The sequence below is a fragment of the Elgaria multicarinata genome, chromosome 3 (assembly GCF_023053635.1).
Source record: "Elgaria multicarinata webbii isolate HBS135686 ecotype San Diego chromosome 3, rElgMul1.1.pri, whole genome shotgun sequence".
Taxonomy (NCBI): Eukaryota; Metazoa; Chordata; class Lepidosauria; order Squamata; family Anguidae; genus Elgaria; species Elgaria multicarinata.
Genome location: NC_086173.1, coordinates 93,089,985 through 93,647,601, shown reverse-complemented (window position 1 = coordinate 93,647,601; position 557,617 = coordinate 93,089,985). Strand labels below are relative to the sequence as shown.

Below are 557,617 nucleotides of genomic sequence, written 5' to 3'. Positions count from 1 at the left end.
AGCAAAAGTATATATATGAGCAATAAAATGTGTTTGTGTTTTGTGATGATTTCTTTTTTTATTTCTTAGGCGAAATCACAGCAATTTCGGATTTTTTAAAAAAGGTATTGTGAGACTGACTGGTTGTGAAACTATAACTTCTCTCTAAGTAACATGGGGTTTTTGTTATAGGCTGGTTCCTTCAAAGTTTTCAAATATATACACACAAGGAAAAGCAGGAGACCTGGAGCAGGACAATTAGCCTTGGGGAAAGGTTAAGTATTCCCCATGCCCATCTCGCTCTGAAAAGTTGAAGCTTCAGTAAATATATCTGTTACTGTTTTACTCTGTACAGCACCATGTACATTGATGGTGCTATTTAAATAAATAAATAAATAAATAATATATGCATTCCCTCAACACAGTTGAAGCAAAGGATTTGGGGTGGGGGAGGGGAGGATCAAGCAAAACAATTCACCCCTGTCTTTGTTTTGCCTTCTAAAATGGCCACTTCTGGCGTTGTGTATGTGCAAAAGCAGAAGGCTGATGCATTTTCCAGCTGACCTTTTCCAGCAATGAACAACAAAAGGGCAGCAATTTTTAAAGGTGAAGAAAGGGGTGGGGCGGGGGAGAAGACGTTCTACTACCATCCACAAAATGAGATGAATCGTTTTGCCCAAGTGCACCTAGATTCAGGTGCAACAAGGCCTCACTCAAGGCTTGTCCAAGCCCAGGGGTTAGTATCCCAGTATCGATCTCTCTAGCACTGGGTTATCCTATCAAGGCTAAGGGGGCTCTGACATAGGTGGAAGTTGCAGTGACTTAAATCTCAGATTCAAGGTCCACAGAAATGCTGTGATTCATTGCCCCTCCCCACCTATTCCTTTAGCCAAGAGCAGGGAAACCTGTGGTTCTCCAGATGTTTTTAGACTGCAGTTTCCATCAGCCCCAATCACTGTGGGCATTAGTCAGGGATTGCAGTCCAAAAACCGCCCAGAGAGCTTCAGCTATTGGGTGTTATAAATAGCAATAAATTAATTTAAAAAACAGCTGGAGACCTACAGGTTCTTCATAGAATCATATAATTGTGGAGTTGGAAGGGACCACAAGGATCATGTAGTCCAACCATCTGCAATGTGCAGGAAAACTGATTAAACCACCCATGAGAGGTGGCTGTCCAGCCTCCTTTTAAAAATCTCCAGAGATGGAGAAGCCACAACCTACATAGGTAGACTATTCCACTGAAGTACAGATCTTACCATCAGGAAGTTTCTCCATCTATTTAAAGCATCCCTGCTTTACCTCCACCAACCAGAGCTTCAGGCCTTGGGTCCAGATGTGTCCCTCTGTTGTCAAGACTAATCTGAGTCATAACAGGTTTAAACACTTTTCCTGTTTGTTTCTCCCCCCACTCCCGTCAGTATTATCCAGTGCTGATTCCTTGTGCTATTGTGCTGCCTGTTCTCCTCTTGACACTATTAGGACTGCTAGTGAAATGTAAGTATGGAAGTTACAATTTGTGTTCTGCTTTAAATCATGCTTTTGAACCTTTCCCATAATATCTAGGCCTAGAATGTCAGCAGTTACCTTCCCCTAGTCCAGCAATTAAAGTGACATTTCATAGTCTTCTCTTGGCCCCTTTCTACACCACTGGTTTTTCTTGGGGTTGTCCCGGGGTCGTCCATGTGCATCCAAATGATACACAGTGGATCCTGGAGTCAACTGGGGAAACCCCAGGAAAACAGAAAACAGATATTTCCCAGTTTTTCTGCGGTCCTGAGACTATCCTGGGACTGTGGGAGATGTGTGGCTGCCTGCCCCTGCTTTATCCTACCTCCATGCCCATTGGGGGGGAGCGGGGTCAGTTTTTTTAAAAAAAACACACACACACCTTACATTTGCACTCATTTCCCCTTTTTTAAAAAAATGGCAGGCACAACATCCCTCCTACCTCTTGGGATGTTGCACGCCGTGTGTGAATCCAGGGGTACGATCTCATGAGCAGAATATTGCGAGATCCTCCCCCTCCCTCCTAGAAGGCCAGGAGGTGTAGAAAAAGTCTTGTTCTCTAATTCCCCCTAGCCTTTTTGGTGTTTCTTTTAAAAAAAGATTATTTGGTCTCTCTAGTGCTGGAGGATGAAGGGATTTGTTTATGGAGTAAGGAGGAGGAGCAAGCCTGTAACTTAGGGATGAGTGTGAGCAACAGGTCGATTCTGGATAGTTAGAAACAGAACTCACACTGAGAACTGGTTCATGTTCTGGGTTGAATATGCCTGCTCATAACTCACTGACTATTGCATCCAATGACAACCTATTGTGTGAATCAGCCATCCCAGGATAATCCCACAGACAGAACTCTCATGAAACATAAGGCTTTTGGCAATTTATAGGATTTAGATTTTACTCATTTTGTAGACTTTATGAAGAATAGATACAATTTAACTATTGAGAGTTATCGTTCACTTCATATATCACAATTTGATACCCAGTCTTTTAAGACGTCTGGCTGTTATTTTAATAATGTATTAATTTTTATATGTTTTAACCAGTTTTATGTATTTTACAATGTTTTATATTTTATGTTATGTTCCCCACCTTGCTCCGGAGGGAGAGGTGGGTAATAAATAAATTTATTATATTATTATTATTATTATTATTATTATTATTATTGCTAATTGATGTTTGATTTTCTTTTTGCACTCCCTTTTGTGTAAAACCGTTCAATATCTCTCTTTAATAGCTTTTATAACAAATGTTGTTTTTCATGTTTAATATATTTAGGTTTGTACTAGGTTTGGGGAAATTCAGTTCTTTCCTTCCATTTTTTTTTGTATTTTTTTTTTTTTTTTGGTATTTATCTTATTACGGTACATAAAAATGTATGTCGTATAATCCCCTTTCTTTCCTCTGATATTTTCTGTGTCATCAATATCTTTGATCAGTAGTATTAATATTTATTAATTTTTTTCCTAAATTTTGTTCTATGTATTGGATATCTACATTCTATATTTCTGTATTTTTGTACTTTTTTGTACTATATTTTTGTACTTTTTAAAGAAAAGAGAAGAACTGCCACAACAACCAATGAACATTCACTTTTCACTCAAGATAGTTTATTTATTTATAAATAGGACTTTTAGACCATTCTTCAGTGAAGCCATAAGATCAGTGTACAAGCAAAATAATAAAATATCTATATAAATTTTATTTAAAATTATATGGCCAGATTTACACCAAGCAGGATACGACACTTTGAAAACGGGTTGAAAACTGTATATACAGGGTGTCCTGAGTCCCAGCAGTTGTTACTACTGTTATAAACCATTTTAAACCAGTAGTGTAGACCTGCCTTAGACTGCAATCCTATGGTCACTGGATGGATATCCCAGGACTCATAGGATTGAGAAGAGATTCCTTTCCACCTGCTGATGCCCATATATCCTCTGCTAGGGAGAAAAGAGCCTTCTCAATTTCACTCTTCCATTTTTAATAACAACGAAGAAATCGTCAATGCTCCCTTTTTGGGTGGGTGGGTGGGTGGAATTCATTTGTTTCCTTCGGCTATAGCTCTGGGAGAGCTGCATATTTCACAATGAATGTTTCTGCTCTGCTCTGTTTATATGTGATTTAATATTTTATACTAGCATTTTATTATTTCCAGTGTTTGTCTTTGGGATGGTTTACTGTATAATTTTTTAAGATGTTTAATACATTTCATCATGATGGTCTGTGAAAATCCTGAAGATAAAAACAAAAGTTTGGCAATAAATTTAAAACAGGGAAAAGGTACTATAAAATAAAAATCAAACTATAAGACATGGCATATTAAAACTTGTTCAGGTTGTTTTTTCCTTGGCAACTGTGGGCATGTCTACACCTCCCAGTGATCCAGGAGGGAGGAGGGAGGATCTCACAATATGCTGATCGCAAGGTCCTCCCCCTGTATTCACATGCGGCGCTCATTGTCCAGGGAGGAACAAGGACGTTGCGCCCACCATTTTTTTAAAAAAATATACAGGAGCTGGAGCACACCTGCGCTCTAGTGAAAACGTAAGTTAAAAAAAAACAGCCCCAAACCCACTCCCCACCCCACCCCCAATTGCCCTGGACTCTTCCAGTCCTGGCTCCTTCCCTCAGATGCCCCTCACTACACGCAGGGAAGAAGCCAGGACAGCCGGCCACACCACCCACAGTCCTCAGGATCGTCCCGGGACTGAGGGAAAAAATTAGAAAAAAGGGTATGGCAGTATCCCAGGGAAATGGAGGGATCATCCCTCCCTGCTCCCAGGATCCCCTGTGCGTCATGTGGACACACAGGGGCAATCCCGGGATGATCCCCGGGATATCGCCTGGTGTAGACATGCCCTGTAAGTCCCCACAGAAAGATGTTACTAATGTGCATCTGAACATTTACAGATCCTTATATAATGGGATGGAAATATGTATATCTCCACACAAGATGTGCATTCACCTTTGCATGACCAATATGCACATTTTACACAGAAGCACTGCTTATGTTTCCTCTATTACCACTTTGAATGAGTGAACATTTGAAGCTACTCATAGTCTTCGGGTGCTTCCAGACACAAGGCTCCTTGTGCTACCAAAGGCACTGTGCAGCTATTCTGTCTCTTCTTCCTTAATGGATATTTTTCTGGTAATAAAAAAGACAGAAGAAGCAGTGGGAAAGTTACATCTGGCCATCCCACCCCTCTGTGTCAATAAAATTCCATGAATGGAAACATCCTTTGGTAGATCTGCCAGCTGTCAATACTGATAAGTGTCCAAAGAAAGAAAGAAAGAAAGAAAGAAAGAAAGAAAGAAAGAAAGAAAGATGGATTCAGAAGGGTGGAGCAGCCACTAAGAATGTTTGTGTGTGTGTGTACAATACTGGAAAGGCCAGGTGCACAGGGATGGCACCAGGACATAGAGAAGGTAGCATTTCTGCCTGAATATTGGTTGTGCACTGTCTGCTATGGTATTCCAAATAGTTATACTAGATGTTTTCTACTCCTCAGAGTTGCAGATTGTGGCTTACCCAGTTCTGGTTCTTCTCTAAATTGTATCTTATTGTCCTAAAACTTTTTATTAAAATTAACCCAGCACTGTTTCTTCTCTAGGTAAAAAGATGAAAAAAAATCAGTTGGACAAAATGAAAAGGTTAGAGTTTAATTTGCAATCCAGTTTTTCTTTTTTTCAATGTCCAACTGTTAAAGAGGCTAGTTATAGTTTATATATGCCTATGCTACAGCATTGTTGGTTGTATTTATTCTCATGTTTCTTTTGCACTCATTCCCCATTCATAGTATGGGAAAAGCCTGGTGAACAAGGTAGTTAATGGAAAGGGTAGACCACTAAATTGGGTCAGTTTCTTAGGAAGAAATATTATTTGCTGTTTCTAAAATTACTACATGTTCATTGTTGTTATGTTCCTAAAATAAATATAATATTTGCTTGAAATTCCTGATGTGGTCTGGCTGGGTTCAAGAATAATCATCACTCCACATGTGGCCTTTATCTGCACAGTCAAACATATTTAAGGAAAGTCCTACTGTTCTATAATTCAGTAATTATACTGTTCAGCACAATTCAGCAATAGATTACTTGGATTAGGGATGTGTCCATTCTGTCTATGTTTTGTGTATTGTCAGGCGCCTTTCCTTCCGCTGTCTGTGCTTTGGTGGAGTCAGATCTTATGTACGATCCTTTTGTTCATGTTTGCAAATGCACATTAGCATTAGTGTGCACAAACGTGCATTAACAGTAATGCACCCAAAGGCTTAAGGAAAGGTCCATAAATCTGCATAATGTGTGTGACTCAGAAATAAGCCAGTCCACTGTGGAATCCACAGGTTGGACACATAAAAATCTGAACTATTGTGGATTTCTCCGATGCCCCAAACTTGAATAAGTACTGTATATGGTGAGTCTGGACAAGCTGAGCTATAGTTATTCTAGTTTACCCAGTGACCTCCAGGGCCCAGGGCCTTGTACAGAACCCCAGGTATATCACAGCCTGTTTATACAGTAGACACCAATATTGTGCTGACATAACTGAACTAAATTGGCCCAGCTGAAATCAGCATGTTTTTTTCGAGGAAGCAGATTAAGGAAGGAGCTTGGGTGAGCATCTTCTTCTTAATTCCCTTCAAACTAGTTACACGACCCCACTGTTTAACTTGGATACTATCCGATTTGGTTGTTTTATTATAACTATAGTTAACTTTTAACTTATTGTTAATCCTTTTGTATTCCATTCTGGGAACTTACTGAGAAAAGCTGGACATGAAATGCCTAAGTAAGTAAAATAAAATAACTGAGTTGTGTACTTATTTGCTACAAGCTTTAAAAAGACCTGTGTTTGTCCTTGCAGCTTAAACAAGCAGGAAGAAGCTGAACAAACACCTACTGAAACAGAAGGAGAGAATGGATTTTTTCCTCTATAGCAGCCACATTTTTGCACTGAACTCTAACTAGAAATACAAGATCTGCGAAAGAAAGCATTTCTGTGAAAGGAAGCATTTCTAAGAAACATTCCTTAATATTCTGGAACTGATGGCCGGCTTGCATTGCCTCCACCAATCAACTAATCATTTTAAGGCGGAATCCTATGTACGGTCAGACAAAAAAAATAATAATCCTTCAAGGCCCAGGAATTTTTTCTGCTTAAACATGCATAGGATTGCGTCCTTACTCTATCACCATTCTTTAATTGGGTTCTCTTCTTTCTGCTTCCACCGCTATCTTTAATTGTTCTGGGCAAATAAAGTATAATTATTACATCCTGTACTGAGCACAGTGCTGTTGGCACAAAATCGTAGCTGTGATATTACCTGCAGTTGCAGCAGCATTAACTGTATTAGCAATGACACAAATCAAAACCCAGCGAGACACGCATTTTGGTATATTGATCAAACATTTTCTTCCTCAAATGCCTAGGTCTTTGGCTTAGACCGTGCATATCTGGGTCCAGGTAATAACGTTCAGCAATTAATAAATGCCAGCACATCGCTCTGATGTTCAAAATAATTCAAATCCATCTTAGATGCCTTGTGGAGAGCATATCCCAGAAATACAAACAAGAAATAACACAAGCACCTGGGCATTTCTTCATCTCCACCTTGCTCTTCATACCTCCAATTCCAAATGTTCAATTTGTTTCAATTTGCTCAGGTTTGAATTGTTATAGCTCATGAACAATATTTGCACTTCAAAGATTTTTTTAAAACCCTGCCCTCAGATTGCATCTCTTCACCCACTCCCACTTCTCTTTGATTATTTGGTCTCCATTGCCTTTCTTAGAAAATTACACTGTGATCTGGTCAAATATATTGTAAACTAATCACATTGTATTTCAGTAGGTCCAGTGGTCATTGCGTTTGTTTTATTCAGCCATTTTATTTGATACATATCCATGGAGAATGTTACTTTCAAAGCTAACTGGTAATTCAAGAATTTTGAATTTTCCTAGGGATACTCACTAACTCTCATTTTTAACAGTTCAAGCTTGCTTACTAATAGCTTTCTAGTGACGTGGTATATTGTTGCGGACCATTATTTTGCTTTTTTGTATTGAGCTAGTATTACTATTCCAATACATCTTCTGTAAGATCAACAGCAATGGTAGTAATTAATAAGTTTAATAAAAATAAACATCACACCAAAACATTGTTTTCATACAATAAATGGAAAGTCAAAAAGGAATTTTACAAAATTGTGTCTGTGAATCTTACCTTTATAACCATGAGGATCTCAGCTATTACATAGAGGGTGGGTGTGTCTGTGAATAGCATTTTATTTATTTACATAAAAAGGATTAAAAGTCATCTAGCTTTTTAAATCATCCTATGCTAGCCAGAAGAATTAGGGTGGTTTGCAGTGGAGCACACGTCTTTCCTATTGTTTGCCAGTCTGCCTCCATGCCTTCTGATGTTGCCTCAAAGCTGCCATCCAGGCATTTTGCTGAATCCTGAAGATAGGGAGATAGACATGGTCTAGTTAAAATATGTTTGTAGAGAAGGCGTCTGAAGAACATGTAAGACCTCAAAGTGGAGACAGGGCTATGCACACTGTGCCTGTGTCTAACATCGCTGTGAGTGCTGGGTCCTTCCTTTTCATTCCCCAACTTCCCTTCATTGAGTAAGGAGTTCTGAACAGAGGTCATACTCACGTTCAAATGAATGCAAGCCAACTGCTCCATGTGGTTGGAGACAGTGGAAGCTGGTACTTCTGATTTTCAGTGAGGATGTGAATCCACTCTGGGAGCTTTCTAAAGGAGCTTTCCAAGGTGCTGAACCTATTTTGGGCACTGGACGCAGAACGGGATACCCAGTTCTAGAGTATTTTACTCTCACTCAACTGAATATGCATAGAACCAGGTTCAGAACTTGCCACTCTGTTAGATCAATGTTCTTTTCACCCAAGGACGAGATCCAAACAGCCCTTAAGCACGACTCCACCATTCCAGCGACAGAGGGTTCAAAAGCGCTTTATTGATTAGTAATCAAGGCCTGGTCTCTTCAAAGGGAGCAATCAGACAAAAGACATAGGGAATATGGTACAGTATTAAAGCTTTCAAGGGGCAGGGCCCAGTAGCAGCATTAACCAATCAGAACATAACACTGAGGCATAGCTAATTATGCTAAACAGTCCTGTAAACAATACCTTTGGCCTGACAGTAAGTTACAGAGAGTTAACTTCGACACAGACAGCTGGAGCCAGGACTCTTGTTTATATTAGTAATCAAGGATGCAAGGACGCACACAAGGAGACATTCTCATACAGGGCATTATGACATTTTGCTTGGTGTGCAATGGAGATTTTACAGTTTCCTGTTAAAAATGGAGGTGGTTCTGCTAACAACTCTATGTGGGAATGATTGGCCGGGGCCCGGTGTCCACGGGGATATGGATTAGGCAGCTTATATGGCCTCATTCTAGTCCCCAATTCCTTCAGGTTCTTCAGAATGTCTGAAGAGGGCTAGTGAGACAACTAGAAGTGGAAGAGTGCACTGAAACAAAATGGTTGACCACCTGCAAGAGCAGTACATAGGGCAAAATTACACATTTGCCCAATGAATGGGCAGGACTTGATCCAAACACTCCCAATATGTCTGACATATCCAAAAAGTTATAGTGTGTCATATACATGCATTATTCAAATTAATGGATTTAGTAATGAAGTCAGTTTGTGCCAACCTGCCTTGTGAAGCCCTTGCCCCATAAATGCAAATGTGAGCACAACTCAGACACCTGAGCATTCCTTCTTCCCTGCCTTGTTCTCCATATCCCCACTTCCAATTATTTACTCTGGCTCATGTTTGAATTTACAAAGGAAATCAGAGGACAGGAACCTGCATGGAACACTAATGAATCCTGTTGGGACATATTTGAATGGAAATGCACTGAACTAATTCATGAGGAACTGATACCAGCTGTCAGCACATTTAATGAAAGGTTAAAGAGATCTTTTTGAGAGGCAACCAAGAGAGTACATTCCTCTAAAGAAAACAGGCATAAGAAATGCATCCCTGGATGCAGGAAAACTTGGCAAACATGGCAGCTCCCCTAACAGAGGGACTATGTCAAAAAATGAGGCACTGAGCTGCGTGAGCATTCCACCTCATTTAAAACAAGCCCTTGGTTCTGAGATGTGATGGATGAACGGGCCCCATTGCAGTTCAGAATCTAGCCACCAAGTTACAAATCCAAAGTTATCTTGTGTTACTATCTTTTGAAGCATCTCTGATATTTTTTTTAAAAAAATGAATATTGAGAATATATGTGAATGCATAGTGTGACTTTCCTTTTTATACCCTGTGCATCATCATGTCATGATGTCCTAGTTATGTGTCCTGTGTGTTAATATTTTCTGCATGTGGGTTCTCAATTCCTTGAGTGATAAGAAGTTCCAGCAGCAGAAGCTGCAGGGAATTTGAAGAGAGAGTAGTAGCAAACATTATTGGTCTTGTATCTGTTCATTTAAAATATACATTGAATTGGTTCAGATGTGAAATGTGAAAAGTTTAAGTCCAATTAATTTCAATAGGAAGTAAATCTGGATTCATCCCTATAAGTGTATGTGTGTGGGGTAGTGGTGGTGGCTGGAGGTACGTAAGCACCATGCTAGGCTGGAAAGCAGCTTAGGTTTTCTTAAAAACAACCCACATTCATTTGGAACCCTCCCTAAGTCTATGCATTCCAGTCACCTGCGAACAGACTTCAATCCACTTTATTTACCTCAGTGCAACTTCTGAAGCTATTTTCCTTGATCTCCTAACCAAACATGTGGGATGTCTCTTAGCTTAGGAGCCTCATAATCAGGGATGGACTGCCCCTGCTGCCCCCCAAATTTGGGGAAAATGCTGTTCGTAGTGCTATGGAGCACCAAAAAGCTCAAATTTAGCTAAATAAGCTATTTAGCTAGCACCATTTTTTTTAGGTACTCCATGAAGTGTGGTAGATGGCAGGGGTGGGGTGGGGTGGGTGGGTGGAGGTCTCGAGGCAAAAATTCACCCCAGACCTCCTGGAGTTGCCCACCTCTGCTGTTAATGGTGACTGAAGAATCATCTTGTCCCCATCAACACCCATTGAGTTAGCTGATCACTGACTATTAGCAATCAACCAATCATATATACAAAAGATAGAAATGTTGTTGCTTGATACACAGTACAGTGCCACGGTAGTGCTTTAAAATCCACACAACAAGGACAATTAGATACATGACGTTGTAGTTCTGAAGAAATCACATTTACATTGTCCTGCTAAAGTTCCATGTGGTTAGTCTGATAATATAACCACTTGCTTTTAGGCTGTATCTGCACAACCACAAATTTACATTGGCTTGTCCTGACTGAACAACAGAGCTGCACACATTCTGATTTCGAGGCACAATGTGTTTCGGAAGTCTTTCTGCCACTTGTTGCTGGACTTAAACCGCAGAAGGAGAAGATTAAACACAGTTGTTATATGTGTCCATCCAGCAGCAAAGAACTTAATACTGGATTGAAATGTAAAGACCTAATAAAGTAAAGACCTTCTTGTTGACAGCTGCTCGTCAGACAATTACTCAGCAGTGGAAAAAATGGACAAGTTGAACTTATCTGCATGGTATCAAACCATATGGTCTGTGGAAATATCAGAAAAAATAACTTATGATTTGCTTCAAATTCAAGGAAAATCAGAATCAACATCGTTCGATGCCATATGGGGAAGATTCGTTCAATATGCATCACAACCGGATGTACAACAATGTATGCCTGCTTCAGCTCTGAGTATATGGTCATTGTAACAACAAATGAAGGATTAAAGCATACACCCACGTCCACACACATACCTTTTAATTTCCCTTTCCCCCCTTTTCCTTTTCCTTTCAATTTCAATTAAGCTTTCTTCCCTTAGTAATTATATCAATCAACCTTCCCCCCCCCCCGGCTTTTCTTTGTATATTAATCCAAGGCTGGAGTTAAAATCACAGGAAGAAACATTAACAATCTCAGATATGCAGATGACACCACTTTGATGGCTGAAAGCGAGGCGGAGCTGAGGAGCCTTATGATGAAGGTGAAAGAAGAAAGTGCAAAAGCTGGGTTGCAGTTAAACCTCAAAAAAACCAAGATTATGGCAACCAGCTTGATTGATAACTGGCAAATAGAGGGAGAAAACGTGGAGGCAGTGACAGACTTTGTATTTCTGGGTGCAAAGATTACTGCAGACGCTGACTGCAGACAGGAAATCAGAAGATGTTTACTTCTTGGGAGGAGAGCAATGACAAATCTTGATAAAATAGTTAAGAGCAGAGACACCACACTGACAACAAAGGTCCGCATAGTTAAAGCAATGGTATTCCCCATAGTAACCTATGGCTGCGAGACCTGGACCATAAGGAAAGCTGAACGAAGGAAGATAGATGCTTCTGAACTGTGGTGTTGCAGGAAAATGCTGAGAGTGCCTTGGACTGCAAGAAGATCAAACCAGTCCATACTCCAGGAAATAAAGCCAGACTGCTCACTTGAGGGAATGGTATTAAAGGCAAAACTGAAGTACTTTGGCCACATAATTAGAAGACAGGACACCCTGGAGAAGAGGCTGATGCTAGGGAAAGTGGAAGGCAAAAGGAAGAGGGGCCGACCAAGGGCAAGATGGATGGATGATATTCTGGAGGTGACAGACTTGACCTTGGGGGAGCTAGGGGTGGCGACAGCCAACAGAAAGCTCTGGCGTGGGCTGGTCCATGAAGTCACGAAGAGTCGGAAGCGACTGAACGAATAAACAACAAAATATAATTGTTGGTTTGGTATTAAGTGTTAGGGGATTGTTTGTACTCATTTTCTTTTCTGTAACATTTTAAATAAAATGATAATAATAATAATAATAATAATAATAATAATAATAATAATAATCCAGCAGCATCCCACAATGTCTGTTGGACACTTGCCTCCCCCACCCCAACAGAGAAATTCAAAGTGGAAAAGCAGGCATGCAACCTACACAACCAACAGTGGCGTAACAATTGTCCCTGTTAACTGGGCAAACTAGAGCAGAATTTCCCGAGTGTATTTTCCTGGAAACCATGGGGCAAGGGATGCTCTCCAATGATTAGGCCCAACTAATGGTATGTCAGAGGTGTTGAACCTGTTTCAGCCCAAAGGCTGGGTGTGGGACTGCAGGAAAAAGGGGCGCGGGCAAAATATAAAAAAAATCATCATATTTTAGTTTAAAGCTCTAATTGCCAGTAACTAAGCTTTAGGAGAGGTATTGCAACCTTTTAGAACAGTGGGAAAATGTGCAAAAGCTGGGGAACCACAAAATGACCAGTAGTTGGAGAAATGGGGGTATAGCCAAAGGAAAGGGCCATGGCCATTAGGGAAACTCAGAGGGCTGGATTGGGACCCCAGGTAGGCTTGAGGTTCAATACCTCTGAGGCCTTTGTTTCCAAACTTTATGGCTTCCACGTGACGGTCCAAGACCCAGACTTAATTAGCAGTTGTACTTGCATTGAAATTGTAACATTTGTACCAGTTCCACTTGGAAGTCCAAGTGATGCTTCCTGATGGTCTCATTTTTGTTATCAGCATTTTTCTTTGGACCAGATATTTGTCAGGGTTTCTTCTCCTTCTCTTCTACATATAGGGCCTGTTCAGACAACACACTAAGCCATGGTTAGGCCACTAAGCCTTTTGCAACAATTGGTTAGTGAACGTGTTTAAACCATCGTTATGTAGACACCATGGTTAGGCATGGTTCACATTGACATGCTAACCTGTAATGTTTAGTTCGAAGTGCTTAACCACCATGGGTTAAGAACATAAGAACATAAGAAGTGCCCTGATGCTGGATCAGACCAAGGGTCCATCTAGTCCAGCACTCTGTTCACACAGTGGCCAACCAGCCAGGGAGCAACAAAGCAGGACATGGTGCAACAGCTCTCTCCCACCCATGTTCCCCAGCAACTGGTGCACACAGGCTTACTGCCTCAGATACTAGAGGTAGCACACAACTATCAGGGCTAGAAGCCATTGATAGCCTTCGCCTCCAGGAATTTATCCAACTCCCTTCTAAAGCCATCCAAATTGATGGCTATCAATACATCTTGTGGTAGTGAATTTCAAACTTTAATTATATACTGTGTGAAGAAGTACTTCCTTTTATTTGTCTTGAATCTCTCAACAATCAGCTTCATGGGATGACCCTGGGTTCTAGTATTTTGAGAGAGGGAGAAAAATGTCTCTCTGTCCACATTCTCCATACCATGCATAATTTTGTACACCTCTATCATGTCTCCCCTTAGTCTCATTTTTCCTAAGCTAAACAATCCCAGTTGTTGGAACCTTCCCTCATAGGGGAGATGCTCCAGCCCCTTAATCATTTTAGTTGCCCTTTTCTTCATTTTTTCCAGCTCTATAATATCCTTTTTTAGGTGTGGTGACCAGAACAGTACACAATATTCTAAGTGTGGTCGCACCATAGATTTGTATAAAGGCAGTATGATACTGGCAGTTTTATTCTCAATTAGCATGTCATCTAAACAGGGTCATAGTCAGGATTCCCACTGAAGGTAGTTGAAGATAGGGTTGTTTGAGGATTTTTGCTCTCTAAGACCAGTATGCTCTAAGCCTTTGAGATTTTGTGCATCACATTTATTAGAGAGCGAAATTGGTTTGCCATCCCATTCCATGATGACTTTTGTTATTATTGCACTGGGCTTCTGCAGGAACTGTGTTTATAAGAGGGAGGGGAAATCTATTCAATTTAATGCACCCCTGATAATCCACAGTGCTCAATTTATTGCAATTACTTTGGCACACAGAGCAGCAGCTCCTTGGCCCAAGTGATTTTTAATTTGTTCAGATTCAATGTCAAGACTTAATAGTATTATATCTGGAGAATCCAACGGGACAGCAGCAGCTTTGCTTCATGAAGCAATGCAGTAATTAAGTTGAATCTGAAGGAATTTAGCTTATGTCTATGGAACAATTTTGTATGGACCTATACCTGCTGCTTTGGGGAAATTGTCTACACTAAAATGGCCAATAAATTGGCTCAAAAAGGCCTGGAGAGAGAAGATAATGACCTAACTAGACCGATTACTACAAGGAAGGTGGAAACATGTAATTAAAAATGGAGATGTGAGTATTTCAGAACAAGGACTAAATAATGAGGTAATAGAAAAGAAAACTACAAGAAAGCCAACCATTGGCTGAGATGGGGAGGCAAATCCTTCAAGAAGAGGGAATTAAAAAATTATTTCAAGATTAATAGAAGACCTCTGTGTCTTTCTTAATGGTCCTCATTTTAGCAGAAGCTTCCTACTAGCCCCTTTCCTCCTTGTTTCTTTATTTTTCTAGATCTATTTCCAAGTTGTAAGACTCTTTAAAAAAAGAACTAAAAAATGGTGGACTAAAATGTATTTGGAGGCTTTAGCAAGGTGTGGATTTACTGTTTTTTTCAGTATATACGTAAATAGCAATGCATTTGCTAAAAGCCCTGCTATCAAAGATTAAATGGTGTTTGTTTTTAAGAAAAATGTCAGACGAGAGATACAAAAGGAGTGACAGAAGAAGAAGTATGTAAGATGATTGAATGACGCAAATGGAAACATTCCTTTCAAAGTACCAGGGCTAAAGAAAAGGTAGTTTCACAGCAGCGACAGAAGATGGCATAAAAGAGCTTTGTAAATATAAGAAGTGGCATAAAGGGCCCTTTGTGAAATAAGCAATGTTTTATTTTGCCCTTCTAGAAGGAGAATAGTCACAGTGGCCCATCTTTCTTTCCATTGCTGATTATCTCTGCTAAATATGTGCAATTTCAGCAATGTTACCCCACATCTCCTTTTCTAAGGACTGTCTTTGTACGGCACTCATTTTTTTTCAAGGCCCTGTTCATGGGTCACTCCTCTTCTGGACTTAAATGTGGTAAAAATCCATTGGGAGAGAAAGGAAGGCTTGAAATCTGTCCATGAGATTATGAATTTAGTCCGTGGGCCAAGAGTTGAAAATTGACATATTGGTATTGCAAACTAAATTTCATTATGATTTTTTTGAAAGGTGTATGTCTCTGGATAGTATTTTCATGTGATAGCCTATTCTGACTGGTTGCTTAAGCTTTTTAAGATGTCATCAACAAGCCATCCTTTTCTAACTTCTATTTTAAGACGTAGTGGGTGAATAAAGTGTGAGATTTAAAATTTTAAAACTGTTGGAAAGCTACTGAATAATACTGTGACAAATAGCCAATTGTAATAATGACCTTATCTGTTGCTACTTTTGTGGTACAAGCCATATATCAAGAAAAAAGGTTAATTTCTCCCCTCATTTTTATACAGTTTAAAGCATATGACAAGTTACCTGCTCCAGATATGCACCCAAAGGGTATTAGACAACTGTAGCGCATGCTTTTACCTTCCAACAAGCCATAGCTCTAGAACATTAATTTTGTTATGCCATAGTTAGACACATATGAGTGTTTCCACATTTCATGTAATTTTACCTAATGTACGGTAACTTATGGCTAATAGGTAAGGAAACATCTAGTAATTTTGTGAATTCAGCAGCTGGAGATAACACAATTAATGCCACAATTTGTGATGTGGCTAATATGGCATGGTTTCCAGTCATGGTTGGAAGACATGCCTGCATTGTTGAACAGCATCAGCAACCTCTGCCAAGAAACCATATACATTTCCATTGTAACAGGGGGAGGACCTTCTTGGTAGCTGCAGTTAGGCTTTTCAACTCTCTCCCGAGAGAGAGAGAGAAGGTTGCCTTGAGTTGCCCCCCTCTTTAACGGTCTAATACCGTATTGCACAAACTTTCCTTTCTGGGAAGGCTTTTAGGCCATAAGGTGCTCTGCTTGTAGTTTTTACTCTGCTGTGGAATTTATTAATTTATTTTAAAATGAAGATGTTTAATTCTAATGCTGTGTCTGTCTGGATATTGGTTTATTTGGTGTTCTCTCTGTTGTCATTTGTGTTTCATTTTGCCACTTCCAGGCTTTGAACTTTAGTTGCAACCTTCTAATTTTTTATATTATTTTCTGAATTGATGGCTGCCCTTGGACTTTTTAAAGAAAGGTGGGATACCCTACAGGGCCAGCCCTGCCATGTGACAAATTGAACATCTTGGCTCCATCAATAGATTGGGAGGGCAGCAGGACACCAGCCACCCTGCCCGAATGCTCAATAAAAAATCACTACCGCCAGTCAGCTCAGCTGCTTACTCTCTGCTATTCCTCTTCACTCTCCTGGTCACCATGGCCAATGGCCAGACCCTCCTCCCAAGAGAAAGCTAGGTACCTTCTGGCAGAGAAACAGCTGCTAGGCCTGACAGTTGGATTTCTCTTGGATTGCAGTATACTGTGCTTTAAATCCAAAAGAAAACACAGCTGCTGGCTTGTCTGGGCACTCGGCAGCTGGCAGCTGGCAGCTGGCCAGCATCTGGGGCTAGCCGCTAACCATGGAAGCTCCTGGACTGGCCAGCAGCTAGCCTTAGCATATTTAGCCTACAATGTGGTTCCTTGCAATTTCTTCCTTTGACACCTCCCTTTCTTTTTCCGATGTCAAGATGGGACCTAGGCTGCCTGGTTTGGTTTCAGATTCTGAGTCAAACTCAGAGGCAGAGCTAGGAGAAGCTCAGTCAAGGCAGAAAGTGAGGGAGGAATTTCCCCAAGATTTTCTAGGAGTAAAAGAGGAATCTCCCTGGGAGCTTATTGAACAGGAGGCCCAGGTTCACAGGCGTTTTTCCCTCTCCCCCACTTGGGAACTCTGCCTTTGTCGTAGGGGGAGGAAGCACCAGAATTGACAGATCCCAGCGCCATCATCAGGGTTAAGTGGGCAGAGTTGAGAGAAGGTGGGAGGTGGCTCACCAGACTGGCTGCACATCAGAAGTTGGGTCAAGAGGTATGGCAGGAAACCATCCATTAGTTGATAGGCAACTGCCTTGTTATTTTGGCTAATTAGGCTTAGAGAACAGCTCTGAGCCTTCACTGATGCTATAGGTGTGAAGAGGATTTTTTATTATTATTATTATTATTATTATTATTATTGAATAAAGACTTTGTGGATTGCACAGTGAGTCTCGGTCACCTCACATTTTGGTGGGAGGACTTGGAATACTGAAACCTTCATTGTCTCTGACCATTGCACACGTGTTTGCCCTCTCACTCCTGCCTGTGTAAAGGAACATAAAATGGACTGAACAAACTTCTTTTGAAAGTCTATGCTATACCTGCATTTATATGCAAGAACATTTGTGAGTAAAGCTGTTTTCTTTTCTTCATTAAAGAAGAGAGTGATCTTCTTTTATTCAAAAATAACCTTGTGTGGATGTGGGACTGCTAAACGCTTATTCGTTTTTGCTTTTTGTTTGTTCTCTGCTAATTGCCATTCTAACAGAAAGCATCATTACCAAATAATCCCATCAAATATAATTGTCACAGCCTGTAATTTTTATTTTTACTTTAAATTTCCTTTCTTTCTGACCTCATTTTATACTCCTCCTGAGTCTATATCCATATGTATATATATACCTGACAAGTTGACAATTGAAGATAACACTTTGTGTATTTGATGGACTCTAGTCCACAAAAGCTTGCCCCATGATATTTTTGTTAAACTTCAGGGTGCCACAAGGCTCTTGGTTCTTTTTGTTGTTGTTGTTAACATTGCTGAGTCACTGTCATAAAAACAACTAAGTGGCCCTAATCCTTCTCTTCATTCAGATGTACTCAATGTTCAAACACATTGTCTTTGATCAATAGGACCTGTAACAAAATGTTGCCAAGCAGAGTGCTCCTATTCACAGTTTCTAGAAGCAAGGCAGGCAGGCACCCCCACACACACACACCGCAAGATACGGGAGATTCAGGACAGATAAAAGAAAGCATTTCCTCATGCAGCATATATTTAAACTATTGAATGTAGTGATGGCCACCATCTTGGATGGCTTTATCGGGGGGGGGGGAACTATCAATGGCTACTAGTCCTGATGGCTATATGGAGCCTCCACTATCAGAGGCACCATGCCTCTGCATACCAGTTGTTGGGGAATATGAGCAGCAGGGTGCTACTGCACTCATGTACTGCTTGTGGGCTTCCCATAGGCATCTGGTTGGCCACTGTGGGAACAGAAAGTTGGACTAGATAAATGTTTGCTCTGATTCAACGTAGCTCTTCTTTTAATCTTAAAATACTCCATTCCCACCTGGTCTTCTAACTCTTTCCCCCAGCAGCCAGCATTCTGCGGACATAAGCATAGTCAGTCCTCAGTGGGCTGTTTGGGGCATTTCCCATCCATAGAGTTTTTAAATAAAGCTTAGTTGTACTTCTACAAGGCTTGGGGTTTCCCTAAGCCTGCTAAGTATCTTGTGCATTGGTGGTGCTCTTTTGGCTACCTAAACATTGGCACTCATGCCTGAGCATCAGAAACAGAGGGAACCTTAGTGAATGTGCAGTAGATAAATCTGATGTGAACTGTAGGAACTGACATGAACTTTGGGAAGTCGTAGTGTTCCTGGAATTATGCTGCAGTGAATATATTGTCATGATATCTTGCACACATGGGCCTCGCTGCAACAGCGGCAGTAAAGTAGTTCGTTTCCCTTCCTGTCTCATGCTTAGATATCATCTTCCTCCACTTGAAAGCTACTCCTGAGATAAAACAGGCACTGGTGAGCCTTCTCTCACTAACTCAGACTTTACTAAATATACAACATAAAAGCCACGTGCATATTTAATGCACCACAGAACATGTCAGTGGAGAAATCCGCAGTGCTTAATCCAGGAATGAATCATTTATGGGGAGGGGGCAGTTTGGATTATTCTTTATGCACTGAATTTAGATGTCTCTGCACAAAGTGAACCCTGCCTTTCACGTGATCTGCATCTAAGGCCCCTCTGCAATAAATGTATGTGGCTCAGATGAATTATTGATTGCATTTTTGGATCATTTGGTAATGGTTTAATTTGCAATATCCTCTTATCCTTTCTGACATATATATATATATATATATATATATATATATATATATATACACACACACACACACACACACACACACACACACACACAAGCAAACATTGTGTAGATAAAATGTTTCCCTTTTTCAATCCTTCAAGTTAAATAATTAAGGACATTTTAATTGAACGTCCTCACTTTAGGTTGAAAATAACTTTGTTTTTCCTTTTTCCTTTCTCCTCTTTTGGATTACTGACTTTTCGTATATGACAGTTTGGGGTCTCTACCATGTTTTAGTTCAGAACCAGAGCTGGCTTATGCTGTGTTCGTCATTGAGGTAAACCAGGTTCTACAAGAAGAACACATCTGAAGTGTTCGTTGTGCCACTCTCTGAAAATACTTGGTGATCACCTAATATGGTGAAGTAGCTAAAGTGTTGGACTGGGAGTCGGGAGATCCAGGTCCTAGTCCCTGCTCGGCCATGGAAACCCACTGGGTGACTCTGGGCCAGTCACAGACTCTCAGCTCAACAGGGTTGTTGTTGTGAGGATAAAATGGAGAGGAGGAGGATTATGTATGCCACCTTGGGTTCCTTAAGAGGGAAAAGGGCGGGATATAAATGCAATACTAAAATTAAATAAATAAAAATAATGAAGCTCATTGGTTCAGGGAAAACATGGTATTTTTTTCATGGGGTGCATAATTAATTCAGAATCCATCACCACAAAATGCTTGTATGGAAAATAGATTAGATAGCCCTTAGAAATAATTGCACAATTCAAAGAAGACAGGAATGCCATCTTAGCTACTCATAGCACTTTCACATTGAGAGACAATATAACTCTAAACAACTAGATGCTGGAGACAAAAAACATGAGACAACTATTTTCATCATGCCCTTCTTGAAAATGTCCCAGAGTCATGTGGCTTGCCAGTCTCTGGGGAAAGTTCTGGAATAGACAGGTTCCAATTCAGCAGAGCTGGGTTCGTATGCTCATTTTTCTAATTGCTTCCAACTGAGGGCCTTGCTAGACCTACCTTTGAATCCGGCCTTCAGGCATGGCGAGCCCGTGCTACAATTAGTACGGGCCGTCACGCCAATCCAGACGTCAGACGTGATGGGGAAAGGAAATCATCTTCGCATCCTCCATTTTTTAAAAAAAAGTTAAAGGGGCCATATGCGCAGGAGTGCACCAATGAAAAGGTAGGTCTTTTTTTTTAAAAAAAAAGGGTTCCTCGCTCCCCCTGCCCCTGATTCCCCCACACAATGTCTGATGCCCCCCACGCTTGCCCCCATGCTCCTCCACTTGCTCGCCATCCCTGCTCGCCCCCCCACTCGCCCACTCGCCCGTCCGCTCGCTCGCCCCCCCTGATCGCACATCTGCTCGCTTGCTCGCCCATCCGCTCGCCGCTCCCACTCGCCATGTCTGATGCCCCCTCCACCACCACCCCGGCCACGATCTCCCCACCCTGGCTCTGCTCTTCCCCCCCCCAATCTCTCCTGCCGGGTCCGCTCTTTCCTCCCTGGCCCCCATCACTCCTCCCCCTGCGATTCACTCACCCCCGGCCCGATGGAGCGCTGTGCCCAGTGCGCGGCTTCTCCCAGCTACTCACGAGTAAGCGAGCAGCTGGGAAAAGCCACGGAACCAGCTAGACAAGTGGATCCGGTTATTCCGGGTCAAGAGAGGGTTTAGCCCAGCCTGACCCCGGGATCCCCTGTGTGTCATCTGCACGCACAGCAGGGAGCCCGGGCCTCGCACCGGGCTAAACCCTTGTCTAGGAAGGCCCTGAGTGCAGGCATACAAGGGGCGGTTTCCCACATTCTGTGTCTTTACTAGCATTTTTTTAGCCTGCATATGAAAGTTGTCAGGAAATCACCAAAGACATAAATCTTTGTAACGTTATATTGTATCTATAAGCAAACACAGGTCCTAGGAGTGTTGTAAGATGTGAATCTCACCATCTTCCAGTCTTTGGTCATTTTCTGGCCACTTCCTTCCATGCATTTAAAAAATATGAATCAAACAATACAATATCCTTCAGCATAGGCACCCTTTCCCCATTAATTCAGCACCAAGGCTGTGCTGAAGAAGCATTTTGGAGCATTTATAACTTTTTCCCACAATAGAAACTTTAGAGTTATGAAAACCTCAAGAAAATTGGTTGCGGTTGCACCACACTCTTGCTTCTGCTTTTCAAAACCTCCAACAACAATATTTTGCACTGACAAATGATTTTAGGACCAATCACACATTTTTATTTATTTGCTGATTTATTTATAACAGGATTGGGCAACTTGTGGGCCCTTCAAATGTTTTGACCTACAAAGCCCATCAGTCCCAGCCAGCATAGCTAATGGTGAGGGATACTGTGAGTTGTAGTCCAAAAGATTTGGAGTGCTACAAGTTGCCCAACCCAGATTTCGAAGATTTATATCCCACCTTGCAGCTACAAGAGCCACCAAGGCAGCTTCTGATATAGATTCACCTTGAACATATGTCTTTAGTCCTGAAGTTGTTTATGGCAGGTCCAGATTTTATAAATCTTCTTATTGCCCTTAGTGAACAAGACATATACCCTAGTGTGTCCTTTTCCTAAATTCATCCTCTATACTGTGTTTGCCATAGCAAAACGGCTAGCCTTCCAACTTCATTCTCACCCATCTAACTCCCTCCTTTTTTGATGTTTCTTTTCAACCAATGGGATCCCAGCAAGGAAGGAATGCCAGAGTACATCATCAATCATTCAGTGCCATGAACTTGCACAACTCTCTGTAATGTATCCACTGGGCTGGTCCTCTGTGCTTCTGTTTTGGTCTCTGTGCTCTCTTTTCTGCTTTCGCTTTGTTTTCAAATCTATCCAGAACTCCTCAAGTTTGGCCTAGTATTTTTCATTTCAAGGTCTCACGGTGCTTTCTACAAACACAAATCCAACAGCTTAACAAATCCAGGAAAGCAAAATAAAAAATGCAGAACATTGTACATGATCATTCTACATGCTTTTAAAGCTTTCTCTACTTATTTTAAAAAATCTATTTTGTATTTGTGTTTTTTAACTTGTTGGTTGTTTTATGATGGTTTTAATTTTTGTGAACCGCCCAGAGAGCTTCAGCAATTGGGCGGTATAAAAATGTAATAAATAAATAAATAAATAAATATTTATGATACCGTTTTAAACTTTTAAAACAGTAAGTTACCTTGGGGATGGGGGAGGGGCTTCTTGGGTCGAAAGGCAGTGCATAAGTAATTTTTAAATAAATAAATAAATGCATGAACCTCTCCCTCGCCATTGACAGGCATTAAATATCTGAGGGGGAGCAGCTGAACACGATAACTGAAGGCAGGAAATGAAAAAGAGCATCTCCTCAAATTGAAACTGTGAGAGACAATTAAAGAAAAAACGATGTAATTATTACACAGGCTAAAGTTCAAATATCGCTTGAAATTAAAATGAGAGGAAAACTATACTTCAGAAAGAGCATGTTCTCTCCCCCACCTCAACTACCTTTTGCTGGTATCCCAAGTAGGAGCAGGGAAATGCAGCAAAGACCTTAGCTAGACCTAAGGTTTATCCCGGGATCGTCCCGGGGTCATCCCTGTGCATCTAAATGACACACAGGGGATCCCGGGATCAGGCAGGGATGATCCCGGGCTAAACCTTAGGTCTAGCTAAGGCCATAATGATAAAAAGGGGTATGGATGATGGAGTGACATGTTTTAAAATCTTTCTTCCATGTGTTTGGGTTACAGAAACCTTTAGAGTAGAAATCGCGTATGGTGATTATTGGGAGACCTTACCATATGTATTGCATACTTCCTTCCCCATTCATGGATAAGGAATTGTCACAGGTAAAAATATGCCATGTCAGCTGTGAGGCAGTAGAGGCAATGTGAAAAGCAGGGAGTTCTGTTAATGTTCGTTTGGTTTTATATGATGACTAGAATCCACAGAAACTAGAAGCTTACTGCAGATCAACATATATGACCCATTCTTTACACTATGTCTTTTAGAAGCAGAGAAAATCATAGTATTATGTACTGATATTCTCTCCAAATCCTTAATGATGTTCCTCTCAAATGTTATTCTGTACAGCTGTGGTTCTCAACTTTTAGAACCTATTATACTGTTTGTGTTTAATCTACAGTGGTTACCAGTTTGTTTCTGGGCTCAGCTCAAGGTGATGGTTTTGACTTTTTAAAACTTGGGTACTTTCAGGACCACTTTCTTCCATATATTACATATGCTCCATTCAAGGTACAATGAATAACTACTAGGACAAGGGCCTTTTCTGTGCTGGCTCCCACCTTATTAAATACTCTTTTTGGTGTGATCAGTAAGGCCCTTGAACTTAGACCTTTCCCCCTTGGTTGAAACAGCTGTTCAAAAAAGTGTTTGAACAAATGTTTTCCTGATATTTTATTTTATTATTGTTCCCTTTGTGGTCATTTTATGATATATTGGGCCTTGCTAGACCAGGCCTTAGCGCGCTTTGAGACCCGGTTTCCCTGCTGTGCGTCCAGATGACGCACAGGGGAATCCGAGCCTAGGCCACACTGAGGCCTCCTCCAACGCGCCATAAGCCAATGCGCTTATGGCGTGCTTTTTCCCCAGCTCCAGCCTCAGGCCGGGGCTGAGGGAAGTGTGGAGACTTCCGCAGCTTTTCGCGACTCCTCGCTTACTTGTGAGGAGCCGCGAAAAGCCGCGGACCTGGCACAGCGCTCATAGGAGCGCTGTGCCCATCGGCGGGGGGGGGGGGGGAAGAGAGGGGAGGGCGAAGGATGGGAGGGTGGGTGGCACGGGGGGAGGGTGGGTGCGATCGCGCCGCTCGCCGCCCGAGCATGCAGCCGAGCGGCGCTTGCCCGGGCAATGCCGCCCCATCCCGGGCATTGCCCGGGCAAGCGCCGCTCGGCTGCTTGCTCGGGTAGCGGCGGCGCGATCGTACCCACCCTCCCCCCGTGCCACCCACCCTCCCATCCTTCGCCCCCCCCTTTTTTAAAATAAGTAAAAAAGCCACTTACCTTCCCGGAGTCTTCGGGCCACCCGCGGCCCCTTTAAACAAACAAACAAAAAAATGGCGGACGCCGCAGGGCTTGCGTCCTCCCTGCGGCTCTGCCGTCTGGAAGCATGGGGGAGGTGCGCTAACGTTAGCGCGCCTTGGCCCTGCCTCCCTGCCGGCGTAAGCCGGCAGGTCTAGCAAAGCCCATTGTTTATGATCTGATCATTTTAGTTCTTATATGGTTGTTGTTTATAAGCTGCATTGAATTCAACTGATGCAAAAGCAACAACCAGGGTATAATTCTTTTCAAGAAATAAATAAAACCTATGGTGCAAATCCTATTTACTATGGAATAAGTCTCATTGAATGTATTCCTTAGTAAAAATGCTTAGGATGCACTGTTCATTTTCTGCTCACGTATATTCTGTTCCATATCCATGTTTTGAATTAATTCATGGGAGAAATACATAAATTCTGTGCAAAAGTGTTGCTATACAATCTATACTGTACTATACTATAGAATTTTCTCATATTATGATATCTGCAGTTTCAAAAGTCAATGAAGAAAGAAGGAATATTCCAAGAGAAAATGAAAAACCATTGTGATGTAAGGCATACCCAAAAATCCTCTGTATCTTTCTATCCCTAGCAAAGAGATGTAACTCAAATTTTATAATTTGCATTGATATTCCATGTCTCATATCTCCCCTGAAAGAATCATATTTTGAATTATAATCTGAACCACATTAAAAAGATACTCATTAAATAGAAAACCTTTATAGAAAGCATCCTTGGGCCTTTTTTTTGGCAGCACCCATCAAACAAAAGCTGTTAAGAGCTATTTGTTTTCCTGGCAACCCAACATCAGAATGCATTATAGGACAAACTAATGGGTTTACATGACAGATTTAATGCCTGATCTACCATGTGGAATGCTGCTGACAAGCAAAAGATAACAGAGAAAATGTAACATTATACTTTCAGTTGTCTATTAATTCTTAACTAATAATAACTTACACACAAATCTGCTTGATTGTAAAAGATGCAAGAGCCTCATGAGCAGAGAAGGCAGTTAAGCAGAAGCATTGCAAGGAATACTAAATGCAGACAACTCCAGCAACAATGAAGAGCTGTCTGAGAAGTTCTTCTGCTATGAGTTTCTGTTTTGGATCATTTCCCCAGAAACAATGAGCGGCATCCACCAACTGCTACCAAACATTTGTTGACTTGTGGAACTGTAATCCTCAAAGTTCTCCAGAGCATTGTCCTGCTGATGGAAACAGGGGAAATTAGATACTGGATTTGGGACATTGTTTGAATTGAACCCCAGACTTCATAGGGCAGGTGTAGGCAACCTGATGCCTTCCTGGGTCAGATCTACACCAAGCAGGATATGACACTTTGAAAACATTTTGAAAACTGTATCTGCAGTGTGTCCTAGGCCTCAACAGTTGTCACTACTGTTATAAACTGTTTTAAAGTAGTGGTGTAGATCCTGCCCTGGTGTTTTGGACCACAGCTCCTCATAATGCCTTACCACTGGCCGTGCTGGCTTGGTCTGATGGGGTTTGCAACCTAACATATCTGGAGGATACTAGTTTTCCTACTCCTGTCTTAGGGTATCTTATGAAAATGATTGAGATCTTCCATCTAGAAATAGAGGCCTTTCACGTTACTTAGAGAGATGTTGGTGGTGGTAGTAGGACTTTATTTGTGATGGTAACTGCAAGGTTTCAGGCTCTGCACGTATCCACCCTGATGTGGTATGGCAAAAGAGCTGGGCATAATTGATGCCATAGTTCCCATGATACTAGGATCTTAATGAGATTTGTGGCCTCTAGTCACAAAGCCCTCAATACTGTCCCCTCTTGTAAGTTACTTACAAGAAGAGCAGAAAAGGGCTGGTTCACCACAGACTGTGCATATAGTGTGATATGGAAGCACGCGTCAAGGTTCTGTAGAGCATTCTCTCAATATTTTAACACTTAATTTTAACTTAAATTTAAATCTTACTGTTTTAACTCTGTATTTTAATCTTATATCAATTTTGCTGTGTGGTTTTATCCTGGTTGTGCTTTTTATACTGTATTTTGTAATTGTGCTTTTAACCTGTTGGTTGTTTTATTGTGGTTTTAATTTTAATTATTGTGAACCGCCCAGAGAGCTTCGGCTATTGGGCGGTATAAAAATGTAATAAATAAATAAATAAATAAATATGTTGCATGAACAGGTGCATACATATGTCGGCATACTTACTGAAATGATACACATATTTCTTATTCATTCTATTGCATTTTATTTCACCTTTTATCCATGGAGCTCAAGGTGGCATACATGGTCCGCTCTTATCCATTTTAGCTGCCCTGGGCCATTTTAGGTTGAGAGATACTTGATCCATAGTCACCCAGTGGGTTTCATGGCTCAAAAGGGATTTAAACCCGTCTCTCCAGTGTTAGCTTGACACTGTAACCAATATTCTACATAGGGTCTCCTTTTTGTAGGAGACAGATGGTGTGGATGGGGTTTACTCATGTATGAACGTATCCATACAGGTGGCCATTTTTACAACAAAGTCTACGCCCAGTAGTGGGTGCAGATGTGAGCCTATGTAATAGTTGTGCAGCCCACTGTGTGTACAGCCTACACTTTCCAGGCCTTTGTGAAGCATCTAATTCCATTATCATGGGTACTGGGCCCATCTTGTTTCACCTTCTCCAAAAAGGCTTTATACCTAGCAACGTAGATCGATCCTGCAATTGTAGACTTGGAATTTGCAAAGCAATATCTAGCCACTTTACTAGTTTAGAATCAGAGGAGAGCTATGTCTATCAATCTTTTAAAAGAGCCCAGATCGGTGTGTTTTATTGCAAAGTATGCACTAAGGAGGAATTGGTGTTTTTGAAAACAATGCAGTTATAATGACATACAATCAAAGGGAGGATAATAAACCTGTTAGACCTCTGTATTTACGGAGAGTTTTGGCAGCAAACAGGCATTCAAGCTTGGTTTAACTATAGATGTCTCCTTCATTTCTGTGTTTATGGCTTTCTCGATCACTCTGCTCATCTGTTGTGGGAAGTTTTTATTTGCTGATAAGGGCTGTTAAATAGTTGAAAAGTCAAGATGATAAAGTTACATAAAATGCTGGGAGCTATTTTGCCAGATCAAAGTGGGTCCTGTTAAAGGAGTGGAGGAAGAGAGCAGGAGTGTGGATGAGATCTGATCATCTCGAAAGACTGGCCTAATAAATGTACTACTTCCCCTGTCCCTCCTCTTCATAAAATCACAAGGCTGGGAGAGAAAGGCACACAAAGGGTATTTTGTACAATATGAAGCTATATGACATGCCTTTGGTCCATCTAGCCCTGCATTGTCTTTGATGACTAGCAGGAACTCTCCAAAGCCCCAGAGTCCTGAGAGAGAGAGAGAGAGAGAGAGAGAGAGAGAGAGAGAGAGAGAGAGAGAGAGAGAGTCTACACCAGCCATTTATTATTACAGAAAAATATCAAAGTTGTCCCTACCAGGCCACATGACGCACAGCTGTTCCCGCTCCACCACTCAGTTATTCTGGGATTTCACTGACTGGTTTTGTCATGGTTTCCCCCCTCTTTCACTACAATTGTGCCCCCCTTCGCGAGATTGTTGCTGTTCGCTGTGAGTTCTGGGATCAGCGAACAGCCAATGATCTGTGAGGGGCACATGCATGGGTGTCAGCAGGTTTCATTGCCGAGTGTCTTTTTTTTTTTTTTTGTAAACACAAACATACATCTGTGCAGCATCGCACATTCAATGGATTCCGTATCCCTGCCATGTGTAGCTGTGCATTCGCGTTCGTGTGCATCTCTGAGGAATCATTTAAAAAAACACATACACATAGCCATGTAATCTGCTTATCTCCGCCCACTTCTCCCGATCCACATGCAGAAGCGCCATCACGGGGCACACGTCCTCCCACTACAGCACTCTGGAAAATGCCCCGTGAGCACCGAACCCAGAAGCGGGAAAACTCACAACTACTCCTCCTCCCTTGCAAAAGAGTTGTAGGTGTAGATTAGGCCAGAGAGGTCTTTTCCAGCCTTGCTAAGATTCTTTATCTCATTAGATATGACAGAGGTTGCAAAGTAAAGCCTTATACAACTTGGGACTGCCATTACTGATGGAAGGCCTCTTCCAACCTGGACCTGCCTGGATACTACGATCAACATCTGGGACATTTCTCCTCCTCCTCCTCCTCCTCCTCCTCCGAGGATGCAGTTAACCCTCACCATCTAGAGAGAAGCATTCAGAAGCAGTGAGCAACCCTGAACATCTTGTGTTTTGCTGAAGGGGCCTGTAGGCAAGTAATCCAGATGGCAGGCTGTAGCAGATGAGCCATACCACGCATTCCAATTAACACACACACACACACACACACACACACACACACACACACACACATTTTACAGTTGCAAGTCTTTTTTTTTAAGCTTTCAGTGGATGGTTGACTGAAAATACGATGAACTGGAGAGATGGCATTTCCACACAGAGAGAGGTGACTGTGGTTTGAAGACTGGGGAAATGCCAATTTCCTGCAACAACAGAAATCCTTCTACAATAGCTACACAGGATACCACCCAAAAAAACTTGGTCAAAATATGACCAAGCAGACAGGGACATTTACAAAGGCCTCAGTTTTCACATGATAATTGTTGCCCCCCCCCCACTACGTTTCAGATGCTGTGGTATCATTTCCTCTATCACATTTCTTCATTTATTATTTTTAATTTAAAATTATTGTTAGGTCACTTTTAAGGGCAGAACTCTCTCACACAAGCTGCACCCACCAATGCAGGGGAAAAGTGCACATATGATAAGTCATCACAATAATCACCATAGACAATTGCCTCTCTAATCTAGCCAGATACACTCCCAAATGAGCGGGGTAAAGGTTTTTGCAGCATATGACTCAATCACCCACGTCCTTTGCACTGTTTCCCCCACAATTTATATCATGTGGGCAACTTGTTGTCCTCCAAATGCTGCTGGACTGCATTTCTCATCAGCTCTAGCCAACGTTGCTAATGGTGAGGGATAACGGAAGGTGGAGTCCATCAGTTTCCCCACCTCTTACAGGTATTGATCACCAAGAACAACGTTCTAGATGCAGGCCTATCATTACTATCTTATGTCCCACTTGAGCTTTCTTTCTTTGGTTTGGCTTTGAGTCAATGATCACCATCAGGTTGCTGCATGGTTCACATTTTGAGTGTGAAACTTATTTCTCATTTATTTTGTTGATGTTTGCCCCTCAGTGATACATACTATATCTGAAATCAATTGCTTCGCAGGTATCACACAATTTGTAGGAGACTGGACTAGATTAGGAGGTCGCTGAAGTGATCCCACAGGGCTCCATATTGATTCTCAAACCAAAATCTTCTAAACACCGCTACATGGTGCCTAGAGCTGCTCGCTGGCAAATAGTTCCAGCATTTCAGTTGAAGAGGATGCAGCCAGCTCATGCAGCTACAAAGTAACATCTCTACAATTTCCCTGGACGTGCTTAGGTGGTGTGGGGCTCAGTTCAAACTTTCAGATTTAATTGATGATGGGCATGGGAGACAGGCAGGCACACATTACCAACCCACTGGTGGAAATCTAGTTGCCCAATGTCAGGGCCAGGAACCAAACATTCACTTATATGATTTTGAAAATATGCATCCATTGATGCAACCTAAAATTGCTTTTGCCCAATAATAATAATAATAATAATAATAATAATAATAATAATAATAATAATAATAATTTTATTTCTTACCTGCCTCTCCATTCTGATCAAGGCGGGGAACAGCAGCAAATATAAAATACATAAAACTGCATTAAAACATAATATACATTGTTAAAACATCCTAAAAACATTCTAAAAACTAGGGCTGTGCATGCCCCCCCCAACTGCTTCGTGGCCTGAACCACGGGGCGAGATCCGCTCCATCACTGTCACCTTATGGACAGCGGCGCTGTCGCCGGCGCCAGGTAAGCCAACCTCCCCGCACCCTTATCTGCCTCTGTCACAGTCCATCGTGGGCTTCAATTGAGGCCCTGGCTTCAAGCTGGAAGAGAAGGCCACAGCCTCTTCTGGCTTGAAGCTGGGGCATCAATCGAAGCCCGTGATAAATACAGATAAGCCCCCCTCCCCCTGTCCCCTTACCTGGCTCCATTGCCGTCGCCGCACAGACTGCAGCGCTGCTACCGCCAGGTGAGTCCCCCTCGCCCCCACTTACCTGCGTCCGGAGCTCTGGATCAAGGTGAACTGCTTCCCCTCGATTCGCAGCCCCCCGACCTGATTCGACTCCGCCTTTGTCGGAGGTGAATCAGGCCGCTCTGCTATCACTTCTCTGAACTGAAGCGAAGCGGGGCACAGCCCTACTGAAAACAACCGAAAATTCCACTGAATAGGCCTGTCAGAAGAGATCAGTCTTGTTGCAGAGAATTCAATACTCCCAGGTTGTTAAAGCTTCTCCCCTGCCTGCTCTTAAATGTCAGCCTTTGAGGACTCTTCAATTTCAGATTGCCTCTCACTGTAATTGCTGCCTTGCTGGGTCCAAGACCTCCTTCCACTCCAAGTAAATATGCCCAGGCTGTCTGAGCCATCCCAGTCATTGCTTTCCCATAGTTTTTTCTGGAAGTGTACCCCCCTTCTCCCCTGTGATCCAGTGAACTGCCTCATAAGGACACCACCTCTGTGGCCAGTTCAGCCTGCAATGGGGCCAAGAGAGGTCTTAAACTCCTGCATATATACAGGGCACAACTCACACAGGAAGAGTGGAAAAGGCTGCATCACATCAACTTGGAAATCCTGCAGCAGTTTCTAATGTGACAGGTGGTTAACTCTACCCCTGCTGGAAGTCTGACACCATCCCATGAGTCCTCCTTCCAAGGTCCTGCCCCAGAAGGACGGCTCACCAGATGGGGGGTGTGTGTCATGTGACTCTATGAACTCATCATGCCTCTATGAAGGGTAGACCCCTGATTTACATGTGGGGGACTGGAAGTGACCACATAGAGGTCATTCCCAACCCCATACCCAGAAGTCCTATCCTGGAGGGAGGGATCACCTGATGAAGTCAGTGACCTGTCTACAAACACAGCATGCCACCTCTGCCTATTCAGTCACAATAGCATGAGAAGTTTGTAGAGTTGGTCACATGATCCCTTCAGGCAAATACTCTATCCAGGGCAGGACTTTTGAAGCTGGGACTTCTTAGGATAGGTGGGGAATGATCCAGGGTCTGCTATCTTACAGCTTGGACTGAGAGGATAATGCCATGTCTCATCTTTCATACATGACCTGAGGCGCCTGAACTATCCTCCTTTGTTGAAGGTCAAGTCTCCTGTAGTAACTACTACACTTGTAAAAGCCTCATGCCCCAAACTGCCAAAGCTGTTGGTGAAGGTTTTACACCCAGGTAAGTGGGCATGTGCCTGAGAGAGGGCATTTTCTGAAATGGTCCCACACCTCAAGAATTTGTTGCCATTTGGGGTCCACTAGGCTCCATCATTCTGAGATTTTTGTGGCCAGTTCACACAAATAAGCCCTGTATGCAGTTACTGGTTTTGGCAGTTGCTATTGCCACCTATGTAACTCCCCCTCCCTGCAAGCCCTCCCTGAGCAACAATGCTGCTCCTACCTATCCTGAGTCATGACAGATATGGCCATCATTTTCTTCCCACCATCATGTAGGATATTGCCAAATGTTAGTCCAATGTCCATTGGCAAGAGAATGAATCCTTGGAGTCTGAGGGAAAAATTACACAGAAAGGCATTTAAAAAAAAATGCTGCCACTAATATTGTATTGATTTGGTAGGATCTATTGCATTTGGTAGGATCTATTGCATCTATTGCATTTTCCAATAAGCCTGTTTTGTTTTAACAAGAGAAAAAGAAAATACATAAACGAAGAAATGGTGAGAGCTTGACAGTTTGTGCCAGGAATGAGATAAAAAATCTGGAAAGCTGATTAAAGATTTATACTTCTTAGGGAGCAAATGTGGTGTTTGTGGTGGGGAGTGTGGGGGGGGGCAGCTTGAGTCCAAAAAACATACCACTATCTTCACTGATCCAGATATCATTCTTCCCCGTTACAACCCAGCATCTCTATTTTATACTTTAGTATTGGGGTCATCAGTAAGTTTTTCCTAAGACAATATATTATTCAATTGTCTCCTGCTTCCCTGTGGTATTCTATGGCCATCCATTAACACAGTTGACTTCCTTCTGTTTACTTATTTAACAATATGTTTATTTTTCCTTACATACCAGTCATCCATTAAGCAGTCACATTCTGTCTAAACTCAAAGTAGGCTTTCTTGTGCATTTCTTGTCATCAGTAAATGTCACTGGCAAATGCCATTGTCATCCTCTGAATTCCTATGTGCAGGAAACACTGTCTCTCAGAGAAAACTGTACCCTATACAGTTACTCTGGAACACGGGCTGTTTCTTCTTCTGGTATTAAGGTACAAGGCCTGCGCCAGATTTCAGTAGGCCCTCAGCATAGTGTGCTAAGGTGCTGCCAAATGTGGCCCCCCAATTCACCAGCTGCCACAGAAGCCCCCTGGCCACCCACTGCCAAAGCTGCACTATGTGCGATTAGCAGAACATTTAGTTTGATCTACAGCCAAATATTTGCCTGGTCCTAACAAAGTGAAAGTCAGTGGAGCCCAGTGGATAGAAGGTTTGACTATCACATTTCCTTACTTGTTGACATTTTTTAAGGATACCCAACAGCTAGCTCCCCCACCAACTCTTTTCTCTTTTGGTGAGATAAGGATTGAAATTTAAAATTATTTTCTACTATAACAAATCTTAATATTTAATTAAAGGTTTAATACCAGGGACTATCTTTTCTCAGATCTTTGATGTATGAAGGTTAGTGGAGATTGGGGTGGGGGAATGATGAATGCCATTGCAGGATTAAAATAAATGAGCTTGTAGAAAGAAAAGACTGAACATCACAATGTTAACAAAGGACTTCTGATCACCTCTATCTATATCTATCTATCTATCTATGCACCACAGATACCTCTATGCACCATCTAATTTTAATTAGGAACAAAAAGCCTGCAAGAAAATCTACTGTGGTCTTCAGGAGCAGCATGGATCCTCAAGTTATTTAATTTCCCTCTATTTTCCAGCTCATCAAGTGTACTCTTTGGTTATATTATCCCTAATCAGAATGAAAATGAGGTCACAACATTCTAAAAGTGTTGCTGCCATGAAGAACTTTGCAGTCACTTCTCTTGCTTTTAGTCTCTAACTTTATCAAGACTCCCTCCTGCTGCCTCGATTGCCTTTTTAAATTCTTTTGTAAAGCTCTAAATGCCACAAAATTAAATGATGTACTTCATTTACAACATACTGTAACATTTTCTTCAGTTAAACTACACAAGATCCACAAGTTATTGATGACACCGTCCTTTAATTAGTCATTTGCAATTGTTGTTAATGATATTGTTTATTATATGTTGCAATCAATGTACATGGTAATTTGCAGTATAAAATAAGCAAAAGGACCAGTCCCTGTCCCCGAAAGCGTACCATCTAAATTTCAATAGAGAGAATGAAAAGGCTAAGAGGGAAAATATGTCCACTTGGTTATCAACTAATATTTCCAAATCCACTTCTTCATTTCCCAGATTTGAGTTCCTCCTGATAGAAATTTCCACATATACTAATTTAGATGGAATAATCCTTCATTGAGTAGAACTATACGTTACCAAGTGAATCTAGTCAGAACAAACCTGCAAGGAAGGAGAATGTGCTAGCCCCATGCCCTCTGTTGAGTTGAGATGCTTAAATCCATGGGGGCTCTTCATGCAATCCAAAACAGTGCTTTGCCAGTGTTCTGGATCACCTGGAGAGCCTCCACAGATACAGGAGGTTCTCCTCTTCAGAAAGACACTTTCACTGACCCTGTTCAGAAGACACCTTAAACCATGGCTTTAACCACAGTAGTTTGTGAACCACCCAGAGAGCTTCGGCTCTTGGGCGGCATAAAAATGTAATAATAAATAAATAAATAAAGCCAGAAAGCCAGGCTGTGTTCAGAAGATACCTTAAACCATGGCTTTAACTATGGTGAATAAAGCAAAAAGCCTTATTCGTTGTGGTTAAAGCCATGGTTTAAGGTGTCTTCTGAATGGGCCCTATGTGTTGCTGGCATGCTCTCCCTCATCGCATATTTGTTCTAACTGGATTGAGAACACATGTATAGGACAACGGTGATTCCAATCCTGTGCCCTCCCAGGCAAACGGGGTAAAAGCATCAGGCTACAGTTTACTGGCCCTGGAAATCCGGGTGGAGCCAGGCCAGGCTGCAACTCTACTATCATAAAGCGGCAGGGGGCGGGGGAGTGAGTCTTAACTGCAGTTCATGATTGAGAATAATTATAGAAATGCATTTCGATATATCTGGGTACCTGTTGTCCAGAACTTGCTGGAGCCAATAAGAAGCAGTGGTAGAGCAGAACAAGCAACATTTGGATCAACAAGTTGCTGGTCCATGCTCTTCTCTAGTACAGAAAGAGCATCCTAGGACTTGTAATTTGAGAGACAGAGAGATTTAGCCTTCTCTCTATGACATATTGGCCCTGTTCAGATGTATCTTTGGGAAGGGTGGTTAGGCTAACTATGGTGCATGGTGGTTACACTAACCAAAGGGTTCCCCACTGCTCTGGATCCAATTTGGGGGCAAAGGCTGCAGGGAGGAGTTGAAATCCATTCCACTAGTAGCTTCTGTTCCACAGGCGGAGGGCCACCATTGGATCCAGCTCTAGGTTTCCAATATGTGATGATCTGTGGCATTTTCTGTTGCCATTGAACAATGTAAGATATTGATCAAGCTTCAAATGTGGGGAAGATGGCACGGTATTGGTTTTAACATCCGGAAGATCCATAGTGAATGACTGGTTGACTAGGAAATGTTTGGGCATATAAACATGACTGTGTATAACTCATAGGTCAGAGAGAAACCAATGTTTATATTCTGGCCCATTTTCTGATACCTGAAAGTACGTTTGCTAGTGGGGGGTGGAAAGGGATGGTTGCCATGGAAGGGATCAAGACAGCAATTCATCTTCTCAGGTGGGCTCATCAAGTACATTTCCTCTCTCACTTGTCTTCATGATTCAATTTAACTGGGAACTAATGGAAAAATTAATCAGAAGCTATTTCATCCATCTCATTCACAGAAAGGCAGGTGAGCATTAAACATTAAATTTTACGATGAAATTGAGATGCTGTACAAATACAGTTAATTAAGGTTTTAGAACATCATATTATTTTAATTTATAAAGGGAAGTTCCATTGAATACGTGCTCTAAAGATTATAAGAAAAAAGAACCCTTGAATTCTCCCTCCCACAGCCTAATGGGATTAATTTTATATACACCATCTCAAATGCATGGCACATTAATGAAATGATAAATGAGCTGAGAGATGTGTCTCAAGAGCAAAGACTAAATAAAACATTCTTGAGCTGTGGCACTTGGACATCTGAGGAACAGATAGTGCTGTGAATAATAACCAGGCAGGGCTTTTAAGGAATATTACAGAACAGGGATTTGCAGGGGGCGGAGTGGAGAAGGGCCATCATTCTTATTTCTGTTTCTACCATTGTTGCTTATTATTTCTATTGATTTTTTTGTAGGAGGATCTCTTACATTATTAAGAGCCTAACAAGGCTGAGCCTTGAACAATCCAAACAAAGATGCATTTAATTCAAAGGTGGGGAACCTGTTATCCCATCCTGGTTACCTGAGGCTCACGGGGGAAGCTAATGTCTTCTTATAGGGTTAGATCTGAGCAAGGAGATCCAGTCTATATAGAACAGCCAGAACAAGGTAGGCCAGATTGTGTAAGGTAGATGGAGCCCAATCAAGGTAAGTGCATCAGGCACAGCAAGCTAGGTAAAGGCAGAAACCTCCTTGTGTAAAGGGCAGCTGCAACAGGACCATTGATAGCTCAGAGTGACCTTTGCTTGTTGAAGCTCTCTCCTACTAGAAACATAGGAGGATGTTGTCTAAGCAGCAAGCTAGAGCTGCTTAGGGCAGCCACAATTGTAATATGGTTGGTTCCAGTTGGTGGACCTCAAGGTTCCAGTAAATAATAATAATTTAAAAATCTGCCATCCCCTGAATTAGCATAATGCAGAGGCAGGCAACGTTTTTGGACCTGTGGGCACATTTGGCAATTTGAGACACTGTTCTGCCAGTGTCTCAAATTGTCTGCCAGGGGAATGTGGCTAGTTGCAAAGGACTTAGGTGCACTGCAGAGGAAAGCATCAGACTGGAGCCACCCACCATCTTCATTTCCTAAGAATGTCTCTGAGCTGACATGTGGCCCAGGGACATTAATGGGAAATGGAGATGTCACAAACAGGAGGACCTCAGTTCGCTTTGAAGTGATCCCAGATGCTGGTAAGAAAATCGTTGACTTTGTTTTTAAGAATTAGAAGTGGTGGTGGGTCATCTCAGTGGGCACTAAAATATATATATTTAGGGGCACACTGGTGCCAACGGACATCACATTGCCTACCCCGGACCAAATGAAACTTAATGATAGGTGCCATTAGAATGCATGTGTTTTTATATCTAAATTTATCTGACCTGTTGGTTTATAATGGTCATAGTTTTCCTTCCAAATCAAATTAAGATTAATGATCTATCTAATCCAGTTTTCTGTTTCCAACAGTGGCCAGCCAAATGTCCTTCTACAGGGACCCAGGAGAATTTACCCACCAATGCTTCAAAGGCTTGAGCTTAGAACTGAGTCATCACTGACTCTTGTTAACCACACGGAGTGAAAAGTTTATTGCTGGCACCAAGGATTCACATTTTTCATGTAAGCTGGTATGATTGAAATGTCACCATTGCAAAATCAGTTGCTTCATGGAGCAAATTTCATTTGCTTTAGTTAGTATTTATTTTCAGATGCCAAACCAGTGACATCAATAACCCTTGAATAAGCAACCTCCTTATTAGATTTCAATGGAATAATGGCATCCATACTTTTGCCGGTGTGATCTAGTTTTCTTAATAAGTTCTAAATAATAACAAAAGCGCTGCTTGGGTTTTATACAAGGGAGGTTTCCAAAGATGCTTTGCACTAGAGGTAGTAATTTGCTTTCTTGACACAAAAGTATTGCTTTGACCTTTTGGAAGCTGTGCATGGGATTTACATGCATATATTGTTCTGTTATAAAACTTGTTCACAGTGAATATCAGTTCTGGAATATATATTCCTTGTGGAGGGCTGTGGGGAAAAGGTGACTATTATCTAGATTCCTACAGGGAGAATATGAATCAGACTTTACCAGCTTTCACTGTTCTCCTGAACTCGATAAATAGGAAATGTTGATAAGTGGATGAGGGATGCAGGTGAAAGAAGGATGATCTGAAAGTAACTTTAAAGCAAACATGGCATTTCAATCAGCAGAAATAAACTGTATTTCATTTTACTGGCAATAGCTATATAACCTAGAATTCAGCTTGCTTCAAAATCTTTTAATGTATAATCAGGGGACCCAGAAATTTGGCGTCACTGGGATCGTGCTACAAGTCAGGAGATCTGGTTCTGATCTTGTGTCTTTCCAAGAGTATGTATCTCATTTTTAATACCATACTTCTAGCCCTGATGGTTGTAGAGAAAATACTGTTATAGGTGTGATACGTGAATATTCTGAATAGGGATATCGTTGTGGGTTTCCCTTGAAGCAACACAGTCTGGGGTTTGAACAAAGAAGTGTCATAGGCCAAGATGACTGGTTGATGTCCCTTAATGGCAAACATAAAATGTCTCTTTATGGGAGCTGATTGCTAAAAGATGGTTTTGTTACCACCCTGAAATGTTCTCTATGAAAAAGCTATCAGAAGTTTAAGGAGGATAACATACTGTTCCTGAATTTAGACAAGAGACTGGTGAAGGTCTTGTTTGTGCCTGCAAAAATGAATAGAAGCTAAACCTTAGTTTGAGAATGAGAAATAGACAAAGCGAAACAGAGAAAGCTGAGTTAGAGTGGTGGTGTTGTGGTAAATTTGGAAGTGCAGGCTCTCATTGTGACAGTCCCCATAGCTACACCCCAAGAAGAGTCCCAATGTTCACACAACTGTGTTGATCCATACCAACAAGCCAGTTGTAGCAGTTTTCATTCCCATCAGGAGCAGGTCTCTTGTAAAACTCATGGATCTTAATTGCTCATTCAAGACCAAGGCCTTAGCTCTGACCTAAGGTTTATCCTGGGATCGTCCTGGGGTCATCCCTGTTCATGTAAATGACACACAGGGGATCCTGGGAGCAGGCAGGGATGACCCCAGGACGACCCCAGGATAAACCTTAGGTCTAGCTAAGGCCCAAGTCACCCCAACATACTTTGCATTACAACAGGGAACAATATATTGTTGCTGGGGAAATTCTCTCCCACCCCAGCCCCACATCCCCAACTCAGAGGAAAAAAGGAATTCTGAAGGTTGTGTGGCTGATGACTTCGGTGTCCTTGCTAATAAAGAACTACCAGTATAGCATCCTTGTGTGAGCCCTGGCTCCACTAGACCACTGGCTGAATGATGAAGTGGGGGAGGCATCACTGGGGCTACTGGGCTACCTCTCTGGAGATGTGATGTAGGCCATGTGTTTGCTGTTTGTACGAGTATTATGCTATCTGACGACCTCTCTGCTCAACTTGCACTGCTTAACCCCCCCCCTCAAATATTGCAGAAATACCATAAATATCCTTATGATCACTCCTTCCAAAAGAAATTAAAGTCCTGAAAGCACTGCCCCTGGAATCTTTCACTGTTTGGTGATGTAGGGAGTATGTCCTAATACCAGATCTTAGGGGGCGGGAAAGGTGATCTGTGGAGGGTTATTCCAAATGAAGACCTCCAGTGGAACTCTCTTTCATTTAAACCAGCTCCCTTAATTCAGTTAAGGCCCTAAGCATATGTTTACCATCAGGTCATCTTACACCCTCCCCCCATGCTTCCTTCTTCCCCACTGTTTGAGGCCTATGCAATACAGACAAACAAACAAACAATTTGATATTCTACTCAAAAAGGTTTGCTCTGTAGTCCATTGTATGGAGCTCAGGTAATACAAAATAGGCATGCCAACTTTGTTCTGTTTAATTTGGAAGATGCGGTTTTGTTGTTGTTTGTCTAGACTTCCTAAACATGTTCTAATCTTTGTGGCTGCACTAGGTCAAAGGAGCAGACCATTTGGACTTCTGTTAAGTGTTATTAAAGCCTAGGAAATAATTTGAAAATTACGGTATCATTTGGCCAGTGGGTGCCACTATTTTACTATACTTCAGAATTCTCCAAAGCAAACACGTTAGTTTATAATTGTGCTTATTGTCACTTTCCTGACATATAAGTGAGAACAAGAATAACGGCACATGGGCATACCTATCCTAACATTATGTTTGGTGATAATAATAGTTAAGGAGGGTGGAAAGTAAATGCCTGCTCAGTTTTCTGAATGTCACCTATATCATACTGATTTCTGATCTTCACTTCTCTGTCTTTTGTTTCTTGATAAAAAAGTGCACACACGCAAAAAGATTAGTTAGTAAAGTTACAGATACGGACAGACACAAGGCAAAAATGGGGAAAAAAACCACTAAATCCCAATGGGAACAGGGTCTCAGCACATGACCTTCTTATTTTTATTTCTGCTTTTTACCAACCTCCAGACAATGGTTTCTGGTAAGATGGACCATGATGTGGTCTTACTGAAGTTTATGAGTAGCTCTCTTAATATTTAACACAACAGCTTGACCAAATTCATCAAGATGATTGTTTAATTGGCTCTACAAACTAATATATAAACTAGTATTATTGGACACATTATCTTTTTTGGTAGGCAGGCCTATATTATAAATTGGCCAACCCAGAATTGGTACCATTGGAATAAGAATATTTTGAAAGCTCAGAGTAAATGTCTCCCCAGCACCAATGTTGTCATGTTTAAATTTATACCAACTTTGTTGTAATTAGCTGGCTTTCTGGTTGGTGGTGATAACTATTTAGTTTTCTGTATTTCTTTTAGAATATTTTTTGGATCACCCTTCTGCTTAATGAGCACTCCCAGCAGTGTACAATAAAAACAATACAAAGTCACTTAAAACAATAAGGGCCAATAATTGAGTGCAACCAAATGATGCACAGTTTAAACATTTTTTAATGGTCCTGCAGGTAGGATGGATAAGGGTTGGGGCCATGGCGTACTGGGATCAGGCTAACCGTTTCCCACCGGATTGTTCTGATGAAAATCACCCCCCATCCAGAATGTCATCCACCCACACGTTTGTCCTTCATTACTTCCTCTTTTGAAAGAGGAAGTAAACAACATACACGTGTCCCATTCAGTGGGCCATTTTGATCACGCTACTACTTCTCTTGCACACAGCAGGAGATAGCAGCAACTTCCATCTTTAAAAACAAGTCAGACTTACTGGGGTGTTTTTTGTTTTGTTTTGTCAGGTGAAGAAGGCTAGAAGGGGTGAGAAGTGCTCGGGAGGCAGACAATGTCATCTTGAGAGAGACCTACAAAAATCCATGAGTGCCCAGGAACGAGCATGTAATAAAACACTCGTCTGATGGATCTCTCCAGCTGCTACTAGTCTGAGCAGGAGAACTCCAATTGTTTCCTGGCAATAACATGAGGCCATCTAATTAATTCCTTCCCTGCACATTTCTCCATAGCACAGAGAATGTTAGAGCTTTTAGACCTGTAAGAGAGAGTGGAGACTGGCACTTAGCTATTCTTCAGGATTGGGATGAGAGAAAACACCCAAAATAGGAAATAGCAGATCAGGGTAAGGTGACCTTCCCCCCTCAAAATGTATTTGGAAGGGAAGTAAAGACTCAGCTATCCTTTACTTTAGGGCTATTGGAATAAATAAATGAATAACCAAACAAACAAAATGGCATCCATAGTGTTGTAATGAATAAGAGCGAGCGAAAAAGATTATAATATTTCCTCTTTCCCACCAAAGAAGTTCTCTCAGAGAATTTCCTTTCTCTTTCATAGCAGCAAGAATTTTGGAGGAAATAGAACTCTCAACCCATAGAACAGATAAGGAAGGGGAAATATATTCCATATCGGGCCATACAGAGGTACTGCCTGTTAGTGGACAGCTTTGAACAGCATTGTATTTACTCATATCTGTGCTACCACGCTGAGGAAAAACTATATGTCAAAATTAGGAGGTTCATGGGTGGCTTATGATATGCTGAACTCCTCAAAGTACTGTTCTCTCCCGTGGATACAATGCAATATTTGAACACCTTTTATTTATTCATGTATTTGTTTATTATGGAGGCCACCTATTCTCCTGAATAATATGCAAACACTCTTGGGCCCTGGAACCCTTTTTTAATTAGTTGGGAAAGCAGCCGGCGTTCAATGCTTTAATCAATTGCAAACTGCTGAAGTGTGGAACTCCGAGCCGTGTACCATGAGTCAGGGGTCCAGCATGTGGGATAACATTATTGTTCTTCCTGTAATTTGCACTCAGCAAGAAGTGAACAATGGCTAAAGTAGCAATAGGCTCCCAATAGAGAGCCGTCGATCCCATCCCAATGGGGTTTTATTCTAAATAGCATCAAGATAATTAAACCTGACAGAGGTGAGGGGCATAAATTTGATTTCTGCTGGGATAGTTTAAGTTGGTGTTTCTTATTTGTTTCAAAATAGAATCTCAATGCCAGCCCGGTTACAAGTACTTTGTTGGCTCCTATTGTCAGGCTAACTTCTGGTATCAAAACTTCTCATGGTGGGTTGAAATAGTAGAATTATGATAGAGAAACTTTAAATAACAAATGGGGATGTTGTGGGACATGCCCGTAAAGGCCTAAGGATAATTTAAATAAAATTAAGATTGCATTCCTGGAAGACATCACTTTCTTTATGAAAAGTTATAACAACTTAAGAAGTTTTAAATTAATCAATAGATCAACCTAAAACAAAGTTGCTGTGAACAGTGGAGGCTGGTGGCTCTGAACTTGGTGGGGCTGTGAATCCATACTGGGTTTTATTCAGAACCACCAGAATATTTAGGAATTAGAATTACAAAAAAATTAGAGAATTTAGAGAAGGAGAATCTAAATAGTTTGAAAAAAGAGATTTTAGTAAAAATGGAAAAATATAAAAGATTGAATTTATCGTGGTTTGGAAGAATAGCATTAGTAAAAATGAAGATTTTAGCAAAGATTAATTTTGTTTTTAGGATGCTACCAATAAAAATCTCAGAATTAGAGCTAAAAAGTTGGCAGAATATTATAAATAATTATTGTAATGGGGATAAGAAAGCGAGGATAAATAAGAATAAATGGTATTTAAGCCAAAAAAAGGGAGGATTGGGTCTCCCAAATATTAACTTGTATTATGTAGCCAATAGGTTAAGACATATTGTAGAAGCAATTATAGGAGTAGGAGATTTAGATTGGATGGAAGATAAATTTATAAGTAACATAGAGATGAATTTGGAAAATGTATTTTTTAGGGAAGGAGGTAAAAAATGGGCTGAAAATATAGGTAATCCGCTTTTGAAATTCCATTGGGAAATTTGGAGAAAATATAAAAAGGAGTTGCTTTTTAGCAGCTCCCCTTTATCACCGGTAATAATGTTAAAGAATTTCCCGGAGGATTTAAAGAGTAGATTAAGTAAAGTTTTAATAGAGAAAAATAAAATGAAACTAAGGGATTGGTTAAGAGGGATGAACACAAGAGAGAAGTTGGAAGAAGTTCTAAAAGATAAAAAAATAACTTGGTTAAATTATTGGCAATTAGAACAGTGGACTAAAAGTTGGGTAAGAAAAAATGGAGATTGTAGAGAATTGTCGAAGTTTGAGCAATTAATAGTAAAAAAAGAAAAGAACAAGGGAAAAAGAATAGCGACAAAAGGGTTAATGAGTGAAATATATAAAATATTGTTGGAGAAAGGGATGGTAGATAGTTCAGGAAAAATGGTTTGGGAGACGGATTTGAATGTACAAATAGGACAACAGAGTTGGGAAGGAATATGGAGACAAAGAGCGTTGAGAAATATGTCAGTGAGAATAAAAGAGAATTATTACAAAATCATATGGAGGTGGTACCTAACTCCGGTTAGATTAAATAAGATAAATAACCAGCACTCAGCAAATTGTTGGAGAGGATGTGGGGGGAAAGGAAGGTATTTACATATGTGGTGGGAATGCAAATATGTACAAAAATTGTGGAAGATGGTGTTTCTGGAGATTGAAGAAATTGTAGGAATGAGGATAGAACAAACACCAAGAGTTGCGTTACTGTCACTATTTGAAGATTTAAAATGTAAAAAAGAAACTAAGGAACTGATAACGAATTTGCTGACTGCGGCAAGGTTGATTGTAGCTAGGAACTGGAAAATTCAAGGTGATTATTGTATTGAAGAATGGTATAAAGAAGTATGGGATATAGCTATTAATGATAAACTGATCGCCTTGGTGGATGATCTTCGCCGGGAACTGGACAGGGGGAGTGTGTCCCTGCTGGTTCTGCTGGACCTCTCAGCGGCGTTCGATACCATCGACCATGGTATCCTTCTGGGCCGCCTTGCTGGGATGAGTCTTGGAGGCACTGTTTTACAGTGGCCCCATTCCTTCCTGGATGGATGGACCCAGAAGGTGGTACTGGGGGACTCCTGTTCGACTCCTTGGCCATTGGCCTGTGGAGTCCCTCAGGGCTCTGTTTTGTCTCCCATGCTATTTAACATATACATGAAACCGTTGGGAGAGGTTATCCGGAGTTGTGGGGTGCGGTGCCACCAGTACGCTGATGACACCCAGCTCTACTACTCCTTTCCACCCAATTCCAAGGAAGCAGTTTCTGTGCTAAACCGCTGTTTGTTGGCAGTAATGGATTGGATGAGGGCGAACAAATTGAAGCTTAATCCAGATAAGACAGAGGTGCTCCTGGTCAGTCGAAAGACAGATCAGGGAATAGGGATTCAGCTTGTGTTGGATGGGGTTACACTCCCCCTGAAGACGCAGGTCCGCAGCTTGGGTGTACTTCTGGATTCAGTCCTGAGCCTGGATGCCCAGGTTTCGGCGGTGGCCAGGAGTGCATTTGCACAGTTAAGCTAGTGCGCCAGCTGCGCCCATTCCTAGAGATGTCGGACCTGGCCACGGTGACACATGCCTTAGTTACATCCCGATTGGATTACTGTAACGTGCTCTACGTGGGGCTGCCTTTGAAGAGTGTTCGGAAACTCCAGCTGGTTCAAAGAGCTGCAGCCAGATTGTTGACCGGGGCTGGTTACAGGGAGCATACAACTCCCCTGTTAAAACAGCTCCACTGGCTTCCAGTCTGTTTCCGGGCACAATTCAAAGTGCTGGTTATGACCTATAAAGCTCTATATGGTTCGGGTCCAGGTTATTTGAAAGAACGTATTCTGCCTTATGAGCCTGCCCATGCTTTGAGATCTTCTGGAGAGGCCCTTCTTTCAGTCCAACCTTCTTCACAGGCACGCTTGGTGGGAACATGGGAGAGGGCCTTCTCGGTGGCTGCTCCAGTGCTCTGGAACTCTCTTCCCGGGGAAGCTAGGCTGGCTCCCTCCTTGATGGGCTTTCGGAAGCAGGCTAAAACTTTTTTGTTCAAGCAGGCCTTTGGAGAATAATCCAGCCCTCCATCTATATTAATGTCTTATAATTTTGTTGTGTATTTTTTAATTGTTTATGGTTTTGTTTCCCTCCCCCCCCCATGTATATTTTAAACTTTGTAAGGCCGCCTTGAGGCCCAGCATTGGGCAAAAGGCGGGATACAAATAAATATAATAATAATAATAATAATAATAATAATAATAATAATAGCAAAAACGAATGATTTTGAAGGAATTTGGAAACAGTTCCTAATATTTGTGTTTTCTAAGGGAAGTGGGAAACCACCAGCAGAAGAAACTATGAGATTTTGGAAACAGGAGTAAGATCCCGAGGTGGGGGGGTGCACTTTTATGTTAGGTATGATTATGTTAATTAGTTAAAGTGAAAATATATGATATTAATGTACTCAACATTTATGTAGTAATGTTGTTGTTGTTGTTTTTTAATTGAAATGTTATATGTTTAAGTGTTGGAAAAATAAAAATATTTTTAAAAAAAGAACCACCAGAACCCTAAAGGAGCTAGCCAAGGTGCCAAAACCTAGTCTAAAAATAGGTTTTGCACCTTGGATAGCTCCTTTAGGGTTCTGCCTGGTTCTGCCTGACTAGAATAGATTCAGAGTCCCACCAAAATAGAAGCCACCAGCCTTCAAAAGCTGTGAATACCTGTAAGTTCAGAGTTCCTGCGGGAGAGGTCTCTTCATAATGTTTAACTAAGAAAAAGATGTGCTAGGGAAATAACACCTATTAAATAAATGGGCACCAGCTGTGTCCTTTAAGAGCCAAATCCTCTGTTCAAGCGAATGAGAAAACCTCTACAGATAGAAGTGCTCCATTCACACATTGGAGCTCTTGAACTCAGCAAATTGCTGGATTAGCACAGTACGCTAAGATGTTCAGGTGCAGTTGCATGCATTGAAATTCCCTTGGACTCAATACAAGAGAGTGCATGTGCACAGGGTCGGTGTCAGAGTCCAGTGGGCCATTGACATAGTGCTGCCCCCTGCTGCTGAACCACTGCACTGCTCACTGAAACCCTTCCCAACTGTTCACTCCTGCCAAAGCATCCCTGCCAGCTGCCCAAGCCCTGCCACCACCAAAGCTCCCCCCCCCGCCACTATCATCCCCACCAAAGCCAACTTGCTCTGCCCACCCACTGGCTTCCCCTGCCCACCACTGTCCCCCTGCCTGCCAGCTGCCTGAGCCTCCAACCTAACCACCGCCACATCCCAGCCAGCCAACAGCTCCATTGTTTTGCTTTTTTTATCTGGTGGTGAGGATGATGGGGGAGGGCAGGGAGCAACTCCTTCACCCCACATGACCGGCCTGGTGGCAAAACGTTGTGGGACCCAGCTGGCCAAATCTGCAGCTCCAGATGTGCTATTTCTTGTAATTACCACTTATATTTTGATTCTCAGCAATATTTTGAACCAATCAGACACAGCCTTTTTGGGGAGGGGAGAACCACTGGAGTCAAATGGAGGAATTTCCTCTTGCTGTTAGCAAAGTCAGGATCAGCCCTCTTAATTTTAGTTTTCTCTAGCGGCTATTAAAAGCTATAGATTATTATATTTCTGACAGTTACCTATGTAAGTTTCACCTCATATTAAGCTAGTATTAGATATGATGTTAGACTAGTTTTTAACATACCTCTGTATTACGGAATCTCGGTGGTTGAAATGATGGTACTGAGTAAATTTCTTTGAGTGATGAGTTGGTTTAAGGGCAGCCTGCAGCAGGTTTGCCCTGGTTACAAACTTCAGGAAGATTGGAACTTGGTTCTCAAGATCAGATTAAACAGCAGCACCATGTGATTAATATCATTTCACTTACATAAGCCAAACAACTGAGCATCATTGTGTTTATGGAATCATATTTCCATGTCTTAACCGGCAGAAACAACCTTGGTTCCAGTGGGGCAAAGTATTAAGGCTCAAACTACACGTTAAACAGAGTGATGTGATTTTGCCCTTTTCTTTCCCTGTTGTTGTTGTTGTGGTGTTTTAAACACAAAACATCTCAAGGCAGACTGTGTCTAAATAAAAGAAGAGTGGCTGCAGAGAAACTGCTAACTCCCTTCCATTAATTTTGCAGTCTTCTCCAAACTGCTCTTTTCATGCCCAGGGAGGACAGAGATGAAGTCCCCGTGTCTCCCTCACATCTTAGGAAAAGAGGTTTTTGAGCTGAAAACACAAATAGAGGGAAACTGAAGCAGCGTCTAAGATTCAAGGGGCTTTGGGTTAAACACACACACACACACACACACACACACACACACACACACACACACACACACAGAGTATTAGGTGTAGTTTGACCCTTTGATGCAACCAATTTAGTGAAGGAAATACCAGTTGGTTGGCTAGGTGAGATGCAGCAACCTCATAGGTTATTATCCTTCCTTGCTATGGTGTGGACAAATATATTTTGATCTTTTGTCTTTTATGTCAGGATTCTCTGCTGCCTTTGGCTTGAAACCGTTGCCTCAATGAACACAAGGTATCCATGTGCACACTGTGTGGCCCAGCAAAAAGTCTAAACAGACATTTCCAGCAGCCATTTTTTTTAACCTGAAGGTGGCACCACTGTTCCTTTGAACTAAACCTTGCTTTGCATGAAGCTATGAGTTATTTGACATGGTTCAAAGGGCAGCTGAAAAGCCTGACCAAATGTAACTAAATCAGACGGGCATGAAAAAAGATGGTGAGCAAAATGTGATATGTGAGTGACTTTCTCACCCTGCCCACCCATTCTCAATAATTAGAGCAAATGCATGGCATATAATACATGTGGGGGAGATGTGCGAAGGTGAATTGAAGATGTTCAAAACTTAATTGTAATCTTTACGAAGGAAGAACATCTATTCTTGATTAGTTGTACAAATACATAGTATGTAGTAGGCTTCCCCAACCTAGTGCTGTCTAGAGTTTTGGATTTCAACTCCTTTCTGCCCCAGCCAATGGTCAGGAATGCTGGGAATTGCCACCCAAAACATGTGGAATGTTCCAGGTTGGGAAGTTTGATATAGAGACCCTGTTTAGATGACATGCTAAGCCATGGTTAAGCCACTAAACCTTTTGCAGGAAGTGTTTAGTGAGCATGTTTGTTTAACCATAGTGTAGCCACCATGACTAGGAATGATTCATATGACACACTCAAAATGTTTAACTACCATGGCTTAGCATGTCATCTGAACAGGGTCATAGTATGAAACACACAAGTATGACCTCTGGGCAGAAGGAAGGGGGAAGAGAATCACCTGTGGATATATGTGGATACATGTTTGTATTTTCATGCTCTCGGGGGGAGGGGGAAATGTATGTAGTGGTGGGAAGGGAATCAGTCCCAAGGGTACCTTTATGTAGTCCCACCAGCTGGTGGCATCTAAAGCACTGCTGTATTAGAGGAGGAAGGTTGCAACAGGGCCAGTAGAGATCAGGAGTCTACAAAAGCCTAACAATACAAGACCTACTTTACTTACAGATGTTCATTACTGAGGCCTTGGGAGATTCCTTATACCAAAGCAGACTATTTCATAGAAACATGGAATAGTAGAGTTGGAAGGGGCCTATAAAGCCATTGAGTCCAACCCCCTGCTGAATGCAGGAATCCACCTTAAAGCATACCTGACAGATGGTTGTCCAGCTGCATCTTGAATGCCTCCAGCATAGGAGATCTCATGACCTCCCTAGGTAATTGATTCCATTGCCGTACTGCTCTAACAGTCAGGAAGTTTTTCCTGATGCCCCGCCAGAATCTTGCTTCCTGTAACTTGAGCCCATTATTATTCCATGTCCTGCACTCTGGGATGGAGAAGAGATCCTGGCCCTTCTCCATGTGACAACCTTTCAAGAATTTAAGAGTGTTATCATGTCTCCCCTCAGTCTTCTCTTCTCAAGGCTCAACATGCCCAGTTCTTTCAGTCACTACTCACAGGGCTTTGTTTCCAGACCCCTGACCATCCTCGCCACCTTCCTCTGAACATGCTCCACCTTGTCCGAATCCTTTTTGAAGTGTGATGCCTAGAACTGGATGCTGTACTCAAGTTGAGGCCGAATAAACGGGAACCAATACCTCACGCAATTTGGAAGCTATGCTTCTATTAATGCAGCCAAAAATAGCATTTGCTTTTTTTTGCAGCCACAGCACACTGTTGGCTCTTATTGTCTACTCCAGTCTTTGCCAACTTGGTTCTCTCCATATGTTGTTGAGTCCCATTCCTTTAAGCCCTGGCCAGTGTGGCCAATAATAGGACATAATGGAAGTTGTGGTCTAAAATAGCTGGAGGGCACCAAATTGGTGAGGCTGGTCTGGCAGCACCTCTCCAGGGACTCAGGCTGAGGTCTGCTCCCTGATTTCTCCCTGATTTCTTTGGCGATGCCAGTGCAAAGCATATGCCCTAGAACTTCATTATGGCTTTTCCTCTCGATGGCGGCCATGTCAAGTGATTCCTTGAATGTGTGAATGAATGGACAACCATAGATGCAACACCCTGGCACAATTTTCATATGCCACATCTCGAGACACAAGAATGTATCAAACCTTGTTCACACACACACACACACACACACACACACACACACACACACACACTGTAAAGGAATCAAGAGCTCCACAATGCTTGTGTGAACTATACATTGTAGATCTGAAGATGGAAAACAAAAATGAACAGACTAAAATTTGAAGAAAACTGAAAAAGGGGTGATGTCCAAAGAACTTGTGAAGCTTGCCCACCAAACTTCTACCTTTTAATTTATCAGTTGTACAGGACTCCACAGACAATCTTCAAGTCATCTTTTTAGTTCTCGTTACAGAATATTGCTGAAGTGGATCACTTGACGTCCTTTTGTTTGCCTGCATTATTAACAGAATCAGTTTAGCAGCAGAATACACCAACTTAAACTTCATTCAGATTGGAACTATTCCTGCTGCAAATCATAAATTCGCAGAAGTGGGGGGTTCGCCTTCTCCTTGAGCTACGTTACAGAAACCCTACATTGATTTTATTCAAGCAGGAATGAACACCAGTTAAGCACACATGGGATTGTTTCTATGAAATTTTACAGCATTAAATTATCAAATGTTTGGAGTGTCGTCAAGTGGCAAGTGCTGTTTGCTCAACTGGATGATGATTTTCTCTCCTGTGCCTTCCTGACCTCAATGGAAGTGTTTATCAGTGGTTGCACATTTATAGTAAGTGATTGTCATTATATTGTAACTTTGCCAGTATATTCTCTTATGATTGCATCTCAAGCAGAGGTGTCAGAGAGCTCTAATACACAAAGAGACAACAAAGGTTACGGCAGTCTTTGGGCTAAATATAACACATGGTTGGACATTTAGATTATACTTGATGGTTATTATTGTGAATTTCTTTGTATGCATCTTTTTGATTACCGAGAGAGAAAAATTAATGTTTTTATGTTCTGAAACATGATACTGGAAGGAGTATCTTCTCCTGTACATCGCATATCCAGACTGAGAAATCAACTGTGTGAACTCATAGCTCTAGATGCCACCCCTTCAGAAGTTATATGTATAATAGAGAAGAAGCTCAAAGATTGTTCTGTGATGGCATCCTCTTTATAGAAAGCTCTATCTAGAGAAGTTGGATTGGTCAGTTCTTTTTGTTTTTAACCTTTGTAAACCACCCAGAGAGCTTCGGCTATGGGGCAGTATATAAAAGTAATAAATAAATAAATAAAATATGAAAGCTATTACAACTTTCCCTCTTTCATAAGGCTGCTGCTGCTGTGTTTTGCTACATTGCTCACTGGGGTATATGGGCAGTGATGGCTCCAATTTTGGTGGGGCTGTAAATCCAGTCTAGGTTTTAGTCAGAACCAGCCAGAATGCCAAAGAAGCTATCCTAGGTTCTGAATCTATTTTGGGGATGGGGTTCAGCACCTTGTATAGCTCCTTTAGAGTCCTGGCTGATTTTGACTGAAACCCAGCCCCACCAAAATCAGAGCCACCAGCCTCCACTGTGTGTGGCTATAATGTCTTTGCCATATTGAATGTTATGTGCGTTTTATTGTGCATGAGAGCTGCCATGACTCATGAGAGTCTTTGGCTGAGTGATAAAGTCAAATTTTATAAAAGTACATTAATAAACACAAAACCCTAAGGTCAGTCTTTGATGTCAATCCTTGTTGCACATATTACAGGAAAGGTGAATTTGGAGTGAATAATGGAAGAACAAAAAAATTCTATTGATTTATAAGTTGAACCACAGTGCATTCCTCCAGAAAAGGTACCGGCGGTGCTTTGCAAAAGAAAGCTATACTGTCAACAACATCAAAACGGTGCCTGATGCTTTGATGCAAGGGGTGTGTTTTCTATGTAAGAGGTAGGTGATATTGATGTTCAAATTTCATCTATTTTGAGGGGGAAATGGCTTTATTCCAAAGATTTCTGCTATGTGATATGCTAGCTAGTACAGGAAGTCATAATAAAATGCAACACATTTGTATTTTAGCAATGAGCCAGGTATCTCGTTAACAAAAATTTACTGCCTTATTAATTCTAATCAAAATGCCAATGACAGAAATTGCATTTAAAGTGCTAAAGACACATTTTCCTAGAGATTTTCAAAATATGAGAATTGTAGAAAATATTCTGAACATGTATTGTGAACAGCTGGAATGTGTCTGGAGACCAAGAACATGGGTATTTGCCTAATTATTTTTTAAAAGAGGCCTTTTTTTCCCCAGTAGAGTAACAATTTAAGGAAAGGCACATTTTGAATTGCTAATGCCTTAGCATAGTGACAGCTAGGCAACCAAAGTGGAGGCATTCTGCTTAGTATACAGCACACAGTTGAATTATTAGGAAAAGAAAATAATTCACTTTGCTAAATTAGAAGCATTGCCATAGGCATCATGAATGTTAACAGCCATGTAATCATGCAAAATGTTTGGATTTTATCAATATAAAACACTATGCAGATACAATAAGCATGAAACACCCATAATCCAAGTACAGAACATAGGGGGTGGTTGGTTGGGTGAGATACTTTTTTTTTGGGCTTGAACTTGTTATCTTCGATCACACCATGCTTTTCCCAGCAATTGAAATTGGGGTATGTGTGCTGAATTTTCAAGTGAATCCTGAAACCCTTTGCTCTTGGTGACTGTGAACTTAGGCCATCATCATAAAAAATAAAAAGACAAAATAGAAGTCTTTCACAATCTTGACTGTCTGATTAAATTTAATTTTGGTTTTAATGAAAGACAGTAACATCTACATCCTTGTTGTCTTCTTGTAATTTTCCACAACTCTGTCACTGAACTTCTTGAATGCTGTATATTAATTTTAAGTTGGTATTCGTATAACGGGTGGTTTTGGACCTTTAAGTAACATAATTATTCATATGATCAGACAGAAGTCAGTTCCTTTCAAAGCATAAAATTCAGTGTGGTGATGGGAAAAGGACAATGAGGTGTTGTGTTTGAAAATAGCCAGAGAGAAGTGAAATCTTCTTTGCTCATTCCAGGTAGCACAGCAACAAGGTCAGGTCAAAATGAAAAAGTTTGAACTACAAAATGACAACACTGAACCTAGCAAATTGATCTTGGGGATGGGCAGTTCAGAAAATTCAAGGATGTGTATATTAATAAATTTCCTGCATCACATTAAGTATTCATCTAAGGACACAATCCTATGCACGTTTGGCTCGGAAATTCTGGAAGTTGTAGGAATTCTTTCCTGTCTAGACATGCATAGGATTGCACCCTAAAATGCTAGTGTTTCACTTTGCTTTTGTAACATACTCCAAAACTGTCTTTTCCAACGTGGTCCTTTTAAGATGTTGTGCACTTTGGGTAGGATCCAGTGGTTACCTACCACTGGCAGCAAGTGCTGCCAGTTTCCAGTGCATATGCCACCAGCTCTGGTGGTGGCGGTACACATTCAGTCCCTACCGCCATCGCCAGTGATGTAGCACTTCCAGGGGCAAGCCCCCAAATGACCAGAAGGTACAGCTTATGGTAGGGGCCATGAGTGCACTGCCACCATCCTCCCCATCAATTCCCATCAGCCTAGGCCAGCATGACCAATCATCAGGAATCCTGGGAGTTGTGGTCCAAAACATCTGGAGAGCATCAGAATTGGAGGCAGCTGCTCTAAAAAGAATACTTCTTCTTGTGTGATGGAAATGACCTGCTTGTATGCTGGGGCCTGATTTTGTTCATTGCTGTCATTTAACTGTTTGTCATTTAAGAGCAAGTAGTTTATTATTTCAGGGAATAAGATGCTGGTTAGCTAGGAGGACCTGTGACCAGGACGTATCCAATATGCTGAAAAGCTAAAAACATTTATTCATTGTCAGATTGTGCCCTACTTCTGCATTTTCCCTGGGGGCATCCAATATATATTAGCCGTGGTGGCAGGGCAGGGAACCCTATGCTTTGCCTTTGCCTTTTAAACAAGCTCCCAGGTAATGATCAATTTTTCTCTCTTGAATGTCAATGACGTCTCTCCCTGTTGGAAGGTCTTCTCAGGAAGCCGGAATAGCGATGAAGCACACACAATGTCTTCGTCCAGGCTAAATGGTGATTAACCTTGATCAGTTTCTTAAGCTGACCCCATTTTGTTGCTGTGTCAGTATCCTACAGGATAACAATGGCAGAAGTGGGACAAATAGATGGTAGGATAGAGAAATTTCCAGTATATTGGGGCAAACCTTAAATAAGTGAAAAGCAGACATAAAGTAGCATCTCTCTCTCTCTCTCTCTCACACACACACATCAGTAGGACCACTGCTACAGGTCATTTTTTCCTAATAGTATTATGCCTTTCACAGACATGCAAACTGTGGAAACATAAAGCTTTTCTTATCACTAAATCTCCATGGTGGCAAAGGAAGTATCTGTTGTATTTTTGCCTGTCACAGGCCATTAAAAGAAGCGGCTCCCTTTTCCCCAATGGTACACAGAAACATAATGTGTATCGCTATAGAGAGGGAGGGGCAGCTGGATGTATATGTGGGAGATATTAGGGTTGCACACAGAAATAAAATTGCTTCAGAAACCACTTTAGTTTGGATTCAAAGCAGAGCATCATTTCATTTCATTTTCTGAACATTGTCTTTCCCATTATTGGGGGAATCAACAAATAGCTATAACGTTTTAATTTTATGACAGAATTGGATGATATTTGTATGCATCATAGCACCTTCTGAGGGGATGTAGTCTGGCAAGTTTGGGACAAATAGGTGCAGGGGCATTTGTTCAACGAGACTTTAAAATTGTTTTGTTTAAAAAGCGATGCCCTGCCTTCTCTGTAATTTTGTGGGCAATCCGTGTTAACCTTACATACAAGAGGTGTCTCCAGGGAGGTTCCATGCAAAGTTTCAGAAAAACAGGTGTAGGGGGTTACATTTCCAATAGATACAGAATTGAAAGGAAAACTGTCCAAGGAAAGATAGATGATGGAGTGTCACTACTTCTTATAGAGCAGCCTTTTGAAAAGGTGTATCTGTGTCAACACTGATGTCTCCAACTTTTGGGGTGCCCCTGGGCAAGTCACCCTGAATGCCCCCCCCCGAGTGAGTTTATTGCTTCTCATCCTTGCTACAGCTTGTTTGGGAGGCACAGGGCCAGTGGCATCTAGTGCTCTTTAATCTTACCACCACCATTTTCTGGGCTAGAGTGAAAATTGAAAAAGCAGATTGCAATGGGGAAGAGGAGGAGCAACCCCAGGGCAGTCTAGTCAGTGCGACCATGTTGGGGAATGGGCCCTGTGAGGTGCCCAATCACTCCAACTCTTTACATCAACTTTCAAATTCCCAAGTTACTAGGTATTCCGAAATGGAAGCTGCAGCTCAACCCTTTATCTCTCCTCACGTATGATCAAGTGTGACAGAGTTTCAGTAATGGAAGTTTGACTGTGGCACATTTGTGTGAGTTAATGGGAAATTCTGGCCTAGAGCGGGGGAAACAGAAATAAAATTATAGAAAGCCGTTGGACAGGCGTTCTTAACTGTAATTTTCTTGTCATCATTATAGCATCTGAGACAGGAAAGAGCAGACTAACCATGGAACTTTGCCCGATCAGTAAAAGTCAATGGTTAATAGATGTCAACAAGTCTGAAGGAAACTGTGGTTAGGGAAAATGTTAAAGGTGTTTTCAAACTGGCAATTTTTTACATAGGCTTGGAGGCTAATCTAACACTCCATGAATGGAAGGGCAACTTCCATCCATGAAAAAGAGTCTGATTCAGTGGAAGCTTCCACTGGAGGGAAATGGGGGAGGCTATTTCATGGATCCCCTTGAAAGAGTTTTTCTCAGGCCTTGCAGTTTTACGTAGGCCACAGCTAGACCTAAGGTTTATCCTGGGATCATCCAGGGTTCGCCCCTGCCTGGGCACTGGATCCCTTGTGTGTCACCTAGATGAACAGGATTGACCCCTGGACAATCCAGGGATAAACGTTAGGTCTAGCTATGGCCTTAGTATGTGTAAGGATGGTTATAAGGGCTTGTTAGCATGGAATAGAGAAAGAAGCTTTTGGGGCATAGAAGAGGTTTTAAAGATATAAACAAATAATAGGGTAACACTTTAAGATTAAGGGATCTACAGGGTTGGGGCATGTAGGGAATCAATATATAGAGGTTTTAGATAATTTGGGATATAAGTCCTGATAAGTATAATTTGATATCACTTGCTGTATTAGTCATAATTGTCCTGGACTTGTTCTTATACCTTATAAAGGAACTAGGTGACTGGCCAAGGATTATAGAAAGGTAGAATTGTGGTTTAGAAAATCCCTGTACTTAATACCAGAGACCATGGAATTTTAGCCTTTTAGCTTCCCTGCTTCACCCTGCCTCTCTGCAGGCCCTTGTGCTATGTTCCAAAGCACACACCCAACCTTTAGAATAGATATGGGTGTGTGCAAGGGACTGCAGGGGGGATTGGTGAAAACTGCCATCCAGCCCCTCTTCTGCCATTGGGAGCATTACTTAGGATCCAAGCTATAATCGGTTACTGAAAATTGCATAAATTGGGGGGCATAGTCTGTAGCACACGCTATCACACTTTATTCCTCACTAGGACCTAGGGATGTCCTTCACTTGGAAATCTGTCCTTTTGGGGACTTGACAGACTTCTGCTGCCCACCCGACTTAGCATGTATTTGTGAGACAAGTCATGGGTTTTCCCAGAGTTCCAGCAACTTTTTCTGTGTTTTTTGGGGGGTGGGTGGGGAAGTGTTGGCCATGAATTGCACTAATAGGAATTTGCACCAATTGTGGCTAAAAATATTTTTATACCAGCCAGACAGCTTTGGCTATAGATTAGGGTGACCATATGAAAAGGAGGACACGGCTCTTATATCTGGATAGAAAAGGGAATTTCAGCAGGTGTCATTTGTATGCATGCAGCACCTAGTGAAATTCCCTCTTCATCACAACAGTTGAAGCTGTGCGAGCCCTGCCCTCTTGACCAGATCCAAAAGAGGGCAGGGCTCCTGCAGCTTTAACTGTTGTGATGAAGAGGGAATTTCACCAGGTGCTGCATGCATACAAATGACACCTGCTGAAATTCTCTTTTCAATACAACTGTTAAAGATACAGGAGCCCAGTCCTCCTTTCCATATGGTCATCCTACTATAGGTGGTATAGAAACATATTAAATAAATAAAGCTGTGCAAATGAAAAAAAACACAAACAAATCCGCTAACTGGCCTGACCTGCTGTAGACCAAGTAGGGCCAGTTAGTGGAAAGCAGGTTAAAGTCTGTGCAGCTGAGCCCACAAAAAAACATCAAACTCCACCCCCACCCCACCCCCCAATGGATTCCTTCGACATTTCTGTTAGCTAGGGTGACCATATGAAAAGGAGGACAGGGCTCCTGTATCTTTAACAGTTGTATTGAAAAGGAAATTTCAGCAGGTGTCATTGTATATTTGGGGAACCTGGTGAAATTTCCTCTTCATCACAACAGTTAAAGCTGCAGGTGCCCTGCCCTCTTCTAAATCTGGTCACTCTAGTAAAGCTCCTGCAGCTTTAACTGTTCTGATGAAGAGGGAATTTCACCAGGTTTTCCATATATACAAATAACACCTGCTGAAATTCCCTTTTCAATACAACTGTTAAAGATACAGGAGCCCTGTCCTCCTTTTCATATGGTCACCCTATGTTAGCACACCCTTCAGAGAAACATTGGTCTTTCTCTAGCCGCCCATTTTGCATCCCTGGCCTAGTGGAATCTCTAAATTGGCAAAATCGTTCTGCTGGAGTTTACAATACACTATCTCATTCCAATTAAAGTTAGCTTCATGACAGGAATTGTGTTTCTTGAGTGTAAAAAAACCCTTATGAAAACTGTATCTATGCCCTTGCCTTCCTTCCTTCAGGATCAGATCTTCATTGTATAAACCATAAAGCATGGGGCCCAGAGATTCTTTTTCACAAAAATCAAGTACATGAAGTACTTGATTTGAACCGAGTATCCTAAATAGACACCACTCCAATCTGTAATGCAAATGGCAGGCAGCCAAGTTACAGTGTTCAACATTCTAGGTGCGAGAAAAAGAGAGGGGAAGGTATAAAAGATGAATGCTGAGAACAAGTCTTGGAAATAATCCCTCACAGTGTGTGTCTTTGTATACAGTTAGACTAAATGGAGGACGTCTAATTGGAACACTCTTTCCTAATATAGAATCCTGCATTCTGTTCTCTCACTCACCTTCCTTCGTTTATGTCAATGAATCCTTTCAAATTCACTGAAGACACTCAAATGCTGGTATTGATAATAGCTTTTTTAGAGTCACAACTAAGTAACTGTTGGCCTGAGATGTGACCCTTCCTGGCTAACTGCCACATGCTCGCTGTTTATTTTTTCTAGATGAGGTATTGAAACCAGAAGTGGAGGGCTTGTGGGAATTGTTCTGTTGTCTGAATACAACCTTGGCGACACTGAGAGGACTGCCATGTTACCATTGAGACATCGCCCTCTCTCCAGAGAAGTAGAACAGTCGCAGGAAGATGCTAGAGGTAGTTGCGATGTTTTACTGTTTGGTGCCAATGTTATGATGTAAGTATTTGCAATGTTTTACTGTTTAAGAAGTAAAGTGCTATGTGTAAAGGAAGTCAGGATTCACCTGACAACCCTGCAAGGTAGGCTCCTGGACCAAACGTCCTGAACTCCCAAGTTGCCCACCTCCCTGCCCACAACCGGGATGAACCCGATGTTCACGGGAATAAACCACAGACACACATTTAGGGACCAAAGCAACTTTATTGCAATCACTAGAACTAACACGTACAGCCTTGGTCGTAAAACAGCCCCTTTAAAAATAGGAAGGGGAAGAATAAGGGAAGGGGGAGGAAGAGGGGATGTGGACAAGGAAGAGTGAGGAAAGAAAGTGAGGAAAAGCTCTAATACTTAGCCATTACCCCAGGAAGCATTCATACGACCCCACACCCAGCCGAAATCTGGCTGGCCTTCTCCAGAATACCCCCACACATTAAAACATAAAAAACCTTTCTAACTCCGGGCAACCTCCATGGTTGCCACGGACCTGACCTTCCCACTTGACATATGCACGCACCAACAAGGAAGATGAAGGAGCTTCATCATAAAGCTTTTTATCTCTTTTGGGGACCCCTGGTCCCATGACCTGAGTAAACCCTCCAGTGCCCTTCCCAGGCTATAGCCCACCCCCTCCCATAGGGGCCAAGCCACCTCTTTTTCCCACAGCTGAATCCCGTTAGTTTGTCCAGTGCCCTGATAATCTCCAGGTGCCAGTGGGAGTTGGACTGGCTCGAGGCAGGGATGACCTTGGCTGGCGGCCACCAAAGCCTGGCACAGCCAGTTTGAACAATAGACCATAGATCCTACCTAGGGGCAGATCTTACACCCTCATAGCAACAGCAAGTTAAAGGTACAGATTTGCACTCCTATCCTTCACACTGTGGACATTGGATGGTAAGTGGTTACTGCTGGTGAGAGGGGGAATGAGTGAGTAGAATGTGTGAGGTGAATGCTGATTGGTTGGTGGTGCAAAGATTTGTATTGGCAGTTAGCAGCTAGTGGGAGATGCTAGGGAAGGAAGCAGTTGGGATTTGTGTGTGGAGAGTTAGTAGAGTCTGGGGTTTGTCTGTGTAGGGTCTGGAGCAAGTGTAGGAACAACGTGTTTTATTATTTTGGGGGAAAGAAGGAGAGGGAGGAGAGAGTGTAGTCTAGGGGGTAGAGTAGGCAGGGTTGTATTTGAAACTGTATTAAAACAAGCAAGTATTAAACCTGATCAAACCCTAAGCTTTGGACGCTGCATAACCTTACTTATTGTTTAATAAAAGTTATTCTGTTTTATGAGCTGGAATTAGATTCCTGGAGAACCTAAGGTAGGGTTCAGTGTTAAATGGTGGCAGCGGTGAAGGATAAGGTTGATTAGAGGATGCCAGGCTGGTTGCTGTGGGGCCAAATAGAGTTGGTGAGTCACAGAATCAGTGAGCAGCATTCTGAAGAGGCCCTCCTTGGTTGGGATCCTTTGATTTATAGATAAAATAAAGGCAGGATCAATTGGGTGTGTGTATGTCACAGTAGATATAAAGGGAAAGCAGCAGCAAATAAGCATACGAAGTTTCTCAGCTCATAGTTGTTCTAACCCCCCCCCCCTCCACATGTCACATTTCATTCCTCTAGGAGACATATTCATACCTTCGGTACATTAAGGGTGCAATCCTATGCATGTTTAGACAGGGAAAAGTCCTACAACTCACAATATGCTGTCTTGGGAATGCTGAGAGTTGTAGGATGTATACAGATGTACATAGGATTGCACCCTAGGTTTTTCTATTAGTTAAACAATATAAAATCTCCTATGAAGGAAGAGTCTGTCCTTTGCTGTAGGTTCGGACAGGATTACATTGACCGAAAAATGTTTTGGTCAATGTTTTTAAATCAAAAGCTTGAGAGACAGAAGAATATAAAATTTACTTCATAAATTAAAATATATATATTTACATAATAAGATATGGAACAGGAACAGAGAACATATAAAAACACAATAATGGTAGTTTTAACAAGCAGAAACATTTTGAACGCTTCCTTGAGTTTTCGAAGGAGCTTGCCTCTTTTAAAAAGTCTCTTACCGCATGATCTTTGTGAGCTGTTCCAAAGGAGAAGAACAGAGAGGTCAAAGAAGGACCGAGGGGACAGGAGCAGGCAGAAGTAACATCGGGGCCTGCTCCTGCTGGACTCTTCCCCCCCCCACAGGGCAAACTGCCATCTTGGCCCTGTGGGGAAGAAGAAGGACCGAGGGTACAGGAGCAGGCAGAAGTAGCATCGGGGCCTGCTCCTGCTGGACTCTTCCCCCACCCCCACAGGGCAAACTGCCATCTTGGCCCTGTGGGGAAGAAGAAGGACTGAGGGGACAGGAGCAGGCAGAAGTAACATCGGGGCCTGCTCCTGTTGGACTCTTTCCCCCCCCCACAGGGCAAACTGCCATCTTGGCCCTGTGGGGAAGAAGAAGGACCGAGGGGACAGGAGCAGGCAGAAGTAACATCGGGGCCTGCTCCTGCTGGACTCTTCCCCCCCCCCCCACAGGGCAAACTGCCATCTTGGCCCTGTGGGGAAGAAGAAGGACCGAGGGTACAGGAGCAGGCAGAAGTAGCATCGGGGCCTGCTCCTGCTGGACTCTTCCCCCACCCCCACAGGGCAAACTGCCATCTTGGCCCTGTGGGGAAGAAGAAGGACTGAGGGGACAGGAGCAGGCAGAAGTAACATCGGGGCCTGCTCCTGTTGGACTCTTTCCCCCCCCCCCACAGGGCAAACTGCCATCTTGGCCCTGTGGGGAAGAAGAAGGACCGAGGGTACAGGAGCAGGCAGAAGTAACATCGGGGCCTGCTCCTGCTGGACTCTTCCCCCCCCCACAGGGCAAACTGCCATCTTGGCCCTGTGGGGAAGAAGAAGGACCGAGGGTACAGGAGCAGGCAGAAGTAGCATCGGGGCCTGCTCCTGCTGGACTCTTCCCCCACCCCCACAGGGCAAACTGCCATCTTGGCCCTGTGGGGAAGAAGAAGGACTGAGGGGACAGGAGCAGGCAGAAGTAACATCGGGGCCTGCTCCTGTTGGACTCTTTCCCCCCCCCCCCCCACAGGGCAAACTGCCATCTTGGCCCTGTGGGGAAGAAGAAGGACCGAGGGGACAGGAGCAGGCAGAAGTAACATCGGGGCTTGCTCCTGCTGGACTCTCTCTCACTCTCTCTCTCTCTCTCTCTCTCTCTCTCTCTCTCTCTCTCTCTCTCTTCTTTCTCTCTCCTCCCTCCTTGACTCCTTTTCCTTGTGTGTCATGTCTTTATTAGATTGTAAGCCTGAGGGCAGGGACTGTCTTTTTTGCTAAGTGTAAGCCGCTCCGAGAGCCTTTTTTGGCTGAGGAGCGGGGTATAAGTATGATAAATAAATAAATAAATAAATGTGAAACTGAGAGTCTTAGGTGGCAAAGCCTCCTGAATGTTTTTTTGGATTGACTCATAAATGAGCTTGTATGTGATAGCCAGGAAAGGAAGGAACTAAGGTCAACACTCTTTAATGATGGACTATTAATTGCTACCAAAATTCCAAGTCATGACCTGGGAATAATATGCATACTTCATATATCGACAGCAGGGTCCCCAAACTTTTGGAGCTGGTGGGCACATTTGCAATTTTGACAGAATGCTGTGGGTGCTCTTGCAAAATGGCTGCCGCAGGGTGTCCCAGGCATTCTATCCTCCCAATCTTTGCTGGTTTCAGGCACTCCATTCTCCCAATCTGGATCTGAAACTGAAAGACCCAGAAAAAGTGTAGGTGCATGGAGGATAAGTTGTAAGTATGCACAAATTGCGACATGGCACAACATCATGACTGATCACAGGAGAGAGAGAGAGAGAGAGAGAGAAGGATGTTCAGCACATTGAACAGTAGTGGTGTCTTCATTATGTTAGAAACATAGCCTGACTTGCCCTGATGTATTATTACTTTTGGCTACTTTGCCATGGGACTATCATTTAGGACTCAGTAAACCCTTTATTTTCTAGATTTGGTCTACTTTATTCAGCCACTTCTGCTAACTCTAGGACCTGGGAATCCTGGGTTCAAATCCCCATTCAGCCATGAAGCTCACTGGGTGATTTTAATCTACTTTACAGTCTCTTTGTGAGGATAAAAGGTGTGTGGGGGTGGGTGGGGAGAAGAAATAACCATGTATAGCACTCTGAGGTCCTTGGAATGAGGGTGGTTTATAAATATAAAGTGATACAGGGATTCCCTTTTACCTTCATATTTGTTGTTGAAACATGAGATGAGTTAAAGCTCCATCCGACGAGAGTTTTTCTGCACACTCGTTACTGGGCACTCATGGATTGCTCACATGGCGTCTTTCGCCCCTTCTGTCCTTCATTGTGCCACAACCCCACACCACAAAAAAGTCTGTTTGCTGCTCTCTCCTACTGGACTGAAAGGGCCTATTATTTCCCGTTTTCAGGAAGTGACGTCGGAGCAATGACAGAGAAGCAACGAGGGAGGCACATCGACCTAGATGTGATGGAGCTTTTAGTTACAGCTTTTCCTACCTTTCTTCCTGCCTGGCTGATCCTGCTATCTATCTGCCACTCCAACAGAATTCCAAGTCTGCTGGAGAACATGTAAGGGATAGGGCAGGCAGCAGTTCTAACGGTAGAGTGGAATAAACACACAAAGAGAGAGGCGGGAGGAGGGAAAGTGGAAGTAGGTTAACATACCTCTATCTGATGTATTTTATATAATGCAATACTTTAGTTGGAGATTCTGGAGACTTAGGAAGTGTACCAGTTCTTCAAAGCGTTGTGCCAATGCCAACCTGAGAACTTGTGAATTCTGAAAACAAGACACAGTCTAATTTATACACTTATTAATATTCAGATTTAACACTATTATTTGACTGATCATATGAGCCTTCTCAGGCAGGCGATGATCTTTTTGTTCATTAAATGTGAAGATGTTATTCATATGTCACGAGATGGTGTTTTTTTTCTTTTTTTCTTTTTAAGGGAAGAGATAGAGGACAACGTAATAGAGATGGACAAATACATTTAGGAAAAAACCCTCAAAAGTGGGCACCATGCTGCAGGTTGTCATTAAAAGTTGAAGGCTACAGCTTAAAGACAAAAGAGCAGTAATGTTAAACAGAGCATGTGTTCAATGGATTATGAGCCATTTTAATACCATGCTCTGCAGAATGTCATAGTCACTGCTATACCTGACAACCAAACCAAGGTGTTATGACAGCTCTTCTCAGTTTGAAAGCCTTGATCTTCTAACATTCTTTGACCATTGCTCTATTATTATTCTGTGAGATATAAATTGCCTTTATCTTCAAGTTGCAGTAAGTGAAGAACAGAGGAAACCAAGAGTTCATTTGGAAAGTGCATTTAGAATCACATTTCAAAAAGGGCTGAAGAGTGTATATACAGGGTAGGTATTCATCAGTATCTCTTTTCACTAAGAAAAGATAGCTATGAACATACTTCTCCTTTTTTAAACACACACACAAAGTTAATCATCTTTCCCCTGTCAACATTTATTTTGTATCTTAGTTTTGCCCCTCAATTATATCCTTTGCTTCTCTTGCAGTCTTAGGAATTTTTTAATGATCTACAGCTGTTGTGTGGATAATGAGTTGATATTTCACAGGTGCATGGTAAACGAACTAGCCAGGAGGATGACACCTGAGTGAGCCTTCAGAATGAGCAGGTCCAGGACGCACAGAGGCTGAGTTTGGACAACGCGCTAATCAACGGTTGGTTCCCATTTTTTTCCTATTAGCCCCCCCCCAGTTGATTAGCGTATCGTCTGAACTCAGCCACAGAGACACACACACAATCATTTGTTGCTTCCCTAATACAAGTATAGGAGATTCCACTTATCTTACTTCTGTCAGAGTAGCACCAATCAAGATTAGGGATCAGTTTAATTAAACACAAGAAGGAAGAAGCAGTTTATATGTAGAAAAGTCTATGTTGTGAGTGGTGTGTGTGTGAGACAGAGTGGGTGAGTGTACGAGTGAGTTGTACACTGTATGAGACTGTTGCTGAGTTTGGACAACACACTAATCAATGGGTGGGTGGGTGTTAATAGGGTCAAAATGGAAAACAACCATTGATTAGTGTGTTGTCCAAACTCAGCCTGTGTGTGTGCACACATGTGTGGCCTCCACCACCCCAGGAGACACCTGATGAGGCCTTTGGTGCTGAAAGGGTTGTATACCCCTGATCTATAGGGCAAGAAAATGTAAACTTAGGGAGTCCAATTCAAAGTGCTATTTTTTAATCTTTAAAGCTTTAAATAGTTTGGGACCAAGTTACTTGAAGGTCTGCCTTCAACCACATCAGCCCGCCTGCACTTTAAGATAAAATAAAATAGAGGCCCTTCTCATTTACCCACGCATGAAAGAAGTTAGATGGGTGACTACATGTGAGAGGCTTATTATGCCACGACACAGGCTCTGAACACCAGACCTCACGTCCGCCACCACTTATTATGGGGCGACACAGGCTCTGAACACCAGACCTCATGTCTGCCACCACTTATTATGGGGCAACACAGGCTCTGAACACTAGACCCGGCCGAGGCTACTCCCTGCTCAAGCCAAGCACCACCACTTGATACGCCTGAGGCAAGGGATAAACCCACCTTCCTCCAAACTATGTGGAGAAAGGGGTTTAAAATGGAGAATGGATTTTAATATATATAATAATGTGCTGTGAGTTATATCTGCTTAGGTGAATGATTGTCAGAGTGGGTGCTGAATGTGTAAACTTAAGATGATAAACACCAAACAGACACGTGGGATTTTTGTGGTAGTTTTAAAACAAACAATAAAAATTTATTTTTAAAAGTTCATAAGCTTTGTTTCAAATAACAACATTTAAAAACCTTTTTGAAACCTTCCATACAATCCTGTCATTCTCACATTCGCGCTTTCCTTTTTCTCACACAATTACTGTTTGTATTGCTATTTTATTGTTTGTTTTTATTGCTTTTAACATTTAAACTGCTTTTATGTATTTTATTGTTGTAAGCTGTCTGGTGAAAGCTTCTGCCCTGAAACACGGTCAAGAAATGCTTTAAATAAAAATATTTGTTTCTTTCTCTCTTGCACACACTATTATTTGTAATATGTGATCTGTGCAGCTTCCTGCAAGACCAAGATTGTTTTTCTTAATACCCAAACTGCTGCATTTTGTACTTGGGAAACTCCAGAAATTACATCTACCTTTTACTGTTAATGGCTATATGGAATTATACAGCATGAGAATTTTTGGTCCTTTTCACACTAGACACTTTACTGAAGCATTGCTCTCCTGCAATCAGCTGGAAACATCCTAACCACTGTGGTTCCAACAGCACTGAGCCTGCAAACATATCTACTTTCTTGGAAGTAAGTCCTATTGAACTCAATGTGTCTTCTGAGTATGCATAGGATTGCAGCCTTACTATAGCACTCTGTTTCTCATGAAATAGATGTTATATGTGCCCATCCCCACCCATGTTAAAAGCAAACATGGGTGTTGCATTACTATGCTGGTCAAGGTAATCCCAAGCAAATTCCTTGTTAATTTTTGTTTTATGCGTGCATTTCTACTTGAAAGCAAAAATGAACTATATTTTTTAAAAAAGAAAAAAAGGCAAATGTTGCAAAATATTATTTAGTTGTTGCAAAATAATAGTACAATTTTCCTTGCAGAAGTACAAAATGCCCTGTACAGCACCATGAAAACTTGATGGTGCTATATAAACAAATAAATTAATAATAATAATAATAATAATAATAATAATAATAATAATAGTAATAATAATTTGTGGAACAGGTTGCCACCTTTTTTTTAAAAAAGTTTTTAAGAGCTGTGTTTTTAAGAGCTACCAGAGATGCAGTAATTAAAGAAGTGAATATTGACCAGGTGGGGAACAAAAAGCCACAAGGAAAGCTTCACCTGCTTCATTTCTGTGTGACAGGCTCCTGCTAAATACAGTGGAGCACAGGTGAGTAAGAAGCTGGTAACCTTATTTGTGAGCATTGTCTTTTAGCTTTCCTTTGGGAGGAGGAGGCTCATGCGTAAGGAAGGAAAAGACCCAGTAAAGCAAACTAGAAAGATGAGGAAACAAGTTCTTTGTTGCACTGACAGCACGTGTGGGTCCTGTTCTGAGCAGTTGAGAATAGAGTGAAAGACAGGAATGGGGACAAGTGGTTAAGACTTCTGGGATTCCGCAGCCACCCAGAAGAAGCCAGATGTTGCATCAGCTGGAGGCAGTCACAAGTGCAGGACAAATGGAAGGGTGACTGGAGTGGGTGGGTGGAGTGACTGGAAGCCTTGGATGAATAGGACTACACTGTACCTTTAATTGTTGGGGTGATTGTAGCAGGTGCAGCTTTTCTCATGCCTGGATAAGATGAGGTATTTCCCAACATTCTCATTCTACCCAACTACAATTAAAGGGACAGGAAGCTTCCCTTTGATTGCTATGATATTGGTGTGTACTGGATATGTAGGAGACGCATGGAGCAAAAGCCACATATGGATCCCAGTGCAAATGCACCTGCTAACCTTTCCCTAAGGTGACCTAAATATGTGTGTACCAAATCATTTGAGGACATAATGGGTAAATCCAACTAACGTAAGCCTCTGTAATTTTAATAGGTCTACTCCAAGTAGTTCAGTTAGATTTTACCACTGAATACACACGTGCAAGATCTCTTGCATCCTTCCCCAACCTGATATTCTCTAAATGTGACTGCAACTCCCATCAAACCCAGCTAAATGTATGACACAGTCCTGGTAACTGCTACAGCAGCAAGGGTCTCTCAGCAAGAGCAATCTTAGAGCAGGATTATACACTGAGGATAGCTTGTCATCTTAGGGTGACTATATGGAAAGGAGGACAGAGCTCCTCTACCTTTAATAGTTGTATAGAATTTCAGCAGGTGTCATCTATATGCATGCAGAACCTGGTGAAATTTCCTCTTCATCAGAACAGTTAAAGCTGCAGGAGCCCTGCCTTCTTTGGTATCTGGTCACTCTAGGTAAAGAGGGCAGGGCTCCTGCAGTTTTAACTGCTGTGATGAAGAGGGAATTTCACCAGGTGCTGCATGCATACAAATGACACCTGCAGAATTTCCCCTTTCAATACCACTGTTAAAGATACAGGAGCACCACTGTCCTCCTTTCCATATGGTCACCCTAGCTATCTATCTTCTGCTGCCTTATCATTTTCCTTTACCCTTCTCCTTTTAGTTTATAAACCTTGTTAGGCGTGCTAATAATGAAAGAAGTAGTATTACAAGCAGTTAACTGGCCTGTAGGCCAGGCTGTGAAAAGTCATCTCTTCCAGCACTTAACTGAATAGAGGCATAAAGATTTTGCTGGATTAAGACTCTAATGAGATGTGTGCTAGTATATGTCTAGATATGTTGGAATGGAAACTGAAAACATTATATATAAGCCAGTGATGCTTTAAAGTCTAAAGCTTCAAATGAGCAGAAAAAAAGATCACCCCCTCACACACACACTTTTTAACTGCCTGTGGAATATTTTAACCTTTTATCCCAGTCATTGTTGGGGGAGGGGAACCCTGAAAGTGTCATTAGCAAGGATATAATCATTTTCTGTATGTTATAAACTGGTAATTAATGAAAAGTGGATGCACTACCCAAGAGACCAAACAAGCATATAATTAACTGTTCCTGGGATTTAACAGATGCTTTGCCCATTATGAATAAACTGAGTAGCGAGCTGGAGAGGGGTATGTCTCCACCTCTGTGAGTCGTGCCTGCATTGCTGAAGATCTCTGGATAAAGAAGAAAGTAAATGCGTGCTGTAAGCAGGATCAAACACCTTTTTTTGTCCCTGCAACACAATGGAGCAATCCGACTGTACACCCACTTACAGCAGGTCTGAACTGCTCCCAGCAGCAGCTGCTGCGAGATCAGTGGAGGCTGTTGACTCTGATGTCAGTGGGGCTATGAACACTTTGGATTTTAATGGAATTGTCTTAATGTGGGTTGAGGGTTTTAATGGAATTGTTTTATATGTTATTGTAAAGCGCCTCGATGCCAGAAATGGTGAGGTGGTGCTATTAAAAGTGCTTTAAATAAAATAAATAAATAAATAAATAAATAAATAGCTCCCTTAGAGTTCTGACTGAAAACCAGACCGGGTTCACCGCCCCACTGACATTGGAGCCCCCAGGCTCCACCATTTGAGATTATTAATGGAAATGCCACGGTGACCCCACTGTTGCATTCAGGATGGTGTGGGAGGCAGAGAGAATAAAATGAAGCACTGCACTTTGCCCCCCACTAAATGCCTCTGCAATTTCTCAAAGGAATTTTGTCTACCGAATTCCCGCCCTGCATAGGTTGGTCATAAGCCTCAGGGTCTTTCAATCATCGAAGTGCTCTTGGGTGGCCTTTGGCTACTTACACACTCCTAGCCTAACCTACTTCACAGGGTTGTTGCGAGAATAAAAGAGCAGTGATACACCTATGCAGCTACCCTGGGCTCCCTAGAAGAAGGATGGGATACCAATCTAATAAAAGCAATGAAAGAAATATCTTTACCCATCTTAAGGCAGGCATGTGAGTTGTGTCTTCCAAAATTATCATGGGAATTACCTCTTCAGGGAATTGTTTCAAAACTCTTAGAAATGTTTCTCCTGATTCTTGGTCAACTGCAGGTCTCAGACACACAGCTGACAGGCTGCTGCTGAATCATTTCCAGAATTGTCTCTAAATACCACCAATAAAGCACTTGATGTGACCTCTTTCCGGATTCTCTTGCAAGGAAGCATCCACATTTCAGATGCAACCTCTGCCAACCTCCTTTTTAAAAATACAAATGGCTTAATACCAGCCTTGGGACTCGCAGACTGGGATAAGAGCCATTCCATTTTCCAAAGTGGCTTTAATCCTAGTACAGTGTTTTCAAATATTGCCACGCTGATGGCCCTTATAACCCAAGTGGCCATTTACCCATCACCCCCACTCCCAAAGGGCACAAAAAGAGGGAGCCAAATTGCATAAAATGTGTATGTTTATGTATAGATGCAAATTTAGAAATAATTGCATTTGGTGGTATCCAGTTAAGCTCTTCCACCAGTTGAACAACATTGGTTCCTTTATTTATTTATTTATTTATTTATTTTTGCATTTCTATACTTCCCAATAGCCAAAGCTCTCTGGGCGGTTCACAAAATTATGGGATCCCATCTATTACATACATCACATTCTAGCATGTTGCATTTTGTCCATTAACTTAAATAGGAAAACTGCAACTCATCATAGTAGTGAAGTCTTTGACCAGGTAACTTGTGTGCTTGATCACTCTGGTGTCCAAGTGCTAACTTTTAGTGGGCAACTCCAAGGCCCCTCCCTGCTTTCCTTTCTAATGGATCTTTATATTTAAACTGGACTTTGACTGGGCAGCCCTTCAAATAAAGGACTGTCCTCTGTAATGTGGCACCCTGCAGACAGTGAACCAGTCAGTGACCTAGTTTGCACAATCATGGGTTAAACAACCCCTGGGCTGTTTGGGATAAGCAGGAGAGAGTGGACATACCACTTCCACTTTTACTCAGCAACACATGATCAGCTCCTTCATAGTTTGCTTTGTGTGTCAGCTGAACCCAGACTGTTGGGTTGTCTAGGGGCTAAACAGCCCAGCAGTTTGCCTATGGCTTGTTGCTGGGTTACACACACACACACAGAGAAGTTCTTTGTTGTGTCTTAGCAAATTGCCATTATACACAAACACAGCATCAGACAATAGGAAACAAGTCTTAACAAGGGATGGCCTTCCCTTGAACGATCTTAACAACGGATGAATGTATTTGGTTCGGAGATGATTATACGTTGTTGGGTTAACTGCTGGGTTGCTTAGCCCCTAAACAACCCAGCAGTCTACACCTAGCAGATATAACACTTTGAAAACATTTTGAAAACTGTATGTAGTGTGTCCTGGGCCTAAGCCGTTGTCACAATTGTAATAAACCATTATAAAGCAGTAGTGCACATCCTGTTAGGATGACACACTCAGCAACCTACAGAGGAGCATATCATAGGCTGCTGGGTCAAAGCTGAGGTGGCTGGCATGTGGCAGGCAGTAGGTCTACTCTCTCCTGCTCGTCCCCAACAGCCCATGGGTTATTTAACCCATGGACTGTTGTGTTATGTAAACTGTCCCATAATTTTCTCCTTGTACTACCTTCATATACACCATCAACTTAAACAACCTTTTGTAAACTGCCCATTGAGCTTCGGCTATGAGGCGGAATATAAATGTAATAAATAAATAAACCTTGAGAGATTAGCTCCCTCGTGATTATAGGGAGCTGCATTCCTGGCCCCACCCCAAACACTGGGCATGCTGCTGGACCTGCCTCTGGATGCCTGCAGTGAAGAAGCAACTTCTTATGCATAGGCTTCCACTTGATTGGGGCACCAATGTAATAGGGTCTCCTTATTTAGAAGCCTGTGCACAAGGTACCACTCCCATGTAGGTTGTAAATGACCACGTTAATGCATGGACGTCAAGAAGCTGGGCCAGCAACATGCCCAATCAATCTCCTGTTTTCCTTAATACCTTCTGATTTTCTTCCAAGCTGTGCTTCATTTAGAGGTGCTAGGGATGGGAGCTGCCTACATCCTCTGACGTGGGAGCTATTTCTCCAACTAGTGGCTCCTAGGGGACGTACTAAACCGAAGGACACCGAATGGCCATTGAAGTGCATTGTGTCATTCTGAATGGCCATAGGAAATCATTGAAGGAGTTTAGGGATCATCTACAAATTAAAATATCTAAGGGAGTTAAACATTTAGTTTTCATAGAAAACCACACAGAATCAAAATACAAACCAACAAAGTGGTTTTGGGGAACAATTCCTATGACCCCCAACACAGTGGTTTCTAGGGATCATCTCCAAACATAAAAAGAAAACAGAATACAATAAAGAGAAGGTGACTGCCGTTCCATGCAATGCTTCATAGGCACCAGTTTTAAAAGACCAAAATAAGTGGAGGGGGGTTGCCAAAAACTGTCACAGATTATTTCCATGTTTACAAATCCCCCTCCCCCCGCACCCTCTTCTCACAACTGGCTTACATTTCAAAGTGGTCATAGGAATACATGGGAATGATACCACAAGCCCCTTAAGAATCAGATGAAGCTGAAAATGCTTACGGAGGTTGAAATTAGAAACCCAAGCATCCTAAGACTCTGTGCTTGATACATGTTGCATTGGACTTGCCCCCAACTTGCGCATAGCCATAATACGGGGTGTCATTCAGAATGGCCATAGGAAAGTATTAGGCTGTCACAAGCAGGCACGCAGAAAAGAAGGGGAGCCCCAAAACGCTCATGGAGATTTGAACTAACCCCCCCCCCCAAAAAACCTAAGAGTTTCTACTGGAGACATGCTCCACCGGAAAGACCCCCACATTGCACATGGGCCCATAAGGTTCCATCAGAATGACCATAGGAAAGCATTGGACAGTCACGCAGCCCCAGAAATCAAGGGGAGCCCCAAAATTCTCATAGACATTTGTAATGAGACCCTAAGCATCCTAAGAGTTTTTGCTGCAGACGTGCTCCATTGGAATGGCCCCTAAGCTGCACACGACCACGTGAGGTTTCTTCAGAATGGCCATAGGAAAGCATGGCGCTTTCTGGCAGCCCCAGAAACTCAGGGGGAGCCCTGAAATTCTCATAGATGTTTGTAATGAGACCCTAAGCATCCTAAGAGTTTTTGCTGCAGACATGCTCCATTGGAATGGCCCCTAAGCTGCACACGGCCACGTGAGGTTTCTTCAGAATGGCCATAGGAAAGCATGGCGCTTTCTGGCAGCCCCAGAAACTCAGGGGGAGCCCTGAAATTCTCATAGATGTTTGAAATGAGACCCTAAGCATCCTAAGAGTTTTTGCTGCAGACGTGCTCCATTGGAATGGCCCCTAAGCTGCGCACGGGCACATGAGGTGTCTTCAGAATGGCCATAGGAAAACAATGGGCTTCTCTGGCAGCCCCAGAAAATCAGGGGGAGCCCCGAAATTCTCATAGATGTTTGTAATGAGACCCTAAGCATGCTAAGAGTTTTTGCTGCAGTCGCGCTCCATTGGAATGGCCCCTAAGCTGCGCACGGCCACAAGAGGTTTCTTCGGAATGGCCATAGGAAAACAATGGGCTTCTCTGGCAACCCCAGAAAATCAGGGGGAGCCCCAACATTCTCGTAGAGGCTTGTAATAACACACTAAGCCTGCTAAGAGTTTTTGCTGCAGGTGTGCTCCATTGCAATGGCACCTACACTGTGCACGGGCACATGAGGTTACTTCAGAATGGCCATAGGCTTGTAATAACACACTAAGCCCATTCTTTTCCTATGGCCATTCTGAAGAAACCTCATGTGGCCGTGCGCAGCTTAGGAGCCATTCCAATGGAGCACGTCTGCAGCAAAAATTCTTAGGATGCTTAGGGTCTCTTTACAAACATCTATGATTATTTCGGGGCTCCCCCTGATTTTCTGGGGCTTCCAGATAGCACCATGCTTTCCTATGGCCATTCTGAAGAAACCTCATGTGGCCGTGCGCAGCTTAGGGGCCATTCCAATGGAGCGTGACTGCAGCAAAAACTCTTAGCATCCTTAGTGTATTATTACAAGCCTCTACGTCAATTTTGGGGCTCCCCCTGATTTGGGAGGGCTGCCAGAGAAGCCCATTGTTTTCTTATGGCCATTCTGAGGAAACCTCATGTGGCCGTGCGCAGCGTAGGGGCCATTTCAATGGAGCACACCTGCAGCAAAAACTCTTAGGATGCTCAGGGTCTCATTACAAGCCTCTACGAGAATTTTGGGGCTCCCCCTGATTTGGGAGGGCTGCCAGAGAAGCCCATTGTTTTCCTATGGCCATTCTGAAGAAACCTCTTGTGGCCGTGCGCAGGTTAGGGGCCATTGCAATGGAGCACACCTGCAGCAAAAACTCTTAGGATGCTTAGGGTCTCATTACAAACATCTATGAGAATTTCAGGGCTCCCCTTGATTTTCTGGAGCTTCCAGAGAAGCCCATTGTTTTCCTATGGCCATTCCGAAGAAACCTCATGTGCCCGTGCGCAGCGTAGGTGCCATTGCAATGGAGAGCACCTGCATCAAAAACTCTTAGCAGGCTTAGTGTGTTATTACAAGGCTCTACAAGAATTTTGGGGCTCCCCCTGATTTGGGAGGGCTGCCAGAGAAGCCCATTGTTTTCTTATGGCCATTCTGAGGAAAACTCATGTGCCCGTGCGCAGCTTAGGGGCCATTCCAATGGAGCACGTCTGCAGCAAAAATTCTTAGGATGCTTATGGTCTCAGTACAAACATCTATGAGAATTTCAGGGCTCCCCCTGATTTTCTGGGGCTTCCAGATAGCACCATGCTTTCCTATGGCCATTCTGAAGAAACCCCATGTGGCCGTGCGCAGCTTAGGGGCCATTCCAATGGAGCGTGACTGCAGCAAAAACTCTTAGCATGCTTAGGGTCTCATTACAAACATCTATGAGAATTTCAGGGCTCCCCTTGATTTTCTGGAGCTTCCAGAGAAGACCATTGTTTTCCTATGGCCATTCCGAAGAAACCTCATGTGCCCGTGCGCAGCGTAGGTGCCATTGCAATGGAGAGCACCTGCAGCAAAAACTCTTAGCAGGCTTAGTGTGTTATTACAAGGCTCTACAAGAATTTTGGGGCTCCCCTTGATTTGGGAGGGCTGCCAGAGAAGCCCATTGTTTTCTTATGGCCATTCTGAGGAAAACTCATGTGCCCGTGCGCAGCTTAGGGGCCATTCCAATGGAGCACGTCTGCAGCAAAAATTCTTAGGATGCTTATGGTCTCAGTACAAACATCTATGAGAATTTCAGGGCTCCCCCTGATTTTCTGGGGCTTCCAGATAGCACCATGCTTTCCTATGGCCATTCTGAAGAAACCTCATGTGGCCGTGCGCAGCTTAGGGGCCATTCCAATGGAGCGTGACTCCAGCAAACACTCTTAGCATGCTTAGTGTGTTATTACAAGCCTCTACCTGAATTTTGGGGCTCCCCCTGAGTTTCTGGGGCTGCCAGAGAAGCCCATTGTTTTCTTATGGCCATTCTGAGGAAACCTCATGTGGCCGTGCGCAGCTTAGGGGCCATTCCAATGGAGCACGCGTGCAGCAAAAACTCTTAGGATGCTCAGGTTCTCATTACAAGCCTCTATGAGAATTTCGGCGCTCCCCCTGATTTTCTGGGGCTGCCAGATAGCGCCATGCTTTCCTATGGCCATTCTGAGGAAACCTCATGTGCCCGTGCACAGCTTAGGGGCCATTGCAATGGAGCACACCTGCATTAAAAACTCTTAGGATGCTCAGGGTCTCATTACAAACATCTATGAGAATTTTGGGGCTCCCCCTGATTTTCTGGGGCTTCCAGATAGGCCCATTGTTTCCCTATGGCCATTCTGAAGTAACCTCATGTGCCCGTGCGCAGTGTAGGTGCCATTGCAATGGATCACAACTGCAGCAAAAACTCTTAGCAGGCTTAGTGTGTTATTACAAGCCTCTACGAGAATTTTGGGGCTCCCCCTGATTTGGGAGGGCTGCCAGAGAAGCCCATTGTTTTCTTATGGCCATTCTGAGGAAACCTCATGTGGTCGTGCGCAGCTTAGGGGCCATTTCAATGGAGAACACCTGCAGCAAAAACTCTTAGGATGCTCAGGGTCTCATTACAAGCCTCTACAAGAATTTTGGGGCTCCCCCTGATTTGGGAGGGCTGCCAGAGAAGCCCATTGTTTTCCTATGGCCATTCTGAAGAAACCTCATGTGCCCATGCGCAGCTTAGGGGCCATTCCAATGAAGCACATCTGTAGCAAAAACTCTTAGGATGCTTAGGGTCTCATTACAAACGTCTATGAGAATTTCGGGGATCCCCCTGAATTTCTGGAGCTTCCAGATTGGCCCATTGTTTTCCTATGGCCATTCTTAGGAAAACTCATGTGCCCGTGCGCAGCTTAGGGGCCATTCCAATGGAGCACGCATGCAGCAAAAACTCTTAGGATGCTCAGGGTCTCATTACAAGCCTCTATGAGAATTTTGGGGCTCCCCCTGATTTTCTGGGGCTGCCAGATAGCGCCATGCTTTCCTATGGCCATTCTGAAGAAACCTCATGTGGCCGTGTGCAGCTTAGGGGCCATTCCAATGGAGCACGTCTGCAGCAAAAACTCTTAGGATGCTCAGGGTCTCATTACAAACATCTATGAGAATTTCGGGGCTCCCCCTGATTTTCTGGGGCTTCTAGATAGGCCCATTGTTTTCCTATGGCCATTCCGAAGAAACCTCATTTGCCCGTGCGCAGTGTAGAGGCCATTCCAATGGAGCACTTCTGCAGCAAAAACTCTTAGGATGCTTAGGGTCTCATTAGAAATATCTATGAGAATTTTGGGGCTCCCCCTGATTTTCTGGGGCTTCCAGATAGGCCCATTGTTTTCCTATGGCCATTCTGAAGAAACCTCATGTGGTCGTGCGCAGCTTAGGAGCCATTCCAATGGAGCACGTCTGCAGCAAAAACTCTTAGGATGCTTAGGGTCTCATTAGAAATATCTATGAGAATTTTGGGGCTCCCCCTGATTTTCTGGGGCTTCTAGATAGGCCCATTGTTTTCCTATGGCCATTCCGAAGAAACCTCATGTGCCCGTGCGCAGCTTACAGGCCATTCCAATGGAGCACACCTGCAGCAAAAACTGTTAGGATGCTCAGTTTCTCATTACAAACATCTATGAGAATTTTGGTGCTCCCCCTGATTTTCTGCGGCTTCTAGATAGGCCCATTGTTTTCCTATGGCCATTCTGAAGAAACCTCATGTGCCCGTGTGCAGCTTTGAGGCCATTCCAATGGAGCACACCTGCAGCAAAAACTCTTACGATGCTTAGGGTCTCATTACAAACATCTATGAGAATTTCGGGGCTCCCCCTGATTTTCTGGGGCTGCCAGAAAGTACAAGGCTTTCCTATGGCCATTCTGAAGAAACCTCATGTGGCCGTGTGCAGCTTAGGGGCCATTTCAATGGAGCACACCTGCAGCAAAAACTCTTAGGATGCTCAGGGTCTCATTACAAGCCTCTACGAGAATTTTGGGGTTCCCCCTGATTTGGGAGGGCTGCCAGAGAAGCCCATTGTTTTCCTATGGCCATTCTGAAGAAACCTCATGTGGCCGTGCGCAGGTTAGGGGCCATTCCAATGGAGCACGTCTGCAGCAAAAACTCTTAGGATGCTTAGGGTCTCATTACAAATGTCTATGAGAATTTTGGGGCTCCCCTTGATTTCTGGGGCTGCGTGACTGTCCAATGCTTTCCTATGGTCATTCTGATGGAACCTTATGGGCCCATGTGCAATGTGGGGGTCTTTCCGGTGGAGCATGTCTCCAGTAGAAACTCTTAGGTTTTTGGGGGGGGGGTTAGTTCAAATCTCCATGAGCGTTTTGGGCCTCCCCTTCTTTTCTGCGTGCCTGCTTGTGACAGCCTAATGCTTTCCTATGGCCATTCTGAATGACACCCCGTATTATGGCTATGCGCAAGTTGGGGGCAAGTCCAATGCAACATGTATCAAGCACAGAGTCTTAGGATGCTTGGGTTTCTAATTTCAACCTCCGTAAGCATTTTCAGCTTCATCTGATTCTTAAGGGGCTTGTGGTATCATTCCCATGTATTCCTATGACCACTTTGAAATGTAAGCCAATTGTGAGGAGAGGGTGACGGTGGGGGGGGGGGGGCATTTGTAAACATGGAAATAATCTGTGACAGTTTTTGGCAACCCCCCTCCACTTATTTTGGTATTTTAAAACTGGTGCCTATGAAGCATTGTATGAAACGGCAGTCACCTTCTCTTTATTGTATTCTGTTTTCTTTTTACGTTTGGAGATGATCCCTAGAAACCACTGTGTTGGGGGTCATAGGAATTGTTCCCCAAAACCACTTTGTTGGTTTGTATTTTGATTCTGTGTGGTTTTCTATGAAAACTAAATGTTTAACTCCTTTAGATATTTTAATTTGTAGATGATCCCTAAACTCCTTCAATGATTTCCTATGGCCATTCGGAATGACACAATGCATTTCAATGGCCATTCGGTGTCCTTCGGTTTAGTACGTCCCGTACATAAGGTTTCTTCAGAATGGCCATAGGAAAGCACTGGGCAGTCAGGCAGACCCAGAAAAAAAGGGGGAGCCCCAAAATTCTAATGGAGGTTGGTAATAAGACTGTAAGCATCCTAAGAGTTTTTGCTGGAGGCGTTCTCCATTGGAATTGTCCCCACTTTGTGCATGGCCACATTAGGTTCCACAGCCCAGTGCTTCCTGTGGTCATTCTGAAGGAACCTAATGGGCCATGCGCAAAGTGCGGACCATTCCAATGGTGCACGCCTCCAGCAAAAACTCTTAGGATGCTTAGGGCCTTATTACAAACCTCCACGAGAATTTTGGGGCTCCCCTTTTTTCTGGGGCTGCCTGACAGCCCAATGTTTTCCTATGGCCATTTTGAAATCAGCCTGTTGTAAGGTGTGGGCGCTGTGGCGGGGCATATAGAAACATTTAAATAATGTTTGGCATGTTGTGACAAAATTCCTTTCTCATATTTGGGTGTTTTAGAACTGGTGCTTATAAAGCAGTGTATAAAACTATTACCCTCTTTTTATTGCATTCTGATTTCTTCTTGAATTTGGGGGTGATCCCTAGAATCACAGTGTTGGGGGTCATAGTAGTTGTTCCGTAAAACCACTGTTAGTTTGCATTTTGATTCTGCGTGGTTTTCTATGAAAACGAAATGTTTAACTCCTTTAGGGATTTTGATTTGTAGATGATCCCTAAACACCTCCAATAATTTCCCACGGCCATTCGGAATAAACCAATGCATTTCAACGGCCATTCAGTGTCCTTTGGTTTAGTATGTCCCTCTTTCTAGTTCACACTTGTTACCAGCTTCACAATAATACATATTGTTGTGGCTTTCCAAGAAAATGACAAAGAGACCAGTGAGACACTAGCAACAGCTTTATTTTCGGCAGCAAAACAGAGCACCTATGCGGGCTGAACCCCGAGAGGAAAGGCCCAGAGAATAGCTATGGCAGGCATTTTGTATTGCTGAGTAAACAACCTCAGTGTGTGTGTCTTTTTTCCATGGGAACTAGCTAAAATGCATTATCTAATAAATTTCTATTCCATAGTTCTGGCTTATGTATGTGCAGCAAGAAGTGTTAATCACGGCACAGACTCTTCTTCGTGCTGCAAGTAAGACATTAAGGGTCATGCAGTTTTGTAGTGTGACTTGTGAAATCTCTTGTTTCAGCTTAAATGGCAGAAATGGCATCAATTGTGGCAGTTTCAATTGGCCTCTGCTGTGTCAGAGGTTTACTGGAAGCAAGATCTTCATGAATTCATGGGATCTAGTGTATCCCGTTTCCAAAGGATTATTAATAGCCCTTTTGACCTTATGGTTGTAAATAATGTCTGCTGTTAAACTGGTGTGTGAACTGAGACCAGGCAATAGTTCTATGGCAGGATCTTATATGCCCATGGTCCACATAGCCAATAGAGTCTGTGGACATTTAACACTGGATAGATTAACCATTTCTCACCTTTGGAAAAACATACTGGTAGAGGAATATGCTCTGCACCTTCTGGAATACCATATAACAGAAGAGGGAGATCTCTCTATTATTTGGTTGTAATCCTTACGGCATTTTGCTACATTGGGTTTACTGATTTTACCATTATCTGTCAATGTGTAACTGCTTTTGAAACACGACAGTAAAGGAGGAAGAACAGTGCTACTAATAAAGAGGTCTTTGTATTTGCTAACCATCTCTAGCTTGAAGCCTCCAATTGCAGGAAGTGTCTACCTGAAACTTGAATGAAGTCTAAAAAATTAACATTGTTTTATCTTTAAACCAGCAAGTGCAATCGCATTATGGTCAAAGGAGAGTAGACAAAGAACTCGGAAACCCAAAATCTTGTGCAGCGTTCTATCTCTTAAAGCTTTCCCATAATTAGTGCCAATCAAGGCCAAATCTACACATCGTACTGAAGGCGCTTGTGTGCGCCGTGAAAATGATGGTGTAGACGGCGAAAGAAGAGATGGAGGAAGAGGCGGCTGGGGAACCGGCTGCGTCCTTGCCGCTGCCGCCTCCTGCTGCCGGGGTAAGTGCCACCCAGGTCGGAGAGCTCGGCTTCCGGCGGCGGCAGCGGCAAGGATGCGGCCGGTTCCCCAGCCTCCTCCTCCTCCACCTCTTCCTCCGTCTCTTCTTTTGCCGTCTACACCATCGTTTTGACGGCGCACTGGAGGCGAGCGCCTTCAGTACTACGTGTAGATTCCCTCCAAGTAATCCACAATAACTTTTGCTGTTTGCCTAATCTCCTACGGGTTGTCACTGAGTATGTGTGGCATTCTGATATGGGCCATTGAACTGGCAGCGTAGAGGGGTTTCAGACTGGGATGGATTATATTCCATCCTTTATTTCCTTATTTATTTATTAAGCACTTTTATCCTGCCCTTTAGCCAAAAAGGCTCTCAAGGCAGCTTACAAAAATGTTTCTTAAGAGAGTCCCTGCCCACAGGCTTACAATCTAAAAAACATCCCTGCCCACAGGCTTACAATCTAAAAAACATGACACAAAAGGAAAGGGGGTGGGGAGGGAGGAGGAGAAAGGGGGATGGAAGCAAATTCAGTCACTAGATTCTCAGCTGCAAAGTCTATATATCTCTGTACCAAAGTTTGTTCATTTTCTTTGGTGATGTTTTGTTCAAACTGGTATGCCTTCTACCCTTCTTTTGCCCGAGATAGGCAGGCACACCAATTACAGGTATGCCTTGTTCATGATGGGCTGGCATTTTTAATTATTATTATTATTATTATTATTATTTATTATATTTATATACCACCCCATAGCCAAAGCTCTCTGGGCAGTTTACAAAGATTAAAAAGATTAGATTAAAAAGACTGAACATTAAGAATCGATATACAAATTTTAAAAACAAAAGCATAGGAACAGATAAAGTTTAAAACAATAAAAGCACATATCCAACAGTTTAGTAAGGTTAACTAAGGTTAGTAAGGTTAGTAAGGTTAACTTTAATATGCCGCCCCATAGCCGAAGCTCTCTGGGCGGGTTACAAAGATTAAGACTGAACATTAAAAATCGATATACAAATTTTAAAAACAAAAGCATAAAAACAGCTAACACTTAAAGTAATTAAAGCACACATCCAACAGTTTAATAAGGTTAACTATTTCTGCTACTGCTATACTTAGTTGTACTATTCCCTTCTTTATTTCCCGTAAAGCATAGTTCAAAGAGAACAAGACCGCCGTACTGGAACAGAGCGGCCATCTCAGTCATCGTTGGCTGCCTGGCGAAGTCTGTCTTCATGCAGCTGGCTGGACTTTTGCCAACTCTACCAGTAGGATGAAACCTTTTTGGTTTCTGGAGAGTGGCTGGGCATTATTATGGCCCTTAAATATTTGTAGAGTAAAGTTAGGTGGTCTCCGGGCATGATCCGCTGGGTCTTGGGAGAAGCAGTAGACACCTGCTGTTGGCCGTGTCGAGGAGAAATCGCCTGCGTTGTCCTTGAGAGCACCGCCTTGGTTGCTGTCTACACTTGACTGGCGAAATCTGGGTCAACGGCCCTCTTGCAGGGTGATGTGTGGATCTGGGAAGATCTGGTAGGGACCTTTCCACCTGGACGCCAGGGCACTCTTGTCCACTGAAGAACCGTGATGCCGGTGGTCGTGGCAGGGCTCATCTGGGTGTCTTTAATCTGTGAATGACAACCTAAAACTACCTCATTAATGCACGGCCATAGTCTTAATACTTGATCATCTGTTAGCTGGAGTTCGGTGGCCTGAAATTTAGTAGGGGGTGGGGGGGAGTCATTGGTTTACCCATGAGGGTTCCCATAAGGACTAATCTCTTGTTCGTAAGTGCCAGAGGCCGGCCACACACCCAACTGCTCTGCCCAACTAGAGTAATTACGTTGTTAATCATGGCGTTATCAACTGCATATAGCTCAGACTACACAGAAGGTATGAGCTTGCCCTTTCCTGGAAACATGGTGTGCCCTGATATCCTTGATAATCCCTTTTCTTAATTGCAAAAAAAGGATTTCATCAAATTCCAAGACCCCCAGGTGATCAGGCTGGAAGTTTGGATTTCATGAAGCGGAATCAGGAGAACACACACACCATGCTTTGCAGCAAGGTCACAACATATTTAGGGCATCAAGAAATGCTTCATGTGGTGAGTAAACCTTAATTTACAGAATAGCTTTCTGCTTAAAGAGGAAGCATGTTGGTCTGGATAGTGAGGCGGTTAGTTAAGAAACATGCCTACAACAGTTATAGTTTTTTTAGCAGACATTGTAGCTGTAAGGAAATCTTGAAACGTTAGTGTAGATCAGCTAGCTTTATGAGGTGTCTGCATAAGCTGGCCAGGCTTATTAGGACACTCATTTTCTAGCGACCAATTTCACCACAATAGTGGCAATATTCTAGGGTGATTTTGCTTTTTAATCACACCATGTTCTCATCCATCGCCTCTGCCCTTGAATCTACCATGGATTCTGCATTGTTCTTGTTTTGTGGGCTTCTTAAAAAATGAGATTCTTAATTGCTTGAACTCTAAATGCAATTTAACTCTTCAGAGTCTGAAATTTCTACTCCTACAATTCAATACTAGTGATACATTAAAAAAAATGCAGGTAGCTTAAATATACAACAGCCTAAAAATTCTTTCTTTCTTTGCCAGGAGAAATCTCCCTCCCCTTTCTTTCTCGGTTCTTGTCTCTAGGCTCCACAACACCTTTTGCTAGGTGCCAGATTTAAACTCTTCCTCTTCTTCCTGTCTCTTTGCAAACTAAGCCACAAACCATTCAACTTCTTCCTAGCTATCTTAAAGAGAATCTGAACAATTTAAGTGTTTTCGAATTTGCAGGTTCTGGCCCATAACTTTTGTACATATACACCGTGGGTGTCAACGACAGCTCTGTTCACTTGCTTCCTCAGGTACCTGTTTTACTGACCTGTCTTTTGCACTGGGCCCAGCCATGTTAAACCTCATCTGCCCCTCCAATGGACCAGGCCCACTTTTCTAAGTCTGTTTTGCTGGGTCTCACAGAAGTCTTGGGTTGGGAGTCCAGTGTGAACCAGACCCACGGTGTCACCTGAAACAGAAGGCTAAGCCAATAGGGATTTCAAAAGGTCTCTTACCTTGGGTACGTGCTGGAATGGCAGTCCCCAGAGAGCTTCTGCCTGTGTGCTTCTGACGAGTGCTGTCAAATCCCAGACGAGGCTCCCCAGGTATTGTCGTGGATCTCCAACGCACAGACAAAGAGACCAGTGAGACACTAGCAATAGAATTATTTCCCACAGCAAAAGAGAGTTTGCACAGCGGTGGGCTGAACCCCAATAGGAGAGGGAAGGCCCAGAGTACAGTTACAGCAGCATTTTTATACTGTGAAGTAAACAATCTCAGTGCAAATGTCTCTTTTCTGTGAGAACTATTTAAATACATTCTGAACTCAGCCTTCAATATTAGAAGCCTGTGTTCTGTTAACTCCAAATTACAAGTTTGTGATCATGCCTGTCAGTTCTGAAATCAGCCATCCCCATGAAGAGGCAGGCCAGGCTGCTAAGTCCCTGAACTTCAAGCATGGCCTTCTCCATGAAGGAAGAGCTGGCTCTGCTTCCTAGGGCACCTTCACTGGCCTGAGACATCCCATGAAGGGAACCCTGGCTGTGTGTAACACAGTTCTAAGTCCAGGTCTGGCCCAAGGTATTTTGCTGCCCGAAGCAATCCCCAAATTACTTTAGCAATCCCCAATAAAACATGACTAGGTCATGAAACAATTAGGTCGACCTGAGCCAGGTGAGGGACGTGCAAGCCTGCTTGTGTCCTTTGCCGGGAGAAGGACCTGCAACCCTGTGGACTCCCTTGGACCTCTTATGCTATCCTTCTGGGAAGGCTGTCTTGGGTTGGGATGTGAAGTCGTGTATTGCAACAGTTCCGCTCCTGCCTAGAATGCCCCTTAGAGAAGGTGGTGGCAGGGGATAATGGGTCTGTCCTATGGTGGTCTTGCTACAGGGTGCCTCAGGGCTGTAGTTGACCCCCATGCTTTCCAACATCTACATGAAACTGCCGGGACACGTTAACCAGGGGTGCGGGCTGAGGCATCACCAGTGACACGTAGCTCCACCTCTCCTTCTCAGCTAAACAGAGGTGAGGCAGTTGAAGCTCTGAACCAGCGCATGGGCAGAGGAGTGGGCTGGATGAGGGCCCAATAAACTGAGATTCAATCGAGACAAGACAGAAACACTTTGTGGGTGGCTCATCTATCCGGTTAAGTGTCAGTCACCCTGTTCTGGAAGGGGGTTTCAGACTTCCTAAAGGGCGAGGTCTGCAAGTTGGGGACGATGATGGATCCGTCATCGTCCGCAGAGGCTCAGGCTCCCTCAGTGGTTCAGAGCACCACCTTTTAAAGGGATGTTTTTACTTCTTCTTAGTTATTTTAAATATTATTAGACACTCAGCGATTTTAGTGATTTTCTCTCCTGCTGGTTTTAGTTTAGTATATTTATTTCTGTTGTTTGAATCTTGGCTAGTTTTATTCTGTTTTAATTTCTTATTATTTTAAATGCTTGAAGAACTTTGGGATTGGGTCCAGTAAATAAAAAGAAAAAAATGAACTAAAGTAAAATAAAACACAACTAAAATACAAATGGAAATTAAAAAAATGGTGACCTCAGTTGTTTTGGACTACAATCCCCATCAGCTCCAGCCAGCATCGCCGATATAAGGGGATCATGGGAGTTTTAGGCCAAAACAACTGCAGCTGTTCCTCCCTGGCCTAAGCTAGTGAGAAGCTACTCTGAGCCACGAAGGGAGCCTGTGCCTCTACGGGCAACGATGGATCCATGACCATCCCCAAACTACAGACGTCACTGATTGGGAAGTCTGAAACTCCCCGCCAGAACAGGGTCAATGTCACTAAGCCGGAATGATGAACCACCTGCAAACAGTATTTCTGTGTTGGCTGGATTGAATCTCAGTTTATTGGCCCTCATCCAGTCCATTCTCCTGCCCGTACGCTGGTTCAGGGCTCCAACTGCCCCACCTCTGTTAGCTGAGAAGGAGAGGCGAAGCTAGGTGCCATTCGTGACGCCTCAGCCCGCACCCCTGGTAAACGTCTCCTGGCGGTTTCATGTAGATGCTGAAAAGCTTGAGGGTCAAATAAAGCCCTGAGACACTCCGTAGTAAGACTGCCATAGGACAGATCCATCATCCCCTACCAGCACCTTCAAAATTCTTGGCAGGAGCAGGACCATCACAATAATGACTTCACATCCCAACTCAAGGCAGCCTTCCCAGAAGGATGGCATGAGAGGTCCAAGGGAGTCCACAGGGTTGCAGGTCCTCTGTCCTTCTCCTGGCACAGGTCGACCCAAGAGTGACCCACCCTTCTCTCAAATAGGAATTTCTGAACACCTGGACCCAGCCGTACATCCTCTCTTAGATGAACGCTTCTTGGCTAGGGATGTGCGTTATCAGGAAATCCAGTCCTTTAAGGGCTCATGGGATTTCCAATAGGAATCCTGGACATATGCTAAGAATTTAGGAATTTAGGCACATCCTCAGTAGAGGAATCAAGCGTGATCAAGATCACAAGTGTGCTCACATGTAATTTCACACAAGAATACCACTCTTAGTACTCCCCACAGTCAGCCATGAAATAAAATGTAGTACACAACAACTAAAACCCTCAAAACGCATGAAAGAGGGGCTGGCTCTGCTTCCTAGGGCACCTGGGATATCCCCATAAAGGGGACGCGTACCTGTGTGCAACACAGTCCTAAGTCCAGGTCTGGCCCAAGGTATTTTGCTGCGTGAAGCAATCCCCAAAACTGTGCCACCCCACACAACCCCCCCCCCCGAAGTGACTAGGTAATGCAACAATTACCAGTAATGCAGCAGGAAAACCAACAATGTCTTACCTTCCAAGATGTGATGGGAGCAGGCCTGGTCCTCAAAATCTGCAAGCATGGAAGCTAGGAAGGAATCTTGGTAAGGGGTGTTTAACCCTATCACTGCCAACCGTTCTTCCTCTAAATCACCCTTCCCCAACCTGGTGCCCTCCCATTTCACAGTCAAACACATTAGCATTTGCTTCTAATTAAACACACATAGGATTGTGTGATAACCCCTAAAAAAGGGCACAAACCAACTCTTTGCAGTGAAGCACTTTGGGCAATTCACAACAATTAAAACCACAAAATGCATGAATGCTGGCCATGCCTGCTAGGGCATCTTCACTAACCTGAGACTTCCCCATGAAAGGGACGCTGCCTGTGTGTAACACAGTCCCAATCAGTGGTCCTCGTGAAGAGGAGGCAAAGAAGTCCGCTAAGTTCCAGCACTTAGACCATAATGTTCTCCGTGAAGGAGGGTCCTTGGAAGGGCACCATAGCTAACCTGAGACATCCCATAAAGGGGTTGCAAGCTGTGTGTAACACAGTTCTAAGTCCAGGTCTGGCCCAAGGTGTTTTGCTGCCTGAACCAATACAAAAAATTGCACCACCCCGCACAACCCAATAAAACGTGACTAGGCAATATAACTATTACGAGTAAAGAAGCAACAGAACAATGTCTCTGATAAGTTGAGTTTTTATGATTCTGCTTTCACACATGTAGAAATTATACACTTACCTTGTCAGAAGAGATGGGAGCGGGCCTGGTCCTCAAAGTCTTCAACTGATGGTAATGATCCTGTTTGGACGCGTCATTCCTATGCACAATTACCTTGCAGAAAGCCTGATTGGGAACTGAACACTGTTAAGCTTTATCACAAAGTCAGCACAAACAAACTCTTACAACCAAGCTCTTAGGTCTCTATATCTGAGAACTTCAAGCATAACTTTCTTCAGGATTGCAAGTCAGGATTGCTAACCTGACATATCCCCATGTAGGGGGATGTAGGCTGTAACCCAGTTCTAAAGCCAGGTCTGGCCCAAGGTATTTTGCTGCCTGAAGCAATCCCCAAAACTGTGCCACCCCACACAACCTAATAAAACATGACCTGGAGCGGATCTACACAGAGTCATTGGGGCGCCCTGAAGGTGCTGGCGTGCGCCTCCAGGGCGCCCCGAAACTCCTAGTGTACGTGCTGGAATGGCAGTCCCCAGAGAGCTTCTGCCTGTGTGCTTCTGACGAGTGCTGTCAAATCCCAGACGAGGCTCCCCAGGTATTGTCGTGGATCTCCAACGCACAGACAAAGAGACCAGTGAGACACTAGCAGTAGAATTATTTCCCACAGCAAAAGAGAGTTTGCACAGCGGTGGGCTGAACCCCAATAGGAGAGGGAAGGCCCAGAGTACAGTTACAGCAGCATTTTTATACTGTGAAGTAAACAATCTCAGTGCAAATGTCTCTTTTCTGTGAGAACTATTTAAATACATTCTGAACTCAGCCTTCAATATTAGAAGCCTGTGTTCTGTTAACTCCAAATTATAAGTTTGTGATCATGCCTGTCAGTTCTGAAATCAGCCATCCCCATGAAGAGGCAGGCCAGGCTGCTAAGTCCCTGAACTTCAAGCATGGCCTTCTCCATGAAGGAAGAGCTGGCTCTGCTTCCTAGGGCACCTTCACTGGCCTGAGACATCCCATGAAGGGAACCCTGGCTGTGTGTAACACAGTTCTAAGTCCAGGTCAGGCCCAAGGTATTTTGCTGCCCGAAACAATCCCCAAATTACTTTAGCAATCCCCAATAAAACATGACTAGGTCATGAAACAATTAGGTCGACCTGAGCCAGGTGAGGGACGTGCAAGCCTGCTTGTGTCCTTTGCCGGGAGAAGGACCTGCAACCCTGTGGACTCCCTTGGACCTCTTATGCTATCCTTCTGGGAAGGCTGTCTTGGGTTGGGATGTGAAGTCGTGTATTGCAACAGTTCCGCTCCTGCCTAGAATGCCCCTTAGAGAAGGTGGTGGCAGGGGATAATGGGTCTGTCCTATGGTGGTCTTGCTACAGGGTGCCTCAGGGCTGTAGTTGACCCCCATGCTTTCCAACATCTACATGAAACTGCCGGGACACGTTAACCAGGGGTGCGGGCTGAGGCATCACCAATGACACGTAGCTCCACCTCTCCTTTTCAGCTAAACAGAGGTGAGGCAGTTGAAGCTCTGAACCAGCGCATGGGCAGAGGAGTGGGCTGGATGAGGGCCCAATAAACTGAGATTCAATCGAGACAAGACAGAAACACTGTTTGTGGGTGGCTCATCTATCTGGTTAAGTGTCAGTCACCCTGTTCTGGAAGGGGGTTTCAGACTTCCTAAAGGGCGAGGTCTGCAAGTTGGGGACGATGATGGATCCGTCATCGTCCGCAGAGGCTCAGGCTCCCTCAGTGGTTCAGAGCACCACCTTTTAAAGGGATGTTTTTACTTCTTCTTAGTTATTTTAAATATTATTAGACACTCAGCGATTTTAGTGATTTTCTCTCCTGCTGGTTTTAGTTTAGTATATTTATTTCTGTTGTTTGAATCTTGGCTAGTTTTATTCTGTTTTAATTTCTTATTATTTTAAATGCTTGAAGAACTTTGGGATTGGGTCCAGTAAATAAAAAGAAAAAAATGAACTAAAGTAAAATAAAACACAACTAAAATACAAATGGAAATTAAAAAAATGGTGACCTCAGTTGTTTTGGACTACAATCCCCATCAGCTCCAGCCAGCATCGCCGATATAAGGGGATCATGGGAGTTTTAGGCCAAAACAACTGCAGCTGTTCCTCCCTGGCCTAAGCTAGTGAGAAGCTACTCTGAGCCACGAAGGGAGCCTGTGCCTCTACGGGCAACGATGGATCCATGACCATCCCCAAACTACAGACGTCACTGATTGGGAAGTCTGAAACTCCCCACCAGAACAGGGTCAATGTCACTAAGCCGGAATGATGAACCACCTGCAAACAGTATTTCTGTGTTGGCTGGATTGAATCTCAGTTTATTGGCCCTCATCCAGTCCATTCTCCTGCCCGTACGCTGGTTCAGGGCTCCAACTGCCCCACCTCTGTTAGCTGAGAAGGAGAGGCGAAGCTAGGTGCCATTCGTGACGCCTCAGCCCGCACCCCTGGTAAACGTCTCCTGGCGGTTTCATGTAGATGCTGAAAAGCTTGAGGGTCAAATAAAGCCCTGAGACACTCCGTAGTAAGACTGCCATAGGACAGATCCATCATCCCCTACCAGCACCTTCAAAATTCTTGGCAGGAGCAGGACCATCACAATAATGACTTCACATCCCAACTCAAGGCAGCCTTCCCAGAAGGATGGCATGAGAGGTCCAAGGGAGTCCACAGGGTTGCAGGTCCTCTGTCCTTCTCCTGGCACAGGTCGACCCAAGAGTGACCCACCCTTCTCTCAAACAGGAATTTCTGAACACCTGGACCCAGCCGTACATCCTCTCTTAGATGAACGCTTCTTGGCTAGGGATGTGCGTTATCAGGAAATCCAGTCCTATAAGGGCTCGTGGGATTTCCAATAGGAATCCTGGACATATGCTAAGAATTTAGGAATTTAGGCACATCCTCAGTAGAGGAATCAAGCGTGATCAAGATCACAAGTGTGCTCACATGTAATTTCACACAAGAATACCACTCTTAGTACTCCCCACAGTCAGCCATGAAATAAAATGTAGTACACAACAACTAAAACCCTCAAAACGCATGAAAGAGGGGCTGGCTCTGCTTCCTAGGGCACCTTCACTGACCTGGGATATCCCCATAAAGGGGACGCGTACCTGTGTGCAACACAGTCCTAAGTCCAGGTCTGGCCCAAGGTATTTTGCTGCGTGAAGCAATCCCCAAAACTGTGCCACCCCACACAACCCCCCCCCAAAGTGACTAGGTAATGCAACAATTACCAGTAATGCAGCAGGAAAACCAACAATGTCTTACCTTCCAAGATGTGATGGGAGCAGGCCTGGTCCTCAAAATCTGCAAGCATGGAAGCTAGGAAGGAATCTTGGTAAGGGGTGTTTAACCCTATCACTGCCAACCGTTCTTCCTCTAAATCACCCTTCCCCAACCTGGTGCCCTCCCATTTCACAGTCAAACACATTAGCATTTGCTTCTAATTAAACACACATAGGATTGTGTGATAACCCCTAAAAAAGGGCACAAACCAACTCTTTGCAGTGAAGCACTTTGGGCAATTCACAACAATTAAAACCACAAAATGCATGAATGCTGGCCATGCCTGCTAGGGCATCTTCACTAACCTGAGACTTCCCCATGAAAGGGACGCTGCCTGTGTGTAACACAGTCCCAATCAGTGGTCCTCGTGAAGAGGAGGCAAAGAAGTCCGCTAAGTTCCAGCACTTAGACCATAATGTTCTCCGTGAAGGAGGGTCCTTGGAAGGGCACCATAGCTAACCTGAGACATCCCATAAAGGGGTTGCAAGCTGTGTGTAACACAGTTCTAAGTCCAGGTCTGGCCCAAGGTGTTTTGCTGCCTGAACCAATACAAAAAATTGCACCACCCCGCACAACCCAATAAAACGTGACTAGGCAATATAACTATTACGAGTAAAGAAGCAACAGAACAATGTCTCTGATAAGTTGAGTTTTTATGATTCTGCTTTCACACATGTAGAAATTATACACTTACCTTGTCAGAAGAGATGGGAGCGGGCCTGGTCCTCAAAGTCTTCAACTGATGGTAATGATCCTGTTTGGACGCGTCATTCCTATGCACAATTACCTTGCAGAAAGCCTGATTGGGAACTGAACACTGTTAAGCTTTATCACAAAGTCAGCACAAACAAACTCTTACAACCAAGCTCTTAGGTCTCTATATCTGAGAACTTCAAGCATAACTTTCTTCAGGATTGCAAGTCAGGATTGCTAACCTGACATATCCCCATGTAGGGGGATGTAGGCTGTAACCCAGTTCTAAAGCCAGGTCTGGCCCAAGGTATTTTGCTGCCTGAAGCAATCCCCAAAACTGTGCCACCCCACACAACCTAATAAAACATGACCTGGAGCGGATCTACACAGAGTCATTGGGGCGCCCTGAAGGTGCTGGCGTGTGCCTCCAGGGCGCCCCGAAACTCCTAGTGTAGATACCTGTAGATACCTGTCCAGAAGAGGAGGAGTCGGCAGCGGCGAAAAGTTCCCAGGGCTGCTGTCTGATGCGAGGGTGCCTAGAGCGTCCTTGCCGCCGTTGCTCACCTCCCCGCCGGCCTCCTGCTGCCGGCGAAAGAGCCACCCGGGTTGGAGAGCTCGGCGGAAGAAGCTCTCCAACCCGGGTGGCTCTTTCGCTGGCAGCAGGAGGCCGATGGGGAGGTGAGCGACAGCGGTAAGGATGCTCTAGGCACCCTCGCATCCGACAGCAGCCCTCGGAACTTTTCGCCGCCGCCGCCTCCACCTCTTCAGGACAGGTATCTAAACTAGGAGTTTCGGGGCACCCTGGAGGCGCACGCCAGCGCCTTCAGGGCGCCCCGACGACTGTGTAGATCCCCTCCTGGTAGTGAAACTATTACCAGTAAAGCAGTAAGCGAACTAACAATGTCTCTGAGAAAATATGTACATAGGACTAAGCTGAGTTTTTATCATTCTGCTCTCACACATGTACAAATTATACACTTACCTTGACAGAAGTAATGGGATGTGTCATTCCTATGCATACTTACCTTGCACAAAGCCTGACTGGGAACTGAACACTGTTAGGATTTATCACAAAGTGGGCACAAACTCTTTACTCTTTGGTCTACTGACAACCATTAAAGGTACAAAATGCATTTTGAAATAAAATGCAGATAGCCAAATTTTGGAAGGGCGCAAAAGGTTTAAACTAAGGACGACGGTACAATACAGTATGGGAAATAGCATTTGCCAACTGTTGGAAGGATGCAAAAGGTTTTAAACCTAAGACGATGGTACAATACAGTATGGGAAATAGCATTTGCCAACTGTTGGAAGGATGCAAAAGGGTTTAAACCTAAGACGACGGTACAATACAGTATGGGAAATAGCACTTACAGAGAAACATACTCAACATTTTAGACTATTAAGAAAGCAAAGGAAGGAGACGCTTTTGCAACAGAATGCTGGTGTTTTATTATATACACACAAACAAAATAAAAGTACCAACACAGGTTTCAGATGCTTTTATTAGGTTATGGTTTCTCAGGAGAGAAAAATTAAAGTACATAATAATAAAAAACAGTCTTCCTTTCTATTTGATACCTATCCTCCCATTAATTTATCTTATTTTAAACCTGCCTAATAATTAATGTTAAATTCCTACTGGGTATTTATAGTGTCGGACTCTTTCTTTTAAATATATATAGCAATTTATTACTTATTCCTTGCTTTTAAGATTTCTGTATTATGGTGATATTTAAGTTTTATAATAAAATAATAAAAATCAATACACAACAATGAAAACGTGCAATTAGGAAACTTGGTAAGGTGTATTTAACCCAATCACTGCCAACAGTCCCTCTAAAACACCTTTAACCAAGCTGGCCCCTCACCCACCATTTCACAGTTAAACACATTGTGATTTACTTCTGTCCACTTTGCAATAAACCCTTAAAAAATGACACAAACTAACTCTTACAACAATGCTCTTCGGGCAATTCACAACCATTAAAACCCTCAAAACACATTGCAAAATAAAATGCAATGCACAAGAATTAAAACCATAAAATGTTTTGCAATATAAAATGTAAAAGCGCAGTCCTGGTAAGGGGTGTGTAACCCTATCACAGACAACCACTCAAATTCTAATCCAAACTTCACCAATTTGGAGTCCTCGCATTCCACAGTTAAATGCATTGGGATTTACCTCTGAATAAACACAAATCGGGCCTTGCGATAAACCCTAAAAAAAAATGACACAAACCAACTCTTACAACTAATTTCTTTGGGCAGTTCACAACAATTAAAACCACAAAATACTTTGTAAAATAAAATGCAGATAGCCAAATGCACATAAACACATTTTGGAAGGATGAAAAACATTTCAACATAAGATGATACATTATAGCATGAAAAATGGCACTTTCAGAGAAACTTAATAAACTTTTTAGAGTAAAAGAAAAATGACACTTTTGCAACAGAATGCTTTTATTACATATACACAGGCAAAATAAATGCACACGGACAAAATAAATACACCAACTCAGGTTTCAGATGCCTTTATTAGATTGTTACATTAATATCTCAGGAGAAAAATAAAATAAAATTCATAATGAAAACATTTCTTTTGCTTTAATATCCTCTCATTAATTTATATTTTAAATCTGCCTAATGACTAATGTTAAATGTGTACAGTAAATGCAATACACAACAATTAAAACCTCCATAATCCACAAAGACCATTGCTAACCTGTGATGTCCCCATAAAGGCGACGCTGCCTGTGTGTAACACAGCACTAGTCAGCCAACCCATGAAAAGGAGGCAAACAGTCTACTAATCCTTGCACTTAGCGCATAACGTTCTCCATGGAGGAAGGCCAGCCTTGCTTGCAAGTGACCATTGCTAACCTGTGACGTCCCCATAAAGGGAACGCTACCTGTGTGTAACACAGCACTTAGTCAGCCAACCCATGAAGAAGAGGCAAACATTCTGCTAATCCTTGCACTTAGCGCATAATGTTCTCCATGGAGGAGGGCCAGCCTTGCTTGCAAGCGACCATTGCTAACCTGACACATCCCCATAAAGGGAACGCTACCTGTGTGTAACACAGCACTTAGTCAGCCAACCCATGAAGAGGTGGCAAGTAGACTGCTAAGTCCTTACACTTAGCACATAACGTTCTCCATGGAGGGCCAGCCATGCTTGCAAGCGACCATTGCTAACCTGACACATCCCCATAAAGGGAACGCTACCTGTGTGTAACACAGCACTTAGTCAGCCAACCCATGAAGAGGTGGCAAGTAGACTGCTAAGTCCTTACACTTAGCGCATAACGTTCTCCATGGAGGGCCAGCCATGCTTGCAAGCGACCATTGCTAACCTGACACATCCCCATAAAGGGAACGCTACCTGTGTGTAACACAGCACTTAGTCAGCCAACCCATGAAGAGGTGGCAAGTAGACTGCTAAGTCCTTACACTTAGCGCATAACGTTCTCCATGGAGGGCCAGCCATGCTTGCAAGCGACCATTGCTAACCTGACACATCCCCATAAAGGGGACATTACCTGTGTATAACACAATCCGAAGTCCAGGTCTGGCCCAAGGTATTTTGCTGCCTGAAGCAATCCCAAAAACTGTGCCACCCCACACAACCCAATAAAACATGACTAGATATTTAAACAATTGCTAGTAAAGAAGCAACAGACCTAACAGTGTCTGAGAAAAGATGTACATAGGACTAAGCTAAGCTGAGTTTTTATAATTCTACTCTAATACATGTACAGTCTTGAACTCACCTTGTCAGAAGTCTTCAACTGATGTTAATGATCCTGATGAGATGCGTCATTCCTATGAACACTTACCTTGCAAAAAGCCTGTGGGCACAAACTCTTACAACCAGGCTCTTTGGGAAATTCACAACAATTAACCCCCCATGCATAATTATGTCGAATACATCAACACCTCTGGCCATTAAGCCAAATTATTATTATTATTATTATTATTATTATTATTATTATTTATTTATTTATTTATATAGCACCATCAATGTACATGGTGCTGTACAATTAACACCAGCTGTCTGATTGTATCCTGGTGTCAGGGTGATGGTGTTATCATTTACCTTGTTTACTGATAATGCAGTTGCAGCTTTTTGCAGTTAAATTTATTTTGACCCCACTGTTCACAATTATCCCACTATCTGTATTGTTCTATGTTGTTCCCCTCCTCAATCCAGAGGGAGAGGCGGTTAAGAAATAAAATTATTATTATTATTATTATTATTATTATTATTATTATTATTATTATTATTACTATATGGATTCCTGCACTGAGCAGGGGGTTGGACTTGATGGCCTTATAGGCCCCTTCCAACTCTACTATTCTATGATTCTATGAGCCTGGAATTATTTTTTTGTGAACTTCCCAGAGAGCCCCGGCTATGGGACAGTATAAAAATTTAAGAAATGAAATAAAACACAATAAATTGCAACACACAACAATTAACCCTCCAATTTGAATAGTAAAATCAAACACAATACATAACAATTAAATCCCCAAATTGCATAGTAAAATCAAACATAATACACAATAATTAACCCCTCAAATTGCATAGTAAAATCAAACACAACACACAATTAAACCACCAAAATGCATAAAAACACAACACACAACAATTAAAACCACAAAATATGTAATAAAATGCGCTTTTACATATTATATTGCAAATAGGAAGCAAGGAAGGAATCTTGAGTTTACATTTTATATTGCAATTAGGAACCAATCTTGCGATGTCCAGCCCTGTCTCTGCCAATGACGCCCTTTGAGGAACTCACAACAATCAAAACCACACAACAATTGAACCTCCAAAATGCATGTTCAAATAACACGCAATACACAGTTAAAACCACAAAATCCATAACAAAAAATGCAATGAAAACCACAAAATGCTTTATGAAATAAAATGTGCTTTTACATTTTATATTGTAATTAGGAAGCCAGGAAGGAATCTTGGTAAGGGGAGTTTAACCATATCACTACCAGCCATTGCTCCTCTAAACCACCCTTCCCCAACCTGGTGCCCTCCCATTTCACAGTTAAACACATTGGGATTTGCTTCTAATTAAACACACATAGGATTGTGTGATAAACCCTAAAAAAGGGCACAAACCAACTCTTTGCAGTGAAGCACTTTGGGCAATTCAAAACAATTAAAACCACAAAATGCATGAATGCTGGCCATGCCTGCTAGGGCATCTTCAATTAACCTGAGACATTCCCATGAAGGGAACGCTGCCTGTGTGTAACACAGTCCCAAGTCAGTGGTCCTCGTGAAGAGGTGGCAAAGAAGTCCGCTAAGTTCCAGCACTTAGACCATAATGTTCTCCATGAAGGAGGGTCCTTGGAAGGGCACCATGGCTAACCTGGGACATCCCATACAGGGATGTATCTAACACAGTTCTAAGTCCAGGTCTGGCCCAAGGTGTTTTGCTGCCTGAAACAATCCCAAAAACTGTGCCACCCCACACAACCTAATAAAACATGACTAGGTAATGAAACAATTGCTAGTAAAGAAGTAAGAGTACCCACAATGTCTTACCTTGTCAGACGTGATGGGAGCGGGCCTGGTCCTCGAAGTCTGCAAGCGAGGAAGCAATCCCAACCACACCATCACTGCTCTAAACCACCCTTGCCCTGGTGCCCTTCCATTTCGCAGTTAAACACATTGGGATTTACTTCCAATTAAACACACATAGGATTGTGTGATAAATCCTAAAAATGGCACTATCAATTCAATTCTTTTTATTACAGTCAACAGACCAATAAAACACATGAAAACACATAATAAATATTTAAAATACATGGAATTAAAACAGAGTATGATTGCATGAAGCCTCCTTAAAGTTCTGTACTAGAAGCAAAAGGAAGTCCTGCTCCTCATTCCCTGCAAGGGGAAAGGGCAAAGTTGGCACTAACCAACTCTTACAATTGAGCTCTGTGGGCAATTCACAACAATTCAAACCACAAAATGCATCATTAAATAAAATGAAATACACAACAATTCAAACCACAGAACGTATCATCAAATAAAATACAATATAAAATGTGAAAGCACATTTAGGAAGCAAGGAAGGAATCTTGGTAAGGGGTTTAAGTTTAACCCTATCAGTACCAATCATTCTTCCTCTAAACCACCCTTCCCCAACCTGGTGCCCTCCCATTTCACAGTTGAAGACCCTATTGGCCCTGTTCAGAAGGCTCCTTAAACCACAGTGGTTCAGACTTTTTTGTTAACAAAAAAGCCTGAACCACCGTACTTTAAGGTGCCTCCTGAACAGAGTCATTGGGATTTACTTCTGATTAAACACATGTAGGATTGCGTGATAAACGCTAAAAAAGTTACACAACCCAACAATAATAACCATTCAAAACACAAATTTCATTACAAAATAAAATGCAACCCACAACAATTCCAACCCCAAATGCATCAGAAAATAAAATGCAACCCACAACAATTCCAACCCCAAATGCATCAGAAAATAAAATGCAACCCACAACAATGCAAAACACAAGAAACATTATAAAATGAAATCCCAGGCACTTAGCTTTCTTTGATGCAAGTAGATCAAGCAGACAGACAAGCTGAGAAGAGAAGTGAAAACGTACAATTACACACAAGAACAAATAAAACACTTAAGACTAATGCAAACTAAAACTTACTAATTGCAATATCCAAAGAGACACCTTTAGTTTTCAGATGTCCCTCAAACAGAAGCTGCATTTCAATAGGGCTTGTTGGCTCATTTGCTGTTCAGGACAACCAGGAGGAGAAGGGGAGCAAAGCCACTGGCCAAGTAACTCTCTGACCACCCCGGCCATAACTACAGCAGACTAGCCAAGAGAGCAGAACCCTATTTTATTCCTTTATTATATATTTATACTGCCCAACAGCCAAGGCTCTCTGGGCAGCTCAAATCATAATACACAAAATCAAGAATAACGATTTTAAAATGTCATATAAAACCAATGCAAGTTATAGTCCAGGGAAAGCTTGTCTAAACAGGTACGTCTTCAGGAGGCTTTTGAAGGAAGTTTATTTATTATTTATTTATTTATTTATTACATTTTTATACCGTCTAATAGCCGAAGCTATTTCCGCCTCCCAAACTGCATGAGGGAGGGTTTTTCCAGAGGGTGGGAGCTGCTACAGAGAAGGCCCTGCCGTCGAGGATCTTCATGACAATAGTCTGTTCTTCTTGGAACGAGAAGCAGGGCCTCCCTCTGATGATCGTAAATGTCGCCTGTGTGTTGAGGCTTGCCCCCAAATGACAGCTTGCCCCCGAGTAGCAGGGCTGGTGGTGTTTTTTTTAAATGAGCCTCTTCCAGGTGAGGCTCCGGCCCAATCCCCCCACCACACAGTCCCCAGAGGCAAACCCTTACCAGCCAAGCTGCAGATTGAAGCCGTCCAGGTCAGCAGGCAGGCCAAGCGAGAAGGCACTCTTGCTAGCAGGTAAAACACAGCTGAGGCAGAGGGCTGGGTGTCTCACGCTGCCAGTTGGGCCTTTGTGCTGCTCCCAGGAAGGAAGGACACAGCAGGGCTAGCTCTTTTATGAGCCTCTTCCAGGTGAGGCTCTGGGCCAATCCAGCCACCACAGAGTCCCCAACAGCAAACCCTTAGTGGCCAGCTGCAGGTTGAAACAGTCCCGGTAAGCAGGCAGGCCAAGCAAGAAGGCGCTATGCCATGTGGTGGCTGTGCCCGGCTATGCCCCCTCGTGGTGGCTGTGCCCGGCTATGCCCCCTCGTGATGACTGTGCCCCCTCATGGTGGCTGTGCTCAGCTGTGCCCCTCATGGCGGCTGTACTCGGCTGTCCTCCCTCGTGGCAATGTGGCAGCTGTGCCCCCCCACAAGGCTGCTATGCCCGGCTATGCCCCCACGAGGCGGCTATGCCCCTACGAGGCGGCTATGCCCGGCTATGCCCTTATGAGGCGGCTATGCTCCTACGAGGCGGCTATGCCTGGCTATGCCCCTACAAGGCGGCTATGCCCCCACGAGGCGGCTATGCCCAGCTATGCCCCCACGAGGCGGCTATGCCCCCATGAGGCGGCTATGCCCAGCTATGCCCCTACGAAGTGGCTATACCCAGCTATGCCCCCACGAGGCAGCTATGCCCAGCTATGCCCCCATGAGGTGGCTATGCCCCCACGAGGCGGCTATGCCCGGCTATGCCCCCACGAGGCAGCTCTGGTTTTTTTAAATGAGCCACTTCCAGGTGAGACTCTGGCCCCACATGGCCAGTTGGGCCTTTGTGCTGCTGGCATGGCAGGGCTGGTTCTTCGTTTAAGTCTCTCCCCTGCGCAAACTCTCCACCTAACTGAGGTCCTGAGGGAGACGGAGAGATTATGCGCACGCTGGCTCTGTTGCTGCAGCTGAATGGAGTCTGGCTCGTTGGCATTCACAGCTGGTCCTTCCTTCTCTTGAGTAGACCCCTTCAGTCTCCGCCCATTCGATGCTTTGCAGCACTGAAAGCAGCTATTAAAAAAAGAAGGGGAAAAGAAACTTTAAAAGGACTGGTTCCTTCTCCTCATGAGCAGGCTTTTGCTCCTGAGTAGAAATTTTCAGCCTCGAGCCTTTGTGTAGTCTGTAATGCTACAAAGTGGCATTAATATATAATATAGATAGTGGGGAACTGGTTCTTCCAAAGCTGATTTGGAAGCGCTTTTTAACAGTTTTGACAACTGTTGGGGCCCAGGACACACTGCATATACAGGTTTCAAAACGTTTTCAAAGCGCTTTAAAACGCTTTAAAAGCAATAGTGTAGATCCCCCCTTTCTCACACAAATTAGGTGCTTTTCCTACTGAAGCAATGCCCCAGTCCTTAAACCCCTTTACCTCTGTGTTTGGGAAAGGGGGAGGATTGGGCCCCTTCTGTAGCTGAAAGCTCTAGATTGAGGAAAACCAGGACTTGTGCTCCTTTTCCGTTAACTTCATTATTTTATGACATTTAGATACTTCCCCATAGCCAAAGCTCTCTGGGCGGTTTACAAAAGTTATAAACAATGAACATTAAAAACAAATATACAAAATTTAAAATCACCAAAAGTTTTTTTTTAAAAAAAAACTTTACTCTTGAGTGCGTGATTTTGACTGGGCGATTTGTCTTAAAAGGGGACATGGAAGTTTGGGGGTGTGGTGGTGGGGGGTCCCTGAGAGAGATTAAGGACTGAAAGTGTGGGGTGCAGGAGACAGCAAGAACTCCAGACCTGAGGGGACCCTAATATTTACTTTAGGATTTTCAAGATTGCTTGGTGGCAACTCGGAAGGACTACAAGCAGCAACAGTGATTTTTTAAAATCGCTGATTAAATCACTGATTAAAAATCCATGATTTTTAAAAAAAATCCAAAAAAAATATGGATTTTTTAAATTTAAATTTGATGCTTTTGATATGTTTTTTGAGGAAAAATCTATCTAAAGATAGTTTTCTATTTAAGATACATTATAGTTCAAAGGTTATTCATCATGAAATAAGGATTAGTTTTTAACTACGTAGCATGAGGCATTTTTAATTTTTTGGTAAATGAATTCCATGAATCCATTCACAATGTCATGCTCTTCCAGAGGTTTCTGTAAGATTATTTTTCACCTTCCAATAAAGTACAGCAGAAAAGTGGCCAAATATGAATGATTAACCTATTAAACTGGAGACAGTTTACCTCACAATAATTTCATAATTATCTATCTATGATGTGTTTCTAATAGTATCACCAAATATGATACTATTAGAAACTATTAGATACTATTTTTTTATATAACTGTAAAACTATTCTGAAAAGTTGCTATTCTAAAACTGAAACCTTCATCTGGTTGTAAATATTAAGCTTATACCAGCAAGAATGAGTCTTTGGTAACTCTGAGTTGTGTAAAATTTAGCAAGGAAGAGTGCACCTTTTTTGGGGGGGGGGTCACCTCAAAGTCTTTCTGAGTAGTGATTTAAATCATGATTTAAATCAAATCCACCCTACAAGCCTCTTAATACTTTTTTCCCTTTCTTTTTTTTACCTCAGGCCATATTCCCTAAACCCTCACTCAGGTCCACCTCGCCTTCCTCTGGCTCCCAGCAATTGTGAGACTGAAGCCAGCTGTTATTAATTGCATATTATTATTATTATTATTATTATTATTATTATTATTATTATATTTATTTATATAGCACCATTAATGTACATGGTGCTGTACAGAGTAAAACAATAAAATTCCTTCTGAGGGGATTTTTCTCTCTCTCCTCAGCACTGGGGTTTCTTATTCATGGCAAATGCCTCTTATTTAGGGTGCCCATATGAAAAGGAGGACAGGGCTCCTGCATCTTTAACAGTTGCATAGAAAAGGGAATTTCAGCAGGTGCCCTTTGTATATATGGAGAACCTGGTGAAATTCCCTCTTCATCACCACAGTTAAAGCTGCAGGAGCTATACTAGAGTGACCAGATCTAAAAGTGGTCAGGGCTCCTGCAGCTTTCACTGGTGTGATGAAGAGGAAATGTCACCAGATTCTCCATATATACAAATGACACCTGCTAAAATTTCCTTTGCAATACAACTGTTAAAGATACAGGGGCCCAGTCCTCCTTTTCATATGGTCACCCTACTCTTATTTCAGGGCTTAAGGAACTCTCTTGTTCCAAAGCAGCTCTTTTGCAAGTGAGAAGTAGCGGCTCCCTTTTGAGGCAGCCCAAAAGCCAAGACGTCTCCATCCCCCCTTGGGAGAAAAGCCCAGGGAACAGGGCTGAGAAGAATCAGCGAAGCTGGACCAAGCAATTCAGTCCCTAACAGACCTCTTAAAAATGTATTCTCCAAAGGCAAAAGTGTGTGGTTTTATTTTAAACCTGAGCAGAATATGAATGCTGGATAGCCAGAGTGATCGTTAGTGACACACCTGGTCAGTCTGCACACCTGTATTTTAAGGCAGCCATTAGCATGTAAGGCCATCTTTTGTTAAAAGCAGGTTTCTGGCAACTACAGCAATTATTCCCTTTGGTTAGATGGGATGGAAAGGCTGCCCAGTCTTTCTCCCATATCAAGGAGCATCTTTTCCAGGGCTTAGGACCCATGGCACTGCACTTCTCCATGGCACTGTGTAAGTACCTTCATGTCTGGGAGAGTACAGACTCCCCTTCTTCCCAGAGGCATTTTATTTATTTATTAAAACATTTACATCCCACCCTATATCACAAGGATCTCAGGGCGGCGTACAAATAAAACCATACATATAAAATAGAATAAATATACAATCCTAAAATAAATTAAAACATTAACATGTTAAAACCAATATGAAATTTTAAAATCCAATTAAAAGAAGACAGTGTGCCTTACCCCCCCCCACTCCCCAGGGCAACTGAGACTCTCTTCCCAGAGGAAAGGCTCCTGCTGAAAGCACTAGGCTTCTTGCTTGCCAGGGCAAAGTGCCATTGTTGGGTGTCTCGCCTCTTCTAGTCAGGCCACACACACAGACACACGTTTTCCTTCCTCTTCACTGGCCTGGCTCAGACAACATGCTAAACCATGCTGCTTAATCACAAAATGGTTGATGGAATGCATTGACCTTAATGCATTCCATTAACCATTTTGTGGTTAAGCAGCATGGTTTAGCGTTTTGTCTGAACCAGGCCACTGAGACCAGGCACTGCAACACACACTAGTTGCAGTCTATAGGAAAGGGTTTCAGCAAAGGGAAAGGTGTCTTGCTTTTTGGGGTTCCCTCCCCTCTTCCCCCTACATGGTGTGTGCATGAGTGCATGCTCTAAAAGCTCCATCTCACCAGTTTGTGTTTGTTAACAAAGGACAGTACTTGCCCATAGACAAACCATACTTGCCCATAGGGATCCAATGCAAACCACTTGCCCATAGAAAACAATGGGACAGAATTCTCCATAGAGAAACCATACTTGCCCAAAGGGATCCAATGCAAATTCTGTCCTATGTTTCCTTATGGGAAAGTGCTTTTCAATGGATCCCTATGAGCAAGCATGGCTTCTCCATGCAGAATTCTATCCTAGGTTTCCCTATGGGCAAGTGCTTTTCAATGGATCCCTATGGGCAAGCATGGCTTCTCTATGCAGAATTCTGTCCTAGGTTTCCCTATGGGCAAGCATGGCTTCTCTATGGAGAATTCTGTCCTAGGTTTCCCTATGGGCAAGCATGGCTTCTCTATGGAGAATTCTGTCCTAGGTTTCCCTATGGGCAAGTGCTTTTCAATGGATCCCTATGGGCAAGCATGGCTTCTCTATGCAGAATTCTGTCCTAGGTTTCCCTATGGGCAAGTGCTTTTCAATGGATCCCTATGGGCAAGCATGGCTTCGCTATGCAGAATTCTGTCCTAGGTTTCCCTATGGGCAAGTGCTTTTCAATGGATCCCTATGGGCAAGCATGGCTTCGCTATGCAGAATTCTGTCCTAGGTTTCCCTATGGGCAAGTGCTTTTCAATGGATCCCTATGGGCAAGCATGGCTTCTCTATGCAGAATTCTGTCCTAGGTTTCCCTATGGGCAAGCATGGCTTCTCTATGGAGAATTCTGTCCTAGGTTTCCCTATGGGCAAGTGCTTTTCAATGGATCCCTATGGGCAAGCATGGCTTCTCCATGGAGAATTCTGTCCTAGGTTTCCCTATGGGCAAGTGTGGTTTCCCTATGGGCAAGTATGGTTTCCCTATGGGCAAGTACTGTCCTTTGTTTTAGTACGTCCCTTTGTTAACGAGCTCTTGCTTCCTAATCAACTGCCTTTAGATAGAGAAAGGACTACAAAAGTAGAGCCTCCAACTGCAGGAAGTGTTTACCTGAGATCTGAATTAAGTTTAAACATTAACACTGTTCTGCCTCTAAACCAGCAAGTAATATCGGATTACAGTCACCAGAGAGTAGACAAAGAATTGGAAGCCCAGAATCCTGCGCAAGCTGCCTGTGTGAAGCCAAATATTGGTACCACTGTACTTTTATTTTTAAATGCACCTTTGGCTTCTCAACATCACAGGTGAAACAAATCCAGACCAATCAGTTTGCAGACAGAATGCTCACCCATGCCAACGCCCTAGGAGGCAGTGAGACAGTTATATTTTTGTGCTTTAATAACCTTCCTTTGTTTAGAAAGCCGTGTAGACAGACTCAAGACTAGAAAGGTGTAAATCCTACTGATCTTAGTGGGGCTTACTTCTGAGTAGACATATTTAGGATTGTGCTGCAGCTCTGTTTTTAGGGTGACACAAGATATACACACACACACACCATGTTTACCAAAAGAACAGTTTGCTGGTTACTGCATTATTTTTGCATGAAAAAAATGGGTTTTTAGACACCCTAATATAAGCAGGGGCAGATAGGAATTGTTTTAGGAAGCCCTCTGGAAAAGGTGCTAATGAATCCTTTTTAGCCAGGAAGGACCTAGGGCATTGCAATTTTCTCCTGATCCTGCTGGAGCCCAGATTTTGGGTGTGGGTGTGTGTGAGGAGAGAACACACAGAGGCCTGGTTCAGACAACACGCTAAACCATGCTGCAGCCAGAGACACACAGTAGCTCTCTCTTTAACATTTGATTTTAGCAGTCCTGTGTTGGTAGCAATCTTAATTATAGGGCTGATGGAAGGGACAAGTAATAACACAGGCCAAAGTTCCAGAAGACAAGTTTCAGTAAGCTCTGGCAAATGCAGGAGGGGTCTAGATAACAGGCACAGGGTCAAGACACAGGCAAGCAAGCCAAGATAATGTCCCTGTTCAGAAGACATGTTAAACCATGGCTTTAACCACAGTGCTTAAACCTGTGGTTTAAGGTATCTTCTGAACAGGGCCATAGAGTCAGCCAAAGCAGAAGTAGTCCAACAGAGTTAGGAAGCCCAATACATACACAATCCAATAGCAGGGTCAAGCAGGAGTCCAAGTTGGGTTCAAGATGGGCGAAGAAACCAGGAGAAGTTGGGGAGAGGCTGTTTCCAGCAGCTACCAAATGCTGACTGCTGGGCTTTTCCTAATAAAGGTTGCTGAGCCACACCCAGACTCAGCTGCTGCTGAAATTCCCTCTTCATCCCAACAGTTAAAGCTGCAGGAGATATACTAGAGTAACCAGGTTTAAAAGAGGGCAGGGCTCCTGAAGCTTTAACTGTTGTGATGAAGAAGAAATTTCACCACGTTCTCCATATATACAAATGACACCTGCTAAAATTCTGTCCTATGTTTCCCTATGGGCAAGTGCTTTTCAATGGATCCCTATGGGCAAGCATGGCTTCTCTATGGAGAATTCTGTCCTAGGTTTCCCTATGGGCAAGTGCTTTTCAATGGATCCCTATGGGCAAGCATGGCTTCTCTATGGAGAATTCTGTCCTAGGTTTCCCTATGGGCAAGTGCTTTTCAATGGATCCCTATGGGCAAGCATGGCTTCTCTATGCAGAATTCTGTCCTAGGTTTCCCTATGGGCAAGTGCTTTTCAATGGATCCCTATGGGCAAGCATGGCTTCTCTATGCAGAATTCCGTCCTAGGTTTCCCTATGGGCAAGTGCTTTTCAATGGATCCCTATGGGCAAGCATGGCTTCTCTATGCAGAATTCTGTCCTAGGTTTCCCTATGGGCAAGCATGGCTTCTCTATGGAGAATTCTGTCCTAGGTTTCCCTATGGGCAAGCATGGCTTCTCTATGCAGAATTCTGTCCTAGGTTTCCCTATGGGCAAGCATGGCTTCTCTATGGAGAATTCTGTCCTAGGATTCCCTATGGGCAAGTGCTTTTCAATGGATCCCTATGGGCAAGCATGGCTTCTCTATGCAGAATTCTGTCCTAGGTTTCCCTATGGGCAAGCATGGCTTCTCTATGGAGAATTCTGTCCTAGGTTTCCCTATGGGCAAGCATGGCTTCTCTCTGCAGAATTCTGTCCTAGGTTTCCCTATGGGCAAGTGCTTTTCAATGGATCCCTATGGGCAAGCATGGCTTCTCTATGCAGAATTCTGTCCTAGGTTTCCCTATGGGCAAGCATGGCTTCTCTATGGAGAATTCTGTCCTAGGTTTCCCTATGGGCAAGCATGGCTTCTCTATGCAGAATTCTGTCCTAGGTTTCCCTATGGGCAAGCATGGCTTCTCTATGGAGAATTCTGTCCTAGGATTCCCTATGGGCAAGTGCTTTTCAATGGATCCCTATGGGCAAGCATGGCTTCTCTATGCAGAATTCTGTCCTAGGTTTCCCTATGGGCAAGCATGGCTTCTCTATGGAGAATTCTGTCCTAGGTTTCCCTATGGGCAAGTGCTTTTCAATGGATCCCTATGGGCAAGCATGGCTTCTCTATGCAGAATTCTGTCCTAGGTTTCCCTATGGGCAAGTGCTTTTCAATGGATCCCTATGGGCAAGCATGGCTTCTCTATGGAGAATTCTGTCCTAGGTTTCCCTATGGGCAAGTGCTTTTCAATGGATCCCTATGGGCAAGCATGGCTTCTCTATGCAGAATTCTGTCCTAGGTTTCCCTATGGGCAAGTGCTTTTCAATGGATCCCTATGGGCAAGCATGGCTTCTCTATGGAGAATTCTGTCCTAGGTTTCCCTATGGGCAAGCATGGCTTCTCTATGCAGAATTCTGTCCTAGGTTTCCCTATGGGCAAGTGCTTTTCAATGGATCCCTATGGGCAAGCATGGCTTTTCTATGGAGAATTCTGTCCTAGGATTCCCTATGGGCAAGTGCTTTTCAATGGATCCCTATGGGCAAGCATGGCTTCTCTATGGAGAATTCTGTCCTAGGTTTCCCTATGGGCAAGTGCTTTTCAATGGATCCCTATGGGCAAGCATGGCTTCTCTATGCAGAATTCTGTCCTAGGTTTCCCTATGGGCAAGTGCTTTTCAATGGATCCCTATGGGCAAGCATGGCTTCTCTATGCAGAATTCTGTCCTAGGTTTCCCTATGGGCAAGCATGGCTTCTCTATGCAGAATTCTGTCCTAGGTTTCCCTATGGGCAAGTGCTTTTCAATGGATCCCTATGGGCAAGCATGGCTTTTCTATGGAGAATTCTGTCCTAGGATTCCCTATGGGCAAGCATGGCTTCTCTATGGAGAATTCTGTCCTAGGTTTCCCTATGGGCAATCATGGCTTCTCTATGCAGAATTCTGTCCTAGGATTCCCTATGGGCAAGTGCTTTTCAATGGATCCCTATGGGCAAGCATGGCTTCTCTATGCAGAATTCTGTCCTAGGTTTCCCTATGGGCAAGCATGGCTTCTCTATGGAGAATTCTGTCCTAGGTTTCCCTATGGGCAAGTGCTTTTCAATGGATCCCTATGGGCAAGCATGGCTTCTCTATGCAGAATTCTGTCCTAGGTTTCCCTATGGGCAAGTGCTTTTCAATGGATCCCTATGGGCAAGCATGGCTTCTCTATGCAGAATTCTGTCCTAGGTTTCCCTATGGGCAAGTGCTTTTCAATGGATCCCTATGGGCAAGCATGGCTTCTCTATTCAGAATTCTGTCCTAGGTTTCCCAATGGGCAAGTGCTTTTCAATGGATCCCTATGGGCAAGCATGGCTTCTCTATGCAGAATTCTGTCCTAGGTTTCCCTATGGGCAAGCATGGCTTCTCTATGCAGAATTCTGTCCTAGGTTTCCCTATGGGCAAGTGCTTTTCAATGGATCCCTATGGGCAAGCATGGCTTTTCTATGGAGAATTCTGTCCTAGGTTTCCCTATGGGCAAGTGCTTTTCAATGGATCCCTATGGGCAAGCATGGCTTCTCTATGGAGAATTCTGTCCTAGGTTTCCCTATGGGCAAGTGCTTTTCAATGGATCCCTATGGGCAAGCATGGCTTCTCCATGCAGAATTCTGTCCTAGGTTTCCCTATGGGCAAGCATGGCTTCTCTATGGAGAATTCTGTCCTAGGTTTCCCTATGGGCAAGTGCTTTTCAATGGATCCCTATGGGCAAGCATGGCTTCTCTATGCAGAATTCTGTCCTAGGTTTCCCTATGGACAAGCATGGCTTCTCTATGCAGAATTCTGTCCTAGGTTTCCCTATGGGCAAGTGCTTTTCAATGGATCCCTATGGGCAAGCATGGCTTTTCTATGGAGAATTCTGTCCTAGGTTTCCCTATGGGCAAGTGCTTTTCAATGGATCCCTATGGGCAAGCATGGCTTCTCTATGGAGAATTCTGTCCTAGCTTTCCCTATGGGCAAGTGCTTTTCAATGGATCCCTATGGGCAAGCATGGCTTCTCTATGCAGAATTCTGTCCTAGGTTTCCCTATGGGCAAGTGCTTTTCAATGGATCCCTATGGGCAAGCATGGCTTCTCTATGCAGAATTCTGTCCTAGGTTTCCCTATGGGCGAGCATGGCTTCTCTATGGAGAATTCTGTCCTACGTTTCCCTATGGGCAAGTGCTTTTCAATGGATCCCTATGGGCAAGCATGGCTTCTCCATGGAGAATTCTGTCCTAGGTTTCCCTATGGGCAAGTATGGTTTCCCTATGGGCAAGTACTGTCCTTTGTTTTAGTACGTCCCTTTGTTAACGAGCTCTTGCTTCCTAATCAACTGCCTTTAGATAGGGAAAGGACTACAAAAGTAGAGCCTCCAACTGCATGAAGTGTTTACCTGAGACCTGAATTAAGTTTAAACATTAACACTGTTCTGCCTCTAAACCAGCAAGTAATATCGGATTACAGTCACCAGAGAGTAGACAAAGAATTGGAAGCCCAGAATCCTGCGCAAGCTGCCTGTGTGAAGCCAAATATTGGTACCACTGTACTTTTATTTTTAAATGCACCTTTGGCTTCTCAACATCACAGGTGAAACAAATCCAGACCAATCAGTTTGCAGACAGAATGCTCACCCATGCCAACGCCCTAGGAGTTATATTTTTGTGCTTTAATAACCTTCCTTTGTTTAGAAAGCCGTGTAGACAGACTCAAGACTAGAAAGGTGTAAATCCTACTGATCTTAGTGGGGCTTACTTCTGAGTAGACATATTTAGGATTGTGCTGCAGCTCTGTTTTTAGGGTGACACAAGATATACACACACACACCCCATGTTTACCAAAAGAACAGTTTGCTGGTTACTGCATTATTTTTGCATGAAAAAAATGGGTTTTTAGACACCCTAATATAAGCAGGGGCAGATAGGAATTGTTTTAGGAAGCCCTCTGGAAAAGGTGCTAATGAATCCTTTTTAGCCAGGAAGGACCTAGGGCATTGCAATTTTCTCCTGATCCTGCTGGAGCCCAGATTTTGGGTGTGGGTGTGTGTGAGGAGAGAACACACAGAGGCCTGGTTCAGACAACACGCTAAACCATGCTGCAGCCAGAGACACACAGTAGCTCTCTCTTTAACATTTGATTTTAGTAGTCCTGTGTTGGTAGCAATCTTAATTATAGGGCTGATGGAAGGGACAAGTAATAACACAGGCCAAAGTTCCAGAAGACAAGTTTCAGAAGCTCTGGCAAATGCAGGAGGGGTCTAGATAACAGGCACAGGGTCAAGACACAGGCAAGCAAGCCAAGATAATGTCCCTGTTCAGAAGACATGTTAAACCATGGCTTTAACCACAGTGCTTAAACCTGTGGTTTAAGGTATCTTCTGAACAGGGCCATAGAGTCAGCCAAAGCAGAAGTAGTCCAACAGAGTTAGGCAGCCCAATACATACACAATCCAATAGCAGGGTCAAGCAGGAGTCCAAGTTGGGTTCAAGATGGGCGAAGAAACCAGGAGAAGTTGGGGAGAGGCTGTTTCCAGCAGCTACCAAATGCTGACTGCTGGGCTTTTCCTAATAAAGGTTGCTGAGCCACACCCAGACTCAGCTGCTGCTGAAATTCCCTCTTCATCCCAACAGTTAAAGCTGCAGGAGATATACTAGAGTAACCAGATTTAAAAGAGGGCAGGGCTCCTGCAGCTTTAACTGTTGTGATGAAGAAGAAATTTCACCACGTTCTCCATATATACAAATGACACCTGCTAAAATTTCCTTTTCAATACAACTGTTAAAGATACAGGAGCCCTGTCCTCCGTTTCATATGGTCACCCTACTACTGACTCCACTCCATTCTATTCCTTTAGGTAAGTTCAAAGGCTGTCCTCATAAAAAAAATACTGTGCAGGATTTCATAAAGGGGGGGGCATGTAGTTCTGAGGCTGTAATAATTAGGAAGCTCAGGTGTTTTTATCTACTTAAACAGTAATGGCAGAATTCAACAACTTTTGAAAAAAGTACAACTAAACCAAAATATTTTGTTTAAAAAAAAAAAGCCCTTAAAATGAGAACCCAGTTTCAGAACTGAATAGTCAATGACTTTAAGCAGATAAAAATGTGTGGACATCTTAATCACAATAAAGCTTAGTCCTTATTAATCATAATAAAATAACATATATTGCAGTCCATGCTTTCCTATAGCCATTCTGAAGGAACCTAACATGACCATGCACAATGTGGGGACCATTCCAATGGAGCACGCCTCCAGCAAAAACTCTTAGGATGCTTAGGGTCTCAGTTCAAACCTCCACAACAATTATGGGGCTCCCCCTTTTGAGGGGGGCTGCCTGACAGCCCAGTGCTTTCCTATGGCCGTTCTGATGGAACCTAAGGTGCCTGTGTGCAATGTGGGGGCCATTCCAATGGAGCATGCCTTCAACAGGGGCTCTTATGGTGCTTACAGCCTTATTACCAACCTCCCTGAACTTTTTGGGGGCTCCCCCTCTTTTTTGTGGGGCTGCCTGACAGCCCGATGTTTTCCTATGGCCATTTTGAAACCGGCCTGTTGTAAGGTGTGGGCGTCGGGAGGGGGCTCATATAGAAACATCTAAATAATGTTTGGCATGTTGCGACAAAATTCCTTTCTCATATTTGGGTGTTTGAGAACTGGTGCTTATAAAACAGTGCATAAAACTGTCATTACCCTCTTTTTATTGCATTCTGATTTCTTCTTGAAGTTGGGGATGATCCCTAGAACCACAGTGTTGGGGGGTCGTAGTAGTTGTTCCCTAAAACCGCTCTGTTAGTTTGTATTTTGATTCTGTGTGGTTTTCTATGAAAACTGAATGTTTAACTCCTTTAGGGATTTTGATTTGTAGATGATCCCTAAACTCCTCCAATGATTTCCTATGGCCATTCGGAATAAACCAATGCATTTCAATGGCCATTCGGTGTCCTTCGGTTTAGTATGTCCCGCTCCTTGTTATTTGGGGGTGAGACAGGAGTGATAACCAGGCTTGACATGTATCAAATAGCCAGGGCAGGATCAGCCTAGAGACAGTCCACTAGTCCCCTCCATGTGTAATTCGTGTCAAGCCAGCATGTCATAATTTTCTGGGAAGTGGAGGCTGTACTCCTGGGCTGGCCTGCTGCATCTGAGGTCTCCATGCTAGTGCCTGTGGACACCAATGTGCCCACAGACACCTCCTTTGGTGCTCGCCAAACTCATGGCCCTCTAAATTTTTTAAATTTAAGATTTTTTTTTTTAAAAAAAATAGTAATTACAAAAACAAACCCCAACCTCGGGAGGCTGGCATGCTGCAAAGCAAAGCATGTCCCTCCAGCTCTGCATCACCTTTATTTCCAAGAAATAAAGGCTTTTCCAGGCCTTTCTGCTACTCTGCTGTAAGCCCTGTTTTATTGTTTCCCCGTTGCTTTGCTTTCATTTTGGTGTTTTCTTTTGGTGTTTAAATTCTGTGTTAGCCACTCTATTCGATGGCATCTTCCCAGATTGGGCTGGAAATCTATTTAATAAGCAAATCTCAGTCTAAATGAGTTCAAGTCACAGCAGGAAACTTGTTTTAAGTTTGGGGAAACTTGATTTCCAGAAGAGTGGGATTGGAGATTCATGGGGAATTGCAGATTGGCTCAGCAAATATTCAGAGGTGTGGTAGAAGATTGGTTTCATGTTCCGATAATGGCTCTAATGTGTTTTGAGCTTTACAGCACTTTCTCAAGGGTACAATTTTCCATTTGCAGCTCTTTCCTGGATAGAGAAGTATGATGATAGTTTATAATTTAGTGACCTGCCTTTATTTGAAACAATTACTTAACACTTGTCATAATAAAGATAGAAGCCCTGTGTAAGTATTGGAAGATGAGGGGATTCTTAAAAAGATAGATATGTTGCAACTATTAGAAAGATACCCTTTGTCAAGGGAGCATTCATAGAATCATAGAATAGCAGAGTTGGAAGGGGCCTACAAGGCCATTGAGTCCAACCCCCTGCTCAATGCAGGAATCCACCCTAAGGCATCCTGACAGATGCTTGTCCAGCTGCCTCTTGAAGGCCTCTAATATGGGAGAGCCCACAACCTCCCTAGGTAACTGATTCCATTGTCATACTGCTCTAACAGTCAGGAGGTTTTTCCTGATGTCCAGCTGGAATCTGGCTTCCTTTAACTTGAGCCTATTATTCCATGTCCTGCACTCTGGGAGGATCGAGAAGAGATCCTGGTCCTCCTCTGTGTGACAACCTTTTAAGTATTTGAAGAGGGCTATCATGTCTCCCCTCAATCTTCTCTTCTCCAGGCTAAACATGCCCAGTTCTTTCAGTCTCTCTTCATAGGGCTTTGTTTCCAGACCACTGATCATCCTGGCTGCCTTCCTCTGAACACACTCCAGCTTGTCTGCGTCCTTCTTGAATTGTGGAGCCCAGAACTGAACGCAATACTCTAGATGAGGCCTAACCAGGGCTTAATAGAGAGGAACCAGTACCTCACGTGATTTGGAAACTATACTTCTATTAATGCAGCCCAAAATAGGATTTGCCTTTCTTGCAGCCATATCGCACTGTTGGCTCATAGTCAGCTTGCGATCTACAATTCCAAGATCCTTCTCGTTTGTAGTATTGCTGAGCCAAGTATCCCCCATCTTGTAACTGTGCATTTGGTTTCTATTTCCTAAATGTAGAACTTGGCATTTATCCCTATTAAATTTCATTCTGTTGTTTTCAGCCCAGCAGATCATTTTGAAGTTTGTTTCTGTCTTCCAGGGTATTAGCTATCCCACCCAATTTTGTGTCATCTGCAAATTTGATCAGCGTTCTCTGCACCTCCTCGTCCAAATCATTAATAAAAATGTTGAAGAGCACTGGGCCCATGACTGAGCCCTGTGGTACCCCACTCATTGCCTCTCCCCAGTTTGAAAAGGTTCCATTGATAAGTACTTTGAGTCCGATTCTGTAGCCAACTGTGGATCCACCTGAGTTTATTACACAGTTCATTACACAGAAAGTTTCCCCTCCTGCCTCTGTTTTCTGTCCCAGTTATTAACATTTATTTTTGTTTTATTGATTTCTTTTTTTCTTACTAGTTTCTTGCCTTATGGGCACTGGGATTTTTGTCCACTGTAAATGCTGCTGCTTTTTCCTCAGTCTGATGCCTGCTGGTCCAGTCCTAAATATATTGATTCTCACCTTCTCTAACAAAGTGGCAACTTTTGACATGGTGGCCTTGATATTTCCAAAGCATTAGGTTGGCTATTGGTAGGTATTAGTTGTATGTTGACATGTTGTTTTACTTGTTATGTTTAAATCCTGCTTTGTGGCATACAAAGAGCTCCCAATGAGGCTAAATAGAAATGTGTCATGTTGGAAATATGTAAACGAAGAACCTAACACAGGAGGGGAAAGGGCTGGTTTACACGCATGGAAGGATTATCCACCGCTGAATCTGACTCCATTTAAAATTATTGCACTGGGGGGAAGCTGTGCATGTGTTCATTTCTGGATTGAGAGGTTTAAGTATGATGTTTAGGGTGTGTTTTGTTTTCTCTATTGCATGAAATTCTTAGGAATTTCTTATGTAATTTTATTTTTTCCTTTTTAGAAAAAAATGCAAGTGGGTTGCAGGGACGCTTCATCATGTCTGAGGTAATGAGAAGTTTTTTCCCTATGGTATTTTATCTGTAGGGGCTCATTCACAATTCTGCGATCATTACATTAAAAAAATATGTGTCTAAAGTTAACCCATTTTCTGCCAGTTGAAGTATAATTTGAATTGAACATTGTACTGTCAGTGTTCATGTACATACCTTGCAGCTCAGGCCTATCCATGCTAATTCCAAATAATGTCTGTCTGTGTTCAATGGAGGCTAGGTCCATTTAAGTGTGCTTTGCAGCCATAGGCTAGATCTACACTACTGCCTTATAGCGGTATTGAAGGACTCTGATAACTGTTGGGTCACATTATACATTCCATGGACTGCTTTCATAGTGTTATTTCCTGCTTTTTATTCCACATTATCCAAAATACCACACAAAGGTCATGTGTGGCCTACAAGATATAAATGCACAAGAGGGATATAGCATTACCATGATGGGATCGTAATGATTTGACACAAGGTGTAGATCTGGCCTTAGTCATTAAGCTATAATGTGTCTGTGCTGAAAGGCCTATCTAAGTATCAAAATAAAAAAAGCATATTTCTCTCCATGTAGTATCATTTCTATCCCAACAACCAAATAGAGGAAGCTTGATTCCTATCATCCATTTAACTATAGGTAAACAAACGTCTGCAGTAGGTGTGGTTGAGAAAACTATTTTTAGGGTTTTCCTATCAGATTTCTGTGAGTAGGTCTATTAGAGTAGGTTGCCCAAAGGCAATACCAGGTCAGAGTTTTGGACTTAACAAATGGAAATTCATTGCCTGTGATGTGATTATGTGTTTCAGTGGAGTCTAATGTCAGACGATCTGGATACTGAAACTGAACATACCTTTCATACGTACACCAATACTCCTTCCTGGGAGTATTGTAATTTAAGTTTCTCTGTGTTAAAAGAGTAATAGATGGCCATTTGGGAGAGAAACGGACACAGAACTCTGAATTTTGGCTCTGTAAGCTGATAATATTTTTTTGGGGGGGGGGCTGTCCCTCTCCCCTTGAGGTCGTATGTGGACAGATGTACTGCTGTCTGGAATGTTTTCATGCTGTGCCACCTGTGTAAGCACTGGGTCTGCCCCTGGAACCTCTCATTGCTCGGATAAGTAGGGTGTGATATATTGTAACTGTACCTAGAGAGTATTCATTAATGACTCAAATTGGAAGGAGGTATTGAGTTGGAGTGCCACAGGGCTCTGCCCTAGGCCTTGTGCTTGTCAACATTTTTTTTATGAAGAACTTGAATGAGGCAAAGAGGGGATGCTTAGCAAATTGGCTGAATACATGGAGCTGGTACTGATAGCTAATACCATCAAGAGTCAAAATGTTCATGACAGGCTGGAACCCTAGGCTGCATCCAAGCAGTTGCAATTCAACAGCAACAAAAGTCAAGTCCAGCATTTAGGTTCAAAGGCACAAGTGTGGAATGGGGAACATTTGGCTTGGCTGCAAAACATGCAAAAGGGTTATAGGGGTCTTGGTAAATCACAACCTGAACATGAGCCAGCACTGTGATGTGTGGCTGCTAAAACATCAAATGCAGTCTTAGGCAGAAGCATAGGGTCCAGGGGTCTGTCTTCATGGTGCCAAGTTTGTGCCACTACACTGCCAAACCCCATGGTATCACTGGTATGGAGTGATGGCGAGTAATCTACATGAAGGGAGGCAGTGTGGGCTTTCCAGCAGCCATTAGTCTCACTGGGCCTGCCCCCTGTCCTGGTGAATGGTGACCAATCAGGGGTCTCCATCCATCTGGCCACATCTCCGATGTGACTCTGGAGCGAGGATATATGGCAGATGCACCGTACTCACCTCATCCAGAGAAAAACGTTGGGGTAAGTCCCTGGCTTTTTTCCTCTGCAGGTTCGCAGGGAAGCCCTGGGGTGGGTGCACAGAGCCACCGCGCACCCACCCTGGGGCTTTCCGTGCATTTAGACAGCCACCAGATTATGGGAAGTATTTTATTTATTTATTTAGATTATTTATTAAACACTTCATAAAATATATTTCTCTAGTCATTTACAATTTAAAACATAATTATACATATAAAATTCTAAGGAAAACCATCAACAACAGTAATAGTTTTGCTCTATTCTGATTGCATCTGGGGTATTGTGTCCAGTTCTGAGCATCACATTTTAAGAACATTGACAAACTGGAACATGTCTAGAGGAGCCTAACCAGGTTGGTGAAAGATCTGGAACCCAAGTCCTATGAGGAAGGGATGAAAGTGGTAACTATGGTTAGCTTGGAGAAGAGATTTATTTATTTATTGCATTTATATACCATCCCATAGCTGAAGCTCTATGGGAAATTTACAAAAGTTAAAAATAGTAAACATTAAAACAAATATACAAAATTTAAAAACATAAAAAGCATAAAAACAATAGTATCCTTATAAAAACAGCTATTCTGGGGTCCGTTAAAAGATGAGATGAGAAGATGAATGAGACATATTAACAGTCATCAAATATCTGAAGGGATGCCATGTAGAAGACTTTAGGTGGGATGTTGAAACAAACAAAGACAAATCAAAGCCCCTCAGCATTCCTTGCCCACAAATCCAGATGGGTTTGTTTTGTTTTCAAAAGGGTTTGGGTTTTGTTAGTTATGCACTAAAGACATGGCAGTGATTCTGCTGTCTCCTGTGTATAAAAGATACAGCACTCTCAGATAATAAATCCAAGTCTGAAATCATTCATTATTATTTTCAGACTAAAGGTGGCAGTGACACCTATGACTAGATGGTATCCACTGACATTTCTAAATACATTTATTATTAACAACAATTGTATGTCACTCATAACAGAAAGTTCTCTGAGTGCCTTGTAGCCAATTATTTTGGGAATTGAAGAACCAAGAATGGGATGAACATCCCATAGGATGGCCCTTTTCGGTAGACTCCGGTTTAGAGTTGATCAAATCCCAGGCTGACTGTAGGGACATAGCCAGCTTGTTTGGGATGTTGAGAGAGGCAACTGCAGAACTGGTAGAGCCCCTCCTGACCCCAAGAAAGGAACAGCTGTCATCTCTGTGGTGAGTGCTGTGAGAAGGATGTGCTTCTTGTGACCACTTGGTCTGTCCAACTCATGCAGTTGTGAAATGTAGTGATTGTGCATTGCCTGCTCAGGTAGTACGTGCTATTTTAATTAATTAATTAATTAATTAATTCTTTTATATCCCGCCTTTTTCATGCAAGGCACCCAAGGCGGTGTACATAATCCTCCTCCTCTCCACTTTATCCTCACAACAACAACCCTGTGAGGTGGGTTGGGCTGAGAGTCTGTGACTTGCCCAATGACACCCAGTGGGTTTCCATTGCCGAGTGGAGACTAGAACCTGATCTCCTGACTCCCAGTCTGACACTCTAGCCACTACATCAGACTGTGCTATGGCTGCAAGTTGAAAATGTATTGTTGTCATGAGTAACTCCCAACTCATTGTTGCATCTGTTATAGTTGCAATCTTAATGGGTTTTTTGTTTAAAAACTTGGGTCAGTTAGATCCCACATGCCATTCGTACAACTATATCATTTCACTTGGAATGGGAAAGTATCAAAGGCTTTTTTTAAAAAAAACTTGCAAACGGTATCATGTTTAATAACTTTCACGAGGTATTTTACTTGTATAGTTTTCTCAGGGTACATTTGACCCCAATACCAGATTGGTATGGCCAGTTTTTTGTTTTGTTTTTAAGCAATGGAGGGTTAAGCCGAGGCTGCATGGATGTCTCTCAGGGATGCTGTCGTTGCACATTGAATGGGCAGTTGGGAAGTTCCATGACACAGGTGAGATGGGGTGGGGGGGAGAGAAACTTTTGAAATATGAAAATGAAAGTTTGGGATTTTTCATTAGCTGATTAAAAAATTAAAAAAAGCAGCAGCACCAGTTACCACAACAGTTGAAGCCAAAGGCACCATAATGTGCATATGATAATTTTCAGCTCACTGCCTATAGCCCAAATAGCTGTCCAGTTTGAGCAACGTGCTCTTCAGCTAATTAGTTTTTATGCTGTGGGAAAAATAGCAAAAGCAGCCCTTTAATATGCAATTGGGGGTCACTTTATAAGGCTCTGCAACGTTAACTGCATTTAACAGATCATAAATGCTATTTAATTGCAAATAAATTCACTGTAACTTATGTGGAAGCCTTTAAAAATTCTAAGCCTGACTTTTTCATAGCTATTGAAGCTCCTTTTGGGGGCTGATATCAAAATCCTCTTCCTTCCTCCCCCCCCCCCCCCAGAGGAAATGCTTCCTCCCCTCTCCCAAGTGCCATAGTATCTGGTCTGACTGCCTTTTTCTCATTGGTCATGTTTCTAACTCTGTTGGGAGCAAGATGTTCCCTCCTGACTCTAGCAAAGCTGTTTCTCCGGGGAATGGAAAGCCAGGGAGTGTTGAAAGGCTTTTGCACTAATTTTGAAGGAGATGAAAACAGTGCCAAGCAGAAAGAGGAATACCTGCATGCTAATAGCTGCCTATGCAACCATTTCTGACCTTTCATAGGAGTGCCTTTTTAAAATCTGCCATCTCTGTTGAAAGAGAAATGCTTCTTCATAATTTTCTAGTACAGTGGCTTAAAAAGGCCATAGACTTTTACTGGGTTTTAAGTAATCTGGAATAATTATCAACCTATTTCCATGCAGTTACTAGACTGGTGCCAAATCTACACCAAGCAGGATATAACACTTTGAAAATTGTTTGAAAACTGTATATGGAATGTGTCCTGGGTCCAAACAGTTGTCAAACCTGTTATAAAGCAGTAGTGTAGATCCTGCCTGGTATCCTATTTCCCTTCATAAGCTTGCAATGATAGTTTGGTCAATGCCTATCCCTTTATCGCTATACAACTCTGCCGTGAAAGTATGTTTAGGGCATGTTGGGGGTTGTTTATTGCCTGCTGAAATGGTTTGAGAACCACTGAATTTAGAAGAGGGGGTGGTTTAAGAAGGCTGGAATATACTGAAGTACGGACAGTTGTTGAAGCATTGATTTTATCATGAAGTTGAGGAAGAGGAGGAGACTAGGTTTCAGACACTTTCATGGGATTTGGAGTTGGCCTGGATTATCTCCTGGAAGACCCTTTTGGCCCTGTGGCTCTGTGGTTGTAGCAAGGAGAGAGTTAATTGAAAAAGGTCTGGCCTGGCCAATGTACTGTTAAGCAAAAGTTTGGATGAGTTTCCACTCGCATCTCTCCCACCGCCCCCTGGGAATCCCCTAAGGAATAAGCTAATGCAGAGGTCCAAGATCCCTCCTTCCCAGGGGTAGACCCTCCAGTCCCCCTTTCAACCTGTATTTTATATGGTTAGCTACCCTCAACACCATTTTAGAAGATTTTCTTATTAAATAATAAGAAAATCCACGTATACATTCACTGGATAATAATAATAATAATTTTAATAATAATTTATTAATTTTAATAATAATAATAATAATTTCTTCAGGGAAGATAGACTTTTGGCAAAACTGTGTGTGTGGTTAGGGTCATAGAGGTGGTTACTTTTATCAGAAGTAGCCTTTAATCAATAAGAAGTGGCCACAGATGAAATGAAGTGAATGAATGAAATTAGAACAATGGTTAGATGACATGAAAGTCTGCATTTCTCAGGGAAGAAGTTAATTAATTATAGCTGAAAGTGCTTTGCCATGTCCCATATTTAAATTTGCTCTCTCATGGCTGAGACTGAGAGTAATGTCCCTCACAGGTTCTCTCCTGTCTTAAAATTATTTAACTTTCCCCCACACCCCCAGATACAGGATTTACATGAATCTAACTCTCAAATGTTCTTGTATGCACTAATGAAACTGAGAGAGAGAGAGAGAGAGAGAGAGAGAGAGAGAGAGAGAGAGAGAGAGAGAGAGAGAGAGAGAGAGAGAGAGAGAGAGAATCTCTTGATAGGTGAGAGGAAATCAGAAATCCTTTGACCTGGCAAGTCAGTATGTCTTGCATGTTATTGTCATCTGATGTGATTATTCTCCGACACACCATTGGAATAATAAACAGCACATTTCTAATCTTGTATATCTTATCAATAGGTGAGGAACATAAAGAGTGAATGAGCTAGAATCTCACTAATACTCACCAATCAATCAGTGCCATCTGCTCTGGTGAGTTCATTTGGTTTGTTTATTTTTATGGTTATTTTGGCTATGACTCGAATGTGTGAATCCAGTAGGTTCAGTCTCTGCCTGGTGAGTCACTCTGGCTCACTCTGTTGAAGGCGAACACTCCAGAGTGAGTCCTAATCTGTGAAACAATATTGTGGGATAACTCCCCATTGCACTGAAACTGACTCAAATAACCATGGAATAGGTTATAGTAAAATAGTGCTGTCTGACAACAGCCAATGGAGGCTTTTGTTTTCCTTGTTTCCAGTGACAAAACAAATGTAAAAACCCTCTTGAATTAGTCAGAACCAAGGCATAACAGGCAAACTCAATTTCCACAAATCACAAGCTACCTTACCTCACCTTGCAGTTCTTTAAGCAACTTTTACTCTACCCTGTGCCTGTTTGGTGCATTCTCCTCCTCTTATTGTTTTATTATGATTCTATTAGAATGTAAGCCTATGTGGCAGGGTTTTGCTATTTTATTGTTTTACTCTGTACAACACCATGTACACTGATGGTGCAATAATAATAATAATAATAATAATAATAATAATAATAATGATAATAATAATAATAATGCTACTGGCCATAATAGCTACAAATAGAGCTTTCATGTTCAATATATCCTTGATTACCAGACGTTGGGGTATATTAATGTTTGTCTGTCTCTTGTGAACTTCCCCAAGGTGTCAGGTGGGCAAGATGCCTTGTAAAATTTCTGCTATTTTTATGTTTGAGTTTTATGGAATTCTTTATTCTGCCTTGGAACTCAAAAACTATGAGACTCTTACACCAAGCTAGGCTGGTTTCATATATATATGAATTTCATCTCCTCCTTTATTTCTTCTAAGTTTGGACTAGCTCAACACCAGTACTGTTCTCCAGTTAGAAATATGAGAGCAGAGTGAGAACCAGCTGATGGAGCAGTGGCAAAATCCAAGCTTATTCTGGTGATGAGAACCTTCCACAAGAAGTTTCTGGTAGCTCTGGAAACTTTAAATCATCCTTTTATTTCTGTCTCCTAACAGATCTAAAGGAGACCAGCAGGGTAGATTAGGAACTATTTTCTGCTTTCAAAAACCAAAATGTGTAAGTCACACGCTTAGAAGGTAAATATTTTATTTCTGGCAAATATTTATTTATTATTTATTATATCCTTCCTTTTTTTCTCCAAGGAACCCAAGGCGGCATACATAATCCTCCTCCTCCCCATTTTATCCTCACAACAACAACCTTGTGAGGTAGGTTGGGCTGAGAGTCTGTGGTCCCAAAGTCATCCAGTGGGTTTCCAAGGCCAAGTGGGTACTAGAACCCGGATCTCCCAACTCCCAGTCTAACACTTTAGCCACTACACCACACTGGCTCACCCTCTTGGGATCTTGGCTTCACTCTCTTGGGAGTTTGCTCTTCTATTTTGTGTTTTGCTTTGAACCAAATGAGATATGATGACCATGGAAGAAAGACCTCTTGGTCTAAATCCCTAATCATGCATAGCGTATGTATGGAATGGGGAGTGGCTTAGCCTCTATGTCTGGATTGGCTGTTGTGCTGCAAGCCTCCACGGTACAAGCCACATTCTCATGTTCTGTACCCTGCATAAGTACTGCTGGAATCCCTGTGGCTCTATGCAAAGGACGTAATCAAAATGTGGCTATCAGGAATGGGATCGATGGGAACAATCCAGCTTAATTATCTTGGCATTTAGTGACCTACACAGGCCTTACTTGTCAGGAATTAGAGCAGGAGTGGGTAACCTCTGGCCCAGAGGGCCAAATCCGGCCCTCCAGGGTTCCTAGGAGGCCATGTGTATTTCCCCTGAGCCCATCCCTAGCCCCAACTACTGGTAATTTGGTGGTTTTCTGGGTTTTGTGCTGGTTCCCGGCCCCATTCTAATGCCTTTCCTAAGACTTAGCTACTGGCAGCAAGAGCTTTAAGCAATAAGGCTTAAAGCCATCATGTTTGCCTTCAGCCCTGCCCACCACTGGAATGTGACCCCCTGAGCTCTTGAATTTGACCCTTGGGCTGAAAGAGCCCGCTTCCCTCCCTCCGGGCTTAGAGGACAGTTTCCAGATATCTCCATAGACTTTATCTTTAGCAACTAGGCACCTCAGCATCTCTTCCTCATAGCCGACTGGTTGGCATGGCCCTGCCTATTGCAAGGAATTTTGCGAGTGCACTGAAGAACTGATTCAAATCATAGGCAACGGCCCTCTCTCTCTCTCTCTGAATATGACTACAATTCTCATCATCTCCAGTTATTGCCTGGTCTACTCTGACTGACAGCATCTCTACAGGATTTCAGGTGGCGATCTTTCACTCGACTTGGTGCTTTATCCTTTTACAAGTGAACATGCCAGGGATAGAAGTTGGGGCATTGTGCGTTCAAAGCGTCTGCACTTCTACTGAGCGATTGCCCCTTCCCTTCTTCTTCTTTTTAAAAGATGCTCCCTATAGTGAGGTTTTCAGTTATTATCCATGTTTAGGCAAGATGATCACTCTCCAAACTATGTCTGTGCCAATCCTAGTAGTCTGTGATTGGCACACTGAACTAATGTGCCAGTCACCCACTCTTAGAGTTTAGACACCCGCAAACAGCCAGTGTCTGGAAGCATCTGCAGTTTTCGTCAGCTTTCATGTCTGGTTCAGTCTAACTTCAATGAGCTTTTGCTTTTGGCATCAAATGATACATCTTTCCCCTCAAATGATACATCTTTTCTAAATTAAAAATTTGAGACTTTTCTTGGGGGGGGGGGTGATTTTTCCACCCCCACCCCCACCCTCCTTGTCTAATGAAGAAGAGCATATGGTGGCAACACATCCCAGCCTAACAAGGCAGTTGGCGTTTTCTGACTACACTGATGTGTTTTCTAAATAGATGAAAACAAAGGCCTTGCAAGTTGAAGGGGGTGGGGAGAGTTTCTGTAGGTGTAAGGAAACATGCAACTGCTGACAAAATGTTATCAGCAGCACCAAAGCTTGCAGGTTTTAAAGAATGTTGATATTTCTACAATTCAGCATCATATGGTCTTAGTACTGTAGCACAGTTGACTCTTCTTTTTTTAAGGAGAAAAAAAAAAGAATGGTACATTTTAATGTAGGCAGACCTTCTTAGCTTGCAACCTCAGTTTTTACGCAAGCATTTCAGCTAGTGAGGTGGAATAAAAGCTCCATCACACCAGCATTATAGCCTGCTGTTGCGGTGCATTGCATGCAAAGGACTCAGATGACGTTGACCATGTCCTGCTGTGATTGTGGTTGTTCCCCCCCTCTTAGCGACATTTTTTGGTGTGTGGAAAGTCTGGTTCTTCCAGTAATGCGAAAGCACACCGCTCAAACTTCAATATGTATTTTCATCCATCGTTTTCAATCCGATGTTCTGTGGGAATGTTTTTAAGGGGCGGTATTGCTGATAAAAGTGGGTTCAATGGGTGGTATTGATGACGAAAGAGAGGGGCGTGCCTTTTCTCCAGTGGGTGTTTTTAAATTCCAATTCAAATCCTTTCTTCCTCCTGCTTCCTGGCTGCTGGGTTGAATGAAAGAATGGTCTATGTACTTTCGTTCCTCCACCTTTGCTTTATGACTTGCTTTGGGGGTGGTGGAAGTGAGAGGGGGATGCATTAGTAACATCATAGAGGGGGGAGTGAGTGAGGGTGTTCCTCACCTTCATTCCCTAGGAGGTTGGGAGAGGCTACCTGGCATGCTCTCTGGGCTGGTTTCCCCACCAAGGTGTTAAGCTGGCTTGGGCTGGCTGCATAGCTTCTTCCCCCCTTTCCCTCTCTCCTTTTCAATAAAAGGGGGCCTGCAAGTTGCCCTCAATCCAAGGCTCTGATATGACATGTTGAAAATGGTTTGTAAACTATATATGCAGTGTGTCTTGGGCCCCAACGGTTGTCAATACCGTTATAAATCATTTTAAAGCAGTAGTGTACATCCTGCCTCAGCTTCAAGTGCTGTCTGTCTGCCGGACCACAGTGAGTACTTCTCACACATTACATTTCTCATCAGTGGGTACCATCCTGTATAGAGCTGCTGGATTGGTAACTGCAGTTTATTGTGCTCCCTGAATGTTATTTCCCTGTCAATAGAAGAGAATTTTTAAAAATCCCAAAAAACTGGGGGTGGGGGCAAAGAGGAGAAAAATCCTGCCCCCACTTTCTGCCCTGGCCGGCATGTGCCTACAGGGATTAGGGATTAGGAAATGGTGGTTTCTCAAGCACAGATTCTCTCCCACCCCAGTCCCTTTGGATTGCTCTGCCTCTGGTCCCTTCCACTTACATCATTTTATGTGGATGGTCTTCATTGCCAATGGGTCTATTCTAAATTTGACCAACATTGGACATGACTCTTAGGCTGCAATTCTATAATCACTTACCTGACAGTACGTTCCATTGAACTCAGTGGGATTTACTTCTGAGTAAATATACATAGGATTGCAGTTAACCTTGTTTGATCTAGCAATCCAGCTTGTATCCAGGAATTCCAACACAGATGGAGAGGCAAACAGTTGGGCTTGCTTCTCCTTTAATTTCCACGGAAGGAATCAATCCACATTTTGCTTTACACATACAGTCCACTGGACGAAATAGGAACCCTCAGCATGCAAGATATGTGTGGGCATATCGAAGTGGTAGATCAGGATGAATTTATTTGGAAGGGTTGACTATTTATAACAATTACGATTAACCCTTAAGTATTTAATACTTGTTTAACTTCAGGGCTTGTACTTAAAATGTGGAAAAAAACAAAGCCACACACCCTTTCTTAACAATCATTATTTTATTAATATATTTTACAAGATCGCAATTGAAATAATTTTAAATACAAATCTTTTTATACAGAAAGTGTAATAAAGTTAAAATAGTTCCTTGTGTAATTCATAGCATTATTGCAATGCTTACAAAATTTTGCATAGAGTGTGCAAGGATTGATGTTACTTGATAAAAAAAAGCTTTTATTTTTTTTCTCACACAATCACACACGTACATAAATTAAAAAGTCAAACAAATGCAAACAACTTCATGAAAAAAATGTGGTTTTGAACTTGAACTTTTGTACTGTTTACATGATGAAGGCCTTGGTGTGAGAGAATGTATTTTACTATTATGGATGGAAAACTGTGATAGCATACGGGCTGCGTTTTATGCTATATTCACAGACAGATAGAATTCTGACAGCTTTAAGTTTCATTGCTTATACCAGCAGATAATGTATTCTGCTCTCAGTGCTCTGTATGCACAGCATTTTGGTGGATCAACGTAAATAATTATCTGATGTGTCAAGCACCAGTATCCAGACAAGGCAAGTTATTTAAATAATAGCTATGATCAGGAAAGTGACTCCAATAACACAAACCACAAGCAAACTTAACTGGAAGTAAGTCCTACTGAATACAGTAAGGCTTGTAAGGTTTGAACTGTGAGCCCTATAAAGCAATCTAAACCAGGGACAATGGGTTGGTTTCAGATTTAGTCATGCTTAGAGTAGAGCACTGAAATCAATGGGAAAAAATAATCATGGTTAACCTAAGTCCTATTGATTTCAGTGTGTTTTCTCTAAATGTGACTACATCTATATCCAACCGATTGGATCCAGGCTAATGTTCAAAAAGCTAAATTTAAAGCAGTAGCCATGTGACCAAAGGTAGTAAACCTCTTGAGTTTTCCAGACACTGGGGATATATAACACGGGAAGACCTCTGTGCCTTGCTTCCACGTTTCCCAGAAAGCATGTGGCTGGTTGCCATTGTAAACAGAATGCTAGACTGAATGGACCATTGGTTTGATTCAGCAGGGCACTTTGTCAACCTCTTGTGAATTTCATAGTTCAGGACTGAAGCTAAGAACCGGAGGGCCTTTCCAAATGCTAAAAGCACATTTAACACCCACCAACACACCCTTAAAGCAATTAGTGCATGGGTATCAACACAGAGTTATGAGCTGGGAATTATTATTTTTTTACATTTATTGTTCATTCTAGTCAATATAGCAGGGGTATGAAATTTTTGCCAATGGGCTCTAGGCAGCTCCTCAAGGTCTGTCTGGTGCTTTCCCCACCACCAGCCACAGAAACCCCCCAGAAAAAAGGGGAAAAGCTCTCTAGGAATGGGCTATACGGTTCATGAGTGGAGCATCCTATGAAGCCGTGCCCAAAGGCTCTAGTCTGCTTCCTAGGACACTCTAAGAACAAGTCTTCTATGGCAGGAACCGTAGAACATGTTGCTAGAACATTTCCCCTATTTTCCTGACCCCACCCACCCTCACCCTGAAAACTGTGAGATGTTAGGATCCTCCATCAAGAGAGAGGATTAGGGGAGAGAGAAAGGATGCCTGGGTGGTTTGAGAACTGAGGTTTTATCTGATTTGGGTGAATGCTGTTGTATGTGATAGAGAACTGTATGTTTTATGTGAGTTGTATGTAAATGGGTGTATGTGCATGTATATCTAATCATGCCCAAGTACATGTGTGGCCTCTGCTACTTCAGCAGCCATGCAGTGTAGCCCTTGGTGACAAAAAAGTTGTGTACCACTGAAATATAGGGTTTACAGTCGTGTAAAAGAAAACTATTCTTTGGATAACATATATGACATTGCCTAACAATTGCTACTCCAAACTAGTTAAGCTGAACAGGAGAAACCTCAGTTCCACTGATTTGAGAAATAGCCATGTGGAATTTTATTAAGAATTAAATGGGACTAGGTGAGGTCAGTTTGTAGAAATGGAATTTGATCAATAAAATGGGGAGTACCGAATCTTTTAGATTAATTCCATAAATTTAAGAAAAGAAAAGTTTAGTACCAGTGACGTGAAGAAAGAAAAACAGGCTGCATAATTTACATAATGATGAGAATAAGCCAGTGGGAGTAAATGGTATAGTACTAAACATAGTGGATTGGATCCAGATCTTTGATTCTGCCAATGGAAGGACAATACTTGTGGAATAGGACTTCTGTGCCTCATTCCATAAGAGTTTGCGTGACTCATCAGAGGAGTTCTGGAGGGCACATAAGAGCTGCAGAGGAGATGTGGAATTTCTTTGAGGGCCAGCCAACACATAAAGCAGGGTGAAGCACCCACATCAGGTGGTGGAACTGGAGCAGCAGCAAATTGCACCACTTCGCACCCTGCTCCAGCCAGAGGGCTTGCTACCATCATGCCACTTCCAACGGGTATTCTAGAGAGCCCCACCAGAGCCTCTCCTGCCATTGTGTTACTGCAGCAAGAGAGTGGTTGGCAGAGCTCTCTGGAGCAGTCACCCTTCTGTTTCCTCTTTGAGAGCTCCGTGGCCAGGAGTGGCTCCCAGGTGAGGCTGCTTTTTCTGGCTGTGCAGCTCAACATAGAACCAGTGTGGCAGTGGCTGGGGCGGAGGGAAGGGGCATGAGATGGTGGCGGCAGCATTCTTCTGCTTTAGAAGGGGAGAGAGCTGGCTTTGGGGCTGATTCCACAAGTAGTTTCCTTCCACTGGACCCAAGGATCTGAATCTAACCCCAGAGTTTTAGATGCCACTATGGGATTTAATCTCTCTGCAGTATAGCTAGGTAAAACCAATGGTTCTACTACCCAAATTTCAGAGCTAGGCTTCATCTACACCATGCAGGATATTGCACTATGAAAGCAGTATATAAAAGGCAGGACCCACACAAAGCAGGATATAACAGCATGAAAGCGGTATATGGTATGTGTCAATGGGCCCCAAAAGTTGTCAGTGCACTTCAAAGCAGTAGTGTGGCTCCTGCCTTTTATATACTGCTTTCATAGTGCAATATCCTGCTTGGTGTAGATGAGGCTCTGGTGCTGATGAGAGAGGATTCTATATGAGGTTTAACAAGGCTCTTTGGGTCAGGTGCAACTACAGTCTTTGGCACACTGCAATCTATCCAGCCATGCAGTGTGAGTCCCATCAGCATTCTGATAGCAAAGTCCAAACATCCGATTCACGACATGGCCCTGGCCCTGGGTCTTACTGTGGGGAACACCTGCCATCCTCGCATTGTACATAATGGGCAGCTGCATTACAGTATGCCAATACGTCCCCCCAAACCACAACTAGAACATTGTAGGGAGTGGAATTAAAGGATTCAGTCGAGCCCTGGAAAGAATGTCTTCACGCGCACACACACACACTTGTGGTAGGAACTGGGTCGTGCTGCATATTAGCACTTGCGATACAGCTTTATCTTCTTCCCAGTTCCAGGTTAATGTTCCGTTTACCCCTTTTCATGGGTAGAAAATAGCAGTGAGATGCAAAGCAAATGCAGAGAGCAGCTGATTATAAGAGTTCCTTGGAGCCCAGTTTAAAAGCTGAGCCCTTCGAATGGAATATGCATTGTCTTGTGATCAATAAACTAACCCTACTTTTTACTAGGAAGTATGGTAAATATTCATCCACTAGTTGTTTTGGAAATGACAAACTTTCAAACCTTACTGTTGTGACTTTTCAGACCCCTAAGGTTTAGTCACATGTCAGACACAATTCAATACAGAGTTAAGTGCTTCCTAGCCTATTGATTTCAGTGGACTAAAGCTTGCTGAACTTTGTGTTGGCTTGGGGGCATTCCATTTGAACAAAGAATAGGTCTGGAGATGCCAAATGTGCCTAGGCCTTCTGAACAGTTAAAAGTCACCCTGAACAGTTAAAAGTCACAGGAGCTGCTGTAGTAAATTAAGAAAGGCACCTTGAGCTGGGGCCATCATTTACCTGTCTTTTATCTCAATCTTTGCGAAGGGCCTGGTTATGAAATGCACACACCTAGGACCTGAAACAGATGTGATGAGAGATGTGTGATTTGATCGCCTGACTTTTTTCTTTTACTTTAATGCATCTGTTTTGGAGGGCTCCAACTTTGACTGGAGGATCAGGCTTGAGAGGGGGTTGTATAACCCTTTCCTCACACAATGTTCTTGATCTAAATTGCATCCCAAAGTTGTTAGTCGCCCCCACAAAGCACCACCCCTGCAGAGCAATAGCAGGTTGGAGATGGATTCAGATGGGGAAAATGATGCGGGCACAAAGGGTAAAGCCCCCCCCCCAAAGTTTAATTGTATTAGTAGAAGTGGCAGCAGTAAAGAGCTAGAAGTAAAAAAAAATGTTGGTCAAGATTATCAGAGATCTTCTGTATCACATATGTCTTGATCCTAGCCCATATCTGTACTTTGTTAGCATGCCACGGTTTGGATGGATATAGGAGGGTGCTATTCCATAGGAATATGGAATAGGAGGGTCCTTTCCATTTCTGCTCTCAGGCCTTTGGCCAGTGTAAAAGTAGATCTATACACACACATTCCATAGTAAATAGCATTGCAAAGATTTATGTGACTGCAGCATTTTAAATTTGCTGCTTTCAGCCTCTGCATGATATTACACGGCTACAGTTTAGAGCCAACAGAAGACAGAAAGCATGCGTCCCATAGGGGAGCAGTATTAAACACCCCAGAACTGCTGAATTGTTTATTCATTCAGAAGCCCACATCTTTTTGCCAATCTGAATGCAGAGGGCATTAACACATATTGATGTTTACCTTAATAACTTGCCCCTGCTTGCATTGATACCGATGTTTGCTTGTTGGTTGTAAGATGGCTGCAGAAAACACTGAATGTTGGCTATTAATACTATTTAGGCTGCTTATGGTTATAATCAGGGGCATCATTAATATACCACCAAAGCATCAATTATCTCTTGCATCAATAAGAGCAACGATAATTAGCTAGAGCTGGTAACTGCAAACTCAAAGGAGAATCCAGATAAAAGCTTTCTCTCAAAAAACAATGGAAATGCTAATTCCATTGTTAGCATATAAGAAAACAAAACCTGGAGCTCAACCAGTATATATAGAGAGGGAGAGGGCAATATAATCAAACCGTAGGAATGAGAAGTACAGCAGTGTTTTTACTGTGGACACTTGTAATCCAATCTTGTATGAAAAACAGAATCCCACACCATTATTTGTGAGATGCATTGTCGTTGTTGTTTTTAAATTCAAAACTGCCTGAAGATGTTACAAGGGCTGCTTTGGTACGAGGAAAATCTTGTAAAAAGCCCATTGAAATAACATTGCTTTAGAAAGTGGCAATGCATTTAGGCGGCAGAAGCCTTCAGACTATTTTACCTCTTATCAGTGATTATGGTTTTAGAAAAGGAAAAGAAAATACCACATATGAATATGGAATACGTTTCTGTAACAGCACAAAGATGCACCTGACACATGCTTTGCAGCCAGCTTATTCTTATAAGAGATGTGGAAATAGTTCATCCCAAGGAAACTTTCTGAAGGGCCCCAAAGCATCTTTAAAAAACAAATGCAAAATGTGTGTGTGTGTGTGCACACGCCCATTTTCTAAGGTGGCACATTTTTATTTCAAGTATTTGGTAGTAGGGTGCGATATAAATTTAACATTTTTGTACAAATCTGTCTTTCTGTAACCATAACCTTTGGCAGAAAGACAAAGCAAGAAAAACAAACCACTATAAATTGTTTTTTAGCGGATCCTTTCTTTCAAAACTAAAATTGATCTCAAAACGATCATCAACCCACCCTTCTCAAAGAGAGGTGAAGAGATAACTCAACTCTCCTTTGAATGGGCCACTTGCCGCTATGGCAATTGTATTAGCAAGGGCAGTTTGAAACAAAGAATGACAAGGGACTCTCTGATATGAGAAGATGAAACATTTCCAGCAAATGGCAATGCTGCCGGGCTTTCCTAGCAGAGTACCATCTGTACTGGTCAGATTGATTTCTGAGGAATTTCACATCCCCGTGGTTTTCACAGATTTGCATGGGAAATGTCTGTGTATCTGTGTGCCCTTAATTTGCATATCCATCTTTTCCATTAAAAGAAAAAATAAATGTTGCACAAAAAGCTTCAAGAGATTAAAAAAAACTGTAAGGGTAAATACTTCCCAAATAGAGTAAGGCTGCAATCCTATATCTGCTTACTATGGAACTTACTGTTGAGTAGACATGTTGAGGAAAACAATGAAGCATTAACTAAGTAGTTCAAAGGAAAGCTCAACAAAAATTAAGTTATTTTAAGAGGCCCATTCCCTGTTAAACAGTGAGATAACAGTGATACAGGGCATCTTGCTCAAATAGAATTATTGCCATTTTCTAATTTTGAGTGCTCAAATACAAGGCATTAGAAGTAAATAAAGTACACAAACATACTTGCTGATAATGAAACATGTCAATAGTCTGCTTCCACAATCCATTCAAGTAGAAGGACTTTGATATAAACATACTGAGTTCTATCAAACTCAGTTCACTAACATATAAGCACTTCCACATAATTGGGTTGTGGATCAAGCTGGAAGTGTAATCAGATGAACATAATAATGCAAATGAACAAATATGTTTCATTTTTGCCTAGCAGATATATTTTCACAATGGATGACCCTCATCAGGTTACTCTACAGAGAGTGAGAATAAAAGTAATTAAACATAAGCTTTGTGAGGTCTGTTTCAAAATCAGTGACCGTTAGCAAGATCACCCTTCATATTGCAGAAAAGGCTATTTGGTAGCACTTTTGCCTTTCAAGTATTTATATGGTTAATTTATTTCTCCGCTGTGTCCATACAGAAATTGTGATGTCCATGCATGTACTTTAGCCCTTCTCAAGAAAAGTGAGCATGAGCAAAAGAAAAGCAGCTACATGATCTATAAGGTAGATATGCTTATATGGTTGGTGGACTTAGGGCTAGAATGTAGTAGAATTAACTGCACAATCCTACAGGACTGCTCAGAAGTAATAACAATGACATTTACAGCAGGCCGCACATATAGGACTGAAGTCCAAAGCTATCGCTTAGGGCTGCTTATGTTAGGTTGGCACAAGTCATGCAGGAATCTGAAGTGAACTTTCAATAACGACAGTCTAAGTATCTCTGCCTTAGACAGAAGATAAAAATGGCTTTGGTAGTCTTCTCTCAGTGACATGGAGTTCCACACATATCAAAAAGAAACTGTGCTGACAACGTTGAATTTCTTCTTATACCTCAGAAATGTTTTAACAAGCCCCGTCAGGTCTACATTTCTTTTCTTTCTTTTTTTCTTTCATCTCCTGCCTTTTATACCTCAAACTACTATTTGATAATACTCTTCATTAAGAAGGCGAGTCACAGGGTGTGGGTTTTTTTTGCTACTTATTTTAACACCATGAGTTTTGTGACTGAAATCCCTGTTCAACTGAAGCTAAATAGGGCAAATTAATACAGTGGCTTGACAACTCTCCTCCCGCCTCACCCCCACCCCACCGCTTTTCTGGATGGGAAACATAAGCCCACAGAGGACTTTTTTTTTAACAGACGCAGCATCCATTTCAGTTACAAGCTCAGGCACCCAAGGAGGGCAAGGATTAGCACTGTGACGCTCAAGATTACCAGACTTCATCTTGACTGCTGCAGACATCTCTTGATCATAACATTGGAGTAATTTCAAAGAGTCAATGGAGGCTTATCACGATACGTGCCAAGCAAAGGGAAAAAACCCCAATAACTTAGACCAGGCCAAGTTCTATACATAAAAATACATGAGCTTCTGAGCATCAGGCTCCGGCAGATATAGAGGGTGTCGGTACGAGGTCGCCGTGGCACCTCGAGCCCCCACAATCCCAAACTTGCGCTCCTGCCAGTTGTCTCCATGGCAAGGAGCGAGTGTGGGGTTTGTCTCAGAAAGAGCTGCTGCCCGTGCACTGCTGTGCAACTGCACATCACTACACATGCGCCGCAGGGTGTCCCCCACGTTGTTTTTTTTTTAAAAAAAAAGCCTTTACATGCTTCTCCAGCGTGGGCATCCTTCTGTCCGTGCCAGAAAAGTGCACAGGTCTTCCGGTGGCCATTTGGCTCGCTGGCCTGCCACCTCCTCGTGAGCTGCCATGTCCGTGCCCCACTGAAGCTGGAGCCCACCAGCCTCCACTGGAACGTCATGTACCTCAATCCTGCAGCACCAACAAACGGAATGAGCGAGGAGGAGCCCAGGCGGCGCGTCTAGTCTGCGTGTGCTCGGCAGAAGCAGCGCCTCGCCTGCCCGCTCGGCCTCCTGCTGCTTTAGGAAGAGCGGGGGCAGCAGTAGCGGCAGCTCTCGCCGGCGGCCGGCTTCGGTGCCCGCCTAATGCATTGTTTATTAGCCCATGTGCCCCCCCCGCTTGTAACTCAATCGGGCAGCCTGCAGTAACTTGGCTAATACAACAGTGTGCTGCTGCGTCTCTGCATGGTCATTCCCAGAAAACCCATTGAGTCAGCAACTGCTACTGATGTTGCAATAGAGGTCATTCATGCTAGTACAACATAATTTACTTTAGCAGTAGTATGCTGCCCTATATCTGCAAATGCTCTGCAAAACCCAATAGCCTGCGTATTCTCATTATTAGAATTTGGTCAAATAAAAGATCTGAACTACTTTGGCACAATCCCAAGAAAAGCAGAATAACCTCATTGAAATCAATCAGATTTACAGTGCAATACTTTCCATGTCTCCTCAGAAGTAAAACCCACAGAGTTCAGTGCAAATCAGTGTGCACAGGATTGCAGCTTTAGACAAACTCAGCTTTCATAGAATTGCACTTGGTGTCTTCCTTATTTCCAAGGCCTGTGGCAATAACAATGAGCTCAAAACGGCATAAAAACACATGATGGAAGGCAGCCAGTTAAAACGTCACATTTGCATATTTTTAACCTCACACAACCATTATCCTCACCATATCCTAAGGACTTGTTAAGAATCTTATTTCGGTGTGACCATTTCCTCAGTAGCAACTTTTCATTTGAACAGTTGGCCTAGTAGTTACGTTGAGTGCTGAATCAAACCAAGCCACCAAGTGATGCAATCCATTTCAGTAAAATTTAGATATGCTACTGCTGTACAAGCAACTAATAACAGTAGCTTTCCTCCTTGGTGTAAAACAATTCTGGCATGCTCTGAAAGCCCTACGAGGTGAAGTGGCACAGTAGTCAAAAGCATTTATCTCTATTCATAGCATTTATGCTGGCTTAAGGTGTGCTGAACGTAATATCAATTGTTATTGTGTTTTAGGAAGAAGCAACTTCAATGCAAGAGTGTAAGCTTTTTGAATTCACTGACAATGTTTCCACTGACTTGAGTTGATCAGACCAAGAATCAGGTCATAAGTCCTGATGAAGAAAATCCCTGGGATGTCTACTGCAGGCGTTTAAGCCCATGGCATCTCTTACATTGATTTCAGAGAAAGTAAGTTCAGCACCCACCTTTGCTTTCCCTTGATAACTAGAGATAAAGATAAACTTCCATCTAGGAGATGTTAACGAATCTGAGTGAGGATTGTGTACAACAACTCATGTAGTGAAAATAATCACTAAGCTAAAGAAAAAGAAATTAAACCAAGACTTCTGCTGAGCCCATTAAACCCCATGTTCATTCCATGAAAACTGTGCAGGCTTTTCTTGGAGCAAATGATACAGTTTTTGATGAATAGTTCCCAAGTAACAACGTGCCAATGGTCCTTTTTAAGCAACATTTTGTGTGTGAAATTACTTTTCACAGAAAGTTGTAGGGCATCTTTTAGAATTAGAAAAATCCAATTATTACATCGGAATAACAAACATCTATTACAAATATCACATTTTTAAAGTATTCAAAAAACATATAGGTCTCAGTTTTTTATAGTATTTTTTTAAAAATGCTCACACTGGCACAAATATCTTCCAATTTTTATACAGAAAGATCTTTGTAACTTATCAAAATCTGATATATTGTGTGCAAGCTGATGATACTGGCAACATACTTATGTTCTTTTTTAAAAAACAACAACAACAACTACACACATACAACTGAGGCCTGTATATTTTATGAATGATTTTAACAATTTACATTTCAAGTGGTATTGTATATCCTCAAATTTTAAACATGGTAGATAATATCTGTTGTTAGGTACTATTCCTTCTGTGAAGGCATAGTGAAAAAAGTTGCTTGTGATCTATCTTCCCAATTGTATGGATACAATTTTGTGCCTGTTATAGGTATTCTTTAAATAACATTTCCCATGAAAACATGACTGATTTGATAAAGTGCCTGCAACAGGGGCAACTTCAGCTCTACGTGATACAAGGATCTGTATTATAATTAGATCACAGAGATGGCTTCTTGCCACACCAAACTATTGCTGTTAAGAAATGTTGAGTAAACTACCTACAGAGTAAAATTCTGAAGCCAACGTAAGTTTACACATTATATAAACCCTAATCTGTAGATTTTAGCAGTCTGTATTTTCCATGCTTGCCTGTTGTCACGGAATAAAAAGTTGGAGGAGGACAAAGAAGGGGGAAATGGTTTCTTTCAACAATGTGTAACTTTAAAAGTTTCAAACTTGGCATTTCCTACACATTTTTTTTAAAAAAAAGAGAAAGAGTTCCTGCAAAGGAGAATTTAAATAATTGCTAACAACCACTTTTTCTGGTTTGAATGGTGTCTACTTTTGAAATTGGTGGTAGGCTGCAAAGGTCTCCCATGTTACAAATTAATCTTGGATCAGTAACTAAGCAAGTTCACCATCTAGAGGATGTTTGATGGTTGTTGTGAAGCGGCTTGATAGCATCCTTTCCAACATTCTATCTCCTCTCTAAGCATAATCATCATTGACTGCAATCAATGTTGTTATTAGCTAAATTCCCAACTTTAAAGATCAGGACCAAAATTAACAGAAATATGGAGCTATCAGAAACAAACATTCAACCATTTGAACACACCAATGGCTCAAATAAAGGAACCTCGATCAGTGTCTTTTTTCATTATCGTAACATCAGTGGGGGAAGAAAAGATCAAATAACTCTGTTACCTTGCAATAGGTATGTTTTCTTTGCAGTGTTGAGGTCATTTACCATCTTGGGCATCCTGACAAGTGTTCCTTACCGAAATGGCCCTTACATGTGATCACTGTTCAATATGAAATGAAAAAGGAAGAAAAACACACACACCACAGTACAAAAAACACCTCTGAAGATTTGAAACTGGATGAGCTTAGAAGGGCAATGCTCAGGCTAAACCATGACCGAGACATGAACTTGCTCCAGGAGCTCCACAGTCTTTGTGAATTTCTAGTAAGTGTACTTTACAAGGACCCCAGTCATCTCTCAGGCATTGCAACTACCATTCTTTCCAACCTTTAGTCCGACACTCCAAATAAACTAGTGTTAATAATAAGATAAATATGATGTGCTTCTCCTTGCTGAGTGCATTGACTTAAGGCATAGGCACAAGTCTTCCTCTTTGAACAGAGATGGTGTATAGTCCTGTGTCCCAATACAATTGTCATCCTGGGTGACCCCCTTGGATTTAAGTGTCAGCTCAAAAAATAGAAATGACAGGAGCCATTCAGTTAGCCAGTGCTGTATAAAGTCCTTACAGTGTCACTAAGGCTGAAATCTTAAACATGCCTACTAGAGGAGTAAGCTCCATTGAACTTATTGGGACTTACTTCTGGGTAAACATGGATAAGATTGCACTGTAAATGTAATGTGGAGCTGCTCATTTCACTGTCCACTAAAAGTGCACTTCACTGGTGATTTCAAGCCTTCTTTACCATCAACCTGAAGCATCTAAGTACAATATTTAGAAATGGCTTAATCCAAACTCCATTGAAATCAATAGGAGTGCCTTCCAAACTGACTTCAACAGTCGTTATATAGTTCTTGGTGCTCTCTAGCCCACAAGAAATACAAGAAAATGGCTTGAAGAATTCTGCATCAAGGCTGCTACAAGTGTAATCATCAACCCATTTTGACTTAAAGTTAAAGGTTGGGTTGAGGACTAGGTTCCACGATATTTGTATGTTTTTAACCAATTACACAAATGCACATAGAAGTCATTTATGGAACTGGCTTTATAAACCTTGATCCCTTCTCATGATATATCAGATATCTGATGCTATTACTACTTCCATCTCATAGATGATTCAGCTAGAGAAAAACAACCACAGAATGTCCTGTGGAAAACTGCATTGTAATGCATACTTTTGTAGTGCCACTTTTGTGCACATGCTACAGGGCTCTTTGTTGTTTTTACTACATCATGGCTGTCCCTCTAGAGTTCCTGTCAGGAAGAGCATCTTGGGTTTTGTTTTAAAGGGAAATAATATATTACTTTTGAATGAACGAATTATGTCATAATTGGTGAAAACCATTGAAAGTGTCTGTTTCAAAATAAGCATCTCTGATATTTAAAGCATCCAAAACTTCTGACATTGACTTTCTTCAGCTCTCTTTATAACTTTCTAAGGGAATTTTCTTATTATTATTTTTAAAAAAGTATATGTTCCACCTTTCTCACCCAAATAGGCTTTCAAAGCAGTTATATGTTGACAGCAAAGGGTGAACCAGACACCAATTGGTTGTGAACTTCCCACATTTTTGTATGTTGCCTATCAGTGAACAACAGATTGCCTTTTGCTGACATTACGAGTGTCTCTGTAATATCTGGGGTCAAGTGTACATCCCATCCCATGCTATTTCACAGGTTATGCTGGTTCCCTGGTCATCTATACTGGAGACAGTAATGATCTTGAGAACAACATGTTTGGCATAGTTGAGATGACAGGATAAACATTATCAGTACAAAGTTCTCCCTCGCTGAATCATTTTCTTACTTTTAGAGGGACAATTTTTCCTACTTTTGCTGAAATAGGAGAGCAGTTTCTTTCCCCTGGAGACGCATCTATGAGATGCATTTCACATCCTTTCTAACCTGATAGTGTTGTGCGCTAGGGAGGCAGGAAACTCAGGATGAAAGTCAACAAAGTGAGTGAGAACGGACCATGGTGCTCTTTTTCATGCTAATCTCCACAGGCTTGTCCATCTGGTCCCTGCCTCCCATATATAAAAATTGAAATGGATTTTATAGGTCATCAAAAAGCAGTTCCCAAATGTAATTTTAACCTTCCACTGAAATGACCTAATTTTAGGCTCCTTTACATGTTAATCCATGTGAAGGATTTCCATGTTGGCCCTGCGTGGCTGTGGAGGTTAAGGGTAGAGCCAGGAGGAGGAGGAGCATGCTGTCAGGGGAGGGGCCAGCTGCATGGCACACTTCCCTTTAACTGCAGTGACCCCTCTTCCACAAAGGATGCTTTCATTATGTCACTGGCAATCCCAACTGTCACTGGCAATCTCAGCTGTCAGAATCAGACTCTGGATCATGGACAGCAGTGCATAATATTACTCATGAGACATGTACCTCTAATTAAAAAAAAATACAGTGTGTAATTTCGCCACAAGTGTCCGGGAGCACCCTAAGTAGTAGAAAATTTTATCGTCTGATTTGATGCATTTTCATGACACAATAATAATCAGAGATGCTTGTCTCATTATGCTGTCGTTAACCAGGCCATTTACTCTTCGCCTTGATGATCCAGTAAATAACAAGGGAATATCTCATTCATATATATATATATATATATATATATATATATATATATATACACACACACACACACACACACACACACACACACATACCACAACCATGGTTCTCAAAGGGCATTTGAGGGGAAGGCATTAAACAACTGTACTAACCTTCTGTTTGAATATTTCTGAGGTGGTCTATGAGATGAAGCGCCAATGCAAGCTCACCTCTTCCCAATTTATCCCAGTTGTTGGAACTGATTAGCAATCCTTTATTTCTGAGTAATCCTATTCACTGGAAGGCTGTCGATGTTGTCTGGATACTTTCCTTTCTTTTGATTTTTCTACCTTCAGGCCTGGGTTGAGAAGGATTGCTACAAGCTAAGCTGCCTTTTTGGTGGGGGGGCTTTTATCTTTGGGTTGCTTCACACATGACTTTATACCTACACAGATGTAGATGGATGCAGAAAAAACAAAAGTATGGGAATCTACACACCATCATGTGTGAAGATCGTATCCTTGTCTATTTTAGACAGACACATTGGGAAGAGACAACTGCAGACCTTAGTTCCTGTACCTGTGACAGATTAAACATGGGTGCAAATGTTTTCACATGATCTGGCCTCTTACAACCATGTAGGTAAAATGTCATGTGAGGTGTCCTTGAACTAAAATCTGGAGAGGCTTGAAAGCATTTTCTTGATTTATGGAGGCTAGCTACTACACAGTCTGAATATTCCTGGAAGGATCTGGATCCAATTTGCACATCGTTTACAAATTTTGATGAGGGAGCGATGAATGCTACACAAAGAGGGTCACCCTGGGATTTCTTGTACTGAAACCTCATTTTACACAAAGGATATATATATCTATTTATATCTATATATATCTATATATTTATATATTCACACACGCGCGCGCACACTCACAAAAAAGTCTTTGATAGGCTTTCTGTGTTCTAGTAAAAATAGTTGGCAGCTGCTATCTGGGAGGCCAGAAAAGGCCTTGTGCTGCCAGCTATGCCTGCCGCAAACCGTCTCTCTCAAAGGCAGATGCTTGTGTTTATCTGGCAGGTGGAAGTCGGCTCCGCCAGGGAAAGGAATAACCTCCCGTTGGGACATACACACAGCTCATAGGTTTTTTGCCTGGATCCAGGAGAGGAGTAGGATCCCTGAGGCAATCTAGGTAGTTTGATATTTGCAGCCTCCAACATAATCTGAAGAGGAAGAGAGAAAAGAAATTAGCAAGGAGAAGATGCATTTGTTCATTCTTGGACTGTAAAACCTTCAGTGGAAATTGAAATTCACTCCATAGTAACAAGAGCAGTTGGTGTTTCTGCTTATTTTTACATAGAAAACATCAGCTAGGGCTATGGAATACTTTTGTTTAGCTTGACACTTTTGTAGGACACATAGAACGAGCCTGTTACTACGTACTGGGGCTAACACACAACTCTGGCATTCTCCAATCCATGTGTTGTATATAAATGCACAACACACATGCAGAAGTGGTGTTTCCCTTTCCGTAGTGATTTGCCAATGTGTGAATTGCTGTGCCAAATCTATCCCATCGCGGAAATTGGAAAGGAACGTACAGGGTTTACATTTGCTTTACAGCAGCACATCCTGTATATGTTAGCATTTAAGACACTAGTCCTTTGCAGGAATTCTGTCCTTCTACCTAAGAACTAAAAGTGGGGAGGGGATGTGGGTGTGCCCTGCCCCAGGTCTTTGTTGGCTCAGCCCCTGATCTTCCAATTGTGTTTGCTTCTAAAAGCAGAACCCTCTTTCAAACCTCCCCACCAAATGTGAGTAGGTTGAAAATTGAGATCACGTGCATAGGAGTCTATGTGCACGGCCTTCCCCATCGGAAGTGTGGATGGCGGGGGCACGGCTGGAGGGAGCCAAACACTGTCAGAGGCATCGACAGGGTCTTTGCACTGGAGGCTCTGATGTCAATGGGATGGTGAATCCTCCCCGGGTTTCAGTCAGAACCAGTGAGAACTCTAAAGGAGCTATGCAGAGGGAGAGGCGATCCAGAGGGAGAGGTGGGTAACACACACACACACACACACACACACACACACACACACACACACATATTCCAAGGTGCTCTACACCTTGGATAGCTCCTTTAGAGTTCTCACTGGTTCTGACTGAAACCCCGAGAGTATTCACCCCACTGACATTGGAGCTACCAGACTTATCTGGTCATGTGTGAAGCAGGGATGGATGAATCCTTCAGTTTCTCATCCCCCTCCCCCAATCTTAATTCATTCTGCCTCCTTTCTGCATCAGTTGGCTATTACCGTTAAGTCCGCATGAAAATGTATATGCATTTTTGTGCTCACTTTCTCTAATACGTGAATTGTTGTAGGCAATTTATCCAAATACACTTTTTTTTTCAAGCAACATCCCGCAATACAATCCATTTCTATGCTATTTTCACAAATATGTGTGTGTGTATTTTTGTGTGCACTTTCTCCTAAGATACACATTTTTGTATCTTTTTTTTTGATTGGCAGACTGCATTGCAAACTTCGGAGATTTGCAGATACTGAAGAATAACTGTTTCGGTTCAGGTATTGGTTTGGGAGGTGTGAATTAGATAGTTTCACATTAAAATGAAAACCAAATTTATCTCCCCATCCCTGGTAGGAAGGAGGCTTACCTCTCAGTCTAATCTACTCCGCAGATTGTGCAAATAAGATAGGATGGGGGAGGGAGCCATGCATACTGCTCTGACTTCCCTTGGAATCAAAATAGGGGAAAATATACAATGCTAGTAATAATAGTAGTAGTAATAATAAATACATTACAATTTTCTACTCTTTCTGTATTTTTGTTTGTTTATGAGCATGATTTGATGTGTATGCGCATGATTTGTAAGTTGCTTTGAGGGGCCTTTATGGCGGAGAGGCAAGCTATAAATGTTTGAAATAAATGAGTTAAATTTCCCAGATGCAAAGTATGCAGTGCTAGAAAAAAAGTGCAATATCACTAACATAATCTGCTACAGCTCATCCAGATGACCTAGGCCTTGCTTAGCTTTCAAGTCATGTTATGTACAGAATCAGACTACATCTGGCACCCATCTCCCCCAAGCAAAACTGATATGCTTGGATATTTGGAGGAGGAGTAGAAAGGCCAGAAGGTGAGGGAGACCGGGAGTTGGGAGAGCAAGGCTTAAAAGGAGGCCTAGGGCTTAGCTTGAGCTAGGTTGTTTTTGTGTGTGTGTGTGTGTGTTTCTTTCTTTTTTTTCTTTTTCTTTTTACCAATGTTCCCTTTCAGAGACTATTTTCAGTGTGAGGGCTCAGACAGAGACTCCTTCTTTCACCACTGAGTATTTACAGCTAGCTACCACACAATGGGAATTAGGGGGCATAGTATCCAGGCCAGGAGGGGCAATTTTGATGCACACTTGAACTACAACAATTTTCATTTCACAAATTAAGCATTTCCTAAATGTCATAGATGTAAGAAGAGGTGGAGGGGGGGAGTGCACAAACCAGAAGACAAAGAAAATTAAAGCACCCATAAAAAGAGCAGAGAACAGAGTAAGTAGAGGAATGATGGTATTGAGGGAAAAGAGAAAAGAGTTTCTGAGAGAGAGGAAATCATATGAGCTAGGGACAGAGGAGGTTGCATACTCTGGATCTGAACGGTGGTGGGGGGAAAGAAAGAAGGAAAGAAGGCTGAATTTTACAAAGTCCTCTGCTGGAGGGCACTTGAATGTTTCTTCTGCTTTGTTTGCAAAAAGTATAAATTGTATACAATGAGTTCCATCCTCTCTAAAGAGCTCTAATCTTGTCAAAGAACTTGTCAATTTCATTCTCCACTTGGGCAATTCCAAAGAAAGAACTGCAGGGGTGCCGGTGGGGTGTGTGGAATTGCCAAATTCTTTGAGAAGTATGGAATATGGCTCTGCTGAGCTAAACAAAGTAGCGTGTGGCGAGGATAAAACTGACAAGGATATTTACAAGATGCAAATACGCCTTTGGGGGGCGCTACAGTGAACAGGCAGACATGTAATCGTGCATACTTGTGTAAGATCGCCAATAAAAATATTTTTAAAATATTACAAAACCATTTGCACAAATATCAAGATCCTCCCAAATTGTGAAAATTGCTACCATTAAAAAAACCCTGAATTCCTGAAATTGCTTGACTCATTACAGACAGTGTTGACGCCAGTGGGGTGGAAATAGAATGAAATCTGCAGAGCTGAAACAGAAAAATCTATTGAGTTTTCACCACCCCCAACAGAATTCTCATACATCCCTAAAGGATATTAATGAATAATGCTCTGAGATGTTTAACTCAGGAGCACATTTGTGTTCTCATCTCAGATTCTTAAGCATGCTCTACAGCCCAAAGGTTTTCTCCTGACACGTTCCTTCCCTCCAGTTAGAAAAGTGATGCCTGGCTTTACAGATCAATACAGGTGAGTTAAACTCTCCTCATTGCAAAAATGCATGATATAAGATTTAATTATGGTAGTCAAGTAAATCTCACTTTAAAGAGAATTTAGTGGTACTGCACATTTTTACTGCTGCATAAATCTGTTTCACACAACCAATGCTATTATCCTAGCACTTTAAAACTAATGAATCATCTTGCTGCTTTGTGTGAATGATGTGGAGTTTGCATACAATGGGTCCCATCGTTCCTACAAGACGCTCCAACGTACTGGCTACACCTTTCACAACTTTTGTTATAGCTGCAATGCTGAATGGAATTGCTAGGTGAACATCACCATCCTATTTCCCCCCACCCCTAAATTGTCTAAATATACTAGTTATTGTACAACAATAATTGAAAACCCTAAGGCCTCTGCAGAAGGTCCAGAGCATGGTTTACTTAGCCTTCTACTTACCACTCCATCTTTGGATTCCAGCTTGAGCTCCGTCCTGCATGTGGCTTCCAAGTTGCCAGCCTCAGCATTGATTTCAACTCCCTTGGGAGCCTCCATCACCAAAGAGCGTGTGGGTGATTCAAGTCTGTAATATCAAATGGGGCTCAGGTCACTTACTGGCATTTTGTGTGTGTGTATGAACCTGTGCATAATATAGAGTTATAAATGCATTCCTTGAATTTAATATACCACCCCCTAAGGGCTTGGTGCCAAGCTCACTAAAGTGCATGGAAAGAAAGAATGTCATTCTGACATGGTGGCATTTCACAGCAACACTGGTGATCACACATCCATAATATTCAGTCTTACAGCCCCATTCTTATACAGCAGGCTGGTGCCCCACAGAGGTTTGGACTACAATTCCTGATCATTTGCCATGGTGGCTGGGGCTGATGGGAGTTGAAGTCAAAAACATCTGGAGACACCAGGTTGGGAAGGCTGTTATATAGTGTATGTCTTTCATAGAGGTTCAGCTTACAGCCAGGTTTGGTATTAGACTACATTTCCAAGCTATATATTCATGTTAGTATTTTATAAGAAGGCAGATGAGCAGCGTGATCACCAATTTGCAGTCAGATTAGAGGCCTCCAGCATGTGCTAAGTGCATTTAATTTTTGTGAAAACAACAGAGAGCCTTGCGGTATTTTAAAGACTAACTGATTTATTATGGCATAAGCGTTTGTGGGCTCTAGCTCACTTCATCAGATGCCGTTAATTATTGTGGAGGCACAGCCTGCCTACTTGCCAGTTGATGAATAGGGTTGGCGGTCCAGTTGTGCTTGCTATAGAAGATGTCAGCCCAGGCCAAGAGCCTGAAGAGGTACAAGGGTGGGGCTCTCCAGGATGGATCTAAGCCACAGAAAGATGCATCTCAGTCACACCCCACCCCACTGACTTCTCACATGTACAAAGATACCTGGATCCAGGATCTTTGTTCAATGGACAGAAGGGTCTACTCACAGAAGGTGCTTCTGCTCAATTTGCAGGGATTTCCCCCTTCACCCCCACACCCCAGCCTATCCCATTCAGCAGGGTCCCCTAAAACAGTGTGTAGCATTTGGGGCTGCTATGGGGAGGAGGGACCGGGGAGATTGCTTCAGTCAGCCCAGTTGCACATACCTAAATCTGGATCCAGCATAATACAACAGAATACATTTTTTCAACTTGAAATCATGGTCAGATATCTTGAAACAGGCCTGTTAACCTCCTGCTAATGTCATAGCTTCCTTTCTGTGGGTGTTTTCCTGGCTATTCTGAGAGTCACTGAGAGGCTTGTTTACAACTTGCTATTTTCTTTCTTAAGTAGGAACTGGGCAAGGCAGAATATAGATAGAAGGAAGCTGTCTTGACAAATGACATTGGGGTTTACAATAAAAAATGAAATGGAGTTGCTAGCTTCCCTCCAGAGATGGGGGAGCTATATGAAGTGTGCCAGGAAGTGCAAAGGACGTCTCAAGCTACTGCTCACTTTTCCTTGCAGAAGGGAGGTCTGCCATCTTCTGGCTTACACTCTGCTATCTCTCATTTCCTCTTGCATTATGTCTGGGTACAAAAAGCATACTCTAGGGGGCCTGATGACACATTATGGAATATTTGGGATTTTTTTTATGGGTGATACTTGCACATGATGGGAATGGAACAAAAAAGACTGTCCCTTTGACGGTAGCTCTGGGGCAGCATCAGCTGTGCTACAGGGATAGTTTTCAGACACCCAAAAGGAAGTGTCTGGCTTGAATTAGATAGCGACAAACACAGTGATAGCTTGCTTCCAGATCATTTTGCGTGCCATTAGCGTGCCATGGGAATTGTGCAATTTCCAGAGGCCTTGGACATGCACTTTCCTTTCCTCCCCTACCACGCCTGTCCAGACCTGAAAGGATCTCTTAATGCTTGCCCCAATGGGTGAGGGGGGGGGGGGGAGAGGCATGGGAAAGTGTACTTTCCCACGCCTCCAGAAAGTGTGCAGATTCCAGAGCCCCCCCCCCAAGTGTATTTTCCTATGCCTCTCCCCCTTCCCTCACCCTTTCAGGCCCTGATGGGTGTGGGGTGGGGGAAAGCACACCAGGGCCTAAGAACCCCATCAGCAGGGCAGGGAGGCCATTGGTGGGGTGAGGAAGAATAGTGCAATTTCCCCAATGCTGCAGAAATGGTGCATTTCGCCCAACGCTCAACCAGACAAGCGGCCCCATAAGGGACTATGGGGTGAAAATACATCGGGCGCTCTCTCCGGGGCTCAAGAGGGTTGAGCCCTGGGAATCTGTTGAACTCCCAGGCCCCAGCAGATTTTTGCCCCACCCCTAGTTAGGAATGGTTCACACAACACGCTAAGCCATAATGTTTAGCTTAACCACCGCGGCTTAGCATTTTGTCTGAACAGGGTCATTGTGATCTCAACGCACTCTTCCCTTGTGATCAAACTTACAAGCAGGCTGCTTGACTATCATGGATACTAAAAATTATTCCCGTGATCTACAGATGTGTGGCACATCAACTATCTTACTCAGGATAACCTTCATGCATCTGATGAAATAGACTCCAGTCCAGTCATAATAAATGTGTTAATGTGTCACAAGACTTTTTCTGATGCCTTGGCTGTCTCAATCCATTGTTTACTCACAGACAAAATAAATCATATTAATGTAAGAAAGCATGTGAGCAAAGGAGACCAGGCAGAGTCAGTTTGAAGTAGCACCAGTCAAGAGTGTTCAAAACAGCTGCTGCTGCTGCTCTGCTCTTTGCTAGCTTAGGAAGATGTTAAAGAAACCAAGCCAGGGGTGTAGAAGAGGCAGGCTATGAGATTTGGTCCTGATCCTGCAAAGCCCCAAGTTATTATAGGTAGGGTGACCATATGAAAAGGAGGACAGGGCTCCTGTATCTTTAATAGTTGCATAGAAAAGGGAATTTCAGCAGGTGTCGTTTGTATGTATGCAGCACCTGGTGAAAGTCCTTCTTCATCACAACAGTTATGAAGGTTAGTTATGAAGGTTATGAACAGTTAGGCAGCTTCCTATGTTACTATATAATCGTATTTATATAGTATCCCACCAAATTTTTGGCACAATACATTTTAAACAATGAGGACTTTCAGACAGGGGGAAATCACATTTCCCTGCCATCGCTCTGCTTCCTGCTTCTCTTTCACATTTGAAAGAAGCTGAATTACACAAGAGGGCAGCGACCACATGGCCTGTAATTTAAAATCTCCCAGCCCATATGCTTCAATAGGACACCGCCCTCTAGTGGCCATTTTATAGTGCAACTTCAACTGCACATGGCAGGAAATCTAGACAAATCCCAACATGTTTCAAAAGAATCAGGTTTTCTAAGGTTCCCAGATTAACTGGGAAAAGGAGTGGGAGACGTGCAGGAGGCTCACTGCATCATCAAAATGACCCACGAACATCCCTGAGTGGCCTGTTATGAGCGTACTATAAACTGTTCGTTTAAAGAAGCCCAATGTTTTAAAAAGTGGAAAATATATGGTGAGCCATCCCAGGGACCATAGGAAGGCATGAATCCCCCCCCCCCCATAATCCCTGACCATTGGACATGCTGGCTGGGATTTATGGAAGTTATTTGTCCAAAGGATCTGGAAGACACCAGGTTTGCCTTGCTGACTTACTCTTTCTTGGCTCTTATGAGCATTGCTAAAAAATACTGCTTAACTTTTCCGTATCTTTTTTCAAATCCATCTCTAGGTCATTCCAGGCTTAAATCAAAACAGCCAGTAGCAACTGTGTGCCTCCCACTGAAGTATTTTCACATTGTCACTGAAGCTCAGTAGAAGCGTGCATCAACATAAGAGCAAACTTTATTTTCTCCAGTTTGTTTGCAAACTCCCAGAGTAATTTACTGAAGGTCAGCATATCAGTTTGTTCTGTAGTTTCAGAAGGATTCATTCTCTAGAAGCAGTCATTATTTAGCCAGATTTCTAGTTTTCATTTCCTGCGTCATATACAGCCTCATTAATCACTCCAAAACGAGGACAGCAGCTGAGATCATATTTTCTGTATTACTCCTACCTCCATTGGCAGAGATTGGTGTGCTTCCTTTGCCTTTCTGAGTACAATTGAAATGAATACGTGCAAATATCCAACATTCGTCAAACTTTGAATTCTGCCATTCAGGTTTTTTTTTTATTATTATTATTTTAAAAAATTGGAAGGAGAAATTTTTAATCAAAACAGGAATTCAAATCTTGATTATGGGTTTTTGTTGTTGTTGTTGTTGTTAAGTACCTTAGAATTCTTAGTACAACTTGGTTGTTGTTGTTTTTTATTTTGTAGACTTTTAATATGAAATTATATGTGCTGATTCGCATTGCATGTTATGTAGCTATGAAAACACCATTGTATACCAAATACCATACAATATTAAATACTTTTGCATGATAATAATAAAAGAGTATTATCATTTTATCTTCTTGAGTAACCTGGATTTTTTGAAAGATGAGCAGGGGTTTCTTGATGGGAAAAGCAGTTTCTCATCTGCAAAGTGCAAGGTGATCTTTCTCTGCAATCTGCAAGGATAGGGCACTGCGGAGGTGTGTTCTAGCAAACATCCTCAGTTCACAATCGGCAACAGTAAACTGAACCCTACATACAGAACCACCCAACAGATTATCAGCTCAATGATAGAATGTCATTAGGGAAAGAAAGACAGGGCTCCTGGAGAAATTCCCTCTTCATCACAACAGTTAAAGCTGCAGGAGCCCTGCCCTCTTTCATATCTGGTCGCTCTAGTATTGCTCCTGCAGCTTTAACTGTTGTGATGAAGAGGGAATTTCACCAGGTGCTGCATGCATACAAACGACACAGGCTGAAATTCCCTTTTCAATACAACTCCATGTTTGTTTCCAAGTACAGTTTGAGACACTGCCTTTTAATATTTAAAGCCCTAAACAGCTTGGAATACAGGGCTGCCTTCTTCCATATGAATTTACCTGTGTACCTTAGTTTGATAATTTTTAGATGCCAGGCTCTTTTCATTTCGCGAAGTACTCAATTGATTTTAGAGCTGCTGTTTTATGGTATGTTTTGCGTTATTGACATGATTTTAATTGCTCTACTTTTGTTTTAACGTGTGTGTTGTTGTTTTTAAATCACTTAGTAAATCCAAATGTAAAAATGTGATCACATTAAAAAAAAAAGTACTGAAATATACAGTGAAAGAGACGCCACCAACCTCTCACACAGTATTTACGGTCTTAATAAATGACAATCGATAATGTGTTGGTGTTGATCACATTTTCTATTTCCTGTCCAAATTTGTATCATTTATTTAGCATATGAAACTATTGTGCCTCACTTCACTAGCAGAGAAGGCTCATTTCACTCTAAACTGCTCATCAATGTATGGTGATAAGCCTGCGGGGGTTTATTTACTATCTTGGCAGACCCTCTGTATTGAACCTGCTCCATGCATTGTTGCAACTGTGGGCTCTTATTTCTTATGGGCCTAATTATTTCTTACAGTATTCTTTTCACCCTCTATAACATTTTGTGTTGGGTGCAAAATTAGCCATCATTATCACCCATGTTTCACTTTAATTGGTAAATAACAATGTCAAACACTCCTAGAGCCAAATCAATTTGCTACCAACTAACTACTATCTTAGGCTGGGAATGTGATCTCCATTTTGTTAAAATCAATGGGCTTTGTATTCAGACTGACATGCCTTTGTGATTCTGATATTTATGTGTCATCTTCCAAAGAACCAATTATCCCCATCAGCCTCACAAGAAAAAAATGCAGTAATTTTACCATTGATCAGAAGTTAATTAACCAACATGGCTTTGGTCTGAAGCCATAAGTGCATTTTCATTCTGATATTTGGGCCTCACTGTTTGATTACCAGAGTGAAATAAAATTTCTCTAATAAGAAAGGTATACACATCCTGTCTAGAAGAGAGACTTCATAGCTGAAGTTTCCTTCATTCTGGCACCCAAGGTGTATGTGCAACTACTCCTTGTCACAAGCCATCCCTCCTAATCACAAAGGCAACCATGTAGTGGGATTAGTCCAAGATTTTATTAATTGCATTTATGGTGGCATAAAGACTGCCGAAGACCATCTATGCACATGAAATGGTTCAGAGAGACTCTGCTCCATTCCATGCTTTGGAACACAATAAAATAAAATAAATAGAAGGGGTGGCCATACGCATCGAGGAAGTGTCCAATAATTGCCAAACGTGCCCTCTTTTAGGTAGTACATCTAATTCTGTCTGTAGAATCCACATATTTGTGTGTGCCCATTCATCCTTAAAATCATATGTTCCAAAAAGCCACAGATATGCACGTAAAAAGCACACACAGCCAGTGGCATCCATTTTGATCATTTCAGAGAATGTTTCTAATGCCAATACTGATAAATAAAGCAGTCTTTTAAGAGAGCAGTCCTATGGCTCCTAGACAGCGTAAAAGGGGCCATAGGCTAACGTTGGTGGAGCCTTTGTTGCTACCAAGTGTGGTTTGGTTGGTCTAAAAATCAGGTGTGTAATGTGGTAGATTTAAGGATCCCTAAAAGCTCCCTAAAACTGCCTCTAAATCCTGCAGTCACTGATGTTCATATCAAAACACCAACTGATTAAATTAAACACATACACAGTTTCACAGTAATGGCACTGAATTTTTTCAGGACCATTCGATAAATATATTTAGCATTACAAAAGATGGCGCCCCACCTTTAAAAACTAGGTCTATGGCAGCCTGAGCCTCCTGCACTCATCAAAAATACACTTCAGAGGGTGGGGGAACCTCCGGAACAGCATAGAAGATGGTGCAAGGGGCTGCAGGGTGCGTGGGTGGGGAATCACAGAAAATCACCCCTCCTCTTTTGTTAGAGGAGGGGACCCACTGGATCGAAAGCCTATCTCTCCTCTCTCATCTCACACTATCGCCCCGCTCGTGCTCTCCGCTCCTCTGATGCCATGCTTCTCGCCTGCCCAAGGACCTCCACTTCCCTTACTCGGCTTCGTCCTTTTTCTTCTGCTGCCCCTTACGCCTGGAACGCTCTTCCAGAACACTTGAGAACTACAAACTCAATCACTGCTTTTAAAACTCAGCTAAAAACTTTTCTTTTCCCTATAGCCTTCAAATATTGAGTTTGTTCTGACTCTATACTGTTTAGCTTCACCCTACCCGGTGCCTGTTTACACTTCCCTGTGCCTGTTCGCATTCTCCTTCCCTCTTTATTGTTTACTACAACTTATTAGATTGTAAGCCTACGCGGCAGGGTCCTGCTATTTACTGTGTTATCTGTACAGCACCATGTACATTGATGGTGCTATATAAATAAATAATAATAATAATAACTGTGAGTGGTATGGAACCACTGGATTCCATCCACAGAGCGGTTTGCATCCACAGCTGGAATCCAATCATTACAAGAATATTTGAACTGGTCTGAACCAAGCTGTTTCATCCTTTCCTTTCTTAGTATTTTATTCAATAACATGTGGATGTGGACAAGGTGCTTGGCCAAGTCCGGTCGACCACCTGTGTGCTTGACCCTTGCCCCTCATGGCTCATTACATCAAATAAGGAGGGGATCGCCGGCTGGGTCCAGGAGGTTGTGAATGCCTCCTTGAGAGAGGGAGTGGTGCCGGCCTCTTTAAAAGAGGCGGTAATTAGACCACTCCTGAAGAAGCCTAATCTGGACCCGGAGGATGTTAACAACTATAGGCCGGTGGCTAATATCCCTTTCCTGGGCAAGGTGCTTGAGCGGGTGGTTGCAGGACAACTCCAGGCACTCTTGAATGAAACGGATTATCTAGATCCATTTCAATCGGGCTTCAGGCCTGGTTTTGGAACGGAAACTGCCTTGGTCGCCCTGTGGGATGACCTCTGTCGGGAGAGAGACAGGGGGAGTGCAACCCTGTTGGTTCTCCTGGACCTCTCAGCGGCCTTCGATACCATCGACCATGGTATCCTTCTGGATAGGTTGTCTGAGCTGGGAGTTGGAGGTACTGCGTTGCAGTGGTTCCGCTCCTACTTGGATGGCCGATTCCAGAAGGTGGTGCTGGGGGATTATTGCTCTGTGCCGTGGCACCTAAGCCATGGGGTTCCACAGGGCTCTATCTTATCCCCTATGCTGTTTAACATATACATGAAGCCGCTGGGGGAGGTTATCCGGAGATGTGGACTGAGGTGTCATCAATATGCGGATGATACCCAGCTCTACCTTTCCTTTTCATCAAACCCAGGTGAGGCAGTGGCTGTTCTGAACCAGTGTCTGGGCACGGTAATGGACTGGATGAGGGCTAATAAACTGAGACTCAATCCAGACAAGACGGAGGTACTGTTAGCGGGTGGTTCTTCTGTCCGGCGAGGTGATGTTTGCCCTGTCCTGGACGGGGTTGCACTCCCCCTAAAGGATCGGGTCCGTAGTTTGGGGGTGCTCTTGGATCCAGAACTGTCACTTGAGGCACAGGTGAACTCAGTGGCAAAGAGCACCTTTTATCAGCTCAGGCTGATATACCAGCTGCGCCCTTATCTGGACAGAGATAGCTTAGCTACAGTTATCCATGCTCTGATAACCTCTCGTTTGGATTACTGCAATGCGTTATACGTGGGGCTGCCTTTGAAAACGGTCCGGAAACTTCAACTGGTGCAAAACAGGGCAGCAAGGTTATTAACAGGGACTGGCCGGCGAGATCACATTACGCCAGTCCTTTTACAACTTCACTGGCTGCCAGTCCAGGTCCGGGCCCAATTCAAAGTGCTGGTATTAACATTTAAAGCCCTAAACGGTTTGGGGCCAGGTTATCTGAAGGAACGCCTCCTCCCATATGTACCTACCCGGACCTTAAGATCATCTACAGGGGGCCTTCTCCATGAGCCCCTGCCAAAGGAAGTGAGGCAGGTGGCTACTAGGAGGAGGGCTTTCTCCGCTGTGGCACCCCGGTTGTGGAACGAGCTCCCCAGAGAGGTCCGCTTGGCGCCTACACTGTACTGCTTTCGTCGCCAGCTGAAGACCTTTTTATTCACTCAGTATTTTAACACTTAATTTTAACTTAAATTTAAATTTTACTGTTTTAACTCTGTATTTTAATCCTATATCAACTTTGCTGTATGGTTTTATCCTGGTTGCGCTTTTTATACTGTATTTCGTAATTGTGTTTTAAACTGTTGGGTGTTTTACTGTGGTTTTAATTTTTGTGAACCGCCCAGAGAGCTTCGGCTATTGGGCGGTATAAAAATGTAATAAATAAATAAATAAATAAATAAATAAATAACTGCAGGATAAAGTTGGTAGTGAAGAAAAGTCCTCAACAAGCATTGGGGAGGTCTATGATGTAGGAATGGATAGTGTGGTCCAATGTGAGAGAAGCTCTCGGTAGCTCCTGCTTAGACCCCATGAAACCAAGCACTGAAGCGCAAGTTATTATAAAGAAATAGGGATGGATTCAGATTTACGCTGTATCAGCTGTGCTGGCAGAAGTGGACTTCCTCACCTTCTCCTTCCCACAGAAATTCCTCAAGCCCCCTGAAAATGCTACACAGAAATCCAGGACACCCTGCTGAATGGGGTGAGCTGTAGTGTGTGGGGGAGAGAATTTCCAAAACCAGGCAGCATAACCTTCTGCAAGGGAAGGCAGATTCTGGATCTAACCTACAATCTTTAATTCATGCCTATGCCACGAATTTAGCAAGCTGTTTAGGCCTATCTAGAGCATAGTGAGCTTGGGCCGAGAACATTTGTTACCCTCATAAAAAGGAAGAAATATTAGTCATCAAGGAGAACCTTTCTTAATCACTGCAGCTCATGAGCTGCGTGGCATTGTATAGAAATACAAATTCAGCCTGGCACTTCGTAAACATACCCTCAATACTCTGCCTCACAATAAAATATTTATCAGGATTATTTATTGCATGGCACTGACATCAATCTTGTTTTCAATTATGTTCTAATGAAATGCACCAATTACTGCTTGAACGGTGACATACAATGGTAATCTCATTCAACTGAGATAAATCTTGCTTACACAAGCTTTTCAGCATACTTTCTTCAACAGCATTAATTACGGATGTAAACAAAGATGTATTATTATCTTGGTATTCAGTGATAAATCCTAGGGTTTAGTGTAACATGCTCTTCTGTTTGACAATCTTAATCACCATGCAGTTTCCAACAATGATGCTGAAAATCCATAACAAAACTCAGGATTTAGGTGCAGCTGATTTCTGAGTCTGATTATTACCTCCCTGTGTTTGAAACTATGCGCAACTCTCTTTAAAGTACAGGTAGAAAAAGAACCTTTCAGTGGTGTCTCCTAAACTCTAGCTAATCCCTCCTTGCCCCTCTACCAATTTTAAAAGCCTGCTAATGCTTCAAGGTTTTTGCCCTCTGATATATAATGGAGGAAAATTCCACCATTGACATTTAATGAGAATATTCATATGCCAGGGTGGCTTAATTAAAATAGCAACAGTAAGTCTTAAAGGTGTTCAAACTCTGTATCCATGCAGTAGAATGAGACCAATGAAGCCCCTTGATGCTGAATTAGCACTCACCTGATCAATATTTTAAGCTTTCTTATATACTGCTGGAACAAAGAAAGGAGGTCTTAACAACTGAAAATTTTGGCTCATGTTTACGGTACAGATGGGGTGATGGATGTGGGGCTAGTGAAAGAGCAAGGAGAACCTCACCCCATCAACCCCGGAGGGTCCATATCTTTGCTTTTACTATTGCATTCTTTGGTGTTACTTATGCAATACATTTATTAGGCTAGCCCAAAGTTCAGAAAATAGTGTGCAAGCATTTGAGTTCTCCAAAACTCAAAGCGGGTGAGGTGCTATCTGACACTGAAACCATGGAGTGCTATCTGCAAGTACATGTTTGAATATGCGTTCGTAATTAAGTCTGTCTATCTATCTGTCTATCTATCTATCTATCTATCTATCTATCTATCTATCTATCGTGTGTGTATGTGTGTGTGTAAATACATATTAAACTTTGAAACTCAGATATCACGCTACAGCAACTTGAAAAGCTCTTGTATCATGATAAATTGCCTACACAACTTGATGGTTATTTCTGAAGGAGAATTTAAAGACTTCCTGACCTGGTGATACACCTGTGGCATACTCATTCATGCAGAGTCAATTGGTAATGATTCAACTCAATTAAGCATTCATTAACCATCTTATTTACTAGGGCTTTGACTTGTTGCAGCTCTTTTAATTAACTTCAGTAATGAGACAAGAAACATCTAATATTTAAACTGACCAAACGTTATGCTTGAGACGTATAGATGACATAGCATTCCCGGGTAAAATGAAGGGTGAAAGTGCTATTTACTGAACGTCAGTTTTCACACTTGGCTAAATCTTTTACTGTAGCTGTCAGTGGCAAGTCATTAGGAGTTTTTCTGATCAGAAATGCATACTGCTTTCAATTGTCTGTCATTTTTGAAAGGCCAGAAACGAAGTGAACAATAGATGTTAATGAAAGAGGCAAGGGTTTAAAATGCATACATTTGAAGTGATACATTTTTCAAAGAATGGGCTTTGTATTTACAAATTCCACCTGTTGCTCAAGCTCAAAGGACAGCATGACATTTAGGCTGCAATCTTAAACACACTTCCTAGGTAATGAGCCCAATTGGACTCAGTGGGACTATTTCTGAGTGAAAATGCATAGGACTACACTGTCTACTAACCTAGCTATCTTTCTTTGCAGAAATAAAGTAGTTAGAAATGTAGCAGAAACTGTGACTTTCCTCTCCACAAATAAAGACAGATGATGTCATCAGAAGGAGACAAGCCTATTTGTAAACACCATTACATAATGCACTTAGAAGAGCCAATTTACAGTGTCAGCGGCGACAGAAGCCTGGCACAACCTATACAACAAACACAGATTCTGCAAACTAAAAGAACCCTCAGAAACTCAGAAAATGCCCATGAACACTATGAAAGTGAGTAATGGCTGGCGCCTAATGGGGGAAAAGAACAACTGTGAAGTGATAGAAGTGCAGTGATTAAATGTAATGACATTGCACTGATTAAACAAGTTTCATAGAATTGAAGTATAGAATTGGAGGGGACTTGTAGGTCATCTAGTCCAACCCCTCCAGAATGCAGGACATCAAGAGCCTGTGCTTGAAGACTTCCACAGAGGAAGATCCCCACCACCACACCAGTAACTGGTTTCATTGTTGAACTACCTATACCATTATGAAGTTTCAACCAAAATTTACCCTTGAGTAACTTAAATTAATTAGATCTAGTCCTGCCTTCTAGGGCAGTAAAGAATAAGTTTTCTACATGGTTGCCCTTCAGGTACAATCATGCCTCCTGCTCTGTCAGTTCTCCATTCTCCAAGTTACAGTATCTTCACCCTTTTCTCAGTATTGGGGGACACAACTTTCCTGCGGTCAGACATTACTTATATTTCAAAAGAGATTAATGATTCCATCAGCTTTACAGCAGGGAATGTTAGAACAGAGACACCAAATTCTTAGGGCATCAAACATCAAGTCAGAACTTGCTGAATAATGTGTTGACAAGCTGTAAGTGATAACATAAAGATTTGTGTACCTAGTTGCTAAATCTATGCTTAATCCCTACCAAACCCAATATAGAATCTACCATTCTCATATCACCCATGGCAAATGTTGGTAAATGCTATGTTTTTTAACCTGGAAAGATGATTTGTCTTGTTATTATTAAGTACTGTTCCTGGTATGTAGACAGAACAAAGTTACAGAGCATTATTGCAGAAAGAACGATTATATTGTTGAAGATACCATATATTCGTTCACCATGGCACACTCTTCATTTTGAGAATGGGTCTCAGTTTTCTGGCACGTTGGAACTGACTTCCAGCATGATCCTACTCAAAAATTTGAGTTCAATAAGGCTTACTCTCAGGTAAGTGAGTATCAAATTGCAGCCTTGGACTTATCTGTAGCAATCCACGCTTCCCCATAGTAATGCAGAAGCGGAACAAACAATTCACATATAGGGTAAGAATGTGCTCCAAAATTTTTTTAAAAAAATAATTAAAAAAAATTGAAGGCACATAGTTGTGCTGATACGCCATTCAAACACTATGGAATATCAGTGAAGTCTGACAAAGCAGCTCACGAGGGGAAGGATTTGTACAACATTACCAGCCTCTGCAACTGATCTGCTTCCCAACCTAATCAATATACTATAATATGGTTGGAAAGGGAAACTGATAAAAGATAATCAGAGACACAATTTAAATACCAGAGTACAAGCAGAAACTTTCCAATTTCTCCACAAAAGGAGATTCAAGTTTCAAACATTGGAGTAAAACAGACCAGTAGGTTAGTATGGAAACCCTTCATTCATATATATGAAGAACACCTAAGAGATTCATTAATTGGAATTAAGAGAGCTGTTGCTATATTCTTCCTGTTTTTCCTAGGATTATTGTACCTAAGTGATGCTGTCCACTCCAATAAAACTGCATTCACTCACCACCTGTAATGTGGTCCTGTAATGTAGCTCATCTCTGGCTGTACTCACTTCCTTCTGGTTGCTACATCAGTGAAAATTCCACCCAATTTGTGCCACCGGGGAGGGGGGGGGATATGCCATACCAGTCTTGCAAGTACGAGTCTGAAAATGTATTTATTTTGCAAGATTCTTCACAAAAGAGAAGCATTTCCTGGCAAAGCAATTGCCCTGGTTTATATTTTAAATGTGGGCCACATTGAAATAAAACATAATTTGATATCACAAGACACCTCAAAATGAATTGTTTTAGAGTAGAAGGTGTTGTTGTGCAGTGTTCGCTGATTAATTCCAGCCGTTATTATTTCCACGTATGTCTTTTTTCCCAGGCAAAGCTAGATTTTGTGGGGTTTTTTTATTAAACCATTCAGTAGCGTCTCACTAGGTGGTGAAGTGATGCAATTAGAGCACCTACAGGACAGGGTCACAGTGAGGTGAGATACGATGATGTTGGCAATTCTCAGCAGCTCACACAGTGACTGAACCATTTATCTCAGGGCAGTATTTTTACTGCAGAGGTTTTAATTTACTTCTATTTTAGAACTGGCAAACAAGAAAAGGGAAGCAAGGTTGCGATTTTGGACAGCAGGTTTATATTCTTCTTACTGTCATGTTCCTCTTGTGTATCAAAGCCCTTAAATGCAGCAGTCAAGTTTTAAGCAACTTGTTAACATGACAAAAACAACAAACAGTCTTGTAGCACCTGAAATACTTCATACACATCCACTTTTGTGGCGGAATCTCTGTGGGCCCCACAACCAGCTCCACTTATCTCCCTAAACCTTGGACTGTAGAGCAGAAGGGAAGCACACTCTGGATTTTAACATCAGATGGAACTAAGGACTGTTGGAGATATTTTGTACACAAGAAGAAAACAATCAGAGTTCTCAAGCAGAAGTAAATGCAGGGCTATGATCATCTCAGTCTGGCTTGCCATGGTTTCCTCCCAAGCTATTGAGAAGACCTCTGTAGGCTCCAATAACAGTAACAATCTCCCCCTGATCTGAAAAGCCACCCAAACCCCACAAACACCAAATTAAGTTTGTAATAGTGGTGTCGTTGGGAAATTTTGAAGTCCAGGCACTCATTATGATTGTACCCATAGCTACACCACAAAGGAGTCTCCAAAAATTTAGGGAGTTTTGTTGATCCATATGAACAAACCAATAAGTTTTCATCTCCATGAGGAACAGCTCTCCGTAAAGCAATTGGACCTTAAAATTGCATTGCAACATAGAACATTGTTGGCAAAAATACATTTCCCCCCAGTTACTGTGGGGATTGCAGCTAAGCTCAGGGAATTCTGGGCTGGGAGGTGGCAGATGATGTTAGCATCCTTGCTAATAAAGAAGTGCTGATGCTGCATTCTTGTGAGTCCTGGCTCCACTACACCGTTGACAATAATTCGTATAAACCTGCAAGCCCGGGATATTTAACTAACTCCACGACTTCGTGATCACAAATTTTATCCTAACTCTCGGTTGCCCTTTTGATTTCTAAATGCAAAAGCTTCCACTATCTGTTGGAAGGATGTGATCTCTATGTTATTTCCGCCATGAAAATCCTGTGTCTAATAAAATGCAGATCATAGCAGGGATTAAATGCTTGACTTACCAGTCAGAAATCATTAAAGTAGCCCAATTGTTAATACCACCTTAAGCTGCTGTAATAAACACATGGAACGCATGTGGCCTTGAGGACAATAATCGTTTCACAGAATTCTCATTTAAGAATTACACTGATTCTCACACACAATGCATCGATTTTCTTTAATGTTAAAAAGTTGTAAATTGACCACGATGCATACATTAATTCTGTCAAAACATTTCAATTTGTAAAGCTATATCAGCTGGAAGGTAGGCAAAAACTCAAAATGGCTCTGTGACGAAATGGTAGTGTGTGTGTGTGTGTGTGTGTGTGTGTATTTGAATGTTTGGTTGTGGGCTTGATTTGCTTTAACAAATCTTTTCTATTACATGCAATGGTAAGTAGGAAGAAGGGGCAGTTAGAATGTTGTGCTGTTTGAATGCTGTTGTCTGATTGGCTGTTTCATTTTCAGTTGAAGGTGAGAGTATAACTGTCACTGGGCTTTCTTTGTGAAGTAGATAAGGACTGGCTGTCAGAGGGGTAGGATGAGGTTATCTGGGCTTTAGATTGGGGGTGGAATAAATTTCCCTGGGAGGTGGAGGGAGATATATTTATTTTAACATCATGTAACATAAGTTGTATTAATATATCTTTTCCCTTAAAAATAAAGTTTGAAATTTTGTTTTGTTGTTTTAAAACCACGCCTTGCTCGCCTTATTTGTTGCCAAAAGTTTGTGATATACACTGACACTCTCACACACACAAATTTAAAATCCCCTCTTAAAAGGCAGAGGGTGGTGGCAGTGAAATAGAGGTTGTTGATAGTGTCACAGACGGTGGTGACGCCACAGGCACCTAGACTTGACTTGAAAGAAATTCTCCAAAACCCTTCACCAACATCGCCCGCTCAATAACCAGTATACCTATTTCCCCAATTTGAAAATGTTATGATAGGCTCAGAACAGTGGCAACAAACACTAAATAGGAATTGGGGAATTGTAAGAAACATAACGACTGGGTTCAGACATCACAATGGTCAACGGTTGCTTAAATAGTCAACAGTTGCTTAAATAGTCAGCTGTTGACTGTTGTGTCATCTATCAAGCCTTTTCCACACCATGGTTGGTTATTTCCCCGAAATAAGCAACACAAATAATCAATGGTGCGCAGAGTTGACTATCTGCACAACTGTTGATTATTGTGTTGAGTGTCGGGCTCGGTCGATTATTTCACATCCCTAAAGAGTCGTGAGGCAAGAGTGGCAGAAACCCCTGCCGCTCTTGCCCAGCGGGGCTCTATCCTGTCCTGGGAAGCATGTGGGGAGCCACCGATTGTGCCATCGTTTGGTGGTATAACTTGTTCAAAAAGAATAGAAGAAATAGAACGGGAGGTGGAGTCGGACTATATGTTAAAAATACTTAACCCTGATAGAAATAGAGGAGGATGAGCCTGTCAGCCCCATCAAGAGCATCTGGATTAAAATAAATGCAGCAAGAAATCAAAGGAACATGGTAGTCGGAGTCTACTACCATCCACCCAATCAAGGAGAATAATAATATAATTATTTGTTACCTGCCTTTCCCTCTGGATCGAGGCGGGGGTACAACAAAAATGCAGACACCATAAAATATATATAATTGATTAAAACATTTAAAACAAATACATTATTAAAAGCAGCACATTATTAAAAGGCATCTTAAAATTCAACTGGGTAGGCCTGCCGGAAGAGATCAGTCTTTATGGCTTTCTTAAATTCCAGAAGACTGTTAAGTTGATGAATCTCTCCCAGCAGGCCATTCCACAATCTGAGAGCGGCAGAAGAGAAGGTCCTCTGGGTAATAGTTGTCAGCCTTGTTTTTGTTGACTGGAGTAAATTCTTCTCAGAGGACCTAAGTGTGCGGGGTGGATTGCATGGGAGAAGGCGATCCTGCAGTTAGCCTGGACCCAAATCATGTAGGTGATAACCAACACTTTATACTTCGCCCGGAAACTAATTGGCAGCCAGTGAAGAGATTTTAAAACTGGAGAAGATGAGGATGAAATTTAGAAAAGCAAATTGCCAATGTTCCAAGGAAGTTATACTCTTCAATTGCTAGATTCCAGTCAAGGGAGTCATCTTACAAAGTTTCAGTTATACCTATTAAGTCGTATTTGCATTCATGTATTAAGAGTTCAAGTTCATTCTGTTTGCTTCCCAGAGTCTGGGCATTGAAGGCCATGTGCTTTATAGTCTGGCTTCTTTCCTACATTATTGTGAAAACTATTTTTGGGCGCTATTAGTTCTGTTCTCTCTGTTATGATGCATAAGCTTTCATCCATTGATGTGTCCTAGTTTACGTCTCTCTCCCCTGTAGGATTCAGTTTAAAACCCTCCTGATGAAGTTCTTCATGCTGTGGCCACACATTCTTCCCTGCCCTCGTGAGGTGCAACCCATCACTTGCCAGCAGTCCATCTTTAAAGTAGTCATCTGTGGAGTGGACTATTAACACATGGTTGACTATTGTTTCATCTGAACGCGGCCAGTGTCAGAGTGTGGGCCTTTCTAAGGTGCAGGCCTATCTGAAACTTTCATACTTATGTCTGATTCAGAGCTCAGCAAATGCTTTGATACCTAGTTACATGGAGTTTTTTAGCAAGCCAGCTTCAACATGCATTTAATGGAAAGGGCAGCTCTGTAGGCATATCCCCTTGTGAATTCAAGGCTGACCCCTCCATTGGAATGAATAAGGATCCCCCAGGGGTGTGGTAGCTCCAAGCACACATCAGAGCTCCCTCGCTTCTACAGATTTGCTTTTGTTAGTACCACTTCTCCTGAAAGCAAGTAAAAATATAGGTCAGGAACAAACTAATTAAAAAAAAAAGATGTGTCTAGGTGACTGAGAAAATGTACTGCATAAAACTCACTTTTAAAATGAAGTCCCTTATGAATCTTTAATCAGTTGCCTGTTCTAGACGGAGTCACACTTTCTCCTTGAAGGGTCATGTTCCCGGTTTGAGAATGCTTCTGGACCCAGGCTCAGTCATAGATGGGCAGGTTGCAGCTTTGGCCAGGAGTGCTATTTCAGGAAGGAGCGTGCCAAACACTGTTTCCGAGTATTTGAATCAGACTCTTTTTTAAAAGGAAATGTATCACTGTCACTACCTTTTGTTGGTTTGTGGGCACATTTGGAATTTTGAAACAGTGTGCTGGGCACCACCACAAATTAGCTGCTGGGGAGCTGGCCAATCACAGAAATGTTCCTGCCCCTTCTCTGTGCTTATAAGTGTGTGTGTGTGTGTGTGTGTGTGTATGCACGCACACACACACACACACACACACACACACACACACACGTGCACCCTATCTGCGTGTCCTTTTTCATACTTTCTCTTTTCTCACTCCCTCTTTCTCTCTTACTTTCTCTGGCTTCTTCTCCTTCTCCTTCTCTCTCTCCCTCTCTCTCTCTCCTCTCTTTTCCTGCCCCCTCTCGCTTTGGCTTCTCTGTGTCTCCTGACTAAGCAAGTGGATGGGGCAATTTCTCCATTTATTTGCATCGGGATGGGGAGAAGATACTGCTCTGTTGCCCCAAGGATCCTTGGAGGGGGTGGGCTTCACCCCACCCACCGCAGCCATTTTCAACCCCCCTATTCAAGTGTATGTCATCCACTAGTTCAGGGCATCGTCCTGAAAGGTGGTCTCATTTTCTGAAGCATGAGCAGTTACATAACTACATGTGGGGTGTTGTGGAGCACGTACTTGTGTTTGAAGGCTCAGAATTTTTTAATTCCCCCCCCCCAAATTCCAACAGTAGGTTTTACTTCATACTGAAGATATAAGATGGTTCCCAGTTATCATATTGGAGGACAACTTCTAAGGGGTTTAGTTATCCCCTGAAGAGCAATCTAGATTTTTTTTTTAAAAAAAAATAGTTCCTTATATGTTTGGCGCCGTGGCACAGTGGTCCATGTCCACTCTTGTTAGTTTTGTCAGTAATATAATAATCTATATTATGGGGGCTAATCTGGTTTGTGAGCAGCATCCTTTCCGGGGAAGAGATATTGGACTACGTGATTTCTACCACATCTGGCCTTATGATTGTATGCCTTCGTTCATGCAATAAGGTCAATGGATGCTAAAATGGAACAGGAGGCCAACAGGAAATTTTGTTATATTGCTTTGTAACATTCTCCCAGGTTTTTAAAAAATCCCTTAAAAACCTACTTTTATCTTATCTATTCCTTCTGATTATTTTTTTTAAAAAAAATGCTGTTACTGTTGTTTCTGTTTTTATGTGGTATGTTTTTAACTTTGTATACTTGTTAATTTTATGGAAAACAAGTTATGAAAGTAAATATATTGCTTTCACCAAGAGATGGTAAAATCAGATTAGACCCTGTGTCTGAAATCCTATATTCAGTTACTTGACAATAAGCTCTACTGAACTCAGTGGAACTTAATTCTTAGTAGACTTTATTTATTTATTTGAAATATTTTCATGCCAGTCCTAAGCCAAAAAGTTTCTCAGGGCAGCTTATCCATATAATCAATTAAACAAGGCAGTTCCTGCCCACTGGCTTAAAATCTAAGAAGATAGGACAGGATTCTACTGTAAGTCATGTTTAGTCACTGAGCAAACATGAACAGAAACTCCATCAAACGTTCTGTGAAATTCCAAATCTTGAGATTCAAAGAAAGAGTTTTAAGAGACCCTGATTTTGTCAAAGCACATTTTACTACTCCTAGTACCAGAGTTTCTGAAACTATAACAATACTCATACTGATACTTGAGTGATCAAATAGTTCAGATCAGAATACCAGTCTGTAATGCTCATTTCACTCATTTCAAATTTCACTCATTTTGGACCTGCTCTCCTGTCTTTAAGATGAGTTTTACAAAAATGCACAGCTTTTGTGTTTGAAAAAACAAATTACTAATAGAAGTGACCTCTGGAGAACATTTGTTAATTGTGTGGAATTGAAGAATTGGTCTCAGTACAATTATGAAACATCCAAGTATGAAAACATAATATATTGTTATTGGAGATGGCAGAAGTAATTGTTGTTTGAATCTAGTTGGCTATCTGAAATGTGTATTACACATTAAATATGTATTACACAGGAGAGAAGAAGGTATATTTTTAATGATATAGATTTGCTTATTATTACATTTTGTCCCTTTGTTTGCTTCTGTAGAGGTGGATGGAAAATAAAAAAATGTTCATACTAATTGTGACTTTCCCCAGTGCTACACTGGTGCAAAATTAAGGTTGGTTAAGGGAATAATCCTATGCCTATTTAGACAGAAAAAAAGTCCTATGACTTTTGGAGGCATGCTAGGAGTTGTAGGATTGCATCCTAAGGCACTACAAACTCCCCTCAAAGTATCTGCCTCAGCAACACATTATTTCATCTCCCACCCTTTCACCTAATGCCTTAGACAAAAATAAAAACTGTAGCCGGGATGGACAGTGTTGTTTAGTCTCATGGCAATGCTTTCTGAATGCATTTGCTCCCTCCTTCCATTTTTAAATAAAGGTAAAACTAAAGTGCCCTTTACACTTGCCGTTGTGCGATGAAGAGCCAGGTTGGCAGGCCTCTTCCAAAGCAGGATTATTTGGACAACTGCAATTTATTGAGGATATTTATATCCTGATCATTATCAGCAGAACCAGACGACATCGTTCCAACACCTGCTGGACAGAAGTTTGGCAGCCTATCACACAATCTTGTTAAGATGAAGTTGCTTTGGGGATGACAACCCTGGCAATTAATTCTTCTTCTTCCAGCTAACTATCTGAGCTTCAAAACTAGAACTTTGGATTGGCGTAGCCGTGAAGAGGATCAGACAGGCTGAGGACTAAACTGTTAACTTTTCCCGAAAAGTCTCTTAAGCAAATTTTGCATGGTTTGTTTTGCAATTGTAACTTCTTTTTTGCATAACTTGATCTGCTAGTCCAAGGGTGGGTAACTTGTTCTACATGTTGGACTACAACTCCAATCATTCCTCACCATTGTCTATACTAGGTGAGGTTGCTGGGAGTTGCAGTCAAGGAACATCTGGGGGGCCACAAGCTGCCCTCCCCTGTATGTATTAGTCTGTCAGAGGCGCTACAAGGTATTTGCTTACCAGCAGAAAATAAACATAAAGACTATGTCCTGGCATTATCCTTGCTCTCTGCTGTGGAAATAAATGGCCATAGACCTTGAATTGACCTCAAAAACTCTTATGCATTTGCCTTTGCTTTCATGTTTTTCAAATCATCAATTGACACTAATCAAATCATCATGCATTATTTGTTTTACACAGGTTGAATTTATTGTTTCCTTTTGTTTAGTCAGGTGCAACAGAAAAGTGCAATCACTTGACTGCCAAATTATCTCATTTTTAAAATGGACTAAGATGAGAACTTTAACACATCTGTGTTGTACTACATGTGGTACTACAGGCAATCTGCAGGTAAATGCTATGGAATTGATGTGCAGAGTGGCTTGGTTACTTTGTATATATACATTGCTCTATATATTTTCGCATTTACAGAATTGTGTGTCACACTGGCTGCGATCAGAAGTTCTTCCAAACCACAGTTTGGAGGACCTGGAGTGAGCCCTGTGCTTACACGTTCCTTTTCCCTTTGCCTGTGAGGCTTGATTATTTCCCAGTTTCATCAAACCATAGCTTGTTATTATGTCCAAATGGTGTGATCAAATCAAAGATTTGCCCTCAAACAGGGATCACAAACCAGGATTTTGTCCTGGTTTGTCATCTTGGTCTGCAGACACTGGGCATGTCTACACCTCCAAGCAATCCGGGAGGGAGGGGGAGGATCTCGCGATATGCTGATCACGAGATCCTCCCCCTGCGTTCACACGGGGGAGGAAGGAGGACGTAATGCCCACCATTTTTTTTAAAGACAGGACTTGGAGCGCACCTGGGATCCCCGGGATATCGCCTGGTGTAGACATACCCACAGTATGGTTTGATCAAGCCATAGTTCCTTGCATGTGGACTGAAGGCAAACTGTGGTTTGATAAAATCTGGAAATAATTTATTAAGCCATGCCCAAAAGGGGAAAAGGAAGATGATGGAGAAGGAATGCACAAACACAGAGCTTGTTTCTAATGCAGCCAACATCATGCCTGCCCAAATGTTATCTTTCATGAATCAATGGCCTCCCTTTGGTAGCATTAGAGAAGCTGATGCCTACGGCTGCAATTGTATACACATTTTCCTGGAAGTGAGTCCCATTGAACTCAGCAGGACTTCACACTTGGTAGACATACATAGGACTGTACAGTGAAAAGGAGAATCTTCATCTTTAAGACCATATCTGATTAAACAAATAGGAAAATGTGTACATCAGATAGTTTACATTTCTGGGAACTGCCATTCAAAACAAAAACGTATTGCTCGATAGTATATTTACAAGTTTTAAAATGTAAATATGGACATACAGGTGGTCAGACATTCAAGAATGCCACAGTAGTAGTAAAATGTAGTGACTACTTGTGGGATGCCCTTCCTATGGAAGTTCAACTGGCACCAGCCAGTTATCTTTTAGGTGCCAGGCAAAAACGTTTTTAATCAGCCAGGCATTTATAAGTTGTTAATCATTTTAAACTCTGTGTTTTTATCTGCTGCGGTTATGCTTTTATTGTTGTTTTCTTTTGTTGTTTTTAATTTTGCAAACCATGTAGAGATCTTCATTAGACACACTCATTTAAATAGATAAATATCTGTATTTTGAAGCAAACAGAGTTGCTTATTCCTCCCCCTCAGCCACCCAAAACACACGCACCCACCCCTGATAAATCTCTGCTTGTTTTTAAGCATTACAAATGAGGCTGTATATATAACAAAGTGATAAGTGCAACCAACTGTCTAAAAGCAAGATTCAGTAACCAGTAGATTTAATTAAGAGATGCAGTAATTTAATTAAGAGATCCCTCCTATCATCGCATGCAGTAATTCCTTAAATTCTACCCTGGAGTGAGGCAAAGCCTTGTTTGCAAGTTTGAACAAAATAAAAATGAGGAAAAAAAAGTTTTGCCTCTGTGTAATATAAGATTAGGGACGGGTGAGAAATTTGCTCAATCTAGTTTTCTTTACAGATTTACCCAGTGTACATCTCCCTGAACCAAACACAGAAACAGACAGAAAATCTATACATTTGGGGGCTTCTGATGCATTCCACAAAAGAAAGAAATGCATTCAACAACTGCATACTTTGGAAAAATACGTAAAAAACCCCCCCCACTGCATATATCTCTAAAATCTGCACAAATATGCTTTAATCAAAGGGGGGGGGCATGTGTCCATTGGAAAAAAGCACACAAAAATAAGTATGGATTTTTTTTCCTCATAAAAACAAAATCTGCATGAAAGAAGCACAGAAAAGTCTTGGAGGTGGGCAAAGGAGTTATTCTGCAGAAATATCAAGCAATACAGGAGAAGGCAAAACATGCCAGGGGCCCCAGTCAGACTGTGCTTCAGCTGGAACCCCCTACTGATTCCAAAAGAGCATGTTGCTTTGACGTCTAATTTTCAGCAACTGTAAAAATAAGCTGTGGGCAAAAATGCCTCCAAAGAGTAACAACCCTGGAGTTTTCATGCTACGGGTGTTGATTGGGTTTGTGCCACCTGCACTGACCCTGGTAATCCATTAGGCTATTAGTGCGATCAGCACTTATGTGCTTTGTTGGTGGCCCTTGATTATGAGGCCTTCGAAACTCTCCTTCTGGAAACATCCTTAGAGACTGAAAATTGAGGCTGAGCAAATAAGGGCTTCAGCTGCCTTCTCTTAGAGTGCTGCACAAAAACAGCTCCCCCAGTGTCCTGCCAGAAGAGGAAATTAACCCTAAGTACCTCAAAGCATGGGTACTCACCTCACAGAAGAGGTAATCAACACGTTCTTTGGCTGGGGTTGCCACCATACGCCTCCCAGGCTACTCCTAGCAGTAGTCAGCACTGGGGCTGGCACAGTTCCTCCACACACTGGAGCCATCATATGCCTTGATTCAGTATGCCTGAAACTAGGAAAAACCCATCTGAAACTACGTTTAGGCCCAAGCCTGCAATTCTACCCACTGGATCATAGAAGCTTTTCCCTGGGTTAGCACCATGTTACATATTGCAGAAAAGGCGTGGAAAGGTTTTGATGTCTGCCTCTCAACCATTTGGATTCATTTATTTTTAAAGCAGGCTCCAATCTATATCCTTTAAAGGCTACAATCTAAACCCCACTTACCTGGGAGTACGCCTCATTGAACTTAAGAGGACTTTCTTCTGTGTGGATATGTATAAAACTGTACTCTCCCCCACCTCCCCCAAAACACTGGGGAAAAAATCTCTGAAAAGTTTAGTCTTTCTAAGGTATTTCAAGATGATCACTCAAAATTACATCTAATGATAGTAATACAAAATACTGATACAAAGACAACTATGAAGAAAGGTTTCGAATACTCATGTGCCTTCCTTGTTTTATTGTTAATCTGTCTTCATGTTTTGTTGCCTTCAAATCCTTTGTTTTCAACAAATATCATTTTTGCATGTGGTATATGATATCAAGCAAACAAAGATGAATTATTAGAGAGGGGGTGACTGATGGATAGTCCATGTGCAAGGAGCTGCTCAAAATACTTACCTTTGAAAAATAAAGAACACAAAGAATGGCTACAGTATATTAGTAAATCACTGTCACTGTTCTTAATTTGTGACAGCTATTTACAATCAAGGGAAAAGGAAATCAGCTATAAAAGAATGGCCCTGTGAAGACCTTATAATCGAAATCTCCCAAGTGGCATAAACTCAGGCCTGGCAATAAATTTTTGCTTGTCTTACTTGAACAGTTTTTAAATGGAATTCATTTAAAACTGTCTGGAGATTTAGAACTAAATTTTATAAGGAGGCCTTGTTCAAGATGTACATCATTAATAGCTAAAGTAATTTACATGTACCATGGACAAGTCAAGAAAATTACATTTGGATGCTTCACAGCTGTTTAGAAAAAGATAATAATGGACCATTTCTAGGGATTTAGTGATATTGCAGTTCATCTTTCTTTTATTTTTTAGCTCACAATTTTTTTTAAAAAAAGTCTCCTTGCCAATTGCAAAGGTGTATATAAAAATGGATATCTTCTTACTAGGATCTGGAATGAAACTACTTAGAATTTTGTGGCATCTGGAGTTTAGGTCACTGCCCACCTGGTCTAGATTCAAGCTACAAGGTGGAGATGAAAGGGTTTGCAAGCTACTTCTTTTCCCTGGAGTCATCTGCTCCACATATGGAATGCACATATCACGGGCTGAGGAGACTAGTGAAAGGATGAAACCTGGCTCATGGAATTGATGCCTCTGTGACACAGAAGCCTTTGATCTCGAGGTCACTGCTGGTACAAATCCAAACCAGATGTGTAGTGAGTGACTGAAAATCATTACAGCTGACAGCTGTTGCTGTGACCTGTAGTAGATAAAAAGAGACTTCAGTTCATGGTGAGTATGGTGGGGTTTTTTACTTTTTTAAAAAACTTTTTGTAAGATAATAAAAGTAGATGTGATGCCAAAGCTGACCAACCCATTTTTTTTAAAGCTACAATTATAGTGTGGTGGCTTAAACAGTGGTCTGGTTGCGCGAAACAACAACATAGGGTTGTTGTTGTTTTTTTGTTTTTTGTTTGTTTGTTTTTTGCTTGGGTTGTCATGAATGAGCCAGCATCCTAGTCACTGAGGCTCAAGAGCTTCTTTGATCTCCAGTGGAAATGGCTAAACAACTCAGGGATGCTCTGTCTGTGGGTTGTTTATGGTGACATCTGAACCTAGAACTCTGACTTGTCTCTCCCCTGACAAATCAGAGTTGGAACCCAGGGTTTAACCATGGATTCTAACTCTGGCTTGTGAGGGTAGAGACAAACAAGAATTATGTGTTTTGAAATCCCTGGGTCATTAAAAAAACAGCTGGGTTGTTGTTGTGTATGAACTTGGCTGGTGACTGTGACCCTCCCCTTCAAATCTCAGCCTCAGTACCCTATTTACAACATGGGAATAATAATACTGGCCTATCTTGCAGGATTTTTGAAAAGGTTATTGCAAAGCGCTTTGAACATCCTGGACACTTGTTAATGTTATTGTTCAAACCTTCTCATTAATTCTGAGAGGTCAGGTAGATGTTTCTATAGACATGACTTTAGAAAGATTTTTTTCCTACTAAGCCAGGTGACTAGGTTTTCTTAGCTGTTGATAAAAATACCAAAAGAAGAATATTGCTCTCAATTAATTTTGGGAACATCCTCCAAGTACACAAACGTACATATTCCATAAGACATATTTCTGCTTGATAGCAATGGCCAAATGGTTTGGCCCTGATCCTTTTTACAAGAAGCTTGGTTATTTTATGAGACACTGATTGCAATTTAAATATATTACAAGCTATTCCAAAACCACACTTTTCCATAATACTTTGAGGGTCGTAATACAGAGAATTTCATTTCAAGAACCTTATGAAGCAGCAATAATCTTTTAACCTCTGACACCTTACAAGGAGATATGGCATTTTATCTCTCAAACGGAGCATTTTAATAACCCACCATTAGTATCCATTTATATTTATCACTTTTTCATTAAAGGTAGGACACCAAACCCTTAATAATAATAAAAAAATAACTTGGCATTGTATGTCATTTCACTTCTTCTCTCTTAAAATGCTAATATCTAAAGAGCATAGCAGGACTTACTCTGGTTGATCCTCCACCACAGGCAAATTTCAGCACCACAGGCATAAAATGTTGCCTCTTGCTTTTCGCCCTTATTATATCAAATGTAAGCAGATTTTCATTAAGTTCACTGGAAAGGAACATTACACTTTAGCTGCAGTATCCCTTCATTGGGCTGGCTTTTCTGCAGCGCTGAAACCTGCTGCGAGGCCATTTTCCCCTTCTCTCTTTATGACTTCATTTGATACTGCACCTGGCTAGTTCAGACATTTCTGTTTTGTTTAGTTTACTTTCTTCACTCACCCTCTAGAGACTCGTTTATGAGCTAGTGAAATGTGGCTTCCCACAATTTTCATTAGTAGTAAGAGTCACCTTTTTCTTTTTATTTCTTAGTGAAGCAGAGACTCAGAACAAAGTGTGTGAGGTAAACGCAAGTCGGCAAAAGCTACTGAGTAGAGCACATGGTCTGGATGCAGAAGGTCTCAGTTTTAATCCCCAGCATCTCCAGTTAAGGTTGGAAAAATTCCTGCCTGTAGCTCTGGAGAGCCATTGCTGGCACTCAGTATCAGCAATATTGGGCTAGCTGGACCAATGATCTGACTCAGTATAAGGCAGCTTCCTATGTCTCTACTCTTTTAAGAAGCACACAGGTGGTATATTGGGTTGGACAAATGACCAGCACCCCATCCTTTGAAAAGCCTTTCGGGTCCCTACCTAAATGCAACACATTTTACAATGAAGTCAAATACTTGACTTCACAAACGACAGAAAGAAGCCAAGGGAATGTATTCGGTAAGAGGAATGAGGAAGAATTTTCAGGTGGACAGATTTGCTTCTAATGGGTTATTAAATTGCACCTGCTTGCCTGAAATACACCAAACAAGCCCATCCTTCTAATATTATTACCTCAAGCATATTGGCATGGATTTCTGAATTCCACGGTTGCTCTGTGCCACGAGGAGAAATTTGCCCCTTGACTCAAGCAACAGGTGTACAATTCAGAGCAACTTTCCCACCCAACCTGGGCATTTTGAATTGAAGGGTGGTAGGGTCATCTTTTAAATAGTTAAATAAATGATTTGAACCAAATCCCAGGGTTTATTTCCCCCACCCTACTTGCAAGATAATTGCTTTTGATATGCACAGGACTTCTGCACACATAGCAGGTAGTATCCAGCTGTGCCCCAGTGCTACTGCTAATTATATTGCATTTATTATTATTATTATTATTATTATTATTATTATTATTATTATTATATTACATTTATATACTGCCCCATAGCCTTGTGCTTGTGCAATAGAACTAGTGCTTGCTAGGGCAATGGGAAAAAGTCATGATTTGCCGTTGAAATTTTGGAGTGGCACCAAATCACCTTGGGCAAGCAATGATTTACACTAGTGCAACATCATTAGCACTAATGCTGGGGTACAGTTGGATACTACCCAATCCCTTCTATCACTAAAAGCAGGGCAGCAGAAGGCAATTCCTCTAGGATTATACACAAATACTGCTCCTTTTATCAGTCTCCTACTTACAGTGTGGACTGAATTGTTCCTTTTTGCAAGGGGAACAGCACTAGTTGTACACAGAACAGTGGGGCTGTATAAGCCATTGCATGTCCTTCAGCTCATCTCTGATTCCACACAAATGTAAGTGGAAAGACACATGGCTCAGGTATGCTATGTAAATTATTTGCCTGGCAGTAGTGATTATTTGAGGCATCAGATATGTTCATCTGCCCTGCTAGTCCCCGCTATTTAAAATATCTCTAGGTTTTGCCTATTGCTATACAGCAGAAAACACTCCTACATCTGGTATAAAACACAAGATGGAAAAGTCAAGAAAAAGGAAAAACAAAAACCTGCTGTATACAAACATCAGCTCCACGTGAAGTATTTGGTGCTGGGAGCATGTCTACACCAGCCCTATATCCCGGGATCGTCCTGGGATCGTTCCTTTGCATCCAAATGCCACACAGCGGATCCCAGGAGCAAGCAGGGACGATCCCTCCATTTTCGTGGGATAACTCTTAGGAGTAGAAAGGGCCTGGGTGATTCACTTCAGACTGCAGGAAGGAAACTGAATGCCTTACACATATGTAACTGGGAGCTTCTCAGGGAGAAGTTTTGAGTCTAGCTTTTTCCTCGACATGTTAATTTTGACTGTGGAGTGAACAGGTTACCCACTTCAAGCAATAAATAAGGGTCTGCTTGAGAGATCTCAGCTGGTAAATGATCTGCTTTTGACACAGTATTCTGCAGTTTATGTCCCATGCTATGCTGACCTCAGAGGATCTAGTACCACTTCAGTATGTGTTTTGTTAGGTTTTCTCAGAGCCAGTCAATGGCTTTCTGCATGCTACTTTGGTAATCAAATTTCTGCCTCTGCATTTTCCACTTCACCCTCAAGTCATGTGATGCGGTATGAAATACATTCCTATAATAGTTGCTTGCCTCATTCTGACCAAGGACACATTGTCCTCATGTAGCTGAAATGAAAATGACTGCATTATTTTACTTGCCAAAGAGACCTCTAACGTACATATTTATACATGCATTTCTAACAGCTACTTCGGCTGATGGGAGAAGCAGCTGCTGCCACTTTTGCACTAGAGATGAATAAAGTTCAACTGTTAACTACTGCTTTTAGAGAGCCACCCAAGATGGTTTATCTTGCCTCTTGTATGCATCACAAAACAAGCACTTCTACAAGCTAATAACAGGGAGCTGTTCTTGTGTCCTTAATAAAAGTCCAAACATGACTTTAGCATAAATAAATGTGTGTCCTTTCACTTGTGCTGAAGCTTTTGGGAAATTATATTTCTGGACGCAGCGTTCAGCAAACTCGTATTGGTGGCACACATAGCAGTTCCAATACAAAAATCATCTATAATTTCTGTTGGGATGGTTTGGGCTCAAAGTACCTTTTCCAACGCATTTAAGAAGGCTTGTTAGTGGAGGACTTTTCTTGGGATGGAAATTACTGATTGATCTCATCTCCAGACAGTAGGAAAAGGACAACTACTCTATGAGCAGCTGGGGGAAAGTAACATGGAGTAACATGCAATGATATGCAGTCCTTCCTCTGGCATAGATTCCTGAAGCAAAGTGAAAACTGATTTAGTTAACTACAGACAATAGAGAATGCTAGTGAAAGAATAGGAAAACAAAATGTTGACTATACATCCCTATTTGCTGCATGTGACCTGGGAGTCCAGCCATTTGGAAAATGACTGTCTTTGCTCAGTCTCAACATGTAACTTCCCTGTAGAACACAATCTAGTGTTTTTGAGGTCAAATGAGTCCTGGAAATGGCCAAAACAACACCAGAACAAAGAATGTTGGGTTATCAGAGGTTTGCAGGCATCATCTTTGAAAATGGCCACAGTAGTTTTACTCTCATGCCTGATGTTTGCATTCAAGGCACAAAAAGCAATGTACTATATGTACCTCATCTAGTTTCAACTTTTTGATCACCTTATCAAGTTCATTCCACTCCTTGTTTAGAAAATCCCCAAGAAGAATAAAACATCAAAGATATTATATATGGGTTTGGGCTACAAGTGGCCAGGATCCAATCATTTTTGTCTGTTTCTTCTGCCAAGACTCTTGTTCATGCATTGGTTATTTCTCGGCTGGGCTATTGTAACCTTCTTCTGACTGGCCAACCTTCTCATATCAGTTTGTTGGTTTCAATTCATCACTCTGCTGCTAAGATCATCTTCTTGGCTCATCGCTCTGATCATGTTACTCCACTTCTGAAATCTCTTCATTGGCTTCCAATTCACCTCAGAATCCAATATAAGCTTCTCCTGTTGACTTTCAAAGCTTGTCAGTCTAGCTCCTTCCTATCTTTCTTCTCTCATCTCACATTATTGCCTGCTCGTGCGCTTTACTCATCAAATGCCATGTTTCTTACCCGCCCAAGGATCTGTACTTCTCTTGCTCGGCTTTGTCCATTTTCTATTGCTACCCCTTTATGCCTGGAATTCTCTTCCAGAGCATTCGCAGAACACAAGTTCAATTACTGTTTTTAAAGTTCAATTGAAAACTTTTCTTTTTTCTACAGCTTTTAGAACTTGACTTTGTTCTTACTTTTACATTGTTAGTTTTATTGTCCCCTCGGCCTATTTGGTGCATTCTCTTCCCTCTCATTGTTTTAATATGATTTTATTAGAATGTAAGCCTATGTGGCAAGGTGTGGCTGTTTTATTCTTTTTACTATGTACAACACCATGTACACTGATGGTGCTATATTAATAAATAAATAAATAAATAAAGTGACTACATTTTACAGATATGTTGTCCACTGCTGAGAACAGGCAGTCAAATTTTAATTGATAGCTAGAGGCACAATTCAGTGCACAACAAACAGAACCTCCATCCTGCAAAGGAGCCTCATTTACAGAACGAAAAAGAACCTCAGTTCAGAACTTTCGCTAAGTTATCATCTTTTCTATTTTGTTTGCAAAAACAAAGTAACACCAAAAATGGGGCAATGCTACTCAGTTCAAAGTTTAGGCATTTTGGAAGTGTGTTTTTCTGCTTTACACCATTCAGTCCATCTTTCCTAACAATGTCCCAAGCATTTATGGTTCAAGCCTCAAGGAATTTTCTTTTGCGATTTTGATAAAATAGAATATTCTATATATACACTAAAGTGACAGCTTCACATTTAATGTGCTTCATCCAAGACTACTGGCGAAAAGCACTCATTTCTGACACTGTACATAGAACACCTAAAAGGAATGGTTTTTTCCCCTTCAAAGGGCTGTGCTATATCCTCATGGGCATCAATTTTAAATCTGAGTCACATTTAGAAATCAGCCCTCATTAGCCATTTGCTCTTTGTGCTGTGAGGTAAAAGACTGTGATCCTCTTAAATGCGATGGAATAAGATTGCTTTGACAAAATCATGGGTGGCTCTGATATGGATGCTAAGAAATATAATGCTCTTTTAAAAAGCAACTCAGCCACAATGTCCTTTGGGTTAAACCTGCACAGAATTATACACATGAAGAACAGCTCAGTGGCAGCAGCCTGTCATTAAAAGATAAAATCACCTTAAGCCATTGGGTAGGGTGTGTGTGTGTAGCTACTTCTGTTTGATCTGAGAAGAAAACAGCTATAATTCATGCTATGTATAATTTAACCGAGGCCAAAGGCTTTGCAAACACCAGCACATATTTATAAACTCACAACATAAGTTTACAAAATATTGTATTTTGAACTGTTAAAAAAAATCCCATTATACTTCAATATAATGCCTTTTTCTTCTGGGCTTTCACATTGTTATGAAATAGCTATTGATTTCCAGCTGCAGTCAACAGATGGAATGTCTGGAACAGGGTATTCGTTGTCATAACAGCAGTGGACTAACAGCCAAAGAGCTTAATTTAAATTATATATAGCTACACCTCCCCCTCCCCCAATGATGCAAGCCTATTATTTGAACCCTAGTTCGCAGTGGAACTTAAGTAGACTTATATCATAGTAAATAATATCCGCCTTTTGCCAAAAAGGAGGCCCCTTCAATAAGAAACTAGGGAGTACTTCAAGCACAGTACCTGGGAGCCATGATCGCCAACTCCAATTAAGCTTTATGTAGATGGTTGACTTTTGTCCTAAAAGGAGACAGTCATCGTACTGTCATGATCCCTGAACGTGGATTTCTGATTCATTATGACTTCAAAGCTGGTTTACAGATTTGTCAACAATTCAAAGCTAGTATAAGTGGAAGTGGTTTATGGCCAAGAGAGGAGCAGCTGATTGTTTTTTCAACCTCCATGTGAGTGTGTGAATTTCTGGTCACAGTCTTCTTTGTGGGCTGAGGCACATACAGTCATCAGGAGGCAGGATACCAACTTGGGCATTACTTACCTCTCAAGGTAAGAGGGGCCTGTAATGGGATGCCCTGATGCCATAATTGAACTGGCAGAGCACGAAGCACCTCCTTAGGTGCTAGGAGAGAACTGTCTTGCAAAGTCATTGCAACTGTTTCCCAGAGATTTTTGCAATATTTTGAAATGATTACTGTGTGTAAAATGTGTATGGATGGAGATGATTTTGAGGAGGGTGTGGTTGGAAGCAGGGGATAGGAACCCTGCAGGCATCAACTAGGGATATAGAAGAATATTGTTTGTGTTTGCAAATCATGCGAACATGTCCAGTTTGCAACGCTTAATGCCAATGCGAGCAGGAATGCAATTCTTGAAAACGTTCCATACTGGCATTTGTGTTCGAAAGCGTGCACTTAAAAAAATGCTTACCTGTACACTTTCACATGTGTGCACCCCCCAAATCCACAAGTTTATCCTTTAGCCTATGGAGGGGCGATGCACATTTTGATTGGGAAATATACACATTTTAAAGTGCATTTTTTCCTGATCAAAAATATGCTTTTTGCTTAACCAAAACAAAAAAGATGCTCATGTTCAGGAATGCAAATGAGGCAAACCAAGCTTCAAGGAGGAATTCAGAGAACCTCAACGAGATCAAATTTTATTTATTTATTTATTTATTTATTTATTTATTTATTTATTTATTTATTTATTTTTATATCGCCCAACATCCGAAGCTGTCTGGGCAGTTCATGACACTGAAAGAAAACATGCCAACTGAGCCATTAACAGGAACTTAGGCTGGTTGGGAGGATAGGACTGTCAGGGAGCTGAGGATTTTCGGGGAAGGGACCTCACCTCTTATTGGGTAGTGCTTTCCCTCTTGCACCCCTAGAACATAAGAAGAGCCATTCTGGAACAGACCAAGGGTCCATCTAGTCCATCACTCTGTTCACACAGTGGCCATCCAGCTGTTGACCAGGAATCCACAAGCAGGACACGGGTGCAATGGCAACCACCTGCCCCATGTTCCCCAGCAACCGGTGTACATAGGCTCATTGCTTATTCACCCTAATGATGTAATCTTTATTTATATTTGCGAAGGGTACTAAGCAATTCTGACCCCATCTGGTGGTGGGTAGAAAAGAGAAAGAAGGGATAAAAGCCCAAAGAAAGTGAACTTAGACGTGCCTGTAATTGGAGGCCCAGGGGCAGAGTGTCACCTGGGAACTGCTCTTAGCTCCCCCCCCCCCAATTATAAGCCCCAATTTAAGTTTCAACCAAATGCAGCATGGACATCCAGGCCAGCTCCTTGGAGAAAAAGGGATTGTAAAATCCTTCCCACCACAAGTTTGCTGATTCAATGATGCCTGGAAATTAAAGTAGTTGCCAAGTTTTACTCGAAGACTGTTGTCTACCTCTTTCTGGCTGACTGCAAAGGTACTTCATCCCAAACCTGTATGCAAAACATTTCCCTTCCCTGCTATCTTTAGCCATTGATCAATTAATTAGAAAGGACCTGTCTATGAAATTTTGCACACTGGAATGGATATTTGTTAAGTGTAACAACTTGAAATCAGTGTAGGGAACAATCTTGTCATGATATTCCCTAAAGGGTGCTTTAAACTCAAAGGCCAGTTTTATAACATTCCTATGATTCGAGGGGTGCAATCCTATACCCTCACTGAACGTCATAAGCCTTACTTCTGCATACACATATATAGAATTGCACTATGAATACTATACATTTTACAAAAGAAACACATCTAATAAATGTGTGCCGTAGTCATCCATTTGCAACGGGCAGGAGCCTTTGCAGCTTTGTTATAAGTGCAGTGCTGCTTTATTTCAAACATAAATGTGGTTATGATAACACTAGTGATCGGGAATCTCAGAGTATATTAAAAATGTCACACTGTATTGTGGTACCAGAATTGATTTACAGCACATTACTTCTCTGCTAGCCTCATATGAATGCGTCACTAGAAATGTTTTACTGCAGAAGGGGAAGGAACAATGGCATACAAGTTGCTACTAAAAGAAACAAGGCTGGCTTGCCTGCCCTCCTTTCTGGGCAGATGTCTAGTAATTGGATTCTAAACACAGGAAAGATGGTAACTGCGACGTCACCAGCCCTTTCACTAGGCTCCGTCGCATAAACCTTTCTCAGGCCAAGCACCACCACCTGAAAACCTGAGGGAGGGTTAAATAAAATCTTTCCCCTAGCTATGAGGGAAATAGGTTTAATATAGGATCTCTCAAAATATACTGTGGGAATACTCTCGTGTGGGTGTTTAATAACTGTAAGGCAGGTAAATAATGCCAAGCTGACACATCACATTTGGTAGCTAACAAAATAAAAATAAGTTTATTGTTGTTTAAAAGCTTTAAATCAAAATATAATACTTTCAATCCTGCCTGAGCTAAACTCTCCACAAACCAACCACCTCACTCTCTTCACACCAATGCTAAGTCCCTAGAATCCAAACTCTTCTTACTCTACAACTAAACAACTCTCCTCACATGCACTCAAACTCACATCCCTCATAAACTCCCAACACACTCCTTATGTACTCCTTCCTCCCACCAATTACATCATAAACCACACTCACTTAGTTCTGACACTCCATTCTTACCAGACATACTAATCTAGTCATATACAAGATAATCAATTGTGGGGTAACGCCACAGTAACCAGTCTTTAAAAACAGTGCTGATGAGGAAGCCACAGCTTCTGATCCAGAAGACCCAATGCTCAATTCCAGATGGATGTGAGGATATATGGCTTCTCAGTGGTAAGAGGAATGCATTCTGAACATATTTAGAGACACTCTCTTCTTGATTATTAACATTACATGTTCCAGGGTGAAACCCCTGTAAGCCCTGGCTCATATTCAGGTTTGAAAAGGGATGACCTTTCGTTTGTGTCTTCCTTGAACAGAACAAATACAAATTGAAGAAGAGCAAATAATTCCCACTGATTTAAAGAAGATGTTCCTGGTGGGTTTTACTAATTCCAGCTTGTTGTAATTCCAGGCATTTGCAACTCCAGGTACTCTTGGATGACAATGATTATTTGGATTCATTCCAATCTTGCCTCTGGCCTGGTTATGGTAATGAAACAACTTTGGTCGTCCTGTTGAGTTATGTATCCAGGAAATGGAGGGGGGAGTACTATCCTGCTGCTGCTTCTGGTCTTCTCAGTGGCTTTCAATACCACCATGGTATCTGTCTGGACCAGGTGACTGGTTTAGGATTTGAAGGCATGGTGTTGCAGAGCCTGCAGTCTGTCCTGGAGGGATGGACCCAGAAGGTGGCGTTGTGGGACTATTTTTCTGCCCCATGACAATTGGCCTTTGGGGTACCTCAGGTTCTAACTTGTCTCTCATGATGTTTAGTAGCTACATGTAAGTGTTGGGAGAAATCATTTGAAGATTTGGGATGTCATCAGTATGCAGAAGACATGCAGTTCTACCTCTTTTTTCCATCTATTAATCCCAGGGAAGCTGTGGAAATCCTGAATAGGTCTCTAGAGGCAGTTTTGTTATGGATGAGGGTAAACAAACTGAAACTTAATTCCGATAAGATGAGAGCACGTGGGTGGAGAAATGTGCTGATTTAGATGTTGGTGTGCAACTGGCTCTGCATGGGGTTGTATTCCTGTGAAATACCACACTTGCAGCTTGGGGATTCTCCTTGATCTGGTGCTGTTGATGGAGGAGCAGGTGGTATTGATGGAGGATCAGGTGGCCTGCCATCCAAGAAGACTTAGACAGACAGGGCCTTTTCAGTGGTACGCCACTGACTTTGGAAGTCCTTCCCTAGATAGATATGCACTGCCCCTACATCAATGCAATTTAAATAGGTTTGGAAGACTTATTTATTCCAAACTGCTTTAAATTGATATTTATGTTTGGTATTTAATTGTTTTTTAAAAACTCCTGATATTATTCTTAAGCAAATTATTATTTTTCCATACCCGCTGATACTTTTCTTTGCTGCTGCTATAATATTTTTGAAGGGTTTACTGTATCTTAGCTGATGATTTTATAGTTAGTAATATGTTGTTATAGGTTGTTTTAACATGTTGCGAATCTCTATGAGAGGGGTAATCCTGAAAGGTGACATACAGAAATAAGTAAATAAATAAATTACTTTTATTTAGAATACCCATTAATTGGCAACATTTCAGAAACTATTCTAAAACCCAGAATCTCTACTGAAGAAATAATATTTACTGTGGCCAACTGCAATCATTTAGCATAAAGCAAAAAGAAATAAATATTTCATAAACATATATGCTACAGAACCTGAAGGGCATTTTAAGCCCCTCCCCCAACAAGGCTTCAAATCCGAACTCCAAACATCTCATCAACTCAGAGATTAGTCCATAAGACCAATAGAGCCTGTCAGGGATAGATGTCACAACTTCCTCTTAGTCAGTACACAGTCCGCATACTAGCTTATATGGTGAATAACTAAATAACTTTGCTACTCATTTTCCCAGAGATGTCATTGCAAAAATTCATCTGCAGAATGTCATGAGCACTTGAGGGAAGGATAAGCAATGTAATTAAGTAGTAAGCCTTTTCAGTAGCATAAGTTTGCCACAGAGTATGAAATGGCTATAATTAACATTTTTAAGGCCCTGCATTTATTATCATTTATTTTGTACACAAGGTTCACCAATACAGATGCAATAGTTTAAGAAGTGCCCTGTTCTGTATAATTTTATGTATATGTCTGTAGGGTGTGCGTGCCTGTGTCTGTTGAGTAAAGATGCACAGCTGAGAAAGACTAATGTTAGTGGTGATGCATAAAGATTAAACTGTTGCTCTTCCATATACATCAAGTCATATTTCTTTATGAATTACAACAGTTGATGAAATATGGGACAAATGGAACGGCTTCTATTAAGAAGAAGAAACAAGGATAGCCGCACAAGGTATAAATGAAAACTCTTGGGATAAAAGACAGAGATGACAGGAGTTTAAGCATGACTGTGGAACAAAAGAAACTTCTTCTTCTTAGCATTATAGAACAACAGCTTTTTCTGTTAAAATGAATGCAGAGAGAGCTAGAAGGCATTCTCCCCCCCCCCCCCGCCAACACATTTGTTGCTATCTCTTTATCTAAATAGCATAGAAGAGAAACAGGGTGGTGGGATAAGCAAAAAGCTGCTGCAATTGCGCTGTAGAGATCATTGTAGTGGTACATTAATTTCATGAACAGGAAAAGGAAGCAATTGCTTTCCTGTTTTCGTTCCGTGCTAGGAGGTGGCATGTAATGTTGTGACAAATATTTGGCCCAGAAGTCTTTGCATCTAGCAAGAATCCTGCACCAACCTGCATAATAGGCTACCTTTCAAATATTTATCTGTGATAGAGTTATCAGTCTTCCATATTTTTCTCATGAGCTGCAAAACTCTCCTAAGCTACAATTTTCATAGAAAATGGAATATTATGAAATATCTCAGTATTAGGTTTGAATCAGTTTGATGCTACCAGAGGCATTCTAATAGAAGCATTTGTGCTGGCATGCTGTAACTTCTCACTGACCTCTCTAAGCCTGCTAGGGAAAAGGCAAAGTTTTCCCAGATGAACTCAGGAAAGACCAGCAGATGTTTCAGATAAATAAGTTGGAAGGAAGGATAACTGAATACGGTAATATTGTTCATGTGTTCATCTTATTGTCAGCAGATGTTTCAGGTAAGTGAATTGGGAGGAAGGATAATTGACTGCTATAATATTGTCCATGTATTCAGCTTTTGATCCAAAGGAGTGAAAACAGCATAAAATATTGTGAGCAGTGCACAGGTCCTACAAGAGAGAAACAGATATTTGGGGTGCTTAAGAAACTGCCCTCAGTAATAGTGACAGAAGCTTAAGTAAATATATTACTCCCCAAATCAAAGCTAGGAATTTTGGGAATTATTAAAATAATAATGTATTGTTAGGAGCTGAATTATGCAAGTAACACTAATAAAGAATCCAATAAATATGAGGGGGAAATGCAGAAACTCCAGAACCGAACATCTGTCCCAATGAGAGACCAAAATACATGTTTCAGATTGACTTCTCTGTTCCATTTTGCTCCCAGCTCAGAAATATTATTGGGGAAGATGCTTTAATCTTTGTTAAAAAAAGGAAAAAAGAAAGAAAGGCAATGTTCCTATAACTAAATTTAAAATGCTATTGAAATGGGCTTTGATTGAAACAATGTTGTATTTTGTATTTGTTCAATATTCTTATATCAAATGTGAATCATGCTGAAAATGCTTAAGATTTTAAGGTAAGAAATAAAAAGAGATGCCTGATCTCAGAGTCTATTTAAAACCTCTGGGTTAATAGCAGGATTTTTGTAAACTTACAATTTCCATGGTGACACTTTTCCCCTGGAATATGGCATGAGATATTTTATTTATTTATTTATTTCATTTTTATGCCGCTCAATAACCGAAGCTCTCTGGTTGGGGCACAAAAATTAAAACCATAAGATACAGCGTAAAATATAAAATACAGAAGCTTAAAACCACAATTTAAAACCACAATATAAAAGTACAACCAGAATAAAACCGAGCAGCAATGCAGAGATTAAAAATACAGATTTAAAATAACAGTGTTAAAAGACTAGGATGATAAAATGCTAAAATACTAGGAAAATAAAAAGGTTCACCTGGCACTGGAAAGAGTACAATGTACGTGCCAGGCAAACCTCTCTACGGAGCTCATTCCACAGCAGTAAAGGCCCTCCTCCTGGTAGCCACCTCCCTCCTCCTGGTAGCCACCTCACCTCCTTTGGAGAAGGACTCCTGAAGACGATCTTGGGGTCTGGGCAAGTACATATGGGAGGAGGCAGTCCTTCAGATAACCTGGCCCCAAGCCGATCATGACTTTGAAAGTTAATACCAGCACTTTGATTCGGGCCTGGACAAGGACTGGCAGCCAGTGCAGCTGGAAAAGTACTGGCATAATGTGGACTCATTGGCCAGTCCCATTAACAATCTTGCTGCCCTGTTTTGGACCAGCTGAAGTTTCTGGATCATTTTCAAAGGCAGCCCCATGTATAACTATTTGCAGTAATCCATACAGGAGGTTACTTGCTGAACCATGATCAAATTAAATACAGAAACCCCGTATCATAAAACCCCTAGGTAAGGACAAATCTGTCACAAAAATGTGCACTGCTGTGTGGAAATGTATCCTCAAACACACTATGGCACTGGGGCTTTCGAACATGTTTCTTGTACATGACAGGTAGAAAGGTCTATGCCAGCCTCCCCCAAAGTGGTTGGACTACAACCCCCATCCAGAATGGCCATTGGGTACACTATAGCGGGAGGGCACGATGTTGGAGAAGGCTGGTCTATGTAACCCAGAACCAGAATGAAACTCCCTGAACTGGTGCAGAAGGGTATATTTGCCACTTTAATTTCACAGTGGAATATAATTCTACTTTATGTGTATTACAACAGAATTTTCTATGGTGCATGTACAATATGCTGGTTCTGACAAAATTACTAATCAGGATAGTAACAGCTAATACCATTATTGACCATTTCCAAAGGAAATGAGAAAGGAAAAATAGGGATGTGTGAATCAGCAAAACCCAAGCTTGGCAAGGTTCTCTCCTGTTCTACTTCAACGCTTGTTGCAACTTGTATCCATATACAATTGCAATCTCCCCCCCCCTTTTTTTTTACACAAAACACCGTGTGTAGTTTTGTGAGCATTTTTTAAATATATGCATTTTTCTCCCATTGACTAAATCATGACTGTACACATTTTGTTGTGGTTGCATGAATAGCATTGCAAGCTGAAAAATGTATGGACTTCACACAGCAGATTATATTTGAGTCTGAGTTTAGCTCCAGGAGGTACGAACTGGATAAAATTCTGGTAAAAAATGAACTGAAATGAATTTCTTACCGGAGGTGGGGGTGGTGGAAACATCTTAACATCCAAATAAAAATACAAATTGCATAAGCAGCACTATAAGTAGGAATGTCACAGACGGAGGTCGGAGATGATACACAGCATCTCTAGTAGATGGGATTCTCTTCATTAGACATATGGGACTCCTTTTTAACAGTCCTTTAAGTATCACTGTGGATTTAGTATTGCTCTGAGATCAGATTCCATGTCCATTTCTTCTCCAGTGTCAGTTTTATGGCTGCAGAAGCCTGGGTTTCCCCAACTGCCCATCTTCCTGGAATTATTCACTTAAGCTCTTTTATGATCAGATCACTTTTGCTCCCCTTTGCCTCCACCATAGAACATTTTTCCCCTTTAGAAGCAGGCTGAACTTCAGGTGCATTTACTTTCAAACTCCTTTTTCCTGCACTGTGCCTGCTTTGACTATTTCTACATGCTGTGCTGTGAAAGGAGAGTCCGGTCTTTGTGGGTGGGTGTAAAAATCTATTAACATCAGCATGAAAGAAGCTACTGCCCTGATTTATACTCAGTAGATAAAAGGTGGTGTAAACCCACCTCTTTTGACTTCAGGAGAGGGTTTTGTGTCTTTTTTAAACTAGTTGAGATTCTAGCCCAGGCACATTCAGAATTAAAAGCAGAAGCAAAAGAATCCACACTACTCCCTCCCCCATCATTTATGGGACATTGGCATGAATAATACACAATTCCCTGTTTTCCATGCAATTCCCTGTGGTTAAACACATGGTTTGTGTGCAGATGGTCTCAGTCCCCAGCATCTCCAGGTACATGAAGACAGTACCATGTGTGTACCTGCACATTGGGGTTGGCTCTCAAACACTGAAACACTTTTAAATGAATGAAGATGCATGCTAGCTCTGCCTCCTCATCACCCTGCATATGTTGAGAGTGAACTTCTCCAGCGGGAAACCTTTCCTATCTGTTTAGGGTCCCTGTGTAGGCGCAGAACAGGGTTCTACATTAGCTGAGAAGCCTACACAAATAGAAAAAAGCACCTCACCACATGGAAGGCAATGAGAACAGTGATGGGGTTGTGGCTAAAGTGTCATGTGGATGTCTTCCCACTCACTCACCCTCTGTGCATGCCCTTTTAACTATGGTTGGCAAATTTCAAGCTTGTAGGATCTACATTGTGTTTTACTTGAACTTTGAGGTCCACCAACCAACTCCGAGGTCACAAGAGCAAAACAGTATTGGGGCAGGTGGGGGAGAGGAGAGCATGAATGAAGAAGTAAGGAACAAGGGTACCGCTGAGCACATAACCAGCCTAGAAATTTGTTTTCGGTAACAGAATTGAGCTCACAGTCTAGGCACACAAGATCAACTCCTAGTTGTCCTCACCGCCCCAGCTTTCTTCCATTTCAGAGGGACATTTTTTGTTCTTGCTGTTGTTAAACAATTGTGAGTCAGAAATCACGAGTGATCTATTGTAAATCATCCAGAGATTGATCACTACTTCCCAATCTACCTTGTGCTCACCTTTAAACCACAAAGCTGAAGGCCTAAATAAAGATCATATTGATAAACACATTGTTTTACCTTATGTGAACTTCCCAGAGAGCTTCGGCTATGGGGCGGTATACAAATGCAACAAATAAATAAATAAATAAATAAATTCATAATACTATATGGTATTTGATTTTAAGCCTTTAAGCATTCTAAATATCAGCCAGGAAAAAATCTGATGAAAATTAACATGAAACTCCATAACTAATGTCGAGAGTTATACTGAATGGGTTGGAGACAGTTTTTATTCTGACAGTGGGAGCAGCCCCTGAGCTGAGTTCTGCTCAGAATGCCCCTGATGAAAGGGAGAGGTGATCTTCACTAATTCCCTACCCCTCTGCAGCCCCCATTGCCACCCCCACCATGCATGTACACACACCTTTGCTGAGGGTTTCCCAACCCTCTGGAGCAGATTTTCAGAGAACATAGGAGATTGCAGGGGGAGGGCGCATCAACGAAAAGCCAGTGCGGTGTAGTGGTTAGAGTGTTGGACTGGGAGTCGGGAGTTCCAGGTTCTAGTCCCCACTCTGCCATGAAGCTCATTGGGTGACTTTGGGCCAGTCACAGACTCTCAGCCCAACCTACCTCACAGGGTTGTTGTTGTGAGGATAAAATGGAGAGGAGGGGGATTATGAGCATCACCTTGGGTTCCTTGGAGGAAAAAGCTGGGATATAAATGTAATAAATAAATAATAAATAAAATAATAATGAAGATCACCTTCCCTCTTCTGCTAGGGATATTCCTCTGTTGGATCAGAAGTCTCCCGAGGACAGAAAGAGCCCTTCCATCTGCAGGAGGAATTCTTCCATCCTGAATTCAACCCAATCTTTGAAGTATAATCCATAACACACACACACACCATACTGGCTAGAATTATTTGTGAGCCTGCGTTAATAAAGGATTTCCATTCTCTGACCATTCTTTTTTCTTTCAGAACTATTCGTATTAATTTTTGTCATTATAATCATTATGAATACAATGAACTGTTATTTGTCCACAGATCTTCCTTTTAAAAAAACCACCTTTATAGCACATAATGAAAATAAGTGCTACTTCATTCAGAATTTTGTGAAATGAGCCTTCTTGTCTTAGCTGAACATTGCCTTTAAATTGCTGCCTGGTATAATAAATTTCACTTTGACTATTTAGATATCTTAATGCCCTATATGGCACAGGAAGAGAATACCTTCTTTGCTAAACGCTAAGCGCCATTCACATGTCATTAATTCATGTGCACCATTTTAATTTGAAACATTTCTTTCAGTTTGGGAGCATAGCAGCGTGCTGAGCCAATCAGATGACGCTTTGTGGGGTCAGCCTTCCCCCTCACTGCTCCAGTGCTGACAATGGCGATGTGCCCAAAGGATAGCATCTGATTGGCTCAGCTCACCTCCAGACTGGGAGAAATTCTTCAAAGTAAATGGCACTGCTGGATGTTCCACACTGCTTGCTAGACTGTCACTGCTGGCAGGATTTCTCCTTCCTGGCGTCCTTCGAAGTCCCCCTGGGACCCCAGACCTTTGCCCTGCAGTGCGGTGGTAACAGCACCACTGGGTGATTTTGCTTATTAATTTGATAGATTCTGAGCATAACAATGAGCTAGTCATAAGTAGAGATGTGCAAATTGTGTAAAATACATCCTGTCTGTGTTTTGCGGATTCTCAGGCACTTTTTATTCCACTGTACCTATGGAATCAGATTTTTTTTCAGTTTCCAAATTTACACATGTGCGAAAATTCATAAATTTCCCCTGAAATGAGCAAATTCCCCCCAAATGTGCATTTTCACACTTTAGCCTATGGGGAAAATGCGTATTTTTGGTCATTTTTTTCCTTTTCTTTTCTTTTAGTATTTTTTATAATGAAATTTGCACAAAATTTCCAAAGGTTAGAAAAATGGTCTGCAGGCCCACAGAAACCACCCAACAAGTGGAACGCTGGTCCCCTGTGGAATCCATGGGTCGGATTCATACAAATCCAAACTTATTTGGCTCTACTGGGGGTTTCTTCAACATCCCTAGCCATAACTGAATATTACTTCCCTTTTGTAAGCCAACTGAGTCACTAAGCTATAGTTGCCAAACACAGTTGCCTATCACAATTTTGCAAGCTGTACTACTGTTAGTTATTTGAAGGTACCCAGTACAACATTTTCTTTCCCTGGTACATTTTGTTTCTGTTCTCTTTTGCTAGCTTCATTTGTGTGTGTCTCTCTCCTACTTTCTTGCGCCTACTTGCTATATATTTCTTCGATTGCTTTTCCCTGTTAGGTTGTTTTGCCATGGCTGTCAGTAAGAATTATATCTGAGAAATAGCATAATTGATTCCAGTTGCATTCATTATTTATTTCATAAATCATTCCAATGCAATTTATAAGGGAATAAATTAAAGAATTAAAGAATTTTAGAGGTTAATCTTAACATCTACTGTACTTGCATGCAAGTTCCTAATATATAGCACCAACAGCTAATTATCACAAATAGGATATTACATCAGTGCTGCAGCAAAATTAGGCTGCCATTTCATGCAGATCCACTGGTGTGAACGATTAGGCTGATCAATATGAATGTGGGGCCCTGCTTATATTTTCTATAGTAGATTTGTTAGCATATATCTGTTTACTTTTTGCATTCCACTTTTTAAAAACATGATACACAGTAAATGAACTTCCATCCCTAAGCACTAGGGCCTGCAGAGTTCAAAGGTAGAATTCATTCATTCATTCACTCACAGTGCAATCCTGTGCATGTTTATTCAGAAATAAGTCTCACAGTTTTCAGTGGGATTTACTCTCTTGTACATGTACTTTGGATTATAGGCTCATTAGAACGCAGTGGAAGCTTGTGGCTCTGAATTCAGTGGGTCTGTGAATCCAGTTTGGGTTTCAGGCAGAACCAGTCAGAACTTTAAAGGAGCTGTCCGTGGTGCTGAACCCAACCCTAAAATGGCCCCAGTGGCCTTACTAGGATTCATTATTGCTGTGGCATGAAAATAGGGCATTGGGGGGGGGGGGACGACAACATGGCAGGAATCCAGTGCACAACCGTTTCACTGGAAGGTACATAACATATGAACTGGTTTGCAGACATCTAACATTAGAATACATATATATCGTCAAACCACAGAATCTGTTGACCTGCTGCCTGGTGCTATGCATTGTATTCATGATCTTTCTGTCCTCCCAACAATCAAGAAGGATAGCAAGATAGAGAGCTAATCTACACCTACAGCCCTTTCACAATGGAGGAGGGGTAAATGTGAGGTTTCCCGCTTCAGGGATCATCACTTATGGGGCACATGCGAGGGAGATTTCCTACAAGCTGTTGTGGGAGGACTTGTACTGTGTGACGGTGATTCTGAATGGGTATTGTGAGAAGTGGGCAGGACTGGACAGATGAATATGGGGCATGGATTAATTTATTTTAATAACTCCTCCGTGATGCGCACCAGCGCAGACACACAGAAATGCAGGGGGGAATAGGTACTGTGTCGATGATGCGAACCTAAGCATCAATATGTTTGTGCAAAAAAAGAAGGAAAAAGAAACACTCAGCGATGAAACACGCTGATGCCCATGCACACGCTCCTCACTGTTGATTGGCTGTTTGCTGTGCCAGGAGCTCACACCGAACAGCAACAGCTTCGCGAAGGGGGGTCACACCAGCTGCGGACTGCGGGATTGTAGTGAGAGAGCCAGAAAAGCCGCTACAAATCCAGGCAGCAATATCCTGGGAAAACTGAGTAGTCATCCCAAGATCACTGCGGGAGTATGTGAACGTCAGGTGGCCTGATAGGGATGACTGAGATATTATTCTGGAATAAACGGCTGCTGTAGACATGGCCAGAGTATTCACAGTCCCTTTATCCCTTCCCAATAGTCAAGGAAGATAGTGGGCTGATCAGCATTTTCATCACTACGTTTTTCTGGCAGTAAAAAATTCATAAACCAAGTGAGGGCAATCGCTTTAACAATGGATCATGTCAAACAAACTGAAAGCCAATGAAAGGCATGCTATTCCTCCTTTATACGAAATGACCAACATGACATCCGTGGGTGTGATATCTCAGAGTGGCTTTATTACAAACACTACCCCACCTTGGCACTAACTCTCCTAGCCACCACAAGGCAAAGACATGTAAGGAGAAGGCAAGACGCAAAGATGACAGGCAAGAGGCAATGCCACTCTAGCGAGAACAGTGCAATGTCTGATTTCAGAAAAGGTGATCCCACATTTGTAAAGCAGCCAGTGATCCAAGAGCATTTGTCAAAAACAGGCTGGAAGAAAGTCTGTGGAAGGAGAGTGATAGCTGCGTAATCACCTGGAACTTATCATCCTCGATGACACACAAGACATTGGTGAAGGTAATGGAGACAGAAAAGTAGATGGTAAAAAGAAACCGAAACTGGGAGTGTTGTTGCAACATGGACATTTGGAGGCTCAAACAATTTTGATAAAACATTACAAGTGCCTATGGCACCATACGAGACTGCCATGCAAAGAAGGAATTTGTGTTTGGCTAAATAAGCGCTGTAAGGGTGGAGCCGAGAGGAATGAATTATCTGAGCAAATGAACATGTTGCTAGGAATTTTCAGCGGTTAGTGGAGAAGACAGGAAAGGGCAAGATTTTAAGTAACTCACTCAAACTATATCTATGAGTTCTTACATGAGGCTCAACCGTGCAGAGTGGGCCAACTTCCATCACATGGAGAATTTTTATTCCACAACCAAATATTCTCAGGGAGGCTCGCAGTGTTATGGAACTTCTCTACATGACAGGTGATCCACAAGACAAGTTGCTTTAAGCACTAAGGTCACTGTTCAGCCCAGCTACACAGTGACATGTCTCCTGAATTCAGCGCTCATGCAGCAGCCCAGGAATGCAGCATGCAGCAGCCCAGGAATAAAACTGGCCTCCACTCTTGAAAGCATGGCTCACTACACAAAGTCCTGATAGGATCGTTTTCAATGTACCGTTCAAATGTTGCTACCAACAGCTACCGTTAACATGGTGGAGTAGCCACACACCATCCCATACCTGAAAAGACATGTGATCCAGGGGCTCCATGCTGACCCCCAATCAAACGGAAGATACATGCCTCATAGGGATTTCTCCTGGGCACGGTAATGGACTGGATGAGGGCTAACAAACTGAGACTCAATCCAGACAAGACGGAGGTACTGTTAGTGGGTGGTTAATCTGTCCGGTGAGGTGATGCTTGCCCTGTCCTGGAAGGGGTTGCACTCTCCCTAAAGGATCGGGTCCGGCTATTGGGCGGTATAGAAATGTAATAAATAAATAAATTCTTTTCTCTGAAAAAGGGAAAAGAATTTGCCCAAATGGCTCATATCAACGTCTATGTGGATGGGTGTCTCCCCACTGCTCCACCATGCAATGGCTGGGCTACCAGTCATGTATGAACTAGGGCAGTGACAGCTGTGCACCAATAAATACAGTTACCAGATTGTCATATCTGTACAGAGGATAATTGGACCACTGCATCATTCTTCTGCTTGTCATCACTCTGAGATTGAGTATGGTCTTCCCTGTACTTTTAATTATTACCAGCCAAAAAAGAGATCTCAATTTTCTGTTTAAAAAAACCTCGAGCTTTGGCAATTACAAAAAATGGAAACCTGTCCCGTTTATTCAGGTTCGGAAATGGACTTGAACCACACCTGCCTTGTTGTCAGCCAGTGGCATCTATGCTATGACACAAGAGTGCCTGTCCATTACTTTGCTCAGGGGCTGAAATGCCACCAGTCAGAATGTAGAATTCAAGCAAGGTGCCTTGAAACTAAACATCAGCATTTACCTTAGTTCCTTGAAGGGGTCTGCCCTGACAGTGGGAGTTTCTATGGATTTAGGGAACACTGTGCCTTCTGCTCCTGAAATTACAAAACAGAACACAAGGTGTAGATATTATAAACTGTTCGCAGGGGAATGATGCTCAAATCACATCACACATGGCATAGTTTACAGTTTATCTGTCCCTAATCCAGAACACACATAACATACCCTTACAAATATCCAGAGTAAGGATAGGAAGTCTCCCTGCTTCCCACTCTGCAATTTTATTGTCCCAGTTATTTATGCAAACTGCTAGCACAGAAATGCTAACTCCTGGTATTGCATCCTTTTAAGACAGCAAGGCAGGTTGCAACAACAGAGCAAGGAGTCAGCCACACTGCATCCCTTGTACTAGATCATGGATGGGAAACCTTGTCTGGCCTGAAAAAAATGGAAAACTGCTTCTGGAAAACCTCCCAGGACTGCATGCCAAGACTGGGCATGGCCAGAGCCCAAAGTAGGCATGGTCACCTTACTCATTCATTCACACACACACACACACACACACACACACTGAGCTTTCCCAGTCCTCCTTTCTCAACTGAGCCAGGGGAGTATTTGTCCTCAGCAGCTGATTGGAAATAAGAGTTTTCCCCTTCTCTGCACAGGCTGGATGCAGAATCCACACATACTATTGCCGGCCAGTGTAGGATGACCATATGGAAAGAAGGACAGGGCTCCTGTATCTTTAACAGTTGTATTGAAAGGGGAAATTCAGCAGGTGTCATTTGCATGCATGAAGCACCTGGTGAAATTCCCTCTTCATCACAATAGCTAAAGCTGCAGGAGCCTTGCCCTCTTTATTATCTGGTCAAGAGAGCAGGGCTCCTGCAGCTTTAACTGTTGTGATGAAGAGGGAATTTCACCAGGTGCTGCATGCATGCAAATGACACCTGCTGAATTTCCCCTTTCAATACAGGAGCCCTGTCCTTCTTTTCATATGGTCACCCTGGGCCAGTGGGACAGATGTTCCCTATTCCTGCAATAGATCGTGTGCTCTGTTGTTGCTATGCAGGCCAGAAGATGTTAAATACTGAATATATGATCAGGCCATAAAATATTCAATATGGAAATATTTCTTCCTCGTTTTCTGCAAAGAAGCCAAGAAAATATTTCATAATCATTCTTCCATCTTTACTGGGCAGAAAGAAAACCTAAATTAATTGTCAGTAAATCAACAGCTTTTATCTCTTTTTCTGTTGAAAACATTTCTCCATCTATTGTGAACAAGCTGAGAAGTAAAAGGATGCTTCTTTGTAAAGTACAGGAAGTATTGTTTTCAACGAAGCAACTGATGTTGTGGTGTATTTATATATATCTACAATCAGCCATATTAGGCAGAAGGCAGCTATGATATGATGTGTATTTACACTTACTGTACATTCCACGGCAATAAATTATTATTTTATTATTTGCAAAGGTTTGATTAAAACCCAGGCCTAGCAAGTCATTACTTTTGACACAATGTAATTTACCAGCAATAAATGTTCATAAACAGTTTGAGTGGAAAATCCATAAAGCTATTTCAGCTTTATTTTAGGTTCTATTTAATGCCCCTCAAAAATGATTTCATCAATGCGTATTCCATTAACTGGTTTTCTGCCCAATAACTTAATTCCACACAATCAGTCAAGAATTTATAAAGCATATGACAGGATCTATCTAAAGTGTTTTGAATTACTGCAATGATTCGCTCAATACTATTCTTTTTCTCCCCTTCCTGTACTGGTGAACGTTGGGAAAATAAATGCATCAACAATCCCTCAGGTGCATTCAGTTACTACAGTAACAATAAGAAAAGCTTTTACATTAAAGGGATGTATACTGCACAGATCCTCAGACACATTTGGCTAGAACACAAACTTTAATACTGGTCTACATAAAGGGAATATTTATTTATTTATTACATTTATATCCTGCCTTTTTTCCTCCAAGGAACCCAAGGCAGCGTACATAATCCTCCTTGTCCTCTTCATTATATCCTCACAAAACAACCCTGTGAGGTAGGTTGGGCTGAGAGTCTGTGACTGGCCCAAAGCCACCAAGTGGGTTTCCATGGCTGAGTGGGGACTAGAACCCAGATCTCCCGACTCCCAGTCCAATACTTTAGCCACTACACCACAGAATCACTTGATACCTTCTCTGCTGGCTAATGTCTGAAATACACATGGTGGGGATATCAAAGCCCCTGGGTTCCATCAAGATGCTAAACCATGATAGTTTATTTTCTGGAACAACCCATGGTGGCTTAGCACACTGCCTGTGGAAAGTATTTCCCCTCCCTGGTGGGTTATTTCCCCCAAATAAGCCACCCTGAGAATACATGGTCTGCAGAAAGGATTATTTTACCTATGGTGGGTTAGTGTATTGTCTGTCATGCCAGCGTGGATTATCTGTACAGCACCATGTACACTGATGGTGCTATATAAATAAATAAATAAATAAATAAATAATAATAATAATAATAATAATAATAATAATAGCAATTGTCTATAGCAAGAGTGGCCAAAACCACTGGCACTGCTCTGCTCCTCTCAAGTAATCTCTATTACTGCTGCAAAGGAAGCTGAGATATTTGCCTGGCAGGGCAGGAGGACTACAGGACTGTGTGTGAAATAAACTACTCTGTGCAGCTTGTTTGCCTGATCATTTTGTTTGTATAACCACCTACCCAGTGTAGCTTGCTACCCACCATGGGTTAGCGTGATGCGTGAACCCAGCCATTGACTAGAAAGCAGATCAGTCTCAATATGTCCTTTTCAAAAGTTTTTTAAGGCTTTTTTTTGTTACAGCAAGGTGTCCTTTTCTATTGAACAAGCTCATCTGTTTCATGCAGAGCTTAAACTATATCCTATGTCACACAGCCTAGGATTCACCCATAGTTGCAACCCCAATTAGTTTTAGAAGTCAAAGAAGCAAGAGAATCACCCTGCTGAGGTCCTGCATTATGTCCCTGTGCCTGCTGGGCATGGGATTGCCCCTCTGTTGCTAATGAAGTCACTGCACTGTGTAAAATAAAAGCTCGGTCAAAGCTTTACTTTGAACTACATTGTGATTACAAAACTAAAATGCTTTCATCAACAGCTAGAATTTCTGGGAAATGCATAGCTGTGTATGTACACAATCCTTGGGATTTCCAGAGCTTTCCTCCCAAAACTTTTGTGCTTAGAGCTTTGCCTTTGAAAGTTATAGATGTGCATCTTACCTTGCTCATTGTCTACCTTATGCAGTGGGGAGTTTTCTCCCCCACCATATTTTATGAACTGGCCTCAGTCCCTTGACTCTCTCCCCTATACGTTTACATGTTCCTGTTGTATATCTGAATGACACTCAAGTACCCAAAAAATGCAGTATCGCCTGATGGGCGCCCCATTTCTTTTTGTCTCTCACCTCTATAATGTGTTTGAAAAAATGGATTCCTCTACTGCCCCAACCCTTACTGTGTGCACTCAAGATAAGAAATGGCTTCTTGGACAACAACGCAAAGTAGGTCCTACAGATGGCAGGGGATATGTTTAATAGTTCTGTAATTTCATTAGGGTTGTTAGCTTATGAGCAGGGTTACTTGATTTGCATTGCAATCCTGAGCATGCTTACTCAGAAGTAAGTCCCATTGAGGTCAATGGGGCTTGCTCCCTAATAAATATGCTCAGAAATGCAGCTGGAATTACTTTTAAAAGAGTACCTAAACCTAGGTCATTTCTAAATTAATGAGGAGGAGGCGGCGGCGGCGGCGGCGGCGGCGGCATCTATCTTATTTGTATGTGATCCTTATTGAATGAATGCACATCAGCTAGCCCAGTAGAGGGAAAGTGAGTTTATATGTTCTGGCAACAAGTAACTATAAGACTGTATTAACACCAAATAAGGGTTAACTATGGCCTTAGCTAGACCTACCTGATGGTCCGCGACGGAGGAGGGAAGATCTTGCGTTGCAATTAACGCGAGATCCCGCCTCCATTTACACGTGAGGTGTGACGACCTTAGGAAGAGAGGTGTCGCACCTGCCTTTTTTTTAAAAAAAGAAGACGGAACGCATGAATGCTCGTGAGCTAAAGGTAGGGTTTTTTTTAAAAAAAAATAGCTTAATTCCCCTGCTCCCCCCCCTCCTATCCCTGATGGGCACAGCACTCTTGAGGAGCGCTGCACCACGTGCACGGCTCCCGGCTCTGCGCAAGGAATCGCACAGAGCTGGGTCAAACCACGGCAACAGACTACACGTTCTATGGTCTCGGGATCAGCCTGAGACAGCAGAAAAAGCGGGCCCAAAGGGGAGGGCTCTATCCCAGGGTAAGGGAGGGATGAAAGTGTGTAAACACAGGCATGGCTGGGAGGATGGCAGCCCCTGATTGGTTGCCATCTGCCTGGGCGGGGGGCAGGAGGTGGGCCTGGCTGCTGGAAACCCTGTGCTTTTGCTATGTGGCGGGATTAGCTGCCACCACCCCGATTCAGCAAAAAACAACAACATGCTGTATAGTCAGCCCCTTGGACTACTCTAATAACCCTTGATCATAATCATTTGTTCGAGAGCATGCTCATAATAACCTATTAGGCAGACTAAGCTAGGACAAGTTCACCTAGTGAACTTAATAGTGGATCAAGGATGTGAACCCAGGTTTCTCCACCCAAACTCCAACATGCTAACTACAGTTCTATGACTGTCAACTGATTCAAATACATTGAGTATTATGTTTTACGCTCTTGGCAATCGAAAGAGAGGTGGCTGTAAGAACAAGGGCCAATTGTGATCCTTTGTTCAAGGTTTTGAATCTGAGTCACTGCTCTTCCTAAATCTAAGGAATCACTCAAAATGCATCCGTAAGAGTGATGAGAGTAAAACAATTTGGGGTGAATGCAAAACTACACATAGGGCCTAGAGACATGAAGGAGTATGCACTGTTAAGAGGAAGGAAGCCGACAGGCAGGGGAAGTAGCCAAAGGGCATAGGGTTGCCATGTCTTAACCCTAGGAGCCGAGAGTAGATTTCTTCCAGTTGTCGCCTGTAATGTCAGTGCACATTGTCAACTGGCAACATAAACAGGTGAACCAGACCCAAGAAGCAATGGGCAGTAGCAATGGTGATGGAGAGAACTTCACATATTGATTTGAATTAATTGGCCAATTCTTCACCGGCTTGCATCTAGTTCTATTTATGAATGATAATTCACAGTCAAAGCATGCGCTGGAGATGAATAAATGGAAAATCAGCAAGAATGTCATAATTATTTTTGAGCCCAGTGTAAAATTCAATTGCTATTACTTTTTCCCATCTCATATTCAGCAGTCTTGGATAAGTCTACAATCTCAGACTCCAGTCTACATCTGAAAAATGGGAACTATAGTGATTATTGCACTAAGTCTTGTCCACTGTGGAAAGTGGGTGGATACTTGGGAAACAAGAATTGGGAAAGATGTGTCAACGTGGCAGTACTGTGTTTAGGGTACTGTTTGGAAATGGTGGCTTAACATGTAGTGGAGGGTCAAGATGCCAGAATGCTTTGAACAGCAGGGATGATGATGTCATTTCCACACCCACCTACACCCTCAGAGTCACCTGTTTCCCCTGAGCTTAATGGTAGACCTCACAGTAGCTGGGGTGAGGGGTTGGTGTGGATGGATACACACACTTCATGCTCATAATAACCTTTTAGGCAGACTAAGCTAGGACAAGGTCACCCTGTAAACTTAATAGTGGATCAAGGATGTGAACCCAGGTTTCTCCACCCAAACTCCAACATGCTAACTACTGTTCTATGACTGTCAACTGATTCGAATAAATTGAGTATTATGCTATGTAATGCTGCTCTTTGGTGTGTGTGTGTGTTATTCCTATTGTAAAGGGGCCAGGGGCCTGTTCTCATGGGACTAAAGGATCTTGTGAGATATGAAGGAAGGGAAACGAACATATATGGCTAGAATGGCTATTCCGGAAGCCGAATCGTGTGCAACTGAAGAGCAACACTCATTGACCCTGTTCAGTCTTAGCATGTCATGTGAACCATTCCTAACCATGATTGGCTACCTTTTCATTTTCACAGTATTTTTGCAGTTTACTATCCTAGTCTTTTAACTCTACTATTTTAAATCTGAATTTTAAATCTGAATTTTAAATCTCTGCATTGCTGCTTGGTTTTATTCTGTGGTACTTTTGTATTGCGGTTTTATATTATGCTTTTAAGCTTTCATATTATATTTTATGCTGTACCTTTGGTTTTTACTTTTGTGAACCACTCAGAGAGCTTCGGCTATTGGGCAGTATAGAAATGAAACAAACAAGCAAATAAATAAACACAGTTTAACCATGCTCACTAAGGGTTAGTATCCTAACCATGGCTTAGCGTGTTGTCTGAACAGGGTCTCTGGCTTATAATACCTGTAGCTGAAAAGAGCCCAGCCACTGCAAGACAAAGAGCTTGCTGACTTACCAGCATCCCCCCTGTCTCCAATCTGAGGCTAATGCAACCCTTTCCATCCACAGAGCACCCCAAGACTTGACACCTAGGCTCAGGGTATTCCAGCCACAAAGGTTAAAACTGAAACCCACTATCACATTTGCATACAACCAGAAATGCTTTTGATGAATGCAGAACACCCAGAGCTGGCTTTCTAAAAATAAGGCATATAAGGATGGGGATGTACCACGTCTATTACTGAACCTTATAAAGCTTATATTGAGATGTTGCACACATGAAGGAATAACCCTCAGTCTGCAAAGTGTAACCTGAGAAACAAGCCTGAGCTGCAAGTGTTGAAAATAACCGCAGCATCACACTTCCAGAAACTAACACCCCTCCCTTTTCAAGCGACAGTTGCCAAAAGTAATCTATTTTTTTTAAAGTATTTTAGAAAATGGGGCAACTGTGATGTATTTGTATCCACTCGACTCCTCCCTCTGTTTGAAGCAACCCACAGCAGTGTAATGGCAACACACACACACACACACACACCATCTTTAAAAAACACTAGAGCAGCCACCACAAACCAGCAGTTAATAACCAGCACTTCTGGCAACTTCAGCTTTATTGTCTTTGCAAAAAAAAAAAAAGGGGGGGGGGAGGGCATCCAGAGGTAGTTTAGTTCACTTCATTAAAAATAATAAGGCTTTAGAACTGGTGGACTACAAAAAGAAAGAATGGATACAGAATCCATGATTGTGCTGCCGTGCAGCTTCAATATCGTGTTTCATGGCTTAAAATCCCCCCTGAAAATTGAGAGCAATGGACCTGAGAAGCCTGCTTTGTGTCTCCCCCCCTACACACACACACACAAACAAACCCAGGGAGGGAGGACTCAAAGGCAGCAGGTTGCCTCAAAATATCCTGATCTCAGGTTGTTTAAGAACCAGTTCCCTGCACAGTGTTCCCAACAAAAACAAGATCATTGGAGCGTTCAATCAAGCCTCCCTCTCCCCCCACCCTTGCCCTTTGGCTATATTTGTTGCTGGTACCGGTTCAGCATGAAAAGTTAGTAAGGGGGCTCACAAAACCAGAAATAGTCCATGCAAAAAGTTACTGCGGAGAACATCCTGCTCCCTGAAAGGAGATTATGTTTCGGAAGAGTTTCAAGGAAAGCTCAAGGAATACAGAATAAATCTGACTTGCATTTAGATTTGGAAACTGTACTGTATGTTCCTTTGCTAATCCTTATGACACCAAATCAATGTTAATCTGATGTCACTTGATTCTTCTTTCGCAAATAGGATTAAGGTTAATACAATCTAGACAAATATATCAGACCTGGCCCTTAAATCCTATGTATGTTGCCTTGGTTTTAGTGTTGTTGTTGTTTTTGCTTTTATCATCTCTGCTTTATAACTGAATCCTAATACAAAAGAAATTAGAAAAATCTCATTCATATGTATCTATATCTATGTATGCCTGACTAATAGTTCTTTGACATATTCCAAGCCGATTTTTGAATGCAATGGTTAAGAAGCAATTACTATTCAATATTTAGTCTTCATAGATTGCCTGTACATTTTTTTTTAAAAAAGAGCTTCACTGCCAGAGTCCAAGAAAATGACATTAAATAGCATCAACATTCTCTTAATTTGCATGCTTATTATAGCACCACACTAATAATTTTTACATAGTAAGGAACACAATATTTAAAAGTACCTAAGTCACTGTAAAGTTAGGGAGAAGGGAAAAGTTCAATTAATTACTGTGATAACAGGGAAAGCACATAGTTCATAGCTTAAAAAGCAATAGGTAGATGGTAAATTAACTAGGCTCTTTCTGTGAAAGTAGCAAAGGCAGAACCTGATAAAATTAAGATTCTCACTGTAACATCTAAACCAAATGGATAAGGTAGGAGAGTAAATGCTGATGCAATTATAGGAAGGAACCTCAGTCTCTCTCCAACACACATACTATTTGCAGTGAGTCATAATAAGATTGCTGGGAGGAATCAATTATAGTGTTACTCTGCAGCAGGTGATTTGACACCAGATAGAAAGATGTCTGTATACAAATTTTAATTTTAATTTTATTTATTTTAAATAAAAAGACAAGAATAGTTTTAATTTCATGTATGTGTGATGGCATTTAGCAATGCAACACTTAGTTCAATGCACACATCATGAATGAGGTGGCCTGCTAGTGCACGCTGCCCGACTGCTTCCACTTGCACACAGGAGTGGCTAAACAACCCACTCCCAGGTACGCTCTGTGTCTCCGAACCAAGACCTCTGGCTTATCTCTCTCCCGACAAGCCAGAGAAAGAATCCATGGATTGTTCTCAGGTTGTGATTTGTAAACCAGGTCAATAACAACATTATTACCAAATCTTCATTGTCTATGTGAGAAGTGGGGAGAAAGTAGGTCTTAGATTTTTGGACCAACTCCTGACCACTGGCCTTGCAGGCATTCAAAACATCTGGAGATCTACCTTTGGTATGCATCTGGTCTACATCATGTGCCTGACTAGAGATAAGGGGATAGATCCAGATCCTTGGTTCTGTCAGCTGTAGAAGGACACCTCTTGTGGAACAAGACTTCCTTATCCTTTTTCCTCCTGAAGTTCCCCACACATCCTCCAAATCTACTCCGGAGAGTCTCCTAATGCTCCGGAACAAATTTGGAGGTTGAATGGGAGGCTGTAGGGTGGGGGAGAAAGGACATGGACACCCATTCTGCAAGCAGTGTCCTTCCACCGGCAGCACCAAGGATCTGGATCCATCCCAATGAAAAGTTTGAATGAACTCTTCTTACTAGGTTTAAGAGCGTGAACAAAAAGTAAAGCAGTTATTGTGTTTGGACTGTGCCAGCCTTATTTAGAGAAAACTTGGTGATCTGAAATTGCACTGAAAGGTCTATTAAAAGTTCAGTTATGCTAAAAGGAAAAACTTGCATTAGCAGAGGGCAGCACTGATAAGCTTTAATATTCTGAACGTTCCTTGTTGGATATGCCCATTCAATTACTACTGGGACATTGACTGTCCTTCGTTGGTTGAGGCACATTTGTCAGAAAACTAATAACATTGGAGCAAGTCAGGGCAAGGATCATGGTGTCTCTTACATATTATTAAGCTATGGTGTATGGTTATGATTATGTTTATTAATACAATTTGTTTGTGTTGCAAATCTATATGTGGAAGTGCTTGAGAAGGGGAAAAGAGACAGAGGGAAGAACTCCTTGGTTTTGAAGTTGCTTCTTCAGCCTAATATTTCCAGGCTCTCATGCCTTTGCTGCCCTGGGGTCAAACTTATTCATTAAGCAGCTGTTTACTACAAGGATAATTATTCTGTTGTTACTGAAGGAATAGGTGAGGTCATGGAACCAAAGTCAAAGCAAAGACTTCAGACTGACTGCTCAAACTCCCAAACTCTCACCACCCTCACTAGGTTTGGAAGCATTTTCTAAGGCACATCATATATTTACTTGTAATTCTAAAATGAAATCTTCACAAGAAGTACTATTTTTAACTGAATTACAGTGTAATTCTATATATGTCTACTCATAAGTAAGTCCCGTGGAATTCAATTGAGCTCATTCCCAAGTAAGCAAGTATAGTGTTGCAGTTACTTATTTCTTTATTTACAACATGAAAACAATTAAGGGCAGGAACCAGACTAAGTTAGCCATGCTTTAGTCCCATTGAAGTTACCACTAAATTGTCCTGTTTGTTTCAATAGGACTAAGGCTGTTTCTACACCTGCCTTTTTTCCTAGGATCGTCCCTGTGCATCCAAATGCCACACAGGGGATCCCGGGAGCAGGCAGGGATGATCCCTCCATTTCCCTGGGATAACCCTTAGGTGTAGAAAGGGCCTAAGGCTTCATCTTTGCGAGCACGGGAGGAAAGCGCATTACTGATATTCTCCACAGTATGATGAAATCGGCTCTGCTCCTTCAGTGTTATACGGCTGGGCTGGCGGTCCCTAAAACATGGAAAAATATACTTCCAGGTCGGGGCGAGGTGCAAGTAATAGCTCCCACTCCCTCCCCCCATTATGCCCAATGGTCTGAGAAGAAGCAAAAATCTCAAGTTATCCAGGGCAGGATCTGAAGGGAGAATCTGCGCATTTGTGGAGGGAGCTCTTATCCTTTACTATGCTGTGCTCTCCCTATGATAGCACCCCTATCCCAATTTCGCCCCATTAGAGCAAATGATCAGGGAGGGCGGCATATCTCTATTTTTATAAACTGGAGATGCACAGCTGTGCATCAGCAGAGTAAAGGGTAAAAGCTCCCTCCACAAATGCGCAGTTTCGGATATAAACTGGGATGAATTAACGCAGCATCAGAGGAGTTAATTATACAACCCTGCCCTTTGCCTGGCTTCCAGCAACCAATCAGGCGTTACCATCCACCCCCGGCTCAACAAGGTCACATGGTGGAAGAGTCGTAGTGACCTCCTCTGATGAAAAAAGTTGGGTAAGTTCCCGACTTTTTTTACCACGCAGCTTTGATGAAAAGCCCTGTGGTGGCTGTGATTTGGTGGCTGCGTTGTATAACTGACCCACACCACTGCACAGCCACTACAGAGCTTAGAAGACGTATAGACAGTCCCTAAGACATGACTAACTTCATCTTAGTCCAGCTAAATTAACTTTGCACATATAAATCATTCAAACAAGAAGCACTTCACACTGTTTGTACAATGAAGTTCTATTTTGAGGATTTCTCTGCAAAACATAATTTAAAACCAATAACAACAACGAACAGGCACATGCCCTGCGAATAAATACCAGTGGGATGTATTATATCTCTTCACTGGGGCTCTTTCTGCTCCTCAGTAAAAAGACTTACATTAAAGATGATTTCTGAGTTTGATCCTCACAGTATTTAACCTTAAACAGCTTTATTCTTTGGTTTTCTGTTGATGAAATATTTATTTCACTTATGCATGTTTTAAACATCAGTTGACATGTCCACTGCCAAAGGATGAGGCTCAACTCATCTCACATAAATGTTTTGCTTTCCCTGGAATCTCTTGCAATTCACACACAATGTTTAGGAAATATATTTTACTTTATTGTAACTACACTCCCTGTTCTATCAGAATCAGAGATTTAATACATCTGATTTAAGATTGCAAATTCTGCATCTTCAACTATTCTGGATAGGTAGGCATATAGACAGACACAGATGCAGAATTAGATAGATTATACAGGCTGGCAACAATATGATCAGTAATCTGGAAGTACATAACATCTCCAGGGAGAAAATATATTTCTCTGTTTTTGAAAGTGAGGAATTGCAATTCTACATCTCAAAACCACCATAAATGTCTGAAGATCTAACAGACTAGAACACAAGCTGGAAATCAACTAAAATATGCAGACACAGATAAAGAAACTAACCAGTCCAAGTTCCTAACCATTTGTTACAAGTTCTTTTTTCCTTATTGCACTGGTGGGTGATTGTGTTCAGTTCAAGGATTAGGAAGCAGTGTGAATGAGGAACAAAACTCTTCTGGGAATGTGGGGAGAGAAACAAAAGGGACAGTAATCCTAGGGCATGTCTACACCTGCCAGATATCCTGAGGCTATCTCTAGGTCATCCTTGTGTATCCATATGACGCACAGGGGATCCCAGGAACAACCCAGGACAACCAGGGACTTTCCCCGTGATATATGGGACCATGGATTTCCTGATATTTCTGCGGTCCCAAGACCATCCAGAGGAACGTGGGCGGCTGCCACTTCCGGGATGTCCCTTTTTTCCTACGAGTAGCAGGGCCGGGCATGGAGCTGTGCAGGAATTGTGTGTGTGTGTGTGTGTTAACTTACTTTTTCGGCCACCACACGGGGCTTCTCTTAAAAAAAAAGAGAGAGATTGATATCTTCTGGGACATCAAGCAGCCATACAGATGCTGGGGGAGGATTGCAGAAGCAGGTAAATCCACGATCCTCCCCACTTCACTATACCCTTAGGTGTAGACATGCCCCACGTCACTCTGATACAGGCAAAACAAAGCAGTATTCTGAGAGTAGCCTTAGGCCCTCTTAACCTAACATCACAGAGTTGGAAAGGAACTCAAAGGTTAACTAGACTAACACCAGCCAATGCAGGGAATCCAATACTACAGCATCCCTGATAGGTGGCCATCCAGCCTCTGCGTTTTTAAGATGGGGTGAGCAGAACAGTGCTCATAATGTTGCTGCACCACAAAATTGTCCAAGGAGATTCCCCCACCCCCGCAATCAATTCCCTAATGATCCCCAGCATAGAATCTACTTTTTCACCAGTTCTGCACACGGAACTATATCCACTAACTCCTGGTTGTTGTTGTTACATTTATATCCCACCTTTTTTCCTCTCACAAGAAACCCAAGGCAGCACACATAGACCTCCTCCTCTCCACATTATCTTCACAACACCCCTGTGAGGTAGGTTAGGCTGAGAGTCAGTGACTGGCCCCAAAGCCACCCAGTGAGCTTCATGGCCGAGTGGGCACTAGAATCTGGAACTCTTGAGTCCCAGACCAACACTCTAGCCACTACACCATACTGGCTCTCCAGAAATGTGGATGAGTCCAAGATTTTACATTTGAACATTGACATTCTTGTATATAACGCTCCAGTATTGCCAGGATGCACGTTGTTAGGTACACATGCCCCACTTCTGAGTAGTGAGGTATCAGTGCTCACCCAGGGTTGTTTCCTTTGCAAGCAGATTGAAGGAAGGTTGTGGCATGGTGTAAAATTTGCATTTATTTACAAATATATGAGTTGAGCATAAGATGGGGGCTCTCAGCGTTGGGAACATAAAAGAAGCTGCTTTATATTGAATCAGACCATTGGGCAATCTAGCTCAATATTATCGACACAGACTGGCAGCAAAGGCTCTCCAGGGTTTCAGGCAGAGCTATTTCCTCATCCTACCTGAAGAAGCCGGGGTTGAACCTGGGATCTTCTGCATGTAAAGCAGGTGCTCTACCCCTGAGCCACCATCCAAGCATAGCTGGCTGGGTCACACTTCAGGGTAAGCGTCTATAAGGAGATGAGTCTGAATGTCAGGATTATGGGCGCCTGTTTAAAATCAATTGGTAAAGTGTCCCTGCAGGCGCATGCTCTACTACAAGTGCTCTTGAGGCCAATCTCCAGAGCATGTGACACCTCCAGAAATGCTCCTTCTAATCACAGAGATCAGGGAGGGACATACAGAGTGAGATAGTTCCTAAGAGAACCTGGGGCATGTCTAGATGGGGCAATATCTCGGGGATCCCGGGATCGTCCCTGTGCAACCACGAGACATACAGGGGGGTTCCCGGGAGCAGGGAGGGATGATCCCTCCCTTTCCCCGGGATTTTGCCCTTCCCTTTAATCCCGACTTTTCCCGCAGTTTCGGGAGGTGTGGGCCACCGTCCCGGTTTCATCCCGGCTCCTTGCCAGTAACCGCAAGGAGCCAGGAACTAGGAGCTCCATGCCCATTGGGGGTGGCATGGGGGTGGGGAACAAGAATATCTATATTTAAAAAGAAAATGTACCTTTGCGATGGAGCGCTCCTGCGCTCTTTTTTGCTTAAAAAACACACACAAAATGGCAGGCGTGACGTCCTCTTCCTCCCGGGACGTCGCGCGCTGCGTGTAGACACCCTGGGATGATCCCAGAAGCAGGTAAGTCCGGGATCGTCCCACCTCCCTCCCTCTACACCATATGGTGTAGAAATGCCCCTGGTCCCAAGTTGTTTAGGGCGTTACATATTAACAAAACGTTCTTGAACTTGGCCTGGTAGCTTATTGTGGAGAAAAGTGGGGAAATGCACCATGATACAGATGCAGAAACAGAGACAAGCTCTGGTGCTAATAAAAACAATCTTGTCTTTAATGAATTCTTCTTTAATTAGTTTGACATGTTTTGGATAAAATCCTTCTTCAGTTGCTAAAAACGCAACATAAATACTAATTTGGAGCTTCAGCTATTGGGCAGTATAGAAATGCTATAAATAAATAATCACAGTTTAACCATGCTCATTAACCACTTGCTGCAAAAGGGTTAGTACCCTAACCATGGTTTAGCATGTTGTCTGAACAGGGTTTCTGGCTTATAATACCTATAGCCAAAAAGAGCCCAGCCACAGCAAGACAAAGAGCTTCTTCTTTGGTGCACAGCTGAAGAGGCAAGTTGATGTTTAGTTTAAAAGTAGCCTGTCTCTTTAGCAGTGGGATCTGTGGTGCCAAACAACACCCTATTTGCCATTTGTGCCAAATGTGACACCATTACACATTACAAATGTGTAATGTTCTGATATCTCCTGACTATGCATATCTCTTCTTTTGATTTGGCCATGATCTTCTAAAAGATGTCATGACCTTTGGGAATACGGATTGTGACATGTCAGCTGTAGTTGTCTCAAAAGGCTAAATTAAGCATTTGACCACAGTTTAACTTCTGTAGAAACTCATGCTAATTTAAATTGCTTTACATTTAATTAAAATGCTTTTGTATAGCAATAATAATGTAACTCTGGTAATTAGTATCAAGTAGCATCTAGAGGGCATATTTAAAAACTAATCTGGAGAATAAATAGAGCTAATTAGTAGCTAGAATAATGCTTTATGATTATCCTTTGTTTATAAGTGCTATAATGTTCACATATAATGTTTCATTAAATGAAATTGGTAATTAATGTATATCAAAGCTATTTTTCAATGTTCTTTTATTAACACATCTCTTAGATACAACTTCCCCCCCTAGATGATCTGCATTTATTTAATTTTCAAGGAAATTTAAAAAAAAGGGTAAGCAGAAGACAGTATTATCTACAAAACAATTTATTAACATGTTATGACCATTCAGAAATCTGCGTTGCATTTTAGAAGTAATACACAGTTGCCCATGAATGTTTATGTATGTCATAGGGGCAATCTTTCATCAAGTCAGTAGTATAGCAAAATTCACTCTAAATCTTTGAATTGCTGCTGAGTAACCTCCCCTTAGGGCAGTACTACTCGTTATTAATGTTGCAGGAAACATACATTGGAAATCTTCTGCAGTAAATATGTAAAGTGTGGAGTCAAATATGTAGATAGTATGGTCATGCATCTGTAAAGCCTAGGTCCATCATTTGTATGTTTATTTGTCTTATAAAGCCTAGTGAAACATCCAACCATTTAAACATATGTGTTCCTTCTAGACAGGCACAACTGATTTGTTAATAAATATCATTTATTTCAAAAGTTAAGTGCTTTTGAAATAAATGATACTTAAAGAATGATTAAAATGTATGGGCGTCTTCCCATTAACTTCTATAGGATATGGTTTATACCCTAAATGTTTCTCTCAACCTTCCCCGCTCCTGTCACCACCATGAAAAACATAGCACAGAAGGCAGCTTGAAAAGCAAACTAGGTCTTACTGCCTCCAATTTTTAAAGTTTGAATTTTCAGATCTTCTAATCAGTGTTCTCCCCACCCTTCGCCATGCCTTGCTGTTAGTGCTGGAAAAGTATTTAAGAATTCAAAGCAAGAAAAGCCAGTCTGATTGCTTTAGCCACTTTAAGGCTCCAGTGCTGCTTTGGAGAACAAACTTCCAGATCAAGCTTTGAAGAAGTACAAAGGAAAGGAAGTAATTATCATTAACAAGATTAAAAGCAGACCACGTGTCCAATAACTGCTGCTCTAACCTCTCCAGGAGGACTTTCATGCCAGATTGCAGTCTTATACTCCTCCTGTTATAACAAGGACATGTAAGGCAGTAACGAGAACAAGTCAAGATTGTTTACATCGCAAAGAGACACCAAAGACACCTGGACTTTGCCAGTGCTGAACAAAGTGATTAGTAGATTTCTTTCTTCTTTCCTGGACTAGCTGCACTATGCTCAGGCTAAGACAAGACCAAAGAAATATGGCACAACCCAAGCACCGTCTGCAAGGTCTCCTCCCAAGGCAGAGGAGATATATATAAAGTTATATATAAAGTATAACCTCAGTTCTGATGTCATTGTCTCTTCTCTCCTTTTATGTCTCTGCTTAAGACAGATAAACCTCAAGAGACATTCTAATCCAAATGTAAATAAAAATAGCACTAGAACTGTAGAACTATCTGCTATTCTTTATTTTCCAGAGACTAAAAGGAGGCATAAAATAAAACATATTTTCAAAACATCACTGTCTCCACTAGAGCAATTTCACTACGTAGCAGACAAATACATGTGATCAGCATAGAATGAAAGGAAAGCACCCGCCACTTGTGGGTTGTTGAACAGTTGGACCTGCAAAATATACACTTGTTTTTCTAAGAGAAGCAACTTGAAATATCCAACTTCACCAAAATCTCAGGAAATGTACAAAAATAACCATCCATCCATTTGCAACAAATTCTATGAGTAAAAACCAATTGGCAGATTTTTTTTTTTTGATATTGACTTTATCAGGAGTAGATTAAACCAACATATTTGCACATGATAGATCTGCACAACTTAGCCAGAGATTCTGAAAGTCTCAAAAGAAGATGTGGTCAGGCTGCCCCATAGAGGGTATCTGAAAGTGCATATACCTAGTTTCTGCTACACTCTCATGAAGTTTAGAATCATAGAATCATAGAATAGTAGAGTTGGAAGGGGCCTATAAGGCCATCGAGTCTAACCTTGTGCTGAATGCACCTTAAAGCATTCTTGACAGATGGTTGTCCAGCTAGCACTTGAATGCCTCTAGGGTGGGAGAGCCCACGACCTCCCTAGGTAATTGGTTCCATTGTCGTACTGCTCTAACAGTCAGGAAGTTTTTCCTGATGTCCAGCCGGAATCTGGCTTCCTGTAACTTGAGCCCATTATTCCATGTCTTGCATTCTGGGATGATCAAGAAGAGATTCCAGCCCTCCTCTGTGTGTCAACCTTTCAAGTACTTGAAGAGTTTAGGTGTTTGGCAAGAATTTCTTCACCTTGATGATTGCAGTAAGTGGTACATTGCCCAGGTGAGAATGGGGAAAGAGCATGATTTTGGTGAAGAAACAGCAGCAAGGAAAAGGGTGAAGTAGCCCTGTCCCTGTCCTTCCCAGCTCTGCTCTTCCAAACACTCTCCCAAGGTACTTTTCATTAAAAAAGAAGAAGCAGGAACTGATTATATGGTTATAACATAGTTTAATCTTGACAAACAACTGACACCTACAGACCACAGTGTATCCCATGTGAAGATACAAGTGACTGAGATTTAGGCTGCCCAGAGAATGAGGAGCCGTCACAAAATGTAGGTGATGTAACTTGGCTAACTACCTTAGGATTAAAGTACATGCAATGTATGTAGTGTGCAGATGATCCTAACTTTTTTTGTTGCCTTCTAGTCAGGATGTCAGAGAAATCCAAGATGGATTCAAGTGACTTCTACAAATTTGTGGATTCCGCAGCAGACCGGCATCTTCCGTGTCATGTAGGTTCTGTGGGCCTGAGGGCCATTTTTTTTAACTTTCTGGAATTGTATGCAAATTTAGTCAGAAGAAAATACGGAAGTTACTGGAAAATACACTAATATAAATGTCCTTTAAAAACAAACAAACCCATAATGTTTTATACATCTCTGATCTCTCTTCGGATTCCACTGTGTAGCATTCTTTTTTGTGTGCACTCTGATCATTAATTGTATGCTGAGTTAAGAAAAATACGCAAAATGTTATGTGCCAGCGAAAGTTATGTAAATTGAGGCTGACATTTTTGTATCCTTTTCCAAAGGGAAATAAACGTTCTATCAATGAGAGATGAGGAGATGAAAGACAAGTGACAAACCGCAAAATTCACTCGGAACAGATTGAACAAAATCTGTCTATCTCTGCCTTCAAGAAAGCATGTGAGCCTAATGGAGTTTCTCTCTCTCTCTCTCTTTAGCTTCCTTTTAGCTGCGGTGAATTTAGGAGTGGGGGGGTGAAACAAGACTGGGTGGGAAAATTTAAACATCCCCTACCTGTGTATGCTGGTCCTGATCCAGATTGGGGGCCCGCACGCTTACTTAAAGGTAAAAAAGAAAGCGACGATCAACTGAACGCTATGCATTTAATGTAGCGCATAGTTTAGCCCTTAGAAAACTATCTAGTTATGTGTATTGCTTTTCTTAAAGTCATTTACATATCTTTCTTCTCAAGATAAAAATGGTAATAAAACTCAACATGTATGAATATATCACTAATTTAAAAGCAAGGGAGCAGATTGCAGCTTCAGTTTACAAAGCACTGCAAAATGTTTGTGAGGGAAAGATATTTTAAATGGTTTAAATAAGCTTAGCTGTACCTATCAACCTTGATTAAATAAATGGCATAGGTCTAAACTGATGCTCATTACAAAAGCGCCAGCAAAAACATTGGCAAATGGTCCTGTATCGTTAAAATGCAAGGCCTGAACTCCATTAACGTAGAAAATGCCACGTGTTTAACAGCAGTGGCTCACCTGCCCAGGCCCGGCTTGCAAAACGTATAGAAGCAACAAATGAAGAATCCTTTGACAGTTTTCGCTTTGGAATGAATCCAGTGCTACTGGAGACTTGATGGTGATGGCCACCAGAGATTTCCCAATTCATTCTTACTATCTCATCTTCATGGACTGAATAGTTTCAACATGATTGGGGAGAAAGTTCTCACACTTTTGTTGCAGCTCTGGATTACACCACACTCCTTTCTGCAGATACAGACTAAATCCTTTCCTCTGCTCTTGGAATCTCAGGCACAGACAAACCCAGAGCAGGAAAAAAAGATGTATATTTAAGCAAGGGATGATTTTCCATTTTGACTCTTCTGATAAACAAATGTCTAAGGGGTTTCTTCCAACAGAACTTGTAATGATATGGCAGCCACTGCAGCATGGCAGTTGAGTTACACTGCAAGTCCAGGGTCACATGGGAAGAGCCACTTCTGGAATTGGAGGAACGCTGCTGTAGGAACGACAACACTGTGGAGTCTTCTCATATGACCTCGGATTTGTGATGTTACAGAAATGTGTTGCAATACAAATAGTGATGTTGGTGTATTTTGTTTGGTCCAAACAAAGCAGACTTAAACTGTGTGCCTCTGCTCATTCCTTCCCCCCAATAAGAATGAACAGGAGACCTTATTTTCTTCCTAACTTATTTCTAACAGTGCAGCCAATTGTGTTGCTGATGCAAAGTATGGTTGTCTAGGAATTTGAGCCAGTTCTGCAGGTCACGAGCAAATAAAGCTAAAAATCTCATGATTAAGAAATAACATTTAGGACCTGGGTACTTGGAAGCCTCCAAACCTGTGAGCCTCCAAACTCAGAGGCACCTGTTGTTCTGCATTTAAGCTAGACAAACAATTTTACTCGTCTAGCAGACGCTTCAGCAATGAGGAGGGAAGGAAGCCAGGGTGGCAATAGGATTCCTAATATGGCCAATGCCCCAGTCTCCTCCCCGCCCCCAGGAATGCCCCCTTTCCTGTCTCCATGTTCTGTTTCCGAGTGCAGAGACATAGCTGGCACAGAGAGAACTGCGCTGGCTATGAGGAGTTGGGAGTTGGGAGGGCAGTTCCTTGTCTCTGAAGTCAGAGCCCTTTCTCTGATCCTGAAGGCCATCAAACAAACAGTTCTACGTCCTCCCAGATGCTGTTGGGGGGCGGGGGGGGGATAGGATTGTTCCCTTAACCAATTCTTCCTGAAGTCAACAGGGAGGTTCTCCACAAGTATGATAAAGAAAATGAAACACCTAAAACAATTTCAAAAGAATGTAGATAGAATGAGAGAAGCTATGTCAAAATATTGTTTACCTAAAACTTTCAGTCTCTCTGCTCCAACCACAACTTCATTGTCATCTGCAGAAAACAACAATTTCCCCGACGTGGTTAGAACTTGAAATTTTTGGCTGTATGCTTCCACTGCTTTGGGACCTAAAGAGAAGAAAGAAAATGTAGTGGTCTTTTCAATTGCCATTACGCTGTAAATCATACATCACACACTTTTACCAAATTTGATATATAGAAATGCAGGTGGGGAGTACACTAATAATTTTGCATATATCATACCATTTGACAGTTTAATAACTACATCTTCTCTCTTCTTCAATATTTCTGTTAAAATAGTTAAGAAAATGTCATGTCTATTCTTTGACCAAAATAAATAAATAAATAAATAAATTAGTTTTTATTTACAGCACTCTGTCACAGGCATGTTTGCTAAAGAAAGATTTCTGAAATTCTGGAGTAGAAGCTTCAAATTTTCCTTTATCAGACCAAATTCTGTGGTTGTACAAGTAAGGGGTTCAAAACTATAAGAGTGGATAACACATGCTTCATATGACACTGTGCTAGTTCTTTCTCTATCTGCAGGTTCTTTTTGCAAAAGCAGATCAGTCTCTCTGCTGCTGCTTAAGGGTGGCTTGCCCCTAAGTCTTGTCTGTTTCTCAGTTCCTCTATCTCACCACACTCTGTGCTTCTGTAAATCCAACCCTTGTAACCCCAACCCTTGTAAACTTGAACCCCTTGTTTGTCTTTGCCACTGAGACTGGAAGGTTCTGGGTTGGGTGATGTGGACAAGAGATCTCTCAGATTGTTCGAAACTTTCTTAGAGATGTTGCTGGATGTATTTAGTTGTACAGAATGTGATTAGCACATCACTAAAAATGCTGACCAACAATAAAAAAAAATGTTTAACTTCATCAGAAGCAGGAAACTGGCTAAGGAGGCAGTTGGGTTGTTGGGTGGTAGGGGACTTAAGAGTGTGCTAACGGAGGATAAAGAGATTGCAGAAAAACTGAATGAATACTTTGCATCTGTCTTTACTGAACAGACTTTTTCAGAAAGGGAGTCTGATGAACTGAGGCAAATAGTAGTTACAAGAGATTATGTTCCATGCCTTATTGGCAAATTCAAAATTAACAAATTACTGGGTCCAGATGGTATTCAACAGAGTTCTTAAGAGCACAATTTTATGCCTGTTTAGTCAGAAGTCCTACAACTCTCAGCATTCCCAGCCAGCCATACTAGCTGGGGAATGCTGGGAGTTGTAGGACTTTTTCTGTCTAAAAAAGCCTAGGATTGCACCCTAAAGAACTTATGCGTGAAATTGCTAAGCTTCTAATAAAAATGTGTAACGTCCCTAAGACTGGCCTCCATATTAGGAAATACCTAATGAAATAACCATTTTAATAAAAGCATCTGTGGGTGGGGAGAGAATCTGAGAGCCATATGGAGTCACTGCAGTACAGAAATAATTCATGAACTTCCATGAGAAACCAATGGCCCTATGTAAATGCCCCTTTGGTATAGATGAAAGTATGCAATGGAAGGAATGATACATATAATCACATCATTTTTGAGATGTACCTCCTCAGTTTCCTGCTTTCCCTTTGGGATATTCAGACAGTAGCTTCTCCGCCTCAACGTTTAACATATGTTAGCAACCCTCACAACAACATTTGTGCGGATTTGTAGCTCAGTAGCACAAACAGATGTCTCTTCCATTGCTTGGCAGAAGGAGCATCTTTGAAAACAACCACTTCGAAACATTCCACACAGATCCACATTTCACGGAGATGAGCCATTATTGTAATGATCTCCAATAGCAAACAATATATGCTGGGTCATTTGCAAAGAGCTAAAGAACATAACCTGGGCACAGAGTTCTCACAGCCGAAGGCAAAGGTTAGGGACAGGAAACAATTAAGGCAAGTTCTAAGTGTGATGTCATTAGTAGTGTTTATTGCTCATAGCAGATGTTAGAGGGTTTCAGTCTATTTCTAACCTGTATCATTTCTCAAAGTCAGCAAGAGATGACAACCAAAGGGCCATTCATCACCACCACCACCACCACCCCTTAAGTGAAGCTTTTTTAATTTGCATGCATGTAGTGCTTGCCATGGATGCTGTGCTGTTTGCAGTACAAGTATATAGTAGATGTTGAGTAAAATATCCTCAAGAACATTCTCATCACCCTCTCTGGCATGGCAGTGACTGCTTACATTGAATTCTAGCTACTGGAGCCATATAAGGGTGGTGGCCATATGTAAGCCAATGGCGCGCACACACACACACCCCAATTCTGAATGGTCTTTTTCTCTCTCTTTAAAGTGCTCTCAGTGGCATGCTAAAAATCAATCCTTATTTGTACACTATCAGTTTGCACATGTCTGTCTCTTGGGTTGGGTTCTTTCTGTGGCTGGGCAGCTTTCATTTGCTCAATTTCCTGAGACAGCCCAATAAGAAGAATTGACTGCTGGGGAAAATCTAATCCTTAGCATTTCTCTCTCTTGCCATGTAAAATGGGAAAATGGGGAGATCACAACCCCCTGAGATGTTGGGGAAACTAATTCCTCGAAAATGGTGAGGTGCTCACTGTTTCAAACCATTTGCTTATTAAGGATACTGTTGCATAAAATGACAAAATGCATGTCCATATGTTCAAATGTAATGGAGCTATTTCTATAGAAAGGCATCCCAGGGAAATGCTGCAGTGGTCTTTGGGTGATGCACATCATTTTTGCCCAGGCAGAGGCATGAGCTCTGTCTGGGCAAAGTACAACAGGCAAAGTACAACAGTCAAGCTGGATATCATTGTAGCAATACAGTGATATGCATGGAGCGCACTATATTAACCTTTCCTCCAGCAGCATCCCACTAAGCTCAGTTTACTACTTTTCAGCCTAGGTACGTTTTACTTAAACTGACATTGATTTTTGTGGATCTGCATGAAAGTATCCTAAGCTAAATGTATCTTTATATTGAAAAGAACTCAAAACACATTTTGCTCCAACCTACACTCTGCAAACAAGCTATCTATAGAGTTAAAATGATCACAGTAGTATTTTTCTCTTTGATGCACCACAAAACAACTGAGGCTTTCAGATTTTAAAACACATTTTGATTCTCTGGATTCTCCACTTCCTCCAATTACCATGTACTCCAGTTGCTGTGGGTGAGTTTGCACAATTTTCAGCCACAGTGGTTTAAATAAGGCACCATAGTTTGCAGCAGGTCCCAGGCATTCTGTAGCCTACCACTTGCTCATGAGGGTGGCTTATTGGTGTGATTAACAATTCACCCAGAACCCATGGATTGTGGGTGGCTTGTTAACCATACCAACAACCTAGCCTTGCTGGGTTTGGTTGACATGACAACGTACAAGTGGGTGTTGGGTAACAGAATGGGTACCTGTGGGTGCCTGGCTTGTACCGCAAACCACAGTGGCTTATTTAAACCACCATGGCTGAAAATGATTGTGTGAACAAGGTCAGAGTGTGTGTGTGTGTGTGTGTGTGTGTGTGTGAGAGAGAGAGCGAGAGAGCGAGAGAGAGCGTGCATGCAAGAGAGACGTAGTTATTGATTAATGCATAGGTTCTCAATCTATGCAAGTGGCTAAAATATTTTCATTTATAATTATTTTTGATGCCTGTACAGCTGACACTTACTTGCTTTTATAATAAACCATGCTGAAGACTCTCTGCAACTGAAAAGCTTGCATGCTATTACAGTAAATCCAGCCTTATCTATTTTGCAGCTGCTAAACAATTGTGTTACACCTTTCATTCTTGTGTCAGGATAACTGAGCGGCAAAGTTTTGTAATAATTAAGTCCAAAGGCCTGACAAGCTCCACTATTCCTCTATATACTCAACTCACATTGTCCTTGTGATTGCAAACTGCTGCTGCTAAATTGTATTCTGCACAGAGTCATTTTGTGAGCTCTACGTTGGCTGCCTGTAAATGGTAAAGGATCCACCAGCTCAACAAGCTTCTTTTGAATGTGAGAATCTGGGGATTGAATTCAGGGTTGAATTTATTTCCTCCCCTCAAGGCAATTTTCACACATGCCACAAATAATAATTGCTGGCTGAAACCATTTATTTAATTATTTAGCCTGCTGACTGGAGGCCTGGTGTGATCCAGGCAAGCCAGGCAGTCTCATTTTGCACTGAACAACGTGTTTATGGATTCCCTGTGCAGTGGTGGGGCATTGCTTCTTGTCCTTGCAAGGCAGCCTCCTTTTGTGTAGAGCCTCTTGCTGCCAAAGCCTACGTGTGCTCAAAGGCAACGCGTCTGCTGGGGATTTTCAGAAGCATCCCTTTCCCCTGTCAAACACAAAGTGCAGCATTTCATGAACATAAATGGTACTTATCAGCACAAGGGATATTTTTTAGAGTTTTTGGAAATCTTTAAAAGACTTGAGTGTTTCTGTGCTGTGAATATTAACGGGGAAAATGACAGTCGTCTTGGGTGAATTTCAAGCATCCAAGGATATTCTTGTGCCTGTTACAAATGAAACATCAAAATGATGATTCTCTTCCAGAACTTGTGCTTGTACAAGTGACCTTTTATCTCTGGATTTGCTTTCAAATGAAAATAATTTGCTGCTTCCTTATTAGAAATACACAGTAGTCAGCTGCTTTTTCAGTTCAATTCTAACGTTCTTATCTTTTATTTCTACAGGGCCAAGCTGGGTCATGGCTTGTATTGTACGAGGTAAGTCAGTGATGATTATCCCTGGGGCTAATGAGCTCATAGTACCCCCATCACAGTGCCCTTTTTGTCTTCTTGATCCCTTCCTCAGGCATTTCTTCACCTTACCTGTTACAAGACGCGTAAGAACTTTACTCTTCTCATTGAGAATGTTCACTGTAACATTCCGAGCAGATTGGAAGTACAGAGGGTTGCCCTACAATAAGAGCACAAGAGAAAAAGAATGAGACGGGCGCATCGCTTCTCACGAGAAAATGTGCTGTGCTCTCACACATCCTGCCAGACATGAGTGCCCACATCAAAGTGCCTGTCTGGTCAAATGCTTCTGTGGCTTCTTTGACCACTAAATAAAATACCTACTACATCAGAAATCTTCCTAAAGGTTTATATGACCTTGTATGTTTAATATGACCAAGACCATATATAGAGATAGATAGATAGATATATTTTATTTATTTATTTATTTATTTAAAACATTTGTATCCCACCCTATATCACTAGGATCTCAGGGCAGCGTACAGATAAAAGCATACAGTATAAAACAATAAATATACACAGCTAAAAACATATATGTATATATATATATATATATATAGAGAGAGAGAGAGAGAGAGAGAGAGAGAGAGAGCAAACTGGTCATACTGATTTGCTTCCCAGTGCTGAATTGTTCATTTTTGAAGGCTTGCTCCAGGTCATAGTCAATACAGTGATTTGCCTGACATAGGGTGTAGTAAACTAGTGATCCAGCGAAACGGGTAAAGGGATAAATTGTTGTTGAATGCTTCCATTAGTGTCAATGAGTATTTGATCCAGGCAGGATCTACACTACTGCTTTAAAACGGTTTATAACAGTAGTGACAACTGTTGGAGCCCAGGACACACTCCATATACAGTTTTCAAACCATTTTTAATGTGTCATATTCTGCTTAGTGTAGATCTGACCCCTGTCTCACACTCACTTCAGATTATTTTTGCCTGTACCAGGTGTGAACTTCCAACTCTCATCATGACATAAGAGGTATCAAAATTTCACAGGGTTCTTAAACACTAAAACTAAAATTGTAATTAAAATCACAATATCTCGCACCAATAGTTGTGATGAAATACTTTAACGTAGGGTTCTACTGTGATTAGAAAACAACATCTGTAAATAAACACACTGTTTAATAGGCCTTGCTTACTTGTCGAAAATAGATACAACAGCTGAGCTTTGAACATGCAACGCGACTTCTATTCTGATATCTCATTTTTCAACAATTGTCACATTAACGAACAACTGACTCACCCCGGGAATGCAAATGGGAGAGTTAAACTAACTCATATTGCTCACCCAAAACATTAAACAAATCCTCTCTTCATTGTAGGTTCAACATATGACTCTCACCTTATTTGATGCTGGCGCACATTTACTCTGCTGAAACCAGTTCTTGTTTCAATTGCTGATGTATGACACAATTGCAAAAAAGGGGAAAGGCCTTTTCCAGCAGCACACAAATAACCTTTCTAGAGACCAGACTGATAGGCGCAAATGAACAGGGGTGGGATGGGGCTGCATCTGGTGCCTACTGCTTTTGCACCAGCCATGAATCACCAAACAGATGGGATGTTCACATGGTGATACAAAGCTCCTTTATCATGAACCAAGAATATTAGTCTATAAAGCTCAGTACTGTCTCTTCTGACTGGCAGCAGCTTTTCAGGGTCTTAGACAGAAATCCAGCTCTATTATCTTATATCCTAAGTGGAGACGCCAAGGCATTTACATTGGATTCTTCTGCATTATAAAACATGGGCTCTACCACTGAACTATGGCTCCTCCTGTTCCTTGTTTTCAGGATAAGGACTGACACTGAATCCAGGACCCCTTCAACAGGGAGCTTCCGCTGTTGGGCGGTATAGAAATGCAATAAATAAAATAAATAAATAAACAGGTGATCGGCACTATAATGGACTATCCATTTGATGGGGATACCCTCATATAATGAAGAGGGCTGTGTGAACTGCAATAGGGGAATATACCGGGATCGCAGCCTTTTTGTACTGCTTTTGTTGAAGCGGTGCTTGCTTTCTGAGTGGTTCTTAACATTTTAACCTGAATATGCTCATGCATAAGAATAAACTTTACCATACGGGTGGTATTGTGATTGCAAAGAACACAAGCTAGCCTTTGTTTTTTCAAAACAGCTGAAATAACATTCGGAATCTCATTTATCATTTATTAAATTTATGCATCACTTCCCACTGCAAAAAGCAGTCCCAACTCTTGAAGTGATTTATATAAGAAAGAATACAAAAAAACCCCGATATTCAATGTAACAAAGAAGACAAGGTCAACGTAAACCATGAACAAAATAATAAAATCCAGATATAGATATAATAAAAACATAATCTAAAACCACTACACTACTAAAAACGTTCATCCGCAGTACATGTCAAATACATGCAGCCTAGAATGAACACCACAAAGGCAGCCCACAACAGTCGAGCCATAATTAATGTCTGAATGTCTGGGGAGTACATAAGTCTTTGCCAGGCACCAAAAGGTTGACAGTATTGGTGCCATGCAAATGTACTTGGGAAGAGTATTCCATAAACCTAGGGCTACCTCAGAAAAGGGCCACTCCCTAACTGCCTCCCTGAGCTTTTCTCAGAGGGGACACATAGAGAAGGGCCTATGTAGGTTCTTATGGGGGTGAGATGGTCCTTGACATGGGATCCCAAGCTGTGTAGGCCTTTACAGTTTAAAATTTATTTATTTATTTATTTATTACACTTATATACCGCTCCCATAGCCAGGGCTCTCTGGGCGGTTTACAGAAATTCTAAAATTGAGATAAAAACAAGTAAATAATAATTTGGCTGGGAAACAAATAGGCAATCACTGCAGGTGAGCCATTACTGGATCTGAATGCTCAAGCACCTTGTTCCAGTTAATGGCCTGAGCGGTGAATTCTGCACTACTTAAAGTTTCCATACTATCTTCAAAGGCAGCTCAATGTAGGACGCATTGCAGCAATCAAATCTCAAGGTTACCAGAGCATAAACCACTAACTCCAGGTTATCCCCATCTAGATAGGGTCACAGCTGGACTATACCATCCCTCCAACAACCCCCCAAACTGTGTACCTGAAACATGAGGAGCAGCATGGCCCCATGCAGAGCCAGTAGCACTCCCCCCACCCAGACAGAGGAACCACTACAAAACAGAGTGTCTGCCTTGTCTGGACTGAGCTTCAGTTTATTGGCTCTCACCTAGTCCATTACTGAGACCAGACTGGTTGAGCACATCCATCACTATACCAGCTTGAGATGAAAAGGAGAAGTCGAGTTGTGTGTAGGGATGGACAAATCGGTAAATTTCAGTTTCTTTCTCAATTTCCCAGTCTTAAGTTCAGTTTGTCCTGAACTTTGAGAATTTGGTTTTAAAAGTTTGCATAAAAACTCATAAGCATTTTTCTGTACATTTCTCCTAAGATATGCATTTTTGCCTAATATACACATTTTTGCAAGCTATTTTCTTAATGTAATGCTTTTTTACATTGTTCTTTTCCCTTAATATGCACATTTTTGTAAGCATTTGTTTTGACTGGGAAATACTATTGCATTTTTTTTTAGGATAACTGAGTGGATCAAAAGTGCAAAATTAAGTAAGTCCTAATTAGGTGGTCCAAAGCATTTTACAGTCTGGTGGTTCATATCCAATTTTCTAATTTGACTGTGTCATAATCTTTGAATCAAACATGAAACCAAGAGCTGCAAACAGGGAAGTGGCAAACCATTTCAGACTCTGGGTTTGTTCCCACGTGGCCCATTTAAACAACTTATCAGCCTGGAATTATATCCATCAGTCGAAGCCAGCTGAACTCTCTCCTACACTTTGCCTTTCAATGGGAAATCTAGATGCTATTTATTTCTACAAAAAGAGGATTCTACTATTTTTAGACAGATTTCTGTTTAGAAAGCACACAAACCTATAACCACTACAACCACTTAAGCTTTTTGACCTGTACTGCTTGCCTATGTTTAATCAGATGAGCCTTTCTGGAAAGGTCAGCAGATTTTTAGACTCCAGTATTCCCTGCTGTGCAGGGGGTGGGGGCTAGGCGCTGGTTTTTATTAGTGATCTGCATAAAATGAGACCATGCTCTTTCAAAAATAACGTTAGAGAAGTAAAGAGGCTCTACCCACCCACAGAGGAGCCACAATACATTTTAAAATCACTTAGGCATTTGCTAGACCACAGGTTAGCCCAGGTTGAACCCTGGGCTCGCCCCTGTGCATCCAGATGACACACAGGGGATCCTGCGCTCAGGCAGGGGTCAACCCTCCCTTGCCCCGGGGTAACAGGCTCCAGTTGTAGCCCAGTATTTCCCACGGCCTCGGGCTGAGACCGTGAGCGTGTAGAACGTTCCGCTGCTTTTCCTGGCTACCGCAATTACTCACGAGTAGCCAGGAAAAGCGGTGGGTGGGGTGCAGCACTCCTCAGGAGTGCTGTGCTCATCAGGGCAGGGGGAGACATCGTGGCCAGGGGGGAGAGATCGCAGCCAGGGGGGTGAGAGATCACGGCCAGGAGGGGTGAGAGATTGCGGTCAGGGGGGAGAGATTGGGAGAGGGGGAGAGATCATGGCCAGGGGGGGAGATCAGGACAGGGGGAGAGATCGTGGCCAGGGGGGGAGATCGGGGCCGGGGGGGAGATCGAGGAGGGGGAGAGATCGGGGCCGGGGGGGGAAATCGGGACAGGGGGGGAGATCGGAGCGGGGGGGAGAGGAGACATAATTTTTTTTAAAAAAAAATACTTACCATTGCTGCTTGAGCGTTCCTGCGCAATGGCCCCTTTAAACAAAAAATAATAATAATGGCGGACGCGACGGGACTTTCCTGCAGCCCGTCGCGTCTGACGTCTGGATTGTAGCAACGGCCCATGCTACTTGTACCACGGGCTCGCCCCTCCTCCTGCACGGATTCCCAGGTAGGTCTAGCAAAGGCCTTAATTGCTGCCCCTTTTTCAAACACTTAGTTTGCATGTTCAGACCTTTGCTTCTTGTGGTTTTGGAAGCACTAAATTTGCATGATGGAAGGGTGATCCCTGTATTAGTTTGCAAGGAGAGAATTTTTGAAGCACTTAGACTTCTGCCCACCTAATTTTCCATAACTCATTCTATTAAAAGCTAAAAGAAATGAACAACTAGGATGTATCATTCAGTCAGCGGCGTCACACAATTAGCACCCCGTTAAAGCATACACTTTCATTTTCTGACACTGAGGCCTTTAAAGTCATTTGTAGTGCATTATGTTGAAATAGGGTGACCATATGAAAAGGAGAACAGGGCTCCTATATCTTTAACAGTTGTATTGAAAAGGGAATTTCAGCAGGTGTCATATGTATATATGGAGAATCTGGTGAAATTTCCTCTTCATCACAACAGTGCAGGTGCCCTGCCCTCTTTTAAATCTGGTCACTCTAGTATAGCTCCTGCACCTTTAACTGTGGTGATGTTTGGCATGGAAGACTGCATAAGAAACGACATTAGTTTGAGCATATGTGAGTGGAGTCGCATGGCATCAGGACCACTCCTCTGGATAAGTGAGATTTGAAACAAAAGACAAAGCAATTCCCCTCCCCACCTCTCTCTCTACTCCATGCTGAGAAAATGCAACAGGAATTACTTCTGAGCCGACAGGTTTACCAGGCTATTTTCAGTGCAGAAGCAGAGATTTTAAAAAGAACAGCCATCACAAAGCAATGACCTGACTTTAAGGCTCATTTGGAGAAAAACAAAACATGATCAGCTTTTAAAGTCATTAACCTTATCAGATAAAGCACAGTGCAGTGGAAGTCAATGGGAATTACTTCTGAGTAGACATGTTCATTTCGGGGTGGGGTGGGGAAAGTTCAGCAGAGGGTAAAGCCAACTGGTCTCCTCATGTATACCCTTTAATGACACAACTTTCACTTCCTCCCATCAGGCTGCTCCTCGCAGCCTGTACCGAAGCTAGTATTGCTGGTTGAGGTCACATAGGCCTTAGCTAGACCAGGCTTTATCATGGGGCGAACCCCGGGATCAGGGAGGTATCATCCCTCCCTTGCCCCAGGATAGAGCCTTCCCCTTTGTGCCTGAGACCGTGGAATGTGTGGCCCGTTCCCACGGTTTTACTCGCGCGGAACTGGGAGCTGCGCCCACTGGGGGTAGGGTGAGGGGAGCGGGGAAATGAAATTATTTCTTAAAAAAGCACCTACCTTTAGAGCACGAGCATTTGTGCGCTCCTCTTCCTTTAAAAATAAAAAAATGCCGGGCGCAATGCCTCTCTTCCTGAGGTCGTCGCGCCTCGTTTGTAAACGGAGGAGGGATCTTGCATTAATCACAACACGAGATCTTCCCTCCTCTGTCACAGACTATCAGGTAGGTCTACTGTAGCTAAGGCCATAGACTCCCAAACCACAATGAAGCCAACACAAGAGGAAAATCCATCACAAAATGACTTCGCAAAAATGTGAGTTTTATGGCATGAAAACCTGCGGTTGCTGCAGATAGAGGGGGACATCATGTGCCACAACTGTGTGTGAGGCTCAGCAACACTAGAGTACATCCCCCGTGTAGATGGGGGCTGGGGCCTGTGTTAAGCAGCTGACTGTATGAACCAGTGTCTCTATGTGGAGGATTGAAAATCTGCACAATCATGGTGGCCTTATACCAGCTGCATTCACACAGCAGCCACCATATACCCATACTGCATATAAAAATACTGGTTCGTACAACCAGTGCTCTCATGGATGATCACACAGGGCTTAAGAAGTATTTGAATACGGACTTTGTCTACCACAATCAATTATCCCAGTATGTTTATATCAAATAAAATTCTGATGGGATGCTGATCCCTGTAATATTTGCTGTTGTCTTCTGATTTACTTCACTGGAGCAAAGTTATCGTTCTTTATATTGTTGTTGACACATCATTATCACCTACATAAGACTTCAGAATTTGTTTTTCACACCTTTGCAACATCTGAGTGTTTGCAAACACTCCATGGATTTTCACCAATTCTTCCTCCTACGCACAATCAAATGCATCATCGACAGCTGATGACTACCAGCATTAAAGAATGGTATTTCTTTGCAATAGGGAAGGAGAAAATCATGGTTTTGTTGAAATTCAACTGAAAACTAAGAATGGTGATCTTAGACGAGCTATATTGTGGTTCTGAACACTCACTGACAAAACTGAGGGTAATAACTAATACTATCTTCCCCCAAAGTAGGATCTTTTAAAAATTCTTTTCATTTGTGAAATAACTTCCTGTGGAAATTGTCACGTTCTGGGGTTCATAAATATAAATAACAGGAGTGCGGTCTGGCATAAAACACAACCTTATAATCTGCATAGTGACTCATGTGCAATTTGGTCAGCTGAAGAGGAATTCTGCTACACTGGCAGAACACAAGATACATTGCGACCATGACTGATGTACTCGTGGAACACTTCATAGGCAGAGAAATTCTGCTGGTGAAGATACACTGGCAGAACAGCTAAAATAGGGCAGAGTCAAGGGTAGGATGGAGTGGCTCAGAAGAAGCGCAAGCTTATATTGCATCAGGGTTCCCCAAACATTTTGGGCCAATAAGCACAGTTGGAATTTTTAGTTAGGGTGACCAACTGTCAGGATTTCCCCGGATTTGTCCTTGTTTTTCTTCTTTCCATGGTGTCAGGGGGGATTTTCTATAATTTTCAATAAAGTCCTGGAATGACACACCTTCCCCTTTAAGGCTGCCATTAGCATGCCAGGAAGGAATGACATGCTTTCTTGAGGCACATCATTCCCCCACCCCGAGCTCCAATTGAGGTCTTAAAGGGGAAAGTGGGTCATTCGTGGACATTATAGAAAAGGCCCCAATTGGAGTGGGTGGTGGTGGTGCAGAATGAAATCCTTTCCCCTCCTCCACTCCAATCGGGTTCTTTAAGGTGGAGGGGGAATAACGTACTTTCTGCAGGACTCAGAAAGCTGCTTCCCCCCACACACACTAGGTGTCCTCTTTTTTGGTTTCCCAAATATGGTCACCCTATTTTAGTGTCGTAAGTGTTTGCCATGGGACAGTGGGACAATGGGACAAAATAGCTCCTGCGATGGTTGTGGCCAGTCACAAAACACCCATTTTACAGAGGGCAAACTTTCACCATCTTTGCCTGTAAAAACATCCATTTCACAGAAGGCAAATCATAATTTTCACAGAAGGCAAAATATACATATTTCACAGAAGGCAAAGGTTCTCTCTGTCTGTCAGGGATATCAGCCATTCCACAGACAGCCAACTAGATCACCAGTCACAAACACAAACACACCTTTTTCTCACCCACTATCACCCAGCCCAAAACATATACATACACCCCACCGAACGAACTCTGTTTTCCCCACCCACATGCACCCTACACCCCATCCACCCATTGTACACATACAGCCCTTACTTCTCCTTCCCCACAACCCACCAAAGTAATTGTGCAGCCTTCTCCAACCCCCTGCCTTCGATTCGGTCATTTATGGGCCCAATAGAATTCTGGGGAAAGGAAAGGTAGATGGCAGTTTGCTTAAAGCTGTTGCTTCACATTGCAGCATGCCCAAAATTTGTTGTTTTTAGTCTGGAGGATTAGGGGGCCTCAGTGGGCACCAAAGGAGAGGTTTGCAGGCCGAAGCTGTTTACAGTTCTGTAAGTCAACTAGAACTGTGGTTGTGCCACAAAAGCTGCAAGAACATGTGCCGACCTTGAAATGTTGTTCTGATCTGGATTGTGATACTGGGGGGCTATGGGGGCTTTCATCCATGCCTGCTGTTGAGACCCTAATGTGAGATCCCTCTCCAACATGCAACAGCCGGGAAAGCCATAAAGACTGATCTCTTCCGGCAGGCCTACCCAGGTGAATTTTACATTTGCCTTTTAGTAATGTGCTGCTTATAATAATGTATTAGTTTAAAATGTTTTAATTAGTTATATGATGTTTGCATTTGTGTTGGACCCCGCCTCAATCCAGAGGGAGAGGCAGGTAACTATTATTATTATTATTATTATTATTATTATTATTATTATTATTATTACTTGCATGGATCAGGATCAGGATCACAGGCTCCCCATCTATCTGCCCTGCTGCCAAGCTCCCAATCCAGTCTCCCATACCTGCAAATTATTTTTCAAAAGTCATTCAGTGGATCCTAATTGTGTGAGAACGGTTATGGTGTTGCATCTAGTTTGGCCCTCAATGAAAGTTACAGCACTACTCCACCTCCTTAGGAGTGTGACTCTGACCCAAAGAGGTTCCTTGTGTAACATTAAGTTGGGAAGGAAGCATGATTCAAATCCATTCTCAAGGTATACAACTGACTTGTTTTTCCCTGATAAGTAATGGAAGGTGTTTTGTAAAAGAACTGAAAACATGTTCGCTTTACCCCTTATTCCACCTATTCATTAAGGCCTTCCATTGTGGCTTTATAATAATGCCATGTTCCTAGTCATGTACCTGTATTGGTTGTCCAATATACTCAATTCATTAAAATGTGTGATTTATGCTGAAGGAAATCATATTTGAAAGGTGCAGCAAATCTGTCAATACAATACAGTCTGTTTCTTAACTAATCAGCAAACGACCAAACAGAATGTGAGATTTTTTGCAAGAAAGTATTGACTGTTAGATCACTAGGCTCAATACATAACAAAATGAATCACAGCACCTCTCAATGTCTTCTGCTATCTTACTTTCAAGAAAAAACCAAGTGCTTTATGGTCAAAGATGATGCTGGTGAAAATGCAATGACTGTTTTGATGTAGCTCCATGTCACCTAAACTTGTACTTTTTTCTTCTTTTATGTATTAGATATTTTATACGTATTTCTTTGACTTAATCTAGGGAAGGTGCATATGGAGCAAGAATAAAAGATTGATCTCTTCTGGCAGGCCTACCCAGATGTTTTTTTAACATGTCTAATCGCTATTTTAATATTGTTTCAGTTTTATATGTTTTTAATCAGTTTTATGCCTTTTATGGTGTTTTTGTCTTTAATGTTGTTCCCTGCCTTGATCCAGAGAGAGGTGGATAAGAAATAAATATTCTGTTATATTCTACTCTATTTTACCAAGACACTTTGTATTTCAGAAGGTAATTTGATGATAATACCTTACAGTCAATATTTTGGCAGCTGGGGATTGGGCATAGAGAGGACATTTTGGATCCAATGGATTCCAAAAATCAGAATACCAAGATTTTATCTGCTTTAAAGTTGGCAGAAATAGCTATGTGTCTTCTATTATTCAGAAATAATGAGCAAAAGCACAAATACGTTTTGGGGAGGGTCTGTAGCGGAGTGGTAGGGTGCATGTTCTGCATGTAGAATGGGTGGGCAATTTGTGACACTCCAGATGTTTTGTTTTACAACTCCCATCAGCCCTGGCTGCATAATCAACATTGAGGGCTGAAGATGAGAGTTGTAGGCCAAAACATCTGGACAAGTTGCCTAGCCCCAGGTTCAATCCCCTAAATCTCCAGTTTAAAAGATCTCAGGTAGCAGGGTTGGAAAGAAACCCTGCCTCTGATGACATGGAAAACAGCGGCCAGTACATACTGGGTAGATGGATAAGTGTTCTGATTCAGTATATACAGCACCCATCTTGGAAGATAGGGTTAAATCCAAAGTTGTTCTGGCAGACATTGGTTTGCAAAATGGCATTTCCCTTTGTTCTTCTCACCCATGCAGTCACCTGTGTAATCCCCAAATCTGTTCCAGATGGTCCCACAATCCTCCAGAGGAGATTGGTAAGAGCACGTGGGGGGACTGCAGAGGGATGGGAAAATCCATTCTACCAGCACTTTCCAGTTCTGCTGGGTGATAGCCATCATGGGATCCCATGGGAACCCACTGTGGCTACCTCCTGGTTCCATCAGCCTATAATAAGGTCATTGCCCCTTTCACTGTCATGCTGCCTTTTCACTGTAAATGTAAGAAAAAGACATGGAATTCACAATGTGCCCAAACTGGGAAGCTATCAACAAAAGTAAAACCTAGAAGCAGAAGTAGTTGGCTAGATACTAATGTCACCCACTCCTCTGAGGCAGGGTGAAGTCCAACCCAGGAATGAGGCCATATGACTCCTCATCCAACCCATTTACACAGACACCCTATAGTACAGGATCTATATTAAGACTGCCTGCTTTCTAATACTCCTAACAATGCAGTCTATGTAATCTAGATTAGAATTCACTATAAACGGAGAACAGGACAGACCAACATGTGCCGTGCTAGAGATGCCTATAAGAAAAGGGACACATTTAGTGACAAATCTGCTTTTCAAGACACATCACTGAAGCTGATTATGGCATACTGCATAATACATTTATAATCCTTCCCTGAGCCCAAATATGAAATCGTCAGCAAGGCCCAATTCACCCCATCTAGTATTTCATCTCCACTTGGGGCTCTTTATAATAGTTCAATCCCTTTCCAAGTTATAGAGGAAAATCCTTCTTTCCTAATGGAAATCACACAAATATATTCAGGTCAGATTTAAAATGCATGCAGACATTACTGGGAAGTTATTCCAGATTTTTACTCCTATGGGTTAGAAACTTCAAAACTCTGCTCTACATTGTAACCATAATCAGTTTATACAAACTTTCTATTGAATGTAAAATGTTTGGAAACAGGAATGATCCCGAAGGGAAGGGGGAGCACTTGTTGGATTATGTTGAATTATGTTGGATTATGTTATGGATAAAGTATTATATGTTAACAATTATATATTCAAGTAATCTGTTATGTATTGGAATTCTTTTTTTTATTTTTATTTTATTTTTGTATGGTATGTTATATTGTTATGTTGGTTTGTATTTTATGTAGTAGTTCAATAAAAATAATAATAAAAAAGAAGTAAAATGTCCTTCAGGCAATATAATTTTCTATACACTGTTGTATTAAATCCTCTTATGTTGGCTTCCAGTCCAGGTCCGGGCCCGATTCAAAGTGCGGGTATTAACATTTAAAGCCCTAAACGGCTTGGGGCCAGGTTATCTGAAGGAACGCCTCCTCCCGTATGTACCTGCCTGGACCCTAAGGTCATCCTCAGGGGTCCTTCTCCGTGAGCCCCTGCCAAAGGAAGTGAGGCAGGTGGCTACCAGGAGGAGGGCCTTCTCTGCTGTGGCACCCCGGCTGTGGAATGAGCTCCCTAAGGAGGCTTGCTTGGCACCTACATTATATGCTTTTAGACGCCAGGTGAAGACCTTTTTATTCTCCCAGCATTAACAGTCTATAAATAATTTTTTACTTGGTGTTTTAAATTTGTAATTTTGCATTGCTGCTGTTTTTATCTGGTTGAGCTTTTATATTGTATTTTATATTATGGTTTTATACTGTTGTTTTATACTTCGAATGTTTTTAATTTTTGTGAACCGCCCAGAGAGCTCCGGCTATTGGGCGGTATAAAAATGCAATGCAATGCAATGCAATGCAATCAACCAATCAATATGTGTATTCAGAACATAGTGACTGTCTTAGGCTAAATAGCCCAAAGCCTTTTAGTTTCCTCTCACACAATGACGTGGTTCGCGCAACCCAGTAACCCAAACCTGGCACAATGGCTTAAGCATGGGTTGTATATCACGCACAAGCCACCTTGAGAACCCGTGACTTGTTGTTGGGTTGTTCAGGTGACTTGTTTTCAGAGTGGCTTGCCATGTCATATGACACCAGCCACGATGATTTGTGCATGGCTTATTCGAAAGGGCTACAGAGATGCCTGAGACAAGAGCGGCAAAAAGTCCAACTGTTCCTTTCAGTGCCCTCTGCCCCTCCTCCTCCTCCTCCATCTCTGTGCTTCATTTGACAGTGGCCACTTTTAATCCCCTTCTTGAAAAACTAACAAAAGTTAAATGTTTAAGATGGACTAACTATAAGTGATGGTGGCACAATCCGTTTGAGTTCTGCCAAATTTGGATAAAGTGTGTGTGGGGGGTGGATGAAAGGTGGAGAAGATGTGTGAGGTCAGGGGAACTGAACCCTTACTCTGGCCACACTCACCTCACCCTTGATTTCTCTCTCCTGACCATCCCCACCCCCAGCTTCTTTTCCAGGGTAGGGCTCACTACTGTTCCTAGACCACTACTGGAAGAAAAGCAAGTTGTGTGGGAGGGGGGGGGATAAGTGGAAAAACATTACCAATTTTCCACCTACTTCACTGCTTTAAATCTCCCTTCACATTAAATGGATTTGGAAGCAACTTGTCTTGTAACACATGGGAGTTAGCTTCACGGTCCTCTTTGTCAAGGGTTTAGTACAGTGGTACTAATAGCTGCCTGTCTTAGTTGGAAATGTTTCCTTTTAGTATAACCTAGAATAGTCTTTGCTATCCTTTATTACACTACTAGCTCCTACTTCATTATCAACAAAACACCCACACCTCCGTTTCCGTTGTTCGCAAATGCCAAATGTTCAAAAGCTGGCAAATGTGCTTATTACTAACCTATAAGTGCATGCTCTTATACTATTAGCTGACATTCCACTTCCATTAGTCTATCCATAAGGTCAACCCATTCATCCTGTATACAGTCCTATTTTAGAACCCTATCTAGCTCTCTATGAAGCATCTGAGTGTGTGTGCATGTGAATGTGAAATGTCATTGCCATGAAAGAACTGAACTGCACTTTAAATTTTTGTTTGACTGTTGTAAGATTGAATAAATGATACATTACTTAAAAATGTAGAAAGAACCATTATTTTCAGGGGCATCAGACATTCTTTTAGCAGATAAATACAGATCACTTAGCCCTGCTTCAGACACTGTTTACAGCCTTGTAAACTGATGGAAATCACGTGGATAATTGTATGAATTGGTCTTAGACCAGAGGTCCTCAACATTTTGGATCAGCGAGATTTTTTTGGGGGGGGGGGATTTTAGGAGTGTTCTGGTCACTCCCACAACATGGCTGCCATGTGGGCTTGACCATTCGTCAAATGGCTACTACAACGAGAAAACACTCATTTTCCAGAAGTAGTGAAATTAAATGAAAAGTAACCTGTCAAAGGTGGGGTCTGAACTCCAAAATGCAAAACTGGTCTTTCGAACTGAAATAAAGGTGTTGCTGGACAACAGCCCTTCACTTTGTAGAATGCCAGCATGCTAGATGATGATGATGATGATGATGATTAAAAAACACTTAAATAAAATTAAAATCACAAGGGGCATGGAGCCTAGTAAGCATCAAGAGAAGTGTCCATAGTTTGCCCTTTCAAAGTGTTTCCAAACACTCCAGGCCAAATTGCTAGAAGAATGGTTTTACATATTTCTGTTATTGTCCTGCTTGTTCATCCCTGGCCAATGGCTGGTTGGCCACTGTGTGAACAGAGTGCTGGACTAGATGGACCCTTGGTCTGATCCAGCACGGCACATCTTATGTTCTTATGTTCTAATGTTTAGCATTAGTCTTATGAGCCTAATGCAGCAATAGTAGAATTTTGCCTATAAAATAATACGCTGCCAAAATAGAATGCTGTGGTTTAATCAGTCTTCTTTCTGCAGGAAATGCATTATAGTACTGTTCACTTGAACATTTGTTTTGTTTTGCTTTTCCATCCATCCTCTTCTGTTCTTGACTTTGACCTTCGAAGCAGTCGGACATGATGTTCATGTAACTAAACCTCTTTTCTTTGCAAAACTTATAACCTGACAAATATCAGCTTTCAAAGAAGAATGAACACAATCTGTGAATGGAATGGATAATGAAGGCATATTAAAACAAACACAGTGCTTTCCTCCAGTACATGCCACATTCATTTGTAAAGATGATTGCCTTTAAGAAGGGAACAATGGGTTATAGCACAGAGGTAAAATATTCCCCCGTATTTTTCTTTCAGTAAACAAACCACTTTCAGAAGCAATGAATCAAATAATGCACTAGTGAGCAGTAAGGATTTCATACCACCTCTGATCTACAAACAATATTATCATCTCTAAACCCCATGACCTTTGTCAGTGCGCAATCTGTAATGGGATGCCCTAGCCTGCACGCTGTAACATCATTATTTCCAAATATTCCCAATTTTTAACAACATGCAATTATCTCTTACCCTAGATAACAATCAAATCAGCAGTTTCAGAAGTGTGCCTGACCTCAATTCAGACTTGATTTCAGATCAGCTGGCCCACATCTGCTCAATTCTTTGGAAAAATTGACATTCATCAGTTCCTCAGTGTGAACAGCTGAGTGCTCATGACTGATGAGAAGTTCATGGGCAGGGGGGCAAGAAGCGAATGCAGTGGGGGTATGGATTTTGGTAATAGATACCTGCAAATGTGGCTTGAACGGCAACAAGCAAATATATTTTTTATCACTTTTATACTCAATAGAGTAGACTCTTAATATGCATATTCTCTGTTTCTTCTTTTTCTACAATAATTTTTCCTCCTATTCTTCAACACTTAGTGAGGTACAGCACCCTCCTGCCCATGTTCCCCAGCAACTGCCTGTGATACTGGAAGTACCCATTGACAGTTTTATCTTCCATGAATTTGCCCAATCCCCTTTTAAAGCCATCCAAATTGGTGGCCATCACCACATCTTGTGGTAGTGAATTCCGTAGTTTAACTACCTGCTGCTATTGAAAGTAGGGGCTCTGCTTGTAGCTTTAGGGAAGATAGGAAAGAAGCCAAACCAGACCTTTAATGCAAACTTCTGAATTGCTTCTAAAGACAGACTGCCTCCTTGTCACCGATTGTACCTATGCACTGACATTTCCCTGGTATCATCCACACCTTACCTTGTCACCACTCTCACTTTCTTGAAATGTACTGTGCTGTATACATTAATTTTGATTTTTCCACAAACGGTTTCTTTAAATAGCAATATCCAGCAAAGTGGTGGTATCGTGTAACACCCAGGATCTCTGGACAAGCATCAGAGACAAGAGGGAAAGAATGTGTGCCAAACAAGAATAAGGATGCAGCAAGTCCTTTTCTTCAACAACATGAATCTTAATCCCTGGGTTGCAGGTCCTGTTCTGGACACAGCCTGGGCATTGGGTATAAATGGAACATATAAAGAATGGGAATAGAAAGTCCACAAGTGATCAATCAAACAAACATAGATTAGCTGAAAAAAGCAATTCAGCTAAATCTAGTCAAGAACAAAAACACACAGAGCCAAGTATGTAGGGAAAATCCTCTACAGGCAAAGTGGCTTCTTTCTTAATTGGTTACTAACGTCGTTCTATGAAATGTCCAAATGTTATACAAGACTGAGAAAATAAACGAATTGGACAGCTATAAATAAACAGATACATTCAAATCAAATATAAAAGGATGCTCACAAAAAGAACTTTCTGAATTAATTAGAATGAAAGTTGCAAATAAATTCTCAAAGCAGAAACTAATAATATAATAACAAATAAAAATAAAAAGAAGCAATGAAGTCAGTATTTTTCCTTTAACTAAGTTTGCTAGAGATGCTTATATTCCCTGCATGCTCTTTAATGCATGGCATAGTTTGCTTACTTCAGCCATTTGAGCTTGATTTGCTACCGAGGTTCTCCTATGCTATCATAATCTAGGCTGTTATGAGTGTTTTGGAGTGGGAATCCTATTTCAATACTAGGGATTGCATTGTATTATTACATTCCTAGGTAAAATCTAAAAGTCCCTTCCTGGCTTACAACTCAATAATTCAGAATGCAGAAGACCAGGCAGAAACAAGGACACCTATTTTTCATACAAAATAAACAGACAGACAATACTGGCGATTAAGGCCAAAACTTGGGACTAAGTATTAAAGAAGTTGGCTGTAAACAAGCTGGGTCGTATTTCAGAGAAAACACACATAGGATCATAGTGCACAACAGTTCATAGCTGCTTCAGAGTCATAGGATATATTTCTGGTTGGCTTCTCAAAGTTTTTATTCCAGCACACAGGAAGATGAGATTCTGACCTATTTTTCAACAATGAATAGGCGAATTGTTAAAACTGTGTCTGGATTATATCACTTGCAACTTCAGGTAAAGGCTCATGAAATGGGGTGATTTCCTCAGAAATAAATATTCCTATACAATGAATAAGCCAATTAATCTTCATTGATCTGTTACACACTGTATCTTGTTGTTCAGAGATGTTTCTCCACTGACACCAGGTATGTTTTCTTGTAGTTATATACTTATTCCCTGGGTTATCAACTTGTGAGTGGTTTTGGTTTTAGTTTAACTATTCATTTAGTTCATTGGTGTGATTTTCCCCCCTTGTCTCAACTGTATTTACTGATACGTGTCACTAATAAAAATATTAATACTTAAAAAAAGAAAAAAGAAAAGCCTAGCTTGTCAAAGAGCAGATTGGGCTTAAATTTCCAATCTGAAGTGGTACAGTCCAGACACAGGTTTATGACATCATCTATTGTTTGTGAGAGCAAGATAAAAATAGCATTTATCACATGAAGAACAAATGGGAGGTTTTGGAAAGAAGAATATTCTCCAGAACAACCATAAAACTAAGAAAAAATGGCAAAACATGCCTATCAAGAAGTTGCAGATGTAGTTTTCTTTGGCACTGAAGGGTGCCAAAGTGGTAATTTTTAAGGAAGACAATAATCCTGAGTAATATGCCTGTCATTAGAAATATGTGTACTTGTATGTTAAAATGTGACCCGGGTAAGTTAGGGTTAAGTTAGAGAGCTTCGGCTATTGGGCGGTATAAAAATGTAATAAATAAATAAATAAATAAATAAATAAAATAACAGCATTCTAGAGAGTAAGGCCATAGCTAGATGGGGCAAAATCCCGGGGCGATCCCTGGGATTGTCCCTGTGCATCTACATGACGCACAGGGGATCCTGGGATCAGGGAGGGATGATCCCTCCCTTGCCCTGGAATTTTGCCCTCCCCTTTAGTTCTGGTTTTTCCACGGCGAGCCCAAGACCGTGAAACGTGTGGCCGGGTGCCACGGTTTGTCCAAGCTCCTTGTGAGGAGCCAGGGCCCGGGCATGGGGCGCAGAGCTCCTCAGGAGCATTGCACCCATCGGGGGTGGGGAGCGGGGAAAATAATTTTTTTTTAAAAAAAACACCTACCTTTTGAGCACGAGCATTCATGCACTGCTGGCTCTTTAAAAATTAAAAAATGGTGCGCCTCTCCCTCTGAGGTCATCGTGCACCACGTATAAACAGGGGGATCTCACAATAAAACTATTGCGAGATCTTCACCCCTCCATTGCGCACTAAGGCCTCAGTGAACGGTGAGAGGGTCTTATGTGTGAGGATTCTGAGGATTTAAAAGGGGTGAACTGACAGAAGTCAGGGGTTAGGAACTGCATCTAGTGAGTGGGGTTTGGGGAATTTAGAAGGTAGGTAGGTAGGATAAGAGCAACTATAGTATAATTAATAAAATATATCTTTTCTTGTATTTAATAAAATGTATTTGTTTATTTATAAATACAAAATCCTACATGTTACTTTGTCTTATTACACTACCATATAACAAAAAAAAAAAATTCCTTGTTACTTCTCTTGTATTGGGTGGAGGAAACAAATTAATCTTACTGGGTGTTTCCTTTGACCCAGACTGAAGAAGGGCTGAAACTTTGTGTATCAATGAGGACAACTGACCACCAAAGTGGAGGCAGATGTCCTGAGGGGTTTCTCGGTTTCAGCCAGTGGAAACTGGAGAGGGGCAGGAACATCACACACTTTTTAACATGCTATGAAGACATAATCTCGTGAAAGCTTCCAGGATGAAAACAAAATAAAGAGAGTGGAAGCTGTCAGGATTTACCTACGTCCTGACTTAAGCTAACTGGAAGTGGCAGGCTGTTACCTCCAGAAAAGAATATGAAGAAAATTAGCTATGCAAGTAGGGAAAGGGACTCTGTTGCTAGTTGTGCCGACATGGATCAAAGCAGCTATCCATCTTTAGGTTTTGTGAATAATTTCGATGCCTTATGCATTGTTACAGCTTGTGAATGGACATCATCAGACGAGTGTTTTATCGCATGCTCGCTACTGCCCACTTACGGATGCACGCACGTCCTTTAGACAACGATGTCCACCTCCCACTCCTTCTGCTCATTTTCCTGTCACAAAATAGATCCCTTTTAATCCAATTTATTTTTAAACAAAATGTGCTGCCAAAATATTATGCCAAAAATATTTTTGTTCTGATTCTCATTATTATTATTATTATTATTAGTAGTAGTAGTAGTAGTAGTATCCCGCCTTTTGCCCAATACTGAGCCTCGCAGTAAACAACAACAAGCAGAGTTCTTTTGTGAGTAAACCATCACTTGAGAAATATCTGCACTAATCCTTTCATTTACTAAGCATTAACATAAAGTAAGACTGCTAGTAAAGGGAAAGGTTCCTGGAATGTGTTGAAAATGATCTGATAATATTATCGGACAGATATTATATCAGTCTTCATGCTAAGATAGAGTTTATGTCTACTAATAATCCCTTTTCCTTTTCTTGATTTTTGTCTAGTAATTACAGACATAAATGAACAATTTTAACTGCTGTATTAACAAAACTCAGTTCTATAATTTTCTTTTATAAATACTTCTTTTTCTACAAAAAGGAAAACATTTGTGATGTAGAATGTAAATTGCTGTTCAGAGAGAATCTAGCAAAAAAGGCTAGTCTCTTTAGAATTGGCATTTTTTGCTGTCTGGGTATTTCTACGCTGAATATAGAAAATGCAGTATGATATCACAAATTGCTTAGACTAAAGAGAGAGGCTTCTCTTCCTTCAAGCTGCCTCATCAGCTGCTTTGCAGCTGAGTTCTTCTGAAAATTAAATTACATTATGTTTGTAGGCTTTTTTTAAGGCTACCCTGTTATGTCTGGCTCAACTTCCTTGCCAGATTCTTTACTTAATTGGTTTGTAATTAGTAGAAGACTCCAGATGTCAAGATGAAATTGATAGAAATAGATTTTTCAAAAATTATGCAACTATTTGTGTCAGAGTTCTCGCTCAGTAACAGTAGTGTTGTGAATACATCTTTTTAACCTTTGCAAATTACTTCCAGAACATACATATTATTCATATACAATTTCTTGCACTGTAGTATTACTGCTTATCATGGGCCTTATAGATCTATAAATAGATTCATTTACTGTAGATCAGCCTTTCCTAACCTGGTGCTCTCTAGATGTTTTGGATTACAACTCTCAGCATTCCTGAACATTGGCCATACTGGAAGCCACCAGAATCTGGAAGCCACCAGGATGGGTAAGGCTCTTCTAGACTGTGAGAATACAAGATACTTTTTCTTGATCCCGCTTCAATTCCCAAAGCTATGCTGCAGTAATCGTACTTCCAAAACTCTTCAAACCCCAAGCCAAAACACGTTTATCTGAACACACGTCCACTGGTTTTCATCTAACATACTTCCAAGTGGAACAGTACTGCAGCCTAAAAGGGGGGGGGAATGATTAACTACATAAAATTACATAGTAAATTTGAAACTGTCTCCATAAGAACATAAGAGGAGCCATACTTGATCAGACCAAAGGCCTAGCATTCTTTTCACACAATGGCCCACCAGATGCCTGTGGAAAACCCACAAGTAGGACCTGAATGGGAAAACACCCTCCTACTTGTGTTCCCCAGCAACTAGTATACAGAGGCAAACTGTCCATGATACTCGAGATAATATACAGTCATAATTTCATATCATATCATTTCAGCTCAATGAATGAAATGAAGTCATTAGGAGCCACTGATAAGACCACACCTTGCCCTGGAATGTAGATTCACTTGAGCCTAGCACTACCACCCAAATTTTGAAGTTTATGCCTTGAAGTAAACATTTGAGAAAAAAGTAGAGACTCTCTTTATGTAAAATGCCTGTAGGAATTTTGAGGCATTTATAGGGCTTAGGTAAGATTCAGAAGGTTTCCCCCTGCATTTACAAGACAAAAACAACTTGACTATATTCAAAACGTATAGGAAACTCCATCTATAAGAAGAACAAAAGAAGAGCACTACTGAATGACACTAAAGCTCCCTGCTCCCCAAATGGTAAACCAGATGCTTCCCAATGGTATGCTAAGCAGGGCACGAAGGCAATAGCCCTTGGCTGGGATTGCCCCTAAACAACTGGGATTCATGGAAGCAAGAGGAATTTGCTTCAACATTTCTCACAAGTCTTTCATCTATCTATCTATCTATCTATCTATCTATCTATCTATCTATCTATCTGAAGTCACTGGAGTATAAAACAGGGTTGGAGAACCTGTGGCCCCCCAGATGCTGGAGTCCATCTCCCATAAGCCCCAGCCAGTATGGCCAATTGTCATGGAAGCTGGAGCACAACATCTGGAGGGGCCACAGGTTACCCCCTCCCCCGCTATAAGATGAAGCAGAAAGTGGCTGCTGGTAGCTGCTGAGCTTTTGTTAAATACTCTTTACCTTGCTCTGTTGTGGATCTCCCTGAATCTGTACCTTTCCTGCATCCAAGCTGGTCTATTTATCCTTATCTTGCTTGTTTTCTTTCCCACTTATCTGGATAAGCCACCTATGTTCTGGCTTTTTCCTGAGACTAGAGACTCTGTGAGATAGAATTACACAAACAATTGGACATTTCTTCATATTTGGTAAAATGTATCAGTACTGCTTTGAGTCCATCCAATGATATCCTCCTGGAGGATATCAGGAGTTACAGCCATATAGGATGGTACATCGTATCCTAGGCCATGGCTAGGACACGAGCAAGGCTAGGCATGGGCTTGGCCTGTCTAGTAGCAGGCTGTACTAGCTTATTACCTGTGTTTGATTTGTATACTACCATGAGAGGTCTTGGCATAGATGCAATGTAGACCAGATCCTAACCCTTCACTTGTTAATTGGCAGAAACAAATACTGCAGGAGGGGATCTACACTAGTCAAGTTAGAATGTGTCTTACCGTTTTTAAGTGTGTGATTGGTAGTATTTCGCCACATGAAGTTCAGTTTGTGACGTTTTATTGTTGTCTGTTCTCCGGTTTTTATTTTGAACTTCTCTGAAATAAGTCGTTCTGTTTGTTAAGATGTGGCCGATTTCATCGTATTAAATGGGTTTCCTGTAGTTCTTAATTAGCCAATTGTATTCCTGGGGGCATGTTTATGTAATTTCCGTGCTCAAAGTTGGAGCCGTTTTTTTCTTTCAAGCCTACTTTTTGAAGACATTTTTAGTTTCACTTTTGGGAGGCTAATTGCTGGATTGTTTGCCGGTGGAAGATTCTCAGAGAGAAGAGGAAGTGGGAGGGGAAATTGGCAGATGGGGAAAAAGAACAAACGGGTTTCTTTTCTTAGTGTGGCCAAAAAGAATGCATTCCCACGGAAAGAGAAAAGTAAGTAAACGTTTTAAAAACTGCTACATTTTAAATAGTTCAAAAAGCAAAACGTTCAATGACTGTAAAAACAATGTTTCATATACTAGTGTAGATCCCCTCCAGGTCTTCCTCTTGGCAAAGCTAGTCTAAGAATATATATCACATATGGACTGAGACATATGGTCTAAGGGTACCACTATGGCCTCAGTTGCACTATTGTTCAACCTTTCAATGGTGGACCAAATGACATCATAAACTCCCTTAATCTATGGTCAATCTATCAAACAGGCCAAGAAAGTACATTCACCAGTACAAGCAAAGTAGGCATATACATTTGCCTTTATTTATTTATTACATTTCTATACCGCCCAACAGCTGGAGCTCTCTGGGTGGTTCACAAAAATTAAAAACATTCAAAGTATAAAACAACAGTATAAAACCATAGTACAAAATACAATATTTGCCTTAATAGAAGTCAGTAGGGGGACATGACTAAAGAAGAAAAGAATGAAGTGACCATCCTTCTACTCCTCCCAATAGAATCACATGTCCATTTGTTCATGTGTAACAGACCAGCTGTTGTTTGTTTTTGTTAAGTTACAATTTAATCTTTTCTCACTTGGATGAATGTTCTTATGTGCTTTCCTAGCATGTAGCAAAAGAGGCTGGCTGAGATTTTTGTGTGTCATTCCAATATTGTAAGTAACCATAATACTAGAAAACATCCCCATATGCTCAGAAAGGAGAAATAATTCATGAGTGTCCAAATTAATCTACACCCCATATGTCGATATGTAGGCAATACTTTGGGGCACACCGGCATATGTAGTGTATGCGACAAATGAAATAAAATCAATCAGAAGTCACAGTATGCAAACTAATTATGATATACACCTCATATCTTTCATCTTTAAGAATCCACATTTTGAACAAACAGATGGTGTAGCTGTGGGATCATACCATCTTGAAAAGATGCAGATGCACAGCCTTCATGCAACATGCTGAAATCTGTCAACCTACAATCCTATTTTTCAGAAAAGGGAATCAAGCAAAGAAGTTATCACAAATAAGAATAAATGTACACGTGTCCCATTTTTGAACATCTAGTGTTCAATATCTCTGCAATGGGCTCTACATAGGGCTACCTTTGTGCCTAGTCCAGAAACTTCAATTAGTTCAAAATATGGCAGCCAGGCTGGTCACCAGTACACCTAGGGGGGGACCACATTTAAAATCTAATAATAATAATAATAATAATAATAATAATAATAATAATAATAATAATTTTATTTGTTACCCGCCTCTCCCTCTAACATACATAAAACTAATTCAATCATTAAAACCAGTGCATCATTAAAAGCAGCACACCATTAAAAAAGGCATCTTAAAATTCAGCTTGGTAGGCCTGCCGGAAGAGATCAGTCTTTATGGCTTTCTTAAATTCTGGAAGACTGTTAAGTTGACAAATCTCTCCCGGCAAGCCATTCCACAAACTGGGAGCAGTAGAAGAAAAGGTCATCTGGGTAATAGTTGTCAGACTTCACTGGCAGTCAGTCTTCACTGGCTGCCAATTAGTTTCCGGGAGAAGTATAAAGTGTTGGCTTTAAAGCCCTACATGGTTTGGGTCCAGGCTATCTGTGGGATCGCCTTCTCCCGCGCAATCTGCCCCACACACTCAGGTCCTCTGGGAAGAATTTCCTTCAGTCAGCCAAAATTAGGCTGACAGTTATTACCCAGAGGACCTTCTCTTCTGCTGCTCCCAGACTGTGGAATGGCCTGCCAGAGGAGATTCGTCAACTTAAGAGTCTGTTAGCATTTAAGAAAGCTATAAAGACCACTCCAGCAAAGGATATTGTTACCTTGTCGCGGTGCTGGAGCTTGAGCACCTCAAGGATGCCATGAGCTAAACCGTGAAGGGACACCCAAGACGGGAAGGTCATGGTAGAGAGGTCAGACTAAATACGATCCCTGGGGAGGGTAATGGCAACCCACCCCAGTATTCTTGCCGTGAAAACTAAATGGATCAGTACAACCAGAGAAATGTCGGTATACCATCGGAAGATGGGACTCCCAGGTTGGAAGATGGTCAAAATGCTACTGGGGAGGAACAGAGGATAAGTTCAACTAGCCCCAGATGTGATGATGCAGCTAGCTCAAAGCCGAAAGGACGGCTAGCAGCCGACGGTGCAGGTGGTGAACGACGAATCCGATGTTCTAAAGATCAACATACCATAGGAACCTGGAATGTAAGATCTATGAGCCAGGGCAAATTGGATGTGGTTATTGGTGAGATGTCAAGATTAAATATAGATATATTGGGTGTCAGTGAACTGAAATGGACTGAAATGGGCCACTTCACATGAGATCACCACCAGATTTACTACTGTGGACAAGAGGATCACAGAAGAAATGGAGTAGCCTTCATAATTAATAAGAAAGTGGCTAAAGCAGTGCTTGGATACAATCCAGAAAATGATAGAATGTTCTCAATTCGAATTCAGGGTAAGCCATTTAACATCACAGTGATGCAAATATATGCCCCAACCACAGATGCTGAAGAAGCAGAAGTCGATCAGCTCTATGAGGATCTGCAGCACCTACTGGATAATACACCAAAAAGAAATGTTATTTTCATTACAGGAGACTGGAACGCTAAGGTGGGTAGTCAAATGACATCTGGAATTACAGGTAAGCATGGTCTAGGAGAACAAAATGAAGAGGGACATAGGCTGATAGAATTTTGCCAGGACAACTCACTGTGCATAGCAAACACTCTCTTCCAACAACCTAAAAGACGGCTTTATACATGGACTTCACCAGATGGCCGACACCGAAATCAGATTGACTACATCCTTTGCAGCCAAAGGTGGCGGACATCTATACAGACGGTAAAAACAAGACCTGGAGCTGACTGTAGTTCAGATCACGAACTTCTTATTGCTCAATTTAGAATCAAACTAAAGAGAATAGGGAAGACCCACAGATCAGTTAGATATGAGCTCACTAATATTCCTAATGAATATGCAGTGGAAGTGAAGAATAGATTTAAGGGACTAGATTTAGTAGATAGGGTCCTGGAAGAACTATGGACAGAAGTTCGCAACATTGTTCAAGAGGTGGCAACAAAAAACATCCCAAAGAAAAAGAAAACCAAGAAGGCAAGATGGCTGTCTGCTGAGACACTGGAAGTAGCCCAAGAAAGAAGGAAAGCAAAAGGCAACAGTGATAGGGGGAGATATGCCCAATTAAATGCAAAATTCCAGAGGTTAGCCAGAAGAGATAAGGAATTATTTTTAAACAAGCAATGTGCGGAAGTGGAAGAAGACAATAGAATAGGAAGGACAAGAGACCTCTTCCAGAAAATTAGAAACATCGGAGGTAAATTCCAGGCAAAAATGGGTATGATCAAAAACAAAGATGGCAAGGACCTAACAGAAACAGAAGAGATCAAGAAAAGGTGGCAAGAATATACGGAAGATCTGTATAGGAAGGATAATAATATTGGGGATAGTCCAGATGGTGTGGTCAGTGAGTTAGAGCCAGACATCCTGAAGAGTGAGGTTGAATGGGCCTTAAGAAGCATTGCTAATAACAAGGCAGCAGGAAACGACGGTATCCCAGCTGAACTGTTTAAAATATTGTCAAGGTGATGCATGCCATATGCCAGCAAATTTGGAAAACTCAAGAATGGCCATCAGACTGGAAAAAATCAACTTATATCCCCATACCAAAAAAGGGAAACACTAAAGAATGTTCAAACTATCGGACAGTGGCACTTATTTCACATACCAAGTCATCTTGTCTGCCTCCTGAGGAATCTGTATAACGAACAAGTAGCAACGGTAAGAACAGACCACGGAACAACGGACTGGTTTAAGATTGGGAAAGGAGTTCGGCAGGGTTGTATACTCTCACCTTACCTATTCAACTTGTATGCAGAACACATCATGTGACGTGCTGGGCTTGACGAATCCAAGGCTGGAGTTAAAATTGCAGGAAGAAACATTAACAATCTCAGATATGCAGATGACACCACTTTGATGGCTGAAAGCGAGGAGGAGCTGAGGAGCCTTATGACGAAGGTGAAAGAAGAAAGTGAAAAAGCTGGGTTGCAGTTAAACCTCAAAAAAACCAAGATTATGGCAACCAGCTTGATTGATAACTGGCAAATAGAGGGAGAAAACGTGGAGGCAGTGACAAATTTTGTATTTCTGGGAGCAAAGATTACTGCAGACGCTGACTGCAGACAGGAAATCAGAAGATGTTTACTTCTTGGGAGGAGAGCAATGACAAATCTTGATAAAATAGTTAAGAGCAGAGACACCACACTGACAACAAAGGTCCGCATAGTTAAAGCAACGGTATTCCCCGTAGTAACTTATGGCTGCGAGAGCTGGACCATAAGGAAAGCTGAGCAAAGGAAGATAGATGCTTTTGAACTGTGGTGTTGGAGGAAAATTCTGAGAGTGCCTTGGACTGCAAGAAGATCAAACCAGTCCATACTCCAGGAAATAAAGCCAGACTGCTCACTTGAGGGAATGGTATTAAAGGCAAAACTGAAGTACTTTGGCCACATAATGAGAAGACAGGATACCCTGGAGAAGATGCTGATGATAGGGAAAGTGGAAGGCAAAAGGAAGAGGGGCCGACCAAGGGCAAGATGGATGGATGATATTCTGGAGGTGACAGACTTGACCTTGGGGGAGCTAGGGGTGGCGACAGCCGACAGAAAGCTCTGGCGTGGGCTGGTCCATGAAGTCACAAAGAGTCGGAAGCGACTGAACGAATAAACAACAACAAACATAAAGACCAATCTATTCTGGCAAGCCTATCCAGTGGAATTTTAGGATGTTTTTAGGATGTTTTAATAATGTATACTATGTTTTTAATCAGTTTTATATATTTTATACTTATTGTTGTTCCCCGCCTCGATCCAAATGGAGAGGTGCGTAAGAAATAAATTTATTATTAGTAGTAGTACTATTGTACATAAAAATGTGTAATGGAAGAAAGAAAATATATAGTCGACTTCTATGCATCTTCGGGTTGGGAAAAACCTAAGGTAGAAAAAGCTCGGGATGGGGAGAGTGTTTGAGAGGAACGAACTTGAAACGGAGATTTCTGCCTCTCAAATAAAGTGGATCCAATTTGCCTCTCAAATAAAGTGGATCCAACGTCCCCTACAATTTTTGCCTGATTCTGATTGTGCCTTCCATCCCACCTTGTCCTTGTGGCACACAACAAACTCCACAATCCTTCACTGTAACAACTAACAATATCTGCAGTTGAGGAGATTCCCTGTGGGACCCTGCCAGCTGAACAGAGCGTACATTTCAGTCAGGGGTCATTGGTCTTGCATTAAGGGCAAATGTGAAGGAGGCTGCACATGACAGGAACAAGGTTCAGGCTGATTGAGTGTTCCTTTGGAACACTTCCATCAGATTGATTTACTTTTTGGGTAGCTCGAGCAGGCAAGGAGCATCTCTAGCATCTCGGGAGGCAACTCACAAAAAGAACAGATAAGCTAGCTAGTGCACACCTTGTGCCATATTAGGAAAGTTGCGTCATAGCAGGAGAGGGCATCACCTGTAGAAGCTGCAATACATTTGGGCAAACTAGCGCCGGGCATTTAGGAAAGATGTGGGGTTCTCACTATTTTACAGCAAACATGAAGAATCCTCTAGGTTTTCAGGGTCTCACTAGCTTGCATTTACTTGGAAGTAGGCACCTAGGCAAGGGGAGCTTGCAGGGAACCTGCACATATGATGTTGCTAGAATTCTGCACAGTATATAAAATGGAAAGAATGGTATGCATGATTTGTGAGTGATGAGTGGAAAATGAAAGTGCATGTTCAGCAAGATCCATGGGAACAGGATCTTGGTTTTAGGAAGGAATGATTGTTTTGAAGCCACTTAATATTAAATAGTTATAGGGGGTTCCTTAATTAAAATGGAATTTACTCCCCTACTTGAGCTTTTATTGCTAAACATTTTTTTTCCAAAGCCCTAGAAGAACATGCCTGAAAGGAGAACGTTTAATAAAGGCAAAGGGTGGGAGAGGTATATTAATGCATCTTTTTTTGTTTTACATTTTTATGTCCCCAGAATGCTTAATGGCTGCAGGAGAATGTAGCAAACAGGAGAAAGTTAGCCTATTCTCAAATGTGCCAAGCTTTTTGGGAGAGGGAGAGGAGTGGGGCTAAAAAACCCAGGGAAAGTATGGGTTCATGGAGGCTAAATTAAAAATGAACATAAAATGTAGGTGCCATGTAAACCTGTGATTTCTATGTGTTTTTGTGCATGAGTGAATCGTTAGTGTCTTAACTTTTCTCTAAAATCAAATGTTTTATCATCCCACAGCTTATTCTTCAATAGGAATATTCTCAGAAGGACCGGGAGAAGAAAAAAAAACAAAGATGAAAAGTCTAGCCACGTTGCATTCAAGAGGAAATTATCCCAATTATCTGTCGGTCAAAATAAGTCTTGAAATGCAACAGGGAAGGTTTCATAGCTTCTTCAGAATTATGAAGGAGAGATGCGGCTTTAAGGAATAGGAATTAATCAAATGATCATTTAGTAAATGTGTCCCTATCATCACACTATATATTATTAGTGTGGGTATGGCATGTGTAGATTTATTGGTTAACAAACAATTGAAAGGAAGAGGGCCAGAGTGCGTCTCTCTAGCCTGATTGGCAGGGGAAGGGGGAGCTGTAGAATGCAAGGAAACCACAAACCCTGTTTGCCAAAACCCAAAAGGGGCAGGCCCTCAGACTACCTGCAAATGGCAGCAGAGAGCACCATGCAGAGGGCGGCCACAAGACAAAAGATGACACAAATTTGCATAAAAACACATGATATATGAAAATTTAGAAATAACTACTAAGATTTAACTACAGTATATCTTACCTTTCTTTTCCCCAGTTTGCAAAACTTTCTAAAAAATTGTTTAACACTTGCAAAGTTTTAATTTAGGTTTGAATCCTGCCATAAATCTTTCACTATGCCATTCATCCTCACAGCCCTCAACAACCCTGTACGGTGGATGGATCTTTTCATTTTGCTGATGAGATAAGGAGCCTGAGACACTAACTGGTGCAAACCTATCAAGAATCCATGACTGAGTAGAAATCTGAATCCAGATTTCCTAGGTGGAAGTATGAACTAATAGACTACAGTGTTCTATAGGATAGATCTCTACATTAAATGCATACAATTGCATTTTAAATTGTGTTCTATAAAGATGTAATAAAATTGGCCAAGTAATTCTACCTTATTTGACCTTAACATTTTAAGGGGTGTCAGCATGAAATTTTGTGTAGAATTAATTAAAACTCTCCCTGTTGAGGTTTGAACTTTGACCAAGAAAATAGAGTAACCAGCAAAAGGCTTAAAGAATTCCAATCCAAAGAGAAGTTCAGAATAACCCTGAAGGTTACATTTCTGCTGCCAGGGATGTGGAAATCAGCAAAACCCAAGCTCATTGAGGTTCCCTGGGTTCTGTCTCAAAGCTCGGTCCAACTCGTGTCCGTATCAGACTGCATTTCTAAATTTTTGCATGAAAATCGTGAAGTACTTTGGTGAGTACTTTAGTGTGCATTCATAAGTATGCAATCTTCTTCCACTAACTACAGTATTTTTGCGCACAGTTTTTTTTAAAGTATACTTTTACTGCATATTTTTATGTACACATTTTGGGAATGCATCACACCGCTTGCAAGCTCAGGAATGTATGAGGCTTTAACCACATATTGTATTCGTATTTGAGCTCAGGAGGTGCCAACAAGTAAATTCTGCTCATAAATGCACTGAATTTCTCATACATCCCTAAAACACAGATAAGGCAAGATGATAAACCACAAAAATGCAGATTGTTTCTTCAGTGGCCTTCATGGGAGCTAGCAAACAATTTCAATAACCACCATGATTATGGCAGATAGACCACAGACTTTATTGCACTCCTGTGCTATCACAGCAATGCCTCGAGAGAGCAGATCAAAAACATATCAAGGAGCTGATGAAATGCCATGTTAGATTTATGAAGACCAAGGTCTCCTCAACTTAGAAACTGTAAGGAATGAAAGTCACACTGATTTCAGTTCAGAGTTCAGTTCAGCAACAAATCTATCAAACTGAACTATTATATAAAAAGGCTGGTAATGATAGCACCTTTTCCAGCAGATGAAGGATGGAAATTCTTTTTCAGTCCTTTCAAAATCTGCTTGCTTCTGAACGCATTATTCAGCATTCTCACATGGCTAGGTAAATCCCTGCATGCTAGTTTTTGTCCTCCTTTTCAATCTTTACTCTCAAATATATATTTTATTTAAATCAACTATGGGTTGATTTTGTGTTTCCAAACAACAATGACTGGGTTTACACAACACACTAACCCACACTCAGTGGTTGAGTATGAGTTGTTGTTGAGCCGTGGGTTGTTTGTGGAACCATAGGTTAGCGTGTTGTCTGAACTCAGGACATTTTCTTCAGGGTGGCTTGTTAACCACACTGTGCGGCTTATTTTTCTCAAACAAGCCACTTTGAGAACCCATTGTATGTTGTTGGGTTGTTCAGCATGATTAACAAGCCACCCTGTGTGGTTAACAAGCCACCCTGTGGAAAACGTCCATCCTAGGTTCAGTCAACACACTAACCCACAGTTCAACAACAGCTCACACTCAACCACTGAGTGTGGGTTAACATGTTGTGTGAACAGCCCAACGTGAACTGGTGATCCAGGAAGAACAAAACTTAAGGAAGATGAGAGAGCTTTACAAAAGAATAGCAATGATGGGAGTGTATAAGGATCAGCAGGCTCTCAGGTTAACTTCAAGTGGATGGTCAAGAAGGATTGTACAGGAGCCTAAAACTGCTAGTAGACGACACTGGAGACAATGTAACCAATGTAATGGCTGAGCCTGTTCCAACATTTAACCAAAACCTCCTTTTTATATTTTTGTCTCTTGCACTCAAATGGCCTGTAGTGAAAAAAAGGGAGGTGGAGTTTTTACACTGTGTCCCCCCCCCAATACCTCCTTTATTCCTTGGGAAGGGTTCCATGGCCCATGCAATGCCTCATTCCTAAGATGAACACCCTGCACACAATTACTAGAACTAGCTCTGTGACATCATACTGAGGTGTTGACATTATGGGGCATGGCTAGACGAGAGAGGCTGAGGGGCATGATCTCGTGATTTTATGATCGCGAGATCGTCCCCCTCGTCTACACGGAGTGCGCGATGTCCCAGGAGGAAGAGGACGTCCTGGCCGCCATTTTGTTTTTGTTTTGTAATTGGAGAAGAGTGCAGGAGCGCTCCTGCGCAAAATGTAAGTCTTTTAAACAAACAAACAAAAAAAACCCCACTCCTGCTTACCCCACCCCACCCCACCCCCCATGCCCCGTTCCTGGCTCCTCATGTTTACTCGTGAGGAGCCGTGACAAAACCGTGACTGCAAGCCACATGTTTTGTGGTCTTGGGATCATCCTGAGACCGCAGGAAAAATCAAAATACCGGGGAGAGGCAGGGATCTTCCCTGCCTGCTCCTGGGATGCCCTGTGCATCATCTGAACGCACAGGGACAATCCCGGGATAATCCCCAGGATATCGCCCCATCTAGACATGCCCTTGGAGACTTACATACTGAGGGCTAAATTAGAAGTGAATGGCACCAATGAGGGATTCCCCATTCCCCCAAAGTAAATACCAGCTGTAAATAGTAGGATTTTCCATAGGACCACAGCAGGGCAGGAAAAGGTTAATTTTTTCTCCATGTCTGCTCCAGTTCCCATTAATTATCAGCCCTCTCAACTAATCCAATTTACACAAAAACAGCAACATCCTGAATATTAAGCGCAAAGACAAATTTAACATGTCACATCTCGTTTGCCCCTGAATGCAGCAATGGGTTGAGTCACTTGGAGAATGGAGGGCATAGAAATGGTGAACAGGGGCAAAAACAAACCAGAAATAACACCACCAAAATATGCATAAGTGAACACTTACGGAGACATAATCAAAGTGCAGGGAGAACAAGAGGCCGAAAAGATGGAAAGGCACAACTGCTCCATCCGATAAGTGATGCCGTCTCATCCCCCAATCAGCCTGATTGTTGGTAGTTTTATTTATTACTTTTCTTTGAGGTATTGATGTTTTACAAGGTAAAAAGCACATCACGTTCTTTGGCTGTTACCACCTCATCTGTGATCTTGTCAGATCTCATCAACTAAGTAGGACTCAACCTGCTTAGTATTTAGATAGCAGATCTGTAAGAAGCAGCCCAGCTTTGGAGATAGCAAAAAGGAACAATTTAAAAATTCGTCCCCACTCCCCATTGAAATGAAATACTTCCAATTCTCTCTCTCTCTCTCTCTCTCTGTGTGTGTGTGTGTTCTTGTTGTGTTTTTTAATGTTGCTTGTACCTGAGATACAGGTACAAGAAGATAAGACTTCCTTAGAACATTAAATACTATCTGGTGCAGTGAATCAGATTCAAAATGATTATCACTTACAAAGACCCTCGCACAGCATTGGTCTGTAGGAGTATTCTTTCTGACAGCAGGTCAGCGAGCCCTAGCCTTAATGGCTTAGTGCAGATGAAATGCTGCCAATTGGCTCAGTATGGCTATGTGATCAGCAGCATTCTGGAATCTCACACTTTCCCCTCTTCATCCTTAACTCTTATAGTTGTACATTTCTCCTCCCTCCCACTTATGTAATCACTGTTCCCTTTCATTTTGGAGCTAACCATGGTTAGCATTATGTCTGCATGGGTCTTTTCAGACAACACGCTAAGCCATGGTTAGGCTGCTAACCTTTTTGCAGCAAATGGTTAGTGAGTGAGTTTAAACAATGGTTATGTAGCCACCATGGGTAGGAATGGTTCACACGACACACTAACTCATGGTTCACATCACACACTAAGCCATAATGTTTAGCTCAAAATGCTAAACAAACTTGGCTTAGCGTGTTATCTAAACAGGGTCTATTTATGTTAACATGAACATAGTTAGCACAAACCAAAGTTTGCAAGGCTAGCCATAGTTGTAATCTCTGTATTGGTGCTAAGCATGGTTAGCATTAATGCTGGGAACAGATATAATGCTAACCATGGCTAGATTCTAAACTGAAAGGAAGGGAGAAATGCCTGACCAAGGAGTATGCAAGGGGTGCTCTCGATTGCCCAACTGTAGTTGCATCTGTAGCAAGGCAATGTTTGCTGTAATTTATTTCCATTGTTTTCACAATAATATTTACTTCTCTGCGTTGTCCTCAAATTCTGAAAATTGTTAGGTACCTTAGTGTGCGTGTTTTTCCATATGAGATTCCCTACTTATCGAAAAGGAAATGAAATCCAATGGAAGACTAGATCAGTAAGCATTCAGCGTTGACGCTTCTCTATGATGGTGCTGCAGCTGTGGAATTCATTCTCCTGAAATACCCACCAAGTAACACTAATTTTACAGAGCAATGTCTATTCAGACTTGAGCTATTGACTTCCCAGGCAAATGTGCATAGGATTGCAGCCTCAGACACTAGTTACGGCCAGTGGGCTTTGTAGGCTTTATAAACTTCTGTGGCTGCTAGACTGGGGAATGTATGCAGGTGTGCTGATGCATTATATTCTTATGCGGTTTTTTATGTTGCTAACAGTTAATTTCAATGTGCATTTCATTGTGTTTTACGGAGATTTTAAATTGTGGGTGATTTGTGTACAAACAATCACATACAGATCAATACAAAAATGTAAGATGACTTGCAAATCAAAAGCAGACAAACAATGCCACACTATGACAAAATGTCAGACATATCAGATAATATGTGCATTTTCTTAAAAGCCCTTAAAATGTTATTTCAACAAACAAATAAACAAACCCAGAATAAAAGGATTACTATTTCAGAGATGTCATTTTCACAACTTTCCAGCTCCTCCTATCCTCCCTCTAAGAAGCCTATGAAGATGTTTTATTTCATTATTTTATTGAGGTTGCAAATCTGCATAGTCGCTGCCAGGGTAAAGACAATTTTGTAATGTTAAAATGAATATAAAGTAAAACTATAAATATACATTTTTTTTGACTTCCTTTTATGATTTCTCCTTTCTTCTCCAGTCTTGCTGCTGTAGACTTATTATATTCTTCTGTTGTGTGATGCAGCTCTGAATTATTATAGGATACCAAAGGACATCAGTGATCAGCTACCCCAATCAGTGCCCCAAGGCAATGTGCATCAGTTACCACCCTAACCTTAAATTATTGCAGCAGAAGTCTCTGATCATAACAGACTGTAAAAAAAAAAAAAAAGAGCCAGCCAGCCGGCTAAACCTTTTACAGTCCGTAAGTCTGATTACATCGGATCATTGTAAAACAAACTTGTGGTGGGAAATTAAAAGTGGATTCATAGAATCATAGAACAGCAGAGTTGGAAGGGGCCTACAAGGCCATCGAGTCCAACCCCCTGCTCAATGCAGGAATCCACCCTAAAGCATCCCTGACAGATGGTTGTCCAGCTGCCTCTTGAAGGCCTCTAGTGTGGGAGAGCCCACAACCTCACCAGGCAACTGATTCCATTGTCGTACTGCTCTAACAGCCAGGAAGTTTTTCCTGATGTCCAGCTGGATTGTTTTACAACAGAAGTGGAAGTGGAACCTACATAAAATAATCTGGAAGACTCTTCTTTATTCCCTGTCCCATCAGGACTGCTGGTAGAAGAAGAATCAGCAGGCCAGCTAGCAGGAACCTCTAGGCAAAATCCCCCTAGCTGGGGGAATGATATTTATACTCCTGTTTTGAGACTTTGCTTCTCCCACAGATGATGCAAGAGCTTGTCCCCAGGCATTGAAGGTGCCAAAGCCCTTTCCTAGCACCGAAGCCTGAAGCTGCTGGAACTCAAGTGATAGAGTACTTGTCAGTTTATCTTTTTAATTCTTTTCCCCTCATATTTTATTTATGATGGGGCCAATGAACTGTGGATTTGATCTATTGGCTCAAAGGAAAATCCATTTACTGCTAAAGGAAAGGCCCCACCATCCAACCCTCTGGAAGTGTTTCAGTTTGTATATGTATCCAGAAACAGCTCTGCAATGGTCTTATCTGGTATGTTGCCCTAGATACCAGACACAAAGGTGAAAACATGTTGTTTTCAGAGTCGGTTTACAGGTGAACCCACTAAGAAAATGTAGACAAAATCCAAGGCAGGTAGGCCCACTTGGCACACTTGATTGACTTTAATAGGTGCTGATTATGCTGCTCATATTGCATGAAATTAAAAAGCTTACAAATGTTATGAGCCATTACCCTTCCATTTAAGGGAGCTTATGACATGTTAGCAACATTTAATGAAATTCTTTTCAATATGCTATAGGCAGCGTCAATGAGATTGCAATTTGGAATGTTACTTGTGAAATTATTTTTTAAGAAAGTTTGTTTACTGCAAGAATGTCTCCCCTCTACTCTATCAGGACCTGGATATACTTTAAGCAATGAGTTAACCACTAAAAGAAACCATTTTTGTACTTTTCCCAGTGAGGAGTTTGTCATGATGACAGCTGACATATAGAAAAAAATAAAACATATTTATGCAAGGTTTCCCTTTACTATCTTGCCTGCACACCGTGCACATTGAACATTTATTATGTTTCAAATGGAAAGTGTGGTTAAGATTTTCTTTTTAATATATTTTCATACTACCTCTGTAAGATAGAGTAGGTTACACTCATTTTTACTGCAGAGGAACTGAGGGGAGGTGAATTTGGAAGAAATACAAGGATGTTTGGGGAAACAAATTTTGATATAGTTCGATGTAGTGGTGAATTTTGAGGTACATAAACTCATAACAATAGTCCCCATAACACCGCCCCCTCCGGGAAAGTCAAAAAACGCAGGCAGCTGTGCTGATCCACCTCTCTCTCTCTCTCTTTCTGTATCTTTTGAAGATCTTTTGTAAAGCTAATGGATCTTAATTACCCATTCAAGACCCAGCCACCCCAAAACACTTTGCATTACAAGAGGGGCAGTTCACAATATATTGCTGCTAAAAAAAATCCATTTCTCTCCAGCTACTATGAGGATTGTAGCTAAACCTTGAAGGAATAGGGTAGTGTAAGGCAGATGGCAGAGGATGTAATTGTCCCTGCTAATCAAAACTTCCCAGCACTTTGACCCTGCGAGCCCCGGCACACCACTGGCTGTTTGAGATTCACCAGATCTGAAATACAGGACAACCACGATCCCTTGCTTTGAAAAATGAGTTCAGTGCTTTAAATGATCCTCTATAATAGCAATGTGGGATGTGGCTATCAGCTCAAGCAGCTAGTAGAACAGTAATCCTCAAATGAAAGTGCTGTCACTAAATTTATCCTCATTGTTTTTTTTTAATTCAATGAATTAAGTATATGTTTGCGTTTTATCAAGCAGGAGCTACACTATCAAAGTTTTCAAGGTATGTTTAAAATAAGAAAGGAAGGAAGGAAGGAAGAACCTTTTTGGAAAGCACATATGTGAGCTCCAAATCCCACTCGTTTCCGCCTGAAGACCTCCACCTCCACCATACAAAATGCCAACCAGGATTTCGCATCAGCTTGTGATGCTTGCGTTTAGTTGACATTTCTTGCAACTGGAACTGTTGCCACATTAATGGTCTCAGTCTGCCTTGTTTATTCTTCTGGTTGCCTGATCCTTACCTTGCTGTTTACAGTTGGCTAGAGGCGAAGCAAGACCCTGAGATGAAACCAAAAGAGACGTTTGGAGCATTTCCCACGAAGCAAATTCCCCAGTGCAAGGCAACTAACAATGCAACAGAGATGTACCAGACATCGCAAAGCTTCAGTGAGTGGGTGGCTAATTGTGGCTGTGTGAAATATTTACTTATTTGTCAGCAGCTGCTAATTAGTGGCTTGTTGTTTTGCCAAATTAATAGCATTTCAGAATAATATTTAGCAGTCACTGCTGCTGGAATTGAAACTGAAAACAGGAAGCAAATATGGCTTCATGACCACCCCACTGCTCCAATTCAGCTGAACATGTTACGCTTCAGAGTATGCCCCTTATTATTTGATGTAATACCTCTCCACAAAAGTGTACACTGCAAACAATGGGCATGATCAAAGCAAAGAGAAGCATTTTTAGAAGTGATTTTTTAATTCAATGAATTAAGTATATGTTTGTGTTTCATCAAGCTGTAAGCAGGAGTTATACTATCAAAGTTTTCAAGGTATGTAGAGATTACACTTTAAAATAAGGAAGGAAGGATTTATTTATTTTTGGAAAGCACATATGTGTGCTCCAAATCCCACTGGGATGATTTCATGCACATGGGATGAGAATACGCTTAACTTTTGCTGGGTCATGTCCTATAAGACTAAAATCACCCTGTCTAATATTTAAAGCACCTTCATCCAATCTGCCACTATTGCAGTAAGTAAAATAAAAACATTATAGTGAAAGGAGCCTCTTGTCCCGTAAAGACTGTACTTCAGGAATGCATTTTTCGGGAAAGGGGTGAGGTGGTTTTTTATAGGTGAATATTTAGTTTTGCTTTATCATTGAATAAAAATAGCTCTCCTATATGGATCTTTAAAAAATTCTCTCCTCCCACTACCACCCATCTTTTCTCTTATATGCATATATTTCTCATGGATGAATCTAATCAGAATTAAATCAGATAGCATGATTACACAATGTAACAGGTATCCAATAAAATAAAAAATGTGTTACATGTGGGTAGGTTACTGGTTTTAAACCTAGCTGCATATTTTACTGTTTATAAATGCACACTGTTTTGTGCTATAAGAAGGTTTGGGTCGTTGTTTAATCCAAATTAGTATTCTAGTGCTTAGCAGTATGTCTACGCCCCCCGGCCCCGCTTTGAGAGAGGTATGCCCCCAGAACAAATAAAGCAATATAACCACCTGAATTATGGAGAACAGTTTCAACATTAAAACCTTTCTCTAGCAAATCTTTTAACATTATGAGACAAGTGCTTTTGCAAAATAATTATTTTTCAACATTTACTTCTTGTACCATGCTAATAGTAGCCTAAAGGAGAGAGTGGGCACTAATAAAAGTAGGCATTTTCATGGAAATAGAAAATGCCAGGCAGCATAATTTACGTAGCATCTATTAGAGGTTGAGATCAATTTACTGAATACTAAGAGAAGAGAGTCACACACAGAGAAAGAAATGTGTATTATCCAGTCCTACCCTAGATAATGCACACCAAAAACCCAATGCACATGGCCGGGATTATACATGCCATTCCTTTCATGTGAATTTTCCATGCATTTCTAATGAAAATGAGGTATATTCAAGTTTACGTTTAAATCAATGTGAGGATGTTCTGAGCCACTTCCCATGGCACTCTTTGTCAGTGCTACTTTAGAATGGTGATATGTACGTCTGCTGATAGTAAGAACAGGAAAGATTAGGTATTTGAATCAATGCATATATTCTCTGAATGTTACCTGGAAATGAGGTTCTTTCTTTTCCCCATTTAGTTTTGTGCACAATTCAAGACAGTGATATATCTGGGATTTATCTGGGGCTAAAACCAGGTGAGGGAAGGGAGGGGAATGACAAAGGTGGGATGATGACAGACTGCACCCTGCTAAGATTCTACTCAGTAGGTTCACCCTCACCCACACCTGTTGCCTACTAGGACAAATCTAAACTTTCCTGGTCTAGCGTAGACTAAGCTAGATCACACTGGCACTAATTTCCCAGTTAAGATTTCCTATAAGAACAGAGATATTTAAGAACACAAGAAGAGACACGCTGGATCAGACCAAGGGTCCATCTAGAACACTATTCCATTCACACACTGGCCAACCAGTTGCCCACAGGAAACCCACATGCAGGACATGAATGCAACAGCACCCTCCCACCCATATTCCCCAACAACTGGTTTACATACACATACTGTTTCTGGTACTGGAGGCAGTACATAGCCATCAGGACTACTTGCCATTGATAGCTTATCCTCCCTGAATTTGTCCAATCCACTTTTAAGGACATCCAAATTGGTGGCCATAACTACGTCTTGCGGCAGCGAATCCCATAGCTTAACTATGTGCTGTGTGAAGAAGTATTTCCTTTTATCTGTCCTGAATCTCTCATCAACCTATTTCAATTTCTAAAGTTGATTCAACGAATGGTGGGGAATACTGATTTATTTTTGGATTTAGTCCCAGTAGTAGAGTTTGAGTAATTAGACCTCCATCTGATCTTGGTTACCAAATAATCCCTGGGTTGCTGGAAAAATGACCTTGTTGTCTTCACAGGGTGTCAGTATCTAATCAGATGAATAGCCTGATTTATTTCCACTGTTATGAAACAGAAAATACCCACCTTTATCTAGCAAACTATCAGTTTACTCCATGTGGTTGTTGGCAGACCCCAAAATGGCACATTTCAAAAGAAAACAAAAGAACATTCAGGAAAGTTGCCTCGTAACAGTTATTTTTAAAAGAAGCTTACCATAAAATCACACTCTTCCACTATGTCAATGCACATATATTGGAAATTGTTATATACAGGACTGTTATCGCCATTTCCCATCACATAAAATTAACAATTGTGCTGCTTCATGCAATTTTCAGTCAAACTTTGCTCGTGAAATATAAAAGCAAGCAGATGGTTCGTTCAATAGTCTACAATAAATTACAACAGTTAGAAAGACAGTTATACACCAAGAACAGCAAAGAATTTGAGCTACAGATGGGTTTATAGATGACCCTTCCAATTTTTAATAATCTCCATAATTTATGTACAGGCAAGAAATGCAAAGATGCCTAATGCACCTTCTTGATGAAGCACAAATCACTTCTATTTACTCAGGCAATGCTTCACGGTCCAGTTCACTTCTTAATTAAAGACAGCAAGATGCTCATGTTCCATGCAAGTGGCATGGAAAAGAATGTTTAGGGTGCAATATGTTCAATTGGGAGATTTGGATACTCTGCTTCCTTCTGGAGAACCTGATGCATCTATCATTCCCCTCTTAAAACACAGCTAAAAATGCATTCAGTCACTGTGAAGCCAAAGAACTTCTGGCTTCTCCACAGCTAATTTGTTGTCATTAAACTGCTTGTAATACTCCAATACCTGGTCAAGTACGACCAATTGCCTATAATGGGTTTTGAGACAAAAATGTCTTCTCTTATTTGTCATTTCTATGACAATGTTTGAGTGCAAAGTACAGAAAAAAGGCACCAGTGTGGCAATCCTACTTCACAGATTTAACTTGGCCACTTAACACATTTTTGGGCACTTATCCTTATCCAGTTGGGAAATCTCATGGGAAAAATGGTGCATGCTCCCCCTTTCCCACCAAATAGCTAAAGGGCTGTTTTTTAGTGTGTGTGTGTGTGTGTGTGTGTGTGTGTGTGTGTGTGTGTGTGTGTGTTAAAGGCATGCATGTGCAGCTCTGATTGCTCAGTGTCCATTCCCTTGGATTTGAGTCTGCATCTTTACAATAGTCTTCCCCAATCTGGTGCCCTCCAGATGTGATGAAGTACAACAGATCGGCCATGCTGGCTGGTAATTATGGAACTTGTAGTCCATCAGACTGGATTAGAATTCTAAAGGTCATTGTATGTATAACAGGTTATAGATGTTATTCCTAATAACAAGCTTGAACAAGCATCCTATTTGTGCAGAACAAAAGTCAGAACAGAACAGAAGAGGGTGATGAAGAAAGGGTGTTTCTTGTCTTTCCCCCCAACCGGACCCCCTCTTCCTAACATTGTTTTACAAATGACTTTCGAAATTTGTTTGTGCTGTGGTGGCTTGTTAAGGGGTTTGCGGTTCAAGAAATTAAAGCCAAAAGTCCAACTGCATACTTTAATAGATCCCCTCCAAAACACTGCAGACAAGCTAAACTGTATCTCTGTCTAGAAACTCCATTTTGAAATATCTAAAGTCTCATTTTTAAACAGTCATTCACTTCGACAAGTGTGCAAAGGTTTTATCCCATCTCCCTCCTGTATGAATTGGAAGTCAAGTCACCTGACAGAAACTGTTCATAAGAATATAAGAAGCACCATGCTGGATCAGACCTAGGGTCCATCTAATCCAACGTTCTGTTCATACAATGGCCAACCACTGCCCACAGGAAACCGATAAGAAGGACAGGAGTGCAACAGCACCCTCCTGCCGATATTCCCCATCAACTGGTGTACATAGGTATACTGCACCCGATGCTGGAGGTAGCATATAGCCATCAGGACTAGTAGCCATTGAGAGCCTTCTCATCCAGGAATTTGTCCAATCCCCTTTAAAGCCATCCAGATTAGCAGCCATCACTACATCTTGTGAAAATGAATTCCATAGTTTAACATGCACTTTGTGAAGAAGTCCTTCCTTTTACCCGTCCTGAATCTTCAACTAATTAGCTTCATGGGATGACTCCTGGTTCTAGTATTATGAGAGAGGGGGGAAATGTCCCCTATCCACTTCCTCCACACCTTACATAACTTTATATACCTCTATCACGACTGCCCTTTCTCAACATTTTTCCAAGCTAAAGAATTGAGCTGTTGTAAGCTTTTCTCATAGGGGATTTGCTCCAGTCCCTTGATAATTTTGGACAGGATCTACACTACTGATTTATAATGGTTTATAGCAGTTTTGACAGCTGTTCAGGCCCAGGACACATTACATATACCGTTTTCAAAGTGTTATATCCTGCTTTGTGCAGATCTGACCTCAGTTACCCTTTTCTGCTCCAAATTTGTTCTCCTTGAGCCTAGATACTTGCCTAAGGTCCAGTTCAGTCAATCCACCACAGACCCACAGATATGCATTATAATCTGCATAGCCATGTGCAATACTAACAAGGCTTCCCTGACATCTGAATGTAGAGTTTTGATTTATGAAGGTATAATTTCAAGTTGAAATTCCCTTTATTTAGAAGAAGTTTGGTCTTATGAATATTATTATGCACAAAATGCTGAACTCGTGGTGTAACTTTATTATACTAGATGAAGAGATAATGAAACATAATTCCATCCTTTACTGTGCTTCATCTACGATAAATATAACCAGCATCTGCAATCCTACTATATGACAAAACATTATCAAAGCAAGCAGAGGGTACATAGTTTTCTAGCTTGTTTAATACTTCAGTGCCCAACAATAGCCTACACATTAGCAAACCCCTGCCATGATGTCGTATTATTGCAATTTCCTCTTTCAGACATTTGCGATCAATCTGCATCTGGATATGTTAGCACAAATCCCATTAATTTCTCCAGATACAAAAATATTAACAAAAGCTGGCACAACTTTTCTTTAGTTCAAGAATGACTAAAATGCATTTTAAAACAACAATTTAAAACCCAGATTAAATGCAAATGTAATAACATATTTGTGAACCGCCCAGAGAGCTTCGGCTGTGAGGTGGTATATAAATGTAATAAATAAATAAATAAATAAATAGGAACTAAGGCTTCATTGCGTACAATATTCCAACATGGATCTGATGGACCAAAACAATGCACCATGAAAGAACTAGATCTAAATGTGACCCCTTCATTATAAGCACCCAGACAGATGTCATATCCTTTTTACAGTATGTGGGTCTATCTGAAATTACTCGAATTACATGCAGCATCTGAACATTTCCATGCAGATTGCAGATGTCAGGAAAAGCTAAGCAAAAGTAATACAAACAGTCCCATGGATATTATTTTGCTGACTTCTTCTCTAGAATTCTATCTAGAAATAATTATAAGGCCCTGCAGCAAATCCATGCTGCCTAAGAGGGTTGCTGAAGGGTTAATGGATACTCTGGAACTACCTCTCCACCAGCAGACAAAGAGATCCACCCAGAGAGAGGTCTGCCCACAGAGGCTCTTCCTGGAAAACAACAGATTTTTATGCTCCTGTGGCCACCCTGCCGGGGGTAGGACCAAAAGTAGTGCAGTTGATAGACATGTCATACGTGGCCAAGAATCCACAGGACCTTAGGTCTTTCCAAACACCCTACCCCACCACCAGGGCAGAGCCGAAAAACTATGCCGGTCAGAGATCTTTTGCAGTGAATTCCTTCCCACTGAGACAATGGGAGTGGGGGAGAGAAACACACACACGTACACACAGTACTGGGTGGTGTGAGCTGGCAGAAATTAGGAAGTGAGGGTTCCCTGAGGTTTAGGAAAGCCCTCCCCTCTGAGGTGTGCCTGGTGCTTTCATTATATGCATTTTGTTGGCATGTCAAGACACACCTCATCCAAACCTTTGAATGGATGAGGGATATGAGATCGTGTTGTTTTTCCCCTGTAGGTACCCACCCTGTGACCATAGGGTGAAGGACAAGGTTTAAATTTAAGTAATAAATAACTACTTCTACCACAGATGTCCCCACCACCATTTTAGGATTACTTTGTTTGGGACCTTTTCTTCATGAAGTCAATAGAAGCATTCTGCTTACGTTAGTGGTACCCAAGAAATATATAGACAACTTGCTCACTTCATGCATGATCTCTTCATAGCAGCCCCGCTCTCCATTACAGTTATGAAAAGTGAGCAAGCACAACATTTTCACAGCCTAAAACATTCATTATAGTTTAGAACAATCTTTTTCATTTCCTTTTGTAATGGCAATTAACACATAACTATAGCAATCTGTTTATAAAACTATCAAAATGTATTTTCACTTCTACCAGATTCTTCATAGTGAATGAAATTTTACGGGTCAAAGGTCTTCCCTTATTCCCACACAAAACATGTATATATGTGAAGATTTCCTCATTAACTCTCCTTCCAAATTGTTTGCTACTGCTTGGATTAATCTGCAACCAATTGACAAAGGTTATAACCTCAAGTAATCAAATGCAATGTTGTATTGGTTGCGGCATTGAATAGTCAACAGAATCTAAACTTTATAAGACGAATGAAATCCAAAGTTAAAGGTTAGTTAATTAGGTATCTGTTAACAAATCAAAGTGGGATGTTAAGATATGAGTCAAATTAATACTTCTGAAGAAGAAACAGGAACTGTGATCCAGCGCATAAACTATGAACAGAAAACTAAAGAATATATGTAACATATTCACTTTAAGGCTATGGGTTAAATGAGAATGTCTGAAAATGTTCAGAAGGGAAAGAAACCCCAATTATATTAAGTGATAACATTAAAGTGAAGTTGCAGTCATTTTTAAGCTGTCTAATTTACACTATTAAAATATTAGCAGTTCCACTGATAAATTCCTTAGGAACTTTCAGGAAACCAATTAATTAATTATATATTTTAATATGTACTCCTGCTGTTGTTTTTCCTCCTTTTTTGCCTTTTTTTTTAAAAAAATATAATACTTGCCATTATGCTAGTTTTTATTCATTCAAGGACTAACCTTTTATTGTGAAATGGTACATAAGCTTTCCAACTGGCCTTTATGCTAGCAAAACAGGATGTATGCATGTCAGATGTTTGCCCCTGGGAAATACAAAAGGAATCAAGCAAACATGGGAAAGGATGTGGGTATACAAATTGAGCAAACAAAATAGGTACAATTATGGAAAAAGGATCCAAAAATTAAAGAAAACTAAATTAAAATTTTATACAGGTAGCACTTCACACCACAAAAGTTAAGGCGGATATGCAAATTAACCACCCCTAAATGATGGCGGAAGTGTAATATGACTGGTACATTTTTTCATATGTGGTAGTTGTGCATCGTTATACAACAATTTTGGCAGGAGGTATTTGTAGAAGCTGGTAAAATAACATGGCAAGTGATTAATCTGTCTTCAGCTATGGGTCTACTATCGATATATGACGAGATGGCCACAAACTACAAAATAAAGAAATATCGACTTTCTTATGGGTAGCAGCCTGGATAGAAACTGCAGCCAGCTGGAAAAGAACACACAAATCCACATTACAGCAATGGTACCTCAGAGTTTGTTCAATCGCTCTTATGGAAAAGCTGACGTAAATCGAAAAAGCACCCAGGAACATTAACTATAAACAGGACATCAATGTAATTTGGCATCAATTTATAACTTATATGATTAGGCAGAAGGGAACATTAAAACTGTCACAAAGGGTTTGGATAAATTCTGGAGGAGAAGGCTATCAACCGCTTCTAGTCCTGATGGCTAAGTGCAACCTCCAGTATCAGAGGCAGTAAGCCTATATACACCAGTTGCTGGGGAATGTGGGTGGGTGGGTGTTGTTGTTGCATGATGTCCTGTTTGTGGTTCCCTGGGGAGGATCTACACTACTGCTTTTAAAGTGCCTTAAAGCACTTTGAAAACGTTTTGAACCCTGTATATGCAGTATGTCCTGGGCCCCAACAGTTGTCAAAACTGTTATAAAGTGCTTTAAAGCGCTTTAAAGCAGTAGTGTAGATCCCGCCCCCGTCGACAGTTGCTGGCCACTGTGTGAGCAGAGTGCTGGACTGGATGGACCCTTTGTCTGATGCAGCAGGGCTCTTATGTTCATGGGCAAACATGGAAAGATTTGACAGGATAGCAGGATATGAAGGGAGTATGATAAATGAATAGGGTATTGGTGAAATGATCCTAGTATTGCAATATACGATATTAATAACAGATGATAGTCAATGAATTCCCAAGTTGTCTTATTAATTATTAATGTCTTATTTGTTAAAAAAATCAATAAAATAATTATTTAAAAATGTTACAAGGCACAGAAATGAGTAGATGAGAATGGGAGGGAAGAAAGCAGAACTGAGTTCAAGAAAATTTCCAATAAAAGCATTTCTGCTTCCACAGAGGCTATTTATTTATTTATTACATTTTTATACCGCCCAATAGCCTGAACCAGTGCAAATTATGTGTAGTACAAGCAGGCCTGGCCCAAGACATTTTGCTGCCTGCAGTGAAGGGCAAGATGATGCCCCTCCCATTCTGTGTCCAGAAGCTGACTGGACTGGCAGGTGAATCTTTTTAAACAATGGCAATGGGACATCCTCCTCCACCACAGCAGAAGACAGCTAGGTAGCTTGGGGGGGTGGAGGGGCAGGCCATGTGGCCCAAGGCTTTCTCCTCCAAGACCTTGCTGCCACCTCCCATCATCTGCCACTTCTCACTCTGCCTCATGGTATGGCCAGCTTTAAGTATAAGCCTGTTTTAATGGGGCTGTGAATACTATGGATACATGGTACAGAAGGATGTACTTGTCCCACTACCCTTGCTGTGGATATTGCCAATGGAATGGAAGCATAACACCACCATGCTCAGTTGCCTCTATGCAAATCTTTATTATCAGAGCATTTATTCAGCTACAGAACTGGCTAAAAATGTAGTGCAAACACTTCCCCATCATAAGCTGCCTGATAAATCCATGTTAGCAAGTTAACTAGTTTTGTGAGATTTTGGGATATGTGACAACACCAATCTTACCCTTCCCGTCTCTCCCCTCCTTTCTAGAAGTGTCTCTAAACCAAGGGCATGACCATATGTTACTAGGTATCTATAGGCACCAAATCTGCATTACTCAGGCAGCCTATCAGTGGTGTAGTGAAGCCAAGGCTCACAGAGATGCAGTGCTAGCCCTTCTTTATTAGCAGGAGCCCGGGGGAACTGAATTTCCTCAGCAACAATATACTGTTCCCTGTAGCAATGTAAAGACAGCCATCTGTTGGGTATGCTTTAAGGTGGATTCCTGCATTGAGCAGGGGTTGGACCTGATGGCCTTAGAGGCCCCTTCCAACTCTACTAATCTATGATTCTATGTATTTTGCGGTGGCTTGTCTTGAATGGGCAATTAAGACCCATTAGCTTTACAAAAGATCTGGTGGAGATAGAACTTCTATAACTGGTTTGTTGATATGGATCACACAGCTGCCTGGATTTTTGGAATCTCCTTGGGGCCGTCGCTATGGGGACTGTTATGATAAACGCCTCCCTCCACTTCAAAATTTACCACTACACCACTGCTGCCTATCCCTTCACTCTCATGACTTAGCCTTATGTTAAGAAGGGAAATCAAGAATCATCTGGAGGACTCAGGGTTTGATTATCCCTAAGACTGAATGGTCAGTTTGAATTTCCCTGTTAGGGAGTTCTCCAGTTCCCATAGAAATATCTTTATTTGGGAAACCTTCCTTTGTCCTCAAGCAGCTGGCAACCACACTTCAAACTCCCAGGTGTCCCCTGCACCTCACCAATACAAGTTGTTTTGGTGAATTATTATTAGGTTCTTCATAAATAAGCTAATTAGCTAATTCTATGTTTCACTTTTATTTTTAAAGCAACTGGCCGTTTTTGAACATCTCTGTGCTTGGTTCTTGAATATACTCAATTGGAAACTGGATTTGATTTAATTCTCTTGCCTAGCCTGAAGCTGGACATATCCAGCCTGCCTAGATCATTTGGCAAACACACTGACCCATTTTAAGGAGTTTAAAGGAGGCTCTAGAAACAGGGTCTATCCCTTGCCATAAGTGTAACAATCTGGATTCGCACACGTAAAAAATATAAGAGTTAGTAAGTCTTTGGAGGCTTCCACTTTTCTCAGGAAATCACAAGCACTGTCCAATAATTCATGGCACAACTGTGTGCTAGAGATGAGAGAGAGAGAGAGAGATCCCTTATGACTTTATAACAAAAGGGAGCCTACATGAAATTCCTTGGACTGATCAAACAATGCAAAAGTTTTTAGGTTACTCGGTATACTTTAGCCATCATGGAACCTAGATGAGTAGGGGCAGTATATCTCGGATTGCTAGATTCTGGGGTGCTGGAGGGTGGGGAATTGCAGGGCATAACTATTGAAACATGTCCTGCTTCTGAGTTTCAAAAGAACTGAGGTAAACAAACATTTTATGTAACGTATTAATTGTGCCATATCACGTATCAAGCGTAAGAATACAAGAATAGTTTACAGAAACTGAACAAGTTGTTTACAACAACTGAGCAAAAATAGTTTACTAAGACTGAATGATAACTGAATAGTTTGCAATAACTGAGCAACGAGCAGAAATAGGTCACTGCTGGGTTGAGAGTACTGGAATACTTGGTCCCCTGGTCTGATCCAGGAAGCAATTTTTATATTCAGACATATATTTGTTTCACCAACAAAGCTGCTAATTCCTTCTTTTCCCCATACAAATACTGGTGCACTCTATAATAATCCCTTTGTAGAGCAGCCTACCTAATATATAGCTATAGTACATACTGACTATGCTAGAAGTTAGTGACATGTTTTCATAATAAAAAGACAGAGGCTCAGTTCAGACAACACGTTAGTCAACACAGTATGAGAAGTCCACTCAATGGTTAAGTTTTTAGGGGGTACTCCCCACACATGTTTTAACTCCACTGTTGTGTGACTGTGGGGTACCATCGAGTTGAGTAAATCCATCACGATATTTGATTGATAGTTCCTCCACCCTCTCTCCTCCTCCAGTCCTGCCGATGATATCCTATCAATCATTGCTGAAGAAACAACAACCCAATCCCGGTGGCTCTCCTAGAGTGGTACACTCTCCTTTCTCCACTCTTGCCAGGGAATTCTGTAGCCAACTCAAAGAAAAAGTCAACTCAACACAATGGAAAACTCCACAGAGTCTGCTAGACAACACACAACAAAATGGTTGTGCAGGAACTCTCCTCTGCACAGCGTAGATATTCTGCGTGGAGTGTTTTCCAAAAAATTCCACCGTTGCATGGAGTTTTCCCAGTGGACAATATGTTTCTCAACAGTGGTGTAAAAACTCCACCATGGAGTTCTCAAACCATCGTTGACTAATGTGTTGTCCGAACTGAGCCAGGAACAGGATTTTTGAAAGAAATAAGTTCTGGGTAACTTACTGTCCTGGACCGGATTTCTTTGGCGTAGAGAGGTTTCAAAAATTCTGAATCTCCTTCCAGCTTTAATCCTTTTTCTGTGATCCTTAGGTTTCCCATTCCATCCTGAAATACAAAAAAGACTCCCCATTAGCTATGATTTCATAAACAGTAGGCTGTCAAAAATATGTTTCTTGAAAAGAACACCATGTAAAGTACTGTGAGGCACTGTACAATGCAATCATCCTTTTGGCTTATTCTTTGTGAGAAAATTGTGTTTCAAGCAATCTGAAATGCCCCCCAGTATGCTATTTATTCAGGTGAAAGATAGCCTTTAGCTTGTCATCAGGGGGAGAGGGAGGTGAGAAAGATAAAGATGATAAGGTGGCATCTAATGTTAACACAAAGCCATTCATTGTAACGTGTCCAGCTTTCAACATTATATTGATATTCCCCCTTCATTTATGACAAGTCTTCATTCAGAACACATAAGATGGATTGGCCTCAAAATAATATCTTCAACATGGACAGCAAGCAGTTATATGCATCTATAAGAACTTAAGTACAGTGAATTATCTCTTTCTCTCTGCACAATTAATTCAACACAATTAAATGTGAATAATTCCACTTTTCCAAAATTAACAAATTAACAAATAACAAATAAATATCTTCAAAGATATTCTGTATGTTCCCCCAGGCTCCCCTGGAATTCTGAAATAAAGAGGGGAAGATTATTATTTTTTTCAAATGATGAAAAGCAGTTTGCCAGAATCCAAATGAATATGTTTACAACTCTGCATACCCCATGCTTTTGTTTTTATCTAACAGAACAATGTAAATCCAAATAGGCAACCAAAACATTCCAACATGATCACATTTCACTTTTAATGTTAGAAAATCATGTCACCTGTTACAGCAGGAATCGTAGCTGAAGACACAATTATTGGTAAAAGGTACATATGTGGGGGGTGCTGATACAAAGACAAAGTTATTGTCAAAGACATCAAAGAAACTCACAATGCTAAGTGACACTTCCAATATGTAGAAATGTCACTCTTGGGTTAGGGATTCTGAACGTTAGGTAAAATATAAGGCTAACAACCTTGCAGTGACTTATAAATAAGTTCCAACTCCTGTTAGAATTCATAATTGTCAAAATCCATTGTATTAACCTTTCTAAAAAGATTTTTGGTTATTCTCCCTCCGTCTTGCAGCCCCCACACCACTTCCCATGCTGTTTTGAAGGATTCCCTCTTCATTTAAGGCTTTCTACAGTACCTGCCTGTACAAGGTGCATTCACACATGCATATTCCTCATCTAATTGCTGATGACTCATAGGACATGTCTAAACCATAGGGTGTAGAGGAAGGGAGTGGGGAGGATTGCGGACTTACTGCCTTCCGTGATCCTCCCCCAGCGACTTGATGGCTGTGTGACTTCCTGGAAGGACGTCGCAGCCGCAATTTTTCCCTGATGAGGGAGAAGGTGCGCAACTGCGCTCCTCTGCAAAAGAAGGTAAAGAAAACCCCCAAACCCACTCCCCACCCCCCACCCCTGTTGGGCATGGACTGCCCCCGTGCAGTTCCGTGCCCATTTTACAGTCCCTGCTACTGGCAGGGAGGATGAGATGACTTGGGAGTAGCAGCCACACAGCCCATGCTCCACAGGATGGTCCTGGGAACATGGAAAAATCAGGTTTTCTGCAGTTCCTATATCCCAGGGAAAGACCCCAGGGATCCCCTGTGCATCATTTGGACGCACAGGGATGATCCAAGGACAACCCTGGGATATAGAGCTGGTGTAGACATGCCCATAGACATGATACAGCCATCACAGGTTAAACATCACAGAGCTTTTTTGCATTGTTTCATATCACATCAAACATAATGTCATTTCAGACATTCATTAGTGAGACATCCAGTGATGAAATGCCAAGTGATATGTTGTGTGCAGTTCTGTCCTATATTTCTATATCAAACAAAACACCGTAATAAATAATTGAACTATGATGTAATGTTGATCATCTGCTAAAAGTAAATGAGCAAGAATGGTAATTCTAGGGAAAAGACCTAGTGTGGAAGCAATGGTTATTTTGGTTCTGATACTCAGCATTATGAAAACCAAGAACACTATGTCCTGAGGGCAAGGAAGACGATTTTCTATTTATGTGTGTCTTATTTAAATATCAGATATACCTATAGTCATATTCTAGTTTCTCCCTAACCTTTTATAATGTACTTTCTTTACTCAGGAAATGTAAATTGTTATTCCCACAACATTGTTTTCACTTGGAAAATCAAGATCCATGATAGGAAGTGTTTATGAATGGCCCAGGCATGAATCCAGAAGAACTGGGCTGCAGCGAGCAGGGGGTATCACCCAAAATAAATTGCCTTCACATTCTACGGTCAGAAGAGCTTTCTGTCAGTGGAGGGACAACAAATAAAATGGAATCTTAAACTTTTCATGGAATAGCATTTCAGTGGGGGGAAATGCATTTAAAACATCAAAACTGGACAACATCAAAGCACTGGACATAAAACATCAAAGCACTGGAACAAAGTGTTAATTTTGATGGGGGTGGGTGGGGAGGAAGAAATATGCATTTCCAAAAATGCCAAATCAATAACTCTATTTCGGCATTTGGTACCCATAGGTAACAAAGATGTGAAGGGGCAAGTGGGGAATGCATAGAGCTAGCTCCATCTCCCTTGATGGCAATATGCACACTGTCCACACATCTGTCAGGGTCTGAGGCGTGGGCAGCAAGGCCTCAGCACAGGAACGCCAGGGCCGGGACAGACAGCGGTGGAACCAGCAACAGAATCCAGGCAGGGCCAGAGGCAAAAGGCAATGTCCAGAGGCAGGCAAGCAAGGTTCAGAGTCCAGAGTCAAACAGAGTCCAGGCAGGGCCAGAAGCAAAAGGCAAGGTCAGGAGAAGCAGGTCAAGCACAGAAAGGTCCAGGATTGCCAGTAATCAGGAACAGGCTGCAGCAGGCACAGAAGACCATGTTGCTATGGCAAAGCTGGAGTGGAAATGCAGTTCTTATATAGCGCTTTCCTGGCTGCTCCCAGCTGGTCTGCATCAGCCCACCTGTGAGGGCTGGATGATATGAGCCTGGTCCTGCAACTATTCTGCAGCCAGCAAGGTACACTGCAGCCACCAGATGGTGCTGCAAGACAGAACGGGACAACATCCTGGGCTACACGTGACCAACATCAGTCTGAAGAAGGCTGCTTCTACACACGTAGACTTTCCTTCACGCTACAGAACTGATGAATGGGGCTAAAGACATCTTTGGATTTACTCCAGCACACATAAGCTTGGCCAGCAAGCCCTAACTATCATAATCTATTTCACCTTGAGAGTGCTGTGGTTCCTTGTCAGGAGATAGCATAGCTCCTTGTTTTTAAAATATTGATCTGGGGAATTTATTCATTAGCCGATATTTCATATTGATTTCTGAATCATCTCTCAGGTCAGAAATAGTTGAGAGACAGCGGTGCTCAGTCTGGCCAATGCAGCAGATTGGTATGGAGCTTGGCTCATTGGCTTATTTCAAAGGAGTCATGTTTCCATTTGATGTACAGGAGACTCCTGCTGTTTCTATATACTCATTTTCAAACCTCCTCTGGTCAGATCTTAAACAACTGGAGTAATGTGCACTCCCTATTGAGTTCAGATCTGAGCTATCACTCCTCATAATCTTTTCCATCTAGCATCGTCACAGGGTCCCAGATTCTAGGCCTAGTCAAATGATAAGTGCACGTAGTCCCTTACGCTCATGGTACTTAGTTGTGAAAGGTCTTTGTGACAAATGCTGTGCAAATGCTGGCTTCAGGCCTCTGGTAGATGACAGCAAATAGTCCATTTCTTTTAGAAATGGTAGTTATGTGTTTTCAACATGTAATGAAACATCATATAAACTATAAGAGCAAGCAAAAAATGTCATGCAATTCATCCTTTATAGTTTTTTTATGCAATAAAACAGTATTCGGAGGCATAACACACACAAGACACACAACCTAAAACTCACTTTTAACTTTGGGAAAGAAGTATTATCTTTTAAGACAGACATCTAAGGCTTATTCATTTATGCTGCAATTACAGTTAAAACATAATAATGTATCTGCCTGTGAAGGGCGGGGGAATAGTAAAAAGTATCAAATAATGCACATTTTTATTTATTTATTGCATTTCTAATCTGCCCAATAACTAGCGTTTTCTGGGTGGATTACAAACAATTAAAACCTAAAATGCCATAGAACAGTAAAAATATATAGAATAAAATACAAATAGTTAAAAGAATAAAATACAATATAATGCAAAACAATAAACAGTAGAGGAACAATAAAACAACCATAAAAATCTAGAACTATGTCTCTAAAAGGCCTGGGAGGAAAGAAAGGTCTTTGCCTGGAATCAAAAAGACAACAATATAAGTGCCAAGCAAACCTCTTTGAGGAGTTAATTCCATAAGTGGGGTGCCAGAACTGAGAAGGTCCTCTCTCTTGTAGCCATCTAGCTTCCTTCATCAGGGGTAGCTTGGAGGAGGGTCTCCAAAGATAATCTAAGAGTCCTAGCAAGTACATGTGGGAAGAGACGTTCCCTTTAGATACCCTGGTCTCAAGCCACTTAGGGATTTAAAGGTCAACATCAAGGTAGCCTCACATACAATGCATTGCAATAATCCAACTGGGAGGTTATCAGAGCAACGATAACTGTTGCCAGACTGGAGAACTTGTGGGGGGCTCACCCAGCAAGTTCGCCATGCGCTGCTCATCCAGTTCTGTTCTGGGGAGCCGGCCCCCGTGAATGCATGGTGAAGCACACTTTCTGGAGCCTCTGGAAAGTGTGCTTTGCTTTCCCCTGGCACCAATTGGGGCCTTAAAGGCCCTCTTAATACAAGGTTTCAAGAGGATCTTTAAAGCCATGATTGGCGGGGCGGGAACATGATTTCCCCAAGGTTGGCTATTAGAGTGTGTGTGTGGGGGGGATAACCAATTTCCCCAGCCTCAAGGAAATTGTGTTTCTCCCCCACCCCCGGCCAATGGGCGCCTTAAGAGTCCCCATGCAATTTCCCCAGCACTGTGGAAATTGTGTATTTTCTCCTTCTGCTCTGGCAGAGGGTGGAACTGTAGCATTGGGGCAAAAATCCACCAGGCATATCTGCCTTGGCCCATGAAGGCCAGACATGGGAGCATCAGGTGCCCTCGTGGGCCCAAGCAGATTTTTGCCCCAATGCTATGCCAGGCTATCTCTGTCCAGATATGTTCACTGCCGGTATATCACACTAAGATGATAAACGCCACTCTTGGCTACTGAGGCCACTTGGGCCTCAAGTGACAGTGATGAATCCAGGAGTACCTCTTAGCTGCATGTCTGATTTTTCAGGGGAAGTGCAACCTCCTCCAGGACAGATGAACCACCTGCTAGCAGTACCTCTATCTTGTTTGGGTTGAGCTTCAATTTGTGGCCCTCATTTATTTATTTATTTATTTATTTATAGTCTATTACGCTGTTCAAGCACCGATTCAGGATATTCACTGCCTCACTTGGCTTTGATGAAAAAGAGATGTAGAGCTGGGTGTCGTCAGCATATTGAGAGCACCTTGGTCCACATCCCTGGATAATCTCCCCCAGCGATTTCATGTAGATGTTAAATGGCACGAGCAATAAACTTGAGCCCTGTGGAATCCTGTGATGTAATTGACATAGAATATTATTATTATTATTTATTTATTTATTTATATAGCACCATCAATGTACATGTGTAATAATAAGAATAGTGTAATAATCCCCCAGCACCACCTTCTGGAAATGACCATCCAAATAAGAATGGAACGCTGTAAAATAGTGCCCTCAACTCCCAACCCAGACAGCCACTCCAGAAGGATACCGTAGTAATGGTATCAAAAGCCACTGCAAGAGAATCTTGTATCTTTCCTACAGAATGACCAGGGCAGTTTCTGTCTCAAAAATGGGCCTAAAGCCGGATTGCAATGGAAACAGAAAATCAACTTCATCCAAGAATGGCTGGAGTTGATCAGCAGCCACATGCTCAAGCACCTTGCCCAGGAAGGGGATGTTAGCAGTCGGCCTATAGTTGTTCTTCAGTTCTGGATCCAGGTTAGATTCTTGAGTACTGCCTGTTTACTGCCACTTTTAAGGAGGCTGGTACCATCTCTCTCTCTCAAGGGGGAATTCACAATCTCCTGGACCCAACTTATTACATGTAACGAGCCAAGATGGGCAAGGGCTGAGCATACAAGTGGTCAGTCAAACTCATCCAAGCATCTTGTCTACATTCTCATGCCTCAACAATTGAAACTCATCCAATACAGCTGGACCTGATGGTGCTCTGGATAACTCTGTTAATGGAACCACACTATTGGAGGAGTTCAAGTCATGCGAATATGAGTGATTGTATCTTAAAAATTTATCATAGCGAGCTGTTGAGGGTGTGATCATTTCTCTCTCAGGGTCAGACTGCAATAACTTCACAGGTATTGGAAATACCCTTTCTGTCCACATAATGTTAAAGTTAGTAAGAAAGAAGCTACAGGCACTACTGGCTGAGAGTTGTAGGGCATTTTCTGTCTAAACATGCACAGGATTGTGCCCTAATAGACTTAACTCTTGTAACAATGCTAAAACAGGTAGTTCCTGAAACTGCTGAAACAACAGAAAAAAACCTGAAGCAGCTTTCTTAATGGGCTAGTACACATTCCTACCTTAGGTACTAAATGCAGGACAATAGGTCACATCTTATTGCATCATTACCAAGCATTATAAGGGTGCTTCCAGATGGAGGACTCCTACCGCTATCAATCCATATTATTTATTATATCTCTTTCTTGCTTGTGGCTGTTTTTCTAAATGGACATGACGGGCTTTGCCAGGTCATGCTGTCTTTTACTGATTCAAGAATTTCCTGACAACTGAGCATTTTGACTGCTTTCTGAATGTTGATATAGATGTATTTTGGTAGGCCCAGTTTCTGAAGGTTCTCTGTATAGTTTTTTGATGTGATGCTGGTGACTGATGTGACTAGTGGGATAAATGTGATCTTTTCTTGTTGCCATAGTTCTTTAACTTCTATAGCCAGTGATGTATATTTTTCTCTCTTTTTCTCTTCCTTTTCTACAACATTTTTGTCATTAGGTATTGCTATGTCAGTAGGGTACATGTGTTTTTTATTTTAATGGCTATAACCATTGTGTCTGGTCAGTTGCAAGGTATTGTCCTGTCTGTATGAATTGTTCTGTCCCAGTATATTTTATGACCTGCATTTCCCAAGATTGTTTCAGGTGAGTATGTATAGTCCCATCAGCCCTTAGCCAGGATAGCAAATAGTAAACGGTCAGACAACCTCAAAGGCCACTAGTTACCTACACCTGATTTAAACCCCTGATTTTTATCTTGCTCTTTGGCAGAGTAACTTGTAATGCTTGTATATCTCAATGTGTATTGTGCTTTTTATACTGTATTTTGTATTTGTGTTTTTAGATCGTTGGTTGTTTTATTATGTTCTTCACGGTTTTAATTTTTGTGAACCGCCCAGAGAGCTTCGGCTATTGGGCGGTATAAAAATGTAATAAATAAATAAATAAATAAATATAGTATGGTGTAGGTTGTTTGATGAGTTTGAATTTGATGGCCAGTTGTTGGTGAACAATTTTTGCAGCTGTATTGTGTCTGTCCATATAGTCCATTCCTGCCAGAATTTTACATCCTCTTGTTAAATGGTCTATTGTTTCTTGGAACTGATGACATCATCATCATCATCATCATCATCATCATCATCATCATCATCACATTTATATCCTGCCTATTTTTTTCTCAGCATGGACAGAGGAATTGCACACTTTTTGGAGGCTCCAGAAAGCACGCTTTGCCTCCCCCCTCATGGCCTATTGGGGGAATTGCATACTTTCTGGAGGCCCCGGAAAATGCCCTTTGACTTCCTCTCCCGGTGCAAATCGTGGCCTTGAAGGCCTTCTTAATCCAAGGTTTTAAGAGGGCCTTTAAGGTCACAATTGGCATGTGGGGGGGGGGATGGAATTTCCCCAAGGCTAGTGAAATAGCATTTCTCCCCTGCTGATGGGGGTCTTAAAGGCCCTGTTAATAAGGCTTTAAGGCTCCCATCGGCGCGGCGTTAGAGAAAGAAAGTGGAGGGAGAAAATGTGCAATTTGCCGCCATTAATGCAGCAAGGGAAAAGAAAACTGAGTTCTGTCCAGGCCTGCTACCCATCTGTTACTCCCTATCTCCATTTTATCCCCACAAAATCCCTGTGATTGTGGAATTTATTCTGTTCCCTTCTTAATGAATTTTCTATGATTAAAAAAAGACAGCAGAAGCTACAAATGATGAAGCTACAAATGTCATCATCTGGACACCCTCTCTAAAGTTCCATGAATTAGGCATGGCGATTTTAAAATGAAAGCCCTGCCTGGAAGCACCTCCGATCCACTTCAGGCAGATCTTTCTCTTGATTCCTCCTGGACATGTTGCTTTCCCCAAAAAGTCTTCAGAAGAACCAAGCCATGTCATTTTAGGACAAAACACTCTCTGAGATTTAAGGTTCAATGACTGAGATCCAATAAAAAAAAATGTTCCAATTCTATTTCATACTAGATGGAACTGTGATCCAATTGTCTGCATGCGGCCTTCTGTGCATATATGAAGTTTCTTTAACCAACCTCTTCTCACCATAGTCCCTTGAGAAGCTGCCTCAAAGGCCACTGGGCTTCCTAAAGTTGCATTCGCTAGATGAAAGAGGCTGCCACTAGAAGAGTAAATCTATAGGCCTTTCCTCATGCCAGTGTGGAAGTGTGCAGGCTTTTTTTGGACCCTGTCCGAAGAACTTTAGAGCTGAACCTTGCAGGGAAGCCATAAAGCTTAACAGAGAGCAGCTTGCTTGCTTTGTTAGAGATTGTTATGTTGGGTCTGTCTAAACTTTCTGCAGTGGAAAATAGATGAAGGATATATATAGGCAAATGGATCATTTCTGGCATTCTAAAAATTAAAGCTAATCGGCTTATTACCTAGAACCCTTATATGCACAGTGGAGGCGAGTGAAATACAAATCAAACAGAATATATTTTGAATACAATCATTGATTTCCCACAACTATTATACTTAATTATTTTTCTTCCTTTTATTACCAAAAATGTCATGGTGGGATATTCAACTATAGATTTTCATGAGAGTGTAAAAATATGCAAAGAAAAAGCTCTCAAAGAGATATATATGAATTATTAAGGGAAAGATGATAAGGATGCCTTATTTTGGGAATGGACTAATGAGAAGTCACTGCCAATGTCATGGTTCTGATGTTTGAGATGTCAACCTTGTTATTACACAGAGGCTCCTATTTTGCAGCAGACTTGCAATTACAGTGTTTGATATAGTTGCAAGAATCTGCAGATAGATGGAAAAAGGATACAACCAAACCTTTTAGCACAATGTAAGTGAATATGAGCTCTGGCCTCAGAGGTGTGAGAATTAATGCTATCATATAATCTTGAAATGGAGGTGGTAAGCAACCCTTCAAGAGAGATGTATGCTGCGAATTGTATTGATTGTTGCGAGGGACAGCAGAATAAGCGATGGATAATAAAGAGCAAATTGCTACAATACGAGCTGAAAAAATGCTGGCTTGTGAATTCTGGTGGGGCTGCATTGAGCTTTAGCCCAAACGTAAAGGGAAAGTAATGAAAATGTGTTTAGGGCAGCACCAAACAGTTCAGATTACATTCCCACAGATGCATCATTTGTTATTCTAGAGTGAGCAGGAATTATTTTAGCTCTCTGAAAACCTGTTGTCACAAAAACATCTTTTAGAGCTCTTAGAAATGCTAACAAAGATTTCCCTATAATCTTCAGTTAAGTAATGTGACATATGGGCTGTTCCACAGCAGCCTTGCTATGTTTCCATTTAGTCAATCTGTAGGTCAGTACCACTCAAGGACTGAGAAGGCAGACACATGAAAGAAGACACAACCCTACTCTCAACATGATTGAGCTGAAGAGATACTGGTTATGTCTACACCATGCCTATAACCCGGGGTAGTCCTTGGATTGTCCCTGTGTGTTCACATGACGCACAAGGGATCCCCGGGGCAACCCGGGATGAGCAAGGACTTACCCTGGGATATCAGGAACTGTGGAAACCCCAACTTTTCTGTGGTTCCGGAACCATCCTGCAGAGCGCGAGCCGTGTGGCTGCTGCTCCCAAGTTGTACCGTCCTCCCCGCAATTAGTGGGACACTTGAAATGGGCGTGGAGAAGCACGGCAGCAGTCCATGCCCATGGGGGGTGGGGTCGTTTTTTCTTTTACCTTTTTCAGTGTAGTGCAAGTGCGCTCCTCTCGTTGTTTTTGTTGTTATTTAAAAATGGTGGCCACAACGTCTTTCCGGGACATCACATGGCTGTCAAGATACCTAGGGACGATTGTGGAAGCTGGTAAGTCCACGATCTTCCCCCTACACCCTTGTAGTGTAGACATATCCACAGTCAGTGTTAGCCCCAGGTTTTGGAGGGCCTTGGGGCAAGATGCTTTGGTGGTTGTGGTGGCAGGGGCTCCATCAGTAACTCCTCCTCCTCGCCATTGCTCTTGTGAGGGGTTCCAAAGGGAACTGAACATTTACTTCCTAATTTTTTTCAGCACAAGATTCTCAGCTCATGTCATCAGTGACTAGTTTATATGAAAAGGTTGCTACCAGTATTCACAAACATTATTTGCCCAGCATTTGTATCCACAAACCAGCAGTCTTCCTTCCCTCAATCTGAATCTTCTTCTCTTCCCAGTAACCTTGGAACCCCCCCCCCCCATGGGGACTATACCTGAGCTGGTTTCTGTGTGTGTGTGCGGGGGGGGGGGATGAGTGTTCCATTTGATCAGGGCTCAAAAAGTCAACACAAGAAGTTGTTCAAGTTTGCTGCCCCTCTTCAAATATCTCAACTCCTCTCCCCCACTTTCCTGCCAGTATCCCATGACCATCACCCCTCCTTCCATCGTAGTGGTCAGCTGCTGCCCTGTTTGGCAATTAGGGCAGAGTACTCAGCCAAACAAACATGTCGATGGTGCAGAATGAAGCTTATGTCTCAGAAATACAAATCTTTCATTTATTAAATCAAATTACTTTTAACTGTGCATAATTTATGAAATGTGCATGATTTCTCCTACTCTCAATTATCTTTCTGTTAAGCAAGGGATTCTTATTTTTACTTGCAGTAAAAAACAAAACCTATACAGAAGGGCCTGTTACACATTTAAAAAGAATCTAGCTCAGGTTGCAGCACTGAGAAAGGCCCTTGTCTGAGACCGTGAGGTGCTACTGTGACCCTGGGGTGTTACTTGGGGTGCTATAATACAGACGGTGCTAGACAGACTAATAGTGTGATGTAGCATAAGGCAAACACATATTTTCTGATGGGAATGACGATAATGATGATTTTATTCTGCAAAGCAGACATTGCTGTTTTGTACTGGGCATGAGCAGATAAAAAACACTTCAAGAAGTCTTCCTTTAGTGCATAGAAGGAGACCCATTTCCAGGTGTCCCCACTGAATGAGGTGAGACAGGTGTCTGCTAAGGAAAGATCCTTTTCAGGACCCTGGTTATAGAATGCCCTCCCCAGAACAGCTTGCCTGGTGCCTACTTGGTGGTCTTTTGTGCACCAAGTGCAGACCTTTTTATTTTCCCACACTTTTTAGTTCTTCAGTCCTACAAATGATGTTGGTGTGTTTTTAGATCTCTGCACTTCTGCTGGCTTTTACTCTGGTTTTATTCTTTTAAACATACAGGTTTTCTATTATGCCTTACGACGTTATTGTATTTTGCGGCTTCGAGTTTTGTTCTGTGAACCGTCCAGAAAGCTTCACCTACCAGAGGAGGTATACAAATGTAATCAATCAATCAATCAATCAATCTATAGTAGCGTTACAAGGAGCAAGGCTCTCTGTCATACAGACGTGAAAGAGTAAATTCATCCTCTGAAATACAGATCCAGCTTTTCTCCTCCAAGCTCCTTAAAAAGGTGCAGCAGCACAAATGGTGCTGATCATTCTTCACAGCAGTGGAGGGCTCCCTTGCTTGACCATGTGCACGAGATGATAAGAACAAGCTCTCCTACTTGCCCTGGATGGCATCAGTCACTGCTTTATAATCCTCTGTTAATTCCAAAATTACATGGTTTTAAAAGCTTTTTTAAATTGAGGTCACTATGCTGTATGTCTAAAGAACTTAAATCTGTAAAAAAAATAATGAATGAAATCATGCAGTCTTTGAAGGGTCCAAGACCATGACTCTTGCCATCAAAAGTGATGTCCATGACAAATCCAAAACCTTAACCAATGACCCTCAACAGCACAGCCAGCCTTACTGCCTCTAGCAGAGAAAAGTAATAAAGTATAAATGGATGTTGAATGGCTAGTGGATGAATAGTTAGAAAAGCCTGAAATGATAGCTCAATTTCAGGCATAACAGACCCTGAAGTACTCTGTAACTCTATTGAGTCTGCAGGTCCTAAATCACATTTATAACTGTGACAGAAAAGCACTTCTTGGATTTAATTTTTATACACTAGCCACCTATAAATCTAAAATGACCTCAGGTTGCCACCCAGGAAGCCTGAGATGTTACATAAGATGCTCATGACCTAGGAGAGGTGGGTTTCAATGAATTACCAACCTTCCTTTTGTCAGGGATATCACTGGCTTGAGGACTTAGCTTATTTGTCCAATGCAAGAGAAGTTTTGCTAAATAATGATTTTCCACTAATCTTAACAGTACAATTGTTGCTTTGAAGTGCTAACCAACTTTTGATCTTTTATAGGCAACATGACATACTAAAGGAATTTTAGCTTCAGAGGAAACTTTAACACCAGCCAGCTGTGGGAATCCTGTTAACATTGGCTTAAACTAACATGGCAACATGGAACCTAGATCTCCTGGGATCAGATGGGGTGGTGTTTCAACCCTAAACTCCACACCATTCCTACTCTACAGCACTTTTACAGTAAACAACAACACTGTTTTGTCTTGTCTATAGAAACACACCAGACCTATCCCAAATAAATAATTGTGGCCAATGGGAGGGAATTAACTATGCCAGTTGCAGGACTGGTTTAGGTCAGGGTCTTTGGGGAGGGGCAGCCCTGGATATAGAGGGGCTTAGGAACCCATGGAAATATAGTTTCCTCTGATTTATTTATTTATTTATTTATTTATTACATTTTTATACCGCCTAATAGCCAAAGCTCTCTAGGCGGTTCACAAAAATTAAAACCATAATAAAACAACCAACAGGTTAAAAACACAAATACAAAATACAGTATAAAAAGCACTACAGATGCCGCATTTTGGGGACAAGTATTGGAGCACTACAGACACAACAGTAGTGGAACTTACTATGACATGGAGATCTCTGCCTGCAGACTTCCCTTCCTACCCACAGAGAGGGAGCATCCAATGGCCTCTTAGAGGCCCTCCCTGGGAGTTTAGGAGTGCTCCTTAGCAACATTTAAAAGTCTAGGCTCTATTTGCATTTACTAGGCATGAAAACCCAGAATAATATATTTAGATAGGGTGACCATATGAAAAGGAGGACAGGGCTCCTGTATCTTTAACAGTTGCATAGAAAAGGGAATTTCAGCAGGTGTCATTTGTATATATGGAGAACCTGGTGAAATTCCCTCTTCATCACCACAGTTAAAGCTGCAGGAGCTATATGAGAGTGACCAGATTGAAAAGAGGGCAGGACACCTGCAGCTTTAACTGTGGTGATGAAGAGGAAATTTCACCAAGTTCCCGGTATATACAAATGACACTTGCTGAAATTTCCTTTTCAATACAACTGTTAAAGATACGGGAGCCTTGCCCTCCTTTTCATATGGTCACCCTAATTTAGTTAACCATTTTGGGATTAAGTCCAGTTGAACTCAATGGGGTTTACCTCTGAGTAGATATGCATAGGACTACACTTATAGAGTTGTTATGTGTTTTATTTTCCTTTTTAAAATTATCTGTTGGTAATGTTTCAATTTTGTTTTGAAGATTTATATCCTGTCTTTCTTCTTTGAAAGGAATCCAAAGCAGCTGACAACAATCAAGAATGAAAAGAATCAACATATGTAATTAACTATTAAACTAAAGTAAACAAGGAGAACCAGGAATGTCTGAGCTCTCCAAAATTCTCGAACTTCACTTCGAAGCTCACTCCCATTTTCATTTGCAGCATGTTTTCCAGTTATCCAAATTTGGAAATGTGCACATTTTGAAAGGGAAATGTGTGCATTTTTCAAAAGTGTTTAACCCCCAATGACTAAAGCATGAAAATGTGCATTTAAAAGATAGAATGCATTTCAAAATGCTCATTTAAACAACAACACTTTTTTAAAAAACAAAACAAAAAACAAAACAAAACATGATCATAAGTTTGGGAATGTGCAAATATTTTTTGAAATAATGTGTTCCCATTCACATTCAGAGTTGTGAACAGGGTAAGTTTGAATTATTTGCAAACTGGAACAAAATTCTCATACATCCCTAGTAAAACAACTGCAGTACCATAGCAATGAATAGCACAGCAGTAACCAGTGACCTTCCATCAGGTCATGCCAGTAAATAAAAAAAATTTTCTTTTTTCTCTGCTTTATTAAAAACACCTTTCTTGGTTAAAATATTATAGATTGCAATGCTTCAAATTGACATTTCCCAAGAATGCTGTACATTAATGATCTATGGTGATATAATGATGGTCTGAAAAGGACTCGATGTGTAGAGAAACTAGGGAATCAAAGGCCCTGCCTGAGAATGAATGTGCTTAAGAGACAGATCTGCTTGCTTCATGATTCTCAAGTCAAGTTTAGCTGGCTGTTATAATAAAATAATTTCCTGTGCGGCACCTTAAGAGCTTGTACCAGCGAGGCAGCAAAGTAATGGAATCAAATGTGGATTCGGTTCCTAGAAAGATTGCAGAGGTTTCCACAGCTGCTGTCCCCTTTCTTGTCAATTCATCACCTCTTGACTGGTTTATAGAAAAGATATGAGCTAGATACCAAGAGAAAGTGTCAGACGTCTGACTATAAGTGAAGATTCCAGAACAGCTTGCTCATTAGTACCTTGCAGCTGCAACCTTTATACCGCATGTCTGAAAAGCATCTTCCCCAGCGGATTCAAGTAAGCCTGAGTATTTTTCAGAAGTAACGTAAGACTCGTGGAAATCATGTTTCAACTCCTCCAGGGATCTTAATTAGCTGGTCTATGCATGGAACCTTCTTTTTGAATTTGTTCCATTTGTTTATTTTCAGATTACATGTGTGTGTGTGTGTGTGTGTGTGCGCGCGTTTATATGGCCTTTTATTTCCTTCCATTCAGTTACGTTGTGTCTTCTTCTCCTATCTATGCTCATAGCACTGATTTTAAAATACCTGAAACAAGTAAAACGTGATGTGATTGTGATATTCAGGAATTCAAGTGCACATCAGTCGAACACTCAGCAAAAAGAATCTTGAAGCAATCATATGTAGAATCCCATTCCCATCCAGACTGTTCCCCTCTTGCATCATTTATCAATATGCATGAGTGTGTCAGTAACAGAAAGGAGGGGGAGAGTACAAATAAAGTGAAACACCTGAGAGCTGTCAAAAACAATTCTGGACTTAATTTTAGAAATTGTCCTTGTTTCACCAGAATCAAGAAGGGAACACAGGATAGAATGAACTTGGAGTCGCAGAACAATAAAGTAATGCAACAGCGGGAAATTTTCTCATCCATATTTTCAGTGTAATGGAGAGGGAACAAATCTGTGACCATTGACACTTCATAAGCACAGCACAATGATTGAAAGCTATGCACTTCACACGAAACAATCTCTGAAGAGAAACTATGAGCTTCTCTACACACAGAAAAAAACCCCATGTCTTATTGGCGCTTTCATCCTCGCAGTAATCCCACCATCATGATGGGCTCCTTCACATTCAACCACATGATTTGTTCCTTATTTGAAAGGGCCCCATTTTGTTTTAATGAGATAGTGCCATCTAGTGGCAGAAATATCCCACGATATCTGCATAATACCACATAATCTGTGTGTTTTTCCAGTGCGTGATTTTCAGGGAATAGCATGGGAGATGTCCTGGCTGTTGATGACATTGTGTAATGGACCCACAAACTTCTGTGAGTGGCCAATCATGAGCTTGCTATAAATCGCTCATTTAGGGAAGCCCTAAGGTGCAACATTGGTGGACTGTAGGCTGTATTTAGTTCATATCATGGGTTAGTGTGGTCCATACTATGGAAACCATACATCCATTATAAAGTACAGCAGTATCTCACAATGGAATTTTGTGCACCTACACTTTTAAATGCTTCTCCTTTGCATGATCAAGACTTATGAATCAGGTGTTGATTTTCTAAATAATAAAAAACAGACATGCCTATCCCTATATCAAAAGGTGGGTTTTAAAACACCCAACTTAGTTATTGTGTTTCTATGTAGTTTTATTGCAAATATTAAATCTTCACTCACTATGATGAGGATTGCCCCAAACTATGGTTTTGTATTAAAGTTTAATTTAACCAGTCTGCCCCTTGGAAAATTTGAATAGCAATAGGAACTTCACAGTGCTGACTTGCCTTAAATCATTCAGCTCTTTCCTAAGGTGTGATGAAAACTTTTGCAGTAGTATTATCATCTGATCCACCTCTCATTTTATACAATGCTGCATGATGGGAAAGAATAAAAAATTATACACTGATTCTGACTGCTGTATGTCAAAAGAAGAGACTGATGATAAAACTCTGATTTATGAAACTGTCATTTTATAGTTATAGAATGAGAGAGGATTTTTATTAGCTTGAAAAGGAGATCAGTTTAACAACCAATTATGGAATGATTGTGTTAGTGTAGAGGAAAAGTTTTAATACCAGTATGAGTATTATTTTGCACTGAAAAGAGATCAATTTTCCCCCCATGTCATGATACAGACTCATCACAAGAGTTCCGAGGACTGACTTGGTGATATATGTCAGCAATGAACATATGGAAAAGGTGTTAACCATTTTTTTGCTATGTTCTTGGATCCAACTTAGATTATAATCCCACCCTTAAGGCTGTTCTTAATGATTTTGTGTGGAAACCATATCTTCTTCCTTCCTTCCTTCCTTCCTTCCTTCCTTCCTTCCTTCCTTCCTTCCTTCCTTCCTTCCCCTTCTTATGTTACATCAGGGGTGGGCAACTTGTGGTGCTCCAGATGTTTTGGTCTATAACTCCCCTAATCCCTCACATAGACTAAGATGGTTAGAGATCATGAGAACTAGGGCAAATCATCTGGAGAGCCACAAATTGCTCATCCCTGCTGTACTTTTTGGTTTATTAGCTTATTCAAAGTTAAGTTGCTATTTATGGTGGTGGGGGTATGACACAACTAGTTTCTATGTATCCCTCAACTAGTTCACACATTATGGATTAAGAACATATATAGCATCTACTTTTATTATAATTGGTACACTGGGATCTGTGGCCACACAAAGCTCTCTGCTATTTGTATGAATGAACGAATGTGTATGAATGAACACTTTTACCTTACATAAACTCGGGACTTGTACTTTTGCCTGCTAGGTTAATCCTGGCCTATAAAGCCTGGGTCTAGATCTTGTTAGAAAGTCCCTGACATTTAATAAATGACCTTGGTAACTAAGAGGACACACACACACACACGCACACGCACACACACACACGCACACACAAACACATACACAGGTCTCCTTGGTGGATATAGTGATCAGTTCAGAATGAGGATCATGTTTTCCACATTACATTTTCTCACTTTGAGTGGGCATTATGAGTGTGGCCACTGCCCAAATACGTGTTGAGGGGGTGTGGCCAGTCCACAATGCCCACCTGCTGTTCTGCAAACACTTTTTCTCTTTTCAGGCCCTTCTGAAAAGTTGATGAAAGGGGCCTGGTTTCCACACTGAAAGCATTCACCATAAACACCACTCCATTTTGTCTCAGGCCTAAATATTTCATGCAGAAGCATCCAACTACCATTTTAGCAAAAATATATTTCACTTAGAATAACTTATTTCAAGGGACCCTTTTCACAAGTGGGTCAGCCTCTGTGAGAAGACAGCTCCGAATAACGTTTGTAGGTGCAGCAATCAATCATTACCAAGTATAGTTCGGCTGTGTCTTCTATCTTTTTGACTCTCTAAAAAATGAACCAGGTACTGCAGAACTGCTTCTGCTTGCTTTCACATATTTGCTTGCAATGTTTTGCTATTGGGCTGACTAAATACCTTTATTTGGGGACTGGGGGCCCCACCAGCCATCATAAGAAAGGCTAATTTAGAGGGTGGAATTGTTAGCTGAGAGTATTCTGTCTATCCAGTACTAAGGAGTAAGACTCTCCAAACATTTTCTGCCTTAGGTGGGTATGCCATATTAATAAAAAGGTAAGAAAAGGTCAATGGAATCAGGGTAGTTTTTTTTCAATTAATGCTGTCCCCAAAACAAATATTATGGGCAGTATCCTATACTACCCCCGTGTTAGAGGAATGGACCATTATGGCAACAGGAACTGGTGCTTTCTAAAACAACCAAAAATGAATGGCAATGCTCCTTTCCAGAACAGGTCAAGTCAGCAGAACTCATTGATGGGAGATCTGCTGACCTGCCATATTCTGAAAATGAGTCTTTCTGCTAATGCCTATGTTTATTTCAGGAACCGCTACTTCCTGTTGGACTAGCAGTCTGTTTCACTAGCACAGGGGTACAGAACCTCCAGCCTGCAGGCTTAAGACTGCCATGCACCCCAGTGCAGTCCACAGAACCTCTGGGAGTTCCTCCTGGTGGCAGGGCTTAGGGTATGAGGAGGGAATCCCCTACTGCTATTGGAGACAGCAGCAGAGATGCAGGATGGCAGGGCTCACCTGTGCTGGGGAGAGACTCTGCTCACCTTGTCACAGGCCACCCCACAGCCTCCTATCACTGTTGTTATCTCCGAAGCCCCTGGGCGGTTCACAAAAACTAAAACCATTCAAAGTATAAAACACAGTATAAAAACATGATATAAAATACACATTAAAAACTGATTAAAACATGCCAAACATGATTAAAGATCACCCTGCCACCTTCCCAGAAGGAGGGAAGAAGGTGGGGCAGGGGAAGACAGCTGGGTCCCCTTTATTTCTCTGTCAGAAAAGTAAGGGAGACTCAGCCACTTCTTCTTCAGCTGGCCTGCCTCCTTCTTCCATTGAGGGAAGAAGGCAGGGGAGAGGAAGACTTTGCAGAGCCGACCTGGTCCCCATTACTCTTCCATTATGAGTGCTGGGGCCTAGGCTGGCTTGGCTTTGCATGGAACTTCCCTAACTGGGAAACCTCATACAGCCCATGGAGGGCTAGTGGGTTGGGGTCGTTTGGCCCTCCCCCCAAAACTGGCACTGCACCGCTTTGCTAGTAGAGCAGAATGAGCAGAGTCACAATGAAAGTTTAAGAAGTTATTTCCCTATGAATAAAAATTGTATAACTAAGCTGAACTAGTCAGACCAGATTTGCAGAATGCTGAACTGGTCAGACCAGGGTTGGAGATTCCTCTTTTCCAAAATCCATTAGCTCATGATCATTCCTAGTCAGTTTCTGCATTTTAGGCATGCAGAGCCCTAGAGCTTCCTCCTCCAGTCATTCTGGTGAAACCCAAAGAGACTTGGATAAATTCCATTTTGATTTGTAGTCTATTCTCATCATTTTATTCCTGGGGCTGAGTCTGTTCTCATGTAAAATCAATTGGCATTTCCCCCCCTTGGTGTAACAGTCAGCTTACGGCTGGATTCAACTTATATTTGAGTCAATGATAGTCTTTCCAGTCACTTTAGTAGGAGTTATACCAAGCCGTTCAATGAATATGGAATAATTCCTTAAGCAAAGAAAGCAGAAGTATAAAATGTGATTTCCAGTTAATTTTTCAATTAACTTGCCACTGGCAAATTCATTTTTAAAGGCAACCTGAACCAGCACCTGAATAAATAAATCACTTTCTCTTATGTCTGCAGAACTTTCTTCCTCCTTTTAAAAAATGTGTACTATATTATAGTCCTCTTATGGGTAGAAAGATTTTTTAGTCAGAACACAGTGCTATGATATAGTGATATACTGTGTAACAATTTGGTAACCTATTAAACATGTTCTAAGTCCAATTACGAACCAGAAAATGATTAATTAAATTGATTTCCAGTCAACTTCATCCCACATTTATATTTTGAAAACTGCTCTAAACAGTTAACAAGAAATATTCCAAATGGCTGACAAGAAGTTAATAACAAAACAGCCTCTCTGCAAAATTCCTCTCTAGGACAACAGCAGCAAATCATAATTACTTACCTTAAACGTTATATCCTGCCTTTACACTCCATCAGAATTCCCAAGGTAAGTACAAATTTACTATTCATGCATCTCTTAAAGAATGCTTTGCTCATATCATCATTATAAAATGGTTTATATTTTTATAATTGTGGAAAAAGAGGGAAAAAGCACCACAAAAAGGCTATGAGAAAAAGAGGCGACTAGCTCTGGTGTTATGAAATGTCATAAGAGGTTTCTTTATTTTTCTTATCCAAAATATAAAAATATTCCAAAAAACCTTTCAACCAAACTTGTACAACACTCAAGTACAATGCATAGTCGAGGTTGCTAAAATTCTCCAAGCTTCACTTCAAACTCAGTGTAATAGAAATGTGGAAGATCATTGCATTTTGAGGAGTCAGTGGTGTACAGCAATGGCTCCTTTCATTCTTAATTAGCCAACTGAACTCTTATCTTACTTTGGGACAATGTCTTATTCTGTCTGTAATCTAACTACAATACACATCTGTTATCACTCATTGGTTTGGTCATTGCTTTATTTGATATTGGCAACACACTTGGTTCAGCTTGAGCCTGTTGTTGTTTACAACCTGTTTTTTCAGTAGGAAAAGTGCACATTTTTCAGAAGTGTGCACTTTTCTCCACTGACTAAAGCATGAATATACAAAAATTTTAGTGCACATTTTTAAATGCACTTCCTCCCTTGACTAAAGCATGAAAATACAAATTTTAAAAGTGTGCATTTTTCAAAGCGTGCATTTTTTTAACTGATCACTTTTACAATGCACATTTTAAATGGTGTCTTTTAGAAGTGTGCATTTATTAATGTATGCGTTTTAAAAGTACACATTTTGTGAATGCAAGTACAAATTCAGGAATTGTGAATGTTTTAGAAGAACATGGTTCCTATTGCATTCAGAGTTGCAAGTGGGGCATTTTCAGGTGATTTGTGAACTGAAACTAAATTCTCGTATATACTTATTCCCAACTACAGATATCAAGACTTCATTAAAAAAATAAATCACATTATGTACATTCAATTCACCATCTGTTTAGCTTTGCCTTCTACCTGGCCAACACATACTATGCAGGAATTCAACCCCTTAACTGTTAGATTTGTACAGTTATGTTATTGAGAAGTTCTTTCATACTAAAATTTATTCAACATGTTCCAAATCGCACAAATGAAAGTAGAAATGGATTTAAAATATTACTTCTTATACTTATGAATTATAAGTGCCTGTGCCAATCACAGAGTAAAGTAAGGAATAAAAGAGCATTTCTCTCTCTCTCTTCAGAGGAAGAATGTGTTGGACAAGATGGGTCAGTCATGCAACTTTGGAAATCAAACAAATATATGGCACCAATTTCAGACTGAGCTATTATTTATATAATCAAAGAATATTTACTTTGATGAAAGTCCAGTACATGTTAAAGCTGTTTTTCTCATAGCATCAATGTATGCACAAAGCTACTGAATTCATTGCCACAAAAACTAATTCTTTTGGGAACTGAACAAGTTAGAGAAAAACAGTATCTAAACAGTAGCCACCAAGAATTGCCCCTATCTCCTAATTAGTTTGCATGGGTCTAGCACTTGATGGATTGTGCTCCAGACACATGGCTAGCCCAAGTCATTTTGCTACCTGAGGCAAAGGACAAGATGGCGCACCCTCAGTTCCATGTATAGAAGCTGACTTGAGTCGTAGTTGAAACATACTTCCTGGTGGCAATGGGGAAGGGTCTTCCACTTTACCTGAGGACAGAGGTCTGGCAGGCCATTGGCCAACAGCTCTGACCTCTAGGAGTTGGGAAAAGCCAGGGAGCTCAAGAGGAATACCTGGGGGGGGGGCTGCCACTGCACTCCCCCCACCAACGTGCCACATGAGGTGGTTGCTTCACTCTGCCTAATAGTAGGGCTGGTCCTGTCCAGAGAAGAACATGATATTCAAATAGGTTAATGCTAAACTGGAACTACACATAGATGACATCTAAGGAATCTCCTCTGGGGTAGATAGAATTCCATGTATTTCTTCTCTGAGTGACCTGTCTAAAACATAAACGTTTTGTACTTTGTCCTGCTTCTGGCTCTGATGAAAAAACTGATCCAGTTTGATTAATAGTATCACCAACAAGAAAAGAATGTAGCCCATTTTAAGATACATTATGAAAAAATTCACTCTGTCCTTGTCCATCTCCCTCTTTCTCTCAATTCCTCTGTAGCTTAAAGTAGATCCAACTGTCTTTGAAATCAATGTATGTCCTTTTAGGCTGGAATTTGGGCCTTACTGTATTTTTAATTCCCTCCCCCTCCTACTGCCAGATTATCCACAGCACTGATAAATGGTAGGTTCACCACCAACAGGAATGGTATATAGATTATATCCTTTCCCAACTTCACATCAAAAATAGTCTTGCTGATGTATTGCAATCCCAACATAGTCCATCCTTACTATTCTGGCCATTAGATCGCTTTCAGTTAAAGATAGATCAGATGTGACATATGAACCATGGTGACTTTATAACATGTCACTGGAGACATTTTCTCCTCTTCCCACCAAACTGCTAAGGTTTATTTACCTCAGGAAGACCTGAGGTTGTTCAAGTAAAAGTAAATCTCAGGGAATTGTAAATGAAAGGCCTAAAGCAAATTTCTTTACACTGAACTCAGTCTCCCCATATAAAACAAATACAACCAAAACACAAACAAAAGAAACTTTTGGCAAAAATACAGTTTTAGATATGGGATCACTATGTAATAATTCATAACTTTATTTTTACTTTCCCCTAAGCATAAACCTAACAAATGGGAATACATTCTGTGTACCTATATGTCAGACTGGTATGGTGACTAGAGTGATGAGCATAGCTATTTGAAACATAGGTGCAAAAACTTGCTAAGCCATGAAGCTCATTGGGTGGCCCAGGTCATGTCACTAACCTATATTTCGCAGACGGGTTGTGAGGTTAAAAATGCTGCCTTGAGCTTTTTTGAGGGTAGGCTGAACAAACAACAACTATTTGTGAGAATTTGAGCAAATTATTCCATCTATGAAAACAGCCATTTATGGACACAGTGCTGCCTTCACTATTCATTCTGTGTAACTGGAGAAAAGGCTCATCCTAAATCAGTAGCCTACACTATTTTCTTGGAGGGAGGGAGGGAGGGAGGGAGAGCCTAAAACAATGAAAAGAGAGCTTCAGACTTAGAGAGCTTCTAGTTTATTGTACGGCCCTATATCCTGATGCACAACTCTAGGTTATTTCAGTATATGATTCATTGATATCTATAGCAATGGAAACATATTGGGTTGCATCCAGACTTGAATGCAATAGGGCTCATAAGTAATTTAAGTCTCAGTGATTTCAATAGGACTAAGTCTGAAGCCAATCTATGGAATTAGTTATGCATGGGCCAGATATAAGCCCTCAACCTTTTCTTTAGCTGTGCTTTTGACTGGGACCCCATGGCTCTTCTGTGGAGTTCTTCAGTCTCTTTAATATCAACACCATTTGTGACTCCCACCTCCTAGCAAAAAAGCCACAAAAGCTAAAGATACCTACAATATGAAAATAAACTGCATTTGCTTTGGAATTTGCATTAGCAGGGCTGGGTTGTTGTTGTTGTAGTAGTAGTTGTTGTTTTAAATTCACTAAACAAGACCTACGTTAGAAAGTGCAGGAACATTTCTCTTTGCTGCTAGATAGATCAAAGTCCCAAACAAGACATATTCAAAACCACAATAAAAAGGTAGATAATTAGTTCCTACGTTAAACTAGTGGTATTGGCACTGTCCCCGCCCCAGTCTACTGTTTCTGAACTGAGTGAGAAATGGCTGTTTTACTGCATATAATACATGGGACAAACCTTAATTTTATTAGTAGTATAAACACAAAAGCAGGGTTTCCCCATAACCACAACAGGCATAAGGAATTGATTCAGACAGGTTGAAAAAAATGATAAAGGAAATTAAGGAGAAAAGGTAGCTATTTCTTAACTTGTTTCTGACCCGCAGAGTATGCTGAAAACATTTGCCCTGCAGTTAAATAGAAAATAGAAAAAAGGAAGTCAAACAAATGAGGTGCTCCAGTTATATCCCACTGACCATTTCTCACGTTTCCAAAGCGTGACAAGGTGCTGAGTATTTTGGATTCCAGTAGAAAGGCAAATGAATGGAACATGATGTTTATGGATGTCTAGTAACTCCCTTTCAAGTTATTGATTTGGAAGAGTTCATTTGGGAAGCAACTTACTTTAAAATCAGATTCCCCTGTCTCAAGAAGGAACTCAAAGAATTCTTCTTTAAGGAACCACTATGGAATTTTTATAGCTACATTTGTCACAAAAATATATGATGTAGCCCCATTGCTATCAGAATATACTGGAAAATAATTTAAAATGTCTCCCAGAGTTATCTACAGAGAGTCTATGACATTGTTGTTAGCAGGCAGGCTGTGGGAACGGCATAGAAATGAGGCACGCAGGCTTTTGCCCTCGAATAAATAGGTATGAGTATATTGCTTTCTATTTCTCCATAAACAAATGCCAGAAGAATTATTCTTGAAACCAGAACGTATAATTTATAGGACCCTCTGCTACTCAGAGCAAATTTCTAGCTAAGAAGTCATGAGATGTTACTATAGCCAAGGACCAAATTTAGAAAGAAAGCAGCCTAAAGACACTTTTGAAAATAACATAACATAAAAACATAAGAAGGAAGCAAGACAGTGGAGTTTGGAATCATTGGAGGTAAATAACAACAACAACGATAATAATCAAAATGAATATGGGTATTTTAAAGACAAACGAAGGCCTTTGCTAGACCTAAGTGAAAATCCAAGGTAGCGCAGGAGAGACCTCGCGTTATGAATGATGCGAGATCTCGCCCTCATTTACACGCGAGTCGCGATGAGCTCAGTAAGGGCCAGCTGCACGGTAAGGGAGTTAGGGCGCCATCCTATGCATGTATAACAGAAAAAGTACTATAGCTCCCAGTTAATTTCGATGTTGATGATGATGGAGGAGGAAGAGGAGGAGGAGGAGATATCACCAAAAAACCCTACTATTTCAAGATAATTTATAACAACGCGTTACCAAGAGTAGATGGCATTCAACAGAGATTTCTGAAGGGAACATGTATTGTAATATGCAATAGTGCAATTACAGACATTTTGTTTTCTGTTATTCATGCCAGTTTGTTGTGGCAACAGCTTTGAGTGCCCTTGTAGACAGAGAGGTCTTGGTAATTCTCAGTGGCTCCACCTGCTGGATGCTGAGTTCTTCAAGGGCCAATGTCTGTTTCAGCAGTCGGCTGAGGGAAGTCATTCTCAGAGTCAGATGTCAATGGGAGAGCCAAGCCCCCAGCCTGGGAAGGCATATAAGGGAGCACTGGGGGCTCCACCTGAAGTGGAATGACCCATGACCCCAGAACCAGGAGACAAAACACTTTTCACCAACTTCGCCAGTGCACCATCTGTGGCTCTTCCTGCACCATAGTTCTGCTTGTACTACTGCAATGCATAGTATGTGGGGCTACCTCTAAATACTGTTAGGAAACTGCAGTTAGTTCAAAAACAGCAGCTAGATTGCTGAGACAGTCTCTAAGAATCTCTATAATAGTCTTCTAAGGCAGCCCCACCTACAATGATCTATACTATTGATCATATCTCCACAGTTTTGAAACAGCTGCACTTTTATTGTTTTATTGTTTTTAGTAATCTTATTTCAGCTGAGGAGCAGGGTACAAGGGTCTATGATAAAAGAAAGAAAGAATGCGGCAGGGTCTTGCTATTTACTGTTTTACTCTGTACAGCACCATGTACATTGATGGTGCTATATAAATAAATAATAATAATAATAATAATAATAATAATAATAATACTCTGAATCCTGTGCTCTGAGATAAGCAACACACATAAAATTGCATGGAAATGTGGAGATGCGGAAATGGGGGGCAGCCATTATATGCAATGTTTGTCAAAAATGGGTCACCCTTTTAAATAAAAGCTATATAATTCATTTCCATAACGATTTTTTAAAGTGATTTTTTCCTTCAATATTCTTGGATCTTAAATCTGAAATGCATGTCTTTGGAACATTATTCCATACTAGCATAAAACAATACAACAGAAGAACACCATCTACAATGTTTTTAATGGACAACATTTTGTGGAAACCTCAATGTTGTATTCAATACACATTTAAAACTAAATCTCTTTAGAAAATCTTATCTAAAAAACTATGGTACTGCTATAAGATTAACTAGGGAACCAATCAGGTTTTCAGAAAGGATGTTATTGTTACATATTCTTCATATTTGTGTTTACAAGATTACAAAGGCTCTGGGTCCTCTCCCTGCCCCCCGCCACCAACCCTGGCCCACTACAACCTTAAAGAGTTTCTCAACAACGTTAAATTGTTCTGCCTCCTCCAACATGCTCAGGTAAAGATGTAGCAATATAATGAGAATCGAGAGCTTGGATTGAAGGACAGCTGCAGGGATCAAAATGTCAGCACTGACTAATACTATGGTCATAGTACACAAAAGCTGTGAACCACATCCTTTTTAAAGGATGTTTTCAGGGAGGGTAAGCCTAAAAAGAAGAGTTAATTCTACAGTGGTCAAGAAATCCTGTTTTCTAAATATTAAATCCTGTTTCCTGTATATTATTAGTGAACTTAATTTGAAATGGGTCCCATGGCCCATTCCTGATCTGTTGACCTTAGGACTCCTCGTGTTACATCTGCAATGGCTCATAGGGGTCTGCTATAGAAAGCTTAGCTGTAGAACCAGCAGTTTGATTTCTCAGGCTGCAAATACTAATAACCATTCGTTATAAAGATCTAACACTTAGCAATTGCAGAAAACACTTTTGCAAATTATTACAAGCCCACAGCACAGTCTGGATTACAGAACTCTACTGAAGATGAGTTACTGAAAATATTATACTCCATGTTACAGAGGTTGAATAGCTATGACTTGCCCCAGCTACCTCAAGAAAGAAAATTTTGGGTGATCATTAATTGTCTTGTTCCTGAATATATATTTTCTTTGGGACATCCACAATAGCTCCGGCTATTGGGCGGTATAGAAATGTAATAAATAAATAAATAAATAAATAAACCGATCTGGCTTTTCAGCTACAATCCTCATTTCATTTACTATAGTGGAAATAACTGATAATAAAAATCGCAAACTCCATTTGAGATTTTTATCTATAGCCAGTGAATAAATACTTATCTCTATGACTTGAATCAGAGCAAGAAGCTGAATGCAGCCTTTTATCAATAATAAAACACTGCAGATAGGAACTATAATTCAGATGTAAAGCCTCTGGATAATCCTATTTAACTTCTTATCAACATACACATTAAAATAAGAACTAAAAGCATGCGTACACTGAGTATATGTGACCCCTTATACGTAGCAGGAGGTAAAAATTCCAGCCAAACAGGACAAAATATTCATGACATCTTTTTTCTTAAAAACTGTTGTCTAAGATAAAGTTCCACACGTACCTTAAACAACAGAAAAGACCCAATAAAACTGCATCACAAATCTGCACTGACCTCATAGTTTCATAATGAAATGTGAATTGATGGTAGAGGGTAAAAAAATTATGTCATATCCATATGGACAATAAATCTATTCATTGAAAACCATCCAATGGAGTTATCTCAATTTGCCTACTAAATTTGAGCTGTTTCATATATTATTTAACAATTTTAATAAGTAAATGTTACAGCCCTGCATGGTGTACCCATTAGAAACTTAACTTCTCGAAGAACACATGTATGTGCATGCACACACATACACACTCCTATAGATGTTCCAAAAATTTGTAATTACCTGTCTTGGAATGAAACTATTTCTTGGAATGAGTTTTTCTTCGCCTCCCAGGTTGTTCTTTGGTTAAGAATGTTAAAGAAGATTCTGACAGTATTCACGAGAGCAGCCACAGCCAGCTACTTCGTAGACACATGTACGGACATTTAAATTTATTTCTAAAACCATTTCTATCCTGTTCTTTATCCAAACCAGAACCCCACAGTAGCTCACAACAGCTATAACTTAAAATGTAATAATAATTTAAAATGTAATAATTCTTAAAAACAAATTAACACAAATACAACATAAAATTCAGGAGCAAGAGCATACCGACAGCACCAAAAGATATGAATGAGCAAGTCCATCAAAAGCAAGCTCAACCAAATTTCCTTTCAGTTATCTCTTGAAAACACTCAGATGTCCAAATCTTCTTAGGCAATGAGTTCCATAGCCAAATATGAAAGAAGGGTGGCTATGAGTCCCAACCCTCTGTACCTCAGTAGATTGAGGGAGACGTGTTTTTGTGCCCTCCCAGCTAGAGGATGAAGCTTTAACCCCACTCAGAATCAGAGAAAAGTCCCCATTGCACAGCCATACCCTCAGCATTGTAGACGCTTAATAACACAAAGTTAGGTAAGGAATATAGCCAGTCTTTCCAGATGGCAGGGCCTACAGCAGAACAGGCCTTGTAGGCCTCCATAAGGGCTCCTCACTTCAGATGGCTCCAAAGCCCTTTCTTTGGCAACCTTTTCCCATGTTGTCTAATGAAAGGAAGAGGCCCCAGCCAGTCCAGATTCACTGGGAGCTCTTCACAGTGCTGACCTGATTGCCTGAACTTGTAAACTCTATGACTGTACTAGATGTGACTGTAATGTGACTACCCCTAATGAGCTTGACACCAGCTGATGAGCTTCCCCTGACTTCAGTCTCAGACACATGCAAGATTAGATGCCTGTGGGGAGTAGGGTGGCCGTGTATTCTACTTTACAGACATGTTTTATTTGTACACTGCTCCAAAATCCTAGTGATATAGGGTGGGATACAAATGTTTTAAATAAATAAATAAGTAAATAAAGGGTGTCCAATCCAAACCCAGCTTAAATATAAAGAACCGTAAGGAGGGAGATCAATAGTTAGCAACTGGACAGGGGGTGGGCCGGGGCTGCAGAAGTAATAGAATTTCTCATATCTTGCCCACCAGAATGCCCCCCCTTTCCCTCCCCTCAAGGCCACATTTGCCATCTTGGAAAGCAGCTTGTGTGGTTCTTTGTGTGTTGGATGCAAGAGGGCAAAGGAGGGGGACATGCATTTTGTAATGTAAAGTTCTTTAAAAGTTCCATGAGAGAAAGTGACTATAACAAGGACAGCTAAACATGAATGGGCACTTTGACATCAAGGTTGGACATCCATGGGAGTGTACCATCATTTTTATACCAATTCCTCATTTAAGACGACCTCAATTGCTACCCATGCAGAGCAGCCTACATTTTAATGACCAATATTCTACTGAATAAAGAACATTTTTTCCAAGGCATTTACATCCCAAGAACAAGGACCATTGTTCATTTGCTAAACTAAAATATCCTGAACTTCAAACATTCCTCCCAGCACCAGCGTCACTAAAAATGAATACAGTTGTGCTAGCCAAGAGCTCTGAAGTTCAGGTTTCTATTTTTTTTTTTTTTTGACCATCCAAGTCTACCACTAGAAGAAGTTGTTTGAATTAGCTATCTTAAAGCCAATTGCATCAGACCATCCTAGGAATAGCATCCTTTCCTACACCATTAGCTCCCCTTGTAATGCGTGGTATCGATTTTTTAAAGTGATCTTTTAGTACACTTGAACATTTCTGTGTTCTTACTGCTAGCAATCTTAGCTCAAACGTTCATGTTCTTTGAGGTTTAAGAACCATTTTCCAGTCCTGTGAATCAATCAAGACAAAGTTTTGGCATCAAAGTGCCTCACAGAGTCTCCAAGTCTGAAACAATTCAGCAGTAGATTTGTAAATCTAGACTTTGCAGCCCAACTAGATTATTTCACACATTTAATTATATATATGCAGCTTTCTCCCCACATCAACTCTCAAATGTAAAATACGCAAATCCACAGATTAGGCAGGAAAACATACTTTTGTATGCAGCATGTGTTTGAACCTTTAAAGGCTAAATAAAGTGTAGGACAATTATATATTTAAGTAGTTATAATTGGCTAATGGGAGTCTAAGGGGAGACATAATAGAGGAGTACAGAAGTTTGCATGGTGTGGAGAATGTGGACAGGGAGACATTTTCCCTCTCTCAAAATACTAAAACGTGGGATCATCCCATGAAGCTGATTGGTGGGAGATTCAGGACAAATAAAAGGAAGTACTTCTTCACACAGCACATAGTTAAATTATGGAATTCACTACCACAAGATGTAGTGATGGTCACCAATTTGGATGGCTTTAAAAGGGGGTTGGATAAATTCCTGAAGGAGAAGGCTATCAATGGCTACTAGCCCTGATGGTTATCCAGTATCCGAGGCAGTTAGCCTCTGTGCACCAGTTGCTGGGGAACATGGGTGGGAGAGTGCTATTGCACCGTGTCCTGCTTTGTTGGTCCCTGGTCAACAGCTGGTTAGCCACTGTGTGAACAGAGTGCTGGCCTAGATGGGCCCTTGGTCTGACCCAGCATGGCATTTCTTATGTTCTTAGTTCAAGGCAAGAATCCTACGCATACTTTCTTGGCAATAAACTCATGAACACAGTGGGGCTTCCATTTGAATAAACGTGTTTTCTATGGGCAGCAATCCTTCTCAGTCAAGGAAGACAATGCCAATTAGTGCTGCATCTTCACTCATTGGCTAAAACACTGAAAGTCATGAACAGACTTGTTTCTTAGGAAATGATTTGGCTGGTAGAAACTGCACATTGTACCTCTTGTCTCTTCTTCTGCAATGGTTTTGTTGATGCTAAATTGTGCAAATGGGCACATGGTGGCATGACTAGAATCCATATAAAATCCAGCCAACCAGGGAATGTAGCAACTCTACCATTGCTTAGCTATGTGCATGTGGCTTCTAAATGACAGCCGTTGGACCTCAGGTATCTAATAGTACAATCCATCAAACACTGAAAGCACTAAAATTGCACTCAAGTTAACTTTAATCTGAGCTCCAAGGCTATAATCCCATACCTACTTACACAGCAGTAAATCCCAATGAAATCAATTGGGCTTCTTCTCAAGCAAGCATATGTAGGATTAGACTGTAAGCATGCATTTGTTTGAATGTAAGTCCTACTGATATCACAGAGGATGGTACCTAAACTGCAGGTATTGTTTTTAAAGTGTTTTAGTTTTAAAATAGCCTTCTTTTGAATTTGAAAATATACCCTAGCATGAAAAAGTGTGTTTTCCTTTGTATCAGCAACATTCAAATATGCTGCCTCTCCTAATTATTTCTATATTCAAACACATTTATATGGCTTCATTGAATGCTTGTCCAAGAACATTTGCAGGATGAACACCATGCTTTCAAGAGACCTAAAGAAACACTTGCTTCTACTTTTGGGGGTTGGGGGTTGGGGTATTGGTCACAGCTGTTTGCTGCCATGGTTTCCTAGGGCTGCTGTTACTTTGGCACCATCTTATTAGTCTGATATTTCCTTTCTGTAGGACAACAGTGAGTGTAAAAGCACTGAGTGTAAAAGCATATGATGAATTAGAGGACAAATCTTCTAGGATGGCTCTCATGGGTGACCCTAACTACAACTCTCCCAGCATCCCTGATGACTTGGCATATTGCCCAGGGCTGCTGAAAGTTCCAGTGCAAATTATGTGAAGGCACCAGGTGGGGAAGACTGTCATAACCAATCAGGATTGTGTTGGCCCTCCAAATAGACAAAAGTCCTGTCAAATGATAAGGGAGAGAGGGATCACACTACAGATCACTTCCTGAAAAGTGACAATGTGCAATAGGGATGGCCAAACTCACCCCTTCCTGCAGCACGCACCACTTGCTACTTGCTGGACCCCCATCATCCACCCAACCCTGTAGACCACACCTGACGAGCAGTACATGGCATCCTGCTGGTCCACCGAGCCACAAAATGGCAGCTGAGCCTTTTCTGTAAAGAGACATTTTGCAGACGTGGGGGCCATAAAGAGGCCCATTTATGCAAAATTGCAGGTGTAAATTGTCTATTTAGACCATTTACGACTTTAATTTTGCATAAATGGGCCTCTTTATGGTCACCATTGGCACAAAATGGCTCTTTAGGGAAAAGGCTGAGCGGCCATTTTGTGGCTCGGCAGACCAGCCGGGACTGCTGCGCTTGCCTGACTCAACGTGGGCTGAGTCAGGCAAGTGCAGGAGTCTGCAGTCTCTAGTCCAGGGGCCAAGCTGGCAATAAATTCCCAAGTCTTGAGCCCCAAATGGACACCCGCGGCATCCCTAATGTGCAAGCACTTTACCAATTTAGAGGAGGTGATTTGCAGTATGACATGCAGTACAATCCCTCTCCCTCCCTTGGAAAGCACTTGGAAACTGCCCATCCAGGGGAGGAATCACACCTCACATTGTGCTGTGGATTACCTCCTTTAAACTGGCAAGCATTTGCAAATTGTTTAAGGAAGACCAGACAATGCCATGCATGGTAATCTCCCCAGCCCCCCACAATCTGGCAAAGTGCTTGCAAACTTACTAGGGAGGAGGGGAGATCATACAACAAACATTCCCAACACACACATTTTTCACAGTAACCCTGAACATTACCCAATGGTGGCGTAGTTCTTGCATTTGATAAAAAATATGCTATACTCACCCTCCCTCCTGTTTCAGTTCATCCATGCATAAGTATGATTTTTCATTTCATTTAAATTATTGTTTAACAGCTTCGATAGGTTTTTAATTATAATGTTCCTTTGCAAAGTTGTTGAGCTCCATCTTTTTTCATGTTTCCTGATCCATAACTCATTTCTGCTGTGATATGTTCATATTTTAACTATTATAATGAAAGTGCAAACCCAGCATCTTTTTGGTCTTTGTATCTATGATTACAAGAAAACAAAGCCCAAAATGTTGTCGCAGCTTTGCATATGGATGATCCTTTCTTTCTTCTCTCAAAAGAGTAGCAGCTTATGTTTCCTGCTGCTTATCCATTGCCATTCTCATTAAAGAATCAATAAAGTATCTTTCACATTTTAAATGACTTTGATTTTATGGGTTTTGGTTGAATGAGAATGACAGCATGGTGGAAGTCTATGTTTTGGAAAATTCAGCAATTCTGATAAGCAATGGTTAGGAACAATTGTCAAATTTTGAGACAGCCACTGCAGCAAAAAGTCAATGCAAAATTTAGTAGCAAAGTACACTGCAGTAAATCAAAAGCTGTGGCTTACTCCAAACTTAAACTTTCCTAATCAATTGCTGTAAACTGCCCAGAGAGCTTTGGCTATGGGGCAGTATAGAAATGGTAATAATAATAATAATAATAATAATAATAATAATAGGAGAAAAACATAATAAGATGATTTTTATACAGGCTCCAATCACAGCCTTTAAAGTACAATATTAGATTAGCGCAATGGCCTTGTTTCTGAGCACCTGAGCCCCATACCCAAAACCATGAAAATGTTACTACTTACAAAATATTTTTTTAAATATATAAGTTCAATGTTTCTCTTATTAGGCTCCATACCTTTATCCAGTGAGATACTTTGATTGAGAGCTGAGAGAAATGAGATGCCCCAAGATACACAGACACTTTAGATATTATTTGTGTCATTTACACGTGATTTCAACTATTCTTTGCTAAAGGTACCCCTCTGCATCTTGGGCCACATGAATTCAGTCTAGAATTTCTATGATAACCCAACTCCTGGCCATGTGTGTGCCTTCTCTTCACCCATTTCCCTCTGGGCAGTCCCACCATTTCCTCATGTATCTCATTATTATTATTATTATTATTATTATTATTATTATTATTATTATTATTATTATTTATATAGCACCATCAATGTACATGGTGCTGTACAGAGTAAAACAGTAAATAGCAAGACCCTGCCGCATAGGCTTACATTCTAATAAAATCATAATAAAACAATAAGGAGGGGAAGAGAATGCAAACAGGCACAGGGTAGGGTAAACAGGCACTGGGTAGGGTAAAACTAACATTATAAAGTCAGAACAAAATCAAGATTTAAAAGCTTTAGGAAAAAGAAAAGTTTTTAGCTGAGCTTTAAAAGCTGCGGTTGAACTTGTAGTTCTCAAATGTTCTGGAAGAGGGTTCCAGGCATAAGGGGCAGCAGAAGAAAATGGACGAAGCCGAGCAAGGGAAGTAGAGACCCTTGGGCAGGCGAGAAACATGGAATCAGAAGAGCGAAGAGCACGAGCGGGGCAATAGTGTGAGATGAGAGAGGAGAGATAGGAAGGAGCTAGACAGTGAAAAGCTTTGTAGGTCAACAGAAGTTTATATTGGATTCTGAAGTGAATTGGAAGCCAATGAAGAGATTTCAGAAGTGGAGTTACATGGTTAGAGCGGCGAGCCAAGAAGATGATCTCATCTTCTAACTCTTCTTACTCACTGATGATTCTTCACTTATCCATTTTCACAAACATGTAACTTTCCCTCATTCTTTTGGATCACATTCAATACCTCTTCAGTATCACCCATCTTTTCTGTTAACAACAGAACCATAGCTGTCAGCTGTAGTAGAAACCAAATAGAGTGGCAAATTCCCACTTTTTGATTATATATATATATATATATATATATATATATATATATATATATATATTCATATTCCCTTTTTGATACAATTTCCACACTGGCAGCAATAAGCCAGTGGAGAAAATGAAATGAATGTGAGAGATAAAGAGTAGTGGACCGCCTTTCTTAATGCCTTGAGGGTATTAGGCAAGGATTCTAACAGTGTGCGGAGCCAATTAATTGTACCTGCTACTGAATCCTATCCCTATCATTAAATATAAACTTCTGAGAAAACTGCCTCTCACACAGTCAGATTCTGGCTCACTGTTTTACCCTTTTGACATCAGTTTGTGTGTCTTCTACCTCTTCCCTCTTCGAATCATTTCCTGGCTTGAAAACAGAAAAAGTGGTGGTGGGGGGGACTGACAAAGGGAGACACACCTCATCCCTCAGGTGGGTCTCCAGCAGCCCACCTACCCTACACTGCTTTTCCAAACTGATGAGAGTTGGGGGGGGGGAGACCTACAGAAGAGTGCACATGAATAAATCTCAATCTCTCTCTCTCTCTCATCTCTATCTCTATCTCCCCTCTGTGCCTTTGATTACCTGGTCTCCCTTGCCATTGTACATATGGGGAGGGAGAATCAAGGGGCACTCGTAATGCTGTTCCACACTTAAAGTGGCCTGCTGGTAAGCCTAATGCAGAACAGGGTGCTAGATTCATCTTAAATATTTCGTATGGAAAAAGGTTTCCCTTTTTGATCTTGGAAGGCAAAAGATAGGGCCGGGGATAATAGCATGTGCATACACCAAAATAGTTTCCACTTTAAGACCTTGCCCACCCACCCAAAAAAACCAAGCTGTTTTTTGAACTTAGACTTAATTTGGAATCCATTCAAAACAGAAAACTCTTAGAGGATGCAGGTGCACATACCTCCTTGATCTGAGCCACTACAACGGTTATGATTAGCTTTGTAGTGATGTATCAACAATGTTCCATATAATCACACAAGCCAACCAGCCCATTTGAGCAATAATGTTTTACTGAGATTTCTAGAACACTATACCTTTGGTCTATGCCTGACACATCCACTACAAGAGTATGCAAAAAAGAAATGGAAACAGAAAAAGAGACGCAACATAGGAGTGTTTGGGACAGTGTGTAACAAGCACACATATATTATGTGTGATACACTTCATAGTTTAATTAGTAATCAAGTGTGCTTGTGTTCTCTCTCTCTCTCTCTCTCTGAGAGAGAGAGAGAGAGCGCAATCCATCCCACAAGCATGTGAGCTTGAAATTCTGGACAATTTAGTCAGTGGCTATATTTTACCTCTTGACTGAGCTAATTTTCTACTTCAGCAATCAGCTCTCTTACGTACCTTCTTTAATGAATACATGCTCCTCTGATTAAATTAACATTTTTGTCTACCTAATTAGCCTGAAAAAACCTATGCTGAGCTGATCCAGGAGCAATTTCATTACTGTTCACTGGTGCATGTTTGCTACCCATCATTGTCAACTCAATGGGCTAATGATTGGAAGAACATTAAGTTTGGTTAATTTGGCTTTCCTTGGCAATCATTATGCCAATCTAGTCTCTGAATTGACCCTTTAGGACAGAGACAGATGTTTTAATCATGCAGATGCATTCATTAGCCTTTATCAGTCTGGTTGGCCAGGTTTGTGGCACTGGCATATGAGACTGGAGCTAATTAAGCAGACCCTTCCTTATTACCTTTTTTGGTTCAACTCTTCTGCCAGTGCACTTGGAGCAATGGCTAATCATAATTATAAATAAAAATCTGTTTACACATACTTGATGCATTAAGAAGTACAATCACCATGAAGCTGTGCCATTGCCTGCCTGGTAACGTTAGCATAAGTTGCTTAATGCTTCATTAATGAACATCAGTTAATGAAATCAAACCAAAGATAATGAACAGATGCAGTTGGGTAGACAGCTGCCACTAAAAACAAGGCTTACCAGAAACTCTCTCATGATTCAGAGCGTAGATAATTAGACAAAGCCCCTTAAGTCAATGGAACACTTAGACGTCAATTATGAATATCATATCTTGCCGGCTACAGAAAGGAAATATGCACCATTCAACCTAACACATGGATATCCATTCAAGCTTCAAAAGGCAATGAATTTGGAGAGGAATAATGTTCCTTTGATGAATGCAAGACATATTAGTTAAGAGAAATGAGTTGGGGATCACATTGTGTTCCAATATACTTTACAAGATGTATTGAAAATTTACAGGCTCAGTGACTATGAGTAACCTAGCAATGACATAGGCTGATATCTTTCTATAAAAGTGGCTTCCATTTGAAGATGCCAGTATATACTTAAAGCATCCAGCACAATGGATATGTTCAAGTACACTTAACAGTAAATATCTCAGTAATATTCACAACAATCTGGTAATGCTGGTCAATATTATTATTCCCACATCGCAGATAAAAGCTGAGGCTGAGCAAAGGAAAATAGGTTGCTGAAGACCACAACTGAGTTCTTGACAGAGGTATGATTTGAAATAGGGACTGGCTGGTTCACAGTTCAAACTTTTTGCCCATGCAGTATACCAGCTTGTACCAGTATAGTCGGTTACCAGATCCTAAGACACTGAATTAAAGAACACAATGACAAACATATACATTTCTGCTCCAACAAACCATGGCAATGCACTGTATGCCTGCACACTTACCCCTTGTTTTCCCACACCCATAGACTTCCTGGTTTATTAAGCCAGTTTCCCATGATATTCACATGAGGAAACTGTGGTTTGAGCACTCCCTACAAACCAGGATTGCAAATCATAATATCATCCTGGTTTGCATTATTGGTTTTTAGGAAGTGCTCTAACCACCACTTCTCATTTGGACATTATGGAAAACTATGGTTTAACAAACCAGGAAACCTTGCATGAAGCTGAGAGCATGAGGGGAAGGAAGAGAGGGGGAATACACCAGCAAATGATGCATTTCCAGTCCAACACATCAGAGACTGTTGGACCAGGAAATGTGATATCTGAATTGAGCTTTTCCATCACAAAGAATATACAATAGCTCTGTATTCTCCGTTGCTTTTCATTTGTCAAGTCTAATGTTCATGAACCACCTTAAGTGTGGTATTTCTTGGCTCACACAGGACACATTTATTGCTTGTTTATTTGAATCTTTATCCACCTCCATGTAGATGGTTTTAAACAGTTTAAAATAAAAGGTATATAAATATGCTGTATCCAGACTTTGTTTCTGCTACCACACCCTGAGTACCACTCAGAACATTCCCATGAGCAGAAGTGGGTGAGGATGCGGTTAGCCTGTTGTCTGAACAGGCCCAACGTTAGACTTTTTATCACAATGGAATCAAGGTACCTATCTTGGCTCAGCTCTTTTAGCAATATCAAATTTACTCTAGGCATCATTGGCAAACACAAGTTATCATTGTCTACTTACTTTGAATTTGCATACTGCTTTATTCCAGTGGTCTGCCTGCCATGTCCCAATAGTCCCTTTGGAAATATTAGCTGCCTGTCCAAGACACAGAACTTTTAAGCCAAAAACAATTTGGTTGTATGTATTTATTAACATGATTCTGTACTTCCACCTGTGTTTTCTTATTTTTCCTAGCTCTCCTCGCATCTCTCTGTAACACTGCGGAATAATAGGCCATAATCACTCTGCTTATTAGCAAACCATTGGATAGCCTCTAGATAAATATGGATATTTCCTTGGCATCCCACTCAGAAAGTTGTTCACATCTTTTCCCTGAAGCATCCCTTTGAGACTATTTGTAGTTTGTTTTCATTTTCAAGCTTTGTTGAACTAAGCATTTTATTTAAGGAATTTAAAAAAAAAACTGATCAAGAAAAGGCATTGTGATGACTTAAAACATAACAGATGCTTGTTTGCTGATATTGCATATAACGGAACTGAATAGTCCAGTATGAATTTTCAAAGCTGTAATTGTCTACCATCCAGAACACAACAATTAGCACAGAAGACAAGAGAAATACAGTTCACAGAGAATAATATTCATAAGGCTCTTCTAGTTTCACTACCCCAAGTTTCATGCAAAAAAACATGGCATGTTAAGATAAAGGAGGAAGAAGGACTAACGTAAACATGTGCTTCTTTTTCCTCCTCAGAAAGTTCATTCCAAAGACGTCTATGTCCAGCTGCAAACAGAGACAACTGCACTAGTTGACTACAAAGATGTCCCTTCATGGCTTCCCTTGGCTGCAACGAGCTGCCATTTAAAGCCCAGGAATGAGGGAGGCCTCCACCACTTCTTGAATGATGCAAACTCCCAATCTCCCAAGAATGCGAACCCTCCACAATTTGTTACCCCTTCTCTTTCTTCAAGGCCTTGGAGAAAGGGGAAGGGTAACAGGGAAGGGGCTGGCAGCTAAATCAGGCTGCTTCAGGGTTCCACTGAACTTTGGAGAGGGGGAGGGGAAAGCCCTCTGTTGTTGTTGTTTTTAAAAAATATTCAAATGGAACACTCAAAACAACTCAATTTAATGTGGGGCCAAACAGGAGGTGTGAGGCATATTCCAAAATCCTGACAGTATAGCTGTTATCAGTATGAAGAGAATTTGATGCTGGGCAACTCTGCATGACCTTGGTAACAGTAGTCACTGAATTGCCTGACTTGTACTGAAGCGTTTGACAGATGCAGGTTTTAGTCTGTTCATTGCAGCTACTTGAATTCATAAACGTGGAGACACAAGGCCTTGTTCAGACAACCTCAAAGTAGTTAAAATGAATACATGGGAGGGTTTATGCTAGCCGGGGACCCTCCTTGCACCTTTCCATTGCCCTCTGTTCATGGAGGGTGACTTTCTGAAGAGGAGAGCCTCTGTTATTTTATTCATTTATTTCATTTCTATACTGCCCAATAGCCAAAGTTCTTTATCCATGGAGGTTCTCCATGCAATTGAGAGCGCTGTAAAATCAGAGTTCTCAATCATTTGGAAAGTACCCAGGGGTACAGACAGTTGCTCTCCACGAACAGAGGGCAATGAAAACATTAAAAACATTGTTTGTCAAAACATTGACAAAGCAGGACTAGCATGCTCCTTCTCCTCACATTTACTTTAACCACTTTGAGAATGCCTGAATTAAGCTACCCTCTGTATCATATGTGCAATGCCAAACCCAACACTGCCGTTTATTTTAAGAAGGCGAAGAAAAAACTTAGGTGCCATGCACAGATTGCAGCAATCCGACATTGCCTTCGTTACCACCCTTTTAAAGTGAAATTTACAAAGATGCAGATCATATCAAGTAATGATGAGCGGTTGGATGCTGTGACCTGTGGAACCATCAAAAATTGCAAGACATTGGATCTTCATGCCCCCTCTTCCTCTCCACAGCTGTCCTATGTATGCCCAAAAAGGTGCTCCTAAGGGGGCAAGCCTCTTCAATGGGGCAAGGTATGAGGGTCTGCTTTCAGGAGGCAGGAGTTAGCCACAATTTGGCAGAGAAATCTTTATCTGAATATGCAGCATAGTCCGGAATGTGCTTTAATGACATTTGGTCTTAGCTGAAATGGGGGAAGCTTTAAGCAAATAAAATTAGTCTCCCCCCTCCCCTTTTTCAAAAAGTTTTGGGCCAGGGTTGGTGGGAGTTCCTAAGTGTTGCAAATATCCACTTCCTTTAAATTGGTAACTACAAATTGCCAAAAAGGGGAAAGGAGAACACTGCATATATTGCTACCTGTCTTCTTCAAAGTGTCTCTAGCAATTTGCTGGTATTGTCCACTGCAAACCAGTGAAGGCAAAAAAAAAAAAAAAAAAGTCTGGGAAATTGAATGGAAATAGTGCTCAGAAAGAAAACCCCATATCTGTCTGCCTGTGCTTTGATAACAATATACAAGGCTCTTTTCCAGGTTTATCTGTCATCTGGGATGCAGCAGGTGGTTGCTGGGAAGAGGGCCCTTTCACTTACGTACCCACATATTATCATGCTGCTTTTATAGATTTGATGTTATTACTTTCTTTTTATATATTAGTCATATTATGGTGTTTTTAACATTGTATTTCAATCTTTCCTAATAATGTGCTTGAAGGATGGCACATAAATCTTAACAATGATGCTTAACACATGAGAGTTGTTAAGCATATCTTCCACAATTGTTACTATTCCCTGCCCAAGGATTTCTCAACTAATGGTCAATAAGGGTGGGTTCCCAGGTAAGCCCAAAATCAAGGTCACAGCTATCAGATTTGAGGGGTGGAGGTAACATGTTCCTGTACTTTAGTGACAACAAAGAGAGGCACGATCCATAACTATGCAAATATGCTCTTACAAAGTTTTAATCAGAAATGTGTAGAAGGTAAACCACATATCGTGAGATTATCAATACAAGGCCCTGGGCAAGCTACCTCTGTAGCTTCCGCACATAAATGGTTGCTATATATTTAATACCAAAAAGAACATGTACACTGTTTCAGTGGTTCCATAGTCTGGATATTAATCTATCCTCCCCTGTAAGATTTCCGTGTCTTGAACTCATAATCCATTTCTGCAGGGCAAAAGTTTTATTTTGCATTTGTCTATCTATCCTGTTGCTACAAGGAGGAAAACGTAGTGGTGGAGGACAATACAGCTAAAGTTAATGTTCCAAACTTTTATATTTAATATGGTGTAAATTAAGTTTCACCCCCAGAATTTGTGAAGTAAGAGGAAGGAGGCCAAGAAAAGTATTAGCTCATTTTTATGTTAAAATAAATTACATTCTCTGTTCCAGGTTATACAGTACAGTCACTAGTTCATGGGCTTTATGAAGTCAAAACAAGATAGTCTAAGGTGCTGATATCAAAGCCATTAAGGAATCTCAAGAATCAGAATTATAGCACTGGAGGGGACCTTGGCGATCATCTAATCCAACCCCCTGCTCAGTGCAGGATCTACAATGCAACTACAGCATTCCTGATGGATGGGCATCCAGCTTCTCCTGAAATAAGGCCAGTGAAGGAGAACCCAACACCTCCCAAGGCAGCCTCTTTCACTGTTAAGACATTTCCTCCTGAAGTTTAGCCAAAATCTGCTTATCTGCCATTTATACCTATTGTTTCTAGTCTTGCCCTTTGGAGCAACAGAAGATATGGCCTGCCCTGTCTTAACCATAATTGCTCTTCATGTATTTGAAGACTGCTATCATGTCTCCCCTTAGTCTACTGTTCTCCAGCTAAACATAACCAGGTCTTTCAACCATTCTTCATAGTATGTAGCTTCCAGAAGGAAGAATTAAGATTCCTTGTTTATTCAGGAAAGATCTATGTTTCATGTCACTCTTTTGGCACTTTAAGGTTTTTCTTAAACTGATCACACACAAGACAGGGAGAACCAACATGTCTTGATGTTGTGTTTTTATTCTCTCAGCGTTTTAACAGTCTATAAATTTAATTTTAACTTTGCTGTTTTAAATTTGTATTTTAAATTTGTAGTTCTGCACTGCTGCTGATTTTATCCTGGTTGTGCTTTTATACTGTGTGATCAGTAAGAGACTAGCATGAACTGATACTTCAGGCACTACATGGAAACTTCTGTTTAGAGAAGCCTGGGAAGTCTTTAATAAGAAGATATTTGCCAATTCTGATAACATTATATCTGACTGAACTGAACAATGTGGTTGTTAGGGTAGTACCACAGAAAAGAATAAGATATACAGATATTACTAATCTATAGCCAATCCACTGTACTGCACCTGCCAGGTTTATAAAATTTATAAGTAAATTATCTTAATTGCATGCTGAATATGCAAATTATTTATGGTCCACCTGCTCATGATGTATTTCTGGATGTGGTTCTGATCAATTTTCTTGTCCAAGTGTTAACAAATGACTAGCAAAGTAAATTTTAGCTTTAGCTGTGCTGTTCCAGTAGTCCGATTCTGCTAACAGGTGCAATACATTATGATCGCAAGTCCTTCGACATTATGTAAGCTCCCATGCATTACTTAAATTAGGAAGGCAGTGACATATTTATATTGCAATTAAAATGCTAAGCGTTCCCTCAGGCACAATCCTTCCCAGGTATTTTATCTAAAGGTGTATTAATCTTATACCATGGAATCACACAATTAAGGTAACAGTTGATTCTATATATAAAGTATAAGTCTGTTTTGTAGTAGAGATGGGTTTATTTAAAGTACAGTAAAAAAAAAAACCCACCACACTCTTTTGAGGATGTTGAAGGATGGGGTGTTATGGAAGGTAGAATAGGAGTACACAGGCAAAGAATTGAAGATTTTTAAAAATATATTGTGCTACCTAATCATATTAATGTGTATTCAAATATCCCACTTTGTATAATGGATTCATTTCCTAATAGGTATGTATACAATTGCAGCCTTTGTTTGATTACATTTTCTTTTCTTTTAGTGGGATATCCTATTAGAGTTTTACAGATATTCTTTGCAATGTATTCTTATCCAACCCAACCTACACATTTAAATAAACAAGCCAGCTATATGAAGATGTACAGTTTGCCCACTGGTTGCCCACAATCCTATGCATGGTTACTTGGAAGTAAGTCCCACTGGGATCAGTGAGATTTACTCCCATGTAAGCATGCATATGACTGTTTAGCAATGTTTTGTCAATGTGTACCTCCTGTGAGCTCTCATATAAAGCAAATAACGTTGGACTAAGAAGTACTAAGAAACCCAGCAGTTCTCTTACATATGCTGGCTTAATAGTTAGGTACAGACAAAGGGAAAGGACACATAGGTAGAAAGAAGAATAACAGGCCTAAGATGATAAAATATTCCAAATGTCCAAAGGTGCAATTCTCTTGGTTCACTTATAATTAAAAAGAATGAATTATCTGAAATTTCTACTCACATTCCAAGTTTCACCAAAGCCACACATTTTATCTAACGTCCTCCTCCTGACTCATTACATTTTTAAAAAATTCTTTTGCCTGGAACATATCCAACAGATCCCTAATAATTGCGTTATCTGAGGTGTTGGCCAAAATAGAAGTTTTTTGGATACACGAATTAAAATCTATGGCTCCAGTGGCCTTAAATAAAACCCCCGATCTCTGTTTTCCTTTAAATTTATTAACTTTAGTCTCTTATCATTTGTTCAGCCAGGATATCAACATGTGTCCCTTGTATTAATTGGACCTCCACTTACGTGAATTCTAAATAATTACCGTGTCTACGAGGCCTTAGCGCGGCTTCTGACCCGGTTTCCCTGCTGTGTGTCCAGATGACGCACAGGGGAATCAGCCGCCCTCACCCCTTGCCACCCACCCTGCCATCCTTCCCCCCCCCCACGGGTAAAAAAAACCACCTACCCTCTGCGCCGTCTTCGGGCCGCACCCGGCCCCTTTAAAAGCAAAATAATAATAATAATAAAAAAATGGCGGACGCTGCAGGGATCCGACATCCCTGCGCGTCCGACGTCTGGAACCCTGGGTGAGGCGCGCTAACATTAGCGCGCCTCGGCCCCACCTCCCTGCCGGCATAAGCCGGCAGGTCTAGCAAAGGCCTTAGTTTAGACTAATTGCTTTGCTGTGGCATTCTTTCTCACATGGACCACCTTCTACACACTCATATTTATCTTGTCAAGAGAAAGATTTTTCTATCAATACACCTGGTAAGACCAAATCTTTTGGGTGTTCAAATCCAGTAGGTTTCAAGAGACTGAGACTAGTTTTGTTGCTTAAATAATTGCCTTTGTGTTTTGTTATCTTAGGTCAACAGTGATATCACTCTTTTGGAGTCTTTAAAGCACCCCAATCAACAAAAATATTTTTGTTAAACTTCTCAGGTTTCAGTTTTGGTACAAGTTAATTTAATCATCATCTTCATCATCATCATCATTAATTCTGATATCTCTATTGGGCTCTTGTGAGAGTTATCTCTACCTTTTATCCTGTTTCTTCAGAAAAGGGTGTGTGATTGAGAGGAACATGGTGTGGTGTGGTGACACAGTGATTACTCATTAACCAAAGCTCCTGCTTCTGATGAAGTACAAAAACGACCATAACTCCCGGAGTAGTCATCATCATGATCATCTGCTTAATATTTATTTATTTATTGCATGTATATACCGTCCCATAGCTGAAGCTCTCTGGGTGGTTTACAAAAGTTAAAAACAGTAAATATTAAAGACAAATATACAAAGTCTAAAAACATAAAAAGCATAAAAACAACAGTATCCATATAAAAACAGCTATTCTGGGGTCCGTTATAAACAAACAAACTCAGCATATGTTGTTAAATGCCTGGGAGAAGAGAAAAGTCTTGACCTGGCACTGAAAAGATAACAATATTGGCACCAGGCGAGCCTCGTCGGGGAGATCATTCCATAATTGGGGGGCCACCACTGAAAAGGCCCTCTCCCTTGTTGCCATCCTCTAAGCTTCCCTCGGAGTAGGCACTTGAAGGAGGACCTTAGATATAGAGTGCAGTGAGCAGGTAGGTTCATGTCGGGAGAGGCGTTCCGTCAGATATTGTGGTCCCAAGCCATGTAAGGCTTTATAGGTCAAAACCAGCACCTTGAATTTGGCTCAGAAACTTATAGGCAGCCAATGCAGGCAGGCCAGAATTGGTCTTATATGTTCAAACCTTCAGGTTCTAGTTATCCATCTGGCCACCGCATTTTGCACAAGCTGCAGCTTCCAAACCATCTTCAAAGGCAAATAGCATCACACTTGAACTAAATTCTAGTATATACGGGTATATCTCTACTTTTGTCTGAGTACTTTTGCTATTGTTTATACCTAGAAATATTTTAAACAGTAATCACTTGCAAGGTCACTCACCATTTGTTGTTGTTTATTCGTTCAGTCGCTTCCGACTCTTCGTGACTTCATGGACCAGCCCACGCCAGAGCTTTCTGTCGGCTGTCGCCACCCCTAGCTCCCCCAAGGTCAAGTCTGTCACCTCCAGAATATCATCCATCCATCTTGCCCTTGGTCGGCCCCTCTTCCTTTTGCCTTCCACTTTCCCTAGCTTATTGTCATTTTCATTTGTTTAATAATATTGAATTAATTCATATTTGTATCATTGTAAATACTAAAAGACATTGCAAATTGCAATTACTTGCAAGGTATCCTTCTTTTTATTACAGCCAGTTGTTTGTTGGGCATATTTTGTAATATCTTCGAATCGTATTCTCGTTTTTGACATATTGAGGTTCCACTGATTCGTTTGGTGTTTTTCGGAATAAGGCGGCTTCGTATGTTTCTATGTACTAGGACCACATCCTATGATCTGCATTGTGAGAGGCTCAGCTGTCCTGTGGATGTCCATTTGACCCATGCAATGTCTACTGCTAATGCAATCCTGGTGTTGGTGTTCTCATGAGTTGGGCTGTGCATCTTCACAAAGCTGGTCTAGATTGCAACACTACCAGCACAGCCTCAGAGCGCCCTTGAAGGATGGTATTCCTTGGGACAGCTGAGGAGTGCAACACAGAATGTAATTGACTCACAGGCTTGGAAACATAATTTTGCTCCCTGAACATCAGCACTCATCACCCTTATCACTGTCCTAGAACTGTTTGGAAATTATGAGCAGCAGACCCCATAAATAACTTCACCTTCTTTCTTACAGAATCACTGCTATTTTGTTGGCAATATTCACACATGATTCTGATGAGGAGTATTGCTGAACACACTGTTGGTGAGGTTGTACTATTTGTCAAATTATTATAGTAATAAAAACCTGGAAAAATAGTAGAGATATCTAACAAAAATAAACATTCTTTTTGTGAAAACACAATGAAGATTTGGCCTTCCATGGTACTGTCAAATGTACATATAATATGGCCGCTGGTGGTGGTAACTTTTCTTCTAGCAAATGTCTTAAGTGCATATTTTTAAAAGTTTTCAGGTTTTAACAATTTATGGGGACATCAAATCCCCTATACCTCAGCAAAAATATAAGTACTCTCACTCCCTCTCAATACCAACGTCCCTGACCTTTCTCTCTCCCACTTCTCATCTAGAAGTATTGATTCTGTGACAAAACAGAGAAGGAAATGGGTGGAAGAGGGGGGCAGAAGGGAAGAATAACAAGGGTGAGGGTGAAATTCAGAGCCCTTGGACCACTTCCTGATTCTGATAAAATTCTACCTGTCAGAATGGCTGATACCTCTCCCCCTTTCAATTTCACTTAACACAAGAGTCAAGGATTCCTACGTATTGTACTGGTTGAGTCCCCTTCCCCCTCCCCCGGCTCTCTGGATCTGGTCTCTTCTCAGTTTATATGCAGTAACATAGCAAACTTATTTTGCATTCTCATGAGAACTCCTTGCTTTTATTAAACGATGAAACTAGTTTTATTTTTAAGAGGTTCTTTTAAATTCCTGGGCTCCTATTGGTTGGCACAATATTTAACTTAAGCATTATGACATTTCACTTTGACACATGCTGATGCGTAACTCTCCTGAGACAGTGAACAGATGTTTTCAATGTCCATTTGCAATTTGCTCTGAAATTAAAAAGGCATGAATCAACAGCTAGAATGGCTTTGAAATCTTTAGTAACTGGAAAATGCTACCTCAAGGGAAAACTATAATTCAACTATATTAGAGCACAGCACCATTTCTTCCTTTTAATCATGCAATTTATTTTACCTAGATCAATGTCTTTCTTAACCAGTGGCCTGTAGACCAGGGTAGGTCGGCAAATTGCTTTCTGGCAGCACACTGTTGGAGCTGCTCAGTCAACATTTTGCAAATCTTGGGCCAAGCCAACAGCTGTCTCATTCATGATAGGGGCTGGATATGTGAACAATACAGCTCATGCTGCTATTGGGTTTGATTCATCTTCCTTTCTAGATTCATGGACAGGACCCTGCAAAGATGGGAGAAGGAATGGCTCAAAGGGCTCACTTTGGGGAGCAGTTAACTTTGCAAGGATACACCTTCCTTCTTATAAATATGTTGGGAATAGTAAGGGATGGAAGAACATCTGCCAACCTGGAGCCCTAACTGGCAGGCACAGACCAACATTTTGGGAAAGAACCTGCCACTGTGTTTGCCTGGGATAGAATAAAAGAGGGCATCTATAGATGGGGTTAAAAAACACAGTTCTGTACTAGGTACAGAAAACACATTACATGTTAACTTTCGTGGCAGGCAAGGTCCATATTACCTTTGAGTCACAGATCTGCTGATAATGATTGTGAGTGGGGAGGCAGAAACAGAAAATGGGACAGACTCTAGTTCTATTCTTTTTCAAAGGAGCTTATCACATGCTTTAGCCTTGAAATAAAGCTTGGAAGGCCTTCTCCTCTGTGGGAATTGATGCAAATATTGTCATGTTCCCACTGGAGGTGCTTGGACTTGTAGTCCCAGGACCCTCTTTGGTGGGAAAAGATGCTCCACTCAAGAGCTGTCACTTTTGTTGCTCCCTTTATCCTGCCCTAGGTATGTTTGGAGGGCTCTTACAGGACAAGGGGAGATGGCAGGGGCCTTTGGAGCAGCTGCAAGTGTTGTGCATGTGTTTGCTTGGATAATGCACAAAAGATTAATCCACTGCAGACCGAGCACAGGGATGCTCACCACAAGTAGTATCATGAAGGTCACTTGAGTCTCTAAAGGGAAGGCTAGATCAAAACGCACTCCCAGACTGCAAACCAGATCCTTTTTTTAAATGGAGGGTACAATCCGATCCAACAGGCTGAACAATACCAGGCTGAACCCTGGAAAGTCTCTCTTGATAATGCTACTTCCTCCTACGCCCAATTTCACCCCCCATCCCAAGATACAATGGGCATGTCTACACCGGGGGTGATGGAGGGGGAAGCTCTCATGACATGCTGATCGCGAGATCCTCCCCCTCCATCTACATGTGGCATGTGACATCCCAGGACGAAGATGATGTTGTACCCACCATTTTTTTTCATTGAAAATGAGCACAGGAGTGCTCCAGCGATAAACATAATTTTTTAAAAAACAACAACCCCACAACCCTCCCGTTCCCCCCATCCCACCCCCAATGGGCACGGAGCTCCCATCTCCTCACAGTTCTTCATGAGGAGTTGGGACGAAACCAGGATGGCGGCCCACACCTCCCATGGTCTTGGGATGATCCTGAGACCACAGGAAAAAACAAGATTAAAGCCGTCTCAGTTATCCTGGGGCAAGGTGCACAGGGTTGATCCTGGGGCGGTCCCTGGGATATCCCATTGTCTAGACATGCCCAATGTCCCACCTGCACTCTTCCTTTTGTCATCTTCCATCTGGCGGTCTTTACCCCCTCTTCCCTGATGCAAGTGGGCATGCTCTCTCACTCTTCCCCCCTGATGCATGTGTTACAGGTTGCAAAGTTGGAACTGCAAGTGTTTGTTTGTTGAGTTGTGCCAAACTTTATGCAAATGATGGATGAGTCTGTATAGGCTAATCCAGCAATCCATTCATATTTCACTGCCAGGCACTGGGTGACTGGCAGTCATTATTCCACAGAGCACTTTTTCAATCTGTCATACATCTGGCCATCCATTATTTGTTCATAGCTTTGATGGTCCAATAGTTCCAATTATTATTATTATCATCATCATCATCATCATCATCATCATCATCATCATCATCAAGTTCTGGGTGTTCAGCATGTTTGAGAATGCCCCTTCCTCCTTCAGACCTAAAAATGAGGGGAACTAATTGGGAAATCTGAATGTGTTTCTGTTCCAGGAATGAGAATCTTTGTGCAGAGTGGGGAATGGATAGAAACTGCCCCAGTATATCTATTCTTTGGCAGATTACACTAGGAAGCTGTCTCTTCTGAATAAAGTTCCACATTGGCATTGACCCTGGTGCACTTTCAAACTAGGTTAAGTCTGCTTTTCGCCACCAATTTTCCATTCAGTCTGCTTTGATATTAAACATGAATGTCCATTCATCAAAACTGAGGCCAGCATGCTTATGAGAAAAGAAATGGTTTTATGAGTGCTTGTTAAAGGTATGATTCATCCATTTGAAAGGGATGAGATGGTGATGATGATGCACTGCTACATATTCTATTTGACCTTTGTGCAAGTTAAATGCAAAGGTAACAGAACACAAGTCTTCCACTTAGATATTATATCAGCATTCTTTCTCTATTGTCTAAATAAAATGCCATTCTCCTGGGGAAGCTGAACTTTGTCAGGGACAGGGTTACATTAAAAATCACATACCCAGCAACAGTTAATGATGGAAGACAAAGAGACATGAATCATCTTACTCACAAAGACTCTCATTCTCTGACACATTGCACATGAGCAGCCCGTTACAAAATACTTCACTGATGCAAGTTTCACTTGTATGAATGGTCTTAATTAATCCAGTAGACGTTTGAAGATTTGGGGCTCTAATAGTGCAGGGAAGGCAAACACCTTTTCACTAGGGTCACTAGCCACTTTGAATCAAGAAGATATTACAGTATGAAAGTCAATGCTAATCAGTATCTTTAGTTATGGCACTTCCTGATGACCAGGAAGAAGGCAAGGAGGAGAGTTCCCAAAACTGATACAGGATAAAATCTCAGGGAATTAACACCCACCCAACCCTTTCCTGATATCAAAGGGCTATAACTGGAAAGTTACAACACATCTATTTTTCATTAAAAGGAAATGAAGAACTGAGGATAAGAAAGTGTGATGAGATTTCCCATGGTCTATGCAGATATTCCTATAGGAGGCCTTAGCTAGACCTAGCGATCTAGTGGGATGGAGGGGTGAAGATCTCATGATTTTTTCATCGCGAGATCTCCCCCTCAATTCACATGCAGCGCGTGATGACCTCAGACGGAGAGGCATTGCGCCCGCCATTTTTTGGGTTTTTTTTTTAAAGAGCCACCAGCACACAAATGCTCATGCACAAAAGGTGAGTGATTTTTTTTTAAAAAATTACTTTCCCCGTTCCCCCCACCCCACCCCTGATGGGCACAGCACTTCTAAGGAGTGCTGTGCCACATGTCCGGGTCCCGGCTCCTCACAAGCAGGCCTAAAGGGGAGGGCGAGATCCTGGGGCAAGGGAGGGATCATTCCTCCCTGATCCCGGGATCCCCTGTGCATCATATGGATGTACAGGGACGATCCTCGGTATCACCCTGGGATTTCGCCCCGTCTAGCTATGGCCTGAGTTGGAATTTGAAATGAGGTGTCACAGATCTGCAGTGAAAGTTCTGTTGCTAAAACCAATGGCTAATAGAATAATAATGATGGGATTGTTGCTGCTGATGATATTGGCTTTTCAGATGATTGTCTAATATCCTCACATTGTTTTATCCTTGTAATTAGTTGTTTTGCTGACAGTTCTCTGATAGCAGATTTTGTCCAGGAAGAGTATTCATCATTGTCTCAGTGGGAAGGTTCTTTCTGTACCTACTTGTGTTTTGTTCCAAGAGTGAATCTGGTAAGCAGCTCTTTGATGCAAGAAGATTAGTAATGCTAACAGGCTACATCCCTGACTAAAACACACATGTGAATGAGATTCTGTTATTTGCTAGGTGAAAACTGCTTTCAAATACATTCTAAAATACGCATTACTTATTACAGCTCCTGGTATTATCCTCTATGATAAAATGACCCCATGCTTTTATCATGGAAAAGAAGAGATTCCAACGATAACACAGACTTAGGCCACAGCTAGACCTAAGGTTTATCCTGGGATCATCCAGGGTTCGCCCCTGTCTGAGCACTGGATCCCCTGTGTGTCACCTAGATGAACAGGTTTGACCCCTGGACGATCCAGGGATAAACCTTAGGTCTAGCTATGGCTTTAATCACAGACAGTCGTTTGAGAACAGTGATTTCCATAGAGAAAATGCAGTTCTTTCTGAGATATCTATGCATAACAAAATTCTTCAAATTATCAAGCGCTTCTTTGTGTTTTAGTTCAGCTGTCAGTTAATTTCTCAAAGTCAGAAAGTAATATTGGTGGTTATTTTCAAATTATTGGTGGTTATTTTCAAATTATTACAGTAGGCCTGACATCCTCTGTACAAATACCTAATGAGGTGAACAGTTACACCAAATATGAGAGGCAATATGCCAGAAAATATGGCAGGTGTGGGGGGAGTTTGATATTTTAAATAAATGAGTCAATGAATAAGGAGGCTGGAGAGAATCTACCTAAAATAGTGGCCACCAAGTATATTTCAAGTGGCCTGTGAAATGAACACAGGACTACCAAGTGTGTGTGTGTGTGTGTGTGTGTGTGTGTGAATGACTATGAGAAGTATACAGGGACTGAAAGACAGTGGTTATGCCCACGATTGCTTTCTTATCTCGGCGTTTATGTTATGTTGGCATAACACAAATATATCAAATGAACAACATTAGGAGAAAGAAGACTTACCTATTGTTATTTTGGAAAAGCAATCTTAAAAGGGTGTCTAGGTGTTACACAATATAAATGTGCATTGCTTCAGTCTGAGACCCATACTAGAAACACTTAAATACTAAGTTTCTAATAGATACTTCACAAGCATGTAATGTACATTTGGGCTGGAATAATGCAACATTTTCCCACCTAAGTACTGCATGCACAATCCATTTTCTTAGATTTTTTTTACCTACACAGTTAATTTCAGATTGTCTCATTATTTTCAAATAAACTTAGGCCACTTTCTTCTTCTAAAATGACTCAAATGTATTTTCTAGAAACCTTTCTTGAGCGAAATCTTAATAAAACATTGAGTGATAATATATTCTTATGTGCTTGGAGCAAGGTATGAATACTTTATTGCATGTAGATAATTAAAGGTAATATAGTTTGTGCTATATCCATAGCAGAAAAAGAGCCAACCACGAAACATTAAAATTAATTAGCACTGATGGTGGAGATATTTTATATAATACTAGCAACTCAAATTATGCAGAAAACCAGGAAGCAAACTTTAATATAAAATTTAGGAGTGTCACCTGATTAATCAATCATATGAGTTGTAGTTAAATCTAGTTAAATCTGCATAAAGTTGCATAACGTAAAATATTTTTAAAGAAAAATCTCCATTTGTTTTTCAATGGTGCATGCATATTTTGGGGTCGGCATGGACAGAAGTCTGGAGTGAGCCAGGATCTGGGAGTGACCAAGATCAGCAGGCAAACCAGAAGGCAGGATCAGAGAACAAGCGAAGTATCAGGGCTGGAGGAAGAACCAGAAACACAGGGATGCCAGAGCTCATGTAGATCTTGATGCTCGAGCAAAGCTGTGCTAAGAAGAAATACTCATTCCTGCCCAGGAAGAGCCCAAGGACAACCTGAGTGGGGAGTGTCAGTCCAGAGCCAGACGGTTCTTTATTTAGAGACTGTAGTTATGTGTCTCACCACATGGGGCAGTGGTCAGCAGTTCCTAACAATCTTATAAGAGCCATTCTCTGTATTCTTTCACACAGGATGGAATGCCTCTTTCAAAATGGTGTTTGTCATATGCAGGTCTTTAAAAAATTGTCATTTTTTTTTAAAGCTGCTAAGCAATTTTTTAGAATATTTTTTAATCAATTGCATTTGTTCTATCAATCAAGCCATTTAATTGAATGAAGCATTCTATCCCTATTACAAATTTTATTGCAAAGAACTTCTGCTTTGTCACTCCTCATAGGGCCAGGAGTTGTGCCTTCATATGACCATGATGAATGTTTTTCTTGGCATACTCCACAACCTGATCCCGTTTCCAAGGCCACGATATCCTGTCATATATATCGGGGTAGCTGAGTCACTACTCCCATGGGACTGAGTCACTACTCCCATGGAGGCCAAGAAGTCCCAGGCTGAAGAGTTAGTTTAGTGTACACAAAGCTCATGGTTTACACTTCTTATATTTCTTATGTCATTAAAAAAATTAAAATTTAAAACTGGTTTACTGTTTGTTTATATCATTATATTTTTGGAAAATCATTTCAGTGCCTATTAGTAAGTAGTCAAGTTCAACTTTCATGTCATATTCTAGTTTAAAAACTTGCAATCAATAGCTCCAATCCCAAAGAAAATCACCTTCCAAAAGTGGAGGGTTGCTACAAATGTGCCCATCCAGACCCAGTCTTGATTTTTAAAAATCTAGCAAGCATTTATTCATTAGATCTTTTGAAAAGGCTTACTTCACATATTAGACCTAATTCTGAAAAATGGGCTAAGTTATTTCATACGTTTTGAACATTTCAGGCTAATGGAATTGAAGACAGTTAAGGTGCAGGAAGAGCATGGTTATTAAAAATTATGTCCAAGGAAAATGCATCCTTTCTCTGGGTACAAAAACCAAACATGATCACAGAATCCACAATCTCTGTTACTTTCAAATAATGAAGAAACTATGTTACCAACTCTCAACATTAATGAGAAGTAGGTGAATGACGTCCTCATTTTGCAGAAGAAAGGAAGCAGCACACAGAAACATCTTCTGTATTTCACTTCCTTGAGGAAGACCTTCTATACCTATTCTGAAATTAACAGAAATGGAAGCCTCCACATTTACAGCATAAGAATAGGGGGCCCTTTTCATACAAATCTAACTCTGCCCCATGAGGAAAGTGACAGCAATCAAATACTTACAATCAGCACTCCCAGTTTAGAGGAATAACAACATGCTGACTAATCAGAAATCAAAAGGGAAGTGGCACAGTAGGAGTGCTGTCAAGGAGCCAGATGTCTGCAAAATGCTAAACTAGGAATAAACATTAATGCCATGCCAAATAAAATGGGAATGAAATATGCTCAGATGTCCCAACGGGCATCTGTATTTTCAAGAGCACTGTTGGGCAAGGAATATAAATACCTGTTGTTGTTTTTAAAAGAAAAAAAACAAGGTGACACGGTGTATCTGTAGCAGCTCTCTTGTGTACTTAGGAAAAAGTCAGCTATTTACCATAACCATTCATGCTCCCACCTCCCACGTTATCTTTAATATCATATAGCCATTTTAAACAAAATAAACCTGGAAGAGCTTGGTGCCTCACGGGGCAATCTTTTCTATAACCACTGGTGCCATACACATGCAGAACAAATTCTGTTGCAGCCATGGTGTAACTCAACACTGATTGCTCTCTATTACATAGGGCCTGGGCAAAAGATAAACCAAGACAGATGTTTTCATAAGACCCAGATCTTGGATTAAGACTTAGTGGGTTGGATCCAGATTTGTGTGAGCAGACTAGCCTTTGTCTCCCTATTGCAGGCACTTCCTCTCCCAGCCCCAAAGCTGTTCCTGAGGGTCAGGAGATCCTCTGGAATGAGGGTGAAGGGGCTTAGGAGAATGCACGAGGAATCGACTTCTGCTTATTCCAAGATGCCTTTGCCAGATTGCCACCAGTTTCCCCCTTTCATTACAGTCCACTGAACTCCATCCTTCAACTCTCGGGAGCATCTTCTTGGTGATTGTAGTGGGTTGAATTGGAGAGGACGGAGCAGGAAAGCCACCTTGCAGGAACAGACTGTTATTGCACAACTCTAGATACAAACCACTAGATACTTTTGCGTGAAGCTGTTTTCTAGGTCATTGCTTGGATATTAGTTATCCAAAATATATGAGACTGATCTAAATGAATGTCACTCTGTCACTTCTTTTTAAACATTAATAATAGGGTAATCCTTAGTCCATCAAAGTACACCAGCCTATCAAATCATACCAGATGAACAGATGCTATCACCTTAACACGTAAGTCCTTTTAAAGGACCACATTTCTTTTAACATCTCAAGAACATAAAAATCACAGAGAAGCCAGTTCTTCCCCATTCAGATACTCAGAGTTTGACTAACCTTTAAGCAAAGTGTCCTTTAAATGCTTATCACTTCAGCTATAAAATACTTAATGATTAACAATTTAAAGCAGAAAGGAATTTAACCAAGTTAGACATCTTGTAATAGGCCTTTTGACTAGTGCCATTATGAACATTTTGGTTCATTTCAGACATCATTTATCATTCTGTATGGAATTCACCTGAAAAGTTAGCAGATGCTTCTGCTCTGCTCTTCCTTTTATGTTTAAAAAAACCACATTTTCAGCCATCCAAAATAGCCTGAGGTTATGAATGACAGATATCTTCCACATAACCATATATCATTGTTTTAAAGGACCTAAGCCCTCCAAGCTGGTCTCCTAAAAATAAACATAAGCTAGATAGCAACACAGACAATTTATATTTTGATTTCCAAGAGGAAATGAAAAAACGTAAGTATTGGCTTTTCTACTTTCCACCCCCAGAGCTACAGTTATATTTATCAGAATGTTTGTGGATGTAAATGTATGCAGAAGATGCATTAATAAAATAAATAATAATAATTATGTATTTATTTCTTACTCGCCTCTCCCTCTGGATCGAGGCAGGGAACAAAACTGAATACAAAAATACATAAAAGTCTTTAAAAACATATAAAACAAATACATTATTGAATAACAGTCAGACATCTTAAAATTTGACTGGGTAGGCCTGCCGGAAGAGATCAGTCTTTATGGTTTTCCTAAATTTGAAGAGACTATTAAGTTGACAAATCTCTCTCATCAGGCCATTCCACAGTCTGGGAGTGGCAGAAGAGAAGGTCCTCTGGGTAATGGTTGTCAACCTAATTTTGGCTGACTGCAGTAAATTCTTCCCAGACGACCTGAGTGTGCGGGGTGGATTGTATGGGGAAAGGCGATCCCACAGGTAAACTGGCCCAAACCATGTAGAACTTTAAAAGTAATAATCAACACTTTATACTTTGCCCAGAAACTAATTGGCAGCCAGTGAAGTGATTTTAAAGTTGGTGTAATATGGTCACCCCTAGGTGTACTAGTGACCAACCTGGCTGCCATATTTTGAACTAGTTGAAGTTTCTATACTAGGCACAATGTTAGTGAAACGCAAGTGTGAAATCCCCAGATTTTAAGAACAAAAACATGACTATTTTATTGCATTGTATGTAATATTAAGCCCAATGCATGAGCAGGTGCATTAGGCCCAGATAAACTTGGGAAGGGCAGGCCCAAGACCTTTTGCAATCTGTGGCGAAGGACTAGATGATACCTCCCTTACATTCCACAAGTTAAAGCTCACTGGATTGGCAGTGGTATCTTTCTTCAACACTGCTGACAGTACAGAATCTTCCACTGCGCCTGAAGATAGCAGGCTAGCTTGGGGGCACAGGGCCAGCCAGCCAGCACACAAAGTTCTGCCTAATTCTGTTGCCTCACTTTGCCTAATGGATCACAAGTCGCCCATTCCAGCTCTAGAGGGTCCCAAACTACATATAGGGCTAGATTTGGCCTACTGTATTCAGGTTTAATTTACATAGGTTTACATGAGCTAGGCTTTGTGGGAAGGACAAAACCAGAAGCTTTGGACAACAAGGTAGCCCCTATGCCAACTTAACCTCATCTCATGACAATATGCTATTTTAAGTTGGCACATAAATGTTGTCTTAACCTATGCGAAAGAGCAATGACTCTTATTCTTATTGTTTTCCCCTTCTGAATGAGTTTGCAACATTAGTTGTCTGCATTTCTGGAAACTGAAAGCACAGTGCACTGAGCCGCACTGAGATGCATTGCCTCTCATCCATTCAGTGACAACAATGTGCCTGTGGGAGGAAAAGATAATTACTCTGGTGTCATTTGAGCAAGATCACTGTACAGACTGACAGATGACAGTGTATAGACATTGTTCCAAACTTGCAAAGTTAATTAGTACACCTACAACAAGAAAATATCAATGTCAGCATCCCACTTGATATATAGCAGCATGCATTTATAAGGTTCAACAGAACGTTAAAATTTGCCCTCCAAAGATTACCTTTTTCAATTAAAGGCACTAATAAAAAGGAAGAACTTTATATCAGATATCTCTGTGTCTTCGGTAATGTCACTTTTAAATGGCTTAAAGCATAAGCCAAAAATATCAACCATTTCCTCACACATCATTTCAAACAATCGATTTCTAGGTCTGCGTCACCTGTTGTCCTATTCAGTTTGAAAGAAAGGACAATCCTTCCTGCATATTCCAATGTGGTTCATTTTACACTGAAAATATAACTCTCATGCTAATAAGGCTGGCCCTGAGAACATCTTATTGTCAATTCCACTTTGTTTTATACAATTGTGGACATTAATCAACCTTGCAAGAGCATGGCAAGGCAAAACACTGTAGCAGTAAAGGTAGAGAGGGAATCAGAGAGAAATGCCCAAAAGGGAAAGAAGGAGCGTGGCTGCAGGACACTTTCTTCCCTTGTTTGTGTTACCTGGCCCTCGCTACCGCTGCTTCCACTTTTTGTTATTGCTGTGGGGAAAGAAAACATACCCCACAGATGAGCACCTGAGGTGGCAACTGTACAATGTCCTCTCATCAAAACTGGCTGCTGGGTGCTTCATTCCCTAACAGGAGGAAGTGGAAGATGTGTCAGTACTGGAGCAGCGGAAATCCGGTGGGGAAGTACTGGTATTCTGCAACCCCATGAATCTTACATAGAGGGCTTAAAAATGCATTCACAGCTCTGTGAGCTTATTTTAAATGTACATCAGGAGGCTTCCATGGGCAACAGCCAGGATCTATTACTATGAATGAGTCAAACATTTGCAGGATTTGTCTGAATTCAATGCCCAATCCATATACTTCTGGCTAAATAAACTCTCGCAGCACAATCTACACATAATGAAGTACACAGTTTCCCCACCCCCGCACAGAAAATCTGTGGGAAGTTTCATAAATGAAACATCTACATCTTTAGCTGATGAAACATATTGCATTAAATGTATACAGAAAGAAAGATAAAATAACTAGCATATCTTGGAATACATTTCAGTAGACATCAGTTGAGAGTGGCTATGTGTATAAGGAAACACTTTGAGAATTATATTATGCTTAATTATATCTATTATCCCTGGCTTTTGACCAGACAAACTTTTATGAAAGTCTTTTTTTTAAAGATCAACTTATAGAAAATCTTTATTGTTATTTGGCCATAGGATATTACCATTTACTAATGAACAATTATTATATGGCAAAAGATCCTTTATATAAATCATAAACAGTGAAAGCCGAGTAAGCTGACTGTATAAGCTCATAAAAATAACTGATACTGTTTTGCTTTAGGTTCACAGTTGCAAAGACTTCAAATAAATGCAATTATCAAAGGCGTAGAGGTTTTTTGAGGTATTTATTTATTTACAGAAGAAACCTCAAATTAACCCAAATAATTATAAACTTCATGCGGCTTTAGCATTGGCATAATTTCTGCTTCATCACTGTAACCCCATGACAATGGCAGCTCTTAAGGCTGTGGTATCCAAAATGGAGCTCACTTTATTATTAAACACACACACACAAAACCAGGGAGGCCAGCTGCCCTCCAGCACCTTTATTTGGGTTCCAAAGAGTCGTTTGGTGTTTGGAGCTCAGATTCCATATCTGCTTTGTACTTACTTTTACAGGTTACTTTTCTTTCAGTCTCACCAGTTCATCCTCTTGGAAATGCCTGTTTTGTAACTGGCCATGAATGCCATGGCAGCCATTTTCTGAATGGGCAACCCCACCCCCCAGCAGTCATTTTGTGAGAGCACCTATGGCACTGTAGGGATTGGGCCCAGAATCTCTACAGAAACAGTTGCAAGGAAACATGTGTAGGAGTGTGCTGTTGCACTCCTGTCCTGCTTGTGAGTTTCCCATGGCAGCTGGTTGGCCTTGATCTGGACCAGATGGACCCATGATCTGATCCAGCATGGCTCTTCTTAGTTTCTTATGTTCCTAAGCATTCCAAAAAGGCATTGGAACAGATTCAGAGTCCGATGAGGAAGAAGGAGTAGGGTTGGTAGAGTTATCAAGGTGACAGGAGATAGAGCAAAGCCACAGTGGCAGAGAGGAGTCTTTCCAGATGCTGGCTAAACAGTTGGATCAAAGCCAGCCAGAAACCTATCCTTCTGTGGGAATACCAGAACTTTCAATGGGGGGAGAGTTGGGAGTAACGAACTCAAGAATCAGATCACAGTGAGGAGGGAGGAGCAACTTTGTGACATGAGGCGTTCTAAAAGGTTGGCTGCTCAAAAGAAGTCCCTAGAGGAAGACCCTCCTTGAGGGCAGTGCTGGAAAAGCTACCACATTTCATACTGTTGGCTGGCACCAGTTTTCATTGCATCATCCTATCATAGTGTATACATCAAAGCTAGCCTCTTGTAGTCTAATTAGTATTATGCAAAGCTGACTAGAGAACTAGATGCTGTATGTTGATTACATAGTGACTGGCCTGGCTCTGGCTTGCATAATAATAAAGCTATTTACTAAGAGTTCATCATCATTGTGTGACTACAAAGACAACCGGAGCTTGGCACTCAACAGGCACTCTCTCAAAATTCCAAACGTGCCCACCAACCCAAAGAGGATAAGGACATCTACCTTAACGTCTTGCTGGACTCAGTTTTTGAGTACCCATACAGATTACCCAAATTCCCCTCAGCAGCTTTATGGTAGGATCATCAAATTACAGTCCAGCTTGGGTTAATAATCAGTTATGCTTTAAATGTTACAGTAAATTATAGCACGTCTGGCAACGATTTTGACATAGGGACCTGTTGCAATTTGGCTTGTCCACATGTCTGTGGGTTTTCAAACACACAATGGGATGAAACCACATAAAAATGGCTCCCATAGTACTAATGTTGTTCTGTAACGGCACCCAAGGGATACCCTGTTCAGAGTTGTGGTATCTGAATCAAGAGACATCTATTGTATTTTATAAAAAACAAGCTTTTGAAGAAAGAAACATCCATTATGTTCTAAAAAAGCCTGTAATGTTTCAGAATGTGAGGTAGTGCTTTAAATCAGACATACCTTTTAAAATAAAGTATTTCTGGCAAACCTACTTAACATTCAACACCTCAAACACAACCCTATTTATTAGCAGAGCTAAGTGACAGTTCCTTCCACCAACTGACAGGAGAGAGAGATAATTTTATCCCAAACTGGTAGTGTCAATTGCAAGGCAAGCGGCAATTTCAGTCACAATAAAATGGAATGGTAGCACACTAGCCCTTTCGAAGGATCTGCCCCTTTATTTGGACTTAGCCTAAGGACCTTAATAACATGCAAGTTGTGTGCTCTGCCATTATTCCCTCTTCAGCTTCTCGACAGATTAGGTCTCACTTTATATGGAACCCCTTGTTTGAGTTCAGTCCCAAACCCCTTCTTACAAGGGTGAGGCTCTCTACACCTTTCAGGAGAACAATGAGTTGTATTAACATTAGGTGCAGTCACAATAAAGGACAAATCAAAGTGACCAGCAAACATACCCTCTCATTGTGACTGACTTTTTTTTCTGGAACTATAATGAGTTCTTACAAATTTGAGGGAGGGATTCTCTCTCTCAAGTCAATGAGAGGTGGAAAGAGCTGTCACTTAGTTCATTGAAACTCAGCTCTTTCCATACAGCCTAATCTTAAATATTGTCATGTTTTTCAAGACTTCTTGGGAGACAATAACGAGGTCCGCTAAGTAATCTACTAAGCTTTATTCAAGCAATAAACATCTCTTCCCACCTGAAGGGAGTCTAATCTCTAGGAACTTTCTTCTAGGCAAAACTATGTAAACTAAGTGAGACAATTGTCTTTTCAAGAAGAATGGAAAGCCCTTGCCCAAAACGCGTTAATTTCAGAGAGACTGGTGGTGATGCAGCTTCTGACGAGATGCCAGCCGGGCTGACTTTCTCTCACCTTTCTTTAGCTCTGCCCGTTTTAGTCTGTGACGTACTCTAGGATTAGATAACTTCTCTGTGCCCTCCCCTTTGGAAGAATATTGGATTTGCATGAAGTGTGTGTTGTTTAACCTTGAGGAGATAAGTTCTGGAGAAGGTTCATTCTCAGCTGGTGAAGAGCCTGTGAGAGCTGTCTCTCCTACTAGTATAATCTGGCATGTTTCTGGCACCTTCTCCTCTACTTCAAAGTCTGATTCTGATTGATCATCTGAAATACCTTCCCCCAATCCAAGGGGAACAAAGCTAGACATGACAAATATATTATGAGGAACCTGATGTGTATTCTGTACACATGGGGAGTATACATTCATTTTAATAAACTGAAGGTGGCCTTATATAAGGCCATCTTGCCCACAGAAGCATTGGTTCCCCTCCCCTCTCCCCACTCCTAGGAGGCTAGAGGGGGTTTGGGGAGGCTAGCAGAGAGAGAAATCCCCAGTGTGATATCCAGTCACTGACAGGAGGTAATGGCAGAGGATTCTATTTAGCATGCTGCTCACCTTCCCAGTTGGTAAGTGCTTCACCCACCATGCATTCTTCCCCAATGAAGGAAGGCATGGGACAGGTGAAATTGCCCCAACTAAGCCATGGACTGGAGGAGCACTCTTCCATCTGTTGGGGGGGGGGGGATAATCTGAAGCCAGGCTCCTGACTGAGGTGCATGGTGGAGTGTACCTCAGCTTCCCAGCCCACAGAATTCTCCAGGCAAGCATGATGTCAGTGGCACAGCCCCGCCCCCAGACAACACTCAGCCCATGGAAGGGGGAATATGGTCCTTTACCCCAAATATGTTTGATACCCCTGCCGTAGACATTCTGAGAAACTTCTAGCTGTGTTGCTCCATCCATTTTTCCACGCTTGCTAACCCTTCAAATTGTTCTTGCTTGTCTACTCATTGGCCTCCGCCTGGATGACACGCATTCTATCAGTAGTGAGCATTAAAGCAATGCTCTATGTTTGATCACAACGAACATGATAACACCTTCTGACAACCAGATAACACAAAGATAATTCTGTGAGACGTTTTTTGACCATGGTCTGGGGTCTTGACCTTTACATTCGTTTTGTAAACCAAGATTCCACAACCTGACAGTTTAACAACAGGTAAAATAACAACTAGAAGAGAGCAGGCTACTTTCAGTTCATACTAAGGTGCTTGAGTATCCAGCCAGGCATATATTTAAAGAGATGACCTTTCCATGAGCTATTTGGAGTTTATATTATTCTCCCCTTCTTTGCTCTCCATTCCCTTTATTATTTTCCCAACTGAAAATGAATTTGAAAGCGCCAGGAGATTTCCCCCCTAGATTTTGCACGTAATAGTATTAATTTATTTACTTTTTCTGCTTCCAGATTAGAACTGCATTTTCATGTGTATAAATCTTAAAGTGCAAAGCTGTAGAGTTTTAGAAGGGAAAATGTCTCAGGCCTATCTTCTCTCTTTTACATCATTATGACTTCACTGAATTCTGTGGAGTTAATTTCCAGTTTATACTGCTGTAAGTAGAATCAGAATGTAGGCTCACATATCTCTCTCCGTCTGTCTTGCATGTAATTGGATTAATCTCCCAATTCTTGACAACACTGCATGGAATTTTATCAATTCCCTACCCATTTTATGTACTGCTGAGACCAGTATCTTCAAATTGAACCATAGAGACTTATTTATCCCAAGTCTATCTCACTCCCCACTCTTCCAGTCTATAGACTGTGCCATTCTGTTGCAATACAATTTTTTTTTTAATTTATTGGCTAGGCTGCTTTTGAAGTATCTGTGTACTCTGTACCCATGACACATGCAAGAGAGCACTCAAAATGGAATGCAGCAGCTTAATTAGGGATGGACTTCATGGACTCCTACCCATGGTACACCTGCATAGAATTTCAGATATTATGGAATGAGTCTCCTGCTTGCCACAAAAAAACCAAAAAACAAACAAACAAACAAATAAACAGGAGCAAATTTATTGAGGGCTAAAGTCTGCCATTAAAAAATACTCATTATGAATCTGGCAATAATTACAAATGGCCGCCTGTAGGGAGCCACATAGAAAGTCTGTTGCACCCGCGACAATGGATATTGGGAACAAAATGAAGATGGATGGAATATATATCACAGAGAAATCAGAAGTCTTACAACAAAAGAGAACTTGATTAAGAAAGTCTGAGAAATCTGGGCTCAGAGCATGATATGATGCTAAGCAAATGTTTAGGAAATAATAGGCAACACGAAAAAACTGCCAGCCATTTTAGTAAGGAGCAGCAGTGATGCATGAGATGCTAGGCAAAGAAGGAACAGTATGACACAAGGTCAAACTACATATTACACACAGGAGTCTGTATCTTTTCTCCAATTTTAATTTTAATCAAATGCAGTCAGTCTCTGGGGGTGCAAGTTCCAACAAAGGGGAGGGTAAACTTTCTATCCTTCCCGTTCTTTCAATCAAAATTCTGACTGTCCACCACCTTCCCATCCACTTTTCACCCTGCTAAGCAGACATCAGGAAATGCCTGACCAGGACCAAAGAGATAGGCAGTTCCAATGAACAGATTACAAGTGGCTGTGAAAAAGCTCAGCAAAGAAGGTAACTCGAGATGCAAGAGACTGGGCAGCTTCAAACACTACATGGCAAGAAACATACATGCGAGCCGGTTGGCCTCACATCTTTTCCAAAAGGAGATGTGTGGCGCCCAGCTGTGCACAGAATTCCCATATGGGTAGGGATGTATAAATTCTACCCATATGGATAGAAGTCCATGTGAGGATGTATGAATTTCTCCCCATCTGGAGAAAACATGCAGTTCCCCCTTTATAACATGGGGCAACAAGAAGAAAGTAGCAGGAATTCATGCACCAGCTCTTTGGCCACATGTTTGAAGATCTAAACCCATCTTTGCACAGGAATGTGTTACAAGAATAAGGGTGTACAGCTATGTGGAGAAGCATCTACAAAGTACTATTCTTGTTACACTAATGTAAAGCCCATGTTGCCATGGCCGCTAGTAATCCTGTTCCTTTCCCACTTTTTTGCCCCTCTGTCTCCTCACCACAGAGGCACTCATGAATATGTTCCCATTTTTCTGCATATCTAAACTGCCCAAGCTTCCCTTTAAAACAAAAATGAGCAAAGTTGGTCTGGTAGATCTCAAGTAATAGGCCTTACACTACCGTATTCTCATATAAGATGTGGAAGAAAGGTTCTATTCCCAGTTTAAGAGTTTGATGCTTAAGCTTCCAAGCAGCACCCATTTGGCCTAGGTTCAAATCTTAAAGCACATGCCACTGATGGATTACCAGTTTCAACGGCATATTGTAATAGAGCCTGTAACAAAGCCCAAACACACTTAATGGAAACAAACATATATTCCTTCCCTGTTCACCCCTGTCTTTTGATCCCCTGTGTTGAATTTTAGTTTATAAGCTTCTTGAGGCAGAGACTTGTCCTCTTGTCTTCTGAAAAGCACCACCATGCACACTGGTGGTGCTATATTTATGAATGTGAATGAATAAACAACATGAAAAGCTTCCCAAACTCCTTTCAACCACATATGTGTTTATATATTCAATAACAGTTCTCAGGCAGAGGAAAAGGAAAAAGAAAAAGAAAAAAGAAGATGCAAGTTACTGACTAATGTGAGGCACTTCAGTTTGTTTGTTTTTATTGTGAGCAAGTGCCTTTGTGTCACCACCCATGCCTTTGAAGCAAATCTGACCACCCACAGAGGTTATGTTGTTGCATTCTTTGGGAAGTCACTTATCTCACAATGACAAGTGGAGCTTTTCAGAGTTGTCCATGCGAGCCCCAAGGACATGGTAGAAACATCTGAGGCCCACTGTAATGAATTTGAAAATATTTGGCATCTGCCAGGACTTAGACTCCAGAGTTAGAGTAGGTGAATCAAGCGAGGTGTCCAGAGCACAGTCTTGTCCAGTTTTCTTGGATGAGTTTCAGTTGGTACAGCTCAAGGACGTTGACAAGGTACTTGGACAGGTTTGTGCAACCACCTCCGTATTGGATCCTTGCCCCTCTTGGCTAATAAAAGCTAGCAGGGATGGAACAGCCGGCTGGGCCAGGGAAGTGATTAATGTCTCTCTGTGAGAGGGAGTGGTCCTGGTCTGTCTGAAAGAGGCGGTAGTGAAACCACTCCTGAAGAAATCTTCCCTGGACCCAGAAAATCTTAATAACTATAGGCTGGTGGTAAATGTTCCATTCCTGGGCAAAGTCCTTGAGTGAGTGGTTGGAGGCCAGCTACAGACACTCTTGGATGAGACTGATTATCTGTATCCATTTCAGTTGGTTTTCAGGCCTGGTTTTGGCACAGAAACAGCCTTGGTCGCCCTGTACGATGATCTATGTCGGGAGAAAGACAGAGGAAGTGTGACTCTGTTGATTCTCCTTGCTCTCTCAGTGGCTTTTGATACCATCAACTGTGGTATCCTTCTGGGATGATTGGCTGAGTTGGGAGTAGGAGGTACTGCATTGCAGTGGGTCAGCTCCAGAAGGTGGTGTTTGGGGAACATTGCTCAGCCTCATGGATCCTCCAGTATGGGGTTCTGCAGGGGTCAGTCTTGTCCCCCATGCTGTTCAACATTGGGTGTGGTCATCTGGAGTTTTGGAGTGCATTGTCATTAGTATGCTGATGACATGCAGCTCTATTTCTTCTTCTCATCTTCATCAAATGAGGCTGTGGATGTGCTGAACCGGTGTCTGGCTGTGACAATGGACTGGATGAGGGCTAATAAACTGAAACTCAATCCAGACAAGACTGAGATGCTGTTAGTGGGTGGTTCTTCTGACCGCATAGAGAGTGTTCACCCTGTACTGAATGGGGTTGCACTCCCCCTGAAGGAGCAGGTTCGTAGCTTGAGGGTTCTCCTTGAACCATCTCTGTCATTTGAGGCTCAGGTGGCCTCAGTGGCATGGAGTGCCTTCTACCAACTGTGGCTGGTGACTCAGGTACACCCCTATCTGGACAGGGATAACCTGGCTTCAGTTGTCTATGCTCTAGTAACATCCAAGTTAGATTACTGCAATGCACTCTACATGGGAATGCCTTTGAAGATGGTTCAGATGCCGCAAAAAGCGGCAGCCAGATTGATAACAGAAACAAGAAGGTTCAAACATATAAGACCGACTCTGTCCCATTTCCATTGGCTGCCTGTATGTTTCTGAGCCCGATTCAAGGTGTTGGTTTCAACCTATAAAGCTTTTCATAGCTTGAGACCACAATACCTGATGGAACCCCTCTCCTGACATGAACCCACCTGTACACTACGTTCAACATCTAAGGTCCTTCTCCGGGTGCCTACTCTGAGGGAAGCTCAGACGATGGCAACAAGGAAGAGGGCCTTTTCAGTAGTGCCCCCCCCCCGCAACTATGGAACAATCTCCCCAACGAGGCTTGCGTGGCACCAATATTGTTATCCTTTTGGTGCCAGATCAAGACTTTTCTCCCAGGGATTTACAGTAACAGCATATGTTGAGTTTTTAAACTGACCCCAGATTAGTTGTTTTAAATAGATATTGTCTGTCCTGGTATGTAGTCTGTTTTTATGCTTTTTATGGTTTTAAAATATATATATCAGTTTTTAATGTTCAATATTTTAATTTTTGTATACCCACCAGACAGCTTCAGCTATGGGGTGGTATATAAATGTAAATAATAATAATATGATGATGATGATGATGATGATGATGATGATGATGATGATGATAAGGAAAATGCTTCAGATGTTATTTTAAAGATGTTTCTATTGTGGGGCAGCTTACACCCTTCCAGTGTTAGAAAGGCAGGTTCTTCAAGTGGTCCAATTGGGGATACTATGTGAGGCTGTGGAGGAGGCCATGAAATGCTTGTTGACGGGCACTAGGTGAGGTTGCTAGAGAAGGGTAATCATAACAGGTCTGCTTATCAGGTTGGTGATATAGATGCTAAGATCTTATTGGAAATAAAGATCCCTTGGGGACACGAAAGGGTTAAAGCAATAAGGGCATCCTATCCCCATCAGGACTGAAGGCTTCCAATTCCTTCCAGAGAAAATATCTGCTGAACCACAGGAACAGGGGCATGCCTGTGAGGGGAACTCAACAGAAGATCTATTCTCCCTATTAATCCCTGTCACAAGCCACTCCAGAGTGGTGTTGTTCTAAGTCCCAGGGTTATGGTTGAGTTGGTAGAATGGATGCTGCTCACAAAGGCCCTTAAGGCACATGCACTTACATGGAACTCTGCCCTGAAGTGGAAGTGGAATAAGTTCCAGCTATCTATCTAGGATTTAGAATATTCTCAGGCTAGGTCTGAGCAGGTGCAGACCTCATGTGTGAGACTGCGGTGAGGCTACCAAAGAGAGTAATTACTTTCGTATTTGTTTCTTCTATAGTGTCTTCATCAGTCTTCTGTGATTTCCATTTTTCTCCCCCTTTCCCACTACCCTTGCCAGGCTTTTAGTTCCTTTTCCCTTCTGCTGGAGCTACCCTCCCCAAAAGTACAAAGGCACAGCAGGGAGTGAAACAGAATCAAAAGCAGGGTCTCCTTGCATAGAGCTATGCCTACCGAGGTGGTGCTTTGCCTTTGGCTATCACTACTGATTAGAGAGAAGAAAGCCAGCCAAGGGAATGACTGCATGTCAAACAGCAAGGCTCCACACAATGCATGATACCAGGAGACGAAGGCTAGAGAAATAGCCATTGAGCAGCATAATTTCACACATTGCACAGGCCCGTACACAATCAAACTTACTCTCTGGGGTTATAAATACCTCTGATCCAGGATCTAGGCCATCTTGATTCCTACACTATCTGCTGAATGCCTCTCAAGAAACTGACAACTAAAACTGATCTAATATCTTACATTTAAAATCTGTCAACAGATTTTTTAAAATAAAAAAGGCCTTGTAGCCATTGAGTGTACAAAAGACACAATCCCTGCAAAAGTTAACCACTTTTAAATGGGAGCGATATTTTTTCATTTGATTTAGATCCCCAAAAAATGGCACTCAAGGTGGCTTACAAAATAATTTGAAATAGATTAAAGCAATAAAACAAATTAAAATACACAACCATTACAGAAGAAAAACAGCACCCAACAGACCTACTTACAGGCTAAAAACCATCTTGAATAAAGTGGTCTTTGCTTGCTATTGGAAGGACAGCAGAGAGGAAGTGGACCTAGACTCCCTTGGGGGCAGCCTGGGAGCTGCCCCCCAAAAGGCCCTCTCTCACATCACCACTAAATGGGCTTCTGGAGGCGGTGCTCTCAAAAGAAATAACAACAACAACAACAATAACAAAACAGACATCAGACACTGATTTAGAACCAGGACAGCAATTGATGGTGCTATATAAATAAATAATAATAATAATAATAATAATAATAATAATAATAATAATAATGTTTAAATTAACTTTCTCCACTGACACTTTCCCACTGGAACTGAAATGTTCTAATAAAACCTTCCTCAATCTGGTGTCCTCCAGATGTTTTGGACTACAACTCCCAGTCTTCCTGACCACTGACCATGCTGGTTGGGGGTCGATGGGAGTTTAAGCCCAAAGAATCTGGAGGCCATCCGGTTGGGGTAGGCTGTTCCAATATGATAGCTGGACCCACACAAAAAGCTGCCATAAGGAGACATTAACACGGTATATAAACAATGAATGAAACCATGTTGAAAGAACTGTGGCACAAGACATTTCTTCCCTTGAAAGGCTACGACACTTCCTCCGCAACCTCTAGAAGAACACTTATATCTTGCCAGTAACAAAGAAAATAAATTGCAAGCAATTTTCAAAAAGCCATTTCATGTCAGCTTCAATGTAAGTTACATCTCCAAGCTTCATGGTCTATTCCAGGACTTCTTGTGCGGTGTTCGGGGCTTGCTACGTGCTCTGGAAATGCTGCAAGTGACACAGCACAATTGTACAAAATGTTATGAATGAAACTTGAGCTATACTTCACTCCACTGTCCTAGCACTGAACAGCTGGGCTATTTACTCCAGAGTGGCGCCAACTCTTCTTCTCCTTCCATTACGGCTAAGATCGGCTGGCTAGAATCAGCTGGTTCTTTTGGCATAAAGATCTTGCTTCAATGAGAATCCTTTTGGAGGAATATCATGCTGGAACTGGTCATCCATTTGTGGATTTTTCCAGATGGATTTATGGGTAATAGTAAACTGATCTTATACCCTTGAATGTTTCACAGATAAAAATAGGGTAATACTCATAACACCCCAATTGTCATACCAAGAATCAATGCCCATCCCACATGACATACCATAAAAGGCTTTAATCCAACTTTTGTACGCAGTATTCATATACTCTACAATTGCTTGTCTTCCACGGTTTTGTTTGGTTTAAGATATACTAGAAAAATGTAACTGTCCTAGAATAGATTATCAGCTGTTCAAAATATACCTTTGCAAATGCAGTTGTGAAGTGATAGGCTGTGCCCTGATTGGTGTCTTGCAGTGCAATCTGACGTGTGTCTACTCAAAAGTAAGCACCTCTGAGACCACTGGGACTTACTACCAGGGATTATGTATAGGATTGCAGCATTACTGTGTTTATCTACATAAACTACAGTACCACATGAGCTATACTGGGGTAACCTGCATATACAAACACCCATCTACATATGAGATACTGTAGGACATGGGGCAGTATCCAACGGCGTCATTCCACAAAATACAGCTACTGGAGTGCCAAATCTTTCAGTTGCACAAGCACTTGGGCACACACTAGCAAAACACATCGCCCATTCCTGAAAGTGGTTGCGCAACTTTTTGCACAAGCAGAACTTTAGTTTTATTTTCTCCTTGCACATAATTTGAAAACTAGTTTCCGCTAGTGCAATGCCATTTGTACTAGCAAAATGACACAGTTGGATACTGCCCAAGTATTCTAACAGAAAATGTCAAAACTGGCTAGCAGAGCAGCACAAAGACCAAGTTAATGGCAACTAATTATAATACATAGCATGCACTACCATCAGTTTTGTTTTCTTACTTAAAGGTAAGCACAGGGTCCCAATTTGGATTGGGGCCCTAATGTGTGTGTGTGTTGGGGGGAAGCTTTAACCATTTGAAGTATCATTTTTTTCTCCTATGCAAATTGTAGACACCCCCTCCCCTAATCCTTAATAGGGGTCAAACAGTTAACCCACCTGCCATACTAGGCTCCCAATCTGGATTGGGTCCTCTATGCTTAATTTTGAGTAAAAAAAAAAAGCTGCATGGTATTTATTAACGTTGCTGCATGGTATATTTTAAAGATAACATGTAGTTTGGCTCTGAGGATATGGGATAAGCAATTAGCACAATGTCTGACATGGTAGAGAAGTCATAAACCTGGAGATCACCCACAGATCCCATCCTACATTCTGTCCAACCCTGATCTAGCCCAATACTGACCACGATAATTCAAATCAGCACCCTTGCAGATGTTCAGAGCAGCAGTGGTCTCTGGCATGCTGTATTAGCGAAACGCTGGTACACTGCACTTCTGAAGTTCCCAGTGCTGTTCCCAGGAGACAAATGGTGAAGGGGGCGGGGCTGCCAGTCAAGGATGGCACAGAGGGGTGACTCTACAACTCAATTGTCATAACTAGGTGACATCAACATAGCACTGCCCAACACCCACCTGGTTGCATTATAATGTAGAACCAATTTATATTGGTTGCATTATAAATGTACTAAAGTTTCCATAAAAGAACAAGTTTCAGTAGAGATGATGTTCTAGTATGATGTGCAAATTAATGGTTGGTTGCACAGATGTTTCTGCTTTTGAACACAGTCAGTAGAAGCAAACTGGACAGGGAACAAGATTTCCAGACAGCCTTGAACGCAGCACCGCTCAAAGCAGTGGTCTTTTTTACATTTACATTGGAAGATACTTGGAGAAACAAGAAGACTCAGAGGCTAGGAATTTTATTAATGGAGGTTCTCATGATGGGATCTACTGGATATACTACACAAAACTATTTACCAGAGAAAGGGGGGGAAGAGTGTAAATAAGATATTAAATTCCTGCAGCAATGATGCAGATAACAATGGTTCAAAATCATCAGCTAACTAGTTTTAGCCAGTTGATTCTAGCTGTTATGGAAGGAGAAGAGGACTTTAAGCGATAAAGACCACTGAGTTATTTTTCTCTTCGACGGTACTGTCACAGCAAAATACCCTTTTATGCTTAAGGTGCCCCAAGAGAAATAATTAACAAGGGGGCAGTGCCTCTACGATCATATTTTATTTAGATGGAATTGTTAATGAAAAACAATTAAAACAAACCCCATTACTTTAAATAATTAGAGAATGGGGGCGGAGCTTGGCAGCCTGAGCGATGGCGGGTTTCTTCTGAGGCTCTGAACGGCGCTTGCCGGAAAAGGCAATTATCTCTCTTTTAATGGGCATAAATCTTTGAGCAACTGACAGAAAATGATTATAAAACCAACAGGAGCCGGGAAAGTGGAGAGATTTGGAGAAGGGAGGTGAGATGAACTATGATTAATGCAATGTCTGTCTAAACGGCAACTCTATGAAAAGTGAAAGTAAACGCTGACTGACGCAGTTTAAAAAGAAGGAATTTATGTTTGCTGGACATTGATCTGTGATATAACCTCTCATCTTTATCTCACATGGGAACGATTGGAATGCTGGCTTTCTAAGGTTAAAGTGGTTGACTGGATTTATTGGCGTGGCGAGAAGGGGGGTGAAGGGGTGAAAAAAGCTGCATTTGGCATTCGGTGAGGGAGATGTGGGATGTGAGAGACTTTGAGTGATTAAATCTGATCCCCTCTAGTGAATGCTGTTGTGAACTGGATTTTCCCCCCCTCCTCGTGAAGAAGGAGCTGTGAGTGCTATATAATAGAGAAGCCAGCATAAGTTGCTAAGGAAGAGAGTTGGACTCTAAGATTTATGCCCTACCCAGAAGGGACCCATGCCCAACGTTAAAAAAAAGATCAAAAGTTGGGAAAAGCTTAATAAACAAAAAAAGAAACCTTCAAATCATAATTTGGCTTACCTCTCCTTCCTGGGAAGTACAGCCCCTGGAGTTGAACAGGAAGAGGAAGATATAGACCCAGTCTCTTTGGATACAATACCAAACAAAGAAGGAAACATGGCAGAAGGGGGGAAAGAAAGTGGTAGTAACCCTCCCTCTTTAATGGAAATCAAGGCTATTATAGCAGAAAATAATATGATTATTTTTAAAAAAATGGATCAGCAAATGAGTGAATTCAGAAAACAAATGCGTACTATTATGGATAAAACGATGGAAAATTCGGATAAGATCAAAAAGATAGAGGCTAAAGTGGATCTGGACCAGAAGAAACAAGAGGCTTTCGAAAAATCAACTAATATACAATTTAAAGAATGGGAATTGCGTTTGATCGCCTTGGAAGATCAATCTCGTAGATCTTCGCTTCGAATAAAGCAGCTGAAGGAGATGCAAGGAGAAGATCTTAGAGAAATTATCGTGAACTGGTTCAAGGAGCTGACGCCTGACATTCCAATAGACGGATCGGATCTGGACCGAGTCCACCGTGTGGGGGGGAAAAACTACAAAGGGACTAGAGACATATTGGTGAAATTTGGCAACTATTACAAAAAAGAGCAAATTATGAAAGAATTGAGATCTAAGGTTCAGATACAGTGTAAAGGCAAACCAGTGCAAATTTACAATGATCTTTCTCAACGCACACTAAATTGGAGACGTAGTCTTAAACCAATAACGGAAACATTAATGAAGAATAAAATTCCTTATGCATGGGGTTACCCGGTTTTCTTAAGATTTACATATGGGAGGAGGGAATACAGAGTAACCTCATTGGATCAAGGTAAAGATTTGCTGAAGAGGCTGGGTCTGGATGGGGAAGCAGATGGGGCTGGAGTGGGTGGGGGAGGGAATGAGGCTGGGACATCTGGAGAGTAAGAGAATTGTTAATTATGTTGGAGATAATTGCAAATAAAAATGCTAATATAGAGACCTGCCGGCCAGGCACAGCACTGCCTCCCCCCTCCCCCTTTAAAGTAGATGGCTGGAGTATTAGACTCACGGGGATATGGGGGGGGGATTAGAGTGGGGGGGTGGGGAGGGGGGGAAGGTAGGGGAGGAGGGATCGGGGTAGGAGGGTGTGGGTTTTATGTATGGAGTTTGTGTTTTTATGTAAGCAAGTTTGAATTGCTGAGCACAAGGGATCGGAAGAGATTTCAAAAGGGTGATTATGGATAAAAAGATAAAGGTATCAACACTCAATGTTAAAGGTTTAGGGGCAGTCGTGAAAAGGAAGAGAATAGAACAAATGCTAAATAAAGAGGGATCAGATATTATAATGATCCAAGAGACACACCAAGGCTCCGAGAATTCGAATATGATAAAATTAAAGTGGTTAGCCTATTATGAAAAATCATTAGGGACATCAAAAAAAAATGGAGTGGCCACTTTGATTTCAAAAAAAAGTGGGTTTATATTAGAAGAGGTAAAAAAGGATGATAAGGGTAGATATCTTATGTTAAAAGGTAAAATTGAGGGAAAGGTTTATACTTTGATTAATGTTTATGCCCCAAATGAGAGGCATAGAGAATTTTTTATAAAGCTGTTCAAAGAAATAGAAGAATTTAAGGAGGGGTGTGCATTATTAGCTGGGGATTTTAATATGGTTATGGATAATAAAAGGGACAGGTCAAATCCCACTAATGCTGAAAAGAGGAACAATATGACTATATTGAATAAATTAGTAAAAGAAAATGATTATTTAGATTCGTGGCGCTTACTTTACGGGAATAGGCCTGGATTTTCATACTTTTCCCCAGTTCATCATACATACTCCAGGATAGATTATATATTTGTTTCAAAAGACTTTGCAACGAGGATTTGTAAAATGGAAATGGGGGTAATAAAAGTAACTGATCATGCCTTGTTAAGTTTAGAATTTACAGTTAAGAAAGATTATAAAGAGGCATATAGATGGAAGTTGAACACAAAGATATTGAAATACAATAAAATAGTAGATAAAATTCGGAAGGAACTGTCGGAGGCATGGGAAATTAATGAAAAAGGAGGAACAGCTGGGTCAGTCATTTGGGACACCATGAAGGCTGTAGCAAGAGAAATCTGTATTAGAGAAACATGTAGTTTAAAAAGACAACAACGTGCAGAACAGGAAAAGTTAGAGATAGAAATTAAAAACTTGGAGGAAAGATATTGGCGAAGTAAAGATAAATATAAATTAGTGGAAATACAAGCTAAGAAGAAACAATTAGAAAACTTAAATATAGAAGAGATTCAAAAGAATTTAATGTATATGAAAAGGGAATATTTTGAAAACAGTGATAAGAACTCGAGGTTGCTTGCCAAGCTCACACAAAAAGAAAAAGGGAGGAATGGGATAGAAACGTTGAAAGATAGTCGAGGGAATTATTGTCATGCAATGAAAGCTAAAATAAAAATTTTTCAGGAATTTTATCAGGAATTGTACAAGGGTAAAGAAATTCAACAAGAAAAGGTGGAGGAGTATATTGGAAGGTTTATAAAGAAGGAAATAAAATCAGAATATAAGGAGTTAATGGAGTCAGTAATAACTCAAAGAGAAGTTGAAGAAGTTATTGATAAGTTAAAAGTGGGTAAATCACCAGGAGCAGATGGTTTGGGTCCAGAATATTATAAGGTCTTCAAAGATTGTTTAGTTCCAAAATTAATGGAACTTTATAATAGGATATTATCAGGAGAGAAGATACCTGAATCATGGGAACATTCAGTGATAATTCTGATCCCAAAACCAGATAAAGATTTGACTAATCCTGATTCTTATAGACCTATTTCTTTAATAAATCAGGATGCTAAAATTTTTACATCTATTATGGCCAAACGATTAAATAAATTTTTGGCAGAATATATAGGAGCAGATCAATGTGGGTTTGTGGTAGGAAGACATATGCATAATTTAGTGGGTAGAGTTTTAAATGTAATAAATGTAATAAAAAAAGCAAATATTAAGGCAGGTATTATGGCATTAGATATTTTTAAAGCTTTTGATTGTGTGAGCTGGCAGGCACTAAAGAGTATTATAGATAAATTGGGATTTGGAAATAAATTTAAAAATGTAATAGAACAGTTATATTCCCAAAATACGGCGGTAGTGGTGGTAAATGACGGACTTACTGAAAAGATACGACTAGCCAGAGGAACAAGACAAGGATGTCCGCTCTCGCCGGTCCTTTTTGTAATGGTTATGGAAGTTTTGGCGAAGGCACTAAGGGAGGATAAAGAATTAGAAGGAATTGGAGAGGTAAGGGAGATAAAGCTAAACATGTTTGCGGATGATACTTTATTGACCATTAAGAATCCATTAAGAAAATTAGAAAGAATTAAATATCAGTTGAGGGAATTTGAGGAAATTACAGGGTTAAAAATAAATTGGTCTAAATCAGAGATGATGTTGTTTAACTATACTAAGAAGGAAGAAAAGGATTGGGAATTTAAGGGGATGGAATTGAAAGTTAAGAATGAGATTAAATACTTGGGAATTAAAATTACAAAAAATCTAGAGAATTTAGAAAGGGAAAATTTAACGAGGTTAAAGAAGGAGGTACTAGAGAAATTGGAGAAATATAAAAGATTAAATTTATCTTGGTTTGGGAGAATAGCTTTGATAAAAATGAAGATATTAGCTAAAATTAATTTTGTATTTAGGATGCTACCTATAAAAATATCAGAAACCGAGATAAAAAGTTGGCAAAATATTATTAATAAATATTGTAATGGAGAAAAGAGAGCAAGAGTGAATAAAAATAATTGGTACCTAAGCCAAAAAAAGGGGGGAATGGGTCTCCCAAACATAAAATTATACTACGTAGCAAATAGATTAAGACATGTTGTAGAAGCAATTATGGGAGTAGGAGATTTATACTGGATGGAAGAAAAAATCATAAGTAAGGTAGAGATGAATCTGGAGAATGTTTTTTTTAAAGATGGAGGAAGAAAATGGGTTGGAAGTATAGATAATCCACTCCTGAGGACTCAATGGGAAATTTGGAGCAAATTTAAAGGGAAGCTGCTTCCGAGCAACTCTCCCTTAGCACCGATAATAATGTTAAAGAATTTCCCAGAGGATCTAAAGGGTAGATTATGTAAAATATTAAAAGAGAAAAATAAAATAAAATTAAAGGATTGGGTAAGAGATATTAAAACAAGAGAAGATATGGAAAATTTGTTAAAGGAGAAGAAACTATCTTGGCTAGAATATGGTCAATTAGAACAATGGAATAAAAAGTGGATTAAAGATAATAGAATGTGCAGAAAGATGACGAGGTTTGAAGAATTAGTAGTAAGTAAGGAGAAAGGAAAAGGAGGTAGTATAGTTTCAAAAGGATTAATGAGTGAAATATATAAAATATTGTTAGAGAAGGAGTTTAGAGAGAATACAGAGAAAGTGATTTGGGAATCAGATTTGAAGATACAAATAGGGCGACAGAGCTGGGAGGGACTATGGAAACAAAGAGTGTTGAGAAGTTTATCAGTAAGAATAAAGGAGAATTATTTTAAAATTTTATGGAGGTGGTACCTAACCCCGGTTAGATTGAACAAGATAAGTGATCAACATTCAGCAAATTGTTGGAGAGGATGTGGGGAAAAAGGAACGTATTTACATATGTGGTGGCAATGCAAATATGTACAAAGATTATGGAAGATGGTGTTCTCAGAAATTGAAGAAATAGTGGGAATGAAAATAGAACAAACACCAAAAATAGCATTGCTGTCACTATTTGAAGATATAAAGTGTGGAAAAGGAATTATAGAGCTGATATCGAGTTTGTTGGTTGCAGCACGATTGATGATAGCTAGGAACTGGAAGATCCAAGGGGAATATTCTATTGAGGAGTGGTATAAAGTAGTATGGGACATAGCCATTAATGATAAACTGACATGTAATATTAAGTGGAGAAAAGGCGTAACTAAAATAAATGAGTTCGAAGGAATTTGGAAACAGTTCCTAGTGTTCGTGTTTACTAAGGGAAATGGGAAACCACCATCAGAAGAAACGATTAGATTTTGGACTCAAGAATGATCCCGAGGTGGGGGGTGCACTTTTATGTTAAGAATGAAAATGTTGTAGTGTGATAAGGCATATGTAATAGTTTTTGATATTTGTACTCAACAATTATTCAATATGTATGAAGCAGATATTTGATGTATTTCTTTTTCTTATTGTGTTTGTTTCAATTATATTTTGGAAATGTTCATTTATGTTTATATAGTGTTGAAAATGAATAAAAATTATTAAAAAAATAAATAAATAAATAAATAATTAGAGAATGTGAGCTGGATGAAAGGTTTAATCTCTAATCCTTCTTTGCTACTGCGTTACCTACCCACCATCCTCACATAATTAAAATGTGGCAGGTAGTTTACACACAAGAGGGAGTAATTGTATTAAAAATAGCTCTTCCTTACCATTTAAAAGCTCATTTTCACCTATGAAATAAAGCAAGATGATAATGTTAGCTGACATTTAAATAGTGCAAATCAGCACTCTCTTTAAGTGTGTTTAAATATACATTTCAACTTGAATACAGAAATTACAGCATCTTTAATTGGAGCAAGTCCCACTGAGTTCAGTGGGGCGTAGTCCCATGTAACTGTGCATAGGGTTGCAACTTCCACCTTTTCTTGTTCTTTTACTTTTTGCCTTGCTCATCAAATACTTTTAATTTTAAAGTTTGCTTGCAAACAATATTTAGGACTCAGGTGATTAATAAGCCCATTCATTTACTTTAATGCCAGAGATGCAAATGAGTCTTTGCATTGCAAAGCGATTCAGAAAGTACCTTTATATTTGACCAGCTATATTAGCTGGTGGGATTATTATTTTTAAGGGATTAATCTGCACACACACCCCTGCCCCAGCACAAATTAAAAGGTATAATGTGAAACATTTTGGGCTATATACCTGAAAGCCATCATGTCAAATAGTCTCAAAGCTAGGGACAAGTCTCCCTCAGCTCATCCTGAAAATTAACTGGACTTTTCAAATATGCAACACTTTAAAAGCCTTTTCTAGTGTTTAACTATAACACCCCCAAAACCCAGTTCAACCCTTCTATTCTCTGCCCCCACTACAAGTTCCCCCTTCTGGGTTTGGTGGAGAGTACTCACCACCTGAGGTGGCTTTCCTGCCCTAAAGCCAAGCAGAAGCAGCAGCAGCCAAAATACATGCAATAGCCTTCTTTAGATCAGGAACAATAGGTGCCAGCCAAACAATTTAGCAGCTTGACCTTGTTATGCAAACAGACCAACAGATCCTCACCACTTCTCAGAAAACTACACCCATCCAAGGAGGAAGGGGAGCTGTTGTTACTACCCAGACAAGGCACACAGGCCTGGTTCAGATTACATGATAATCATCATGGGGGAGGCAACTGCCCGTTGTGTTTATTATTGTGTCAGGGGACACACACACAATGGACACACAAATCACAGTAGGTTATTTTGTCGATGTAAACAATGGGGGAAAACAACGGGCTGCTCCATTGCTTATCCAGAGACCCGTTGTTTAAAATGCTGCGTGGCGGGCTCCGTTGTGTAATCTCCCCCATCGAGTGCACTATTCCAGAACTCGATGGGGCAGTTCTACTATTAGAATGTAAGCCTATACGGCAGGGTTTTGCTATTTTATTGTTTTACTCTGTAAAGCACCATGTACACTGATGGTGCTATATAAATAAATAAATGAATAAATAAATAATAAGGTCATAGAGTTCTCCAGCAGGAGTGGCCAAAAGCACCCCGGTCGCTCCTGTACAACCGGCAGAACTTTCAGTGCATGATGGGGTACGGCTGGGAGGACTGAGGGAGGAGGGAGGGAGGGAGGAGCACCACCAGCCCAGAAAGACGCCAGGACTTTCAGCCGTGCGATGGGGAGAGGGGCAACATGTTGTGTGGGGAGTACTGTACAGCACCATGTACATTGATGGTGCTATATAAATAATAATAATAATAATAATAATAATAATACTGGAAAATAAAGAATGCTCAAGTGCCTCTTCCACTCTCTGTTGCCTAAATAAATAAATAAATAAATAAGGTCATAGAGTTCTCCAGCAGGAGCAGCCAAGACCACCCTGGTCACTCCTGTACCACCGGCAGAACTTTCAGTGCATGATGGGGTACGGCCACATTCTACAGAGACAGCTCACACTTTCTAAAACGTAACACCTTCCTTTGTTGAAGAGAGAAAGTGTAACAGCAGGCAGTAGATGCAAAGAGGGACAAGAGGCCCCACAGACTTTCTCGTTGGCTGGAAATCACATCTGGAGCATGTAATTAACCCCACTCGCCTGTCCTCTGCTGCCTGATATGCCTCTTCCACTCCCGCAATGTAAGGCTTTTTTTCCCACTTGGAGAAAGAGGTAAAGGAAAAGGAGGGAAGCAGCAGAGAGCTCACGGCCCCATTTTGAGTTGGATCCAGCTTGAAGACTTTTGGTTGCATCGTGCCAGCCTATTCAAGTGTGTGTGTGTTGAATTTCCAGCTGCTTCAGTTGAAACAGTTTCTGTATCTGTTCTCATAGGGACTCAAAAGGCACATTTTTGCAGATATGGATTCACTGCATATGTTAAAAACATTTTTTTTATTTTAGAGTTTTATCTAATTTAGCTGAAGTTCATCTTCTCCAGATGGCTTCCTGACTTCACCCTGTAAAAGAATTTAGTCAGTATTTCAAACTGCTCCTCAAAACCCACCTTTCCATGAAGCCTTTGGCACAATACCCAATTTGCCACCTTCTCCTGTAACTCAGGCTGTAACTAACCCTAATCATGTGTAACTGAAACAATTACATATTGCTTCCCTCTTTATCCCTGTCTACACTTCCTTCCCTTCCTCTGATGTTTCCTTTATATTGACCCTGTTCAGATGACATGCTAAGCCACCGTGGTTTAGTTCAAAATGCTTAGCGTTATGGCTTAGCATGCCATATGAATCATGACTTAGCATGTCACGTGAACCATTCCTAACCACAGTGGCTACATAACCACAGTTTAAACACACTCACTTTGCTGCAAAAGCGTTAGCGGCCTAACCATGGCTTAGTGTGATGTCTGAATAGCCCCAATGAATTTAAAATTCTAGGCTCCATGAGGTCTGTTTTCCTGTTCTCTGTAAAGCACCTAGAAAACTGATGTCACTACACAAATATATAAACAATACTTTGTTTGATAAAACCAATGGTCAACACAAGGTTTTTTTTAAAAAAAAATGCTGAATTTTCTAGAAAATAATGGTAGCGGGAAGGATAGAAACTCTGGAAGGGTGAGGACAGTATCATTTATGAAGTGGCTTTAGCAGACATTTTTAATGAATGCTATTTAGGACAAGGTGGGAATCTGTAATCTCATGTTGCCATCCTCTGGACCTCCTTCTGAGAAGGCTCCTGGGGGAGGGCCTCAGATGACCATCATAGTTTACAGGTAGGTTCATACTGGGAGAGGTGCTCCATCAGGTATTTCAGTCCCGAGCCATGTAAGGCTTCATAGGTCAAAACTAGCACCTGGAATTGGGCTTGGAAATGTACAGGCAGCCAGTGCATGTGGGCCAGAATTGATGTTACGGTACATGTTCAGACATTCTGTTCCCCACTATGAACTGAACCATCGCATTCTACATAACCCGTAGCTTCTGAACATCTTCAAGGGCAGACCCATGCACAGTGCATTTAAACTGGAGCTGGCAATGACTAATGGAACAACACTTCCAATAAAATGACATGTTCATGCACATGTCCATTTTTCTTTTCTTTTTTTATATCCCTCAGGCATCACAGTTATAGCAAAAGCTTGAAAAGAAGCACCTCACCTAGCCAAAGAATTCAGAAATACAATGATGTATTACAAAAAACAATACGGTTCTATAACCAAGAAAGGACTCCCAACATGGAGCTCTATGGGCCGTGCACACACACACACACACACCCAAATATCTTCTCTGAGCACTGAGCCCCTTAGGTTGTGGTGCTCCCATCAGCAAAGGTTCAGTTGCATGATTCCAAAGTCAGTCTCATAAGTTCAGACTTTCAAACCGGCTAAATGCCACAAGCAATTATTGGAGGGAAAACTGGCAGAGGGTCCATCTTAGGCACAGCCTGAAGGATGTCCCTGAATAACTAACTGCAGAGAATAGAGATTAATGGGTGGTGTCCCTAATTTTGTGGCAGCCATGCCAGACACAGGTAAAACTGAAGAGTCCACCATGCTTTTAAGCACAGCCATCCCAGCACTGCTCTCCCTTCCCTGAGGCTATCCCAGAAAGATGGAATGAGTTGAGCGCCACAGTACAGTGGTGTCGCTCATTAAAATACAATGAGTGCTCATTATACTCAATAAGTGCTCATTGTATTTTAATGAGCACAACAAACATTCTGCTGGGTAAAGCTCAAGTGTGTAATAAAAGCTGATAACAGGCACAGGAAAGGAGGGAAAGGGCAGCCTGGAAAACATGATCTTTCCTAAAGGAGATGATGCTTCCATTGTAGTGGTAAGTAACTTCATTTTTGCATCCTGAGGATTCCTGAATCAAGCCTCTAAAACCACATGTTGAAAAGAGTTTTATTTTTACCTTACTTTTCTTCTCAACTCTGTGCGGATGTCTGAGGTCTTCCTAGTCAGTGCAGGCAACTGAGTCTAGGAATAATTCACCTGTTAGAGGACTTGAAGTGAATAGTAGAGAGTACTAGAGATTTTTGCATCTAACAACAGCAATGACAACAGCTGCTGAGATGGAAGGAAGCTTTGGTGAGAAAACAGGAGTGGATTTTGATATGATTTATTTATTTATTTATTACATTTTTATACCGCCCAATAGCTGAAGCTCTCTGGGCGGTTCACAAAAATTAAAACCATAATAAAACAACCAACAGGTTAAAAGCACAAATACAAAATACAGTATAAAAAGCACAACCAGGTGGGAATCTACACTGATGTTATTCTAACGTTTTGAATGGGTTACTGTGATGCGTAGCGTCACGTGACCCTGGGTCTCCAACGTTGCAAATGAGTTGTACTTACAGGTTCTACTTCTTAGTTCCAGCATGGCTACAGATTCATGTGCCTCATCCTACCGGTAATTTTCCTCTCCCTTTCTCAGAGCTGCTGGGTTTGCTCCGACCACTTCCTGTTCTCCTTCTTTCGCCCCGTTTGCTATCTTATCTGCTACAGCAGATAAATCACACCAGCGTTATACTGTGCAGTCACTGACAATTGCATGCAAAGGACTCAGAAGTTTTCCACCTTAGAATCTGCTTTGATTGTGAAGTAGTCCTATGCATCCAGCCTTAATTGTGCTCTTTTTGCAAAAGATTCGCCCGAGCCGCTGCTGTGGGCGCAGGAGCAGGATTTTAAACAAATGCTTACATCTGCGTAAGCTTTATAGATAAAGACACCAAAATTGGCACAGTAATTCAAATACCAAATTTGAATCAAACTGGGTCATCGGTTGATTTTTTATGATTTTTTTTAACATTTCCCCCCTCTTTGCAAAGGAGCTGAGGAGCACTCAAAGGATCGCTGTAGCTCCGTGCAGGAAAATTAACAAGGGTCCAAAGTCCAAAACTCATGACCAGCGGGGCTTAAATGGGGGTGCTGCTAAAACTTTTCAATTTGGTCTCCCATCCAAACTCTGACCAGACCCAGCCCTGCTTAGCTTCAGCAAAGTGGCTGGCTCCTACGCATCCCAGAGAGCCAGTGTGGTGTAGTGGTTAGAGTATTGGGCTGGGACTCACAAGATCCGGCCGGGTTCAAGACTCCATTCTGAAGCCAGATGACTTTAGGCCAGTCACTGACTGTCAGCCTAACCTACCTCACAGGGTTCTTGTGAGGTTAAAATAGAGAGGAGGTGAACCGTGTAAGCAACCTTCAATTCCTTGCAAAATGATAAAAGGTGGGATATAAGTGTAATAAATAAATAAAAATAAATAACTGACCTGATAAATAGCAGACATTTTTACCTTCTGTTCTTAAATTAGTTAAATTTAAGAATTAATTTAGTGAAATCATAGGAGTTTTTCATTAAGACTTTTGCCTTAATGCAGCACATGCACCTAAGAGAAAAAGAGAGTAGTGTTGGGAAAACACAGGAGGGTTATGAGTGGAAAATGACAACGTGTGATGCCCTGTATAATTCTGTGAACAAGCAGGGCAGTTGCATGATCAAAAGCCTTCTTTGGAAGCATCATGTGTCCCCATCTTTTTAAATAAGATGACAGGTGCCTAATAGCACCAAAGGGAAGGCAGAACATATCAACCAAGCAAACAACTAAAGAGAAGGTATTTATTCCAAGAGAAGACATAGCCCTGCTGGCATTCACCATTCTGAGTTTAGTTTTTATTTCATTTTAAGTGCTACACAAGTGCTCCAGTGCTACAGCAGGAACCATTCAGCCTTTAAAGACTTTTTGTTTTGTTAAAATTGAGAAAATTGCAAAGGTGTGGTTGTGTTACTGATCACCACTGATATCATAGAGACTGTCTAATAGGTTCTACGCCTAAGAAAAAGAAACCAAATGCACAGTTACAAGGTAGGGGGATACTTGCTCAGCAATACTACAAACAAGAAGGATCTTGAAATTGTTGTAGATCACAAGCTGAATATGAGCCAACAGTGTGATGTGGTTGCAAAAAAAAAAAAAAGCAAATCCTGCTTTGGGCTGCTTTAATAGAAGTATAACTTCCAAATAGTGCAAGGTACTGGTTCCTCTCTATTTAGCACTGGTTAGGACTCATCTTGAGTATTGCATCCAGTTCTGGGCACCACACTTCCAGAAGGATGCAGACAAGCTGGAGCATGTTCAGAGGAGGGCAACGAGGATGATCAGGGGTCTAGAAACAAAGCCCTGTGAGGAGAGACTGAGAGAACTGGGCATGTTTAGCCTAGAGAAGAGAAGGCTGAGGGGAGACATGATAGTACTCTTCAAGTACTTGAAAGGTGTCACACAGAGGAGAGCCTGAATCTCATCTCAATCATCCCAGAGTGCAGGACATGGACTAATGGGCTCAAGTTACCGGAAGCCAGATTCCGGCTGGACATCAGGAAAAACTCCCTGATTGTTAAAGCAGTATGACAATGGAACCAATTACCTAGGGAGGCCGTGGGCTCTCCCACACAAGAGGCATTCAAGAGGCAGCTGGACAGCCATCTGTCAGGTATGCTTTAAGGTGGATTCCTGCATCCACCTTAAAGGTTGGACTTGATGGCCTTATAGGCTCCTTCCAACTATACTATTCTATGATTCTATAGGTGCTTGTGACACACAGCCACATTCCACACACCACTCACTCTGACAATTGATACACATACTGGGTTGTGAAAAAACACTTTTTCTCAGCTACAAAATATTGAGGATTGAGTAAAAGTAAAAATACAGGATCTTTGTACAAGAAGCTCATACACACACACACACACACACACACACACACAGGCATCTGGATCCTGCACAACAACAGTATAATGATTGCACAAAAATAAAACCATCTGGAAAGCCCTGAAGATTCTGACTGAAATATACGGTGACATATGCTTTACTCTTTGGAGTATTTTTATATATTACTTTCAAAATATAATTCAGAATAGGTCAGCTCCAGCATCTTGTCTTTACTTTATTGCACAAGTTTATATGATCACTCTGTAATACAGTAGTTTACAGTGTGTGTTCCTACCCTCAAGTAAGGATAAAATGCAATTTATCTTTTCAACAATCTCATAGTGGTTTTGACAACAAGATAGGTGGTCTGATCTGACCTTTAGCAGAAGGAAGATAGGGAAGTGAAAGTAAAAGGGAGTGGATATAGCACAATACAGCTATTATTCACATGAGTGTCTTTTACAAAGAAACCAGACCAACCTCAAATAACAACCTCTTCTCTTAAAGCAGCCAATGAACACTACCTTTAAAGATTTGTCATAGGACTATATTTTCAGAGATTGATTTCCTGAAGAACATTTCAGGCTCTTAAACTGTGATCTGATTTTATTGCTTTATCCACTGGAAACAGTGTGTAGAAAGTTTGTTTCTAAAGCTGAAGTATGTTAGCAGGGAAATCACACCGTCCCAGGGCAATGCATTCTCTTCCACAATATGAACGCACAATATGCTTCTTTGTTTAAATAAAAGTTTTATCACCTTTGTCCAGGAAAAACAGTAACTGTCTAGGACACTGTTCATTTGCAAAATTCATACCAACCTTCTCTGTGATAAGCTTTGATAGCGGGACATATTTAAATAATTTTCTATATGGATTGAGAAAGATGGATAACTAGCTTTTACTGTGCAGAAGAATGGGATTTAAAGTAGTGAAACTAAAACTGTGAAAACCTTTGCGTACTGAAATAACAACACATTCCCCCCTCCATCTTTCCCCTAATATTAAATTCTTCCAAAAGATACCAAAGAAGATTTCTTAGATTCTACATCAGCCTGGCCCAACCTGGTGCCCTCCAGACAAGATGGGAGTTCAACTCCTATTAGTCCCACACAGCATGGCCCGTGGTCAGGTATGCTGGGTATGTAGTCCAAAACATCTAGAGTTCACCAAGTTGGGGAAGGCTGCGCCATGTGGTCGATTTACTCTATGCACCGGGGATCCAAAATGTTACACAGTTGCAGCTGTATGTCTCAACATTAGAGCCTGAAGAAAGTCCGTCACACACAACCCTCCCAAGCAAAACATATGTAACCTAAAGATCCTCTACTTACAATTGTGAAGTTCATAACCTTGAGAATCCAGATGGTCATAGCAAGGTTTACCAGGATTAAAATCATTAGGAGTAGCACAAAGAAATAGAGGCACCTCTTCCTCCAGCCATAAATCCCCACTTTGTACACATGTGGTCCTTCTGAGCTCTGCATGGCGCTCCTCTGTGCGTACTGTTCCTGAGACATCTAGAAGAACACAAACAAGAATAAAAGGTGTGAGCACTGCAGGATAAACCCAAAGAAAATGCACGCTCATACATCGCAGAGCATTTTGAAAATACCTGCTGGACAAAATGTATTCCTCTGGTTTGTTGGTGTATTGCTTTTCTACTTATTTTATATAACAATGAATCACAATATAGGAGTATTCTATACATTTCAATACGCACACGCACACACAAATTTCCCATAAAGACGGATCTCAAATACCTCTCTTTGCAGCTCTAGGTTTTTGTTTTGTTTTGTTTTGTTTTTTTGCAAGGCAGGCACTCTAGGGCCCCTCAAAAACCTAAAGGGAGATTTTTGCATACATTTTGTAAAATGAGTTGAGTTCAGCACTTTGTTTTGAGGATGTAATATTACTTCTCTAAGGCTTTAATTCGCAAAACTCATCTCAAATAAAATTATTCCTTGCTGTCAAGGAAAGGGCGTAGAGGAATGGCACTTGGGATATTTTCCCTGAAGCAAGCTAAGTATGCAATGATTCTCAAGCCACTCATATACAACGAAATAATGGCCCAAAGATAACCACTGAACACAGACAACTCATTGTTGGTTCTCACTTAGGCTTGATTCCCAAGTGGGGCCATGCATCATGTTTGTTTCAGATGTATAACTCCCCCCCTCTTTTTTTTATGAACGTAACACATGATGGAAAAATGACGATATTGCTCTATATGTAATATGATTTTTGTTTTGTTTTTCACAATGTATTTTCTCTTCTATTTTGTTGATATTCACAATAAAAAAGGGGGAGTTTGTTTCAGAGCAATGCTGGACAGCAAAAGCCTGGCTGAAAGAACTTTGTGAGAGAGTGGCCGAGAGGCCTAGTAGTTTTAATTTTCAGTAAGCTGGGAATAAAGTTATCACCATAACATCTCAAATCTTAAGGGCACATTAGAGCTGTAACATGTAAAACAAGTGTCATGTAGAAATACAGGGAGTTTTTGATATTTATGTGGCTCTAATATTTGGAGAAGAGGGCTATCAATGGCTACTAGCCCTGATGGCTATGTGCTACCTCCAATATCTGAGGCAGTAAGCCTGTGTACACCAGTTGCTGGGGAACATGGGTGGAAGGGTGCTGTTGCACCATGTCCTGCTTTGTTGGTCCCTGGTCGACAGCTGGTTGGCCACTGTGTGAACAGAGTTCTGGACTAGATGGACCCTTGGTCTGATCCAGCATGGCACTTCTTAGGTTCTTAACTGTCTTTTGTGACCAAGAACCCATGGTCCATGGTTACAATGTCATGAGCCACATGACACTTCTTTGGCTCAAAATATGTTTTGGGGATGGCATCTGACATGTTGAAGTTATGAAAGCGGTGAATGAAAAAAGTATATATGCAGTGGTAAGAAACTAGAGAAAATTACTCGGGAGTGCACTCTGCATCATCCCTAGAGTCCTTTTAGCTCTGTTGACTCTCCGTTTCCCCACAGATTTCCTAAGCCAAATGATCCCTAATCATCTTCTTAACACCAGCTTCCTCTTCCTTATTCCAGCATACTCTTATCTCACTTCAATTTCTATTGAATCAAAACAACAGATTTTCAATCTTTACAGAAATGTGTCCTGGTATACTCTCCATAGTCAATTAGCAATTTAGGGTGCAATCCTATGCATGTTTAGACAGAATAAAGTCATACAACTCCCAGCATGCCCCAGCCAGACTTTTCTCTCTCTAAACAGCCATAGGATTGAGCATTAAATTGCTTACCTCAGTGGGAGAGAGCTGAACTTTGTTGAAATTGATGAATGGTTTTCAGTGTATCCTAGACTTTTCTTTGGGTCGCTAACTTGGGTGCAATCCTTTGCTTGTTTAGACAGAAAAAAGTCCTACAACTTGCAGCATTCCACAACCTGCATGGCTAGCTGGGGGATGATGGGAATTGTAGGACTTTTTATGTCTAAACATGCACAGGATTGCACCTTTCATACATAATAGATGGAGCAGTCAATCAAGCTGATCAAGGATTAGAGACTTTTTTGGCAGTGACATCATCACCCTGTTTTAGCAGTTTGTCCGGGAGGGGGGGGGGATTTCTCATAAGAACATAAGAAGAACCAGGCTGGATCAGACCAAGGGTCCATCTAGTCCAGCATTGTGTTCACACTGTGGCCAACCAGCTTATGAACAAGAACTCACAAGTAGGGCATGAGTGCATCAACGCCTTCCCACCCATGTTCCCCAGCAACTGGTACACATAGTCTCTCTCTCTCTCTCATCTGGCACTAGTAAGGCCAAAGGATCATGACAACTGTTTTCTGCAACCTGTTCAGTCACATCAAACCAGATCACTCCAGGGGCATTTTCATTATCACAGAGGCATCTGGGTGTCTCCTATTTCCCAATGGGAGAGGCACCCACTGAAGAGCTGCAAGCTTGTTTTGGCAACAGTAAAAATGTCCTGAGCAAAATTGTTTGTGGAATGGTGCTGGCTACCCCCAAAGTAGAGCATGGAGGAGGGAGCTCAATAGAGCCTGTGTTTTTCCAGTTAGCCAGTTCAACATAAAACTACAGCATATTTTAGCCAGAATGACAAGTGAAAGGAATGCAGGAAGTTATGCTGTAACATGTACATGCAAATGCTAAAACACATGTAACAGTCACAATTTCAAACGGCTTTAGCTCTAAACTATTTCTGTATATCCCAAATAATATTTCCGTGTCTCCACGCCACCTCCACTCCCCGCACCCACTGCCTGTTTCCACACAGAGCATAGAACAACATGCCATGCCCAACTTTGGAAAAGAATCTGGAACACACAAAAAAGATTTATAATCAGAAGAGAGCAAAGAAGGCGCAGCTCAGTTCTAAACAGTGGAAAAATTAACTCTCTCTTTAGCATACAGTACTACTCTAAGAGAGGAGGAATAATGGTGGTTATTTCATTGCTGTACACACAAGAAGTCCACAGAGCACTGTTAGAGAGAATCCAAGACAAGGAGGTCCATAATCTCCTCAAAATAGAAGAGAGAAAACGTTATGTTTTGACAGTTTTCTCACATATCAACTAGTCATAGGGAAACTAAGCACCCAGAAAGGGTATTAACTTAAAAATATGTTTAACTGTTTTCCTTGAGAAGATTTCAAGTCATAATCCTGATATGCACAGAAATAACCATGTTTATTCCAACAAAAATATATATATTACACAACAGTTTGATGGGATGTTAGCAGATGAAAAGCTAATGCTAGAACAAAAATGGTAAAGATATGGCAAGAATAAATGTACTGAAAACACGCACAGTCCAACTTTTAAGCATATAGATATTTTGGAAGAACATTAAACTGTATTTAACCACATTTAAGCCTTTTTAAATAAAATCCCTTGACTCCAAGGAATCAAAACTGGCCCATCCTAACTGTGCAAGCAACCCGAGCTGTTATTTGAATGGGTGACATTGTTAGCGGTATCAGTGGCGTGCACAATGTCATTGGGAAAAGATCCACTAAAATGCCATAGAAGATGCAACATAGAAACAGATATTGCTTCACTCACACCTCTTCTATCATGTCGTATAGCTGCTTGGGGTGGCAATATATCTTGGGCAGTGCCTGCTCAGTGTCTGCAGAAATACTTTGCTGCAGCAAAATACAATGCAAGATGAGATGTGCTGGGGCAATCACTCACCAGTCTTTTTTTAAAAAAATAATTACTAATATTGTAATGTTAAAAGGGCTGCTTCAAAAAATGATTTCCTACATGAAAACACATTTATATGTAGTAAACATGTGTGTAATCCAATGTGATCATCCCATACATTCTGATTGGTCATGGTGCATAGACATGGTGAAATTACATATTTGCAATAGCCACATGTGGTTATTTACACATAGATTTCAGACACTATACATGAAAGTGATTTTGGTGTAATAAATGTAATGTAAGAACCTAAGATTTTGCCCTGCTGAATCAGATCAAGGTCCTCCTAGCCCAGCATTTGGTATTCAATAGCAACCAGCCAGATGTCTTTAGGTGTTCACAACAAGGCATAAAAGATAACCAATATATAATGTTTGAAGCAACCCTAAGTCCAATTAACAGCGAGGTGTAGGGCACTCTTTATTTCATTATATAAAAGGACTAATCCTTACTTGGATATTAGTATTGATTTTCAAATTTGCAGTCTCTCTACTGCTAAGTGTCATCACCACCTTTGAACTTTATCTGAAGTTACTTTTATATGAGGTTGTCATAAGTTAAATATATTTGGAAGATATCACAAATGAAAAAAAAATCAGATTCCATACATCAGGCCATTTCCCATTAGTTACTTCCAAAATGTATTGCCTCTCAGCCCTTTTTTCTTCTTCTTTTATCAGCTTCTACTTTCATGGAAATATCTTCTTGATTTCCTGTTTCTGGAGACTGAAATAATCTTTGTCCTGACTGCAGTACCTGTCCTATCAGTTTATTGAACAAGTGGGCGTTAAGTTAACAACAACAAAAGTGGAAACAATACAGATGGTATTAATTTCCCTTGAAAATAGCTGTCATCAGATTTCCAGCTGAATTCGAGAACGTCTGCAACTAATCCGGGCCCCTAGTGGACAAAGAATACCAATATTGATAAAGAAATCAATCTGTCTATCAACACACACACAGAGAATTAAGATGGCTGTATTTCCATTGTATATATATCAGATTTTTTCTGGTTGGTCATTATTGTATACCACCAGAAAGAAGTGTCCCTGAGTTAGGTAAGCTTCTTTGTACTTTACATTTTTTAAGGTAAATATTGTATGTGCATTCTACAAGTTCAACACATGTACATGGAAAACAAATATTTTGAGCCTCTTCTACTATGCAAGTACAGATGGCATGCCGGAGATGCAGGACTGTGGCTTCCTGCCAAGTGTAAAAACAATGGGAAACACATGCTCGTAGTTATGTAATGCAGAGCTGGTACGGACATAACATATCTTAACCATATGTGAAAGCTTGCAAATGATTACCATGAAACTACATGCTTCCTTCCCTCAAGCCGTTTTGTTCCTCAGAATGAATTCTCTCCTCCTGCTTCAAATATGGTCAAGTCTAATGAGGTTCTGTACTCAAGTCTAATTAGGGTTCTTAACTCTAGTTATGAATACTGGTTAAGAAGGGAAACCTGATTGGTTTTATCTATGGTTCATATCAGTGGTGATGTAACCTTGCAGGAAAGGAACATTTGTTAAGGTGGGGCACACATTAGGCCGGTTCTCATGACACGAAGGTGGTTAATAAACCATGATGGGTTGTTAACCACTCTGCATGTGCTGGTTGCATCCTGGCCCTATTTACCTAATTACCTTCGCTTATACAGCTTGTTGTGACATCTGAACATGGCAAGGGTGAGTGGTTGGAATGGTTAATAAATCATCAAGCAACCCTACAACAGGTTCTGGGTGGTTAACAAGCCACAGTTGCTGGGTTTGGATGTCATAATAAGCCACACCTGACCAAAGTCATTAGGTAAATTGGGCCAGCAGGAAGAGGGCAGTTAAAAAGCCACTGTGGCTTATTATCCACCATTGTGTTATTCGAACTTGGTCAACGGAAAGATTGCAACCTCTGGATTTTTTAATTACAGTTAAGAGGCATCTTATTTTGCATCTGCACTAGCCTTAAGTGTCAGCTGAAAACACAACCTGCTTCAGATTATCATTTTCTTCCTTTGCAGTCACAGTGCAAGAACTTTACAATATCTCAGCAACTGAAATCTTTTGTCCAATGCTGGGCCTCAAGGCAGCATTACAAAATTTAAAACATATACATTTAAAACCTATAAATATAAATATAAATATACAAAGTTAAAAATATATTAAATATATTCCAATATTAAACCACTTAAACATTTAAAATGACAATAAAAGAGCCAACTGTGGCTTCTTTAAGCCATGTGGGCTGTGGTATGTGCCATTTTGAATATTTAATGCCTGCCTATGGCTTGTGATGTTGTGCAAATCTGGAGACTGTGAGTTATTTGAAGGTTAAACAATTCATGCATAACCCATGGTCTGCTTTTGGGTTATGTGAGGTTGTTTAACCCTCACATAACCCATCATTGCCAGATTCGCACGACATGACAAGCCGTGGCTGAGTGTCAAATGTGTAAATCCCACTCAGCATGTGCTGGTGGGCTGTTTTGAATGTGCAAAGCAACTCATTATCTGCATTGTTTCCGACACATCAGAATACTCTCATCTGGTCCAAGACGTCTTCACTGACCATGCCAAGGAATCAGTATGGCCCTATACTGTTATTGTGTTATTATATTTACAGATGTACTAACTTCAGAAGGAGTGTATGCTACAATTACTCCTTCACTTTACTGTACTAAAATTTGTATTGTTTAAGAGAAACTGCTATTGCAATCTCTATAAAATATAAGGTTTCCAGTTACCACCGCCAAGGGGACACCTTGCCCAGTATGCTTTCATGGCAACATAAATTAATACAAAATAAGTCACAATAAAATCAGTTTAAATACAGTCAAAAACCAAGAGAAGCAACAACTACAAAGACAAAGGAAACTAATATTAACCCATCTAATGTAAGAATATGGTGGCGTAAGGCTTAATAAAGATCTATCAGACAGATATTGCTCATTCACTCCACATCAAACAGGTAGGGCAGCAGGATGACAGTGTGGCATGAAAGTGGGTCCCAGGTGTAGCCATGTGGCTAGTCTGTCACCGCCAGCGGGGAAGGAGGAGAGGGAAACGGCCAAATAGGGTGCATGACAGAAGGGGCGAGGTCATGCCATATGCAAATTTCAAAAGAGGGATTCACTATGTCTGAGCCACATTTGCATTATTCATGAGCCTTTCTGCGGTGAAGAGGCTGAAGGGCAAAAATGCAGGAAAGGAGCAGGACAACTAGTGCCTATGGTGACATGGGATTTACACTGGCAGAGATAGAAAAGGTTTAGATTTACACACCACAAAAACATTCAGAACTAGAATAATGGGATTTTAGAGGACAAATTGGACTCTGGACAAAAAACCTGACTGAAATAGAGAGCAATCTGGGAGGAAAGAGTACATCTGGCCACCGTCACTAAAGGAATAAAAAAGTATTTGCCTGGCTCAGAAAAATCAACAGAATAGGGGCCAGGTGGATCTCTCTAAGCATGGCATTCCACAATGGGGGTTATCAATGAAAAGGCCCACTCATAAGTAGCCACTTGCTAAATTTCAACATAGCTGGTATGCCAACTGCATCTGTTTCTGGATAGTGCTTATTAGCTACTGAGCTATGTCTTCAATTCCGTTGTTGACTTATAAGGGCTAAATAACTTGGGACCAGGATGCCTAACAGGCCACCCTCCCTACATCAAATGTGAAAAATGTATTGCCTCTCATATGGTTTGGACTACAACTCCTATCAGCCCTAGTCAGCACAGCCAGTGGTGAGGAATGATGGGACTTGTAGGCCAAAATGTCTGGAGGGTCACAAAGTACCCACTCCTAACCTATATAAACTCAATTAACCCTTGGGAACTTTAGAGGAGGCCTTATTGGTCATTCTGCAACCATGTGATTTGGGAGACAGAAATTGTAGAAAGGTTCAGACACGTTTTGAAAAATGTATCTGTTAACCTAGACTATCCTGGGCCTGTAATGGAATAATAATTTATTATATTTTTATATTTTTTAATAAAATTATTATTTTTATGCTTGTATACTGGTTTTATATTGTATTATATATAGATTTTTTTGTATAACAGTACATATGTATTATAAATAAAATAAATAAAACAAAACCTCCTCAGATGCAAGGAACTTCAGGTCCAAGTAACTCTGCACCACTGCAACAGGCCTAGAGCCTGGATTTTTTTTCACCGAGAGGCAGAGCTCCCATCTTAGAATATCTTTCTTTTCCCTGAGCATTAGAGTATTGCTTATGCCCTGTTCAGCTCCCTGTCTAGCCATTAGAGTGCCTGGGATTCTTAAATGAATATCCTACCACTAAGAAATGCTCCATTCTGTATATTCTGCTGGTCCTCCCTTGTTTTCCTCACTGTCCAAGGTATATTCAATGCAGCTTTTCTTGCCTTAGCTACAGTCTGTTTTTTCTTGCAACACCCACTCCAACTCACCCACTTCACATGGAAGCCCAGATGGATCGCCCCAAGACAGCCTTAGCCAGCTGCCAACCTAGATTTTTATCCAAGCAGGATATTGCTCCTTAGCCTGTCTCCTGACAGGACCTTAAATCTTTTTCCTGGTGGTTAGATCTAGTTCTCTAGCTCACTTAGGTAGTTATTCTATCTCAGACTGCTTCATACTTGATCTAAGCAATGGATTATGGTTTTGTTCATAAATTATAGTAGAAAGTATCACTATCTGCACTGCCACAGACAAAAGCAGCAGGCTTTAGTTCAAGCCTCTGAGCTAGCCGCTGCCTGTTAATACCAAATATTTCAATCCACTCCTTAGTTCTGTTAACTTTTTTATATTATTACTGCTTTCTGTTTAAAAGGGGAAGAAAAAGAACACTTGGTACAGAAAAAAGAAATGCATTTTGAACACATCTAAGGAAAATAAACTTTTGTGTTAGTCTGAGGCAAAGCAAATAGAAAAGGAATGGAAAATTGTCTGATGATACAAGAACCCATATGCTTTTGACACTTCTTCATACATTGACAAATACACTGTGTAGTTATTTTCAGATAGTGCACAAACATGCCAGGTAAAGTTCATTGCTGAGGAAAGTCACTCAACTTCAATGCCCCACTTTAAGGCATACAGTAATAAGACGTCTCTCCAAGACAGTACCCCCCTTTTTAAAATAACAGTTCCTAGCAGTAATTTATTTAGCAAACAAATCTCATCAGAAGAGAAGTGGCAGGTGGAACTGAAGTACATTTCTTTACAAAATTACTAACACCATTTTTCTGCACGTGTCCTGAAGATTATTGCAGTGTTTTCCCAAGCATTTTGCTACAGTCTGGGCAAATAACAGAGAAATTAACAAGATAATGTAATAGCAACACGATTTTGTTGTGTTTTACAAATATGCACAGCAAATTACTAGCAAAGCTACCTGGGAACTACTCAGCAATAGCCTCAGTCTCCTCTCAGCAAAATAGCTGTATATACATCTGTACATTACATTTTCTTTTACAATTACGACGGCTAGATGCCATTCACCATATCCTTTATATTGAACTGAGCTGTGGAACTTTCTCTTGTTTCTCTTACACAGCCGCAGATAAAACTTTAGAAGTGAAATTCCCCTATTCACGCCATGAGGAAGAAGTTGGCAAACGTTTATGCTTATATAGGGAGAAAGACAAAAGTTGTCCTCCCAGCAGATCAGAACTTAAGTTAAAGTTAGAAAGGCAGCAAATCCAAAGGCAATCCCTTCGCAAACATGGTGACAGATTTCCAACTTCCACCTCCCCCTGAAACAATTTACTGAACACAAACAGTGCCTTCTGTATCAGAACAATGCCAAGAAAGCTGCATGGTTTTAAGAACAATAGCCTCTTACCTCTCTCTTTTAAAAGCCAGATGGAAATGCAAGATCCAGGGTATACTGGAGACAGGGTGGAGGGGTGAGGAAGATGCAATGTTGCTTTCAGAGCAGCATGAGGCCTACCCTGCGTTCAGAAGCTGCCCCTGTCAGATTTTCCAACAGCGGAACTGCGGCCAAGTCCCTGCCCATGCCTGAAGAATTTCCCGAACAGCATTCCCGTTCTTTTTCTAACTGCTTTGAAACCACACTCTGTCTTTTACTTCAATAAGGCTTTGTCAGGCCAAGTTACAGCTACTGGTCTGGCTCCAGATATCAATTGAAAACACATGTGTTTTGCATTAAAGCGCCCCCTTCCCCACATACAAACACGCCTCTGCACTAAGCGCAGGGGCTCGGTATATGTTGCATCTGGAACTACAAAACAAATCATTTGTGCAACAAATGTGGATGCTATTAATATTTTCTTTTCCAGGGTGGTGGATTCCTCTCTTTCACTTTTGCCTTGCCTTAAAGATCCCAAGCTCAGCTTTACAGCTATTAGGTCAACTTCCACAGTCTGACCAAACCTGGGAAGGATAGGTATTCAGCTTTCTATTCAGTGCCACCACCTCTTTACCTACACTTGCATCATTTTAATTTCAATTGCATAAAAGGAAGGCTTATTTTTAGAATCTCTAGGCTCTGCTCAGCGCATTGCTGCTGTGTCCTAATCTTGACATGCACGGCTGTGAGCTGCAGATGCTAAAAATACTACAATTATGTCTGAGCTCTCTCACTCTGCTCCCACAAAAATCCTGAAGACATTTTTTGCCTATCTGAAATATCTCTCTTAGCTTAAGTAAAGGGAGAAGGCATGGGGGGGGGGAACTTGTTGTACTTTTTGACAGAATGGATCCCAATTCTTGATACATTTTATTTCCAGATGATACCATGGATCAAGATACTGTTTGCTGCTTAACACTGTTTGCACTTAAGGTGCCCTGAAACTAACACATGAGCCTTGGCTAGACCAGGCCTAAATCCTGGGATTGTCTCAGATCATCTCTGTACATCCAAATGACACACAGGGGATCCCGGGAGCAGGCAGGTTTTTTTTAGAAAAGGCGTCAAGACACTTGTGAGTGGAGAAGGAACCATGGAATAAAGACACAGACACCAGAGCTTGGGATAAACTAGGGCCTCTTTATTTAAACAAGGGAACTTCACCCCTTCCTGGATCTGTATGTGAAAGTGTGGGGATCTATTAGACCCTTTGTTCAGGCACCTAGCCTGCCATTATGGACAAGCCACTCTTCAAAGCCAGGAGTCAGATAAACACTGGCCCCTCTCTTATGTGACACTTTGAAAGGGTAGGGAGACAGGCTTGCATCATCCTCACTCAGTGCTGCACAGCTCCAAGTAGATGAGACAGGAGGCAAACCATATCCTGACACAAGACCTGCACAGCCCCCAAGGGAGCAGGACCTCCAGATATGCCAATCACCAAAAGGTGCCAGGGTGCTCACTGTCCCTATTGTAATATAGTGCAAATTCCCACACACCCCTGTCAATCCAATCCAGTCCACCTATTTATTCACTCTCTGCTAATCGTAATTCCAGTATGGAGTAGGCAAAAAAACCTGTGCACAACTGCAAATTTGTGGCAGGTAAAATTCCTACTCAGCCCGCCGCCCCCTCCAAAGGGAGCAACTGGCTAATCCCATATTAGTTAAAGGGAAGGAGGGAGGGAGCTGGAAAGTGAAAGAGGCCGAGCTTCACTGGGGCAGGCCTTTATAGGCTCTGCCTTCCCCACGTTTCATGCTGCCCACGTGTCTTTCCACGTGTAGCATCTTTCTTCCCCTCCTTCCCACCCACAAAAGTTCAAGCTGTTCCGGCTGGGTGGGAAGCGGGCATCTCTTTAAACTGGTCTTTTAAATTACTTTCGGCATTTTATTGTGGCTTTAATATTTTAAAATGTGTTTATTGTAGTTTTTATTGCTTTATTGATTGATCTTATTTGCTGTATACCATCTTGGTAGCTTTTACCAAAAAGGCATTATCGAAATTTATTATTATTATTATTATTACTACTACTACTACTACTACTACTGCTATAAAAACTGATTAAAGTTATCAGTGAAAGAGAATAGTTGATGAAATGATATTGTTATCATGAATTAACTTTTGCCTGTACTGCAGTGTGTGTGTGTGTGTGTGTGTGTGTGTGTGTGTGTGTGTTTGAGTGAATTGTGCCTGATATTGACTTAAATGCAAGTGGGAATCAGAGAGTCATAACCAGAAAGCTTAAGATATAGGACAGATAACTAAATGCATACTGGCCCTCTCCATTCCACAATTTCTTCTGTAAGCTATTAAAAGAAGATACCAACTCATCATTCTATAGTAGATTTACACAACGGACTTGTAGTGAGGATACTGTATTCACACTAAGTGAAGAGCCATGTGATTAATAACAATAATAAAAGAGACCTATGCCAATCACCTACAATCATGGAGTAAATTCTACTCATCATGAATGAGTTCTCTGCAAAGAGAATATTCAATCTAAGCTGCCTCTAAAAAGTTCTGCACTGTAGCATTTGCCACAGAAGCAATGCTAGAAACTGACCTTTCAGCCAAATGTACTCCACCTCTGCCAACCTCAGCCCTTACCATCTAATTAGCCTGATGGCTTCTATCATTTGCAGGCTCTTCACGGAAATAATTCAAGACTTCCACGCCAGCCGAGCTTGTGATTAAGTAAAATAAAAAATTGTTCCTTTTCATTTCTCAGGCAAACTTAATGTTAACTACCTCGAATGACTTCTAAAGTATCCAGGCTGTAATTTTCGAGGCCACATTACCATTATCTTCCATTATGGAGGAAAAGCATACATAAGATTGTCTTTACCGAGAGTCAAAGGAAACATGATTTGTGACTTAAATGGCTCCCTCCAAGTTTTTGTTCCTTTAAGCAACAAAAATAATATGTGTGTGTATTACATTGATGTGAGAGCCAATGTTCCCTTGGCAAGGACAGTAATGAATTCTCCATTAAATCTTAATGGCGTCCACATTTGTTACCCTTATCTGAGGAACCCTTGCTTTTGTTCGCTGACAATACAGGTCAAATGCATGCTGCTGCCCTACAAGCTTCATCCTGATATACTGCTCCTGATGAAGGAAAACCACCTCCTCAGTCTGGCATAATGATTTGTCAGGAGCAAAAGGTCCTGCTTCCTAGCTGATTGCAGCCTGACATTATGTTATGAAGACAGAAATGTCATATTACCCAAGCTAAATAATGGTACAGTAGTTGGTCATTTTTCATCATCATCAGATTTAATTCTCTTTAGAATAGAAAGCATAGTGTGTTTCTGCTACTGACATGTGTTCTTTTGTTTCAAATTAGTGGATATAATACCATTGGATCCATCTGAACTGAGCCCATATATCAGAGAGCAATTATAATTAGGGATGGGCAAACATGCAATGTTCAAATTCATTGAAACTCTACAAATTATTTCTCAAAGCTCTTCCTTTGTTTCTTTTCTTGTTTACATTCCTGATCAATAGCTTCTTCTTTTTTTCCAATAGGGGAAGAACATGCATTTTTTAACTGGGAAAAATGCACATTTTAAAAAATGCTGTTTTTTCCCCAATTGAAAAAAGTGCATTTTCCCAACCAAAAATGCACATTCCCCTCATAGGCCAAAGCACAATAATGCAGATTTGGTAGGGAATTTGTTCATTTTCAGAAGTTCGCATTTGTGCAAGTTTGGGAAATTGCAAAAGTTTCTTGACAATTGTGTTCTTGCTTGAGTTCATGTTTGGGGTTGTGAACAGCTCTGCAGTCAGATACACTGGTGAAGTACAAATGTATATCTTCATTTTGAGGAAATGTTACTTAGCATAATTTCTATAAAATCCTGAGTCATTAGAGAGCTTCAGCTATTGGGCAGTATAGAAATGCAATACATAAATAAAAACAATACTAGACAGACTGATGATTACAATAAGATGCATGCAAAGTGCTGTGTTTGAACATTCAAGTGCACTATACAAATGCTAAGTATTTGTGTTATATAGATACAAATCTATATAAACCAAGTATTAGTGCTACTTATTTACAAATGTATATTAACTGGAGAAATGTCCACTTCCCATGAAAGGATATGATCCAGTTCTGGGAGAAAGGGAGGATATTATTGCAAGGGATGTTGGATAGTACGAGACAAGACAGTTGACTTCTATTGCAATGCCACATCTTTATCCTTTTGAGTTAATTGATAAGCAATGCCGGCACGGGGAATTATTAAAGGGTAGAAGGATATTTAAGCTTCTTTCCTTGAAATCACCTACACCCATTATTGTAATGTACTAGAGAGGAAAGAGTAGTGTTTACTCCCGAAGGCTCTCTCACTCTGACATTAAACACCCCTCTGTGTAAATGTGCTTGGAATCAAAGTATCGCTTGCAAAATGATAGCGGCAACAAGCTTTGTCCTAAGTCTTACATGTATTCTACAATACACTGCAGGTTGTTGTTGTTGTTAATAATTATGGGAGGGGTTATTACTTGGCAAAAATGCTTATCTCTGAAACGAAACTGACTATTATTAATAAAACAAATACATGAACCTGGGATTCACTGCAGAAAAACAGTGGTTTTTCCATTACATCTGAATTGGGAATGAGGAACAATTGTGAAATTAAGGATTTCAATTTTCTCTCTCCTTACACATTTAAGGGCACAATCCTATGCATTATGTGATGCCACCACCTCATACAAAAGGCTTTGACGCACCCACCTCCCTCAGGCTAAGCACCACCACTGAAATACCTGAGGAAGGGGCAAAAAAGAAAAGTATAACCTTTCCTTTGTAGCAGAGGGAAAAGGTAAGGAGATTTGGAAAAAGCTTTTCTTTGAGTATAGCAGGCTGAAGGTTTAATGTAATGTGTTTGTTTATGAACCAATAGAGCAGGAGACACAGCCAAACTGACATGTGGTTTTATGGTAGCAAAATAAAGAAAATGTTTATTGTTGTTTACAGTTCTTAGTTCCTTCTCGAAATCCTTTCCTACTTGAAATCCTTTTAAGTGGACATGGGGATTTAGCTTGAGATTGTCTACCTTTATGCACAGTCTTTGCTCTACCACTGAATTACACCTCTTCATAACAAAATAACTATGGCCATGGTTAGACCTACTGGGTCTAGCGTGACGAGGGAGGAGGATCTCGCACAGGTGGCCTCGGTGGCACGGAGTGCCTTCTACTAACTTCGGTTGGTGGCCCAGCTACGCCCCTATCTGGACAAGGATAACCTAGCTTCAGTTGTCCATACTTTGGTAACTTCCAAATTAGATTACTGCAGCGCCCTCTACATGGGGCAGCCTTTGAAGACGGTCCGGAAACTGCAGCTTGTGCAAAATGCGGCGGCCAGATTGATAGCTGGAACAGGAAGATTTGAGCATATAACACCGATTCTGGCCCGCTTGCATTGGCTGCCTATATGTTTCCGAGCCCAATTCAAGGTGCTGGTTTTAACCTATAAAGCCCTACATGGCTTGGGACCACAATACCTGATGGAACGCCTCTCCCGACATGAACCTACCCGTACACTGCGCTCAACATCTAAGGACCTCCTCCGAGTGCCTACTCCGAGGGAAGCTTGGAGGATGGCAACAAGGGAGAGGGCCTTTTCAGTGGTTGCCCCCCGACTGTGGAATGATCTTCCTGATAAGGCTCGCCTGGCGCCAACGTTGTTATCTTTTCGGCGCCAGGTCAAGACCTTTCTCTTCTCCCAGGCATTTTAACAGCATTTAATAACGTTAAGTTTGTTTTAATGGACCCCAGAATTGTTATTTTAAATGAATACTATTGTTGTTTTTATACTGTTTTTATGTTTTTTAAATTTTTTGTATACTTTTAATGTCTACTATTTTTAATTGTTGTAAACCGCCCAGAGAGCTTCGGCTGGGGGGGCGGTATATAAATGTAATAAAATAAATAAATAAATAAATAATATGTTTATCGCGAGATCTCCCCCTCTGTCTACATGCAGCGTGTGACATCCCAGGAGGAAGAGGACATCACGCCCGCACAAGCACTCCTTCTCCTTTAAATTCCCCCCTCCCTCACCCTACCCCCAATGGGCACAGAGCTCCTGTTGGACCGTTTAACCTGTGCTTCCACCTATGCTTACTCTGTACGTTTGTAAATAAACACAAATATAACAAAATGCCAATAAGCCTCCAGCAAAACAAAAATCTGCACCCTAGAACTTCTCATTTCTTGAGAATTGGGCTGGGCTGGTCATAGCAGTGTTACATTCGGATTTCATCTTAAGGGCCATTCCTGCAGTAACCCCACACCTCTGGAACGTGCTGCCATTGGGGGTCTGTCAGGCCCCAACATTGTAGGCTTTTAGGAAGGCCGGAAGATTTATGTTTACCCTAGCCTTTCCCTGATGGTGTTTTATTGGACTATTTTAGACTGTAGCTGCAGTTGCATTGATGATTTTGTATTACACGTGTGTTTGTTGTTTTTATGAACATCTGCTCTTTTATGACCATATCAGTTTTTATTATATGAGTTTTAGTGTTGTCAGCAGCCTTGCAAGGGTTCCTGTCCTGACAGGCATTCTGAAATATTTTAAATAATAAATAAATAAAATTAATCAATTATTTTAAGCGATACTTAATATAGTTGAAATTTAAAATGAATCCAATTTAATTATTTAAAATCCAATTTTTGTTTTAAAAAAAATATCAGGTTTTTGTTTTTACCAATAATGCTTATTGGGCAGCACTTTATCAAGTATGTGCATGGTTGAAAACAGGCAGTGGGAGAGGCAGGGCCTTCTCTTTCCATGCAAACAGAGTACTGGCAGATGGGAGACCTATTTCTCCATATTTCAGGGTGAAATAATCAGCAGTTTGTTCCCTTTATTCTTTGGTAGGGGGGTGGGGAGGAAAGATACTGACCAAACTAGTCAGTGTCCTATAGTGATCCTAGTGTTTAGAAGTATCACGATTTGACTTTAACTTGCTCTTCTTTCTTATCCAGTGGAACTATTGACTAAATCTAATAAATATAATGAACATAGTCCCATAAAAGTTTTAATAGTTCTGTGGTATTCTGTGATACTAAACAGCTAACCCATGTAAACATTTAAATAAATAATCCTGGGTTTACCATAGGCAGCCAAAACAGCAGATGTCTGCAGCAGCATATAGACACTCCAAAGGTCAGAGGTTGAGAGTGTCACACATCCTTGTCAATCCTGAATGACAAATGAAAGGACTTCTCAGAAACTGCCCTCATATCAGCAGGAATACTTAGTCAACTACCTCTCTGGCTATTCATTACTTTAAGAAATATATCATAGTACTACAAAAACTTCAAAAATGCTCCTCCATTACAGACTCAGAGAGGTTATAGCATTATTATTGCGACAAAGAAGTCATGCAAAATGTCCCATTTCCCACAAAATAATGCACACATAAGTGGCTTTTAAAAGGAAGGACAAATGGCGCAGAGAATTTAAATTCAGAATATTTTCTAGCAAACTTTTTACAGGTCTTTTGTCTGACACAGGAACCCTCCCCATCTTTCCTTGCCCTGTAGCCCTTTTCATTTGCTTATTTTTATTATTCTATTGTAGAAATGCCTCTGCAAATCTTTCAAAGGTTAACAGGCCTGTCCAGAAAGCACAGGAACCAGGTCTTGTTACAGCCTATGAATTTTAATGATCTCCGTTAAAACAAGTGTGCTATTTTTGTACCTGTTCACAGTCTGCAATCACCAATATCTCAGTTACTGTATAAAATGTGACAGAGGCCCAGGGAAGAAACAATAACAGAACTGCACCGCAGCTGGCCTGCCATTAATAATAGTAGACTACAGTGAAGCTGAAAAGGCAAAGACAATAGAAATAACACAGGGAAGGCCACTGACAGGATTGTGAAGTAGCAGGGCAAACATCCACAGGAATCCAACCTTATACAAACCTTTTGATGCCATGGGCAAATGCAGAAGACCATTAACTATGTGATAACTTTCCACAACATACATATAGCTAGTCACTGTGATGAGCAGCTGCTTAGGCACCTTTCCCATATCACGTATTACAGACACAACAAGCAACACATGCTTTTTTAAACAAAAGTTGGGATTCTGAGGAAACTGTGTTCTGTAGTCAATCCCACATTTTGCGGCTTTTCTGTACTTTTAGCAGCAAATGATTAGTATCATAGGATGCTGTTTTTTTAAGAATTCAGGCTATTTGTTCATCCAGCCAAGTATTTTACACTCCTTCCCCAGCCTGGTCCCCTCCACATGTTTTGGACTTCAGTTCCCAGATTCCCCAGACAACATTGTCAATAGCTAGGAATGCTGGGAGTTGTAGTCCAAAACATTTCAATGGCACCAGGTTGGGAAAGTCTGGTCTACACTGACTTGCAGTAGCAAACGTAAGATAGGGTGACCATATGAAAAGGAGGACAAGGCTACTGCATCTTTCACAGTTGCAGAGAAAGGGGGAATTTCAGCAGGTGTCATTTGTATTTATTTATTTATTACATTTATATACCACCCCATAGCTGAAGCTCTCTGGGCAGTTTACAAAAGTTAAAAACAGTGAACATTAAAAAGTATACAAAATTTAAAATCATCAAAAGCATAAAAACAACAATATCCATTTAAAAACAACAGTTCTGGGGTCCGTTAAAAGGTGTTATTTGTATGCATGCAGCACCAGGTGAAATGCCCTCTGTATCACAACAGTTAAAGCTACAGGAGCCCAGCCCTCTTTGTATCTGGTCACTCTACAAAAGAGGGCAGGGCTCCTGCAGCTTTAACTGTGATGAAGAGGGAATTTCATCAGCTGCTGCATGAATACAAATGACACCTGCTGAAATTCTCGTTTCTATACAACTGTTAAAGATACAGGAGCCCTGTCCTCCTTTTCATATGGTTACCCTAACATAAGAATGTACAAAGAAACCTGTTGTATCAAACTATTGGCCCATCTAATGCAGCATTCTCTTCCCATATTGTCTAACCAGGTAGCTGATTGGGAATCCCACAAGCAGGCCATGAGTGTAATAGCACCCTCCTACTATTGTTCCTCAGCAACTGGTACTAAGAGACATACTGCTTCTGATCCCGGATGTAGCATATAGCCATCATGACTTGTTGCCATTAATAGCCTTACCCCCTATGAATTTGTCTATCCCCTTTAAAACTGTCCAAGTTGGTGGCCATCACCACCACTTGTGGAAACAAATTACAACAGTTTAACTATGTGGTGTAAGAAGTACTTCCTTTTATCCGTCCTGAGTCTCACACCACCTAGTGGTAGAAACTAACTAAGAAACTGTAATGTTAAAGAGGATAAAAGCCATGTCGGATCACACCAAAATTCGATCTAGTCCAGCATTGTGTTCACACAGTGGCCAATCAGCTGCCCATAGGAAACCCACAAGCAGGGCTTCATTGCAACAGTACCCTCCCCACTTGTTCTCCAGCTTCTGATACAGGGTGTCAGCAAGAGAGAGAGAGAGAGAGCGAGAGAGAGGTCTTTCCCATTACCAGCTGCCTATGATCCTTTAAAAAATAAGAGAGATGGTGATCAATTTCAAGTAGTTACTTTTACTTACACACACACACACACACACACACACAGAGTTCCACACAACAGCTTCCCAAAGCAAGTTGGCTAAACAGATGTTTGAATCGCACCAACAACTGTAATTTTACTTCTCCAATTTTCCATAGACCTGTTTGAGAGTCTGGAGGCTGGGACAGTGATAACTTTGCCTTTTAACTTCACTAGATAAGTACTGCTCTTAGGCCACAGCTTTATTTAAGCACAACACACTAACCCACCCAGCATGTGTTATTGAACCATGGGTTATCCTGTTATCTGAACATGGTGGCTGAGTTTGGATGACATGCTAATCAACTGGGGGTGGGTGGGTAATAGGAACAGAATGGGAAACAACCATTGATTAGCATGTCATCCAAACTCAGCTAGTGTGTTTTCCTCAGCGTTGGTTATGTTGTCTGAATGCAGTGCTTCTGCCACAGAGTAAGTTATTCTTGTCAGAACGCAGCACTTTTTCTGCAGGGTTGCTTGATAACCATCCAGTGTGGCTTGTTAACCACCCTGAACAACCCAAGAAAAAGTCATGGGTTAACAAGCCACCCGCAGAAAATGCACTGCAGTCAAACAACACGTTAACCTACCATGTGGAAAAAGCACTTAATACAGACAATATGATAACCCATGGTGGGTTAGTGCATTGTGTGAGCCCAGGCACAGTCTACCCATGACCCTTTTACCTGGAGAAGGCAAAGATTGAACCTGGGACTTTCTTCATGCAAAGCACTAAGCTATGGTTCTTGTCAAAGGAAAAACAGCCATTCCTTCTCCCCACCAGGAACAGAAAAGCTGAAAGGTGTGGGAAAATGACAAAGGCTTAGCCCCAGTCTATAAAGTGCCGCTTTGGCTTCATGAGGCGCCTTGCACCTGCACTTGCGTTCATTCCCAACATCTGCATGGGAAGGAATTCAAGTGCAAACTTCCCCAGTCTTTAAAAGTTTAAAAAAAAATGGGGGAAGGAGAGGAACAGAGCCGTTCCTCCCCCCTTTTAATTTTTTTAATTATTTGTATCTGTGCAGCTGCACAGATACAGAAAAGGAAAAGAAATGGGGGGGAGGAACAGGCAGCCAGAAGGAGGACACAAGGAGAGGGAGCAGCTCTCCTCTCCTCCCTCTAGCTGCCTGTTCCTTCCCCTCATTTCTTTTTCTTATCTGTATCTGCACAGCTGAAAAGATACAGATTTTTTTTTTTTAAAAAAAAAAAGGTGGGGAGGAATTACCCTCGTTTCTCTCCTCTCCATTTTTTTTTAAACTTTTACAAGCGCAGGGCCACCCATGGCGACCAATCAGGGGGCACTATGGGCTCTGCTGCCAAAAATGTCAGGGTAAGTTCCCCACTTTTTTGGAGCGGAGTTTTCAGGCTTTGTCCCCATATGGCTTCACAATGGCAGCTGCGTCATGTAGATGATGTGTTGCTACTGCAAAGCCACCCTGGGGGAAACCCTTCGTGCAGACCCTCGAGATAGTCAAAATGATTTTGTTCTAAGGAAGAAGAAGCTTTGTCTACTAAAAGAGTATGCAAGCTTTCAAGTTACACATGATTTATCTTCAAGCATCATTCACTAACAAAAATCAGCATGATCAAAAAGCAGGTTGGTATAGTAATCTTTGTAAGTGAAAGACAACTGTTCGACTGAAAGCTACCGAATCATTTTGCTAACACAAGTGTCCTATCAGTTCTTTATATCAAGCTTTATAATCAGCATCCAGTCTGATTATAAATAGTCAGAGGAAACATAGAGACATCAAACAAACATTATGCAAAACAGTTGTTTAATCATCTGCAAGCAGGATGTAGGCCTTCAACAAACCATGGTTAAAACAAACTGTGGCTCATAGTTACATTTGAAGACTACCAGGGGGCTATATTTCTGAGAAAACTTGCATAGGATTACATTAATTATGTTTTATGCTGGCACTGCATGCGTCTGCGGGGAGGGGGTTAAGGTGCATGTTAGTATCTCTTTGTTCTGGTTTATGCAATCGTATACAAAAACTAAGCATTTCAGAGCTTAATAAGAACTTTAAGATGGTATCCACTTTGCACTCCCATGAGGGAAATTTGCTTAGTATAGAGTTGATACCATATTGATCACTTTTTGTATCCATCAACGTACGTATGTATTTAAAGTTTCATCCCACCTTTCAATCAAATGATCCTCAATAGAAGCTTCATATCACATACAGCAAAACGACTATGAATGTGTATTCATTCTAGACTGAGCTTCTGCATTCTGGAGACTTCACGACCAGGAGAAACTGAGCAGATGACGGGCAGTTGAATGTACCTATTTCCACCTCTGAATGTTGGAGAATATTACAAACTATCTATTCATTGCAAAGATTTAAATCACAAAGCTGCTCTGAATAGTCACTGATTAAGCTATTATAGCAGTGCTTTGATTCAAAGTCTGAGAAATTATATTGTCCTTGAATCTGGTAATGTACTATGAGGGTAGTTTCCATGATGTCAAAATCTTTTGCTGTTTCTTCTTCTTGTCATTGTCTCCAGCTTGTTAGCAGGAGTTTCAACCTATCTTTCTTCTCAGCTGAATGCTCTGTAAGTACAAAACAATCCATCTAATGTGAAGACTTGTGGGTTGTTGTGTTTTTAAACGGCTGTTTCCTAAACATAAAGTTAGGCTGATAATGATAAGGGATGCAGCAGAATCCTTTTTTGTTCTTCTTTCCATTGGCAATTATTACTGCATATTGGAACTGAATTAGGATGAACGGTTATTTGTCTCCCCATTTTATTTCTGTCTCATACACACAGCATGGTTTAGTGGGCCTGGCAGGACTGATCATAAGTTTGGTAAGGATTCTTAAATTGTAAGACCTACATTTTACTAACCAACTGTAACTACATATCTGTGGAAGTTACAATTTCACAGATATGGTGAATTTTGCTGCCAGCATGAAGGATTGAAATATAAAATGCTGTTCCAGTCCATAGCAGAAAGTTCCATGTTATAGCTAATCTATTGCTTCTGAGAATATTCTGCGGGCCCCAACAATTCAGGTCTCTCCACACATATCCAGAAGTCTTTGCTGCAGCTGCTAAAATGTTCTTGTTTTCTTGAAACTGTCCTACTCTAAACTGAGTCCTGGCTCAGTTTCTAAGCAAGTACAGGGATGTATACAATAGGGTAGGCAATTTAGCAGGCAAATGGTCAAGCAGAATATTACCAGATACATAAGGGTTATTCCAGAACAAGGCCTGAGGCACAGCCAGGTTCAAAAACCAACAGATCAATCAAGTAAAAAGACAATCCAAAAGCAGAATCGGGTAGAGATCCAAGGCTCAATAGCACAGAGGACCAAACACACAACAAATTCCAGGAAACTACAAAGACTAGAGCTGAAATCCAGATGTTGTTTCTACCAACTCCCCTGTGGCAAATGAGAGCTAATATAGTTAGAGCTACTAGAGCCCCACCCAGTGCTCAGCTGCATCATGTTAGAGGGTTGTCAGATGTCTTCGTCATGAGGAGAGCCCAACTTATGAGCAGTCCTCTTCAGTAAGTGAGCATTCCTTCACCTGGCCACCACCCTATCATGCCTCTTAAGGTGCTGGTGTTCTCTGGTACTAAGTTGTAGCCCAGCATTCCCCTCCACCTCAGAAACTGAGCTCTCTGCCTCTCCAGGAGACATATCCAAAGGCATCACCCGGGGGGTCCTGCACAACATTAAGTAGTGGAACGGTCTTCTGAGGGTCAACTGGCCAGTACTTGCCACTTTCTTCCTTTATAAGGAAGAGTTTGTCTATTTTTAAGGAATAGATAAGGCAAAGCACAAGCTCCTAAATATTGATAGACTGCCTGTTGCACTACTATGTATTCCATAGTGGCTGAATAGACATAGGTATGTTTATAATTCCCAGTATTGGTTGCTGACAGAGTTGGCAATTTCCATTCAGGGGATTCTATTTCTTTAGGTCCCCTTAAGCAAGCAAAGATCACTATGTGCAGATTTTCCTAGAACTCTGAGGAAAAGCTAAGGACAGGGCTTTCCCATGTTTTGTATCCAGAAGGTCCCAGGTTAGTTGCCAACACTTGGTTATCAAGGTTAGGAAACTCCTCTGATAGAGAGTTTAGAGAGCTACTGTCAGTAAGCAGTAGTCAATAGTGGGCTAGTTTATCAAATAAATCTAAGGGAACCGTATCTCTTACTCCTATCTTATTCAGAGCTCTTAAAAGAATGATATCTTGAATATGGCAAACCCATATGTTGTGCCACAAGCAAAGTCCAGAGTACACATTGTGAAGGCGATCAGATAGACTGCACTGGGTAGTCATGTGTATGGGTCAAGTAGTTGGGATAGTTTTAGCATGACACTTTTAATGCATATTATTTTAAGCCAAGAAGGGTACTAGCCTGCAGATTTATAACAGGACACCTAGGTAAGGGAGGTGGCCAAGAATGGATTGACCCTTTGATACACAAAGATTTTATTAAAGGTTTTACACTTTTCAATAGCACCAGAGCCTGTCTCTCGTCTATCACCTGTTAAGTGGTGCTTTTCCCCAATACCACACGCCAAGATGGAAAGGCCTTGATGCCAGGAAGGCATCTCCGTCTCAAGGCCATAAACCACCATGGCTGGTAGGAAGGAGGATTTTTGCAGCTAGGAAGGTCTGAAACCAGGTGTTTGGGCTGCACCAAGGGGAGGACAGAGCCAGAGATGGAATGGGGAGTTGGAGAATATAAAGTAAAGGGCTTTCCCCCTGGTCTTCATCTAGTCCCTCCTCATAGTGTGTGCGGAGGTGTTCGTGGCAGTGGCAATGGCAATGGCAGGGCCCTACTTGGGAGTAAGTAGTTCAGCTAGGTTTTATTATTTTTAAGGTAGGTGGGTTTTTATGCTAGGCATGCCTGTATGGGTGTATTACTTGTAGTTCTTCCCATTTGTCCCCTACCCTTACTAACCAATAAATTCCTTCTACCTCATTTGTGCATGATGCTAGCTTCTTGAAATTTGGGTCAGTGCTAGATATTGGGCTGGGTTCCTGGTGTCCTTCCCTAGAGATTCCAAGTGCCAAGGAGCCGCTGGGAAGGTGGTGAAAGTGAAGGTGCAGGCGCAGGCTGCTAGCTCCCTTCGGGCTTCCTTTACACACATCATCAAGTTTGCCTATCAAAGTGAGGATATGTTACCAACTAGGGGTGTGCAAAGTGGGTCTTCTCTACCTTGAAAATTGAGCCAGAGCTCTGTTGAGGCAATTCTCTGCCCCAATTTCAGAGCAGCTCCCCTTACTCCGCCGATTGATTGTTGGATTATCAATGAAGATTAATCAAATGCTTACAGCTCCCTCATTTTTAAAGACAAAGAGATGAAACTTGGCACAGTGATAGTTATTAAGGAGGGTTTTAGGCATGCCAAGTTTGTAGCAGTTCCATTCATGCCTTGATTTTTTAGGATTTTTTAAAATTCCCCCCCCAAACCATTATCCCCCTTAAACAAACAGAGAGATAGAAATATTAATCCACCCCCTGCTTATTTATGGAGGGAGCTTTTACCTTTTACAGTGCAAAGTTCCACTGCTGCTGGTGGAAGTTTCTACTCCAGGCTTCTCCAACCTGGTGTCCTCCAGATCTATTGGAGAGAGCCCCCCCCCTCCCCACTGGAAGCCCAGCCAGCCAACTGGAGTAACAGTTTAACTGAAATAAAGAGCCTACCTGTGCCTGACTCAGGTGTAGAAGCTTCTTCACTCACCAGAAGCACTTTCACACTGTGGAAATGTGGATATCTTCTATGAGTCCAAGCAGAAATGTGCTCCCTCCCCCGCCAGAATCAGCAGCCAGTTAATGTTTCCCTCTCCCCTGAACACTGTGATTGGAGGAGAACACGGTCATGGTCAGCGTTGTGGCAATTCCTAATTGGTTAGCCACAGATGTCAATATCAAAGCTACCCCTCAACCCACTCAGAATCTTCCAAATATGAAGATATTAAATTCAAACACACACACACACACACACACACACAGAGAGAGAGAGAGAGAGAGAGAGAGAGAGAGAGAGAGAGAGAGAGAGAGAGAGCATTGATGCCTGAAAAACAGTCAGATAATTTTAGAGACTTTAGAAGCTCCGATTGGGCATGTCTCCACTCTGATATTAATCGATGGGTTTGAAAGCAGCCAATCTCTACTCTGGAAGATTGAATGCTCTGCGAATATTCGCGGTTACCAGATAATTCCAGGGTGGAAAACACACCCCTATTACCAACTAACATGCAAATGAATGGGGAAGGCAAATGCCATAACCCATCTCTACATAAGCAGAATTGCATCATGCTTCTCTGCCTGGCCATAGCCTTTATGCCTGATACGTTGAGCTGGAATCTTTGTATCCTGTCTTTGAATTATAATGAAGTCAATGGCATAATTGAGACATAAGGAACATTTGAGAGCATGGAGCGGTAAGGAAAGAACTTGAATAGTTTGCTTAATGCACAGCCGCCGCTACCCCCGCCACCCTTTTTAAAAACTTTTGTTTCTGTGGGAGTTCATGTTAGGATAATTTTTAAAAAGGAGATACAAAAGCACTATTAATTAAAACATAGGTAGAAATTAATTATACAGTGAACCTAACAATTTCCCCTGAAAGCTGATTTTGCAGATAGCATATGAAAAGCAAGTAGGTCATGGTGAGCTGAATTGATACAAAAGTACACATAGGGAAAAAAGGACTTTCAATTAATATTTCTTTTAAGGGCTCAGTTTCTTTACTCAACTGGGGTTCCATTTCATGGCACTGCACTACAATCCAACAGCACAAAGGCAGCCATACAAATGCCAATCAGTGTGAAGTTTTGAGAATCTATACGATACTGAATCATCCATTGTAGATAAAATTATTTATTTGAATCACTAGAAAAACAAATTCAGTTTACTTGTTGTAGTGCAGCTTTAGTAGTTTCATTGTGAATATTATCCTTTCAGCTGTTTTAAAACACCCAAACTGGGGAGACACTGAGAGACATGGGGAGCTGGAAAACACTAGCCTCTAGGCACCTCTACCACCAGTACTATTTTTCTCCAAGCACATGTTAAATCCCACCATCCCTTCAGTGAAGGAGGGAGAAAAGAGGGTACACAGAAAGTGCCAGTCTCCTCCTGAACATAGGCTTGCGCAAGGGGTGTGCTGGGTATGCCCAGGCACACCCTAATGTCTCAAGTAATAAGCGCTGAATTGCTCCACTGCTGCCACTCCCGACAATGTGCTGTTGCTCTCAGCAACAGGAGCGAAAAGAGCCATGCTTCAATAAGGCCAGGAGTAGGGCCCCAGAAGGCTAATATCACCCCATAAGCCCCTCCTCTGGCCAGTGTCACCACAACACCCCACTAACGCTGGGACTTGAGGAGCTTCTCCTCATCCCCCCCCCCACACTAATGCTGAGTAGGGCATCAGTATCTACAGTGTTTAATAAACGAATGAATAAAAATAATGTCCTTTATGATTGAGTATTCAATAAATGATCAACTTTAAAAAAAAATCCTGGGTGCAAACCATAATGAAATGTGCTGCACATGTCAATGCTCCTGAACCACAAGTTCAGGATTGACTATTCTAGTCTTGTAGAATAGTTAACAAAAATAATATTTGGCTCTAAGCATCTTATTAGAAAGTCTGCAATGTGTGAATAGCATTTTTCTCTGTTTCCACTGGGAAGGGAATACCAAGTATAGTTTCAAAGCTTCTAAGACACTAGGCTTCTGAATATAGTGAACCAAGTATAATGCAGCAAAGGATTCTTTAGAAGTATGGAGTCAGTTGTGATACTGACAAACTAAGAACTAAAAGTTAACTGAAGTCACAAGTTATTTATAATTTTTATTTGATTTATACCCGGCCTTTCCACCAAACAATGGTGCTCAAGGTTAAAACAAACTTAGTTAAAACAATCATAAAAAATAGGCTTACATAGATAAAAACACAACAATAAAAGAAATAAAAACAGTACCCAACCCAAAAGAACCCAGTTCAGCAATGGACCAGCTTACATGCCAAAGGCCTGCTTGAATAAAAGCATTATTGCCTGCTGATGGAAGGACAACAGGGAGGCAACCAACCTAGCATCCCTCAGCAGGGCCATTAAACATAACTCCATCAGTGATGTGACTGAGAGAAGGGCCTCTCTCGAAGTGCTTAAAGCCCAGGCAGGCTTGTATGAGAGGATGCCTGGTAGCAAGCTTTCAGGTAGCCTGGTCCTTGGAGGGCTTTAAAGGTCACTTTGAATTCTTCCTGGAAACAGACCAGAAGCTAGTGACATACCAAGCTTCTGACATACTAAGATTTATGTTGGGGCTGGGGACAAAGGAACACAGCATCTTCTGCTTGATGAGTTAGATATTGATTTAAAAAAAAAATTTTTTTTTAAATGACTTCATGACTGTTCTACATGAAAAAAATGTTGGGAACTATGCCCTCCAGGAGAGGCAACTCTATATAAACAAAGTGTGCATGCTGGCAGAATGTCATATTAACATAATTTTATGCATTTAATTTCATAGGATTTTTGCAAAAGAAAATAGCAAGGAAACATTCAAAGGTCAGAATCTATGAGCTTTAACCTATTTGAAAAGAGGATCAGGGAAAAGGACAGATGTCTTGTGGCAAAGTGTCAGAAGATTTTTGATAGCACATTTAAAGTAGTGAAATTTATTGGTGGATGCATTCTTGTAGTTCCAGCATAAACAAGACTGTTAACTTCTGAAGGGTTTCATAAAGTAGAGAAACACTTTTACAGATTTTTTTTAAAAAATAATCTTTGGGTAGTACCCAATGTTAGTCTATGTAGAGGAGACCCACTGAAATCAATGAGACTAACTTAAGTCACATTCATTGCAGAGGGTCTACTCTGCATAGGTCTAATGTTAGATACTACCCATTGTCAATCAAAATGTAGATGTTCTTTCTTTCTTATGTCAATCAGTGCCTAGCATTCCACAGTGTCAGTGAGGCAACCACAGGACTTAATTTCAGGATGGAGCATCTTCATTGAGGTAGCCTACCCACCACATTTCCAGGAGAGGCTTGGGCCTACCCATTACATTTTCCTTCCCATTGAGAAATGAAAAGATATAACTAGTAGCAATATAAAAAATCCAGACATTTCTTACCTCTGTGCTTTCTGTTTTTGTGCGTCCTGCTCTTCCTCAGTACTTCACCTGACCCCATCACTGTGCAGGCCTCTTTCTTTCACTTTCATGTTTTATACAGCCCACCCCATTTTTTTCTACCACCATTGATGTTTGTTTCTTTTCATAGGCTGTTTTGCTAGACTGTAGTGAGTTATAATAATTTTTTAAAAATTCTGGAGAGCAGAGTGAGTTTCAAAACAGGAAGAAGGGGAAGACATAGCAAGGAGAACCCCAAACCAGCAGTCACCTGAGTCCTATTTGAGTATTATGCCTGAATAGGATTGACCAGAGGGATGAGGCAACATTCTTACATGCACTCACCCCACCCCTTCCCACCATTTCTGTGTTGAATAAGGAGATCTTTGGTGTATTTGTGTTCACTGACTGAACACAAATAGAAACCTTTCCACAATTGGGAACCCTGATAAAGCAGGGTCCCAGTCACCTGGAGACTTGTGTTCAAGTGAACACGGCTAGAAGCCCTCTGCAGACCTCCCATTTTCTTATGGGGAAACTGAGGACATTGGGGGCAGGGCTGACATGTGCGGAATTATCCTTCATACCCTTCCATAGCTTTCTCTAACCTGGTGCCCTCCAGATGTTTTCGGCTACAGCCCTTAGAATTCCAGGCCACTGGCTATGCCGGCTAGGTCTGATGGGAAATGAAGTTGAAACCATCCACAGGGCATCAGGTTGGGAAAGGCTGGTCTACCCTATTCAAGCATAACACAAGAATAGGACATAGAATCGTATTCACTGATTATATTTCAGCATTCGCTTGCTTATGCCTACATAACCTCCTACATCAACTCCGGGCTGATCAGACTTTGCCCCAAAGTTCAGCCCTAACAGCACTATTGAAAGTCCAACACAAAATGCTTATTTCCTATCAGGGTTTTTATTGCCTAAGATATAAAATGGCAAAATCCAACATTACATGAGTGTTGGGACTTTCTCCTCCTTTCCTTCATTGCACTACCCTACAATTGCTCTGAAGGGGGTTGCTTAGAGGGTTGAAGGGGGAATTACCCTCCTGAGAGCCACTTTATGTAGTTACAGCCATCATCATATGTACATTTGTTAAGTGATTACTATGTAGTTATCAGTCAAATATTTCCTGTTTGGCTTGTCAAAACTACACTGCTGTGCAAAAAACAAAACAAAAAACAAATGGTATTAACTATGTGATGAACAACAGTATTGATGTCCTTTTCTCATAGTGGTGAGAAGGTTAATATTGGCAGGGTTAATATTGGTAGGTTAATATTAGACTATTACCTCTGTCCATTTCACAAGTGACACCCAGCTATGCAGATAATTTACTTAGATCAGAGCCCACAATTCAGTGCAGATCTATAGTCAAAGAGTGATTTTCAGAAGAGTTAATCTGCTGTTCAATGAATTTTAGGCTGCAATTCACACTTAAGCTGCAATTACTACTCACTTACTGGAAATTTAAGTTCCACTGAGCTCACTGGGAATTGATTCTGTATAGGATTGTTCTACAAGGGACTCTTCTGATGTTGCCTTAACAGCATGAAAGCCTCTGCAGTATGTGATCCTCCCATGCTTTTATGGTAATGGTTAGAAATCTAGGCCAGGTAAGAGGATTCATCTCCTTCCCGCACAAGCACTGCGTTTTCCAGGAGCTGTAGGAACTTCAACAGTAGTGATGTCAAAAGGAGCTACATCAATGTATCTTCAATGTTACTGGAGCAGCATAGGATGGACGCATGCTGCAGTGGCTTCCACAACATTACGGTATTGTCAGAAGATACACACACACACTTCATGGCAGAGACGTTTATCCCTTCACAATGGAAAACCATATGGATAAAATGCTTTATGTCTGTATGGCATTTATTTAATTTAAAACATCCTGCTTTTCTGTTAATACAAAAATCTCCAAAGCAGCAAACAAGATGCCAAAAAACAACCACATTCAGTAAAACCAATAATAAAAATATAACTAAAGAGCAGAAAAGCAGTCATAAGACAATCTTTAGCATATATAAACAATAAATGTAGCTAACTAAATTTAAACTTATACTGATGGTGTCACTGTAATTTCTATATACTGTTTAGAAAGTAGATAGTTTTTCCTCTTATGCTGGATACAAAATATTAACTTTTTGGCAAACAGATCCCAATTATTCAAATCTCATTAGAGCATTTATCTATTAACTGGTGCTGTAATTAAAGCATTATACTGAAAACAAACTTACTAGGAAGTCACTTGGAACTGCTAAATGTATTATTCCTGGAAGAAGAATGTAACACCAGCTGTAGATACTTGGTTTGATAACAGTGATTTCCAGGCACTTACTCCCAGATAAATGAGTATAGGAGTGCATCTTAATATATGAGAAATGATAGAGACAAATTCACAAAATCTGAGAATGGACTACAAACCTTTCTATTTGAATGAAATTGTCAGGGGCCAGCTTCAGCACTGCAGTGGGCCTTGTAGTTTATGATTAGAATTTGATTAAAAGTAGAGCTTTGGCTATTGGGCGATATAGAAATGCAATAAATAAATAAATAAATAAATAAATAAATAAATAGTCTGGCAGAGTCTGGGCCTACTGAGGAAGTCAAATGTCAGAATCTGTCAGCATTCTCAGAGCAGAGCAGAAGTGGGAGTAGGGTGACCATATGAAAAGGAGGACAGGGCTCCTGTATCTTTAACAGTTGCATAGAAAAGGGTGTTATTTGTATATATGGGGAACCTTGTGAAATTTCCTCTTCATCACAACAGTTAAAGTTGCAGGTGCCCTGCCCTCTTTTAAATCTGGTCACTCTATTATAGCTCCTGCCCCTTTAACTGCTGTGATGAAGAGGAAATTTCACCAGGTTCTCCATATACACAAATGATATCTGCTGAAATTCCCCTTTCTATACAACTGTTAAAGATACAGGAGCCCTGTCCTCCTTTTCATATGGTCACCCTAAGTGGGAGGGGGGTGTCACCCTACTCCCAGTCCACTTTTGGCCTTCGCAAAGGAGGGAGCTGGAAGATTTCCATGAGAACCTGATGGGGGGGGGTGCTTGCAGAAGGGTCATCCAGATTGAAGCACCATCATGGGAGGGCCAAACAGAGATGCCCTGTTTGGACAGAGGCCTTGCTGAAAGGCCAAAATCCCATTTCAGTCAAGTGCTCTGAAGGAGGTGTCTTACATGTCATGTTTTCCCCTTTTAAGTCGATGCAAAGGTGAGGAGCCTTTGCCAGGAACAGTCTTGACTTCCTTGCCCCAAACCCTTTCTGCTTGGACCCACCATTGTTTGTGTCTGTGGAAGCACTTTGCTCATGGACTCTCCTTCTAATTGCAACTTTGGATTGCTAAGAATTGCCATGAAGAATACTGTGATGCTTTTCATAGATGTTGAACTCTCATTATGCTGTGGACTGTGTGTCTTCCTTTTTGTTAGTTCAGAGTGCCTGTAGTCTGGGTTTGATCCTGACTCTTTGAATTTTCTCTGCCAGAATTCATGCAGTGCAGAGTTACGAAGTCAAAAGCTATGCTGTGGAAATCTCTGTTTGTGTGGACTTACTCTTGGACTTAATAGGCCTCACCCATGTAGCACAGAGATCCCAATGAAGTTCTTTGCATGCGTCTCTGCATGTGTGGATTTGTTTGCACCTTTTCTAAAACTCTTGCCTTTGATTGCCTGGCAGGGATGACCCCAGACTCGTTCCATTTCCTTGTGCTGCTTGCGGAAATTCGTGTCTCAGAAATCATTCAGGTTACTGACTCTTGTCCTCGATTGCCTGGGAAGGATGGCCCCAGGAATCCCGAGCCCTTTCCCTTGTGTTTTAAGCCTCAGTGATTTCAATGAGAAAATCTGTTGTGTGGAACTCTTGTCATAGTTTTACTTTTTAGTTTTTGACTGTTCTGGAGTTACACAGAGCCTAAAGCCAATGGCCATCACCTATATCATTTCTGAGGAGTGTAACCATTAAGCTTTAACCACAGGACTTCATGCAATAAAGAAGTCTCACTAATTTGGGTGTTCTGTATCAGTTCACCAGAGGGTGCGTGCTGGAAGGATCGGGACTCACCACAGGAATATAGTTGAATGGAAAATAGTTGTGGTTGAAGATGCAAGAGAAAGCCGTACTCTAAAAGCAAAAATGACTACAAAAGATGTCCACCTAAATATGCTATAAAATAGAAGATATATTAAAGAACTTCTAAGTGAGATCTAAAATAACAAGATAGGACATATCTCATGATCATTTATTTGATTTGTATTAAAAATAAAGTTGGTAGGAAAAAACCTGATCCATATATTGAACTACCAAAATCTGCAAAAAATATATTAGAAAAAAAACGTGAATTTAAACCAGCTTTTATATACAAGACAGAACTGCTAAAACACTCACACATGCCCATTGCTTATATGCCAAAAAGAATAAGTGAATCTCGGATGTGAGTCAAATGGGCTTCTTCTTTGGTGAAGACATGACAGCTCCTTCCCCAGGAAATATTCTGGGAACATCAGCGTGCCACTTCAGTGGCACTCAACGGGAGCTTCACTCCAGAGGGAAAAATTATGACAGTATAACCAGTCAACCCTTAAGAGCTTTGTGGGTGGAGGTGGGGAGCATCAAGTGAAAGAACAGGAAGAATTTCAAACTTGCTTTGAATACTGTCTGGGCAACCCGACTAAGTTTGTGTAATACCACTTGTTTCTCTCCTTGAAATTTACATGGCATTCTGAGAAATCAGGGATAACAACAACAACAACAACATAATACATAAATCTAGTTAAAAGTGCATATAAAACCAATACAATATTAAAACAACAGTCACAACATATTAAAATTCTTAGGTTTAAAATTCATCTGGGTAGGTCTGCTGGAAGAGACTAGTCTTTATGGCTGTCTTAAACTCAGAAAGAGTATTAAGGCAACAAATCTCCTCTGGCAGGCCATTCCACAGTCTGGGGGTGGCAGAAGAAAATGTCCTCTGGGTAACAGTTGTCAGCCTAGTTGTGGCTGACTGGAGTAAACCCTTCCCAAAGGACCTGAGTGTGTGTGGCGGATTGTATGGGAGAAGGCGATCCTGCAGGTAACCCGGACCCAAACCATGAAGGACTTTAAAGGTAATAACCAATTTGGAATCATTCCCTCTATTTCTGATGTTCAATGACATTGCTTATGCATCTAGAGTGGCATTACTCACACTCAATAGCAGATTTGGGTTAACCCCAGGATTTGCAGAAGTACAACAAATTCTTTAGGGGGAAAGCCCTTTAAAAATCCCTGACTCTAATTAGGATGCTTAGTGACTACGGAAGGGTAACTGACCGGGAGTGGAAAAAACAGAAAACCAAGGGGTGGTGGTGGTGAGGAATGGAATGGAGTATCCTAAAGGAAGGCATAGCAGACTGAATGGAATGCTAAACAGCACCATTCCACACTTCTACATTATTTTGCAGGCCCCACATCAGAATTTTGATTCCCATTTTTTCATTAACTTCTTTCTTCATTAACTTCCAATTTCTTAAGTGCATGGTTAAAACTACGGAACTCGCTATCAGAAGATGTAGTAATGGTCACCCATTTGGATGGCTTTAAAAAGGAGTTAGACACATTCCTGGAGGAGGAGACTATCAATGACTGCTAGTCCTAATGGCTATATGCTACCATCAGTATCAGAGGGCATGTCTATACCTAGGGATGGATAGGGGAGGATCTTGCGATATGCTGATTGTGAGATCCTCCCCTTGGATTCACACATGGCGCACGACATCCAGGGATGAAGCAGGATGTTGCAGCCACCTTTCTTTTTCGCTAGTATGCAGGCACCAGGAGGGATGGGTACCCACACCTCCCACGGTCTCGTGATGATCCTGCGACTGTGGGAAAAATTGGGATAATCGGGGGAGCAGTTATCCTGGAAAAATGGAGGGTTGTCCCTGGTTACCCCCAGGATTCCCTGTGCATCATGTGGATGCACAGGGATGACCTAGGGACAACTCCAGGATAAAAGTCCCCATGTAGACATGCCCAGAAGCAATATGCCTATGTACAGCAGTTGCTGGGGAACATGGGTAGGTGCTTATGTCCTGACTGTGGTTTCTCCCATGGGCAGCTGATTGACGACCATGCAAAAAGAATGCTGAGCTAGATGGACCCTTGGTTTGATCCAGCATGGATCTTCTTATGTTCTACCTTGGCCTTTGATGGTCATACGCTCTGTTATATTTGTTTTCAGTTTGACAAATTGTAAAATAGATGTAATCTCACAATTGCATGTAGGCAACACTTAAGAATGATTACCATTAATAGCTGCTGCAACAGTAAGATAATGATTTACAAACAGTATTTCCAATAAAAGTATAGTTTTTGTTGTTCTTTGGGATGGGTGAACTCTTTTGTGCGCTCTGCACTAGATTCTTGCTACTTGCCAAACCAGATGGGCATGCTGCACAAACCACCAGATGGTCTGTGAGTGCCCATAAAGAGCTCGCAGCTTCCTGCTTTTCTGTGAGCCACCATTTTGAGCAAAATCGGGGGTAAATAGTGCCATTTGCACAAAATTGCAAAATCGGGGTGGGTGCATAAGGAGGTGTAAATGGTCTAATTTATGCTTCCTTACTCTCGTTTTTGCACAAAAGGGTGGCTTGTGGAAAAGCGGGAAACCACAAGCTTGCTAGACCTGGTACACATTGAATCAGGCAAGCTCAGGGATTCATGGGCTGGCTTCTGGAGGCCGAGACAGCAAAAATTCACTGAGCTTGACCCTCAAACTGGATTCCTCTGAATACTAGCTGTTGCAAACGTTTTTAAGCACAGTGTACTGGCCTACAGTTGAATCCTGTTAAATCTCAACATGGCAGACATGTTCTCTAGCTTAAGGAAAGCAATGCATTTACTGCCCAGTAAATTTTCTGGAATCTCTAGCACAGTGATCAGACAAATGAGAGAGAACAGCAGTGACCTTCTAATCAATGCATCTTGTGTGGGAAAAACCACTTGTGATATACTCTAGATACTGAAGCAATGCTGAGAACATGATTTTTCATTTTTGGAGGTTGCTTCTATGCAGAAAAAAAAACCCCATAAGACTTCTACAGAGCTTTTCCTATGTGTTCTTCATGCTCCCAGTTGTTTCTCTTGATGACTATTGTAACAGCCATTATTCCTGGAAATCTTCAGAAAGTCATGTTATTGGCTTGGATCCAGATTTAGGTACATGCAACAAGACTGGCGGAAGTCGAATTCCCCAGTTCCTCCACCTCTTCGAAATCCTGTTCCAACTCTGTGAAAATGCTACAAAGAGAGATGGGGAATCTTCCTGCAGTGCTGGGGCTAAAAGGCAGAGCCCCACTCAAATCAGTTGAAGCACTTTCCACAAGCTTAGCTCAATCCTGGTGTAGAAACTGACCTCAACATTTCAAGACTCTAATAAGAGAGGCATTAATTTGAACTACCATTAAAATATGGTTACAAACCTTAAGCTGAATGACCGGCCACATAATGCCTTCCTCTTATCTACATATGAAAGGAAAGTGAATGTGCTCTTGCAAAAGGTATCTGATAATGCAGAAGTTTTAATCTTTATTGAAATTCTCTCAGTTATTAAAATTGCCTATGTCTTGTTGAACCAACTTTTTATTATAGGAGGAAGCCACTGCACACAACATGGCTGCTTATAAAACGTATTCATATTAACTAGCTGTTGAAAGTAAGTGTTTTACTACACATTCTCAAAGCTGAACATGAAAATAACGCCATCATTTCCCACATCTGAAATGCTGTATGTGCTAGTTTATCTAAACATAGCTTTCTGTTGTAAATTGCAGTCCTCCCACCTTCCTTTATACAGCAGATGAAGTGAATATACTATCTAAGAATACACCTGTCTCTAATAAATATACCTGCTGTAAAGATTGTAATGGCATGTTATCTCAGTCTTGCGTTCTCTTTCTGTTGGGAAAAAAAATGTATTAGCAGATAACTCCCAGGAGTCTTCAAATCTTTCTCTAGTCTTCAAGATATCACTTAGCTCAACTCAGGTCCCGCAATGAGTTAACAACCATTTTCTTGATTTAGTTTTTTTCTATGACACAAATCATTCCTAAAAAAAATACCAACCCCGCTTCCTTCCAGTTCACTACATAAATTGGCTGAGCAACTACGTTTGAAATCAAGTAAGAAGAAAAGGCATTCTATCTTAGTCATTCTGATTATGCAGAAGAGAATAAAATCTCCTACTGGTCACAGATGATTCAATTTTTGTGTGTGTTTTCAACCAAGATAAAATATGTACATTCATGTAATGCTGGCAGGTTAGGAATCAAACGTAAAACTGGCTCACTTAGAATACATGCCTCAGCTCATGAAAATTAGAGTTTGTGAAGGAGACGCAGACTCTGACCCCCCCCCTTGCAAGGTAGGCCTGGGCCAAACACCCAAAACCTCAGCTGCCCACCTCCCTCCAGCCAGCCAACACTGGACGTAGGCCAGAAGAGCCCTGGAAATAACCACACCGAAATAAGGCTTAAAGCGGTATATTAAAAGAGTTAAGGCTTTAAGCAAAAGTATTAAATTGAAAGGGAAAGGGGAGGACAGGAAGAGGGGGATTGGAGCAAGTTAAACCAAACAACAGACTAAAAGTAGCAGCAAGGCAATCAAATTATTAAAAGATCATGAAAATGAGTAGTACAGACAAACAGTTCCCCAGAGCAACTCCAAGTAAGAAAATAACAAGATCTGGCTATCTGTACCCTAACCAGAACACCGGGATCTCTTCCCAAGCCAGATGATGGACCCTCACAGCAGCATAGGGCCCATAAGAGAGACAAAGGCTCAGTTAGCTAACTTATCTTATCCCCACAGCTCGGGCCAGCTCCACCAATCCAAGATCACCCTGCTCCTTGGCTTCCCCCTCCCTCCAGAAGTGAAAATAATCTCACCAACTCTGCTAAAATCTATCTTCCCGTTACTAGTGACTTTGAGGCCTTGGTCATTCCAACGGCTCCTGATAATGACCCAGGTGGTGTTTACTGGTGAAACTAAGGCCATAGCTAGACCTAAGGTTTATCCCTGGATTGTCCAGGTGTCAAACCTTTTCATCTAGGTGACACACAGGGGATCCAGTGCTCAGGCAGGGGCGAACCCTAGATGATCCCAGGATAAACCTTAGGTCTAGCTGTGGCCTAACTGTCTGCAGCCATTTTCCTATTTTCTTCACAGAGTTGAGCTGAATTTCTAGGTCCTTTTGTGGAATAGGATTAGCGGACCCAGATTTCCTGGGTTCTGCTGAACTTCTGGGATTTGCATCAGAAATTCTGGAAATTTTCATATTGTAGATGCCCCTTTCCTTGAGTAAATATATGAATCCAGTGAATTACAGGGACTTTTTAGTAACAGTAGACCTATCAGGGTGCAAATTAACAGAAGAGCTCATTTTAGTTGAGGTAGTTTGGATGAAAAATGAATTGGCTGGGTTTGCCTTGTCTGGAATTTAAATAAATCCTAATTTTTTTTCTAAATGTGCATACATAGATATAAATTATCATATACAAATTTTATTTGCATCTGATTGGATTGGCCCTCAAATCTTTTATATACCTAGCAATGACCCTGAATCTAGCCCAGAACTTGTTCAAAAGTTTACAAGATCACAATGTATACAAGCATCCTGTTAAGTCCACTTAATTGTTTCAAGAGCAGCAATGCCATGTATGGAACCACAATTTCACTACCACATTCTTCCTATGCTAGAGTTCTGCCTCCTCACTAATTAAATTAATGGGGGTGGTGAATAAGATGTAATTGAAATTTATCTCAAATGCTGTCATTCGGTTTCATGCATGTTCAGCTCTATTTATATTTGCGGTAACATTTTCATTGAAAGAACACTCCAGACACTCACCTCAACAGTTTCAAGTCCTTTTCAATTCAAAATCTGTACTTGTCTCTCCTAACTCCAGACACTGTGTGTGATTCTTTCATTTGAATAAGTTCTTGTAAAGACTTTAGCATAACAAAGCAAGCTTTTATTTTTCTGTTTTCATTAGTGCATATTTTGTTTTCCTTTATTATTTATTATATTCTCTTAATAAATCTTGTTTCTTAATTTGAACTTGGAGGTTTGGTTTCTGACCAGATTCAAAGAACCGCCCAAGGAGCTTCGGCTATTGGGCGGTATAAAAATGTAATACCCTATTTCTTTGATTCTAAGACACACTTTTTTCCCCATATAAACATCTCTAAAAATGGGGTGCGTCTTAGAATCGCGGGTGTGTCTTAGGGGTTTTTTTTTTCCTGTTGGTGGTACTGACATTAGTGTGCGTCTTACAATCGATGGTGTCTTACAATCGAAGAAATGCGGTAAATAAATAAATAAGCTAGATGGGATGATCTTTCCCTATGCGGACTAGCTTGTTTAATTGTATGTTATTGAGTAAGAGAGGGAAGTTAGAAGTCATGGGTTTGTTAGTGAAGAAAGGGATTGAATGCTTACCTGCCCTTGAACACTACATTCTGATACCTGAAGGAAATCAGTTTTCCACTCAAATTCATGAACACATTATGGGAAGATGCACATATAAAGCCATACACATGGAGAAAGTATGCACAAAAATACACACAATAATGAAGATTACATAGAGAAATGCATTATAATAAAAAATATGTGTACATATGGGGGAAAGCACACACAGAAATCTGTATATTAGAAAAAGTGTGCTCAAAAAGAAATGTATATGGATGCGGAATCAGGCTGAAACAAACTTAAAGTTGGAAACTGAGAAACTGAGCAGAACAGACACTGACAGATTCGCCAATCCCCAGGCAACACTTACTAGAACCAGATGTTATCAGCTTGGGTGTATTTTATTTTAGTCAGGGCTCAGGGACACTGCAGGTTATCTTGGTAATCTTAATGGAAAAGACTGGTCAGGTTGAGAAAACAATCCAGGGTGTACAGCATTGACCAGAAAAGAGCAGAAGCTAAAACACAGATTGCAGCAAATATAAAGATGCAGAGACAGGGTGAAACAGGATGAGGTGAGTAGGCAAAGGAATCAGAAGGGAATCAGAACAGGGAGAGAGGCTGGAATAGCGGAAGACAGAACTCTGTGGATTCTAGGGTCAAAACATTACTTTAAAATCTCTGTCCAGCAGCTATGTCTTTGTTTGTTTTTACTCTAGAGAAGGTCCAGGGGCCCTGATTTGGGTCAGGACCCTAGTGTGGTGAACGGAGGGCTTTTAAGATTTGGATAAGGACTGCTGCACATACTCTAGAGTAAAAAGAGGTGAAGACATAGTTGTTAGACACAGATTTAAAGTAATGTCTGCTTTGGCTCCTACGATGCAAGCTGGGGAAAGAAGCAGCAAGAAGTTCTGCTTCTCCAATTTCTCCAGTTATACTTTATTTAGAACTCCCCCATTTTATTGGCATGCAAAAATATGAAAATTTTGAGGAGTGGAAGGAATATGGAACATACAGATGTTTAAAGATGTCTGCATGAATTACCAGTTCCTTATTTGTGGGAAATTTTCCAGAATGCTATATGATATTAGGCCAAATTGGTTTTAAAATGTTAACCTTAGGCCCCTTTCAAACAGAAGAGTAATAATCAGATTGCACTTGTTCAGTGGTGAGGATTTGGGATTTAGCCTTAATGGCAAACTGACTGAACAAATGTACATCTAATGGTTCATGTTTACTTCATATACCAACATTAACTCAGATATTTTTTGGAAGGATTTAATTTCTGTATGATAGTTAAATATTATGTGAAGACCTGTCTGAATTTAATGTTCAGGTTCAATTCTGAAGTTTATACTTTGCATTCTGCATAGGGATGGATGAGGGGTTTGATCAGTTCAGTTTTTGATAAGATGCAAATCTTCAAATTTCTTCATAAATGGAATGAAAAGAAGTTGAGATAAAAAAAAATGTAGGAGAATGTTAAACTTAAAGATTCCTCCATCCAAATCTGGAACATTGAGAGCTCAGCTCTTCAAAGTCTGGGCTTGAATCCCTTTGTATTCAACTATGCTTGCAATACTGAGTTAGGGACTTCTTTCTGACAGGCTCCTCATCTTTAACAGTTATATGGCAGGCAGGCAAAACATGGTCATCTCCATGCTGGAATTAGTTGTACTTATTGGATTTGGTCCATGTGGGTGGGTGATAATTCCATATCACTTCGTTTTTTGTGAAGAATCTACCACAATGTCTTTATACATGGAATGGAAATATCTTGCAATTTTAAAAATGTGAGTGTGGGAGAAAGTGAAACTGAGGCCAGATCTACACCAAGCAGGATATAGCCCTATGAAAGTGGTATGAAAGCAGTATATAAAAGGCAGGAGCCACACCAAGCTGGATATAGTGGTATGAAAGCAGTATATGGTATGTGTCAATGGGCCCCAACAGTTGTCAATGCACAATGCTATAAAGCAGTAGTGTGGCTCCTGCCTCTTATATACTGCTTTCATACCATTTTCATAGTGCTATATCCTGCATGGTGTAGATCTGGCCTGAGAGATTCATCTATCCCTACCTCTGGAAGAGGTTTCTTCCACTGAACAGAGTTTGAAAACCAAAGCTTAGCAGAAGATCAAATCTAAAATCTCAGCAAGGTAGAAAGAATATGCTCTTTTAAAATAATAATAATAATGAGGTATGTGCTGCCAAATCATTTTGACACTTTGGAAAGCTTATCCTGAAACTGAGTATACTTCTGTTCACACATCTGCAAAGCAGCATGTTACATTATCTCACATAAATGTTCCAAGGCTTAGTTACTTAATTGATTAATTAGTGTGCAAGTATTTTTTCCTATGTTCCTTTGAAGTATTGTTAATAGCATCAGTACGCTATTCTTAGTTGTTTGAGCTCTACTGCTAACGAGGCAGTTTTGTATTTATTCTGGAAACAGACTCTAATGAACACAGGTTTGGGTGATAATTATTGTTAGCATCATCATCTTCATCATCATAACATCTACTCTCTAAAATTATTTATGAAACGTTTTAATTGGGGCGGAAATCCATCCCACACAGCAACTAAGTGATAGCACAGAACACTGAAACGGTAAAATAGTCATAATACATTACCTCAAAAAACTGTTGTGAGGCTTGGTTATTTAATTGATTAATTAATGTGCAAATGCGTTTAGCTCTCTACCTTTGAAGTGGTGTTAGGAGTATTGGCAGATTATGCTCAGCAGTTACGTGAGCTATTCTACTAACAGAAACCATTTTTTTAAAAAAAAAAATCTGGAAGCAGACTCTAAATGTAATACAAGCTGTTATACTAATAATTATTATTATCATCTCCATCATAGACACTCTGTAAAATTATTTATGAAGTGCTATAAGTGTTAAAACACACACACACACCATGTCCTACAGAAGCTGAGTGGTGGAACTGAATGGTGAGCCTCTTGTAGTTTCTAATTAACAATGCTGTTGAAATGTTACTTAGCAATATTCCTTAATGGAAATATTTGGTGCTGGAAGATTAATTATATGTTGCATGTTGAGAGCAATCGCTATTAAGATAAATGAAGCATCTTCATGAAGTGTGTGTGCTCCCCTTTCATAGAATTTTTATGCAGATTATGATTCTAGAAAAATTGCCAGAACTCTCTCCAGTTTTAGTGTGCTTCAATTACATTGTTTCCACAGTACACTGTAGTGCTACTAAACAATATAAAATGTTTCTGAAATCCATTGACACAAGAAACTAAAAATAAAACTACTCAATCCTGTTCACTAACCAGACAGAAAGTGTAAAAATTTGCAGTCATTCGTAACTTAGCTATTAACTTGAATGGAGCCAGGTTTTCATCCCAGTATAAAATTATTACAATTAAATTTTCAGTAAGCTGAAGATTTTATTGCATTTAAATGTAGGCTATTCATTTCTCAACAAAACTCATCCTGGAATGTGTGGAGCAACCTTGGGGTAGGTCAGCTGAACACAGAATCCACACAATCTCATATATGGGAGGGTTAAAAACTGGTGATCCCATCCACAGCTTGTTCTGAGCCTTCACACCTTTTACAACACCATTTGCATTCAACATCATCACCACAGCAAGGCATAGAAATATGTCCCTATAATTCCAAGAATCAATTCTCTCATTACTCTGTAGTTATTTTGCAAGTCAGATTCTTATTAGGTTTAATGAACTTTGTTTCAGATGCCACAACAAACAAGGAAATAATAAACTTCTTAAGACTGTAATCCTGAACACGTCTGTTCCTGAGAACTGTTTTTATGTAGCCCATTTCCCCCTCTCCCAGACAGGGTATTTACAGGGATCATAATTTTCAGCAACAGTAAAAAAAGCAAACCTCAATGCACCCATTTTTCCTCAGATACTTAATCCCGTTTTTCTGTTTTTTGATGCTGTTCCCAGTTGGACTGTGCTCCACTCCATTTTGGATCCCCGAATGCGAAGCAGAGCGGGCCGATCCGGACCTCTGAAGTCCAGTTCCGAAGCAGATTGGGGGAGGTCCGGATCGGCGTGGAGCAGTTTGGAACGGTCCGAAGCAATTTGGACCATTCTGAAGCTCCAGATGCAGTTATGTGGGGGGGGGAGGGGGTTTACCTGGCAGCGGCAGCACAGTCTGTGCGGCAACGGTGGCGGAACCAGGTTAGGGGCAGGGGGGCTTACCTGCGTCCGTCGCGGTCTGGGTGGTGGCTTCAACTGAGGCCCAGGCCTCAAGGCAGTTTCCGCCTTGAAGCCTGGGCCTCAGTTGAAGCTGCCGCCCAGACTGCGACAAACGCAGGTAAGTGGGGGGAGGGGGACTTACCTGGCTTCGCTGCCGCTGAAAAGTTCCAAGGACAGAGATATTCTTCCTTTTGAATTATTTATTTATTTATTTATTTATTTATTTACAATGTTCATATACAGCTCCCCATTCAGAATTTTGGAGCAGTAGACAAAATAAAATAGAATAAAAACAGAATAAAAACACATTAAAAATACATTTTTAACAGAAAACAAAATGCAAGTTAAACCACAGCTGGTCATTAAGGGAAAGCTTTGAGAGTATGGAGACTTATGGTTCCTGTGTAGTATTTGTTTCCTACATTTGCTTATCCCCACTGACAATGCATGCCAAGTTTCACGTATGTAGGTTTCACAGTCTTGGTGGTGTGATGATGGTGATAGATGGATGGATGGATGGATGGATGGATGGATGGACAGCCAGAAACACATCCTCTTTTATTATTAAAGATATGCAAACAGTGCTTAAGTGTGGACAAAGAGGCACTCATGTCCCAGTATATGATCTGAAGGCACATGATTAATCATCCTTTATAAAACGAAGAAGGTCTGGGACTGATCAGTGTGTGGATAGGAGGCCCACTCTTAGCTAGAAACTCAGGCCATGGTTAGACCTGCCAATATCCTGGGAATTGCCCCCGGATCATCCCTGGGCATTCACATGACGCACAGGAGATCCCAGGATTAGGGATGGGTGATCCCTCCCTTTCCCTGGGTTATCGGCATAGCTTTTTAGCCTGGTTTTCTGCAGTCTCAGGCTGATCCCGAGACCACGGAATGTGTGGCTGGGCGTCGCGGTTTGTCGCGGTTCCTCACGAGAAGCCAGGAGCCATGCACAAGGTGCAGAGATCCTCAGGAGCACTGCGCCCATTGGGGTGGGGTGGGGTGGGATGAGCGGGGATTTTTTTTAAAAAAAAAATCTTATCTTTTGTGCACGAGTGCTCGTGCGCATCTCCTTTAAAGAAAAAACAAACAAAATGGTGGGTGTGATGCCTCTTCCTTTGAGGTCATCACGAGCCGCATGTGAACAGAGGGGGAGATCTTACGATAAAAATATCGTGAGGTCTTCACCCCTCCGTCCTGCTAGACCGGTAGGTAGAGCTAAGTCCTACAAAGAAAGATTGAGGGAACTGGGTATGTTTAGCCTTGAGAAGAGAAGACTGAGGGGGATATGTTTTCAAGTACTTATACGGTTGTGACACAGAAGACGGATGCAACCTGTTCTCCATCATTCAAAACTGTGGGACCTGAAGCAACAGGCTTAAGTTACAGGAAGGCAATTTTTGGCTGAATATCAGGAACAAGGACAAGCTGCTTACCTGTAACTGTAATTCTTCAAGTGGGTTCTTCATATGGGTTCTGCACCTATGCAGAACTCTGTTGGAACTTTCTACAACTGAGACTTTTAGGCAGGAAGCCTGCCCCACATCCCTCCCATCCATGCCTAGAGGGCAGTGCTCCCGCCTTTCCCCTCAGTTTCTTTGAGGATGCCTAGCAGCAGCCCAAATTATAACAAAAATGTAATACATACCAGAATACCTGTAGTGGGGAGAAGGGTGAGTTGTGTGACTACATGGATGACCAATCAAAGAACTACAGTTACAGGTAAGCAACCTGTCCTTATTCTTCGTGGTCTTTGTGCGCCACACATACGGGTAGTTAACCTGCTGACTCCCCAAGTCAATAAGGTGCTGAAGTCAGTACAGGTAAAATCACTGCTCATCTAAAGGAAAGATCCTTTCTTGTTCGAACACTGAGACAGTACCATATTTCTTCAATTCTAAACCACACTCCCCACCCCCCATATAAACATCTCTAAAACCGGGGTGCATCTTAGAATCGCGGGTGCGTTTATTATTTCTTAGAACCAAAGCTTTTTTTCTGTTAGTGGTACTGAAATTAGTGTGCATCTTACAATCGATGGTGTCTTAGAATCGAAGAAATACGGTAGTATTCAACAAATGTTGTGGGCTGGGACCAGGTGGCAGTCCTACATAACTCTTGGAGAGAAGCACCTCTCGAAAAAACAATGGAAGAAGCAGCAGCCTTGGTAGAATGAGCTTGTACTATAGCACCCCATAGCTGAAGCTCTTTGGGCAGTTTACAAAAGTCAGTACTAGGATCCAAGCAAGGGCATAACAATGTCTAATTGTGTTAGAGACCCAAATATTTATTTATTTATTTATTTATTACATTTCTATACTGCCCAATAGCTGGAGTTCTCTGGGCGGTTCACAAAAATTAAAAACATTCAAAGTATAAAACAACAGTATAAAACCATAATATAAAATACAATATAAAAGCTCAACCAGATAAAAACAGCAGCAATGCAAAATTACAGATTTAAAACAACAAGTTAAAATTTATTTATAAACGGTTAAAATGCTGGAAGAATAAAAAGGTCTTCACCTGGCGTCTAAAAACATATAATGTAGGTGCCAAGCGAACCTCCTTAGGGAGCTCATTCCACAGCTGGGGTGCCACAGAAGAGAAGGCCCTCCTCCTGGTAGCCACCTGCCTCACTTCCTTTGGCAGGGGCTCATGGAGAAGGACTTCCGAAGATGACCTTAGGGTCCAAGCAAGTACATACGAGAGGAGGCGTTCCTTCAGATAGCCTGGCCCCAAGCCGTTTAGTGAGTTGTTGTGTCAAAAGCAGGCATCCATAGCAAATAAAGAGCTTTGGGGTCTTCTGGAAAGAAGTTGTCTGGTGTAGACAGAAAGCTAGGGACCTTCGAACATCCAAGGTGTGAGAGAATGATTCTAAGGGTGGAGTTAGAATTGGAAAGAAGACAAAAAGGTTGATGTCCTTATTCAGGAGGAAAGGAGAAAACACATTCAGCAGAAAAGCTGGATCTGGTGTAGCACTGCCTTAACTTTATGAAGGATAGTAAATGGAGGGTTGGAGCAGAGGTTGGCTCTTCATCCTGGAGTTATGGCAACAAGAAAAAGCATTTTAAAGGTAAATAGACAGATATCACACATAGCAAGAGATTTGAGTGGTTTGGACCTCAAAGTGGTCAAAATGAAGGACAGGTTCCAGGTAGGAAACAGTCTGGAAATGGGGTAGGGGGCATAGATTCTTGAGTCTCTTGAAGAATCTCTGAGGTGAGGAAAAATGTATAGACCTGAACCCAACAGTGGAATGCAGACAGGGATTCCATTCATCTAGGGATGAGAAAACAAAGAGGAACTGGAGAATATGATGAAGAGGGCCATAAGCTGAAATAGAGTTAGTATAGCGTAAGAATGCTTACATTTAAGGGCATACTGGGTTTCCTAGCTATCTCTAAAACTTGCTCAATGTCTGGCAAGATGGGTGAAGAGTGGAATGGGAGGGAATGCATATTGAAAGATTGTGAGTAGAGGAAGGCATCTTCTAGGGAAGATCAATTGAAATCCACTCTGCTGCAGAAGACATCAGAAGAATTCTCATTATTGGCAAAGAGGTTGATCCAGTGGGACACCTCATAGTTGAAAAAGTTCGTGTACCACAGGCAGGTTTAACATCCATCCATTGGCTTAGAGAGTCGGCCAACATGTTCTCTGTCCCCACCAAGTGGATAGTAAGCATCCCGAGACCCTGAGACTGTTGTGGGCCATGTTTCCACACCACTGCATGGAGGCAAGAAGAGCTATTCTGCCAGTCTTAGATAGGATGTCCTTGGCAGGGTATACAGGATTCTACCAAATGCCCTTCACCCAAACAGGAAAGGCATAGATTGTAGCCATCTGTTGGTGGTAACTTGCTCCCACTTATGGAATGGGGGCCAAAGGACCACAGACTATAAGGGCAGTAATATGCTAATGAAAAAGAAAACACAATAATGAAAGAGAGAAAAGTAAACAATGAAGTAGGGAGAAGAAGTAATAGAAGAAAAACTCATCTCCAGGAAAACCCAGCCAGGAAAACCCAGCAATTTATGTTGTGAATGTTCCCAGTGCTGCTACTGCAGTGGTCGAAGAGAAACTAATGGGAAAGGCAGGTGGACCATCCTGTAAGCGTGAGTGGGAAGGAGGTGGGGAGGTCTTCCTACTTAAATGTCTCAGCTCTAGAAAGTTCCAATGAAGCTGGCATGCATCACAACCCAATGTAGCTTAAATAAGCCATAGTAGCTGTTTGATCATGCAGACTGGCTTATTTTTATTTGAAGTTTCAATTTTACTCGCTATAGTGAAATAATTGGAAGTCAGAAACCCTTGACAATCTACTGCAAATCATCCAGGGATCTATCAGTGTATCCCGTCGATAATCTGCCCTCCCTGCCTTAAACTGTGTCTAGGCTATGCTACTGGTTTATGAGGCAGATGCTCTCTCACCATCCTCCAACACCCCTGTGAATATGTCATTTACTAAAAACCTAAAGGCATCTGCTATCAGATGCCCACACTTGGTACTGAAACTGTTCATGCATCACATAGTATTGAGGCAAATGCAGTGCTATAAGACGACGTAGATTCCTTTGTTCAACTTGCTGTTTAAAATGTTGCTCAGGGCTGGATTTATATTGCACAGCAGGGTTTCCAGAAAAAAGCAACGTCTCCTTGAGTTGAATTTCTGCACAGCAATTATAACATGGTTTTAACGTATGATTAACCCTTACTCTCTGTAAGGCATCTGCCAAGCTTCCCAGATAACTATAAATGCTCTTTTTAGCACACTTTAGGGAGTTAAACTATAAATGTTTGCTTCTCTATAGTGACAATAGGTTGAATTAATTAGAATATTTCCTTTCTTCCTTCTGGTGCTTTCAGTCCAAACCATGCTGACAGTATTAACATTTTCCCAATGAAAGCACCCCTGCAGACAATAAATTGCATCCCTTTCAGATTATACAAATCACATTCTGTACAGTCCTTTGCTTAACGAGCTTATTCCCGAAAACAGAAGCACAAGCATTTGCTCACATCTATGCATCTATCTATATTTTTAAAATAAAACTTGCATAAGGTCATTGCGCTTCTTGAAACAGAGCTAATTTAAATTCGCAGCCTCTCACAGCATTGTATTACCTCAGAATATACATGGGAAATGTTTTAAAGTACTCCCTCCCTCACTAAATAAAAAACTTCAGAGGATGAAGGACCAGCCCAAGCAATTTTGGTGCCTGAGGCAAAAGACCGGATGGTACCCACCTCCCATTCCATGTACACATGCTGACCAGACTGGAGACAGGATAGCATCTTCCACTGCACTTGAGGGCAGGAGGCTAGCTTGGTGGGTACAGGACAAGCCATATGGCACGCACACGCGCACACACACACACACACACACACACACACAGAGAGAGAGGGCTGTACTTGAGTGGTATAGCTCAAGCTTTGCATAAAGAAGGTCCCAGGTTAGATCTCTGTCATCTCCAAGTAGGAATCAGGAAGCCTCCTGTACGAAAACCTGGGGAGGCACTGCAGGGGATGTATAAACCTTTTTGTTTTGCTTGCAAAACATGTGAACATACCACGCTCGATCACATGTGCAAGCATAGGTCTGCCAAAAGTGTTCACAAATTGTTGAAAACATGCTCTTGTTTGTCTCATTCCCAATTCTAAGTTCAACTGGAGCAAATTTTGTCAGTAAATCAGGTCTGCTTTAGTCTCTGGTGAAAATTTGCACACGTTTCAGGAGATTTGCGCAAATTTTGGGAGATTTGTGCAAACCTCCTGTTGAATCACTGCTCAATTTTCACAGATCCTCTATCCCCACAAATCGACCAGTGATCGCAAATGCAAACAGGAATCAGGCATGAGTTTGATGATGTTTGGAGAATCCTAGTGCAATCTCAAATATCTGTGGTTTGTGCATCCCTAGATAGTTGGACCAATAGTCGGATCGTATAAGGCAGTTTCCTATATTCCTTCCCTAACTCAATCTGATGTCTGGGTTGCACTTAAACCAAATCAAACCACAGAGAATAAAATGGTTACAAGCCCTCTGGAATCCTCCAATGGTTATTTTCATACCCCTAAGCAGAGAACGATTGTTCCATCACATCCATTCCTTCAGTTGTTGTGAGAGCACAGAGTGCCTGAGGATGAAAGAATCAAAACTGAATCTTAATAATATTATTAGAGCCATTTCTCTCTGAGGGATTACTACTAGTAAGAACATTTGTAATTTTCAAAAACAAAAATATATTATTAATATTCTGTAATTGTGATGACATTCCTTCCCCCGAGGAACCAACTGCCTGAAAGTACTCTTCAGAATCACTATATGAATGGGTCATGGTTAAAAGAAACATAAACCAGACAAACTCTGAAGGTGCTCTGCTATATCTCTGAAGTACAGATAGAAATCCAGAAGAGAAATGATTCTATGGCAGATGGAAAGTCCTGAAAAACATATCCATAAAGTCAAAGCTTTGCTAAGCAAATAACGTATAAAACGGGAAAGTCTCTTTCCAAAAGTCTTAAATCACATTGACAGTTACAATATGTGTGAAGCATTTGCAAAAAATGAAGTAACTGAACGGGGGGAAGGGGGAAAGTCTGCCTGCCTTCAAGACAGAAATGCAGTAGTCTGATTTCCCCACCCCCCAATATATTGATTCTATTTTACACAAAAACCGACTCATGGAAAAAATGTGACTGCTCAGGCAAAAGAAGTGAACACAGATGCCTTTCTTACTTTAAATATAGATTATTCCTAGTGGATCTCAGTGTTGTTATCCTGTAAAGCCCAAGAGGAAGACAAGTAAAATGAGGGAACCAGTCCTCAGGTTGAAGGGCTTGGCTACATGATCCCAAGGATGTCCTAGAAGACTTTTGTAATTTGAGATACACAATAATTTCATTTTGATTTGTTTGTTTTTTACCAGAACATGCCCCATTTTCAAACCGAAACATGGATGTGAGTGCATTTGCCAGGCAGCCTCTGTATTACATTCACAAAATGGTTTGACAGGAAAAAATGTGCACTTTGGGGGGAAAGTACACATCTTCACACTTTTGTCAATGGGGGGAGGGGTATGTATTTGGGTGCATGGTTAAAAAAAATGTGCACCCAAAAGGTACACTTTCCTCATTTGGATAACAGCAAAAGTCACATCTGGGAATGGAAACAAGTTGGACAGAGTTTCGAAGTGGAACATGGAACTTTGATGAGCTCTCCCCTTGTTGATTCTCCCATCGCTATTTGAAATAAGAAATTCTCACAATATTTTCCCCTATGTCTCATAGTCAGAGAGTCATGTGAGTCCATAATGGCTTGCAAAAAAAAAAAGTGTTGGATATACAGGATTTAGTTCTGGTATTAGAGCCAGAAGTAGTGCCAGTCTCAGTAAAGCCAGAGCTTATTTTGGATATTTTGCATGCTTGGAGCAGATCAAAATGGCTAATCCTGAAACATGTTATCATGGTACCTCTGGGGAGTAGCCAATGCTGCTGCCTGGACTCGGCTTCTTGAGCCACTAAGAGTCCTAACAGTTCTGGCAAGATGGGCATAAGGCACTTGATTAAGGAAGGATTAAGGAAGCTGTGGACTAGTGTAGCTTTTTATTTGTATGCAATATTGCAACAGTGGGGAGGCTTAATCTGCAACTAGTCCTAAATTAGGCATGGGTATGCTGAGGTCTTCTGGGTGGTGCTAGAATTTGAGGGGAGAAGGGAAGTAGGGTGTGTGTTATGAAATCCCCAAGCCCCGCCTCTGCCCCGTTTTAGTGAAATTTGCCACAACTTACCTGTCTGAAATAGTAGCTAAAGAGACTCTCATAAAAGGTAGGTGGGCTGGTCTTACTTAACATTTAAGGAGTGCTGTGGACACAGAGTGTTGTATTCAACTGATCCTAAATGTTTTCAGTTTGGACGATCATATTCTCAAGGTTCATAACATCTGGTGATGTTTCCTGGGATCATTTCCAGTTGTTGCAGCCTGATGATGTGGATAAGATGCTTGGATCAGTCTGTCCCACTACATGTAAGCTTGACCCTTGCCCATGTTGGCTGATATGATCTAGCAGAAGTGGATTGATTGGGTGGGTCCAGGGGGTGGTAAATGCCTCACTCTGTCAGGGGGTGGTGCCTGCTGCCTTAAAAGATCATCCTTTCCTGAAGAGGACCTCCCTGGACCCAGAGGTTTGTGAGAACTATCCCCCCCCCCATCACTAATATTCCCTTTTTGGGCAAGGTGCTTGAGCATGTGGTAGCTGGGCAGCTTCAGACGTTCTTGAAGGAAACTGATTATCTGGACCCATTACAGTCTGGTTTCAGGCCAGGGCATGGCACTGAAACAGCCTTGGCTGTACTGACTGATGACCTACTCCGGGTGAAAGACCGGGGGTGGGTGGGGGACGGTTGATCTTCCTGGATCTCTCAGTAGCTTTTGATACCATTAATCATGGTATTTTACTGGATTAGCTCTGTGAGATGGGAGTAGGAGGCACTGTGTTACAGTGGTTCTGCTCCTACTTGCAGGTACAATTCCAGAAAGTGGTATTGGGGGATTCCTGTTCCACCCCATGGCTATTAAGCTGTGGGGTGCCACAGGGTTCTATTCTATCCCCCATGCTGTTCAACATCTATATGAAGTTGCTGGGTGAGTCATTAGGGGTTTGGGGGTTGGGTGTCATCAGTATGCTGATGATACTCAGCTCTACTTTTCCTTGTCATCAGAGTCAGCTGGGGTGGTGAAGGTGCTGTGGCACCCCGGCTATGGAATACCCTCCCCTTGGAGGACCAACTGGCACTGGCACTGGTTTCATTTCAGCACCAAGTTAAGACATGGCTTTTTAACAAAGCCTTTGATAGCTAAATTCACCAAGCCTGTACATAGTTTTAAATGTTTTACTTAGTTTTACTATTTTAAAATTCTATACTAGTTTTAGCTTATTAATGGTTTAATTTGTTTTTAGCTGTGTATATTTATTGCATTATATTGTTTGTATGACTTTACAGTCTATGCCGCCCTGAGATCCTTGTGATTTAGGGTGGGATGGAAATGTTTTAATAATTAATTAATAAATATATTGTGTATCTGAGCCAAGGGTGCTGAACCTCAGGCCCATGGGCCAAATCCGGCCTGCTTGGAGTTTCAATCCAGGGTTTCCCAGTTGGCCAGACTTTCGCCCCTCCCCCTTTTTGCCTTCAGCCCTACCCACCACTGGAATGTAGCCCCTGAAAGCCTTTCTGAAATTGAAAGAGGCTAAACAACCCTGATCTAAGGGCTGGCTCATACAGTGTGTTTTTCATCCATTCAAGGCAGGGTTGGTCAACCCTGTGGCCTTCCAGATGTTTTGGCCTACAATTCCCAACATCCCTAACCAGCACAGCAAATGGTGAGAGATGATGAGAGGTATAGCCCAAAATATCCAGAGGGCCCAAAGTTACCCATCCCTGATGTAAGGAGGCCATGCTAGCACAGGCTATGGGCTTATGCAGAGAAATATATGTGAAAACAGAAGATCTCAGGCAGAACAATCCTTGTGATTACAGTGGCAACTTGTTTTTTGTTCTTCCAGTGGAACCATTTCTGTTTCTTCTACACACCACTTCCATCATTTAATTCTAACCCATTGCCTTTCATTTCCTTGGTGAAGAAGGGAGACATTTCTGATAAACACAGGATTTGTTTGTTTGTTCCTAGGAGAGCAGAATGATGTTTCCTTTTATCGAGGCTTGAAGCAGGAAGAGTCAATAGATAGAGGGTGGTGTTTGATTCTTAGCGTGGGTCCCACTAATTCCTTCGCCAAGCCTCTCTCCCTCAATGTTATATAGACCCATTAACATACTATCGGATGCCTCAGATACTTTAATGCATCCTCGCAACATTCCCTTGAAGTAATGAAGTGCTTACACAGAGGCAGAGAAAACTAAATGACTTGTCCAAAATAATCAGGGAGGCTGTGAAGCAGCTGTGTGAGAATTAAAGATGCTGCTAAGTCCAACGCTGGTGTGCAGTGCAATGTCATGCTGAAAAGTTTAGGCTTTAGCTCACAATAAACTCCCTCAGTCTACAGCAATATCTCTTTCCCCAGCTGTCTCCTGCTTTGTGATGATCTCATCTGCTTTTGCACATTTTTATGGCCTGCCCTTTTAAGATGGTGTAGCGGTAAATGCTGAAGTGCGGGTGCTCATTATGACAGTCCCCATAGCCACAACCCAAAGGAAGTCCAAACATTCAGGCAGCTGGATTGATCCATACCAACAGAACAGTTCTAGCAGGTTTTATCTCCACCAGGAGCAGGTCTTCTGTAAGGACCTTTTGTTAAGATCTTTTGGTATAGGTCTTAATTGCTCATTCAAGACCATGCTACCTCAAAATACATTGTATTACAACTACATTGTTGCTGGGGAAATTCATTTCCCCCCAGCAATTGTGAGGCGTGAAGCTAAGCTCAGGCAGAAGTCTGAGGGGGTTTAGTGGTGCCAGATGACATCAGCGTCCATGCTCTACTACACCATTGCCCTTTTATGTTGGTAGATAAACTTGCATTGTATTTCACATGTAGCTATGAAACCACCCACCCACAAACACACACGAGCAGCACATGATGCATCATAAGAACATAAGAAGTGCCATGCTGGATCAAACCGAGGGTCCATCGAGTCCAGCACGCTATTCACAGTGGCTAACCAGCTGTCGGCCAGGGACCAACAAAGCAGGACATGGTGCAACAGTATCCTCTCACCCATGTTCCCCAGCAACTGGTGCATATAGGCTTACTGCCTCGGATACTGGAGGTAGCACCTAGCCATCAGGGCTAGCCATTGATAGCCTTCTCCTCCAGGAGCATGTGAGGAGAGAGCCAGAGATGGAAAGAATATGACAAAAGCCTGAGAACTGAGCCCTATTTCAGCATTATACCTGAATAGGAAACATCAACTCATGTAGTAGGCACGGATCCATGGTCTGGTCTTGGGTCTGGGTTGATCCTCCCCCAACAACCTCCAATTCCAGGTTTGGACATAATAATAAAGAGTCCAGGAATGCAGTGTCCCTGGGCTGCTTAACTCAGTGGGAGCGGGAAGGTGGGCAGAAGCTCGCTCGCTCCTGTTTCATTATGAACAACCTATGGTTAACAAACCATGGGTTGTCTGCAACATGTGAACTGGGTCATAGTGTATTGAAGTCACATGGGGCAGGGAGTGATTCAGCCTGCCTCAGAACTCTACAAGGAACAGAAATCATGTCTGTAGATCTGATAATTCTACTTCTAGACCACTCCATATATAATATATATTGCTTTGACATACCATGTCGAACCTGTACACTGATAGTTTGATAGGATGTGATTTTATTCAATGAACAGAAAAAATGGGGGAGCAAATGAGTCAAGGCACTCATTTCCTCACCTCATGCAAGTGATTTGTAAACATGATATTGTCATAATATTTTCCCTGATAACAAAGTCTTAACTTAAACCAGCTGTATGGCTGTTTTGTTTCCCCATCCCTTCGCCACCAGCCGAGCTAAATGAGGCTAGTTCCATATAATTTCGTCTTCTGATGGCTGATCCATAACCATAAGTGTCAGAAGCATAATTCTAGCAATACTTGTTTACTGTTTCCGTACACTTCAAAACTCTTAACAACTAATATACATAAGCACCAACTAACTATGCAGGTCAAAGGTCATGTGCAGTCACTTCTGCAGGGCAACTTTTGTTTGCCGTAACAAGAGCAAACAGAAGATTTACAGTAATATATATGTTACCTCTTACTAAAAGTTTATAGTAATATATATGCACAAATGCAAGTATTATTCTCAGAAACCACTTCTGGGATTATTTTGCATCTAAGATCAAAACACAGATGATCATGTACTATGAAATGAAAGAATAGGCCTAACTCAGGTGTTATTACTGGAACCTGTGGAGGGAGAAGTAAACCACACATGACCCATCTAACCTAGAGGCATGCTTTGGTTCTGCATTGAAAAATAAGGGGATTTTGCAGCCGAAACTCTCCCCATGGCCTGAGTTCGATCCCAGCGGAAGCTGGTTCTCAGGCAGCCAGCTCAAGTTGACTCAGCCTTCCATCCTTCCGAGGTCGGTAAAATGAGTACCCAGCTAGCTGGGGGAAAGGTAACGGCGACTGGGGAAGGCAATGGCAAACCGCCCCGCTACAAAGTCTGCCAAGAAAACATCAGCGAAAGCAGGCGTCCATCTAGGAGTCAGCAATGACTCAAGTGCTTGCACAAGAGGTTCCTTTCCTTTCCTTTCAAGTCTGATTGCATTTCATCTGATTACACTTAGAATCATCCCTGTGATTGGGAACCCTGAGCCTCCCCAACGAGGCTTGCCTGGCGTCAACATTGTTGTCTTTACAGTGCCAAGTTAAGACTTTGCTCTTCTCTCAGGCAGTTAACAATATATGCTGAGTTGTTTAACTGACCCCAGAATAGTTGTTTTAAATGATATTGCTGTTTATATGCTTTTAATTTTTTGTATATTTGTTTTTAATGTTTACTGCTTTTAACTTTTGTAAACCGCCCAGAGAGCTTCGGTTATGGGGCGGTATATAAATGTAATAAATAAATAAATAGTGTAGGTGGGTCCTCTTTACACATTCAGCAAAACATGTGAAGAATCCCCCTTTAGATGTTCCCAATCAATGCTGAAAGATCGGCAGTGGAACCATATTCCCCCTCAGCAGGTTTCTTTCCATTAGACTTAAAGCTAAACTGAATTACATGGTTTCAGGCTTTAGCAGCACTACCTTCTGCCATAGTCTGTTAAAGACCCAATGTTTCATGCACTGGCTTTGATTTTTGAAAAGCATACTTAGGAGTACAAGCATAACTTCAACGTTTGCGTTGTCCTACAGAGGTCTAACACTATAGCCTGTAATCCACAGAGCCACCAAAGCAAATGGAAGGCATTACCCTTGCAAAACACCTTCTGAGCAAAGCTTCTGAAGCCAAAATTCATATTAAAACCAGTCATTTGGACAAGTGACTGACAGTTGATAAAATTAGCTATAATAGCATTTTTGGTCCTGTTAAACAGATTTTGAAAAATTGCTTAAAATGGGAAATGGGTAAAGTGCGGTGAGAAATCCCTTGTGAACTGCTCTGAATTTCTGGAAAGAAGAGTGGGGAATTTATCCTTGACAAATCTGATCCTTTCTTTACTGTTTCCTTGGACTGGATTGGTTTTGATAACTGTGTACTGCTTTCATTGTTTATGTGACTGCTGGCCTCAAACAACACGTTACTTTATTTGTTTGATATTTTAATACAATCAAAGGATAGCTATGAAGATGAAACAATTCAAAGGCAAGTAAAAGAAACCTTGGTTACTTAGATGCTCTTTTGCTTGATTTTGACAGTAACCACAGGTAAGAGGAGTTTCATGGAGCTCCATATGGCCAGCCAGCTATTTTCTGTAAGTATGATTATTAACAGTTGTGTGACAATTCCAACTGATGGATGATCTCTTGCAGCTAAGAGATGTCTTCTTTGAATAGTCTTCTCCACCCCAACCCCCAAATTCTACAATGCATTGGAATGATGTAAGGATTATATAGTGCCATTTTCAGTTTTCTATCTGATAAAATAGACAATATAGAAAAATTAATAAGGTGGATACCAGAAAGGGAGAAGTGTTTAGTTTCTTAGCTTTTATTTGCAGTGACTCAGTTCTGTGGGGAAGCCAGCTTACTGCGATCAGGATGCACTTGGTTCAGAGGAAAGGGAAAGTAATTTTCGCATATTACTGCTGGCTAGTAAAACGTTCTGTTGGCTACCACGCCCAGGCACAAATTTGTAGACATCTGATCATCTATCAATAGATATGAAACCACGGCATTTATCATTTGGCTGTCTGGCTAACAGCCCTATAAACAACCCTAAGATGAGTTGCTAATTTGCAATAACAGCCCTAAAATACTAGCCTGTGAGATATTCCCTCTGTTCCTCTTTGTGTAAACAAGCTTTGGGGACTGGGGTGGGGGGAGGGGAATGCTAACTTTTTAATTCACACTATGCTGTCAGCAACATATATAAAAACAAATATCTTACCTCTTGTCAATGCTAAATATATTCATTTATAGCAGTACCACCCATTTAAATAGCAATATTGCTCCATGCATATATTCTCAGATTTAGCCTCTGGGTCCCTTTTGAAACTTTCATTTGAAAGGGTGCCTCTAAGCCAGCAGCCATGAATCGTAAACAATCCAAAAAAGGCTAAAAATAGTAGCAGAACAGAATAATTATGGCCGACGGTTTGTTTGCGGCTTCATGGGAAAGTTTTATCAGTCTATAAAAGGAGCTGGAAAGTGTGCACTCTTCTGAGTCAGGCCCACTCCACTATGTTGTTCAGCACTCTGTTCTCCTGTGGCCTCATTAACTGATCTCTCACAAGCTAAGCAGCAAAGCAGTGTCCCAGATTTTCACTACCCAACTCTGACATTTATAAAGTACTTTCAGTCCTGACAAGATCAAAAACTCAGCATTCTTTCAAATTTCATAATAACTCCCAAACATCCCCAGCTCAGGCAAGAGAGAAAAAATGATGCTCTTATTAGATAAGAGCTTGGGAGTCAGGGCCATATCCGGGCTGGAACCAGCGGAACCTCTCCAAGCAACAGAGAGCCACACTGCCGGTCTCCAGTTCCAGTGTCACCACTTGGATCGCTCATAGTGGTGTGATGATGAGGGCCAAGAGCAACGCAGCTTCCCAGCCAGTTACACTTCCTGCAAGTGCACCCCACTGAGGTTCTCTCCTGCGGTTGGCCCTTGTCATCTTGTGGCACTGCTCTGAGTGTCACAAGAGGCGGATTAGAGCTAAGGAGAAGGTGGGTGTCAGAGGAGAGCGGTAGTATCAGTAATAACAATGTCTGGAACAGACGGAGGGGAGGATCAGTGGTCAAGCTGAGTGGGGCGTGAGCGTAGAGTGGGATAACATGGCATGTAAAGAGGCAGAATGGTTGAGCTGCCTGTCACTCAACCTCAGCCAGAGACAGACTCTTCTTATAGGAGGAGGAAGTGAATCCCTATGGGGGTGATGATGGGGTGACAGCGAACATTAGAAACAAGAACCCCCTTGCTATGAGGCTCAAAACTCAGAGGTTGGGAAGAGAGAGAAATAGGAAGTTCAATCTCTGTTGTTATTTAAGCCAGTGCAAGCCAGGCAGAATTCAAAGAACAGAGGGGGTGGCAGCTCGCTCTTCCCTTATATTTTTTAAATTTTGTTTTTGTAAAGTTTTGTTGATTTCCTAAACATATAGGCTGCTTTGGAGCTCTCTATTCAGTTTGGAGCAGAGTTGAGACAGAGACAAAGTGTTATTCCCTGGAACCCACCCAGGAGGCAGCTTTTGCCTCACACTCAGCTTACTCTAATTTTGAAGACTAGGCTGAGGGTTTATTTGCACATTATTCAGTTCACATTGTATTTCCTTACTTCCTTGAAGTTTTTAAAATGCCTGTTTCCAATTTAAGTTTCTGAGCATCATCACACAGGGGGAAATTGTGTTTGCTTACCGTGGCTTTTCCGCCCACGCGTTTGTCTCTCATTATTTCCTCTTTTGAAAGAGGAAGCAAACAACGTGGACGTGGCTCATTCAGTGGGATGTTTTGTTCACACTGCTTCTCCTGCACATGGCAGGAGATGGCGGCAATTTCTGTCTTTAAAAATAAGTTGGACTTACTGGGGTGTTTTGTTGTGGCACGAAGAAGGCTAAAACGGGCAGGAGGCACACAGGAGGCAGACGACGTCGTGAGAGGGAGCCGCAAAAATCTGTGAGTGTCCAGTAATGGGTGTGCAATAAAACACTCATCTGATGGAGTGCTTTGTCACTATCAAAGTTGGTGGCTCAACTCTCAGTTTGGGGTACATGTTATAATCCTTCTTGGATGGGCAAGCGCCCTGGCAGCTTTTGACCAGTGGAATAATATTTTAAATCTTCTGTTTCAATTTTGGTTTTTCTATCAGGGTTTCAGTGGCTTCTCTCTGCTCTCTCACTCTTCGGCACACATTACAATTACACAGTTGTGTGTCAGTGCACTCTCTGCACTCACACAAGCTTGTTTATTCGTGTGGCTCCTCTAAATTTGTGGTACGTATTATATTTATCTAGGGCAGCAACCCTATCCAGACAGCTTTTCATTCATGAAATAATATATTTTAAAATTTCTGTTTCTCATTTGGGATTTTCTCATGTGCGGGTTGGGGCTCAGCTTCACTCTCTCACTTTGGGGCACATTTTATAGTCATTTGTCTTCTATCATGATCAGGTTTTTTTAAAAAAAGTTTGGCTGTCAACAAGAACTTTCCTGCTCTACTGCTGCAAGGTGTGAACTCCAAGGCCACCATGGCTGCAGCAGTTGGTCATTTCAACACAGACTAGTCTGTGTAGCACACAGCCTGCACAACTGCATCTCCTGAGCTTTTGTGAACCACCCAGAGAGCTTCAGCTATTGGGTGGTATAAAAATTGAATAAATAAATAAATCCAAGCAGGAGATAGGGAGAGATGCTTTAATAGTAATTTAGTACAAGTGGCTTTTATGTGTTTTATATTCACTGTTGTTCCCCATCTCGATCCAAGTAGAGAGGCAGGTAAGAAATAAATGGTTGTTGCTTTTGTTGTTGTTGAAATGCTCAGTTTCCATTCACATGGTTTTCTGTTACCCTTGCAGAATATATACAAAGGAGAAAGGCAAGATACTTTCTTTCCCTGTTTGTGTTTTCAATAACTGGAAGATTGCTTTAGAGAGCATAAAAAGGATTTTCCACACATTGGTCATCCAAATCTCACATGACAGCAATGTGAGCATGGAAAAAACAGAAGCAGAGCTCAGCAAAGGGAAAAGAGATTCACATCCTACTAATTATTGAGCAGGTTCAGAAGAAATGGATGTTATATCAACAAAGATAGTGGAATGCATTAACTTCCTTTACATGGCTATTGGGCGGTATAGAAATGCAATAAAAATAAATAAATACATAAATAAATAAATGACTATTCTGGTCAAGGCTTCCTGATTTTTCCTCAAAAAGCTGATAGTGGTGGTAAAGGTTTGTTCATTGCACTTTCCCTTTACACAGTGGAGTAAGACTCAAAACTGAAAGCTATAGTTAAATGTATCTCTGCCAGTACAATGCACCCCAAACAAAATAAAGTAATAATGGGATACAGGCTAACTTAACAAGTTAAGATATTGTATAGAAACAGTGAGTTAACTGGATTTGTATTGCCTGAAAGCAAATGAAACTCTTCATTCTACTAGCACAGAAAATCAGTTATTGTTAGATTTGTCTTATTGAATATATTCTGGCCTTTGACTCCAGAAGTGATTATTCGCTAAAAAAAAGTGTTCTTCTTCGATCATTGTGTAATGCTATGATAGCACTAATCTCTTGACTAGAAAATCTGGTGGTGTGTGAAGGTACATGAAAAGAAAAAAAACAGGGAAAACAATTCTCTACATTCTCTCTTTTAATCACTAACAACATCCTTGTAATTGTACATGCTTGTTCAAAGACACTTGTGGTTGGGGACCTCTCTGAGTTGTGCATCATTTGTATAATTTTGCCAGAAACCATATGCAATGACCTCAAACATTTTTTCAAAGAAAGGTGGACAGGACACTTAGCCATTGCAAGTATTATGTATTTGATAAACTAACAGAGATTGTCTAACAAAACCTCTAAGTGCATTATCAAATCGTGTTTCCTTACCGTCGCTTCTTCACCCGTGCATTTGTCCCTCATTACTTCGTCATTCAAAAGAGGAAGTAAACAATGTGCGTGTAGCCCATTCAGTGGGCCATTTTGATCATGCTGCTTCTTCTGCACACAGCAGAAGATCATGGCACATTCTATTTTTTTTAAAAAAGTCAGATTAAAAGGGGTCTATTTTGCAATGGAAAAATGAGTGGAGGAGCGGGAGGTGCGCCAGAGGTGGAAGCGTCATCTAAAGGACGCACACACATCCGTAAGTGGGCAGTAGCAAGTGTGCGATAAAATGCTCGTCTGATGAACCTCTAGGACAAACTAGTGCCAGTGAACCTCAACATGGAAACAGCAGCTTTACAAAGCCAATGTGCCAACCTAAAATGCATTGGTTTAGCTCTTTTAATGAGAGATGTGCTGTCTATTTTTGCTCCTAGTAATCTGGCAATCCAAAGCAAAGAAATGAATTTAGGCCAAGTAGCAGAAACTGTAAATATTTGTCTCTCAACAGTGATAGAAAGGAGAGAGAAGACTAATAGGCTTTTTGAGAAGCTATGCAGCAAGGCATACCAAATATGTCATGACAATGGCATAGTAAATGAAATGGGGAAAGTAAAAAGGTGAAAAGGAGGCATTAGGAAAATAATGGTTTGAGGGATTTTGAGAGTAGTTCCTGAGACTACTCTAATCTAAAAGCACCCTTCATTGAGGTTTTGACTATGCACTCTTTTGACTATGCACTCTTTCCAGCGTCTTCCATTTTGGAAGAGAAAGCAGCTGTGCCTCTCTTGAAGCTGCCCAATGCCAATGTTCAAAGCTATGCACAAGAATCTGCAGTTGTAAAAAGGTCTGTTTTGGCAGCAAACAATGAATTGGTGAAACAAGGAGGACAGTATTCAAATTGCCCGGAGTACCCTGTACCCTTACAAAGATGCATTCCAAACGTCTACATAGCGTTAGCTTGTGCTGTGATGCATAAACAGCCACATGTGAGGCATCATTCTCTTGCCTCACACACATAATGTAAGAAGGAATCCTTACTTTTTTCTATGATCACAGATCAGAGACAATAGCGGGGATGTGGGTGGGCAGGGGGCACTTCACACCCTCAGTCCCTTCCTCAATGGGGAAGGCGCTGCAAAGGCAAAACGGCTACGAATAAGCCGGTGGCCAGAGCGCTAATCTGGCTCAGCCACAGCTGTTTTGCTTATTCTTCATATTCTCTGCATGGGAAACATGAAAAATGAGCAAAGCTGGTTTGCTTGCCTCACTTTCTCTCCCCAATAGGAAAATGCATGCTACATGCGCTGAAGCTGGTTCCTGGCAGGTGTGCTGGGGTGAACGTCTTCCCTATGTAGCCACTGGGGACCAAATGACATGTAGGGGCATGGCAACACTCCTTTTTATTTATTATTTATTTATTTATTATTATTATTTATGTCATTAATTGGGTCCTAGTCGGTTGGGGTTGCCATGAGGGAGGGGGTCTTCCAGCCCTCCACTTACTTTCAGTTGCCCACCCCTGCTGTACCTCATGGCTTTTCAGTTAATCTTTAGGCTTCCAACAAAACAATGTTAGTAATTGCAATTAGATGGATAAGAAATTTACTTTACTTTTTAAGAGAAGAACTCCCAACAGTCTCCTGTATGTAAGAAACAGAGCAGAGGAATGGGCTTTTTTAAAATATTGGTTGTGCACAGCAATATGCCTCAGACCGGAATATATGAAGGTGTGAGTCAGACCACTTGTCGATCTAACCGCGTACTCTCTCCTGGGGCACCAGCTCCCCGGGATCTGAAAGCAGCCCTCCTTACTTCCCAGTCCTCTTGGGGTCTTTTAACTGAAGCGCCTGGGACCTTCTACTCTACCACTAAGCTACAGCATGCTGCAACACATATTACTGTTAATGTGTGAATCTGCTGTTTTAGCTCTTCGTTGTTCTCACTTGCTGTTTAATTTACATGCTTTTTGGATAAGTAGATAAACAGTATCTTTATTTAAATAAGTTATTTATGATGCTAAATGCCAGCTTACAGAAATGATGACTCAGAAAGCCATTAGATATATATCATTGGTGGAAAAGCATCCTTAACTAGTTTTATAGATATGGCTTAATATTTTATGCAATGCATTAAGACCATTAAAAATAAAAGATATATGTCAGTATTTTACCTTATGTAAAATGACCTGACTTCATTGAGCATGAACATTTAAGAATATGAAAAAGGATCTATCCAAAGTGCCTATCACATTATTCTTTTATTGCAGATTTCAATCTATTTTAAAGCTCAGCGATAGGTCACTTTGGGTGCATTCGCAATGCACTATCATTCCAAGTTAATTATCCTGGGCTGCAATTCTCAAGCCTGCATTAATATCATAGACTTCAGTGAGGCTATTCCAGAGTAAAGTGATAATCCTGTACACAGTCAATCTGTTTAAGTCCTATTGACTTCAATGTAGTTTCAGAAGCCATACTTTCCCCAAGAGATAGTGTGACCTCACTCTGTGGTTGATCTGGGGTTGTTCATGGGTAGAACCTGGATGGGTGGCGACCATTGATTGGTCACCAGAAGTTGGAAAGAGGGTGGGGGCAGGCTCCAGTACCTGGATGACCACTGGGAAACCCTGCACTTCCTCTCGGGGTGGGGATTTCCAGCCCCCACCCTGCAGCAGCAATACCATGAGGTTTCAGGGGAAGGAGCAGTGAAGCAGGGCAGTAAAGACAGGCCCTTAGTTCTGATTAAGCTTACATGGGATTGCAGTGAAATAGTTAAGACCTAGCACTTTTTTTACTGCTGGTTTTCCCAGATTTTCCAGCAATAATTTGATGTCAAATTACCATTCCTCAAGTGTGATTCCTGCATACATGTGTAGGGTAATATACTGCTAGAGCTCCAGTAAACTGACACAATCTAAGGAAATCTGGAAAAATAAAACACATGAAAGCAGAGAGACTCAAGGCTTCCTTGGTAGAGGACTTCACATACATACAGCCCATGCCCACAACTCATATGCTTCAGACTTCAGGATTCTCCCTCCCTCTTTTTAAATTGGTGCTTTAAAAAAGCACTCCCAGCACAGCTATCCAATACAAGCTGTCTGAAACATAAAGTTCTTTAAACAATAAACCTAGAACAAGGTGATAGACATTATTCCACATGAACAACAATTCCTTAATACAATGGAAAAACACATTTTTGTTTCGTTCAACCGAAAGCATTCTATATTACGAGAACAGAAAACTGCAGATTAGCATAACCAGATCACCAGACTCTAATTAGTTTCTTGCTATTTAGTATCACATGCGCTAGTGTGACTTATTAAAACGAAACCCTTCATTTACAGTAATCAGTGAAACCGTATCAAGAACAGAATGCAAGATCTTGTTTACACAGCTAAATAATGATTAATGTGTGCCATATGGAAGCATGCGCTAACACTAATGAATAGTTCTCTGCATGGCAACTGGTAATGGGTTTGCAAAACAGACAACCTGGCACTTATTAGAAGAACAGGATAAAAGATCAAAACAGAATATTAACCAACTGGCTCGCAACTTCAAAATAGCAACATTCACAATTAGAATGAATACAGCTTTCAAATAAAGGTTCAAGTAGGGCAACGCTATTTGGATGGCTTGCTGAACAGATGCCTTGGATGATGGCATTTGTGTTTGTTTCTTTCTTGGCCTACAATATGGAACTAAAGCTGCGCTTCAACAAAGGAATTTTGTAATCAGCTTGAAAAATGCAATTAAAGGACTGAATACTTGTCTCAATGGAAATTTCCTGCAAAACAGAGCAGGTCCCATGTTGAAAGGGAAGTATCACCACATTCCCGTCACCCAATCCAGCAAGGGAGATCTGAGTGCAAATTCTCTATACCTTTATCCCCTCTGCAGCTGATGAATCTTTGTATCTGCATGAGGATGATCAACAGGCTCCACTGGAATTCTTGGAATTTTGATTTTGGGGGCTGGGATACAGTTGGAAATCCAGGCTCATCCAGTGTTATTAATAATTATGTGAGATAAAATGCATGTAGGTAGCAGGGAGAATTTAGATTGATAAATTTAACTTAATAGTAATAAAGTTTTCCTATCATATTTAAATTGTTAAGCAATTGAATCTGTTTATTCACTGCCCTCTTTGGGTGTTTTTTTTTTTTTTTAAAAAAAAAAGATTAGAGTGGCCATTCATGAATGTGTTGCTACATTCAAGCTCATGGAACTTTCCCCCAGCTATAACTTTCCCCCAGCTATTGGGGAGAATGCATGAGGACTTAAATTGTGCACTTGGATGGGGCTGTGCATGCTGGCCTGTCCCCCATGTCTCCGGGTATACTGCCCCCTTCTATCTAGTTGCATGCTTGTATGTTTGTTTTTAATTTACAATCATTTTTAGGCTGCCTTTAAGGGTAGAACACTCTCAAGTTGCTTGCTGTTTGATAGTATTATTTTTGCATACATAGAATCATAGAATCATAGAATAGCAGAGTTGGAAGGGGCCTACAAGGCCATCGAGTCCAACCCCCTGCTCAATGCAGGAATCCACCCTAAAGCATCCCTGACAGATGCTTGTCCAGCTGCCTCTTGAAGGCCTCTAATGTGGGAGAGCCCACAACCTCCCTAGGTAACTGATTCCACCGTCGCACTGCTCTAACAGTCAGGAACATTGTGAACCTGCAAAAAGATTGGAGGCAAAGGATATTATATCAGTTATTAGTGATATTATTGCATTTTGTTGAGATTACGAAGTTCAATTCATAGTGAACACTTTTGAGCTGGTAATGGCATTGCCTTGTCATGGCAATGCTAAATAACATAATTCTAATGTCTCAACTGTGAATGAGTAGCTTCAAAAGACATGGTGCTTGATCCTGGTGCAAAATTTACTGTCTTCCTTCATTTAAAGGATGGTAAACCATAACGTTATTGTTTTGAAAAATGTTGAGCCTCATATGGGTCTTATATGAATCAAGATTATAAGATGAATGTTAAGTTCCTTAATAAGTCTCTATTCTTAGATATTAGTGCAGCCTTCTGCAAGCTGGTGCCCTGCAGATGTGTTCATATTACAACTCCCATCATCCTCAGGTGGAAGTTGTAGTATAACAACACATCTGAAGGGTATCATTTTGAGGAAGGCTGTAGTAAAGGAACAATGAAGCCCCACTCATTGCAGAAGGAACTGCACACATGTAGCATTTCAGCTGTTTCTGTAAGACTGAATTCACTTTCAGAGAAACCCAAATGTATGAATTACAGTACTCAAGAGTTTACCAGTACACTGGCTGTACTTTAAAAAAGCAGTGTGTGGGTTTGACATCAGAAATTCGGGGTCTAGTGGTTATTTTCTTCTCAGCAACTTCGGTACCACGTGCTCAGAATCAGGATGGAGTGTGTTTTTAAAAAATATAGTCTGTTGTTCCTAATAGGGCAAATACTATTATAAAAATACACTCAGTCATCTGTGTAACCACGTTGATGGTATGAGAGTGTCCTGCCCTTGGTCTACTATCCCAGTAACTTAGCCTCTTAGTGCAACGTCCACCAGGGCTTTGAAATAAATTTTACTCAGGTAAAGTAACCTTTTTACTTCCTTTTCTTTTTTAAAAAACCCTCACTCTATCCTAAGTCTCAGAGTTGGTATAGAACTTGCGGAAAGGAAAATAACCACTGGTTTGTGGTAGTGGTTTCCCCCTAATTTCTCATGTCAAACCCACAGAGTGCTTTTTAAAGATCAGGCTTTTTAAAGATCAGGCCCAATCCACTCATAATCAGCTACCTTGCTCTTAGCATTAGCCCAATTTTTCTTCAATTCTGAGTGTGTGTGTGTGTGTGTATGTGTGTGTGTATGTGTGTGTTTTAAATCTACACTGATGAGGTTTCTCATCTCCCCTCCCCCCCCCCCCCGGCCCCATCTTTGTGTAATTGTGATTTCGATGTCCTTAGAGGTAAGACAGCATCTACTAGATACCTTTCTGTGTTTCTCTTATCAGAAACACTAAGTACTGAGTGAGACCTCTAAATTTTAATCCACCTTTCATCTTCCTATGGGGGCCCTTTCAAATTCTGATGAACTATTAAAAGACTTCTGTCATTTCTAATGTTCTCAGTGACTTTGAGTTTCCATTTTGAAGTAAATACAATCCCTTTCTCCTAATCCTGAATTCTAATTTATAGCAAGAACAAAAAAGGAAGTCATTTCCATTAATCATGGCTGCCTGGATATTTGCACAGTATGCGATGGAATATTCCTACAATTTCTTAGTAGGTTTCTGATAAATAGCCAAGAGATCTTCCAGCAGCTCCATGAAACCAATTCACTGATTCCAAGTGAGAAGACAGCCTGACTGGCAGCTTCAGTCCTCTTCTCCTTTGGTAGTCTTTGTAATTACTTTCCTGCAACAGTGTGCTGATAAAATCCCTACAGTGCTGAGAGAAATAATAGCTGGCAAATTGTTCATGGTGCCTTTTGCTGTTTTGAGAACTAACAATATATCTTGGAACAGGAAAGAGTAGGCAAATGAAATGAGATAGAAAGGCTTTCAGAAGCGCGCACACAGAAAAGGATCCTAAATTATGAAATCACACCCGAGCGCACATGCGAAGCATTCTGCCCATTTAAAAGGAAATTCCAGATCCAGATCTATTAAATCTGTTTTATAGGCCTGAGGCAGGATTTGAAGGTTTTAGTACCAGAAGACACACATCTTTTGTTCTGAGCAAGGGCCAGCTTTACTGTGCTAAATTTCAAAACATTGATAAATCAGTCCCCAATGCATATGTCCCTTGAAGGTACATAGCTCAATCTTAATGACCATGCTCTGCATGCCAAAGACTCCAATCTCTGCATCTCCAGTCAAAAGGCTCAGCTGGCAAGTAAGGAGAAACATATCTACCAGAGAACTTGAATAGCTGCTGCCAGTGAGAGCAAGCAATACTGAGCTAGAGGGACCTGTGATCAGACTCAATGTAAGGAAACATCACATGCCCTGCAGATCCTATTCTCGTGTTAGAGAATCTCACCATAGACAAAGAGCCAAGCTATGTTGGGCAACATATGGATGACCTTATTGAATATTGTCATGCATGTCATTGGAGAGCCAGTGTGGTGTAGTGATTAGAGTGTTTGACTCAGACTGGGGAGAAGTGGGTTCTAGTCTCCATTTAGCTAGGTGACTTTGGGCCAGTCATTGACTCTCAGTCTAACCTAGCCCACAGGGTTGTTGTGATGATAAAATGGAGAGCAGAAGGATTATGTGAATGGGATAAAAATGTAAATCATCATCATCATCATCTGAAAAATTCCGAAATTCATAAAGAATGTAGAATGGCAGGCTATAGGGATACAAACTATTGCTAGAATTATAAATATAAATATGCCTGTACAATATACCTGCTGCATGTGCACTGAAGTCACCAAAGTCTTTAAGAATTAAGGAGTGATCATATTATGTGTAACTGCACTTCCTCAGATTCATTCCCTCCTATCAATGTATTTCTCTATTCTCTTCACTTGTTACTCTTGACTATTCCTTCCCCACTCCCTTTATTTCCCTTACTGTTGAAGTTAAGATTATCAGCTTCATGTGGTAGGGATTTCTCATTTGTACTGATTTAGATTGATAAAGTGGATGCCATGCACACTGATGGCACTGTATAAATAATAATAATAATAATAATAATAATAATAATAATAATAATAAGGAATAGAATTCAGGAGTGGTATTTGGACTTAAGAGTGTTGATTTGGCATGGAGAAGATTAACACAAGATGTAGATAAAAAGAATGGTTAAAATACGATCACAATAATTCAGAAGCATAATTCTGGGAAAGCAGGGAGGGGCAGTCAACCAGCCAGCCCCCATGTTTCAGGCCACATATAATTATTTGTCCAATTCATCTATATGGTTCTATATGATGCCTATTATTCAGCTGAATGGACCTACAACATGCATCCATTGCATTACTTTGCATTAAAAATATGGTGGTTTAACCTGTGTCAACAGCATTATTATAGTTATTATTAGGAATAAAAAATAGCCAACCATGTGCTCTTAGAATACACTGCCTTTTTGCCATTTAATACTGAATATAGCCAACAGCAAGCTTTGGAAACTTGTCTTCTTCCTCTCTGGCATTTCCAGCATTGCTAGAATTGCCTCTATTGCCTCAGTCTGAACAATTTTTTTTACTTCAGGGTTAATTTCACAAATATCCATGGAAATTACTTCCAAGTATGTAGGTTTAGATTTGCAACTTGTATCACTTTGACTTCCTATAAATCCACACACTGAATAGAAGCCTATGTAGCTCTAAGTAAAAGGCTTTTAGACTTGAAAAGAATCTACTTCTACCTCTTCTGTTTCTGCCCTAATGTGATGAGCATAGGATATGATAAAATAGCAGGGTTCAGCTTTTCAGCACTTTAGAAAATGCTCAAGTTAGCTAAATGGGAACTGAGCTGTTGTTAAACAAGACCTGAGCAAATACCTTCTCATCTGGGATAGCCAGCTTCCATCAATTACATTCATATTCTAGCAGTTATCTCATTGTTTAGCAGAGATTTACCTAATGTCCAGCTCAAAGGACTCCACAATAATGTGAGAGAACAGCCACTCCATTTTAAAGATGCTTGCATGCTCATAAAAAAAGAAAGACATAAATCAGTCCAGAGGACATTCAGAAGCATACTCATTCTTCCCACATTTCCTTAAACACCTTTTTAATTTTTGATACCTTTTTAACATTTCCTTTTGTTTTACTTTGCTCTGCTAGGAAGCTCATCTGACTTATTATCTATGCCAATGGACATTTGTTTTTTTAATGTTCTTTGTGGCAAGTGAAGTTTCCTGGCTACAATCAGGCTGCATGTTGAATATTTTTTCTTAATTGATTGTTGCATTCATTATACTCTATTTTTAATGCCATGTCCTTTGTGCTTTCCAAATCTGCTTTAAGCCAGGGGCTTTGCTTTGAATTTTTAGACATGTCCACTGCATTGAATTCTTCCTAACCTTGTTCTGTCAAAGTATAAAACCATTTATTGCCACTTATCATTAGCCTTAAGCTGTCACTCTTTGACCCTGTTCAAATGACATGCTAAACCATGGTGGTTAAACATTTTGAGCTAAACACTGTTCATACAACATGCTAAGCCACGGTTAGGCTGCTAACTCTTTTGCAGCAAATTGTTAGTGAGGTTGTTTAAACCATGGTTATGTAGATACCATAGCTAGGAATGGTCCCTAAGCTCAGCCTCTGTACCAGAGGACTGGAAGATGGCCAATGTAACACCAATTTTCAAAAAGGGATCCGGGAAATTACAGGCTGGTTAGCTTGACATCTGTTCTAGGTAAATTGGTTGAAAGCATTATTAAAGACAAAATTAGTAAGCAGGTCTGCTGAAAAATAATCAACATGGTTTCCACAAAGGCAAGTCCTGTCTCACTAATCTACTAGAATTCTTTGAGAGTGTCAACAAACATGTAGACAGGGGTGATCCAGTGGACATTGTTTACTTGGACTTCCAAAAGGCTTTTGATAAAGTCCCCCACCAAAGACTCCTGAACAAACTTAGCAGTCATGGAAAAAGAGGAGAGGTCCTCTTATGGATCAGTAACTGGTTAGAGAACAGAAAACAGAGAGTAGGATTAAATTAAATTATCCTAATGGAGAGAAGTAAATAGTGGGGTCCCACAGGGATCGGTATTGGGACCAATTCTTTTCAACTTATTCATAAATGATCTGGAATTAGCAGTGAGCAGTGAAGTGGCCAAGTTTGCAGATGACACCAAATTATTTAAGGTGGTTAAAACACAAAGGGATTGTGAAGAGCTCTAAAGGGATCTCTCCAAGCTGGGAGAGTGGGCATCCAAATGACAGATGTGGTTCAATGTAAGCAAGTGTAAGTTGATGCATGTTGGGGCAACCCCCCTCCCCAAACTTCAAGTATAATCTAATGAGATCTGATTAGCAGCCAAACCATGGTTTAGTGTGTTGTCTTAACAGCCCATTGTGTTCCCAAGACCACGGGAAAAATTGGGCTAAAAGCCGTCCTAGTTATCTTGGGGAAATGGAGGGATGATCCCAGAACGATCCCTGGAATAAGGCATGTTGTAGACATGCCTTATGTCCTTATCTGAACAGAGATAGCCTAGTTACAGTTATCCGTGCTCTGAAACCTCTCATCTGGATTACTGCAATGCATTATTCGTGGGGCTACCTTTGAATATCTTTAGGCACAGGCAAATTTTTCCAAGGCTTTTACCTCTGGTGTTATGATTGTTTTTAGAACCACCTTTTAGTGTGTTTTTTTATTATTATTTGTTTCATTGGATTACTGGAAGTCACCCTGCCTGGAAATTTTGAATTAGAGGGCAGTACAAACAGGAAAAAGCAAGAAGAACAGTAATTCCTGTCTACCTTACCAACACGGCCCTGCTTTCCTATCTGACTCCAGAAAAGATTCTTGGGCTCTTCTAATCTCTGGGGGGGTCCCACTATTTTCTGAATGGCACAAAAGTAGTGCCTACGCTATAGCCATAGGTTCTAACCTAAAAAAGGTGGGGTCTCTGATTGCATATAGCCATGCATAGGCTCTTTCATATGTTATGCTAAATGCATGGAAGGGATCTAAGATGAAGACAGCAAGCACAATCCCTCTCTTCCAACTTGCACACTCATCAAAATGCAGTAAGGTAACAACAAACAAAAATCAATAGGAATTCCTCACATAACAAGAAGAAAATAATTACATGACTATTAAGAGGCCATGCAGTCCTCATTTACTAACTGTTATGAATAGAGTACAAATGTATACATTAAAATATGATCATATTCAGAGACCATGGCCCTTTCTACACCTAAGGATTATCCCAGGAAAATGGAGGGATCATCCCTGCCTGCTCCCGGGATCCCCTGTGTGTCATTTGGATGTACAGGGAAGATCCCGGGACAATCCCAGGAGAAAAGGCAGGTATAGAAATGGCCCATGTCACTGCTATCTAATTTCAGCCTTGAGCTACAATACTTTAGCCAATAGGTAGCTTTAGCATTGCAGTCTGACAAGTTACAACTCTGAGCAAAATCACAGAACCAGTGGGCAAGGTGTTAATGTGGGTTGAAAAGATACACATGCGTTCAGAATTTACTGAGAGAATGTGATTGATTCACCAAACATCGACCTTGAAACTGTATTGCCCACTCAAGCGACTTTTGACATCGTCAGCATGGGTCTGATAATGTGAACAGTTACACATGAATTGGACAACAGTGGCTCCACATAGAATTCAAAGAGTTGATAAGCAGAGATAGTTTAGCTGCACAACATGTTTTTGTTAAGAGGTTAGTGTAAGCAGTAGCAATTTCTGAAAGTGTAAAAGCAAATGTGAGAACCATTTAGATGGGTACAGAATGGCTTGTTCGTTTTGTTTTATTTATTACATTTCTACACCACCCAATAGTTGAAGCTATTAGTTAAAGACAGACTGCATTTTGAAATGCATGCCCGCTTTACAGTTTCTGCCATCCATTTGTGGAGTTAATCATCTGAAGGCTCCGTTCTTCCAGTTAGCTGAGCATCCCCATCTACAACAGCATGGAAATGCTCAGCTCACCATGAAGAAGGAGTCTGCAACTGATTCCTCTCTGAACAAGATAGAATTGGACATTTCTCTACATGCACCTGCAGTGGCATTGAGCAATTTCATGTGAACTTTGTATGAGTACTGAAACCACGTGGGAATTACATGGTCATTCTCACTAAACTGTGACCCTGGCTGATGATAATCAGCTAGGAAAAACAAATGTTGAAAATCTCCTGAAACGTGGGTAATTTAGAAGCACACTCCAAAGACAGAGAGAGAAAATAACCAACAGGAAGTGAAGAAGCAATTTATTTTCTATTCTTTAAAACAGAACATCTCTCTGTTAGTTTTGCCTTTTGCTCACTCAGCTTGTTATTATTTTGAAAGACTGTATGCAAGCATGGCGAGAGAAAAAGAAAAAAGAAAAAACTGAGCAAGAATCTGTACATTTTTTAAAAAATGAGGTTGCCAAATGTTCTATATTACTTGGTAGAAATGAGAACTTTTGAGAGACTTATTAAAAACACTTCATGCTAAAGCTGACATGATTTAGAAGACATGTAGAACTTGGGATAACATCTGCCCAATTCTTTCACTCAATACTCCAAAACATTCTCTCTCAAGGGAGGCAGGAACACTAAGGTGAAAGACATTTTGTGTCGAGACAAGCCAAGTGATGAAAGATGGGGCATCCAAACCAACAATATTTGTAGATCTGTAGTGGGGGGGGGGAGGGGTTTCATTCACTTCTGCCAAGAAATTAAAAAGAAAAGTTACCAGCAGTTCCCTTACAAACAACAGCACCAAAATACAGAGTTGTACAGCACAACAACAACAACAAAACCCTGCATTTGACAGGCAAAATCCCCTCCAAAGTGGCTACTATACTTGCACATTTCATCCAGTTCTGACGAAGGCCATTTCTACACCTTCCTTATTTCCCAGGATTGTTCTTGTGCATCCAAATGACACACAGGGGATCCCAGGAGCAGGCAAGAATGATCCCTCCATTTTCCTCGGTTAATGCTTAAGTGTAGAAAGGCCCAAAAAGAAAAAAACATAATAGCTTCTTTTAAAAATTTTCCCATAATAGACAATGGGAGGAATAAAGCCACAGTTTCTGAATGATGATTCGGGCTCAGAACATGATTCGAAGCGGACAGCTTCTAAATTGTAGGACCATGAACAATACTTGCGTTAAAACTGTCACTAAATGTCAAAACTAAATTGTGTACTAGATTTTTCGATCACTGAGCATAAGTCAACATTTTAGGATTTGTGGGTACTTCCCAAGGAATCTACTCAGAGGGTAGCACTGTAGTAGAATGGAAGTAATCTTACAAAAGCAATTCTAAAAATATTCTATAACTCCACAAGTCAACACTATAGACCTGATTAAAATACACAACACTTCTGTTTCTAATGAGACACCTTTAAATTTCACCCAATACACTACTTATTAATGTTGAATAGCTACCACATCTGAGTTTTCATATTTTCCAATATTAGCATGGTTTTAATTTACATAATCTGAAATGCCTTAGAGTGGTTATAATAGGGTAGTTAAAAAGCATTTAGGGGCAACAAATAATTAAATCCTCTGGTCTCACTTCCCCAAACAGAAAGAGCATTGAGGAAAAAATCCGCACCCTATCAGGCTTTCTCCTTCTGGGGTCTTTGTGCATTTGCTACTGGCTCCTTTAGATGGCGACCAAATGATTTGTAATTGGAAACCCCTCCCTACTCAGCAATGCTCCATAAAATTAAATGAAACAGCAACATCTATTGGCTGTATTATAGTACAATGCCAATTTTATACACAGGGGATATTTCACGATATCCTGTGATAATTTTAAATAGTGCATTATCTCAGATCTTTTTCAAAGCAAGATTATCATAGTAAGGCACAGGAGATATCCCGGAGGTTCACAGTGTCATATAAAGGACCCATAAATTTCATTGAGTGGCAGTCGTGAGCATGTAGTAAATCACTAATGTAGTGAAACTCAAACACTATGAACATGGGTGTTTGCAAGAATTATTCCAGAGAGGGAGCAAGGCTGAACTGTAGTCTGTGATGTAATTTGAGTGCATAGTGCACACTGCTAGAACAAACTTGTGCATTTTCCTTGTGTATGTGGAGGGGTGGTGGATGTTGCATTCCATGACGTTTAGAAGTCTTCATAATGTGGCTGAAAATCTTGGGAATTTAACAGCACTAATGCTTCAGACAAGAGGTATTATGAACTCCAGCAAAACTTTATTTAGAATGAGAAATATATTTTAAAAACCACAAAGAAGGTGGGGAACACTGATGCATGCACAATACAGTCTTAAGAATGTCATAATGAATATTTTCTGGCATCACCACTCTTACCATAACATTGAAAACTTTACATAGCTTGTCAGAAAAAGAGTCCCTATGTTCTAGAATGGTTTTCTTCATTGTGGATCTGAAGAACACCATGCAGTGGATTTTCTTTGGAGAGTAGCAGTGGAGTATGCTACCTTTATTTTTCGGGAGATATACTACAACCCAAATCACAGCTACACTAAAATCTTGATGCCATCCCCCACATGCCTGAAAACCAGGAAGTTCCTTCTCTAGACAGTGGATGTGTCATTCGCGGATATGAGTTCCTTCATTGGCCCAAAAGATCGAAAGGCTGAAGCGACTACATTCTCACAAAATGAATGTGCAGAATATTGGCTGTAAATTTTGCCTCATAACTCGAATTATATAAGGGATAGAGGTTTGCTTTTTTTAAAAAAAAAGGAATCTGGCAATCTGAAGATTATGGCTCATCCACATGACTGCCCCCTGCAGAAACAATGACAGAGCTAATGTTGGGATAACATGGTTGAAAGCCTTCGCACTCCCAGCAACAAATCAACATCAGAACAATATAAATACAAGAACAAAGATTGCCACTCCAGTCACCCAACAATCCTGATGCTGCTTGCCTAAGACATCCCTATATTACCCAGGCACTGAAGGCAAGTGGCAATGGGAACGCCATGAGGCTGTCACAGGTATGGTTATTTTACCAGCACAAGTTTTATCCCTGCCTTTTACATCTACTCTTTGGCATCCTGAGTAGTGGGTTTATTATGACACCAGCAATAATTAGAAGAGAATGGAGAGAGAAAGAGTGAGGAAAACATTGAACTGCTGGACCCTTAAAGAAGAACAAAGACACAGCTGGAATGGCTTTTATTGGGCAGGATCAGTTGTGGAGTGACTTCTGATTACCACTTTGGGGCCTTCTGGGGCCCCTGTGGCTTTGAAAACTGGATGATAGACAGAGGAGCAAGAGGGGTAGCTGTCCCCAGCACTGCATCTTCAGACTTGGTGTTGTCACACCTGTTACATTACTGCCTGTTTTGCATTCTGGAGAGGAACTAGCCTGTTAGAATAATACACTGGCAATCTCACAGAGGAATAGCTGGCTTCCCACTAGTCACTGCTGCTGTATACTCTCTGTGTGTGGTCTGCATGGCATTGAGACTGGGAAACATCCTTGCCTCTGTGCATGTTGAATGGCTGCCTGTGGAGAGATAAGAGAGACATGATGATTGTAGTGAATATTAGGTAGCAGCTGCAGCACACAGCCCTTGGAATTCTGTGATTCATATGGAGGCTCTTGTGTGAGTAAGATAGGGCGCTATTACCTATATAGTCATCAATTCTGCATTCCTCGGCCAGCGTTCCACTCTCCTACTGGTGATGTCTATATTTAGGAGTTCATCTGTTGGTAGAGATAATGTAGTCATCAAGACAATACTCACCCTTCAAGTGCAGGGATTTGCAGTGGAACTCTTGTCTGCAGTTACAGTTTTTTTTGTTCTATGACCCCTGGCTCTTTTTGTGCCAGGAAAAATGAGCCATGAGGGTTTCACCAACAACAGGTAAAGTGTTGCTTGATGTTGATCAACAGAGGTTGGTTTGGCTTGTCATTTGCTTTATTGTGCACAATAAGATCTTGCTTACATTTGCATGCGTCAGCATCGAGGGTCTCCTTTCTGTACAATGCATATTTACCCTCTATCCTTTGGTGGGAGGCAGGGGAGTTCCAACCTGTTAAATATTAAAAGTTTATATTGCTGGTTACTCCTCACTGTAAGAGAGGTGGAGGACATTCTATGGCTAAGTGTGTTTAGTGCTTTGTACACCTGTCTCTTCTTTTGGGAGGGTAGTGGTGGGAGAGATGAGATGCAGTCTTACTTTGAGCCATGGCTTTCCTTTCCTTCTTCATTGCTCAACTGTGTGGGAAGACTTGAACAGACCCTGTTGCAGCAGTGGAGTTGAGTTTCCTGGAAGGGTGTTTCTGTTTGGAGTCTTGAAACAGAGCCATGGAATTTTTAGCCTGCCCTTCATTTCATTTGTTCTTTCTGGCTGTTTGGGGCTTGTACTCTCTTTGAGCAAACAGCCCCATAATAAAAATCCACATTTATGTGTTCACAGTGCTAAATACATTGGAGGAAGAGGGGTAAATGATGGAGCCTTACATCTTGACACATAATGCGTTCCCTTGTTCTGTCTGCTAGATCTCTGCTTGTACGCTGAGTTAATTTAAATCCTATTTTCCATTGTGGATGTGGCGACAGCTAGGGATGGAGTGGGAAGCCGCGTGGGGTTCTCAGCATAAGGTTTACATTGGAATCAGCTCCTGTCCATGAAAAAGCATTGCTAGGTTGGCAGAATTTCTTTCCCCATCAGCTTAGGGAGATACTATAACAATCCTATCCCACCTAGGAGGTGTAATTCATAGATAGAATTGCTCTATAAGGCATGTGAATCAATATTTGAATAATAATAATAATAATAATAATAATAATAATAATAATAATTTTATTTCTTATTCACCCCTCCTTCTGGATCAAAGTGGGGAACAATATTAAATACAATATAATACATAAAACAAAAGAGCATATAAAAGCAATACAATACTAAAATAGCAATCACAACATATTAAAATTCTTAGGCTTAAAATTCATCTGGGCAGGCTTGCTGGAAGAGACTAGTCTTGGTGGGGAATGTGGAGTGTGGGAAATAACGAGGCGGACACAAGATTGAGATTTAAACAGGGCCACATTTATTAATAGATCTGCAGAAAGAGTAAACCTAAGGGGCATTTTATCTAATCCGGCCTCATTCCATTGTTTTATTGGGCGAGACATTCACGGCCTGAGAGTGGCGCCTCAAAGTTCGTCCAAAAAAGAGGGAGAATTCCATTCCCCTAACCTTTACCTGAAGAGCATGTTGGGGAAAGAGGGATTTTATGCGTTACTATGTCAGGGCAGAGAAATGATGGGGCAGACTGCAACTTAGCCATGACACCTTCCTCATGCAAGTTAGCTAATAGGAAGAGAGTAATGAAGGACTATTATGGCTTCCTTGGCTTTTCTCAGTAGGCAAGTCATTGACCTACTCATCCCTGGTCATTACAGTGCAGAATTAGGTAGAAGAAGCTGATTAATCCCCCACCCAGCCCGGATAGATCTGAATTGGCTGTTGGAATTGATACAACACCACCCACCCAACACACACTCATCTACTTCACACTGCAGTGTTAGGAGTGACTGGCTTTCTACTTTACTGGTTTAATAGGTTCTAACTAGCAGGATGAGGGTGGGTTAAAGTATGTGGGTGACAATGTTGAAAGATCAGTTTGAAGGTTATGCTTTTCCCTAGACCAGCCTATCAAGGACTATTTGGTTTGAGGGAAACAAGAACTAGAACTGACACTGACCCCACCCACCACCTACCCAAGGCTTATGGTTCAGGAAGGGTAGTGACACATTTTTGGATGCATGAGCTGTGAGGAGCCTGGAATTGGCAACTCAGAGCCAGGTTGAGGTTGCCCAGATACAGGGATGAGGAGAATGGGCACTGAGAGCTCCATCAGATGAGTGTTTTATTGCACATTCATTACTGGACACTCACAGATTCTTGCAGATCCTTCTCATGATATTTTATGCCTCATGTGCACCTCCTGCCCCAGTAAATGAGACTTATTTTTAAAGTCGCAAGTTACCGCTATCTCCTGCTGTGTGCAGGAGAAGTAGCTGGATCAAAACAGCCCACTGAATAGGCCATGTGCATGTTGTTTATGTCCTCTTTCAAAAGAGGAAGCAATGAGGGACAAACACGGTGGCGGAGAAGCAACGGTAAGGAAACACGATTTCCCCCTGTATGATGACACTCTGAGTCACCACAGCCTCAGCCCAAGAGTCTTGCCTGTCCGCATTGTGAATAAGGAATTAAACATTACATTAAGTCATTTAACTCTCTAGTAATCATTTTAAATAATTAATAAAGCTCTACCCATTTTTTCAAACAACTCATCTCTTCATTCCTGTGTCCATGTGCAAATTTATTGCTAATTATCACAATCCCATGAATTCATCCTACAAACATTCTGTTGACATGCACCGGTGGTTCAATATGTATTTTGCTGAGCTAGAATTATAAGAAAAAGACATTTTTAAAGGTTAGTTAGACATTTCCCATTACCAATTATTTTCTTCTGGAAGAGGGAAAGGATATAATATTTTAAAAATGTGACTTGCTCCATGGAATGCTCCATGGAATCCTAAACACACAAACACACACACACACACACACACACACACCACAAATAAGGAGTAAGTGTATTGCTAATTATTGCTAACTAGTAGTGGAGTGGCTTCATATTGCTCACTTAAATGAACAAATATTTTCATGATTGTGAGGGTGTATTAAGTATGTCACAATCTCTATTACAAAAATATTTATTGTTGTGTTGCTATTTGCAACATTATGACAGAACTGAATTCATTCTTTCAAAGTCTAAGAAATCAGTTGCTTTTCCACACATAGCTTTGCAAAAATCAGTTGTCCCCCTGCTCCTTCATGCCCTTGGCTAGAGCTGTAGCCAATGGGTAGTATCAAACATTGCCTGAGCACTAGCTGGACCCACCGCTAACCCAACAAGAAGCTAGCAGACCCTGAAGCAATCAGGAATGAACAGAAATTCTATATTTATTCCCAGACATCTGGAGATCTACTTTCTGCCCACCCCTACACTAAATCATAGTTTATTGTCATGTCTGGACAACATCAAAGTATTTTTAAATGCATGTGTACTTTGTCAAACCATACCCCATGTGAATTTTCCTCTTACTTCATTTATATAATATTTTTGTATTAAATAAAGTGAAATCATAAAGAATATAAAACATAGCTCCCACTTTAACCTGCCAAGGATTGCCTCCTGATTCCCCCCCTCCACACACACACACAACTGGAAATGCAGCACACATTGTTGCAGGAAGAAGTTAATTTTTGTAAGATCAAATATATAGGGAAAATATATTATTTTCTTGACATGGGCATGGGAACTATTAACAAGATTCTATCAAGCAGTGAGGCAGATGAAAGATGGAATTAATATTTTTATTTACATAATCATAATCATTACGATAAGATACAGCACAAAAGCATTGCTAATCATACCATTCTAATCTTAGCTCCTAGTTTTTCTTAGGTTGCTTTGCTGTCAATGCACTATGGAATACTACACTCTGGGGCATGCTTGTCTTTCTTTCTTTCTTTCTTTCTTTCTTTCTTTCTTTCTTTTTTAACAAACAAAATTGCAATCTTCCAAAACTTTGGGGAAATTGGCAGTTTATTCTTTGAAAGTCAGCAGAGGGCAATATCATGATTGAGTTTGTGCAATAAATTCCTGTCTTAATTACAAAAGGATTACTTGGTGTCATCAGAAATAGAATTAGAATAATCTGCCTTAAGTAGTAAATGTTAAATAAGCAGAAATAGCATTCAGAAAATATTCTTTCAGGCACTATTGACACATGCAGAATATCAGTTTTTTTATTTATGAATTGCTTTTCTTTGTCCATGAATATCCAGGATGCATATCTATCCTGAACAACATGATTCAATTCAACCTGTAGTTTATCAATTTAATATACAAATCATTGACTTGTGAATTAATTTTAATAACACTGGTTGAATACTGCAATCCAGAACAGAAAAATTCATTAAAATTTGTTATATAACAACTCAATTTCTTATTAAAAAGATGCACATTATACTTTCACCTGAGACCCAGCATATCATTAAAGAGCATCCAGTATCAAACATTAAAGCCTCAACATAGGGGAAAGACCAGCATTGCATAGAAACTCTACTGTGGCATACACTGAAGGGATCTGAAGGTAAATGACCAGCAAAGGGATCTTTGGGTCATGGTGGATAGCTCAATGTAGACATCGATACAGTGTGTGTCTGCTGTGAAAAGGGCAAATTCCATGTTGGAGCCTATTAGGAAAGGAACCAAATATCATAATGCCCTTATATAAATCTATTGTGTGACTATACTTGGAATAATGTATAGAGTTCAGGTCATCACATCTCAAAAAGGGTGCAGAAAAGGGCAATCAAAATGATCATGGGGGTGGAGGAAAGGTTAAATATTTAGGATTCCTTAGCTTAGAAAAAAGATGAATAAGGGGCAACATGATAGAGGTACATGGCATGGAAGAATTGGCCTTATCTCTAATAATGTTAGAAGTTGGAGTCTTCCAATGAAAATGAGTGATGGAAGATTCAGGAGAGATAAAACGAAGTATTTCTTCACACAGTACATGTTCAAACCATGGAATTTGTTATCACAAGAGATAGTGATGGCCACCAACTTGGCTGGCTTTAAAAAGGGTGTTGACAAATTCATAGAGGATAAGGCTATCAATGGCCACCTGTCAAGATGGGTATATAATATATTATGTCAAGTATCAGACACATTATGTCTCCCAATACCAGCTGCTAAGGAACATGAGTGGAAGGGTACTCATGTCCTGCTTGTGGGCTTCCCATAGGCATCTGGTTGGCCACTGTGGTGACATACTGGTCTAGATAGGCCTTTGACCTTATGCAGCACAGATCCAGTAAAGACTAGTGTTTGGCAAATGGATTGGTTGATATTTATTCTGTTCATTAGGATCCAAAGTCCCACTTAGCCATTATGTTCACTGGACATTCTTTGCCAAGTCACTATATCTGTAGACTGCTTCACACACATGTTCAACACGGATATCAAAAATTATAATGTGAAGCAATCTCAGATTGTAATGATCTTTATTTTGAAGCAATCTCAGATTGTAATGATCTTTATTTTGCTCATTTATCTAAAATAAGAAAAATATTTTGCATATGCCAGTTTGGTATTCTTTCCAGCCCTGTGCTTGGGGTGGAATGTGTTTGGTGCATAAATAAATAAATAAATAAATAAATAAATCTAAAATATATGCTAAGGAAACTGTACACAGAATAAATTATGCAAAACAATAAAAATGATGCAAATGTAATGTTTCACAACATTGCTCATTTTGTATGATTTATTCTAATTCCAATGTCCACATTTGTGAAACATGCATTCTTTGGGACAAGTGTGTCCACTGAAACGTCAAACGCTGAATAGACTCACTGATAAGTAAGGATTAGGAGAGATATCTTAGCCAAACAGTACCTTAGCCAGGCAGGGGCAGCACATAAAGCAACAGATGCAGTTGGCATGTTAGAAAAGGTAAGATAGAAGCAAAAGATATTCAGGAGGGGAAATACTAAAACTATGAAGGAAGTCCAGGCAATCAGGTGTGATATAGAACTTGCCACCTTGGAAGCTGGAGCAGTTTCAGCAAAGGTGTTTTCAAATCAATTTTATTTACAATAAGGGTTTGATACAAACATCCTGAGATTCTTGAAAACAGGCTGCAATCCTATGGTCCCTGAGAGGGATTTTAGAGGGAGAGATCCCATCTCAGATTCCACCCCTAGGTGTCATAGAAACATCTGAAAGAGAAAAGGAAGCATACCAAGGGTAACACTGTGGGTGCAAGGAGAGGCACACAGAGAACCAGCTGATGATCTACAGTATGACAGCCCTGGAGCTGGCATAGATCAGTTCTCTTCCATTGGTTTCAATATTGCATGGTATATAAATGTAATAAATGAAATGAAAGGGGGGATTTTAGAAAATGGACTCCTCTCCCATTCTGCCAGTAGAAACTGAATCAGAAGCTTTCCAGGGACAAATGGAACCTTTCCTCCTATGGGAGGCAGACTCTGGATCCAAGCCTATATGCAGAGAAATATAATACATTACATAAAAAATAATTATGTAAATGTAAATGAATCCACTAATTTTACATGATATCAAAAACAGCAAATGCTATATGCATCCATACATGAGATACAAAAGTTTAAATATGAAAAATAGAAAGAGCTGGCATTTTATGTGGCTGTCATTTTGGAATCTGGGCATTTTCCAGGATGGCTTCACATCCGTAACTGAATGTAGAATTGATACTTACAATCCTTCAGACTGCTTATCAGTACATTCAGTTTCCTTTTAAGTAATTTCAGTTAGTAACCTGAGCATTTTGTGAGTAGCGGATCTTATGAATGCTGAAACATTTCATTATATATTAGTGTAAAGCCCATGTCACCATGAGCATTAGTAGTCCTGCTCCTTTTCCACTTTTTTGCCCCTCAGTCCCCTCAGCACAGAAAGACTCATGAGTAATGCAAATCGTGCTTATGTGTAGTGAATCCCCCCTTAGTAATTTGCATACAGTGTGGCCCCCACCCTTCTGTCTTGTGATCCGATTGGCTGTCTCTGTCCCTTTCCCCCTCCTGCTCGCAGTGACAGACTAACCATGTGGCTGCTCCCAGGGCCTGCAACGCACCACACTGATTGCCCAAGCAGGGCTGTCCATCTTCCTGTTAGTGGAAGGGTGACCTACCTGTTTGGTGCAGAGGAAATTAATTGCTACTAAAGCTTGAACTTTGAATTCTGTCAAATTTTCCAAAATTTCTGCACATTTACACTGCTCAAGCTTCAGTTTAAAACAAAAATGAGCAAAATCAGTCCGTTACATCTCAATTAATAAGCCTTCCAGCACCATATTCTTATATATGATTAGATTCTATTAGAAGTAATGGGCATATTTGTGCTGTCAAATCACTGTCTAAAATGTCAATGGAAAAAGTTGAGCATTTAACAACTCTGTAAGGATATTAGGTTTAAATATTAAGAGTATCAGATGCACAGATTCATTTCCATTTTTATCAGACATGAGTTAATGCAGGAAAGCACCCTTTAAATGTTCCTGTACAATACACTGAATTCCAGGTTCCAGAATTAAAAATGATCTTTGAAAAGACAGGCAAGTCTATTCGCAGGGGAAAGGGCAGTCTCTTGCCATTAAAAACTGGTGCTGAGGTTTATTTACTTATTAATTAATATATTTATAGACAGACTGTTGGTCACAAGGCTCTGAAGGCTGCATACAAATCAAATATTAAAACAATTTAAACAACAAGGACTAAAATAGAAAAATAATATCTCCAAAGAAGTAAAATCAGCTAACAACCTCTTATTAAAAACCATCAAACACTGAGCAGAACAAATTGTCTTTACTGCACCGCCCCCCACAAAAAAACTGGGCAATGAAGGTGCGGATCTGACCTCCTGATTGGGGTGTGGCTAGAAAAAAGGTATAGTCCACATTTTCACCATCCTAAAAACTTTTGGTTAATCAAGAAAAAAAATCTCAATTTCCATATCCTAAGTACAGTACATATGAATTTCCATTTATAGGTGTTTTTTATCTACATTCAGATTTATCCAGATTAAGGGCTGCAAGGCTAAATATATTCATTTAAGGTTTAGCTGTGTTATCAAATAGTATTAACTTCCCTCCCATAACAGCAAGGAATGTTCAGACAAGCAGGAAATGTAAAATAGTTACTTTGATATAACAACTGTATCAGTGCACTGTGATCCAGAAATCAGCTCAGGATTACAGAAGAGAGTTTCCTGAAAGCCACTCTGCTGTGGCGTTGTGCCAGGATGGGTAAATTTCTACTACTCGGTCAGCACAAAGCAGAAGACAACGACTTTGAAAAGAAGATGATACACAGGGGTACTTTGTCTGGCTACAGACACACAAAGTGCAGTGTACACAAGAAACCTGAGAATCACCGGCCTTTGGGACAATATGTAACTATTAAAAGATGGCAACATGTGTTAAGGACACATTGTGTGTTTACACAGTTCAGCATACTTAGCGCAAGTAGAATATATTAAATATGTATAACCACGTAAGAGAGATCTAAGCATACACTGTAGATAGTGCTTGGATAAAATGTGCACTGCAGGCAATTCTACACAGTGAGATACAGCAGGTGATGCAGCAGGTTTCAAGAACCATCATGAAGCAAAGGAATTATTAGCACTATTTTGACAGAGAAGTATGATATAAACAGATTGTTCAGCTTCAAACATTTGGGGCAGAATGGAGGAGAACTGTTTGAAGGAAGAAACCATTACTACAAATGGTGCTATTAATAATGTGCATTGTTGAGGGAGTGAGCATCACAACCCATTATTCCCTTCTAGCTTTAGCTGGGCTTACACTAGACCCGCTAGAGGTTGCATGTATACCAGAAGCCTAGTGTGATGAAGACAGCAAATACTTTCCCCTGTAGAATGTCATGTAAAAATATGTCCTCTTGATTAAAGGAAGGGTTTTTGTAAGCAGAGCCCCCAACCCTACCCTGAGACCTTGAAGTCAACATGGATCACACAGTCTCTAAAATTCCAACTTGTGAAGAGCAGGAGTTAACAAGCAAAGAAGTGCTCAGTAGAAGAGCACACCTACCGCCTTTGATCCTTGGGGACAAGAGAGATTAGAAAAAAAGACAACTGTGCTCTAACCAGTTTTTCTGACTGCAGTAAAACTGCCCCCACTCTCCCATAGGACTGAGCACAATATACTAGCTCCATTAATTTCTACAAGAGAACTATCTTGGTGTGATTTACAGACCTTTATCTTTATCCTTAAAACTCAAAAGACTGAATGTAGTGTGTATGACAAAAAGAGAAAGAAGGTGTATGGTGTGAGTGGTTATGTGAACCCTGGGTGAGCGGTTGTGTATGTTTGATGGTTGTCTGAATGAGAATATGAGTGGTGTGCATTTCTGTGAAAGCATTAGTGGTGGTGGTGTGTATGTGTGTGTGTGTGTGAGAGAGAGAGAGAGAGAGGGGAGGAGAAGTGGCATTTAAATGGATTCAAATGGTCTAGGATTTTTGTATTGAAAACTGAGTGGGTGTAATATATAAAACACAGAGGAGGAATCATGAACAATCCCCCTCCTTCCCTTCCACTCTGTGGACTTTCTATGAGTCTCCACTTGATTTATATTCCTACAATGTGCCCAATAATCATTTAGTTAAACCTAGAATTAGTCTTTACACAAATAAATTTTAAGTGGATTCAGTGGGAGTGTTGCATAAGGAAAGACTTCAGGTTTATATCAACAAAGGCCAAATTTCATTTAAACTGCTGTGCAATGCGCCTTAAGTCACATTACAAAACAGTTGCAACATGCTGTATCTAGTACAGATTTTTCATGTGGCTAGGTTATCAAAAATGCTAAATTCTCACTTCCTTCTAACTAGAGAAATAGGCTCCACTAAATACACCCAGCTTCCAATGGCTGATTCATTTCTGTCATGAAAATCTTTTCATTTGCTTCAATGAGGATGACGTCATGTAAAGCACCCACAAACTGCCATGAGTAAGGAATCATGAGTGCCCAATAAATGCCTCATGCAGAAAACCCTCTGTGAAGCTGCCCACTGCACTTTCTCAGAGCTGAATGCTGACTTCTGAGATACTAATCAGAAACTGTTTATAAATACTAGAAATCTAGTTATGTATTTCTTAAATTTATATTCCACCTTTCCACCACAAATGGTGCTCAGGATAGTTAACAACAATAAAGTATTATATGCGCTGTAGGTCATGCACTGTACACAGCTATACTATTTATCATTCCTATAATTAACACAGAGAAATATGACTCATTTAAGGAAACCACATCGAACTCTAAAATCCAGTTGTATGTATGAATTTTGATTAAACAACATAGGAACAGGGGTGACTTACTGAAGCCATAGGTGAAAAACAGAACTGCTTGGAAAAACAAAACCAGATAGTTATTTTTAGAGATTTACAACCAACTTTGCAGAAGTAATAATAATAATAATAATAATAATAATAATGCAGGTATCACTTATGTAAGATGTCCCTCACTAAAATGAGCCTCACTTTTGATTGACAAGGTCTAGATTAATGTTGTGAAAATTCCAATGAACGCATAACTTGTGGCTCAGATTAATTGTCAGCACTGAGCAACCGCCACCTTTAACCTATTGTAGTTTTATTACTCCATGTGCATCATGCTCGCGACAAGGAACGCTTGAGTTAATTGTTAGCAGCCAGATATTCTTCCTGGAGAGAAAGTGCATGTTTATTCAACACTCGCTTTAGCTTTTGCCTGAACCTTTAAAATTATGACAGCAACTGTAGTAATAATTAGAAACCTCAAAAAATAATAAATAATAAAAAGTTCCCTTCAAGCATGTTTAGGAAATGTTTACCCACACACAGGGTGGACAGATAGATTCAAAACGTTGCATTAGACTCTGCCAGTACACTGAGATTCTCACTCGCAGAACTGACTCGTTTTGCCCTGCTTCCTTGAATCGCTACCATTTCCCTTACTGCACAACACAAATGACCCAGTCCTGATCCTCCCGATATCCAAGTTGTAACAATGTTCTCCAGCCATGACTGGAAGGACCAACTGGGTATGCTGTGGACATAATATTTATTTATTTATTACATTTTTATACCACCCAATAGCCGAAGCTCTCTGGGTGGTTCACAAAAATTAAAACCATAATAAAACAACCAACAGGTTAAAAACTTGACTGCAGCAAAGCTTTTAATAATGTGCCCCAAGACATTCTGATTATCAAACTAACTAAAAGTGAGCTAGATGGAACAACTATTAGGTAGATCCACAGTAGGCTACAGGATCAGACTCAACGAGTGTTTATCAATGGTACCTTCTCAAACTGAGGAGATGTAACAAGCAGGGTACTGCAGGGCTCAGTCCTGGGCCCAGTTCTGTTCAACATTTTTATTAATGACGTGGATGAGGATGTGCAGGGAATGCTATCAACTTTGTAGATAACACAAAATTGGGTGGAATAGCTAATACCTTGGAAGACAAGCAAACTTCAAAGTGATCTTGATAGGTTGGAGCACTTGGCTGAAAACAACAGAATGAAATTTAATAGGGATAAATGCCAAGTTCTACACCTAGGAAAAAGAAACAAAATGCATAGTTACAAGTTGGGGGATACTTGGTTCAGCAATACTACAAGCGAGAAGGATCTTGGAATTGTTGTAGATCACAAGTTGAATATGAGCCAACAGTGTGATGTGGCTGCAAAAAAAGCAAATGCTATTTTGGGCTGCATTAATAGAAGTATAGCTTCCAAACTGCATATACTGGTTCCCCTCATTTAGTTTTTAATGAATAAAACTGTGCCTAACAATGCAATCCTATACGTGTTTAGAATAGCTTGGCCACACTGGAGCAGGTGTTCATAACGTTAAGACTGAATTATTGCAAAGCACTATAAGAATGTGGCTACCTGACTGTTGTCAGGTGCCATTCCTTGTCACCTGTTCTGAAGGCTCTGTCCTGCCTGCCCAGCTTTAAGATTCTGATAGCAGATGGGCAGGCAGGACAGAGCCAGCTTTACCAGGCCAGCTTTAAGATTTAAAGCCCTGAACAACTTGAGTACTTCAGGATACGCTTTCTCCCATCGTACTATCCAATCACTGAAGTCTTCTGAAGAGACATTCATGGTGGCTCCATATGGGTTAAAGATCTGCTTGGAGTAGGCCTTTAATGACCTTCCAACTGAAATCAGGCATGCCCCTATGTTATTTTGTTTTCAGAGATTGTTGAAGATTTTTCTTTTCAGGTAATTGTTTCCTGCGTGATGACTAAATTCCAGCCACTGTTTTATTCATGTTTCTGCTTTTATTGTACACTTTTTGTATATTCTGTTTTAATTTGCTGTACACTGTGCTATATGTCTCGATGTGGAGCGGTTTAGAAACTCTACAATAAATAACAAAACGTTTGCTCAAAAGCAAGTTCTACTGTGTTCCATTGGGTTCATGCCCAGGTAAGTGTGCATAGGATTTCACTTTATTATCTGTTCAGAGAGGACCAAGAACAGAGCTATTACATTTGCAAAAATGTCTTTGGCACTCCTCCAGCATAGAGAGTACTAGGAAGAAAATGGTGATGTTGTAAGTCTCCAATCAAACAACATTGGCTGGGAACTTAGATTAACTGCCAGTGAGAAAAGAACAAAGCTACTTCCAAACCCTGGCCAATGAGATCTTGAGTCATCTGTTATAAAGCAACAGCCTATGGGGCTTAGACTGGCTCCTTTCCCAGCAATTCCAACGAAGCCATTGCTGTGAGCAACACACAAAGAAATGCCAGTACACCGCTTGCTTCCTGATCCTTTGTCTCTTCCAAATATGAAAGACATTCTAAATCATTTTTGTGCCACAGTTTGCCATTTATCCTGTTGTCGATGTGTGTGTGTGTGTGTGTGTGTGTGTGTGTGTGTGTGTTTAATGATACTTTTCTAAAACATTATACTACTGAAATGGTGAGGGGGAAAGCATGCCATGATTTAAAACGTTTTCTTGTTTTACTGTTACCTTCTGATTTCTGTTGGCTTGACTACCAACTTATGGAAAAGACTGTGAAGAGAAAGGAAAACATAAGTATGTATTTTTGTCCTAAAATCATTATGATACGTTTACATTTTTGCTTGGTCTTTTGTAAACTGTGGGCGTTACTAGACGAGGCTGTAGCGCGCGTTACCTTCCGCAGTCGTGTTGAGGCTTCCAGATGACGTTCACCAGGATCCGTCGTTATCCTGCGGTGAAGCCTCTTTATCCCGACTTTAAAAAAGTGAGTTCTAGTGCGTCTTTTCCTGCCGGCCCGCGGTAATTTGGAGTACGTGTGGGAGGATGTGAGGTCACTGCGGTCCGCACTGGTCAGGAAAAGGCGTGCTAAGGGGAGTGGCCAGCGGCTTCGGTCAAGCCACCTCCGCCATTGGCGCCCAGTCCGCCAGCTGGGGCAGCGCAGCTGAGCGCCTTTTTTTATTATTCCCACAGTGGCAGTTTGCGCAGGAACGGAGGAACGGAAAAGTGGCTGGTGTGCTGCTGGGGGTGGGTGGGGGATGGGTGGGGGATGTGCGCCTGTTTTTTCTACTTCAAGCTCTGCGTGGGTCACTTTTCGGAAAGGTGGGCATCCCACAGTCATGGGAAGTTGGTGACTCCTCGCGGTGGGCAGCCACAGCGGCCGCATAAAGGCGGTGCTGTACGCTGCGCCGAAGATATAAAGGCTAGCGGGGACTGAGGGGGACGGTCCAGGCATGAAGGGCTGTGTGCCTGTTGGTGTGGGTACGCAGCTGGAAGAGGGCACAGCTGTTTCTGGGCTGCTGCCATGCCTACGCCCAGATGTGGGTTGGGTCCGTGGGATGGGGGAGGGCACAGAGACGGTCATCACCACCGACACTTCAGAGGCATGATGGGAGATGTAGGCACAGAGTGCCCATGCAGACGACTGACCTCGGGTCATATTACACCCGCCACGACCCCCATCAGGAAGTGACCGCATCAATGTTGACCCTCAACACCAGCACTCGCTGGTGCCTGAGGGGGCTGGTACGCAGCAGCACCACCACCAGCAGCAGCAGCACTTCAGCTGGCGCCGCCACCGCCGGTGCCGCGGCGGCAGCGCTGATGGCTGCGCAAGCGATCTACGCTGTTTGTGGTCTTTCGGACTTGCGCAAACTGTGCGGCGAGCGAAAAAACCCCCGCGGAAATCAGGCCGGTGTGGCTGCGCAACCATGCTCAAGGCGGCAGCAGCACAACCGGCGCAAACTTCCGCCACAAATCTAAGGGAGGTGTGGATCATGAGGCGTCATGGCTGAACGGGAAAATCCGCTTTCACCGCTCCTCAACAACGGAACACCCAGTAGGTCTAGCAAAGCCCTGTGTTTATTTAAAAGAGCTGGAGAGTTTTAGCAGGAACTTTATATGGTCAACCTTCTCTAACCTGGTGCCCTCTAGATGTTGTTGGACTGCAGCTCCCATTGATCTCAGACAGCATGGACAAAGATCAGGAATGCAGGGAGTTGTAGACCAAAGCATCCGGAGGGCACCAGGGTGGGGAAGGGGGACAGATTGTTGTCACATTTATTACAAAAAGAATTAATGAATTTTGGAAGACTGCTGTTTGCTCTGTATTGGGCAAAAAGCTGATTTTTTTTTTTAAAAAAAAACAACCCACTTGGTTAAGAGAACAACCCACACTACAGCGGTGGTATATCGCTGCAGAATCTCATAGATGTTTGTCCTCTAAATGAACTCACACATATATTTTATTTATTTATTTATTCACAACATTTATATAGTGCGCCACATATCAATCAGATTCCAGAGCAGTGAACAATAAAAGATAATCTATAAATAAAAAAATTAAACCATATTTTTAAAAATGTTGTTTTTCAAAACAGAATACCAGTAAAAACCATGGCTGGAGAGACAAGGCAGGCTTCCTGAAATAAAGATGTTTTCAGGAGGCACTGAAAACAACACTATGTTAGTGCCTACCTGACCTCCAGGGGCGGGGAGTTTGATGGAAAGGTGGCCATCACACTGAAGGTTCTTCTCCGAGTGGACTCCAGTCAGGGCATAAGTCCATGCGGAACCATGAGGAACATGCCATCTGATGAGCACAGTAACCAGGCAGGTTGATAGAGGAGAAGGCTCTCTCTCAGGTAAAGTAAACACGTATGTATACTTTGAAGACCTACATACAATGTAAATTAACATCTGAGGATTGCTTTGAAAAAGATCCTCTAAAATTGGTGTGGCCCTCCAGATGTTGTTGGTCTGCAGTTCCCACCACCCCATTGGCTATAGAACTGATGGGAGTGGCAGTCTAACAATATTTGGAGGACAACATGTTCTCCACCACTGCTCTAAAATATATCGAGGCAATCCCATCAGTAAAATGTAGCACACCCTATGGGCCAATATGCCCTTGGCCTTCCAACAGACAAGTGACCGTTACTTCACTAACATGCCATTCACATCCCACTAATATTTAGTGCTCTAATAACACTACAATGATGATACAGGTAATTAGGCAGCTTGGAAGGAGCCTAAGATCCATAAAGGGTTGGCAATTATTTTTGTTATCCTTTAAACAGCAGGTTCATTCAGGGATACAACCATTCACTTATGTAATTAAATTTTAGAGCCTATACAGTATCTGTCAAGCATTTTAATTATGTTTTGCCATCAGTTGCCAGCTTCTTCGCTCATTATAGGGCAAATGAAATGTTATCCTAAAAGTTTTCTCATTCTGTTTCAAATTTAACTTCAGAAAAACTAGTAACTCAACCTATTGTGAAATGTTAGCTCTTTTAAAAGGGTTTGAAACACACAAAAACAGAAATACTAGCACAAGCTTTTACAAATGATACAAGTAGCCCCAGTAAAGAAGCACAGCTAGCTGATTTGCTGACATACTTACTAAAACAAACTCATGACAGAAGGGAATCAGCTTGAGGAAGGAGAAAACTTTGTGCCATAAAAATACAGAGCAAAAATACCCTCCATAGTACCAACCAGTCAAACATTTAGTAATGCATGCCACAAACATCCACCTACACACCCCTATATTTAGCTCAGCCGGAGCAATTTTCATGATGCACGCATATAACCTTACACATTCTATATATGTAAATTGCACCCAAGCTGTCAAATTTATATCACAAAGATGAGATATTGCTTGGAATGTTTCTCTGGACTTCTTGCCTCTCAATTGCTGTTTTGGGAGATGCCAAGTTTGCACTATAGTCAATTATTATCAATTATTATCAAGAGCTAAGCTTACCAAGAGATTTTTTAATATTGACCATAGGCCTATGTGACTGTCATTATATCATTTGGGCCCATGATAGATTTATTTTATGCCCATGTTAGTTTTAGACTTAAGTTTCTTATTTTTAAGAACATCAACCCAGTTCTGCTGATGCTATCATGTTTTTTGCACAGAGATATTAGTTATCGGAGATTGTGCTTTAGTATATGTCAAGGTGATGGATTCAGTGAAAGCTCTGTCAGGACAGGTTGGGTGAAATGGGTTGCAAATGGAGTGCCACCACACAAGATTTGATATGTTAGCAACAAGTCTGCTGATCTTGCAACTTGGCAAGAAAAATATAAAAGACATTACTTCTGTATCCAGGTCACAAAGCCTTGACAAGTGTTTGAGAAAATTCCCATTAATATTATTACTTGTACAGAAGTTCCATATGTCTTTAGCAGTGAAATAAGTGCATAGGAAACTATATCACATCTTGTTCAACAAAACCTGGTCAGTAATGCTGGTATAAATCAGCGTGTTGTCTTGGTTGTAACTGATTTCCTCATTTTAAGGTGGGAACTTCAGAAAACTCCTCTCTCTCTCTCTCTCTCTGTATGTATGTATGCACGCTTGCACACACACACACACACACACACGTTACTTCTCCTTCTTTCCCTTTTGAGACTTATTTGGGAAATACCCCTTATCTTTGTTGGCTCTGATATGGATAATGGCCCATAAGAGAAAAATAACTTTAAACAGGCAGAATAATAGAAGAGGCAAGCAACAGGTTTTCATGGCCCTTATGACACATTTTTTACCGCCATAGAGCAACCTATGTTCCATTGCTTATAGGGATAGCAACGGGGCTGGGCTATGCTCCACAATGTCTGATTTTTCATTGGTGCATTTGCATGTAATGCTAAGACAGGATTTTTTTCAACTATAGTTTGTTGCACAAGGCAATAATTGTCTTGCAGTCAGCCAATAAAACTGTGCCTTTTTTCACCAGTTCCTGGTTTGTTGCCCCACTCCTCTTTTTTCTAGGGCTGGCAAGGCTTCATCAAATCACCTGCTCACTTACCAATGGTGGTACATTCAAACAAGGCAGGGAAATCTCCTTGGTGAACTTCAACTGCACTCAGCTCAGCACAGCACCAGCCAACACGCTGCCCTCCCTTTGCAAACACACACAACAAAGTCTGGACTCCTGACTGGTTAACCCTTTCCCTACCGTTACAAAGGAAGAGAATACAATTTTCCCTGCAGCACTGGGAGTTGTTCCCCTTGTCCTTCATGTGACATGAAATTTATTAGCCAAGAACACTAGCGACTTCACAGATCAGAGGGGGCATGTGAATACCTGTGCCATTTTCAGAAAAACCACTTCCAACACCATCATCTAGGAAAATACACACAATTTCTGCCTCATCAGCAGCCACTATATATAACCCTTCAGCAAAGCATTACTGGGGAGGTTTTCTCTAACTACAACCCAAACGGTAACCTAGAATCAACATTGTTTATGTTCCCATCTCTATTCCATGACAACAAAACAGGCCACCATGATAAAACTTCTGTTCTCTTACACTGCTCCAAACTCCTCAGCAGAAATGCCTTGTACTTTGTTTGCTGTATATGTAGATATTCCTGCCCAGCACAGGAAATGACCATGGGGAAACGGCAGTACAGACTTTAGCTACAGGTAAACTAGTCCATTCTTAAATCTGATATGAATCCAGCTTGAAAAGATACATTCATCTACAAGAGAACAAATGGAAATTTCAGCATCAATGAAAGAGCCAATGACAAATTTCAGACCTAGCAAACAATTATGCTACATAGAACAGGTAGCTTCAGGATTTGTGATACTGTTCCATTTTCTAAAAGTAAAATAAACATAAAAAGTTACAGAATGGCTTCAAGCCATATCCAAGAACTGATCTTCCAAAAGACATTTAACTACAATGAAATTTGTAAAGCATATCAAATGAACTCTCAGATTCCTTCATTGAAGCTCACAGTATAAATGCATTTCATGGTTAGGGTTGTTTTTTAAATAACAACACACAAACTGTATATAACTAAAATAGGTATCCTTTTAAAAACAACACACAACTTTGATCCATAACAAGAAAAAGCATATTACCTTGGAAAGAATACTATATACAAGAACCAGAGTTGGCTCCAGTTTTTGTGGGGCCTTGGGCAAGACACCCTCAATGGCCCCCTCCCTCAGTGAGTCTACCTTCTCACTGCCATTGTCCTAACCAAGCCCCCAAACGTACTCTCCGACCCACTTCTAACTAGGCACCTTGGTATACAGAAGATCTCAGGGAGTTGAAGCAGGAAGGACGATGACTAGAGCACCAATGGCGGAAAACTCAACTCATATCCGACAAGACACAACACAGAGAAGATCTTCGTCCCTATGGGGTGGCAATACGTACAGCGAAGAAAGCTTTCTTCTCTGCACGCATTGTGTCTGCAAATTCACATCCAGCAGAACTGTTCAGGGAGGTGAGAGGTCTAACTCAGAAACCTTCCCCCCTGAACCCAATTTTAGAGCCTTCAGTAGTTCGCTCTGATGCCTTTAATGATCATTTCACAGATAAAATCTCTTGGATAAGAGCCAACTTAGATGCCGTCATTATAGCAGAAGCTGACAATAGAGTGTCCAGCAACTCCGTGAGTAGGATTACACTGGATCAGTTTCAGTTGGTGAGTACCGAGGACATGGACAAGCTGTCTGGATGAGTGAGGAAGACAACCTGCCCCCTCAGTCCTTGCCCTTCATGGCTGGTCATCCAGGGAGGAGATGCAGTTAGACAACAACTATAGAATAGTATTACCGCATCTCTCAGGGAGGGGAGTTTTCTATCATGCTAAAAAAAAGCAGCAGTACAGCCCCTTTTATAAAAGCCCCCCCTGGACCCCCTGGACAGACCAGTATCAAATCTTCCATTTTGGGGCAAGGTGACTGAGAGGGCAGTTGCCTTCCAACTCCAAGCAGTCTTGGATGATACAGATTTTCTAGACCCATTTTAAACTGGCTTCACAGCAGGATATGGAGTTGAGACTGCTATGGTTGCCTTAGTGGATGATCTTCACAAGAGTATTGACAAGGGGAGTGTGTCCCTGCTGGTGTATATTAAAACAAACAGATACAGTCTGTTTCAAACGAGACATAAAATATCCAGGTACAGGGCATAAGAATGTTGCAACAGAAAATACTGAGGCAGATACCACTACTGTACAACTTGACAGGATATAGGGAACTGCATATCAAAAGCAGTATGTCTATCAGATGTATTAAAATTTGAGCTGTTTACACAATGCTGGACCTCTACAGAAAGTTATGATTTCAGGCTTGATACTACAGTCCAAGAGTATTTTGCCATGCATGGCTTTCTAAATATTCTCCTTGGTAGGCATACTCTACTGTTCTGAAAGGGCCTATATTGCATATTATTTCCCCAGCCAGTACTATGAGGGGTACAAGGAACATTCATTACCAAAGTTTGTACCAAGTACAAAGACTTCAATGACAGCCAGTGTGGCATAGTGGTGAGAGTATTGGACTTTGGGACTCACGAGATCCAGGTTCTAGTTTCCACTTAGACATGAAGCTCATTAGGTGACTCTCAGCCTAACCAACCTGACATGATTGTGAGGACATATGGAGTAGTATAAAACCAGTATAAAAGCATAATATAAAATACAATATAAAAACACAACCAGGATAAAATCAAACAGCAATGCAGAAATTAATACAGATTTAAAACAAGATATGATGATTGTTCAACCATGACAGGAAGGTGGGGTTCAAGTACAAATCAGGGTAATCTATCCTCACTCCACTGCTCATCCCATAGACATAATCTCACTGTAAATGATCTGAACAGCATAAGTGATGTGCGAAATACAGTTGGCACAATAAAAGCCATCATAAACATTTTCTATGGGAGCATCCATAGATGACATTTAATACCCAGCATACCAATACTATGTGAAACACAGTGGACTAAAAAATAAATAAATACTAGAGTATCCATCTGCTTGCAGAAAATTACAAAAGTATTATCGTTCAATGCAAGCAATTAGCAGGATTGAGGCAGCTTTTGTGCCAGTTGTGTGCATCACTTATATTGTTGTAATCATAAGCAAACATTCTTTGATGCTAGAGTCAATCACCCAAGCTCTGCTATCTACGAAGTTAGATGTAATAGAAATGAAAGCACATTTAAAAGAGTTGCTGGGAAGCCAGTGAGAACTTTAGCACAATAATAGAGAAGTGCAAAAAAAAAAAAAAAAGGGCAGATGAAGTAAGTGGATGTAGTACTGAAAGCACTAAGTCAAACCATAGAACAGGGGGGAAAGCACTATGCCAATTATCTCAAGCAATCCACAGAATTCTACCGGTGGCTCATCTACATTCCCCACCTGGATTTGCTTATTACCCATTTAAGTGATGAAAACCAACCTGCTTACAGTTTGCTGATATTGCACTCGTCTCAGATATAAGACATTGAAGAAAAAGACTTTCAAGCCCATGTCAATTCCACTCAGGAACTTTACAAGTTTAAAAACATCAGGGATGAATTTGTTACCTGGTATGAGTTGTGGGCAAAGAAAGACATACCAAAGAAATACGCCCATCATTGTGTGACATATGCAACATGACCCTTACTAAATTATTGGACCACACCAAACTGTTCCCTGCTATTAAAGCAGCTATCCTTACAGCACTTTCCCTCCTAGTTACAAGATGCACAATTGACCAATTCTTTAGAACTATGCACAGGGTGAAGACTTGGCTATGTTCAACAATGAGTGAAGATCGACTGTTTGGCTTGTGTTTATTGAGTGACCGTAGAGAAAAGTTGAAGACCTATCCCGAGGAAAAAAAATATAAAATTAGTTTTTGATCAAGACCCTTGAAGACTTCAGTTTTTGTTTAAAGAATTATCCACTTTGTATTATATTTTTCTTTATGTTATAGACAGACAAGTATTAACAAAAAAGCTGGACCGGTTTCAGACCTTATGTCTGGCATTCACCACAGCCAAGGCAGTTTCTGTGTAAAAGGTGTGAAATTTAGCCTTAGGGTTTTTAATGTAGCTTAGAGTCCTACAGTATTGTTCAAAGAACTCTGTTATTGTTAAATAGACAAAAGCAATTTGTTAGAAGTTAGTTTTGAAAAGTATAATCCCATACAATAGGGTAAATCACCAACAGGCACAGCCCAACATTGTTTCTGTCATGTTCTTGCCTGATTCCCTCTGGCATTCACACGTGCTGGCAAGCTGACACAAGTTACTCACATCAGTGAGACTTCTTTTATTGAGGAAATCACACAGTAAACAGAGTAATGGTCACATTCTCCAAACAACACCACTTAAAGCGGAACGATGGTTAGAAAGCTTTAGGCTCCTTTTGTGATATGATCCTTAAGGCAATCACTTGGGGAGGGGGCAGTTTAGGGTTAGCCACCACCCAATTTGAGCTTCTCCAGACGCTGCATATGCTGGCACCTCAAGGGACATGGCCACAGTCTAAAACACAATCCCAGGGAAGGGCATGCTCTGAGCCATCAGAGCCGGGTAGAGAAGATAGGTCACGCACCAGTCAATCTCAGCCTGCCTCAACTGAACTGACCCTGGTTACCATGAACACAGGGAAGGTTAACATCTCAGGCCCAGGAACTCCCCTGCATGTAACGTTAGCTCAGGGGAAGCTTTCTTGATACCCGAGTCTACATGCACACAATCCATAGCAAATACAAGACCAAGTCTATGAAAAGCCTCACAATACTTTTCATGGTGCAGTTCTTAGATATCCGAAGTCCAAATAGCAAAGCGCCCATGTGCAGAGTGCTTTCAAAGTCTCAACCAGAGATGGAATCCCAAGCAGGACGGAGGTCAGGCCTTGCACCGAGAGATGAAACCTAGCAAAGCTTTTTCAACTTTGCACCAGCATTTAAAGCCTATTCAAAGCCACTTGACAGACAGGTCCTCTGACCTGTAAGCTGTGCCTATATGCCAACAGGGCGGAACTGCTCCATCCACTAAGGTGACACTACAATCTGAGTGACAGCTTCTAAGAGTGGCCTCCTCCTTTCCAAACACTCTCAAGTTCCCAGAGAACAGTAGCTTCAAGCCCGTAACAGGGAGTAAGCAAGCTAGATCCCGTGGGAACTTCTTACAGAGATAAGCTTGCAGAGACATCTGCCATTCTCAAACTATTTCCTAATAAATCTACCTACTAGGTACAAGGCCAGCCTTGTACCTATACATGACAGTTTCACATTACTTCTCTTCAGCACCATGTATAAAGACGCAAATAGTTCTATAAATACTGTAAATAGTCAAGTCAGCAAACTGGAGTTAAACATCATAGCTCTTGCCCTGTTCCCCAGAATTATTTGTGTGGATACCCATGTAGCAGTTTGGTTACTGTATGTGAATCTTTCCATATATAGGTCCTATCTGGTTAGAGAAGACATGCAAAACAGAAGGCTTAATACATTTCTCCATAATACCTCCTATTTTTGGAGATTTTCAAGATATATGGGTTTCTTAATTACTGTTGGGGTTGCTACAGCTCTTGACAATAAGCTGCCACACTACAGAACTTCTATGTCTCATGTAACAAATCTTTTAATCAGACATTCATGAGAATGGCAGCCATGTATCTTGTGAATAATCAGTTTATTATCCAACATAACTCAACTAGTTCCAGGTAACAAATAAATAATTTATTCTCTAGAAACAACCTGGTGTGGAATTGTCGCACAGTGCAAGTTCTTCTATATCTCTTAGAATAAGCTGCTTGCTTATGCTGTGCAATTTCCTGTTCCCAAAAAACGATTAAACAAAATGTGCTTTTTTCCTTATCTCTCTCTGCCCAGCCAAGTCAAAAGGTATAGCTCTGTGTCATACCTGATATGCCACACAAAACCAGTCAAGTCTCTCATACTTAAAATCATAGCAGTAATGGAACAGTACAGGATATTTCATTCAAGGTCAGGAAGTAAGTAAGATCAAGATAACAACTTGTGACTGTATTATTCTCTGACCTTCTCTCTCATAAATATTCAAAAAATGCCAGACGTTCTGTTTTTCAAGCTACAATGCCTGCTTTTGTAGTAAGCTCAGCTAAGCTACAGCACACCAATCAAATCAGCAGATAATTTAATACAGGCACAGGACATTCAGACAATAACTTATTATTCAAAAATTATTCAACATAATTTTATAGCTCAATAGTAAACACTTTAAGATTTTATAGTAAAACAAACAGATACAGAAAGTTAACAAAACAAAAGATACATACCTTGACACGCCTGATAATTCAGAGATTTTGATGCAGAATTATTTTTCAGAGCAACATTGGAGTGAAGATATGTTCCTCAGGTTGCCACCAATGAGAATTCAGTCTCAAATCCAACACAGGCTCAGACCTCTGTGTGTATATACATATATATCTTTCCCTGAGGATGACTATAATGTCCTCCAATTCTTTAAGAGCCATAGGAAAAAAAGAGACAAAGAGAAGGCACAGCATTACATTCTAGGGTCACTTGTTTGGCTGATTCAGAATAGAACATAAGACAACATCTGATGGGAATAAAATGTCACGCAGGGACAAAAAGCCCGACAATCCATCATGTGTGGCACCTTTTGAGGGCAATCTTTGAATTCAAGAAATGTGGTACAGAACTATTCATGCTATATAGTGCTTTTTCTGTAACGTTAAATTAGGACATAGACGTGCTTTATTTTAATCTGGGCTGGAAACTACAAGTTGACATTGGGCTCCATCACAACTACTTTTTTTTCCTGGTTTGCCTCCACAATTTCCACCTCTCTTTCATTAGCTGGTCAAGCTAATGGCCCCTTTCACATGTGTTTGTGGTATCACCACTGTACCAGTGAAATCTCCTTTTGCTTGTTTGCTCTCCCACTTCACCCCATCCCACACCACCCCTTCTCCTTCCCCCTCCAGTTCACTGGTTCTTGTCATTCAACTAAGTCAGCACAAGCCTGTTTGCTTGACACAGCATGCTGGAGGAGGAGAACCGCCCCACCCTTCTCTTTCTTCAGCAAGAGCTCCCTTCAAAGAACATGCCCCCAACAAAGGACATAGCATGAGGATGGCAATATACAGGGGTGGAAGGGTGCTTTAATCCTGCATGGGAGAAATAAACCAGACTTTGCCCACTCTAGGAAAACACAGAAAATTGAGTAGAAGAGGCGGGTGACTGCAGGACAGGCACGACGTCTTGTGAGTACCATGCTGCAAAACAGCAAAACAGGCATGACAAGAGTGCAATACAATGCTGGTGTGATGGAGCCCATTGCTACAAAGAGAGCATTCAAACCAAATGCTGTGTTATTCCTTAGTCCAAAAACTCATAAGATACAGCTCTTGTAATACTTTTTTAAAAACCCAAAGATAAATAACCACAGAGTATAGGGAACTCTGTAATAGAGTCCTGAGAAAGAATCCCATAATGCAGTGGGTGGAAATGTAAGAAAAAGGCAAGCAGGACACAATTTACAGGAGTGGGAGGAACCCTCCTAGCCTATATGTCAGGGGCTGGACAACTTGTGGCCCTCCAAGGGAAGTATCCCAAAGGGTCATTTTGCAAACAAATAAGCTATCGGAGCTCTGATAAATCTTTCACACTTGCACAACCAGTTGCAGAACCACAATGTGTCTCATTCCCCTCCTGTCCAAAAACGAGATGAGAAGCAGTCATTTTCACATAAACCTGCAAACCAATGTAAGATGACTACCTTAAGTTTAGGGTAGTGTGTTTTTGGAAGCTTCTCTTTAGTTCAGTCTGCCAATGATTATTCATTTGCTAAAGGCAGTTTGGCACTTCACCTTAATTGTACTGCTGCGCGTGTGCACTTTGGGTTTCAATAATTTCTATATTCTTACACCATTGAAATGGATTACAAATTACAGCACAGGCAGGAAAGTGCACCTCCAGCTCTTGAGTAAAGGAAGAAAACTGCCTTCCTTCGGACCTAGCCATTACCATTACCATTACAGAGATATGAGCACAGCAGCAACGCATTGTGAAGTGCTGATTGTCAACGCCATTTGAGCACTTACTCTCAGTGGAGTAGTGCAACAACATTTTCAGTCTTCAGACAAAAAGCAAAAAAGCAACACGAAAAGAATTTCCATCTCTCATCCAACATATCTCAGATAGAAGCAGCATCAACATTTTCCAGACAATATAATAATGACAGCTGTTGTCAATATTGCGAAAAATATGAATTTGCAAGTAAATGTAAGAATGTAAGAACTGCCTTTGTGGATCAGACTTGCGAGTGTGTGTGTGTGGGGGGGGGAGGGGGTCCATCTAATCCATCATTCTATATTTACAATATAGATTAACAACAGAGGCCATCTTCTGTTGACATGATTGCCACTATGCCTCTGCTTAAGAATTTAACAGTGGATGTGTAAGGTTCAGTGAAGTTTTAATTTTTTCCTCTCTGGCCTTACGTAGACCTACCTGTTAGCATGTGACGGAGGAGGGAAGATCTCGCGATGTGTTTACACACAATGCACAACAAGGAGAGGCATTGCACCCGCCACTTTTTTTATTAAAGGGCCAGCAGTGCAAGAACGCTCTTGTGCAAAAGGTAATGTTTTAATTTAAATTATTTTCCCCACTCCCCCCCACCCTACCCCCGATGGGTGCAGCATTCCTAAGTAGTGCTGCACCCCGTGTGCTGCTCCTGGCTCCTCACGAGGAGCCAGGTCAACCTGCGGTGCCCAGCCACACATTCCAGGGCTAAAGGGGAGGGCGAGATCCCAGGGCAAGGGAGGGATCATCCCTCCCTGATCCCAGGATCCCCTGTGCATCATGTGGACACATAGGGATGATCCCGGGGAATACACTGGGATTTCACCCCATCTAGCTATGGCCTCTCTCTTTCTCATAATACCTTTTGTTCAATGGATAATGTGTAGAAAAACAGACACTTGATATTCAATTATCTTCTTTAAAGAGAGTTTCAGCTATTGGGCGGTATAGAAATGCAATAAATAAATAAATAAAAGGTTAAAGTTGTGATTTGGTTAATTACTGACAAGTAACCAGAGAATGGTCAAACCATTCAAGATAGAAAAACAAATAACAAATACTGATATTATTTAATACAAAGTACACAAAATGTGAATTAGTGGAAGACCGAAAGAAAAAATAATAAGTTTGCAGCAGGAAGTATAGAGTGGATTTTTCGGTGCCAGTTAATTACACATTTGTTGTTTATTCGTTCAGTCGTTTCCGACTCTTCCTGACTTCATGGACCAGCCCACGCCAGAGCTTTCTGTCGGCTGTCGCCACCCCCAGCTTCCCCAAGGTCAAGTCTGTCACCTCCAGAATATCATCCATCCATCTTGCCCCTCTTTTGTCGGCCCCTCTTCCTTTTGCCTTCCACTTTCCCTAGCATCAGCCTCTTCTCCAGGGTATCCTGTCTTCTCATTATGTGGCCAAAGTACTTCAGTTTTGCCTTTAATACCATTCCCTCAAGTGAGCAGTCTGGCTTTATTTCCTGGAGTATGGACTGGTTTGATCTTCCTGCAGTCCACGGCACTCTCAGAATTTTCCTCCAACACCACAGTTCAAAATCATCTATCTTCCTTCGCTCAGCCTTCCTTATGGTCCAGCTCTCGCAGCCATAGGTTACTACGGGGAATACCATTGCTTTAACTATGCGGACCTTTGTTGTCAGTGTGGTGTCTCTGCTCTTAACTATTTTATCAAGATTTGTCATTGCTCTCCTCCCAAGAAGTAAACGTCTTCTGATTTCCTGGCTGCAGTCAGCGTCTGCAGTAATCTTTGCGCCCAGAAATACAAAGTCTGTCACTGCCTCCACGTTTTCTTCCTATATTTGCCAGTTATAAATCAAGCTAGTTGCCATAATCTTGGTTTTTTTGAGGTTTAACTGCAACCCAGCTTTTGCACTTTCTTCTTTCACCTTTGTCATAAGGCTCCTCAGCTCCTCCTCGCTTTCAGCCATCAAAGTGGTGTCATCTGCATATCTGAGGTTGTTAATGTTTCTTCCTGCAATTTTAACTCCAGCCTTGGATTCGTCAAGCCCAGCACGTCGCATGATGTGTTCTGCATACAAGTTAAATAGATAAGGTGAGAGTATACAACCCTGCCGTACTCCTTTCCCAATCTTAAACCAGTCCGTTGTTCCGTGGTCTGTTCTTACCGTTGCTACTTGTTCGTTATACAGATTCCTCAGGAGGCAGACAAGATGACTTGGTATCCCCATACCACCAAGAACTTGCCACAGTTTGTTATGATCCACACAGTCAAAGGCTTTAGAATAGTCGATAAAACAGAAATAGATGTTTTTCTGGAACTCCCTGGCTTTCTCCATTATCCAGCGGATATTGGCAATTTGGTCTCTAGTTCCTCTGCCTTTTCTAAACCCAGCTTGTACATCTGGCAATTCTCGCTCCATGAATTGCTGGAGTCTACCTTGCAGGATCTTGAGCATTACCTTGCTGGCATGTGAAATAAGTGCCACTGTACGATAGTTGGAACATTCTTTAGTGTTTCCCTTTTTTGGTATGGGGATATAAGTTGATTTTTTCCAGTCTGATGGCCATTCTTGTGTTTTCCAGATTTGCTGGCATATGGCATGCATCACCTTGACAGCATCATCTTGCAATATTTTAAACAGTTCAGCTGGGATACTGTCATCTCCTGCTGCCTTGTTATTAGCAATGCTTCTTAAGGCCCATTCAACCTCACTCTTCAGGATGTCTGGCTCTAACTCACTGACCACACTGTCTGAGCTATCCCCGATATTATTATCCTTCTTATACAGATCTTCCATATATTCTTGCCACCTTTTCTTGATCTCTTCTGTTTCTGTTAGGTCCTTGCCATCTTTGTTTTTGATCATACCCATTTTTGCCTGGAATTTACCTCCGATGTTTCTAATTTTCTGGAAGAGGTCTCTTGTCCTTCCTATTCTATTGTCTTCTCCCACTTCCGCACATCGCTTGTTTAAAAATAATTCCTTATCTCTTCTGGCTAACCTCTGGAATTTTGCATTTAATTGGGCATATCTCCCCCTATCACTGTTGCCTTTTGCTTTCCTTCTTTCTTGGGCTACTTCCAGTGTCTCAGCTGACAGCCATCTTGCCTTCTTGGTTTTCTTTTTCTTTGGGATGTTTTTTGTTGCCACCTCTTGGACAATGTTGCGAACTTCTGTCCAAAGTTCTTCCGGGACCCTATCTACTAAATCTAGTCCCTTAAATCTGTTCTTCACTTCCACTGCATATTCATTAGGAATATTAGTGAGCTCATATCTAACTGATCTGTGGGTCTTCCGTATTCTCTTTAGTTTGATTCTAAATTGTGCAATAAGAAGTTCGTGATCTGAACTACAGTCAGCTCCAGGTCTTGTTTTTATCGTCTGTATAGATGTCCGCCACCTTTGGCTGCAAAGGATGTAGTCAATCTGATTTTGGTGTCGGCCATCTGGTGAAGTCCATGTATAAAACCGTCTTTTCGGTTGTTGGAAGAGAGTGTTTGTTATGCACAGTGAGTTGTCCTGGCAGAATTCTATCAGCCTATGTCCTGCTTCATTTTGTTCTCCTAGACCATGCTTACCTGTAATTCCAGATGTCATTTGACTGCCCACCTTAGCGTTCCAGTCTCCTGTAACGAAAATAACATCTCTTTTTGGTGTATTATCCAGTAGGTGCTGCAGATACTCATAGAACTGATCTACTTCTGCTTCTTCAGCATCTGTGGTTGGGGCATATATTTGGATCACTGTGATGTTAAATGGCTTACCCTGAATTCAAATTGAGATCATTCTATCGTTTTTTGGATTGTATCCAAGCACTGCTTTAGCCACTTTATTATTAATTATGAAGGCTACTCTGTTAAGAAACAAAATGTTCTCCAAATTCATGGCTAATTAACACAAATTAGTGTAAATTAATTTATACTAATTTAAGAATTTACTCTCATCCCTTAATACTTTAGTGTTGCTTGCTGAAAAAATAACAGGACCCGAAAGCCCATAATATTGAGTTTGCTTACTGAAGGAGTCATAGCCATAGCTAGACAGAAGAAAAGCTTAGAAGAACCAGCCTTCTGACCAGTTTCTGCAAATAATGAATAAGAGTAGCATCAGGCCATTTACTTTCCAAACTACTAGCATGAACAGACCTATATTAGTTGTCCTACCCTTCCAGCTTGGAACTTATGCTTCTTCTCAACACCACCTTTAAGCCTATATCTCTTTCCTGCATTTTTAATTTATTATTATTTGCCATCCTCAGCCTTCTAGCTGACTCCTCCTTCTCCAAACCTTGGCCAACGTTTACTCTTCCTGAGTAATGTAAGGTCCAGCTTTTAACCTTGGATTTGAATATCTTCTATTGACTCTTTTAGATCTGAGTGAGTAATAACGTCAAGACTCAACGAACCAACTTCCTATGAAGCTTGCAGTTCATTACAACCCAATACAAGCATGGGTTGTTATGAACTGCCTGGTATTGAAGGCTATGCTTGCACCATCAAGAATCAAAACATGAGGAAAACATGGAAATAAAGGACTCTGCATGCCCACCTTACCTTAGCAGCAGATGTTGGGAAATAGAAAGCCATGCAAGGTGTTGAAAAACAGAACTATGTGTTCCTCCAACTCATAAGCTAGCCTGCTACTCTCAGGTATGATGTCCTTTTGCCAGTGCTGAAGTAAGATTCAACTGCCAAGCCAACTGGAGGGCATCACCTTGTCCTTCACCTCTGTCAGAAAACATCTTGGCCCAGCCCTGGGATTCACATCTATTCGTGTATCAATGCTGCTCATCATTTGCTTTAGAAGCATGAATGCTTTTGGAACCATTCCTGTGTAATAAAATTGTGACACAGGAAGCAACCTTTGCACATGAAGTATTTTCCCCCTTGATATTTAGTTCCTTTAGTGTACAATGTGCAAATGACTCAGTGAACTTCACTGAGTAATTGCCAAAAATATAGAGGTATTTTCCAAAAGATCGGATGCATCTTGTTTTAGGAATTGGGTGTGAAATTATTGAATAGCTTATTTGAAAGAGTTATTTCAAACGTGTTACCGCCGAGACCTATGAAATCTTCTTTGTTCAATCACATACTTTCCAATTCTTCCCTCTAATGTCAGCCCTGTCTCGCCCATCAGGAAGCCCACAGTATCAGGAAGAAGTCTAGGCTAAAACCTTCCCCCCTTTCCCCCCCTATGTGCAGGGAGTTTTTATTTGGATACACATTTTATCACGTGATCCCTGTCTTCAACCTGAATCAAGCAGTACAGAAACAGCTTTACTGTTTTACTCTACTTTTTTACAGCTTTACTGTTTTACTCTACTTTTTTGGGCCCTAGAATTCCAATCCGGTCTCCTCTGCCGCTCCTCACCTCCAGTTGCAGCTATTGATTCACCATTAAGGCTCACTTCACTTCCCATAACTGGAAAACATTGGTTTGAGAGACAGGAAATTGTTATTTTGCAGTAAGCGTGGAATCTCTAGTTTAATCAGGCTGCAACTCCTAAAATGCTGGATAAACAAACATGCAAACTAACTTGAGTCTCAACCCAGAGCTTAACCCCACAATTAAATGGGAAACAACAATTGGCAAATGCGGAGAAATGATTTCCTTTCTTAATACATTGATTATTACTGATCCAGCTTGAACTTTGGGGGAAAAACATGTTTGACACTGGAAAGATTAAATACTTGGGGATCAAGAGACTTGTAAATAAATGGACGCTATATCCCCTGGCTAAATATTAAAGATTTTATTCTTTTCTGCTAGACTGCTTATTAAGCAACTGTGGTGTACAAGCAATATTCATAAGAACGTGCAATCATGCTATGTAAATCCATTCCTAACATTTCTGTTTGAACAAGTTACAATTTTTCCATTTATAAAAAATGGGGGGGGGGACATACTACAAAGGAGCTGCGTGATATTGCCAGTTGGGTGTAAGATTCTAAACTAGAGATGTGCTCCGCTTCTAATCGGACTGGAGAAGCAGTAGCGGAGCGGGGGGCTTCGCCTGCCCTTAAGGCGGAGCCGAAGAGGATTGGGGGGCTGGCGGAGTGTGGCGAAGAGGATCGAGGTGAAGGCGGATCCTTCGCCTTGATCCGGAGCTCCGCCGGAAAGATAAGTGGGGTTTACTGGGCCCTGCCACTGTCGCCCATGCGGCGACGGCAGCAGGGCCCGGTAACGCCCCCTGCCCTCCTCTCCCTTACCTGCCTCCGTCCGCGGTCCGTCAGCATCTCCAATTGAGACTTGCACTTGCAGCCCAGACTTCCTGGTGAAACCACGGGCTCAATTGAAGACGGTGACGGACCGTGGACGGAGGCAGGTAAGGCCCCCCTCCTCCTTACTGGGCTCTGCCGCCGTCGCCGCATGGACGGCGATGGCGGCAGGGCCCGGTAACCCCCCCTATGGGGGGGACCGGAGCTCCGATCCGGATCCGGAGCTCCGAGCGGAGCGGAGTGGGCACAGGTGGAGTGGGGGCAGGGCGGAGCGGGCCGATCCGAAAATGGCGGATCTTAAAGTGAAGCGGAGTGGGGGGTCCGTGCACACCCCTATTCTAAACTGAACATACACATTAGTGGCTAGGATCCCAAATAACATCCCAATCTGTTTTAAAACTTCACACAAGCATGTATATAACATGATAAACGCAATTACTTGGTTTGCAAAGCAGCTACAACTAAACTGTATATAACATGATAAACACAATTACTTGGTTTGCAAAGCAGCTACGACTAAACAACTATAACCTGTCCAAGCATTCCGTTTATAGGTTTACTAAACACATGAGAACAAGGAGTGTACTAGCCCTGACCCTTCCTTGTGTGTTCCTGTTGCCCTCTACATGACTTTCTGAAGGCAAGGGTTTCCTGTATCCACGGAGGCTCTCCCATGCAGTGTTTGGCATACTGGAAAAGCAGAGAGCCCCCATGGACAGAGGCAGCTCTCCATTTCAGAAAGTCACCCTCTGTGTGTAGAAGAGGAATAATGATGGAAGGTGCAAGACTACCACACGCACCCTTTTCACATGTTTAGTAAACCTACAAAGGTAATGCCTGAATAAGACTTATTGGGTAGAATGCAATTTGCAGCAGTGATAGCAAGTTTGGAAGTGATAAGTTCATCGTTTTCACTACTTCAGCAGATTGAGATGGATTAGTTTGTGGCAACTTCCACCAAGACTCATTAATGCCCAAGCACCATTCCTGAATAAACCAAGTAGCAAGCTTCTCAGTCATCCACTGGTCAACTAATATTATCCAAAGGTATTATTTCTTCCTTGGTTATACAAGATGACAACTATAGAAAACATCTTGGTCTGATGCTACAGAAATAATTGATGTATGAAAGTATAGGGATGTATGTGAAATTCATCACAATTCATTTTTGACCAGAATTTATCCAGTTCACACCTTCTGGAACTGAATGTGGATCTGAACACAATCTGCAGATGAAGTCTGTCCATTTCCAATCTTGTAATACAATTCACGGAACAAACAAACAAAAACGTCCGAAAAATGCGTGCATTTGAAAAATGTGTGTGAAAAACATACACAAACATATTTTAAGCATTGGGGAAAATGTGTACAATTGATGTGCACATTTTGAAAAATGCACATGAAAATACACACATATTTTTGTGCAAGAAATAAAACAAAGCTTGCAATTTAACACACAAACAAGTCAGAACAAGCTTCAAGTTGTAATTTGGAGAGCTTCGACAACCTCAGGTTTTGCTGATTCACACATCCCTAGAAAGGTGACAAGGTGATGGAAGGACAGGAACTCAACTATCACCCCGATTGTGGAAGGTTATTGAAAAAAAAACTTTACCTTTTCTGGTGGAAATTTTTATTTATTTTATTTCTGAAAACTGTACCCTGCTGACTAACACACTGGAGTATTGAAAAATGTTGTCCAACTATTTTACCCCCAGCAGAAAATCCACATAACTTTCTCAACACAAAACAACCATACCTATTGTCTTAATAGAAATATCAGTCTGACACAGATTCCTGCTCTAGTTGTTAGCTTGCTTGGCCCATGCAATTGGTAGGTTCCCCAGGAACATGAAAGAGTCACAGGAGGCACATGTGTGTGTGTGTGTGTGCGCGCGCGCGTGCGTGCGTGTGTGTGAGAGAGAATGGTATGTAGTATATGTATTCACTCATCATTTTGAAATGTAAGATATTTTTTGCATTTCACCCTAAATTTCAAATTCATTCCTGATTTGCTATCAATTAACTGGGCCACATACTGCTGGGCTCCAGCTTTTTACTGCTAGAGTACACTAGATTTACTGTTGGTACTAGATTTATCTTTCAAGACCTGGACATGACCCCAATTAGGGGTGCCTGGAGACCTGACAGCTCTTAAAGATTAGCTGGATACAAAAACTGAACTGTGATAGAAATGGTGATTTTATTTTATTTTTCCAAAATGCTAAATAGTTTACAAAAGACCCACACTGCCTTGCAAGATACAATTTGAAAGAATTTTACATTCAATCATGTCTTATTTGGGCTTCTTTAAATGAGCAATTTATAGCACACTCATGACTGGCCACTTATGGAAGTTTGTGAGTCATTTTGACAATGTTGGGAACCTACTACAATCTGCGCCTTCATTTAAAAAACTAGAAACGTAGATATCCTGATTCTTCTGAAATATCTCAAGATTTCCTACCATCCGCAGCCAAAGTTGTGCTACAAAACACCCACAAGAAAGAGGGTGCTGTCCCATTCAATACTTCCCTGAGAGGAGGGAAAGTTTTCAATTACAGACCACATGGTCGCACCTCTCTTGCCATGTGATCCAACTTATTATAAATGCACAAGAGAAACGGGAAGCAAAGCGCCTGTAGGCAAATGTGATTTCCCTTTAATCTAAAGAAGCCCATTATTTGCAAGTCACAAGAGAAATTCACAGCTGTTTCCCCACTGTCCCACCCAAGGCATCTTAAGAGCATACGAAAGGGGGAAATGTCAGAAATTGCTTCCAATATAAATTCTGCAAACCATTGCTCCAATTTCCTCCAGGCCCATTTCACACATTGCTCCAAGCCTCTGTGTCCAGAATGCAATTAAAAAAAACAGCAGTAACACTTGAAACTTCTCCCACACTATCAGGAACATTGTCCAGCCATATGTTATTAATCACCTTGGGTCACTATAAAACATAAATAAGGCAGGAGCTTGTGTCACTTGGCACTTCTGTGAAATCGTCTCTTCCCCTGCGCCTGAATGGCAGGAAATGGTGAGCTTCCAGTCCCAGGGATGAGCAGATAATTAAAGTCTCCACACTGTCGGAAAAAATAATTGGAAAGCTTGATGGCTGTGGTGGCTTGACAGGTCAGACTTATTCTGTAAAATTAATTAATTAAATTATGACTTTGCCCTGCAAGAAAATGACAGAAAGGTACATGTATCCACATATATGAGTCTAATGAGACGATGCGATCCTACTTTTTTCTTCTTCTTTAATGTCATTTAAGTGCACCCCAAGGGTGTCTGGATACAATGAAAATAAAGACACGGGCTAACGATGCTCGTTATTTGATTTTATTCTCATCACTTTCCTGAAAATGCCTTCCCGAGAGAGAATGTGCTCTCTCATTGATGAGGAACAGGTTTGTTGGTGTTTAATTGCAAATTAAACCAAGAAGAAAACATGCAGAAGTGGTCTCTGCTTAATATAAAAAAGCCCGTTACCAAATGAAATAGAAAAGGAAGCTACTCATCCAATGACTGGTTCAGACGTCAAACTTTTGCAATTACTGCAATCATGCTGATTCCAGAAGTATAGCAGTACAGGGCTGCTTCACACACTACATTTTTAGGTGTATGCCTTAGCTGTTTCAGGTACACACCCGAATGTAAATTATGAATGTAAAAATCATGTATTTGTGAGCATACATGCACAGATACACTCATCAAAGAGCAATGATTGGCTACAGCTCCTTATGAAAAGTGTGTGTGTTCATGCCTGTGCATATAAATGCAGTAGTCATACATCTCATTACTTCACCTCCTTTTGCCTAAATTCTGCCCAATTGGGTTTATATCCAAGAGTTCTCATGCCTGGTAATAGTTGTTATCTGCAGCTGAGACTAAATTAACACAAATTAGCTGGAAATATTCAAGTGTCTGGTATTTCCCTGCCGAGAAACATAATGCCCACATCATTAGAAGAGGGTCTGTTCTGACTTTCTCAGAATTTGGAGGTAAAGTTAGGAAGATCAAGGCGTAGCAGATTATTAGTGGTGGCATCCACTAAAATAGCTTGCCAGGCTGGCTCAAATGGGATTTTAGAACAATGGCAAATGGTTTTCTGTTTCAGAAGGCTTGGAGACTGACTGACTGACTAGCTGGATTGGTTATTGTTTGCTTTGGTTATTGTTTGCTTAAATTTAGATAGTGTTGCTGCTACTTGTTTATTTATTTTATGCCTACCTTTCTGCTGAAAAGATGGCACTCAAGGCATTGTTCAGAGCACTGCTTTTATACTTTGAAAATGTACATGTAAGCACTTACAGAGCAGCTGGGTTTGGGTACCTGGGTTCTTGACTGCATACCATGTATATGCAGTGTCTCATTTAACATTCTCAATGAGATCAAACATCTGAGGGAAATGGCACTAGATTTGAAACACAGTTGAGTATTATCCACTGGACAAGACACCAATTACAAACTTTGATGACACTGCTAGTCATCATAAAACAGGCAGCATTGCTGCCTTGAAAGGAAGGAAGCAGATATCAACTCTACTTGGAAACATCCCACCTCAAAAAGAAACAACATCAGTTTTAGCAATGAGTGTGTCGGAGAATTAGGGTTGTTTAAAATAATAAGAGTGACAAAACAACAAAGCTGAAACACATAAATACTGTGAGAGAAGGTATCCACTACTAAACTTTTCAGAACTGTGAATCTCCCTTCACGTGTTACTCGCATGAAGTGATACCATGTGATGACTGGGAGACAGGCAGTGACCTGGTGTCGCATGCCCAGGATAGCCCCACAAGGGATATACGCAAATTTCATTTTTGTTTGCAAATTATGCAAACATGTCCCATTCACAGTCTCGAATGTGAATGCGAGCAGGAATATATATTTTTTGAGAAATGTTAGCAAATTCCTGACTTGACAATCAAGTTAAAATTTTCTTTTTCTTTTTTTTCCTTTTTTTTTAAAGGTGCATTTTCCACAAATGCACATTTTCCTATTTCAGTCAACTTTAGTCATACTTTTGAAAAGTGTACTCAGAAATATGATTCCCCCTTTGTTCATATGAGACAAAAACAGGTTAAAAATTAAAATGGGAATGAACCGAAATGAGTTTTGAAGAGAATTTAGGCAAGCTTGAAAATTTCTGGTTCTCCTATAAGCTCCATCTGCTGATGCCCACAGACTAAGGGGCTCATGTTTGATGTAGTTGGATGCACCTTTCCCACATCTTTTAAAGACCAAAAGACAAATAAAACTACTCGCAGAGCTTAAACTCCACAGCATAAATGAAGTTAAACCACTATTAGCCATCCCTCCAGGTGATCAGAGAAGTTATTTTTAAAAAGCCACTCTTTTATAGCTGAGATACTGTTTGTCTTAATGGATAGAATCTCAAAAAAAGCCCAGCTTGTAAGGACCTTTTTATTACTATTTTTTAAAATATCTGCCCAAAGGTATCAATGCAGAAGCTGTAGGTGCCAAATTCTTTTTAAAATCTTGCTTTATATTTGTCCTATTTTTGTATTTGGTCAAGAATAGCATTTCCCCCCACAATGCCAGGTCTTGCTCTTCATTGCAGCATGGCATAGTATCCTTGTGGGAAGCCTTCTTATACTTACCTTGATATGTTATTTTAGAGGTATATAAATCTATTTAAATCTGACTGTTGAAACCTCTCAGCAGTAAGTTCATGAGAAAAAGAAACACTGTTTTAAGTATCAGACAGAATTTGAAGGACTTTGTCTTCCTAACTATACGGAAGCTCTCTCACCTACTATATGCAAAACAATTATGGCAGGTCCTTGATGCCAAGGAAACTCTGCAAGCTCATACAAGTTTTTAGCATGCTGGAAATGGCACAAAAGCAGGGAAATTAGCCCAGCCAAGCTTATATATTCTCAGGAGAACTCTTGTAATAATGTGAGGTACCAGAGTGTTGAAGAACCTAAAGCATGATCAGAATTAAAGTCCAAAAAACAAAACTTAACATTTCCAAGCAACAAAGTTTTCCTCTTCTTCCAAAACAGAAGAGTGGGCATTTGTTAAAAGATTTGATACTTTTTCATGGGAGATGATTGGAATGGAAATCAATCATCATGACTATTACCAAAGCACTAGTTTTGATTCTCTTCTCTTTCTCTTTTTAAAATTGTTTTAATGGAGAATTCTACATTCCCACACAATTAAACACTGCCATGTAGTGAACTGGACAAGTCTTAAGAACTCTGGGGAGGCAGAAACTATAAATTGACCTGATTGTTTTCCAGACTTTGCTGTGCAATATCCTGATGTGGCAAAATTCATAAAGTTGTTAAACCCCTAATAAGCTCTTATAATCTTCAGCTCCCATGGACACCCCTTCTCTTAAGGTTTTTTGTGCTCCAGTGCACATCACTCAGCCTTTTGAGAAAGCAACATGGCTATTCTGTGCTGTTAGAGCAGTACGACAATGGAATCAGTTACCTAGGGAGGTTGTGGGCTCTCCCACAGTAGAGGCATTCAAGAGGCAGCTGGACAACCATCTGTCAGGGATGCTTAAGGGTGGATTCCTGCATTGAGCAGGGGGTTGGACTGGATGGCCTTGTTGGCCCCTTCCAACTCTGCTATTCTATGATTCTATTCTCCACCCCTCCCTCATCTTCTGGATCTGGAAGAAGTATAACAAATGGAGGGGTATTTTGCAAAGTTGTGTTGTAGTACTTTTTGTGCAAAAAATGCCTTTAAAAATGCCGAGTCATCATGTAGACATATTTTTAAAGTATGCATCTAGATTTTATTAGTTACACCATTTATTAGTAGACCAATTACAAGAATTCTCTGGACGATATACTGAATAAAACCAATTAAAATCACAGTTCCAATAAAATACCAATCACTAAACAGCACAAAAACTTATAAAGCAAAAACCTCCACAGCAAATTATACATGTGCATGCATAAACACATATATTCAGTTAAGTGATTAATACAATTTGAGTGTCAGGAAAACAGCTCAATATTTTAACACTTAAATTTAAACTTTGCTGTTTTAATTATGTATTTTAATCCTATATCAATTTCTGCTGTGTGGTTTTATCCTGGTTGTGCTTTTTATATTGTATTTTGTATTTTAGATTGTTGGATGTTTTATTATGTTCATAATGGTTTTAATTTTTGTGAACCGCCCAGAGAGCTTCAGCTATTGGGCAGTATAAAAATGTAAATAATAATAATAATAATACATGGTAAAACTGTTCCTGTATTTCCCCCCCCCACCAACACTGTTTTTGTTTGCTTTCCAAAATTACAAGAGGAGTTCTAAATTGCCAACAACTGAGACTAATATAAAGGTAAATGACAGTGCATGCTACATAAAACAGGGAAAGGAATGCATCCATTAATCTGCAGAAACAGGAACATTTAGAAACTCTGCAGGAGGAAATATTTCTTTTGAAATGCACAGCCAGCTTTTCACAGCTGATTAGTACCAATATGTTTGCAATTGATAACCAAAGGTGGGATATGAAAATTAGGACTTCCACAATTACTTCCCTTACCACATTCCATGCTATGTTTCAAACTTCACAACATGTAGCTTAAAATGTTTCAAAAATGAAAGTTTCATTGACTTTAATGAGGCTTACTCTCAGGTAAGTGGTGTTTTGGAGTCACAACTGTTTTGTAAGAAAGGAGCCCAGGTTTGGGGGTGGGGTGTCAGTAAAAGAGCTTTAAAAAGGTAGCCCAATAGATTTAAAATTATTTTGTGTTTTTTTAAAAGGGGATATATAAATTAAATACCAGTATATTAAAGTTAAATATTAATGCAATAAAATAATTCTATAACATTTAAATATAACTTTGTCAGTTATCCAGTGGCTTTGCATTCTCAGGAGAGGACCTTGGAAGGGAGTAGCAGTTTTTATCCCTTACTGAGTAATTGGGTAAAATACTGATTGCATACGTTTTCTTACATTTCTACATTATTTGTTTTATTTACTTATTATTTTATGTGTAAAGATTTGTATTGATTTTGGAATTTGTATTTAATGTAATTTTTCAGAATGCAACTTAAATCAGTCCTGTGCATGCTAATTTTGGAGTAAGCCTATTGAATGCCATGGAACAGTTACTGTTATCCGTGGATTGCACTGTTAATTCTTGGGTTAGTGGTTAAAGCGTTGGACTGGGAGTCTGGAGATCCAGGTCCTAGTCCACATTCAGCCATAGAAGCTCACTGGGTGACTCTGGCCCAATCACAGACTCTCAGCCCAACCTACCTCAGAGGTTTGTTGTTGTGAGAATAAAACAGAGGGCAAGGGGATTATGTATGCGGCCTTGAGTTCCTTAGAGGGGGAAAAGGCTGGATATAAATGTAAAAATATATAAATAATGCAACCTGGTTTGTCAGCTACAATTTTTGGTACATAGTTGGCATGTACCCAGGCAAACAAACCCTAGTGGAGGGGCATGGGGGAGATGTGTGAATTTCAAAGCCAGGAGTAGGGGAGGGAAACCACTTAAAGCCACAAAAACAAACAAACAAACAAACCTTAACCTTAGTTTGATTTTAGCATGCCTGTTTTTTACCCTACATATTCCATGGCAACAATCAGAACTCCAAACAAAGAAAATGACTGAACGCGCATTTTTATTGTGTAATCTTACAAGGTTGCATAATCTTAGGAGGGGGCATGGCTAAGAGGTGGCTTGGCTGTGAAGGGGCTTGAATGTGACCATCATGAAGGGACCCTGCCCTTCTGAATTTGTCACTACACTAGTGTTGACAGGTGTCTAAAGCCCCAGAAGTGGTCAAAAGGCACCAAATAATTGCAGGCGAAAGTAGATATAAAACTAGATAAATTTGGTAAGGTTTGGAGATTTTGACCTCGCTAATCCTCTCAAAATAACAATCCAGACTGTAGCTTTAAAAATATCAAGAAATCAATACAGAACTATAATGTTACATACTTTTATATCTGCATAGTAACTGTTCCAGATATACTGAACAACATTAAAATAAAGTTTAATGATTCGAATTCATCTCATTGACTCCAACGTGCTTTTCCCTAAAAAAAAAAAAAAAAAAATGCTCACAGGGATATTGTTCTTTTAAACTACAATGTTGTTACAGCTTGTAGAAATGTCATGAATGCATGTTCAGATAGTGTGGACAATAGCTGCTCTGCTGGTCCCAAAGATTAAAAACTAAAAAAAAACCCAGTAAACTGATGTATACAATTGAACTAAGTTATGTTAATCTAGGAACACATAGGCTTTCAAGTAACACAGAAACCTTCATCCAGCAGTATTAACAAAATTATTAGAGAGGTTCAGGCAAGTATTGTGGAGCTTCTGATCACCCCCCCCCCCCAGCTGCCGACTGACACCAACACACAACAACAAATGTCTGCAGTGCATCCCCCACCTTGGAAGAGGACTGCTCCTGTTGAAGGCTCAAGCTAGCCCTTGATACAGTTAAATTTGTACAATTTTGGCATGGTGGCGGGGAAGGAAAGGTGGCAAAACTATACAATTCCTGTTTTCATTCCTCCTCCCTGACACTTTCCCCATCTGTAATATATAACTCTAGAGGCTTTAGATTTGGGACTGGCTGCAGCCTCAAATCTGAACTTTTTATAGTTATATAAAGATGAGAAGTGAGTGGGATCCCCCCCTCTCTGTGTGTGTGTGTGTGTGTGTGTGTGTGTGTGTTTCCTTCCAAACCATCCCTGCGTAGTGCAAGGGAGTTTTTCAAGCTCACAGCATGAATCGACTGATCTCTTCCACCAGTTAACTTACTCCAAGCTGTTAGAGGCTTGAGCAAGACAAATCCTTTTTCTTCCTCCTCCACTTTCAGTCCCCCAGTGGCTGGAGGCCTTCACTTTGAAGCAATCCCAACTGCCAGTAAGGATATTTATAAATTTAAAAAAGGAGGTGAGGTAGGGCACCTTGACAAGCACCAAGATATGCCCAAAGGTGAGCTAGTGACCATGGGCACCATGTTGCCTACCCTAGAAATAAGGAAAGGCATTATTGATATCAGAGCTTGGAAGCCCCTGGTTCAGACTTTACCTCAGCCATGAATTCAGAAGATGGTTTTAGGGAAGCCACTAGCTGTCAGCCTCAGCCATTCATCTGTAATATGGAAATAATGGTTTGCTTTACAGGCATGTTGTAAGGACTAGTGCATGGTACAAATATTCAAACATAAAATGTTTGCCATGCAATGATCCATTCTATAGGATTATGTATGGGTGAAGTAGTTAAAATATATATCATCAATTCCTGGAATAATTTACTTGATTACATTTATTGCAGAGTATTTTGTTTCATGTTTTTTTAATGACAATAAAAACAAATGTGCATCTACACAGTTTGCATCATCATGAGCAGAGCTCATTTGATGTGGGAGCCTAAAGTTTAATTGCTTGATTTAAATTTGGTGAGTAAAAATGCATACTGAAACATTGCTCATTTAATTATGTTAATTTATAACCGAAAAGCTAAATTTACAAAGGCAATAACATTAATTATTTATTTGCCCATTAAGGCCGAATATATATTACCCAGCTAATTAGCTTCCTTAAGTCTCCCCCAAAAATGAAAAAAAGAAGTTTATAATCTGATTTATAAAAGCAGAACAGACTGCTTGTTTACACAATACGTCTTCCAGCTGGTTCCTTGCATTTAATTCACTATGTGAGCAAGGCTGCAGTAGTATACTTAGGGTGCACTCCTATGGTCCCTGGGAAGGCATCCCATAGGACACAGGTGTTTTTGAGTTCCACCCTAGAAGAGGGAGTTCTGCCCTCATAAGCCTCCTGGGCATGACTGTGGGAATGTCTGAGCCTAGCGCTCCTCGATGTCAGAGGGGGCAAGAAGGAGGCATTCTGGAGGTGTCTCAGGGGAGGCATTAGATCTGTAGGACATTTCCTGAACATTACCCCATAGGGTGGTGATGCCGTAGAGCTGGCATAGTTTATTTCCCTCCCACTGTGGGCAATGACAGGAAACAAGTGTTTGGTTTTTTAAGTAACAAATAAATCAGCAAGCTCTCTACCTTCTACAATGTTGGCACAAGCTGGCAGGGCATAAGGAAAGAGGCCTCCTACACATTATTTTGTGCCCCCCCCGCCATTGAATTGTTCTGCCCATTTTACTGAATTCAATAGGACTTCTAAGTAGGTATTTATTTAAAGTATATTTGCCTTGTCCTCAGCCAAAAAAGGCTCCCAAAGAGAACGGCTTGCATGCATATGATTATGCTGTAAAAGAATTGTAGAAGGGAGCGCCATATTTGAAAATGCAGGATATTATATCTCATCCAAAATTCAAAGTAATTCCTTGCCATAGCTTTGTATGAGCAGGTCCAGGATTTACCATTAATTTAAAAATGGATCTAGTGGCTTTGTTTCCTCTGCCCCATTTTTACACTAAAGTAGGCAAATGCACAATACCAACAAACATATGCTGACCCTGCACTAGAATGCTGCTGCTCTTTCAGGATTTTTTTAAAATCTACTTGTACAGGAGTTGTTTGTAAAAGCAAGGATTCCAAGACATGCTGCACGTTTTCCATGGATATTTGAGATCACAAGGAAGGAACTGTGTGACTAACCGGAGCATTTTTAGTGTGTTTAGTCCTGCACCACCTCTAAGAATCTGTAAAAACTGTCATACTGTATTGTATAATTTTACTCTGGGGTTTTATTTGTGACATTTTTACCCCATTTTTTTTTTAACTTCTGTACTGCCCAACAGCTCTCTGGGCGGTTCACAAAAATTAAATCCATAAGCACAACATAAAACATAATATGAAAGCTTAAAGTCACAATATAAAACCTCAGTACAAAAGTACAACCAGAATAAAACCGAGCAGCAATGCAAAGATTAAAAATACAGATTTAAAATGCAGTTTTAAAACAGCAGAGTTAAAAGACAAGGATAGTAATTTGCTAAAATACTGGGGAAATAAAAAAGACTTCACCTGGTGCCAGAAAGAGTTCAGCATAGATGCCCGGCGAACCTCTCTAGGGAGCTTATTCCACAGCATTCATTCTCCCAAGAGGTCACAGAAATATAGGAAGCTGCCTTATACTGAATCAGATCACTGGTCCATTTAACCCAGTATTGTCGACACTGACTGGCAGCAGCTTTCCAGAGTTTCAGGCAGGATCCTTTCCTAGCCCTACGTGGAGTTGTCGGTGATTGAACCTGGGACCCTTTTATATGCAAAGCTGGTGTTCTACGGATGATCCATGGTCCTTGAGATAGGATCGATGGAGAGTGTCTGACAGGCCCAGTTTTATTCTATTTTGCTGTACCACTAGAGATGTTAAAATTAATACACTGTCCAGTCACATTGAAGGATTTAGTTTGCACACAGAGACACAAATGGGAATAAAGTGTTTTGCCATTCGCTCAATTTAAAGACATGGGCAAATGGAATTCAACTGTCTTTCCAAACAGATGAAAATTAGCTTTTCATCACATATTAATGCAACACTAATTGTTCTGTAGCCATTAATAATCTGATTTTATTGTTTTCAGCATGCGTGCATAAATACCCATCTTAGCTACCCAGCTCATGAAGAATGAAAGCTAAAATATTAATGAAAACATTGCCCTCGGTTACAGTGTACTGTGAATTTTTGAAATTACATCTGAGTGTTAATTAGAAGGCTGACTAACAGACTCTTCTTGTGGTCAGACATAGACACTAATCTTTTGCAAGAATACTGTCACTTCAGTGCATGTCATGGCAACCACCTGTTTTAAAACTATTGTGTCGCTGTGGAAATGAGAAATTACTATCTGCCTGTGGATCTTATAACATGAAAACGCAAAGCTTTTTCTGAAATAACTTTTGATGATTTCACTCCTGAATAAAATGTCCAGTATGTCATCTTAGTTCTTTCATTAGGATTACATGTCCCAATACAGTCTTATTCCTACAATTGCACCCTGTGGCACCAGAGCCAACCATCCACATCCTGTCTTTCTTCCTGCCTTTCCCAACTCACAATTAATGGTTGTGATAACGTCCCTCAGCACCCCAAAGCACTGCTGACTTTGACCCCCCAAAGCACCCCTCCCAATTAGCTGCCCACCATCCCATACAGAAGTGGTTTACACTGGAGAGGGTGACACAGCCATATTGTGGAAATGTCTTGCAGACTATCTCCTAATAAGGATGTGTACCTATTTAGACATACAGATTGAAAGGTGGAAACCATCCCCCAAGCCTGCATGTAATGGCTATTTGGGGCCATAGAGGCAGAAACTGAAAAAGAGTTTTCAATCACAGGTAGAGAGAATGTTTGTCTATTTTTTTTTACAGTGTTTATGCATAATTCTCTGAGCTTTGGCAAGATGTTACACATCCAGTCTCATATATCTCATTTTTCCACCCATAATACAGAAGTATTTGGAAAACTTCTCCACAGAATCCCTCCTCCCAAACTGAATCAGACAGAACTAGATAGACCAAAAACATCTGGAGTTCTATTCCACATCTGAAAACTAAAAAATCCAACTTGGCAAATTAATTATTCCTAAACAGAGTCCTATGCTGAACATGTAGGATCCAACAGTGCTGTCCCCTATGCCGTATTTCCCCTCACATGTTCATCATTTCCTTATCCAGCTATTTCCACACAGCACTGCAATAGTTCAGTTTGCCACTTATATACCTATGCCTTGCAGAACCTCAGTATTTAATATTTTATCACAGCTGGGAACATGGCCACTGTTCTGTTGTTCTGTGCAAGACAAAAGCCATCATGGTCTGAGCTATGGGAATTTTAAGAGATCTTAACAGAAAGATTGAGGCACACTTTATACAAAAGTACTCTTGGGGCTGTTTCTGACACCACAGCTTTCCTTCCAGAGGAGCACAGCACAAATCACTCTAGTGCCAAAACTCGTAACATGAATACGAAGTACTTGTTAATATACTTAGAAGTCAGAGAAGTATCCCATAAGCACTGTCTGTATAATAGGGGAGTCATGGACCCTCGGCACCCTTACTTTTGTGGTTATCAAGAGGCATGTTTTGGCTAAAATTGAGAAAGTTGACATGAGGCTTGTATCTCCCCTTCATAATTCTAGTACTGCCCCAAAGGCCTCAGCATACCCATGTTTAGCATAGGACTAGCTCCAGATTAATCCTGTGCAGTGTTGTATTTTTTAAAGAAAATTTATTTATTTATTTATTTATTTCATGAGGATTAAAAACTTGAGAGTACTTGATGAAATGGGGCTACAATTTGCCATAAAACCTATGTACCACAGCAGAATGGAACACAACAGCTGCATGTTTTTACATGTCACATTTTCTTTTTTCTTCTTTTTTTTTTTTTTGCAGAATCTATAGGACTGTGAAAAGTAGATCTGTGCACTGCCTCGGGCCAAATCCCTGAATCCAATCCAAGCCGGTACCTGGTCAGCCCAGGGTGCCCTGAGGCCGAAACAGATGTGCACCAAAGCCTCAGGCCTATTCGGAGCAGTCTCTCTGGTAAAGGGATTCTATATCTATGGCTGCATTCCACAGTCTGGGGGGTGGGATGGGGCAAGACACTACAGAGAAAGCTCTTTCCCAGGTTGCCACCCATTGCACCATTATGGTTGGCAACACTCAGTTTCATACCTTCCCAGTCCACACAAGGAAGTGTAGGGAAAGGCGCCAGTACATACATCCCTTTGACCCATCCATCCATCCAATCTTCTAATGCTTGAATGGGGCTAGCATAGGATGGCAATGTTTTAAACTTATATATCACAGCAAATGGCTGAGGTGGTTGGCATGGTGAGAGATGTTTTCTAACACATCTGGAGGGCACAAGTTTGGGGAAGGCTGCTGTATCCCTTGTTCATATATATTGGTTCACATTTAATTTAGCAAATTTTCCCACAGGATCAATATCACAAAGAATGTTTTGAAAAGCCTGTAAAAGGCCCATGCTTTGCTTTGAACTCAATGGGTTTTGGAGGCGGTCTTTAACCAGGAATTGACGAAGTAGCTTCTATTTATAAAGACAAGACTACATGCTAGATACCATGCATAAGAATGGTCAGCAAACAAAAGGTAATTGTGCAGCATCTGTTATTGATCTGTAGAAAGAGCTATAACAAACCTAGGTATGAATAAATAATACTCGTATTAGTATCACTGCGTTTGCTATCTGGGACAAGGACTGTAATTTATTATATGTTCAAACAGTGTCTTGCACAATGGGACTCAAAATAATTTCAGCCTTCAGCAATACTTCAATATAAATGCTAAATAAATCATTATTATTACAATCATTGCCTAATGAGTTACCACACCAAGCCATTCAATGATAGTTGGTGTCTCACACAGCATTCATTGGTGGTCTATGGCTGCAATTTTTTTTAAAGGAATGTACATTCCATGTTATCTATTAATAATCAGGGAGATTAATGTTTAATCCATAACCCCCATAACGTGAATGAGATGTCTCTCTTAATTACACCAGAGTACTCAAAGCCTGGTATGAATTTTGCTTGTTTGTTTATATCACCTCGAAGCTTTAGAAAATTCAGTTAGTTCAGAATACAGCAGGGAATGTCATGACCATTGAACCCAGACCCTCATGCTACCCTGAGGAAGATACAGATAAGAAAGAAAACAGGCTTTTCCACTCAAGGAAGAAGGACCAGCATGTTCTCCAGAACCCAGTCAGGAGCAGAGGATGTGGCCTTACACCTTCTTCAGTCTCAGAAAATAAGCCCAGAACAGTATCCTATCCTCTCTGTAGAAGCCTGCCTATGCAAAATGGGACAAGGCCCCTTTAAGGCAGAACAGCCAGTTCCTACAACAAGCCAAGCAAACTATAGACTTTGCCAGCATACGTCATATTTCAGCTAGCCCCAGCTCTCTGTTGAGACAACGTATTTCCAGAGTTCAGCCAGCCTGGTCCACTGGGAGCTGCCCAGAGTTCTGACTCCTGCCCTGACATTGTCTCTGTTTGACTGCTTCCCATTCTCCTGCAAATCCAGGCCCTAGTGGAACAGGATAGTGAGGGTGTTAGTCTTAGATCATAGATCGCAGATTATCTTTCAAACTTGCAAATTTATTCCACTGAAATCAATCAACACTTACTGATTTTGTCATACATTTGGATCATTGAAAGACCATTAGTGATTTGTTCAGTACAGGTCCCAGTGTTTGTGTTTGATATTAAGAGCTATTAATCCTCTGTATCTAAATTCAAGTTCATCACAAAATTGAGATACTAGATCTACATAAAGAGCTTTTCCTTTCCTGCTTTTCCACCACATAGCATGTAGGTGGTGGTGCTGTAATTATGTAAGACAATTACACAAATAGGAAAATACATTTTCTTTCGGTTTAAGAAATAACATTTTAAAGAAACCTGGAAATAGATGTGAATCTGGAGGGTCATGACATCATCTAATGAACTCATAACCAACCACGGGTAAGGAATGAAGAGCACACAATAAATGTCTCATGTTTAAAAAGCCTAAAATGTGACAGAAGCTATTCTGGAATATTTTTTTATCCAAAAGGCTGATATGCACTATACTGTTATATTTTCAGAGATGTTTTTCAAGGTTTATCCTCAGATCACCCCACTACCATCACCACCACAACCAATTGTATTTGTTTATAACGTTAAAACAGTTTGTTGCATGCAATACACCATTGAATTATATGTCATTGCCACAGGCAAAGATCTTTAACTGCAAATGCACTAAAGAAGCATAGGGTCCTCCCGCTGTTCTTAACATACTGCACTTTTAAAAAGTGAAACTTCTCAAACCACACTGTAAAGCGATTAGAATTCAAGATTCATAAAAAGGCCAACATTCTGCAAAATACGTATTTACAAGTGATCTTGAGGACACCAAAGAAAAGGATTGATAGTGAGGTTAGAAAAGGTTGTCAGCTGGAATTACCATAATAAACATGCAAGAAGTTGCAACTTAGGATAGAGCAGAAAGGTTAGAAACAAAGGAGTCCACATTCTCCACTCACCTCTATTTCATTTCTGCCAGCCTTATTCTGAACTACATTTGCCTCCCAAAAGCTATCCACCCCCATTCATAAACAGTGCATTCTTGGATAAGATTAAAAGTCTTTCTATTCTATCATCTAACCCCCAAGTTGAGGAATGAGCCTTCCTCAACTTGTGTCCTCCAGATATGTTGGGCCTCAAAACCCATAAATCCTAGCTGCCTCCCAGAATTTCCAGTTGGAATTTGTGGTCCAACACATCTGGTGAGAGAAGGCTGTTAGATGTCTCCACGGAGCTGACAAACTGGACACAATTACGATAACAACCCCCAAGTGTTTGTCCATATCAAAACTGGCAATCTTAGTTTCTCAATTTGGGGCTAGAGTGCAGTTGGGAAGAGTTGGGAAGGAGAATAAGCTCAGCAAGACATTTCAGAATCACAACTGGAAACTGGGAGGGAAGTGTCTATCTAGAGTTTTGAGATGGAGGCCATTTTCATTCTCCACTAAAATATTTATTTGAATCACTATAATGCCGGAATATAGGACCCATCAAGTTTTTATAATGCTGAAATATTTGTTGAAACATTTCTGCTAGTTTGGTTTCCCTTTCAAAGACAACAAGACTTTACTGACATTCACAGAAGCAGCATGGGTTAAATGTTCACATTGCAGAGCACATATTCCAATCATTCAGACATATTAAAATAAGTGAAAGTTCAGTACGGTAAGTAATTGGGCTAGTTTGTATGTACTCTCCGAGCACATAGAAAATTATAATCAATTTTATCTTCAACAGGCCTCCATCCATCTTTCTAAAATGCAAAGGGCAAGAGGGAAATATTTAATGTGGAAATATTTCTCCAAAAACCCTCAAGTTACTGTATCCTTTGTAATTCATACACCTGGCCAATTAAGTAAATAGTTATCACGCTCCTTGATGTTTTATTAAATATGTTCACACCTGCTTCAGTTCTTTTGTATGTAGTTGAATTCAGTGGTTCAAAACTCAAATTCACCTCTGCCTAAGACACCAAGCACAAGACCAGTGCTGCACTTCTGAACATCAGGAGAAGACTTATGGCGGTTGTGGGGGTGGGAATTTCAGACATGTGATGAGTCCATGTTCTGAAAAAACTTAAAACAGTTTTAAAAAATTGGAAAAGAAACAGTATAACATTTCCATTGAATAATGTTTTCTCACAGAAAATACTGATGAAGCCACATTTTCCAACAAGAATGATGATAATACAGTACCAAATCACATGTCTAAACTTCCTTTCAAAATAACATCACTGCAGTTTAAATCTTCATCAAACATATTTTTATGCAGCCAGAAACCCCAAGATTTTCTTTACCACCCACATTGCTTTTCTTTCTTGAACAGTCTCATGTCATCAATTTACCATCTCATAATTTGTATTTTATATACTTTAGCATTAACCTCTCTTAAATCCCGCCCTTACTAATGGATTTAAAGGCCATTTTCCTAACCTTTCCTTATAGATTATAACCCCTTGAGGCCTTTTATCATCTTTTAAAAGCTTTGCCCATAATTATACTAATGCAGGATGATTTTAAAAATTAAAAAAGGAACATAGCTTAACATAGATTTGTGGGTGTAAGATAATTTCCAATATTGCGTCAGAAAGCTGAAGTGCAGACTACTCAGTTCATGAGCTACTTTCGGTGGTTTCAACTTATTTAACAGGAGGAAGTTTTATACGAATTCACACTGTTTAACTCAAAAGTAGCTCATGCACTGGCATTGCCATACAGATAAGATGACAGGTTATCTGTATGGCATTTTAAAAAATGATGCTGTCATTTTCTTTGAATCATCGCTAATGCATTTTCCTTCCCTACATGGAAGGGGCAGGTATTTTATCAAGATCACTGTGCAAGAACTGGTGAGTTGGTGGTTTAATTGACAAACTTATGAGGACTAATAAGAGGATGTCTGGGGAAACAGTGGTGGAAAAACTCATGGTAGGGGAAAGAAAAACTCGGTTCAGGAGATAAGTACATTGCAGGAATCATTGGCTATGTTAAAATGTCACACTAGGAGTGCAGACCTATGCATTTTTAGACAGAAATAAGCCTTACAACTCCCAACATTCCCTGAAACAGCATTTCCTAACCTCGTAACCTCCAGATGTTTTAGACTACAACTCACAGCATTCCTGATCATGAGCTATGTTGGCTGGGGCTAACAGAAGTTGAAGTCCCAAACATCTAGAAGGCATGAGGCACTACTATTAATTTATTCATTCTTTTATCATATTTCTAACCCACCAATAATCAATGGCCTCTGGGCATATTACAAACAATTAAAAGGCTAAAATGCCATAAAAACAGTTAAAATATAAAATGCAGTACAAATATTTAAAGGAATAACATACAATGCAATGCAAAACAACAAACAACACAGGAATAAAAAAAACAGCCATAAAAACTTAGAACTAGGTCTCTAAAGTGCCTGGTAGAAAAGAAAGTTCTTTGCATGGTGCCAATAAAGATAACAACATAGGCCCCAGGCAAACCATGGTTTATCACGATAGGAACAAGTCCAGGCAATCCATGGGCTTGTACTTCCCACCCCCATTTCCTCTCGCACACCTGCAAAGAGATCAGAAGATTTCACTTCTGTTTTGAACCACAGTTTAACATTGCATCTGGACCCTAAAGTGTAGTTAATCTTAATTATATCAATGGTTTGAAGTTGGCTTATTTCAAACAAACTATTAAATAGAAACACCGTTTTACAGGTTCAGACAAAAACAACTCGCTCAATAAAAAATGGAAGCAGAAGCTTCTGAATTCCTGGCTGCAATAGAGGAGCAGAGGGGAGAGCACGAGCCCAAGGCTTAACTAGGTTCATTCCTAGCACAACAAACTATGGCTTATAGTAATGTCAAAACGCAGCCTTTATGTGACCATTTAAATTCTTATATAAAGAAGTTCCATTTAGTCTAGGATCAATTTCTTCACAGTATGAAAATGAAAACTTGGAACATGTAAACTAACCAACTGGAAAAAAATATATTCCTGTCTATTAGTATATGCCAAAGCAACAACTGCTTACTGTTTCATGTAAGACAGGGATGGCCAATGTTTGTACTCTTAGGGGCACTCTGTTCTGCAGATAATTGTCTGAGGGTCAAACAGGTCTATGTTAAGGTGTCTAGTCTTTATTATAAGGTCTATATTATAACCTCCTCCTAGGGAGGTTGTGAGCTCTCCCACACTGGAGGCATTCAATAGGCAGCTGGACAACCATCTGCCAGGTATGCTTTAAGGTGGATTCCTGCAAATGAGCAGGGGGTTGGACTTGATGGCCTTATATACCCCTTCCAACTATACTATTTTCTGATTCTCTGATAACCCTATAATAAAGTTTGCACCATCTAGCGGTAGGAGCTTCGCAGTTATGCATTCAAGTATTACATACAAACATTTGTGCAAATATGTCTTACCTGTTACATGCAAATTTCACACGGCAGATGTAATACTAAAGTGTGCAATCTCTATATATCTTACAAAGTGAAATTATAGACAGGAGGCGTTTTCTTTTTTTGCCATTTCTTTTTAAAAATTTAAAAAGAAATTATAGACAGGAGCTAGATAAAAATTTCTCCAGAGGCTGGATCTAGCTATTAGGTAAACATCCCCAATTGAATTTCATTTATTTGGATCTCTATTGAGAAAAGAGGATGAAAGCTATTCTAATCTTTTCAAACTTCATATGTAATAGGGTATTCTTATCTTTTTGGGTGAATGAGGGAAATGTTACAATACTGAGTGTGGCTACTTTCAGGTCTGTAACTAGAATTTCTCTTTATGTCTATTGTCTAGTAGTGTAAATAGAAAAGTAAAACGGCTTATTCTTGACATTTGCAGAGGCATGAGAGATCCTTTTAGAAAATAGTTAAAGTACCACTATTTCAAATAGAGAGTCTAACAGGGAATGAACTCTAATATTTCCACACTATAGTTACTGAAGAGTTATTGAAGCTGTTACCAAGTTATTGTAGAGGATCCAAACCTGTTTTCCCAATCTTGCACCTCCATTGCAGGGAAATTACATTCTCACAGCAAACTACAAGTTGTTGGGGAAATATGACACACCATTCCTATACCTAGCACCTTTGATTGCTGCTCATGACATCAGTGGAGACAATAAAGTAAAATCTTCCTTTACCACTAGCATTGCAGTCCCATTGGGGTTATTTTATATGTTATCCTTTAACATTTTAGAACTAGATGCTCAGCACCCTCCATCCCCTGGGAGTGCTCCCACAGCTGTTTTAAGACCTGTGAACACCATCTTTTCTGACCCTCTCCACAGCAGCAGCACCCTGCTAGTTCAGAAACTCTGATTCCCTTATTCTTTGCTTTTCATCCCCTCCCCCTCTAGTGCTAAAGTGAAGAGCCTGCAATTGTTCTTTTTAAAAAGGGCGGAATTCCTTTTGTCAGTACAGATTTATATACCCTTAAGAAAGTTTCTCTTTCCCCATCAATACTATGCTATCGTCTCCAAAGAAATGCAACTGCAACTGCGTCACATTTCCTGCAATCATCTGGTTTAGACATATTACAACACAAGAGCATATCCTTGTATTCCATAAGCATTCCCTGAAAGTCTGTGGCGTGCATATGGAAAGGGGGCAAGGATATGCTTTAATTATGCTGTGGCATGATGCTTTGTAATTTAAAGAGCTAGCACCCATGTATGTGTTGTACAGATTACTGCAATGGACCCTGGGGTATTCTGGAATTAGTGGTGAACAGTGAAGTTGCCAAGGTTACTGATGACACTAAATTATTTAGGGAAAGTGACAAGCTCCAAACTCGGACAGTGCTCATCCAAATAGCAAATGTCAGTAAATGCGAAATGAGGCACATTTGGGGAATTAAAATCCTAACTTCACATATATACTGATGGCAGTGACTGTCCACGAAAATGATTTTTTTTTGCCTTGTGATGGATAACTGTGAAAACACCTACCCAGTGTGCAGCTGCTATGAAAAAGGCAAATTTCGCATTGGGAATATTAGGGATCATTTGTGAAAGGAATTTTAATACCCTTATTCAGATCTATAGTATGACCACACTTCAAATACCATGTGTATAGTTCTGGTGACCACACCTCAAAAAGGATAATGTAGGTCTGGAAAACCAAAATTATCATGGGAACAGAGAAGACACGTCCTTTCTTACTTTTTCCCCCACATATCAACCTGAGTTTACATGTTCTTGTTGCTATTAACAACACCTTCCAACTTGGCAAAAGATATTTGCCCAAGGCAGTTGACAGACAATCAGGTAACTGACGATGTCAGGGGTGGGGTGGGGGAAACAGATACTGGCAGGATCTACACGATTGCTTTATAATGGTTTATTACAGAAGTGACAACTGTTTAGGCCCAGGACACACTCCATATACAGTTATCAAACCATTTTCAAAGTGTTATATCCTGCTTGGTGTAGATTTGGCCGATGTCAGGGAAAGCATCACGACCAGCCCTCCCCACCTGACAACTTGCAGCTGAGAGGTTTGGGGAGGACATTCTGTCCTCTGGACCCAAAAAAGTTCCCAGCTTCTGATTTAAGTGATATTTTGCTTCTTCTTTTTTTAAAATATAGCCATTAACTAAATAAATATATAACATTAAGAAGATGGTAAATGATGTCCACTGCAGAAGTGATAGTGCTGAGCTGTGACAAGTTCACCTGCCCAATATGCCTCTGCCCATGTCAAAACCTCACCCTTTTAAAAAGTCAGAAGAGTAGTGTCAAGGAGTTTCCACAGCTGTTCAGTTCTTCTGAAAAAGTTATGACTTTCTGCAAATAAGAGTTGAAAGGTGAAAGAGCAGCAGAGAAAATACAAAATGGCAATGATGCGCCATAAAAAGTGAGTGAACGAAGCATGGCTTTTCCACACTAAACACCTGGTATGGAGCTACCAAGTTAAGATCTAGGGTTAACTGCAGCTGGCCGCTGGTATGGGCTGCAGCATTGTGCCATCCCAAGTCATAGCACAAATTGTAAGTTGGCAACATTTCTGGAGGAAAGCTGTTATAGGAGTTTAAAGTTTTTAGCAAATTTCTACGAAAGACGCACTAAAAGTGATTTCAAAAAAAGAAAGAAGACAAAAGCAACTAGTGGGATCGCTCTGCAGCAATATTAAAAAAAAAAACATGGAAGACTTTACAAACAGTTCTGCTTTACCAAGGGAAACAAAAGGAACTAAAAGCTTTTGCAGTCATGCACCAGTTAGCAGGAGGAAAGTGCCATCAATGGAGAGAAATTGCTCTCAGACCTGATAAAAGGGATGCCAACTGCATCTGGACTGCAATATTTAGCTTTACCAACACGTCTTTATTGCTACCTGACTTTGAAAGGCTGCAGCAGTCAACTAAAGACAGAAATACTAACAGAAGAGTCAGAGTAAGTTTGGAATCACCATGCTGATGTGAGCAGCCATGTGGATCCTGTTCCCAACATGCTCCATGAAGTGGGCAAAATGTGGAAATTGATCTTAAGATGGTCTCAGTGCAGTTATTGGTTTAATTCTAAAGCAACGAATTATCCAGTGATGGCAGTCACAAGATATTATTTATTTATTTATTTATTACATTTCTATACCGCTGGCGTATTTATTACATTTCTATATTAGCTACTTTCCCGAAGAGTCATCATGTTGGTCTGTAGTAGCAAGATGAAAAGATGTTCTGTAGTGCCTGAGGATACAACCACATAAATGATTTGAACAGTGTTCACCTTGCTTGTTTTCAATATTTTCATAGGAGGTAACTATGTGGTGGAAAGCTTTGCTTCTCTCCCCAACCCCTTTAGCACTTATTCAGCCTGTACCACCACTGGGGCTGGTGGTGGAGGAGGCAAAGCTTCATTCAGGTCTTCGTATAGTATAGAAACAAGAACAAGCTGTTTTGATAGCTGAGTCAGATGCTCACACCCCCACTTCCTATGTCCATGGCTCCTTAGTGCCTGCCTTCCACACACACTTTCCTCTGCTTTCTTCTAGCTTATGCGAAAACCAATGCTGCTGGACCATAGGGGAGCACTATTGTCACAGGTAGGAAATATATAGCGTGTGGTTAATATTCCCCAACGTCAAGTATGCTACTTAACTATACCTGCCACTAAACTGTACCTGCTTTTTATCTGTACAATATAGAACACTACAAATGTTCTACAGGGAAGGTAGGAGAATAAGATAAAGGGGAAGGATTAACAGAAGTACTACTACTACTACATTTATATTCCACGTTTTTTCTTGCAAGGAACCTAAGGTGGCTTACATGAGTCTCCTCCTCTCCATTTTCTCCTCACAACAACCTTGTGAAGTTTGTTAGGCTGAGAGTTAGTGACTGGTCCAAAGTCATCTGGTGAGCTTCATGGCCAGGTGGGGACTCCCGAGTCCCAGTCTAGCAATCTAACCATTACGCCACACTGGCTCTGTCTGATGACCACTGACCAGTTTGTTGGTGGGGAAGGGTAGTCTGAGGAATAAAGTTATATGCCTGCCCCCTCTGCTCTGCTGGGGACAGCATACCTCAGGGGAATGAAGTGGAACAACCCCTCTTTCAGGGGGGGCTACATGGGGCCATGCCTAGGGTTGCCACTGGGCATGGCTTTACTCAGATGGGGTGGCCCCAGTTTATACAGCTCTGACAGCTGTGCAGCTTTGCTTGAAGACTTTGTTGTATTAAATGAAGGTCTACTCTAATCTATGTGATGTTGGGTCCATTTAATAGTGTAGAATAAAAGTAACCACAATAAACGCTATGAAAATGCATCCTGTTTTTTCTTGGTTTTGCTTTGTTTCTATAATATATTCTTGAATATATTATTTTCAGCTTGGAGGGGATGGCAAACATGTTGAACAGATTTGTCCTTTTTTAAGGTAAACTACAGGTGTTATGTTGTCATAGGAACTAAATATTTAGCCAATTGTTCCTTGATAGAAGGCTGTTTGGGGAATGTTCTGAATAGGAAAACTGATCAGAAAAAAGAAGACTTCCCCCTTTTCGTTAAAGATTAAATTTGTTGTGTGATAAGGAATAAAATGAGAAGAGTGCAGTCTGAAACAGAGAAAGACAGACACTTTGGGGATCTATAAGCTTCTAGCTGTGATCCTAGATATCTGACAGGGGAACAGGGGAATTTGGAGTTGTCTGTTGGAGTGCTTAAGTTGTACCTCCATGTGATATTATAAAACACTTTGCAAATTAACCCCTTCGAAAGGAAACCAAACCTAGTTAAGTGTTGCATCCCTGGAAAAGCTCATTGTTCTGAGAAATAGGTGAACAAACAAAATCCAACTTTAGGCCTTTGAGCCTTATTTTGCCCCCACTAGTGAAATTCCCTTATACAAACATGAAATGGCATCCCAGCAGGGATTTATGCTGTCCCTAAGAGTTAAATTATATGTGCTGAAGTATTTTGATATTTGGTATTTTGTAATATTTGTGTTTATTTACAGGTAATATTTGTGTTTATTTACACCACGGCTGTGGAATGAGCTCCCCAGAGAGGTCTGCCTGGCGCCTACACTGTACTCTTTTCATCGCCAGCTGAAGACCTTTTTATTCTCTCAGTATTTTAATACTTAATTTTAACTTAAATTTAAATTTTACTGTTCTAACTCTGTATTTTAATCTTATATCAATTTTGCTGCATGGTTTTATCCTGGTTGTGCTTTTGATACTGTATTTTGTATTTGTGTTTTTAACCTGTTGGTAGTTTTATTATGGTTTTAATGGTTGTGAACCTCCCAGAGAGCTTCGGCTATTGGGCAGTATAAAAATGTAATAAATAAATAAATAAATAAATAAATAAATAAATAAATAGGTTGAGCATATGGGGAGGTATAGCTTAAACACTCCAAAAGACTATTAAAGTCCACATCAGATTTCTAGGTCTCAAGAGTCATGCTGCTTCCAGAATTAAAATACCCTAATATACAGATGCAATCTGGGAGTGGCATATTGTACTGTGAGATTTCATAGAAGCCAACTGATGCCAAAGGTGGCAGTTATACGTATTGTGGAGAGGATAAGTTTAAAACCAAAGAGATAAGGTATAAAAATAATTATTTATTTACCACCAAATTCGTAATTGGCTGCCTCTGTCTCTGACTTTTTAGAGATAAGAGGCATTACTCAGGAGTAAATGGTGGATAACTCCCCCCCTGCCCTGAATAACAGGCCAAAACCAATCTCTAATTACTTTTCATGTATCACTTTCTCTGTATGTGAATGACAGCTGTCATTCAGCAAGTTCCAATTGAACCCAGTATTGGGGAGAAACAGCGAAGTTCTTTGCACTGGTTTTACTAGGCTCCAAACTAACATTGGGAAAGCTGACTGATGCCCACAGTGGACTCTCCACTCTGCCATTCTAAAATTGCATGGAATTTCAATTGACACAGAAGCTTCACTAATAGAGAGCTGAAGCAAAAATACCTGCTAAATCAAATGCTACAAAGCCAAGAAAATTGAGCTTAAAAATGAATTAAAGGCTATCCACATGACTCACTCCTGTGATATGAAGTGTGGGGAACAGGAAAGGAAAGGAAACTAATAAAGATTAAACACTTACCCAAGCAACAATTTATAATACATTTATAAAGCTGTCAATTTTTTTTCACACTTCATCTCACTGGTTATAGCTCATAAGGCTTTTCTGGCTGTTTAAGCTAGAAACAGGTAAACTATGCAATTCCAGCCTTGACACTGTTTAGCTGGTGAGCAGTTTTACATCTTACAGCTCAATCCTATACATGTCTACTCAGAAGTAAATCCCACTGAGTTCAATGAGACTTTCACCCAGATAAGTAAGTGTAGGATTGCAGCCTACATAGTACTGGAACCATTTGTGGAAGTCACTGAATTGAAGGGGGGATATTTAGGAGTCAGGATCATACCTAAGAAACAAAACAACACATGATGTGTGAAAGCAGTATTAAAAAAATACTGTTTCAGATCTTTCCCTTCTGCTAATGATGTGAGCAAGAGGGAGATGGAGTCGGGCGGACTTCCTTCTACTCAGCCTCCTGGACTCCATAGGCTGACTTTATTAGGCATTGCAAAGGTGCCTCTAGTAGAAGCCAGACCACAGATGGTGCCACTTACCCGCTCCTGTCCAGTTCCCTGACAATCTGCCGCACAGTCTGTTTGTGCCTGGCAAGTGGTGCGCGATCCCTCAGCATGTGGCCATTTTGTGTAAAAAATGGCTGCTCCTTGTCTTACATCAAAGAGAAAACAAAGGCTGCTCTTTGTCTTACTCCTTTTACACAAATGGAGACCATAAAGCACCCATTTATGCAAGATCACAGGCATGAATGTTCCATTCACTACAGCACTACAACTTGTGGAAGTGAATTCCACAGTATGTGCTGTGCGAAGAAGTGCTTCCTTTTATCTCTCCTAACCTCCCAAAAGAAGTTAGACTACTTCCAAACTTTTCAAGTTTCTTTCTTTCTTTCTTTCTTTCTTTTAAGACAGGCAGTAAAAATGTTTTTGCTCCATATGGCCTGAAATGCTACCTAGAAATATTTTTGTTTTTTTAAAAAAAAGTTGTTGCAAAATAGCTTAGTAGATCTTCATACTGCAAGTATGGATCGGGAAACACTTGAATTCTCAATGAGTGGGCCCTTCTTACTGAAAATACTTCATGCCTGCACCTCCCAATCTCCTCTGATGGCTACACCTAGAAAGAGGAGGCTCTGTACTCAAGTTCTAGCAATGGAGAATACAATCAAGAAATTAGTACTATGCCTAAAATTTCAATTATTCCATTTTCAGCATTTTATGGTGGGTGGGGAAAAAAGGAAAATTCTGGCAAAAGATGCTAGGAGAGGTCACCCCCCAGCACTTTTAGTAGCCCAGGAATCTTTCCTGAATGCCTATTGGAGAGGGAGAAGTCTCCAATAAGCATTCAGAAAGAACTGCCAGGCTCCTCCAAGAAAGAAGAGCCCTCAATAGCCAGCTACACTTGAAAAAGGTACATGGAAACCCTGTTCCCCTCCCCAAGGAGAAAATTCTCCAAAATTCTCCCCCTCCCTGCAGAAGAGGCAGAAAAACATTTCCCTTTCGCAGGGAGAGGGAAAAGTTCTCAAAATTCGGCACAGTACTAAAAGAAATGGTGTGTTGGTTTCCTTGCCGTTCTTCACTACGGAACCCAGAGTGAATACCTTCTCCCTCCCATTGCAGTAGAACAGGAGATAGATTATAATGCTTCCTTGCTTCTGGTACTGCCTCTCTTCAACACGAGTAGCTCCCCCACTAGACAGTACTGGCTGTTAACATAATTATCCTCCCTACTTTGCTCTGCCTATCCTCCTTTAACAACATTTTCATAACTGGCATTACTGACAAGCACTCAAGAGTTGCTCCCTTAGACTTTTCTCCCACAGCTCTCCAGTGAAATTAAATAAAATTACCAAGGCACACTCTTTAGTGTTGCTTATAACAAAGTAACTACTCTGCAGACTGTTTGCAGAGGGAGACACAAGACACACTCACCCTGGACTAGAGCAGCAGGTGTTCGATACCATAATGAGCCTCCTGCCAGCCAAAAGGAAACAGGTAATATGGCGTCAGCATTCATTGTAAGCAGAACTTATGTTATTTACACAGACACACAGGTTTTAAAACAACAGCAGAAACAAACAATATCTACCAAGTTATCAATATCTTTTTGAAGGAATATCAGTTTTCACTTCCAAGGGAATTTACTCAGAGAATTATTCCAGCCACATGGAGAACACATTTTCCTTATGCTTGCACAGCACTTCTAGTTCTACCCAGTGTTTTGCACCACCCAAATTAAAAACTACAGAGCTCATCTTCACTATGAGTCAACAATGATTTACATGCTATGGAAAGAACCAAGTGTAGAATAACCAGGTGGTATCCCCCTTTGTACAGGAAATAGATGTTGAATGAAAAGGAAACATAATTTGTACTGCCGTGTAACATGATACATGTCCCAGTTTGGACATAACAGTAAGTCAGAATTCTGGCTTATTGGTAAAAAGCAATTGTGCTGATAAATGATGCCCATTCATTCCTGCTTGGCTCCTCCTACCAGTGGGAGCAACCAACCTAACCAGGAAGTCACCAGCAAAAGCACTGTATTATGTCTAAAATAGGATTCCTGGCTTGTTGTCTTAAACCAGAATCTCAAGCTAGGTTTTGTTCTTGGACGAATGATTCCTGGGTCTTGTTTAGAAGCAACAAGCCAAAACTCTTGCTTCAAACATAGCACTAAGCTTTTGTTTGCTGGTGATTTTGTGCTAAGTTCAGCTGCCTTCTTGTCCGGAGGAGCCAAGTGAGAATGATGGGGCAATGTGATCAGCATACTTCTTACTGATAAGCCGAAGCTTATCATTACATGGGAACTGGCTAGAGGACAAGTAGATGGTGTTGATGGATACAACATGCTGGATTTGTTCACTAGAAACATGCAGCACTCTTGATTTCAAGAATAACCTTACATGTGAATGTTAAAATTAAAATTAAAAGACTACTTGTTATAACGTGCTGTAGTAAATGCCTATCATTATAATACCTTTTACATTCAACAGAAAGCTCATTCAGAATGTCCCCACATCTAATATTCTCAGAGTTGTTCTCCAATATCACTGGCAATTTTTGGTTTATCGAATTGGTTTTCAGCCTTGTAAGAAGATCCACTGTTTTCAGTTTTGTTGTATAAAATGATTACTTTAACCCCCAGGGATGCACCAGGAGTCCACCTAAGCTAAGTTAGTAAAGACCCTATGGATATTTGAACAGGTATTCCCCACACAAGTGCAGACAAGGCTGGGCATTAGGATAAACTATTTAAACCAATGCATGGTGTATGGAACGTTTGTTTGTTTAACAATATTTATGAATCACGTATTTTAAAGAAATATTTAAGTGATGTACAAAAAAAAGTCTTCATACAGGACAAGAATTACCCTTCTGGGAATGCCTGTTGATAAAGGTATGTTTTCAATAGATGCATAAGGGCTGGTGCCTGCCTAACTGGTAGTAGTAGAGGAAAAATATTAATGATGATGAGGATAAAGGAGAGTTGCTTATTAAAACTCACATAAATACAATTATATATTACTAGATAAATGAAGCCAATGTCTTGAAAACAGCTCAAAACATATAGGCATTATTACAGCTGATGGAGACTTTCAGGCATCCTTTTCTACTGACCTAGTAAGGCAGGGTATGGGGCCATGATAAGCTAGAGAGTTCACAGCTTACAGATCATCATATGGGTAAGTGTGAACAAAAAAGCCTAAGGTCTATATTTGCAACCTAAGTAAATGGAGGATCACTACCCTGGACCTTCTTCCAGCAACAGAAACTACGTAATTATACTGGAAAGAAAGGTTACATAACTATCTCTTAATTAGGGTTAGATTCCAACTAGGGCATCATGGAATACACTATGACCCTGTTCAGATGACACACTAAGGGGCTCACTAGACGATGGGTTAACCTAGGGTGACCATATGAAAAGGAGGACAGGGCTCCTGTATCTTTAACAGTTGCATAGAAAAAGGAATTTCAGCAGGTGTCATTTGTATGCATGTCACACCTGGTGAAATTTCCTCTTCATCACAACAGTTAAAGCTGCAGGAGCTATACTGCAGCTATACTGTGACCAGATTTAAAAGAGGACAGGGCACCTGCAGCTTTAACTGTTGTGATGAAGAGGAAATTTCACCAGGTTCTCCATATATACAAATGACACCTGCTGAAATTCCATTTACAATACAATTGTTAAAGATACAGGAGTCCTGTCCTCCTTTTCATATGGTCACCCTAGGTTAACCTGGTGCGAGGCCCGGGCTCCTCGCTGTGCATCCAGATGACGCACAGAGGATCCTGGGCCCAGGCAGGGCTCAAACCGCCCTGGCCCCGGGCTAACTGGCACCGCTTGTGGCCCGTTTTTTCCCGCGGTCTCAGGCTGAGCCTGAGACCGCGGGTGTGTAGCCTGTTCCACCGCTTTTCCTGGCTTCCACAATTATTCACGAGTAGCCAGGACAAGCAGCGGACGGTGCGCAGTGTTCCCCAGGAGCACTGCATCCATCGGGGCTAGGGGGGATCGGGGGGGAACGGAGCCCAGGGGAGATCGGGGGGGGGGGGAAATGGAGATCGCAGCGGTGGGGGGACACAGATATTGCGGGGAGGAGGAATTGGCGAGTGCGGGGAGGGGGCGATCGGAGCCAGGGGCAAGATCGGGCAGGGGCGGGGGGGTAAGCTCGGAGCTGGAGGGGGAGCTGGGTAGCACTTATTTTAAAAAACAACAAACTTACCTGATCGCATGAGCTTCCGTGCTCATCCTTCCCCTTTAAAACTACAACTAAAATGGTGGATGCAATGGGGCTTTCCTTTCCCCGTCGCCTCGAACGTGTAGAAAGGAGCGACAGCCCGCGCTACTTGTAGAGCAGCATCGCCCCTCCTCCTGCATGGATTCCAAGGTAGGTCTAGCAAAGCCATAAGCCATAAATGGTTAAGCATTTTGAGCTAAATATTATGGCTTAGTGTGTTGTGTGAACCATGGTGTAGCATGTCTTGTGAATCATTCCTACCCGTGGTGGCTACATAACCATGGTTTACACATGCTCACTAACCATTTGCTGCAAAGGGTTAGTGGTCTAACCATGGCATTTGTTGTCTGAACAGGCCCTACGTTTACGATATGGGACCAACTCGGCATGTTATGATTTTGGAACCTCGGTGCTAGAGGCATTTCCTCATGCCATGAATACCTTGTCTATTATCTCAGTGGTGTCAGACAGCAAGATACAGCTCCTATTTCATTTCATTTCTTACATTTCTATACTGCTGAGTAGCCAAAGCTCTCTGGGTGGTTTATAAAGATTAAAACCTTTAAAGTACATTATAAAAACCATTTACATTCAAACATATAAATAGAGAGCACACATAGAGACACATGGCACTAATCTATATTTCTGAGTGAGAAAGAGAATGGAGTTTTGCTTCATAAAATGGCCCCACTGCATCATAGTGGCCGAGGCTCAGCTATTAGTCCTGGCAGACTGACTGCGGCATAGGAATATTCTTATGATCTGATTCCTGTTAGTCCACTGGGGAACAGGAACCAGATGAGAAGACTGCTCCTATGGCTCACAACTGTTCCTGTCCCTTACTTTCAAGATGTCTAGTCATAGCTAAGGTGAGGGTGCAAATTTTATGCTGGATTGGCTCCAAACAATTAGTACCGACACAGTCAGAAGGAAAGGAAGCAAGGTAATGGGAAAAGACTTTGCATGGCTGCAAAGGGAATAGCATGCCATCAGGTAAGAAAGAAGGCACCAAAGAACCGCATCTCTTACTCATTAACAGGTTCAATGTTATCACCTGTGGCTTAAGTCGAGATAAAGGTTTCTTATCACACTGCATGTGTTCATTAGCCTACTGGTACCAGGATGGTGTTACCAACAACAACTATTTGTGAACAGTCATCACCATTAATAACATATTCATCACCGTCTGTACTTTCTGTATTTCATTTCCTTCTTGACCTCACTTTTACAATCTCCTCCCAACCATATGAATCAAATGCATATATAATACCTGTAACGCAGGATAACACTTCATGTGTCTGATGAAGCGCTTCTGCTGTAATAAATTTGTTCAACTTTAAGGTGGCACAAGAATAACTTGGCTAACCTTCTGGAAAGCCCTTATTCTGACAACAAATTTCTGCAGCACTAAAGATTACTCATGACTTCCAGTTTTCCCAGCACCTATCACTCTATTCTCATCTCTCCCTCTCCCCTTCACACACAAAAACACAGACTATTCCACAAGTGCATCTCCCCAAAATATATTTTTTCTTGTCCTGTAGACCTAAACTTCACTGTGATAGACAAAGTGCAGTATTATGGTAACCGAAGCATTTAGAGCTACTGCAACTGTTTAAGCCTAAAAATGATTTTTGCTGCTCTATGTCTCCTGTTACTTTGCTGCTCCCTCCTCCCCACACTTTTCATTGGCTGATTTGGCTTCTTCTGTCACACTCAGCAGTTGGGAGAAAGTCACTGACAATTGTTATTTCACACATGAAAAGTAATATTTTCATTTTCTATATCTTTTGAAATAAAAGCCTTATGGGCTATTAAAATAGCATGAACAAAGCTAGAATCAAAAGCAATTCTCTTACTGTCATTCTGCAATCATTTTCACAGCACTCTACAGGTTTACTTACTTTGAGGTGCTGTTCCATTTGCCAGACATGGTGTTGACTTCCAACCATTTGTCTGAAGTGGCAAAATCCCCTCATAAAATGTGTAGCAGTAGCTATGAAATAAGGCAGCAAGAAAAGGGGGAGCAAGTGGGTTAAGAAAGTCTTCTGATAGTCATTTTTTTCTTTCCACTAGCAAACTATAGCTTTAGTTCGGAAAGCTGCTGTTTTAAATATATTGAAAGGAGTTAAAATACAAATTAGTGTTATGCTGAAAATTTCTTCCACATTTTTTTCAGCCATTCCCCTGGAGAAATCTGGGCTGGATCTACACTATTGCTTTAAAGCACTTTATAACAGTTTTATAGCGCTTTAAAGCAGTTAAAGCGCTTTATAACTGTTATAAAGCCTTTAAAGCAGTAGTGTAGATCCAGCCTTGGTGAAATTATCTGCCCACTTATAGGGTGTAGAATTGAAGAGGCTCTTTGCACACAGCTGTAGCAAACAGACTCATGCCCCGCCATCAGACACACACAAAATAAACTTCAGTTCAAACACCCCAGCAATGATACTGCAAAGGGCCTGTTCAGACAACACTCTGAGCCATGGTTAAGCCTTTTGCAGCAAATGGTTAGTGAGCATGTTTAATCTGTGGTTATGTAGCCACCATGGTTAGGAATGGTTCTCACAGCACATTAAGCCATAATGTTTAGCTCAAAATGTTTAACCACCATGGCTTAGCATGTCTTCTGAACAGGATAAATAATGTTCAAATATACCTAAGTATGTACCCTAAAAGTAGATGCTGAATTGAAAGTGACAGGCTCTTTTAATAGTAAAGCACCATTCAGCCATCTCTGTAAGGTGAACTACGTAAGTGACAAAAAAGTGGATACTTTGAAAGAAGTCATATCTGGAAATTTGTCAGAAGATCCAACAATGCTGTATTCAATTTTCAATAAAAACCATATTCTTGCTTCCACTATAACTAATCAAGGGTGTTTTTTTAAACCGGCTGTTCTCATGCTCCAGTAACATAACATTTAGAGAAATATTTTCAAGTAATCTATTCCATATTTTCAGTTATCTATTCCATATTTTCAGTCCATTACAGAGGATATTAACATTTTTATGCCATTTCAAACCTTTATGATTCTTCATTGTTGTAGGAACCCAAAAAATGCATGGCAGCAAAACTAATAATGTCCACACACAATAAACGGGAAGACTATAAGATTCATCCAATGGAAGACAATGCTGGGTTCTGAAGATATATTAAGATACCCCAGAATAAATAATGTAAAATGGTTTTAAAAATTGTCATTGAATGCGCATATTTTAGTGCTGTGTACTCATAGCCCTGAATTCAGCAATAACTCCGAAAATGTGGCTTGGGAGAGGGGCAAGATGCATGCAAGCCTCAGATGTTCATACTTCTTAATATAAATTACCAGGCCTGGCTCTAGGCTCTAGAAAAAATCATAACTATGATTTACTCTGTGCAGTGTGTGTGTGTGTGTGTGTGGTGTAATTATGTAACTTAGTAACTTCTGTTTTTATTTTATTTTAAGGTCTTAATTTTAATTGTGTCTGTAAGCCACCTTAAGTGCCTTTTTTTGGTAGAAATGTTAGGTACAAATCAAATGAAATAAATAAATATTACCCCCCAATCTATATTCCATAGCTCTTATCAAGAATAAAACCTGGACACCTTGACAAAATACCTTCTAGTGTTAGTTCAAGAGCTTTGTACACAGCAACAGATCAGAGCATTCCTAAGGTCCAAGTTAACTAGTTGGGATCCATTGATCCCCAAATAGCCATGTCAAAAACCACAATAATAGCAGTATCGAAAAGACAACATAGTAACAACAATGGAAACTTCTACAGTGTCTCTGGCTACATTTTGAAGTCACTTTAAACCATGATGGGTTAATAAGCTACTCACAATAGCTTATTTTGAACATAAACTACTGTTATTGCCCTCATGATCAGACAAATAAGCTGCTGTTTGTAGTTTATTAAGCTACTGTGCATAAACTGAGTCATCTCTTCACCCCCTGTCCTACGGCAGTCCAACCACCCCAGGATTGGTGCAATTTCATTTTTTAATTCAAATAAGAGTGGTTACTTTTTAACCCAAATGGCCAAATAAGCCATCGTGGGTTAAAGAAAGCTCCTATCAGATGACGCGATAACCCATGGCTTATTTAACTCATCATGGGTTATCATGATATCCGAATTCACCCACCAATCACATTGCACCAACAAGCTCATGTAAGACATCCATCAAAGATATAAATCCAAATATGTTGTCACAACCCATTCCATACCTCTTCTACAAATAATAAATAAGCAGGCTGCTATGAAAAGCAGATCCTTCTACAGCATAGCTAGTACTATACATTTGTTAAGCAGCAACTAACACCTACAGTCAGAACCACCAAGTCTCCCCTCGTCTTCTTTACGTTTGTCCATTTTTGCCACTTGTGCTGACAATCACAAGCACAGAAGTTACAGCAGTAGCATTGTGTACTGTCGGTAGAATAATAATGCTGCAACAACCTTTTGATCCAGTGCAGCCGCAATATTTACTGTGACCAGCTTCACATGACACGGGGGTGGTTAATAAGTCATGGTGGCTGATCAAGCACCTTCATGCTTGCTGCCCAATTTCACTAATTATCATCAAAGGGTGCAGCTTTACATTGCATGAGAACCTGGCGAGGCTGGTTAACAAACCACCCAGAACCCATGCTACGGAGTGGGGTGGGGATCAGTCAGTATACACAATGCCAGTTAATAAACCACCATGGCTTATTAAAACTGGGCCAATGTGTCCAGTATCTTGCCTGGCACTGAGATCTCTATGGTACATTCCATGAAAGAGTCTCAAGTTACCAGAGATTTTTCAATCAAGCCTTCTCCTCAGACCTAATTTTAAAAGGAAATGTCAACATCGGTGATGAATAGAAGGCACTGTTTTTGCAGAAGGCAGAATAAGGGAATCTGTGTGCTATGATTGCATTTTGGAAGGACATTCTTCCCACAGGCATACCCAACTCCAATCTTATTATTTATATATATTTATATAACCTAAAACCTTGGAAGGAAAACACGATAAGATGCTGCTAACATTTGCCTTTTCCATCTGAGTAGTTATCCAATAGAAAGGAGGCAAAAGCAAGCATAGCAGCAAGCAACAGAGTTAAGATAACTGCAAACATAACTAACAGAAGTTCTGTCACTGAGGACACTCCAACTGATACAGTGTTCCTATACCAAAAGTAATATGTGTAGGGCAAAATCTATGAAATCTGCATATCAATTTGTCAGATGACGTTTGTGTATAAGAGACTTGTGGACTCACTATTTCATCACATGTACAAGTTCTGATAAGCAATCGAGTACATATAGCAAGGCAGATGTATGTATATGCAATCATTATATGTGAGAATCTACACACAATTTCCATGATTTCCCCATCTGTCATATTTGAAGCCCTGAAGGAGCTGTTGCCCACCATCAACAGGGAGAATTGATTAGTACATCTTGTTATTTTGCACAATTCAACTCTTCCCTTGTTCCCCTTTTTTCCACATGTAGAACTCTTCAGTTCAAAAGGAGTAGTCAAGTAAGACAGAAAGATATAAGAGTCTGCAGTTCTTTCTCTGCCATTCCCATGTATTTTATTACAGCATATTTTATTCAACTTGGGGGGAAATCATCTGGGAACCTGCCTTATCTTGCTGTTACATTCAAAGAGAATACAGCAAGAACAGAATCTTAGTCATGGCGAGGGCCAATCTTAATTTTCAAGCTACCCACACAATTTTCATCTTTCTCATCTTTATTGATTTTACAAGTTGCAACATTTGTAGGAATGATAGAAAGTCTGGGGGATGGTTTCATAATAAAAGAAATTACTCAATGTTAAATGGAACTAGTTATTCATTTATAATTCTTTTATCACAAGTGTGAGAACACTGATAGGTCATTTATCTATCAACAGATATTTAGCATAATTTAAATCTCTCATGAGACTTCGCCTATAGGAACTAATGGACAGCCAACACATACATTGGGGTAAATGGATCACTGCTACTACGTAAAGACCCTTTGGAAATTTGAAAAAAAATGATGAATAAAATTCATTAAACAAACAATTTTGGCTTTTTATTCATTAATGAATAAAATGCATTAATAAAACAATTTTGGCTGCAATCCTATGTACACTTACTGGGAAGTAAGTCCCATTGAACCTAATAGGAGTTACATTGAACCTAATAGTAGACATGCATAGAATTGTGCATTTAACATGCACTGTTAAGTGACAAACTCCATAAACATGGATTTATGGTTTGAACATGTAAGACTGATTCTGCCACACTTGCACTGGCTGCCTATATGTTTCCTATAAAGCCTTACACAGCCCAGGACCATAATACCTGAAGGAGCACCTTTCACTGCATGTATCACACTGTATACTATGTTCAGCATCTAAGGCCCTTCTCCAGCTGCCTCCTTCAGGGTAAGCCCTGCGGGTGGCAACAAGAGGGAGGGACTTCTCAGTGGTGCCCAACCCCCAGTTATGGAACAATCTCCCTGAAGAGGCCCATCTGGCACTAACATTATCTTTTTGCCTCTGGTTAAAACTGCCCTCTTTTCGCAGGCATTTGGCAGCATATGAGTTTTAAATTAGGTCTTGGATCATTTTTGGCTGATGATTTAACAAATTGTTATATTTATTTATTATTAGTAGTATTATTTATTTATATCTTGCCTTTTGTCCAATGCTGGGCCTCAAGGCACCATTACAAAATTTAAAATGTATACATTTAAAACCTATAATTAGAAATATACAAAGTTAAAAAATATATTCAATATATTCCAATATTAAACCATTTGAACATTTAAAATGACAATTTTAAAAGTCTTTTTAGATAGATGCTGTCTCTGTGTTATCTTTTTATATGGTTTTATGTAAATGCCTTTCTTTTTGTACTTTGTATAATGGGTTTAATGTATAGAAATATAATAAATGAAATAAATTGAAATAAATTCAACTAAAATGTAGTTGAGATCCAAAGAATAATAAATTAATATTTCAATTATGTTACCAAAGAGGTATATCTAAGGCAAGGTTCAGGATTTCTGAAGTGCAATATTAGTTTATAGTCTTAATTCCATAATGGAAACATGTTTAGTGAATTCCTCCCACAGAATAATCACTTTTGCATATCACCATGGAAGTAATGTGCATTTTAAATGCCCTTCATATAACGCTGGGGGGGGGGGACAGGTCCATGTGAGAAAGACAGCGATTTAGAAGACAATAGAGCAATCAAGACTGTGTCAAAAGATGCAGTCAACAACTCACAGATAGAGATGGTGAACTTGAAGGGAGAAATGTTAAACACCTTTCAGTTCCTCTTCTTTGTGTTCACATTCTGTTTCCTCTTAATTTTGTAAAAACTATATTTTGGATTAATTAATATGGTGAAATCTTGAAGTCACTAGGAGTCTGGCCAGCCATACTTACAAGTGAAGTAAGGATTCTGATCCACTTTAATGAATTATATATGTAGCCACCCTGAGAATGTAGATTGACCACTGAAGGCTGGGGTATAAATTTTGAGTAAAAGTAAGTACCTCCTGATGTTGTGCTTTCATGTTTTAATTTTAGTGGCTCACAATCAACTCCTATTATGGATTTTTATCCTTGGATGTGTTAAAAAATAGTTTGGGGTTCACTGGAGGAAAGAAACTGCTGAAAATAAAATTGACTTGAAAAATCTGGTGCTTTAGAGATCTCTCTCATGCACAACAGTGGACTATAGCCAATGGAGAAGTAATTATTTCAGCATTAATTACACAGAGTAGGTTGTGATCTTCAATATATGACATGAGGCACCCAACCATTCGCAGTGCCTTTCATATCTAATACCATATTTCCCAACTTCAGTATCCGGAATTCTACATTAGTCCCAACAGAACCAAGCAATAGGAACATTAAGAGGAAAAAAAAACAATTGTGATGAAACTCAGCACTACAACTCTACTTTGAATTGTTTAAAATGTCTGCAGTAATCCTGAAAGGGATTGGGGGCAGGGAGGGGAGCTTGCTGAAGGAGAAATTTTAATTAAAAAAATTAAATTCTTAAATTAATTTTCATTTAATGCATTCAAGTGCTGCACTGTGTGTTTATATAACACTTGATTTAAAGTATATTTAGACAGCTGCCTAAAGAGTACATGCTGATCTATCTTCAATAATACGATTTTAATATTCAATTGACATTTAACTTGCAATCGCTTTTTATTAACTGTATGTGATCATTATCATAACACCAAGCTTTCCAAGCAAACTGCTACCATACAGAGAAGTAAATTTATGGAAGCTATTCTAGCTATCATGTTTTCCAAATTTGATGTGCTTCTACTGTAATTATAGCACAGCGCCTTCAATAGAAGCATTTCATAGTGAGTGAAACGAAAGTAGACATGAATGAGTACCACAGACCTTGGTTGTTGTTTTTTTAAAAAACTAGTCTGTTTCGTTATTCAGTTCCTTATGGGTATCACTAAGGTTAGGAATCCCCACTGTTTTGTATGATGAGAATCCTTTCTATTGAGAAGCCAAATCAGGTATTTGTTCTAGTATTCCTTTCCTTGTTAAGATTCTGTAGTCTCCAATGGCTTACTGCTGAGAGGCCCACTGTCATTTTACTATTTTAAGCCCAGTTCATATTAGCCAGCAGCAACTTGAGCATTGCTTCTCTATGGTCAGATCCCATGCGGCTCTGGTAACATTTAATCATAATACCAAGAATTTATGTAGTGGTTGTTGAATGTTCATAAACTGACTTCATGCATTACTGTCTGTACTTCCTGTGAGAGGGGCACATTGAAGCACCTGTCCTCCATCATCTCCATTAGGACACTATGCTCAGTTAAGTATTACGTGTAGGAAAAGTCATTTATTGAGTACTGCTAGCTTCATCCAGTCAATCCCCTAAGCACATCATACCCCAAAACACATCTTTGGCAAAGAGTTATTCTTTCTCATTCCTGGTTGAGGCATGAGGCAAACATATTATAACCTTCATCTGAGGAATAAGGAGTTGAGAGACTCCCATTTTATAGTTTCTCCGCCTTGTGTTTCTCCCACAGCCACACTAAAGGCCAAAGCTTATTATTGCCCATTCTCCATCTGTACCCTGCAGGCATAGGTAAGTGAAGCTCACCATAGGATCTCTGGGGCCAATGTAAGCACTTATCAGAGGTGGTCAGTGGTACAAGCAAGCCCTTCTTCTTCCATTTCCATTGTGACTAGCCAGAGCTACTCTTATCTGACAGCCCCTACTAGCCACACCCATCTTCCAGCCATGGCTTATTCCCTCCACCCTCCAGAAGTATCTTGCCCTCCTTCTCCTCCTCTTCACTTGCCTCTCTGTTCTTGTTCCTGTCTACTATGCAGCCATCTTTACACTTCTCTCTCCATCCAACTTCCTCCCCTGGACTCTTCAATCATGCTTGGCTTTTGTTTTTGCCTTCCACCATGCCTCCTCTGCCTTTTCAACTCTGTGTTGGCCCCATCCTGCTTAATAAGCTGCAGCTGAGGAGGTTCAGCCCACCTGGCTGGATTAATGCACTGACCCAGCACATTTCTTGCAGCTGTTGCCCCCTATGTATGTAAGCATACAGAGGGTTTGAACTGGAAGTAACATATTTGCTTAGAAGAAAGTTCTGTGGATTTAAAATTGAATATTTCCAATTGGTCATCCTAAAGAGAGAGAAAAAACCTAGTGTTTGAAGAGAGGTACATATAAGGGACTCTGCCAGGCTGGCCACCCACCAGAGGCAAAGGAGGGAGGAGCCACCCTGAAGAACGGGCTCAAAAAGCCATTCGGGTACTATGTAGTAGCTTATGGTTAGTTTAGGAGCAGCTCTCTTCCTCACTGGACTTTTCCCTAACAGAGAACTTAGATGTAGCATATTATTATGCTAATGGGACATCATTAGCTTCTATTGACTCAAATAGTTTGGAAGGCCACTGTTAGCACAATGAAAGGGTGTTGACTGGAAACTGTCTGTTTTATTGTACTGTGGGAGGGATCATAGACCTGACAACAACCATATGAACTGCATCACCTGCCTAAATGATAAAAAAATGATGTTAAATAAAAATAATTACAAGCAATGTTTATGCTACTTTTATACAAATTTGCAAAAGCAGCACAATTTCTTTTTTAAAAAAGTCCATGTCTTAAAGCCATGTAACTTTTTATTCATTTCTTAAAGTATTTGTAAACAGCCTTTCAACTAAAAGTCTCCAATAGTACAAATATAACACTATATAAACATATCACAAATATTACACTATATAAAAACCAAACACATTTTTGAAGCACCCTTAGAAAACCAAATTAGTAGCAATGTTGATCACAGCTGTTGATATGTTTAAGGCCATGTTTGGACATGATAGCCCGCGACAGGTCAATAAGCTACTCAGAGTAGCTTGTTCTTTAAATAGCCCATGATTCCCCACCATAACATTGACACTGTTTCACCTCTGAAGCACTGGAAGTTTGCAGGATCGGGACAAAACTTCATATACCGCCTCCACCAGCCAGGAGGGACCTGATCCACCATCAACTCCCCACCACCACCACGATCCCTCACCAAGGAGGAAAAATCCCAAGTGCTCCAAAAAAAGGGGAAGTGGCTAGAAAACTTGGGGGTTTGTAGGATCGGGACAAAACTTCATACACAGCCCCCTTTACTCAGGAGGCACCTGATACATCATCAAAACCCTGTGCTCTGACACTCACAGCTGGCAAGAATCAGAGGTTTTCACTGCTCTTGCTGTACAACTCTCTAGACAGCCAAATAAGCCACGGAGACTGCCAGACAACACAATAACTTACGACAGTTTAAATAACCCACTCTGCAGACCATGGGTTGTTTGGCCAAATAAGCTATTGTGCGTTTAAAAAAACTCCCACCACATGACATGATAACCCACGATGGGTGAATTAAACCATAGTGGATTATTTGGACATCCAAACACAGTCTAAGGGTGCAATTCCAAAACCTATTTAGACAGAAAAAAGTTGTACAACTCCTAGCATCCTCCAGCTAGCATGCTGGAAGTTGTAAGACTTTTTTCGGCCTTAACATGCATAGATTTAATCTAAATTAACTCTAAGTTAATTCTAAGTAAATTTAGACTAAGTTAACTCTAAGTTAATCAGAGCAACCAAAACTCTCTCTGGAAGAGGATTCTCTTGGCCTGGCACCTAAAAATCAATAAGGAATGAATATGTCAAGCTTCTTTAGGGATTGGGTTTTACAGCTTTTTACGGTGACCAGATGCACCAGGAAACCCCACAGACCTCTGGAAAAACGGAGATCACCGGGGCAACCGGGACTGGGCCCCAATTCACAAGGGAAAAGAGATGCTGATGCTGATATTGATAATGCTGCTGCTGCTGCTAATGATGGTGATGCTGATAATGGATGCTGATAATGGATCACCATCATTAGCAGCAGCAGCTTTATCAATATCAGCATCCATGGATGCTGATGATGATATTGATAATGATGGTGATGATGAGAATGGTGATGCAGATAATGGATGCTGATAATGATAATGTATGATGGTGATATTGATAATGCTGCTGCTGCTGCTAATGATGGTGATGCTAACAATGGATGCTGACCAAGGTCACGCCCCTTGTGGGGGCGGACCTGTTAGGGTGGCCACGCCTCCTGAGAGCAAACATATTGTCCTCCTTTTTGGTTTCAAAAATATGATCACCCTAGCTTTGGTCCTTCCAGAGAGAATGCCTGTCCCATGTCACTACGCATTCTACTTCAGACACATGAAGTCTGGGACACATAAAGCAGAGTGTCTGGTTATATCTCAACATATAAGCAGATTCATATGGGATTATTAAGTTATTAAGGTAAACTGGACAAATTCAGGACTTTAAAGATCAAAATCAGCATTTTAAATTGACCACAGAAACTATCATGGAAGCCAAGGAAGCTGTTACAAAATTGCTGTTATGTGTTCCATCCAGAGTGTGCCAGTCAATACCATAGCAGCTGAGTTTTGAACCAATAGTTATTTCCTGACATTTCTTAAAGGCAGCCTCATGCATTATAGTAGTCTAAAACCTTCCAGATTGAAGAATGGTTTAAACTAGAATATCTTATTTTAAAAAAAGATGTGAAAGCACACTCATTTATTCGTAACAGGACTTGATCACATCACTTTTAACTTTGTTAGAAACCTCTTAGTAAAACATGTGTTCAGTAGATGTTCAGCTTTGCAAGTTGGAAGAGATCAATCACAGTTCCATTAGAAGAGAGAATATGGATGCCCTGCCAAAATACAAACAGAGAATTCTTTGCAAGTGTTTAAAATGATGCTTTCAAATAGAACCGTGTTGAATGCTTCTACTAATGTATAATGTTCAGCTCAACTAACATTAAAATTAGAATGCTTTACACAGTCATAGCGAAAAAACGGTTAGAAATACAATTTCAGTACATAGAAAAAAAACCTTTCTCTGTCATGCTCTTGCATTTTATTTTATTTTTTTTAAAAGCCTTCTCTGTTTATATATTTACACCAGTTGAGACAACAATAAGATAAAGCAATTTAAAAGTTTAAAAGCTACCATGGAATTCAGTGAAAATTTTATGAGAGGAAATCTGTTCTGAATGCACAATAAAATAAAAATGAATCCAGCATGCTGAAATATTCACATATCCTTCACCCTGAAACTGTAAATGGGGTTCATTAATGCAAGTGCTGGTAATCCGCTTTGATTATCTTTCTGTCCATGCACACAACTATTTCAACACACACACACTTGATTTCTTTGTCTCTGCTACTATGGCAAAGAAGATAAGAGACAATACGCCATTAATACTTGAGTGGAAGAGAGAATTTTAGCAGATACAGTTTGTCATTCAGGAATGAGAAAAGCTGCATCTCCTTAAACCCCTCTTCTACACAGCTATCTAAGAGCCATGTCTTCCTCTGTTTCCAGTTTCTTTATTTGTCACTGTTTTGTGGGAAGAAGCCCTGTGAAAGTAATTTACATAGAGAAACAAATTCTCATCTCAAAGTCAATAAAACTAATATAGCTATTGCAGCAATGTAGCTAGATAACGCTAAAAGGATAGTTTTATTTTCAGTTCCTTTTCTAATGATCCCTAATAAGGAATTTGCATTGTTCACAACTGCTGCATACTGGGGCAATAGTTTCCTTTGAGTTATCGACCATAATACCAAGATCTCTTTCCTAATCACTCAGTGTCAGCTCAGTTTATATATGATTTTTTGCCCCAGTGTGCATCATTTTACACATACTTAACCACTTTATTTTAATGTCTATTCACCCTTGGAGAGATAATTCTAGATCCTTCACAATCCTTTTTCTTAACCACCCTGTATAATTTGGTAACATTAGCAAACTTGCCCCTCTCACTCACTACTCACTCCTAACTCCAGATCTTAAATAAATAATAGTTGGTGCCCTACTATTTACAGCTCTCCATGTTAAGAATTGCACATTTATTCCTGTCTTCTGTATCCTGCATCCTGCTCTTTAACAATCCATAAGAGGACCCAACCCCTTATCCCATGACTAAGTTTGCTCAGGAGCTTTTGGTTAGAGTCTTTGTAAAAGCTTTCTGAAAGTCCAAGTATACTATGTCCACTGGAACACCTATTGACATGCCTGAAGAACTCTAAGATGTCAGTGAAGGAAACAGAGATGATATGAGAGAGTTTGGGGTCATGAGTATAGCAATTATGAACAAATTTAGAATTAATGGAGAAAAGAAAGTTTCCAAGCATTCTCCACTTTGCTCAAAATTGCTAGTCCCAATCTGAATCGAAGCAGGGGAAACTCGCCCATCTCTAATGATATCACAAAGACAAAAAGAAGAATAGGCTAATATCAAGATCCAGCCTAATTGTTTAACTACTAAGAACATAGGACTCTGCCTTACATGTTAGACAACTTCTTGATCTAGTCCAGTGTTGTCTATTCTGACAGTGACAGATACTCCATGATCTTTCTTATAACCTGCTATCTGGTCCATTTAACTGAAGATGTTAATGTTTAAACCTGAAACTTTCCACATACAAGCGTGGCTTCTACATCACTGAGCATTAGTCTCTCCCCATGTTTTCCATCTCCAATGTTCGGATACCCATCTATGATGTGTGTTTTTCCACAAGGGCTCAAGAGCCTTAACTTGTGATATGAACCAATAAAGAGTTGTATCCAACATTAGTGTAACAATACCCATTATTTTCAAAGTGTCTACTTTAAGTAGAACTAATGTTTGATACAACTCACTGATTACAAAAATGAGCTACATTCGAGCATAACATACAACATATGTAACAACATATTTGCAACTTTTAGAATTCAGTTTGGGATAGAAAATGAATGTGAAAATAATAAAATTAAAAAGCACAGAGCAGATTTTTTTTACCTAAATTCAAATTAAACATTTTAGATTCAACAGTCAAATCAAAGTTTAATTTATGAACTGTAGTATGATTCTAAGTAAGACAACTCACAGTATTAGTAAAATGAAGTACCCCAGTGCTTCAGTGCAAATTCCCATTTTTCCAGGAGCCACTTTTGCAACACTGCTATATTTGAACTTTAAATGTATTGGGTAATAGAGTGTTATTTTGGCTTAATATAAAGTGCCAAGGAACCAATCTAGATGTGTTTCCTTGTAGAAAACCAGCCTGATTATATCTTTCATGAGGTAACACAACAAACTCCCAGCTTTGTATCTCTTCTTAGAAACCGATTTTTTAGGATTCCCAATCATTTCCATGGGGATATGGGAGCATCACAGGAAAAGAATAAACTTAACAGAAATAGAATGTACTGATTATTAATGTGGGTTTCAGATTGTATAAGAATGGCTTGGAATGCCCTTCCGTTCACAGAAGGGACTTTGGAGAAAGAGAGAGTCTCTCCACTACCTCCCATTCTGCTTTGGATGGCTCCTCTACCATCCACACCAAAATTTTGGAGGACACAAGAGGCTGCAAAGGAATCAGCTACAAGGGAATCTCATGAGCTGAATTCCTCTCACAGGAAGTTAGGATCCAAGTCAATATAAAGTGCATATACTAGAGACAGGGTTCCTGTATCTTTAACGGTCATATTGAAAAGGAAATTTTAGCAGTGTCATTTGTATATATGGAGAACATGGTGAAATTTCCTCTTCATCACAACAGTTAAAGCTGCAGCTGTCCTGCCATCTTTTAAATCTGGTCACTCTAGTATAGCTCCTGCACCTTTAACTGTTGTGATGAAGAGGGAATTTAACCAGGTTCTCCATATATACAAATGACACTTGCTGAAATTCCCTTTTCTATGCAACTGTTAAAGATACAGGAGCCCTGTCCTCCTTTTCATACGATCACCCTATAAACTTTAAGGAGTGGTAAATATGAAGTGACAAACCGGGATTTCCACAAACCTATCATTCAAAATCATCAAGCATGTTAAATCAGCATACAAATATGTTTTCCCCGTCATACAGCTGATCAGCTATCCATCTGTCTTTCATCAAAAACTCCTATGAACCATATATTTGTCTTTCTAAAGACTCCTGCAGAAACAAAATGCAATGAAAGAGCTTAGTCGAGAAAGCAGGCCACAGAGAAATCAATCACATCTTAGCCATAGCCATGGGAAGATTTCAATGAGTAAGCTCTCAATAATGAAAGCAGTGCTGTCGTATTCATCTGAAATATATCTAGTTATTGGTTAATACTAGTGCAAGACCATTCTAATCATGTGCTTAAAGTATAGGAGAGTTATATGTAATAATAGAAATTCAACGAAGAAAAAAGCATTTATCACTTGCCAATTCAAGCAGTAATGTCAAATCTCCAGAGTTTTGGTGGAGGTGTTTTGTTTTCTCCCTTTCATGCAACAGAAGGAAAAGAAAAAAGAATGTTTTGAAATGTCTGTAACTTACTTTGAAGGTCTGTTTATATCATTTAAATGCAACTCAATGCATTTAGTTCAACAAAAGCAAAACTCTAGATCTAAGGTGTTGAAATGCTAACAACAAATTCTTTATTTCAGGCTAAAAGCATGGAAATTAAAATTCAAAGACAGACATCATTTCTGAAAAACAACTAAGTAATGTGTTACCTTAGAAGCCTCAGCTCTAGAAAGTCAAGGAAAGTATGCAATGTGGTCAAAAAATGTACCATTTTTTTCTTTAATCTGGTTTGGATAAAAACATGGGACGCATCCAATCTTATGCATTGTATATAAGCATTCTAAAAAGGAGTATTTTTAAGATGCTTAGTTACAGCTAATTCCAAATATTTTAACAGACAAATTAATATTTTCTATGTATTAGCTGATGTATTATCAAATATTTGAATTTGTGTCAAATTCTAACTTATGTTTCATGTTAAATATCTTAGTCGAACTGTTTCTGGGCTTGTTCACAAATTATTTCTATGGGTTAGAATACCTGTACCTTTTACAAAAGAGATCCTCAATTTTATCTCATCTAGCCTTTGTAGTAAAACAAAGAAACAAAAACCCTGTTTGGAGTTTTCTTGGGAATTACAGCTCTTCCTCTCATGAGACAATGAATGAAACTGATTCCATGAATGACAGAGAAGTACTAACAGAAAAACTTTCCTCTCTTAAATTTTAAGCCTTTCCCCCTCTTTGCTACATCTATTGCTTTACAAGATTCACAGATTAGCAGAGCCAAACGTCCAAGCCTCCTGAACACTGTAGATGTTTTGACACATGAAGCTCATATAGGCATGCATGGATCAGTATTTCTGGTCTATGTCAGTTTCACATGTATTCATTAAAAATTACATTCCGTCCCCATTATTTTACAGCATGAAAATTTGCTTTATTTTTTTTTTAGCATACCTTACCTTAAAATACACATTTAATTCCATAGTAGATTCTATCACCCTTCATGCATTAATCTCATGAAGGGGGTTCTACATGCTCAAGGGCCTGCAGGATCACCACTGCATAACCCTGTGGTTATGCAGCTTCCCCATCCTCATTGCTACACATTAGCTGTGAATGTTTAAATCAGGGAGGCCTATGTGTATAGACCTTTATATCCATAGGCTTCCTGACTGCACAAGGTTCCAACATGTATGGAAGGCTTTCTCTCCAAAGGCATCCCTGTCTAACGCATGAATGTTGGGTTTAAGGTAAGCAAGCCCCAAACCTTGCAATTAAAGCCAGAACGCTTTCCTACTGTTCTTTCATTGCATGGAGCCCCCTTTGCATGAATAACATGTGAAGATTTCTAAAAAGATAAAGGTGCTTAGGACAGGACAACAACCAACAGAAGAAGGTAGGTATCCTTCTCAACCTCAACCCTGGCTCACCTCTTCCCTCCGCTACCTTCGCTCTTGTTCCCGGGCAGCTGAACGCCTTTGGCGTAAGACCAGGGACTGGGCGGACTTCGTCCATTACAAATTTGTACTCTCCTCTTTCTCTTCTGCCATTTCATTGGCCAAACAGCAGTACTACTCAACGCTGATCCAGTCAAATGCTAGGCATCCTCAGCGGCTCTTTGCGTCCTTCAATTCTCTTCTGAAGCCTAATCCGCCATCTCTCCCCGCCTCTCTGTCTGCTAATAACTTTGCCTCTTTTTTCAATGCTAAAATCCAAACTATTCGCTCTGATCTGGCCAGCTCTGCTCCTCTTCCAGTTCCTGTTCCTCATTTGTCAGTTCCTCCTGCAAATTTCTCTGCGTTTCCTTCGGTCTCAGCGGATGAACTGTCTACAATACTGCGCTCTTCGAAGCCTTCCACTTGTTCTCGTGATCCGATTCCTTCTCACGTCTTTATTAATCTTATTCCTGCTATCCTCCCTTCCTTGCTTCATATTATTAATCTTTCTCTGTCCTCTGGTTCATTTCCTTCTGCTTTTAAACATGCTACAGTCTCTCCCATTCTCAAGAAACCTACTCTTGATAGGCTATCTCTGTCTAACTACCGACCTGTCTCTTTGTTGCCGTTTGTTTCAAAGATCCTGGAGTGTGTGGTCTACTCTCGCTGTCTTGACTTTATTTCTAGTAACTCTGCTTTGGATCCTTTTCAATCTGGATTCCGTCCTCTGCATTCCACCGAAACAGCCCTTACTAAGATCACCAATGATCTCCTTACTGCCAAGTCTAAAGGCCATTATTCCGTTCTTATTCTCCTTGATCTAACTGCAGCCTTTGACACGGTTGATTATTATTATTATTATTATTATTATTATTATTATTATTATTAATTTATTTATATAGCACCATCAATGTACATGGTGCTGTACAGAGTAAAACAGTAAATAGCAAGGCCCTGCCGCATAAGCTTACAATCTAATAAAGTCATAGTAAAACAATAAGGAGGGGAAGAGAATGCCAACAGGCACAGGGTAGGGTAAGCAGGCACAGGGTAGGGTAAAACTAACAGTATAACTAACAGTATAAAGTCCACACAACATCAAGTTCATGATCATGATCTTCTCTTAGATTCCCTTCATGACCTTGTATTTTGTGGCTCTGTCTATAACTGGTTTGCCTCCTAGCTAGCGGGTCGCTCTTTCAGCGTGTTGGCTAATGGCAGCTCGTCTTCCTCCTTTCCCCTTTCAGTAGGGGTTCCGCAAGGCTCAGTGCTTGGCCCGTTGTTGTTTTCCTTATACATGTTGCCCTTGGGCAAACTTATTCAATCTCATGGCCTCCAATATCATCTGTACGCCGATGATACACAACTATATCTGTCATCTCCGGAACTTTCTCCTGATGTTCACGATCGTATCTCGGCATGTCTTTCAGATATCTCAGCTTGGCTGCTTCATCATCGTTTGAAACTTAATATGGCAAAGACTGAATTGCTTGTTTTTCCTCCTAAACCTTCTCCTCATCTCTCATTCTCTCTTACTGTCAATGATGTTACGCTTACTCCAGTCAAGGAAGCTCGTAGCCTTGGCTTTATATTTGACTCCTCGCTCTCCTTTATTCCTCATATTGAGGCAGTAGCTAAATCTTGTCGTTTTTTCCTGTATAATATTGCCAGGATTCGATCATTTTTGTCTGTCTCTTCTGCCAAGACGCTTGTTCATGCGCTGGTTATTTCACGGTTGGACTACTGCAACCTTCTTCTCTCTGGCCTTCCTTCTTCTCACATCAGTCCGTTGGTTTCTGTTCACCACTCTGCCGCAAAGATCATCTTCTTGGCTCGCCGCTCTGACCATGTTACTCCGCTTCTGAAATCTCTTCATTGGCTTCCAATTCACTTCAGAATCCAATATAAACTTCTCCTGTTAACCTTCAAAGCTTTTCACGGTCTAACTCCTTCCTATCTCTCCTCTCTCATCTCACACTATTGCCCCGCTCGTGCTCTTCGCTCCTCTGATGCCATGTTTCTCGCCTGCCCAAGGGCCTCTACTTCCCTTGCTCGGCTTCGTCCATTTTCTTCTGCTGCCCCTTACGCCTGGAACGGTCTTCCAGAACATTTGAGAACTACAAGTTCAATCGCAGCTTTTAAAGCTCAACTAAAAACTTTTCTTTTTCCTAAAGCTTTTAAAACTTGATGTTGTGCGGACTTTATACTGTTAGTTTTACCCTACCCTGTGCCTGCTTACCCTACCCTGTGCCTGTTGGCATTCTCTTCCCCTCCTTATTGTTTTACTATGATTTTATTAGATTGTAAGCCTATGCGGCAGGGCCTTGCTATTTACTGTTTTACTCTGTACAGCACCATGTACATTGATGGTGCTATATAAATAATAATAATAATAATAATAATAATAATAATAATAATAATATTGCTTTCAGAAGGTTTTCATACAATGGCATGAATTTAATACTGGGGGGAAAGTAAACTATGGGGGAAATTGTTGATATTACAGGAAGAACAGTCCAGAGTTGTCCATCTCTATCTAAAGGTTAAGCAGAGGAAGAAACACTACCATAACTTATTTAAAACATATTTAAATTTATAGCCAAGCCCAAAGAAGTAAACTGGTAGCCTACATGAATTTACATTTACAGCACCACGTACATTGATGGTGCTATATAAATAAATAAATAAATAAATAATAATAATAATAATAATAATAATAGAAGAATATTCTGCAGTATATATATGGGCCTGTTCAGACAACACGCTAAGCCATGGTTAGGCCACTAACCCTTTGCAGCAAATAGTTAGTGACCATGGTTACGTAGCCACCATGGTTAGGAATGGATCAATGACATGCACATCAATGACACACTCAGCCACGACGTTTAGGTCAAATATGTTAAACCATGCCGCTCCCAGACTGTGGAACTGCCTGCCGGGAAAGACCTGCCAGCTTAATAGTCTTTCTGAATTTAAAAAAAGCTATAAAGGCGGATCTCTTCCAGCAGGCCTACCCACTCAAATTTTAAAAGATTTTGAGATTTTAATAATGTATTGGTTTTATGTTTTTAATCAGTTTTATGTATTTTATATTTTGTATTCTATGTTGTTCCCCACCTCGATCTAGAGGGAGAGGCGGGTAATAAATTATTATTATTATTATTATTATTATTATTATTATTAATAATAATAATAATAATAATAATAATAATATGGTTCCCTTTTTTTATGATATTCCGGCATTTGGTAAAGCCCATACTGTTTCATAGGGCTTTCAGACTATGACTGAACTGCATTCCTCCTTATAATATTGAAGCTGTGCTGTGTAGGATGGATCTTTTTTCTGTTTTTAATTATCATTGTTTTACAGAAATTTTGTTACGTGAATATTCCTTAAATGGAATGGAAAAACACAACGTTTTAAATAAATTAAATACTAAATGGACAATTTCTAGAACTAGATGCACAATTCAGAATTTAAAGTGGAATCCATATTAAACTTGTGATTGCTGCCACCACAGCTGTTGAATGAAAAGGCAGACACTAAATACATAACCATCCTAGGCTAAGAAGTGGGGTCCCTGTCCTAAGTATTAAGTTGTTCTGACCAAGGCAGCGTTATCATACAGTGCCTTCCCTGCTAATAGGTCCAACCTAGGCACGGGTAAGAGATTTATTGCATTCACATTTTTACATGAGATAACCCAATTTGTACTTTCTGGAACTGAAATTTGCATCCAGAAATCCATACATTTTTTGAGTTTGTGAAATGTTTTGCAACACCCCCCCCCCCCAAAAAAAAGTTCAACAAGATGTGCACATTTAGGAAATGAGCATGGAAAATGCATATATTTCAACAATATGTACAAACACATTTTAGTTTATGGGTGTATGTGAACGATATGAGTTTGAAAAATACACAAAATACATAGGAATTCCTGGGGCGGTGCAGGGACCGGGGACGGGGAGGAAAAAGCTCAGACAAAATCAGAAAAGAACTAGCCTGGTGTTAGAAATCTGGGAATCTGAATGAGATTGAGTTTAACAAATTAGCTTATCCCTATTGTTCACCCATTCCCATGTCCGAAAATAAAAGTGAGAGTCAAGTCCACTTCAAGCAGCCAGTCCCCTAGCCATGTTAAAATACATTAACAGTTGTTCTTCTGCTTAAGATTTTAAAGTCTCAAAATAAAAGATGCATGATACTCTTTCTTTTTTACACTTACACACACACACACACACACACACACATACACACACCCCATTGTGCCACTTCTATGAAGGAAACTACAAACAAATTTCTTTAAATCAATCTGGAACCCACAAGAAGCCCATGGTTTCTATTGCAGCAGACTTGCCATGTGCTATGTAGCAAACTCTTTTGTACTTTTTGTAAATAAGATTCAGTTTGAGCAAGCCTGCTCCTCAGGGAACCGATGCTTTAGTGTGAATTGCTACCACTCAGAAGTAATAGAGTGAGATTGCTCATGCCATTACTTTAAATGGTTTGAGGCCATACAGTCCCCAATTTCATTAGCTACATTTATATACAGACCTTCACTTAAAGCTCCTGAATACAGAGGTGTGTAAATGTTAGGAAGTCACCTTTTCCTGCTGTAAATGCAACCAAAAAACAGTCCCAAAGCTCTGGAACAGTTAAAAAAGTTCCAATCTCAGTGAGGGATTGAAAATATTAGAGGACAATAAACAACAGCATTGCTAGGGTGACTTCCTCAATTTTTTCTACAGCCCACATACAGTTATACATTTTCAGGGGAGGACTACTAAAGGCAGTGTTATTTCAGTATAGATGAAGGGTTATCTGTGCATGCTCTATGAAGATTTCAGAACCTGGAAGAGATGGATCTAAACCTGAAGGAGGCTTCTGAGCTATATAGCTTTTTATCTTAGCCTATAACCTGACTGCTGAACCTTGAAAACATACTTTGTTAGATACGATACAATCATATCAGTAGTTGACTTCTAAGTTAGGGACCTCCAAGGCAATTTCTTGAATGAGTCAAGCTGTATAAAACTTGTCAATTTTAATGATGTGTTATACAAGAAGTCAGCTGATACGATCAATAGTTCACCAAATAAAAGCTCCATGAATCTATTTGGTTTCAGGTCTGAACTAGAAGTAATGGGCTAGACTGGTGGTGCTGTTGGATGAAACTGAGGGTAGCACTTCAGGAATTAACACAAATAGTCCAACCTGTAAAAACTGCCAAGTAAATTTCTTTATAAATGTGTTGAAACAAACAATTCACCAGGGAGAATCTTCTTTTGGCACCAGATTCATTAGCCAATAAATATTATGCATGCAAATTATATATGAAAGATCAAATGCTTAGCTGAAGTAGAGCTGAATAAAACTAGCTGAATTTATATGCACAGGACTATTTGTAATTTGGAGATTTGTTTCAACCATTAAATGGGTAACCATTTATTGCAAACATGATTTCTTTCTCCCAATCAATGTCTATTATACCATAGTAGAGGGACCTAACTTTCTATAAACAAAGCCAGGTCTAGTGATGCTACCAAAACCCAAAATTAGTCAATTCATAAGTTGAATCTGGCATGTTTGTAATTCTTAAATGTATAATGAGCACTAAATTACATCTAACGAATTTAAAACTTGTGCATAAATCACACTGAGTGGATTTATCTCTTCTGTACCTGCCCTGTGCAGTATGCATGAGGACGGGGGTTCTTAGTAAACTGCAGTAATACAAGTGAGGTGGTCTGAGAGCTTTGAAATTATTTTCTTCATTTTCTTTAATTTCTTTCAAGGTAAAACCTCTCCAAAAATCTAGGTAGTGTGGGCCTGAATGCTTTTTTGAAAACCAGGGCAGAATTATCCCTGGAAATGGTGCTATGTGATCCCATAAGATTGTTTACCGTAGTTGTATGGGGGAGGGGGGAAGATGACTGCTCCCATTGGTGGTTTAAATTTGAAAATATTTTGAAATCTTGCAGCAACAAAATCTCACAATTAAGTCCATCTGAACTTAAACCATTGGATTCATAAGTCGATGGATGGTTTATGAATTCTGAGATGATAAATTTACCCAAATAACTTCTCAAACAGCACATAGAACATTTTACTTCCTGATAAATAGACAAATATATAGTTCCGACTATAACATGGTGGTCCTGAAGTGAAGAATTACAAGATTAGTTTGACAAAACAAAAGTAAAGAAAAAGATGTGCTTTCTTACCACACATCCTCCATTCCCTCACACTTGGTGAGCATACATACCCCACATTGTCCTGGTCCTGTATTGCCTTATGAAGCATCCAGCCTTACAGCTAGAAGATCGCTCCTTCTCACTGTTTAACCCATCCTGCCAGCTACTGTTGTAAGCAACAAACTCGTATGGGTCAAGACACAGAAGGATTCCTCTAGCAAAGCAGTAAGGCTCAGATGCTTCATTAAGGCAATACAGGCCCTTCTTTGTTACTCCCAGGCATTCCATCTGGATTTGGACCAGACAGGTAAAGGAAAAGTGTATGTACATGGAGGGTAAGTGTTGTAAGCAAAATTTGTGACATTGCACAACATCATCACTGATTGTGGGGAACGTAAGTTAAGGTATCAGCTTTAGCTTCCACTTGGCTTACATGTACAGTTCTTCTTCATCCTCTTTCGTCCTAACATGTGCAGGCTGAAAGCCAGCATACTGCTATGGGCTCACTCCAACCTTCATTTAAGACCTGACCCACCTCTTCTCCAAGGCTCTTACTCCCAAGTCACTCATTTAAAATCATAGCCAGATATGTTGACATTATGTACACATCCACTTAAAATTTTATAAATAACTAAGGGAGCAATTTTATGCCCCCTAGACAGTATCGGGGTGACAGGATTTTTCAGTTTCTGGATACCTCATAGCCAGAAAACTGCACTCCCCACCCCCTCCCCTCGTAGCTTGTGTGGAGAGAACCGTGCCAGCTCCTCTCCACACTTCCAAAATGGATCATGGAGATGGGGAAAGGAGGCTTTCCTGGGGCGGGAAGGGGAGAGGGCTGGGCTGGTTTACGCGTTTTCCTATTGCTGCCCCAGCGTCCTCCCCTCCCACTCCCTAAAGCCTCCACCAGACAAGCAAAATGCCTCCATCTCTGCATAGGATACTTATAAATCCCCAGGTTCAGGGGCTTATGAGTACTCAGAGTGCAACCCAAAAGATTGCACCCTAATGCTCTTTGGCAGTATTCATACTCATGACAGCTAAGAAATGAATAAAATAACATATGTAGGCAAAACCCCTGTTAGATCAATCAGGAAGTTTAGTTTCTTCTCCAAGGTGCCCAGACGTCATAATTTATTTTTTGGAGATCCATTGGCAGAGCTTGTCAAGATACCTATTTGTCATATGTCGCCTCACGCCATGGTTCTTGCATTGTACATATGCATGAAAACAGGGCAGTAATTCAAATGTCGCTCTTCCATTCATGGCAGCTATGAAGTACATAATCTGGAATAACTCAGGCCAGTTCATTTCAAGTGCAAATGACTAGTCTGTATGCAGCACAAAATTCAACAAGTGACTTTCAAGAAGTGTTGCATCTATAAATGATATAAATTTTGAAGATGGAATAAGAATTCCAGGGTGGCTATCAGTAACTTTCATTTTTCGTATCATTTCTACTTCACATTGCATTAGCAACTTTCAAATTACATCGGCAGCATGGGAAAAAATGATTATTATTCTCTTTCCTTTCAGAAGAAAACTCATGTGATCCTTAATTATATTGATTTCAGTGTGAATTTCTTTTGTCCTTTGAGAAAGAAGAAGCATCTCTTCAGTTCCTATAAGAGCGCTGATGTATAAATCTTTCAGAAGTCAGATAACATGAGCTCCCCGCACTCCTTCAAATGGTTCACTGGGTGTGCTATGTGTAGGCTTGGAAGATGTACAAATGTCAATAGGGAGGGTGAGCAGGAGAGGATTCCTACATGGAAGGATGGGGAGGGTCACTGAAGCATGCAAAAATATCCTATTTCTTTAAACAAGCCCAAGACCACTTGGTGACTGAGGGCTTTATGTGCATACAGTCTTCATGGCACCATAGAACTCGAGCATTAGAGAGCGATGCCCAGGCAGAGGCCCCCAGTTACTGAATAACAAGGATGGATGTTAGGACTCACCTCAGAGAATTCTTCTTCACATCCCCTGAGCTCAATTTTACTTCACACAATCCTTTATTTCATACATTCATTCAACTGCAAGAGGAACCCTCCCCTGCCATAACATCTTGGGGGTCCCCAGGGAGGGGGAATTATTTATTTATTTATTGCATTTTTATACTGCCCCATAGCCGAAGCCCTCTGGGCGGTTTAAAACATGATATAAAATAGAATATAAAAGCACAACCAGGATAAAATCAGCAGCAGTGCAGAAATACAAATTTAAAACAGCAAAGTTAAGACTGTTAAAATGCTGAAAGAATAAAAAGGTCTTCACCTGGCGTCTGAAAGAATACAGTGCCAGGCGAACCTCCTTAGGGAGCTCATTCCACAGCTGGGGTGCCACAGCAGAGAATTAGCCTGGAAGAGGCACCCTTTGTACATGAGGACTGATCTAGTCTGGAGCTTTTTTCTTTTGTTCATTTTAATTGTTTAATATTTGTTAGCATTTCAGTTTTTAAAGCAAAATTTCTGCAATCTTAAGACTTAACTAAGAGACTAAAATGATATAAAGATAGTAAGGTTGGGCCTGTAAATTGAATTACTTTAAAAACCAACCAGCAGGGAGAGGAGGAAAAAGAAATCACTTTAAAGACTGGAATAGGGTGGCATAAATTCCTTAGAAATTCAGGAGGTGGGGTTTGCTCCTTACTTGATAGCCATCATCAGTGGCCGGTGAGACTCTGTACAACCTAATTATGTTACATTCCCTCCTATGCTCTGCATTTGTAATTGTAGAGTGACCATATGAAAAGGAGGACAGGGCTCCTGTATCTTTAACAGTTGCATAGAAAAGGAAATTTCAGTAGGTGTCATTTGTATATATGGAGAACCTGGTGAAATTTCCTCTTCATCACAACAGTTAAAGCTGCAGGTGCCCTGCCCTCTTAAATCTGGTCACGCTGTTAGATCAATGTTCTTTTCACCCAAGGACGAGATCCAAACAGCCCTTAAGCATGACTCCACCATTCCAGCGACAGAGGGTTCAAAAGCGCTTTATTGATTAGTAATCAAGGCCTGGTCTCTTCAAAAGGGAGCAATCAGACAAAAGACATAGGGAATATGGTACAGTATTAAAGCTTTCAAGGGGCAGGGCCCAGTAGCAGCATTAACCAATCAGAATGTAACACCAGAGCCCCCCCCCCCCTTATCTTTTGCAAAACATTTCCTCTGTAACAGTACATTCCGCCTGGGAACATAAAGCTATTGTTCTGGATAGATAAGATAGTCACACAGGAAACACCCTTGAAGACATTCTTGGTACGTGACATCTCGCTTGGTGTGCAATGGAGGTTTTACAGTTTCCTGTTAAAAATGGAGGTGGTTCTGCTAACATTTCCCCCCTTTAAAGCAATTTTGCAAAAAAATCTTGCAAAGTCTGTAATCCACCAGCAAATGTATTTGTATTGTGAAGCCTTAGCCACAGATGATCTAAAGAAGCTAGCAAGCTTGAGTTTTGTATTGCTTTAAAGGGGGGAAATGTTAGCAGAACCACCTCCATTAAAAATGCAGGCATTAAAAAGAGGCTGGCATCTCATGAAGATTCCAGTCTGGTAGGCAGATAGAGTTAATAGGACCCTGAAAAGAGACCCTAGCAAAAATTAAATTAGAAATTTCCTTGAAATGGGTGGATGTATTTCCAATTGCATTGTTAAAGTCAGAAAAAGTCTTAAATTGTTTTCTTTTGAACTAATGTTTGGCTTTTCCTCTCAGGTTTTAGTGGGGGAACAAGAAAAATAAATAAATAGGAATTGGGGAATGTTTTATTCCAAGAATATGTAATTGCCCTGCAGTTTTCTCTTTTCCAGCTCCATCGTTACCTGCACCTTTCCAGAGATTGTCGTTAGAAGAACCCTGCTTGTTCCAGCCTACCTGCTTAAAAGTAGGATCCCAGGATTGAGAAAGCCCTTGCTGCTTTGTACTTGTAAGTGAAATTATTATAGACAGATAAATAGACACATTGCTCTAAAATAAAGCCTCCCCTGTGCCAGAAGGACACAGGCAAAGCAAAGTTCATCTGCCTTCTGGTGCACCGGAAGCCACCAGCAACATAGGCGAAGAAACCAACACGGAGCAGCCTGAGTACTCAGCTCAACATTTAAAGGACACTAAAGTTATCTTACATGTGTGTGAAGATAGTGTCCTTTAAATGTTGAGCTGAGTACTCAGGCTGCTCCGTGTTGGTTTCTTCGCCTATGTTGCTGGTGGCTTCCGGTGCACCAAAAGGCAGATGAACTTTGCTCCTGCAGCTTTAACTGTTGTGATGAAGAGGAAATTTCACCAGGTTCCCCATATATACAAATGACACTTGCTGAAATTCCCTTTTCAATACAACTATTAAAAATACAGGACCCTGTCGTCCTTTTCATATGGTCACCCTAGTCATTGCTGTAGTTTCCCATATATGAAACTATCAGCAACTCATCAGACCTTGTTGTCATGCATTGATTAGCTGTTCCTAGGAAAAACTCCACCAGCTCTTTCTCCACTTGGAAGGAACCTCCCTCAGGCCAGGTCCCTTTCTACTGCTCTAGATTGTGGCCTGAGGGCCTGGCCTTGCATTTCTCCTCGTCCATCCTTTGTATGCAATCCTCATCCCTCAAGTATTGACCTTGTATTTATTAGCTGTTTTCTGTTTATGTTATTTTCTATAAGTATGAAGTTTTGAGTTATACAGAAGTGAGTTGGATGTGAGTTTAACTGCCTGGATAGACACACAATCCAACAGTGTTGAGGAGCCATCGGGGGTCATCATACAGTCCCTCAGGCTGCCCAGCAACTGTGGCCAGTCAAAGCCAGGACTGGGTAAATAGAAGGAAAGGGAATCTGGACAAGGTACCTTTAAATGGCTCAAAGAGTCTGAGGCAGGAGGAGAAGTGGGGCAGAAGCAAAGGATAAATGTTTGAATGCTTGAATCACAAGGGGAGAAAAAAAGACAAGCAGGAGCAAAGAAGTTCAGAAGATATGTTTGGAAAGAGTAGCAGGCAAGAGGAAAGGGCAGAAATTACAAAAGGGGGTAGCAGGAAGGGGAAAAGGGCCAGAGAGCTTATTTGAAAATTAAGGAGCTGAGTCAGAGAACTGGCTGCTGGAAGGATAGAAGACCTTCCAGGACAGACAACAACAGACAGGAAAGTACAAGACCAAGAACAACAAAAGACTTTCTCTCCTCCGTAGCAAACTCAGTACCAGATCATCCTGTAACAGCTGTGGTGCCAGGTGTTCTGCCAAAGCATCATGAGTTTGTTGTAAAAGTAAAGAATAAACAAAATAAAGAAGCCAACTCTTGGACCAACTTCTAGAACAGATAATAAGTAGTACAATTTCTCTTCACTCAAATGTTCACACCTCCATAATAAATGTCCACCCACCTGATATTTGGGAGGGGTTTCACCTGTCCCTAACGACCCCATGGATGCATGTTGAAATGTTTGCATTTTAACTTTTTGTGTACCCCTAGGGGAAAAAAAAGGCAGAAACCATTTATTTATTTATTTATTTATTACATTTTTATACCGCCCAATAGCCAAAGCTCTCTGGGCGGTTGACAAAAATTAAAACCACAATAAAACACCCATTTAGATCCATTTGTCCTGTTATCTGCAGTCCTTAGGCTGCAATCCTATATACACACTTACCAATTGCTCTCCTGCTTGAAAATAAGTCCCACTGAACTTCTTGGCCTCACTTTCAGGCATGCATGCATAAGATAGCACTGTTTAAGATATAGTTGCATTGGAAGATATAGAACCAACGATCCACTTGTTGACAGCAGTACTAAACAGCTATAGATGGAAGAAAGTTATTCTCCAATGACAGAGGCATGGTCCAAGAAATGCCACTTATAACAACTTTAACAAATATAATAAAGTTAGTGATAATTAAAATCCATCAGTCAGCCTTTCCTAACCTGGTGCCCTCCAAATATGTGGGACTCCTACTCCCATCACACCAGCCTTCACAGCCTATATCTTAGCTCTAGCATCTAGACCCACATACACACAAAAATTCCATATATAGTAATTGCTTATACTTTTAAGCAATTTAACTAATTTGGGATATGATTATACAAAGTTAAAATCTCTAGTAGTCATTCCAAGAGTCATAGAATCATAGAATCATAGAATAGCAGAGTTGGAAGGGGCCTACAAGGCCATCAAGTCCAACCCCCTGTTCAATGCAGGAATCCACCCTAAAGCATCCCTGACAGATGCTTGTCCAGCTGCCTCTTGAAGGCCTCTAGTGTGGGAGAGGCCACAACCTCACCAGGCAACTGATTCCATTGTCGTACTGCTCTAGCAGTCAGGAAGTTTTTCCTGATGTCCAGCTGGAATCTGGCTTCCTTTAACTTGATCCTGTTATTCCGTGTCCTGCACTCTGGGAGGATCGAGAAGAGATTCTGGCCCTCCTCTGAGTGACAATCTTTTAAGTATTTGAAGAGTGCTGTCATGTCTCCCCTCAATCTTCTCTTCTCCAGGCTAAACATGCCCAGTTCTTTCAGTCTCTCTTCATAGGGCTTTGTTTCTAGACCTCTGATCATCCTCGTTGCCCTCTTCTGAACACGCTCCAGCTTGTCTGCATCCTTCTTGAATTGTGGAGCCCAGAACTGGACGCAGTACTCTAGATGAGGCCTAACCAGGGCCGAATAGAGAGGAACCAGTACCTCACATGATTTGGAAGTTATACTTCTATTAATGCAGCCCCAAATAGCATTTGCCTTTCTTGCAGCCATATCGCACTGTTGACTCATATTCAGCTTGCGTTCTACAACAATTCCAAGATCCTTCTCGCTTGTAGTATTGCTGAGCCAAGTATCCCCCATCCTGTAACTGTGCATTTGGTTTCTATTTCCTAAATGTAGAACTTGGCATTTATCCCTATTAAATTTCATTCTGTTGTTTTCAGCCCAGCACTCCAGCCTATCAAGATCACTTTGAAGTTTGTTTCTGTCTTCCAGGGTATTAGCTATCCCACCCAATTTGGTGTCATCTGCAAATTTGATAAGCGTTCCCTGCACCTCCTCATCCAAATCATTAATAAAAATCTTGAAGAGCACTGGGCCCAGGACTGAGCCCTGTGGTACCCCACTCGTTGCCTCTCCCCATTTTGAAAAGGTTCCATTGATAAGTACTCTTTGAGTCCGATTCTGTAGCCAACTGTGAATCCACCTAATAGTTGTTCCATCTAGCCCACTTTTAGCTAGTTTGTTAATCAGAATATCATGGGGCACTTTGTCAAAAGCTTTGCTGAAGTCAAGATATATGACACCCACAGCATTCCCACAGTCCACAAGGGAGGTTACCCGATCAAAAAATGAGATCAAATTAGTCTGACAGGACTTGTTCCTGACAAATCCATGTTGGCTTCTAGTGATCACCGCATTGATTTCAAGGTGTTTACAGATTGACTTCTTTATAATCTGCTCCAGAATTTTCCCAGGGATGGATGTCAGACTGACTGGTCTGTAGTTCCCAGGCTCCTCCTTTTTGCCCTTTTTGAAGATAGGGACAAGGTTAGCCCTCCTCCAGTCGTCCGGCACCTCACCCGTCTTCCATGATTTTGCAAAGATAATAGACAAAGGTTCTGAGAGTTCTTCCGCTTGCTCCTTCATTATTCTAGTTGTATGAGGCAGCAAGCCTATATACACCAGTTGCTGGGGAACATGGGTGTGAGGGTGCTGTTGTACTGTGTCCTGCTTGTGGGTCTCTGATCAACAGCTGGTTGGCCACTGTGAGAACAGAGTGCTGGACTAGATGGACCCTTAGTCTGATCCAGCATGGCTCATATATGTTCTTATTAGTTAATGTAACTCTCAAGTTGTTATCACCTATAGAAACAAACAACATATATAAGTGTTATATGACCCATGGGAACAAATACAAGGGTTATTAACCCTTTCAACAGATGTTGTGTGTGTATTTGATCATGTGCGTATGTCAGTGCTTCACAAACTATGGATCCAAGTACTTGGGTGGCCACTGCAAAATCCACACATGACACATGCTAGATTGTTTTGTGTTCAATTCTGAATGTAAGCATAATCCTAAATATACATTTGGAAGTTAAGTTCAGATGCTTAGAACCACAGTCTTACAAGTTTATATATGAGGTAATGCACAAGATTAATTATGTATGCACAGTCATGAATGGAGATTAGAATCACTACTCTCTGGATGTTGGAATGTATATATGAGATGCAAAAAGTTGGTATTGTAATAGAGCAGTCATGTAGTTCTATCAACTTACAAACCTTGCTATAGATAAATGAGATGCAAAACAATGCAAAGAAATTCTCACTACTGGAATCTTGTTAAGAATCTGGGACAAAGATAGATGAACAGTGTAAACACATGCATTTCTACTCAAAGGTACATTCCACTGTGTTCATTAGGGCTTATTCCCTAGTAAGAGTATATAGGATTGCAGAAAACAACCGGTTTGAAGTTTTGCTTAAATCTGTTGTTGACTGTTAAATTACATTAAAAATAGTTGAAGTACACTATTGTGAAGTATAGAGGAAAACTCAAATTACACCAGAACTGGAGATACACCACCATTATGCCAGCAGAATAGCCATAGTGTCCAATGCCAGCTCAGCCCAGGAGGGGAGAGGAAAAACACAACACCAGGAAACACAAAAACTGGATACAAACAACAGACATGCCTACAGCAACCCTAGAAACAAGCCTACCAATCAGGGACTGCTAATGACAAAGCATAGATGTCCTGAAAATACAGAGATGGCTAACCCAGGGATATCATTGTCACATCACTGTACCCACCACCCAGCAGCCACAGGCACAGTCAAAGGAGTGCTGTCATGATCTCTATTAAAACAACAAGAAAGAAACTTAGGAAGTCTGAATCCCTTCATGGGGGAAAAATATCTTACCTTCAATGAAAATAAGACATAAAACCAGGCAGCACAACAAGCACTCCATTGTTGCAGCCTACAGAACAGACTCAAACAACGTAAGTGGTTGCTGTTGCAAATCCAAATGATGGATTTCCCGACCCCCAACCTTTCTTAGTAGCCATCTGTTGTAAGGTTTCCCTCCATCCAGGGGAACATGTTATGTTCCACTATTACCATCTAAAAATAATAACTTGATCACAAAAATATAGCCGCTATAAACTTTATTGATCCTTCTCTCCCGATCATTATGGCCCATCGTTGCAGAATCAGGAGCATTTATTAGCTTACTACATAAGTATTCATCAGATAAGGTGGCATGGCCTAGAGCAATATTGTGAATTAGTTACAGGACCAGGAGAATGCCTGTGGGTGATACTGGTAAGTACTTGCAGGACCAGCATGGAGGTAAGTGAATGTGGGTGAGACAGTTATGTATCCATGGGACCAGGGTGAAAATTCACTGAAGGAGGTAAATGGATACACATAGGTGATATGGGTAAATACCTGCAGGATCAGAATGACTTCCTACCTCATGGAGTAAGCTATCAAACAGTAGTAAGATCAGGATTACTAACTTCTGAGTTTCTTTGGAAAGTGGCTAAGTCTTCCTGCATTTACTCCTTTTTGCATCAGTCCCTTTGCTTCTATTTGGGCTGCAACATGTCTATTAGCAGTCAGGTGTCTATTCCAGTTCTTTATCTTTCAAGAGGCTCAGTAGATACCTTTCCAAGTTTTCTTGCTCCTCTGTCTTCCTTGTTTCCATCATTCAGACTTTTATCCTTTGCTTCTGTCGTGCCCCTTCCACCTCTCTCTGAGTTCTTAAGCCATTTAAAGAGCCCTTGGCCTGATTCCCTTATGTTGCAGGCTCTTATTACTTCGGCTATTAGGCGGTATAGAAATGCAATAAATAAATAAATAATAAATACTTGGATAACTGGGGAAACCTGGGGCCTACTGCTGATTGTTCCTCACAGCATCATTAATTGAAAATGGAATGGCCAGTGCAGTTGTGGAAATACAAACATGAATGCACATGTGTAACCAGGGGCTCTGTTCAAATAGAGGCTGAGTTCAGCGGACACGCTAATCAATAGTTGTTTCCCATTCTGTTCCTATTACCACCACCACCCCAGTTGATTAGTGTGCTGTCTGAACTCAGCCAGAGAAAAACATGTTCCAAACACCTTATACACTGATATTAGCCTGGGAGAGCTAGAACAAAAAACTCATTAAGTTCCAGAGGTTACTGAGGAGAAGCCAGCAAACACATCAGGGCCAGGATTCACATGGCGTTGTAATCTAGAAATGCTTTTCCAGAAACTTTTCTGGAGACTGAGAATAAAGGGTGAGGGATAGCAGCCGTGGGTATCAGGTTGCTGGGCCAAGGTAAGTGAGCAGGTTGGGGGCATTCTGGAAATACGCCCATGATATGCTTTGTTTCTTTATGCTTTGCTGCATGGTTATTTATTTATTTATTACATTTTTATACTGCCCAATAGCCGAAGCTCTCTGGGCGGTTCACAAAAATTAAAACCATAATAAAACAACCAACATGTTAAAAGCACAATTACAAAATACAGTATAAAAAGCACAACCAGGATAAAACAACGCAGCAAAATTGATATAAAATTAAAATACGGAGTTAGAACAGTAAAATTTAAATTTAAGTTAAAATTAAGTGTTAAAATGCTGAGAGAATAAAAAGGTCTTCAGCTGGCGATGAAAGGAGTACAGTGCAAGCACCAGGCGGACCTCTCTGGGGAGCTCATTCCAGAACCAGGGTGCCACAGCAGAGAAAGCCCCCCTTCTAGTAGCCACCTGCCTCACTTCCTTTGGCAGGGGCTCACGGAGAAGGGCCCCTGTAGATGATGTTCTGTGGCTGACTCAGTTTAAAATGAGAGAATAAAAGGGTTTGGCAAGTAAATTAAAAGGGTACAAAATATTAACCCTATAAATCTATGTTTAAGTTTTTCCCCCCACAGAAGCACCACGCAGACAAGGAGATCCAGTCCCTTATCAGAGCAATGCAATTGTCTTTTAGACTCTAGGGAGTAATATGAAAGAGTAATGTTGACAACCAGAAAGGAGGAACCTGGTTTGTTCATGGGGGACAGAAAGCATGCCTTGAGAGGAACATTTGAAAACTGAAAGAAAATGATACCAGTGGCATTACTAGAAGAGCAGATGAAAAAATGAAACAGACAAGCAAACTGACCCTAATTGGTAGTATAAGACAGGAAAATTAAGGTCATCTTAGATCATTTCACACAAATGTACCTATCTGTTCACCTGTATAAAGATGTTTCTCATTGGAGGTGTTAGGAGGAAATTGGACGTCTGCATGTGCTTCCAACATCCCTAGCCAGATCCTATCTGCAATGAAAACTACTGTTACTCTACATCACAAGTAACTTGTATGTGGATGATGAAGAGGCCTGGATGAGAACATGGGAGGCATTTAAAGCCATATTATACTTATTGCCCATTGTTGTGCCTGCACACATACCTATGTGTACATCTAGATCATAAGAAAAGGTAAAAACAAGACTTATTTGTATGTGATAGATGAGTTACAATATAATAAACATCAGGGAAAGAGAAAAGGGAAAGAAAAAGGAGAAGACAAGACAACAGAACTCTAAAGGAAAGAGAAAATGGGTGAAGTGAAGCAATTTTTGACAAATATACTGCATAACTGTATTGGTATTGCCTAATGCTATATATTTCATTTAATAATATAATCATACAGTATATATTTCATATATGAAAGTGATTCCTTTGTGGAAAATCCAATCTAGAGAGCAAAAAATAAAAAATCAAGTTCAAGTATAAGCTGAAAGATTGTTAGCACATGGCCCAATTTTGTGTCCCTGTGTAGACACAGTAGTTCAAAGGAACAGGCATAAGGATTTCAATTCCAGGTCTGCTTTACATTGGCAAGATGTATGTGTGGTGGCAGTTTCCTCTCTTGACCTATGGAATATCTGGAAACACATAAATGATGGGACCAATGGGATGCCTCTCTTCTTTCTTTCATTATGCTCAATATTGTAAAGACTGAGAACCCTATGTAATGGAATAGGCATTGCAGAGTGTAGAATTGATAAGAATTTATTGTATCTTGTAGGTGTGACTAGTTCTGTATGTATGTGTTGTGAGATAACTACAAGTAATAGAATATATTCTGGGGGGGGGGAAGAAGACTGCCATGAATGCAGTATTTAAGTGCTGGAAGCAGCACGTAGCTTAATTTAGCAGGGATACCTTCATGTTGGTGTTACTGGTATCAGTGACAGACGTGGCAACATTGAGAAAAATAGGAATAGCAGTATGACCAGATGTGAAAATAAAGATGAAGTCATCATCATGGGGATTATAAAAAGCCAAGGTTTAATCTGTTGAGAGAGATCCTGAGAGAATGAGAAACCCGCCATACGTGCTTAGGTTGGCTTCGCCCACTATGCCTTCCATTTTGGTAAATATGAACCTGTGATATTGACTGTTATATTGAGAGGAACCTAGGTTTTACTATGTTAACAATATGCTTGCTACTATTTTCAGCATTCTTCTATTGGTTACAACTTGTGTGTGTTTAGGGATGTTTGTGATCTGCCTCATCTTCGCTACAACCTGTTATTCTCTTAGAGTAACTGAGCAATAAATAGATATATTTTCTAATACCATATTTTTGTTGTCTGCCTTGAGAGAAGTTTCAGAGACTTCCCATACAACAATTCTTGAATCCCAAAACACTTGGTAAAGATTTGTAAATCTATCACTGAGTAGAGTCTGTCTTTTAAAGCTGTTATATTTTCTCTTGATCTGGTGACTCTCAGATACACCCATTTAGTCAAATGGAGTTTAGTCAAATGGAGTGAGAAGCATTACTTGTCTCACCACCAGTTAGATGAGAAACTAATGCAGTTAATTTACCAGCTATCTAGGAAGCCAACAATGGAGGACACACGGAGTCTACTGTTTTAGGTCCTACTGAATGCAAGTTTTGGTTATGGAACCCTGAGAAGAACAAGACTCTTGCTAAGACTAGAACACGGTCAAGATTTTAAGATTCTGAAAATACCAGAGCTGTCCGGTCTTATTACAAAATATCTTGAAAAGACCTTCCAAGATCTGCATTTTCTTTGCTACAAAATATGTTTTGGAGCATAGGAGACTGAGGGGTATGAAATAGAAGTGATATCTTGTGTTTTGTCTAATCACCCTGAGGAAAGATCCAAAGATCTGAAATGCGTCGGATTTTGTAATAAACAACATCTTTTGTTCTACTCTTTTGCCTTAGGCTTTTTTTTGGGGGGGATCTATTTATTAAAAACTTTTTTAAAAAATATTTTGAGCAGGGGCAGCATAACCAAGATTCTTCAAGCGTTAACTGGTTGTGTGTGTGTGTTTTTAATTACTGAAAATCATGTAACTTTTCATATGTTTAGAAGTACTGATTATTTTATTTTATTTTATTGCTGTATTCAGACTTTCAGATGAATTTATGGCGGCGTGACCAGTTATGGTTCTTTGGAGCTCCATACATATTTTTGGATTTTGCTACCTAATCAGAATGTATCTTACCAGTTGTTTTGGTTTTCTATTTCTTATCAGTCTCTTATTGTGACTCCTTCACTAGAATTTATCGTTTCTTGCCTCTCCGCTTTATTACTTCTTATCTCTATCCTGCTCGAAGTACAACATAAGTACAACATAATTGCAATAACCGAGGATGTACTAGAAAAGGATTCAACTATTTGCCTTGTGATTCCTGGTTTTCTTCTCGGCTTTTTCACCTAGCCCTATTTATTTTGAACCTGGGTCTAGGCCAAAGACATAGTTACTCTATTTCTTACTATTTGACTTGCTGGCTCTCTACTTGATTGCTGGCTGATAATTAGTGACTGCAAGCAGGACAGATTGATCTGAAAGGAGATTTTCGACATTGCTTGGAGCTGTTTGGAGCTCAACACAGCTGTTTGGATTTCAACACAGCTGCAACTATGATGAACAGCCTTGCTTTTGCTTGCAGACCTTTGTGGTGTAGACCTTTGTGGTGGGTATTACAGCCAGTGTGGGATTTAGAGTGAAGACAGCTGAAGAGATGGTGGTTCTTGAATAAAGTATACAGATACTTTATTCATGGCTAGTTTAAGGACTTCCAGATTAAGTCGACCTAAGCTGAAACTCTGTTTATTGTCTGTTTTCGTCAGACCTCTCGACTGACTTTGTTCTTGCTATCTCTATTAAAGACGGGGGCCCTGATCTGAATTACTGGGAGTTGAGAACCCTCAACTTTAATTGTTGCTACTGCTAATTCCTGATACTGGCTACGATTTTCTGGTTTGTCTGGACATTATTCAGTTTTCAGCTTGTTTTTACCATATCGTAGTCATTTGGTTTTTCTATTCCTGTCTCATGTTTTTGTCTTGTAGTCTGTTGTGACTAGTGGCAGCCGGGATAGCATTGTTGTATCCTATATTTTTTTTTAACTGGCTTTAGTCCATTTCTGTTGGTTCATTTTATGGTCTATAATCTTAGTTTTTCCTGTCCTTATCTTATGGCTTGCTCTCACTTTGTTTCTTCTAACTTCATTCCTATTCGCTGTCTTCCCTCTTCTCAGCTCCCTTTCTCTTGTTCCTTATGGAACTGCCGCTCTATTACCCTAAACTGTTATTCATTATTTATTTATTTCCAGATCTTTTTAGCTTCTTGCTCTTACTGAAACAAGGTTTCCTGCCCACAGTTCCACCACTTCAGCAGCCCTCTTTTGGAGGGCTCTCCTTTTCTCACACTAGTTGCTCTGAGGGTCGTGATGGTGGGGTGAGCCTTTTATTATCTAGTTTGTGTTGGTTTCAACCTCTTTCTACTCCACCTTCTCATCGTTTTTCATCTTTTGAGGTACACATGGTGAGGCTCTTTATTCCACTATGACTGTGGGTTGTAGTTATTTATCACCCCCCTGGCCCACTTTCAAACTTTATTTCTATTTTGATTAATGGTTGACCTTTTTAGTTTCTCAGACAATACTCCTACCCTTATATTGGGTGATTTCAATATCCATGTGGATGACCCTTAAGCTCCCACAGCTTTACGCTGTCTCTCATTATCCTCTTTGTTTTGATATTAAGCTCTGGTCTGACTCATCCACACATTCCTTTGGGCGCTTTCTTGATCTTGTCTTCACTAGGAATTAATCTATTCCTGACCTTTCTGCTCTTGAGTTTCCTTTGTCAGAACATCATCTAGTTTCTTTCATGCGTACTTATAATCGTCATTCCCTACATTTGGTTTCTCATTCTTGTCACGATCTGCAATTAATTTTGAGGCTTTTCTCCAATCATTGTCCTCTTCTTTGACTTCTGTTATTTTCGCTGACTCCTTGTAATCAGCTGTTTGTTTTTAATTCTTCTCTATCTTCAACCCTTGATAATTTTGCTCCATCATTAATACGGATGGTTCATCCTTCTCAACCCCGGCTCACACCCTTTATTCATTATCTTTGTTGTTGTACTTGGGTGGCTGAATGCCTTTGGCATACGACTAGGGAGTGGGCAGATTTTATCCATTACAAATTTGTTCTTTCTTCTTTCTCTTCTGCTATTTCTGTGGCTAAACAGCAGTATTACTGTTAATCCAGGTGAATGCTAAGCATTCTCAGGGGCTTTTCACAACTTTCAAATCTCTTTTAAAGCCTGCTCCTTCATCTCTTCCTCTCTCTTTTTCTGCTAATCATTTTCCCTGTTACTGTAATACAAAAATTCAAACTATTTACTCTGATTCTGATTCTTCTGTCCTTCTTCCATTGCCTGCTCTTCAAATGCAGTTCCTCCTGCTACTTTTTCTGCGTTCTCATCGGTCTCATCTGATGAATTATAGATATTTCTTTCCTCGAACCCTTCTACTTGCTCTCTTGATCCCATCCCTTCTCATGCCTTTATTAATGCTATTCTTACTATCCTCCCCTTCCTTGCTTCATATTATTAATCTTTGTCTTCTGGATAATTCCTTTCTACTTTTAAGCACACTGTGGTTTCACCTATTCTGTTTCCTTGTAATCTTTTGTTTCAAAAACCCTGGAATGGGTCGTTTATTCACAATGCCTCAATTTTCTTTCTAGTAACTCTGCTTTGGATCCTTTTCAATCTGGTTTCCATCCTTTGCATTCCACTGAAACAGCCCTTACAAAGATTACTAAAGGCCTTTATTCTGTTCTGATTCTCCTCAATCTTCTGCAGCCTTTATTTATTTATTTATTACATTTTTATACTGCCCAATAGCTGAAGCTCTCTGGGCAGTTCACAAAAATTAAAACCATAATAAAACAACCAACAGGTTAAAAGCACAAATACAAAATACAGTATAAAAAGCACAACCAGGATGAAAACCACGGAGCAAAATTGATATAAAATTAAAATACAGAGTTAAAACAGTAAAATTTAAATTTAAGTTAAAATTAAATGTTAAAATACTGAGAAAATAAAAAGGTCTTCAGCTGGCAACGAAAGGAGTACAGTGTAGGCGCCAGGCGGACCTCATTACACAATCAAGGTGCCACAGCAGAGAAAGCCCTCCTCCTAGTAGCCACCTGCCTCATTTCCTTTGGCAGGGGCTCACTTCCTTTGACACAGTTGATCATGATCTTTTGCTGGAATCCCTTTGTGACCTTGAATTTTGTGAATCTATGACTGGTTTGTCTCTTACCTGTCAGGTCGGTCATTTAGTGTGCTGGCTAATTGCTGCATGTCTTCCTCCTTTCACCTCTTAGTTGGGGTTCCACCATGCTCAGTTTTGGGTCCACTGTTGTTTTCTCTTTATATGCTGTCTCTGGGTAATCTTTATTTGACCTCATGGCCTCCAATATCATTTGTATGCCGATGACGCACAATTATACTTTTCATCTCTAGAACTTTCTTTTTATGTTCATGATCATATTTCGGCATGTCTATTGGGTATCTCAGCCTGGATGCTTCAGCGTCATCTGAAATTCAACATGGCAAAGACAGAATTGCTTGTTTTTCCTCCCAAATCCTCTCACCATCTCTTATTTTCTATTACTCTTAATAATGTTATTCTTTATCTGGTTGAGGAAGCATGTAGTCTCGGCTTTCTGTTTGATTCCTTTCTTTCCTTTGCTTCTCAAATCAAGGTGGTAGCTATGTCTTGTTTTTGTTTTTTTATAATATCGCCAGGATCTTACCACTGATCTGTCTCTTCTGCCAATAATCTTGTTCATGCTTTGGTCATTTCTCATCTTGACTACTGTAATTGTCTCTTGACTGCTTTCCCCTCATCTCACATTAGTTCTTTGGTGTCTATTCATCATTCTGCTGCTAAGATCATTGTCTTGGTTTGTTGCTTTGACCATGTTAGCCTCTCCAGAAATCCTTCATTGGCTTCCAGTTGACTTCATAATTCAATACACATTTCTCCTGTTGACTTTCAAAGTCTGTCATGATTTAGCTCTTCCCTTATTTCATATTATAGCCCCATTCACACTCTTCATTCATCAAATGCTATGTTTCTTACCCACCCTAGGGTTTCAACTTTCTTTGCTTGGCTCTGTCTGTTCTCTCTCACTGCTCCCTATGCCTGGAATTCTCTTCCAGAGCATTTATGGACCATGAGTTCAATCATGGTTTTTAAAGCTCAGCTATAAACTTTTCTTTTCTCCAAAGCTTTTGGAATTTTAGCCTGATTTACGGTTTTTCAATGTTGGTTAGTTTTATTACCTCCTGTGCCTATTTCACACATTCCCTTCCCTTTTTTGTTTGTTTGTAAATTTACTAGATTGTACACTGTTGTGGCAGGAAGTTGCTGTTTATTGTTTCATCCTGTACAGCACCATGTGCAGCAATGACGCTATATAAAATGTAATAATAATAATTAATAATTAATGTTTTACCGAATCACCCTCCAGCAAACTGAAAAGAACACTACTGTCCATTTAGGACTTCTCTACACCAGGGTTTTCCCCCGCAGCTTTACTTGGGTTCTGGATTCTTTGTGGGATTGACTCCTTCACATGGCCTGATATAGACTGTTTTCCGGTGGGGGTGGGGTGTGTGTGTTCTTTCTCTACAAGTTCTATATTCTTCATTATATAGCCACTAGATGGCACTCTATTATAGTGCAATTACAGAAGTTCATGTAGCCATTAAAGTGAATGATCTCGCTTCTAAAAGATATGCCCCGGACTTGCCCCATTCTTTAAAAAAAAATGGGATAAAGGTCATAAACTTCCATGAGTGACCAATCACAAGCACACAATAAAAGTCTCATGTAGAGAAGCCCTTTTTCAAAGAATAAAGTTAATACAACTAGATGCACTGTTAAGTGTCCTAAGTAAATTGTAGTGGCCCCTCTGTTAAGAATCTTAAAAGAAAAGGTTAAAAGATTGGATGCACACATTTTACAAGAAAAGCCAGGCTACATTATGCTCTTTCCAAGTTCATGTGCAATGGATGGGAAAAAGAAGACATACTGCAGACAGGCATGGATAATTTCCTATTGTAATGGAAGCCTTAAACAACCTCAACTACTTATTCCATAATTTCTTTGGATCCTAGCAAATTGCAGTTATTTGTTCAAAACAAAATGAAAAGGCCCATGATATAATGGAGCAATTTGAGCAGTGAAGAATACAACACCTGTAATTCAATTTCATGGCAGCTGCTTTCACAACATGTTTCCATAGCACAGTTATGATATAGAAAACTTATTTGAGTGTAACAATTCTTCCCCTAGTAAGCCAGGCTCTTGAGACACAAGTGAGCTTTAAATGGATAAAGACTATAAACAATAAGCAATCTGTATCTTACTTCCATTCCCCTCCATTGTTCAAGCTTTTGAAGGTGTGTGTGTGTTTGCCTGCACTTATGAGAATTGCTGTTCTGCTTTATTTTTTATCAAGAAAATAGGAGTAATAAGGAAAAATAGGTACTACAAAGAACACCTCTCCTGATTTTTTTTAGTAGAGATGTTTGTTATGCAAAGACTGCTAGAAACTATTACAAATTGGAATCAATGCTAGGCTTGGGTCGAAAGATGCAAGGAGAGACCGAGAACACTTATTTTTTAAAAAAGAAAAAAGCTGTCCTAATGGAAAGCTTGCATAAACTAACTGGCATAAACTAATGTCACATTTTTAATTTGGCCCAGAAATGGACTTGGAGCCAATGCAACTGGCATTCCACCAGCATGATATCATTGTAACAACTAGTCCCAGTTACTAATTTCTTCATCTAATTCTGAACTAACTCAAGTTTCTAAAAGTCTTCAAAGTCAACCACACACAGTGCATCACAGTAGTCTACCCTGAATGTTATCAAATCATGGGTAACTTATCTGAATCCAGGGTTAGGCTGGTGTGCCAGCTGCCTAGGTGGGATTACAGCTGGCACACCAGCCTAAACTCATTAAAAATGACAGTTCATGCTACAGAAGCAATTCCAGTAACAAAGCTGAAACTAGCAGCATCTCACAAGCTGCTATGGACATGCATGTTGGTGATGCTATACTGATTTTTGTTTCTACTGCTATTGCTGCAGAGTTGCTTTTCCTGCTAGTTGCACATAGTATTGTGATGACATATGCCAGTATTTATGCTAGAGTAGCATTCACCTGACCTACTTGGGGGGGGGGGGGGGCGCATAGGATCACCCTGTGCCACTTGCATTACTTTTTAAAAATAAACAAAGATTGCTCTGAATTTCATTCTGGTTAACAGGCAATGTCATTGAGCCTACTAGAATGTGGAAGCATCAAGCTAAAAGTGTGCTAGATTTTATTGTATCTAAACAATACTGAGGTCAGACATTAATGAAACTCCCAATAATATAACTAGGGACCAAATCAGAAGTTAATCCTCAGCAGTTCATCAATCTATATGGATAATTACCTAACAGCCCCCAAATCCCTTCTTTCCGAAAACTCGAGTTCCTTCTTTTTACCTCTGTTATTAAATGCGGGTAATTAAACCCATTTGTGAAGATCAACACATGGAGAGAAGAAATTAAAGTCAATTAAGCTTTGTTTCAACCCATAGCACTTGATTTAGCTCATTCCAAAACCCACATTGAAATCCGTTTGAGTGTCACATAGGCCCCTGCAGGCCTGGGTGAAACAGTTCTTTAAACTCAATAGGAAACTACTGGCTTTTTTAATCTCAAGTTGCTCAGTCTCACCCATCCGTGCTTTACTCTCATAACCTATTAATTAGCTCTATGCTACACTCAATGACAAATATGAGCAGCTAAAGGCTCTGGCTGCTTCCACAGTCCATATATGATCACATAGTTCCATATCCAACCTTCTAGATTTAAAAGGATACTCTACAGCAGGGTGGAGAATAGCAGTGCATTAATCTATACAGATTCAAATGACTGCACCAATAGGCAGGGCCTTTGTTTTATTTGTTTTCCCCAGCAGGAGGAGAGGTGGGGAGATGAATTCTGAAAGGAGATCATTAACTTCTACCTCCACATTTAACCTACATCAGGCCAAGGGGAAAGAGTGTCAGGGAAGCGGGCATGAAAACTCTGCTTCAATGGCATATTCTGAGCCAGATATGGCTTGGAATGATTCAAAATACTGTATATATAGCTAAACAACATGGAATAGAGTGTTATCAATCTGTATTTCATTACCTAGACAGAAGTAGCTGTATTTATGGCTGGATGAAAATCCCCCCTGCCATTCACAGGAGCTGCAGTCCCCACCTACCCACATAATTACCCCTCAGAATCATATTACATCAAATACAAAGCATCATTCCAGGGACGTGAGGGATGGGGTAATTGTGGTTATTTGTCTGTTCTTCTTTATAACCTACTCTGGACTACTCCATCCACTGAATGTTTCTGCTACTGCTAATTAATTGAGGCCAGTTACATTACTGATACTCAAAATCAAAATAATATGAAATAATACTATACATTTTATAGAATACCAGCTGATATGCCCAGCATTGCTCAGGTCCATGAATAATGTTTATAAAATTTATTTGATAAACAATAAATTTCTCTGCAACTTATTCATCTTTAGGTTGGGAGATGTGTGCAGCTCTGGCTCATTCTCGCACTCTGAGGGAACCTGTTGTGACTGGACAGGAGGGTGGCTGTTCTGCCAAAGGCATGCTGGGATATGTAAGCAAAAGCCTTGGATTTTTATTAAATTCTTTAAAAATATTTAAAATCCAAAATTTAAAGTGTTTCAATTTTTCTGGTACATTGTACAGCCAAACCTATCAGCGTTCCAAATTTCAAGTTGTTTGGGCCACCAAAGATATATGTCTGTGAGGTAATCATCTTACAACAACCCTGCAAATTAAATTAGTTTCTTTTCTCTCTCCAGGCGCTCTCCCTTAAGGCCCAGGATGGCGAGCCATTTCCAGATGATGCCTGATAAATCTTCACTCCCACCCAAAGCATGCTGGCAGTTGGAGGCATAAGCCTAGGTCCTGAATAATGTGTTAATCTTTGAACACTGTCTGAGATGTGGTGGAAGACAACTGGAGAGCAGGCCATCTTAGTTGTAGCACCCTGCTTATGGATTTCTTTTTCCCAGGCAGGCTTGCCTAGTGGCTGCATTAATGGTTTTTAAGTGCCAAAATTATTTTCCAAGGCCTTCTCACTTGATGAGACTTTTTATGCTGCGGGGTTTTCTTCTGTTATAAATAAGCCACAACATTTCAAGACAGATGCAAGAATTACTGAATAAAGTTTATGATTTTTATGTAAAAGCCTGACTTTACTATTGAAACAGAAGAGTGAATGGAGGAATGACTGACAGCTGAGGCTAGAATGGAATGGTGGCAGGGTGAGTTAACAGTTGGGGAAAGTCAGTTAGAAGGAGAGCAAAGACAGTTAGCGAGAGGTCAGGAAAGTGAGGGCTGAGTTAGGACTGAGGTTGGGGTGCCTTTGAGCATGTCCAGAGTTCAGCCTCTCAAAGACACACTGATGTATCTAGTTATGATTTTAAAACTACACATGGCAGATGGGAGGAGGCACCACAAATGGATGCAGCCCATTTATGTGGGTTGTTTCCTTTTATGTGGAATTGGGTTGACTGACTTTAGGAATTACAATGGCTGCCAAAGGCCGGTAAGTCTGGCTTCCCACCCAAGGCATGCTGGGAGTTGTAGGCATAAACTTAGGTTTATTATCAAATTCTTTAAAAAATACTTAAAAACCCAAAATTCATGTTTTTTAGATTTTTTCTAATCCATGTACACAAAGACCTGTCTGGGTGAACAGCATTAAGGCAGTACTATATGTGGGTAAACATTTTGGGCCACACGCATACTTTCCGCTTTATAGGTAGAGATTCATGCCTTTAATTACTTTAATATACTGGTTAATGGTACAAACATTCCCATTTCCTTTTTAGATTGTGCTAAATCTCTAAAATACTATATGTAGTCATGTTTTTTCCCTATCCCTTGGTCCATTGATGCTAAATATTTCTTATTCTGACAGTAATCTAGTTTTAAACAAGCCAGCTGCACAGTCTATAAAATCATCCTAAACAGGCTACTATTTGCTTAGATAGATTTAGCTGAAGCAGTACACAGTGTGAGGGCCCTTATCACAGCAGTGAATGCTTCAGTATGCAGGCAACACTGATGCAACAGATGGCTCATGCACATAGTGGAATAACCTAGCAAACAATGGATGAAACCACTGGCTTGTTTCTACAGATTGTGTGCTGAACTCTCAGGCTCTGATCCAGAGATGTTCAAGTGCCAAAAAGAACTGATGCAGAAGCTGTAGAAAGCAGGAACACATAACAAAAACACTTAACTTGCATTTGTGCATGCAAAGATGAAGAGGTGGATCTCCCCTAATGATGCTTTTAGGTTCTTTTTTTTTTTAAAAAAAAATTGCCAATATAAAATTTAAATATTAACATAATACAGAAACCATACATGAAATGAATAATAAATTACACATGCTTTTTTAAAAAAGAGAAAGAAAGTTCTACACAGCCCAATACTATAAATACACAGTACAAATTATTTAACACTGGTTATTAGGAAGTTTTAAAGGATAATTAATTAATAATGAGATGATAGATCCCAAATCAAAAGGAAGGCATTATTATTATTATTATTATTATTATTATTATTATTATTATTATTCACCGGAGAAACTATTATAACCATAAGCTGTCATAGGGAGTTGGAACCTGTGTTGGTGCTGTTATTTTGTTTGTGTGTGAAATAAAACATCACCATTCCGTACCAAAACTGTCTTTTTTCTTTTGTCCTCTTAATACTCTCAAACGTTGAGTAAGTTTCTCTGAGAAGTAAAATTCTCATTCTACCAAAGCAGATAAAACATGAGGACAGGATGGAGAATAAGAAATGCAGAGGTGACTGTGGGGTTGTGGAAAACTGATGCCGATGACACAAAAATGCAATTTATGACACACATAAAAATTAAAAGTAACAAATCTTTGACTCAGCCATAGACAAAACACTTCCACATATTGCCATAAGTTTAAATGCAGGTTGCTTACCTGTAACCATGGTTCTTTGAGTGGTCATCTGTGCATTCACACTTTATGGGGCTCTGCGCCAGCGTGGAGCCTAGGTCGGAAACTTCCAATAGCTGAGAGCGCTTTTGGCGGGAACTCCTCCCCCACCGCCATGCATATATATATTGGGTTCCCACCTTATCCCTCAGTTCCCTGAGACCTCTGTTTTTGTTGAACATCAGGATAATCAACCTCGGTATCTGAAGTTGACACTGAAATGGGGACGGTGGGGGGGGGTAGTGTGAATGCACAGATGACCACTTGAATAACCACGGTTACAGGTAAGCAACCTGCATGTCTTCTTCATGGTCTCTGTGCATCACACTTTATGGGGCAATTAGCAAGCTCACTTATCGGAGGTGGGTATGGTGTCTACTAGAGCACTGACCAGAGCACAGCTCTTCCGAACCGTGAATTGGATCTGGCTTGTATGTCCAGCTTGTAATGTTTGATAAAAGTCGACTGGGACATCCAAGTGGCTGCTTTGCACAGGTCCGACAAGGGGACACCTGCAGCGAAGGCCATCGATGTTTCCATTCCCCGAGTGGAGTGGGCTTTTATGTGGGATGGCAGGTCCCATTTGGACACCTGGTAGGCAAGTTTAATTGTCTGTCGGATCCAAGCTGCTATACGCTGTGTTGAAACCGGGGATCCTTTTTTGGGTCCACCATAGCATACAAACAACTTTTGTGTGGACCTGAACGCTTGGGTTCTAGATTTGTAAAAGGCAAGCGCCCATCGTACATTGAGGGTGTGTAGGTGTTTCTCGAGGTCGGAGCTCGGATTGGGGAAAAAGGCCAGTAGCAAGATCGGTTGGTTGAGGTGAAAGTCAGATGCGACTTTGGGCAGGAAGGAGATGTCAGGACACAAAGATGTCGACTGTTTGTGGAAGATCAGGTAAGGAGTATCGACTCTCAGGGCTGACAGTTCACTGACTCATCTGGCTAAGGTGATAGCAACAAGGAAGGCTACCTTCCATGATAATATCTGAAGGTTGCAAGTGGCAAGTGGTTCAAAGGGTTTGGCTGTTAGTGCTTTCAGAACCAAGGCTAGGTCCCATGCTGGAACATGAGGTCTGAAAGGTGGAGCAAGGTTGTTCAGTCCCTTTAGGAATGAGTGGGCCAGGGGGTGAGAAAAAAGTGTGAATCCGTCCACTGGTGGGCGTGAGTTAGAAATGGCAGCCAGGTAAATCCGAGCAGATGCGGTTTTGAGTCCTTTGTCAAAGAGGTGAGTGAGGAATTGTAGGACATTAGTGAAAGGACTAGCTCATGGATCAAATACGTTGGCAGCTGTGAATTGGATGAATGCCAACCATTTGGATGAGTAAGATTGTCTAGTGGAGGGACGTGTCCCTCCTGTCTATTATTCTTTGAACCTGGTGCGGGATTGATGGTGAGGTTGCGTGGCGTACACCCACCATGCCGTGAGTTTCAAGGTTTGTATGTCTGGGTGATGGGCTCTGCCTTCGCTGTGAGACAGGAGATTGTGGATCAGGGGAAGCCGTACGTAATGTCCTCGGGCGAGTGTGTGGAACCAAGTTTGTCTCGGCCACCAAGGTGCTATGACGATGCAGTCCATCTGTTCTCGACTGATCTTGGATATGACTCTTGTCAGTAGGGGGAATGGGGAGGAAGACATAGAACAGTATTCCTGACTAGTTGAGGGAGAACACATCCCCCAGTGATGACTCGCCCACTCCCCCTCTGGAGCAGAAGTTGCGGCAAACTCGGTTCCGAGTAATTGCAAATAGGTCCACTATAGGGGTGGGGAGAGAGCTCCCATTCGTGCGACGGGCGTGACGATCAGCTCAGGGAATCTGCAAGAGTGTTGGCGGTTCCTGTGATGTGTACAGCAAACAGACAGATGTGTCTGGGAATCATCCAGGCAAAGATTTGTAGCATGAGGTCGACTAGGCATGGGGAATGTGTTCCCCCTTGTTTGTTGAGGATGGACGTGTTATCCGTGAGGACTTGGATTTGCCTTCTGGAGATATCTGTCTCGAAGGCGATCATTGCCTTCCATACCGCTAGGAGTTCTAGCATGTTGATATGTAGTAGGCGTTCGGAGCTAGTACACAGAGAGGTCTGCAATGGGCTCCCCAGCCATGAAGGGATGCGTCGGTCACTAGGACTCTGGTGTGTACAGGGAGAAGGAACACCCTGTGTTAGATTGTTCATATCCATCCACCATAGCAGGGAGTGGGCCGTCTAAGATGGTATGGATATGTGGAACTGGTGGGTGTCAGACTCGAAATCAAAAAACTTTGCTAGCCAGAGCTGGAGGGGTTGCATTCGTAGTCTGGCCCATTCCACAACTGATACTGTCACCGCCATGTAGCCAAGCAGATGCTGGATAATGTGTGCTGTAGTGTCTCTGTTGTTGAAGACTGTTGAGGCCAGCATAACAATATGATGTGCCCGATCTCTGGGTAGGTAGGAACGTCCGGAAGGTGAGTCCAAGATTACTCCAATGAACTGGATATTCTGAGATGGGTTAGTTTGGACTTCTCTGTGTTGACGCAGAGACCGAGAGATTGTAAGAGTTTCAGGGTGACACCCAAGGCATGTTGTGTTGTGTCTATGTCCTGTGCGACAACCAGCCAATCGTCCAAGTAGGGGTATATCTCCACTCCCTTGGTTCGAAGGAATGCACATACTGGTGCCATGCATTTGGTGAAAACCCTTGGAGCCGAGGAGAGGCCAAAAGGTAGGACTTAGAATTGGAAGATGGTGTGGTCGATGGCAAAGCGGAGATATATCTGATAATTTGGGTGGATTGCAATATGGAAGTACGCATCTTTTAGGTCTACGGATGTGAACCAAACACTGCGTTGAAGGAGCAGCAGTATTGAGCCTACTGTGTTCATTCTGAACTTTTTGGTGGTAACGTATTTGTTGAGGTGGCGTGGGTCGAGAATTGGGTGTAGTCCTCCATCTTGCTCAGGGACTGCAAAGTAGCAGGAAAAGAATCCGCTGGTCTTCGAGTCCATGGTGACTTGGGTTACATACATACATTTTTATTATGCGGTCACAGACCCAAGAGAAACAATACCAACAATCATTAATTTAAAACCATAAAATCACAGTCATTTGTTCATTATACGAACAGGCTAAAAGAGTTATTTAAAATATATAGGCATAGTTAGAACACCTAACTATGGATTATTGCTCATATTTTGAGGAGAGACATGGTCTCTTTGATCAAGGTGTAGGATGGTGCCGTAATTTTTATGGTTCCTAGAGGAGGTAGTGACTGGAACTCGATCCGGTATCCCTGTGTGATTATGTGGAGGACCCACGAGTCTGTTGTTATATTGGTCCATATGTTTGAGAAGTGAGAGAGTCTGTCACCAATGTGGGGGTTGGGGACAGGTGATTGCCAAAGGCGCCATTTAAGAGGCTGCTCGGCACGGCCACGGGGTGTTCGGGATTTAGCTGGCTGGTACTGTTTTCTCTGATGTTGCAGTTGGTATCGTGGTGAGCAGTTGCTGTATTGTCTGGTATAGAATGGATTCTGTGGCCGGGACCATCTCTTAGGTTCGGATGAGGAGTATGGTTGTTGTTGCTGGCCGATGCCCATTTTCTTTGCTGTTGAGCAGGTTTTCTGTACCCAGTCCATCTGGTTGTCGGTATTTGCATTAAATAGTCCTTCTCTAGGTCTTCAATTCTGGTTCTGGCTTCAGGGGTTAATCCTGCCAAGCGCAACCAGCATGTCACTGTAAGGCTATGGCTCTCACCATAGATTTGGCATTGCAGTCATTCTGGTGGTGAGCGGTATTTATTTGATGTCGGGACAGTTTGATAGCTTCAGACTCTGGCGAGTTCCCTTTGATCGTCCAGTTGGTAGTTGGTAAGGGAGCTCATTTTGTCCCATAGGAACAACTGGTATCTGGCCATCATGGCTTCATAATTTGATACGTGCAGTCCTAAGGATGCCGTAAAGTTGGCACCCAATGACACCCAATCGCCTACCCTACTTGTCGATGGGGGAGGCGTGATGCTTATGGGTTCGGCTTTGCACGGATTCCACGATGATGGAATTTAGGTGGGGATGGGAGAAGAGAAAGGCCGTGTCTTTTTCTTGAACTCCGTTCATGGCCTCTAATCTCTTAGACGTTGGGGGCATTGTCGAGGGAGCAGCCCATGATTGGTGCACTGTTTGTAACAGCGCTGGTAAGAATGGTACTGCCATTGGTAGTGTAGACCATGTCAAAGACTGGGTCCTTAATCTGCTCAACTTGCTGCTGAGCTTTGATACCAAGGCTCTGCGTCATTCACCGGATTTGGTCAGAAAAAGCTCCGAGCTCTTCGGAAGGGGATGTCCTGCCCTTGGGTCCCACTGCATCTTCCAGTGAAGGGATGGATAGTGGTGGAGATGAGCTCGAAGAGGAGTCAGATGAGTAGTCCTCTTCTGAGTTTGGTGAAGCACCCCGTGTGCCCTGGCGGGTGGTCATTGGTGGAGGCGGAGTGGGTAGAGGACTATTTAGAACTCTGGAACAATATTCTGTGAGTGGCCTGTTGATGGATGCACTGCATGTTGGAACAGGTGGCAGTGTGGGTGGCCTTGGTGTCGGTGGTGTCTGCTTGGGCGGCGGCAGCATGTTGTGGCAGTAATCATGTTAATATGGGACCTGGTAGTCCAAATCTTTATTATATAACCAAAATAGGTTTTAGCCAACATGGTAGTTAGTACGGTAGGAGTAATAGTCATGATGATGCCACATTTGCGGTGAGCCATGTTCATAAAACTGGCCTCTTTAATAGGTCGGGGATCTGGAATGGTCCCGATATCAGCTGTGATCACCACAGTGGTATGGTACCATCCCTCGGTCCCTAGTGTGGGTATCCGGGGGGGGGGGATCAGTGTGAAAAGCTCGATCTTCGACTTTGAGGTGGTGAAGAGAGCTGTCAGTATCGACGTGATTCAGCCACGGTCGCCTGATTTGGTGGTATGGGTCAGTCCCTGGAAAGGCTTCGGGATCGAGTCTCCGCTGGGGGAGATGATCTTTGGGTGTGTGTGATATTTCTCTGATCTCTCCCTCTGATGCCATAGATATTGGCTCAATAATAAGTGGAGGCAATGGCGATCTCACCAAGACTCGAATAGGAGACTCGAGTGAGGGTGGTGGTGGTGGCATCACTGTGTGTGGCAGCCTGTTCTTAGTTTTGGCCTTTTTCTTTTTGGCTGGCAGTTCTGGCAGCGCTTTAGACTTTATTGCTCTTTTTGCTAGCTTTTTGGCTGTGGCCTGAGTCAATGAGCCACCCTGTGCTTGTAAGTCCAGTACAGGGGTCTGAGATGTGGATGGGACGGGTTCATCCAAGGATGCCATATTAGCTGCCGGAGCAGGCGGTCTTTGGGATTCCACTGCTTTCAAGGCCTTCTGCCAAAAACCAATTTTAATCTATCTGCTCTGTTTTTCCTGGCTTGTCTCAAAAAGGACATGCAGTGTTTGCAGGACTCTACAACGTGGGGTTTCTCCGAGGCACAAAAGGCAGAGAGAGTGTCCATCAGAGGGGGGTATCTTACTACCACATTGGATGCATTTTGTGACAGGGGCCATCAAGGCCATGCGCTTAGGAGGTGAGGTTATAGTTGAAAATGAAAGTAAGTAAATAAGTAAAGAAAAAACTTTAAAAAAAATCTTTTTAGGAGAAACAAGAAGAAGGAGAAGAGGAAAAAGGATAGAATTCTCAGCACACGAATAAGAAGGTAGGATGACCTACGAAGTTCTCAACGAAGCAATGCTGATGGCGGTCGAAGAGGAACTGAGGGCTAAGACAGGAACCCAATATATATATATATATATATATATATATATATATATATATATGCATGGCGGTGGGGGAGGAGTTCCCGCCAAAAGCGCTCTCAGCTATTGGAAGTTTCTGACCTAGGCTCTGTGCTGGCACAGAGCCCCATAAAGTGTGATGCACAGAGACCACGAAGAAGAACTGTAGGTTTTTATCCTGTAAAAAATCTGCCCCTTTGCTCCAAATAGATAATAATTTCTGAATAGCAGAGAAGTAGTTAAGCTCAGAGTTAGATACTATAACTCTAAGCTTAGCTACTTCTTTGCTATACACAAATTATCATCGATTTGGAGCAAAGGGGCAGATTTAAGTCTCTAACAATGCAGTCTTATGCATGTCCACTCAGAAGCAAATCCCACTGAGTTCAATGGGGCTTACTCCCAAGTTAGTAGGTATAGGTTTGCAGCAAAATGTTAGTTATAAAGAATTCTGGCATGAATTCTTGTAAGTGGATTTTAAACTACAGCGACTTTCCCCACAATCAAACAGATATGTTTTAATTGCAAAATTTATGATCTTTGCTCAGGTAGAAACATAAATGAATGTGTATTGGGAACTGAGAGCTTGTTTCCATAGCAGCTAACAACCAATTTAATGTACACATTTAATCTGAAAAATAAATATTCCTTTATTAAAACAAAATACTTATAAGTCTAGGAAAAAGAGACCTGTAACATCAGTAGAGCTTCTTGGAAAGTCATGATGTTTGCAACAGGTTTCTCTAAAAATTAAGTCTTCCGTTGAATAAGTATGAGATTTGTGATGATGTGCCAAGCTGCAAAAAGGATGTTAACAATTGAGCATTTAGAGATATGCTTTTAATTATAGTGATCAACTGGAATAGTACAAGAGAAGGGTTGGAGATGGATGAATCTGGCTGTTTCAGCTTTTGAACTTTTTGGCACAAAAGTACATTCCAGCCTGTTTCCATATCAGTTCTTTGAGTAAAAATTCTCTTGGGATGCAATCCTATGCATGTTTAGATGGGGGGGGATCCTACAAGTCCCAGCATTCCCTAGCCAACTTGGACTTTTTGAAGAAATGGTGGCACCCACTGGTGGAAGGAGCTCCATGTAATAGAGTGTTTTACCTCCCACTCCTGAATTTGCCCTCCCCTCAAAAATCCCTGAAATGCTCCTTCTACTCTTTGTGGTCTGCAAATGTGAGTGCAAAGTGAGAAAGGGAACACTTCTGCCAGTTCAACTCCTGCACTCGTTTTTAGGGGGAGCGGAGCAAGAAAGATGTAAAAACCAATGCAGTGTGATATCCCTCTTTGAGAACTAAGAATGAACAACAACAACAACAAACCAAAAGGGCAGCAGTTGCACAAAGCACAGAAACAAAGAATGCCAAAAAAAGCACACAACTGCATACAAAATAAGAATGAACAGTGGTGTGCACATTTAGAATGCATGTTTATATTTCATGTTGAAATCCAAATTCCACTTCTGCATCCATTTTCAAGAGAGCATATGGCTTCTTGGATGCTATGCTTTACTAGTTCTTGTAAAGTGTATTTCCTCTTAAGTATTTCATTTTGTTTGCCCTCTTTAAGAGAAAAAAAATACTCCTGTTAGTGCACTTTTCACTGATTGCGTGCTATCATTGTTCTGCACAGAAAGCGAGAAGCACTTCCTCCTCATGCCTGCTCTGTTTAGTGGAAAAGGGGCAGTTACAATTGCAAAAATTAAGTGCATGATCAAATTTGCATGCTTGTCCTGGTGAAGAGCCAAAGTTAACTGATCTACTTATGGAGATTCCTATACAAACTTAGTTGAAAGTAAGTCTCATTTAATTCAGTGTGATTTCTTTCAGAGTTGACATACATTGAATAATTTGCTTGTTTATTTTCCTTTTCTAAACAAACTCAGAATAAGGCTGTTGGGACCAGAAATCCAATCTGAAGAAATTTCCTTAATACACTTATCCTAGGGCCATCCTGATGCTTCTTTCAGAATGACAGCTGGCACCTGTGGCCTTCTGTGAAATACTTTCTGACACTGATGGAGTGGGACAGGTGGCCAAGCTGGCAGAATGTGCCACATTTGATTGATAAAGTGCTCTAAGTGTCACAGGCTTATAGACTGTCATTAACATTCAACAATTCCTCTGTGTGGGTGGCTCACAGACCAGCACAACACAGAGACAACTGTTAGAGAATGGCCGTGAGAGTGTGTGTGTGTATGTGTGTGTCTGCGTGTGTATGCAGAGATTCATGAAATGTGCTCTCTCATCTTCCAAGTGACACTGCATTTTACCAAAGAGAACAAAAAATAAAACCTAGGATTAACATCTTTCTTATGGCAGAATGCCATAATTTTGGATAAACTAATTGCCAACTGAGCTAGCTGTTAGTTTATGGCACTATGTCAGGATGTTAATTTAATACCACTATTTATTCTTTGACAAAATAATCACCATCTACTGTTTAACACACAAGCAAGCTTGCCATCACATTTCTGGGCAATGGATGTAAATATGAGGAATCTTGCTTTCAGACAATAATTTAGGAAGCTGTGTTGGTGGTATAAATGCTTGTCTTTTCTCTAAAATTTACACATAATGCTAAATCCAATGTTTGGATGCCAGCTCCAGACTATTGTAGATAAAGAACCTAATCCTGGAGCCTCTTGAAGGATCTAGTGAATCCAAGGCTGTCTCTGACCTGCTGCATTCCAGGAATGGCCCACCTCTGACCCACTTCACTCCAGGAACAGGGCTATCAGTGGCAGTACATCTACAACGGAGCTTTCCAAGGGTGTATCAGGGGCAAGTAAAGTGAGCATGCTCTCTTTACCGGTGGAAAGACATGTTTGCCTCATCCAAACCCCCTCCAGCCAGCAGATCTGGCATTAGGATTGTTCTGTATGTTTTATAAAACCAGTAGCAGAATGCCAATTGAATGGCAAAACAGAAAAACAGGTTAGCTTCCATATGACTCATAACCAGAAATGATGATTCATGTTTTATATTTATTGTAAAATTGAAGATCCCCCCATAATGGTTTGGGTAACATGCTAATTTAGCCTATTAATAATTGATTGATACATTTTCAAATGGGATGATTAATTGACTAAAAAATCTTTAATCGGCCAACAGCCAAATAATTATTTATGGTTTCTGATCAGAGCTCCATGGAATACAGTACAGTCTTCTGCAGAAGGCTTCTTGAGCTCTATTTAAAAATATCTTTCTTGTATAGAAAACACATGGGAAGAAAATAAGCTTTTTAGGCTTTGAAGCTATATTCCGTAACATCTGTTCATAAGTCAAGACTTTATAGTCCACCTCCCAGGGTACTGCATTTCAGTAGCTTCAAGCACCTTTCAGAGTGTTTGTCTGGTGATTTCAACAGCCTTCACACAATCCAATTAATGGGTTTTGGTTTAAGATGTCTCTTTGAGTATTCAGAACTCAGTTTTAAGCCCTTTTTCTTATTCCAATTTTTTTCAAGCCAGGAATCAGTTCATAATGTTGTTTAATTTTTTTAAAAAATCACCTACATATTGACAGGTTTCACTATGTAACTGGAATGATAAATTATTAATACCTGTCATTTAAAATATTAATTGCACAAATTAAATTAATATGCATGCCTGTGATTAATATCTGGCCCTAACCAATTCACTCCCAGGAAATGAATGTTTTCATTTCAGAAACATCTGAATCACTAATAAATCAAGTTGTACGTTAGGTAAGAAAATAGAATACAATAACTGTGGCTATTAGTTTATGACAAGTTATCACCACATTTGCTACAGCATTTAATTAATATGAAAGAATACCCACAGAAGAACAGAGGCAAAATATAAGGCCCACTTTTGTTACCATACTTGCTAAGGACATGTGTCTCTAAACATCTTCAGACTTTTTATCCAAGTTCAGGGAATAATGTAAATTAGTGTGGCATTTTCCAATGCGATACTGGCTTTATTTTGTTAGAGGATAGACTGCTGTCTGTCCAGTAGAGCTGGTTCAAGCTACCATCTTTTAAGCATAACAGAGGAATCTAAGCATGCATTACTGGGAAGCAAAGTGTCCATGTGAGGAGGCAATGAAGACAAAAATCAGAGCTTTTCAGAAAATGAAGTTTCTTTCACTATGAAAGGCTTCCCGGAGCGTGAGGGGAGAAGTGGGGGAGGGTGTTTGAGTTGAGTGATGTAGCTGTGCAGTACAGCTTCATCTTCTGAGGAGAAGAGAAAGGAAGGGAGAGGAAATTGATAGTAAGAATTTCTCAGAGCTTTCAGCAGTCAATTGAATAGGGTGTACATTGCAGGGATGTACATTGGATTTTTCCATTTTTCTTTTGTTTTGAGGATTTACAATTATTGTAGTATTTTTTTTCATAAAAAAGTTGTATCTTGTTCATTCAAAAATAGTCCATTCATATTTTGGCTAAAGAAACAGTTTCAATCTTTGAAAGCAGCCCCAACCTATACCTTAAAAGCATTACAAATATGTGCACTTTTACAGCGGCCAGTTTGGGCTCACAATCAGGGAGTGTTCTGAAAGTGCATATCAGGAGCTTTAATCACTTCCAGAATATTCTGCTCTCAAGAATCCAACCACATGACTTGAGTGCATAGTATCCTGCTGCTCACGTTCCTGAGAAATTGGTATTGAGGGGCATACTACTTCCAATACTGGAGATAGTATATAGCTATCATGATTGATAGCTATTGTACCTAGTTATTTTGCAAAAGATGAAAAACTGCCCAAAGAGGAAAATTAGAAATGTATGATCTGTGCAATGTTGGGGAAGTTTTTTTTTTTTTTTTTTTTTTTAATAATTTAAGGCATATCCTATCCCATATATCTAACAAACTTTGATTGTCCCTCATCCCAACTCCACAAGAGCAATGCACCAAACTAGTCAAACTGGCCATGGGACACCACTTCATGTTCCATTTTCTTTGCAGCAAAGTGGAAACATGTAAAATCGCTTTGGCAGGATACATGGGGAAAGAGTACATGCAGAAAATGACTGACCTTTCTGGAGACTCGAAAAATGCTCAAAGATGTCAGTTTATTATAGCTCTCAGGATGATTGATATTGGCTTTGATCTCACTCCCTTCAGGAATCCGTCTTGTTTTCTCTGATTTGAGGATTTATAACAAGTGTTTCTCCTCCAAGTTTCTAGTAACATGTTTTAAATCTTAATATCCCAACAGATCTGAAAATCCCCAAAGCTTCAGTTCTAGCATTCTGAAATATGAAAACAAGCTGCTGACTTTGTGCCATCATCAACTGGGGCTGCCACACCACAATGGCCTTGCCTCTTTGGATCTAATTAAATTATCTGGTACAGTCTATTATTCTTCACACCTAAATTCATTGTCTCTATGGATGCTATCTGAAATATCTTGCAAGCAATTTCTGCATAGTATTTGCTGCATAAAAGGCAGGTATTATCTCCATTCACGCCAGTTAAAGGAATGCAGTTACCTTTAAAATCATGGATTGTAATTATCATGCCTTATAAAGCAAATTTTGACTCTTTTTGCAGCTAACAACTCATGTTATAGTAAAGGACTGTGCTACTCTATTTTCACTGAAAATTAACCCACCCACCCCAACTCATAAAGGAAGAACTTGTTTTGGCTGCCACTTGACTTCAGACTGCAACTTGTTTTGGCCTCCAGATGTTTTCACCTACAACTCCCATCATCCCTCACCATTTTCTATGATCACTAGGGCTGATGGGAATTGTAGGCCAAAACATCTAGAAGGCCAAAATTTTCCAGCCCTGACCCATACAGGTTCCATATAGCTCTTTACCATAAAGTTACTGTCAAAGCCCATCTGCTTGTGATAAAATATGCATCTCGCCCTAAACTTCTTGCAGGAATGGTATGTTTGTTCACCTCTTCTCCTCATCAAGAATTGCAGAACCACATACAACTCCTGCACATGGCTAACAAAATACTTATTTGGAAGCAACACATGGAAATCATTTGTATCACTTCCAAGTAGACATGATTAAGAATCAACTTTGTCCTATTAAGGTGTCAATTCTCTAGTTTGGAATTCCTATCTGCAAAAATATAACCAAGAATGCTCATGGCTAGGTTTGTCTTTGCTCATTTTGAGAGGTGCACTACACTAGTTGTGCCCCGTCCTCGCCACACATACTCAGTGATGGTAGAAAGGTAAATATGCTTTTCAGACAACTCGTTTTGTTCTATTATTGTTCTAGTCATCATCCCAACTACTTCATTAGTCTTAACTTTCCTGTACACCTGTAAACTTTCATATAAATTTGAGGAATGCAAGTGGGAATGTGTGCCAGTTCTTTATGTTTTGTCTAATGCCCATCTGTGACAGGTCAACACAACACTATTGACCTGTTGAAGATCATTTATGATGCAAGTCTTCTTTGTTTGTAGATTTCAGCCGCTCCCTTTTAAGTCAACATGCATGTCCACCCACTAGGGAAATGGTGTAAGTGTCCATAGATTAAATTAAACTTTCATATAAAATAATCCAAATTACTCCCAGAGATGAAACCTCAAGAAGCTCCTTCTGCAGTGTCAAACTGCCCCCTTGCAAAAGAGAGTATAGAACCTATAGTTGAATTTTGTAGTCAGTAACAGAGAAAACATGATTAATGGATAAAGATTGTAAACTGAGATATCAAAAACAGATGTGTCTCCCCCCCCCTGCAAAGTCTATTTGAGTAAGGAAGAAAAAAAAATAGAAAGTATAAGCATTCTTAGTATGGTAATTCAGACCTACTACCTGCACTCTAAAACCCAGGTTATCCTTTAAGAGGAGAAGTTGAGCAAAAAATTCCTACTGCCTCCGTATTTATTAGTTTAGTTTCATTAACTCAGAGAGCAATCCTATGCCCCCTAGGCAGTATTTGCAGGTGGGGCGGATGACATAGGAGAGTTTGGATTCCTGGATCCGAGGTTGGAGTCAGCACCCTGTGCTTCCTGCCCCTCCACTTCCCCTTGCAGGGAGAACTACACCAGCTATCTCTCCAAGGTTGCAAAGGTAATATTATATGCCATTCAGACTTTGGCACGGTTTTCCATGTCTGCTGCTGGCACTGTAGGTACTGTAGGAAAAGTTCTTATTAACAAAAGAAGCAGAGGGGAGTCTAATTGAGCTGTTTCTTCCAACTGTCACACTGGCTTAAAGAAAAGTCATGCTTAGGCTTAATGTCCACTTCTTCCCTTGCATTCCACTGAAATGTAAAATATTCTGCATATAAGAAATTTTCCATTATGGAAACATGTTAAGTGCATTGTGGAATGTTAAAATGGAAATGCTTCAGGGGCAACCTCCTATGGAAGTAAGCAGGATTGTATTTTGAAACTCAAAGCTATTGATAGACTTATGTGTAAATATAATTAGTTTTTGTGGGTTTACTTGCAAGGTTTTATGCGCTCTAACTACATCAAGATTATTTGGCAATGGAAGTAGACATTGGATATTTATGAAATGTTTAAAATAGATGAAATTGACTTGAGGCTGATAAAACTGGAGGTGTTATAGAGGACATCTCAGGGCCAATCCTTGTCATACCAAATTAAAGGTCTTTAGGCAGCAGAACTGGGAAAGACCTGTGCTCAAATAACCTTGGAGAACTACTGCCAGTCAAGGTTGACTGACAGCAAAGAGCTAGATGGGCTATTGATCTTACTGTCAGATGCCAACCTCTGTTGGACAAGAAACCTTGGAAACAGACAAAAGCATCTAGTTGGCCAGACTAAAGACAAGTATTGCACTTAGCTGAACTTTTCAGTAGGTTATGCAATCTTCCAGGCTCCTGTTATCTCCAAATCAAGTCTTCCAGTTGGCTAGATAACCTATATTATTAGCCCTTCCTAGACTTACCCAGGGACTGGGATATGTACTGGCATTAATAGGCTTTGATCCTTACTAACGTTGTCAGACCTGGCTACAACCCTACACCACATAGGGTTGTAGTGACAGTCATAGGATAAGCAGCTAACTTTGCAGAATGCTCTGCACAAAGGTAACATAGGATATCCCAACAATTACTAGAAATGTCCTATCAATACTTATTTATTTATTTATTGCACTTATATACCGCTCCCATAGCCAGGGCTCTCTGGGCGGTTTACAGAAATTCTAAAATTAAGATAAAAACAAGTATACAAAATTTAAAATTCTAAAACACAGAATATACATACATAAAGCATTAAAAAACGTAAAAAAACCTAAACATGTGGGTGATTAAGATGTGCCGCCGTATGCCTGAGCAAAGAGGAAAGTCTTAACCTGGTGCCGGAAAGATAGCAGCGTTGGTGCCAGGTGAGCCTCATCAGGGAGATCATTCCATAGTCTGGGGGCCACCACCGAAAATGCCCTGTCCCTCGTTGCCACACTCCGAGCCTCTCTCGGAGTAGGCACCCGGAGGAGGACCTTAGATGTTGAACATAGTGACCGGGTATATTCACGTCGGGAGAGGTGTTCCATCAGGTATTGTGGTCCCAAGCCGTGTAAGGCTTTATAGGTCAAAACCAGCACCTTGAATTGGGCTCAGAAACATACAGGCAGCCAGTGCAAGTGGACCAGAGCAGGTGTTATATGGTTGAACCTTCTGGTTCCCGAAATCAATCTGGCCACTGCATTTTGCACGAGCTGCAGCTTCCGAACTGTCTTCAAAGGCAGCCCTACGTAGAGTGCATTGCAGTAATCTAACTTGGAGGTTACCAGAGCATGGACAACTGAAGCCAGGTTATCCCTGTCTAGATAGGGGCGTAGCGGGGCCACCAACCGGAGTTTGTAGAAGGCACTCCATGCCACTGAGGTCACCTGAGCCTCAATTGACAATGATGGAGCTAAAAGAACCCCCAAGCTACGAACCTGCTCCTTCAGGGTGAGTGCAATCCCATCCAGAACCGATAGAACACCCCCCATCCTGTCAGCGGAGTCACCTACTAACAGCATCTCAGTCTTGTCTGGATTGAGTTTGTTTATTAGCCCTCATCTAGTCCATTGTCGCAGCCAGGCACTGGTTCAACACATCCACAGCCTCTCCTGCTGAAGATGAAAAGGAGAAATAGAGCTACGTGTCGTCAGCATACTGATGACAGCACACTCCAAAGCTCCGGATGACCGCACCCAGCGGCTTCATGTAAATGTTAAATAACATGGGGGACAAAACCGACCCCTGCGGGACCCCATACTTGAGAGGCCACGGAGCCGAGTAATGTTCCCCAAGCACCATCTTCTGTATCCGACCCGCCAAATAAGAGAAGAACTGCAGAGCAGTACCTCCCACTCCCAGCTCAGTGAGTCATCCCAGAAGGATACTATGGTCAATGGTATCAAAAGCCGCTGAGAGGTCGAGGAGAATCAACAGAGTCACACTCCCTCTCCTGTCTTTCTCCCGACATAGGTCATCATACAGGGCGATCAAGGCTGTTTCCGTGCCAAAACCAGGCCTGAAGCCTGACTGAAATGGATCCAGATAATGACCAAAGCCTTGTGTTTAAATAAATACATAATTATTTAATAAACAAATACACTTTAACTTGAGTCTAGAAGGAAGAGTTAATCAGACACACCTGATATTGTCAGTACAGTACGGTGTTTCAAGGTTAAGAATATATCAACACTTCTAGATCAGGTAAATAATTTCCTTCAGAGTACATAAGATATCTCTGGCAGGATCATATCCAAAATGGGATGCAATTAACAATTTTAAAAAGTAACATCTCACAATGGTTTAAAAAGTCAAATATAATATAAGAACTTGGCTGAAATTTACTAAGACAGGAAAACAAAGATTCTCACTTTACCTTTGATGTTTTATTTCCTTTCATAACTCATCAACTGAGTAACAACTAACTTTTGCAAACATAACCTTTATTTAAATACCATTATGCATTAGGTTTCTGAAACTGACAGTGATGTTTGCATTCAGATGGCACAATAATTCATAGTTTATTACAATGGGAACAAGCCACCATCTTCAAAACATTGACTATTTATTTATTTATTACATTTTTATACCGCCCAATAGCCGAAGCTCTCTGGGCAGTTCACAAAAATTAAAACCATGAAGAGCATAAAAAACAACCAACAATCTAAAAACAGAAATACAAAATACAATATAAAAAGCACAACCACAGCCTGTTGTTTCTTCTGAGCTTTACAAACTATGGCCATCTCAATAAAACAAGGTTTATCATGACATCTAAATGCAGCTGATCTCAGTTCTCCAGCCACTGTGTCATTCAATATTAATATCGTCCCACCTTCTTCAGTAGGGTTGAAAGGGGCAGTGGATTTCCACAAAACATTTTTGCTACCCTTAAAAGGCACCTCTTTGGGGCAGGGATCATTGCCACATACTGATTCAGATCATTAGTCCATTTAGGTTGCAATCTTATTCACACTTTTAGCTGTGAGCAAGTCCCACTGAACTCACTTATTTCTGAATAAACATTGCACTTTTAGTCAGTATTGTTTATTCTGGTTGGCAGCTGCTTTCCAAATTCCTAGCTTTAATAAGACCCCAGCATCTCCCGGAAAGAGACTGAGCCTGTAAAAAGTATTCTTTTACTACATTGCAGCCTGTTTCATTAAATTCAACATGATTTCCAATGTTCAATAAAGGACATGTGGAAAGTTATGGAACATTTTTATAAAAATAATCTGTAGAGAAGAAGATATGTACTGAATCAAATCTAAAAAAAATCTCATTTTAAAGTAGGTGCTCTTTTTCATGATTTTTGTAGATTTGATTCAGTACATATCTTCTGTACAGATTATTGAAAAATATGAGAATTGAGATAAGCTTTGCAAGCAAGACTGTTTGGATAAGCCTTAAATCAATACCAATGTCAGCAGTCACAATACTGTAGACATATTTATGCAAATACTGTCAACTATTCCCAAATTACAGGGAAACACGGGAGTTTTTATCCTCACAACGACCCTGTGAGGTAGTGTAGGCTGAGGGAAAGCCGGGAAGGGGGGGGCACAAGGAATTACATTTATATACCGCCCCATAGCCTGGGTGTATTTATTTATTACATTGATATACCGCCCCATAGCCAAAGCTCTGCAATAAATACCTAAATGTGTTGTTAACAATAATCTCCAGTTATTGACATAGCAAGAAAATACGAGCAAGGAAGCAACATTTGGTGACGCTTTTCATCTGGAAGTTTTGCGATATGTGGTTTATCAAGCAGTTATATGAAAAATGCTAGATACTCTGACCCTTGGTTTAAGTGGATTCTTTAATGTCAATATAGTAAAAATTATAAATTTTAGCGTATTTTTTTAAATAATTACACTATAGTGTCATAATTTAAAATTTTTAAATAGTGTAAATTGGGAAATTATTTTTAAAATATTTTTTCTCCCCTGTGTGGGTTTTTTGATGTCTACTCAAGGTCCCACTGCAGCTGAAGCTTTCCCCACATCCCATACATTTATATGGCTTCTTTCCTGTGTGGTCATCCGTTACATAAAGCCATGAAATTCAATAAACAAAAAACCTACGGTTTACAAAACAACGTTAAAGGCTCTACAGTTTTCAACCAAACTCCAAAGAGCAGGGAAATTGGGAGTTAAGGCTCACAGGCCTATAACACCACATCCTCCCTGAGGCAGAAAGTGCCAGTGAAATTCTCATTCTCCCAAAGCCATGAGGACAGGATGGAGAATAGGATATGTAGAGGTGACTGTGGGGTTGTGGAAAACTGATGACGAACAACTTAGGGCCACCTACTTCTCTTTTTTTGTTTATTTATTTATTACATTTTTCTATACCACCCAATAGCCTGAGCTCTCTGGGCGGTTTAGAGCAGCCCTTGCCCAACCTGGTGCCCTCCAAAGGTGTTGGACTACAACTCCCATCACTGCAAGTCAATATGTCCCATGGACAGGAATGCTGCGACTTGTACTCTCAAACATGTGGAGAGGTGACTGTGGGGTTCTGGAAAACTGATCGGGGAATGTTGTTCTAGAGCAAGGACAGGCAAAATGTAGCTCTCTAGATGTTTTGGCATTCAACTCATAAAAGACACTGTCAGCATGGACAGTGATCAAGAATGCTGCGAATGCTGTGACCGCAGAGGATTTTTCTTACGTGTTCAGTAGTGTGAGATCAAAGGCAGAGCTACCACCTAATAGATTCATGTGTAAGGAAGAATTATTTAAAAAACTATTGATGAAAATGATTTTTGTCCTCACCATAACATGGGAGTTGCAGTGCAGCACATCTGGAGAGTACCAGGCTGGAGAAGGATGGTTTATACTTGGATCCTATACATGTCTTCTCAGAAGCCAATGCCACTGAGTTTACTAGGGCTTCCCCCCAAGTGGTATAGGATTGCAAACTAATCTCATCTGAAAGGAGTTCAAGACACCCAAACTAATCCTTTTCTGTTCCTCTGTCACTCTGATGAGATGATGCATTGTGGAGGGATTGTGGGGAGTTAACAGTATATTTTGTATGAACACATTTTAAGAAAAAACATTGGTTCTTTGAAGGAAAGGGTATTTACCAAAAGCTGAAAGTGCCAGCCCTTGCTCTGGTTCTACATCTCCAACAAATAGTGCCCCTTCTCTTATCAATCGTGCTGCTCTATGCAAGATATGTGTGAGAAAAAATATTGCGCAACCCCTGTATTTGGTAAGGATATTATTATTATTATTATTATTATTATTATTATTATTAATTTATATAGCACCATCAATGTACATGGTGCTGTACAGAGTAAAACAGTAAATAGCAAGACTCTGCCGCATAGGCTTACAATCTAATAAAATCATAGTAAAACAATAAGGAGGGGAAGAGAATGCAAACAGGCACAGGGTAGGGTTAAGCAGGCACAGGGTAGGGTAAAACTAACAGTATAAAGTCTGCGCAACATCAAGTTTTAAAAGCTTTAGGAAAAAGAAAAGTTTTTAGTTGAGCTTTAAAAGCTGCGATTGAACTTGTAGTTCAATATAGAACAGCATTCCCTACCCTGCTGTCCCAGCTTTCCTGACCATGGGACATACTGACTTCCAATGATGGGAGTTGTAGTCCAACACCTTTGGAGGGCACCAGGTTGGGGAAGGGCTGCTCTAAACAAAAAAAGAGAAGTAGGTGGCCCTAAGTTGTTCGTCATCAGTTTTCTACAACCCCACAGTCACCTCTGCATATCCTATTCTCCCTTCTGTCCTCATGGTTTATATCTGCTTTGGGAGAATGAGAATTTCCTTGGCACTTTCTGCCTCTTTAGGGAGGATGTGGCATTAAGGCTGGTGAGCCAATTTCCCTGCTTTTTGGAGTTTGGTTGAAAACTGTAGAGCCTTTAACGTTGTTTTGTAAACCGTAGGTTTTTTGTTTATTGAATATGGTATATCAGCTGTACCTCTCATGTGGATTAGCTGCATACAAAATAAAAAAGGACTGCAGCACTTCTTTAAGCAATAGGTAACTTGCTAATCATTACAGTACATGAGAAAATAATGAACAATCCAAATCTCATTACTTTGTGTCCATGAGATGGGTTCTCAGGTAATATAATGCATATATTCTACAGCACTTTTCATGTCACATACATCAGAAGATATTGAGAAAGCCGTCTGATACCATTATGATGTCAAAAGAAACTCATCATAAAACTAATAGCAAACCTTCTTAGTGAGGACCGTTTTATAGTCCAAACTTCACCATCCACACACAAAGGAGGTATCAGTATGGTTGGGAGAACAGCAAGGTTTGTAGAAGAACAAAAAGTATTTAGAGAAAAGAAAACTGGTGGGGTGAGCAAATCAATCAAATGAGGACTGGCCATGATCAGTGGCCACAGAATGCTGAATACACATTAGGGGAAAACTAGAAAACCAGGAGAATGGAATGTAGTATCCTGCAAAAAAAAAAAAGGGGGGGGGGAAATGGTGTGTCTGGCTGCCTGGAAGCCTGAGCAGAAGCACTCGACACTACAACATTTTGTTGCAAGTACCACTTGTGTTATTGAAGTGTTTCTGAAAATCTCACACTTTACTGAAAAATGGTCTTTTTGATAGGGAGTATTAAAACTTCTCAGATGGATGAACCTACATGGTGTACTAATTAGGCAGAAGATGGCGAGAAGGAAAAAGCAAGTGACTCATCACATAAGAGATCAAAGTTTGAACATTTCACTTACCTAGGACATTGCCATCCAATCTCGAAGATGCTGCGGTTCAAGTAGAGGGCATCTCTCTGTTTAATTAAAAAAAAATACAAGGACTATAATGACTCCCTCAGTAACAATAAATATTTCTTAATGTTTTCTGCCTTCCTTTGAGCTTACTTTTGAAAAGTCCTATTCTTGAAATGGTTTGTGTTATTCTGCGTCTGCAGCTCAAGAACCTGCCCATCACCTTGCCCATAGATTGATTAGATGGCTTCAGTCAAGTCACTATGCAGTCACTATTGACACTAAACAGACATACCATGAAAATGATGACTAAAGCACTGCATACAAGGTATGGTGTGGCAATTATCATTAGGAGAATAAGGAAATTTAATTTGATTTATGTGAAGTGAAGCAGCAATGTGTGGTAGTTGAGACTGCATTATCTTGTGCCTTTTTAAAAGCCTGATGATGGGCTCTGGCATTTTCAGTCACTTAAAGGCCTGAAAAACATGCAGCTAATCGGTTCACATTTTGTTTCAGGCAAAATCTGTATTCCACAGACAGAGCCATAAAGCTCATCTAGAGATTACACAAGGAGACCTAATTGAACAGATTCTTCAGAGCCAAGTCATAAAAGCTGCATGCTGATTGACAGGAGTGACAGGAGTTTCCAAACAGCTTTTGGAGAAACAAGCCACTGATTTATATTTCACAATTTTATTCAAAAGCTATGTATGAATATTGTCAAGGTTCGATTATACTGGCATTCCTTTTTGTCATCCTGATATATCATTTAGATTTTCAGTGCAAGATGACTTTAGATGGAATCACTTCTTTGTATGTGACATGTGCATTTCTTAGTGCATGCAAAGCATGCATCTTTTCACTTACACAGCAAAATGATTCCATCTTCATAAACTACTGTGTCAAAGCCCCCAACTCATCCATCATTCATAAACTTACATACATCTACAAAAACTAGATTTAGAAGAAAAAGTTGACTGCTAGAATCTTTTAGTTGGAAGTGTCAGGAAGAATCAACTATAACAAGTGGATTTCCAAAACCATATCTAAAACCTTTGCTTCTCCCAGATTAGCCCTGGGACTTGAAACACCTTCCAACTAAAACATGTATTATTCTTTTTCAACTTTATAGAGAGTTATAACTTTCAAGCAGTACATGACAATTACATGCAAATACATATAATATTAAATATGTAATAAAACAAAACTTTATTGCAATATTCACACTGCAAAGTTAAAACAAAACCACTCCTTTTGTTTCTTCCAGACATATTCTCCTGGCTAGAAAAAGAAAACTATGGAGTGTGTGTGTGTGTGTGTGTTTCCAGTTACCATCCTGTTCACAACAATGGCCAGCCCATGGAACACACATACACTTGGTAGAACCCTCCTGCTAAGACTGACTAAAGGATGGTGACAATTAGGACATTGCTTTATTTCTCAAAGCTTCTGCCAGCCCTCTTACTTGTCTGCCCACCCATTCATTCTCCCTTCCAACCTCACACCAGGCAAAGACAGCAGTATCCATCACTCAAAAGACAGAGTGGACAAAAGACTCATCTACAGCAACAGCAATATATC

At 41.0% G+C, this 557,617-nt stretch overlaps 1 protein-coding gene across 2 annotated transcripts; it reads right to left on the bottom strand.

Annotated features, from left to right (window-relative positions):
* Window positions 1-137,189: 137,189 nt before the first annotated feature.
* SGCD (sarcoglycan delta) lies at window positions 137,190-360,310 on the bottom strand. Of its 2 annotated transcripts, none has more exons than XM_063120922.1 (8): window positions 359,809-360,310; window positions 350,116-350,292; window positions 263,832-263,933; window positions 214,846-214,933; window positions 210,056-210,175; window positions 189,872-189,944; window positions 141,949-142,072; window positions 137,190-138,289 (listed from the first exon to the last, which is right to left on the bottom strand). In XM_063120922.1, the coding sequence occupies exons 2-8, from the start codon at window positions 350,266-350,268 to the stop codon at window positions 138,116-138,118; spliced, it is 834 nt and encodes a 277-aa protein (XP_062976992.1). In that variant the 5' UTR covers window positions 350,269-350,292; window positions 359,809-360,310; the 3' UTR covers window positions 137,190-138,115. The 2 variants fall into 2 exon arrangements, with proteins under 2 accessions (XP_062976992.1, XP_062976991.1); XM_063120921.1 differs by having other exon boundaries at window positions 350,116-350,301; window positions 359,822-360,310.
* Between the last annotated feature and the right edge of the window lie 197,307 nt (window positions 360,311-557,617).

What these genes read in the sequence shown, in the direction of transcription:
- SGCD (XM_063120921.1), bottom strand. Translation starts at nt 350,301, where the DNA reads ATGTCTCAGGAACAGTACGCACAGAGGAGCGCCATGCAGAGCTCAGAA. An exon ending in AGGTTATGAACTTCACAATT is followed by an intron (nt 263,934 to 350,115) that starts GTAAGTAGAGGA and finishes TTTGTATTTCAG; the next exon opens with GATGGAATGGGAAACCTAAG. An exon ending in GACCCCTTCAAGGAACTAAG is followed by an intron (nt 142,073 to 189,871) that starts GTAAATGCTGAT and finishes TTGATATTACAG; the next exon opens with ACTTGAATCACCCACACGCT.